Below are 572923 nucleotides of genomic sequence, written 5' to 3' on the forward strand. Positions count from 1 at the left end.
TTTGGCCCAAAGTAGCCGGCCTAAACAGTGGACGCCCTTGCTTCCTGTGTTCAGCCACGCAGCGGGTGACGTACGGGGTGAGAGGTCGGGCTGCGTAACGAACCCTCCTTTTTATAGTGCGCCCTCTCACATCAGCCACTACGTGCAGGAGCGCAAAGGGCTACCCCGTCACATCTGTATCTTTTGATTATGGTGCATATGTGTAACTTGCATATGCCTATGTTGCACATGTGTATATGTTGCATGTATCTTGTGTGGTAAGACAGGCTTTGGAGGTCTGTGTTAGGTGCGCTCTTACCTGACGCTCCGTTGCGCTGGCTTGGTGGAGTGGTAGGGGAAACCGGAGAACCCGGAGGAAACCTACGCTGACACGGGGAGAACATGCAAACTCCACACAGTAAGGCCCCGTCCTGGTGGGAATCGAACCCAGGACTTTCTAGCTGTGAAGCACTAACCCCTGCACTACCGTGTCGTAAATCTAATCTGAGGTTTCCTTTTGTTTGTTTGTTAAGCAAATGTTTGTCCACACAATTGGTCCTGGAGTGTCCAAGAGACCACTGTGGTAAAGTAAAGGCGCCATGCTGACCCCTCATACAGCCTCTGGGTCACTAAAAGGTCAAAGGTTTTTCACATAAAAAAAGCTGCATAATGTATTGAAGAAAGGTTTGTGAGTGTCTGGTGTGGTTGGAGGGAGAGGTTGGAGAGAAGCCCAGGACACGGACTCACTGGACTGGAGTTAGCAGATATGACACTGATGAGTGGAAATTGGAAATGGTCAAGTTAAGTGTTCATAGTTGTCATGTAAATGGTGAACAGCACTCAGTCAGTCGGATTAAAATATAAAAACAAACAGGACTGGGTTTTGATACTTTATTTTGTATATTGTAAATATGTGTTTGTCATGTTCCCTGATCTACATCCTGAAAACATTGCAGCCTAGATTCGACCAAGCACTACAATATTTTTAATTTATAAAGAAATCAATACCATCAATGGGATTGTGTTAAAATTTGGAAGCAATAGTGGCTGGTGAAAACATGATGTAGCAATAACAGTTGAGAACATTACTGTTGGCACGTTAATGTTAAGACCTCAAAACACATTCATTTTGAGCACATTTTTGCCATGTTTACTAAAGGCAAAACGACCCATTTAACAAGATTTTCAGCATTTACCAAACACCAGAATGGAGAAAAACGATTGTAGTATACCGAGAGGTAGTGATGGCAAGATGAAGCCCCATGAAGCACTGAAGCACCGCAGCCAACTGCGTCACACATGGTTCGAAGCATCACGACGCTTTATTTGCTCCACTACGCCATCATGTGGACAAAATATATATAGCATGCTGAGTGCTCACAATAAATGGTGGGGGTTGAAAGTGAAAGAAATTTCAGAATTCAGAGAGTTGTGATGTAAAATGTGCTCGTGTTACTTTGTTTATGTCTGTGCTTATGCAACACGTAAATGTGTGTAACAAAAAAAAATAAAAATACATTTATTCATTTTTATTTAGGAATAATAATTTTTCCACAGTACTTGGACTCAGGCGGTTTCTTTTTTTGCAAAGGATTTCACCTGCTTTTGAAAAAAACCCTTTCACAGGGCACAGATGATGCGGGAGTGCAGAAAAATGACAAGGCAAGTTTGTACAAATTTGGATAGGTACACGTATATTTCCCAATATTGAAGGGGGCTTTCGAGTCTGGCAATATTTGGTTCCCCCACATAGGTTTGCACCTCAACTGTTGCATTGGCAGTAACATTTGGGGTTCTTGTCTGCCGGCATGTGGTGCCAAAATGCCGCCACAGTTTACTTCCTACAACAGACAGACTGTAAGTGACAAAATATTAGCACAATTAGAAGATATTAATTACCTCCTGCCACAGATTGAGAAGCAGAAGATGATGATGAAGCAGATGATGAAGCAGATGATGACGATGTGAGCCTTATAACTGCAGCACATTCCACGATCAACCTTTTTTCTGCTTCCACTGCTTTATCGGGGCTAAAGAAGCCTATTTTTTTTAACCTTGGGTCAAGCAGAGAAGCCAGGGACAGGACCCTGAGGGTAAACCAAAACCCACTTAATTTAGTTTAAGTTTTTAACATACAGATTAAACAGGGACTTTTCAATACATCATTAGGAACTCATGGCCACCACTCGAACCACGTTGCAAACGGGGCACTATTGTAAGCTAGAGCCAGCACCATTATACAAATAGTTTTAGCATAACATTAGCATTTTACTTTTAAAGAAAACAGGGGCTTTGATACCTCAATGCCAGGAGTGGGGACGACCAGAGAACACCCAGCTAGTCTCAGCGAAAGAGGGCACCATATTGGAACCAGGTGTCTTAAATACCCTTCCTAACTAGGGGGTGGGCTAAAGGGCGGAGCCAGGGGGAGCGCTGTATGTACACCTTATAGCAGGATCTCATGCCCGTTCATTATTTGGTGATGAAAATAAAAAGATTAAAAATAGCATATGTTTTTCCTCAACAACAATATGAAAACACATCCGACAACAAATGAGATGTGAGGTGTTCTCCAAGCCACAACAACAGCTGTGCCGACAACCACCACAGTGCCTCCTCCAACAGCTACTACTACTAGGCAAGGCAAGTTTATTTGTAGAGCACAATTCATACACAAGGCAATTCAAAGTGCTTCACAGTTGCATAAATATAAGAAAACAAATACAATCAATAAAAACATCAACATAGAATTAATCAATTACAGTAAGAGGCAAGAGTGTAGATAAAATACTTTAAGTCTTGTTTGGACTCGCTCTGTCTTGAGCACTATTTTTAAGTCTTGTTTTGACTCGCTCTGTCTTGAGCACTATTTTTAAGTCTTGTTTTGACTTGCTCTGTCTTGAGCACTATTTTTAAGTCTTGTTTTGACTCGCTCTGTCTTGAGCACTATTTCGCTCTGTCTTGAGCTCTATTTTTAAGTCTTGTTTTGACTCGCTCTGTCTTGAGCACTATTTTTAAGTCTTGTTTTGACTTGCTCTGTCTTGAGCACTATTTCGCTCTGTCTTGAGCACTTTTTTTAAGTCTTGTTTTGACTCGCTCTGTCTTGAGCACTTTTTTTAAGTCTTGTTTTGACTCGCTCTGTCTTGAGCTCTATTTTTAAGTCTTGTTTTGACTCGCTCTGTCTTGAGCACTATTTTTAAGTCTTGTTTTGACTCGCTCTGTCTTGAGCGCTATTTCACTCTGTCTTGAGCACTATTTTTAAGTCTTGTTTTGACTCGCTCTGTCTTGAGCACTATTTCGCTCTGTCTTGAGCTCTATTTTTAAGTCTTGTTTTGACTCGCTCTGTCTTGAGCACTATTTTTAAGTCTTGTTTTGACTCGCTCTGTCTTGAGTACTATTTTTAAGTCTTGTTTTGACTCGCTCTGTCTTGAGCTCTATTTTTAAGTCTTGTTTTGACTCGCTCTGTCTTGAGTACTATTTTTAAGTCTTGTTTTGACTCGCTCTGTCTTGAGCACTATTTTTAAGTCTTGTTTTGACTCGCTCTGTCTTGAGCACTATTTTTAACTCTTGTTTTGACTCGCTCTGTCTTGAGCACTATTTCGCTCTGTCTTGAGCACTATTTTTCTTGCTCGTTCACACAAAGTTACCTAAGCTCTGTTTTTGTCGCTCCTTCTCCTCTGGACATCAACATAAAATTAATCAATTACAGTAAAAGGCAGGAGTGTAGATAAAATACTTTCGGTCATATGCACGGGCAAACAGAACTGTTTTCAGCCTGGATTTGAACATTGTCAGAGTTGAGGCCTGTCTCACATCCTCATGAAGACTGTTCCAGATTTTAGCTGCATGAAACTGCAACGCAACTACAACTACTACTACTACTACAGCTCTGTGGACGAGCCGCAGACGTTCACCTACTGTAAAAAGTGGACTCTGCGTCAAGTGCTGCAGAATGCAAGTGCCATGATTGGTTGATTCATACAAGGAAGCACAAAACTCCTTCAGTCTCTTCCAAGTTATTTCCCATTAATATATTGGTCCCATGATTTGGTGCTTTTATAGTTTCACTTTCTATGTGATCATCCATCCATCCATTTTCTTCCGCTTTATCCGGGGCCGGGTCGCGGGGGCAGCAGTCTCAGCAGAGATGCCCAAACTTCCCGGTCCACACACACCTCCTCCAGCTGTTCTGGGGGGACCCCGAGGCGACACCAGGCCAGCTTGGAGACATAGTCCCACCAGCGTGTCCTGGGCCTTCCACGAGGCCTTGTCCCACTAGGACATGCCTGGAACACCTCCCGTGGGAGGCGACCAGGAGGCATCCGGAACAGATGCCCGAGCCTCAGCTGCTCCTTTCGACGTGACGGAGCAGCGACTCTACTCCGAGCTCCTCCCGGGTAACTGAGCTCCTCACCCGATCTCGAAGGGTGCGCCCAGCCACCCTGCGAAGGAAACTCTATGTGATTAAAGAAAAAAGAAAAAAAAAAGACACCACAAGATGAATGCAGAAGAGCGACAAAGTTCGAATGATTCTGGCTTGCATCAAAATCAATAAAATGAAAGAGTCTCAACTCAGCCCCTACTACTACAACTACTGCAGCAACTACTACTACAACTACTACTACAACAGGCCCAAGACTCCCAGAACTACTGCAGTCCAAAAATGACTAATACGTGAGCTCACAACTGCAATTTACTGATGAGCCACTTCCTAATTTCCTTGGTCACTCAGGTGAGGTCAAACCAGGTCAGCAACAGGTCACATACCTAATTTCATGAACCATTAAACCAAACAGTTTCTCTTCCACTTTTTGCTAAAAAGAAAAGATGATGCTGTTTTAACGATACATACATAAGAAAACAGAACAGAAACAAAACACAACAGATGTAATTGCAGTAAACATATTCTCCTGCAGATGTCAGCCAAGAGCTTGTCAATCTTTGAGTTTTTCTTTTCTATGAAACAGCTGCTTTCAAGTTCACGTTTTTGAGCCTTGTTTGGGAAGTATGGTTCAGTTCTGACGATCAACAGAAGGGAGGGTATTCCAGAAATCTGAGAATGAAACTCTGACATGTGTGACAGTTAAAGGTGCATTATGCAATTCATTATGTTGGGGCAAAAGTTGATGTTTGTGCATGTTTGTGTGTGTTTTACCGTGTAGTGACCCAGCGGCTGTATGAGTGGTCAGCATGGCATCTTTACTTTCCATCACAGTGCTCTCTAGGAAGCTCCAGGACCAATTGTAGGAGAGGTTTTCTCTGCTGACAGATCCTCTCACCAGAAAACCTACAAAACATAGATCCTGGAGCATTGTAGAGACCACGGTGATGGAAAGTAAAGGCACCATGCGGGTCATTCATAGAGGTCACTAAGGCCAAATATGCACAACTTTTCAACTTTTTTTTTTCCATAAAAAGTTGTATAATGCACCTTTAAGCTTGAGCAGCAGACTTGTTTTATTTTCTTGACATATTGTGAGTACAATCAAAATAAATGTGTTAGTGACATTATACTGTTCTGACTTGGGAGGCCAATCCACATCTGCCCCAACTACTATGAATGTTCCGCTCTTATTTCCCCAGGAGTCACTGCAGCCAACAGCTCACATTTCAGAGCCACAAGTCAAGGAAGTACAATTAATAATTGTTCCAATCGAGACTGAGAAAGGAGGCGCGTGACAAACCAAACCAGCTTGACAAGGTTGATTACCAAGAGTAATGGGTGGAGAAATTCATTTGAAAGTAAATGCTGTATGTAAAAGCAGACAAATAGATTCTTGCATTTGGACAGTCCATAGAAAATCCGCAGCAATGGATAAAAGGATTTTTTGTTTGATATTATTGGGATCTTTGACGGCGTCATTTGCACAAGGTGAATACTTTAAATTTTACTACTGACTTAAAAAGTTATATAATAGAACATGTGGAATTTAGTCATTTGGCAATCCATTGTCCCCCCAATCTTAGTGTGTGTGTATTTATTTATACAATACTAAGCGACTTCAACATAATGAAAAAGGAACACTAGGAACAGCAAAGATACTGCGGACAGACAGACAGACAGACAGACGGACACACAGACAGACAGATATTTGAGGACCTAGAATATGATTGTCTTGTAATTTAAAACCAATTTAAAATAAACTGACTGCCCTGTGTCGGAGAAAAGGGAACTGTATGAAAGCACTCAGGCTGAAAGTAGAATGGACTGTTACAAATTGAACGCTATCAAGAAAATCAGTCATATTGTATTAAATAGAGAGAAGAGATTTGGAACCACTCTGTTGCATGCGGGGGCATGAGTGATAAATGTTTTTGACACATTGTATTGTACATGTGCTTTTATGTGAACAATCACAGCACTTTAGAGGAATCCCAGGTAACTGCTAAGATATATCTTAGCTCGCGGTAGCAGTACACAAACCAGCTTTAATGATAGACTGACAAAGGCAAAGCACTTCAGGGTTCAAAAATGAGGATCAAAGCAGACAATGAGTAATATAAAAAGGTGCAGCAAGGGAAGAAAATGACTAAGCCCTGTAGGTCCTGTATTATACTGAACACATGGAGGCCTCTCTGTAATGTTGACGCTAAAGTCATGACCATTTGCACATATACAAAACAGTTAACTTATGAAAGATAACATGGAGGCGATTTCAAGAGACTCCATTCATACAAGCAGGACAAACAGTAAAAAAAAAAAGCATTCATATGTCGGCCTCAAATGCCTGCTTGAAGACAGTCCATCGGAAGGTTGTAGGTTCTATGTCATATTCCCTGATCTACATCATGAGAACATTGTAGCCTCTAATTAGATCATGAATCTACCGAGCACTACAATGTTTTTAAACTATAGCCAAATCTATAACTATTCATCATTTTAAAAAGCCATCGAAAACCTTGCACCTGCCAACCTTTTTTTTTGGTAATGTGCCCCTGATAGCAGGATCTCATACTAGTTGAATATTCATTGATGTAAAAAAAAAAAAAAATTGCATGTGGTTTTTCCTCTGAGATTTACTGACATTTTATGAAAAATATGACAAAAATATGTTAATGACGTATAATGTATTCTCCCAGCCCAAACAACAACAACAGCTGTGCCGACAACTACCACAGGGCTCCCTACAGCAGGTACTACAACTACTGCTGTTCCAACAACTACAACTACTGCAGTTCCAACCACTACAACTACTGCAGCCCCAACTACCACAACTACTGCAGCCCCGACTACTACAACTACTGCAGCCCCAACTACCACAACTACTGCAGCCCCAACTACTACAGCCCCAACTACTACAACTACTGTAGCCCCAACAACTACAACTACTGCAGCCCCAACCACCACAACTACTGCAGCCCCGACAACTACAACTACTGCAGCCCCAACTACCACAACTACTGCAGCCCCGACTACTACAACTACTGCAGCCCCGACTACTACAACTACTGCAGCCCCAACTACTACAACTACTGCAGCCCCGACTACTACAACTACTGCAGTCCCAACTACTACAACTACTGCAGCCCCAACTACTACAACTACTGTAGCCCCAACTACTACAACTACTGCAGCCCCGACTACTACAACTACTGCAGCCCCGACTACTACAACTACTGCAGCCCCAACTACTACAACTACTGCAGCCCCGACTACTACAACTACTGCAGCCCCAACTACCACAACTACTGTAGCCCCAACTACTACAACTACTGCAGCCCCGACAACTACAACTACTGCAGCCCCAACTACCACAACTACTGCAGCCCCGACTACTACAACTACTGCAGCCCCGACTACTACAACTACTGCAGCCCCAACTACCACAACTACTGTAGCCCCAACTACTACAACTACTGCAGCCCCGACTACTACAACTACTGCAGCCCCGACTACTACAACTACTGCAGCCCCAACTACTACAACTACTGCAGCCCCAACTACCACAACTACTGCAGCCCCAACTACCACAACTACTGCAGCCCCAACTACTACAGCCCCAACTACTACAACTACTGTAGCCCCAACAACTACAACTACTGCAGCCCCAACCACCACAACTACTGCAGCCCCGACAACTACAACTACTGCAGCCCCAACTACCACAACTACTGCAGCCCCGACTACTACAACTACTGCAGCCCCGACTACTACAACTACTGCAGCCCCAACTACTACAACTACTGCAGCCCCGACTACTACAACTACTGCAGCCCCAACTACTACAACTACTGCAGCCCCAACTACCACAACTACTGCAGCCCCAACTACTACAACTACTGCAGCCCCAACTACTACAACTACTGCAGCCCCAACTACCACAACTACTGCAGCCCCAACTACTACAACTACTGCAGCCCCGACTACTACAACTACTGCAGCCCCGACTACTACAACTACTGCAGCCCCAACTACTACAACTACTGCAGCCCCGACTACTACAACTACTGCAGCCCCAACTACTACAACTACTGCAGCCCCAACTACCACAACTACTGCAGCCCCAACTACTACAACTACTGCAGCCCCGACTACTACAACTACTGCAGCCCCGACTACTACAACTACTGCAGCCCCAACTACTACAACTACTGCAGCCCCGACTACTACAACTACTGCAGCCCCAACTACTACAACTACTGCAGCCCCAACTACCACAACTACTGCAGCCCCGACTACTACAACTACTGCAGCCCCGACTACTACAACTACTGCAGCCCCAACTACCACAACTACTGCAGCCCCAACTACCACAACTACTGCAGCCCCGACTACTACAACTACTGCAGCCCCAACTACTACAACTACTGCAGCCCCGACTACTACAACTACTGCAGCCCCAACTACTACAACTACTGCAGCCCCAACTACCACAACTACTGTAGCCCCAACAACCACAACTACTGCAGCCCCAACTACTACAACTACTGCAGCCCCAACTACTACAACTACTGCAGCCGCAACTACCACAACTACTGCAGCCCCAACTACTACAACTACTGCAGCCCCGACTACTACAACTACTGCAGCCCCGACTACTACAACTACTGCAGCCCCGACTACTACAACTACTGCAGCCCCGACTACTACAACTACTGCAGCCCCAACTACCACAACTACTGCAGCCCCAACTACCACAACTACTGCAGCCCCAACTACTACAACTACTGCAGCCCCGACTACTACAACTACTGCAGCCCCGACTACTACAACTACTGCAGCCCCGACTACCACAACTACTGCAGCCCCAACTACTACAACTACTGCAGCCCCGACTACTACAACTACTGCAGCCCCAACTACTACTACTACTGCAGCCCCGACTACTACAACTACTGCAGCCCCAACTACTACAACTACTGCAGCCCCAACTACCACAACTACTGTAGCCCCAACAACCACAACTACTGCAGCCCCAACTACTACAACTACTGCAGCCCCAACTACTACAACTACTGCAGCCGCAACTACCACAACTACTGCAGCCCCGACTACTACAACTACTGCAGCCCCGACTACTACAACTACTGCAGCCCCAACTACCACAACTACTGTAGCCCCAACTACTACAACTACTGCAGCCCCGACTACTACAACTACTGCAGCCCCGACTACTACAACTACTGCAGCCCCAACTACTACAACTACTGCAGCCCCAACTACCACAACTACTGCAGCCCCAACTACTACAACTACTGCAGCCCCAACTACTACAACTACTGCAGCCCCAACTACCACAACTACTGCAGCCCCAACTACTACAACTACTGCAGCCCCGACTACTACAACTACTGCAGCCCCGACTACTACAACTACTGCAGCCCCAACTACTACAACTACTGCAGCCCCGACTACTACAACTACTGCAGCCCCAACTACTACAACTACTGCAGCCGCAACTACCACAACTACTGCAGCCCCAACTACTACAACTACTGCAGCCCCGACTACTACAACTACTGCAGCCCCGACTACTACAACTACTGCAGCCCCGACTACTACAACTACTGCAGCCCCGACTACTACAACTACTGCAGCCCCAACTACCACAACTACTGCAGCCCCAACTACCACAACTACTGCAGCCCCAACTACTACAACTACTGCAGCCCCGACTACTACAACTACTGCAGCCCCGACTACCACAACTACTGCAGCCCCAACTACTACAACTACTGCAGCCCCGACTACTACAACTACTGCAGCCCCAACTACTACTACTACTGCAGCCCCGACTACTACAACTACTGCAGCCCCAACTACTACAACTACTGCAGCCCCAACTACCACAACTACTGTAGCCCCAACAACCACAACTACTGCAGCCCCAACTACTACAACTACTGCAGCCCCAACTACTACAACTACTGCAGCCGCAACTACCACAACTACTGCAGCCCCGACTACTACAACTACTGTAGCCCCAACAACCACAACTACTGCAGCCCCGACTACTACAACTACTGCAGCCCCAACTACTACAACTACTGCAGCCCCAACTACCACAACTACTGTAGCCCCAACTACTACAACTACTGCAGCCCCGACTACTACAACTACTGCAGCCCCGACTACTACAACTACTGCAGCCCCAACTACTACAACTACTGCAGCCCCAACTACCACAACTACTGCAGCCCCAACTACTACAACTACTGCAGCCCCAACTACTACAACTACTGCAGCCCCAACTACCACAACTACTGCAGCCCCAACTACTACAACTACTGCAGCCCCGACTACTACAACTACTGCAGCCCCGACTACTACAACTACTGCAGCCCCAACTACTACAACTACTGCAGCCCCAACTACCACAACTACTGCAGCCCCGACTACTACAACTACTGCAGCCCCGACTACTACAACTACTGCAGCCCCGACTACTACAACTACTGCAGCCCCGACTACTACAACTACTGCAGCCCCAACTACCACAACTACTGCAGCCCCAACTACCACAACTACTGCAGCCCCAACTACCACAACTACTGCAGCCCCAACTACTACAACTACTGCAGCCCCAACTACTACAACTACTGCAGCCCCAACTACTACAACTACTGCAGCCCCAACTACTACAACTACTGCAGCCCCGACTACTACAACTACTGCAGCCCCAACTACTACAACTACTGCAGCCCCAACTACCACAACTACTGCAGCCCCGACTACTACAACTACTGCAGCCCCGACTACTACAACTACTGCAGCCCCAACTACCACAACTACTGCAGCCCCAACTACCACAACTACTGCAGCCCCGACTACTACAACTACTGCAGCCCCAACTACTACAACTACTGCAGCCCCGACTACTACAACTACTGCAGCCCCAACTACTACAACTACTGCAGCCCCAACTACCACAACTACTGTAGCCCCAACAACCACAACTACTGCAGCCCCAACTACTACAACTACTGCAGCCCCAACTACTACAACTACTGCAGCCGCAACTACCACAACTACTGCAGCCCCGACTACTACAACTACTGTAGCCCCAACAACCACAACTACTGCAGCCCCGACTACTACAACTACTGCAGCCCCAACTACTACAACTACTGCAGCCCCAACTACTACAACTACTGTAGCCCCAACAACCACAACTACTGCAGCCCCAACTACTACAACTACTGCAGCCCCAACTACTACAACTACTGCAGCCGCAACTACCACAACTACTGCAGCCCCGACTACTACAACTACTGTAGCCCCAACAACCACAACTACTGCAGCCCCGACTACTACAACTACTGCAGCCCCAACTACTACAACTACTGCAGCCCCAACTACCACAACTACTGCAGCCCCAACTACTACAACTACTGCAGCCCCGACTACTACAACTACTGCAGCCCCGACTACTACAACTACTGCAGCCCCAACTACTACAACTACTGCAGCCCCGACTACTACAACTACTGCAGCCCCAACTACTACAACTACTGCAGCCCCAACTACTACAACTACTGCAGCCCCAACTACCACAACTACTGCAGCCCCAACTACTACAACTACTGCAGCCCCGACTACTACAACTACTGCAGCCCCGACTACTACAACTACTGCAGCCCCAACTACTACAACTACTGCAGCCCCGACTACTACAACTACTGCAGCCCCAACTACTACAACTACTGCAGCCCCAACTACCACAACTACTGCAGCCCCGACTACTACAACTACTGCAGCCCCGACTACTACAACTACTGCAGCCCCAACTACCACAACTACTGCAGCCCCAACTACCACAACTACTGCAGCCCCGACTACTACAACTACTGCAGCCCCAACTACTACAACTACTGCAGCCCCGACTACTACAACTACTGCAGCCCCAACTACTACAACTACTGCAGCCCCAACTACCACAACTACTGTAGCCCCAACAACCACAACTACTGCAGCCCCAACTACTACAACTACTGCAGCCCCAACTACTACAACTACTGCAGCCGCAACTACCACAACTACTGCAGCCCCGACTACTACAACTACTGTAGCCCCAACAACCACAACTACTGCAGCCCCGACTACTACAACTACTGCAGCCCCAACTACTACAACTACTGCAGCCCCAACTACTACAACTACTGTAGCCCCAACAACCACAACTACTGCAGCCCCAACTACTACAACTACTGCAGCCCCAACTACTACAACTACTGCAGCCGCAACTACCACAACTACTGCAGCCCCGACTACTACAACTACTGTAGCCCCAACAACCACAACTACTGCAGCCCCGACTACTACAACTACTGCAGCCGCAACTACCACAACTACTGCTGCCCCGACTACTACAACTACTGCAGCCCCAACTACCACAACTACTGCTACCCCTACTACAACTACTACAACAACAGCACCTCCTACAACAACTACTACAACAGCGCCTCCAACAACTACTACAACAGCGAGTCCTACAACTACTACTACAACAGCGCCTCCAACAACTACTACAACAGCGACTCCTACAACAACTACTACAACAGCGCCTCCAACAACTACTACAACAGCGACTCCTACAACAACTACTACAACTGCGCCTCCTACAACTACTACTACAACTGCGCCTCCTACAACTACTACTACAACAGCGCCTCCTACAACAACTACTACAACAGCGCCTCCTACAACAACTACTACAACAGCGCCTCCTACAACAACTACTACAACAGCGCCTCCTACAACAACCACTACAACAGCACCTCCTACAACAACTACTACAACAGCGCCTCCTACAACTACTACAACAGCGACTCCTACAACAACTACTACAACAGCGCCTCCAACAACTACTACAACAGCGACTCCTCCAACAACTACTACAACTGCGCCTCCTACAACAACTACAACAACAGCACCCCCTACAACAACTACTACAACAGCGCCTCCTACAACAACTACTACAATAGCGCCTCCTACAACAACCACTACAACAGCACCTCCTACAACAACTACTACAACAGCGCCTCCTACAACAACCACTACAACAGCACCTCCTACAACAACTACTACAACAGCGCCTCCTACAACAACTACTACAACAGCGCCTCCTACAACAACCACTACAACAGCACCTCCTACAACAACTACTACAACAGCGCCTCCTACAACAACTACTACAACAGCACCCCCTACAACCCCCACTACAATAGTTGCACCAGGAAACTCAGGTAATTTATCTTTAGTCATCGGGCATGTCAATTATACAGGTTGAAAATAACGACACATCCAAAGACATTCAACCTAAGTACTTAAGAGCACACTGTGAAAATATTTGCTTACTTAAAACTATATATTTTTTCTTCTCAAAGGTGAAATCTCACTGGTACATGTAAAAATGCAGCTCAAATCCGATAACAACCTCAGTGAAGAAGAGCTCATTGAAAAGGTCAAACAGGTAAAAAAAGAAAAATTATTTAGCATAGATTATTAACAGCATTGACATTAAACCTTTCTCTCTCTTTCAGTATTTACAGACCCAACTGAATGGACTGGATTATACATTTCGTGTAACAAGAATACAGACGACTTAGGGCCAGATCTCCCGCCCGGCGCAGTCTGTGCACCACTCAAAATGCAACGTGGGACACACGTGATCATGCAAGTGGTGCTGGTTTTGCGCTATGTGGCTGCGGCTCTAACAGTGGGTGTTGCTTATTAGAAAAAGAGGTCGACTGAGGCAGGGTTCATGACAAGCAGCACTCGGAGCGCTGCTCTTCTATGGCAGCCTTCACAATATTTTCCTCTTTACATTGTGCTGCCTTGTACTTCTTTTCTAGCATCCATGTGAAATCGCCTGCCTCACGGAGTACAAGCGCTGCTTTAACAGTAACCCCGAGGTACAGCGATCACCGGTCTAATGTTGCCACTAACAACATAAATAAAGTTTAATATGAACGGTGAAGTCTGGTTCTGCGTACGCACGGGCTTACTTTGGTGCAGGTGATCAGCATGCACACCCTTCATCCAAAACAACAACAACAGATTTCTATAAATGTATATATAATATAAGTAATATCTCACTTTACGGAGTGTTGAAGTACGCCTACAGTATTATCACACCTTACGTATAGTACCCCTTTTTATCCGCGTAGAAAATCGGCATGTTTAATTTTGTGCAAGACTTGGATCATGTTCAGGCTGTGTATTTGCATAGGTAAAACTGAGGAACAGCTTGGTAGCTTCTAAATTCACCCCAGTTTGAGGCTATACCTGTGCTCGGAGAGGCTGAACGCTAACAACAAATGTGTGACTGAGCGCACACACAAAGACCAGACAGTTACGCATCAACTCATCTAAGCTAAGGTCAGAGCATATCTCCAAAACGGTGGCCTGTTCCTTTAATGCACATCTGTAAATACACTCACGCTGTTGATCTGTCAATTGTTGTTGTCTTTACCATCATTTAATATAACCTTCTTATGCATTCCATAGTTTATTATTATTTATCTAACTTATGTGTTTTATGTTTCATGTTGCACGATTGACTGGAAAAAAAACCTGTTCATAACCATGGAAATAAATACTTTTGTGATCTGATTCTGAATCTGAATGTGCACATTATTTCTTCATCTCTGGCTACACGAGTGATGCGTAGAACCCGCTGTGTCCAAATCGCAAAGTTACATTGCTGGACACCACATACAAACACGTGCAGCTGAACTTGATGGTCATATTCATGGTTCTTCTTGAGACGTTATGACTTGTCTCGGCAGCAGTCTGTGTCCTCACTGTTTCCAGTCAGATCATCACAGAGTGCCACACTGAAGTTTTGATGATGTGCTTTCATTGTTTTTACTGAAATGTTAACACTTCTCTTGTAATTCAGTTGAGGAGAGCTGCTAGTGGACATTCCCATACAACATGAATAAAGGAGCCTATGGTCCCTGGGAGACGAAATGAGCTCTAAAGGATCAGGTGCCCTCCCCATGTTATGCCTCACAACTGGGGTTAGGTATGCTCTATGGCAATATTTCAAATGAATATAACAGTGATTAGGGTATGACAGAAACACAATCCTGAGGGCTGATATCTTCCACCCACAAAGTCTGATCAAAAACATCCCATACGGACAAATTCAACGACTCGAATTTGCAACTCTGAAGCCGAGTTTGAGAACCAAGCTGTGGAGATGTACGATAGATTCACCTCCAGGGGCTATGACGGACCAACACTCAACACAGCCTTATCCAAAGCAAGAGACCTTGACCGCCCCAGCCTATAGAATAGAACACATCGGCCTCAACCGCCGAACAACCGGATTTTCTGTCCCATACAATACCGTACCAGGGCTCATACGATCAAAAGGATCATCAACAAAAACTGGAACATCCTCGCATGTGATAACACTCTGGGCCCAGCCTTTTCTAATCCACCACTGGTTTCCTTCAAACGGCCGCCCACTCTACGGGACAAAGTGGTACGGAACTATACACCTGCTAACAAGCCCACAACCTTCCTAAAAAAAACCTTCAGGTGTGGCTCATGTGCTCATTGCTCACATATTAACAGAACCACCACCTTCACCAACTCGGACCCCTCAAAAACATACCGTTGTCGTTCATTCGCCAACTGCAACTCCACATGTGTCGTCTACAGACTCGACTGTATATGTGGAAGCGTCTATGTTGGACGAACCAAACTAAAAGAGGGATTCGCCGAACACAAATATGCCATCAGAACACAAAATTTGGACAATCCGATGGCTAAACATTTCAAAGACAGTGGCCATTCAAGTCTCATCAATCTCAAAGTAATGGTCCTGGAAGAGGTCCCCAGCGACCTGAGGGGGGGGGGGGGGGGGGGGGGGGGGGGGGTGATAGATTCAAAAGGCTCCTACAGAGGGACACTTTTTTGGATCAAGGCTCTGCGGGCCACCACCACCCCTCCCCAACACTGATAACCACTCGGTTACACTTGTAATGGGGGTGGGGCTAGTCCTTTGAAGATTTTATATACAAGAATGGAGTCCACATATTTAATGAGGTTTTCCCAGCTCAATATCTCATACCTTTTCAGAATTTGTCTTCAAGACCTTGAGCACTTGCTTGTATGTATGTCGTCTCGACAGGTTTCAGAGTGGTCTTTCCTGCAAGCACCCAACTCGTCATACAGTACATCATCTGTGAAACAATCATGGCTTTGAAATAAAGTTTAGCTGATTCAAGTGTTAGGTCATCTCTAATAAATCTAAAACTTGACAAGTTAAATTTCATTTTGTTCACTGTTTTTTCACTTGTTGTTTAAATGAAAGTTTTGCATCTACAATTACACCTAAATATTTAAATTCATGAACTGATTCCATTTGGTATCCCTGTATCAATACAGGAGGATTTGTATCTTCAGCAGAAGCATTTTTTGAAAAAAAACATGCTGACTGTTTTTGACACGTTGAGTACAAGTTGTGACTTTTGCAGCCACTCTGAAACCTTATGCATTGCCGACGACAGTTCTTGAGCTGTTTGATGTTTTGTTTTTGAGTGGACATAGATGCTAGCATCATCTGCATACATCAATACATACATACATCAACAATGGTGATCAGGCTGAGCCTTGAGGTAGCCCTAGTTCATTATCGCAAGTTGTTGAGATAGAATTTTGTACTTCAACATTTTGTTTTCTTTGACTCAGATAGGATTCCACCCACTGTACAGTGCACAGTGAGAAATTAAAATGGGACAATTTGTTGAGCAAGATCTGGTGGTTGACCGTGTCGAATGCTTTCTTGTGGTCAAGGAACACGGCTCCGACCACGCCACCCTTGTCAAGGCTGTATTTATTTTTTTCCAGAAGAAAGCATACGGCTGTTTCGGTGGTTTCAGTTATACTGTTCTGACTCAGGTGGCCAATCCACATCTGCCCCAACAACTATGAATTTTCCGCTCTTATTTCCCCAGCAGTCATTGCAGCCAACAGCTCACATTTCAGAGCTACAAGTCAAGGAAGTATAATTAATAATTGTTCCATCGCCTGATAAACCAAACCAGATTTACAAGGTTGATTTACCGATAGTAATGGGTGGAGCAATTCATTTTTAAGTAATTGTTGTATGTAAAAGCAGACAAATAGATTCTTGCATTTGGACAGTCCATAGAAAATCCGCAGCAATGGATAAAAGGATTTTTTGTTTGATATTATTGGGATCCTTGACGGCGTCATTTGTACAAGGTGAATACTTTAAACATTACTACTGACTTAAAAAGTTCTATAATAGAATATGTTGAATTTAGTCATTTGGCAATCCATTGTCTCCCCAATCTTAGTGTGTGGGTGTATGTATGTAAAAAATACAGATAGATAGATAGATAGATAGATAGATAGATAGATAGATAGATAGATAGATAGATAGATAGATAGATAGATAGATAGATAGATAGATAGATAGATAGATAGATAGATAGACCTAGAATATGATTGTCTTGTAATTTAAAACCAATTTAAAATAAACTGACTGCCCTGTGTCGGAGAAAAGGGAACTGTATGAAAGCGCTGAAAGTAGAATGGACTGTTACAAATTGAACGCTATCAAGAAAATCAGTCATATTATATTAAATAGAGAGAAGAGATTTGGAACCACTCTGTTACATGCGGGGGCATGAGTGGTAAATGTTTTTGACACATTGTATTGTACATGTGATTTTATGTGAACAATCACAGCACTTTAGAGGAATCCCAGGTATCTTAGCAGTTCTGATAACCAAATCTCAAGCTCCACTGGTGTTTGTTAATGATGACTGGTGACTAATTGCAGGAGATATGGTCATCAATGGGCATTTACTCAGAAATGCAATCACAACCACGTCTTGGTGGAAAATGGTTTGATCTACTGGTCACGGTAGCAGTACACAAACCAGCTTTAATGATAGACTGACAAAGGCAAAGCACTTCAGGGTTCAAAAATGAGGATCAAAGCAGACAATGAGTAATATAAAAAGGTGCAGTAAGGGAAGAAAATGACTAAGCCCTGTAGGTCCTGTATTATACTGAACACACGGAGGCCTCTCTGTAATGTTGACACTAAAGTCATGACCATTTGCACATATACAAAGCAGTTAACTTATGAAAAATAACATGGAGGCGATTTCAAGAGACTCCATTCATACAAGCAGGACGAACAGTGGTTGTGAAATTAAATCTTAAAAAGGAAAACATGAAGAAAACTCGACCTCAAATCGTAAAAAAAAAAGCATTCATATGTCGGCCTCAAACGCCTGCTTGAAGACACGTGTCCTTCACTACACACTTGTGACCAGCTCGGGAGACGCATCCTTTTTCTGAAGTCTGCTCATGTTCATGCCTTGTCCATCGGAAGGTCGCGGGTTCTAATCCCAGCTCCCACAAATGCACACTGCTGTTGTGTCCTTGGGCAAGACACTTCACGCACCTTGCCTCCAGCGTAGTATATTGGTGTATAAATGAGAGAGTGAATGGGTGACTGGTTCCTTACTGTAAAGCGCTTTGGGCCTGATAAAGGTAGAAAAGCGCAATATACATTGAGTCCATTTAGCATTTACCCTATAGAGATCAGGTGAATGACCCTCTTTTGTTAAGGCTAATGGGTCGTCTATGCCCAGTAACTCAGCAGTAGAGCAGAACAAAGACTTGCTAATAGAGTGAACCTGTAAACAACTTGAGCAGGGATGTTTGGCAGCTTGGGTTCCCTCCTCCTGGGAGGAGCCTGAGTCTTATATAAACCACTCCAGATGGTTAAAAAAGTGTCTTTTCTGACCACAAGACTTAAGAAGAAGCTTTTGTGACGAGACGCCAAACGTCCTCAACTTTATCAAACCCAGTCCAGTCGCTGATTTAGCTTTTCTACAATGGATACTCCCTGGATGAATGAGAGCATTCACAGAGTAATCTGAGATTTCCTCCAACAACAGCGTTGTGTTTTGCTTTGTATAAGTTTGTGTGATAAAAATACGAGTCATAATTATAAAGAATTTACTGCAGGTGCATTATGCAACTTTTTATAAGAACAACAGGTTGTGCATATTTGACCGTAGTGACACAGCCGCTGTATGAATGATCAGAATGGCGCCTTTACTTTCGATCCCGGTGGTCTCTACAATGCTCCAGGATCAACTGTTATGTAGGTTGGCTGACCAGTCATACAGCCTCTGGGTCACTACAAGGTCAGAACAAATATCAACTTTGATTTCACAATAAAAGTTGTATGATGTACTTAAAGCAGTACTAAATTACTTGTTTACCGTAATAAATCCTTTTTACAGTCCCTCTGGGGGTAATACGAGTGTTGATGGTATGATTGGGAGTCTTTCATCTCCCCCTGGTGTCTCAGGCCTGAAAACCACACATGCAGCTTTCCCTGCTCCGACCCGGACGCCCCAATACATCTATCCATCCATCTTCTTCCACTAGTCACATTGCACCAGCCCCTATGGCTCCTTCTGCAGGTGATGGGTCCACGGGAGGACGGCCTCACGATTAACCGGGCCTGTTGGTCGCCCCAATACACACTAATGGAATCACGAAGAAGAAGCTAACAGGCTAACGGGCAAAGCTAGCTGCGGGATAGCACCACTTAAACAGTATTTACAGCCAAGTGTGAGTGAAAAAAAATGACCTCCATTGTGTAATTAGATGTACAATATCCCTCTGTCCTTTTGGTCTTTTTTACACTGATGAGTGGAAATCCGAAATGCTGGTTTTGCAGGAAATAAAGGATGTGCAAGTGCAAAATATCATACTTTATCTTGTTTTGTATACAATAGGAAAATAAAATATGTTTGTCATATTCCCTGGTCTACATATTGAGAACATTGTAGCCTCTAATTAGATCATGATTCTACAAAGCACTACAGTGTTTTTAAACTATAGCCAAATCTATAACTGTTCATCATTTTAAAAAGCCATCGAAAACCTTGCACCTGCCAACCTTTTTTGTTGTTGCAATGTGCCCCTGATAGCAGGATCTCATACTAGTTGAATATTTATTGATGTAAAAAAAAAAAAAAAATTGCATGTTGTTTTTCCTCTGAGATTTACTGACATTTTATGAAAAATATGACGTTAATGACGTATAATGTCTTCTCCCAGCCCAAACAACAACAACAGCTGTGCAGACAACTACCACAGGGCTCCCTACAACAAGTACTACAACTACTGCAGCCCCAACAACTACAACTACTGCAGCCCCAACTACTACAACTACTGCAGCCCCAACTACTACAACTACTGCAGCCCCAACTACTACAACTACTGTAGCCCCAACTACTACAACTACTGCAGCCGCAACTACTACAACTACTGCAGCCGCAACTACTACAACTACTGCAGCCGCAACTACCACAACTACTGCAGCCGCAACTACTACAACTACTGCAGCCCCAAATACTACAACTACTGCAGCCCCGAATACCACAACTACTGCTACCCCTACTTTCACAAGTACTGCAATCCCAACTACCACAACTACTGCAACCCCTACTTTCACAAGTACTGCAATCCCAACTACTACAACTACTGCAGCCCCGACTACTACAACTACTGCAGTTCCAACTACTACAACTACTGCAGCCCCGACTACTACAACTACTGCAGTTCCAACAACTACAACTACTGCAGTTCCAACTACTACAACTACTGTAGCCCCAACTACTACAACTACTGTAGCCCCAACTACTACAACTACTGCAGCCGCAACTACTACAACTACTGCAGCTGCAACTACTACAACTACTACAGCCGCAACTACCACAACTACTGCAGCCCCAACTACTACAACTACTGTAGCCGCAACTACTACAACTACTGCAGCCACAACTACTGCAGCCCCAACTACTACAACTACTGCAATCCCAACTACCACAACTACTGCAGCCCCAACTACCACAACTACTGCAGCCCCAACTACTACAACTACTGCAGCCCCAAATACTACAACTACGGCAGCCCCGAATACCACAACTACTGCAACCCCTACTTTCACAAGTACTGCAATCCCAACTACCACAACTACTGCAACCCCTACTTTCACAAGTACTGCAATCCCAACTACTACAACTACTGCAGCCCCAACTACCACAACTACTGCAATCCCAACTACTGCAACTACTGCAATCCCAACTACTATAACTACTGCAGCCCCTACTACTACAACTACTGCAATCCCAACTACTGCAATCCCAACTACTATAACTACTGCAATCCCAACTACCACGACTACTGCAATCCCAACTACTATAACTACTGCAATCCCAACTACTACAACTACTGCAGCCCCGACTACTACAACTACTGCAGCCCCAACTACTGCAACTACTGCAATCCCAACTACTATAACTACTGCAGCCCCTACTACTACAACTACTGCAGCCCCTACTACTACAACTACTGCAATCCCAACTACTACAACTACTGCAATCCCAACTACTACAACTACTGCAGCCGCAACTACTACAACTACTGCAGTCCCTACTACTACAACTACTGCAATCCCAACAACTACAACCACTGCAATCCCAACTACTACAACTACTGCAATCCCAACAACTACAACTACTGCAATCCCAACTACTACAACTACTGTAGCCCCAACTACCACAACTACTGTAGCCGCAACTACTATAACTACTGCAGCCCCAACTACCACAAGTACTGCAATCCCAACAACTACAACTACTGCAATCCCAACTACTACAACTACTGTAGCCGCAACTACTACAACTACTGCAATCCCAACAACTACAACTACTGAAATCCCAACTACTACAACTACTGTAGCCGCAACTACTACAACTACTGCAATCCCAACAACTACAACTACTGCAATCCCAACTACTATAACTACTGCAGCCCCAACTACCACAAGTACTGCAATCCCAACAACTACAACTACTGCAATCCCAACTACTATAACTACTGTAGCCGCAACTACTACAACTACTGCAATCCCAACAACTACAACTACTGCAATCCCAACTACTACAACTACTGTAGCCCCAACTACCACAACTACTGCAGCCCCGACTACTACAACTACTGCAGCCCCAACTACCACAAGTACTGCAATCCCAACTACCACAACTACTGCAGCCCCAACTACCACAACTACTGCAATCCCAACTACTACAACTACTGCAGCCCCAACTACTACAACTACTGCAGCCCCAACTACCACAACTACTGCAATCCCAACTACTACAACTACTGCAATCCCAACTACTACAACTACTGCAATCCCAACTACTACAACTACTGCAATCCCAACTACCACAACTACTGCAATCCCAACTACCACAACTACTGCAATCCCAACTACTACAACTACTGCAATCCCAACTACTACAACTACTGCAATCCCAACTACTACAACTACTGCAGCCCTAACTACTACAACTACTGCAATCCCAACTACTACAACTACTGCAATCCCAACTACCACAACTACTGCAATCCCAATTACTACAACTACTGCAATCCCAACTACTACAACTACTGCAATCCCAACTACCACAACTACTGCAATCCCAACTACCACAACTAATGCAATCCCAACTACTACAACTACTGCAATCCCAACTACTACAACTTCTGCAATCCCAACTACTACAACTACTGCAATCCCAACTACCACAAGTACTGCAATCCCAACTACCACAACTACTGCAATCCCAACTACTACAACTACTGCAGCCGCAACTACCACAACTACTGCAGCCCCAACTACCACAACTACTGCAGCCCCAACTACCACAACTACTGCAATCCCAAGTACTACAACTACTGCAATCCCAACTACTACAACTACTGCAGCCACAACTACTACAACTACTGCAGCCCCAACTACCACAACTACTGCAATCCTAACTACTACAACTACTGCAATCCCAACTACTACAACTACTGCAGCCCCAACTACCACAACTACTGCAATCCCAACTACTACAACTACTGCAATCCCAACTACTACAACTACTGCAATCCCAACTACTACAACTACTGCAATCCCAACTACTACAACTATTGCAATCCCAACTACTACAACTACTGCAATCCCAACTACTACAACTACTGCAATCCCAACTACTACAACTACTGCATTCCCAACTACTACAACTACTGCAGCCCCGACTACTACAACTACTGCATTCCCAACTACTACAACTACTGCAGCCCCAACTACCACAACTACTGCAATCCCAACTACTACAACTACTGCATTCCCAACTACTACAACTACTGCAGCCCCAACTACCACAACTACTGCATTCCCAACTACTACAACTACTGCAATCCCAACTACTACAACTACTGCAATCCCAACTACTACAACTACTGCATTCCCAACTACTACAACTACTGCAATCCCAACGACTACAACTACTGCAATCCCAACTACTACAACTACTGCAATCCCAACTACTACAACTACTGCAATCCCAACTACTACAACTACTGCATTCCCAACTACTACAACTACTGCAATCCCAACTACTACAACTACTGCAATCCCAACTACTACAACTACTGCAATCCCAACTACTACAACTACTGCATTCCCAACTACTACAACTACTGCAATCCCAACTACTACAACTACTGCAATCCCAACTACTACAACTACTGCAATCCCAACTACTACAACTACTGCAATCCCAACTACTACAACTACTGCATTCCCAACTACTACAACTACTGCAATCCCAACTACTACAACTACTGCATTCCCAACTACTACAACTACTGCAATCCCAACTACTACAACTACTGCAGCCCTAACTACTACAACTACTGCAATCCCAACTACTACAACTACTGCAATCCCAACGACCACAACTACTGCAATCCCAACTACTACAACTACTGCAATCCCAACTACTACAACTACTGCATTCCCAACTACTACAACTACTGCAATCCCAACTACTACAACTACTGCAATCCCAACTACTACAACTACTGCATTCCCAACTACTACAACTACTGCAATCCCAACTACTACAACTACTGCATTCCCAACTACTACAACTACTGCAATCCCAACTACTACAACTACTGCAGCCCTAACTACTACAACTACTGCAATCCCAACTACTACAACTACTGCATTCCCAACTACTACAACTACTGCAATCCCAACTACTACAACTACTGCAGCCCTAACTACTACAACTACTGCAATCCCAACTACTACAACTACTGCAATCCCAACGACCACAACTACTGCAATCCCAACTACTACAACTACTGCAATCCCAACTACCACAACTACTGCAATCCCGACTACCACAACTACTGCAGTCCCAACTACCACAACTACTGCAATCCCAACTACTACAACTACTGCAATCCCAACTACTACAACTACTGCAGCCCCAACTACCACAACTACTGCAATCCCAACTACTACAACTACTGCATTCCCAACTACTATAACTACTGTAGCCGCAACTACCACAACTATTGCAGCCCCAACTACCACAACTACTGCAATCCCAACAACTACAACTACTGCAATCCCAACTACTATAACTACTGTAGCCGCAACTACTACAACTACTGCAATCCCAACAACTACAACTACTGCAATCCCAACTACTACAACTACTGTAGCCCCAACTACCACAACTACTGCAGCCCCGACTACTACAACTACTGCAGCCCCAACTACCACAAGTACTGCAATCCCAACTACCACAACTACTGCAATCCCAACTACTACAACTACTGCAGCCCCAACTACCACAACTACTGCAATCCCAACTACTACAACTACTGCAGCCCCAACTACTACAACTACTGCAGCCCCAACTACCACAACTACTGCAATCCCAACTACTACAACTACTGCAATCCCAACTACTACAACTACTGCTGCCCCAACTACCACAACTACTGCAATCCCAACTACTACAACTACTGCAATCCCAACTACTACAACTACTGCAATCCCAACTACTACAACTACTGCAATCCCAACTACCACAACTACTGCAATCCCAACTACCACAACTACTGCAATCCCAACTACTACAACTACTGCAATCCCAACTACTACAACTACTGCAGCCCCAACTACTACAACTACTGCAGCCCCAACTACCACAACTACTGCAATCCCAACTACTACAACTACTGCAATCCCAACTACTACAACTACTGCAGCCCTAACTACTACAACTACTGCAATCCCAACTACTACAACTACTGCAATCCCAACTACCACAACTACTGCAATCCCAATTACTACAACTACTGCAATCCCAACTACTACAACTACTGCAATCCCAACTACCACAACTACTGCAATCCCAACTACCACAACTAATGCAATCCCAACTACTACAACTACTGCAATCCCAACTACTACAACTTCTGCAATCCCAACTACTACAACTACTGCAATCCCAACTACCACAACTACTGCAATCCCAACTACTACAACTACTGCAGCCCCAACTACCACAAGTACTGCAATCCCAACTACCACAACTACTGCAATCCCAACTACTACAACTACTGCAGCCGCAACTACCACAACTACTGCAGCCCCAACTACCACAACTACTGCAGCCCCAACTACCACAACTACTGCAATCCCAAGTACTACAACTACTGCAATCCCAACTACTACAACTACTGCAGCCCCAACTACCACAACTACTGCAATCCCAACTACTACAACTACTGCAATCCCAACTACTACAACTACTGCAATCCCAACTACTACAACTACTGCAATCCCAACTACTACAACTATTGCAATCCCAACTACTACAACTACTGCAATCCCAACTACTACAACTACTGCAATCCCAACTACTACAACTACTGCATTCCCAACTACTACAACTACTGCAGCCCCGACTACTACAACTACTGCATTCCCAACTACTACAACTACTGCAGCCCCAACTACCACAACTACTGCAATCCCAACTACTACAACTACTGCATTCCCAACTACTACAACTACTGCAGCCCCAACTACCACAACTACTGCATTCCCAACTACTACAACTACTGCAATCCCAACTACTACAACTACTGCAATCCCAACTACTACAACTACTGCATTCCCAACTACTACAACTACTGCAATCCCAACTACTACAACTACTGCAATCCCAACTACTACAACTACTGCAATCCCAACTACTACAACTACTGCATTCCCAACTACTACAACTACTGCAATCCCAACTACTACAACTACTGCAATCCCAACTACTACAACTACTGCATTCCCAACTACTACAACTACTGCAATCCCAACTACTACAACTACTGCAATCCCAACTACTACAACTACTGCAATCCCAACTACTACAACTACTGCATTCCCAACTACTACAACTACTGCAATCCCAACTACTACAACTACTGCAATCCCAACTACTACAAATACTGCAATCCCAACTACTACAACTACTGCAATCCCAACTACTACAACTACTGCATTCCCAACTACTACAACTACTGCAATCCCAACTACTACAACTACTGCATTCCCAACTACTACAACTACTGCAATCCCAACTACTACAACTACTGCAGCCCTAACTACTACAACTACTGCAATCCCAACTACTACAACTACTGCAATCCCAACGACCACAACTACTGCAATCCCAACTACTACAACTACTGCAATCCCAACTACTACAACTACTGCAATCCCAACTACTACAACTACTGCAATCCCAACTACTACAACTACTGCAATCCCAACTACTACAACTACTGCATTCCCAACTACTACAACTACTGCAATCCCAACTACTACAACTACTGCATTCCCAACTACTACAACTACTGCAATCCCAACTACTACAACTACTGCATTCCCAACTACTACAACTACTGCAATCCCAACTACTACAACTACTGCAGCCCTAACTACTACAACTACTGCAATCCCAACTACTACAACTACTGCAATCCCAACGACCACAACTACTGCAATCCCAACTACTACAACTACTGCAATCCCAACTACCACAACTACTGCAATCCCGACTACCACAACTACTGCAGTCCCAACTACCACAACTACTGCAATCCCAACTACCACAACTACTGCAATCCCAACTACTACAACTACTGCAGCCCCAACTACCACAACTACTGCAATCCCAACTACTACAACTACTGCATTCCCAACTACTACAACTACTGCAGCCGCAACTACCACAACTATTGCAGCCCCAACTACCACAACTACTGCAATCCCAACTACTACAACTACTGCAATCCCAACTACCACAACTACTGCAGCCGCAACTACTACAACTACTGCAGCCGCAACTACTACAACTATTGCAGCCGCAACTACCACAACTACTGCAGCCCCAACTACAACTACTGCAGCCCCAACTACTACAACTACTGCAATCCCAACTACTACAACTACTGCAATCCCAACTACTACAACTACTGCAATCCCAACTACCACAACTACTGCAATCCCAACTACCACAACTACTGCAATCCCAACTACTACAACTACTGCAATCCCAACTACTACAACTACTGCAGCCCCAACTACTACAACTACTGCAGCCCCAACTACCACAACTACTGCAATCCCAACTACTACAACTACTGCAATCCCAACTACTACAACTACTGCAGCCCTAACTACTACAACTACTGCAATCCCAACTACTACAACTACTGCAATCCCAACTACCACAACTACTGCAATCCCAATTACTACAACTACTGCAATCCCAACTACTACAACTACTGCAATCCCAACTACCACAACTACTGCAATCCCAACTACCACAACTAATGCAATCCCAACTACTACAACTACTGCAATCCCAACTACTACAACTTCTGCAATCCCAACTACTACAACTACTGCAATCCCAACTACCACAACTACTGCAATCCCAACTACTACAACTACTGCAGCCCCAACTACCACAAGTACTGCAATCCCAACTACCACAACTACTGCAATCCCAACTACTACAACTACTGCAGCCGCAACTACCACAACTACTGCAGCCCCAACTACCACAACTACTGCAGCCCCAACTACCACAACTACTGCAATCCCAAGTACTACAACTACTGCAATCCCAACTACTACAACTACTGCAGCCCCAACTACCACAACTACTGCAATCCCAACTACTACAACTACTGCAATCCCAACTACTACAACTACTGCAATCCCACCTACTACAACTACTGCAATCCCAACTACTACAACTATTGCAATCCCAACTACTACAACTACTGCAATCCCAACTACTACAACTACTGCAATCCCAACTACTACAACTACTGCATTCCCAACTACTACAACTACTGCAGCCCCGACTACTACAACTACTGCATTCCCAACTACTACAACTACTGCAGCCCCAACTACCACAACTACTGCAATCCCAACTACTACAACTACTGCATTCCCAACTACTACAACTACTGCAGCCCCAACTACCACAACTACTGCATTCCCAACTACTACAACTACTGCAATCCCAACTACTACAACTACTGCAATCCCAACTACTACAACTACTGCATTCCCAACTACTACAACTACTGCAATCCCAACTACTACAACTACTGCAATCCCAACTACTACAACTACTGCAATCCCAACTACTACAACTACTGCATTCCCAACTACTACAACTACTGCAATCCCAACTACTACAACTACTGCAATCCCAACTACTACAACTACTGCATTCCCAACTACTACAACTACTGCAATCCCAACTACTACAACTACTGCAATCCCAACTACTACAACTACTGCAATCCCAACTACTACAACTACTGCATTCCCAACTACTACAACTACTGCAATCCCAACTACTACAAATACTGCAATCCCAACTACTACAACTACTGCAATCCCAACTACTACAACTACTGCATTCCCAACTACTACAACTACTGCAATCCCAACTACTACAACTACTGCATTCCCAACTACTACAACTACTGCAATCCCAACTACTACAACTACTGCAGCCCTAACTACTACAACTACTGCAATCCCAACTACTACAACTACTGCAATCCCAACGACCACAACTACTGCAATCCCAACTACTACAACTACTGCAATCCCAACTACTACAACTACTGCAATCCCAACTACTACAACTACTGCAATCCCAACTACTACAACTACTGCAATCCCAACTACTACAACTACTGCATTCCCAACTACTACAACTACTGCAATCCCAACTACTACAACTACTGCATTCCCAACTACTACAACTACTGCAATCCCAACTACTACAACTACTGCATTCCCAACTACTACAACTACTGCAATCCCAACTACTACAACTACTGCAGCCCTAACTACTACAACTACTGCAATCCCAACTACTACAACTACTGCAATCCCAACGACCACAACTACTGCAATCCCAACTACTACAACTACTGCAATCCCAACTACCACAACTACTGCAATCCCGACTACCACAACTACTGCAGTCCCAACTACCACAACTACTGCAATCCCAACTACCACAACTACTGCAATCCCAACTACTACAACTACTGCAGCCCCAACTACCACAACTACTGCAATCCCAACTACTACAACTTCTGCATTCCCAACTACTACAACTACTGCAGCCGCAACTACCACAACTATTGCAGCCCCAACTACCACAACTACTGCAATCCCAACTACTACAACTACTGCAATCCCAACTACCACAACTACTGCAGCCGCAACTACTACAACTACTGCAGCCGCAACTACTACAACTATTGCAGCCGCAACTACCACAACTACTGCAGCCCCAACTACTACAACTACTGCAATCCCAACTACTACAACTACTGCAATCCCAACTACTACAACTACTGCAGCCCCAACTACTACAACTACTGCAATCCCAACTACCACAAGTACTGCAATCCCAACTACTACAACTACTGCAATCCCAACTACTACAACTACTGCAATCCCAACTACCACAACTACTGCAATCCCAATTACTACAACTACTGCAATCCCAACTACTACAACTACTGCATTCCCAACTACCACAACTACTGCAATCCCAACTACCACAACTAATGCAATCCCAACTACTACAACTACTGCAATCCCAACTACTACAACTTCTGCAATCCCAACTACTACAACTACTGCAATCCCAACTACCACAACTACTGCAATCCCAACTACTACAACTACTGCAGCCCCAACTACCACAAGTACTGCAATCCCAACTACCACAACTACTGCAATCCCAACTACTACAACTACTGCAGCCGCAACTACCACAACTACTGCAGCCCCAACTACCACAACTACTGCAGCCCCAACTACCACAACTACTGCAATCCCAAGTACTACAACTACTGCAATCCCAACTACTACAACTACTGCAGCCACAACTACTACAACTACTGCAGCCCCAACTACCACAACTACTGCAATCCTAACTACTACAACTACTGCAATCCCAACTACTACAACTACTGCAGCCCCAACTACCACAACTACTGCAATCCCAACTACTACAACTACTGCAATCCCAACTACTACAACTACTGCAATCCCAACTACTACAACTACTGCAATCCCAACTACTACAACTATTGCAATCCCAACTACTACAACTACTGCAATCCCAACTACTACAACTACTGCAATCCCAACTACTACAACTACTGCATTCCCAACTACTACAACTACTGCAGCCCCGACTACTACAACTACTGCATTCCCAACTACTACAACTACTGCAGCCCCAACTACCACAACTACTGCAATCCCAACTACTACAACTACTGCATTCCCAACTACTACAACTACTGCAGCCCCAACTACCACAACTACTGCATTCCCAACTACTACAACTACTGCAATCCCAACTACTACAACTACTGCAATCCCAACTACTACAACTACTGCATTCCCAACTACTACAACTACTGCAATCCCAACTACTACAACTACTGCAATCCCAACTACTACAACTACTGCAATCCCAACTACTACAACTACTGCATTCCCAACTACTACAACTACTGCAATCCCAACTACTACAACTACTGCAATCCCAACTACCACAACTACTGCAATCCCAACTACCACAACTAATGCAATCCCAACTACTACAACTACTGCAATCCCAACTACTACAACTTCTGCAATCCCAACTACTACAACTACTGCAATCCCAACTACCACAACTACTGCAATCCCAACTACTACAACTACTGCAGCCCCAACTACCACAAGTACTGCAATCCCAACTACCACAACTACTGCAATCCCAACTACTACAACTACTGCAGCCGCAACTACCACAACTACTGCAGCCCCAACTACCACAACTACTGCAGCCCCAACTACCACAACTACTGCAATCCCAAGTACTACAACTACTGCAATCCCAACTACTACAACTACTGCAGCCCCAACTACCACAACTACTGCAATCCCAACTACTACAACTACTGCAATCCCAACTACTACAACTACTGCAATCCCACCTACTACAACTACTGCAATCCCAACTACTACAACTATTGCAATCCCAACTACTACAACTACTGCAATCCCAACTACTACAACTACTGCAATCCCAACTACTACAACTACTGCATTCCCAACTACTACAACTACTGCAGCCCCGACTACTACAACTACTGCATTCCCAACTACTACAACTACTGCAGCCCCAACTACCACAACTACTGCAATCCCAACTACTACAACTACTGCATTCCCAACTACTACAACTACTGCAGCCCCAACTACCACAACTACTGCATTCCCAACTACTACAACTACTGCAATCCCAACTACTACAACTACTGCAATCCCAACTACTACAACTACTGCATTCCCAACTACTACAACTACTGCAATCCCAACTACTACAACTACTGCAATCCCAACTACTACAACTACTGCAATCCCAACTACTACAACTACTGCATTCCCAACTACTACAACTACTGCAATCCCAACTACTACAACTACTGCAATCCCAACTACTACAACTACTGCATTCCCAACTACTACAACTACTGCAATCCCAACTACTACAACTACTGCAATCCCAACTACTACAACTACTGCAATCCCAACTACTACAACTACTGCATTCCCAACTACTACAACTACTGCAATCCCAACTACTACAAATACTGCAATCCCAACTACTACAACTACTGCAATCCCAACTACTACAACTACTGCATTCCCAACTACTACAACTACTGCAATCCCAACTACTACAACTACTGCATTCCCAACTACTACAACTACTGCAATCCCAACTACTACAACTACTGCAGCCCTAACTACTACAACTACTGCAATCCCAACTACTACAACTACTGCAATCCCAACGACCACAACTACTGCAATCCCAACTACTACAACTACTGCAATCCCAACTACTACAACTACTGCAATCCCAACTACTACAACTACTGCAATCCCAACTACTACAACTACTGCAATCCCAACTACTACAACTACTGCATTCCCAACTACTACAACTACTGCAATCCCAACTACTACAACTACTGCATTCCCAACTACTACAACTACTGCAATCCCAACTACTACAACTACTGCATTCCCAACTACTACAACTACTGCAATCCCAACTACTACAACTACTGCAGCCCTAACTACTACAACTACTGCAATCCCAACTACTACAACTACTGCAATCCCAACGACCACAACTACTGCAATCCCAACTACTACAACTACTGCAATCCCAACTACCACAACTACTGCAATCCCGACTACCACAACTACTGCAGTCCCAACTACCACAACTACTGCAATCCCAACTACCACAACTACTGCAATCCCAACTACTACAACTACTGCAGCCCCAACTACCACAACTACTGCAATCCCAACTACTACAACTTCTGCATTCCCAACTACTACAACTACTGCAGCCGCAACTACCACAACTATTGCAGCCCCAACTACCACAACTACTGCAATCCCAACTACTACAACTACTGCAATCCCAACTACCACAACTACTGCAGCCGCAACTACTACAACTACTGCAGCCGCAACTACTACAACTATTGCAGCCGCAACTACCACAACTACTGCAGCCCCAACTACTACAACTACTGCAATCCCAACTACTACAACTACTGCAATCCCAACTACTACAACTACTGCAGCCCCAACTACTACAACTACTGCAATCCCAACTACCACAAGTACTGCAATCCCAACTACTACAACTACTGCAATCCCAACTACTACAACTACTGCAATCCCAACTACCACAACTACTGCAATCCCAATTACTACAACTACTGCAATCCCAACTACTACAACTACTGCAATCCCAACTACCACAACTACTGCAATCCCAACTACCACAACTAATGCAATCCCAACTACTACAACTACTGCAATCCCAACTACTACAACTTCTGCAATCCCAACTACTACAACTACTGCAATCCCAACTACCACAACTACTGCAATCCCAACTACTACAACTACTGCAGCCCCAACTACCACAAGTACTGCAATCCCAACTACCACAACTACTGCAATCCCAACTACTACAACTACTGCAGCCGCAACTACCACAACTACTGCAGCCCCAACTACCACAACTACTGCAGCCCCAACTACCACAACTACTGCAATCCCAAGTACTACAACTACTGCAATCCCAACTACTACAACTACTGCAGCCACAACTACTACAACTACTGCAGCCCCAACTACCACAACTACTGCAATCCTAACTACTACAACTACTGCAATCCCAACTACTACAACTACTGCAGCCCCAACTACCACAACTACTGCAATCCCAACTACTACAACTACTGCAATCCCAACTACTACAACTACTGCAATCCCAACTACTACAACTACTGCAATCCCAACTACTACAACTATTGCAATCCCAACTACTACAACTACTGCAATCCCAACTACTACAACTACTGCAATCCCAACTACTACAACTACTGCATTCCCAACTACTACAACTACTGCAGCCCCGACTACTACAACTACTGCATTCCCAACTACTACAACTACTGCAGCCCCAACTACCACAACTACTGCAATCCCAACTACTACAACTACTGCATTCCCAACTACTACAACTACTGCAGCCCCAACTACCACAACTACTGCATTCCCAACTACTACAACTACTGCAATCCCAACTACTACAACTACTGCAATCCCAACTACTACAACTACTGCATTCCCAACTACTACAACTACTGCAATCCCAACTACTACAACTACTGCAATCCCAACTACTACAACTACTGCAATCCCAACTACTACAACTACTGCATTCCCAACTACTACAACTACTGCAATCCCAACTACTACAACTACTGCAATCCCAACTACTACAACTACTGCATTCCCAACTACTACAACTACTGCAATCCCAACTACTACAACTACTGCAATCCCAACTACTACAACTACTGCAATCCCAACTACTACAACTACTGCATTCCCAACTACTACAACTACTGCAATCCCAACTACTACAACTACTGCAATCCCAACTACTACAAATACTGCAATCCCAACTACTACAACTACTGCAATCCCAACTACTACAACTACTGCATTCCCAACTACTACAACTACTGCAATCCCAACTACTACAACTACTGCATTCCCAACTACTACAACTACTGCAATCCCAACTACTACAACTACTGCAGCCCTAACTACTACAACTACTGCAATCCCAACTACTACAACTACTGCAATCCCAACGACCACAACTACTGCAATCCCAACTACTACAACTACTGCAATCCCAACTACTACAACTACTGCAATCCCAACTACTACAACTACTGCAATCCCAACTACTACAACTACTGCAATCCCAACTACTACAACTACTGCATTCCCAACTACTACAACTACTGCAATCCCAACTACTACAACTACTGCATTCCCAACTACTACAACTACTGCAATCCCAACTACTACAACTACTGCATTCCCAACTACTACAACTACTGCAATCCCAACTACTACAACTACTGCAGCCCTAACTACTACAACTACTGCAATCCCAACTACTACAACTACTGCAATCCCAACGACCACAACTACTGCAATCCCAACTACTACAACTACTGCAATCCCAACTACCACAACTACTGCAATCCCGACTACCACAACTACTGCAGTCCCAACTACCACAACTACTGCAATCCCAACTACCACAACTACTGCAATCCCAACTACTACAACTACTGCAGCCCCAACTACCACAACTACTGCAATCCCAACTACTACAACTACTGCATTCCCAACTACTACAACTACTGCAGCCGCAACTACCACAACTATTGCAGCCCCAACTACCACAACTACTGCAATCCCAACTACTACAACTACTGCAATCCCAACTACCACAACTACTGCAGCCGCAACTACTACAACTACTGCAGCCGCAACTACTACAACTATTGCAGCCGCAACTACCACAACTACTGCAGCCCCAACTACAACTACTGCAGCCCCAACTACTACAACTACTGCAATCCCAACTACTACAACTACTGCAATCCCAACTACTACAACTACTGCAGCCCCAACTACTACAACTACTGCAATCCCAACTACCACAAGTACTGCAATCCCAACTACTACAACTACTGCAGCCCCAACCACCCCTACAACAGATGCTCCAGGAAACACAGGTAATTTATCTTTAGTCATCGGGCATGTCAATTATACAGGTTGAAAATAACGTCACATCCAAAGACATTCAACCTTAGTACTTAAAGGAATAGGCCACCGTTTTTACATACTGAGATATGTTGTTACGTAGCCTTAGCCAAGTTAATATATCCCCGTCTGGTCTTTGTCCGTGCGCTCTGTCACGCAAACGGAGCACATACGCAGCCTCTCCCACATGTCATATAGCTCCAAAAAAGCTCACGATAGAAGCTACCAAGCTCTTCCACGTGTTCCCTATTTAAATAAAGTTACGTGAAGTGTTTTCATACGAAGTATATTTACACAGAAATGTAGCATGTCGATTTTATAAGCAAATAAAAAGGGGGACTATATTGTGAGGCGTAATGATACGAGGAGCAAAACGTCCGCGCAGTCACTCCTAAAGACTTCCCCCGCTCACTTCCGTCAATAGAAGCTGCGTGACTTGTACAGAGCCTTTTACAACAAGCAGAAAATATATTTTCGGAAAGCATTCCTACCTCATGGTCGAGGTCCTGAGTCCTGTGTCGTCGTCCGGAGTGAGTTGGAAATCTGTGAAACATTACTACACTATATACTTTCTGCTTGTTATCACAGCCCGGCACGATGCATGAAATCATGATTGAGAAAGGAAAACTCGAGACTTTAAAGTGGAGTGGATTAGGATTTTTACTGGGAGAAAAGTGCAGAGCATAAAACACATTTTCACACTGAAATAACGATAGACATAGTATGTAAATTAGTTACGTAAAGGGCGTCTCCTTAAAGACGATCGGCTCAAGTCCAAATTTCTAAATAAGGTTGCTTCTCTCAGAGAGGCTGCTAGAGACCAGCTATGTCCAGGATAAACATACATGTTGGGGCCCTAATAGAGGAAAAACACTCCTTGACGTAAAAGCATTCCAATGCGAGTTGAAAGTGGAACATACGAAGCCCATACATGGAGATCACACGGCAATAGCTTACATGTACGTTCATACAGCAAAAGTTGAAACATCCGTGGCTCACACATGAAGATCACACTGGCATACTTATTCATCTATAATATAATTTAAACATAGTAATGTTAAAATGATGATTTCAATGCACATAAAAGGCAATGTTCACAAGTTATCGACGCTTCTTCAACTGTTCTCTGCGAGCTCTCTACAAGTCACGCAGCTTCTATTGACGGAAGTGAGCGGGGGGAAGTCTATAGGAGTTACTGCGCGGACGTTGTGCTCCTCGTATCATTACGCCTCACAATATAGTACCCCTTTTTATCGGCTTCTAAAATCGACATGTTACATTTCTGTGTAAATATACTTCGCATGAAAACACTTCACGTAACTCTATTTAAATAGGGAACACGTGGAAGAGCTTGGTAGCTTCTATCGTGAGCTTTTTTGGAGCTATATGACATGTGGGAGAGGCTGCGTATGTGCTCCGTTTGCCGGACAGAGCGCACGGACAAAGACCAGACGGGGATATATTAACCTCATACCCTCTATTTATCTCACTTTTCCGAAAATAGTATTCCCATACTTTTCATAATTAAAAGCCTTATACAAGGTTTAAAATGCAAATTTTGTTCACAGCTGGGCTGTTGGGGCTTGTGGATGTTGTGGATGTGAAGTTTTGGAAGAAAATAATTGTGGGCAAGGAAAATTGTGGTCCATTCTCAACAAATTTGATTTCCGCCTAATAAAAACAGAAAAAAAGGAGCAAAACATCTTATTTTTACAGTAAACAAGCAAAGTTGCAACCTAAATTGTAAGTAAATCCTGTCATGAACATTTGGAGCAAAGTTGGTGCCTATTCAACAAAGAATTTTACAGTTTTACAGGCTTAGAATGTAAAAAAATCCAGGCGGAGACCAACTGTGCCATTTTGGCACAGTTTGGCACAGTTTGGCACAAAATTTGAAATATGGAATATCTCAATGAAAATGAAAATTTAGGATGCTTTTACATATTTGGTCATAAAAATGCTATTTTTTCCCCAAAAAAGTAAAGACAAAATTTATATATTTCAGCACACTTTATTTATAAAAACTATATATAGCAAAAACACACACAAATGTAATAAAAAGTAAAATAAAACAAAAAGTTCACCGAGCATCATGCCAGGCGACATAACAGTTTTTTTTGGCTGTCAGACACAGAGGTACCTGACACTTCCTGCAGTACACAGGGGTCTTTACTCGTTTGTCCCCTGCATCAAAGCATCTCTTGCAGTACTTTCTCTGGGCCGTGGCATCCTCCCCATAATACACTGGCATGCAGGTATTTGGCCTTTCCTCAGGGGTCTCCTCAGGGGTCTCCTCAGCATCTGCAAATTGGACCATTTCCACAAGCAGTTTCTCCCGGAACTTCTTTTGTGTGAGTGGTTTTGTCCCATCAGCCTTGAGTTCAACCAGGTCCGTGTGTATTATATGGGCATTTACCACTGCGATGTCCAGGAAGTGGTAAAAGAATGTTTTATACCACTTCATTGTCTTGTGGAGGACAGAGTAGTAGCCAATAAGGGCGTCAGATAAATCAACACCGCCCATCGACTTGTTGTAATCCACCACAGCATCGGGACAGGGCACTTGTGCGGTCTTCCATTGGCCTTGCTCCTTGACCTTTCGCTTGACCGATTTCCCACTGTATGCACCATGAACAGAGGTGCACATCGTGACCTCCCGTTTGTCCATCCACTTCACAAATAGCAGTGGGCCCTCTCGAATCCATCTTATTTCACCCCTCGCTGCTTTCTTTGGGAGGTCATTCAATGTAGTTTTGGGGAAACCAGAACGAGTTTTTCTTATTGTGCCACAGGCACCCGTTTTCTTCTTTGACAAGTCTTTGAACAGGGCTGGACTAGTGTAAAAATTGTCCACAAAAACGGTGTAGCCTGAGCCAAGTACGGGGAGTAACATCAGATCCATGACTGAGGTGTAACTTAGTCCATGTTCGGAAACAGTGTTGCTCTTGCCGGTGTATACAAAAAAGTTCCAAGTATATCCGTTTGTGGAGTCTGCCAGAACGTACAATTTATAACCCCATTTGGTCGGTTTGTCCTTGTGGTACTGTTTCATTCCACTTCGCGCTTTGGATGCAACCATACGCTCATCTATTGAAATGCACTTGTGCGGATGATAAAATGACTGACAAGCTGTTACAATGTCCGTGTAAAGTGGCTTGATTTTGAAAAGCCTGTCGTACTGCGGTGTGCCCTTCTTGCGCTCATTGTCCTCGTCTTCCAGGGGGTTGCTGAGGTGCAGTGACCACATGATGGCTAAAAACCGGTCCCGGGACATTTTGTTCCTTGGGAATGGGAAACCATATGGGAAATCTGTCCTCCAATAATCGTGTCTTGCGGTTGCGCTGACAAGTCCAGTGAACAGCAGTATAGACAGGACAATGTAAAACTCCCTCAAAGTCAATGGAGTCCATTTGTATTTTTTTCCTGCCTCCTTTTGCCTTTCAGCATGAATGTTTGTGTTTCCAATAATTGTTTTCACCGTGGCACTGGCAAAAAACAGCTGGAAAAGCTGCAGGACTGTCCATGAAGCGTCTTTGTCCAAAACAGGCCCTGTGTCTCTCGCTGGAACAAAACGGCGTGGATTGGGTGCAGTGTCCTCCTCATCACGATTTTTCCACCGATCACTAGGAGCAGATACTGTGGCAGCAGGACCTGTTCTCTTCCTCCCCGTCTTGCTCTTGGAGAGTGCCTTTCGGGGCCTGACAGTGGCTTCCTTGGAGGGGGGGGCAGACACACTTTGTGTATTTGAAGGAGCACTGAAAAACAAAAGGCAGACAGTCACTAATTTGCATCTGTATGCAATCAGTTGCAGGCAGCTTTTCCAACGCTTACCTCTGCTCTGCGGACGACAGCCTTTTGGACTTTCTTGACACTGGGGCAGAGGGCGGCTGGTACTCCTCATCCTCATCTTCATCTTCATCTTCCTCTTCTTCCTCTTCTTCCTCCTCCTCCTCCTCCTCCTCCTCCCCACCACCACTGCTGTGAGAGGAACTCACACCTTGCCCAGTTGAAGGTGTGAATGTGTCTGGAGCCATACTGCAGCAGGAAGACAGACAGTCACTAATTTGCAAACAGTCTATTGTATACTGTAACAACAACAATGTCAATAATCACCTCTGCCTTTTGGACAATACACGTCTCGCCCTTTTGTGCACTGCTCCTTCCTGAGGTGTTGACTGTAGAGATGGCAGACTTTCTTTTCCAGCACTGCAAAATGCACACGTTATAGACAATGACTCATTTGCAATGTGTGAGTTTATGCTAAGTACTACAAAACAAATTAGACCCTCACCTTGTCGAAGCAGCCAGGTCCATCTGCACTCCAGATGGACCTGGCTGTGGTGATAAAGGTCTGCTTGGCACACCAGACTCTTGTTTGCCATCATCATCACTGCTGAGGAATAAATAATACAAAAATATATGTTCAGATATATAATAAATAATAATAATAAATAATAAAATATAAATATAAATAATAACACAAATAGCACTTTACAAATCATGCATGACAAACTAGTACTCCCACAAAATAGCAATACACTTGTCTGTGCATTTTGTTCTGTCAGTAAAATTTATACTAAAAGAAGAAAACAATTACCTCTCATCTGGTGGATACTCGTAATTTGAACCGCTGGCTGGCTCCAACAGGTCGGACTCGTCAGAAGACGAATCATCAAAAGTATGTTCAAACTCCATCTCACCAAGAACAATAGCCCGTGTCTCCTCAGCCGTGTACACCCTCTTTTTCCCTCTAGAAGCCATGGTGTGGTGATAAAATGTAAAAAAATCTGTTCGAAAATACTCTTCTGCCGCTTCCCCGTGCGTCATGCGCTCTGCGCGTAAAGAGTGGACTGAACTGGCCTCTTTACGCAGCCTGCTAACACTGCGAAATTTCAACCAATCACGGACGTCGATATGTCCCCTGAAAGCAGACGTTCGTCTGCACCCAATGAGATCACCCATGCTGTGACGGACAGCAGCTTTGGCGAATTACAGGTGAGCAAACATAGACACAGCGAGAGCTAGTGTGAGTCACAGTTTTAGCGCGTTGGCTCGCTGTGCCATTTTGACGGGGGCTAGCAGACCCAACATGGCGTCCATGAAACAGTGTTTTCACGGAGAGCACCCGGAGTACAGGCTTGGGAGTAAAAGTTTTACCGCGGACGAAAAACAGCCAAAGTAAGTCAGCAATTGCATGTTTTATTTTCTTTTGCTGGTGGATTTTCTGCAGTTTGATGTGGGCTCTGCTGAAAACGTTTAGTGCTGTGCTAACAAGCTTTACACCTATCGATTCAGTGAGTTGTTAGCTTTCGTTTGCTGTATAGCTTTGTGTGCTGCTGTTCGTATTGTGGGATGTCAGCCCTCAGATATTAGTACTTGGTCAAAAGGTGCGTTCTAGCCATGTGTGTGCTTTATTGCCTGGGGTTTGAGCGGTGTTAGATTGATTTGAGTTTGAAGTGGATACTTTTGTAGAGGCGTCTCTGCTCGACATTTTGACGTATGATAAGCGTGTGTGGGTGGAAGCGGTAGCAAGATACGAGCGTTACATTGTACCACCAGGGGGCTAGCCCCCGCGGGCGGGGGCTATAGGTCTTGTGGAGTTAACTCGGCTAAGGTTAGGTAAGAACATATCTCAGTATGTAAAAACGGTGGCCTATTCCTTTAAGAGCACACTGTGAAAATATTTGGTTCCTTAAAACTATATATTTTTTCTTCTTTAAGGTGAAAACTCACTGGTACATGTAAAAATGCAGGTCAAATCCGTTAACAACCTCAGTGAAGAAGAGCTCATTGAATACGTCAAACAGGTAAAAAAAGAAAAATTATTTACCATAGATTATTAACAGCAGAGACATTAAACCTTTCTTTCTCTTTCAGTATTTTCAAGCCCAACTGAAAGGACTGGATTATACAATTCGTGTAACAAAAATACAGACGACTTAGGGCCAGATCTCCCGCCCGGCGCAGTCTGTGCACCACTCAAAATGCAACGTGGGACACACGTGATCATGCAAGTGGTGCTGGTTTTGCGCTATGTGGCTGCGGCTCTAACAGTGGGTGTTGCTTATTAGAAAAAGAGGTCGACTGAGCCATGGTTCATGACAAGCAGCACTCGGAGCCCTGCTCTTCTATGGCAGCCTTCACAATATTTTCCTCTTTACATTGTGCTGCCTTGTACTTCTTTTCTAGCATCCATGTGAAATCGCCTGCCTCACGGAGTACAAGCGCTGCTTTAACAGTAACCCCGAGGTACAGCGATCACCGGTCTAACGCCAATAACAACATAAATAAAGTTTAATATGAACGGTCAAGTCTGGTTCTGCGTACGCACGAGCTTACTTTGGTACAGGTGATCAGCGCACACACCCTTCATCCAAAACAACAACAACAGATTTCTATAAATGTATATATAATATAAGTAATATCTCACTTTACGAACTGTTGAAGTGCTCCTACAGTATTATCACACCTTACGTATAGTACCCCTTTTTATCCATGTAGAAAATCGACATGTTTAATTTTGTGCTACAAGACTTGGATCGTGTTCAGGCTGTGTATTTGCATAGGTAAAACTGAGGAACAGCTTGGTAGCTTCTAAATTCACCCCCGTTTGAGGCTATACCTGTGCTCGGAGAGGCTGAACGCTAACAACAAATGTGTGACTGAGCGCACACACAAAGACCAGACAGTTACGCATCAACTCGTCCAAGCTAAGGTCAGAGCATATCTCCAAAACGGTGGCCTGTTCCTTTAATGCACATTTGTAAATACACTCACGCTGTTGATCTGTCAATTGTTGTCTTTACCATCATTTAATATAACCTTCTTATGCATTCCATAGTTTATTATTATTCATCTAACTTATGTGTTTTATGTTTCATGTTGCACGATTGACCGTAAAAAAAACCTGTTCATAACCATGGAAATAAATACTTTTGTGATCTGATTCTGAATCTGAATTTCTTCATCTCTGGCTACACGAGTGATGCGTAGATCCCGCTGTGTCCAAATCGCAAAGTTACATTGCTGGACACCACATACAAACACGTGCAGCTGAACCTGATGGTCATATTCATGGTTCTTCTTGAGACGTTGTGATTTGTCTCGGCAGCAGTCTGTGTCCTCGCTGTTTCCAGTCAGATCATCACAGAGTGCCACACTGAGGTTTTGATGATTTGCTTTCATTGTTTTTACTGAAATGTTAACACTTCTCTTGTAATTCAGTTGGGGAGAGCTGCTAGTGGCTTCAGCGGGTTTTCATTCTCTTGGTCATATTCGGATGCAGTGTCTGTGTCGCTGCAGTCCAGACTTGTGAGCACAGCGGCCTTGATCTTCAGTTTTTTAATCTCTTCATCTGTCACCTCTTTTTTGATCATTACATGTTTTTATTAAAGGGGGGGCATTATGCAAAATCGACTTTTTCAAGCTTTACATCATGTTATTATGTCATTCCCTCATTAAAAAAACATGCATGAAGTGTTGCCTTGGCACATTCACGTATTTTTGAGTAATCTGTAAAAACTCTGATGGCGGCCATTTTAGGGATAAGTTTGCCTGAGTCCTCCTAGGAACGCCCCCACCTCCTGGAGACGCCTCCGACCTTTCGTCACCAGCCCTAGGATGTAAACAGAGTCATCATGGAGGATTATCTTCATGTGTTGTGAACCGGAGCCACAGCAGCTCTGAGACTTTTACAAAGACACACATCAGTGTTTCTGTTACCGAAACACCCAGGATTCAAACCGGTGACAAGAACGCTTATTTCAGTGACTGGTTCTGCGCTGGGAATGTCTTAGGGCCTTGATGATGCACAGAGCCTACGGAGAAAGCTAATGCTAAGCTAAACCACGTGAAAACGAGAAATATGCACACATAAAGTCAATAAAACCACCACACACATAAAGAACCGTTTAACAATGATCACACACGGAGCCGGGTTTGTTGATTTGGAAGTTTATTGCTCACATTTCATCTACAATGGGTCATAGCCGAGTGGTTTGAGTCTTTCATCTCCCCCTGGTGTCTCTGATCTCATACCGGTTGAATATTTATAGATGAATAAAAATTGAAAATTGCATGTTGTTTTTCAGTAGTTGTTTTTCCACTGAGATCTACTGACATTTTATGAAAAATATGACAAAAACATGTTACATGACGTATAATGTATTCTCCCAGCCACAACAACAGCTGTGCCGACAACTACCACAGCGCTCCCTACAACAAGTACTACAAAAAATGCAGTCCCAACTACTACAACTACTGCAGCCCCGACTACCACAACTACTGCAGCCCCGACTACTACAACTACTGTAGCCCCAACTACTACAACTACTGCAGCCCCAACTACTACAACTACTGCAGCCCCAACTACTACAACTACTGCAGCCCCAACTACTACAACTACTGTAGCCCCAACTACTACAACTACTGCAGCCCCAACTACCACAACTACTGCAGCCCCAACTACCACAACTACTGCAGCCCCAACTACTACAACTACTGTAGCCCCAACTACCACAACTACTGCAGCCCCAACTACCACAACTACTGCAGCCCCAACTACTACAACTACTGTAGCCCCAACTACCACCACTGCTGCGGCCCGACTACTACCACCACTACTGCAACCCCAACTACTACCACAACTACTGCTGCTCCGACTACTACCACCACTACTGCAACCCCAACTACTACCACAACTACTGCTGCTCCGACTACTACCACCACTACTGCAACCCCAACTACTACCACCACTACTGCAGCCCCAACTACTACCACCACTACTGCAACCCCAACTACTACCACCACTACTGCAACCCCAACTACTACCACCACTACTGCAACCCCAACTACTACCACCACTACTGCAACCCCAACTACTACCACCACTACTGCAGCCCCAACTACCACAACTACTGTAGCCCCAACTACTACCACAACTACTGCAGCCCCAACTACTACCACAACTACTGCAGCCCCAACTACTACCACAACTACTGCAACCCCAACTACTACCACCACTACTGCAGCCCTACTACCACCACTACTGCAACCCCAACTACTACCACCACAACTGCAGGTGGGCGTTTTCCCATCATGCACGGGGCCGTGGAGCCGCTGCAGTTGCCTTTAGAGAGATGCAGCGGTTGATCAGACACTCTGCTCTTCCCTCAGGTGTGTGTGTGTGTGTGTGTTTTTATTATATTCTCCATCCAATGAGAGGTGGCCAATGGACTAGTAGGGATTTACCTGAGGGTGTGTTTTGGAAGTCTCTTTGCATGTCATTGGTTGGGTGTGGCCTACACTAAAGTTCCCTGATTGCTAGGCTCATGCACATAATAAACAGTACTAAAACAAAACACTACAAAATAACTCAACAGGAACAGAAGGCTCTTGTCACGCAAGGGGACTGCCCTATACAGAGGCACCATCTGACATTATCATTCATATTGCTGGTCAAATAATACAGCATTATTAGGTTACTTTAGGGATTTGTTTAAGCAATGGTGTATTATTATTATTATTTAAGTCATCTGTCGCTCTTCCATGAGGGCATGAGTGTGAACAGGGTGTGTGTGGACTGAGCTTGTTTTCATTGCTTGCTGTGTGACGAGCCTCTATGACTCCATTTCATAGAGACTCCATGGAAATAAAGACAATGGCAATCCAGATTTGGTGCTTGGATTTCAAAATGTAGAGTTTGGCCAAAAATAGGCTAGCCTGATATGACGTTTTCTGCGAATGGCCAACCCAGAACCGCATCAAGATTGTGAATTCTGTTATGGAACTGGTGCGAGTGCCCATTCATTTTAGAGTTTTAACATTGCATCAAGTAGCAATTAAATGGGTGTGATGCATTCTTCAAACCTGTACGGTCAAAAGTGAATTCACCAGACAGGCTAAAGCCAACTGCTGAGCCGGACCATGAAGAGCACAATGACGCTCCTCTTTCCCCTGGCCTTAGCGGTGGCCCTCTCCGTCAACTCTGGTAAGATATCATCAAATAACGCTTTATTTTTTTATACAACATTCTATTACAGTCCTGTTTTCATTTGTCTCTTGCAGTTGTTGGACTCTCTTGTACAACTTGTATAGATGAAAATGATTCAACTTGTGCAACCACTATTTCAAGCACCTGCTCCAGCGGAGGGACTCAGTGTGTGTCTGCCATCATTATATGTATGTATGTCAGAAGATGTTTTACATTTACACAGAAGCAGGAGCTAACTCTGAGCCCCAATTGTGATTTTCCTTGATTTTCCCTTTCCCTTAAATGCCCTAAAACAGAGGGAAAAGCTTGGGCTAAGAAGACTTTACAAAGAAATGGGACAGCCCTTGATTTGTCTTCATTTAAGGCGAGACACTGCAGGTGAATAGGGAAAAAAATGTGTATTTACAGATATCAATTTGAAACGTTTGCTGTCGATCACTGGCATAAATGTGAGAAAAAAATACATTGCAAGTTTTTCTGTCATTTTATCTTTTCATATAAGAACAAGGTGTTTTATGCCTAAAAATGCCCCAAATTTCCCATCTTTTCGGCGACGAAATCTGAATAATGGACAGAGCTACATTCAAATTTATGGTTTCATTTCATTGATAAATGAGTTACCAAGACTTTTTCAGAGGGGATTTTGGATTTCTTGTTTAGTTTTAAAATAAGCTGTTTTTTAGTGGAAAAAATTGTAAAAATGTAATTTTCACTTATTTTTTGACATTCAAAACTCAATAAATGGGGCTAGGGGTTAGATAATAAAAAAATCCCTCTGAAAAAATCTTCCAAATATTGTTCAGTCCGAGGCTGGAAAATGTGAAGTCTTTAGGTCCGACTGACGTGGACATAGTGTCGCCACAATGTCAGAAAAATGTGTTTTGAGAAAAAGGCCCTTGAAATTGTGTTCTCCCATATAAGTCTATGGGAGAACATTGAATCAGCGCAATATTTAAACATGTTATTGTGAAGATTATGGATATTTTTGGTTTCCGGGTGAAAGCTTGTATGTTCAGAGACCAATTTGGCCCAAAACCTGAAAACTGAAAAAATTGAGTTTTGCCTGTAGTGTGTCCCCTTAAAACACACAAAGATATGGAATCTATTTATTTATCTCTCATTTTTTAGTCAATTAGAAAACATTGATATTAAAAAATAAAAGAATTCCTCTTCTTGTCTCTGTAGCTGCTATAGAGACAAATAAAGGCAGTCTGGCCCACCCCTGAGTCAGTTCGTCAGACTTTGGCAACAGAGCAGTAAAGCTTGTCCGTTTCGAGTTGACAGTCTCAATCTCACGCATCTGCTTGGCTCTGGAAAAGAGTCAGTCAGGACAGGCACGAGTGCTTTGACCACTTTTACGCATTTGTCTGCCTGAAAGAGTGCGAGTTTGAATCTACACAGCGCCACTTTTAAAGGAACAGGCCACCGTTTTTACATACTGAGATATGTTCTTACCTTAGCTTTGACGAGTTCTTCAGGACCTGTCTGATCTTCACCCGTGCCCAAGGCCATGGGAACCCAGGGTGCTGAGGGCGCTGCAGCACCCCCTGGTGGACAGTTTGTGAACTGCAGGCAATATCAACCCCTTAACTCCCACCTGAACCGAGCACATTTTCTCCAGCTTTACCCCCAGTCCAAAAGCTTCTTGGAAAAAAGGTGTGAAAATAGCGACAAAACTGAGACGGAAACAAGGATGAAAATGTGAAAAAAGTGAGAAAACATGGACGAAAAAGTGACAAAAAATGGACAAAAAAATGACAAAAAAGTGAGAAACATTTGACGAAAAATTGAGGAAAAAATGGACAAAAAAGTGATAAGAATTTGACAAAAAAAATGTGAATAATTTGACGAAAAAGTGAGAAAAAAGTCAGGAAAATTTGACAAAAATGAGACGACTGCCCAACGAAAAAAGTGATGAAAAAAAATCTGATGTGAGGAAAAAGATCCATTTAGTTTTGTAGGTCTTTCAAATGAGGTGTTACACTGGCCTACAGGATTTGGGTAAATCCTGTAGGAATTTGCTCTCGGTTCAGGCGGGAGTTAAGAGGTTAATAAATAGGATTTATGCACAGAAAAAGTATTTTGGGGGTACATTTTGTCCCTCAGCGCCCCTAACTAAAATATCTTCCCACGGCTCTGCATGTGCCTTCAATCACGTAAACACAGCGCAGACGGCGTTAGCATTTAGCCTCTCCCTCTCTCCTCTATAGCTCCAAAACAGGTCAAGATAGAAGCTACCAAGCTCTTCCACGTTTTCCCTATTTAAATATGGTTACGTGAAGTGTTCCACTACAAAGTATAATTACAAAAAATTAAACAATGTGGATTTTCTAAGCGGATAAAAGGGGGGACTATATTCTAAGGCGTAATAAGGAGTAATTTGGCATCCGCACAGTAAAGTGAAGATTACTGCGCAGTAAAGTGAAGATTACTGCGCGGATTTCGAACTACTCCTGGTATTATTACGCCTTACATTATAGTCCCCCCTTTTATCCGCTTAGAAAATCCACATTGTTTAATTTTGTGTAATTATACTTTGTAGTGGAACACTTCACGTAACCATATTTAAATAGGGAAAACGTGGAAGAGCTTGGTAGCTTCTATCTTGACCTGTTTTGGAGCTATAGAGGAGAGAGGGAGAGGCTAAATGCTAACGCCGTCTGCGCTGTGTTTACGTGACTGAAGGCACGGGGGAAGATCAGACAGGTCCTAAAGAACTCGTCAAAGCTAAGGTAAGAACATATCTCAGTATGTAAAAACGGTGGCCTATTCCTTTGAGGATCTGCATAGCCAGTCAAGACTACAAACATCACTCAGCACTTACAAACATGATCCTATCCTGCAGAGTCTAAAGTGCGAAACAGTGCACAAGCCACGCCATTGTACACATTCAGGGCAATATCAACGCTGATGTTTTCACCATGCACTGTCCCGACCAAATAAACAAACAAATAAATCAATGAATAAATAAAATCTGTAATGTGCAAGTATGATCATTTAGCATCATGCAATAACACGATCACACATATCTTGTACAAACAAATATGGTATCTTGAAGAAAAATAATAAGAATCTTGATCCAACTTGATGGCTGAAATATAAACTACACGACTGAACCCTCCACACATCTGTACAAATGATTGACAAAGTTTTAACATGCTTTGCTTTTGATGGGGGCCAATGTCTCAAAGGTGGAAAAAGGAGAGCTGGGATTGCGTCTGACCTGTCTTTGAATTGCCCACAGCAACCGCAGTCGCTCCAAACTCCAGTCAGTCCAGTCGTATCATAAGGGGCTGCGACAACGTCAGTTTCTGTGCACTTGGGTCCCAGGACTATTCACTGAACGTGGGAACTTCCAGTGTCTCGGCCAGAGTTGAATGCTGCAGCACAGACAACTGTAACTCTGCCGACGCAACCAGTGAGTGAGCGTTTTTTTTTTTTTTTACAAAGTTTGATTTAACATTTGCAAAACGCTTGGAGTTGACTGTTTTTGTTGTGTCTCCCGTTGTTAGCACCGACGCCCCCTGCTGACAGCCTTCTGGATTGCTACAGCTGTGACCCTGTGACCGGGCTCTGCGGCATAGTACTAAACTGTAACACTGCGGAGACTAACTGCTTCACATCCACAGGTCAGTTCAACTCAAAGCCTGAGCACCTACTGAGCAGTACTACTACTACTACTACTAAAAAAAAAAAAAATATTTGTCGTAGTAAGTGCGTGAGTTTGTTGTTTGCAGTGGTTCCGAAAGGCAGCACCTCGTCAGTCCCGGCTCATGGCTGTGCCTCTACCAGCATGTGCGCAGTTCCTGACTCTGCATTACTCTCCTTTCTGTTTGAGAGCATCGGAGCCATCAAAAGCAAACCTACCTGCTGTACTACGGAAAACTGCAATCCCCTGAATTCCACTACTACAGCAGCCTCAACTACTGCGATCACCACTACTGCAGTCCCAACTATTACTACCACCACGGCTACTGCTGCTACTACTTCACTAGGGCCTCTGACCACAACCATAACTTCACCTCCAACGATCACAGGATTCTCTGGTGATTATTATATATGTTTTGTCCTGGACTGTACCTAAACCGTTTCAAATCAAATACATATAGTATGTTACATTTTTGGATATAATACATTTAAAATCTTTTTTCAAACAACACAGCTACATGTATCATCCTTAAAATAAAACAAAAAAGAAGAAGAGATTACAACTAAAATTCGGAAGTGTAAAATTTTTCTCAACACAATTGAATTAGCTGAATGTAAATGTGTTTAATTTCATGATTTTAAAAGGTGAAACAGAATTTGCACATGTAACAGTGCAAATGACGTCACGTGAAGACTTCAGTGACCAAAAGCTCATTGAACACGTCATACAGGTAAAAATATTTGTTATATACATCGTAAAAATAACAGAAATAACTGAAGTTTCCTCTCTTCTAGTATTTTCAAGCCCATTTTAATGTAATGGAAATTAGAGCGGAGGATATACTGAACATTACCACAACAACAGCCCAATATAATACTACAACTACGTCAGCCCCAAATACGACAACCACTACTGCAGCCCCGACTACTACCACCTCTACTGCAGCCCCGACTACTACCACCACTACTGCAGCCCCGACTACTACCACCACTACTGCAGCCCCGACTACTACTACAACTACAAAAGCCCCAACAACTACCGCCACTACTGCAGCCCCGACTACTACAATAACTACTGCAGCCCCGACGACTACCACCACTACTGCAGCCCCGACTACTACCACCACTACTGCAGCCCCGACTACTACCACCACTACTGCAGCCCCGACGACTACCACCACTACTGCAGCCCCGACTACTACCACCACTACTGCAGCCCCGACTACTACCACCACTACTGCAGCCCCAACTACTGCTACAACTACTGCAGCCCCAACTACAACTACTGCAGCCCCAACTACAACAACTACTACTGCGGCCCCAACTACTACTACTACAACTACTGCAGCCCCGACTACTACCACCACTACTGCAGCCCCAACTACTACTACTACAACTACTGCAGCCCCAACTACAACTACTACTACTGCGGCCCCAACTACTACTACAACTACTGCAGCCCCAACTACAACTACTGCAGCCCCAACTACAACAACTACTACTGCGGCCACAACAACTACTGCAGCCCCAACTACTACTACAACTACTGCAGCCACAACTACTACTGCAGCCCCAACTACAACTACTACTACTGCCGCCACAACTACTACTGCAGCCACAACTACTGCTACAACTACTGCAGCCCCAACAACTACCGCCACTACTGCAGCCCCAACTACTACTACAACTACTGCAGCCCCAACTACTACTACAACTACTGCAGCCACAACTACTACTGCAGCCCCAACTACAACAACTACTACTGCGGCCACAACTACTACTGCAGCCCCAACTACTACTACAACTACTGCAGCCCCAACTACAACTACTACTACTGCGGCCCCAACTACTACTGCAGCCCCAACTACTACTACAACTACTGCAGCCCCAACTACAACTACTGCAGCCCCAACTACAACAACTACTACTGCGGCCACAACTACTACTGCAGCCCCAACTACTACTACAACTACTGCAGCCCCAACTACAACTACTACTACTGCGGCCCCAACTACTACCACAACTACTGCAGCCCCAACTACAACTACTACTACTGCGGCCCCAACTACTACTACAACTACTGCGGCCCCAACTACTACTACAACTACTGCTGCCCCAACTACTACTACAACTACTGCAGCCACAACTACTACTACAACTACTGCAGCCACAACTACTACTGCAGCCCCAACTACAACTACAACTACTGCGGCCCCAACTACTACTACAACTACTGCTGCCCCAACTACTACTACAACTACTGCAGCCACAACTACTACCACAACTACTGCAGCCCCAACTACAACTACTACTACTGCGGCCCCAACTACTACTACAACTACTGCGGCCCCAACTACTACTACAACTACTGCGGCCCCAACTACTACTACAACTACTGCAGCCACAACTACTACTACAACTACTGCAGCCACAACTACTACTGCAGCCCCAACTACAACAACTACTACTGCGGCCACAACTACTACTGCAGCCACAACTACTACTACAACTACTGCAGCCCCAACTACAACTACTGCAGCCCCAACTACTACTACAACTACTGCAGCCCCAACTACAACAACTACTACTGCGGCCACAACTACTACTGCAGCCACAACTACTACTACAACTACTGCGGCCACAACTACTACTGCAGCCCCAACTACTACTACAACTACTGCAGCCCCAACTACTACTACAACTACTGCAGCCCCAACTACAACTACTGCAGCCCCAACTACTACTACAACTACTGCAGCCACAACTACTACTGCAGCCCCAACTACAACTACTACTACTGCGGCCACAACTACTACTGCAGCCCCAACTACTACTACAACTACTGCAGCCCCAACTACAACTACTACTACTGCGGCCCCAACTACTACTACAACTACTGCAGCCCCAACTACAACTACTGCAGCCCCAACTACAACAACTACTACTGCGGCCACAACTACTACTGCAGCCCCAACTACTACTACAACTACTGCAGCCACAACTACTACTACAACTACTGCAGCCCCAACTACTACTGCAGCCCCAACTACAACTACTACTACTGCGGCCACAACTACTACTGCAGCCACAACTACTACTACAACTACTGCAGCCCCAACAACTACCGCCACTACTGCAGCCCCGACTACTACCACCACTACTGCAGCCCCGACTACTACCACCACTACTGCAGCCCCAACTACTGCTACAACTACTGCAGCCCCAACTACAACTACTGCAGCCCCAACTACAACAACTACTACTGCGGCCACAACTACTACTGCAGCCCCAACTACTACTACAACTACAGCAGCCCCAACTACAACTACTACTACTGCGGCCCCAACTACTACTACAACTACTGCAGCCCCAACTACAACTACTGCAGCCCCAACTACAACAACTACTACTGCGGCCACAACTACTACTGCAGCCCCAACTACTACTACAACTACTGCAGCCACAACTACAACTACTACTACTGCGGCCCCAACTACTACTACAACTACTGCAGCCCCAACTACTACTACAACTACTGCAGCCCCAACTACTACTACAACTACTGCAGCCACAACTACTACTGCAGCCCCAACTACTACTACTACTACTGCGGCCACAACTACTACTGCAGCTACAACTACTACTACAACTACTGCAGCCCCAACAACTACCGCCACTACTGCAGCCCCGACTACTACCACCACTACTGCAGCCCCGACTACTACCACCACTACTGCAGCCCCAACTACTGCTACAACTACTGCAGCCCCAACTACAACTACTGCAGCCCCAACTACAACAACTACTACTGCGGCCACAACTACTACTGCAGCCCCAACTACTACTACAACTACTGCAGCCCCAACTACAACTACTACTACTGCGGCCCCAACTACTACTACAACTACTGCAGCCCCAACTACAACTACTGCAGCCCCAACTACAACAACTACTACTGCGGCCACAACTACTACTGCAGCCCCAACTACTACTACAACTACTGCAGCCACAACTACAACTACTACTACTGCGGCCCCAACTACTACTACAACTACTGCAGCCCCAACTACTACTACAACTACTGCGGCCACAACTACTTCTGCAGCCCCAACTACTACTAAAACTACTGCAGCACCAACTACAACTACTACTACTGCAGCCCCAACTACTACTACAACTACTGCAGCCCCAACTACTACTACAACTACTGCAGCCCCAACTACAACTACAACTACTGCAGCCACAACTACTACTGCAGCCCCAACTACAACTACAACTACTGCAGCCCCAACTACAACTACAACTACTGCAGCCACAACTACTACTGCAGCCCCAACTACAACTACTACCACTGCAGCCCCAACTACAACAACTACTACTGCAGCCACAACTACTACTACAACTACTGCAGCCCCAACTACTACTACTGCGGCCAAAACTACTACTGCAGCCACAACTACTACTACAACTACTGCGGCCACAACTACTACTGCAGCCCCAACTACTACTACAACGACTGCAGCCCAAACAACTACTGCAGCCCCAACTACAACTACTACTACTGCGGCCCCAACTACAATTACTACTACTGCGGCCACAACTACTACTGCAGTCCCAACTACTATTACAACTACTGCAGCCACAACTACTACTGCAGCCACAACTACTACTACAACTACGGCAGCCCCAACTACTACTACAACTACTGTAGCCCCAACTACAACTACTACTACTGCAGCCCCAACTACTACTACAACTACTGCAGCCCCAACTACAACAACAACTACTGCAGCCCCAACTACAACTACAACTACTGCAGCCACAACTACTACTGCAGCCCCAACTACAACTACTACTACTGCGGCCACAACTACTACTGCAGCCCCAACTACTACTACAACTACTGCAGCCACAACTACTACTGCAGCCCCAACTACAACTACTACTACTGCAGCCCCAATTACAACTACTACAACTGCAGCCCCAACTACTACTACAACTACTGCAGCCCCAACTACTACTACAACTACTGCAGCCCCAACTACAACTACAACTACTGCAGCCCCAACTACAACTACAACTACTGCGGCCACAGCTACTACTGCAGCCCCAACTACAACTACTACTACTGCGGCCACAGCTACTACTGCAGCCCCAACTACAACTACTACTACTGCGGCCACAGCTACTACTGCAGCCCCAACTACAACTACTACTACTGCGGCCACAACTACTACTGCAGCCCCAACTACAACTACTACTACTGCAGCCACAACTACTACTGCAGCCCCAATTACAACTACTACTACTGCGGCCACAGCTACTACTGCAGCCCCAACTACAACTACTACTACTGCAGCCACAACTACTACTGCAGCCCCAACTACAACTACTACTACTGCGGCCACAGCTACTACTGCAGCCCCAACTACAACTACTACTACTGCGGCCACAACTACTACTGCAATCCCAACTACAACTACTACTACTGCAGACACAACTACTACTGCAGCCACAACTACAACTACTACTACTGCAGCCACAACTACTACTGCAGCCCCAACTACAACTACTACTACTGCAGCCACAACTACTACTGCAGCCCCAACTACAACTACTACTACTGCGGCCACAACTACTACTGCAGCCCCAATTACAACTACTACTACTGCAGCCACAACTACTACTGCAGCCCCAACTACAACTACTACTACTGCGGCCACAACTACTACTGCAGCCCCAACTACAACTACTACTACTGCAGCCACAACTACTACTGCAGCCACAACTACAACTACTACTACTGCAGCCACAACAACTACTGCAGCCCCAACTACAACTACTACTACTGCAGCCACAACTACTACTGCAGCCCCAACTACAACTACTACTGCGGCCACAACTACTACTGCAGCCCCAACTACTACTACAACTACTGCAGCCCCAACTACAACTACTACTACTGCGGCCCCAACTACTACTACAACTACTGCAGCCCCAACTACAACTACTACTACTGCAGCCCCAACTACTACTACAACTCCTGCAGCCCCAACAACTACTACAACAACTGCAGCCACAACTACTGCTGCAGCCCAAACTACTACTACAACTACTGCAGCCCCAACTACTACTACTACTACTGCAGCCACAACTACTACTGCAGCCCCAACTACTACTACTACTACTACTACTGCAGCCACAACTACTACTGCAGCCCCAACTACTACAACAGCCCCAACTACTACTACCACCACTACTGCAGCTCCGACTACGACTACAACCAGTACTGCAGACCCGACTACAACTTCCAATACTGCATCCCCGACTACTACTGCAGATCCTACTACTACTACAACTGCGCCTCCGACAACCACTACAGCATAGCGCCTCTGACCAATACCAATAAACTCTCAAAGGGGCCAGAAAAAAACAACTTCTGAAACACAACAGTTTATTCTTTTTCTAAGAGATTAAGGCAATTCCTACGAGATTTATAGGAAAACATCAATGTCGAAGTGTCTTTTGAATGTAAGTTTGTTTTATAATTAAATAAATAAATAAATGCCTCCAAATATATGGAGGCATAGTGGTTCACAGGAAGAAGGTTCTCGGTTGAATCCCCTGGCCAGTTGGGGCCTTTCAGTGTGGAGGAGGTGCATGTTCTCCCTGTGCAAGTTTCCTCTGAGTGCTCTGGTTTCCTCTACCACTAAAAACATGTACAATAGGTCACATGAATGATGCCTTGTTAGTGAATGAATGGTGGCGTTTTTAGGATCCATTGACGCAAATGTGTGCAGCAGCGCTTATGTCTTTTTCCTTCTTTTTTACATTTATTGGCAGGATACAACTCTTCTTTTTTTTTCACCAGTAACAGCATTTTTTTTGTATTCATGCATTCATAACAGCCTATCATGCAGACAAGCAAAAAAATGTTGAATGTGGAAAACCTACTTGAGTTCACTGTAATAACGTAGGAAATAAATATAATACATGTGATATTCACAGTGTTTTCAATAGCGTTGAAGTGGGGGGTACGCAACTCGTCACCCAAAGCTTCAGGGGGTACACGGCTCCAAAAGATTTGGGAGCCACTGCTGTACATCAGATATACTGCATATACAATGCTTTTGTTTGTAAGAACAGCAAAATTCCCGAAAAAACAACACTCTCAGTAATTCTTCCATCTGTGGGTGATAAAAGACATAAAAGATCAGCTATAAATTGAAATACAACTTTATTTTTGTTTGGATGCCAAAATATTCAAATGTAAGAATTCAATCACAGACAAAATTAAATCAGCATTTAATTTAGTTATGTTCATGGAAGTATGCCAGCAGAATAAATATTAAAAATATATATATATGAAAAAGCAATAAAACTGTAAAAAACGAATACAAGAACCAGGTCAAGATGATGATGCCATAGTTATTTGATATCTACAGATTACCCATTCTCTGAAACACAACTGCAAAACATTCTAGATTATTCAACATTTCTAAAACTAAAACCATTAAAAATGCCAGTAATACCCACCATGTGGCTAATTCACAGCGCGACACAAATGTGAATTTTGGAATGAGTTATCATGTTTGGCTACCGGTTTTCATGATGGAAAATTGCGAATCCTGTCTTATGTGCAAATAAATGTGCAAATAAATGTGCAAATGAGTAACTGGTGGTCAGAGGTCAGAGGTCGGTCTCAATCCTAGCAGACATCATGCGACTTCATTCTGGTTTGTCCAACAGTCTCTTTTGCAACGCTCCTCTTTTTCTTATTTGTGTAAGCGTGTGAAACCCTGAGACTCCTGCACAGCTCTGGTCAGCAGCGCCATCAGCTCCGCAGCGCCATCTACCCGCCTGGGCAGGAACAGCTCCAGAGTGCAAGTGGAGGCGAAAGGCAGGCGCGCACGGGATGACACTGCAGCCTGGAGTGAAGGTAAAAGAGAAGATGGATGTAGAAAAATGACTGTTCAGTGAAAAGAAAACTTATCTCGCCGCCATATCTGCGCGCGTTGCTTACATAAAGAAATGGCAAACTCCAAAACGGAAACTGGTTTTCAATCCTGGAAGGCTTCCGCACGCTGATCCAAAATAAGTACTTGGATTTGAACAGACCCTGCCCATCATAAGTCTGTGTGAAACCATCAGCGATGCGTAGTGCTGACTGAGTTGTACTTTAGCATTAACAGATTGGTAGTGTTTATTATACAGTGGGAAGAAAAAAGTGGAATTTCTCACATTTCTGCCTAAATTGGTCACTAAATGTGGTCTGATCTTCATCAAAATCACAAGAATGACAGTGTCTGCTTAAACTAATAGCACCCAAACATTTACATTCATACTTTCATTAGCCGTAACATGTTAACCACACGGGAGAGTGAGGAATAAGTAAGTACACCGCCTGAATCTCACTGAACTGCAGCAGTTTTGTAAGGAGGAATGGTCCACACTGCAAAAAGTAATTAACTAGATCAGTATAAACATCTCAATTTGAGCATAATAATCCAAATTTTAGTTGTTTTGACTAGTTAAGAGGTTCTTGGGCATTTGTCCCAGATTATTTCACTTGTTCTGAGATGTTTCTGACTCGTTTTCGATACATTTCGCCCTTATTTCAGGTCATTTTCTTTGCCAATGGGGTAAGAAAATTGGTCTCATCTCATTGGCAATTTTACTTTCTTATTTCAAGCGAGATTTACCCTAGAACTGGTCTGAAATGTCCTCAAACAAGCAAAGTAAACTTGGTCCGATCAGGAAAAGTGTCTAAATGAGTGAAAACCGCTCAAAACAAGATACATTTCCTCAATTCAAGTCATTTAAGCCAATGCTTGATATTTACTTTTTGACTTATCGTGTTCGCTGTGAGCGTCTAATCTACAACTACAGAAGAGCACTTATTGCTGCAAAAGAAGAGTCGGCAACTATTTAATACACAGGTTCACTTACTTATTCCACACTGCTCTATATGTCTCAGGTGTTTCTGCAAAATATCTCCCCCTTCTCCTGGCCCTGAGGCAACAAAACAGCCCCACACCATGATTCTCCTGCACCAGACTTCACAGTGAGGATAGGGTTTTGATGTTGATGCGCTGATCCGTTTTTCGTCCACACATGACGTTGTGTGTTCCTCCCAAATTATTCAACTTTGGTTTGTGAAAGAGCACTAGGATGCTCCACAGCACTACTGGCAAAAAATACTGTTGACTGAAATATACTGTGGACTGTTTAATATTTTGGGACCTAATATTAATATTTTTTAACCCCTGTATTAAATAGCTGCTGACGGTTCTTTTGCAGCACTAACTGCTTTTCTGTAGTTGCAGATTCGATGCTCACAGCGATCAGGATGAATCTCGGATCATTCCACTTTAAAAATACTGCTGCATTTCAGCGAGATTCAGGTGCTGTACTTACTTATTCCACGCTGTCCTGTGAATGTTTACATGTTATGGCCAATAAAAATATGGTAAAAATTAGTTAAAGCAGACACCGTTTAATCATTCCTGTGATTTTGATGAAGATCAGACCACATTTAGTGACCATTTTAGGCAGAAATGTGAGAAATTCAAAACGGTTTGCTCACTTTTTCTTCCCACTGTATTTGTGATGATTCTAACACAAGCAGGGATTTATATTTCTTGATCCAACCATGCAAAATGTGATTTCTTAAACTATATCTATCTATCTACTGTATCTATCTATCTACTGTATCTATCTATCTACTATATCTATCTATCTACTATATCTATCTATCTACTATATCTATCTATCTACTATATCTATCTATCTACTATATCTATCTATCTACTATATCTATCTATCTACTATATCTATCTATCTACTATATCTATCTATCTATTGTATCTATCTACTGTATCTATCTATCTATCTACTGTATCTATCTATCTATCTACTGTATCTATCTATCTATCTACTATATCTATCTCTCGTATCTATCTATCGTATCTATCTATCTACTGTATCTATCTATCTACTGTATCTATTCTATCTACTCTATCTACTCTATCTACTCTATCTACTCTATCTACTCTATCTACTCTATCTACTCTATCTACTCTATCTACTCTATCTACTCTATCTACTCTATCTACTCTATCTACTCTATCTACTCTATCTACTCTATCTACTCTATCTATCGCATTTACTGCATCACTCACCTACCTACCTACCTACCTACTTATCTACCTATTATGTATCCACATACCATACCTGTGAGTAGAAGCGCACAGTGAGGGAGCTGGAGAAGCCCAAAGGCGGCAGATGATCCACTCCCGTGATAAACATGAGGAGGTCTTCAAAGGAGAGAGGTCCTTCACCATCTGAATGTGCATAAGCATAATGTCATTTCAGATAACTACATTAGATTTTACATATTGTCTCACTCATGTCTTTCGAATATATTCTATGTAAGGGATCATTTATAGAACGCTGGTCATTATCTGGAAAATAAGTGTTTCGCCCTGAAGGTGCTTATTTTCCCAATAGTGACCAGAGTTCTCTACATCATCCCGCTTATTATACGGCTTTTTGCCAACTGAGCACATACACATAGATGGTTTTGCAGACTTTGCTTGATTTTGCAGTAATAGGTGCGAAATCCTGGAGGGACCGTTTAGTGGACGGTCACCAAAGGGCAGTGGAGGGAGAGGGACAACTATTGCTGTACACTCACCACTGATGCGACCCAGGACCGACTCCCAGTGAGCGACTGTCTCCTGCTCCCGCCTCTCCTCCTCGCAGTCTGAACTGAAGCTCACGGTGAACAGCTCCCTGAAGTCCGCCAGAGTCAGGGGCTTGGAGCGAGCGGCTGTCATGACCGGGGCAAAGGCCTCCCAGTGGGCCCTCATCACATCCCACAGCCCGTCGCAGCTGTTCAGGCCCTCCGTGAGCTGGCTGATCATCGGGGACACTCTGTGGAGTTATTTCAGATAGTCAAGTGCAGGGTGTCAACTTTACACATTTCAAAACTCTTTTTTTCCCCTATTTTTTGCCTGTCACACAACATAGAGGATTCATTTTACATGGTTTTGAAAAGACTATCTAGGGCTGTGCAATTAATCGAAATTGGATTACGATTTCGATTACAACAGTAAACGATTACAAAATTAGCATAATCGCAAAAAATCGATTATAATATATATATTTTTTTTTTCTTTTTTTTTTCTTTTTTCTTTTTCATTTTTTTTTTTCTTTTTTTTTTCATTTTTTTTTTCTAATTTTTAATTTTTGGATTTTTTGTCACTTTTTTGCTGGATTTTTTCCTTTTTCTGCTGGATTTTTGTCACTTTTTTGATGGATTTTTGTCACTTTTTTGATGGATTTTTGTCACTTTTTTGATGGATTTTTGTCACTTTATGGATTTTTGTCTTTTTTTTTAATGGATTTTTGTCTTTTTTTGATGGATTTTTGTCTTTTTGATGGATTTTTGTCACTTTTTTGATGGATTTTTGTCACTTTTCTGCTGGATTTTTGTCACTTTTTTGATGGATTTTTGTCACTTTTCTGCTGGATTTTTGTCTTTTTTTGCTGGATTTTTGTCACTTTTTTGCTGGATTTTTTTCGTTTTCTGCTGGATTTTTGTCACTTTTTTGATGGATTTTTGTCACTTTTTTATGGATTTTTGTCTTTTTTTTATGGATTTTTGTCTTTTTTTGATGGATTTTTGTCTTTTTGATGGATTTTTGTCTTTTTTTTTGATGGATTTTTGTCTTTTTTCTGCTGGATTTTTGTCTTTTTTTGCTGGATTTTTGTCACTTTTTTGATGGATTTTTGTCACAGACTATCTATTCAATTTCAGCCTCCATTGTCAGTATACTGATTTAGAAAGTTCTGGACCACTATAACAAGCATGTCGACCGGTATAATCTGTAGGTCTTCCAGGGTTTGTAGACGATCGTTGTGGACCAAGGATTAGAGATCACCCCACATTAAGGAATCAGGCAAGTACACAGGCCAGTTTACGTCTTCTCAGGGAGATCAGTCGCCCGGTGAAAGCTTCTGAAGATGGAACAATCTCACAATCTCACCCCACTGTGACCCTCGGTTTCTTTAAATGAGGAAGTTCCCATGCCTCACACTGTATTTCTGCAAATGTTTTATCATGTATGACTGGTAACACGTGGCTAACTTTAAATCTACAAAGTCCTGGGTTCTGCATGGAATTCATATCCAAGGCTTTCAATTGGCATTATGTAGAATATTTACATGCATCTCAGAAGACTTTCAAAGGGCGTTGATGTAGGATCATGAATGTTGTCATGTTCTTGCAGCTCTGTGTGCAAGAACAAAAGTCTCTTGTATTGTCATTTGGCCTTGAGATGGGGATAGGGAAACCGGAATGCCCAGAGGAAACTCATCAAGACAAGGAAAGAGCACATGAACTTGTCAAACCTGTCACATATGTAGTGCTTAACCACTCGTCTGAAGAGGTTGGGCATTTCCTCAACGCTGGCGCCCGAGATCTCAGGCACTCCACAACGTGACACCCACTCACACAGGCCGGGACTGAGCAGACTCACATCTGAGCAGGACTGTAACTGCAAAATAAATACAGTACATTTAAAAAATCAGCAGTAAATATATGTGAGAGATTAGAGGTTTTCTATGAACGGTCAATGACAATGTTACTTAACTATTTTCTCTCGGACTTACTGCACTTTGGAATTGTGGCATACAGATAAACCTGTAACCTACTGTATGCTCTTTTGCACATACCACAGAGTTGCACCAAACTGTGAGTGAGTCGGCTACACTTTACCTGCTGCAGGTGACTCTGTATTTCCATATCTGCGACATCTCTCCAGCTGAAGTCGTGTACAGATGCGCTGTGGCCACACATCAACTGCAAAGACAGACATGCCGGACATATTCTAAGGGAGTCGTTTACTTAGTTTTTGCTCATGCTGTTACAAATGTTAAATCAGGTGCAGCATGCCCTGATCTGCTGTAGAGTAGCGCCTTTACTTACCATCCAGATTGCCTCACGCTCCAGGATCAATGGAATTATAGGTTTTATATACACATTCCAAAAGAAAAGCAACCACAAATCCTCAAAAACCTGAAATAACATCCATTAGCATCATAGGAGCCGCCGGGATGGAAAGCAAAGGCGCCAAGCTAACCGCCCATACAGCCAGTTTGTTTTGTTTTTTTACAAGCTGCATCGTGCACCTTTCATAAAAGGCACACTGCGTAACATTTTGGATTATTGCTGGGTTGCAGGTGACATCACAGCGTTCTAAAGGCCAATACTATTGTATGGAGGAAAAATTATTTTGTTTTTGAGGAAATTTTTGGTCTGGTACAGAGAGATCATGGACACAGTGAATGATATTAATGATCCTTTTTGTAATTAATACATTTTCTTTTGAGCTATGACTTTTGAAAGTGTAATGCTGTTAATAGGAAAAACTGGCTCTTGCCCCCCGCTGGGCCCGATGACATCATCACATTCTAGAACCTGCAACCCAGCAATACTGTTCTTACTACCATACAAAACCTGCTGCTAATGACCAGCGAGACACAAGCTGGAGACGTCCCACTCCCAGTAAAGTTTCGGTCAGGCCTGAGGGAAGGTGAACCGCTTACAGCAAACACACCATTGCTTGGTCATTGAAATCATAATTTTAACATTACTATGTTTAAATTATATTATAGATGCAAGCATTCCAAGTGCATTGGCTTTGGCGTCAAAGAGTACTTAGGGCCTAAACATGTATGTTTATCCTGAAACTGTTAACGGTGTGGTCTCGCATGCTTTCTCTTGGGGAAAGGGCCTTTCCTTCTATGGACACAAGCTGGTCTCCATCAGCTTCTCTGAGATTTCCATACCTTAGGAATGTGACTTCAGCCAATCGAATCTTAAGGATACGCCCCTACGTACCTCATTTACATACTATGATATAAACCCATGTCTATCTTTATTTCAGTGTGAAAAAATGTGTTTATACTCTGCACTTTTCTCCCAGTAAATATCCTAATCCACTCCACTTTTAATGTCTCTAGTCTTCCTTTTCACATCATGATTTCAGTCATTCATTAGGCATGTTTCATGATGCAACCATTTATTTTGTATGTTGTTCTATTTGTTGGGTGGAATGTTACGCAGTGAAGCTTTAAGGTACTTTATTATTATATTATTTTGGATGACATCGTAGTCTGCTTTTATGAGGCTACAGTCCTGGCAGGCTCATTATTATTCATTTATTGAAAAGGCTTCCTCAATAGTATTTCCCCAAATAAAACTGGAGCTTTTGTTAAATGGACCCCGGCAATACACTCCTGATATATTTTGGCTCCCAGGGAAATTTACTTGGAGACCCCTGATTATATTATGTTAGTATGAAAGATCATTGCATGAGACTAGCAAGTTGACAACCTGTCCCATGACACTCATCGCAGTCATGAGGAAGTGCTGAACGCTTCATTTCACTCTCCCACAGCCAACACTGGTGAGTAATCAAGTTGAATAATACTGTTTAGATATTCACCCCCCCTCCTTCTACTTCATGAGTGCACTGCATTTCATAAAGTGTTCTCTCAAAGAATGTAGGAAAATGTGTTGATCTATCCCAGTGGCTTTGACGCAGCAGATAAAAAACATATTTTTTTCCTACTGTCCAAATCAAGCTTCCAAATTTAAAAATAGGAGAATTAAGCATTACAGACAAACGAATATCTAAATAAAGCTTTCAAAGAACATATCTATCATGATTATGATGGAAAGATCAAACTTAAAATATTACAAAATCCAACAATTTCAGAAAAACATTGGACATTTATAAAAATGGCCAATCACACCCAAAGTAAAAGAAATGCAATTTAAAATTCTTAATAAATACTATCCATGTGCGGAGACATTAAGGGGTAGATTTGGTTTTGAAGTCGACCCTTGTGATTTTTGTCATGAAAATCCAGAAAAACCACACATGGCATCCTGTCGCGGGGTCACCTGCTGGGGCCTCTGACTAAACCAGGTAGAAAGACCGGCTTCTTCCTGTGCTCCAGACGAGACGCTCACACCTCTAGACAATAGGGCCCAAATGGCCTATCTCCTCAACATGACAAAGATCTCCTTCTGTCTCCAAACGCCACCTTGATGCATTACCATGCAAAGCACCTTTTGGTTGCCTGCATTGACATCTCCAACTGTATTACCATTTCTATGTGTATTCTGTGCTTCCCTTGTGGGGTGCCTTTGGTGTGCTCACCTATAAAAGGTGATGCCAAAGCTAACTCGGGCAGAGCTTACCATGAACTCACGTTATGTGTAACTTCTCCGCAATGCATTGTGTAATAAACTTCACATCTTGACTAGACGAACATCTCTTAAGCTTTATTAAGCAAGAAAATCCCCAACAAGCCTCAAAATAGCGACAAGAATGAGACGAAAACGGGGGGGAAAAAAGCGATGAAACAGTGACGAAAAAGCAACAGAAAAGTGACAAAAAGTGATGAAAACACGACAAAAAAGCAATGGAAAAAAAAAAACGTACAAAAAAAAAACGTAACACTGCAACAACGCGAGGAAAATGGTTGCTTTAGATGAGTTTTGTAGGTCTTAGATTTCAAATGAGATGTTAGCCGTTTAGTCCCTTTAACCCCCACTTTAACCGAGTGCATTTTCTCCAGTTCTGCTTTACCCAAATCTAGATACAAGTTGGTCATTTTTATACTCACTACTGCCACCTCAGGTCTTACACGTAACTGCACCTTTTATATTAAGCTCGTGCATGACGGCACTTCAGACCCGGATCAAGGACTTTTTGAGTGACAGTGCAGGATTTTAGAGGCAGTTGTGGTGAACAGGTCTGGGCTCATTCTACACATTAGGACACTGCTGGAATATAAACATTTTTAAACTCCGTCTCGTCCCTTTAATGTACAGCAACAATGTTTTGTAAAATGTTCTGCACAGACTGTCCTAACAATTTGAAATTTTCCAAATGTGTAGAAAAAGACACAGATGGTCACATAAGTCGATCAAGAGCACAAGAGTACCTGGTACAGAGCCGGGTGCAGACAACGCGGCCCCGGCCCCCCGTGAGCGAGGGACCAGCCGATCAGAAGGCCCGCCTCGTAGTACCTCCAGTCCTCCAGAGCCGAGGGGTCAGCGGTCAGGAGGCGGCGGCCGGGCTGCCCCTCGAACAGAGAGGTCTCCTGGAGCCCCTGCAGCATCAGCCTGGGTCCAAATGACGGGACATTTTCAACACAACGCGACAACTGAACGTCGCCATAGGGTCGCTTTTTTTCCCGTATTTAAACTCACATAATATGCCTTTCAGCTCATCATTACGTGAACACAACCCTTCAAATTAGCACACAGTTGTAATGATTAGAACAGAGTTTACCTGAAGAACTCTCGCAGCGGTCCCTGGTGGCCCTCGGTCTCCTCTCCGCTGAAGGAGACGATGGGGGTGGTCCGGAAGCAGAAGCCAGACCTCCTGACTGCCGTCAGGGCCGAGGGGAGCGCCGCAGCCCTCCTCACCAGCAGGGGGAGCTCCACAGCAGGGGATTCTCGGGCGAAGAGGGTCAAGGCAGTCTGCAGCTCCTCCCTGAGCTGAGGAATAGATGATCCACCCTCAATCTCTTCATAAACCACTGCAGTTCTGGTCATTGAATGTCTATTTTGTTCCTCAAAGACTTTAAAATGAAATGGAGTTTCTAACTAACTAACTAACTAACTAAACACGCAAACTCCACCCACATAAAGATGGTAACATGGACCCTCTTACTGTGAGAAAAGAGCGGCAACAGCTACTGCATATGCGACTTGGGCAAACCTACCTCCTATTCTAATTTAGTTTTAGTCGGTTTTAAAATGCAATGTAGTCTTAACCAAGATTTACTAGTCAAAAAGTGAATTTAGTCAACTTTACATTAAAGCAATTGGCTTGTTGCACAATGTGGCTACGCTAGTTCCTCTGAGCTGAAGTTGTGGGCGCTAGTACTTCCTGTTTGTATTAATTTCCATTAAGATGAGCTTAGACCTGTTCGAATCATGGTATTTCCTACAGATTCTGTGGTGGACAGTGAGTTTCTGGTAGATGATCTCTTCCTGCAGGTTAATAAGTTGCTGTACAGTGTAAATGTTTCCGTAGAGGAGACGTCTATGTTTATAAGGATCTGTGAGTTTGTCTTGAAGCTAAAGGCTAACATTCATTTCATGCATCATACAATTTAAAATTGTGCCTTTTATATATATAAAAAAAAAAAAAGTATAGCATGTTAGCCTTTAGCTTCAAGACAAACTATCAATCCTTTATGATCACAGGCGTCTCCTCTGAGCTCGTTACATCAAGATTTGAACACAGTAAATGATCATCTACCGGAAACTCACTGCCCACAACATAATCTTTAGAAAATATGATTATTATTCCAGGAAAAGAATACAGACAGGAAGTACCGGCGCTCACAACTTCGGGTCAGAGGAACTAGCATAGCCACACCGTGCAACAAGCCAATACTAAGTAACTTGTTTATCTTAATAAATCCTTTCCGTAGTCCCTCTGGGGGTAATACGAGTTTTAATCTCCCCATCTCCCCTTGGTGTCTCTGGTCAGAAAACTTGACTGCCACCGGACCGGAGCAACAAATAGACACTAATGGAATCACTAAGAAGCTAACAGGCTAACGGACAAAGCTAACTGCGGGCTAGCGCCACTTAAACAGTATTTACAGCCAAGTTTGAGTGAACAGAAATGTCTCCATTGTGTAATTGGATGTACAATATCCCTCTCTCCTGTCAGTGTAGTATTTACTCTCACAGACAATTAATAAGTTAAAAAATCTCAACTTGCTACAACACTTGCAGTTGTGCTTATGGCCTCTAGTGGCAAGAGTTACTTAGCACTGCTTTAAGTTGAATATATTTTATGATATTCTCTGCTTTATGAAATTGTCAGGCTTACATGTTTTAAGTCCCTTCTTGTTTTTAATTCATGCGTGACAATTCACCGATTTTATATTTTATGAAGAGATTTTGGTCTCATTAAAGCAGTGCCAAGTAACGTGTTTACCTTAATAAATCCTTCCCGTGGTCCCTGTGGGGGTAATACAAGTGTTTATGGGATGACTGGAGGGTCTTTCATCTCCCCCTGGTGTCTCTGACCAGAAAACCATGTTTGCAACTTGACTGCCACTGGACCGGAGCCACCAATACACACTAATGGAATCACGGAGAAGAAGCTAATATGCTAACGGGCAAAGCTAACTGTGGGCTAACGTCACTTTAAACAATATTTACAGCCAAGTTTGAGTGATTTTTTTTTTTTCCATTGTATAGTTGGATGTACAATATCCCTCTGTCCCTTTGTCTTCTCTGTCAGTGTAGTATTTACTCTCACGGACAATTAATAAGTTAAAAAATCGCAACTTGCTACGACACCTGCAGTTGCGCTTATGGCCTCTAGGGGCAAGAGTTACTTAGTGCTTTAACTACTTATATCGTTTGAAAAAATATGACTAGTCTTTGGCTCCATCTGATTTTTTTAGAGTCACTATAATGAACCAGTGATCATGGTGAGGGTTGAAACACTTCAGAAGCCCACCTCCTCTGACCGGTCGATGCTCACGTGGCCTGTGTTATTCCCATTGCTGATGTCCAGACAACCGTTTCTTCTATAAAAAGACAAAAACAGAAGAGCTTCAACTTTTTGTACACAGTGTTTTGTTTCCGTAATGGTGGAGTTGTGTCACCTGTCATCCGGTGACGGAGACGACGATCCTTCGTGTTTAACCTTCATGAAAAGAAACAAACGTCAAGAGATTCGATGAATTCACGAGAATCGATTGTTTTGAAATGGTCATTGCCGGTGAAGTGTGATGAAATGTGAAAGCCACAGTTCCTGTTCGTCTGCTCAGACTTGGCACCGATGTAGAAAATTATACAAGAAGAGAAAAAAACGAAAACAGATGCAACAAAGACAGATCATCGTGGTATGTGGAGATTGAGAATGTTTGGAATGTCAACATGGCCTTTTGCAGTCAGAAATAATGTGCAGGAAGGGCTTATGTGACTGAGACAAAGAGCTGGAGATCAAGAATTTTCCCAAACTTCTGTTTTGTTTTTTTAGTTTTGTTTAGATTAGATTGACATGAGCTGCATTACATTGCTCCTTTCTGAACTTCCCAGTTTTAAACACTGGCTGCGTTTACATGCACGAGACGTGGCCTGTAAACAGTGTAATCTGATTCACAGGATCCGACATTTATCAGATTTCTTCTTTCACACGTGTGCATAAACCAGGAAGAAGCAGCAAAGAGGCCAAACTGATGTCACAAAGATTAAAAGACAATATAAAAAGACGGAAAAGATTTAGTTCATGGATAACTTTGGGGAATTTAAAAAACAAAACAAAAAAAAACACTAATTTGTTTGTAGAGGGAGAACAGCTGTTGTTCTATGTCAATTGTGTTTGTCTTACCATATTGTACCTCTTATTTTTTATTTTATATATTTTAATATTCTTATTCTTATGCCCCTAAAGCCTTATGGTTTAAAGTTTTATAGCTTTTTTTTTTTATTTAAGCTCTGAGTTACAGTATCTGTTTTTATGTTTAATGTTGCACGCCTCACCGAGAAAAAAATCCTATTTGTGAACCCGTTTACAAACAATGGCAATAAAAACTATTCTGATTCCAACTGTCGAGTGGTTAAGGCGCTGCACATATGCAGAATAATACTCCGTCCTCAGTGTTGTGAGTTCGATTCCAGCTCTGATTATTTACTGTTTAAATCAGACAGAGTATGTAAAAAAAAAAAAAAGAAGTCACTCGCCTATTCCCGTGTTATGATTTTTTAAAGGAAATATCCAGTATGCTCATTCCAGCCACTAGGGGGCACTGAAATTTACGGCTGTGGCTACAATAATAGCTTAGCCCCAACAGAGTGTGGAGTGAATGAATAATTACTACAGTATATTGACTACAGTGTACTCTGAGACACTTGTGACACAGGCTTGTGAAGTGCAATACAAGTGTAAGCAGTTACTATTTATTACAATCCTGCCGGGCTTTTATTTTAAAATCACAGCTCATTATTATTCATTTATTGTAAAAATGTTTTCTTAATAGTGTTTTCATGTTAACATTATACACATATAAGCTGGATTCCCAAATGAGTTTGACACCCCTGGTTTAAATCGTAGAAAGAAAATTAAACATAGGTGACAGTTTGAACTCTACACCTTTGAGCTGCTAAACCTGAGCAGTTTGACTTCAAGTCCAAATATGCAGGTACAATAATCCTCCACCTGGTTCTGCAGCTGGGCCTGACTGAAGGGGGCGGCGGGGGAATATTTCACTTGCTCGAAAAATCTAAATCTGCACTGGCTCATGTAGAACCCGGAGTTGTGGATTCTCAGATTTCTGGAGAGAATGTAAACCGAGATCAGATTATCGGACCATGAAAACGTAGCCACCGTATGAAATATCTACTAATTATTATCACACAATAGTTGCATTGTGTAAACATTCTATCGTGATGTTCGAAACCCAGATTATAGAACAATAAATACATTATGAGTGTAACGCTAATGTCATCAGAGAGAGGACGTTTACAGACTGGAGTTAGCATACAGACATTACCGCGGGGATGGTGACCTGTGAGGCGTCGTCTTGTTGAATGAGCACATACAGGGGCCCGAGAGCGGAGATGCAGAGAACATTGGCCCCGCTCCATCCGTCTGCAGGGGCCGAGGGGACAAACAGGGATCTGGAGCTGTGCACGCACTACAAACAACACAAACATGTTTAAAAGCAACACGCACATGTGTATTCATGTTTCGTTGGGATACTGGTTCACCTGTAGGTATGTGAAGTGGATCCTTCTGGCCGCCGCCTTCCCGAGCTCCCTCCTCAGCAGCAGCCGGAGGCGGCCGTCCATCTGCGCGGCCGACCAGCTGTGGTCCACCGTCATACGAGCCCTCACCAGGGACACCTCTCTCCGCTGGGCAAACACACGGCTGCACACAGAGACATTTGGCATCAGTCACAGGCAGGTTGAGTACGCTACTTATATTTGAAAGTAACAGTACTCTTATTTGAGGAAAACATTTGCTTGCTCTTTGTGCCGCGAGTAAACACGATAGTAAGAGAAGCACCATTTTGACGTAAGAAACTACATCAAGGTTCATTGGACGAGGAACAGTGGCCAATGACCTTTATTTAAGGAGAGACACTACAGGCAAAACTACATTTTTTCAATTTTCAGGTTTTGGGCCAAATTGGTCTCTGAACATACAAGCTTTCACCTGGAAACAGAAAATATGCCTAATCTTCACAATAACATGTTTAAATATTGCGCTGATTCAATGTTCCCCCATAGACTTATATGGGAGAATGCAATTTCAAGGGCCTTTTTCTCAAAACACATTTTTCTGTCATTGTGGCGACACTACGTCCACGTCAGTCGGACCTAAAGACTTCAAATTTTCCAGCCTTGGACTGAACGATATTTGGAAGATTTTTTCAGAGGGATTTTTTATTATCTAATCCCTTAAGCCCCATTTATTGAGTTTTGAATGTCAAAAAATGAGGCGAAAATTACATTTTTACAAATTTTTTCCACTAAAAAGCAGCTTATTTTAAAACTAAACAAGAAATCCAAAATCCCCTCTGAGAAAGTCTTGGTAACTCATTCATCAATAAAATGAAACCATACATTTGAATGTAGCTCTATCCATTATTCAGATTTCGTCGCCGAAAAGATGGGAAATTTGGGGCATTTTTAGGCATAAAACACCTTGTTCTTATATGAAAAGATAAAATGACAGAAAACTTGCAATGTATTTTCTTCTCACATTTATGCCAGTGATCGACAGCAAAAGTTTCAAATTGATATCTGTAAATATACATTTTTTCCCTATTCACCTGCAGTGTCTCGCCTTAAGCAGGAAAACTACTGAGATCACTTTTCCAGGGGAGTTCAGTCTCCAAAGAGCATCTAGAGGAAACCATCACAGAATTGAACCTGGGGGCCAACGGCTGCTGCACCACCATGTCTCCAGGGTGCCAGTCGCTCACCTCTCGATCTGAGCCAGGTACTGGTCTCTGGGCAGAAACAGCACGTCTTTGACCACAAAGCGACTCCTCTGTGGAGGCAGCTTCTTCCACTTCAGACCACCAGCTCTTTGTTCACAGGCGGTCTGCAAGGCAACGGAGAAAACCTTTATTTGGATATGTGGACAGCCTGAATTTGAGACATGAAACTGAAAGTACATAATGACAGGCAAGACTACAGTAGCGGGCCATGGAGCTGGAATATGGAATACTCCTCTTCTCATGTCACTAGTGTTTCAAAACATAACATTTTCTCCACCATTTCTGTATAGAGTTGACCACGGTCAGTCAAAATTTCAGTGATAACTGCCAGGAAAATGACTGTGGATGTAAAGTCGCTGAAAAAAGTGGTGTATCGAGATGCACAATAAGGAGGCACTTGATGAAAAATGGGCTGCACGGCCAAGTTACCAGAAAAAAGCCATTACTTCACCAATGCCACAAAGTATCCGCTCACAATATGCCAAACAGCACAGAGACAAGCCTCAACATGAATGATGAAACCAAAATGTTGTTTTTTTTTGGGCCACAACCATAAACGTTACATTTGGAGGAGTCAACAAGACCTGTGATGAACTGTGCACATTCCGACAGTGAAACACGGGAGTGGATCGCTGATGTTCTAGAGATGTGTGAGCTACAGGGAACTTGATCAGGATTAATGCAGGGAGTTATTAAAGAATACTGGAGGAAAAGTGTCACTCATCAGCCTGGAAGCTGTTCATGGGCCGCACTTGGACGTTTCCAACATGACGATCCAAAGCTCAAGGCCACGTCAGCCTTTCACTGGCTCCAGTAGTGATAAAGTGAAGGTCCTGGGAGTGGTCATCTCAGTCTCCTGACCTCGATATCACTGAGCCACACTGGGGAGATCTCAAATGTCCAGGAATTTACAGGAACTGGAGGCATTTGCCAAAAAGAATGGTCAGTTTTACCATCCAAGGAAAAAGGGTCATTTTGGTGTTTTATTTTTCATCATGATTTAAGTAAACTCAGTAAACTCAGTTGTTTCACCATAAATGGCTTCACACAACCACTAGCATTATCATTCATATTCTCATAAAAATGTATTTAAAAAATTAGCCATGGCATGAAAACTTTTTAGCGTAACTGTATGTTTTGTTTACATACCTGGAACTCCCAGTTACCAGTTGCCTGGATTGCAACATATAATAGCCACTACATTATGACATTATGTGATTTGGACTTTAAAGAAGTGAAAATGTACCTTATTCTTGGATATTTTGAGCGCCTGCAGTACCTGCAATACAAATAATAAATAATAAACCCTGCAGTAACAACAGCTGCTATTTCCATGGGGCCGTGAAGGTGTCATATCATTTACAATAAACTTTTCTGTACATAGACACTTTTAAAATATAAAATATCATGGACATGTAAGCCTCAGCTCTGCATGTCCATTTTAACCTGGCATATTGGAAGTGTTTTTAAGGTCCATTCAGCAACATCACATTCACATTGTACACATTCAACTTCCACGTCAGTGCTGACCTCCATCTCGATCAGTATGTCCTCCACAGCTGCTGGAGTCTGCTGGGTGTCCTGAATCTGACGGGCCTCCTTCTCAGTGCACTGGGCCAACGGGTGCTCCAAGTCTCCCTGGAGACGAGCAGGGCATCGTCAACAACATTGAAAAGTTACTTCCATTTTGGAGGCACAAAGCTACAACATGTCTTATAATCTCGACCTACATTTCTACAGTATTTATGCTTCAGAATTAGTACTGTGATCTAACAATAACATGTATTATTATTATTGTACTTAGTTTAAAGAACAGATACCAGAACAATAGCTTTTTTGGACAATTTTGGTGCGTTCATTTATATCTTTATCTCAAACCTTTTCCTTGGAGGAAATTCAAATGTGTTAGAATTCATTCATTCTAAAACATGCACAATGTTGAGCACATTTGGGATCACCCACATGTTTGTTGAGTTGAGGGCAACAGTGTTGAATCTGGAAGTTTACGCCAAGGCCGTGGGAACCCAGGGTGCTGAGGGCGCTGCAGCACCCCCTGGTGGATAGTTTGTGAACTGCAGGCAATATCAACCCCCTTAACTCCCACCTGAACCGAGCACATTTTCTCCAGCTTTACCCCAAGTCCAAAAGCTTCTGGAAAAAAGGTGTGAAAATAGCAACAAAACTGAGACGAAAACAAGGAGGAAAATGTGAAAAAAGTGAGAAAACATCGACGAAAAAGTGACAAAAAAGTGTGAAAAATTTGACGAAAAATTGAGAAAAAATGGACGAAAAAGTGATAAGAATTTAACAAAAAAATGCGAATAATTTGACGAAAAAGTGACAAAAAAGTCACGAAAATTTGACAAAAATGAGATGACTGCCCAACAAAAAAAGTGAGGAAAAAAAATCTGATGTGAGGAAAAAGATCCATTTAGTTTTGTAGGTCTTTCAAATGAGGCGTTACACTGGCCTACAGGATTTGGGTAAAGCTGAACTGGAGAAAATGCTCTCGGTTCAGGCGGGAGTTAAGAGGTTAACAAATAGGATTTATGCACAGAAAAAGTATTTTGGGGGTAGATTTTGTCCCTCAGCGCCCCCTAACTAAAATATCTTCCCACGGCTCTGGTTTCCGCAGTGTGGATTTAAAATGAATACAATACCAAATGCATGTTTAGCGCATCTTACGAGTGACTCTAAGAAAAAAATCAACATTGACAAAGCTTCTAAATATCCCTGGTGTGCCACGAGCTGTACTAAAAGAAAAATATATTACACTTGATTACTGTGGAGCACCTACTCACCCACTGTGGTCTGGCTGTATCCTCCTCCTGGGTCTGGTTCTTGGCGGAAAACAGCTCCATCTCAATGTTCTCCTTGACCAAAATCTCCACATTGCTCTCGCTCATGTCGTCTGCTACAAAAAACTGACCTAGTTGCTTAAAATTCAAACTTTCCTTTCCCAGGTGGATTTCCTTGACAAATCTGCACCCACAAAATGACCAAGCTGGGCTCCATCAGAAGCTGAAGTCTGGTTGGTTTAGGTTTAAAGTCTGAAGCGCTGCGATTGGCCTGAGGAGCAGGAAGTGGTCTGTGATTGGCTGGAGAGCACTGGCCTGTGATTTGTAAAGGGCTAAAGGTTCACTCTTTGATTAGATCATGTTGTTTTTTGGCTAAATCACCCCCTGTATTCAACAGCTGACATGCAGTTTCTCATTTCACAACTGTAACCCAACAGAATGCATTAACCAAGTGCATTTTCTCTAATTCAGCTCTACCCAAATCTAAAAGCTTCCCAACTGGAGCTGACAGCCGTAAAAAGGCCAGTGTAGCGCCTCATTTGAAAGCTAAGACCTCATCTAAATTGATGTTTTTTCCTTGCACTGTTGCCGTGTTGTCGTCACTAATATGATTTTTTTTTTCTCCGTCGCTTTTTTGGTCGGGTGTGTCACATTTTTGCTGCATTTTCATCACTTCTTATCCCTTTCTTTGTCACTTTTTTGATGATAAAACAACAAAACAGGCGACTTAAAAGCAACAAAAATGAGATGTAGGTAAGTAAAAAAAGCAAGAACAAATGTGAGGAAAAAGTGACAAGGAAAAATCTCAGTTTTGTAGGTCTAAGCTTTCAAATTAGGCGTTACACTGGCCTGTAGGCTGTAAGCATGAACTGCATTTCAGTACAAAAGCCCATGTGTCAATTTACTTTATGTCTACACCGTTAAAAATACGGTAAGGTTTTCTGTAAAATTTACGGTAACTCACTGGCAGCTGTAGTTTTACCCAAATCTAAAAGCTTCTTGACTGGAGAGCAACACTGTAACGGCTCATTTTTTTGTTGCTTTTTCATTACTTTTTTGTGACTTTTTGCCGTGTTTTCGTCACTTTTTTGTTGTGTTTTCGTCTCTTGTTTTTCGGGTTTTTTTTCATGTTATTGTTGTTTTTTCATTGTTTTTTTCATCGCTTTTGCCGTCACGTTTTCGTCACATTTTGCTGCTTTTCCAGCGCATTTTTGTTTTTGGATGCTTTTCTTTTAACCCCTTAACTCCCGCCTGAACCAATCACATTTTCTCCAGTTTGGCTTTACCCCAGTCCAAAAGCTTCTGGAAAAAAAGCTGTGAAAATAAGCGACAAAACTGAGACGAAAACAATGATGGAAATGTGACAAAAAAGTGAGAAAAGTTTGACAAAAAAGTGACGGAAAATGGATGAAAAAGTGGCAAAAATGTCACAAAAATGACAAAAGAAATGACCAAAAAAATGACAAAAATATGACAAAAATTTGATAAAAATGTGACCAAAAAAATGACAAAAAATAGACAAAAAAATGATTTAAAAAAATGACAAAAATGTGACAAAAAATGACCAAAAAAATGAGTTACAAAAATGAGTTGAATACCCAACAAAAAAATCTGATGCCGTGAGGAAAAAGATCCTCTCGGTTCAGGCGGGAATTAAGAGGTTAAGCTTTTAGATTTGGGTAAAGCTCGGTTACCCCCGGGGGTAAGGGTATAAGGTAAAGTGAGAGGCCAGACCGGTGGCCCTAGAGCCGGTGGCCCTTCTGTGCTCTTCCAGAATGGACATATGGCCAGTCCGCCCCTGGTTAAAAATACGGTAAGGTATTCTGTAAAATTTACGGTAACTCACTGGCAGCTGTAGTTGCCACTGAGTTACCGTAAGTTATTTTGCAGAATACAACTGTGGCTGCCAGTGAATTACCGTAATTTTGACAGATTTTTTTTTTACAGTGAAATACATATATGTATTTCTTATTCAACTTATTTTTTTATTACTTTATTTTTAATTTTTTTTTCAAAAGAAATACAAACCACATACCGCGACTAATATACAAAAACATACACACAAAAGTAAAAGAGACAAACAGACAGACGTACAAAAATTAGGAAAAAAACAACAAAAAAAACAATAATAAAATACATAACGAGGAGGGGAGAGTTTAGTTTGTCTTGTATACAGTTGTTTACATTTGCCGTTTTTGCAGAATGTACATGATATAAACAATATAAATGATATAAATGTCCTTATTGATTACAATGGGAAAAAACAACAACAAAAGCCTGAGTCATCAAAACTAGCACTTGCAAAGGCCACGGATGACAGTCTTTCCTTCATGCGCAGGCGGCTTTACTGGAATCGCTCTTCCTCATGTTTCCCCGAATGCTTGGAATGTTTCGGCGGTAACATGGTGTGACCTTGTTCCTCAGAGCGCAGCTGACGCCTTGCACTGCGGGCGAGCTCGGAAATGGGAAATCCCGGGCGACAGAAGAAAGGACAATAGCAGACAGGTGTGAGCTTGCCTGACCTGTTTGTTTGCATGTCACTAAGAACACACATCATGGGGACTCGGTGCAATCTTTGAATCATTCTCTGGATAAACAAAGAATACATTTATCTTAAGAAAACAATGCGAAAAACTCATTTTGACAACATATTTTAATTTAGTTTTAGTCTTAGTCTTTTGACGAAAATGTAATTCGATTTGAGTCTAGTTTTAGTCAAAAAAATGTCTTCAATTTTAGTCTAGTTTTACTAAATTTAAAGGCACACTGCGTAACATTTTGGACTATACTGTTCCGGCAAAACAAAACATGTTCCTAATGACACAGAAAATGTTGTTACTGCGGTGAGTAATAAAAGAGTGGATTTGGATGACTAACCTGTTTAAATCTCAAATTCTACTGCCTTTAGTCACATCTCCATGGAGACGAGCTGGAGACGCACCCGCTCCCGGTAAAGTTTACAGTCATATCTCAGGAGGGGTGAATCTCATAAATGTTTGTTTGTGCATTTATGGGGTGTTTTTCAATGATGAAAATATATGTCATGAAATAAATGCTTGTATTTCAATTTTATTTATTGGGTGAAATTCTACGCAGTGTGGCTTTAAGACGAATTTAGTCGACTTTGCATTGATAATATTCACTATAATCATGTTTAATCTTGTTCCTCGGCTTCATGGAGCTGCTCCACATGAACAAAGCTCAGAGCTGATCCTTTGGCAGAGAATTTACATGACCTGAGGCTCTTTCAGACGCTCAATAGAAGTTATGATTAGTTTAGTCTCTCCCTTTCATTTTTATTTAGTCTTATATATATACATTTCAAGCAGAAGCTTCCTGCTTCTTTATTATTTTATTAAATAATATATTTTTTTATTCATGTGCTCATGTTTTATGTGTATTCTTCTTTACTGCTCTGGGTCCAGTAGCTTCTCGATGCTGCTGTTGTAGCGCCCTCTCCTGGCGGCACATGCAGAGCCGTGGGAAGATGTTTTAGTTAGGGGGCGCTGAGGGACAAAATTTTACCCCCAAAATACTTTTTCTGTGCATAAATCCTATTTATTAACCTCTTAACTCCCGCCTGAACCGAGAGCATTTTCTCCAGTTCAGCTTTACCCAAATCCTGTAGGCCAGTGTGACGCCTCATTTGAAAGACCTACAAAACTGAATGGATCTTTTTCCTCACATCAGATTTTTTTTCATCACTTTTTTTGTTGGGCAGTCGTCTCATTTTTGTCCAATTTTTGTGACTTTTTTGTCAATTTTTCGTCAAATTATTCGCATTTTTTTGTCAAATTCTTATCACTTTTTCGTCCATTTTTTTCTCAATTTTTCATACAATTTTTCTCACTTTTTTGTCAAATTTTTGTCCATTTTCGTCATTTTTTCCTCCATTTTTCGTCCATGTTTTCTCACTTTTGTCACATTTCCATCCTTGTTTTCGTCTCAGTTTTGTTGCTATTTTCACACCTTTTTTCCAGAAGCTTTTGGACTTGGGGTAAAGCTGGAGAAAATGTGCTCGGTTCAGGTGGGAGTTAAGGGGTTAATATCGCCTGCGGTTCACAAACTATCCACCAGGGGGTGCTGCAGCGCCCTCAGCACCCTGGGTTCCCACGGCCTTGGGCACATGATCATGGGAGCCAGGGATATTCTGGCACAGCGCCTCCTATTGGTCTCCCTCAGCATTATGTGACACAGGCTGGGCATTAAACAAGTAGATTTATGAGGTAAGAGGTGGGTGGGCTTTTTTGGGTACATGTATAATTACGTTTACTCCGAAATAGAGCTTCTCAAAAGAGGATCTCAATGGTTTAACCTCCTAACTCCCACCTGAACTGAGCACGCTTCTTGAAAAAAGTGTGAAAAAAGCAACAAAAACGAGACAGAAACGAGGATGAACACGCAACAAAAGAGAGACCAAAACGTGACAAAAATATGTGGAGAAAAAGAAACAAAAAAGCCACAAAAGAGCAACAGAAAAGTGACAAAAACGCATTTAATTAAACAATGGAGAAAAAAAGTGACAACAGCGCGAGGAAGGTGCTCCATTTAGATGAGTTTTGTAGATTCGGGTGAAGCTGAAGTGGAGAAAATGCGCTCGGCTTCAACACAAATGAAGTTTCATCCATTTAACTTCGTTTTAGTCTGATGCTTTTGTTGAAAGTGTAATAAAATTTTCGTCTAGTTTTGTTGTGCCTGGTTTCATCCCACAAAAAAAAGCCAGTCATTTACTCCACTAAATGTTCATGGATTAAACATAGACCTGTTCCTTTGGCATGATTTTTTTTTTCTAAATGAGGTTATTTCATGTTTTGTGTCCCTCTTTTTCATTTCCATTTAGCATCAAAACATCTTGAGCTTTAGTCAAAGTTTGTACACCCTGGTTTCTGCGACCTGGACAATGTGCTCTGTTCATATGCACTCTGAAGCCCAACTAAATTAGACAACATTTCTCTGAGGGACGACCTCCGAGCGCCTTGGCGTAAAATTGCATTCACTATTTATAATGTTGAAATCATGCATTAATTGTTAAAAGTGACTATCCTAGATTTGAATACAAAAGCTGATTATTGGGTCTCTATAGCCTGTACGTCCATGGGAGTGGATCTCTTCTATTCTGTGGTTCTCCCCAAGGTTTCTCTTTTCTCCTGCCGGGTTTTTGAGTTTTTCCTTGCCGTGCTGGAGAGTCTTAGGACGGGGGACGCCCACGCCGCTCGTCGCTACCTCCTATTGGACATTATATTTGCCTGGATTCACCTGAACTTTTAATTGTCATATTTATTGCTCTGTTATATTGCCTTGATGTTTGGTGCAGCTGTGAGGCGACTTCTGTTGTGATATTGGGCTATACAAAACCATTAAACTTGAAACTTGAAACTTGAAACAATAATCTTTTTTTTAACATTGGACAGAGGGTGACCACCAGCTGTCCCTCGAACATCACAGAACTTTGTTATCTTCCAAATCCAAGTGACACGACAAAGTGACCTTGTTTCAGATACTTGTCATTTAGTCGCAACGGAGAAGACGCATGAGTTCCCGTCTTAAACATTTACAAAACTTTACGCCAATCGTAACGTAGCATCACGGTGACAACACGTTCATCCCTTTGCTACTTTTCTGGAAAAACGACGCGAGCTGCAACATCGGAGAACAGACGGAGGAGTCGTTCAGAAGTGGTCGGACCATGAATTACGAGCAGAAAGTGGCTTTTCTGGGTTCTTGGGGGCCGTTCCAGAGACGAGTTTTTGGCGGGCTGTGCGCAAGTGCTTTCCCCTCGGGGTTCACGGTTTTGTGGTCCATTATTGTGCTTTCCACGCCAGCCCACCACTGCTACAGCCCACCGAGCGCCAATATCAGCCAGGAATGGAGTCAGGTAAGTGCACTATTATGACATTATGAGAAATATCCCTATGCAGCCAAAATATAGTTTTCGATGTGAACGATCTGTTTCATGTTTCAATATTCTAGCTTTTACCAAATAAACAATACACATTCTATAAGAAATCATGTGTCATCGATAAATGCACTGCAAAAAGTATTTAAGGGGAGACACTACAGGCAAAACTCCATTTTTTCAGTTTTCAGGTTTTGGGCCAAATTGGTCTCTGAACATATAAGCTTTCACCCGGAAACAGAAAATATACAGAATCTTCACAATAACATGTTCAAATATTGCTCTGATTCAATGTTCCCCCATAGACTTATATGGGAGAATCCAATTTCAAGGGCCTTTTTCTCAAAACACATTTTTCTGTCATTGTGGCGACACTATGTCCACGTCAGTCGGACCTAAAGACTTCAAATTTTCCAGCCTTGGACTGAACAATACTTGGAAGATTTTTTCAGAGGGATTTTTTATTATTTAATCCCTTAAGCCCCATTTATTGAGTTTTGAATGTCAAAAAATAAGGCGAAAATTACATTTTTACAAATTTTTTCACTAAAAAACAGCTTATTTTAAAACTAAACAAGAAATCCAAAATCCCCTCTGAGAAAGTCTTGGTAACTCATTCATCAATAAAACGAAACCATACATTTGAATGTAGCTCTATCCATTATTCAGATTTCGTGAAAAGATGGGAAATTTGGGGCATTTTTAGGCATAAAACACCTTGTTCTTATATGAAAAGATAAAATGACAGAAAACTTGCAATGTATTTTTTTCTCACATTTATGCCAGTGATCGACAGCAACAGTTTCAAATTGATATCTGTAAATATACATTTTTTTCCCTATTCACCTGCAGTGTCTCGCCTTAAAAGAAAAAAGTTAGTTGTGGTGCAAACTCGTTCCTAACTCTTAAATCAAAATTCCTGTCAATACTGTCACAGGAATGCAAACAACTATGGTGGCTGCCACAGGTCATGCCAGCTGATTCAGTTCGGTCATACTGTGTGAAGTTACATCAGTGCCAATAGGTTGCGTTTATGTTCTACAATTTCTTGGAAAATAGTGACAATATTCAACGAGTTTCACTGCATTCGTTTGTGAACTCATTTGACTTCAGTTCTGGCTGATATTGGACTCGTTTTCCTCGAAAGTTTCCCAGTTGTGTCCAATTTGCTTTTGAACATCAAATTTTGCATAACTTTAAAGCAGTACTAAGTAACGTGTTTACCTTAATAAATCCTTTCCGTAGTCCCTGTGGGGGTAATACAAGTGTTTATGGGATGATTGGAGGGTCTTTCATCGCCCCCTGGTGTCTCTGGACAGAAAACCATGTTTGCAACGTCCGGAGAAAGCAATACACACTAATGCAATCACGAAGAAGAAGCTAACATGCTAACGGGCAAAGCTAACTGCGGGCTAACGTCACTTTAAACAGTATTTACAGCCAAGTTTGAGTGAAAAAAAATATTTCCATAGTATAAATTAATGCACAGTATCCCTCTCTCCCTTCGCCTTTCCTGTCAGCGTAGTATTTACTCTCCAAGACAATTAATAAGTTAAAAAATCGTAACTTGCTACGACATCTGCAGTAGCGCTTATGGCCTCTAGGGGGAAGAGTTACTTAGTTTTGCTGTAAAAACAGTGTTGTATCCTTGGTTATTCTATGCAATGAGCTCTGATCACCTGTCTCTGCAGCAGGGGCAGAGCACTTGCAGCCGCTATGCTCTGGACCTGACTCTGAACGCCTCTCTGCACGGCCTCAGACCAGGCCTGGGCAATGCTTCCGGGTCAGAGGTCACGGTCCTGCCGCTGGAGGGGTGTCGCGACGGGATGAGCTTCAGTCAGCAGTACTTCACCTCCACAGTGGTGACGGAGGTGAGCCCTATATATGATCTCACGATGGAGAAATACTGTACATTTTGTATTCTGTTCTGATTTTAATTATTTTTGCTTTTTGCCCCTTAAAGGGACTAGATGGAAGTTGTCATTTTTTGACTCACCACTGCCACCTCAGGTCTTATACGTAATGGGGTGTCTGTTAAGCTCGTGCATGACGATGGAGAAAGTTGCTATTTTGGCCCCAAAGTACCAACTTTTTAGAGGCAGTTGTGGTGAACAGGTCTGAGCTCATTCTACACATAATATTAGGACATTGCTGGAGCAAGTAGGGGGTGGAAAAGACCTAATTTTAACATTTTTAAATTCCATCTAGTCCCTATAAAGCTTTTTATTCATTGTATATAAAATACCTCTATTTACTATTTCATTGTTTGCACACTATCCTGTCTTTGATTGCACATTACCTGTCTATTTGCACCCCCTGAGTGTCTTATCTTACATTATTATCACAATGAATGGGGTTCATGACCTCTGCCCATATGTATGTATCTTATTTACAGTGTTGCCACAGATTACTTGAAAAAGTACTGATTACAGATTCCCGATTACTCTTTTAAAGGGGGGGTATTATGCAAAATGGACTTTTTCAAGCTTCACATCATGTTATTATGTCATTCCCTCATTAAAAACATACCTGAAGTGTTGCCTTGGCACATTCACGTATTTGTGAGTAATCTGTAAAAACTCTGATGGCGGCCATTTTAGGGATAGGTTTGCCTGAGTCCTCCTAGGAACGCCCCCACCTCCTGGAGACGCCTCCGAGCTTTCGTCACCAGCCGAGTAACCAACCACTGCCCCTCAGCAGAACCCCCTCCCCACTGATGCCACAGACAGCGTGTGGAGGGGGCGTGTCGGAAAGGCTCAGAGGTTCTTAAAGAGACAGAGGCCTATTTCAAGACATTCACTACAGCCATTTTGAGAGAGCAATTTTATACAAGGCAGTTATTCTGATTTACTGCATTTACAGACCAACTGAAGGTTTGGTCATCATTGTAGTGTGATATAGACTGGTGCTGTGGGACTGAAAAAAGCATAATACCCCCTCTTTAATGTAACTTTCTGATTACTTGATTTTAAAAGTGACTCATTAGAAGTATTACAAGTTACTTTATTAGTTACAAGTTACTTTATTCCAGTTCTCTCTGGTGTGTGATGACCAATGGAAGCAGCCTCTGTCGTCTCAAGTCTATTTCCTGGGAGGACTGTGCGGGTGCATCGTGTGTGGCCAGCTCTCCGACCGGTACAGAAGCACAGTCAGGATTCAACGTTGGTAAAATTTCATTACAAGTTTTTTTTTCTAAACTGTGACTTGTGTGCAGATTCGGACGGAAGCCTGTGCTGTTCGGGGCGCTGCTGCTGCAGAGCGTGTTCAGCGGCGTCACGGCGTTCGCTCCATCATGGCCAGTTTTCACCGTCTTCTTCTTCATGGTCGGCTTGGGGCAGGCCACCGCCTACCTCACTGCCTTTGTCCTCGGTAAAACTTACAATGACTAGGTTGTCAGTATTTGTATTTGTGTCATGTAGGTATGCTCTCAAAAGAAGTGAAAATGGAATCCCTCACTTTTGAAATGCAGAACCATAGAAATATATGGGGTACAGTCAGGGGCGTCGGACTGGGGGGGTAAAGGGTGCTGTGTACCCAGGGCCCAGAGCAGGGTGGGGGCCCTGAAAAGTGCTGCCAAAAGCGTTCTGTATAATTGATACTATAAGAACTGAACACAACCGGGCTGAAATACAATGGTTGCTAGACATAATTTTGCACAAACAATAATGATGGATGAATTTAAAAATGTGCCAAATGGTTCAGCCAGCTTCAAATATGGTGCGAGACTAAATGAGGCTGAAGCCCTTGAGCTTTTTTGTTCATGAGACAACATATAGTATAATATTTCTTTTTTGCAAAATAGCATTTTAATGCCTACTTTAAAGTCACACATTTGTTATTCCCAGCACAAATATCCCATGTCCCTGGTGCAGTAGTCCTGTTTGATGTGGTATGCTAACAATCATTATTGACAGGGTCCGAGTTGTTGACAGGAGGGCCGCGGGAGCTCTTCTCCTGTTTTGGTCTACCTTTCTGCTACGCCTTGGGCTCGATGACGTTGCCAGCCGTTGCTTATCTGTTGCCAAACTGGAGACACCTGACCTCTGCTACTGCTGCTTCCTGCATCGCCTGCCTGCCCCTCTGGTGGTAAGTTACTGAAAATGTGGCCCGTTTTTCCCCCTTTCAAGCCGAAACAAAAAACAAAAACAGGTAGGAGAGTCTGCTAACTCGTAAGCAGTGTTGGGAACGTTACTTTTAAAAAGTAATTAGTTATAGTTACTCACTACTTGTTCCAAAAAGTAACTGAGTTAGTAACTGAATTACTCTATAATAAAAGTAACTCGTTACCAGGGAAAGTAACTATTTGTGTTGCTATATGTCAAAGAATTTTGTTTTTTTGTTGTTGCTGTTTTCACAAGTCAATTGAAATGGTTAGAACAGACAGGTGTTCAAAGATGTTCAAAGATGTTCATAGTAACTGAATGAACTGAATGGGGGGTGAGTGGGGGAAGCCCCTGTGACTGAGTGGTAGGCTATTGTATTTGCGCCGCTGTTTTATTAATGTAGGAATATGGCCGTATTCAAAGAGAATGGGGAGGAACAAGAGTAACACGTGCCAACGATCAGGGCAGACTTTACGCACAAGCATGATGTCTCTCCGTGAAACAATCGACAGCAAATATAAGTTTACATGCCCCAGAAGGTTAGTGGCCTTGCACTGTTCTATGGAGCGGAGAGCGGGGAGAGAGGAAGAAGAAAGGCGCTGAGAGAGAGAGGGAGAAAGACGTGTCTCCACCGCGTCCACTGCGTCTTTGGGTTAAAAATAAGTTCCAACACTACTGATCAATGATCACCAACTTGATTCTCCCCTGCGGCTGCACCGCGCTGTGGGGATGACAAGCCGCGGGTCGGGGACACAAGTAGTTTATGGAGCAGAGAGCGCGATGCAGTACTCTGCACGGACAGTCAGATGTGCGTGTTCTGCTCCGTCAGACTCCGCCCACCCTCTCCACTGCTCTCCCCATGCTGACACCGCGGCGCTTCATTCAGCCCAATTGTAACGTGCCACTTTGTTTACCCAGTAACGATAACGGCGTTGTAACGACGAGGAGAGTAATGAATTAGATTACTCCGTTACTGAAAAAATAACGCCGTTACCTAACGCCGTTCTTTTAAACGGCGTTATTCCAAACACTGCTCGTAAGCCAAGGTAAGACTCGTTTACCATCTGTCTTGTCGTTTGCCTAGAGTTTCATGAGCTGTCGTTTCTGGTCACAAAAAAAGCTGTTTCTGCCGATGGAATATCGGTTTCACCTGATCGATTGGAGCTACTAACATTAGCATTCTCTGACGGGAATGCTCTGTGAATCATCAAGGCCCAAACACATTCCCAGCACAGATTTAGCCACTAAAATAAAATATGTCTCTTATCGCCGCTGTTAATCCTGTGTGTTTAGGTAAAAGAAACACTGATTCGTGTCTTTGTGAAAGTCCCAGAGGTGCTGGGACAACACGATGAAGCTAATCCTCCTTGACTGTTTCCATCTGTGGATGCCTCGCTCCTATGTCAGTGTTGGGGAAAACTCCGGATTAGTTGACGTACCACGAATTTCCCCAAAAGTTCAGCAATCCCAACTCCAGCATCCGCCGCTGTGGACGCACTATATGAGGGGCAGTCCAGTCCAGTCCAATTGCTGTCCAATCAATAAATATATTCATGAGATAAGATAACCCCCATAGAAAAGGGAAGGACGTATTGGTGCGCATATTTCCAAGGCCAATTGTTTGCTTTTTAAGATAAGATAAACCTTTATTATTTTTACTCTCCTTTACAGCTACACTGCAAAAAGCACCCTACTAAAAACAACGAAAAAAATCTTAAAATAAGACATTTTATCTAGAAAAAATTCTGCCAATGGGGCAGGCATTTTTTTTCTTGCTGAGAATTCTTGTTTCTAGAATATTTTTCTCATCATAAAACAATAAAGAAACACTAAATTTAAGCAAATAAATAGCTAGAATTAAGAAAAATGTCCTCAGAAAATGGAATAATTTAAGGAAAATATTCTTATTTAGTGAAAAATTGTTGGATATTTTACTTAAATGTTGCTTGATTTAAGCAAAATGTTCTAAATTACTCACATTTTTGAGCAAAATGTTCTTAATAAATACTAATATTTAAGGAAAATATTGCCCGCGCCCGGAGACCCGTCTCCATGATGAATCAGAATCACCTGGCTGGTGGATTCACCTATTGTACATGTTTTTAGTGGTAGGGGAAACATTATGCATGGGGAGAACATGCTCCACACAGAAAGGCCCCGTCCTGGTGGGAATCGAACCCAGGACCTTCAAGCTGTGAAGCTGAGGCTCTAACCACTGTGCCACCGAGCCGCCCACTTTAAAGAATGGAATGTATTATCTATCTGTGAGAATCAGTTCTTAAATCTTAGATCTCCGTTTTTCCTAAAATAAGAAAAAATATTCTTTGTCTAATGTTGAAGAAGATTCAAAAAGTTTTTCTTTCTTGTTACAATAAAAATTAGCATGTTTATTTAGCAAATATATTTGAACAAGAAATGGTGAGATTTCATTTCCAAGAAAACTTTGCTCGGCAAAACATTATTGCTTTTTAGGGACAAAAATAAGAACTTATTTCTTAAAGTAAGACATTTTAAGTAAGACACTTGCTTAGAATCCACTTTTTGCAGTGTATGACTCGCAGAAGATGTCAGTGTTGCTTATGTTGAGAAGCTAAACCGTCGGATGTTTTGTGGCCTAGGGCGGTTCCAGAGTCCCCTCGTTGGTTGCTCTCACAGGGCTGCACAAAGAAGGCTGAAGGGATCCTCCTGTCTGCCGCCTCAGCAAACCACGCAAAGGCTCCTGCCGCCATCTTCTGCGCCAAACAGGTCCTGCTTGCTCCAGTGGGCAACACTCTGTTCGTTTTGTGCAGAAGATGTGGACTAACAGTGTCGTCTTGTTTCCAGTTGGAGACTCACGCTGGGGCAAAGGGGACCTTCTTGGATCTGCTGGAGACCAGGAATATCCGGCACGTCACTCTAATGCTCTTGCTCATCTGGTGAGGTTTCAGAGAGGAAAAAGTGGCACAAACCAATGCATATGGTTTCAAATCCTTTCAAATCTCTTTCCTTCTTCTTTGTCACTGCTCCTTTTGTTCTGTGGCAGGTTGTTTTGTAATGCAAGCTACTACGGCCTGTCGTTCGGCACGTCGGGTCTGGTTGGAAGCCCGTTCGTGAACCACTTCCTCATCTCCCTGATCGATGTTCCTGCCTACTTCTTCAGCTGGGTGGCCGCGAGGTACTGCCGCCGCAGAGTGGCCTGCGTGCTGTTCGGTTCTCTCGGCATCGTAGCTCTGCTCTTCACCATCACCACCACAGACGGTAGGTCCATTCACACCCTCACCGTGTATGCGGGTGGGGTCACATTAGGGCTCATGAATGGGTAGTTTATCCCATTACAAGGCAATCTCTGAAGGGAGCGCTAAATGGGTTGTTTTGGTGACAATAAACAGTTTGATCTGTGGGATTGTAAGGCCTATATCCTTTGTTCTTTATCAAAAACATGTATTATTATGTCAAATCTTAAACGTATGGCCATAAAAGATAAGCTGTAGGTCTACGGTGCAGTCATGCGGCTACCCTAGAACCCTAGAAACGTATCAAAAAATATGATCTGAAACATACACTATTTTGTTGTTGTTGTCATCTTTTCAAATATTTGCATAAAGGTGCATTATGTGGCTTTGTATCCAGAAAAAAAGTTGATATTAATGTGTATTTAAAGGGACTATACGGAGTTTAAAAATGTTAAAATTAGCTTCCTTAACGTGAGTATTTTTTTTTTGGGTGTTTACAATGGGGTAAAAATCCAAATGACATCAAATTATTTTAGATCACCAAAAAATACACCCCCTGGGGAAGTTTCACCCAACTGGCTTTAAAAATGTAGGAGTTATGCAAAAAACAAAAGTCCCAAAGCACAAAAATGTGCTTGGGTGTTATTAAGGGTTAAAGCGCCCTCTGCTGTCACAGTTCACTGACACGTTTTACAGTTTAGAAGCTTTTTCCATCACAATGGCCTCTATTAACGTTCTCGGATCAGTTGTTTTTAGTGTTTCTGGGAGGGTTCACCATTGAAACACCTTTCTGTATCTAAAGTAAAATCTCAAAAGGTCTGTTCATTCATTAATGTCTAGTCTTTGACCTAAAAATCAAAGCTGAAAATATCTAGATTGTTCATAATTTACGGTGTTTGATGGTATGCTAAGTAACGGCTATCAGAAAAATACACTGCTCAGGCTAACGGACTCTGAAAGGTTACCCGGTCCCGTTGACACCTGTTGTAACCTTCATCTCCACTTTCCCCACAGCTCACCCCAAGGCCACGCTGGGCCTTGTGCTGCTGGCTAAACTGGGCGTCCTGGCTGGGATGAGCATCACTTACATCCACAGCGGTGAGCTCTACCCCACAGTCATCCGCAGCACAGCCATGTCGTGGTGTGCCGTGTTCGGTCGCATTGGCTCGTCCCTGTCGCCGCATCTCCACACTCTCGGTCAGTTGATAACAGACATTGCACTGGATGGAACTTTGGACAATTTCGTAAATGACTGGTCTCCCCTTAAAGACTATTTTGGACATGAATGGCAGGCAATAGCATGTATTGATATGGACTGAAAATAAGATGTGAACAATTATTGGATCTCCCCCTCCCCCCCCAATAAGTATTTAAACATGGTTGATGATGCTTAGCAATGTTCATTTTGGCAAGTAAAAAAAAAATTATTAAGAAAAAATTATTATGCTTGAGACTTAGACTTACTCGTATTATATATAATACAGATAATTGATGTAGTTTAAGCTAAATTAATATATAAAATAAAGAAATAAAGTAAAATAAAAATAAAGTAAAAATCATGAAATCAACTGGAGTTTCATGTAAAACTAATCTAAATGAATAGGGTGCTAAACTAACCTTGACAAAATAATAATAATCTACATGCAGACAAACCGTACCTGTGTTTTGTTGTACAAAACAAAAATAGTGGGAATGTGTGTATATATATATATATATATATATGTGTAGAAACTTATATGTGTGTAATATCGGCTTATGCAGGAGGTTGCAAAATCCACACTGCTGACACAAATTAAGACTTTTATTATCTTATTATTTTATTTATTTTTATTTTACGCTATTGATTTAACTATTTATGTATCTGTTTTGCCGCTGTTTTCTCCTTCTTTATTTCCGTTTTTTTTTTCTTCTGTTTATTGTAAAAGAAGAAGAAAAAAATGAAAATAAATAAATAGTTAAAAAAAATAAAAAAATAACAGACGTTGTTGAGCGGTTCTCTCAGGTGTGTTCCTCTGACGCCTCTGTTCCCGTGCAGCAGCTGTGAAGCCAGCACTGCCCTGGCTGCTGGTGGCCGTCCTGACTTTCCTGAGTGTGCTGCTGATCTCCTTCCTCCCAGAGACTTTCCAGGAGCCGCTGCCTGATGCCGTTGAACAGATGGCCAAGCCTCACAGGTTGAATCCTCTCTTTAGTTTTATACAGAGCTAGACTGCCCCACTTCTGTACAGATGTGTTCGTAACAATGTCCTATCAAATGTTGGTGCCTCAGCATTGATATTTTACATTTTATGTTTTTAAAATTATGTCTCTGTAAAAAAAAAAAAAATGTAGCAATAAAATGCAGCCAGAGCAGATCTGATGTGGGAATAACTTTCAGGAATTTACATCATGATTTACATGGAGTTGAAGTGTAGTGTATACTACAGAGTACAGACGATGACTCAAGAACCTTCACTAAAGATGGACAACTCCTGTACGACTGAGAGCCTATACATATATCATGGTTTACAGCAGTGTTAATTTCGTCGACTCAAATATTTTTGTCTTAATTTTAGTCAAAGTGATGTTTTTGACGTCTAAAATTGGACTAAAACTAAATTAAAAGTTGCTCATGAGACTAAAACTATGACTAAAATGTCCAGATATTATAGTCTAAACTAAAATAAGACTAAATAAAAATGAAAAGGAGAGACTAAAATCATCCAAACTTCTATTGAGCGTCTGAAAGAGCCTCAGATCATGTAAATCCTCTGCTAAAGGATCAGCTCTGAGCTTTGTTCATGTGGAGCAGCTCCATGAAGCAGAGGAACCAGATTAAATATGATTATAATGAATATTATCAATGCTAAGTCGACTAATTTAGTCTTAAATTTAGTCGACTAAAACTAGACTAAAATTGAAAAGATTTTTTCGACTAAATCTTGACTAAAATTACATGACATTTTAGTCATAAGACTAAAACTAAAATAAAATATGTTGTCAAAATTAACTCTGGTTTACAGCTAAACGGCTCAGAATTGATAATGTTGGAATAAAAATGTGGAGGACAGTTTAAGGCATAGGCGTCAAACTCTGGCCCGTGGGACAAATTTGGCCCGCAATGTAATTATATTTGGCCCGTGAGGCTATACCAAATGACTACTCGAGCCAGTATTATAAAAAAAAAATCAGATTTTGCATATCTGGACTATTAAGTTATATATTGTATAGTAATAAGTGTTGCTTGTTCCATATTCAATGTTAAAGCAAATCTTGTTTGGGTCCATATTTAAAGGTTCATTTGTTCAATGGTGGCCCGCGACTTTGTTCAAGTTTTACATTTTGGCCCACTGTGTATTTGAGTTTGACACCCCTGGTTTAAGGTTTAACAATGACACAATTGTATTCAGGAAGTACAGACATGCCAGTCAAGTTGCTCAGAAGTGCGTGGATGTAGTGAAACACCAGGGAGGATAAACGTGATAACAAGGTTCAAAGCTCAAAAAAGTTCATTTTGCATGTCTCCTACAGTATATATCCTGATAGATCTGCTGGAATTGAGAGAGTCTTCCACATTTGAGTGATGTGATACAAGTTTACATCTGACTTAGTGGTTTTGGGATCAGCTGAACTGACTGTACTGCTCACTCAGTGATAAACACTAACTCAAATGTAACTTGTGAAGCGGAGCCTAATGGCCGATGTTTGTCTTCTCGCTGTGTTTCAGGTTGGTCTTCAGATACTGCTGTACGTCCAGTGAAAACATCAACAGCCAACCCCTCGAAATCAGCAAACCCCCTCCAGCTCCAGCTGCCCCGCCGGCCTCTGGATCAGATCCAGTCGTCATCTGTGCCACGCGCCTCTGACACAAGTCCTGGTGACTCACATTCATTTTGTCACCAAGGAGAGTCTCCGAAAAAAACTGCTTGGACTATAATGTACCATGGACTGCAGAATAAAACCACACTGGAAAAACTGTGCAAGGAGCTCAAAGTGCACAGTCAATGTATAAAAGAACATTGCAACATAAAAACAAACAAATGCCACATAAAAAAACGTAAGGGTAAAATACTGTACATAAAAAGTCCACACAAAAATTAAAATGCTTTGTTTAAAGTGCTCACGGCTTGTGGAAAGAAACACTCAGAACATTTGACACAGCGATACCTTTTCCCTGAAGCATTTCAGAAACGAGTGGCCTGAGGCATCATTTGTTTATTTGTTTATTTATTTGGATCCTCATTAGCCGTCTCCAAACGGACAGCCACTCTTCCTGAGGTCCGGTTCAAGCAATCACAGTTAAACTGAAACAACACATACAAACCACTCCTCAGTTTTACATAGCTGAATATACACATACACACACACACACATATATATTATATATACATATACATACACACAAACAAACTTAGGTTTCCATCAAAAAATGTCTTTTCAATAGTCTTTTTAAAGGGAAAGCAAGTTGTAAAGCCCGATTTAAGAGTCGAGCTTTACATGTGGCCTCCAGGAACGGCAAAGTGCAGCCAATGGTCCTGCTGGCTGAGCGAACCACTTTGTTCAAAGCCTTCTTCTCTTTCATTTTGTCATTTAGAATACTGGACAATCCTGTGGGACATGTTTCTTGTTGCTATTTTTCTATGGTTATATTTTATTGTAATTGTTGGGTGAAGTGTTCTGCACTGTGGCTTTAAGACAAGATTTTCAGTTTCATATTTTAAAATGAAGCTTTAGTCACTTACAGACTTTCTCATGGTGTGCTAGGAGTCAGGGGAAGTGAATCTTATTTGTAGAGCACAAATTGATGGAACTTTTGTAAAATGACTTAACAATCTTAAAATGTGCGTTCCGTTAATGAAGTTCCCCTCGCGACTGTGACACAAATAAAGTCCCAAAAAAGGCCAAACATTGTAAATCCTTTCAATGGAAACTAGAGGATTTCCAAACTGCGCGCTGGCCCAGTGTTGCTCTCCAGTCAAGAAGCTTTTAGATTTGGGTAAAGCCGAACTGGAGAAAATGCTCTTGGTTAAGGCGGGGGGGGGGGGGTAAGAGGTTAGCATATGTATTTGTGGAAGTGTCACATTTACGCTAATTTGGGCCAGGCTGACCAGAGTCCAGGGCTGTTTTTCAGTCCCAGTCCAGCCCCTGGTCATTTATCACGCCAACGTCAGCTCGAAACAAAGATGATGATCGACGCCTGCTTCACTTTACCGTCACTACCAGCAGGTGGGTTAGCGCTAGATCGTCTGCTCCGGAGGGACGGTCTGCTGTTTGTATAGATCTATGAGTTGGTTTGTCTAAAAATACAAATAATCCTAATCCGAACCCTAATCCGTAAGGTTGACCCCTTAACTCCCACCTGAACCGAGCACATTTTCTCCTGTTTGGCTTTACCCCAAGTCCAAAAGCTTCTGGAAAAAAGATGTGAAAATGTGGAAATGTGACAAAAAAAGTGAGAAAACATTGACAAAAAAGTGACGAAAAATTTATGAAAAAGTGGCAAAAATGTCACAAAAATGTCACAAAAAATGGACAAAAAATTGATAAAAAAAATGGACCAAAAAATGTAAAAAATGTGACAAAAAATGATTAAAAATTGATTAAAAATTGACGAAAAATTGACAAAAAAATTACAAAAATGTGACAAAAAAAGTGACAAAAAATTGATTAAAAATTGACGAAAAAATGGACGAAAAAATGACAATAATGTGATAAAAAAAAAATTACAAAAAAGTTACAAAAATGAGTTGAACACCCAACCAAAAAATGTTGGGGAAAAAATCTGATGACGTGAGGAAAAAGATCCTCTCGGTTCAGGCGGGAGTTAAGAGGTTAACCATTTCCCTGGCCCTAACCTTCATTTGTGTCATGATATCTCACGTTTTCACAGCAGACTGTCCCTCCGGAGCAGACGATCTAGCACTAACCCAGCAGGTGGCGGTAGAAACACGACAGCGTCCCCTTAAGATTTCCAACGAAGAAGAAATGTAAACAACGGGAGCCGCACAGCGCATGCGCGTGACTGTAATGGAGGACTCTGCAGCTCAGAGGCTGATCATGGCTGCATTTTTCTATTTTTCCATCTGATTCTTCTGAGAGCAACACCTCTTCAGTTGTAAGTACACATTACCCGTCTCAGCAGGTTTGTTCTTGTGACGAGTGGCATTTTTATATGAATAGTTTGTCCAAGATCCGCACAAACAGTCCGTGTGTGCTACTCGGCTAACAGCAGCGGCTGTCAAACACCGAGGAGTCCGTTTGTTTTTGTTTTTCCTCAACTTCTCTCGTCTTTGCTTTGCACTATTGCGAATATATAATGTGCTTTTTTTACGACTGCAAACGTCTTCTATTTGGATTATCGTCAGAACTTCAACTATAATATCTTCCAGCTCTGTCAATGTCCACGGACAGACTCAACATATTTCTGTGCTTAGACTGGATCGATTTAAGTTCAAACACTGTTCCATTTTTTAGCTTATGTGCATTGGCTTTCAACCCACAACTGAGGCCACCGGGACTTAAACCTTCTGTAAAGTGAGTGCTATCCTATGGCAGAGCTTGGCGCTGTATCAGCATGATGCTAACACTAACTTCCGAGAGTAACAGCTGCTTCCTGTTTCCGGCCATGTCCCGTGGATATAAACATCTATGTAATATACAAACATCTATACAAATAAAGTCTTTTCCTTTCCTATCTATTGAAACGGTACGTGGCAGAAAACAAGCAGGATGTAAAGTTAAATACTTAAGAAGAGACTTCTAAATGCAGATGTTTAATCCCTAATCCTTTATATTGTATCCTTAATATTTTTCTTCCATTGATGCAACGTTGTCGTCACTTTTTTTTGTCACGTTTTTGTTCTTGAAGCATTTTTTGTCATTTTTTGTTGCTTTTTTTTGTCGTGTTTTTGTTCTTGAAGCATTTTTTGTCATTTTTGTTGCTTTTTTTTGTCATGTTTTTGTTCTAGTAGCATTTTTTGTTGCTTTTTTTTGTCATGTTTTTGTTCTAGTAGCATTTTTTGTTGCTTTTTTTGTCATGTTTTTGTTCTTGTAGCATTTTTTGTTGCTTTTTTGTCATGTTTTTGTTCTTGAAGCATTTTTTGTCATTTTTGTTGCTTTTTTTTGTCATGTTTTTGTTCTAGTAGCATTTTTTGTTGCTTTTTTTTGTCATGTTTTTGTTCTAGTAGCATTTTTTGTTGCTTTTTTTTGTCATGTTTTTGTTCTTGTAGCATTTTTTGTTGCTTTTTTGTCATGTTTTTGTTCTTGAAGCATTTTTTGTCATTTTTTGTTGCTTTTTGTGTCATGTTTTTGTTCTTGAAACATTTTTTGTTGTTTTTTTGTCATGTTTTTGTTCTTGTAGCATTTTTTGTCATTTTTTGTTGCTTTTTTTGTCATGTTGTGTTTTTGTTATTTTTGGTTGTGTTTTTGACGCTATTTGTTGCCTTTTCATCACTTTTTGTTGCCTTTTTTTTCTTTGCTTTTTTTTGTAACTTTTTGGTTCCTTTTTTGTCACGATTTCTAACTGTTTTGTCATTTTTTCTGTCTCTTTTTTGTTGCGTTTTCATCCTTGTTTTTGTCACTATTTTGACTGTATTTTTTTAATTTATTTTTTTTAAAGCTTTTAGATTTGGATAACGCTGAACCGGAGAAATGTTCTCCATCCAGGTGGGGGTTAAGAGGTTAAAGCTAATGTTAAAGATGCATAATGGAACTTTTTTTTGTTAAATATTAGTGCGTATTTGACCATTCAGACAGTCACCAGGGGTGGTCAGAATGGTGCTTTTACAGTTCATTGATGTGATTCAAAATTCTCTTTTGCTTTTTAATCCTACTTTATTTTCATTTTAAGTTAAAGGGAGTTTAAAACATTTAGAATTGTGTATTTTCCTCCCCCTACATGTTCCAGCAATGTCCGAATGTGTAGAATGAGCTCAGACGTATTCACCACAACTGCCTCTAAAATATTTCGCTGTCACTCAAAAAGGGTGTTAATTTGGGTCTGAATTGCCGCCTCACATATAAGCTGCAGTTACGCGTAAGACCTGCGGTGGCAGTAGTGAGTATAAAATGACCAACTTGCATCTAGCCCCTTTTTAAAAATGGCAGAACAGGAAGTAGTCATTACCCTACACTGGCCAACAGGAGGTTTGTCCATAAAAAACAAAAAAAATTCCCACTAAATATGTAGTTAATTCCATATTATTGCTTTTTTGTTCCACTGTTATGATATTATGTTAACAGCAGGTGTCACCACTACTCCCCGAGTAATGCTAGAACTACTACAGCTTAATGCAGTCTTTATGTAAGTAAGTAAGTGCTTTATTTGTAATTTGTCAACTAAATTGCGTAGATCAGATTAGTCCTGAGCCGCTACGACGCACCGCCCCTGTGGCCAACCCGACCAGCATGTCTTTGGAGGTTTTTCCGTCGCAGTCCAGGGCCTCGCTTTGATGATCTACCAATCTGCAACTGCTGCCCTCTAAAACGCACGGTGTTGTTCTGTGTTCACAGCTTTTTCGGGCTTTCGAGATGAGCACTCACACTACGATGCAAAATGTGGACTACAAGCTGATGACGTTTTATCCCACCAAAGATGAGTTCAAAGACTTCAATCGCTATGTGGCCCACATGGAGTCACAGGGCGCACATAAGGCTGGGATGGCAAAGGTACGGCGCGGCTAAAACCATCGCGAGACCCCTTTAAAATGTTGCGTACTGCTACTGAGAATCTGAGACTTTTTATTGATTTATGTTTTCGTCACAGATTTCCTTCATGAAGTGTGAATCTAAACTACCCTTTCCAAGTCCATTTTACCCCATTTTAATTCGAACTTTACTGATGCAAAAAATGTCTAGAACTAAGGTTTAAACCAGGGGTGCCCAAAGTGGGGCCCAAACAATTTTGTTGGCTCTTCAGAGAGTGACCTACTTTGGTAAATACTAACTCTCTTCCATTCATTCTCAATGGTAAATATGGATGCAGTACACTTTTTGACCACCAGCGTCACATTGGGGGCGCTGTTTCACTCCTTTCACAAAGTTATTAAGAAACACTGTTGTGGTGTCTTGGTATTTATCAATCAGAGTGTTGTAGCATCAACTTTCACAGTTTTCCAACTTTTATTGCAAAGGTTGTTGACATCGACAACAGTACATGTTAAAAACTGACTTATAAAAGAATTGATGCAGAACTGACACTTTCAAAATAATCTAATGTGGCATTTTCTTTGAGTTAACGAATGAGGTAAAGTTACTGTAGGTGTTGTAGATGCAGGTGTTGTTCTTTTTTGCACTAAATTGCTACAATGGTTGATTTTGTTCTACTAAAATGAGGCTTTTGCCATAGTTACCATTTGTTTTATTATAGCATGTTATTTGCATAGATAGAATCAAATGCAAATGTGGGCTCTCGAAAACATTAAAAGTAAATAAAATGATGTAACTTTATAATTTGCAGTTATATGTGTTTTTCGTGCTTGACATCGCCGTGTTTGGCCCGCAACCCACAGGCACTTTTTCATTTTGGCCCTCGGAGACAAAAAGTTTGGGCACCCCTGGTTTAAACGATGGAATTTGGATTACTTTGAGTGACCAGGTTTTGACACAGCGTGACAGCTTTAGTTTTTTTTTTTTTATCTGTGACTCATTTGTGCCGCTGCTTTTCCGTTCCTCTCTCATCCACTGCGGTCCTTTTTCTTCAATGTGATTATTTGCACAGCCCTAAAATAATGTTTGTTTTTTTGGTTCTCAGGTCATTCCTCCTAAAGGCTGGAAGCCAAGACAGGCATATGATGATATCGATGATCTGGTCATTCCTGCTCCAATCCAGCAAGTCGTGACTGGCCAATCAGGATTGTTCACACAATACAACATTCAGAAGAAGCCGATGACCGTCCACGAGTTCCGGAAGACCTCCAAGATGGACAAGTGAGTCGCAGCAGAAACACAACTGAACCCCGTACAAATATGATAATGCTGTTATTAATGCGATAACAAAATGATACTACTGACTGTCATTAAAATCTCTTAACCCCCGCCTGAACCGAGCACATTTTCTCCTGTTTGGCTTTACCCAAATGTGAAAGCTTCTTGAACAAAGTGTCAAAATAGTAACAAAATGAGACGAAAACGAGAATGAAAATGACACAAAAGTGCAACAAAAACGTGGAAAAAAAAGCATTGGAAAAAGTGACAAAAATGTGATGATAAAGTGACACAAAATCCACAAAAGAGCAACAATAAAAGTGACAAAAAGGAGTGAAAATGTGGCAACAATGTGCCGAAAAATCAGACAAAAAAGCAATTGAAGAAAATGTGTGTGGTGACAATGCAAGGAAAAAGCTCCATTTAGATGAGTTTTTTAGGTTCTAGCTTTTGAATGAGGCGTTACACTGGCCTATAGGCTGCAACATTTCAGATTTGGGTAAAGCTGAACTGGAGAAAATGTGCTTGGTTAAGGCATGAGGTTTATGAGTCAAGGTCCTTTAATTCTTCCAATTGGAGTCGTCTTATTATTAAAACATTAGCACTGTAATTGTAGTTCACAATGTAACGATTATGTTCTAAGGTCCAAACACACAGACCTGGACATGTTTCTTTAGCAAATCAATATTAGCAACATGTTTACTTTACTACATCTGTTATATAAATAATTTGTGTACTGAGGTCAGGGTCAGGCATAGCAGTGGCTAACTGTTGTGTATCTTGTGCAGGTTTTGCCACCCCCAGCACTTGGATTCAGATGAATTGGAGAGGAAGTTTTGGAAGAACCTGACCTTTAACCCTCCCATTTACGGAGCTGATGTGAGCGGGTCCCTGTACGAACAAGTAAGTTTCACCTAAAGGGACAAACTTTCAGATTTGTCTGTTAAAGGGACTATACAGAGTTTAAAAATGTCAAAATGAAGTATTTTCCTCCCCCTACATGTTCCAGCCATGTCCTAATGTGTAGAATGAGCTCAGACCTGTTCACCACAACTGCCTCTAAAATCCTGCACTGTCAAAAAGGTGTTAATTCGGGTCTGAAGTGCCGTCATGCACGAGCATAGAGTGTAAAAAAAATGGACGTCTTATGCTCACTCCTCCCCGTTTACCATAATGACTACGGTCATGGGGGAATTCATGGTGGATTTACTGACTCCCCCTCCCCAGCTCTGACGAAGCATGTTCCTAAAAAGGACATAAGGGCGGGATCTTCACCGTAGACTCGGTCCTTGCGTGACGTGTAGCTCGCGCAGCTCCAATGCTAACAGTCCGAGCTTCATTAAGTACGAGATTTCAATAATTCTTTTTACGAAAACCAACCTGGTTTCATATATTGTGATTAACCCAGCGTTATCTCAGGAGGAATATCTAGCCCGGGGGCCTAGTGGCGATATGGAGGTACTACAGCAATGGCGGAGCAATGGCGGCCCCCAGTGTCGTGGTCATAAAGCAGAGCAGCCAACGCCCATTGTGCACGAGTTTAATATAGAAGCTGCAGTTACACATATGCCCTGAGGTGGCAGTAGTGAGTATAAAATGGCTAACTTGCTTCTAGCCCCTTTAAGGTGCTGAAATACACTTTAAATTAGAGCTGATTTTTTGTCTTCTTTTTTTTTGTCATGTTTTGGTTGCGTTTTTGTAATTTTTGGTTGTGTTTTTGACGCTATTTGTTGCCTTTTCATCACTTTTTGTTGCCTTTTTTTTTTTCTTTACTTTTTTGCAACTTTTGTCGCCCTTTTTGTAGCTTTTTGGTTCCTTTTTTGTCACGATTTCTAACTGTTTTTTTTTTTTTTTTCGTCTCTTTTTTTGTTGCATTTTCATCCTTGTTTCCGTCTCGTTTTTGTCACTATTTTGACTGTATTTTCTTTAATTTATTAAAAAATTAGAGCTGAACTTTGGGGTTCGATAACGATGCCACTATGAAGGGGCTTGGCATATTTGAACTCATTTAATTTGATTGATTTGTATCTCAAATGTGTTTATTAGAGTAAAGGTTTCAATCATAAAAATTTATCTAATAGAAGTCGATCGATGGAGCTTCTAAACATGGAGCTTAAAACGGACTGGCATTGGTGGCTTCACGCTCTCCCGAGTATCGTCATCAGATTTAAATCATTGAAATGCTAAAATACGCTCCAATATTTCTGACCTCCGCAGGGTGTCACCGAGTGGAACATCGGCGGTCTCAACACCGTCCTGGACGCCGTGGAGAACGAGAGCGCCGTGAAGAGCAAAGGGATCAACAAACCGTACCTGTACTTCGGGATGTGGAAGAGCGCCTTCGCCTGGCACACGGAGGATATGGACTTGTACAGCATCAACTACCTTCACTTCGGCGAGCCCCAGTCGTGGTACGTTCACTCTAGTTCTGAAGCTTTGAAGGCCTGACCAAGTATGCACCCGGAGCACATGGCTACCTAATATGCTTCAACATAATCTGAAACGTATTTTATCTTTTTTTTTGATAGGCAGATGCAGGAGAGATTTATTTACCTATCAATGCCTGTTGTATCTTTTTGACAATAACGCTAAAATGGTAGAAAGCTAATCATGTTGTCTCTTGACTCTCTGCAGGTATGTGGTTCCTCCAGATCAAGGCAAGAGACTTGAGGAGCTTGCGAAGGGTGAGGTGTCGAGATATGTAACTGTGTGTGTGTTTATGTAACATCGTTTGGACACGTTTATATTGACTATTTACTTTTCAGGTTTCTTTCCAGGGAGCGCTCAGAGCTGTGATGCTTTTCTCCGACACAAGATGACATTAATGTCACCGTCAATTCTGAAGAAATATGGAATACCTTTTGAAAAGGTTTGTTCTGAATTACATGTAAAGATGGCAGACCTGGATAGAAACACAGGTTTTCTAACATTTGTGAGACCTGAAGGGAAGGTTTATAGGTTTTTCAATGAAAATGTTGTTCTGTGAGGATAAAAATGAGCTTTCATCAGTTTACATTCTTTAAATCTACACTACAAAAAGTAAATATCAAGCATTGGCTTAAATGACCTGAATTGAGGAAATGCTTCTTGTTTTGAGCGGTTTTCACTCATTTAGACACTTTTTCTGATCGGACCAAGTTTACTTTGCTTGTTTGAGGACATTTCAGACCAGTTCTAGGGTAAATCTCGCTTGAAATAAGAAAGTACCATTGCCAATGAGATAAGATCAATTTTCTTACCCCATTGGCAAAGAAAATGACCTGAAATAAGGACGAAATGTATCGAAACGAGTCAGAAACATCTCAGAACAAGTGAAATAATCTAGGACAAATGCCCAAGAACTTCTTAACTAGTCAAAACAACTAAAATTTGGATTATTATGCTCAAATTGAGATGTTTATATGGAAGAGTCACAGGAGTTAACACTACATATTGAACAAAATCAGAATGTACACTACCCAGGGCAGCAGAGAGGGGGCGTGAGAGAGTGTTCAGCTTCATGACTGCCTGGTGGATGAAGCAGTCCATCAGTCAGTTGGACCTGGCACAAGTTTATCTCTGTGTGATTGGCGCCCAAATTCCTAAATAAATTTGTTTTGTTGTTTGTACTTTTAAGTGTTTTTGTGGTTCATGTCGTGCATGTTTTTTGTTGTTTTAATTGTTTGTTTTACAGTTGTTTTCTTTGTCCACAAAAACAGCCTCAGTAAATGCGTCTCTTGCTGTGTTTCCCACTGCCAAGTAGATAAGATGCCCATTTCATTCAAAATAAGACTGTTTTACATATTTGACCTTTTGTGTTTCAGGTGATTCAACAAGCCGGGCAGTTCATTGTGACGTTCCCCTTTGCGTATCACGCCGGTTTTAACCACGGCTTTAACTGCGCTGAGACCACCAACTTCGCCACACTCAGATGGATCGATTACGGCAAACAAGCCTCACAGGTACATTTCAGATCAGTTCATCTCTTCGGGGGCTCGGGATTTTGTCCGTGTAAAAATAATGCGGAAAAATACGCTTTCAAAATATCATTGTTTGAAAACATGCAGAATATTTAAAATGGTTGAAAGGGACCTGCTGAGAATGTGAAATAAATGTTAAGTTACAACCAATTCTCTAGATTTAGTATTGTAATGATGGTTACAGTTTTACTAAAATAAGTTACTTGTGAGTGGATCTCCTGATGGTTCCTCGGTTGCTCTGGTAAAGTCCAAACATTTTGAAGCATTTAAATACTTTATACTAATATGTATTTTTTAAAGAGGGGCTATTATGCTTTTTGCAGGTATTTGGTAATGATGTCAAACACATCTTTATCACTATCTTACACTTTGGTGATTAGAAAATGCAATATATAAAACGGCTACAACAAATCGTTGTTGATTTTCATGCGATCTCTCTATAAGCCCCTCCCACACCCCCACTCCACGCTCCCTGCTGCTTGTTGACTTTGCGATGATAGGATTAAGCTTAGCAAGTGATTGAGGAAAGCATTTCCTGGATATGCAGGGCCTCAAAAGGAGCTTTTTGGGTGGATGGCACTTTAGAACTACAGGTGAAACTCGGACAATTATTATATCGTTAAGTGCATTCACTTCTGTTATTCAACTTAAACTGTAAAACTAGTATATGATATCGACTCATGACATGCAAAGTGAGATATGTAGCCTTTATTTGTTGTTATTTGTTTATTTGAATCATCAAAATGAAAACAAACAAAGGCTTGACATATGCCACTTTGATGTAATGAGTCTACATCATATATTAGTTTCACATTTTAACTTGAATTACAGAAATAAATGAACTTTTGAACGATATTCTAAATTTCCGAGTTTCACCTATAAACGTCTCTAGCCATCTGAGCCTGTTCCTGCAAATACATGCATTTTGTTTTATGTCTACAGTCAAATCTTTAAAGGTATGTACTTTCATGAATGATTTGCAAACATCTGGAAAACATCTCGTTCATAATTTGTGATGTTTGATGGCTAATGCTAACGGCTATAGGAAAAATACATTCAGAAGGCCAATGGACTCTGAACGGACTAGCCGGCTCCGCACACGTTGGGATGGAACGCCGCTTCTCCTTTTATTCTTAGAACTTTTTAGAATAGCCACCGGTGAGGATCCAAAGATCACTTGGGTATGTTTTGGACGAGAGAACAACATTTTTACATGATAAAAAGCTCTAAAAGGTTGTTTCTATAATACCCCCCTTTAAATTGTCCAATCACCGCTCAAAATAATAAATACATAATACACCAAAAATGACTTATTTTGTAAGTTTGTCACTCAAGTCTGTGTGGACTCACTCACTTGCGCTCTCAGCAATACATTTTTGGCCTTTGCTGCTGTTCTTGATTAATCGTGTCTCACTTGTGTCTTTTTTTTCCAGTGCGCTTGTCGGCAGGACATGGTGAAGATTCCCATGGACGCGTTTGTCCGGAAGTATCAGCCGGAGCGTTATAAGCTCTGGAAAGCCGGGAAGGACACGGCTCCCATCGACCACTCTAAAACCACGCCGGAGCCCACTGCGCCGCCTAAGGAAAAGAGGAAAAAAGGACGGTCCACGGAGTCGGCGGTGTCTTGCCCTTTGGTGACGACGGAGGCCGAGTATGTCCGAGGGTTTCCATTAGAGCTTTCGAAAGTCATATTCCAATGTGGATGCTCGCTTTGCTATCAACTGAGCATTTTTTACTTGTGTTGGAGTAGTGTTTGAGTACTTGAGGATGAACTGAACTTTTCTGTTCTGTCCAGCAATGCAAAACCACAGTCTGCAGCAAAGCGTCAGCTGGAACTGGTTAAAAGCTCCAACAGTCCGAGTAGCACCCCTGGCGTGGACGCGGAGGACGTGAAGCCCCACAAGACTAAGCTGTCTCGGAAAGAATCTCCCGCTGAAGCCGAGAAAGGTCAGCTCGCTCATCATACTTCTTACTGTTTTACTATATCTACTTCCAAAGCTGGGGAACCACTAGAGCAGGTTTCTCTGGGGGCCACATTATTGTTCCTGACTTTGATGGGGGGCCGGACCGGGTTGGCTATAACATAGAATTGTATGACCCAGACCAAAATGGCTCATTGTGAAGTAGAGACGACTCGCCTGCACAGTCGTCCCCAATACTAAATCCACAAGATCAACACTTGAAGAGTTCATTTGCAAAAACAGATAAGTGCCATTGAAAAAATCCAACGTATGCTTCAACATTTCTCTTTACATAGCAGTGTTTTTCATTACCAGATTTGTTTCAGTGCCATAAAAAATATGAAGTCACTTGTTCTTAACTAAATTCACACAACTTTAGCTTCATAAGTGGCATCTGTTGCGTGCAATAACAAATATCCAAAACGATTTTGAAAAAAATTCAAAACGGAGATATCTGCTTTTGCAAATGAACTCTTCTCTTGATTCAGGCTCATATTTGTTTCACTGTCGTGGTTTTGCAAAAATGGTGATCAAGTCTTCACACTTTGTTTTAATTTCCATTTATTTTTATTTTCAAATAAAACATCATTATGTAATGTGACCAAAGTAATAACTTCTTACACTTGTATTGTGCTTTACAAGCCTGTGTCACAAGTTTCTCAAAGTACTGTCGTCATTATTCATTCTCTCCACACTCTGTAAGCTTCATTTACCATGTGGCTATAATGTGTTTATATTCTGATCTCTTATGTAAGTGCCCTCTGCTGGACACCTGTGGAATTATTTTTTATTTATTCAAATTGCCCCCTAGTGGCTGGAATGAGTAAACTGGTTATTTAGTTAAAACATCCTAACTCCGCACAGGAATGGGCTAGAAACTTACTTTTTTTTTTGGACATACTCAGGGATTTGTGCTCTACAAGTCGGGGGCCGCATTAAATCATTAAACCGTAGTTTGAGGACCCCTGCACTAGAGGATGTTTAGCCCACTATTGAGCCTGAATTGGCTTTTCCCCTAGATCAAGGAGGTGTTTCTGATAGTCTGATGTGTCCAGGATCCAAAAGTCACACCAACAGCCACGCAACAGAACTTATACAAGCATGAAGCGACTAGAGCCATGTCAATGAGGCGGGACACGGACGCACATGCTACGCCGTAGTCATTTGTCTCTCATGATTCAGATTCAGATTCATTTTATTGGTCATTTGCAGTCTGAAAAAAATGTGCAAAAAGCTAGTGCGATATGTAAAACACGTAAAAAGACACAATATATAAAACAGAACAAACAAACACGCCACATTAAAAGCCTATGGGCAAAATACTGTACAATAAATCATGGTTGAAAACAGTGAGGCCGATGTGCAAGACCGAGGAGAAATCCGCTTTAAACGGCACATGGAGAGGAAAGGTTTACTGAGCAGCAGGCCAAGAGAGAGAGGGGGCAGAGGTTCATTAAAAAGAGGTCATTCTTCGCTCAAAAAGAGGAGTGAAAGCGAAACTATTTTTGCTCAAGGTTGGCCGCCTTCACACCACACCCGCTCCACCCCAGAGCGCGAGAGCAAGACACCTGTTTCAGCCGGTCTCGGAGCAGCTGTTGAGTTTGGTGGATTAGCTTCCTGGAGTTCCCAACGGTCTCCCATCCAAGTACCTGCTTCGCTTCTGAGATGTGACGGGATCGGGCCGAGCAAAGGGGCTGTGGTTGACTGTATGTTCTGAAGGCAGGCTGTCCCGTGTTCACAACAATAGCAGGGAATAGTGGTGTTTGTGCTGGGGTCTTAATCCGTTTTGTTTGGGCTGCTTTTCAGGCACAGCTGAAATAAAGACTGAACCCAAACAGGAAAAGGAAATCAAACCCCAAGCAAAATCTCAGTCCAAAGGGAGTTCGCGAGGCTCCAATCGCCGCAGCCTGATGAAGAAAGAGAAGAGCGCGCCTCCGCCTCCGCCTCCAGAGGCCTGCGACGCCGAGCCCATGGCGACGTCCCCCGAGGCGGCGGACGGAGCGGAGGAGCAGCCCGCCCTAACTAGCCCCCAGGCAAACAAGGCGTTCCAGAGGACGCTGAGCCCCGCCGATGTGCTGCACGTCCACAGCTACGCCAAGGGGGACTACGGCGAGGAGGAGAGCGCCCCCGCGGAGGAGAGGAGGAACAACAGCACCAACTCTGGGGACGGGGAGGAGGACGTCAGGCAAATCATCAAAACCGTGAGTTCGCTTTCCTTTCTTTGGGGGCAGCTGTAGCGTGAAATGTCTTTATTTTCTGTTTTAAGCGGGTTTTTAGGTCCTACATATGGCAAATTCTGCTGTTTTTGAATGAAGTGAATGTGCGGTTTCATGTATTGACATCTTCACACTTTTTTCCAATCCTGTCCCTGGCCAACATCAAAGCCCCTATGCATTAAAACATCCACATAATGAATTATTCAAACAAATGAACAGAATTTGTGTTTTCTTCTTCTGGTGCATAATATAAAGCCTTAAATGTTATTAATAATCATTATATTGGGTTCAACCTGGCGTTAAATCTAAATGTAAAATAATGACGATGATGAAAGGACATATTTGAATTTATCTGTTCTCTGTTGGCAGGTTTCAGAAGGCACCATCGGGGACAGTCAGCCAGAGAGTGACCTCGACCGACTGCCAGGACATCACCCTCTCATCACGGAAGGCGTGAGCGATGGAGGTCAGAGCATTTTCATTTGACTATGACTCATGGGGAGAGGGGAGAAGTGTGGCCTTAAGAAGCTCAAACAACTCATTCCAAACCCATATTTGCCATATCGCTTTAGCGGCTCAAATTTCAGCCTTCTCTCAAATGCCAGAACCTAAATTGCATCCAATCCACCCTTTGTTGTGCGACAGAGGTCCCAGAGGAGACGGCCCCGGTCAGTGAGGGCAGTCTGGAGGGGGAAAGCTGGGCTAAATCCTTGGCTCAGCTGTGGCAGAGCAGATCCCCGAACCTGAAGAAAGAGAAGGAGTACAACCTGCACATGGGCTCCAAACCGCCGTACTGCTGCATCTGCGCTCTCTTCCACACTTACCAGCAGGTACAACTTCTCTCTCCTCTCACGTGGAATACAGCACGCCGATACAGGAACTCGGGCAAAGGGTCACATTACATTTATAGGAGGCAGAGCTGCTCTTTCACCTACTGCTCCGCAACGTCTTCCTCCAACACTAAATCAAATATGTATGTTCCAGAGAGGGATAAAGTGTTCCAACTGTTCAAATTATTATCTACAGTACCTTTGAGTGCTTATTTGTTTTGTTTTTACTTCATCTGGACAATCAGTTTATTTTAAAGGGACTGTGTATAATTACAACTTAAATGTTGTCGTTGATGCCTTGTTTTATTTGTCATTATAGTAGTTAAAGGAATAGGCCACCGTTTTTACATACTGAGATATGTTCCTACCTTAGCTTTGACGAGTTCTTTAGGACCTGTCTAATCTTCCCCCGTGCCTTCAGTCACGTAAACACAGCGCAGACGGCGTTAGCATTTAGCCTCTCCCTCTCTCCTCTATAGCTCCAAAACAGGTCAAGATAGAAGCTACCAAGCTCTTCCACGTTTTCCCTATTTAAATATGGTTACGTGAAGTGTTTCAGTACAAAGTATAATTACACAAAATTAAACAATGTGGATTTTCTAAGCGGATAAAAGGGGGAACTATATTGTAAGGCGTAATAATACCAGGAGTAGTTCGAAATCCGCGCAGTAATCTTCACTTTACTGTGCGGATGCCAAATTATTCCTGGTATTATTAGGCCTTACAATATAGTTCCCCCTTTTATCCGCTTAGAAAATCCACATTGTTTAATTTTGTGTAATTATACTTTGTAGTGGAACACTTCACGTAACCATATTTAAATAGGGAAAACGTGGAAGAGCTTGGTAGCTTCTATCTTGACCTGTTTTGGAGCTATAGAGGAGAGAGGGAGAGGCTAAATGCTAACGCCGTCTGCGCTGTGTTTACGTGACTGAAGGCACGAGTGAAGATCAGACAGGTCCTAAAGAACTCGTCAAAGCTAAGGTAAGAACATATCTCAGTATGTAAAAACGGTGGCCTATTCCTTTAAGCCTACATGAACTTGTTTAAAAAGATCATTCCTGGGGCAGGATAAAATAAACCAAACTGCTATTGTCTTTGGAATGATCACACAGGCCTCACATCACTAAAAATAAGTGACACCTCTGCAGAGGTGTAGCTGCAGCACTTTGTGGAGACCTCAGAAGGCTGCAGTCAGAGCCCTGCTTTTTTATTTAATCATGGCTTCATTTTCAATCTGGCAAAATGACTAACGGCCTTAAAAGTTTTCTGTCAAAGCTAAAAATACTCGGTTAAAGCCACACCGTGTAAGATTTCACACAACAAACAAAATTGAAATACAAGCATTTATTTTATGACAGATATGTCATAACATGACAATCACTTTACCAGGAGTGGGTACATCTCCAGCTCATCTCCATGGAGATGTCGACTAAAGTCAGTAGAATTGAGAGTTAAACAGGCTAAGTCCTCATCCAGATCCATTCTTTGATTATCCACTGCAAAAAATAGCATTTTCTTTGTCGAGCTGGTCATTGAGAGCATGTTTTGTGTTGATGTCTACAGTGTTGCCTTTAATGTGACCTCTGATCAACACCACATAACTTTAGTGCTAGTGATCTTACACTACTCTTACACTACACTACAGCAGACACTCTCTGGTGCTTGTTGCAGACGGAGTTGGCCGGTCGTGTGGACAGCCCCGTCGTTCTTCCAGGGAATGGCATGAGGACCAAGCCTCTGATTCCCGAGGCCTGTTTCAGCATCAACACAGAGGAGGACTCCGAGTGTGAGCAGGACCTGAGGACGGCCTACGTGGAGGAGGACGGAAGCAGCCTGCTGATCAGCTGCTCCCAGTGCGGCGTGCGCGTCCACACCAGTCAGCGCTCGCTTTTGAATCATTTACAAAACCCTTCCCCTCGTCTGTCTTGTCTCAACACTCGCGTTCTCCATTTGTAGGCTGTTACGGAGTGGATCCCGCCAGTGTGAACAGTGACTGGAAGTGTGCGCGCTGCCAAGCCAACGCCTTGACAGAGGTCAGTGAAAATGTGCAGTACAGGCAGGTGCAGAAAACTGTTCATTATATTCACTGTCATTATCAAAGTATTTGACTTATTTAAACACAGGTTCTTGCACTCATATTAAAAGGGACCAGTAGGATTTCTCTCGGTCACTATATTTACATGCAAAGTCAAGTCCGGCTAGGCTAAATATCTGTCTCCGATCCAGTCTTGTCCCAGCCTACATGACACTACCTGTTTAGGAGTTAACTGTAATGTTATACGGATCTTTAACAAAACACACATTGTCTACGCCAGGGTTTCCCCCAGTGTTTAAGCTCGAATCCACCTAAAACTATTGAACAGAAGCCGATTAGCTCTCGGCTGGTGGCTAAAGGCTTGGATACTCTGCTAAGACAGGCTAAACCGACACATTTTATTCAATTAATCAGACTAGGGTGAGAGATCCGGCTTTCCCCCTCATTCATGTAACCGCGATGAGTGATCTTCAACTAAGTGAGTGGTTCAACTGTCGAGATTCTGTACAGTGAGTTGGTAAAACCGAGTATGTGTGTTTGAATCCGGTGCCTCTGACTCACTGCGTCACGTGACTGTTCCGTAGAATTGCTGCCTGTGCTCTTTGAGGGGAGGAGCCCTGCAGAAAGCCAACAACAACAAGTAAGTGCTTTCGGCGCATCTCACACCTGATCTGTGACCTCTGAACTCTGACCTGTGGCTTGCACGCGCTTGCTGTAGGTGGGTCCATGTGCTGTGCGCCGTGGCCGTCTTGGAAGCTCGCTTTGTCAACATCACCGACCGGAGTCCCGTGGATCTGAGTGGAATCCCCCTGCAGCGGTTTAAACTGGTCAGTCTTTATATGTTAAACAAATGTTAAGGAGATGAAAACAATGATGGAAATGTGAAAAAAATGAGAAAACATTGACCAAAAAAGTGACAAAAACTTTACAAAAAATGGACAAAAAGTGAGAAAAAATGGACGAAAAAAATGGACGAAAAAGTGATAAGAATTTGACAAAAAAATGCGAATAATTTGACGAAAAAGTGAGAAAAAATTTACTAAAAATGTACAAAAAATTGACAAAAATTGACAAAAATTTGACAAAAAATTTGACAAAAAATTTGCGAAAAATTTACGAAAAAATGGACGAAAAAATGATAATAATTTGTCAAAAAAATGCGAATAATTTGACAAAAAAGTGACAAAAAACTCACGAAAATTTGACAAAAATGAGACGACTGCCCAACAAAAAAGTGATGAAAAGAAATCTGATGTGAGGAAAAAGATCAATTTAGTTTTGTAGGTCTTTCAAAATGAGTTGTTACACTGGCCTACAGGATTTGGGTAAAGCTGAACTGGAGAAAATGCTCTCGGTTCAGGCGGGAGTTAAGAGGTTAATAAATAGTATTTATGCACAGAAAAAGTATTTTGGGGGTATATTTTGTCCCTCAGCGCCCCCTAACTAAAATATCTTCCCACGGCTCTGAACAGTTCCCATTGAAAGTTTCTGGAAAATATACGTACATTTATTAGGAATCCCCCTCCTTCTTTGTAACTCTGAATTCGCTGATGTGGCTGTAATTTAAACACGTTCTTCTGGTTTCACTTTTAGAGGTCAACCCTTGAAACGGCACATTTCTTTTGAACAAACTCCATCATTGTAACTAAGGCTCTCCAGTGTTTTACTGTTTGTGCTTTGTGCTTGCAGAAGTGCTACTACTGTAAGAAGCGCATGAAGAAGGTGTCCGGGTGCTGTGTGCAGTGCTCTCATGGCCGCTGTCCCACCGCGTACCACCCCACGTGCGCCCAGGCCGCGGGCGTGCTCATGCAGCCCGACCAGTGGCCCTTCGTGGTCCACGTCACCTGCTGTCGCCACAAAGGGCCCGCACAGATCGAGGTACACAGGCCGACGCTCTTTCTTTCTGCTCTGCGTACGAGCTTCCACCTCTCATCCTACACACTTTGACCATTTGTGTTTAACGCTGCGGGATTCTCCCTCACCCGTTTCCTCTGGCGTGTCCCTAAAGCGTAACAAAGCCGCCATGCGGGAGCTGACGGTCGGACAGAGGGTGATCTGCAAGCACAAGAACGGCCGCTACTACCAGTGCGACGTGGTGCAGCTGTCCACGGAGACCTTCTATGAGGTCAACTTCGACGACGGCTCCTTCAGTGACAACCTGTTCCCAGAGGACATCGTGGTGAGCACTTTGAATATGGCTCACCTTTTGTTCTATTCATGTTGTAGATATAATTTGAATCAATATTATTCAGATTTTTTTTATTTATTTCATATGTGGCTTTATTCAGACTTTTTCATATACACCTGCTCTCACTTTTTATAACTTCACGAATTGCTGTGCACTGCAAAAAGTAAATATCAAGCATTGGCTTAAATGACTTGAATTGAGGAAATGTTTCTTGTTTTGAGCGGTTTTCACTCATTTAGACACACTTCCTGATCGGACCAAGTTTACTTTGCTTGTTTGAGGACTTTTCAGACCAGTTCTAGGGTAAATCTCGCTTGAAATAAGAAAGTAGCATTGCCAATGAGATAAGACCAATTTTCTTACCCCATTGGCAAAGAAAATGAGCTGAAATAAGGACGAAATGTATCGAAACGAGTCAGAAACATCTCAGAACAAGTGAAATAATCTAACAACTTCTTAACTAGTCAAAACAACTAAAATTTGGATTATTATGCTCAAATTGAGATGTTTATACTGATCTAGTTATTTACTTTTTGCAGTGTGCAAACTCCTACACTGCAAAAAGTATTGCAGTATGTCAAAAAATAAGGCCAAAATTTAATTTTTACAAATTTTTCCACTAAAAACAGCTTATTTTAAAACTAAACAAGAAATCCTAAATCCCCTCTGAAAAAGTCTTGGTAACTCATTCATCAATAAAATGAAAAAATAAATTTGAATGTAGCTCTATCCATTATTCAGATTTCGTTGCCGAAAAGATGGGAAATTTGGGGCATTTTTAGGCATAAAACACCTTGTTCTTCTATGAAAAGATAAAATAACAGAAAACTTGCCATGTATTTTTTTTCTCACATTTATGTCAGTGATCTACAGCAAAAGTTCATATTAATATCTGTAAATTTAAATGTTTTCCCTAATTCACCTGCAGTGTCTCGCCTTAACTAAAAACAAAAAATACATACACTAGTGCTCAAAAGTTTGGGGTCACTTAAAATGTCCTTATTGTTGAAAGAAAAGCTTTTTTCAGAAATACAGTCTAGACATTGTTAATGTTGTAAATGCCTATTCTAGCTGGAAACAGGTGATTTTTAATGGAATATCTACATAGATGTGCAGAGGCGCATCACGCTCCAGTGTTCTAATGGTACGTTGTGTTAGCTTATCGTGTTAATGGGTAATTGATGATTAGAAAAACCCTCGTGCAATTGTGCTAAAACTGCTGTGCTGATTAGAGAAGCGATAGAACTGGTCTGGGCAGTGTATATTGAAAATATATTTACAGTCCGCAGTTGTTTTGTTTTAAAAAATTGCCCAGCTTTACTACAACCCTCTCTTTGTGCAGAGCCGAGACTGCGCCCAGCTGGGCCCCCCTGCGCAGGGTGAAGAGGTGCAGGTGCGCTGGACGGACGGCCTTGTGTACGGGGCCAAGTTCGTGGCCCCTCATGTCATCCAAATGTACCAGGTAAAGCCCCTCCTCACGTGCACCGCCTTCCAAGTAGCTCCACAAAAGCTTTACATTTACCGTAAGCTTGATGAGTCCGTGTTGATCGGACCGTGCAGTAATCTTCACTTTACTGTGCGGATGCCAAACTACTCCTGGTATTATTACACCTTACAATATAGTTCCCCTTTTATCCGCTTAGAAAATCCACAGTGTTTAATTTTGTGTAATTATACTTTGTAGTGTAACACTTCACGTAACCATATTTAAAAAGGGAAAACGTGGAAGAGCTTGGTAGCTTCTATCTTGACCAGTTTTGGAGCTATAGAGGAGAGAGGGAGAGGCTAAATGCTAACGCCGTCTGCGCTGTGATTATATGACTGAAGGCACGAGATTTAGTTTGTCACCAGAAAATTGATTGACACAAAGCTGTAAACAGTAACTGTAACTGTAAACAGTTCATCAGGACCTCTTAGTTCAAAATTAATGTTTAACTGAATAAACAGTTAGTAAACACAAGTGCATCTTCATGAACATTAATTATTTTCATCACCAATTATCATAGTAGAACGTTCTCAAGCAGGTTGTGATGCATTTTGGAAACAGGAGATGAGCCCCTGGTCTAACGCACCACCTGACCTGAGAAACTCGTTCTCAAAGACTTGCTTTTAGTCATTATTTGGGTAGCACACATATTCTGAATGGCTTCGTCAGAATTCAAGTGAGCAATTTTAATCTAGATTTATCTAGATTCATTTCGAAATTAATCTAGATTAATCTAGATTTTTAAAAAATAATCTATGCCCACCTCTAGCAAAAACGGTGGCCTATTCCTTTAAATCAAGCGTTTTGTCTCTTTATGGCCAAACTAGAGTGAATACAAAGTGGTGCGTCCAATAGTCATGAAAAAGTGAAATGTTTTAGTTCAGTGGGAGCGATGCCGTACCTCCCCCCTTTGTTCCAGCTCCGTGTTGTTGTCCGATGTCTGATCCTGTTGTGTCGCGCAGGTGGAGTTCGAGGACGGCTCCCAGCTCACGGCCAAACGAGACGACGTCTACACTCTGGACGAGGAGCTTCCGAAAAGGGTCAAATCCCGGCTGGTGAGTCCCGCGCGTGACCTGCTCGGTTCTTCTAACAGACCGGCATTTGTGTTCACGGCGTTATATTTAGGTTTATAGTTAGGTTAAGAAAAAAAAAAGAAAGAAGCTGCCAAGAAGCTATGGCAAGTCTTTTTAGTCCATGATGAAAGTATTAAGCTTTGCAAGAGATGACTTCGAAATTCGTGCCAAAATCGTGTCATTTTTATACTCGCTACTGCCACCTCAGGCCTTATCAGAGCCGTGGGAAGATGTTTTAGTTAGGGGGCGCTGAGGGACAAAATTTACCCCCAAAATACTTTTTCTGTGCATAAATCCTATTTATTAACCTCTTAACTCCCACCTGAACCAAGAGCATTTTCTCCAGTTCAGCTTTACCCAAATCCTGTAGGCCAGTGTAACGCCTCATTTGAAAGACCTACAAAACTAAATGGATCTTTTTCCTCACATCAGATTTTTTTTCATCACTTTTTTTGTTGGGCAGTCGTCTCATTTTTGTCAAATTTTCGTGACTTTTTTGTCACTTTTTCGTCATTTTTTTCTCAATTTTTCGTAAATTTTTTCTCACTTTTTTGTCAAATTTTTTGTCAATTTTTGTCATTTTTTTCCTCAATTTTTCGTCCATTTTTCGTCCATTTTTTGTCACTTTTTGTCAATTTTTTGTCAATTTTTTGTCAATTTTTTGTCAATTTTTTCTCACTTTTTCGTCCATTTTTTGTCAATTTTTTTGTCAATTTTTTGTAAATGTTTCGTCACTTTTTCGTCAAATTATTAGCATTTTTTTGTCCATTTTTTTCTCACTTTTTTGTCAATTTTTTCTCACTTTTTTGTCAAATTTTTGTCCATTTTTTGTCCATTTTTTGTCCATTTTTGTCCATTTTTTGTCCATTTTTTGTCCATTTTTGTCCATTTTTGCTCACTTGTTCGTCCATTTTTTGTCACTTTTTGTCCAATTTTTTGTACATTTTTGTCATTTTTTGTCAATTTTTTCTCACTTTTTCGTCAATGTTTTCTCACTTTTTTTTCACATTTTCATCCTTGTTTTCGTCTGTTTTGCTGCTATTTTCACACCTTTTTTCCAGAAGCTTTTGGACTGGGGGTAAAGCTGGAGAAAACGTGCTCGGTTCAGGTGGGACTTAAGGTGTTAATATTGCCTGCGGTTCACAAACTATCCACCAGGGGGGGTGCTGCGGCGCCCTCAGCACCCTGGGTTCCCACAGTAACAACCTTTTGACTGGACAATGCAGGATTTTAGCGGCAGTTGCGGTGAATAAGTCTGGGTTCATTTTACTAGAACTACATTGTAAACTCGTTTGTGCGTTCCAGTCCAAGGCGTCGGACATGCGCTTCGACGGCATCTTCGAAGAAAAGGAGATCATCAAGGCGTCCAAGAGGCAGAGGGTGATCAACTCGCGTTACAGAGGGGACTACATCGAGCCCGTCATCTACAGGGCCATCATGGAGTAGCCGGGCGGTCAGGCAGGACCGGACTCACAGGCCCAGGAGACCCGCCAAAGCAACAACGGAGCGGCCCGCTTTTGCACCGCGCTGTCCGGCTATGATGGACTGGAGCTGGGGTCACAATATACTTTTATACCGTTTTTAAATCTATAAACATTTGGAAGGAAGCACAGACGAGAGCGCTCACTATCATACTTGCAGGAAAATGTGTTGAGTAACGAAAACAGCCGAGGCTTCGTAGGACAAGGAGGATAACACGGAGAATACAGAAACCCAGAGTCTTAAATATTCCGGCTCATAGGCATCATTAGACCAGCGGTTCTCAACTGGTGGATCACGGAAACCAACCCAAATAACTGTCGGTAAGCTGTTTTGATGATAGTTACTGAGAGTTAGCTCCAAGATAACTGCTTAAATCAATACACTGCAAAAAGTAATAACTAGATCAGAATAAACATCTCAATTTGAGCATAATAATCCAAATTTTAGTTGTTTTGACTGGTTAAGGAGTTCTTGGGCATTTGTCCTAGATTATTTCACTTGTTCTGAGATGTTTCTGACTCGTTTCGATACATTTCGTCCTTATTTCAGGTCATTTTCTTTGCCAATGGGGTAAGAAAATTGGTCTTATCTCATTGGCAATTTTACTTTCTTATTTCAAGCGAGATTTCCCCTGGAACTGGTCTGAAATGTCCTCAAACAAGCAAAGCAAACTTGGTCCGATCAGGAAAAGTGTCTAAATGAGTGAAAACCGCTCAAAACAAGATACATTTCCTCAATTCAGGTCATTAAGCCAATGCTTGATATTTACTTTTTGTAGTGTAGAGGTCAATGTTTGCGTAAGCTTTCAGTCGAACAGGAGCTCTCCATCATCATCACGTGGTTTAAGGGTTGGGCGAGATGGAATGAGCTTCTTGAGTAAGAGGATCTAACATCCAATACTTATAAACATTTGTGGAAAAACATGTTTTTTTAATTATTGTTATTGAAGATGCTAAAGCAGGGCTGATCTGTGAATCATTTTTATGAAATCGAGCTGAAATCAACATTTCTTTTGAGCTTGCCGTGATGTGTTGAAGGGTCATGAACGTCCACCAGTTGAGAATCACCGTCGACAGATTTAGGGCTGGGTACCATTAAACGATACCTGTATGGGGTCAGAAAATAAGGTATTCAGAACAGGTACCGGGGCAAAAAAAATATTGTGGGACTAAGTTTTGATGAGGGTAAGGCAGGGGCGGACTGGCCATATGTCCATTCTGGAAGAGCACAGAAGGGCCACCGGTCCCGGCTTAACCGAGCTTTACCCAAATCTAAAAGCTAAAAAGAAAAGCATCGAAATAGCGAGAAAAAAGAGGATGAAAATAAAATAAAAATGTGCCGTAAAAGCAACTAAAAAAGTGACAAAAAATGTGATGAAAAGTCAACAAAAACACAAGAAAGCAACGGAAAAAGCAACAAAAAGGCCACCAAAACATGACAAAAACACAACAAAAATTATAGAAAAAGTGTGACAAAAACACAACAAAAAATTATAGAAATAATGTGACAAAAACACAACAAAGCAACGAAAAAAGCAACAAAAATTCCACCAAAACATGACAAAAACACAACAAAAATTATAGAAAAAATGTGACAAAAACACAATAAAAAATTATAGAAAAAATGTGACAAAAACACAATAAAAAATTATGAAAAAGTGTGACAAAAACACAACAAAGCAACGAAAAAAGCAACAAAAATTCCACCAAAACATGACAAAAACACAACAACAAAAATTATAGAAAAAATGTGACAAAAACACAACAACAAGCCACAAAAAAGTAATGAAAAAACAACAAAAATATGACAAAAAATGCGGCGACTTGACAAAAAGCTACCATCACTTTTGTAGGTCTCAGCTTTCAAACGCGGTGTTGCACTGTTCCTCTCCAGTCGATAAGCTTTTAGATTTGGGTAAAGCCAAACTGGAGAAAATGCGCCAGGCTGGTCAGAGTCCCGGGCTGTTTTTCAGTCCCAGTCCGCCCCCGGTGTAAGGTACAGCTCAAAATGTTATGGAATAAATGACCATCATTAAGTTTTACGGTTCTAGATGACAGAATTGACCTATTTCAGGAACTCCCTGTGGGCGCTGCCATCTTGTGCTCATTCTGTGCCAAACATAACGTGTTTACTTTTGCGACGCACCGCTGTGTAAATACATTGATCGGCTTCGGTCTCTTCCAGTTCCTCTCAGCCTGTCTGTCATTGCAGAAAGACAAACAGAAGATAGACAAAATGTTGCTAAAAAATAATCTGAGGTCACTTCTTCATGTCACGCCCTGTGGTTTATATTTTCTTCACTCTCAGTGGAAATGTGTGCTCACAGGAAGTGGTAACTGAAGTTAATTGTTCAAGTATCCGTATTGTAAACCAAGTATTGTTAAAGAGGGGGTATTAGTCTTTTTTCAATCACATAGCACCAGTCTATATCACACTACAATGATGACCAAACCTTCTGTTGGTCTGTAAATGCAGTAAATTAGAATAACTGCCTTGTATCAAATTGCTAGCTCAAAATGGCTGTAGTGAATGTCTTGAAATAGGCCTCTGTCTCTTTAAGAACCTCTCAGACACGCCCCCTCCACACGCTGTCTGTGGCATCAGTGGGGAGGGGGTTCTGCTGAGGAGCAGCGGTTGGTTACTCGGCTGGTGACGAAAGCTCAGAGGCGTCTCCAGGAGGTGGGGGCGTTCCTAGGAGGACTCAGGCAAACCTATCCCTAAAATGGCCGCCATCAGAGTTTTTACAGATTACTCAAAAATATGTGAATGTGCCAAGGCAACACTTCAGGCATGTTTTTAATGAGGGAATGACATAATAACATGACGTAAAGCTTGAAAAAGTCGATTTTGCATAATACCCCCCCTTTAAAGTACTTGTATGAGAAAAAGAATGTAACGGTGCCCAGCCCTAGACTGATAAAGCCAAAGTTGTGACACTGAGGCCAGCATGTGTGAGGCCTTATCCCACTTTTCCACATCAAGTCAAATGTTTGACCTTTCAACCGGGCCTAGATCAAGACCAAATCAGCCCTAAACCAGGCCTTACATGGACCGAAATTGAATTTAATCATGTCTGGATGAACCGTGTGTAAACTAGTACAACACCTAACTTATAGTAAAGAATTAAATGAACTGCAGATGAAGAAGCCTAGCTAGCACGGTTTAGGAACCACTGATTTTGGGCCATTGATGAAGACGGCACGTCATCATGAACCACTCGACTAGACCTTGGAGAAAGAAAAAGCAGAGCCCCATTGACGGCAATGCAAAAAGACTCCACTTTGAGGCTTGGTAGTTGTTACATTGAACGCTTTACACAACTAAAAATAGGAAGGACAAATGGCGTATTACCTACAAGCCGGCTACTTTGGGAAATTTCTGTTAGCATTTAGCCTCAAACATCGCAAATTATGACCAATCCAGATGTTTTCAGCTGTTGTCAACCATCGACCTCCTTTTAGATGTCAAAGCCTGGCTTCTGATCCAAATGTTAAAACATATTCCATTTTTTCTGCTTATTGTGGGTCACGTTCACGTATAACGGCCACTCAACATCATCTAATAATGTGTTTATTTTGGAGAAACTTGGGCCATGAAATAGAGAATCTTACCTCACCGTAATCGGGACTTGCTTCACTGGGGAGAAAAAGCTCTATTGGAAAAAATGCCATCTTACCTTAGAAAAATAGCTTGATTTGTACTTGAAATAAGACTTTTAATGCTGATTTTGACTAGGTTTAGACTCGTCTTGAAAAAAGATTGCCAATGGAACCAGTGTTAATTTCATCGACTAAAATATTTAGTCTTAATTTTAGTCAAAGTGATATTTTTGTGACTAAAATTGGACTAAAACTAAAGTAAAAGTTTTTCGTGAGACTAAAACTGTGACTAAAATGTCCAGATATTTTAGTCGACTAAAATAAGACTAAATAAAAATGAAAAGGAGAGACTAAAATCATCCAAACTTCTATTGAGCGTCTGAAAGAGCCTCAGATCATGTAAATTCTCTACCAAAGGATCAGCTGAGCTTTGTTCATGTGGAGCAGAAACATGAAGCAGAGGAACAAGATTAAATATGATTATAATGAATATGATCAATGCAAAGTCGACTAAATTAGTCTTAAATTTAGTCGACTAAATTGACATGCAATGTTAGTCGACTAAAACTAGACTAAAATTGAAAAGATTTTTTTCGACTAAAATTAAATTACATTTTAGTCAAAAGACTAAGACTAAAACTAAAATAAAATATGTTGTCAAAATTAACACAATGGAACAAGCAGGAATTTGCTCAAAATAAGACAAATTAACTCGAACGCTTAAAATAAGACAAAAAAACCTGAAATGAGACAAAATGGTCAAAGACGAGAAAAATCTGTCTAGTTCCATTGGCGATCTTGTTTCAAGACGAGTCAAAACCGTATCAAAAGCAGCATTAAAAGTCTTATTTCAAGCACTTTTAAGTCATTCTGGTCTGAGATAAGATTTAATTTTTCCCAGTGTACAGGTCAGTGAAGCCGTTTCATGAGTGCACATTTGTAGGAACGCGCTCAGAAAGTGTATGTTTTTTTCAGCGGGGCTCATAAGAATTGCTCGAACAGCTTCACTGACGCTAACATGGCGGACTTCGTCGTAAATACCCGGATCGCTGTCGTCATCAGCTGTGTCGGACAGATCAGGCGTCGCTTTTGAATTGTGGCCAAACCAAATTTTTGTCTTTCTATTTCCGATGCATTTAAGGGGAGACACTACAGGCAAAACTCAATTTTTTCAGTTTTCAGGTTTTGGGCCAAATTGGTCTCTGAACATAGAAGCTTTCACCCGGAAACAGAAAACATACCTAATCTTCACAATAACATGTTTAAATATTGCGCTGATTCAATGTTCCCCCATAGACTTATATGGGAGAATGCAATTTCAAGGGCCTTTTTCTCAAAACACATTTTTCTGTCATTGTGGCGACACTATGTCCACGTCAGTCGGACCTAAAGACTTCACATTTTCCAGCCTTGGACTGAACAATATTTGGAAGATTTTTTCAGAGGGATTTTTTATTATTTAATCCCTAAACCCCATTTATTGAGTTTTGAATGTCAAAAAATAAGGCGAAAATTATTTTTTTTACAAATTTTTCCACTAAAAAACAGCTTATTTTAAAACTAAACAAGAAATCCAAAATCCGCTCTGAGAAAATCTTGGTAACTCATTTATCAATAAAATGAAACCATAAATTTGAATGTAGCTCTATCCGTTATTCAGATTTCGTCGCCAAAAAGATGGGAAATTTGGGGCATTTTAGGCATAAAACACCTTGTTCTTATATGAAAAGATAAAATGACAGAAAACTTGCCATGTATTTTTTTCTCACATTTATGCCAGTGATCGACAGCAAAAGTTTCACATTGATATCTGTAAATATAAATTTTTTCCCTATTCACCTGCAGTGTCTCACCTTAAGGCAGTGTTTGTGAATGTACATGTAAAATGAAAGAAAAATGATTAGAAAGAATGTACAAGAGTGTGATGCTGAACTTATGAGGGCTCCAGAGCTAGTGTGCGAAATACCTTTAAATATTCTCTTTCCAACATTTGTGTGTCGCCACAATTCAAAAGCATTTACCGTTTCTATATCCAGCTAAGGTTTGGCTGTCCCTGTTTTAAATGGCGGGTTCAGTACTTTAAGATGCAGTTCTGATATGCAGTTCAAGAGCCCAGAAAGTAACGGCACTTGCTGAGAAAGAGGAGGCAGCACCGAAAATATCGCCAAAGTTCACGAGTGTGTACCAGCACTGTACATATTTGTTTATATATTGAGTTTTATATTTAACCTACAGCCCCACAGTTACTACCGATGCTGATTTTATCTGTGTTGAAGATCCCGCTCCTGTTCCAGTGCGAGAGAAAACCTTAAATACTGTTCCGTTTGTATAGGATTCATGACTTTTTCCTTTCCGAAAGCCTTTGTAGATTTGTTTTTTCACCTTAACTACGTTTATTTACAGCATTCCTGTAAAAATTGGATAAGTCAAAGAGAAAAAAAAGTTTTTATCAGAATATTTATGACACTGCTCAGAGCAAAGTCGACAAATTCTATTTTTTTCTATGGATACTTTGGAAAAGCTTCATGTAGACTTGTATAGCGCGACGTCTGTTCTTTGCGTTTTATAATGTATTAAACTTTGTAGGAATGAGCCGTAGCATTTCAGTTCAACAGGGTCAGGTCAGTTGCGTGCGGTCTAAGCCCAGACCATCCCCAGAGTTTGTAAAGGTGAAGAGGGGTTGAAGGCGTCTCATTGACAGACGTCCTGGGAGAGTTGTCCCCGAGCTCCACGAGAGTTTAGACCCTGAACAAAACGGATCCATGTTAGAACCTGTGTTTTCAAGTCTTTTGTCATTTTGGATTACACATATTTAATAATAAATAACTTTTCTACAGAAGATGATTGTCCCTTGCTTATATTTTACTTAAAGTAGAAATTTGTTTGATTTTTTTTGATTGGCTCGTTCACACACTCATTTGTGTGACTCTACTTGGAGTCCTTTTATCTTAGACTACGCTTGGAAGAAGCTTGCTTTCACATAATTAGCTCATTGCAGACGTGGGCGTGCTAGTTCCGCTAGCCTGAAGCTAACGCAACTAACACATGTGCCTCTTTGTCACGGATCGGCCTTTCCGTTGTATTGACACTTCTGTTCATTAAGTAGAGAACAAGGGAAAATGTTTGGCGCTAAAACCTGATGTTTAGTAGATTGATTTGTGCCAAATGTTCATTTGCACCAACAAGTCGACACTGCACTAACCTGGCTAACACCAGGCTGCTGTGTGCACTCGAATTATTTCAAACTGCACAACAGCCTGGGGACCATGGCCCAAATTTTCCGGTGGATTTGGGAACCAATCACAGAGCGAGGAGGGACGGCAAGACGATGACGCGCTATTCGATGTACGGAAGCTTGTAGTTTATTTACGGATAAATAAATAAAAAGTTTATTTACGGATCCAACATGACAGCAGCAGACACGATGGTATTTTTCGATCAAGCTTTAGACCTTGTTCTAAATAATTTAGCTCAAAATTTTACAGCGGGTACGTCATACGTCATCTCATACGATGATACGATTGGCCATGGCTACGTGCAGACGCATGATAGACTTTTTTTTTTTTGTATCGCCCAATAAACGGGTATGGACGATCGTAAACCACACCTCTCCTATGAGAACATGAATTGGTGTCCCCAGACTAAACATCACTTGTGATTTTAGTCTGGTGTTAGCCAGGCTAACACTGCACCGTTTCTCGGCCTAAAAACAGCTTTGTGTTCGCATAGATCTGATTTTATCTGGACTTCTCCAGGCGCAACGCCCACACAAGCTTCCGGAATAAGGTAAATGTTTGCTACGTGATGACGTCGTCTCTCTACTTCCGGGTCCAATGGAGCTTAGGCCTTTTCACTCTAATGGGATAAAGCTGATTTGAACCTGCTGTAGAGCAGACTACAAGGCTCTTTTTAAACAGAAATGAGGCTTTTCTGACATTTATTATCAAATATTTTTTTCCATACACAATGAAGGCTTATTTTAAATATGAAAAATATCTTTATTTTGCCCAAAGAAAGATATATTATTGTAATTAGGTGTTTTTTATCTGTTGCTTTTCCAGCAGGAGATTCAGATAAAGTTTGCTGTTTCTCTATGGAGCTCGAGATCTCAACAGTTTGGACCTGGAAGTAGCTTATTGTGTGTGAAACGTATTAGGATTAGCTTAGACTTGTTTAAATAATATTTTCAAAAGATTTTAAATAAAAGTAAAACTGTAGACAAGTGATTGTTTTGAGGCAGTACTATTTAAAATAGTATATTTCATCTAATGAACATAAAGCCTTTAGCTTCAAGACAAACTGACCAAATTGTCAAATTGGATATACTTGGATTTTACATCTTACATCGAATAAAATGAAATCGACAGGAAGTACCAGCCACTAGTTCTGCCAGTACTTCCTGTCCTAATTAAAATCCTATTAGGATTAGCCTAGACTTGTTCAAATTAATGTTTTCCAAAGATTCTGTGTTGGACCCTGAGTTCCTGGTAGATGAGACGTCTATAAAGGTTTATAAAGGTCAGTAAGTTAGGAAGCTAAAGGCTAACATGCAAAAATTGAAAATAAAATAAAACTAATGACACAGCAATTGTTTTGAAGCAGACGAGATCATATTCGCAGTATTTTAAATGTGATCAATTTGACGTGTTGACGCTTCAGCTTTAGTCACATAGAAGAACGTTTGTACCAAAGTCTTTATTCAACAGTGAAACAGCAGTCTTTTCTCATTTATGTCCTAAATCTTTCCTTCTGCATTGCAACAAGTTAATGTATAAAAACAAGAGTATCTTACAGACAGTGTCATATAAATATTCAATATAATGGAAAGAGAACAGCTGTAATGCGGGGGAAGGTTTCAGTCTATTGCTTCTCGACGATGTTGGGTCATTTGGCCTAGTTGGCTCCGCGTTTGTCCCAGGTCAGTCTGTTTGGTGTTCGGCTGTTGGACGGCCCGTGGTTGCTGTCCATGGTGCTATGTTGCAGGGTACTCAAACGTGCCCAAATACTCCAGCGCTGCCCGGTAACAAAACAGGTACTGCTCCTAAAACGAGACACGTTCAAAATGAGAAGACATCCGCCTTACAGAATCAGCCTGAGAGTGAGTAAAGCTGGGAATGTGTTCTTCTGTAGACTTTTCCAGGTTGAGAAATTGAGAGAAAGGGTTTCTTAAAATGCAAAGTGTTCCAGGAAATGAACTGGGAAATATTTGAACATTTCGGAATCGTCTCCTGGGGACTGGAATGGCCAAGTCAAGACCTTCATTTTGTTTGGCCCAGATCCCCGGGAAGAAAAACCCCTGAGTGTAGAATATGAAGTCGGGGAGACCGGGTAAGTTGAGACACTTTTTGGATTTTTTAAATTTACATCATCATGTAATATTATAGATAAGAGAATTGAGATAAGATACGTGTTACATTAGCTCTCAAGAAACATTCAGGGGTGTAAACTAGTCAGGAAAATGTGCAATCAAGGAACAGGTTCATGTGCAAATAACTAAATCGTAAATAGGTATGTTACCGTAAATTCTCTAATTCTGGCCTGTATTCCATTAGCGGCCGGGTCTCTAACAGAGGCCGGGTTCGCGTCTGGCGGAGGCAAATTAAAGCCGGTCTCTAAAACAGGCCGGGGCTTTTATTAGAAACTATAGCGGTAGAAATATTCCCCATGTTAGGAATTTGTCTCATACTGGTGTAAATGAAAACTCACGTGCAGGAAGTAACAAACGGGAACCCGGGCCGATGGGGACGCTGCGGAGGAGCTGATCCGAGCGTAACTTTGACACAGATTTAGCCACTTTTCAAATCTCCTGTGACTGTATTTGGAAACGGGGAAACAAATGTTGTGTGACCCTCCAGGGTTTTAATAAAGTCACCATCGCGTCTTTAAAGCACGTCCAGCTGCTCCGTGTGCAGGTCAGTCCCACGCCTCAAAATAACTCCTCCCATCAGCGCGAGCGTCTCGTCTTCTCTCGGGTCAGTCTCATGATCGATCACAAACACAAACGCTCCGTCTAAACTCGCCTTTTACACAAGATAACAACAAATAATCCGGTCCGTGGTAAAAAAACGAAACAGAAACCTGCAGTGACATTGATGTCAAAGCTCCGCTAACAGCAACGAAACACTTCCTGTTGTCCCGACAAAATAAAAGGCGTCAATGTTCCAGCCGCTGGGAGACGGTTTGAAATGTTAATAAATGAACCTAATATTTTAGGTGCAAATGGACACAAATGTCGTTTTTCTTCATTTTCCTGGTCGTCCGTTTTTCCTCAAATAGAAATAAAGGCCTGTCTCTAATTGTGGCCTGGTTCCAATGAAGGCCTGGTCCTAGATGCCCTTGAGTAAATAAAAGCCCGGGCCTATATTAGAGCATTTACGGTATATACAAAGTGAACTTTTCACAAAAACAAGTGTCAAAAGTGTCAAAAAAAAGCAGCTGTTCATTGGTCATTTTGTTAAGTGTAAAAAGCATATATGTAAATCTGGGCTTTAATACTGTATGATAAAATATCTTAATCTTGTGCTGAAGTAAAGTGGGGTCAGGGCAAAGTGAGTTACCTCTGGCTTCATAAGAAAAAAGGACATTTACAGTTGTAAGGTTTGGCCGTGGTGGAGCAGCTTACCTCGGTCTGCACCATGGCCGGCCTCTGAGTCCGGAGCAGTTTGATGGTGTGGAACACATCCACCGACCCCTCAAACCTCAGCCGCTCCAGGACGATGCTAAGGGCGATGAACACGCCAGTGCGACCCACCCCGGCGCTGCAGAAGTAGCACATACACAGCGGCCTCTGAAGTTAATCTGTCCTTTTTCATTTGCCTACTTGTATTTTAAAATGTTGCAGTCGGATAATATTCTGAAGTCAAATTCTGGTCTCACACTGGTCCACTCCACTCTGCCCCGAACCAGAAGCCTTCACATGGCAGTCACACTAATATAACTTTAAACCAATTCAACACAAATTGACCTTATCATGGCAGTAGAGCATGCTGTGGTGAAGTTACAGCACATTGAAAGATTTGCAATCATAAGTTAAAATAACAATGAAAAAACACTTTACATACAGTACGCTTCTTTATTTCACCATATGTTTAATAATAATATGCAATAATACAATAGTTAGGACTTGGTGTGGTTTTCTGAGTGATTCACGCATGACTGAGGAATCCTGCTCTGCCTTTGTGTGTTCTGTGCTCTGGAAATTTCCGTTTGCACCTATATCACGTCCCATCAGGTACCTTTAAGTTCTGTATTATTAGAATGTTCCTTTGGATGAGTCAAAACGCTGTTTTGGTGCCGACTATATTAAGCAGGTCTGAATCAATTTGGCTTGTTTTGGGCCGGAACTTAATGACTCATTTCTACTTTTAAGTCATTTTAAGTCAATATTGCTTCTGGCAATGCTTTAAATAATGCTTTAAATAATGCAGTATGTGCGTAATTGAATATCACAACAACAACAAAAAAAGAAAAAAGCATAATGTCTCCTTTAGCAGTATCTAGCAATTTTCAATCTTTGTCAGATAAGCCCAGAGTCGTGGGAAGATATTTTAGTTAGGGGGCGCTGAGGGACAAAATGTACCCCCAAAATACTTCTTCTGTGCATAAATCCTATTTTTTAACCTCTTAACTCCCGCCTGAACCGAGAGCATTTTCTCCAGTTCAGCTTTACCCAAATCCTGTAGGCCAGTGTAACGCCTCATTTGAAAGACCTACAAAACTAAATGGATCTTTTTCCTCACATCAGATTTTTTTTCATCACTTTTTTTGTTGGGCAGTCGTCTTTTTTGTCACTTTTTGGTCAAATTATTCGTATTTTTTTGTCAAATTCTTATCAATTTTTCGTCCATTTTTTTCTAAATTTTTCGTCAAATTTGTCTCACTTTTTTGTCAAATTTTTGTCCATTTTTGTAATTTTTTCTAAATTTTTTGTCACTTTTTCGTCAGATTTTTCTCACTTTTTTGTCAAATTCTTATCACTTTTTCGTCCATTTTTTTCTAAATTTTTCCTCAAATTTTTGTCACTTTATCGTCAAATTATTCGCATTTTTTTGTCAAATTCGTATCACTTTTTCGTCCATTTCTTCCCAATTTATTGTCACTTTTTCATCAACGTTTTCTCACTTTTTTCACATTTTCATCCTCATTTTCATCTCAGTTTCGTTGCTATTTTCACACCTTTTTTCCAGAAGCTTTTGGACTGGGGGTAAAGCTGGAGAAAATGTGCTCGGTTCAGGTGGGAGTTAAGGGGTTGATATCGCCTGCACTTCACAAACTATCCACCAGGTTGTGCTGCAGCGCCCTCAGCACCCTGGGTTCCCACGGCCTTGGATAAGCCAATACCTAAATGGATAGAGCTGAGTATATGTGCACTGTTCATAATTATGACCTTGAGAACTGCAGTTTTTTTTTTACATACAATCTCCCCATGACACCAAACAAAAACATAAACAGTACGAGACTCACCCGCTCATCACGACCTTTAAGAAGTCACTTTGATGAATACACGTAGCTGCTATTACTCTACAATCACCTGCAATGTACTGTGATTGGTCCGTCTTGCCCGAACTGCTCCTTGGTCTTGTGGACTTGTCCGATGAAGTCAATGAAGCCCTCTGCCGTTTTGGAGACGCCCTGTTCAGGCCAGTCCGTGAAGTGGAACTGCCTGATGGTCCTGGACTGTCCGCTCTGACAATGAAGGAGCGAATCGTCAACATAGCATCTACACCAAATGTTTCTGATTTTAAAACGTGGAACACAGAGAGCAGACCAGAGACGCCAGAATGTAGAATCAATCCTCTGAGCACAGTGACTTATCGAGCAGACTGAGCCAGCTTAAACAGAGTATAGGAAAACACGTACCCGAGCGTCCGAGACTTTGAACTCGCGCAGGATGTACTGGGGCATGTTGTACTCAGCCATAGGCTCCGACACCAAGTACTGACAGCGGGCCGAGCTCTTGGAAGGCCAGTACTGATGGCACTTCTCCTGTAAACACAAACACCAATCCGTTTGAACTGAGCAATTAGGCTTTTCAAACTTATGGAGATTATTGCTAACACTCCACATGTCTGCAATGATAATATTGTAACATCTGTATTGCAAGCTAGTTACCATCTTGTGTAAAATGTGTCCATCCATCCAAATATACAATCAAAGCGCTACACTGTATCCATTATGCATTTTGTGATTCTAGTGTGTTCTAACCAAATGGTGACTTTGGCACAAACTCCAGTTCAATTTAACTGAATTGGAAAGGCTTGCTTAAAGGCGTTACGCTAAGATTATATGATGAAGAATTTGGGGGTGAAAAGTGATGCTTGAGGGCTTACCCGGCCCATCTCCCTCAGTTTGGTGAGCATGACCACGATGGTGGAGTTGTGTTCCCAGAGCATTCTCCAGAAGTCGTCTGTGGTCTCGGCCAGAGGGCCTTGCGTGGCGATGTATGCCCTCTGCTGCCTGTAGAGGGCAAGGACAGACATTTATGATATACAGCAACAAAATCAGGCTTCACAAGTGTGTCCACTCATTTGGGCTTTGTCCATTTGTACACTTTAAGAAGCCATATGAAAAAAACTCAAAAGCATAGCGACGTTTTGTCATTGTGTTTGATGTAAAGGAGGTACAAATGTTTTTCATTGTGGCTCAAATTTTGAAATATAGATGGCATGGAGGGTCATTGACCAGGAGTCAATGCATTGAATCCTTTTTATGGGTGAATTTAGAAGAGGTTTCGAGGGCTTCGAATCCTAAAGCAGTAAAAAGTAACATCTCTGACAATGTGTGCCAACTCTGCCTGAGAGCTAACAATAATTGTTCTGGAAGCAGGGTCAAAATTATGCTTGTAATTTTGTATAATAACAATATAATATATATAATAAAGTCTCTCTCTCTCTTTCTGCAAACACAGCACTGCTTCTACTACCACTAATACAGTATTTAAATACAGTATACAGATTTCCCATACCACTAAACTCATGATGCACAATAGATTCATCCTCCAGCCAAATTCTGACCATTAGCCAGGCACGACATCAGGAGATGGGTCCCCGGGTTTCCATGCAGCTGCCCACTTGAAATTTCCCTGCCAGGGTCAATAAAGCCCACCTTAAAGGGACTATAGGGAGTTTAAAAATGTTAAAATTAAGTATTTTCCTCCTCCTACATGTTCCAGCCATGTCCTAATGTGTAGAATGAGGCCAGACCTGTTCACCACAACTGCCCCTAAAATCCTGCACTGTCACTCAGAAAGGTGTTAATTCGGGTCCGAAGTGCCGTCATGCACGAGTTTAAACATAAAAAATAAAATAAAAAATAAAACCTGTGTAAGACCTGAGGTGGCAGTAGTGAGTATAAAAATGACCAACTTGCATCTAGTCCCTTTAACCTTAACCTTAGCGTTAGCATTCATATGCAGTGAGAGGTGCTGGGACCTGTATCCATGGATGAAGCTGGCGTTGATGTAGTCGGAGCCCTCCACTCCTCGCAGCGGCTGCAGGGCCACTCGGCTGGACTCAAAGGGCAGGATATTCACCAGGCGGTTCTTGCCTTTGTTGCACTGCAGGCTGCCACTGATGAACCTGGAGGTGTTCACTGTAGCGCTGGACAGCCTCTGCCAACGCACAAACACATGGGAGCCTTGCATGTTGGCTGTGCATTGCTTATTGTCATGGTTCTGTCTATTTGTGTTCTGTCCCCTGTTTTGGTTCTGTGTTTAGTCTTTTATTTTGTCATGTCTGTTCTGTCCTTGTGGTTTTGCTTTGCTTCCCTTGTGTTGATTACCTGTCCCGCCCTAATGTGTTTCACCTGTTCCCTGTTCCTTCTGTATTTAGACCCCTGTGTTTTCCCTTGTCCTGGTCGGTTCATTTGTATTCTATTGGTGCGTTGTGTGTGTGTCCTCTGCCATGTTCCTGTGCTAAGTGAGTTTTGCATTTTTGTCTGTTCTTGGCCTTTGCCATTAAATTTCCATTGAACCTGTTTTGGCTGTTTTTGCTTTTGGGTCGAATCCCCACCACACTCGTGACACTTATGTGGTGTATTGTTAACACATTCTCATATTTCTCAGAGATCATCTTGCTTAGCCGTTTATACAGCATATTTACCTAAATGTTTGCAAATCGTGTTCAAATATGTTTGTAACTCAGTCATAAAGAGATAATGCAACAATAAAGGTGACCTGAAAGTGTTCTTCGGCAGCTCACCTTGAACTCCAGCTCCATGGCGCTGCAGGTGTCCGTGGGGGCGGCCTGGCTGAGCTTGTGCACGTGTGTGTGCAGGCAGTGTGCAGGAATGTCCGTGTGGCCACAGGCGGCCGCCTCCAGGAGGGCTTCATAGATGAACACATACTGCTCCTCTGTCTGGACCATGTAGTTCCTCTGAGCGCGCATGCACGTCACATGACCATAAACGTCCACAGACTGCTGCTGCTTCATCCTCTCCAGCATGGCGTCAATAACAACGAAACACCCGGTCCGGCCCACTCCCGCGCTTCGTCACACAAACACAGAGTCAGCGAGAGGAACCTTTGACATGGAAGCTTCATGAACAAACATCTGGTCTGGAGTCGTACCTGCAGTGCACCACCAAGGGCCCGGCGTCCGATGGCCTCCAGGCTCTGACCCGCCGCAGGAAGCCCAGCGTGTGAGTGGGATACTCGGGCACGCCGTGGTCGGGCCAGGCCACAAACTGGAACTGCCGCAGCTCTCTTTTCACACTGCTGCCATTCTGCGCACATTACATTTGCTTATATATAACATACTGTATTGAAGGGTGGGGTAATGCAGTCACCAGTTATACAGAGGGGCTGTTCTTACTCCAGAAGAAAGCTGTGACTCTCAAAGGTCCACGAGACACAAACAAACTGTTTATAAAATTGCAGACCTTGAAATTTAATGAATTGGTCAAATTTAAGGGGAGACACTACAGGCAAAACTAACTTTTTTCAGTTTTCAGGTTTTGGGTCTAATTGGTCTCTGAACATATAAGCTTTCACCCGGAAACAGAAAATATGCCTAATCTTCACAATAACGTGTTTAAATATTGCGCTGATTCAATGTTCCCCCATAGACTTATATGGGAGAATGCAATTTCAAGGGCCTTTTTCTCAAAACACATTTTTCTGTCATTGTGGCGACACTATGTCCACGTCAGTCGGACCTAAAGACTTCACATTTTCCAGCCTTGGACTGAACAATATTTGGAAGATTTTTTTCAGAGGGATTTTTTATTATTTAATCCCTTAAGCTCCATTTATTGAGTTTTGAATGTCAAAAAATAAGGCGAAAATTACATTTTTACACATTTTTCCACTAAAAAACAGCTTATTTTAAAACTAAACAAGAAATCCAAACTCCCCTCTGAGAAAGTCTTGGCAACTCATTTATCAATAAAATGAAACCATAAATTTGAATGTAGCTCTATCCATTATTCAGATTTCGTCGCCGAAAAGATGGGAAATTTGGGGCATTTTTAGGCATAAAACACCTTGTTCTTATATGAAAAGATAAAATGACAGAAAACTTGCCATGTATTTTTTTTCTCACATTTATGTCAGTGATCGACAGCAAAAGTTTCAAATTGATATCTGTATTTTTTATTTTTTTTCCCTATTCACCTGCAGTGTCTCGCCTTAAAATGCTACAAATTATGTGGAGAGTGAAAAATAAGTTGGTGCCAATACATATTCAAAACAAATGTATGTTAATCACAGATAGTAACAACAGAAGAAAGAGCGATTTCTGGGTACCATATTCACGCACTTCACAAAAACAAAAGGGGGTTTCTTGTAAAAGGGATCAGTTTATGGAACAAAAATCATGTAACACGATCACTCAATTCAATAAAATGTATAAAAAAATGTACTTGGAAAATACGAAGGCGACGAAACATAAGAACCAATGTTGACAAATTTGAAACAGTCATTGATTTAGATGTAAAGTATTATTGTTATTAAAAAAAAGAAAAGAAAAAGGGGCATGAAATTTATAAGACAATGTGTTCCTCATGCTCCTATTCAGCATTGAATATTTTGCTGTTGTTGTTATTATTGTGTCTGTAATAACGCCAATGGCTGAAGAAAGAAAGAAAGAAAGAAAGAAAGAAAGAAAGAAAGAAAGAATCGCTTCATTTATACCACCGTACAGACGAGTCATTTAAAGAGCAGACATTTGGTCACCTTAAACACATCTTCATCACTATCTCTTTGATATGAAGCACATCCAGTAGTTTCACTTCCTATTCCTCTAAGTCAGGTACAAAATAAGCCTCTACCACTCCTCCCTCCTCTGGCTCCCCTTTGCTGCACAGCTGTTTCCATCATTTACATGACGAGTGTTTTCATTTCACGATGAAAGGATTGAGGTAAGCAAGAGATCGTGGGGTGAGGAAGGCATTCCCTGGATACATAGGACCACAGGAGGAGGTTTAGTTTAGTTTAGTTTTAGTTTAGTTTGAGCAACAGATGCATACAGGTATAGTACACATATAACATACAGAATTGTTCACACCATAAGAGGTATTAGTGCTGCTCAAAGGGAGTAGGAAGACGTTAGTTCTAACTTATAAGGCCCTCCCCCTCCTTTCAGACTTACACAACTTAAACTACTGCTCACGGCACAATCATTTTTAATGTATAATTAGGCTTTAACCATGAGATCTATGCGGCAATTCCAGACTGAGGAATTGCCTTAGTGGCAAATTAAATCAACAAACGGCTCCTCTTAGCAAATCCTAAACAGTAGAGTCATTAGTTCATAACATTCTTGTGTTTGCTCTTGCATAAGGCTGAAGCTGCACATTCTGGACATCACATAATAAATCCGGATTCATAACATACTTCTCATTATCGGATCAAAAATAACAAAGACAATTCACAGTTCAGGAACAGATGATTAATTACAGGAGTTTTGCAGACTTTTCCAGTATTTGCTTTCTGTACATTATTTTAAATTGTACTACAGTTGAACACATTTTTAAATCCTCTTCTAATGAGTTCCAGAGGTCGACTCCACTTTTGCTAAGAATAACCCCTGGAATAGATAAAAAGATTACTCATAGTTGTGCGAGTGTGACGGAAAACAGCTCCGGGTCTGATTTTGGGAGCTGTCATCACGATGTAAAGTTTCGCCACTAAAGAAGATCCTCAAGATTGCTCAAAGATGTGTAGGTTTTTTATGTGAGAGCAACATTGTAAAAAGCTCTAGAAAGTTGCATAAAACCTTCCCTCCAGAGGTGAGACACTGCAGCTGAATGAGAAAAATACATATTTCGAGATATAACTTTTCTATGATTATAAATATATGTAATAATAATAATAATAATATATAGACAATAATGTGTAAAAATGACCAAGATTGCCTATGTATCAAGGAACAAAATGTGCTTTACGTATAGAGATTTACGTATAGAGATAAATTAATAAATGTATGTGTGTATTTAGTCGATAAACCAGTGATTACTGATCAAAGAAACTAAACTTTGCTTAAATTCTGGGCTTAAAACTCAAGAAAAAAGCATTTTGAGAAAAGAGAAGTGTACAGAAGTTCCCCTATGCAGGAAAGTATATTCACTGAAATATTAAAACTAAATAAAAAACAAGATTGAAGAGATGGAGGTGACGTCTTCCATCTTTGGACCTCACGCTTGGCTCCTGGTCTCACCTTGGAGAGGACAAAGGTGCGCACGCTGTAGGCCGCCAGCTCCACCGCCTCCACCAGCGTCACATGGAGCTCGCCGTAGGTCTCTGTGCCGCGGCTCGGCCAGTACTGGTCACACTTGATCTGTTCACCAAAAGTGACGTGAGCTCAAAGAACCCCACAGTTATTATCACCGAGGTATCGTATAAAAACACTCACGCGGCCCTTCTCCTCCAACCGCGTCATCATGACTATGGTGCACGTGTTCTGCTCCCACACCATCCTCCAGAAGTCCCCCAGCGTCTCCGGCAGGGGCCCCTGGGTGGCGATGTACGCTCTGTGCTTCCTGTAGCCATCGATGTAGTTGGCGTTGATGTAGTCGCTGCCTGGTCGCCCTGTCAGTGCACACACACGCAAGTTCACAAAGTGGGCGGCGGCAAACAACAGTGCACAGGTGTTAAAGACTGCTCATTTAGGGCTTTTCCACCAAGGTGTTGGTTCAGGGCTGGTTCTGGTGCCGGGTTGGTTCCAGACTGACTTGGTTTTCCACCAAAATGAGAGCCTGTGCCGCTTTGGGAAGTCAACATCAAAAATGGACTAACATCTTACTACAGCCACTTCTGGTTATAAAATACAGAAAAATAAGTTTATGTTTAGTCACAGCAGCCGTTAACATTTTGATTTCTTCTTTCTAACTCTTGTTTTAGCTAAAGAGCGTAAAGCAAAACAACAGTTTCCTCCACAGAGAATGTTTTGGCTTCTCCAGGAAGTTCTAAGCACAAACTAACTAATAGTGATTGTTTGTTGGAGGAGAGAGCCACGCCCCCAGCCGCTGACATCACTGGTGCTCGTTTTTTGGTCCAGCTTTTAATTGGTTCCCGACCGGCACCAGATTTTGGAACCGAGAGACAGCGTTTTTTCAGTGGAAAACGAAAGAACCGGTTCTGAAACTGGACCTGGCCCAGAAACAGCACCGGCACCAGCTTGGTGGGAAAAGGATTACAGTCACCAGGCAAACTCTGCCAGTGTCTAGTTCTATCAAACAGAAACACTCAGACATCCATGTGATAAATGAACGCGATCTGATAAACAGCTGGACATTTCTTGACTAACTAAAGTGACTAACCAAAGCAGCTGTGTAGGTGGTTAGCATGGCGCCTTTAGTTCCAGTGGCCTCTATTTTAGAGTTTCAGCTTTAGCGGTGTTCGGGGGATGGGGTCCTCCCTCAGAAAATCTTTAACCGAACATAATGTAATTTCCTCTAATTTGATGCATTTTAGCACGTTTAACTAATTACTATTGCAACATAATTGCAAAAATACATATTAGGGTTAGGTGATGTCCCCTTAAAGGAATAGGCCACCGTTTTTTACATACTGAGATATGTTCTTACCTTAGCTTTGACGAGTTCTTTAGGACCTGTCTGATCTTCCCCCGTGCCTTCAGTCACGTAAACACAGCGCAGACGGCGTTAGCATTTAGCCTCTCCCTCTCTCCTCTATAGCTCCAAAACAGGTCAAGATAGAAGCTACCAAGCTCTTCCACGTTTTCCCTATTTAAATATGGTTACGTGAAGTGTTCCACTACAAAGTATAATTACACTAAATTAAACAATGTGGATTTTCTAAGCGGATAAAAGGGGGAACTATATTGTAAGGCGTAATAATACCAGGAGTAGTTCGAAATCCGCGCAGTAAAGTGAAGATTACTGCGCGCTTGGTAGCTTGGTAGCTTCTATCTTGACCTGTTTTGGAGCTATAGAGGAGAGAGGGAGAGGCTAAATGCTAACGCCGTCTGCGCTGTGTTTACGTGACTGAAGGCACGGGTGAAGATCAGACAGGTCCTAAAGAACTCGTCAAAGCTAAGGTAAGAACATATCTCAGTATGTAAAAACGGTGGCCTATTCCTTTAAATGGCTGTTGGCGATGTTTACAGTGAACCACTGTGATTATAAGCTTTTTTTTTTAAGACATTTACAAAGCATATATATAGGCTGCGTATTATTTATGTTAGGAAAAATGTGAGATTGCAGGATAAATGGATCTAAACTAAACATGATCTGAACAGAGTCATGGTACACGAATTTTACAACAGAAGTGTGTTAAAACTAGAGAGTAAAAGTCTGAGAGGAGGACGACTTATTCAGTATAAAGTAGCAAAATAATACTATTGGCCACCGTGGAAGGTCCCAGTGTTTGTAAATCAGGATTACAAAAAGAAAGAATAACTGATCCAACATTATTTGTCATGCACAAGTTGTAATGAATAGATGAATGTTGGGAGTTGTTCATGTTATTAGAACCGAAGTCATGCAGCCACGAATATTTAGTGAAAAGAATAATGATCCGTGTTTAATGTTCTTCTGTTACAGTTTATTCATAGCCTCTGTCTGGTCTCACCGTCCACGGAGCTGAGGACGACCCGGGAGTGGTCGTACGCGATGACGTTGGCGTAGCGGTTCTTGGGCTTGTTGACCTCCAGGTTGGAGTGCTGCCAGGTGAACTGCTGACCTGGATCAATAGACTGAGACAAGGGGGAGTTCACTGCACAATGACCACACATCTTGTCCTGTATGTTTATACCACATTGTTTCACTAAGGTGTTTTTCCTGTTGGTGTCGCAGGGCTCAAATAAGCATTGTTCGATAAATGTCCTGAATTCTGGGATAACGATACGATTGTCACCAACAAAAAACGTTTCAATATAGTTCATTCCAATACATTTTGTTTGTTTTTGATCAAACTGTCTCAAAACAAGGCTTAAACAATACTAAATCAAGACCGAAACAAGGCTAAAAGTGAAGAAAATCATGATTAAAAGAAAAAAAGTGACAAAAAAATGACAAAAATGTGACAAAATGTGACAAAAATATGACAAAAATTTGATGAAAATTTGACAAAAACATGACAAAAAATTGACAAAAAATTGACAAAAAATTGACAAAAAATTGACAAAAAAATTACAAAAAAATGACAAAAAAATGACCAAAAATTGACCAAAAATGACAAAAAATTGACAAAAAAATTGACAAAAAATGCAAAAAAATATTATAAAAAATGCAAAAAAATGGACAAAAAATGGACAAAAAAATGACAAAAAAATGACAAAAAAATGACAAAAAATGACCAAAAAAATGACAAAAAATGACAAAAAATGACCAATAATGACCAAAAAAATGACAAAAAAATGACAAAAGGTGCATTATCTAACTTTTTAAAATAAAAAATCTATATTTGTGCGCAATTTACCTTTTTTGCCTGTATTGTGGTTGGCATGGCACATTGACTTTCAATCACGGCGGTCTCTACAACACTCTACAATCAATTGTTTTGTAGGTTTTCTGATGAGAGGGTCCATCGGCAATGAAAACCGACAAGCAACTCTAAAAAGAATTGATCCTGGAGCATCAGAGAGGCCACTATGATGGAAAGTAAAGGCGCCATGCCAACCACTCATACAGCCCCCTTTAAGTGCACCTCTGTGATTGTGTTGTATATTGTGGCTTCTTGGGATATGAATATTGTGTCCCCTGATGTTAAAGAATCATTGTGACGTCTTTGTCCTACCGCTGAAAATGATTTACGTTGAAATAAACAAGAAACCACCGCCCTATTTCAAAAGGAATACATCAACCACAATGTATAATAATCCCTATCCAGAAATGTGTCCATTGGCGCTACCTCGTATTCCTGGCAGAACTGCAGGTTGTCGTTAGCTTTGAGGCGCTGGACGTGCTCCGCCAGGTCACACAGAGGAACAGGACGGTGCTCTGATATCCCTGCATAGGACAGACACCGCAGGAAGGTTAGAGCTGTCAATGTAACTACCGGAGGCCTGGTGAGTGGGGGGGACCTGCCTGGTGTGGGGTAGTGCTGTCTCCTCAGCTCCACTGGATCTGAACACGGTGCAGGGGCCGACTCCTTTACCCGGCTGTGGTGCTCTTCCTTCAGCGAGAGACTTGTCCGCTTCCTACGGACCAGAGTTTGTTTAGAGCTGAGCGTTATGGGCCGTTTACAGTCAGTGGATGTGAGAACTCACCCTTCCTGACGACTGCAGCCACAGGAGAAGGCGGAGGAGAGAGAGAGAGAGAGATTTAAATATATTGAAGATATTGAAAATGTTTTAAAAAGACCTGCTCTCAACCACACTGCCCAAGAAAACAAAGACGCTCAGAGCTGCTGGAATTCACAACGTTAACTTTTTATCACTGCAGTTGTGCAAACATTTACCGGACTGTAAGTTGCACTTTTTTTTCATAGTTTGGCAGGGGGTGCAGGATCTTATACTCCGGAGCGACTAACGTGATTTATTTCCTTTTTTTTAAATTGAAATATATAATTTCACATTCCGCTAGAGGGCACTGCAGGCTAATCGAGCAGCAGAAAGAAAAGTTGGAGTGAGCAAGAAGTGGAGGCTACTCTTAAGAAAACAAATCAAAGCTAATCACGGGCTAAAAGCTCGATGGCAACAGCTAGAGGAACGAGTTTGCAAAGGAGAGCTTGTAAAACATGCTGCTGGGAGAGGTTTGTCAACGGTGCAGGTTTATTCACTTTATTAACTTCAGAGTTCTTAGCTTTGGAGTAAGGAGTACCATGATCACATAGTGTGAGTAACTGACCTTTTAAAGACTAAGATGGCGATGACTGTGAGGATGATGAGGACCACAGAGAGCACCGGCCCCATGACCCACAGCATGTGGGCCTCGTCGGGAGAGAGGGCCACCTCCCGGGCCTCCTCCTCCTGGGCGTCCTCCCCTCGGCTCACTGTCAGCAGCTCGGAGAAGGGGCTGGCTGTGAGGACCCTCTGAGACACAGAGCAGTTACATTAACTAGTTACATTTACAGCAGGCAGTTACCCAACTCTCTGTATATTATATAAGAGATACCTGTATATGACATTTTAATCAATAAAAAAGGTTTAAAACTCACTGTCATCAGGCTAAATCTCAGCGCTAAGATAAAAATGACCAGTCCGGTACAGGTGTAAGTTCCCACCCTCTGGTTCCCAGGGACCAGAGGGTTGGCTTTTGAGGCAAATCCAAAATAAAACTTATTGCAGCCAAATGAATAAAGCCCGGTCTGCTGTCGCCAACCCCTCACACTCTGATCAGATCAGCTCATGTCTGTGTAGTTCACCGCTCGCCCTGTAGAGCCAGCACCTGAACACCACCGTGTGTGCTTCTTCGTGGAGAAGTGGAGAATTGGACTGGTTTTCGGACAATGTTTTGAGTGAAGACGAGAGCGTGTAGAACTCTGCATCCTCTTTTCCCTTCACCGACAACTCCAGTGTCTGAGCGTAAAACGCACACTTTCGAGTGGTCTACACAGCGTCTTTCTCATGTAGTCAAAGACACATTGAAATGAGTTCCTCTAACCGCCAGATTCCAAATACTCCATGGTCAGCATTTTCTGCCCTCTTTTAACCAATGACTAAATAAATATGAAGTCACTATCGTTTTCAGAAAAAAAGAACTTGGATTATTGCAATTTCTCCGGGTGATTTAAAAACAATACAACTTAGGGTTTTGGTGAGACGCTTCCCTCTCGTGACAAACATGTCTCTCTGCACTCATTTATTACACAGGCTCATGACTCGCTGAAATCTAGCCTTCAACCCACTTCTGCATCCGGACCCACTAGTGAAGAACCACTGCTGTAAAGCCACCAAACCAGTCATCGATATTCAGGAATGGTGTATGTGAACACACTCATATTGTTCTTTGAGCGGCTTGAAGTGGCGTGTGTGAAGTATGTGGAGGCGAGACTCACTCACCCACTGTGGCTGCTCCAGCTGAGCCAGCACAAAGCAGTGGTACTGCTGCTGCTGACCGCTCAGGGGTCTGTTGTAGAAGCTGCCGTACACGCGCTCGTCGCCCAGGCTGAAGACTGCAGGCAGAGAGTCCAGCTGGGCCGCCACGTAAGGTCCCGACAGCTCCGGGCCAGGGTCCAGGCTGGGGTCCAGGAGCTGCCACAGACAGACAGTCACTTATGGACAGACTAGAGCTGTATTTGCAGAAAAATACATTTTATTGATCACTTTCATGTGACATTGTCGAGCTTTTACATTAGCAGTTTTGTGGCAACATTGTCTTGCCATGATTGCAGTCCTTCAAGCGATGTTTTGAGCGTTTGAAATCCTCTCTTTGCCTAATAAAGTCAGGTTTAGAGTCAGGTTAAAGATTGGGTGTCTCTGCAGACCAAGCCCTCACCTCCTCCACGTCCACCTGCGCAGGGCTCCCCCACTGGGCCTCGTCGGCTTCTGAGACGGGGACCACCACCACGTAGTACCACCTGTGAAGGACAGTCACAGCAAAAATTCTGGAGACGCTGTCACTATGGAAGCGTTTTGAGATCTGTCCGCTCTGGGACCTAGTTTCGGAAATGTTCATTTACAGACGCCTAAAACGCCGATTTTAAATGGATGATACACTGGATTGATCAAATATTTTTGTGTTTAGTCTTGAGCTTGACTTCGTATGGACAGGGCCTAAGATTCTCTATCCTTAGATTGGCTAATGCTAGATCTTGTCCTCACTCATTCCTTTAGTTCATTTTAGTTTGTTTATTGATAGCTGGTATATGGTATTAGTTGAAAATGTTACGGTGAAATACATGAACCCAGTGTAGTATACCTGATGGGGCCTGAAGGGGTGGTGTGTGGCAGGCTGAGCATCAGTCTGCCCTCCGACAGCGGACCAGGGGGTTGTAGGCTGCTGGGGCCGGTGGTCAGCATGACCGGCGCCGTACGGACAGACACCTCCTGCTGCTGCCCCCCACCGGTCGCGTTCAGAACGAAGGAGTACGCGGTGTCAGGCTGGAGGTCTCTGATGAGCGCCCTCTGCTGCTCCGCCGGCACCTCTACACTCCGCTGGCCGTACTGGATCTGGGGCAGAGACAGTATCTTGTCAGTGCTTTCATTAAAAAAACCTAGCCGGTCTGAGCTGGTTCTTCTCACAGAATGACACACAAATCTGAATGCACAAAATAGAGAGACAAATGTATCCAGGGGCGGACTGGGACTGAAAAACAGCCCTGGACTCTGACCAGCCTGGCCCAAATTAGCGTAATTGTGCACTTCCATAAAGACATATTTTAACCTCTTACCCCCCGCCTTAACATTAACGAGTGCATTTTCCCCAGTTCGGCTTTTTATTAGTATTTTTTTGATCGGTATCATCAGCAAAAAGAGCGGGAAAGGTGGTCGTAGAAACAGAAGCAAAATCATTAATATAAATAATAAATAATAGTGGTCCCAAAATTGAACCTTGTGGCACACCATACCCCACGGAATTCCTTTTAGATTCATGTTTTTTTATACTGGGCTTTACCCCAAATCTAAAAGCTTCTCGACTGGAGATCAACAATGTAACGCCTCATTTGAAAGCTAAGACCTACAAAAGTGATGGAAACTTTTTGTCACGTCGCCGCATTTTTGTCATATTTTTGAATTATTTTTTCTATCATTTTTTGTCCGTGCTTTTCTCATGTTTTCATCCTCTTTTTCTGGCTATTTTGGTGCTTTTCTTTTTAGCTTTAAGATTTGGGTAAAGCTTGGTTGAGGCGGGACCGGTGGCCCTAGAGCCAGTGGCCCTTCTGTGCTCTTCCAGAATGGACATATGGCCAGTCCGCCCCTGGATGTATCCACAATTAACAGTCTGTCCCAAGCTCAAGGCAAGGTCTTTCTACATTAACGTTAACTAACTTAACTTAACTTGTATAACTATAGCATGTTTATTTTAGACAAAAAGTGCAAAAAAATAAATAAATAAAGGTTCATTTCACTTTACTTGGTGGAAAAACTGGACATGGATTTGGACTTTTAAATTCAATGTTGCACAGGTAAGGCCGTGGGAGTGAGGGACTTAAGAAAAGATGTTATTATTAAGTGTTACCTACTTTATGTCAAATTGCAGTCCCAGTCAAAATATCATACGCAATATAGTATTACATTTGTAAAACATTTAAACTTTCAGACTATCACTTTTAAAGCCATATGGACCTTGTGTAAATTGGTAAGCATCACATGACCATATGAAGATGAATTGGGGACATAATTATGATGTAAATGAAGGGCAAAATGGACTGAATGTGTGGATTACTTCTTATGCCAATAGCATCTTCAGCAAAATATTTATGGTGGAAAATGGTGTTCAGTAAGTCTTTCTACTGTCTGGTACTTGAAAGGTTTTGTCTATTGAATTTGAATGCTGCATGACAAATAAAATGGCTGCATTAATACGTAAAAAGACCGTTTTATAATGAAACATACTTATGTCCAGCAGGGGGGGCCTTACCTTGAGAGGCACTTGAGATTGAAAGGCATCTGGCACTTCCCACGTGAGAAGCACAGAGGTCTTTGTCACCGTCTTCACTGCAAAGTTCCTGATGGATCCTGAGAGAACAGAAGGAGAAAGTGAAGAAACTTTTCATCCTGTAATTTTAGTCAAGTAAAGATATTAAGTATTTTCATGGAATTCATTAATGAGTACTACCCACAGTACTACCTCCTCACCTGGTGGGGGTGCTGTGACGGGAGTGCGGCTCTGGATGCTGGGACTGAGCGGCCCTCCTCCCCTGCTGGTGAAGGCCTGCACTCGGATGTCGTAGGTGGTGTCGGGCCGCAGACCCTCCAGGCGGGTGTGGGTGGAGCTGCTGCTGTAGCTCTGGTTGCCCTGGCTGTTGATGTCCCGGTACACCACCACGTACTGGACGATCCGGCCGTTCCTCTGGGCCAGCGGAGGGGGCTCCCACGACAGCTCGGCGGAGGTGGACGACTGCCCCATCACGCGCAGGTTTTGCGGGTAGCCGGCCGGGACGTCCTCCGGGAGGCTGATCTCTTTCACGTACCCTTCCCCGCGGCCCGCTCGGTTCTTGGCGCAGAGCTTGAAGGTGTAGGTGGCGCCCTTGTGGAGGCCGGTGACGGTAAAGTGGTCGTCTGCAGGGCGGAAGTCTCTGACGGTGAAGGCTTCCTCCTCCTGCCTCTTGTACTGCAGTTGGTAGCCCATGTGCTTCCCCACCATCTCTTTGGGCGGCTGCCATTGGATCAGCGCCGTGTTGCTAATAGTCGTGCTGATCATCATGGTGGGCCGGCCGGGCACTGCAACAAGTCAAGAAATTTACTCAGAATGCAGCTATTTTTCAGAGAAGTACTGAGATGACTAAGGATGTCAAGATTAACCGTTTTTTTAGTAACGGGGCTTTAGCTGTAGGAGCTGGATGGATGGCCGAGGGGGAGACTTTTTCACCCTTTTTAACCCGTTTAGGTTTTCTCTTCTCCGTGTCTCTGCATCTTGGTGTAATGGTGGACTTTTTTCTCTTCTTTGTTTTCCCTCTGACTGCTTTGAACATCCCCTCCTGAAACCGCCACCTTAACGTGGTGAAGGAGTTTGAGCACCCGAATGACCCTGGGTGCTCTGACAAAGAGCGGTTCAGAAGCCCCTTATGAGAGACCAACAGGCGATGGACGGACGGACGGACGGATGATGGATGGATGGATGGATGGATGGATGGATGGATGGATGGATGGATGATGGATGGATGGATGGATGGATGGATGGATGAATGGATGGATGGATGGATGATGGATGGATGGATGGATGGATGGATGGATGGATGGATGGATGGATGGATGATGGATGGATGGATGGATGGATGGATGGATGGATGGATGATGGATGGATGGATGATGGATGGATGGATGGATGGATGGATGGATGGATGGATGGATGGATGGATGGATGGATGGATGGTTGGTTGATTCGTTGGATGGATGGATGGATGGATGGATGGATGGATGGATGGTTGGTTGATTCGTTGGATGGATGGATGGATGGATGGATGGATGGATGGATGGATGGACGGATGGATGGATGCTTCGAACATGACCATTTGTGGCCAGTCACAGGAACCAGGGACACAAGTCGGTTCTGGGGCATTTTGAGCTTTTCACAGATTGTGTGTTTACAGATTGTGAAAGTGTAGCGTTCCAACAATGTGTAACACATGGATGTCTGATAATATTTGGAGAAGTGAGAGCAGTTTGAAGTCAAGGACCCAGAATATTTCTAACCACAGAAATTGGCCTCTAAACTTTTGGGCAGTTCTCACCTCTCTCTGCTGCTCGAGTGACAATAGACCTCATTTACATCTCATTTAGATAAGCCATGCTGTTATCTAAAACATGGTGAGGCTTCTTCATGATCTCAACTAAAAGATTCTGCAAAAAAAACAAAAAACGTCTTTCTCGATTTGTGGGAAACTGAGTCAGACTTGAGTCCCTGGGGCACATGGGCAATTCCAAAGATGCGGTCTGTATGGTAGGATATACTTGTCCTGGGGCAAATCACCCATTTGGTTACCGACTGTGGGCGTGGGATACTCTTGGCTCTGATCCTATAAAAGCAGTTGTAGTAGTTGTAGTATTGCACAGACCTGCTCCTGAAGTGGTGCCGAGCCGGGCCCTGCTGGGAGCCCCCTCTCCCTCCTCGGTGTGCACTGCCACAGTCACTGAGTAGGTGGTCTCTGGCAGAAGCCCTGAGATAATGGCCTCCTGTCCAAAACAGAACCAAGCAAATCCACATGGAGCAAACGGATCTACAACTTTGACAACTTACAGCACATAAATTCAAACTTTACAACCAAACCTTTCATTTGTATATAGTAAGATTGTACTTTAACAACTAATCCAAACTTCACTGCACCTTTGCATCTGACACATCCACATGCAGGACACTCGGCTGTCCCGCCGGCCGCTCATCTTTATCCAGCGGGTAGAACACCAGCCTGTAGCCTCTGACCTGCCCCTGTGGCTTCGGGGATAGAGGCGGTGTCCAGCTAACTCTCAGTGCTGTGGAATTCAGAGGGTGGACCTGGACTTTGCGGGGAGGGGCTCCAGGCACTGCACAAAACACAGCAACCATTCAGCTCCAGAAAAATGACATTATCCCGAGTATTGGATAAATCTCCGTAGGGCTTGAGGTGACTCACTGGTGCGGGCAGTCCGGACGTCTATGGGCAGAGTGAACAATCCCAGGCCCATCTCTGAGCGCGCTGCCAGGGAGAAGCTGTACACGGTGTCTGGATTCAGGCCGTCCACTGCGTAGGAGCCAGCGGGGTCAAAGGCAACGCGCCGCTGTGGCAGAGAGAAGGCACAGTGAGTAGTTTTTATGTTTATATGTATTACTTATGTCAGAAGAAAAAGAAGGTTCTTGCATACCTTGCGTGCAGGAGTGCTGGCCTCCCAGTACTGGAGCTCATAACCAAGGACTTGATCTTGGACAGGCCACAGCCAGGACAGTCGGACCTGCGAGTCAAGCTCCGCCTCTCCCTGGAAATCCGCTGGCTGTGGAGGGACTGGACAGATAACACAAGTCAGAGCCCCTGCAAATCTCACACCACATTCTTTTCATAAGCCTCTTGCAAAATGAGTGCGTAGAAAGTAGAATATATGTGTAAACTATAGAATTCCTAAACTCTTCTCTGTTTTTACACAGTTCTCATTTCACCTACTCTCTGCCTTGTCCAGATATGAATAACTATGAAGGACTAGTACTTTGTAGCTTTATCAGTCAGTCTGATGCAGATTATTCATCTAATGTCTTGGACCTGGTCCTTCCCTCACAGACGGCTGAAGTGTTCTGTCCTCCACTGATCAGAAGGAGCTGGTGAGCGTTACTCACCTCCCTGCTGGGCTTTTATCCGCAGGACGTCAGACAGGGGCCCGTCTCCCACTGCAGTGAAGGCCTGGAGCCTGAGGCTGTAGGTGAGCTCTGGTGTCAGGCCTGACAGGGTGGTCTGCTGCCCTGCTTCTGTGCGGAGAGTGTGCCAGTCACTGAGTGGGGCGTCCTCCTCTGGGCTGAACAACACTCTATAGCCCTGGATCTGACCGTTGGCTTCCTCTGGAGGCTCCCACTGCACTAACATGGTACTGGAGCTGAGCATACGGGCCGCAACCTGCAGGGGAGGTGAGGAGGGCGCCTGCTCACTGGTACGGGTCCTGACTGTGGGCCCCGGGGGCCCTCGGCCAACATTGTTCACAGCCAGGACCCAGAAGTCATACTCTGAGAAGGGGCTGAGGCCCCCAATGCTGTATCTGGTGCTGGCAACTCCCTCCACCTCCTGGAGGCCCTCAGAGCCTCGCGCCTGGTACTGGATCACGTAATACAGGATGGGTTCTGGGTTCCCTGAGTCCCAGCTCAGGGTGACACTGGTGGCTGTGGTCTCTGTGACCGTGAGGGCTCTGGGGGGCTGGGGCAATGCTGGGAAATACACAACACAGAATTGTATTGTTTACTGAACCGATCTGAGGTGAAGCGTGCGTGACAGACAGCTCACACCTTTGACAGTGACCTGGGCGGTGGTCTGAATGGTGCCCAGAGAGGACGTGGCCACACAGGTGTAGTTGGTTGACTGCTGGATGTTTGACAGCTCCAGGACGTTACGGCCAATGGGCATCTCGTCCTCCCGAGTGAGCTCCGTCTCATCACTCACCCACTTGACAAAAGGCATAGGTGCTCCCACAGCCACACAGGTGAGGTTCAGGGTGCCCCCCGGCATCACCTCATGGTGAGAGGGTGGGATGGAGAACCGAGGCGGCACACGGCGCACTGCAGAGGAGAGGAGGCTGAGAACATGTGCACCACAAACACAGCAGCTCTGGTCAAAACACACGTTCCTGTGACCAAAATACATATAGAGTATTTGTAAATAATGTATATATTTGAAGTATTAGGGTAGAAGAGGTGCTCAGCTCGAAAGAACAAATGAATCAGATCTACATTGGCAAAGCTTAGTGACTCCAGTCTAATCAGATTTTGGTGCAACTGCTACCGCACCGATATCAAAGTTGAGCAGTGACATTTATCACATTTTGAAAATACATGAACCTCCAACGAGACTTACTTTTAACAGTTTTAGGCTAAACAGTTAGCAGACAGACACCTCAGGGGAGTTGTCTGGGACTGAATTAGCAAAAGCACAAAGCCTGAGGAAAAAAAAGATACTGATGCACAGTGCAGGCCAAATGTTAGAGGCAAGCCAAAAGAAAACATGCACCAGTCTATTCAGGAGAGGACGCATGCTTTGACTGAGTGGAAGTATCATGCTCAGCTGAAGGGGATCACAGAGTATATCAAGATATAAAACTAGCTTTACATGTCTAGACTCTCTTTCTGCCAAAAATGTTCTAGTTCTGTCAGGGTGGCCTCTGGAGAAGTGAATCCCAGGTGTGTGCCTCTATCTCTGATAATGGTTCTGTTGCCTCGTGGATCCAGCACTTGTATTTGCCCTTCTCTTCCTCTACAATCCTTGCCCCCCTTCTCCAAAGACCACTGTCTGTCTGTTTTAGAGAAACACAAATGTCACATGCACGTTGTCCAGCACTGAGCAAGTCGTGCCGATGAACGAAGCACAGGCACTGGGCATGCAGCAGACATCCACGACTTCCACGACTTCCACTCCCAACAAACCGACAGTCACATAATGGGCAAACACAATGGCTACGGGCTGCTTAAAAAAGGAAAAAGGGACGGCGACAAGCTAGAGGTGCTCTCTGCTCAAGTCTGCCTGCCCCGAAGCAGTCAACACCAACCTTCCCGCTGATCTGAGGTCAGGTTTAAAAATACGAGCAAACAAAACAGGATGACAAACACGGGGACGACAGGTATGAGGAAGAAGACAAGGAGAAATACAGAGAGTAAAACCAGCCAATGTTTTTGGACATTACACAAAGAAGGAGAATGCGTTCCGTACCTCTGAACTCTCTTAAATCATGAAAAACTAACTTGTCTGAGCCTGTGTTACAATGTTGTAATGTTCCGTCGTCAAAAACACACCTATAGTGGTTGACTAATGCTGTTTCCTTTAGTAAGTTATTCTTCTTCTACTGCTGCTGCTAAGTTTTTTGATTACCCTATCCAGCCGGACTATACACTTTCCCCATCTTTAGACAGACTTGTATTCTAGGACCTGAAGCTCTACAAGTTCCAATGTCATGGCGACTTACCTGCACTGCAAAAAGTGCCCTCCTAAAAACAAGGAAAAAAATCTTAAAATAAGACATTTTGTCTTATTTTAAGGAAAAGATTCTGCCTTTTTTTTCTTGCTAAGAATTCTTATTTCTAGAATGTTTTTCTCATCATAAAACAAGAAAGAAACACTAAATTTAAGCAAATAAATAGCTAGAATTAAGCAAAATGTCCTCAGAAAATGGAATAATTTAAGGAAAACATTCTTATTTAGTGAAAAATTTGGGGGTATTTTACTTAAATGTTGCTTGATTTAACTAAAATGTTCTTAATAAATACTAATATTTAAGGAAAATATTGCCCTCACCCCGGGACCCATCTCCATGATGTGGAGCCAGGCTGATGGCCAGAATCACTTGGTGGAGGATTCACCTATTGTACATGTTTTTAGTGGTAGGGGAAACGTAAACAGACACAGGGAGAACATGCTAGTGGGAATTGAACCCAGGACCTTTGAGCTGTGAAGCTGAGGCTCTAACCGCTGTGCCACCAAGCCGCCCACTTTAAAGAATGGAATATATTTTCTCTCTGTGAGAATCAGTTCTTAAATTAAGAGTTGTTGTGATCTTATTTTTTCTTAAAATAAGAAAAAAATATTCTTTGTCTAAAGCTGAAGAAGATTCAAAAAGTTTTTCTTTCTTGTTAAAAGAAAAATTAACATGTTTTTAGCAAATATATCTGAACAAGAAATGGCTGGATTGTATTTCCTAAAATAAGATTTTTTTTCTCAAGAAAACGTTGCTCTGCAAAACATTATTACTTTTTAGGGAAAAAATAAGAACTTATTTCTTAAAGTAAGACATTTTTTACTTGCTTAGAATCCACTTTTTGCAGTGTGCGTACAAAGTCATTAAGAATAAAATATCCCAGAAGACTGAGAAATAGTGCCATCTTCAGTCAAATCAACAAGCAAATGAGATTTGCGTTGGTTGCCAGGTTGAATACTTCTGGGTTCTACCTATTGTTAAAAAAACAGCCTCTTATGTTTAAAGCACAGTGTGAAAGTCTATCTCTCATCATGATGCTGAAAACTAGACGCTGGTTCTCATATTGGCGCTGGACTTTACCGTACAGGAGCGTTTTTTGGTCAGAGACTCTCACCTCGGACGTAGAGGTTTGCTGGAGTGGAGTAGCGGGTCCCGGCACTGTTGGTGGCCACACACTCGTATTTGCCCTGGTCCGACTCCTCACTGTTCTCGATCTGTAGAGCTCCTATAAGGTCAAAGCCGATACATTGTGTTTCCTTTAAATGAACGTCAAAGATGATCCCAACAGTTTTAGTACACGACCGAGCACATTCAAACTTCACAGATTAGAGCTGATTGCGTTTATACCATGGTCTTGAATAGAAAAACTCGAATGAAGAGTGATAGTAACTGGTTCGTATCACTCTGCCTTATCTCATTCAAAGGTTTCACACTGTCAAATTGCAATGGTTTGTATATCTCTGTAATAGGCTCTGTGCGTGGAAGGTTGCGTGGCGGACATGATGCTAACGTCCTATGGTATAATCTGTTTCCTGTCCATGTTTTACTCCAATGGGGAGTTAGCTGTGTCTAGCAAGAGTAAAAAACAACAAAAAAACAGCAGGACTATGTGGCCAAAGAAAACTTCTATGTGTTGCCTTGTTTATAAATGTAGATGTGCTAGTCTTGAAGCTAAAGGCTAACTTTAATTTGACACTAATAAATGTTAAATTAGCGCCGCAATCTGAACTCGTTTCTTTGAAAAACGTTGTGATGGGTTTTAGGTAGGCTTTATATAGTTTAAAATATTTTCTTATGTTTAATTTATTTTAAAAATGTGGGCAGGATATGGTCATCACCATTTTTTTCTTTTGGAGGACCTAGAATCGTCAATATTTCAGTATTCTTGGAGTACTTTAGCAGGTGATTATCTCTTTAGAGCAGTGGTTCTCACCCTTTTTTTGGAGCCGCGACCCCCATTATAACAGTTAACCTCTTACCACCCGCCTAACCAAATGCATTCTGTCCTCTTTTGGCTGTGTAACACCTCATTTGAAAGCTAAGACCCACAAAACTGATCTTTTTCCTCGCGTTGTTGCTGTGTTGTTTCACCTTTTTATGTTTTATTTTTCTTTCCTTTTTTTCATTTTTGTCACATTTTTGTTGAATTTTTGTCACATTTTTGTTGAATTTTTGTCACATTTTTGTTGATTTTTTGTCACATTTTTGTTGAATTTTTGTCACATTTTTGTTCTGTTTCCAACTTTACATCCTTGTTTTCTTCTTATTTTTTGTGGCTATTTTGGTGTTTTTTCCAAAGAAGCTTTTTGATTAGGGTAAAGCCAAACTGGAGAAAATGGAATCCGTTCAGGTGGGAGTTAAGAGGTTAAAGGGGTTCGTGACCCCCCGCTCTTGTCACACCGTGAGGAATCGGATCATTAGCCTACATAATTCTTAAAAAACAAAGAAAAAAACAAATGGCTAGAATAAAATAAATCAAATAACGAACATATAATGGCACTCTGGTAAAATAGCACACACACGCGACAATAAAATATAATATTATATGCTAAAAAAAGTATGTATATTTTATCTACATGATCTGGCGAACCCCCAAATTCGTCTCGCAACCCCCTTGGGGGTCCTAACCCCCAGGTTGTGAACTACTGCTTTAGAGTACAGTTGTTGCTACCCCTGCCCATAGAAAAGAATAGGAGAGGCAGTGTTCGATCCTAACATACTATATTAGCTTGCATATATTTAGCTAGCTGGCTACTCCAGAGCTTTCCAGACCCCGTTAGCCTTTAGCCATCAAACATCACAAACTATAAATGATCCGGATGTTTTCAGCTGTTGTCAACCCATCAACAACATTTAGGCGTTATCAAAGCCTAGCTAGAAATCATTCATCAATGTAGGCTGCAGATCATTTAAGATTTGACTTTAGTTAAGTATAAGAATAACTTTAGTTAAGAGTGTATGAAAGCGGCCTCGGAGCTCAATGCTAAATTATATTCTGTTAAGTTTTTGCTTTCTGTGCGGTCGGATAAACATCCAGCGGCCACGGCTAACAAAATGTACACATTTGCGAGACTAGACTCAGATAGCTAAAGGCATTTCTGTGATTTCTATGACCCCTACCCTACAGGAAGTTAGCTGCAACGGATCATTCCACACACAGAGCCTTTTAGCCTGTCCAAATGCAACAAAGACTAGCACAACAACCTCGTCGTCAAATAGAGGTACTAGTATGTGCAGTCAATAGATTTATTGGTAACTTATTGGCACCATAGAATCCTCACTGACCTTGGTATAAACATGGTATTAACATTTTAGTTCATAACTGTCTGTTAGTTCAGAAGGCATGTATGCATTAGTTTGTAGTTACTGTCCGAGGACGGTGGCGATGATGGTTACAGTTAGGTGTGTTCGAGGAAGTGTCTTTCTATCTGTCTTCCCTCTGTGTGCTGTGAATTGGTGGTAGTGGAGGGGGCGAAGGTCAGGCGTGAGAAATGGTTGGAGGTGAAAGCATGATGCAGAGGAGGACGGAGGGGAGCCAGCATTCTTACCTCGGATCGGTGTACCACCTGGAGAGGTAAAGTGAATGCAACAAGACACACAGAACCATTAGAGAGCAGCCACACATATGGACAAAAGCAGAGAGGCTGGACAAGACAGGAGTTTGAGGAAAACAACCCGAATGGCAACGTATCTGTTCAGATATTTGGAACATAACGGAATTATACGAAATATAAGAGTATGCAGCACAATTGACCTTTCGCAAAAGCGTCATCCTCTTAGCAATTGTTCGCCAGCTCAGTCAAGAAGTGGGGTTTAACACATGTCATAACATGGATGAAGTGCGTGTTCGTGACTATTTTCGGTGCAATACCAGCGCGATCCTCCCCATCAAAGGATTGTAGTGTGTAGGGATATATTTAAAACATGCAATGGACACTACATCTATTAAGGAACCAGTCTCTCAAGATATTGTAAAAAATCCCTCAGAGAGACTTTCTTACCTGGGCTTGTTTTTCTGTTTTATTTTTCTACATTTCTTTTATTTTTACGTTCTTATGTGTTTTTTCTCTATTGGGCATGTTTGTATTGTCCCTAGTCTTTATGTGTCGGTGAGCCAAAGATAGACAAAAAAAAATTCTATTCTATTTTTTTCTGTGAATACTTCAATGTTATGGCCAAAAAAACCTGATAAAATGTAAATGTTTGGGTGGTATTAGTTTAAGCAGATACTTTTGAATCATTCATTTGATTTTAAAAAGATCAGACCACATTATATGAGCAATCTAGGAAGAAATGTAAGAAATTTCAAACTCTGTACTCACTTTTTGGAGTACAGAGTTTGGTAAACAAGCCTTACCTTGACTTACAAGTTAATAGTAATTGTTTTTTGGCTAGAAAAGGGGGAAAACAAGCCACACACCAATACTCTCTGTGGAAGGAGATCCGTTGAATGTCTGGGATAAATGGTTGCAATGAGGTTTCTTTGGACAATGACCGTTTCGCGAAAAGTCAATTGACTCAAACTTGGGTTTCGCAGGAATGTAGTTGACACAGTGTTACATTAGAAATTAAAACATATAGTCCAGTAGATCAGGGGGTCCCAAAGATATTTTTACATAAAATCAAGCTTTAAATTGTCAACTGGACTGGATTGATTGAGTTGGAACGTTTCTTATCTACAGAAGCGGAACTCAAACAACTCAGTCCTTTCAGTTCACTACAATGAATGCTTCCTGGACGTCCAAGCAAATGTTAAAAATGTATATATTCGCACCACATTTGACATGTTTGCTGCTTGAATTTAATAGAAATGGCAATTCATTTTTGGTTTTCCATTGTTATTTACGAGGCCTTGCTTGAAAAGTTTGGGGAAATCAGCACTCCGAACTAGCTTGACAGCTTTTTTTCACCCGTGGAAAGGTTTTAAATGCTGAGACCATTAACTGTTCTAATGGGAGATTCAGGGGCCTGTCAGCGACATAGAGGGGGCACTTCAAGCTGTGTGGCCCCTCACCTACAGTGCATCAGGGCCACCAGCAGCTTTGACAGAGATGAGATCTTACTGAGATCTGACACGGTGTTCACATCGGAAGATCAGCCACATGGATTATGGCAAATCCTAAGAGGCAACATTGTGAAAACAAATGGGACAATTGTATTTTCACAATGTAATGTCTCAAAGTCAGGCTTGAAGAAGGTGAGGAGTCTTTGACTGATGCATGTTTGGATGAATAATCAGTTTGATGACACTGGTTGGATGGAAACAAAGGCCTTTCCTCTAACCTTTTACAAACAATAATATTCTAATAATCAGCTTCGTTGGCAGATAATGCAGTGTGATGTGTTAACTTCAGTCAAAGTCTGGCATGTGGCCTTGTGACAGTTACCTACCTTCAGATAAGCTGTGGAAAGGCTTCAGCAAACCACTGCCAGGCCTAATATGAACCGTCTGAATGAAACCGTGACTCACCAACTGTTGTTTCTTCATTAAAAATAGGCACGCACTGTCATTTTGATCATATCCAACTGATGCTGAACCACTATTTTACATTTCAGCTGTGTTTATAGCACTAAATGAGGATAGCTGTGCACAGGTGTCGATGGAGGCACCTGAGCGGAGCTGCTTGACTCTTCCGTCGCTGCTGCTGATGTCCACCGGCAGGAAGTCTTTGAACCAGTGGATTTCCGGGTCTGGATTCCCACTGGCAGCACACAGCAGTGTGGCTGTGCGAGTGCGCTCCACCACTTTCAGCTGGGGGCCCATATCGATGCTTGGAAATCCGTGAGGCACCTGATCCTCTGGAACAAAGAGGGAACACAGAATTCCTTTCTTGGTTTTATTAGATCAAAGACAGCTTAGGTAGAGTGCAGTTACGACTCAAATCCTCATGGCAAAAACAGAAGGTAAGACTTTATATAAAGATATTAAAATATTAAAAAGTTATTGTCAAGCAATTGAAAGTGTTCCGTGTCTCTGAGAGGAGGAGATGGAGTTTGTAAATGGAGAGGGAGGGAGAGAGTTGAGTGACTACTTGGTCGATAAACGTGTCTTGAGTGGGTATACCACTCAAGAGGTACGAGGGCTGTTGTTGAGTGCAGTGGAGATGGCATCATCAGGTAAAAAATTCAGTGAGTTCCAGTACACGGCCAGTACACGGTCTGGAATGTCTTTCTGAGAGATCATCTGAGACTGTCCTGGGACAGAGTCAGCACCTGGTCCTCAGAAGAGTTTGTTTACTTCTGCTCTAGAGTTCTGTTTAGTGTCTCGAAGTGATCAAAGAAATCATTCAGCACGTTCAGCAGAGGTCCCCTCCTGGAACCGCCACCTTAACGTGGTGGAGGGGTTTGAGCGCCCGAATGATCCTGGGAGCTCTGTTGTCGGGGGCTTCGTGCCCCTGGTAGGGTCTCCCATGGCAAACAGGTCCTAGGTGACGGGTCAGACAAAGAGCGGTTCAGAAGCCCCTTATGTGAGACCAACAGGCCCGGTTAGAATAGTGAGGCCGTCCTTCCATGGACCCACCACCTGCAGGAGGAGCCATAAGGGGCAGGTGCAATGTGATATGGGCAGCTCCAACAGCTGCCCCCACGACCCGGCAACCGAAAAGTGGAAGAAAATGGATGGATGGATGGATGGATGGATGGATGGATGGATGGATGGATGGATGGATGGATGGATGGATGGACGTTCAGCAGAGGTGGTCTGTGGATGGGGCCTGCAGTCTATTTTAAGACATCATCCATTTGTTTGTTCATTGTTCGATGATCAAATCTGTTTGATCAAATCTAAAATAATGTAAAGCCAAAGACTTGACTATGGTCGTGATACTGACCTATACAAAAGAGACAGAAAACATCTAGCCTAAGTTCTTTGCCTCACCGCATGAGCACAGATGAACTGGAGGAAACGCCTGAGGGCCGGTGCACTCACCTTCCAGCACGCTGAGCTTGACACTGGCGTTGACCTCGCCCACTCTGTTGGTGGAAGTGCATTCATAGACGGCCTCATCGCGGTGAGACCGGAGAGGCTGGATCCGCAGAACTGACCCCGAGCCATCGTCAAAATCTATCACCTGCTCAAAGAGACAGACGTTTAGGACACAAATGCAACTTTTCTATCTCTTACAAAATTAAGAGCTTTGATTCAAGAAGGCTTCATTCTGTCCAAAGAGAAATTTGTCTTGGACGCACAGGCGGTTTTGAAGATAATTTACATTGTCCACCTCATCTGAGTTTCTTTTTTCAGAGAATCTGGGGACCCGCTGTGAAGCTTTTTGGGGATCCCAGTTTGGTAATCACAACACCATCAACCAATCATTGCGGAAGTACCTGCGGCGATCTGATGTCACAGTAGCTCTGCAGTCACATGCTCCCGAGAGCCCCTTTACCTCAAAGCGCTGAGAGCTGACTTTCTTCCCCTTCTTCATCCAGGCGATGCGTGGCTTCGGCTCGCCCGTCGCCTGGCACACGAACGACGCCACTCCTCCAGAGATCCCGGTCTGGTCCTGAGGGACTTGGATGAAGCTGGGCATACCTGCAGGCACACGGAGAGAGCTGTGGAACGCTTGGGGGGGAAATGTGCCGCACACAATCAAATATCTGAAATGTGATGTATCGGGATTAAAGTGATATAAGTTTAAATATGTCACAATTGAATAGATGTAGTGTGTAATTGACCGCCTGGGTTTGAAATTTGCTGATTGCTGATTTCAGACACTGATCAGAATCCCGGGGCTGCCACTTTGACCAATGAGATGAGCTTTTCCTGTGAACTGGCCTGTCAGGTCCAATCAGGAGAGAGAAGGAGGAGCTTAATCGTTTGCTTTTGAAAAATCGGTTCCTGCTCTCCTCAGTTTGCAAACTAAGAAGGGCAGGAGGAATTAGACTTTTTACTTTCAAATTTCACTCCTCACTTTGCAAACTTACAGAGTATCACTTTAATCGCAGTAATTATTGTATTCATTATTAATATCAGGCCCACATCAAACGCTCTAATTAAAACAAAAAAACAAAAAAAAAGCTAAATAAACAAACTAAAGTGCTCTGTCTTTCAGGTGTCGAGATGCAGACGAGTATCAAAACATGACTCCATTAATAAATCCATGATTAATTAATTTGTGAATTATCTTATGATGAATCGCGAGTTAAAGCGTTAATTTGCAGTCTTAAAAAATATAATTTGTTTGTCAATCAACTGGAATAAGACAATGAGACATCCCTGAAGTGTATGAAGTGAAAAAAGTATCATACTGTTTTTACATGTTTTCACCAGGGGTCGCTAAAGTGTACCCACCCGCCCTCACTTCACTCTGGTGTTTTGTCATTAGAAAGTGTGCCTGGGACTCACTGTCAGAGGTAGCGGGCAGCAGCAGGCGTAGCAGCAGCAGCAGCAGCACTTGGAGGCCTGACTGGACTGGACACTCTCTGTGCCCCATGATCCGCGCTGCAGGACAGGGCTACCACCGTGCACACGCATTCAGGCCCACCTGCAACACCAACTTTTTAGTTTAGTCATTTTGCATTGAAAGATTTGTGTGTTGAACAATGGTCGGACCTGTCATAACCTTGCACATGATAGTACACACTGAAAAAGATATAGGTGAAGTGAAAATGTGAATGAAAACATCACAGCAGGAAAAGTAGGATGTTTAACTCTCGTATCAGTAACAAAATCAAAGTCACAGCGCCCCCTAGTGTGGCCGTAAAATGCAAAGAGACAACTCAACCCCTCGACAGTCTACTACAGTCCAGTACATGGAAAATGCAGTATTACTGGTCATCATTGTGGGTAAATTTAAAGCTGGTTCTTAACTGGTGGGTCTAGGCCCAAAAGGGGCTTGTGGGGTCATTGTCGGTGGGTTGCGGGCCTTTTCCTAAAATCACAGTATGGGAGAAGAAGAACTTTGTTTATATAGCACCTTTCACAGACATGGTCACCACGCGCTTCACATGGGACAATTTTAGATTCACTTCATCCGCAATGGTGATAAGCAACGCATGTAGCTTCAGTTTCCCCTGAGGGAGACTGACAAAAGTCCTGTCGTAAACGGTCCCTCTGACCACCATCATTCATTAACACTCCACTGGCTGGTCAGAGATGGACAAGGACTGAACAGAACTGGAACAGCAAAGGATTCGCTCTTTGGTCTTGTCTACATTGATAATCAGAAAGTGCTGTTTACACCACTCTTCAACCACATGCACTTTAGCCTCATAACTACAACTGACGATGTTGTGAAACAGGCCAACAATGGCCGTGTCGTCAGCGTGCTTAAAGAGTTTAACATAGCTGTCCTTTATCTGCAGAGCATTTAAATACAAAGAAAACAACACAGGCGATGTCACACAACCCTGTGGTGCCCCAGTATTAACGACGAATGGACAATGCTCCATTCTTGTGGACCCTCTGAGGTCGGTCCGTTAAAAAGTCTCTTATCCAGTGGATCAGCCCCTCATTCGCCTCCAAAGTGGAGAACTATCCCAACAAGATGTCCATCCTCATTGTGTTAAAAAAGCCGAGGTCAGGTCAATGAATAAAATCAGTGCAAACGTGCCCTTCTTCTGTAGATGGCTGGCCACAGTCTCTATGAGAGTTAGTGTAGCATCTTCCGCCCCCCTACCGGGCCATAGGCAAACTGTAGGGGGTCAAGCTGGTCCTTTACAGCTTCAACAAGGTGCTTGCTCACCACTCTCTCCATACACTTTGCTAATATTGAAGTGAGCACGACTGGTTAGAAGTCATTTACAGTCCAAGATCCCGGCCTTTTGGCCAGTGGTTTAATAATGGATGTCTTCCATGAATTTGGAACAGTCAAGATGTATAGCAGGATTTGAAACAGAGCTGTAAAAACCCCTGTTTTGTACTCTTAAATGTACTGTATATCAATTTTATATTTTATATTGTATGATTTTGGTTCATTAACTAGGTTCCCAGGAAGAATAGCAGCAGCTTGCTGCCGCTCATGGGATTCCTAAAAACAAAAGAAGTAGTTACTGGAGTTTGTAGCCTCTCAGTGCACACCACATTACCTAAATGGAACCTTTTGGCCGTATTGCTTATTCGTCGCTGTCGGCTCTGGAGCTGCAGCGTCTTACACCTTCGGACTGCGGCAGATTTGACACAAACTGCGTATTTTTCCGCTGTCCAAATAAGTGCACACTTTCCAAAGGTCAAAAGGATCAAAGGTCACCACCACAGACAAACTCTGACTTATCTCACCTTATACCATCGCTTGGAAACTTCAAAATCGGGCTTCTCCTTGACATCCAAAAAAACATTTTCAAAGATTTTTTTTTGTAAATAGAAATGCGTACTTTTATTTGTTCCGTGACTTGTTTTGTTCGATTGAAGGATCTAAAGTGTGGTATGAGGGCAGTGTAAAGTGTGTGTTCAAGAATCTGCTGTAACTATGGGCTCCAGAGCCAGTCTCAGTGGGACATGTCCCGTGACAGAGAGACAGGCTGTTATCCAATCAGTGCTGAGCTGGTCTCCCCCCGCCTTCACATACACACCCTTCACACCCGGCAATGTCTGGCTAGCAAACGCAACCCCTCCCCACCTGCGCCGGCCCCCACCTCATCATGCGTCCTGGGCATATGGTCATGATTCATATCCGCAATAGCACAGAGCTGAAAACATGGAAACAAAGGCAAAGACGTGTCCATCTTTGAAATCACAACAATGTTAGTACCAAAAATTAGAGCATTTTTATTCATGTAACTCGGGATTAAAAGTCTAAACTGGAGTCAATGCACCAACTTTAAAGGTCCATTAACTGTTTTTCTAATAATGGTGGAATCTCACTACATTGTAAACGCATAAAAATACCTTTGAGCGTTGATTGATTGATTGATTTGATTTATTTGAGTCATTATATTTACATTGTTTACATTATTTACATTACATAGTCATAGTTGTGTATGTAAATTATGAAGTCTTGTCATGAATCATGAACTAGTTGAGCAAAAGTGTAAACCAGATGTATACATACACATTTTTTCTCACTGTCTGACATGAAACCAGAATTTTTAAATTATTTCTATTTGCTACATTAAAAAAAAAAAAAATAGCATAGATAGAATAGAATTTTTTGGAAATGTTTTTGTTGCTTTTTACAAAACCAAAAGTTTACATACATTTCATTACTATTTGGTAGCATTGCTTTTAAACTGTGTAACTTGGGTCAAACATTTTGGATTTTCCTCGCAATAGTTTTTTATTTTGGTCCATTCGTCCAAACAGAACTGGTGTAACTGGGCCACCTTGCGTACACATGCATTTTCAGCTCACATACATTTACATTCATACATTTTCAACTGGACTGAGATCAGGACTTTGTGATGATCACTTCAAAACATTGACTTTCTTATCCTTAAGCCACTTTGTAACCAGTATTGGCCGTATGCTTTGGGAGAAATACTGTCCATTTGGAAGACCCATCTGCGCCCAAGCTTTAACTTCCAGGCTGATGTCTTGAGATGTTGCTCCAATATTTCCACATAGCGTTCTTTCTTCATGATGTCATCTATTTTGTTAAGCGCGCCAGTCCCTCCCACAGCATGACGCTGCCACCCCCGTATTTCACAGTTAGGATGGTGTTTTTTCCTCCAAATGTGACGATGGTCATTACGGCCAAAATTGTTGTTGTTTTTTTCGTCAGACCACAGGATATGTCTCAAAAAGAAGAAGTCCTTATCGTTTTTTTTATTTGCAAACTCCAAACTGGCTGTTTCTTTTGGAGTCAGAGCTTCTTCCTGGCAGAGTTCCCTCTCAGTCCGTGTCGGTGCAGGACTTCTTTCACTCTGGATGATGACTTATCAGGTTCAGCATCTTCACCAGGTCTTTTGCATTTGCAGCACGTTCATCTCTGGGACACAGAACCCGCCTTCTTTCCCATCTGTATGACTTGACATTTCCATCATTGTTTTAACCAATGAACCTGAACCTTCAAGTGTCTTGAAATTGCACCAAAGGATGAACCAGACTTGTGCTTCCAAGGTCATGACATCGACATCTGGGCTTTCCCAAATTTAGGTTTAAGGGTATTGTAATCCTAGTGTATGTTAAAGCAGTACTTGTTTAACTTCATAAATCCTTTCCGTAGTCTCTCTGTGGGTAATACAAGTGTTAATGGGATGATTGGAGGGTCTTTCATCTCCCCCTGTGTCTCTGGCCAGAAAACCACAATTGCAACTTGACTGCCACCGGACCGAAGCTACAAATATACACTAATGGAATCACAGAGAAGAAGCTAACATGCTAACGGGCAAAGCTAACTGTGGGCTAGCGCCGCTTAAACAGTATTTACAGCCAAGTTTGAGTGAAAAAAAAATATTTCCATTGTGTAATTGGATGCACAATATCCCCCTCTCTCTTCGTCTTTCCTGTCAGTGCAGTATTTACTCTCACGGACAATTAATAAGTTAAAAAATTGCAACATGCTATGACACCTGCAGTTGTGCTTATGGCCTCTAGGGGCAAGCGTTACTTAGTACTGCTTTAACTTCAGATTTTGCAAAAAGTTTTAAAACAAATCTATCCGCTGCTCTCACGATGTTCACTGCCAATGCCAGTGCTAGCAATATAAAACAGTATTCTTGTTGACATTTTGTTTTTGCACCAATAAATAAATACATACATATAAAAACAAGAAGTACAACCTTCATTACTAAGAGTTACCACTGTATCTAGAAGTACATACCTTGTAATTCTCACTATAGTATCCTTTAAGTACCACAGTGAGTACCTAGAAGCACTATTATTACTAGAATTTACCACTGTAAGTACCACCTACATACATATCAATTGAAATAACCGTAATCAATGTTGTAATTAAAAATAATGTTTCTGACCACAGACCGGATGACCATATATAGAACTTCCGGACGGATCGTGCCTCCGGGGCGGCCAGGGCGGTGACAGCAGCCAATCCAGTCCTCCAACCCCAGGCCAGGGCTCACACAAGCAGGGTTTAATTAGCCACACAACAAAACTCAAAATGGAGGGAGGCCGTAATAGTCACTTATACATAAATGCTAGAAAACAAACCTGTAAGTTTATGAAATTGATATAAATGCTAATACAAAACTATTTTTCTTCCAATGCTAGAAAAAAGTGTATAGTCGTTAATGAAGAAATGTCTTTACACAATTTGTCCCTTTTTTTTTGTACCACAATTTATCCCATTTCACCCCCATTTTTTTCCAAATTATTCCCCATTTTGACTTTGGAGATGAACCTGATATTGTACATTTGAAGATCTGTTCTTTCTCTGGCTCCAGATGACAAATATTTTAGTAAAGGTATTGAAAAAGGTATCGTTCAAGTATCGGTATTGACAACCAAGTATTGTTAAAGTACTGGTATCGAAACAATAATATGTGGGGAAAGACGCTGTATTTTACATCACATATGAACTTCTTATGTGGGTTGCAGCGACCGCACCTAAAAGAGGAGGATTACCATGCAAAAGCTTTCAACGGTTGGCCATTTCTACTTGTGATGGACGTTGTTTCTTTTTTCCGTAGTTTCTTATTGTTTGATTGTTCTGTGATCCAGTGTGGGAGTCAGAGCCGTGGGAAGATATTTTAGTTAGGGGGCGCTGAGGGACAAAATTTACCCCCAAAATACTTTTTCTGTGCATAAATCCTATGTATTAACCTCTTAACTCCCGCCTGAACCGAGAGCATTTTCTCCAGTTCAGCTTTGCCCAAATCCTGTAGGCCAGTGTAACACCTCAGTTGAAAGCTAAGACCTACAAAACTCATCTAAATGGATCTTTTTCCTCACGTCATCAGATTTTTTTCCATCTTTTTTGGGGGGGTTTTCAACTCATTTTTTGTCATTTTTTTGTCATTTTTTTGTCTTTTTTTGTCATTTTTTTTGTCATTTTTTTGTCTTTTTTTGTCATTTTTTTGTCATTTTTAGTCACATTTTTTGTTCTTTTTTGGTCATTTTTTGTCTTTTTTTAAATCTTTTTTTGGTCATTTTTTGTTCTTTTTGGTCATTTTTTTGTATTTTTTGTCACATTTTTTGTCATTTTTTGTTCTTTTTTTGTCTTTTTTTGTCTTTTTTATTTTTTGTCTTTTTTGTCATTATTTTGTCATTTTTTGTCACATTTTTGTCACATTTTTAGTTCTTTTTTTGTTTTTTTTTGTTCTTTTTTTGTCTTTTTTTTTCCTTTTTTTAGTCATTTTTTGTTCTTTTTTTTGTCATTTTTTGTCACATTTTTTTTTGTCTTTTTTTGTTCTTTTTTTTGTCATTTTTTGTCACATTTTTTGTCATTTTTTGGTCATTTTTTTGTCATTTTTTGTCACATTTTTTGGGAGTGGCCTGACCTCACGCTGTCATGCGGTATTATTGCATGTGAAGACAATATCATAGCGTCATGCACATGGCTAGATTAGAATGTCCTAGTGTGATTCGTTTAAAAGAGCTTTGATTTCTTTGTATTGCTGTGACTTTCCTTTGCTGTTGGCAGTTTACATGCATGTTCCTCCTGCATTGTAGTTCTAGTTTGTGAGTGTGTGTGTGTGTGTGTGTTTGGGACGTGCAGCAGGGTGCGAGCTTTGGAACAGGCCCCGACCGCATGGACCGGGACAAATCATTGGCAGCGCTTCGGACACCGCGGGAAAGTGCTTTTGCAGCTCCTCATCACGTCGCCGCACTCTCCTTCGGCATTGTATTCTCACAAAAGTCACACACGGCGAAATGTAAACGTTTGACAGAAGCAGCGCGAGTGAATCTGTAAGTGACAAAGTTTACGTGGAAAAAAAATCACTTAAATTGCATTGAACATTTAAAACCAGAGAGAGATTTCACTTTTCGGGTTTATTTTGTTGATGTGTTGGATACATTGAGTGGGTTTGAGATGTTTAATTCCATCTTTGGATAAACAAGTTTTGCCCATAGACATTGTATGATTGGAAAAAGTCGAATTTCACCAGTGCTGTTGGGAACAAATCAGGAAAATCTGGCATCTGTACTGGAGATGTTTTCTCCATTTTAATCTATGGAGAAAAGATGATTCCGTGACATAAAATGATATGTTAAATATATATATATACCACCTTTTTGTCTACATCGGACTCTTCGGTAACACTTTACATCACGGGCCGGTAAGTCCGTGGTACTTACAGTGGTAAGTACTAGTAATTATGGTTAGGGGTTAGGGAGACACTGAGTTGCCACTGTGTCTCTCGTTACTAAGAGATACCGTGGTAATGCTCTTAGTAATGAAGGTTGTACTTCTATTTACTTTAGTACTTTAATTGATAGTTTCTAGTAGTTTCAGTGATACATCTATGGTACTTATTGGTAATTCAAGGATACTACAGCAGCAATTCATAGTAAATGTGGTGCTTCTACAAACAGAAGTCATTTCTAGGATTGTGTGACTATAAAACAACATAAAACAGCATTAGGGAAAACAAAAAGTACAACCTTCATTACTAAGAGTTACCACTGTATCTAGAAGTACATACCTTGTAATTCTCACTATAGTATCCTTTAAGTACCACAATAAGTACCACTATTATTACTAGAATTTACCACTGTAAGTACCACCTCAAGTACCATTGTAAGCATCACTGTAAGTACCACTGTAAGTACAACCATGAGTACCTAGAATTACCACTGTATCACTGTAAGTACCACCGTAAGTACCATGATAAGTATCTAGAATTACCTCTGTAAGTACCAAGGACTTACCGGCCCGTAATGTAAAGCGTCACCGACTCTTCCTTTATTTCCAGGTGTTGAGCTTAAAGGTTCAGAGGCGAATCTGGCATCATTTACTTCAAACCCAGAGTTGTGTGACTCACCATGACCGGCGCAGTCCACACGCCGCGTCCAACATGCGTCCGATATGGGCAAAAGATGAGCAAAGTACAGATCCGTGCGTCCCACGTGCAGCGCGGCGCTCACTGGCAGAGACTGGCACTCACGGACTGCTGCCCCGCGCTCGCAGACCTCCCTCTCCCCCTGCCCCTTGTGCGCGTGGGCAGGGGCGGGTCTGGGGGGAGGCTGTGGGCAACGCAGGCCACCCCTGGATTCAGATTTGTTTTACATTGTTATTACTATTTATTGTGTTGTTCGTTTGTAGGGTATATATATAACTCTTAGCTAGAAAAGGCGTCTGTATTTTGCATGTCAATTTCATTTTTCTGTAAAAAAATAAATACAAATAAAATAAAAAGTGAAGTGTGCAAGTTACTCAGGGGTGTTTCTTTTCAGCAGATTTTAAACAGTGCTCATGTCCTGCTTAAAAAACATTCTTCAGTATTCAGAACCCCAGACTATGAATGCCATTCATAGGCACAATGCATTATGAATGGCATTTATCTGTCATTTGTGACATTCGGAGCATTACTTAAAGCAGTGGTTCTCAACCTGGGGGTCGGGACCCTTAAGGGGGTCGCCAGATCATGTAGATTAAATGTACATATTTTTGCTAGCAAATAATAGAATATTTATTTGATTAATTTCATTTTCTCCGTTTGTTTTTTTTCTTTGTTTTTTAAGAATTATGTAGGCCAGGGGTCGGCAACATCAGGCCCGAGGGCCAAATCCGGCCCTCCAGTATAGAAACTCTGGCCCTCAGGTTTTTTTTTTGAATGATTTTGAAGATGATATTACACAAATCAGAGGTCAAATTCCTGTTTGAATACTCTATAAAATGTGCAAAATACAGTCAAATCTTTCAAAATTTCCAAGCAAAACACCCATTTAGGTCATGTGTAGGGCTGGTACGATGCTTTATTCGATATCTATATTAAAATATTGTGGCAGAAAACAGAACCAGAAAACAGAACCATAATGTGTGGAAGGAAAATGTGGCTAAAAATTAGGAAAAATCGTATTACCGTTGTTTTGGGGGGAAAAAGGGGGAAAATTAGGGAATCAATTTGGGAAAATTAGTAAGACGGAAAAAACAATTAAAAAAAATAAGAAAGAGAAAAAGATTGGGTGAAATGGGGAAAAAGAAATTGAAAAAATTGGGAAAAAAATGGGAAAAACAAATAATTTGATTTGAGCTGAAACAACAGTCTGTTCCTTTAATGTTGTCCCTTGGCAACAGCGTCGAAGCCTGTTTTTTGTTGTTTTTTCTCGGTACCTGCTTTAGACATCAGTAGAAACTTTTTTTCCCGATACCAGACTGGTTTTGTTTAACAGTATGGCCATAATCATGTACAGAGAAGGCTGGCGTTTGTAGAAAATGGTGCTTTACTTTTGGGTCCGGCCCTTGGTCTTTTTGCAATGAAGAAAATCGACCCTCCGCCAAGAAAACCTACCCCTGATGTAGGCTGATGTTCCTATTTCTCAGGGGCTGACCCGGACGGGGGTCACGAACCCCTTTAACTGTCATAATGGGGGTCGCGGCTCCAAAAGGTTGAGAACCACTGACTTAAAGGAACAGGCCATGGTTTTTCCATACTGTGATATGTTCTTACCTGAGCTTAGACGAGTTGATACGTACCTGTCTGGTCTCTGTGCCCATGGAAGAGTGCGGTCGCTTCCAACTTCACCCCCGTTTGGAGCCATAGGAACACATTGGGAGAGGCTAAATGCTAACAACATACACAAAGACCAGACAGGTACACATCAACTCGTCTAAGCTCAGGTAAGAACATATCTCAGTATGGAAAAACGCTGGCCTGTTCCTTTAACACATCTCAATAGGGTTCTTAAGTTTGTTTGAGGATGTTTTTGGCCCAAACATCTTTCAGGAATGTCACGATTCACCCTCATTTCGTCGAGGTCCCAGCTAAGGAAGTGTGTAGTTAGTGTAGTTTTATTATAACCTGGGAGCGATTTTTAGCGATTTAGATTCATATTTATCTGTATACTTATAGGTGCCACGTTCGCCTGATTTTTGATGCCGAGTGCAGGACAATATTTGTGGCCGTGTGTAATAATTGGTGCCATTAGAAACAGTTTGTGACAACCAGTGAAGCCTCTCGCATCATCAAATTCCATCCACATTCATGATCCTCGGTCACAAATGTGGATTCTTGGCATTCATGACTTGTCGTTCCAGGTTGCCTTTTGTTCACACATAAATAAAGCATGTCTGGATTACAACTGCCTCTATGATGAAAACTCTGCGAAAACCATGAAGTCTGGACAGTCAGTGTGGCTCTGAATATTCCGCAGTGTGACTTTAACTTTGTCTATCCTCCTGACATGACGGCAGAACGTCCCGAGCCTGTCTTTGCGCGGTCGTCCCGTGGTCCTCGGGCCTGCGGACACTGGGGCACTCATTCGTCTGGATGATGCTTGTTCTGGCTGACTGCTTTTCTGTCGGGCTCCACAAGCTGCTCTGTGACCACCGCGGAGGAGGGGGGGCCCGAAGCAAAGGGGCCTCTCACTCTTCTGAAACGAGCGGCTGTCCGTCATCGCGCTGAAGGGACACGAGCCGAGACTTCTGTGAGTTCAACTGTGAGAACTTTCTCCCTTGCCGACGCCGTGGTCGCCGAGGGCCTTTGTCTTTAAAGTAGACTCCCGACTTTTTCAAGTTTGGCACAGACTCCTTTGTGACGTGTAAACAGTGTAAATGTCTTTTTAAGGGGAGACACTACAGGCAAAACTCACTTTTTTTCAGTTTTCAGGTTTTGGGCCAAATTGGTCTCTGAACATACAAGCTTTCACCCGGAAACAGAAAACATGCCTAATCTTCACAATAACATGTTTAAATATTGCGCTGATTCAATGTTCCCCCATAGACTTATATGGGAGAATGCAATTTCAAGGGCCTTTTTCTCAAAACACATTTTTCTGTCATTGTGGCGACACTATGTCCACGTCAGTCGGACCTAAAGACTTCACATTTTCCAGCCTTGGACTGAACAATATTTGGAAGATTTTTTTCAGAGGGATTTTTTATTATTTAATCCCTAAGCCCCATTTATTGAGTTTGAATGTGAATAAATGACTGTGTGGATCTTGGTCTATCAAAGGCCCACTATATTGTTTTTTAATGTATTTATTATTGCTGTATGTTGTTGAATGTCTGTGGATGTATTGTTTTTATCGGGCCCGTACAGGCACTTCTCCTGCAAATGAAGTTCCTAACGGATAAATAAAGTGATTTTGATGTAAAAAAAAAATAAGGCGAAAATTACATTTTTTAAAATTTTTTCCACTAAAAAACAGCTTATTTTAAAACTAAACAAGAAATCCTAAATCCCCTCTGAAAAAGTCTTGGTAACTCATTTATCAATAAAATGAAACAATAAATTTGAATGTAGCTCTATCCATTATTCAGATTTCGTCGCCAAAAAGATGGGAAATTTGGGGCATTTCTAGAATAGAATAGAAAAAACTTCATTGTCTACCATGCACAATGATGGCAGAAATTTGCCTTTGGCTTGCTCAATCAATCAATCAATCAAATTTTATTTGTATAGCGCCCAACAACAACCAGAAGGTGCCCAGAGCGCTTTCCAGGATAAAAACAAGAATCACAATAGACAACAATAAATACAAAAACACATAAAAACAGCAGTCGAGTCGGTGGCTATGTTTCGAAAGCTTTTCTGAAAAGATGTGTCTTCAACTGTGATTTAAAAACACTCAGCTCTGTGATGTTTCGAAGCTGTACTCTAATTCTATTCTAATATATTTGCCCAGCAATGTACATAATAAAATCAGTTCATTATAAAATCAGTTCACTGCAGACACAGTAGCAGCAGGTACACTTCATTAAGGAAAGGAAAAAGGAACAGACTGGCGTAAAACACCTTGTTCTTATATGAAAAGATAAAATGACAGAAAAACTTGCAATGTATTTTTTTCTCATATTTGTGCCAGTGATCTACAGCAAAAGTTTCAAATTGATATCTGTAAATTTACATTTTTTCCCCTATTCACCCGCAGTGTCTCGCCTTAAATTGTCATTGTCTGTTACTACGTCTTGTGGGAAACAGTCACCCACACATCCTTAGAGAGGATTCATAGTTTGTAGTTATTTATTTATTTATTTTTGTATTTGTGAGCTCAAAAACAGACTATAATGCAATCGTGTGCTGATTCAACACTATAATCCCACAGCAGCTCATACACAAACTGCTCCACCTGGGGATCATCACATCACTGTGCAACCGGCTGACGGGGGGGCCACAGGCTGTACGTGTCGGCGGCAAGTCCTCCAGAACCATCACCCTGAACACGGGAGCTCCCCAAGGCTGTGTGCTCAGCCCCCTCCTTAACATCCAAAAGCAAGACCAGGTGATCAATTTTGCACATTTTATAAAATTTGTAATACATTTAAGCTTCCAGACTATCACTTTAAATAAACCAGAAACCACAAAAGGAATAAATCAACCTCAAATGAATCTGATTTCGAATTACGTTCCGTTTAGATTTGAGGGCATCTTGTCCCAAACCACAACAGGCTCGGGGTTTCCTAGAACACGGGCATCGCTGCAATGTGAGAATCCGCAGTTGTGCGACTGTGATGGTGAAGCGTGGCCCATGTCCCGTTGTACTGAGGCAGATGGTGGGCCCCAGGACACCGGCTCCGAGGGCCGAGTGCTGCCGCGCGGCTAATATTAGACTTATATAAAGCACACACACACACGCGCCTCTGTGCACACGCAAGCATTTACCCCGGAACTTTATCCTTCCGAGCTGAAAAGATTTTGATGGTTTAACCCTCTCACAATGTTTGCCAAATCAACTAAAACAAAGGACCATACTGCAGACATGTTCTTTGACATTACAGGCATTTACAGTTTTTTTTTTCCAGGGCTGCACCATGTTGATCAAACTCGCATGATTTTTTTTGTTTAAGGCTGAGTTTGCAAGAAAGTAGTGATGGCAAGATGAAGCCCCATGAAGCACTGAAGCCTCACAGCCAATTGCATCACACATGGTTGGAAGCATCAAGGTGCTTTATTTGCTCCACTATACGCCATCATGTGGACAAGACATGTATCAATCAATCAGTAAAAGTTTATGTATATAGTACTTTACAACAACACCAGGAGGACCAAAGTGCTTCACAGAAAGATAAAAACAATTAAAAACAACAACCTGGACACAATTCAGTGTGCTCTAAGTATTAAAAGCAAGTTTGAAAAGATCCCTTTAGTCCCAGGTCCCTTTAGTGCTTACAATAAATGGTGGGGCTGACAGATTAAATTTGCGAATTTATAGAGTTGTGATGGAAAATATGCTTGTGTTACTTTGTTTATGTCCAACCCAAATACACAAAATGTCACTGTTGCTTTTGTTTTGAATCGCGCTTCAAACCCACGAGTCATTTCCTGAATCCTGAACAATGTGGATTTTCTAGGCGGATAAAAAATGGAACTATATTGTAAGGCGTAATAATACTAGGAGTGCTTGTATTCACTTTACTGTGCGGACGCCGAAGTACTCCATACTGAGATATGTTCTTACCTGAGCTTAGACGAGTTGATGCGTACCTGTCTGGTCTTTGTGTGTGCCCTCAGTCACGCAAAACGGCCAAAGATGCTGTTAGCATTTTGCCTCTCCCAGCCTATTCCTATGGCTCCAAACAAGGTGAAGTTAGGAGCGACCAAGCTCTTCCACAGGCACACACAAAGACCAGACAGGTACGGATCAACTCGTCTAAGCTCAGGTAAGAACATATCTCATTATTATTGAATATATTTTTTCCTGTCACGGACAAAAACACAAGATAAATGTCCTGAACTGACTCACTGTGAACACGTAAGTTCATACTGTATTAAACAAATCTATCCTGATGATTTTGTGAGCAGATTTCTCAGTAATTTATCATTTCCATCACTGACAGTCATTTTGAAGAGTCACCCAAACACAAAAGACACAAAGTAGATTTGCAGATGAAAGCTTTGTTGATATGTGTGTAGTTATGCAATTGACCAGAAGCCAACGTGAGACAGACCTGCCCTGAAGATCAAGAATAAATAATCCAATGGAAAATAAAGACATTGTGACTCACCATTCATTCATTTATTCATTTTTAATGATTATTATGATGAACTTGTACTTGTTTGAAACTGTACGGCTGGGACGAGCGCACTTCCAGCAGGTGTAAGGAGTTTAATGTGAAGATTAATGTGAAACAGCATCAACTCAGTGCCTGGAAATGAATAAAAATGTCTGTTTCCCTGTGTGACAGTCCGTGTACAACAGTTTAAAAGAGTAGAATAGTCATTTGCATATTCGTGCTTTATTCCAGAAAGAGCTTGTATCTACTCCCCATGTTGTATCATGGAAAAATATATGGAAACTTCCCAACAAATTTCTGATAACAAATAAAGTAAAAGAGGTTTCGTACAAAATCATCCACAAATATTATCCAGTTAATTCTTTTATGACTAAATTCAAAAGGGACATTGACGTGAACTGCTCTTTTTGTGGAGATCATCCAGAGACAATACAACGTTTTTTTTGGACATTAGGACTTTACATTGAAATGGGAAAAAGTCATTTTTTGTTTCTTCAGAAAGCAAAAGAATGAAGATATTGTTATTAATTTACTTATCCTTTTGTCCAAATTTTATATTCACAATTGTAAATACTCTAAGCAGAAACCCAACTTTGCACATTTTTTTAGTGATACTCTCTCATATATCAAGATCTTGGAAGGTTCTGATAACAAAAAGGCTCTAAAAAAAATCAGTATTTGCTCAAAATATAATATATTTGTAACTGAATAACTGTATTGTACAATTCTGTTACCCCCTGGCATACTCTGTATTCTCATATACTTTTCAATAAAAAAATAAAAAAAATAAAAAAAATAGTTATTTCCTCTCGGAGGCCCCCTGGTGGCCGAGCTGAGCCAGTGGAGGTGTCTGTGACGCTCAGACGTGACGTAATCACGTGACTGAATATAAATGTAGGAAGCACTTTCTCCTAAGTTTATCAGACACTGGTCCATGCGTGATTTTGAACGTCAGTAAAGTTTCTGCACTCCGGAAGTCTTCTCGGTCCTCACTGTCCTCTCTGTCCTCTCTGTCCCCTCTGTCCCCGCACCACAGCAGCTGCACGGAGGGTCGCTGACCCCGGCTCGCACACGCCACCACCATGCCTGGACTGCGGTTTTGTGCCAACCTGACCTGGCTGTTTACGGAGCTCCCCAAACTCAGCCAGAGGATCCACGCCGCGGCCGCAGCGGGCTTCCGAGCCGTGGAGGCGGCGTGGCCGTATGAAGAGGACCTGGAGGAGCTGAAGGCCGCCCGGGAGGCCACGGGAGTGGAGCTGGTGCTCATCAACACCCCCCCAGGTGAGCCGCGGCTCATCCGCTCACATGACCGCCGCGCAGCACTCTCTCACGGCGTGCGTTTCAGGGAACATCCGCGGCGGAGACCTGGGTCTGGGGGCGGTCCCGGGGAGAGAGCAGGAGTTCAGACACGGGCTGGACCGAGCCATCGAGTACGCACAGGCTCTGCGGTGTAAAAGGTCAGGCTCTGTGAGAGGTGTGAGTGTGCACAGCTGTATGACAGATGCGGGTGTCTCTGACTCTCGTCCTTAGGATCCACCTGATGGCTGGACGTGTTCCTCAGGGCTCCACCAGAGCAGAGAGGGCAAAGGAAATGGAGAGCGTCTTCATCCAGAACCTGGAGTATGCTGCAGATCTGCTGTCCAAGGTTCAGCACGCGCCTCTGTATAAACTCAATATAGGGAAATCATTTTAAAAAAAAAACCTGCATCTCTTTTGACCAAGTTCCACCACCTACATCAAGACCAAATCAGGACTAAACCGTGTGAAAAAAAAAGTCTAAAATCAGAGCCGTGAGAAGATATTTTAGTTAGGGGGCGCTGAGGGACAAAATTTACCCCCAAAATACTTCTTCTGTGCATAAATCCTATTTATTAACCTCTTAACTCCCGCCTGAACCGAGAGCATTTTCTCCTGTTCAGCTTTACCCAAATCCTGTAGGCCAGTGTAACGCCTCATTTGAAAGACCTACAAAACTAAATGGATCTTTTTCCTCACGTCAGATTTTTTTTCATCACTTTTTTGTTGGGCAGTCGTCTCATTTTTGTCAAATTTTCGTCAATTTTTTCCTCAAATTTTTCTCACTTTTTTTTTCCATTTTTTCTCAATTTTTTGTCAAATTTTTGTCCATTTTTGTAAATTTTTTTAAATTTTTTGTCACTTTTTCGTAGATTTTTTCTCATTTTGGGTCAAATTTTCGTCCATTTTTTCTCCGTTTTTCATCAAATTTTTCCTCACTTTTTTGTGAATTTTGTGTCACTTTTTCGTCAATATTTTCTCACTTTTTTCACATTTTCATCCTTGTTTTCGTCTCAGTTTTGTTGCTATTTTCACACCTTTTTCCCAGAAGCTTTTGGACTGGGGTAAAGCTGGAGAAAATGTGCTCGGTTCAGGTGGGAATTAAGGGGTTAATAGAGCATTTTCTCCAGTTCAGCTTTACCCAAATCCTGTAGGCCAGTGTAACGCCTCATTTGAAAGACCTACAAAACTAAATTGATCTTTTTCCTCACGTCAGATTTTTTTTTCATCACTTTTTTGTTGGGCAGTCGTCTCATTTTTGTCAAATTTTCGTGACTTTTTTTGTCACTTTTTCGTCAAATTATTCGCATTTTTTGTCAAATTCGTATCACTTTTTCGTCCATTTTTTCTCACTTTTTCGTCCATTTTTTCTCACTTTTTTGTCCATTTTTTGTCACTTTTTCGTCATTGTTTTCTCACTTTTTTCACATTTTCATCCTTGTTTTCATCTCAGTTTTGTTGCTATTTTCACACCTTTTTTCCTGAAGCTTTTGGACTGGTTCAGGTGGGAGTTAAGGGGTTGATATTGCCTGCAGTTCACAAACTATCCATCAGGGGGTGTTGCAGCGCCCTCAGCACCCTGGGTTCCCACAGCCTTGTCTAAAACAGTCTCCTAAGTTCAGCCCAGTTTATTCTTCTGCTTTCTGTTTCCGGCAGAGGGGCATTATGGGTCTGATTGAGCCGATCAACACCCGGATCACTGACCCCTCCTACTTCCTGGACTCTCCTCACAAAGGTGGAACACATTACTCTGCCTCAGCCCACAGTCAAAACCTGAATAGTAACTTGTCTTTCCGTGTGACTCGCTGCTGCAGCCGCTGACATCTTGAGGAGAGTCGGAAAACCAAACCTGATGCTGCAGATGGTGAGTTTCTCTCTCTCAGACGAGTGAATGTAAACCCCACATAGTGTTGTAGATCTGAGTGTGCGTGTGCTCCCTCTGTCCCAGGACGTGTTCCACTGGCAGATCATGGACGGAAACCTGACGCAGAACATCATCAACTACTTCCCTCTGATCGGTGAGACACCAACCACCAATCTCAGCTGATGCTTTTCAATGTGTCCGTATCCGATCATACAGGGCCTGGGGCACTGTAGGGGAACCCCTGACTGAGAAACTGTCAGAAACTTACAAAATACAACAATTACCGTAAATTCTCTAATACTGGCCTGTATTCCATTAGAGGCCGGGTCTCTGACAGAGGCCGGGTTCGCGGCTGGCGGAGGCAAATTAAAGCCGGTCTCTAAAACAGGCCGGGGCTTTTATTAGAAACTATAGCGGTAGAAATATTCCCCATGTGAGGAATTTGTCTCATACTCGTGTAGGAAGTAAACAAACGGGAACCCGGGCCGATGGGGACGCTGCGGAGGAGCTGATCCGAGCGTAACTTTGACACAGATTTAGCCACTTTTCAAACCTCCAGTGACTATTTGTAGAAACAGGGCAAACAAATGTTGTGTGACCCTCCGGGGTTTTAATAAAGTCACCATCGCGTCTTCAAAGCACGTCCAGCTGCTCCATGTGCAGGTCAGTCCCACGCCTCAAAATAACTCCTCCCATCAGCGCGAGCGTCTCGTCTTCTCTCGGGTCAGTCTCATGATCGATCACAAACACAAACGCTCCGTCTAAACTCGCCTTTACACAAGAAAACAACAAATAATCCGGTCTGCGGTAAAAACGAAACAGAAACCTGCAGTGACATTGATGTCAAAGCTCCGCTAACAGCAACGAAACACTTCCTGTTGTCCCGACAAAATAAAAGGCGTCAATGGGAGAGGGTTTGAAATGTTAATTAATAAAAGAACCTAATATTTTAGGTCGGTGTGTCAAATGGACACAAATCTCGTTTTTCTTCGTTTTCCTGGTCGTCCGTTTTGCTCAAATAGAAATAAAGGCCTGTCTCTAATTGTGGCCTGGTTCCAATAAAGGCCTGGTCCGAGATGCCCTTGAGTAAACAAAGGCCCAGGCCTATATTAGAGCATTTACAGTATTTTCGATTAATATCAGACTATGTGGAGAAGCAGCTCATGTTGAAAACCCACTTGTTTCGATGTTCCTGATGATTTTCCTGCACGCCCCCTCAGGCCACGTCCAGATCGCGCAGGTTCCCGAGCGGAATGAGCCCGACACGCCCGGAGAGCTCAACTACAGCTACCTGTGGAGCGTCCTGGAGCGCCATCACTACGGGGGCTTCGTGGGCTGCGAGTACCGGCCGACAGGTGAGCCAACGCCTTTCCCCTCGGGCCACAGAGAGTCAGAGTGTGCTGATGCGCTGTGTCCTGTAGGGGGCACTGCAGACGGGCTGGGCTGGCTGCGGGAGTACTGGGCCCAAAGTGGAGCGCACGACTGACCGTTGGATTCCCGGGCCGTGAGGAGGCTGTGTGGACTTTGAATGTAGTTTTCGAAGCGCTAAAACATGTACAATAGGCCAGAACTCCCCTGACAGAAATGTGGAAATCTTTTTTCTTGGTTAAATAAATGTCAAAGAAAGAAATCCACTCATCTGTGTTTTCCTCAGAATCTAGAGTCGACTTGAAGTGGCTGGAACATGTTTTCGTTACCCATAAACAATGGCCGCGGGCTGCACTGCTTTTTGACAACACTAGGGGCGCCGTTGCTGTAGTACCTCCACATGGCCGCTAGTCTCCCATTGGAAAGCATTGGACTTTAGACATGTGAAAAACAACTTTAAAGCCTGGTCCCATTTTTTTTTAACTATCTAGAGCTAGATATTACTCCTGTGATAACGCTGGGTTAGTTACAATTAAAGAAACCAGGCTGGTTTTTGTAAGAAACAAATTTGAAATCTCGTACTTAATGAGGTCCGGACTGTTAGCATTGGAGCAGCGCGAACTACACGTCACGCAAGGGCCGAGTCTACAGTGAAGATCCCGCCCTTATGTCCTTTTTAGGAACATGCCTTGTCAGAGCTGGGGAGGGGAGTCTGTAAATCCGCCATGATTCCCCCTCAATCGTGGTCATTATGGTAAACGGGGAGGAGTGACGAGGAGACGTCCATTATATATACAGTCTATGCCAGTGTTTTTCAAACTTTTTTGAGCCAAGGCACATTTTTTTCATTGAAAAAATCACGAGGCACACCACAGGCAGAAAATTAAAAAAAATGTAACCCTGTAGCCTATATTCAGTCGTTCACATCAAAGTGTCTTGAATAGGAACACCGTATAGTCTCACTAGCCACAAAGCCACAGTCACCGCCACATCCATGCATCACTAATTCTCTTGTTTTAAAGAAATTAGCGACCTAATATGGAGTATTTATTACATGGTTACTCTACTCTAGACAGCACAGACACTCAAACGGTACATTATTTGCGGAAAATAATGAATTTGTTTGGTGAAATTGGATCATTTTCCAAGGCACACCAGACAATATCTCAGTGGTTGAAAAACACTGGTCTATGCCCATTAATGATGTGACTAATTATCACATAAAACGAGAGCACCACATGGATATAAATCCTTAAGCTTTATTTATTATTATTTTATTTGTACAGAAATATACAAGGCACGGCTGCAGGCAGCCAGTGTTCACATTCACACTCCTCTGCTCCTTGACACAGACAGAGGCACTTCTTCTGCAGAAATGGACAGAGATGGAGGCACTTGGGACCAGTCAGCTCCCAGACAAAAGCCCAGCGCACAATGAACAGCAGCAGGTTTAGGCTTCTGGAAGTTCACACATAAAAGCAGCAGGACTGAGAGGAGGTTCCCAATCAGTTTAAACATTACCTTTAATGTGAATCAAAATGGTGTAACTGAGCTTGATAGTTCTCTTGACACATTGTTATGGATGGTTCAGTCCAATACAGAGCTGCTGTGGACATGTTTTGGCACAAAATAATGAAGTAAGTCCCTTGTTGCTATTAGAAGTATAATTACTGCCTCTCCTTCGATCTTAGTGCCGATACTAGTGTTGATTTTACCTGGTGCTGATACTGTTCTACAGTGACGTGCACACGTTTGTGCTGTTGCCCGGGCAACGGCCCTTTTGGGGCAGCTGCATTTCAGTTTTTTCCCCTTCGTAATAATAATAATAATAATAATACAAAACAAGATGCAAATCTGCAAGAGCCAATAATGAGACGTTATAAGGAGTAAAATATCTTTAACCTGTTAACTCTCGCCTTAACTGCATTTTCTCCAGTTCAGCTTTACCCAAATATAATATAATATAAATATAGGCCAGTGTAACATCTCATTTGAAAGCTAAGACCTACAAAACTCATCTAAACTGATCTTGTTCCTCACGCTTTTTCCGGTGCTTTTTTGCTGCATTTTTGTCACACATTTTTGTCACTTTTTTCATCAATGTTCTGTCGCTCTTTTGTCGCATTTTCATCCTCGTTTTCGTCTCATTTCCGTTGCAATTTTTACCAAGAAGCTTTTAGGTTTGGGTAAAGCCAAACTGGAGAACATGTGCATGGTTCAGGTGGGGGCTAAGAGGTTAATATCTAATGAGGATTTGATTTGACGATAGAAATGAATTCCTCTTCTCGTGGATATTACCTGTTGACCGCATAGAGTCGGGTCACAAACTTTGTATTTGATAGCAGGGCGGGTCAACAAAAGGCCAGTCTCCGCTCATCGCCATTTTTTGACGTAAATATGAGGCGGATTATCATAAAACAAGTATCATTGTGCAGTTTGTGTTCCCAAAATGGGGAATTTTATGGGGCCCACTGTCACTTTTCACGATACGTCCCTCTGTATGTTTAGAGGTTAATTGTCAATGAAAAGCAAAACTGCCACCTAAAATAAATAGGTACTCACAAAATAAATAACTAATGGTAAAAATGTCACGTGTTCCGGCCCGGACTATAATACAGACAGACCGTGTGAAAGGTAAACTGTTAGTCGCTGCACAACCATCAAGTGCCCTTCATATCTCCACTGACTTTCAAAAACTCAATAATTAAATACCTACAACTCAAAAGAAACTGCACATTCCAAGTGTCAGCGCTTTGGGAGATAGCTTTTCAGTCGTGGCTTCATAAAGCTGCTTGTAAAAGTGCAGCCAGAGAAGAGCGGAGGCCCAGTGGTGACCGGAGTATCGGTCCATGGCGTCTACAGCAGACCGGTCCACAGGTTGTAGCAGGCCGTGTTGATGATGGACTCCAGGTGGTGGTACATGTGCACCAGCTGAGGAGGAGGGCTGTTCCCGGAGGGGGGGCTGCTATCCGGGGAGGACTGCGCACCGGGGGGGCTGCTTCCTGAAGAGGGCGTCGGCGGCAAAGGCTCCCGGAACACCACCTTCAGGCTCTGCACGGAGACCACAACGCTTCATGAACACGTGTGACATAGAAAAGAGTCACCACCTGGATGTGACTAACTGTTCTGATCGGGGCAGCTGCTTTTGGTCAGGCCACGGTTCAATGATACTATGAGCCCAAAGGATGAGATCAGCTGACAACTGAAGGACCAGGTTATTTCATCAGTGGATTTCTTCTTCCAAGATGACACACTGTGAAAGAGTGAGTCAGCTTTGTGCAGTGGTCACACTCTCCCATCATCAATACACTGGATGGATATAAATCTTTTAAAAAATCTTCATCACAGAAGCTTATTGAAACAATGCTACAGTGAATGTGTGCAGTAGGGCTGGGCGATAAATCAAATTAATTAGATTATTATTATATTAAATGGGTGGTGTTATGCAAAATCGACTTTTTCAAGCTTTACATCATGTTATTATGTCATTCCCTCATTAAAAACATGCCTGAAGTGTTGCTTTGGCACATTCACGTATTTTTGAGTAATCTGTAAAAACTCTGATGGCGGCCATTTTAGGGATAGGTTTGCCTGAGTCCTCCTAGGAACGCCCCCACCTCCTGGAGACGCCTCCGAGCTTTCGTCACCAGCCGAGTAACCAACCACTGCCCCTCAGCAGAACCCCCTCCCCCCTGATGCCACAGACAGCGTGTGGAGGGGGCGTGTCGGAAAGGCTCAGAGGTTCTTAAAGAGACAGAGGCCTATTTCAAGACATTCACTACAGCCATTTTGAGAGAGCAATTTTATACAAGGCAGTTATTCTAATTTACTGCATTTACAGACCAACAGAAGGTTTGGTCATCATTGTAGTGTGATATAGACTGGTGCTATGTGATTGAAAAAAGCAGAATACCCCCTTTTTAAAAAATAGGTCAGTCACTCCATGTCCTCCTTACATGTGCCGTTCAGCTAATCTAGCAACTTGTCAGACCGCTCCACAGAGCTCCACACCAGAGGAGAACCCAGCGACTCCGCTTTACCAAGGCACATGTTGTGCCATGTAGTTACACTTACACTAGAACTGAGATTTGCACTGTAGACTCGGCTCAAGAGAAGAGCACAACGTTTAACCCCCGCCCCTTTCCCCGAGTCTCCATGGAGACGGCTGTCAATCACAGGAGAGCTGGAGGCATGAGGACGATAAAAATAAAACACTTTTGAAAACTGAATGGCTTATTATGTAAGGGATAATGTATAGAACGCTGGTCATTATCAGGGCGAACCAGACCCCGACGCGAGTGATATAAAAGCACGAACTCCGTTACCATTGGCAGCGGTCATTATTTTTTTCAGAGGTCCTTTATCAGAAAATAATGACCGGTAGAAGGTTGGGAAATCCCATTCAAATCAACGGAGCTTCGTGAAGAGCCGTATAATAAGAAGCTTTAAGGCATATTTAAACCATAAAGAACTAATTTAAATGTGAAATCTAAATACAGTACAAATGGGCTGGACTGTGAGCAGTTCATTTGAAAGATCAGCAGACCCTTTTAAGTTTATTTAAAATAAAATCGATTCAATTTGAAATTGTCCAGAGTTAAAAAAAAAAGAAAAAAGAAAATTGAGATTTAATTTATTTTCAAATGGCCCAGCCCTAGTGCGCATAATCAAAGCTAGAGACATCCAATGATAAATTAGAGTGAGTGACTTATTTTCTGGTCGAGTAAAACACACTTTTCTTCCTGACCCAGGCTCCTTTGCTGGAGCACACATGCCACCAAAGATGCAGCCTTTGAGACGGTGACTCTTCAGTAAATATATTTTTCTGCAGCAATGGTGTTTTGTGAGCAAAGACATTGATGTTACTGTAAATGGCATCATACAGATACGCCATAAACAACATGAAACCAACAGAATGTAAAAGGGGGTTTAGATTCAGCATCCAAGCTAGTGGACTGTGCTGTGGTCAGAGTGACATCAGTGCTGCTTCAGTCCATCTTAGTCCAGTGCTCAAGACTGTAAAACAATACAACACTGGACAACTGGACAAGGTTTGTAAATTTGATGGAAACAAAAGCAATTGGATGTTTTTATACTCGTCAAACAGGACAGCAGAGAGTTGAATAAATAAAGGGAGGAGGCGCTCACCGTTTTCCCTGCCTGAGGGTTCAGAAAGACCAGCACGAAGCAGTCGGTGAACTTCTGGTTGAGGACGGCCTGGAGCAGGGAGACAGAGGGGTCAGAGGTCACTCTTCATTGTAACAGCACAACAGAAGTGACCTGAGCTTAACATCTCCACAATCTAATATGATGGATCTGAGATTGATTTGACTCATGTCAGATTTATCAGTAAAAAAAAATGACACAATCTTTTATCATTCCATAATTTACCTACAACGCCAAAATATTTACTCAAGAGTAACGTTACTTTCAAGTAATTTTACTCAAGTAGAAGTAAATAGTAGTGGCCCAAATATTTACCCAAGAAGGGGCAAAAAAATACTTGGAGAAAATGTTACTTTAGTTTGAACATACCCTAAAAAAGATATAAAAAGTAAACATTTTGCACAACTAAGAAGTTAAAAGTTTTAAGCCCCACCTGAACCAAGCACATTCTCTCCAGTTTGGCTTTGCCCAAATCGAAAAGCTTCTTGAAAAAAAGTGTCAAAATGTCGATGAAAACGCAACAAAAGAGCGACAGAAATGTGACGACAAAGTGACAAAAACGCGGTAAAAAAGCGATGAAAAGAAATGTCAAAAAAGGTTGTGGCGACACGGTAACAATGGAAAGGTTTTGTAGGTCTTAGCTTTCAAATGAGGCGTTGCACTGGCCTGTATGGCTGTAAGAAGTTTTTAAGATTTGGGTAAAGCCATTTTCTCCCGTTTGGCTTATTCAAATATAAAATCTTAAAAAAAAATCATCAAAATAGCCAAGAAACGAGGATGAAAACGCAAACAAAAATATGAGTGACCAAAACAAGACAAAAGAGCAACAAAAGCGTGCCGGAAAAAACAAAAATGTATCAAATATGTGGCAGAAACATGGCAAAAACACGACAAAAAAGCAAGTTAAAAAAAAGCAATGATAAATGAACAAAATAGAGACGAAAACACAACATAAATGCTTCAAAAAGTGACAAAAACAGGGTGGCAACGTGACAAAAGTTCCGATCACTTTTGTAGGTCTTTTTTTCAAATGAGACATTACACTGTTGAGAAGCTTTTAGATTTGGGTCAAGCTGAACTGGAGAAAATGTGCTCAGTTTGGGCGGGGGGTAAAAGGTTAAAGCAGCACTAAGCAACTCTAGCCCCTAGAGGCCAAAAGCGCAACTGCAGGTGTCGTAGCAAGTTGAGATTTTTTTACTCTTTAAGTGTCCGTGAGAGTAAATCCTACGCTGACAGAAAAGGCGAAGGGACAGACAGATATTACACATCCAATTACACAATGGGGATCATTTTTTTCACTCAAACTTGGCTGTAAATACTGTTTAAAGTGGCGCTAGCCCGCAGTTAGCTTTGCCCGTTAGCCTGTTAGCTTCTTGTGTGAACATCGGGGCTCACCAGGTACTGCACGCCGCCGTCGTCGAAGTGCCGGCAGCTGTGAGGGAAGCGGTTGAGCAGCACTTTGATGAGAGACTGGTACCAGGCCGGGCTCATGGTCAGGAAGCAGTCCTGTCCAACACAAAAGAGACACAGAGAGATGAGAACTATATGGTCAGTTCCTGTAAAAACAATGCGCAAAACAGGCCCTTTCAGAGGAGGCGAAGCGTGCGCTGATCTTATCAGAGCAGTGTCATCTGGGGAAGATGCAGTTGAAAGCGTTTGCGGCTTGCTGTTGGCAAAACTAAAGCCCAGCCACCGTCACCGAGAGCTGAGAGGACATATCTGAACTGTCAGACCCACAAACGGATGAGAAAGCGGGTCTGTTCTGTTCTATGTTGAATAACCAGTAGGAGGCAGTCAAACTCAATGCTGCATCGTTGGGACACAAGGAAAAGCGCATTAAACCTGTGAGCACCTGGAGTTTTGGCCACTCAAAAAAGTAGAAATGGTTCAAATGCCTTTATTCTACCATCCTGAATGCCGCCATTTTAGTTTGGTTTAGTGACTTTTTCGCCATTGCATTGAAAAGCATCAAAAGAACATCGGGGGTCACTTAAAATGTACTTTTTTTTAAAGAAAAGCAATGCCGGTCACTCCAGTGTTCTTCTGGTAGATTGTGTAGCTAATTTCGCTAAAGGCTAATTGACCCTCGTGCAGTTATGTTAGCTCAGCTGAAAACTCCTTTAAAGGAATAGGCCACCGTTTTTACATACTGAGATATGTTCTTACCTTAGCTTTGACGAGTTCTTTAGGACCTGTCTGATCTTCACCCGTGCCTTCAGTCACGTAAACACAGCGCAGACAGCGTTAGCATTTAGCCTCTCCCCCTCTCCTCTATAGCTCCAAAACTGGTCAAGATAGAAGCTACCCAAGCTCAACAATGTGGATTTTCTAAGTGGATAAAAGGGGGAACTATATTGTAAGGCGTAATAATACCAGGAGTAATTTGTCATCCGCACAGTAAAGTGAAGATTACTGCGCAGTACAGTGAAGATTACAGCGCGGATTTCGACCTCTTTGACCTGTTTTGGAGCTATAGAGGAGAGGGGGAGAGGCTAAATGCTAAATAACTCGTCAAAGCTAAGGTAAGAACATATCTCAGTATGTTAAAACGGTGGCCTATTCCTTTGAGCTACCGGAGGATCTGGAGCATCAGCGTCTGAGTTTGATTATGCACTCTCACCAGCTGTGGGTCGATGTCCCCCACAGAGCAGCTCTGCACTGCTCCCAGCAGCTCCTCCAGCTCGCTGAAGGACAGCTTGGTCAGCTTGAGCTTGTCCAGAGTCACATGCTCTCCGTGGAACAGCCTTCTCCACAGGTTGTCCCTGCGGCAGTGCTCCATGGCCTGCTCCACAGTGCTCTGGATCAGGCGCTGAGCTGTGGACGCTTCGTTCTGCAGCAGAGGGAACAGAGGGGACAGGGCCGACAGCTCCGGGCCGCTTTCCTGGGACAAGGGGTAGAACTCGTTTCCATCAGAGACGGCCTCACAGTCAGCTTGCTCCCAGCCGTCCTGAGGGCCCTCTGCTCGGTCCGCGGGCCGAGCGCCCTCCAGGTCCTTGTGGATGGGAGGCAGCTTCTTAAAGCGGCGCATGTCTGCAGTGAGGCGAGGGAACAGCTCTCTTTGACTGGTCATCAGCACGTAGAACCGCAGCCTACACAGCAAAGACACTGTCACCTCAAGTCTTTGGATAAACTCAATGAAAACAGAAGCCTCTAAACATGTTTCTATACTTTATAAAGGAGAAGCAAAAGGAGACTACAGACCTGAGCAGATGTCTCTCTGTGTCGGACTGCTCCTCAAACGGGGCAGCGTTGTGGCACACCACCAGGGACACGTCAAAGTCGTCGTGGTGGTGCAGCCCCTCCAGGTCTTTGTACGACCCCGAGCTGGAGACGAGATCAGAAACATGCTACTGCCATGGAACCGACAAGTCTCTCAAATCTAATGTCTGTCCAATCAGTGTTAACAATACACTTTGCTAACACGTGAGCGGTTAGAACCCACCTGGTCCGCAGCGACACCAGGGCGTACTCGTGCAGCTCGCCCTGGGCTTTCTTGCTGTCGGAGGGGGTGGCTGCTCGGGACATGCGGAGGGGCTTCATGCCGTAGGTGCCTGCGTGGTCAGTGATGTAGTTGTAGAGCTGGTGGGCAGTGATCATCCCTGTGGAGATGGAGAAGCTTCCTGGGAACACAAACACACACCCTATGGATCACTGTGTCACTTTGGCCTTCATGTCGACCTCTGGAGGGAATTTCAATTAGTGTCACAGCACTTATAAGAAGCAAAGCCTGCCCTGGACAACGTTTGTGGGCATTAGTTATAGCTCCTGAGCTACAGGTCATACAAACTTCTCCAAGAAAAGGCCCTGAACCACACTCCAAACATCTTGCCTCAGACACAACATGTGACAGAGGCAAGAGCTGATCTGATACTGCAGTTCACCATAGAGCTACGGCAGACAGGACATAGTGAATCTCACCCTGGAAGACGTGGTTGTGTCCAAACTTGGGGATGTCAGGGTGGTGGGAGATGAAGTCGTCCAGGAAGTGCGTGAGCTGGTAGCCCTGTCGCAGGGTCATGTGGCTGCCCAGCAGGTAGTGGTGGCACAGGCGCAGGTGGAAGTCGTAGCTGAAGGAGTGAACGTGCATGAGGTCCCGCACTTTGTCGCACTCCTCCGTGAAGAGCATGGACAGCTGCGACACACAGGAGCAGAGAGCGTCACCGCTGGAGCTGGACCGGACAAGGATCGTGGATCTCGGACAAAGGCAGAGGACAGAGTACGCAAGAGACGCAGGAAAACTACTGCCCAGTAACTAAGGAACGTCATGTCTGGGCAGTTTCTTTAATCTATTCAATCAACACATTTATTTCCAGAATGATAATGAGCCATAATCAAAGACCATTTACAGACTTGTATATTTCAGTGAACAGTTCTTTAACTTTAGGCTCAATTCACCATAATTCTGTTAGACTTCAGAAGGTACTTTATTGTTTATATGCACAAAAAGGTTTTGGCTAACTTCCTGTTGGCCAGTGTACGGCAAATGCTACCTTCTGTCCACATTTTAGCATATATAAAAATAAAATAAGATTTAAAAGCAGTACTAAGCAACTCATGCCCCTAGAGGCCATAAGCAAATACTTATACAGTAATACTAATACAGTAAATACTACGCTGACAGAAAACACAAAGGGAGATAGGGATATTGTACATCCAATTACACAATGGAGATCAGATTTTTCACTCAAACTTGGCTGTATATAAAGGTAAAGTGTCGCTAGCCCGCAGTTAGCTTTGCCCGTTAGCTTCTTCTTCGTGCAAGTTGGGTTTTCTGATATTTATTAAGGTAAACAAGCTACATAGCACTGCTTTTAGTGTAGTTCATAAAAGTGTTCTTCTTAAAAATTAATTCAGATGGTGACGCTAATTTGTTAGCCTTTAGCTTCAAGGGTGGGCCGAGGTACAAATTCCACAAGGCGAGATATGAGATTGGGTACACAAAAATCTGCAATATTAATCTACTCTTGCGAGATCTTGTTGTGGCACGGGATCTTGGACCATCCCTGCAAATCAATAAATCACATCGAATATGCATCACTACAGAATTCTAGAAGCAGTAGGACCCATTGAACGTGGGCTGTTTTTTGGTGAACACACAGTATGAAAAACTTCACTTCTACAAGATGTAATTATGTGGATTAGTCAGTATGATGGGAAACCACAACATTCAAGAATACAATACATGATGGGGTCATTCCTACGTTCTTACGCACTCATTTGTAATCAGAACCTTCATAGGAAGATTATGAAGGTTTTGATCACAGAACCTACAATCATTTAGCATCCACAAAGACTGTTTTTAACTGAAAATGTTCTTCTAGATGAACAAATCCAAAATACAGTCACGAAGTGTGCACTTGAAGTCGCTTTAGATTATATAGCTGTTGAAAAGGAACAGTCCTATTCCTTTCTCATGGTAAATTACATAATCTGACAAATGACTTCCCCTTTAAAAAGGTGCATTATGCAACTTTTTCTGTGGCAAAAAAGGTGACATTTTGTTTGACTTAGTCGTAGTAGTGAGTGGCCATATGAATGGTCAAGCAGGGAGCCTTGACTTTCCATAACAGTGGTCTCTAGGTCGCTCCAGGATCAATTGTTTGGAAGGTTTTCACTGCTGATGGAGCCTCTTACGGGAAAGCGTGATCGAAAGTAAAGGCGCTATGGCAACCACTCACCGTTGGGACACTACAGGGTCAAATATGCACAAATGTCGACCTTTTTTTTGCATAATGCACCTTTAAAATAGCACCCTTTGAGGGAATAACAGTGATCAGTGGTGGTATAGAGCAGGTAGCCCAACCCTCTTGCATGCAGCGTCTCAAACCTCATTGTATTTCCATGGTCAATGCCTTCGGTTAGTTCATAGTTGCATTCATGCAAATTTGATGCATCTCTCAATGGCTCTGGATCTGGAGTAGAATTTTCCCAGTAACATCTTAAAGGGGGGGTATTATGCAAAATCGACTTTTTCAAGCTTTACATCATGTTATTATGTCACTCCCTCATTAAAAACATGCCTGAAGTGTTGCCTTGGCACATTCACGTATTTTTGAGTAATCTGTAAAAACTCTGATGGCGGCCATTTTAGGGATAGGTTTGCCGGAGTCCTCCTAGGAACGCCCCCAACTCCTGGAGACGCCTCCGAGCTTTCAGAGGCCTATTTCAAGACATTCACTACAGCCATTTTGAGAGAGCAATTATATACAAGGCAGTTAGTCTAATTTACTGAATTTACAGACCAACAGAAGGTTTCGTCATCATTGTAGTGTGATATAGACTGGTGTTATGTCATTGGAAAAAGCATAATACCCCCTCTTTAAAGTGATACTTACATTTTTTTCTCTAGAATGGGTCCCTGCACACGGTTACTGAACTCCACCCACCACTGGCCACATGAACGGCATCAACACAATTGAGGAGTGCAGCCAAGATGAACACAACACACACCGTTACCGTCAACACGCATGAATTGACACGATGAGACTCCACTTTGCACATTGCAACAGGGGCGTGTCCAGACATTTTTCCACTGGGGTGGCCCAAGGGAGGGAACGTGGTTATGTTTTGTCTTCACTTTCTGCATTTATTTTCAACATGTCAGTTTATTGTTGTATACGGCCATTTGCCTGTTATTGTAAAAGTTTGGAGACATTCCAAGAGTTCCCAATGGTGCGTGATTGACAAGCAAGCCAGCCAATCAGAGAAGGAAGTCAGTGGTTTCACGATGGCTTCTGGCTTCTGTTATCTTACATTCTTACTTTTATCTGAATGTGGTAAATTGTTGTGAAGGTCCACTTTGGCAGCTGTTTATACAAATAAAACTAATAGAATTGAGAGAAGATGAGAACATTTACCACCTCCGAGTTGACCACATGGAAAGGCATTACGCAGGTTCATTAGGAAAATGTTTTACAAGTGGTTAATAAGGCCTTCCTGAGGGGACAAGGTGGTCTGTTATTAGTAGGGATGCACCCATCCGACACATTGTTGTTTTTTAAATGACAAGATCATTTAAAGGAATAGGCCACCGTTTTTACATACTGAGATAGGAACTGAGGAGTAATTTGGCATCCGCACAGTAAAGTGAAGATTACTGCGCGGATTTCGAACAACTCCTGGTATTATTACGTCTTACAATATAGTTCCCCCTTTTATCCGCTTAGAAAATCCACATTGTTTAATTTTGTGTAATTATACTTTGTAGTGGAACACTTCACGTAACCATATTTAAATAGGGAAACCGTGGAAGAGCGTGGCAGCTTCTATCTTGACCAGTTTTGGAGCTATAGAGGAGAGAGGGAGAGGCTAAATGCTAACGCCGTCTGTGCTGTGTTTACGTGACTGAAGGCACGGGTGAAGATCAGACAGGTCCTAAAGAACTCGTCAAAGCTAACGTAAGAACATATCTCAGTATGTAAAAACGGTGGCCTGTTCCTTTAAAAAACAACGCACAGGTCACTTTATGGGAGTTGTTTTGTTTATATTAAGAAAAGAGAAAGGAGGACCTTTCACTTTTTAACTCACTGCAGCAACTTTAAAGGAACAGGCCACTCCATACTGAGATATGTTCTTACCTGAGCTTAGACGAGCTGATACGTACCTGTCTGGTCTTTGTGCGTGCCCATGGAAGAGCGTAGGGAGAGGCCAAATGCTAACAACATCTTTGGTCGTTTTGCATGACTGAGCGCATACACAAAGACCAGACAGGTACGCATCAACTCGTCTAAGCTCAGGTAAGAACATATTTCAGTATGGAAAAACGATGGCCTGTTCCTTTAAGAAAGTCTCTTGGCATCGGTTAATATCGGCAGATCCTGAAACCCCCAGTATCGGTATCGTATCTGAAGCCAAAAAGCTGGATCGGTGCATCTCTAGTGATCATCTCTAGTTAGATTGTTTTGAGATACGACCGGCAGTAAGGGGAGTTCCAGACGGTCCGGCTTTCGGCCACCCCTTTAGAAACGCCCCTGCAGTTCAATGACTGGCAAGCACGGTCCCGGCATAAACTGCAAACACTGAATCAAATCACACATGAGAAAGACAATTTGACGATGAAGGGATAAATGAAACAAAGCTTTTCACATGAGATTTCACTCCTCCCGAGCAAGATCACACATACATTGCCTCTCGAAAGTATTCATACACCTTGGACTTTTGCACATTTTGTCATGTTTACAACCCTAAACATAAGATTTTATTTTGATTTTTTTACTGAACGTTCACACACAAGTAACAGACAAGCTAAATGATACATGATTCTGTTATTTTTCAAAAAATAGAAAAGTGAGGCTTGCATAAGTATTCATACAGCATTTTCTGAGTGCATTAAATTGCCTTTATAACATTCCTAATGACTCCAGAATGTTCACACCTTGGCGTAACGGTTAAATAGAGGCACCTGTGTGTAATCCACTCTCAGTTTAATTTCAGCTGTTCTTTTAGGCCCTCAGAGCTATGGTCAGAGTGTATTGGTCACTAAACAACATCATGAAGGTCAAGGAGCACCAGAGAGGTCAGGGATAAAGTTCTGGAGAAGTCCTGAGTGCACCATCCCCAGTGTCAAATATACAGGGGGGAGCATCATGCTGTGGGGCTGCTTTTCCTCAGCGGGGACTGGGGAGACTGTAAGAATAGTTGGGAAGGTGGATGGAGCCAAATACAGGGACAGTTTGGAGGAAAACCTGCTGGAGTCAGCAAGAGAACTGAGGCTGGGGCGGAGATTCACCTTCAGCAGGACAATGACCCTAAACACAAAGATAAATCTACAATGGAATGGTTTAAAAAAATAAAAATAAAAACATTAATGTGTTAGAATGGCCCAGTCAAAGTCCTGACCTAAATCCTATTGAAAATCTGTGGAAAGATCTGAAAACTGCTGTTCACAAACGCTCTCCTTCTAATCTGACTGTTTTGTAAAGAGGAATGGGCTAAAATGTCAGTCTCTACATGTGCAAATCTTGTACAGTCATACCCCAAAAGACTTGCTGCTGTTATTGTAGCAAAAGGGGGTCCCACAAAGTATTCATTCATGCTGTATGAATACTTATGCACGCCCCACTTTTTGGTTTTCTATTTTTTGAAAAATAACAGAATCATATATCATTTTGCTTTCACTTCACAGTTGTCGGTTACTTGTGTGTGAACGTTCAGTAAAAAAATAAAAATAAAATCTTTATGTTTAGGGTTGTAAACATGACAAAATGTGCAAAAGTTCAAGGTGTATGAATACTTTCGAGAGGCACTGTATTTCTTGAAGCTTTTTTGTTTTTAGTGAAAGAGTAAAGAGTTGCAGAGAGCTGAAAGCATCTGGCCACCAACATTCTTCACATTCAAAGGGCGTTCCACTTGCTCATACTTCACGGATGGTCATGCACCACATTCCGGCGAGAGTGCTCTGCACCGCCACCACCACCACCGCCGCGGACCCTCAGCTCACTGTACGGCTTTTGAAATGTTCCACGGCCCACAGACACAGGGACAGAAAGGGGGGGGAAAGCGGACAGCACTGATTACAGAGGTAAGAGGGGGCGGGAGGGGGGCGGAATGATTGGAGCGTTTGAACCCGCCCCCCCCCACCACGAGCGCCGGGGACATACCGCACAGTCAGACACGGGCGCGGCGTCTGGATACGGCCTGGCGCGGGGTTTGGCGAGGAGGCCGCCCTGATGGAGCACAAAGTCACACTCAAAAACTCTGGGAGGCTCAGGGCACTTTATCTAATTGAAGAAAGAAAAAAAAAAAAAACCTGACAAGAGGCGCCACCTGCTGGAGGGGGAAACGGGAAACTTACCTCGGGCTCCGTTGCTTTACTGTCGGTACGTTTTTGAGACATTCAGCGTCAGAAGAGCCACTCCGGCCAGTTTCAAACCAAATAAAGGTGGCCGGAGTGGCAAAGGAAAGAGCCGCAAACACAACCATGTATGCATATGTATTGTATAAATATAGATGTGGATTAAAACACACATTTAAAGGAATAGGCCACCGTTTTTTCATACTGAGATATGTTCTTACCTTAGCTTTGACGAGTTCTTTAGGACCTGTCTGGTCTTCACCCGTGCCTTCAGTCACGTAAACACAGCGCAGACGGCCTTAGCATTTAGCCTCTCCCTCTCTCCTCTATAGCTCCAAAACAGGTCAAGATAGAAGCTACCAAGCTCTTCCACGTTTTCCCTATTTAAATATGGTTACGTGAAGTGTTCCACTACAAAGTATAATTACACAAAATTAAACAACTATATTGTAAGGCGTAATAATACCAGGAGTAGTTTAAATAGGGATATTTAAATAGGGAAAACGTGGAAGAGCTTGGTAGCTTCTATCTTGACCTGTTTTGGAGCTATAGAGGAGAGAGGGAGAGGCTAAATGCTAACGCCGTCTGCGCTGTGTTTATGTGACTGAAGGCACGGGTGAAGATCAGACAGGTCCTAAAGAACTCGTCAAAGCTGAGGTAAGAACATATCTCAGTATGTAAAAACGGTGGCCTATTCCTTTACATGTGCAACTTTTTATGCTAAAGAAAAGTTGATATTTGACCTTTCAGTGACCAAGCGGCAAACATTTTTTCCCCCACATACAAAGTTGCATAATACACCTTTAAATGGCTGAGTTATATTGAGACAGAGGTTGCCTACCCCTGCTCTGGTCCAATGGTATCATCGTTTTTTTTCTTTGACTGCTTTGGGACATTTTGGGAAACTTCACAGAGATGTCGCAGAACTTTGCCTCACTTGTGAAAACCGGTCACTCAAGTCACAAAGCATTTCAGAACATTTGTGCACAAAAGGGCACGTTGTTGTAAAAAATACGAGCACAATCTTTAGATTTATAAAATGACCTGGGCTCAATTTTTGCTAAAACATAGTTAACACAATTATATTTAAGATTTTGCTAAAGATTGTACCCAGCTTTCTTTCTAGTCTGACCATTTTTGTGATGAAGTTTCGCTTTCTTATTGGACATTGACAGGAAGTGACAGAGATCTTTTAAGTCAATGGGAAATGAGTCAAACTGCTCTGGAACTTTACCTTTATCTATGTCACTTCCTGTCAGCAGCTTAAAAATTCAAATAAAAATGATAATTATGCAACTGATGTTATCCTGCTAAATAAGTCATATATTCAAAAGCATTAAAACCTGTCATATGCACTTTAAGCTGTGTGCTGTAGGCGTAAATAGACTCTAAGTACAATTATGAAAGTATTCATTTTAGCCAGGGTCATTGTGCAGCGATGCTATACTTTATTATGAAAAAATAGGAATTGGGAATCATCCAGGAAAAAGTCTGATTCAACTTCATCTGTAGAATTTTGTCTCATTCTTAGTCTCATTAACCACTTTTAGTTTAGTTTTTATGCGTATCTGGACCATGGACTTTAACGGTGCATTATGCAACTTTTTATGTGGACAAAGGATCAATTGTTTGTAAGGTTTTCACTGCTGACAGACCCTCTCACCAGAAAACCTACTAAACATTTGATCCTGGAGTGTTGTCGAGAGCACTGTGATGGAAAGTAAAGGCGTCATGCTGACCACTCATACAACCGCTGGGTCACTACAAGGTCAAACATGCACAAATGTCAACTTAATCTGGTCCTCAAGGCAATTTTGAGAAATAAAACATGTATAAATCAGGGATCAAAGTAATTTTGCCTAAGCCTTGAAATCTAGAGCCGTCATATCACCCTGTGTTGTGTCAGTGATGTGAGAGTTATGGCTTTGAAAACAGAAATACAGCAGAGCCACAGGGAGGTCCTGGGCAGATGTTTACCTGGGAGTTGACAGACTGACCCATGGGGATGCGAGAGCATTCCAGAGCGTACTGCTTCACACAGAAGTAACAGCCCTGCACAAGAGACAACACAAGAGGTCAGCACAGAAACCAAACTGACACAATCAATCAGGTTACTTTTGACTTTCATTAGAATTAAAGACACTGTACCTGATGCTTGTTTCTAGTAAAAAACATGCATAAGTCTACAAATCTACAGGATAATATCGAAATTGTTGTAAGAATAAATTCAAATGTACAATATTGAGTTTATCTACGGTGTCAAGAAATGTGGGAATGTGGGAAAAACACTGTGAAATATTGGGGGGATGAAAAAAATAGTTTTTTTGTGCCATTTTGAAGTCTGTTCAGGGCAATTATCTCTAGTAAATTCAGATATTGCAGCACATTATTGTGTATTTCTGATGGTCAGTGTTAATTTTGTCGGCTAAAATTTGATGCCATCATTTTAGTCAAAGTAATATTTTTGATGACTAAGATGAGACTAAAACTAAACAAGAGACTAAATAAAAATGAAAAGACTAAAATCATTCAAACTTCCAATGAAAGTTTATGAAAGGACCTGGTTTAAAAATGATTATAATAAATGCCATGATGGAAAGTAGAGCTGCAACTAACGATCATTTTTGTAATCGATTAATCTACCGATTATTTTTACTAATCGATTAATCACTGGGCTGTGAAAGGTGTATGAAATTTTTTATTTTTTTGTCAAACAAATGATTGTGGCGCCGCTTGAGGACGTGTTGATGGAGTAAACAAAGTGTTTGATGGAGGCTCTAAATGCTAATTCTGCTTCTGATTGGATGAGACACAGACAGATATTAATGAAATTTCAATATACAAAACACTACAGACAATATGAAAAACAGTTTTCCTCAAAAATACAGTTGTCATGTCATTTTTGCTCTATTTGAGGCTGTGTGAACCAGATAACGATTTATTGATTACTAAAATAGTTGTCGACTATTTCTATAATCGATAAGTTGTTTCAGCCCTAATGTAAAGTTGACTAAATTAATCTTAGATTTTGGTCAACTGAATTGAAGAGAATAATTTGACCAAATCTTGAGGAGAAACTTAAAAACTTAACTAAAGGAAGTTGTCCAACATAAAAATGGTTTGCTAAAACAATGGTTCAATTATTATTATTGAGAAAGTTCACAAAAATATAGAGATGTTCATTTTTGTCAATATCGCCCAGCCTTATTTTGGACTGTGGTAGAAATTTGACTAACTCCCTCCATAGTGAAAACTGGAATCTTTTCTTTTGGTTTAATGGAACTGTTCAGTGGACAATAAAGGTGACATGTGGTTGTATCTAGATTCTCTCTACACAAAATGATTATATAAATGACGGTCCATATATGATAAATAAACTAACGCAGTCATTCCAGGACTCGCATATATCCTGTCATAGTGGGTCAGGAAGTCGTAAACTCAGTTCGTGACAGAGGAAGACACTGGATAAAGATTGTGTCCAAATATGACATTGTGCTCTTCTTAGAAAAATCAGACAGCCTGGAAAAGACTTTGAGCAGTGCGCAGTCACCTGAAAAGCCAGCTCCATCAAAACGATACCGCCAGGCAGTGCCCTCTGTAGGTGATAATGAGTAGTGGCTGATGGGGAAGTCTAGAATGAAGAAACAGTTGCGATTAACGACATAATCCTCCTGAATATCGTCGGTAAAATGAGGACATGTAAGGCACAAAACTAGAATTAGAATTAGATTTTTTAAACAAAGACACAAAATAACATGTGCATTCTGCTGCTGTGCTTCACACTGACGAGGACATGTGGCAAGGAGAGGAGGTGGAGAGTTCAGCTGGAGGGACACATAGACCTCACTCCTGGCCTGCTGCTGCTGCTGCTGACAGGCTAATCCTTTGATGTCGTGTTATGGAAATCTGAAGCATTAATTGTTTATTCCTCTCATCATGTCACATATGCTTTATGGACATTTGACCATTACATACAGTGACCTATATTCAGTGAGCATTACCTCATTTACTAGAGTTCATGGGCATGTTTGTGTATGAGTTGGTGCGATAGGGTGGAGGGTTTCTGTCCTCATTCCCTCGGTCCGCTTGACCGAGGTCAGGGCATCTAATCTAGAGTTTAAGATATGGTGTTTGTGGCGACGTTTGTCTTATACATTTCGTCAGTGTCTCTGAATGTCTTAGGTCAATCTGACCTGTTACACTATTGGGGCATTCCATAATCGTATGATCATTGTGCTGTCTTTGTGTATAAATACTGTTAGCTGTGAACTGTTCTTCAGAGCATCTTGTATCCAGATACTTGGTGTGTCTCCATATGCATATGTTAAATAAACCTGCACGCTTGATTCATGACAACTTCTCTCCGGTTTTAATTTAATATAGTCTCAATGTTTACCATAACAGTCATATCCTAAACCATCTCAATAATGACCCTCTTCATGTCAGTGTACACATCCAGCATTACTCCACTCCTCTTTCAAACAATGAATTAAACAAAAGAGCTGTTAAAGCAAACCTTAGGGCTGTCTTCACTCTTCTGTTTGACGTAGGAGAAGGACATCCTGCCCTCGGACGACATGGAGCTCAGCATGGCAGCGCGGTTCCTGGCGATGCTGCAACACAAGCACAAAGTCACTTCACAGCTCTAAATAATATGTGTCTGTATAGTATAGTGCTGAAGTTAGTCAGGTCAATGAACGTGTGTAATGTTAGAGTGTGTTTGCGCTGACCTCCGTGCGGGGGATTGTGGCCGGACCTGCACCAGGATGAAGCCCATGCTCTGCAGGTACTGCACATAGTGCTGAAGGAAGGAGCAGGACACATCCTGGAGCCAGGGCTCGTCCCGCAGCCGGCTGGGCAGCACCTCTCCGGAGTCAGTGCTGTAGCTGCGGTCACGGCCCGACGCGCTCGAATCACTGGAGCGGTGACGCTTCTGCACAACACACAACAGGACAGGTTTAAGCCAATCAGCTCAAAGGGAACGCTGTCAGAACAGAACACTATTCTGTGGGACACACAAGGCAAGGTCCACACAATTACAAGAATCAAGCAGTAGTTTGAGCATTAGTTGCAGCTGTACCTTGACTGGAGAAGGGAGGACCTGCTCTTCCTGGATCTGCTTGCGAAACAGCGGGTCGAAGAGCAGGGGAGTGGCGCAGTAGTGGACCAGCCTGGAGGACTGCTTCAGGATCTCCAGATCTGCTGCCTGCACAGACACAGACACCACCCAGCTATCAGTGGGAGCAGCTGTGGAGTGTTAGTGCCACAGTGGACAGTACTTACAGAGATGGGCATGTTGGACTGAGCTGACCGCTGCTGCCACGTCACAAACAGGTTCTCGATCTTCATCTGCTTCTCCAGCTCTGTGACAGAACGTTAACAGAAGCACAGACTCAGACATAACCGCTAGGACAGAGTGACGGAGACGGAGTGTGAACTGACCTCTGCGCTCTGTGACCTTAATGTCCAGGAGTTGTCCCCCGTGGCGGGACACTGTGTCCCCCTCCATCAGGGCAGGGATGGAGCACACATCCCGCAGAGCCTCATCGAAGGGCAGCAGCTCTGAGGGGAAGTGCAGAGGAGCGAGACTGCGCACCATGCCCCCCAGTCTGCCTTGGTCCTTACTGGACACCGGGGGCATCGCACTCCGCAGCAGAGCATCGGGCTCCATGGACGGGCTGAGGAATGGGTTTGGATTCTGTCAAAAGTCAGCAGATGAAGATGATTTGATGGAGTGAACTCTTGAGCTGACGATACATTGTCCCTGTACACAGTGGGTAATAACTCCAGTGGTCTCTCTCTGTTTGACTCATGGCCTCAGGGATGTTGAAGGATGTGGTAGTCTCGTCTAAAGGCCCTCCTCTGTCAGCCATAAGCTTCTTTATTATCTGTAATTTTACAGATTGAATTCTACTGCATTGCAGTAAAACAAATGTCAACCTGATACTGAGTGAAATATATTGAAAAGTCCTAAGAGTAAAAGCAGTGGAGCAGCCATCCCATGATGTCATGAAAGTACTCCATAATATGTCCAACATGAGGCGCACATCACTGCATTTCCATATTGCCATATATGGTAAAATACATTATCCCAGTCCTAGAATTTTTATAGCAAGAAACTGCTGGTGAAGAGGGCAAACAATGTGATGCAAGTTTTCTATTTTATATACAAATATAGATAATATGTATATTTATATATATATTATATATATTCATAGTATGTATAAAAATGCTTAAGGGTGGCGACAAAGCACTATTTTCAGGAAAAAAATAAAAAGAATGGATTGAGCCAAGTTTAAATGTGTGGTTTAATTTACACATTAGTTGTAAAGATTTTTTTCAGAGGGGATTTTGGACCTTTTTGAATAAGTGAAGTGGAAAAATCTGGAAAAACTCAAATTTGGCCTTGTTTTTTAGATTCAAAGCTTAATAATTCAGGTACGAATTAGATATTATAAAAACCCTCTGAAAAAAAAAAATCACAATATTGCGTGGAGTCTGTAGGAGCGACTAAAGTGAAGATGGTGTTAAAGAGTGGAATGAAATCTTCACTTGGAGAAAACGTCCTTAAAGTTTAGTTACTTTGTCTGCACATGTGCCCTGTGTATATCTCTCCCATCTTTTTCTCCCATATTTGCTGTTTCCCACAAAGGAAATGACCATATTTGGATTACAGCGTCATCTTGGTCACAGCCAAGACAATCTGTCATTTTTGTGAATGAATCATCTCCGTCTGTCGCGCCGAGAAAACGTCATAAAACAAGCATCATTTTGACATAATAACTACGATGTTAAGGGAGAAAGTAGCACAAATCTAAACACTGGCCACTGCATGAAAAACAGTTGTTTTCACTCACGCGTTTCGCCTTAAAAACTACAATAATTCATTTTTTTTGTCAGAACACTCAAACTAAACTGAGATCCTCCGGAGGGGCTGAACAGAAGAAGTGTTTCAGGCCGATTTGCTGCTCACTGATCGTGCCGTCTGGCCTGGCTGCAGTGACCCTTTAACGGCCAGTCTACGGCTTGTTTTGTTGGTTGCTGCGGGGTCTGGCCTGGACGCTGCTCTGTGAAGCTCGTTATGGAACAGTGCACTAATCATGTCCCGCTCATCGCCCGCTCGCTCGGCTCCAGGCCGCTCGCTGGACTGAACTCGACACACAAACAGAGGAAACATCATCTCCACTCGGCTCCACTTCAGTTTTTACACAGTGATGTTTGACCTTCACGACCTAATCAGAGGTCAGTGTCAACTCTCAGTTGTACAGGAGTTTTCAAGAGGATTATTGAGTCGCCGCTCATCCAAGAGGCTTCTTCAGCAACTGATGATCTGTTAGCAGGCTGAATATCACATTATTTTCTAAAAAAAAATTAAAAAAGCTTTCTATTTGTGTTTACATTGAGTGGATCAGACTGTGAGGAAACGGTTTAGTATTGGCCTCACATGGTTCGGATGTAATATAAAATTATTATGTTGTGTAACTGAGGCAATTAATTTTATCTACACTCCTGCCTTTTACTGTAATTGATTAATTTTATGTTGATGTCCAGAGGAGAAGGAGCGACAAAAACAGAGGTTAGGTAACTTTGTGTGAACGAGCAAGAAAAATAGTGATCAAGACAGAGCGAGTCCAAACAAGACTTAAAATAGTTCTCAAGACAGAGCGAATCTAAACAAGACTTAAAAATGCATATAACTGAAAGAATCTTATCTGCACTCTTGCCTCTTACTGTAATTGATTAATTCTATGTTGATGTTTTTATTGATTGTATTTGTTTTCTTATATTTATGCAACTGTGAAGCACTTTGAATTGCCTTGTGTATGAATTGTGCTCTACAAATAAACTTGCCTTGCCTTAATTGAACAATTACCTGAACCCACAGAACCAACGTTACAGGTGATTTTCATTTCCTGACACCACATTTTTAAATAGCAGACCACGATGATATCAGAGCATAAATGAGTCGTTTATGTCCTGCTATAAACCGAGTTTAACTACTAATTCCTGTAAACCAGAAATCTCCAACCAGTAGCTCGGGGGCTACCGGTAGCTCTCCAGCTAGGTAGCTCGCAAAACACTTTCTACATTTCTACATACGCATTTTAGATGCATTTTCTTTTATGTTCTTGACATGCTAAACACAAAATGCATTTGGGTCGATATAGTAAAGCATAAGTGACTGCTTTTTAACCAGGAAAGTCCCACTGAGACTTTTTCAGAAGAGTAGTGGCCCCAGAGGAGAACCTATAGTACATTCTTTGAAATAAAATCTAGGTTACTAAATCACCTGGGCGAACTCCACCAAAGTCTCATTTTACTCGAATGTCTTTGAAGTAGCTCTACGATGTTTTTGTTCATGTTTTGTCTCAAGTCTATTTATAATTCACAGAGTTTCACTATCAATGACCCTGTTTACAATAGAGGTTTGTTTTTGTATAGGTTGAGTCTAGATGGGTGGTGCTAGTACAAATCAAACCCCTCCCACTGGGCTTGAAAAGTCCACCTGCTGCCAAAGTTTATTAGTGCTGCTGACGAAGCTTCTTAGGAAAGAGGCGAAGCATCCGCCGCACAAACATCCCCGCTGTACCTGCTTGTCGGCCTGGTGCACCGGGGCGTCGGAGAAGCAGTAGTGGTGGAACAGCCCCATCTTCTGGCTGAGCAGGCAGTGCACCACGTGAGCACGGGCGTTCTGCCAGTGCACGAGGCGCAGCAGCTCGCGGCTCAGAGTGCAGCCCAGGTCCACGGACCAGTTGTAGCTGTGCAGAGCCACCTGTAGAGGGAGACAAAGCTCAGCAAGAGGGCGGCAGTACATTTGACATCCTCATGGTCAGATATCTGGGTAATAAAGGCGCGACAAACCCATGAGAAGTTGTACTGGTTGACAAATGAGGCAGGGCTCAGTTTTGAACAATGTTTGGTTTGTAAGTTGTAATAACCAAACAAAAGGATAGCTGTAGATTTAGCAAAAAGGGCTTTAAGTTCAAAACCGCGTGGTCATGTTGTTGCCACGCACATATTCAGAGCATTGGCACCTTTTTCTCCGTGACGGTGATGAAAAGGAACCTCTGCCGTGGAGCCGCGTCCGTCCCGCTCTGGCCTGGGCTGGACCCCTCGCTGGGTTCCAGGGCTTCGAAGCGCTGCAGGCCCTTGTTCACTGCGAAGGACAACAGTCAGACTAAGCCACGTTTTACTGATAAAGATTTCGGCATCTACTTTGTGTTGGTTACCTTGCTGCGTGCTGAAGTGCCATTGGTGAAAGCTACGTCCGATGAGAATAAAGCTGCGGGAGGCGTTCAGGGACAGGGGGAGGTTCTGCGCCATGGACAGAGGTAGGAACAGGTCTCCGGAGGACGGGCAGCTAAAAGAGTGGTAGGAGGCTTTCCGTTACTTTCATTTAACACACACTCCCACTCAGTAACACTAAACACCTATTAGGACACTGTAGCCTAGTTTGGAGTTGTTTGAAGCTTGCGTTTTCTTAGAGGTACTTCAGGACAGACCAGACTTTCATATACAGTGGGAACCATTAACAGTTTGTGACATGAAACCAGAAATAACTTTTACTGCTGTGTCTGAAATGTGAAGATCAGCCCAAGAACAAAAGCAAAAGACCTGATGAAGATGCTGAACCTGGTAAGAGTTTGTCATTATCCAGAGTGAAACAAGTCCTGTACCGACATGGGCTGAGAGGGAACTCTGCAGGAAGAACCTCTCATCCAAAAGAAACACAAAAATGCCAGCTTGGGTTTGCAAATTTAAAAAAAAGGATAAAGATTTTTGGAGACATATCCTGTGGTCTGATCAAAATGAATTAATATAGGGAATCTTGTAAGCCTGAGAACACCATCCCAACTGTGAAATACGGGGGTGGCAGCATCATGCTGTGGGGTTGTTTTGCTGCGAGAGGGACTGGTGCACTTCACAAAATTGATGACATCGTGAAGAAAAAAACACTATGTGGGATATGAATATTGGAGCAACATCTCAAGACAGCAGTCAGAAAGTTAAAGCTTGGGCGCAGATGGGTCCAAATGGACAATGACCCAAAGCAAATACTGGCTACAAAGTGGCTTAAGGATAACAAAGTCAATGTTTTGTCTCAATCCAGTTGAAAATGCATGGGCAGAGCTGAAAAGGCATAGGCATGCAAGGTGGCTACAAATGTGACTCAGTTCCACCAGTTCTGTTTGGAGGAATGGACCAAAGCTCCTGCCAACTATTGTGAGAAGCTTGTGGAAGGAAATATAAAACGTTTGATGTTTAAAAGGCAATGCTACCAAATATCTCTCAATCTTCTGGCATTTAGCAAATGGAAATATTTTTTTAGTTCAAAGTAAAAGTTATTTCTGGTTTAATGTCAGACATAAAAAAACAGTTTAAGTGTATGTAAACATCTGGTTCCCACTGTAAGTGATTTAGACAGGGTTTACACCCAGTTTAAACATAATTTTGTCAAATTCAGATTTTTATACACACAGTTCAGTCTGGATTTGATGTTGGTATTTGATGGTACTTGAAACTTCTGATATTTTATGATGTAGTACTTGGTATGTTTCAAACACCCACGCTGCAGAAGCTCATCAACAAACCCCTCAGCTCATGCTCATCAGAAGTTTCCCTGACTTTAGTGCATGTGTGATTCCTGTGATGGCGGCTCTCACCTGGTCTTCTGGAAGGCCTTGACGGAGGTGTCACTGGCCAGAGAGCTGACCAGAGAGACGACCTCAGCCAGCAGCGAGGGCAGGAGGAAGTGAGAGGCCAGCTCCGCCGTGCACTGCTGGATGGATGGGCAGCCTGCACACAGCGGCATACTCACAATTTCATCCAAATGTTCTTATTTTTATTCATCACTTTCTACTCTGGTTTACTAAGCCACAAACACACATATGCTTAAAGATGACTACCATCTTTTTCGAATGAAACATTTAAAAATCCCATAATCTATCACAAAACAAAACGGATTTAACTCAGTGTGTTTATCGCGGCACAATTGATGTGCTGGGTGAGACTGAAAGCTTGACATAACTGGGTCATTCCCACTGCGGCCTGAAGAGGGAGCTCCAGCCCTGGCCTCTGTATCTCAGTGTTACAGTCTTATTCTTTCATAGGCATTATTTCTAATTATATAGCATTTCTCAGGAACCAAAAATAATGTTTTTGAAGCTTAAATTATGCAGGACATATCCACTTTAATTGTTGTACATTAGTTCCATACCCAGTTTGGCCATAAAAGTGATCCAGGACTCGCAGGCCAGCTGGTAGATAGGATGGAGCATTCCTGTATCCCCCTCCTCCAGCTGGGACACTTGTCTCCTGCACACAGGACAGTGTTCAGTTTTTACAAACAAAAACTAAACTAAACTTACTATTACAGTTTTTGTTAATGTATTGTTATACTGTATTTCCAAAACAAAAAACAGAGAAGCCAGTCCCTGTGCAAAAGCATATCGAGGTATGCAAAGTTTGAGGCTAAATACATTAAAGGGGGGGTATTATGCAAAATCGACTTTTTCAAGCTTTACATCATGTTATTATGACATTCCCTCGTTAAAAACATGCCTGAAGTGTTGCCTTGGCACATTCACGCATTTTTGAGTAATCTGTAAAAACTCTGATGGCGGCCATTTTAGGGATAGGTTTGCCTGAGTCCTCCTAGGAACGCCCCCACCTCCTGGAGACGCCTCCGAGCTTTCGTCACCAGCCGAGTAACCGACCACTGCCCCTCAGCAGAACCCCCTCCCCACTGATGCCACAGACAGCGTGTGGAGGGGGCGTGTCTGAAAGGCTCAGAGGTTCTTAAAGAGACAGAGGCCGATTTCAAGACATTCACTAAAGCCATTTTGAGAGAGTAATTTTATACAAGGCAGTTATTCTAATGTACTGCATTTACAGACCAACAGAAGGTTTTGTCATCATTGTAGTGTGATATAGACTGGTGCTATGTGATTGAAAAAAGCATAATACCCCCTCTTTAAGCAGGCTGACATACATTAGGATCGAATTCTGCTTCTCCTTTTCATTTCTATGGTTTTGGACCCAATGTGTGTTAACTGTAGTCAAAACAAAGCTTACTGAAATGTCACACACTGCGGCTTTAAAGTGGACAAAAAGACAACTCGAAGGCCTTGTACCTGTTTTGTTTGTTTACAAACAACAGAAGCAGGAACTAAAGTAAATTATATTGTTAGTTGTGTCCACACTCATTCCTAATTAATTCCTAGCTTCCAAATTCTTCACAGGGATGAGCTTATAAGCACTTTTCACAATTTGCACCATCATTGTGAAACGCTAACAAACTAGCCTGCAAGTTCACAAACTTGACAAAATGCTTATGATTAAATGCACAGTAGTATTTTCTACACATTATTTTAGCGTTTACAATATATAAAAATTAGAAACCAAATTTTGCTTCACTAATATAAATATGGAGCCTTTGAGAGCCACCTCTGCTGCTCCAGCTCCAGAAGCCCCGCCCGCTCCGGCCCGCACTGCTGTTTGACCGTCTCCGTCTTGTGCCGGCGCCGCGTGGCCCTGCCCTCCTCGGCCCGCTCCTGCACGATGTCGTCTGTGGTCTTCGGACTGCCCAGCTCCGAGGAGTCGGGCTTACTCTGAAGCATTCACAATCACCATGGACTTTAGCGCACATAAAATAAAATATTCCAGAGACACTGATACTACAGTGGGCAGCACACTGACCAGAATGTCCCAGAAGCTCCGGCGGGTGCTCTTGCTGGTGGGCGTGGTGGACTCCGGGGTAACCGGGGTCAGAGGGGTGGAGGTGGAGCCTGTGCCCGGGCTGAACACAATGGGGGCGGGGCTTCCTCTCAGGAGTCGCGAGCCGCCGCGCTGCCTGTCCTTTATGTCTGTCACTGGAGACACCAGAGCTGAGGGGAGTAAATCGAGAAATGAAGTTTCCAACAAATCTGAAGTTGTTTAACAGAAATTTAGGACAGGGAGCTTCTGGTATCCAGCAAAAAATGGTGCTCATGGAAGGAGGCAATGGGATGTGGAGAGAAAGATCAGGTCCAGGCACTCATATTTTGCAAAAGTATAAAAGGCTTTATTAATGGGCCAGAGACATTAAACTAATAATTAATTAATTAATGTCTCTGGCCCATTAATAAAGCCTTTTATACTTTTGCAAAATATGAGTGCCTGGACCTGATCTTTCTCTCCACATCTGAAGTTGTATTGATGAATTCATTAAGGACTACAACAGTGACAGTTAGGCTCTGTAAGAAAATAACTTAAAATAATCCCACACTGAACATGAAATACAATGAGACACAACTCACTTTGGTTAAAAAAAAATAGTACCACAGTAGAAAAACTGGGGAATAAATGCAAATAAAGTACTCACAACAACAGTCTTTTGACTAAAATGCAATTTAATTTTAGTCGAGATTTAGTCAAAAAAAACTTTAAAATTTTAGTCTAGTTAAAATTTAAGACTAATTTAGTCGACTTTGCATTTATAATATTCATTATAATCATGTTTGATCAAGGTCCTCGACTTAATGGAGCTTCTCCCACATGAATAAACCACAAACCTGTTCATTTGGCAGAGAATCTATGTGATCTGAGGCTCTTTCAGACGGTCAATAGAAGTTTGAATGATTTTAGTCTCTCCTTTTCATTTTTATTTAGTCTTATTTTAGTCGACTAAAACATCTGGACATTTTAGTCATAGTTTTAGTCTCATGTGGAACGTTTAATTTAGCTTTAGTCCAATTTTATTCAGCAAAAATATCATTTTGACTAAAATTAAGACTAAATATTTTAGTCGACGAAATTAACACTGACTCACAACAAATACAGAGAATTAGTATTGTAAAATAGTATTGTTTTCTGTCATTTATTGAAGGATAAGTCGATATAGTGATTACTGTGACAACCCTAGCCCTTTCCATAGATCAGGGGTGCCCAAAGTGGGGCCCACCGGAACAATTGGCTCGCCAGACAAAACATTTGGGCACCCCTGATATAGACGAAGCCAAAAGCAGATTTACGAACCACACTTGTGCACATGCTCCCACTTGTACTGAAGTGAAGGCCCCCTCACCTTTGGCCTCGTCTCCCGCGGCCCTGGCAGACTGGACGGACACGCCCACGCACAGCAGGTTGGGCAGCACTTGCAGCTCCATGACGACGTCGCACATGGCGTGTCGCAGCGCCCCCTGCAGCTTGTCACTCAGCTGCAGAGGGCTGATGTTTCCTTGCTCCCAGATGTTGAAGCGCACTAACAGCTGTGGCTCTGTGTGAGGGGAAAACGCTGTGCTTAGTGTTTTTCCACGTTGTAAATCGAGAAACAGTTCGTTATCGATCGCAGGCGTCTGTATTATTATTGCGCGCACTTTTTGTTAGCTTCTGCATTAATAAACATCCCCGGATCCACTTACGGCTATCCTTGGCGCTGGCTTCATTCCACTTCAGCACCATGGTCAGCTCCTCATAGCGCTCCACGTCAAAGGGGAGCACAGGGCCGTCTGTCGAACCCTGGGCCTGCACCGGGCAGCCCTCGGCATCCACAAAGCCCAGGGTGATGCACGCTATACCTGCGCATCAAAAGAGAGGCGTTGGAAATGCACACGTCCACACAGAGAAGCCAGATGAGCCCCATGAACAAGCGAACTGATGGCTTTAAACGGACGTATAATAATTAGAATGATGCTCCAGGACATTCCACACAAAAAAAGCTACAAGAAACCCAATATAACAACGGATCCTGGAGCATTAGAGAGGCCACTGTGATGGGAAGTAAAGGCGCCATGCTATTACGCACAAATATCATGTCGTAACCACATAAAAAGTTCCATAAGTAAACTAAAAGTAACATTCGTGGCACATTTTTTGTGTTAAAGGAATAGGCCACCGTTTTTACATACTGAGATATGTTCTTACCTTAGCTTTGACGAGTTCTTTAGGACCTGTCTGATCTTCACCTGTGCCTTCAATCACGTAAACACAGCGCAGACGGCGTTAGCATTTAGCCTCTCCCTCTCTCCACTATAGCTCCAAAACAGGTCAAGATAGAAGCTACCAAGCTCTTCCACGTTTTCCCTATTTAAATATGGTTACGTGAAGTGTTCCACTACAAAGTATAATTACACAAAATGAAACAATGTGGATTTTCTAAGCAGATAAAAGGGGGAACTATATTGTAATAGTAGTAGTTCGATATCCGCGCAGTAATCTTCACTTTACTGCGCTGTAATCTTCACTTTACTGTGCGGATGCCAAACTACTCCTGGTATTACTACGCCTTACATTATATTTCCCCCTTTTATCCACTTAGAAAATCCACATTGTTTCATTTTGTGTAATTGTACTTTGTAGTGGAACACTTCACGTAACCATATTTAAATAGGGAAAACGTGGAAGAGCTTGGTAGCTTCTATCTTGACCTGTTTTGGAGCTATAGAGGAGAGAGGGAGAGGCTAAATGCTAACGCCGTCTGTGCTGTGTTTACGTGACTGAAGGCACGGGTGAAGACCAGACAGGTCCTAAAGAACTCGCCAAAGTTAAGGTAAGAACATATCTCAGTATGTAAAAACGGTGGCCTATTCCTTTAACAAAACAACAACTTTAAAATGCAAATGTAGTTTACATTAACACTCCGGTAAACTTGAAATATCTTATTGCATATCACATGTTCACCAGCGTTATTTGTCATCATAAAGGATTTTGTACACTGTAGTGATCTCAGTACCTTTGCCGCCGGTGCCCTGACCTCCTGGTTTGTTGTACAGGTAAATGTCTCCCTCTGTCCCGTCGCTGCTCACGTTGTTGTAGCGCTGACGCAGGAAAAAAAAGCAGAGTCTCGCTCAACAAATTGGCTTTGACCGGTAAGTTGTGCTTGGTTTCTTTCAAGCAGGTTTGTTTTGTCCTCATCCGGACTAGCATTACCTTGAAGTGGTGCGCCGTGTTGTTGTCCGTGTACTTGGGCACGTGCAGGAAGATGAGCAGGTTCTGTCGCAGGTAGTGGGCCACAGCGGGGAGCCAGGCGCCGCAGTACGGGGGCAGGCTGAAGAGCATCACCTCAGAGGGCGGGGCCTCCGAGGGCTGGATGAACTGCACGAAGCACAGCAGCAACATCAACATCAGAGGTCGACCGATATTTGGGGATTTTACGATATCAGGTAGCGGCCGATCTAGCGCCGAAAACAGCCGATATCAACGGAACCAAAAGTGATAGAGACTTGCATTGGAAAGAGCGAATCATGGCTTTAAAACGGCTGCTCGCTCAAAGTTAAAGGCCTCACTTTTGTTTTTTCTAGTAGCGGAATGAAATTTGTGTCCCTCAAAAATCTTGTAAAAGCAGACAAAAATCTTCACTTTTCACATTTGGGGACAAGAAGCTCTGAAAAATAAACTCCATCTGGCGTGAAACAAAGTCGAATGTACACAATAAACATTAAAGGTGCATTATGTAACTTTTTCAGGGGGAAAAAAATGTATATTAGTCATGTGAGTGGTCGGCATGACGCCTTTACTTTCTATCCCTGTGGCCTCTAGGACACTCTTCTTAAAACAATTGAAGAGTTTATTTTCAAAAGCAAATATATCACTTATCCATTTTTTCTGTCCAGGTGACACTTGTGAAACTAAAGCTGTGCAAACTTTATTAAAAAGTTTTTATAGCACTCAAACAGATCTGCCAATAAAAAAAAACTGCCATACAAAGAGAAATTTACCAGCATACGTTATTTAATGGCATCCTTGAGCATTATAGAGGGCAATGTGATGGAAAATAAAGGCGCTATGATGACCACTCACAGTCATTAGGTCACTGAATGGTCAAATACCAAGTTGTTTTCTGTATAAAAAGTTACATAATGCACCTTTAAGGCCTACATTTTGGCACAATTGAATTAATAAAGGGAGCCCCGATTGATTGAGCTTTGTACTTCAAAAATGCCAGGAGATATATACATTTTATAGGAGTGTATAATGCAAATTCAGCTTTTTAGAGCTTTTTTTTTGCTTGGGCATCTTTGAGTAATCTTTGAATCTGCCCTGGTGGCTGTTCACTGCAAAAAGTGAATATCAAGCATTGGCTTAAATGACTTGAATTGAGGAAATGTTTCTTGTTTAAAGCAGTTTTATCTCATTTAGACTTTTTTTCCTGATCTGACCAAGTTTATTTTGCTCTTTTGAGGACTAGTGTGACTAGTTCTAAGGTAAATCTCACTTGAAATAAGAAAGTAAAACTGCCAATGAGATAAGACCAATGTTCTTACCCCATTGGCAAAGAAAATTACTTGAAATAAGGACAAAATGTATTGAAACGAGTCAGGAACGTCTCAAAACAAGTGAAATAATCTGGGTCAGGAGCCCACCTACATATTTCATTGTCAAAACATCTCAAATTCGGATTATTATACTCAAATTGAGACTTTTATACTAATCTAATTCATTAATTTTTGCAGTGTTCTTAGCATCTCGGCAACAGCTCCCAAAAAAGCTCCTCCTCAGGCCCTACATAACGAAATGCTTTTCTCGCCTCTCAATCTCTTGCTAAACTTAATCCTCTCACCACGAAGTGAAAACACTCGCCACGGCATTGGGAGATCGTGCGGGGGATCTACAAATAAAATGCCCAATGGATGTGTCTTTGTTTGGGCAGAGCTCTCACCTCCACATCAGCGGGCGTCAGTTTGCAGTTCCGCACCAGCATGACGGTGATGATGTCCAGGGTGGTCTCGTCCAGGCGCTTCTGAAGAACTTTGACCAGTTCGTCTGTGATCTCTGGGCCTGACGCGACATGAAACACAGCTCCGTCTCACTCCAACAGCTCAGTAATGAAGTATATCACCGCAAGGAACATTTTTTAAGTTAGTATTTCTTTCTTTTAACAGGGATGACCCATGTGGCAGTGGGGCCTCTTCTCACCTGCGCTCTCCACTCCGTGCACCAGCAGCAAGATGTGTTTGTCCACCTGCCCCACTGGCCGGGACCCCTCCAGGGAAGACCGGGAACCCTGGACACAGACTCAAAGCTGTTACTGCTGCTTACTGCCACCACTACATCCAGTCAATTGCTCTCGCTGCACTACCGACTTTGGCTTGAAAGAAATATTTGAGACAAACACAATTTAAAGGTCCTGTATCATGCAAAAAAAACAGTATTTCTGGAGGCTCTCAGTCATCCAGTAAGTATCTATCGTAGTAAAGATTTGCAAATATTGACAAAAATCTCTAGTACGACGAGCTTTTAACTCTTAAGTACAATGTTAATCCCTCATTAACAATATAACTGGAGAGGTGTTTTGTTGTAATCCATCATATTTAGTCTCCCTTTTCCGCCAGCCTTCACTCTGGAGTACGTCATATGGAGTTTCATTGTGTGTTCAAGTCTAGACTGGACGTATTATTATTTTCTAGACAGGTTATACTACATTTTACTATACACCTGACTAAATCATATTATAGTAGTAGTAGTATTATAGCAGCAGAAGTCAAGTAAGAGTTTTCAACAGTCTGTGAGAGAGAAAATGTGTGGGTATGAGTGTTATTACCATGGGGTCCTCAGAGAAGGAGGGCTCCTGGCTCCGAGCGAGGGCCATGGAGCGAGACGTGAATGGCTGGTTCTCCAGCGAAGTCTCACACAGTCTGAACACACACACACACACACCATCAGCATCAAAACTCGTGGACATGCAGCATGTTCTCCTATCTTTCCCTGAACTTTCCCCCCTCTCACAATGATCAATTTTCTATTCACCTTCTTTTGTCATTTCAAAAACAAATACAGCTGATTCATTACTATGACCATGTAAACTTCAGCTCAAACAAAAAACTAAATAAAAACATTTTAATCCAGCATCACTCAATACAAATTTGTACCTAACTAGCTCTGTTTCTAGAGCCACTGCACTTCCCTGATGATGCAGGACAGACACTTTCTCCCTCTCTCACAGAATGAGCAGCTCTGAGGGCCTTCGATTGAAAGTGTGAATTACTAGCACTAAAAAATGTACATTTCGTCCAGATTTTTGTCTGACCTGAGGTAGAAGACTGATTTGGTGGTGCGCTCCTGGTAGACGAACATGTTCTTCCGGTTGACGACACAGAAGGAGCTCAGCACTGAACGCAGAGCTTGGATAGCTGCAGGAGGAGAATATAACTGCAATTTACGAACTCTGAAGCTCTAAATAAACAAATACCAACTACTGATAGAAGGGGAATGAGAGGCCACTGCATAAAGACAGAAAGTGTGTAGGTGTTGTGAACAGTACTGGCCTCTGGACACTCCCATGTTGGGTCCCATCTTGAGGCGTGGGTGGATGTGAATGATGGTCCTCCACACGACGTCGCAGGCAAAGTGTCCGGGGATGAACTGCATGGTGGCTGCCAGGTAGTCCCTGGCCTGGTAGCTCTCCTCTGTGTTGTAATCTGACAGACACACAAACAGAAGCCTTTTGCACTGGGACCTGAAGGCTCCATCCCGCTCTGCTACGACAATACCAGAAAACCAAATCTGAATGCCATTTTGGGGAGGACGGTGATGTGATGCTATGCTTCAGTAAAAGCTTTCAGTTTTCAAATCAATGAGATTTTTTTCCACATAAAATTAAATAATGATGTCATTCCCTGATATGGGTTATGAACATAGACAACTTAGACCTTTTGAATAAACCTCAGTTTGAGGAGAGACACTGCAGGATAAACTTTTTGTTTCAGTTTTCAGGTTTAGGACCAGTTCACACACTTGCAAACTTTACCTGCAAATAAAAAATAACATTGTGTAGGCAGCACAGGCACATGGTGTGAGGAGGAGCTGACCTTCAGAGGCGTTCGCCCGCTGCCTGTACAGGGACTCGTTCTTCCAGATGTCCTCCTCGCTCTCCGCCACCAGCAGAGAGTTACACACGTGGCTGTCATGGAGGTCCTGGAGCAGCATGCGCTGCAAACACAACAACTGCTCAGTCTCCAGTTCAAGAGGGATTCCCTAGGCTTGGACCAAAATCTGTGCCAGTAATGCAACACTGGGGGAAATAAATCTCATGATGTTAATCAAAGATAAAGGTGATCCAAAAACTAAATTGTGGGTAGGCCAGGCCTTTTATTCAGCATCATCCTGTTGGTAAAAAGTTTAAATGAAATTGCCTGTTGTAAAACTCTTACTCAGAGCAATTCTACCATATGATGGGCACCAACTACCATTGGTGCAGATTCAAACAATTCAGTACAAATGGCACAAGATGAACGATCACGTGTTTGTCAACTTACAAATACCACAGCAATTCAGCAGGCGGGTGAGTTTAGCCACTGCCCTGGTTTCAACATGTACCTGATTGACTCTGCGGCAGATCTCCGTGATCCTCCGCACCACAGCCTGGTGTAGCTCCTCGTCCTGCCTCAGCGTCCGGTCAGTCACATGGGCACAGTCCTGAAGGGGCTGTCCTCCGGGAGAGTGCTCCGGGCTCTCTGGCTGCTCGGAGCGGGCGTGGGAGTAGACCTTCACCCGGTCCTGGTGCACTCGCAGGATCAACCAGAAAGGGGGCATCAGAGGGGGCCGGGTGTCCCGCTCCCCAAGGGTAGGGCTCTCACACTCAGAGTCACTGCTGCCGCCCTCGTAGCCTTAAAGAGACAACATGCATTTATCAATTATGAAAGATATTTCCGCTCGTTCGTAACCCCAGATTAACATGTCTCTTAATAGAATGCGCTGTAGTAGAATGTGTGGTCTTCTGCGGGTAAATCTTCCGTTCAGTGCATTTGATAAACTTGAGCATGTCCAGGTGTGTGAGAGAAGACTAAATTATGAACTGCTAAACCCATACAAGACTCCCATGTCGTCGGTTTGTGTGTTTGGGAGGTGTAGCCCCAGGTGAAGCAGCACTCACCCTGCATGTCGGACTCCAGGCTGCCCTGACTGGACACCGCGCTCTGGACACGACTGGGCCGCAGCCTCCCTCCGCCTGAGTGCAGACATTATCATCATGAGCACACAGGTATCAGGGAGGCAAATGTGATCAAGGTTATGATGTATTTCATTCCAAGGGGCCAGACAATGGACATGTTTAGCACACGCAAATAAAGTCAAGTCAAAAGCAGGTCATTATGAATGTTTTGACAAAGCAGACTGTCGAGTAGAAGTAGAAAAAAACGAGAAGGGTCTGAACGCAGTCGACTGAGAGTCACATGATCAGTGGAGCTCCTGACCTCCACAAGAGCTGATCTTTTTCCGCTTTGTTTGTCCCCCTCGATCGTAACCATTTGTAGACATTCCCTAAGATGCCATCTGTATCTGTTCCATTTACTTTAGTCATTTCTCCTTTAAAGGAACAGGCCACCGTTTTTACATACTGAGATATGTTCTTACCTTAGCTTTGATGAGTTCTTTAGGACCTGTCTGATCTTCCCCCGTGCCTTCAGTCACATAAACACAGCGCAGACGGCGTTAGCATTTAGCCTCTCCCCCTCTCCTCTATAGCTCCAAAACAGTTCAAGATAGAAGCTACCAAGCTCTTCCACGTTTTCCCTATTTAAATATGGTTACGTGAAGTGTTAAACAATGTGGATTTTCTAAGCGGATAAAAGGGGGAACTATATTGTAAGGCGTAATAATACCAGGAGTTGTTCGAAATCCGCGCAGTAATCTTCACTTTACTGTGCAGATGCCAAATTACTCCTGGTAATATTACGCCTTACAATATAGTCCCCCCTTTTATCCGCTTAGAAAATCCACATTGCTTAATTTTGTGTAATTATACTTTGTAGCGTAACACTTCACGTAACCATATTTAAAAAGGGAAAACGTGGAAGAGCTTGGTAGCTTCTATCTTGAACTGTTTTGGAGCTATAGAGGAGAGAGGGAGAAGCTAAATGCTAACGCCGTCTGCGCTGTGTTTACGTGACTGAAGGCACGGGTGAAGATCAGACAGGTCCTAAAGAACTCGTCAAAGCTAAGGTAAGAACATATCTCAGTAAAAACGGTGGCCTATTCCTTTAACTGCAGAAGAAACTTGATCTGTATTTTGTTGTAACAGGTGTCTTCTCACAAACCATCCTTGAACTAGCTCTGAGCCGTTCTGCATTTGCTTTACAGTGCCATTTATTTGTTAGCATACAGTTAACAAAAAAAAGTCCTTTTTAATCCTCTCTGCTGCCAGAGGAGGGCACTCATAGCATTATGCAAGACTCTAGAAGAGCAGTCCTACTCACTGTGGGAGCGGGTGAGCGTGTCCTCGGTCAGGCTGGCACTGGAGGCAGTTTTTGGCGGGGTTCGGGTCACAGGAGGCGGGGTCCGAGGTGTCTGGGGGGAGGAGCCTGTGGCCAGGGGCGGTGGCTCAGGCGCCTCATGGGGCTGCGCGAAGGCCGAGTCACCAAGGCTCGTCTGGTCTGTGTCCAGCAACTGGAACAAGGAGATACACAACAACTGAAAATGACAGATGGATACAAGAAATAAAGGGAGCAACGATTCACTGCATTATTCTCAGTAAGTAGTAAAGAAAGAAAGAATTCACAAAACTTTAATCTGAACAAACGACCCAGTGCATCCATAATCAGTGTGTGTATTACCGGCTCAGGGTAAGTCACTGTGGGCCCCTCCAGTGCCTCTGTGGCGGGGCCGCTATGAACATGGGGGCCCGCGCTGCTGCTGCTGCTGTGGATTCTCCTGGGATGCAGCCGGCTCAGAGAAATGTAGAAGAAATCCTCCTGGGCGTTGAACACATAACCATCCACAGACATGCGCCGGAACTCCTAACGACGGATGGATGAAATCGTGAGGTTTAAACTGAAAACGTCTATGCCCCCACAAAAGAGCTCGGACCGCGCACTTGCCTGTTTGAACTTCTCCAGAGACTGTTCCGGCCCGAAGACAAACTGGAGCGGCACCTCTTCGCAGTGACAGTGCGGTCGACCGGCGGAGCGCGAAACATGCTCCACCACCTTGTGCAGGGTGTCCGAGCTGATGACACGACAGGAGCGCAGGGCGGACACAATCTCGTCATCCAGAAGCCAGCGGATCTAAAGCAAACACAACAGAAGTGCTGGTCAGAATGCCGAAGCTATAGATCACAGTCTAGCAACAAACCACTATTGAAAACAGGCGCTGAAGGGTATGGTATGAGGAGGTTGATCTCTTTAGCTTCTTACCGCTAAAATAAGGGCCGTTTTTGGTCACGCAGTTGACGCATTTTGACGTATTAATTATATTTTCTATCATCTTCTACTGACATCGCTCATCTTTTCCCACAGAGAGTTATGAATGCGCCTTAAGATTGTAGTTATCTGGATATCTAGGGAAAATAAATTACTGTGACTGGATCCCCTAGAGTAGGGGTGTCCAAAGTGCGGCCCTCAGACTAATTTTTGGTGGCCCTTTTTACTGCAAGTGTCATAACTCTGCACGATTATAAAAACTAGCATTTCAGCCAGCAGTCTCCAAGATGGCGGCCACTCCATTTGAATTCAAGTGACGTTACAGTTTTATTGTGCAGTATCACTGTAATATAAACAACAAAAGTTTAGTAGCGTTTAGTTCACCATAGCTTAAAAAACACAGTCAACAGAGTAGGGATATATTAGACAACGTTTTTTACTCAGCCACAATTTAAATGTCTGCTTTTAAAATATACTGTAAGACCAAGCACATTCATTCCACTACTAGAAAATGAATCAGGCACAGGGCTTTGTAAGTGACACTGTATTGTGGCTCATGTGCAGAGAGCCTACTGTTCTTTTATTGTACTGTCTGCTCTGCGTCCACTTCAGTCTCAGTGCTGTACTCAATACAATCCAGTGCTCTTCCTCATGTCACACACTGACTGTTGGCTCAGAAAACACACCCCTTGCTAGCTAAACACAGCCACAATGAAGGTTGTATGAATGTCCACTTCAGGCACTAGCCCCTCGTTTTGGTAAATGGCCTCAACTTATATAGTGCTTTTCTACCTTCATCAGGCCCAAAGTGCTTTACAACAAAGAATGAGTCACCCACTCACTCTCTCATTCATACACCAAATGTACACAGACACTGGAGGCAAGGGGGGTGAAGTGTCTTGCCTAAGGACACGACGACAGTGTGTATCATGAGACGACCCGCTCTACCAACTGCGCTGCACTGTCGCCCCCTTTTCACAATCCCCAAAATGACCTCTAGCTACTGTGTTTGTTTTAGGAACTGTTATAGAATTACTGAAAACATACTTTATTGTAGTTTATTGATCAGATCACTTTATGTTGAAGGTTGCACATGGATGTAAACTGTCCAGCCGAGGATATTTTGTGTAGAAAAGTCCAGTGATCTCTGTGGAATGTTTTACTATTTCAATGTATCAAAGCAGTACTAAGTAACGTGTTTACCTTAATAAATCCTTTTCGTAGTCCCTGTGGGGGTAATACAAGTGTTTATGGGATGATTGGAGGGTCTTTCATCTCCCCCTGGTGTCTCTGGTCAGAAAACCATGTTTGCAACTTGACTGCCACCGGTCCGGAGAAAGCAATACACACCAATGTAATCACGAAGAAGAAGCTTACAGGCTAACGGGCAAAGCTAACTGCGGGCTAACGTCACTTTAAACAGTATTTACAGCCAAGTTTGAGTGAAAAAAAATATTTCTATTGTATAATTGGATGCACAGTAACCCACTCTCCCTCCGCCTTTCCCGTCAGCGTAGTATTTACTCTCCAAGACAATTAATAAGTTAAAAAATCGTAACTTGCTACGACACCTGCAGTTGCACTTATGGCCTAAGAGTTACTTAGTACTGCTTTAACAGAAAACCCTTTATGTTATGAAACATCTCGTGAGCAATGGGGAACACTCACTTTTTCACAGATGGCATTTTCACAGATAGCAAGCCAAAGAATGAAGTATCGTGGTATCGTTGGTATTGGGCATTGGAATCGGAAGTAAAATAGCCGGATTAGTGCAACATTTCAAGGGGGCACCAAAGAACGGTAAGGAACCTAAACTGATTTTACAATTCTATACTTTCATAGTCTCACGAGGATAGTAATTACTCTCACCTCGTCCATCGTGGCCACGATGGCAGAGCGGTGAGGGTCTGGGAGTCTGCACAGGGCGTCCCCAGTGATCCTGCACACAGACAAAGAGAAGCTGTGTGAACAAGTCACCCTGAAGTTCAAAACATTACTGTAAAAAAAAGAGACAGGGCACTGACCCCTCCATTGTGCCCGCCCGTAGACCTTCCAGCCCCCCCAGCAGCTCGTCATCAGAGCGGTATGAAGAGGGCTGTCCTGGGGAGCGGTTCAGAGACGCGCTGCTCTCCGACGTGTATCTGCACAACAACACAAGCTCAATGCAAACCGCTTCACCAACGTCCTTATTACACAGTTTAACAATTATATAATGAGACATGAAGTGACTTTTATTGTGTAAACATCAAACAGGAAGTCATTTGTTACCATTAGGCTGCTCGACGATAAGGAACTGAGATTAACCGGTGTTTTGCGATACACGCTGGGTTAACAGGGGGGGACACTGCCATAATTACCACTGGATTACAGACAGAATGCTAGGTTTAAAAGTTTGTGAAAGCTCTCATTCATCCAGGGAGTATTCATAGTAGAAAAAGGTTAAATCACAGAAGCATCTTCTTGGCTCTTAGGTCATGCTAAGAAGATGCTTCTGTGACTAGAAGCGAAATGTCCCCAACTTTACCAAAACCCAGTCCAGTTGAGGATTTAACCTTTTCTACTGCTAGCTCTGGATTAGAGGAGTGACAATACAATATAGCGATTTTGCAATATATCGCGATATTTTATGACACAATACTGATTCCGATATCGCTACTTTTGATGCTGTCATGCATATAAATGAGATAGCGTTCAGTCAATAGAGGTCAATAACAACAATAACAATCAAGAATTCAGAACAGTACTACAACTGGCACAGACATATATGACATTTAATAATAGTTTTTGTAAATATGGATAAGTTAATTTGTTGATTTATTCCTTTTCTCGTTTATTCTTATTCCTTTTTTTAAGGGGTTCAAAGCACATAAAAACAAAGGTAAATCCTCAATAATATGTTACTCAATTATCACAGTATCGGCACATCATAAGCTCATCATGAGCCATGTATCATGTATCATATTGAATCGTGGGGCACCCGGAGGTTCCCACCCCTGCTCTGGATTGACGAGCCTAGTATATGCGTACGACATCGCGTAGCAGAAAGTTCGAGGCTTGGGTGTCAGACAGAAAAGAGTCTGAGCAGAAGTACTTTGCATCGTGATAAAAGTCAGCTCTGGAGATTGTAAAATGTTTTTTATATCATTATATCACCCAGCCCTATGTTGAACTGACCTGTTGTGGTGAAAATCAGCCAAAACGTCGATCTCCACAGGAAGAGTCAAGACGAAGATGTCCAGCGTGACCGACAGCTCGCCCAGATCCACCGAATGGAGCAGCTCCACGTTCTCCAGGCAGGACATGACCTGACCTGAGGGCAGGGATGGGGACATTAGACAGGACCTGACCTGAGCTGAGGACCGGGACGGGGACATTAGACAGGACCTGAGCTGAGGACCGGGACGGGGACATTAGACAGGACCTGAGCTGAGGACCGGGACGGGGACATTAGACAGGACATGCACAGGGACGTGGATGTGGACTCACCCAGGCAGGTGGGCAGGGTCTGCACGGGGACAGATCCATGGCTGCTCTTCAGGTTGACGGAGCAGGTGATGTGCACGAACAGCGGGGGCATGTCCATCTGCAGCCCCTCCGTCTCTGAGCCCCCTTCCAGGATGCTGAAGGAGTCCTGGTCCTGGTTGACCGTGTTGGAGTCTGAGACGGAGCTGTCTTCTGCGGCGGCGCCGGGGTCAGGCACGTCCTCGTACTCCACCAGCAGGTCTGAGTCGCTCTCCGTCAGCGCACACTGGGCCTCTGCGAAACACCGCGGGATCATGGGATTAACACACAACTGTGGCTTACAGAATATGATTACTATATCTGATTCCCCAGGTCGGAAACAGAATCTCAGACACAGAAAGTCCAAATGAGTTTGCCCCGCAGGCCGGCGAGGCTGAGAGGACTGACATTAATGAAGGTACAAATATAATGTGAATTTGTCACTGCTTGTTTTTGTTTTTTTTCAGTTTAGATGTCATATTTTAGAAGCTCCTTTCCTCCGGTTGTTTGTCTGTTCTTACCATCTTCAGTAGCTGGCTCTGCGTCCGACACCAGCTCCTCCATGGGCCTCGTCTGCGTCTCCTCGTCCTCAGAGTCCTGCTCAGAGAACAGGCTCCTCAGGGTCACACAATAGGACTACAATACTTCTCTAGCGGAGGAACCCAGCGCTCACCTCTTTATTCGACGGAGGACAGTAGAAGTAGTAGTGCGGACTGGATGGCACCGGCTTGAAATACTGGGACAGAATGTCACAGAACTGGTCCTGGAGCCAGAAAGAAAGAGAACTCTTTATTGACATGGAGGTCAGAAAGTGAATTACTGAGAACGGGGCTGAAAATGCTGCCCGCTTGTTGTAATTACTACTATTGTGGAGAAATCAGACAAGACAAATTAAAGCAAAAACAGAAAGCCCTAGCAATGCTCCTGGAACACACGTGTAGAGCAGTGTGAGGATACCTGGATGATCCTGTGCAGCTCGGGGTGCACCTCACACTCGGGCTGGCTCTGCAGCACGGACAGAGGAAACAATGGGACCTTCTCAGGGGCCTGGGCCTCTCCTTCAGCCCACGGAGACGAACACTCGGGCTCACCGGGGGTTTCCATCTCCACACTGGGGACCGGGAAGGCCTCATTAGGCACAGGGCAAACATGGGTAAAGTAGCAAAGGGAAGATTACGGATCGCCTTTGTTAAACATCCACACACCACCTTCAGGGCCAGGGTGGTGACTGTTTGGTGGTGGGGATTTCTGAGGTTGTACCTGTTGTACACTGGGGGAATACCTGGACAGATGTGTGGCCTCCTCCTCGGCTTCTCCGATGGTGAAGGCCGCAGCCCTGGGTCCTGGCTGCTCCCGAAACTGGCGCACGTGTCCACAGAGCGTGTGAAGGAAGGTGCTTATGTCGATCTCCTGCAGGGACTCTTCACAGTAGTCCATGGCCAGAAGCACGTCCTGCGCACCGACACTGTAGGACTGCTGCAGGCTGCGGTACACTCCTGCCCATGACATGCAATAGAGACCATTTATCAGTCATTATCAACTAGCTTATGACATCACAGGTGACTAACGAAGAAAACAGCCTGGAATATTACTATACTTTGCCTTCTTTTGATCATTTAACAGCTCAAGCTAAAGCTAATGGCTACGTTTTCACTGTAGCGGCTTATTTGAGTGGCTTATCAGTATTGTGTAAACTTCCATCTAGTCCCTTTAACTGCGCAAACAACGTGAGAAACAAACGTGAGCACAGTGCTGACCTTTGACGTAGCTCTGGTGGTAGTGCTCCTGCAGCAGGCTGCAGTAGTGGGCCAGCTCCTTGTGCTTGTGGGGCTGAGACAGGAGTTCAGTCCATGGGGAGGGGCTGCTGCGCTCCTGGGACACACTCCTGCACACAAAGACACACGAGTCAACTAAAACATCCCAAAATATAAACTGACCCTCCATTGCTAAGTAGCTTTGTTCTTCAAGTCCCAGGCGGCTGGTCCAGAAGTGATTATGAGGACAATGCCGGAGAGAGAATTTGAGCCGCTCTAGCCTTCACAAAAGCTTCTACATTACAAGAATGATGAGTTCTCTGGCCCTGTCGTCATAATCTGAAATGTCCGCATAGCGTGGAACCTTGTGGAAACCAAAACGCACACACAGTAAGACACAGCTCAAACCCATGGCTCATTTGAAAAAGCAGAGCCAAAAAGACAAGACAACGGTAAGGCAGCCCAGCCCACGGCAGGCTGAACAATCAATCACGACTTTGGACAAGTCACAAAATACAGACTATTTGTGTTTACGTTCTCTGCATTTGACCAACCTTTCAACCAATGCCTCAGGGTTAAACCTGTCAGGAGCAAATCATCCAGATTTTAAGCCAGAGGTACCAAGCTGGAGGTTTTAGTCTACTGTGCATGGATTGGATTTGACATTGGATTGTCGGGGGAAGAAGTGGTGCTCCCGGGGACAACCCACCCAGACACGAGAGAACACTTTACAAACTCCACAGAGGGAGGCCCCATCTGGACCTTCTTGTTGTGAGGCATCTCAATTCCGTTACTAAGGAAAAAAAATGGGGCATCGGACTGGGGGGGGTAAAGGGCCCTGAGCAGGGTAGGGACCCCTAAAAGTGCTGCTATAAAAGTGCTCTGTATTGCACTTTCTAAACTTCCTCATAATTGATATTGATACAATTCAATTCAATTCATAATTGATCCAATTCTGCGTTCTGCGGCACAAAGTCCACTGCTGTTTGCAATTGCGGCGCACATGGTGGTGCATCTAGCGGCGCTTGATGGGAATGCAACGTTACAGGAGCAGCAATAGGATCACTTAGAGCAACTTTAGTGCAATGACACAGAGCTAGGAAAGAGAAATATTAGTGTTTCCTCGCTCTTTCAGTCTTACAGGCACTTATTTAACACTATTATTGCTGGCCTGGGATTTAACTTTCTTGTGATAAATTACAGTTAAACATGAGCTGAGGCGAGTGCTTCCCTCTCTGCCTGTGCAGAGTGAGGTAGAGTGCGATGAGCAGCCCTCTCCGCTCCTTCTCTCCTCATTTTAATTGCTGTAGTTTCCCTTCTTTTATTTCCATTGACTGTCATCACCCCTGTCCATTTCAATACCAGGATTTGACAAAACTCTGAATCTCCCATTCCTATTTTCACTAATGAGTTTAGGGTAAAGGTCACACAGACAAGACACAAGATTCTATTCCAGAGGAGCAAGTTGAGGTGGCTCAGTCATCAGTTCAGGTGATCTCTGTGGAGATGAGACTGCTTAGACTGCTGCCCGAGCCACCAGAGTCAGCGGACGAACAGAAGCCATTAGTACCAAGTGTCACACGGAGAAGCGTCAGGCTCAGCAGGCCTTCACCAGAAAGGAAAACAACTACCTGTAGTTCATCTGCTGGCACATGTCCCAGGGCTCCACGGGAAGTGTCGGCCTCAACACCAATGACAGACAGAATGGTTAAAATGTACACTCTCCAACGCGATAAAGCTAATGAGACACAATGAGACACTGTGCAGTCTAAATATGGGATCATAACAATACTGTGGCAACATTACACAATCATAATGCATTTCCAAAAGTTTTCAGCAAGTTGAAATAACACGTAATGGATTACTCGGGAGATTATTTAAAAACCGGGCGTAACTTTTGGAATAACAACAGTGCCCAGAGTATAATAACAGAGGCGTAAGTAAACCAAATCACAAGTTAATCATTTATAAGGTGTAATATACAATGTCATAAGCCCCAATTCTAAAGGCAAACGTCTATAATGTGTGGGGTGTCACCTGAAGAAGACGTCCCGGGGCCGGCGGTTGGTGGTGGGGTGCACAAGCTGCTCCCTTAGCTGCTCCAGGGAACAGCTGTACACGTACACCGGACACTTGAGCTGAGCTGCCACGCCCTGCTGACCACTGACAGACAGGGGGCGCTCAGCCTCTCTGTCGATATCTGAGGCAAAAAGAAAAGAGGAAAGATGATGGGGCTGCTCCAACAACATGTAATCACTATATTTCAAAGAGGCGTATGTGTGTACACAGCTTTGTGAATAAATCTTTTCACCAGGAAACATTTTGATTTCATGTTCTTCAAGAAGGCATGGCAGAGAGGAGGGAAGTTAATCCATCAAAGTGAACTCTGTCCTGATGGCTGGCACACTTTAGACCTTGTTCTTTCACTTGGCCTGAACGTTGCCAACCTTTGTGTAGATGATGTCCACATGAGTTCGAATCGTGTAATGCGGGCGGCAGAAGGACGCGAAGTCTAGATCCCGGCCGCAGTAAATCAAACATATTTGAATTTTAAAAAGACAATTTTCTGACGCACAGGAGAAGCGTGGGCAAATTCGCCGTCCCAGATGTGAAAACACGGAAAGCAGCAGCCAATACAGAACAAAATACAAACAGAAAATACCATAGCCTAGCTCCCTTTTCATTCCTCCATCGTAACAGCAGCCGAAAAACAACAAAGGAATGGCAACAGTGAGCCTGATCGTGCCAGAAAGCACCCCCATTCTTCGCAAAAGACTGAAAAAAGTGTCCTCAGCCCTTACTATGTCAGGGCCTGTGTGATGTATACGAGCGGGGTGCACTGACCGGAGCAGGAGGTGACACTCTCATTCTCAGACCCCTGATGGTCCCCGGTGCCCCAGGGCTCCAGTGGGGAGCGCCTCGCACTGTGCCCTGACTCGGAGCGGTCGAGGCTGCTCCCCACAGAGTCGACCTGGGAGCGCATGCTGGCCGTCAGGGTGTCTTCCTCCTCTTGGATGCTCCCGTCGCTCTCCAGCCCGGACGCCATCAGCATCAGCACATCTGCAAACAGTCCATTTAGGTCACATGCTAACTGGTCCACTGCAGAAAATAAAAACTTGATGAGCTAAAATCACAGTAACTTACAATGTTTGACCATAATTGTAATAAATATTAAGATCAGGGCTCAGTCGCACCAGTACAACTGCCCTGATCTTAGGCATATTGATGCAACTAGGGCTGCAAACCAACGATACATTTTGGTAATCGATTAATCCATACATTATTTTTACAATTAATCGAGTCATTGCTTAGCTGTGAAAGCTGTATGAAAATGCTATATTTTATATACTTTTTACGGTACTGCACACTTTGCAATGTGAAATGTAAGACTTTTTACCCCTGTCCCCGCTCCAAGCGTTCAGCTAACCCAATGCAAAACGGGGAGACAGACACGTGAACCATGCAACTTTTGACATATTGTCGTAGCAACCTCTATAAGCTACCTGCGCCACGAGATGCTAAGGATGTAGCCAACCCGACACGCCCTTGTGCCGTTGCGCATTGACCTCTTGTGCTTTTGAAGGTACTTCCTTCTGAGCTCCTGACAGAGACAGCTGCCTCCAAAAGTTAAAATCCAAGTGAGTAAAAAGTGACGTGGCGATGCTAACCGTGGCTAACAGTGTTAGCCGCTATAAAAACAGCTGTTTCCAAGTGCTGCACACCATCTGACCCTTGCCCCCTAGTAAAGTTAAGTTACACTTTATTCATCTCTGTAGAGAAATATGTTCTCTGCATTTGACCCATTCTCAATGTCGCTGGGCAGTGGAGGAGCAGTGAGCTGCCAGCCTGGGCCGGTGCTCGGGGACCCATGTCCAAGATGTGGAGCCAGGCTGGTGGTTAGAAACACATGGCTGGAGAATTAACCTATTGCACATGTTTTTACCATTAACCTCCACAGACACGGGGAGAACATGCAAACTCCACACAGAAAGGCCCTGTCCAGGTGGGGATTGAACCCGGGACCTTCTGTGAGGCACGAGCGCAAACCGCTGTGCCACCGAGCAGCGGCATAAAACTCTCACATTATTAATTCGTTTAAGTAACTATGGCTGGACTTAAAAACACATGATTCAAGTTTAAGACCTACATTTTCAGCAAATTTAAGACTTTTTCAGGTCTTATATTAATACAATCAAATTTAAGAATTGTTAAGACAATTTTAGACCTTGCGAGAACCTGTTACCACATAAAGCTAAAGTGACACTGAGGATATGTGGATGGAGTGAACCTAACGTGAATGTTTGTGGGAGGCCCTAGTGCTATTTCTGCTTTTTGATTGGATAAGGCAGATATTTATGAAATTTACAATGTACAAAACACTACATACCCTAACTAGTAATTTTTCATCAAGAAATACTAAATTTTCATGTCATTTTTGCCTGTGTGTATCAGAAAACAATGAATTGATTACTGAAATAGTTGTCGACTATGTTAATAGTCCAATTGTCGATTAATCAATTATTTGTTTCAGCCCGAGACACAACCATCCCAAAATGTTAGTCTGGATCCTAGACTAACAAATGTAAATATATTCGTGAAGAGCAGAAGAGAACAAAGCCTTAGTAAACATCTATCTCCACTTCGAGGTCAATAGTGCCTTGTTTGATCTCACCAGCGAAGGAGGCAGGCACCAGCGTGAGCAGGATGTGCTGGGAGCTCAGCGACTTGGCGTAGCACTTCCACTGAGGCGTGGAGCGGGCGCCCGGCAGCAGCGCCTCGTCATCGGCCAGCTCTGCGTTGCTGAAACTCTAGAACGCAGGACAACGTGCCATTAAGAGACTAGAAAATATGTTTCATCTTTCATCTAACCAGATATCTCACTTAAGGAGGGGGTATTAGGCTTTTTTTTCTATCACATCACATAGTAGTCTCCTCCACACGCATCGATTTTCGGTGCATTTTAATTTTATTGTTGGAAAGAAGCGACACATTATCACTTTGTGAACAATGGCCATGTAGGATATGATCTGATCCAGCCTCTGACCTGGAAAAAGTGACTTTGGAGACGAACCTTTGAGAATTCAGAGGCTCTGTGTCCACACCGAAGGAGCTCTTGCCTGAAAAATAACTGTTGTTTGGAGGCTATCTAGTCCCTCTTTGCTACTGCCATGCCTTATGGATCTTTAACTACACCCCCATGGACTACACCAGGATCTCCCCAGGGACATCATCTGTGCAGGTGGACAATGGTCATTCGATGCTACCCCCGTTATAATGTTACAATCGGCCACAGCTCATTGTTGATGAAAGGTCTGCAATAAAACACAAATATGTAAAGCCAGGCTCATTGTGTGATCATTATAAAGGCTGCTTCAAGTAGTTGCTGCTTTATTGACGTTATTAGTGCATAATGTGCTTGTTTTCTATGAATCTTTCCGAGCTAGCTGTTAGCTCCTCGCGACTAATAGTAGCTCCAGGAGAAAACCACTCTGCTATGACCCATTGTAGATGAAATTTGAGCAATAAACGTCTAAATCAACAAGCCTGGCTCAGTGTGCGATCGTCGTAAAGGCTGTGTAAACTTTTGATCAGGTACTTTCCTTTTTCATTATGATTAAAAATAGCAAACTCAGTTGTTTCACCATAAATGGCTTCACACAACCATTGGATTGGACTAATATTACAACTGTATATTGTTCATGGAGTGTTAATGAAATGCTTCCACACACTGTTAGCAAGTGCAAGTTCCTGTAATCCCGCCCACAAAAGAGTCTCGGAGTGGATGAAAGCTATACCTGCAGAGTGCTTGTCGAGCCCATCACTTCATTGTCCTTGCTGGTGCCGCTGGTCCGGAGAGTCCCAGCGTCCTGCCGGTCTGCAGCCTGTGCACACTCCTCTGAAAAGGCAGGCACACAAAAATCACAGTTTTAGGAACAGGGTTAGTCTTACCGGTGTGTTTTAAGCTATTATTAGTATTTGGTGAATATTTCAAATTCGTCTTGTTCACCATTTTCCCATCACCTCTCTTTAAGGAGAGAAACAAGAGGTGAATGGGGGAAACTAGGAGTAAGAGTGACCAATCTGAAACCTTTCCTGTATACTTTTTCATTCATTTACTGTTTGCATATAAAAACCGGGCATAGTATGAGGCAATACTTGTTGGCACATCTCATCAGACTCACCCCTCATCCATACCGCAGCTCATCCTTGACAATCAGACCATAAATCTCTCCCCTGCAGTCACAAACCTCGGCGTCCGGTTCGACCCTCAACTAAACTTCTCTCATCATATCAAGAACCTGTGTAAAACGTCATTTTTCCACCTCCGAAACATTGCAAAACTCCGTCCTCTGTTAACCGTTCCTGACGCAGAAAAACTCATCCATGCCTTTGTTTCCTCAAGGCTGGATTACTGTAACGGACTTTTTATTGGGCTCCCTGCCAAAGAAATCCAGAGACTCCAGTACATACAGAACAGTGCAGCGAGACTACTTGTGCGAGCCAGGAAGTACGAGCACATCACACCTGTTCTGTTCTCACTGCACTGGCTCCCAGTTTCTGCCCGGATCGACTATAAAATCCTTCTACTCACCCATAAATGCATCACTGGTCACGCTCCACAATACCTGCAAGAACTCATATCACGGAAACCCTCCAACCGCACCCTCAGGTCATCCAGTAGCCTCCACCTTCAAGTTCCTTCAACCAAACGCCGAACCATGGGGGACAGAGCCTTTTGTGCTGCTGCACCAAGGCTTTGGAACAGCCTCCCCGCGGATTTGAGGGAAACAAGCAACCTGGACTTTTTTAAAGCTAATTTGAAAACGTTCCTTTTTAAGAAAGCTTATAATTGTTGATGTTTTTAATGTGTGTGTGGTCTTGTAGCACTCTGAGATTCTTTGAATGAAGAGTGCGTTACAAATAAAATTTATTATTTATTATTATTATTATTATGTGAAAAAAAAAAGCCCCAAATTGCCCTATTTTCTCTAATAGATGGATCCAAGCATATAATCCATCCATCTAACGAATCACACTAAACCCCTGATGAGCACTGACCTCTGTTGGGGTCACACAGCAGCACTGACCTCTGATGGGGGGTAAGGAGAAGGGCACCGTGTGTCCATGGCGTTCCCTGTGCAGAATGTGTTGAATGAGCGCGGCGTGGTCGGACTCGGCCAGCGGGACCTCCCTGTGGCTCAGCTCCTCCAGGCTGCCATGGAACAGGCTGAGCAGCAGCTCGTTGGGCACACAGGCACCGGGCTGAGCCTGCTCGCTCTGGACCACTGCAGAGGGGGGGTTAGGAAGGGGAAAGGTTAGGGGACATTTCAATGCAAGCGCCGTCTTTCGATGGAAAACATAACGGCGTACGTCAGAGCTGTTTGAGTCGGTGGGGGCTTACCCACAGGTGTAAACCGGTCTAGACCAGGGGTTCCCAAACTTTTCAGGCCATGACCCCCAAAATTACCTTACCAACAACTCAGGACCCACGACTGTAAAATGTAATTCGAATTTTTAACAAATTCAGCTACAAAATATTCCAAATCTGGTTTATTAGTGTTACTCTGGATCTGACCCCCACTTTGGGAACCCTTGGTCTAGATCACTATGGGTGTAACGGGTGGCGCTAAGGGGGCTTGGACCGTGGAATGGCTCCGGTTAGGCTGTGGAAAGACCGGGGCTGTTTCTCAAATCTAAGTATGCAGACTCTGTACTTTTCAACTCCGGGGTGCGGACAAGTGAACTCGATTACATCACAGGAAGTAGCTCATATGAAATTAAAAGGGTGAGACACTGCAGGCGAAGTAGAAAGATGTTTTGAAAGACATCAATTACAAACTTTTGCAGTAAACAAAAAACTAATTTGTGAAGCGGACTTTGAATTGGAACAGGACATGGGCCACACGTGATGCCGTTTCCCCGAGTCAATCAGCACACAAGTCTACACAAGCACACAAATTGATAAACGGCCCAGTAAAGGTTCTGTCCCACCCCGTGCCGCTCAAATCAAAGGGCAGCTGATGAGCAGTGAGAGTACCTGTGCTGAAGGTGTGGAAGAACAGCTCCACCTGCTGGCACCTGGGCAGCAGCTGCATGAGGTCGAAATGAAAAGGAACCATGTGGATGGAGTCCTCGGAGAAAGAGCGCTCTCCTGAAACGCACAGGACATTTAGAGGAACAGACCCAGGAAGAGACCCAGTGGAATATAATATATATAATAGCTTCTGTTTATTGTAATCCTATGCAAACCTACCCGGGGCTTCCTTGGCGGCAGGGGGCAGAGAACAGACAGTCTCCTTGTTGTGGCACAGCTGGCTCAGGTGCTCAAAGGTCATCATGGTGGACATGCAGGCCAGGTCGCCGGGGAAGATCTGCAACGGCGGCAAGCACTTTGAGAGACTCATATGATCAAATTTGTTCTTTTTAATGTGATTTGAAGCTGATACAAGCTCCAAATTTGACATAATTGTTTGACAAGTATATACCGTAAATGCTCTAATATAGGCCCGGGCCTTTATTTACTCAAGGGCATCTAGGACCAGGCCTTTATTGGAACCAGGCCACAATTAGAGACAGGCCTTTATTTCTATTTGAGCAAAACGGACGACCAGGAAAACGAAGAAAAACGAGATTTGTGTCCATTTGCACCTAAAATATTAGGTTCATTTATTAATTCACATTTCAAACCCTCTCCCAGCGGCTGGAACATTGACGCCTTTTATTTTGTCGGGACAACAGGAAGTGTTTCGTTGCTGTTAGCGGAGCATTGACATCAATGTCACTGCAGGTTTCTGTTTCGTTTTTACCACGGACCGGATTATTTGTTGTTATCTTGTGTAAAAGGCGAGTTTAGACGGAGCGTTTGTGTTTGTGATCGATCATGAGACTGACCCGAGAGAAGACGAGACGCTCCCGCTGATGGGAGGAGTTATTTTGAGGCGTGGGACTGACCTGCACACGGAGCAGCTGGACGTGCTTTGAAGACGCGATGGTGACTTTATTAAAACCCTGGAGGGTCACACAACATTTGTTGCCCTGTTTCCACAAATAGTCACTGGAGGTTTGAAAAGTGGCTAAATCTGTGTCAAAGTTACGCTAAGTTTACTTCCTGCACGTGAGTTTTCATTTACACGAGTATGAGACAAACTCCTAACATGTGGAATATTTCTACCACTAGTTTCTAATAAAAGCCCCGGCCTGTTTTAGAGACCGGCTTTAATTTGCCTCCGCCAGCCGCGAACCCGGCCTCTGTTAGAGACCCGGCCGCTAATGGAATACAGGCCAGTATTAGAGAATTTACGGTAGCCGCTATTTTCAAGAGGCTTATTGCTCTGCTGTCAGGTGAGAGGTCAGAGTATGCAAGATCGCTTGTTCTCAGTCAGTCAGAAACATCTTTTGCTGAACCTACTTCATTGGAATGACTATGATTAAGTAAATACACATATACCTTGTGACAGTGTATATGAAAGTTGGTGCAAAATATATATAATATATAAAAATGATCATGTATTTGATTTTTTTGACGGCTGATTCCTGGAATAGAACGCCTGAGAGAGCATTCTCACCAATTTTGGCGCTTGTATCACTGAGGCTATATCCACACGAAGACAAAGCGGGTCTAGTTTCAAAGGTAGTTCTAGTTCTAGTAGTTTTAGTTCTCTATAAACACGGAGTCAGCTCAGTAAATGTGTGCGTTTACATGAAGCCAGTCATGTGTGTAAAACCGCTGTTATTAGTCAGTCAGGCCTGTGTGTGGCGCTGTGGCACTACCACAGATAATAGAGCAAGACTGTAGATGGCGCATGCAGGAGACAATAACAGCGCCGTGAAAATGAAAGGTTAGTGCTAGATCGTATGCTCCGGGGGGACGGTCTGCTGTGAGTTTGTATAGATCTATGAGTTGGTTTGTCTAAAAATACAAATAATCCTAATCCTTAAGGTTAACCCCTTAACTCCCACCTGAACCGAGCACATTTTCTCCAGTTTGGCTTTACCCCAGTCCAAAAGCTTCTGGAAAAAAGCTGTGAAAATTGCAATAAAACAATGATGGAAATGTGACAAAAAAGTGAGAAAACATTGACAAAAAAGTGACGAAAAATTTATGAAAAAGTGGCAAAAATGTCACAAAAATGTCACAAGAAATTGACCAAAAAATGACGAAAAATTTACAAAAATGTGACAAAATGTGGCAAAAAATTTTTACAAAAATGTGACAAAAAATTGATTAAAAATGGACAAAAAAATGACAAAAATGTGATAAAAAATTACAAAAAAGTTACAAAACACCCAACAAAAAAATGTTGGAAAAAAAATCTGATGACGTGAGGAAAAAGATCCTCTCGGTTCAGGCGGGAGTTAAGAGGTTAACCATTTCCCTGGCCCTAACCTTAATTTGTGTCACGATATCTCACGTTTTGATATCTAACTGCTTCATGAATTTTCGATCTACTACAGAAATATTCTTCAGACACCACAGGACGAAAGCAGTAAAATTGTCAGTGACTGAACTTACACTGTCAGTCCAAAAACACAGGCTGAATGGCTAACTCTGCCTCCTTGTCACCTGTGGCTGGCGTGGATCAGAGGAGTCTAGTAAAACTCACTGCCTGTGGGATCTGGTGGTACGACAGGCCCTGCAAGTGCCGCAGTTGCTCAGTAGAGGGCAGCACCGTCCCGCTCTGTGGCTCCACCCAGCACTCCGTCACCAGGCTGAGGTCCGAGTCGCCGTCCACCGCCTCCAGTTCGGCATCGTTGTCTTCGTCTGTGGAGAAGCTTTTTCACACGAGAGAAAGAGCAGCAGGGAGACGAGGCACACAATCAGAGCTGCACGTTATGACAAAAAATGCAGTATTTGTGTATTTTGGTTATACTTTAGTTTCTAGCTCAGTGGTGGTGGTGGTGAGAGAGGGGTGAGAGAGCTCTGTACCTGTCCTTAGTGGAGGTGGAGTGAGGGGGGAACAGGATGTACTGGATAATGCAGGAGGGGCTCTCCCCATCTGTATCCGGAGACAAGCTCTGAAAGCATACAGGCAGAGAGCGTTACACCGTTAATGCCCGTGCACTTATGGGAGGTGATTATAAATGCTGAATATTGCAATGTAGAAGTCAGGACGGACTGAGAGCGCAGAATGAACACTGAAAAGACTTCCTGCTACCTCTTTGATGCATTTGTTTAACCTTTAGAGAGGGCACAGATCTTTGGGAAAATCATGCTCATCAACTTATGGATATAAAGGACTAAAAATCCCAAAATGAGGCCATAGTTTTGCAGTATTTTCATGTCATTTATATGGACAATTACTTTGCTATCAAATATTCCTTTTGATAACGTGCTATAGATAAAATATTACCGTATTTTGTTTAAGTAATATGTAATATTTATTGGCGGCACGGTAGTACAGCAGTTAGAGCTCGTGCTTCACAGCTAGAAGGTCCAGGTTCGATTCCCACCTGGACAGGCCTTTCTGTGTGGAGTTTGCATGTTCTTCCCGGGTCTGTGCAGGTTTCCTCCAGGTACTCCGGCTTCTCCTACCACGCTGGATGCTCAATGCTCCTACAGGTTGTAGTAGTATACCTTAACTTACCTTAATTACTGAAAAAAGTGATTGAATTCTTGTAACTCTTTACTTTTGTAATGCCTCAACACTCTGCAAAATCACCCAGCCCTCGACTCATCACACACGGCTCTTACCATAGGCAGCTCCAGCACCATGTTGACGATGCCGTCTCCACTGGCAGCGAAGTGGAAGCCCTCAGACAGGCGGATTCTAAACACACACAAGCACATGGGTCAAGGAGGAGACAAACCAAATCATGTCTTACACATTTTTTTGATTCCTATAACGGTCATTATAGAGATGCCATGATGAAGCTTTGATTGGATTTACTTTGATCTTTTAAGTTTTTATAGCTTGATTTTTTCTTTTTAAGTTGATTTTAAATAAATTATAACGATAAAATATATTTCTAGTCTAACGGCGGCAAAAAGGTGTACCTGCATAATACCACCACTTGGCAGGTGAATGAATTATAAAGTGATAATTGATGTTAAAAGTTCCACTGCTCTATAATGCAACTCAAAACAACCAAACTCAAAACACCCGTCTCATGTTGACTACTTTTGCTGCTGCTAAATAAAGCCGTGTTTCCCTGCACTCACTCGGACAGCATGGAGAGGATGTGGGCCACAGCCTGGATGGGCACCGCGGGCCCCTGGGTGCCCTGGCTTCCTTGCACCGCCCACACCCAGCGCCGGTGCAGGAAGTAGCGAGTGAGGGAGGCCAGCGTGGAGGAGGCCGTCCGGTTGGCTGCCACGCTGAGCGGAGCTGCACTGCCGCACGGGTGAGGGAAGGTCTCCGTACTGAACATGAAGGGCGTCCTGAAGTCCAGAGGAAGCTTCTCGTACCTGTGGAAAAGCGCACGTCCACGTTTGAACTAATCATCTGGAACTCCCCTACCAGAGGACAGAGGTGCGGCACAGACCTGATGAGCAGCTTCTCCAGGGGCTTGTTGAGGACCACCACACAGGGCCGGTCCGACAGGCTGGGCTGGGGGGCCGCGCTGGCGGGTCCTTTGGATGGGGACTGCTGGATCACAGCCTTCCTCTTAATCTTGGGCGTGGCCTCCTTGTTCTGAACTCGATGTGGGAAGCGCAGTTTGAGGATCTGCTCCTTCAGCTCATCCACAATCTGCACAAAAGAAAATAAATATACCAGATTGTAATGTAAGCTAGTTTCCATCTGAAGGTTAAAACAATATAAAACCATCCAAGTAGATCTAAAGCACACCGTCGGTCTACAACTTCCACATTTCACTCATTTACAGCTAATCGCTCTAAACACTTATTGCAACCAATTACATGATTACCCACAGTAAAACATCACTAATGACCATAATTCTCAGAGCTGTGTGCATAGGTTTTTGTGTGTTTACATGCATGAGTCCTGTATAGGTCACCGGAGCAGGTCATTCAGATTCTATCAGGCTTAACAAAAAAACATAAAGAAATGCTGAATTACAGTGCCTCTTGAAAGTATTCATACACCTTGAACTTTTGCACATTTTGTCATGTTTACATGTTTGCATTTGGGCCAATAAGTTCAATGTTTGTCTCATCAGACTAAAGCACCTTCTTCCACATGGAGCTGTGTCCTCCATATGACTTCTAGCAAACTTTCTTATGGCCTCCTTTCAATAATGGCTTTCTTCTTCCACTCGTCCATGATGGCCAGATTTGTGTAGAGTACGACTTATAGTTGTCCCATGTACAGATTCCCCCAGCTCAGCGGCAGGACTTCACAGCTCCTCCAGAGTTATCTTGGGGCACTTGGTTGCATTTCGTACCAGTGTTTTCCTTGTTCGGTCTGTTAGTTTAGGTGGACGACCGTGTCTTGGTAAGTTGGCAGTGGTGCTTTACTCTTTCCATTTCTGAATGATGGATTGAACAGTTGCTCCGGGAGATGTTTAAATCTTGGGAAATCTTTGTATAACTTAACGCTGCTTTAAACTTCTCCAGAACTTTATCCCTGACCTCTCTGGTGCTCCTTGGCCTTCATGATGTTGTTTAGTGACCAATACACTCCGACCATAGCTCTGAGGCCCTCACAGAACAGCTGAAATTATACTGAGAGTAGATTACACACAGGTGCCTCTATTTAACCGTTAGGCCAAGGAGTGAACATTCTGGAGTCATTAGAAATGTTTTAAAGGCAATTTAATGCACTCAGAAAATGCTGTATGTATACTTATGCAAGCCCCACTTTTCACTTTTCTATTTTTTGAAAAATAACAGAATCATGTATCATTTTGCTTTCACTTCACAGTTGTGTGTGAACGTTCAGTAATAAAAACTAAATAAAATCTTTATGTTTAGGGCTGTAAACATGACAAAATGTGCGAAAGTTCAAGGTGTATGGATACTTTCGAGAGGCACTGTATTTGAGCCAATGCTGCTTCTCTCACCTTGTTCCTGATATGGGCAGGGGTCCCGATGGGAAATCCCAGCCGCAGGACCATGCAGGGGGCTTTGGAGATGAGGCGCACCAGGTAGAATGATGAGGGAGGCTGGTCAGACGAGCTGTGAGAACACAAACATCGGTGTAAAGGTTTATAGAATTAAAGACAGTTTTACGTCACAGCATTTACTGGCCTCCAGTTTTACATGGATGGCCGCAACATCCTGGTAGAAACAAAATCTTTGAACTTTTCTCGTCCTGCGGATAAACTATTTCAAGCCAGTGACCAAAACCACAGGAAAATGACCAGTCTCAAAAACACATCAGTTCATTGTCAGAAGAACATCGGGAGATAATTTACTTTGAAAGGAAAAAAATAAGCATAGTTTATCCATCTCTATCCTCTGTCATGTGTCATTAAGAGTTAACCATCTTCTCTATTAATGATCTAATGAATGGTAAATTCTCATTCGATCTCTGCCCATTCATTAGAGCAACTGACCTGTAGATGAGTTTGACGTAGGAGTAGCCCTCCACCAGCACAAAGCTGCTGCAGTCGCGCAGTAAGGAGGTCAGGGCGGAGTGGGAGATGCGGCACTGAATGGTGCTGTAGCGGCCGTTGCTCCCGGCTGTGTGCAGGTGCTTTGGAACTGGCCTGCGACAAAAAACACTTCAGGAAAACTACCAGGAATGAGGCTGTTTGACTGTTTCTAAGCAGAGGTGGACCGTAACACAGTCAATTTACCATAAGCTTTTGACGATCTGAGCTTTTTTTTGTTGAGAACTTATTACTTTTACTCCACTAGGTTTGAAAGATAAATACAACACTTTCTGCTCCCCCGCATTTCTAAAAAGGGGACTGAAGTAAAGAGTATAAAATTGGCTGCATAGTTTGTTCCATTCAGCAGCCTCCAGAACAGTAGGTGGCAGTACAGTCATGTCACCGATTCAAGATAGGTGATTTGCCAGGTGGTGAATTTATGTTTTTGAAAATTTAACACTTATCTAAAATGATCCTGACTGTTTTTCCTCCATCAGTGAGTTGTCAGGGCTTGAAACTCATGAAATAATCCAAAATATTACTAAATTAATATAATGTCCTGGTGCCACCCCTACCAAACCAATCACGATAAGGAGGACGAGCTAGACCAAGCTAGCCCAAGTGAAAGCATCACACACACACACTTTATCTGTTTTTTGTACAGTTTGTAGTGTCTGCAGAGTCACCAATGCCAATGTTTGAGCTGCGTTAGCATTAGCATTAGCCAACAATGTAAGGGGTCAAAGTTGATGACTCAAAACATATGGCACAAGTCCTCTTTGAGCAGCAAATGATTGAGTTATGGACATGCTGAATACAATCTGCTGACATTTAGACAAAGCAAAGCAAGGCCGTGGGAACCCAGGGTGCTGAGGGGCATGCACCGAGAGCATTTTCTCCAGTTCAGCTTTACCCAAATCCTGTAGGCCAGTGTAACACCTCATTTGAAAGCGAAGACCTACTAAACTAAATTGATCTTTTTCCTCACATCATCAGATTTTTTTTCATCACTTTTTTTGTTGGGCAGTCATCTCATTTTTGTCACTTTTTCGTCAAATTATTCGCATTTTTTTTGTCAAATTCTTATCACTTTTTCGTCCATTTTTTCTAAATTTTTCGTCAAATTTTTCTCACTTTTTTGTCAAATTTTTTCTCACTTTTTTCCACATTTTCATCCTTGTTTTCGTCTCAGTTTTGTTGCTATTTTCACACCTTTTTTCCAGAAGCTTTTGGATTGGGGTAAAGCTGGAGAAAATGTGCTCGGTTCAGGTGGGAGTTAAGGTGTTAATAAATAGGAAATATGCGTATGAAAAAGTGTTTTTGGGGTACATTTTGTCCCTCAGCACCCCCTAACTAAAATATCTTCCCACGGCTCTGAAGCAAAGCCATAAAAGGAATCTCCGTTCATCATTGTTGGTAATAATAACGCAGTGATGTGATCGCGTACATGTCGTGCTCCAGGATGATAGCGATGCGATGCATGTGTAGCCATCTTTGCCAGAAGTTGGCGTCCATGGACAGGATGGGTTTCCAGTAGGATGCAAACAGGGACTGAGAGGAGTCTTTGGAGCCGCCGTGCTGCTGGGACAGGACCTGTCCAAAAACAGACAATCACTTTTCCTCAGGTAATTGTTTACATTATGTCAAGGTCGACCACTGTTTTCACTAAAACTACACACTTCACTGCAATGGAGTGCTGGGCAATCAGGAGAGGCGCTACGTATCCCGGTGTGGCGGTGCTTTTGGGCCGTCTGAATGAAATAATTAATGAATAACTTCTACTCCAGGCCCAAAGGTTTTAAATGGGCTGCAGCATGTAAATCTATCAAATAATGAGTGATGCATCATGCCCATGGCACACTTCACTCATTGTGGCAGGAAGATACCATTTGACTATGAACTAACTCAGAGCAGGGCTTAAAGGAATAGGCCACCGTTTTTACATACTGAGATATGTTCTTACCTTAGCTTTGACGAGTTCTTTAGGACCTGTCTGATCTTCACCCGTGCCTTAAGTCACGTAAACACAGCGCAGACGGCGTTAGCATTTAGCCTCTCCCTCTCTCCTCTATAGCTCCAAAACAGGTCAAGATAGAAGCTACCAAGCTCTTCCACGTTTTCCTTATTTAAATATGGTTACGTGAAGTGTTCCACTACAAAGTATAATTACACAAAATTAAACAATGTGGATTTTCTAAGCGGATAAAAGGGGGGACTATATTGTAAGGCGTAATAATACCAGGAGTAATTTGGCATCCGCACAGTAAAGTGAAGATTACTGCGCGGATTTCGAACTACTCCTGGTATTATTACGCCTTACAATATAGTTCCCCCTTTTATCCGCTTAGTTTAATTTTGTGTAATTATACTTTGTAGTGGAACACTTCACGTAACCATATTTAAAGCTTAGTAGAGCTTGGTAGCTTCTATCTTGACCTGTTTTGGAGCTATAGAGGAGAGAGGGAGAGGCTAAATGCTAACGCCGTCTGCGCTGTGTTTACGTGACTGAAGGCACGGGTGAAGATCAGACAGGTCCTAAAGAACTCGTCAAAGCTAAGGTAAGAACATATCTCAGTATGTAAAAACGGTGGCCTATTCCTTTAAGGGCATTTAAGTTGAACACCCCTTCGCTTTGGTTCAAGTTGGTGCAGTCCAATCTGAGTAAAGAAGGGAAGAGAGAAGGGCAGGTGCTGCTCAAAAAAACACAAAAAAACAACAAAACAAAAGGCATTATCATAAATGTAGAAAACTGGACAAATTATATATTGTACTGTGGAGATGTATCCGGCTCAGAGTGTGTGTGTAGCGGCCCCATGTGAAAAGAGAAAGTGTCATGAACAGGAGCTGATCCTACAACCTCTGACTTAAAAAGCTAATGCCCTTTGAGTTGAGCTAAAACTCCGTCAGCACATGGGCCAGTCTAAGTCATTACATTCCCGCACCGGAATGAACCAGCACGGCCCTGCTTCACTGATGCATTTTAAGAAGTGAACTAAAGTGCGTTACCGGAGTGGTGGACCCAGGAGGAATGTAGAACAGAGGGACTCCGTTTTTGGTGCTCTCAGGAATGGTGTAGTTCTCTGGGATGGAGTTGAAGGATTGCAGGTGCACCAACATCTGGTCTGTTTGGTTAATGCTGGAAAAGAAGAAAGAACAGGTGTTGAGCCTGGCCACAGCAGCAGCAGCAGCAGCAGGGGGCGGCTGGTGAGCAGCTGGGGGGAGCAGACCTCTGCAGAGTGTTCCAGAAGCGGCGGATGACACAGGTGCGATAGGGGCTGGTGATGGGCTTCCTCTGGGTACAGCTGATGTCGTGGAGGATGTCGTAGCTGCCCTCCATGGTCACCTCCACGCGGGTGCTCCTCTTGGAGGGGTCCAGGGGCCAGGGCGCCGAGGCCACATACTCGATGTGCATGTTGTGCTTCCACAGCAGCACCAGCTTCACCTCCAGCTGGCTCCCACCTGCACACATGGTCATGGAAATATTACATATAATACAACATGATATTGTGTTTCAGTGTGCGGATTTGGGTCCTTTGAGGCTGTTGGTGTGCTCAATCTATCAAGCTGAATGCTGGGGTGCACAAGACAGCACCCCAGCAGCCACAGCCAATCACCGCTCCCTAGGCAGAGGGCTCCTCCAGAGGAAACAGGAAGAGCATGAAAATTGTTAAAATAAATAAAAGTAAGCAAGCAAAATCGAATAATAGGATAATAAAAAATAAGACCGAGAGGTAAAATACATAAATACAAAATGTCAATTTAATTCATTATAAGGTGCTGATAAATAATAATAAATAGGCCTAGCAAAAATAAACATCAGTTAAAGGCTGAGCTAAAAAGGTGGGTCTTGAGCCTGCTCTTAAAAACTTGAACGTTCTGTGCAGCCCTGAGATCCTCCTCAGGTGGCTCCAGAGGCGAGGGCCGTAATATTGGAAAGACGCCTCGCCATGAGTCTTTTTGTTGACTTTAGGAATAACTAGGAGACCCCTGCCGGAGGAGCGAAGGGGCCGTGAAGGTTCATGAGGTAAAAGCAGTTCTGAAAGATAAGAAGAACCTTAAAATCGATCCTGATACACACAGGCAATGCAGCGATTCTAAAACCGGTGTAATGTGGTCTTGGTCAGGACACGAGCTGCTGAATCTGGACACTCAAAAACACTAGTGTAGCCACAGCTGCCCTGGGGTAGGATGTGACAGGCAGAGCAAAGGCCTGACTTATACGAGGCAGCTCAAGCGGACTGTAAAGGCGCCACGGGATCAGGTGGGCTGCTGGAGTGCGAGGGGATCGTGAGCAGAGGTGGCAGTGAGGAGCCGATTGGCAGTTTCCAAAGTTGCATCACTTCAATTTGCAACTGACAATAGTATATTTTTGGAGACTGCAACCTGGCAAATATTTGTAACGCTATGGTACAAAGGATTAGTAACTGCTTCCATGAGCTGCTGGACTGTTTGCGTGTGTGTGTTGCGTGTCTTGAGTGACGGCGCTGTACCTTTGGTGAGGCTGATGTCTCTGATGGTGTAGCCCTCGCGCAGACGCACAGACACCACACTGACCAGGTGGGCCGGCACCTCCTTCTCCGTGTGCTTCTTCCTCCTCATCACCAAAGCCGGGTTCCCACTGGCCGACACCAGGTGCTCGTTAAACAGCTTATGCTGGGACACTACGAGGAGGACACAAACAGGGGTACAGGAGAAAATACTTATGCGAATACTGAAGCTGGAAGGCAATTTAGGGTTGTTCATGGAGGGTGTGTGAAAGGGTAAAGATAGGTCAACATCTGTTAGTTAAAGTTAAGGTATACTTTATTATCCCTGTAGGGAAATTTGTCCTCTGCATTTGACCCATCCTTCGTCGCCGCTTTAGCAAACCGTAAGGAGCAGAGCCGTGGGAAGATATTTTAGTTAGGGGGTGCTCAAGGACAAAATCTACCCCAAAATACTTTTTCTGTGCATAAATCCTATTTATTAACCTCTTAACTCCCGCCTGAACCGAGAGCATTTTCTCCAGTTCAACTTTACCCAAATCCCGTAGGCCAGTGTAACACCTCATTTGAAAGACCTACAAAACTAAATGGATCTTTTTCCTCACATCAGATTTTTTTTCATCGCTTTTTTTGTGGGGCAGTCGTCTCATTTTTGTCAAATTTTCGTGACTTTTTTGTCACTTTTTTGTCACTTTTTTGTCAATTTTTTGTCAATTTTTCGTCAAATTTTTCTCACTTTTTTTGTCAAATTTTTGTCCATTTTTGTCATTTTTTCGAAATTTTTTGTCACTTTTTCGTCAATGTTTTCTCACTTTTTTCACATTTCCATCATTGTTTTCATCTCAGTTTTGTTGCTATTTTCACACCTTTTATCCAGAAGCTTTTGGACTGGGGTAAAGCTGGAGATAATGTGCTCGGTTCAGGTGGGAGTTAAGGGGTTGATATTACCTGCAGTTCACAAACTGTCCACCAGGGGGTGCTGCAGCGCCCTCAGCACCCTGGGTTCCCACGGCCTTGGCAAGGAAATCATTTATTGGTTAATGTGAGCTTTCATGGTAAACTCTGATATTTTCTTGAGTTTATTGTGAGCTGGTGTCGTCCTCGAAATGCCCGACATTGATGAGAGCAAAAAGAAAATGCACATGATATTATGTCAAACCAACACAAAACTTAAATGGTTACCTCAGTTAAACGCTTATCAGTGTTAAAAGATATTATATTTAGAGACGTTCCAATCTCTAACTGACTGAATGACTTTGAAAATGTGCTGAACACACTGAAGACCTTACCGCTGAAGTACTCGGAGCTGCTGGACTCGGGGCTCTTGAGGAAGGAGTAGGTGAGGAAGGCTCGGTGGTAGGTGTTCATGTCCTGACTGCTCGCATCCACCTCAGGGCATGTGGGCAGATACGAGCCGAATGTGGCCAGAGAGATGAACTTCATCAGCTCCACGTTGGGGATGTAGCCGAAGCTGCAGTCGTAGGAATACGAGCCGCCCACCTGCAGCACAGAGGCTAAAGTTCAATATATTTCAACCAGACGGACAGATTAGCGTTAGAACTAGAACAGGGTCATTAACATGCTTCTGCTGTGCTATATGTGCTGGAGTTAAAGGAATAGGCCACCGTTTTTACATACTGAGATATGTTCTTACCTTAGCTTTGACGAGTTCTTTAGGACCTGTCTGATCTTCACCCGTGCCTTCAGTCACGTAAACACAGCGCAGACGGCGTTAGCATTTAGCCTCTCCCTCTCTCCTCTATAGCTCCAAAACAGGTCAAGATAGAAGCTACCAAGCTCTTCCACGTTTTCCCTATTTAAATATGGTTACGTGTTCCACTACAAAGTATAATTACACAAAATTAAACAATGTTGATTTTCTAAGCGGATAAAAGGGGGAACTACATTGTAAGGCGTAATAATACCAGGAGTAATTTGGCATCCGCACAGTAAAGTGAAGATTACTGCGGAGTAAAGTGAAGATTACTGCGCGGATTTCGAACTACTCCTGGTATTATTACGCCTTACAATATAGTCCCCCCTTTTATCCGCTTAGAAAATCCACATTGTTTAACTTTGTGTACTTATACTTTGTAGTGGAACACTTCACGTAACCATATTTAAATAGGGAAAACGTGGAAGAGCTTGGTAGCTTCTATCTTGACCTGTTTTGGAGCTATAGAGGAGAGAGGGAGAGGCTAAATGCTAACGCCGTCTGCGCTGTGTTTACGTGACTGAAGGCACGGGGGAAGACCAGACAGGTCCTAAAGAACTCGTCAAAGCTAAGGTAAGAACATATCTCAGTATGTAAAAACGGTGGCCTATTCCTTTAAGAGCCCAATTAAAACAACAGTGAGTCCTCTGAAACGACACTAAACTACGGGAACATGTAATTACGCATAGTAAACAACAACCGTGCAAAGTCACAACAAAGCAGCTGGATCCTGCTCAAGCTCAATGAAAAGACTTATGCTGAGCACACACTACACCATTTTTTGAGTCTTGACAGATTTTGTTAGGAATGGGGGGGTCCACACTACACGACGCTTGTAGGGCAGACTTCTCTTCTTTACCTGGATGAAGGAGCAGGCGATAGTGCTGCTGCGGAGCTGGTTGAGCAAAGTCTCACACACAGCCACGTCAGGAACGCTGCTCACTCCGTCTGTGATGAGGATGATGCCTGCATACAAGGATTCACATACGTTTACATCCGAAAGAGTCGGAATCTCAATGGGGCTTTTCCTGGATGAATAAACGTCAGGAAAGGTTTGGGTTTCTAGTTAAAAACAAAGGTGATTACAAAACCTTATAAAATGAACTAAAACAAACTGTTAAATTAAAGACTATTTTGTTTTTCTACTGAACATGAGGTTTTATGTTAAAGGAGGCATATGAAAAAAAAAAGGAGCTTTCTTGAGGGTTAAACCATGTTATAACGTTCCCTAATCAAAGACGTCCATGAAGTGATATTTCACACAGTTTTGATAAGATAAGTCTACATCTTCTTAAGAGCTTCTTCTATGGTGACAGCGCATCGTTCTGTACTTCCTGGATACATTTGCATCATTGTTAAAACCCAAAACCGTCCTTTACATGTTTAAAACTCATAATCCAACTTTATATCGGTTCTGAGTTGGAAAAAGTGTGTTTCTCTTCCTACAGCTGCCAGCAGGAGAAAAAGTCTTCAAGAGCTCTAGCCTGTTGCTACGATTTAATTATTATATTACTTCAAATTATTAAACAGAAAATGCTGAGGCACCAAAATAATGCTTTTGAGTCTGTTTTAAGCCCCATGTGCAGGATATGTCCGCTTTAAATGATATGAATTGATGAACTAATAAGATTAACACAAACCAGCTCACTGTCTCACCTGCGCTGGAGTTGGGCGGCAGCAGCTGCAGGGCCAGGATGCCCTGGCGGATCATACTGACCATCCCCATGTCGGCGGACACCACGGACACACCGGGCTTACAGGACCACTCCTCTGTGGGCTGTCCCGGCTCCTCCGCCTGCCGAGAGGGGAGTCCATCATTATTTCAGAAATAGAAAAATGGGCGTCGGAAACATTCAGTGTGGGCTGGACATGAGAAAAAGTGGTCGTTTGCGGTGGTGACATTATTAGATACGCGTCTCTTATTTTCTTCCTCGGTCTCAGCCGCTGGTGCAGGTGGCGTTCGCGCCTGGAGTGTGGACTGAATGTGACTTGATTGCGTTGCGTTGGAACATTCATTCACTTTAGTCCACTCCACTCCAGCCTTTTTCTTCTCACCAACAAGCAAGAGAAAACTGGCACACTACACTGGTAGGTGAAAGTGTAAACTGTGATTTGTTAAAAAAAAGTTTACTGACGATGAAATATTGAAAATCAGTTCTGTAAGTTAAGAGTTGTGGCATTTTGTATCACAAGTTAAATTTCCATTTTTATTGAATTTTCATCCATCCATCCATTTTCTTCCGCTTTATCCGGGGCCGGGTCGCAGGGGCTTTGTTTATTTGGAAAAACACAAATGATCCTGGGAGCTCTGTTGTCGGGGGCTTCGTGCCCCTGGTAGGGTCTCCCAGGGCAAACAGGTCCTAGGTGACGGGTCAGACAAAGAGCGGTTCAGAAGCCCCTTATGAGAGACCAACAGGCCCGGTTAGAACCATGATGCCGTCCTTCTGTGGACCCACCACCTGCAGGAGGAGCCAGAAGGGGCTGGTGCAATGTGATTTGGGCAAATCCAACAGCTGCCCCCACGACCCGGCAACGGAAAAGTGGAAGAAAGTGGATGAAAGTGAAAGAAAGTGGAAGAAAGTGGAAGAGGATGGATGGAAGAAAGTAGAAGAGGATGGATGGAAGAAAGTGGAAGAGGATAGATGGAAGAAAGTAGAAGAGGATGGATGGAAGAAAGTGGAAGAGGATAGATGGAAGAAAGTGGAAGAGGATAGATGGAAGAAAGTGGAAGAGGATAGATGGAAGAAAGTGGAAGAGGATAGATGGAAGAAAGTGGAAGAGGATGGATGGAAGAAAGTAGAAGAGGATGGATGGAAGAAAGTGGAAGAGGATAGATGGAAGAAAGTGGAAGAGGATAGATGGAAGAAAGTGGAAGAGGATAGATGGAAGAAAGTGGAAGAGGATGGATGGAAGAAAGTGGAAGAGGATGGATGGAAGAAAGTGGAAGAGGATGGATGGAAGAAAGTGGAAGAGGATGGATGGATGGATGGATGGATGGATGGATGGATGGATGGATGGATGGATGGATGGATGGATGGATGGATGGATCCTGGGAGCTCTGTTGTCGGGGGTTTCGTGCCCCTGGTAGGGTCTCTCATGGCGACGGGTCAGACCAAGAGCGGCTCTGAAGCCCCTTGTGAGAGACCAACAGGTCTGGTAAGAACCATGAGGCCGTCCTTCTGTGGACCCACCACCTGCATAGGGGCTCGTGCAATGTGATTTGGGCAGCTCCAACAGTTGACCCCACGACCCGGCAACGGAGTGGAAGAAAATGGACGGATGGATTGTGGGACATAACAATGTACCAATTTGTCTGCTAAAGAATGCACCAAAATCCCACAGACCCAGACATATATTTGTGTTACAGGGGAAAGATCTCTGGGGACACTCGCCTGGAGATACTGCTGGTGGAGCACCTCGGCAATGCTGTTCTCCAGAGCCCGCAGCTGCTGATAGATGTTCTTCAGGAAGAGGTCCAAGTCTGTGCGGTCCAGCTGACAGCCCTGCACCAGCACCTGCGATCACAGAGGGGGCGTTAGAGGGCACAACAAATCTTCTTTTATTTCTTGACAAAGGTTCTTTCATTGTTATATTATTATTGAGCAATCAGTAATCAGTAGCACAAAAAGATACCAGCTTAACGAAAAACAAAAATCATTCAGGTATCAGTAAAGCCCAGTACAATTAAAGTACTAGTGTGGGAAAAAATGTTTGTTCCTTGCAATCAGTTACATTTACTCAATTAAATATAAACCAGGGTGGAGCTGTGACATAAACTATATAGTCTTTAGACTTTAGAAGAACTTTAAGTAGCATTAAGTAGCATTTGGCACAAAGATCTTTAATAAACATCTGTGTTTTGGCACGTATATATACAGCACTGCCCTGTCCTGTCAAGGGGTGGGCCGATAAACAATAATATTGCTAATCACGATGAAAAGAAGGCACGATTAATTGTTTTTTTGCATAAGGTACATTTCCCAAGCCCGATTAGTTACTTTCAGCAGACAACAATAATGCCAATATGTCCAAATAATGCAACTTTATCAAAGGAGAGAAAGTAATTAGCCCTTAGTTCGTTTGTGCTGATAGACAAGATGTAAAACTTTGGGCCAGTTCTTGCCTCAAGTAGAAGGGCCCAGTAATGAAAGGGCGATTACGCATAAAGCAGTTCCAATTTAAAACATCGGCTGTATGAGAGCCATTCCCAGTTTTTGGGGAGCGAAACGCCTTTTGTCTAGCAACAGACCGGGAGAATACACTACTGAGCACAGCCAGCTGCTGAAGTATATGATCCGATCTTTTGTCAAATGAGCATTTTATTTTTGAGGGATCTACTCCTCTGAAAGTAACACTGACACTTTAAATCATGCTGATTCAATAATCATTTTAACAACAGCCTTTTTAATACTTTAATTGATAGAATGTTTAGTCAGAATGTAGCTTTCACGGTCAAAAGCGCAAAATTTATTTGGTCCATCAAATATAAAACTACATGCATGGATATATTGTGATGCCAGTGACCACAGAGTTTTGACCTGTTAGGCTATGTGTACAAGTGAAAATGATGATTAAAAAAGAAAAAAATCGCTCAGGGCGCCAAACAGCCCAGGACTGATAACAGCTCCAGGGCAATTTCTCCCACAGAGTCCTGACTCAGCATCCTCCTCAGTGGAGCAATGCCATTGTGATCAGCACCTGGTGTGAGCTGAGGCCGATGATGGAGGAGTAGGCCAGGATGGTGATGAAGATGCAGGGCCGGAACAGCTGCTCGCTCCCTGGGACTTTGAAGGGCTGGACCAGACCGGCCAGGCATCGCGACAGCGCATGGAAGACCTCGTCGAAAATCATCTCCCCGGTGCCGTCGTCCTGGACAAACCGAAAGGGAGACACAGCAGAAGAAACAAGATATTATATGCCTGCTTATGTTTATTTAAGGGTCATTTTAATTGAAAAATAGGCAAAATAATATTACTATTAGCCATGTCTAAAGGAAGCAAATTGGTGTGAATGTTGTTGTCTCTTGAATTCACTTACAAAAGAGTTCCTAAACAAATGAATGAACCATGATTTCCAGGCGCTCACACAGTTTCACTTTTGTTTTTGACATGACAAGCGCTGTGCTGCACATGGTTCTTTTGGGACTCTTCCTTTCACAACGTTATGTAACGATCAGGCAAAAAAGGAAACGATTTTCTTAGTGATGAGCGACTGAAGCCTTGTAACACTTTGAGGCTTTCCTGGCTAAAAAGTGCCATAAGGTCCGAAGTCTCCGACCTTTTTCATTCTTCTTGCAAAAAGTAATTAACTAGACTAGTATAAACATCTCAATTTGAGCATAATAATCCAATTTTTGGTTGTTTTGACTGGTTAAGATGTTGTTGGGCATTTGTCCTAGATTATTTCACTTGTTCTGAGATGACTGAGACTCATTTCAATACATTTCGTCCTTATTTCAGGTCATTTTCTTTGCCAATGGGGTAAGAAAATTGTTCTTATCTCATTGGCAATATCACTTTCTTATTTCAAGCGAGATTTACCTTAGAACTGGTCTGAAATGTCCTCAAACAAGCAAAGTAAACTTGGTCCGATCAGGAAAAGTGTCTAAATGAGTGAAAACCACTCAAAACAAGATACATTTCCTCAATTCCAGTCATTTAAGCCAATGCTTGATATTGACTTTTTGCAGTGTGTGGACAAACTTTATTATTGACTTCTCATAAACACGACTGAAGCACCAACACACAGTCATGTGGAAGAGGGGTTTCAAACAGACGTGTGGCAGTTTTATTATTTGCAGCACAGTGAAACGCTCTGAGCCGATGACCCGCCCTGAGACACTTGACTTTTCAGGACAGTCACGTGACCTCTCGATTAATCTACCCTGAGCTTTTTATAAACACGGTAATTGTAAAAATCTTGACATCCCTGCCCCCAATAGAATGATCCGAGCCAATTCCGAACAGTAGGCCAACATTACCAGTACTGGATCAAAGCTACAACAGCTGGACTGAAAAGCTAAACTCTTGGCTGAAAGGTGCCGGGATGGACTCACCACAATGCCAGTGGAGGGGCTGAGGTCCAGCTGGATGACGAAGCGGTACCGGCGGGCCAAGAAGGAGGCTCTGGTGGAGGGCAGCAGCACGTACGGCTGGGTACCGCCATCGGGCTCCGGCTGCCAGCCTTTAGGCAAGATGCTGAGCAGGTCCAGTTCATTCTCCGAGTGCAACTGTTCACAGAGATATCAGCGGTTAGAAAAGTAGACAGTGCAAAACAAAAGAACGTCGAGTACTGAAGAAAGGTTGATGAATCATGACAGCTGCTGGGGCACAACAGGAATATTCAGACAGATAAATACATAAGTGTTCATCAAAATGCTCAGAGTTCTGGAGATTTTCCTCAAAGGCTCACTGAAAATGGTTCTATGAGCCTCTTTTGGGGTGGTCAAAGTAAAGGCATTCAAAATATAACCTTTTTCATTGCTAATAATTAATTTAATATAGATATATTTTCATTATAAATGTACTTTATGTAAAACTGTGTAGTACGTGAACATGTCACCATAATCAGTATATTGACCTATCATTCAAAAAATGACAGATATATTTTTAGTCAGTAGTACATTTGCATTTTACTGTTTCATTGTACTTCAATTTATCGTGGGATATCGTAAGTCCTTTTCAAATAAAGCTTAACTGTCATTTTTAAGCTTTAGAGCAGGGGTGCCCAAAGTGGGGCCCTTTGGCCCGCCAGAGACTGACCTACTTTTACACTGCATAATGTGGTTAACACTCACTCTCTTCCCATTTATTCTTAGTGGTAAATATGGATGCAGTACCCTTTTTGACCACAAGAGTCAAATTGGGGGCGCTGTTTCACTCCTTTCGAAAAGTTAAGGAAACACAGTTGTGATGTCTAGGTTTTTATCAGAGCGTTGTAGCATCAACTTTCCCAACCTTTATTTCAAAGGTTGTTGACATCAACAAAGGTGGGTGTTAAAAATTGACTTATAAAATAATATATGCTGAATTGACACTCTCAAAATGATCTAATAGGGCATTTTCTTTGAGTTACTAAATGAATGAGGCAAAGTCACTGTAGGTGCTGCACATACAGGTGTTGTTGTTGTTTACATTTTGCACTATATTTCTACAGTTGTTGATTTTGTTCGACTAAAACTAGGCTTTTGCCATGGTTAACATTTGTATTAATGTAACATGTTATTTGCATAGATAGACTCAAATGCACATGTATACCAAAGTCAAATAATATTATAATATAATAATAATATTATTATTTGCAGTTATATATGTTTCGCGCTTGACATTGCCGTGTTTGGCCCGCGACCCACAGGAACTTTTTCATTTTGGCCCTCAGAGACAAAAAGTTTGGGCACCCCTGCTTTAGAGTTTTCATTAAAAGGTCTTCAGTAACATCGTTTATCACAGTGTTTTCCTGCCTCAATATCCTCAAACTCTAAATTTGGTTATCGTGGCAGGCCTAGTTGTGCCGGTGATGTCGAATATACAATAAGTATTTTCTTCCTTGTTGTGAACACAAGTTCCACAGCAATTTACACACAACCGTTTAAAAAAGTTTGCCTTAATCCATGTCACTTCCTGTCAGTGTCCATTAAGGAAGTGAAACAATAAACATCACAAAAATGGCCAAACTAAAGAAAGCTGGGTAAATATTTTGTAGTAAAATCTTAAATATATATGTTTCAACTACTATATTTTAGCAAAAAAACTCCCTGTGAAGAATTGGGAGGCTAAAAATATGTTTAAAAAGTTAGGAATGAGTTTGGATCACGATATTTGAATTTAGTGGCTTCCTTTTCAGTGTTTGTAATTAAGAAAAAAACCTGGTATAGGACCTTTAACAGCCTGATATATATTATTATATTTCAAATATTTGGCCCGTGTAGGCAACGTACAGAGGCATTGGATTGTCTCACCAGTTCAGGCGTGGAGACGGGCCATACGATTTGGTTGAGTTTACCGAGGAACCAGGCCAAGCGCACGTTCCGCGAAATCCGGTACTCCTCCTTCATGAGGAGAAAGATGTGGTCCGCCTCCTGCACCTGAGGGACAATAGCGGAGGAAGTGCTCAAGAAGTACACACACACACAGAGCAACAGATTGAACAGTAAACATATAAAGAGTAAAAAGTTACAATATTTTGGTTTTCTTAAAAGGGGGGTATTATGCCAAATCGACTTTTTCAAGCTTTACATTATGTTATTATGTCATTCCCTCATTAAAAACATGCCTGTGTTGCCTTGGCACATTCACGTATTTTTGAGTAATCTGTAAAAACTCTAATGGCAGCCATTTTAGGGATAGGTTTGCCTGAGTCCTCCTAGGAACGCCCCCACCTCCCGGAGACGCCTCCGAGCTTTGGTCACCAGCCGAGTAACCAACCACTGCTCCTCAGCAGAACCCCCTCCCCACTGATGCCACAGACAGCGTGTGGAGGGGGCGTGTCGGAAAGGCTCAGAGGTTCTTAAAGAGACAGAGGCCTATTTCAAGACATTCACTACAGCCATTTTAAGAGAGCAATTTTATACAAGGCAGTTATTCTAATTTACTGCATTTACAGACCAACAGAAGGTTTCGTCATCATTGTTCTCCGTTGTCGACCCTAAGCTGTGGAACGCTCTGCCCCCCCACGTTCGAAGGGCCCCCACAGTGGAGTGTTTTAAATCTCATCTTAAGACCCATTTTTATTCTCAGGCTTTTAACACCGCGTGAGTTGTATGGTCCCCGTGTCTTTTATTTATTTTATCTTGTTGATTTTATTTTTTTATTCAATTTTTTTAATTATTTTATTGTTTTATCTATTTTATTTTCATTAATGTCTTTTACGAACTATTTATTGTTTTATGCAGGTTTTAGTTTATTTATTCATTTATTTATTTGTGGTAGAGCTAATAAGTATTGTATCTGTTTTTAGGATCTCATGTGCAGCACTTTGGAAACATTTTTGTTGATTAAATGTGCTATACAAATAATGTGGATTGAATTGGATTGTAGTGCGCTATAGACTGGTGCTATGTGATTGAAAAAAGCATAATACCCCCTCTTTAAACTTGTGCTATTGTTTTACCATCTTTAAATTTAAATTTACCTTCTTTTAATTATAAGGTGACCTTGGGTGTTAAGACAGGCAGCAACAAATAAAATGCATTACTATTATTATCATTATTATCATTATTATTATCATTATTAATCAATCAGAAGTGTTAAATATGCAGTATTTTAGTGAAGAATTGAGGCCCGTTCGTGTTTTTTTTCTAGACTTTATTATTGTGATCAGAATGACCTCATGACAGCTTCAGATTCTCCGGCTGGTCACAAAGAAGTCACTGTCGAAAGCACAATTTAAAATACTTTTAATACAAATGTAGTGGAGCAGAAAGTACGGATACAGGCTCTAAAATGTAGCGGGGGAAAAGTAAAAGAGACAAAAGTGCCGGATATGTGTATTTTTTTATCCTGTACTTTCACTTTTGACTTTGTTACTGCCTGAGAGACAGTGCGGAACTTCATGAAAACTGAACTCCGATCAGTTCAACGCGCACAGAACTTATTTGAAACACATGATTATGACTCGAGTTTTCACTTCCTCTTCCAGCTTAGAAAAAAAAACATACAAATGCACCCATCTGCTTTGTTTGCAGATCTATTTCTACTGCATAACTTGCATAACTTGCATACAGGGCTGCAACTAACGATTATTTTGGCAATCGATTATTTTTACTATTAATCGCTTGGCTGTGAAAGGTGCATGGAAATTGTATTTCTTCATTTTTTTTTTTAATCACATAAGCTAAAGTGGCGCCGCTTGAGGACATGTTGATGGAGTAAACTAAAAGTAGACGTTTGTAGGAGGCCCTTTGTTCTAATAGTTAGCGTTCACGATTTAGAATGTGATGATGTCATAATGTCAGATGGAGGGCAGAGCCAATGCAACTCTATGGGAGAAATAGAGTTTTTGGAAGAAATCTCCAAAACGAAAAATGACAAATGTTTTTCCTCTTCAGTATTTGATCGTGATTGGATTCACAAACCTGTGATATTATCTTTATGTCTGAAAGTCCTTTCTTTTGGACAACATCACACTCATGTTTTTGCACATTGTCACCACCTTTTGATGTTTTTCAGAGAAAATAATTGGACATTAGCTCATATGAGCCGACAGAGGAGACGATGAACTTTGTGACAGTTTGTGTTTCATGTGGATTACACACAGTTACCATAGTTACCGTCAGTTGCCCTCCACCTCAATGTTAAACTATAGGCTCTTTAGAATGTTGTGATGTCACGTGAACGCTACCTATTCTGCTTTCTGATTGGACGAGACAAAGACAGATATTAATGAAATTTATAATGTACAAAACACTACAGACCCTAACTTTAAAAACAAAGTAGATTTTCATCCAAAATACATAATTGTCATGTCTTTTTTGCTCTATTTTAGTCGATTACTGAAATAGTTGACAACTTTTGTAGTAATCGATTAGTTGTCGATTAATCGATTAGTCGTTTCAGCCCTATTTTACTCATTTTCTCGCTTTTGAATATTAAAATTTCCCCAGTTCGACGTGCTGCCTGCAAATCTTACATTATTAAAAAGCCATCGATTATATTTTAGTTTAGTTTGTCTGAGCATTATATCATTCAAGATGTGGCTTCCCTGCAACGAAATCCAGAATTGTGTCACAGTTTGTTTAAGGAAATCTGGTAACGCTCGGTAAGTCACGTCTAAGCCACAAAATCAACTTTGTGCACGGTCTACTTTGTGCTGCACAGGGAAGCTGACAACAACAACATGGTAAACACGGGGCATGCGGCGCGTCTCCTCGGCTCCCCCCCCCCGGCTCACACGCTCTGTACCTCGGGGTCCGCTCTCTGCGCCATGCCGCCTCTCGCAGGTGGATCCCGGCGGCCGAGGGTCCCAGGTGTCGGCCAGGTTTAGGCTCAGAACAAAACGCAGACGGTGAAAAATGTTGAGGGATCGGTCTGTGTCAGCCCGAGCGCGGCCATGAATGTCCGACGTCACATCCGCTCAGACCCTTTCACAATAAGACTTACAGGAAGTAATAGATTAATGGGATTTTTACTAAAATGAGGCCAAAGGACATAGATACAGACGGCATCTTTTTTGTAAATAAAATTTGTAAAAGAAAAAAAAAAAAAAAAAGATACAGACGGCATCTCGTCACAGAAGGGGGCGTGGCTTCGCCGAGGGGAGAATAGAATCTTCAGAGAAACACAATTCTTCACTCTTTTAAGCCATTTTCTGGTCGAACATGAACTTATTTATCATACATAAATAAAGTCAAGTGTTAATCGGGCCCATATGGGTATTTTCTCACAGCACATTGTTCAGTAGAAGTGAAAAAACGGCAGGTGTAGCTCGCTCTAGCTAACTGCTAGCATTAGCCCGATGCTAACATGTAGCATCAAGTTAGCATTATCCGTTTTTTATGTATTTATGGGCTGTTGAACCACTGTGCTCCTCTCCATGTCTTTGCTTCTTTCTTTAGTAGAAAACTATATTTATAATTCAGCATTTGTCAAAGTAGTTTTTGAATAATTAGAGAAAGTGTAGATTTTTCTCCAAATTGTTTTCCCCCTTAACTGTTTTCAAACATGACCATATATGGGCGATTCCAGAGATGCCGTCTGTATCTATGGGTGCACGGAGAGAACTACCACATTTTTTGCCAAAACATATTTAACACACTTATATTTAAGATTTTGCTCAACGTTGTTGAATTTTTTTTATCACATTTTTATAATTTTTTGTCACATTTTTGTCATTTTTTGTCACGTTTTTTATCAAATTTTAGTCATTTTTTGTCACATTTTTGTAATTTTTTTGTCAAATTTTTATCACATTTTTGTAATTGTTTTGTCACATTTTGTCACATTTTTGTCATTTTTTTGTAATTGTTTTGTCACATTTTTTTGTCACATTTTTGTCATTTTTTTTGTCACATTTTTGTCATTTTTTCGTCCATTTTTGGTCAATTTCTTGTGACATTTTTGCCACTTTTTCATCCATTTTTTGTCACTTTTTTGTCAATGTTTTCTCACTTTTTTCTCACATTTCCATCATTGTTTTCGTCTCAGTTGTGTTGCTATTTTTACAGCTTTTTTCCAGAAGCTTTTGGACTGGGGTAAAGCCAAACTGGAGAAAATGTGCTCGGTTCAGGTGGGAGGTAAGGGGTTAATATAAATAATAAATAATAATGGTCCCAACATTAGACAAGGCTTTGTGGAGTGTGCCGGGAGGAGGTGGAAAAGCATGTAATGTTGCAGTGTAGGGGTGATGATGCGGAGAGAGAAGTTCTGAAGGTTTTTCTATGTTTATTATTTTTCATGTGCACATTATTGTAAGCTCACTGTCTGACTCCGGCCAGTAGGAGGCGGTAATGCTCCTGACTTTAAAACCATCAGAAGAAGAAAGTCTTGAGCTGTCCTGCAGGTGGCGCAAATGCACTTTGCAATCACAACCGCTGGACAGTCAACAGTCACCTGATCACGAGGAAATGAACTGAACTGAGAAGTGGCTGAAGTGGAGTTTGTGCGTGAGCAGCTGGATAATACCGTCTTTATTCATCAGACAGAGCCCTTCCAGAGGGAGAGAGCGAGCGCGTAAGTGCACTGCGGAAACCAAACATCTCCTGAGCCTCGTGGTTTAACGCAGAATCCTATCAAACCATCCCATACTTCACCAGAGAGTGTCTTCTTCTCCAGAGGGCTGATATCTTTGCAGGACAGCTGTGTGTACCTATGCTGGTGAGATTGCTGATGCTGGGATTTCTGGTGTTTTTTCAGAAGCATGAGTGACTTTGCAGTTCTGAACACGGGGCAGAAGATGCCACTCATTGGTCTGGGAACATGGAAGAGTGAGCCAGGAAAGGTATGAGTATTGAGGGTATTTGCTGAGCCACACTTTCTTTCCTTCTATGACTCCTCTTCACGTCCAGTGCGTTTATATGCAGAGCAAAAATCTGATCCTGATCTGATTTCTGGAGATTTTGAAGTGACATGTAAACCACCTAGTCTGATATAGATGTATTAATCAGATTTCTTTCTGATACAGAGGCGTAGCAAGCCCTATGTTTTATTTTATTAAGGCTTTATAATAGACTAGAAACAGTTGCCACTACAATAGAGAGAAGTCCCAAAAACATGTGAAATCCTCTCAATGGGAACAGAAGCCAAATTCTTCCAAAAACACTATACTCATCCATTCATGAGAGAGTGAGTGAGGTACTGGTCACCTGACAATTCTCCCAGAGTTTCTCTCAAAACAGAAGGCCTTGTTCCTTAGGTCATGATGGGTGTTACAATAAGCTGATTTCACTTACATTGGAAAATAAAATGTGTTGGAGCCCTTAATAGTTCCATTGTAAGGCTGTGCATAATGAGCTAGCTCACGGGGGCAGTTTGAGTTTAAGTTTAAGTTTAATGCTTTTGTAGAGCCCAATATCACAACAGAAGTCGCCTCACAGCTGCACCAAACAAATAAAACAGAGCAATAAATATGACAATTAAAAGTTAAGGTGAGTCTAGGTTAATATAATGTCCAATAGGAGGTAGCGACGAGCGGTGTGGGCGTCCGCCGTCCTTAGACTCTCCAGCACGGCAAGGAAAAACTCAAAAACCCGGCAGGAGAAAAGAGAAACCTTGGGGAGAACCACAGAAGGAGAGATCCACTCCCATGGACGGACAGGCTATAGAGACCCAGGGCCGAAGGATCCGTCAGCTGCCGGGCCAAGATCACAGACCGTCCAGTCCTTAGATTCAAGAATGCAGGGTTCCTCCGTTCACCCAGGTTCCTCCGTTCGATCTAGACAGGCACTCCTGAGGGGGAGTGGGACAGGAGACACCATGTGAATAGTGATGAACAGACTACAGATAAATTAAATATTGATGATAAGACAAAGTCTGCAGTAAGAAGAAGAGGATAGCGCTCAGTGGACCGTACTTCCCACAGCAGTGTTCCTCCTAACTGACCTGATAATAAGCTAATTCGAAGAGGTACAAGGGGTTTCCAAGCAGCTCCCCCTGTTCTGATCGTTCACACATGTGCCTGAAAAAGGCAGGCCAAACTAATGTCACACGGACATCGTTTAAAAGATATAATAAACAGACTAAAATATATATATTTAATAAAACAATAATAAAACATGAAATAAAATGAGAGAACCCAGAGTTTTGGATGTTCAGATTTCCAAAGTGAATTTAAACGCGTCAGATCTGAGAACTTCAGTTATCAAACACCACCGTTGTTACATTTTAGACCATGTAAGCCTCGAGCCTACATTAGTTAGACCTCACTCCTTACTCTATTGTCTGCTGTAGTTAGTCCTGTGTCCCCTCTCCTCCAGGTGAAGCAGGCCGTGTTGTGGGCCCTACAGTCTGGTTACCGCCACATCGACTGTGCCTCTATCTATGGGAACGAAGCGGAGATCGGGGAAGCGCTGCAGGAGATGGTTGGCCCTGGAAAGGTGAAGCAGTGTGTGTCTCTATAATCCACGGAGTGATCTCCAAAGATACAGCATACAGTCTAAGAGCCGTTTTCCAAAATGAGAGTTTAATTCTGTTGAGTGTGTGTGTGTGTAGCCGCTGAAGCGAGAGGACGTGTTTATCACCTCCAAACTGTGGAACACCAAGCACCATGCGCACGACGTGGAGCCCGCACTACGCCAGAGCCTGAAGAACCTGCGCCTGGAATACCTAGACCTGTACCTCATCCACTGGCCCAACGCCTTCCAGTGAGCACACAGCCTTCCACCACAGCCAAACTAATGCACTCAAGCAATATTGGTACCTTGGTAGATGAGAAAAGAATTACATTTAAAAGATTAATATAATACTTTCTACTCCACTACATTTGTACAAAAGCTCCATCGAAAAAAGAGTTTAGTTATTTTTCATAGCACTACACTACAGCAAAATACTTCAGTAATTAGGTATACATTTGATAGAGCAGTTTTTACTTTTATTGGAGTAATATTTGACCTGGAGTAGCTGTACTTTTACTGAAGTAATAAAAGCCAGTACTTTGACCAAAAGATAATCTTTCTCAGCAGAATATGATTGCTTTACAGTGCCTCTCAAAAGTATTCATACACCTTGGACTTTTGCACATTTTGTCATGTTTACAACCCTAAACATAACATTTTTTACTGAACGTTCACACACAAGTAACATACAACTGTGAAGTGAAAGCGAAATGATACATGATTCTGTTATTTTTTTTAAAATAGAAAAGTGAAAAGTGGGGCGTGCATAAGTATTCATACAGCATTTTCTGAGTGCATTAAATTGCCTTTAAAACATTCATAATGACCGCAAAATGTTCACTCCTTGGCCTAACGGTTAAATAGAGGTCACCTGTGTGTCAGCAGAACAATGACCTGAAGCACAAAGCTAAATCTACAATGGAATGGTTCAATAAAAACATATTAATGTGTTAGAATGGCCCAGTCAAAGTCCTGACCTGAATCCTATTGAAAATCTGTGGAATAATCTGAAAACTGCTGTTCACAAACGCTCTCTTGAGAGTGCGCATGGGGGACAATGGATGGAAGTTAGCCCAAGGCTACAATCCGGTGTGGCTTGTTTACATGCATGAGACCCATGTATGTTCATTAACATGCACTGTCCCGACCAAATTAATAAATAAAAAATAAAATGTTCTCTCCGCCAATGTTTGAGGTCAGGGTCAAGTTTATTTCTATAGCACATTTACAACAACCACGGCTGCCCAAAGTGCTTCACAACACAAACAAATGATAAAAACTAGGAATACAAATACAAACAAGGCATGATAAACATTGCATCAATTAAACAAAAAATACAATGGAGAAACAGTGTAACATATTAAAAGGCCTGTGTAAAGAGATGAGTTTTAAGGGAGGACTTAAAACTGCTTAGAGTCGGGGCCAAACGGATGTTGAGGGGCAGACCGTTCCACAGTCGGGGGGGCAGCAGCGGAAAAAGCTCTGTCTCCTCTGGTTTTCATGTGCGTTTTGGGCACATCCAGAAGGAGCAGGTCAGCTGAGCGAAGTGCTCTGGACGGGGCATGGACAGAGAGTAGCTCAGACAGACACAGAGGTGCCAAGCCATTTAAACATTTAAAAACAATTAAAAGAATCTTAAAAGTGATTCTGATTTGAGAGGACTGTCCACTTATTTCTTGGGAGTTGAAAGAGAATGAAAGGTTAACTTTGGAGATCTGAATCTGAGTGACTTGTCTGTTTGTAGGCGCGGGGACGTAGCGTTCCCTCGGGCAGAGGACGGCACAATGCTGTACGACGACATCCACCCTAAGTTCACCTGGGCCGCCATGGAGCCACTGCAGGAGAACGGCCTGGTCCGGGCCATCGGTCTGTCCAACTTCAACAGCCGCCAAATCGAAGACATCCTAAACATAGCCGTGATCACCCCAGCTGTGCTGCAGGTCAGAGACTACTCCCCCAAACCTGATTTCTATCATGAACATTTAGAATAAGTATTTATTTGGTGGTCAGCACAAAGCAAATCTACTTGTGTACTTAAAGTATTGTTTTTGAGGATCTGTACTTCACTTGGGTAGTATATTCATTAGGAACTTATTACTTTTACTGCACTACATTTGAAAGATGAATATCACTTTGGTTAGTGCTAGATCGTCTGCTCCGGAGGGACGGTCTGCTGTGATTTTGTATAGATCTATGAGTTGGTTTGTCTAAAAATACAAATAATCCTAACCCTAATCCTTAAAATTAACCCCTTAACTCCCACCTGAACCGAGCACATTTTCTCCAGTTTGGCTTTACCCCAATCCAAAAGCTTCTGGGAAAAAAGGTGTGAAAATAGCAACAAAACTGAGACGAAAACAATGATGGAAATGGGACAAAAAAAGTGACGAAAAATTGATCGTATGAAAAAGTGGCAAAAATGTCACAAGAAATTGACATTAAATTGACGAAAAAATGACAAAAATGTCACACAAAAATTACAAAAAAATGATTAAAAAATTGACCAAAAAAATGACAAAAATGTGACAAAAATTGATTAAAAATTGACGAAAAAATGACAAAAATGTGACAAAAAAATCTGATGACGTGAGGAAAAAGATCCTCTCGGTTCAGGCGGGAGTTAAGAGGTTAACCATTTCCCTGGCCCTAACCTTAATTTGTGTCCTGATATCTCACGTTTTCACAGCAGACTGTCCCTCCCGAGCATACGATCTAGCACTAACCTATCACTTTGTGCCCCCAACGTCTTTCTGAAAAGGCCCCAAAGTAAAAAAAAACACAGTATAAAATTATAATGGGAGCGCTGTGCAGATGTGCTGTCAATGCCACTCACTTGAAGCTGCAAAGTCATTATTTGTAAACTGGTTTTACTTCAGTAAATTTCAGTAAAGAATTAGATTGAGCAACTTCTACTTTTATTGTAGTAATATTTGAAAAGTAGCATCATTGGCCAAACTGGGAGTTAGCAAAAATATTCCATGCACAGAGCCTATTGGGATGAAAGCACCGCCCACATGTGTGCAGGTGGAGGCTCACCCGTACTTGGCCCAGGAGCCGCTGCTGGCCCACTGTCGGAAGTACGGCATCGCGATGACCGCTTACAGTCCCCTGGGGTCCGCAGACCGCGCCTGGAAGCACCCCGACGAGCCAGTCCTCCTGCAGGAGCTCGTCATCCACAACCTGGCAACCAAATACCACAAGTCCCCCGCTCAGATCCTGCTCAGGTCAGCGGTCCGGAAACGCTCGTCTCAGTGGGCAATATCGTACACTTTTTTAGATTTTTTAAAGTTCTTGAGAGTGAGTGTCCACTACTTCGAATGTGTGGATGTTGGGTACATTTGCATTTCCAGCTTGTAGCTTTAAACAACCCCTGCGTTTGAGTCATGTGTGCTTTGTTTTGTCCTGTAGGTGGCAGACTCAGAGGGGTGTGGTGGCGATCCCTAAAAGTGTGACAGAGTCCAGAATAAAGGAGAACATTGAGGTACATTAACCTACACAACTCTGATTTCAGCAAAATGTAATGTGAGAGTTTTAAATGTGAAAATGAGAGTAAATAAAGCGCCGTGGTGTGTGCAGGTGTTTGACTTCAGCCTGGAGGCAGAAGAGATGGAGAAAATCACTGCACTCAACAGAGACTGGCGCTACATCGTCCCCATGGTGGAGGTGCGTGTTCCGCTCTGACCTGTGAAGCTTTAGAGATTTAGTATTTGTGGGGTTTGCTCTTAGGGGCTTAAAAACAGCTCTCTAACAAAGCCTGACTCATTTGAAAGCTGAGAACCTCCAGAATTCAGCACTATTTAGGCCTCTATTGCAGAGGATTGTAGTGCGGTAAATCTTTCTTCGCAGGCATCATGCATGTATTGAAACAGCTGCTCATCCAAGGGGAGTAACAGGAGGGGGGAGTGGGAAGAGCTTATTCGGAGAAATAGGATGTGAAACTACTGGATATTTTGTTTCAGCGGTTCTAGATCAATAGTGATCAGTGTTTACATATTATATTTAAGTTTTAGTGAAGATTTAGTCAAATCATTATCTTCAATTTTAGTCTAGCTTTAGTTTACTAAAATTACATGTCATTTTAGTCGACTAAATCCACGATTTATTTAAAATGGACAAAGCAGAGGGTGATAAAGATGTATTTGACATTAACAAATACCCTTTTAAAAGCAGAAAATCCAATCTTTAAAGGCTTTTGTGAATTGTGGATTTGTTCATTTTATTTGCCATGGCAAGTCGAACAGACTGGAGTCAAGTCTTTTCAGTTAGTTTCATTGCAGCTGTTGGTGTCCCAGGTCTATGTGCTTGGGGCCCATTCTGATCTCCAAAGGGATTAACTTCTTAACCAAACACAAAAGCATGAACATAAACAACTTTTGGATCAGGTTAAATGGGATTAAGTCGTCATCATTGAACCCGATATTTGATGCGAACATGTCAACCTCTTATATGGAGATCTCGTTTATGAAATGTTCGGGCTGATGGCTTCCCTGTTTGTTCGCAGGTGGACGGGAAGCGCGTTCCTCGTGATGCAGGACATCCGCACTACCCCTTCAATGACCCCTACTGACCCATGCTGACTTCAGCAAGTGCCTTCTGTAGTCCCCTCAAAAACAAAGTCCTAATCTAATCCTACTTCACCGCCTACTGCCACTACTTTTATTACTGTTACCTCCAAAACATTCCTTTAATAAAATGTTTGTACTACGCTCAAGTCTTGTTTCATGTAGTAGTTCGTTTTTTCTTCAGCCAGCCAGGAGGTTAATTCAGACTTCTTTCATTAAAACACTAGACTAGACTTAAATGTACTTTTTTTTTTTTTAAATGAAGGCACCGTAGGACATGGTATTCAAAAATATTTGTATTTAGGAAATATATAAAAGACAACCTTACATACAATACAAGTGAGTAATCTTTGGTGAAATCTTGGCACACGTGTTCATCTTTTCCCTGTCAGCTGCTCTGAACGTGGCCTGGACGCTCTTAGCTTCCAGATGTTCTGAAAGAAAAGGAGAAAAGTGTTAATTCGGCTTTAAAGCAGCTTCATGTTGAGAGGGTTGGACTCCAGTGTGCTGGTCTAGCTGATGAAAAGTGCATTATGGCCATGTTCAGACTGAAGGCAGGACCAGCGCAGCCTGGCAAACCAGCCTGACTTGCTCCATGAGACGCAAGGGAAGTCCGTCTGGGATCGAGCCGTTTGAGTTGGATTTTTGGATTTGATACTAACAAGCCCAGTGTGAACCAGAGAAAACCAATCAGAGAAATGAAATAACATATTTACACATATGCAATCGATCGTAGTCCACACACACAATACTGGCATGCCGTTTTTGTCAGAAAAATCAGAAAGTACAAGGTGAACTCATGAGTGACTGTACAGATGCACACAAATATAACTTTCTGTATGATTGTGATGAATATAGAGACAAAAGCATCTGACATTTGTTTCTTCCGAAAATATAATCCACAGAAACCAGGTCCGGGCCATTTGCATAGGTATAAATGAGCTGAAAACCTCTTAATGCTCTGGGTGCACATGTCGCAGCTGACCAATGAACGCCAGGACATGTGCCACACACATGACCAGCGGACAGTGACTCGCCACAAACTCCCGCCTCCTGCGCTGTGATTGGTCCAGCCTGGTTTGGCTGGAGGTTTTGTCCAATTCAAACGGCTCCTAAACTATCACGTACATGGAGGAGGTCAGGCTGGTTTCCCAGGCCAGGAAAAGAGCTTAGAGTGCCTAATGCAGGTGGGAAAGCGCAACACAAAGTGAGACCATTTACCAGACTGATACATACCTCCTGGGTGTCCTGCAGGGTGGTGTACGTGTAGTTGGGGGGCCCAAGGTTCTGGAGGACACGGGCGTGGTGCTCACGAGAGCTGCTGATGAACTGAGAGGTCAGGGCCAGCTGCTGCCTGAGGCTCTCCATCAGGAGCTGCAGGGAGGGACTGTAGACGCAGTGAGCTGGAACAAACGGCACAAGCAGCAAGTCATTCAGGGAACAATTCTGAGGCGCCAAACCTTTCAGGAGAGTTAATGTTGAGCTGGAGGACAGGTCAGGTTTCTTTTGTAAAGAAACATACAACATAAAATTTTACAAAAACACACACTAGTTAATACACTCAACATTCAGCTTCTAACTTTTTCAAAATTTGGCAGTACTTGAAGACCAATAAAAATCGTGACCTAGAATAATAACTGAAGAACAATGGCACCAACATGTCTATGTGTATTCCCACAAACAGATGATAGCAGGGTCTGTTTTTGGCTTGGATATTCTCACAGGTGTAGATACAGGGTCTGTTTTTGGCTTGGATATTCTCACAGGTGTAGATACAGACAGCATCTTTGGAATTGCCCATATACTGTATGGTCAATCATGCTCGAAGCAGCCAGAGGGAAATCAAAGAAAAGAAAAACTGAACTTTCTCCCATTTCTCTGAATTATGAATAAATTTTTCCACTGAATAAAGATACAGAGACATTGAGAGGAGCAAAGTGGTTCAACAGCCCATAAATACTAATAAAACAGACGATGCTTAACAGGAATCTAGCTTCATGCTACATATGCTAACATTAACTGAGCTTTGGCTTGACTTCATTTGAATTACGCCACGAGATCTTCACTCCCTCTCTCTGTCACCGTTTGTGAACAGGGCCTTTAATACGGTACTGACCAGGCTGATGAGAGGTCTGTCCACGTTTGCTCTTTGTGGAGGGGATTCGGGCGCGAGGTGGAGGGGTGTCGCTGAGAGGGCCTTCAGGAGAGCGGGCCTCTGATGTGGCACTGGTGGAGGTTTCGGAGTAACTGCGCTCCAAGCGGCGAGGGGAGGGCGTCCAGGTACTGTCCTCAGTGTGCTCTGTATGAGGAGGAGAGAGCAGCCTGGCACTGTCCTCGGTGTGTCCTGAGCTGGGAGGAGAGGGAACCCTGGCACTATCCTGGGTGTGCACTGAGAGAGGCACCTGGGCACTGTCCTGGGTGTGCACTGAGAGGCTCTCCGTCTGAATAACACTCTCAAAATCACTCGGGTAGTCCTCCTCCTCCGGGTCCTCTTCCAGAATATCCACCTGCACCTCCTGCAAACACATTTCAGATTTTCATTGGCCTTCTAGCGATTTTTGATTTATTCAACTCTCATGGTACCTCTGGGGATTGATATGATACGTAATACACTCGATAGGGCTGGGCAATTAATCAAAATGTAATTGGAATTGCAATCTCTGTTTTGGTCGTACTGAGTAATTGTCATGGCACTTCACAATGGTCATGCTAATAGTCATGTCTGTGATCGAAACGGCACAGAGTTTTGGAGTTTGGACAAGAATATGGAAGATGAAGTGGCAATTAATTCATGTTTCCAAAAGCATGAATTAATTGAATTAATAAGATTTATCACCCAGCCCTATGGTAGAGGTGGTTATGTTACGGGACAGGCTCTCTGACAGCGCTCACTCACTCTCCGCCTACTTTGCCACATATAACACCAAAACAGAACAGTCTGCTGAAGTGGATGAGCAGGAGAGACCGACCACCTTCTGAATGTGCACAGTCTATAACGAATTGGGTTGCTCACAGGCTAATTCTCAGTGGTGAGACAGAAATAACCGTCAGATGTAGGTTCCAGGTTTAAATCAGGTTTAAATAAAAAGCGGTTCCCAAACTGTGGGTCAGGGACCAGAAGTGAGAGAATGGGACCATTCGCCATTTACCATCTTAAAAAGTGGGGGAAATAGACTAGTAGTAGTCCTAAATCCCAGTCTCACAGTGGCTTAGTGGTTAGTGGTGCTCACACAGGGGGCAGGACCTGAATTGGGGTCATTATGTTCCCCTAATGCCCAGTGAAACTGTTTTTGACTGTAAATGGATTTGCTCATCATCGAATAGCCATGGGATGCGTACTGTGGGGCCCCCGTCTGGATTTTTGCTTAGGGCCCCAGAAGGGCCAGCACCCGCTCTGGTCGCTCCAAGTCCAAAATTCAGATGATCTATAAATGATTCGTGAATGTGTGTGCTTGTGTGCGCATTTCACATTGACACATACACATTAATCAACTGCACGATCCGCGTTAGTTGTGTACGCACCATTATAATATGCGATAGTCGATATATTGAACAAAATAACCTATGATACTATTTTTTATTGAATGGCAGCGATGGGGTGTGGCGGTGTACTTCATCAACAAACACTAACGCTAGGGCCCGCAGCCCTACGTAACCAGGAACCGATCTGCTTACTTTCCGTCCAAGCTCCTAATCCGTAGCGGAGCGTTTCCCTCCTTCACAGAGCATCAACATGCAAAAACATCTGCCGCAAGCTTCACGATGACAACGACGCGCTGCAGTCCGCTCTGGCAACAGCATGCTACATCCATGGATTTGTTTTGAAGGGAGTGAGGAGAGTGGGGGAGGAGGGGCTTCTAGTGAAATAACCAAAGCAAAGAGAGGCCATTACCTCTTCCTCCAGCTGTAGGGCAGCCGGCTCCAGCTCATCTATGTCCATCCGATGGATTTGAAAATCTGAGGGAGGACAAGAAGTTCTTTTAGGAAGATAACAGTACTTGCAACTAACATGATTTTATTACCCTGAAAAGTCTACCCTCCCGCTTGAAGTATGTCCGTAGGCGTCAAAAATGTCTGTAATACTAACTTTTACCGAATAATTTGGCTTTCTAACTTGCATGTAGAACAAGGGTGGATCTGATATCACCAAGTTGGCCTAGGACCAATGCTAGGGTTAGGCTGATTGGCTGGCTGTAGCTTTTGTCCTGGGCAAACAACTTTAAATCTTAATTATTTGGCAATATCAGACCGACTATTGGACAAGACAAATAACTCAGAAATCCGATTACAATCAGACAATGAGAGCACTTCTGCACACTCACCTCCAGAAGTGTCCTCTGAGGCTTCATCCAAAGAAAACAGCTCCTCCAGAGAGTGCAGGACAACACGAGCGGAGCCGGCGGAGGACGACAGGCGGCTGGGGGGAGAGGGGGAGAGGTCAGGGGGTGTCTGGGCCTGTACAGGTGAAGGCGACGCTGTGGTGAGGAGAGCTGCAGAGTGGAGCTTCTCGTCCTCCTCCTGCAACAACGGTAACAGAAAACAGCCGCACAGTCTTTAAAGTTAAATGTTACTGCACATAATAACACTGTCCAGGTCAGTTCCGCTCTGTTACATGTCCGGTCAGTCCCTGGTTTATTGCTGAGCAGCTCACACCTGTGCACTGCGCCCTGATGAATCGGACCGTCCCGGTGGTCCATCCCCTCTGAGCGCACCCCGAGGCCGGCTCTTTACGAAGCGCGGCGCTAGACTTGTTTTACAGTCTAACGCCGCGTGCTCTTCGGGGGCATCCTGGACAGCCAGCTTTCCGACTCTGGAAGGACTCCTCTTCTGCACAGCCTTTCCAAAGCGCTCTTCGACTTGAGCCACTCTACTGAGAGCAGCAGGCTGAGAGGCTCGCAATGAGGTGGACACCGCTCTGAGGACCATCAAGAAGAGACACAGGAACACAGTTACTGCTCCTGAAGGTGGCAGGAGGATTCAGTAGTGCAGCAGATAGTCATTTTTTCACTACAATACACCAGTTGGTGAAACAAGCAAAACATGTGGCATACATCTTCTCCAGAAGCACATTTTTGAAAATGACTGGGTGTCTACTCAAAACTTTTTTTTTCTTTTTCAGTTTCAGTTTATCCTGCAGGTGTGTCTCCGATCATTTGTTTATGCCAGGGGTGCCCAAAGTTGGCCCGCCAACACAATTCTGTTGGCCCGCCAGAGAGTGACCTAACTCTCTTCCATTCATTCTCAATGGTAAATATGGATGCAGTACACTTTTTGACCACCAGCGTCAAATTGGGGGCGCTGTTTCACTCCTTTCGCAAAATTAAGGAAACACTGTTGTGGTGTCTTGGTATTTATCAATCACAGAGCGTTATAGCATCAACTTTCACAGTTTCCAACTTTTATTGCAAAGGTTGTTGACGTCGACAACAGTATATGTTAAAAATTTACTTATAAAAGAACTGATGCTGAACTGACACTTTCAAAATAATCTAATGTGGCATTTTCTTTGAGTGAACGAATGAGGTAAAGTTGCTGTTTGGTTTTTTTTGCACTAAATTGCTACAATGGTTGATTTTCTTTTACTAAAATGAGGCTTTTGCCATAGTTACCATTTGTTTTAATATAGCATGTTATTTGCATACATAGAATCAAATGCAAATGTGGGCTATCGAAAAAATAAGAAGTAAATAAAATAAAGTGACTTTATAATTTGCAGTTATATGTGTTTTTCGTGCTTGACATCGCCGTGTTTGGCCCGCGACCCACAGGCACTTTTTCATTTTGGCCCTCGGAGACAAAAAGTTTGGGCACCCCTGGTTTATGCATTTGCTTAAGCTTTACATACTTAAGGTAGAGTCAACAAGCAAAGGTGAAAGGATTAGTGTTTAATATTTCATAGAGCATACTATAAACAAAGATGGAGTCCAGTATAGCCTCCACAATCCTTAAAAATGTGTTTCAGGATTCAGTCGGCACGACAATTTTTTACATCTTGGAATGTTTCGTGGACATTCAGATTTCTTGACAGAGGGTTTTCGAAAACACTTGTACCAAATTTCATGCTTGTTTCACAAACAGAAGTATGTTTCTACTTACAGTATCTGCTGCACTACGGAGGAACTGTGGCATTAATAAAGGTTTATCTTATCTTATTAAGCTCTAGAATGACAGTCAACACAAGACAATATGGCCCTTAAAAAAACAATCCCAATGCCCTTACCTTTCCTCAGGCTGTTTCTGGGCTGCTGTAGCTGCAGGTTTCTTCAAGAACCTGTTCGTTCCAGCGTTCAAAGAACTCAAAGTTCGACCCACCTGTTCACAGCCCACCATACAAATTTATCATCACCATTTCAGATAATACAGCAGCCAGTATTGATTTCGATAACGACACTATGAAGACAGGTGCAGCACAAACCTCCGGAGCTGGGTCGTTCTTGGGCTTTGGCGCATGAGCAGTCGGAGGCGAGAGGGACGACCCGCTGTGTGAGGACAGGAACTCAGCGGACAGCTCCGGGGACGAGATCACCTGAACAGCAGAGCAGGGTGGCCAGAGGGACACACAAAGACGACGTTACTTTTTTTTTTAGGTTCACACTTCACCACTGAGCTTAGGACTGTGTTGTCGAAACTGTATCCTGGGGAGAATGGAGAGTTCAAAATGCAAAAGTTATCAGATCTAGCAAATTTTCAGTAGTGATCTGGCAGTTAATGGAATTGTTCCACTGCTCCTTTGTCAGTTTCCAACATTTCTATGGTTCCATTTCCACCATTTGATTATGAACTCTTTTTGTCCGCTGTTATGTTGAGACAATGCAGGTGAATAGAGGAAAAAATGAATAGATTTTTTGTTGTTCACTGGCAAATAAGACAGAAATCTATCAAAAGTTAGGGCTGCAAGGTTTTTAGGAATATAGAATCGCAATCGAACTTTTGACAACTGCAATAACCTCAAGGTTCTGTCTCTGGTATTTCAGTTATAGATGTTCACCAATAGAGTTCGGGAATGTCCACAGTTACCATGGAGATCCGCCATCTTTGCAGCTGTTGGCATACATTTCCATTGACTAACATTAGCTAAAAACAGTATAAAAAGTGGAGAAAAAACCAGTGGAACAGCTCCGTTAGTTGCTGAGATACTGCTGGTAAATACATCTAACACACTGTGGTCTCCAAGTGTTTTAAAGTGAACAATAACTCCAGTATTTTAACTTTTAAAGTCTCCATTAGTTTACAATGGCTGCTAATCCCACAATGCTTAGCGATGTGACGTCACATTCCCGAACTCTATTAGAATTGTGAAGCCTCTTATCTCAGGTTCAGCTGCAACAGATAATCGGTCAAAGTAGATTCTGAAGTGTTTAGATCGACTCTCTGTGAATCCATTCCTTTTTAATCACGTGGCTGTCCCCTAGAGGTACTGCCCCAGGGAAACTCCTCCAGGAGAGGGCACTGTCCACATAAAACCAAATATGTTTGAAAGTAGACTATTGTGCTTTGTTCTAATGTGGGGCAGTTTGAGCAAGAATGTTGTTTGACAGTCCAAGGCCAGTGAATGAGGAAATCTAAAGGAAACGTGACTTGAACAAGTGTGAGATGAACTGAATACCCGTTGTGCGGAGGAGTGTGCAGCGGCCGATGTCCCTCTGCCTCTGCGGGAGGAGAGCACCGCTTGGGCCCGCTCCAGAGCCGAGCTTCTGCCGCCCTGCTTCAACATCCCCTCTGTCCGCTCTGCACCGTGAGCTAACAGCGGCTAACAGCGGCTAACAGCTAACAAGCTGCGTTACAAGCAAGCGACAACATCACGATTCTGTTAGTCCAGCAGAGCGCGCATTTTGGCACAGATTGACACGGTTTGGTTGTGTGTTTGGTTTCCATGGATCACCGAGCGTCTTCTTCTGCGCTCCTGGGTATAACTGTCAATATAGGTGTAGCGCCACCTGTTGTATTGGAGGAGGAAATAAAACGTTTTTTTTTTACATGCCTTTAATAAGCATTTTGTCATCCGTGGAAAATTATATTCGTGTTGTTGTTGTTTTTTCATCTTATACTTATATTTTTGTATTCATGATTTTCCAGTATCGAACCCCGATTCAGTATCATAAAAAAGAGATTGCTTTGCCCGACATTTGCATTTGAGAAACGTTTATTACAAAATCTCGTGGAGACAGCAAATAAAACAGGCAAGGCAAGTAAAATAAAATAAAATAAAATAAAATAAAATAAAATAAAATAAAATAAAATAAAATAAAATAAAATAAAATAAAATAAAATAAAATAAAATAAAATAAAATAAAATAAAATAAAATAAAATAAAATAAAATAAAATAAAATAAAATAAAATAAAATAAAATAAAATAAAATAAGGCATTGTTCCCAGATAAATGACAATGTGTTACAGGTTCAAAAACAATTCAGCAGTTTTATTTTTATTTTGTTTGTTCATTGTTTTGAATTCATTCAAGACTTTTGGTAGTGATTAGGCTACAGGCTACAGAACATTTTGGATAGTTGTTACTTTGTGCAAAGGTTTCCCATTCACTGTATCATCTTCACTGACTGATGATAGGCTACTTGTTGCAGTCTGTAATTATTTAGGGAAAATGCGTTATTTTCCTTTTTATCATTTGAGGTTTCAAAATTCCGTTGCGCTCTCTGTTCACCTGCTAAAAAAAATAAAAATAAAATAAAATAAAATAATCCGCTTTTCTAGAACCGTCGCTCATTCGCCAGGGGATGCTTTTCCTGTCACAACACCGGTCCACCGGCGGCGCACAGGTGCTGGTTTCCATGGTGACAAAGCACAACTAAACTGCAGTCTCGTGTGCTGTTGAGAACATCATCTGATGGACAGGAGCTAATGTAAGCCACACGTTTTTTTTCTTTATGGTAACAATGCAAGTAACCATAGCACTGTTGAAGATAATTTAGCTTTGACTTTACTCGCTTGAAAGTTAGAGGAGAGTTTTAGGGATGCGGAGCTAAGCTAGCGTCAAATGATTTAATTCAATCTTTTTCTCACTTTCTTGCATGATAATATAAAATAACCACCATCAGGTTCAAAGCTGGAAATAAAGTCTAGCTTCAGGGCAGACGTTTACTTTATTCAGCTATTTCGATGACCCTTTCTGACAAGATTTGTGTTTCTGCAGGTGAAAGGCGTAAAGAAAATGACAGCAAACGTCAAGCTGCCTTCAAGTTACAACATGCTCTTCAAGACTGAGGAGAAAATGACAAAGGTATTGGTTTTCAAATGAACTATTGCAGTACATAATGAAAATACTCGAGTACTAAACTGTTTGAACAGGCACACCGTACAATTGATATAAGAAATTATTCATAAAAGTACTGGCAGCATTTATACTTAGCCTTTTCATAGCCTTTTCTGACATTTCTTGACCCAAATGGAATTCAATATTTCCTGAGTATCACTTTCCCCTCCCCTCCTTCCGCCTCAGTCTCCTATGCCCAGGGCAGGCTCTGACAATAGTTATTAGTTTGTGAATTAAATGTGAGTGTTTTACGTTGGCTTGATCTTAATAATTAATATAATGTAGGGCTGGCAATTAATCCAAATTGAATCGTAATCGCAGTCTCTACTTTGGTCAGTCTCAGTCGTCACGAGACTTTATAACTGACAGAAACATCACCTAGTTTAGTAGTTTGGATGAGACATTCAGACACAGGAAGGTTTTTGTGTGTTAAATTATACTGGTGGACCCTTAACTGCTGCCGGTTAGTTTGGTTGAATTCTGGTATATGTAGGTTTGAGAGTATAGAAATATTCTTGTTGTTTAAAAGTTGACTGTGTTTTATGTTATGTAGAGGACCCCATCTACTTTCGCGCGGGAGTTGTTGCGATCCTCTGAGGAGCGCCTTGCCAACACCAAACAGATGGAGCCACCACGTATCCTGGAGCTGCTGGACATGGCCAACACCACGTTTCATAAAGTGAATACATTCACACTGTTCACTCACACTGTTGTATGCCTTGTACTGGGACAGGGTTTGATGAATTAGACAGAAGGTCCATCCATCCATCCATTTTCTTCCGCTTTGTCCGGGGCCGGGTCGCGGGGGCAGCAGTCTCAGCAGAGATGCCCAAACTTCCCGGTCCACACACACCTCCTCCAGCTGTTCTGACCCCGAGGCGACACCAGGCCAGCTCGGAGACATAGTCCCACCACCGTGTCCTGGGCCTTCCACGAGGCCTTGTCCCACTAGGACATGCCTGGAACACGTCCCGCGGGAGGCGACCAGGAGGCATCCGGAACAGATGCCCTAGCCACCTCAGCTGCTCCTTTCAACTTGAAGGAGCAGCGACTGTACTCCGAGCTCCTCCCGGGTAACTGAGCTCCTCACCCGATCTCGAAGGGTGCGCCCAGCCACCCTGCGAAGGAAACTCATTTCGGCCGCTTGTATTCGCGATCTTGTCCTTCCGGTCATTACCCAAATCTCATGACCATAGGTGAGGGTGGGAACGTAGATCGATCAGTAAATCGAGAGCTTTGCCCCAACTCACTCTGTAGACAGAAGGTATATTTTGATTTACTTGTGTAGTATTTTTTATTTGAGAAACTCGTTACTTCTACATGAAGGATTATTATTAGAGTTTTTACTCCACTACACTTTTACAAAGTCTCCAAAGTAAAAAGTACATTTGCGTTTTGTGGATTTTAAAAGCCTGAAAATGAATACTCCAGAACAGTAGGAGGAGCGTTGACGATGTACTGTCAATGCCGCTGGCTCTCCACAAGGAACAAGGTTTGTCCCCGTTGTGTTGCCATACACAATTTTCATGTTTTTGAAGCTGCAAAGATATTTTCCCCAACGCTTATTTAAACTGATTTCTACTTTCTACTATATCTAGTAGAAACTATATCTAAGCACTTTCAATTAAGTCCTAATTTGACTGAGCAACCTTTACTTGTTTGGTAATTTTGTAGCTATTTTTCAACAATAAGCAGGTGAAATGTTACGTGGTGTGGCTCTAATTGACTGTAATGCAACTTTGAGCATAAAGCAAAAGCATTCGAGAAAACACAACAAAAATACTAATTGTTTTTGTCTAATGTGTTTTATTTCAGTTGTCCTCGGTCGACCTGGATCAGGCGCTTTTCCAACCTTATCCAACTGAGATCCTCTTCCAAAACTTCACCGCAGGAGAGACATACAAGTTGCCTCTGTGGCTTTTCAACATGGACAAGGTATGGACAAGATAATAGGCTGTGTTCGAGAGTTGCAGAGTTATTCACTTTCTTGTGTGTGTGTGGAATTCTTTGGATTTTCGCGCTTCCATGCTTGTCCAGGTGCCCAGACATGTGCGGCTGGAGCAGGTGGAGTCCCAGTTCTTCCATGTGGCTGGTCCAGAGGGCGGGAGTAGCAAAGTGGCGCCAGGACTGTCTGCAGCTTTCACTGTTGTTTTCACTCCGCAGGACAACAAGGTACAGTTACTGCATTGGGTATTATTTCAGGATTTAGCTGTCTGACATCACATCAACAAGGTCCCAAGTTGTCCCGACTGTGTGAGGCCCATATTTCCATGTTTATTCTTTTCTCAATATCCAGGACTACCAACACACGCTGGTTTTTGTCACCGAGAGGGAGCGCTTTGAGGTCCCGGTTATTGCCATCGGGCCCCGCGCCATCCTGGACTTCCGGGACGAGCTCCTTTTACCTACCTGCCCCGTCAAAGCCACCACAGAGAGGACTCACCTTATACGCAACATCGGAAACAGCAGAGCCCACTTCAGGCTGCACACCGAAACGTCAGTCCCGGCTTCCAAGAGGATGTGTTCAAGCCCCACTTTTTGCAGGATGTGTCCACTTTGAAAACAGGTGGGTGTGTGCGTTGCAGGCCTTTCTCTGTGGAGCCGGCCTCGGGGAGTTTGGAGGTGGGGGAGAGTCTGCAGGTGACTGTCACGTTCGCCCCGCTGAGCTCTGGGGAGCACACGCAGGACCTACTGCTGTCCTACCACACAGGTCAGACACACAAAACACTTGTATTGTTTCATCTCTTTGAACTGAGTTTGAATTTAGAATGGCCTTATTTAGATTAGGGCTGGACTATGTGTTATGATTTTTTAGTCGCTGACCATTTGAGAAATTACTGAACACAAACGTTTTGTCTCCGAGGGCCAAAATGAAAAAGTGCCTGTGGGTCGCGGGCCAAACACGGCGATGTCAAGCACGAAAAACACATATAACTGCAAATTATAAAGCTACTTTATTTTATATACTTCTTATTTTTTCGATAGCCCACATTTGCATTTGATTCTATGTATGCAAATAACATGCTATATTAAAACAAATGGTAACTATGGCAAAAGCCTCATTTTAGTAAAAGAAAATCAACCATTGTAGCAATTTAGTGCAAAAAAAATAAACACCTGTATCTACAGCACCTTTACCTCATTCGTTAACTCAAAGAAAATGCCACATTAGATTATTTTGAAAGTGTCAGTTCAGCATCAATTCAAGTACATTTTTAACATATACTGTTGTCGACGTCAACAACCTTTGCAATAAAAGTTGGAAAACTGTGAAAGTTGATGCTATAACGCTCTGTGATTGATAAATACCAAGACACCACAACAGCGTTTCCTTAACTTTGCGAAAGGAGTGAAACAGCGCCCCCAATTTGACGCTGGTGGTCAAAAAGTGTACTGCATCCATATTTACCATTGAGAATGAATGGAAGAGAGTTAGCGCTAAAGTAAGACACTCTCTGGCAGGCCAACAGAATTGTGTCCCCATTTTGGGCACCCCTGCCCTATACAATAGATTCAACTGCCACTGACTCTGTCCCTCTGGGCTCTTTCTGGGACAGGTGAAGTTGTTTACATCAGGTTGTCTGGAGCTTGTGAAGAATTGGCCATCTGCCTCGAGTCCAACGCAGTTCACCTGAAAAACACGTACATGTCCTTGTCCAGTGATCAGACCGTGTCCCTCACAAACACCAGCGACATCCCACTGGAATACTACTGGAGCACTCAGCCCACGGACAGGCCCAGGTCCAGGTAGGCGGAAAGTTAACACACCGTCGATCATTTTCATTCGTTGCACGCAAGGTTGATGTTCATGCACCGTCTGAAACACTGTTCACTCAAGTTTGACACAATTTTGGGATTTGATTTTACAATATTTATTTCTTTGTCAATGTTAGGGCTGGGTACTGTTAATGTTTTTTTTTTTTATATACCAGTACTTTAACAATACTTGGTTTTCGATAACGATACCTGAACGATCTAGAACCAGAAAACAGAACAGTAATGTGCGGAAGATCTGAAAATGTCTCTAAATTGGGAGAAATTGTGGCAAAAATAATGAAAAATGTTGTTTAAAAAATGTCTTGGTAATTGGGAAAACTGGGGAAAAAATAAAGGGAAATAGGGAAAATGTTACCTATAAAGAATGAGCAAAAAAACAACTGAAACAACCAAGTCACTTCCTTTCATTCTGTTCCTGAACTCAACAGCATCAAAATTTGGAACTAAATATATACTGGGTTTTTCAGTACCAGCTTTTGATTATTTTTTTCGATACCAGTAGCATCTTAACCTTCTTTAATGGTACTCAGCCCTAGTCAATGCGCTCTTTCAAAGCACTAAGTTGATTTCTGACTAGCTTTGTTCTTGTAGTCTTGTTTTTTCCTGACAAAACTAAACAAAAACTAATTCAAAATGAGTGTATGCATTCTGTACGACACTGGAACGAAGCACTATCTTCATCTAAATGTAGAAGGTCTGAATCAGCGCATTGTATTTGCTTCAAATGGCCATCTGCATACAATTATGCGCACACATTTAATACATGTGAACCATGTGAACAATCCGGATGTGCGTGAGGATTGTGAGAGATAGAAATCATTTTTTGTCACCCTATTGAACATAGAAGTATAGAGTCTGGTGAAGAATTTACAAAGTTTTTTTCTTCTTCTTCTTCTTCTTCTTCTTCTATCTCTTACACAAATTATCTGGGCAGTCAGCTTTGAGTTATGCAAATGACAAATATAGTATTTATTCAGTTTTTATACATTGGTTACTACTGCATTTCATTCTTTCTTTTTTACCTCACCTGCCTTTTTTCTATCCACCTACTTACTCACGCAGACACTTCTGTGTTATCTCCATAGATACAGACGGCATCTCGTCATAGAAGGGGGTGTGGCTTCACCGAGGGGGAAAATAGAATCTTTAGAGAAACACAATTTTCCCTCTTTTTAGCCATTTTCTGGTGGAATATGAACTTATTCATCACATAAATAAAGTCAAGTGTAAATCGGGCCTATATATATATTTTCTCACAGCAGATTGTTCAGTAGAAGTGAAAAAACGGCAGTTGTAGCAAGCGCTAGCTAACCGTTAGCATTAGCCCGATGCTAACATGTAGCATGAAGTTAGCATTCTCCATTATTCATGTATTTATGGGCTGTTGAACCACTTTGCTCCCCCCCATGTCTTTGTATCATTATTTAGTAGAAACTATATTCTTATTCAGCATTTGTTACAGTAGTTTTTGAATAATTAGACAAAGTTTAGATTTTTTCAAAATTGTTTTCCCCCTAACTGTTTTCAAAAATGACCATATATGGGCGATTCCAGAGATGCCGTCTGTATCTATTGGACAGCGCCAACTTAAACTAACTGATTATAGGGTGTTCTACTTTACTCTTCTCTGAGTCAGTTCAGCGTCCAATGGCATCTTCCAGCTTCAGCGCACTGAATGCAAAGCGCAATGCGAAAGTTCTTTCTTATTTCAACTCCTCTAGATCGATTTACATGGCAAAAAATGTTTGTGTAACTTCATTTGTGTCTCAAACAGCAGCCAAGGCTCCTGCTGCAGCCCAGTAAAAGCCCTTTTGGAACAGCTTAACTGTGAAGGCCTGATCTTGTGCTTCTAAACGCAGACTATAGCGTAACATTTTGCCCTCTGTAGGAGCGCACTTTGAGATCTTGCCACTCCAGACTTAGCGCATTTAAGTGGGAGGTACTTGGGGGTGGAGAAACACCCTCTTCCTCAAACCAGACTCCACGGTCAGGAAGGAGCGAGGAGGAGTGGGGTGAACATGTGCATTTGTTTTAGTCTTGGTAGCGCATTTACGACCAAGCAAGTGCTGATCCACATCTCTTTCTCTCGAGACACAAAGATTATTTAGCTCACGATGGGGTTAATAAAGTTTTTAGTTCGACCTTTGAGAGCATAATGTTTAAGGAGGAAAATAAGGCAGCGGAGATCGGAGGTCAATGCTGTTCCCCAATAGCCGGGCGAGACCAGAATGACACCCCTCTATATTTTTTATACAGAGTGTACAGGTGAATTGATTAAAAAAAGACCTTCCTAAACATTTGTCTCTTTGCTCAGGCTACAGGACGGGCTGGAGGGGAAGGAGGGTCCTCTGTCCCACACCGCACAAGACGACAGTGTCTTTGACCTTTCAAATGAGGGGGCCATCACTCTTCATCCACTGGTGTGTTTATCTCTACATTCTTTACTTTATTAGTTTGGAATTTCTCACATTTCTGCCTAAATTGGTTATAAATGTGGTCTGATCTTTATTAAAATCACAAGAACGCTTAAGCTAATACCATCCAAACATTTACATTTTATCATATTTTTATTGGCCAAAACATGTAAACATTCACAGGACAGCGTGGAATGAGTAAGTGCACCGCCTGAATCTCGCTGAACTGTAGCAGTTTTGTAAAGAGGAATGGTTCGAGATTCATCCTGATCGCTGTGAGCGTCTAGTCTGGTGCAAAAGAAGAGTCAGCAGCTATTTAATACAGGGGTGTACTCACTTATTCCACGCTGTTGTGAATGTCTCAGGTTTTTCTGCTAAATGTCTCGATAAATTCGTGAATTAATTTTTCTATTGATGATAGTACGTTGTTCAGGCCCTAAGTATCACACTCAGCACAAAAGACACATATGCGTTGGTCAGTTTTCTTTTATTAATGTGGTCAAAAACAAGGAGTGACAACAAAGATTTCCCACAAGATCTGCACAAGGACAAAGACCAAAACATACAAAAACAGGGAGGAGCAGGAAGGAAGTCTGAAACGAGAAACAAAGTAAGATTTCAAAATAAAACAGAATGACTTAAATGACAAAATAGCACAGAAAAGAACCAACACCAGACATGACACTGAGGCAACAAAACAGCCCCACACCATGATACTCCCCGAACCATACTAATGATGAGTCATAAGTGAAAAAGTAGTTATTTTCCCCCTTTGTTTTTGGGGTCTAACCACATTTAGGCTATGACCGCAATCCCTCAGGCCAGTACGAGTGGCTGATGTCGTCTTTGCTTTGTTTTTCCTTTAGGAGGGTGAAATCTGGCCCAAAGTGACACAAGAGTTCCACATCAACTTCAAACCACAGGCCCACATGCTTTACCTGCAGACCTTGTACTGCCATATAACAGGTCAGTACTGTGATATTACAGGTCATAGGGTGGGTAGAAGTATCTGTAATCTGGGACGGAGCTGGTGTGGTGTTTATAGTTTCACTTCCTTATTAAAACTGCAGCACTAGCTTAGTTTATGAAAGGCATTATGTAGATTGTGGATTTTGGATTAGAATTAGACGATGTTCTAATTACTTTGATATATTACTACAGTGGATTCTACAACTAAAAAATAAAACATTTCCTCTAGGGCGCGAGTCACCGTTATCTCTTACGGTCAAGGGCGAAGGCATGGGGCCTCGGCTCGTCCCCACTTACAGCGTGATGGACATGAGGAACGTGTTCATTGGGGACAACGACTGGTACGAGGTATGCTATTGTGTATTTTCTGCCACCTTTAATTTGTCAGCATGCCGTTGACTAAAGAAGTTGGCCTGTAGTTTGATTTCTATCACTTTTAATCCCCCGCGCAAAACCAACGTGTCATTTTCTAGGTGACGTTGACCAACAAAGGGCTGATCGACGCCCCTTTCCGCATGTCCGGCCCTGACACCACTTTCGGGCGCTGCTTCTCGTTCAGTCCGGCTGAAGGTGTGGTCCTGCCCGCAGCCTGCCAGGTGGTTACAGTCACCTTCTCCTGCCCGGTGCTGGGACCTTTTTCAGAGGATTTGCCGCTAACAGTTAAAGGACAGCCTCATCCTCTCAACTTGAATTTCAGGTAACGTCTTGTTTGAGGTCTTTCTGCTGCATCTGGATGAAGTTTTGTATTTGTTTTTACTATAGGAATGCACGTTACCTGTGACTTATTTAAGGCCAGACACACAGATTTTTCACGCAGTGGTCAATGTTGAGGTTATAGCTTGTTTTATCCCTTAATGTCTCAGTTTTAAAAAGACTAAACTTACCCTTTATGATGATTGATGACGTTTTTTCGCTAGCGAGCCGGAGATGTCCAGGAAGTAACTACAACATCTCGGTGCGATGCCTTTTTAGCAGCTGAAAACGGGAGAAATACTGGATTTATATACAGTATATCTTGAATTTCCAGGCTTTACTGTATCTTCTCTCTTCTGTTCAGTAAAACGATTAATGTTTTTTTTTTTTTAATGAATGAATAAGCTGATAAATTAACAGACTGAATATGAACACACTTTCAGGGGCTGTGTCATTGGTCCAACCTTTGACTTCGACGTAAAGGAGCTCAGTTTCGGAGATGTAGCATTTGGTGAGTGTTCTTCCTTTCAGCTGCAGCGTGAACCCGTAGATCTTTCCTACTACAACAACCGTTCGCCTCATGTTTTCAAAATTCTGACCTGTCCTCCATTGTTTAACATCTTCTGTGTGTGGCAGGATTTCCTCAAACTTCCCTGGTCACCGTTTTCAACAAGTCCTTTGTGCCGATGACGTTCTCGCTGCGCGTTCCGGGCGACGGGTCTGGGCCCCCCAGTGTGACCTGTGTCCAGCAGGTCAAGGACATGTCCCGACAGCAGTGGCAGTGTTGTACTGCCGAGGACCGGCGTGTGAAGCCCAAAGAGTTCACCGTGAGCCCCCAGACCGACACCGTGTCAGCCATGTCACAGGTCACCATAAAGGTAGGTCTAATCCACGTTATTGGAAGAGTGCATTTGAAAGTGGATTATTGGCCATTATTACATTACCAATTCCTACATGCCCTTTGTGATGTTTACATAGCCTTTGTACATGCATTCTTTGCCTTGCCAAGATGTTTTTTTTTCATCATTGTTTGAAGGTGACGCTGTGCTCCAACACGGTCAGAAGATATAAGCTGGCTCTGGCCGTAGACGTGGAGGGGGTTGGGAAGGAGATCAAGACTTTGCCAATTAATGCAAGGTGGGTTTATAGTCACAGACACTAAGCATCGGAGAAGACTGAGCCATCGCGCCACATGCAAAATCTACTTATTTAAGCAGGGGCGGACTGGGACTGAAAAACAGCCCTGGACTCTGACCAGCCTGGCCCAAACTAGCGTAAATGTGACACTTCCACAAATACATATTTTAACCTCTTACCACCCGCCTAAACCAAATGCATTCTGTCCTCTTTTGGCTGTGTAACGCCTCATTTGAAAGCTAAGACCCACAAAACTGACCTTTTTCCTCGCGCTGTTGCTGTGTTGTGTCACCTTTTGTATGTTTTTTTTTTTCTTTTTCATTTTTGTCACATTTTTGTTGAGTTTTTGTAATTTTTTTGTTGAGTTTTTGTTACATTTTTGTTGAATTTTTTATTATTTTTTCTATCATTTTTTGTTGTGTTTTTTTGCCCGTGTTTTTCTCATGTTTTCATCCTCTTTTTCTCGCTATTTTGATGCTTTTCTTTTTAAGCTTTTAGATTTGGGTAAAGCTCGGTTGAGGCGGGACCGGTGGCCCTAGAGCCTGTGGCCCTTCTGTGCTCTTCCAGAATGGACATTTGGCCAGTCCGCCCCTGTATTTAAGCGTATTAAAAGCATAACAGGAGTCCATTTTGTCTGTAATCATTAAACTAGCATGTTTACATATCTTTTCAGTAGTTTTGGTTTTGCGTCACTGAATTTTGACCAGAATCTAAGATGATCAGTTTGCCTAAAATGCATTTTCAGAAATGTAGGCTGTTTTCATCTAATTTGGTACTTCTTTGGCCGAGGAGTACGATTCAGTTGCTTGTCCTATAAGGTCAATGTAAATGTCAATGTCAGCTTTATTTGTATAGCACGTTTACAACAACACTAGGTGCCCAAAGTGCTTCACATACAGGTGCATAATATATAATAACAGTTATAATACAGCTCAACTTGAATTGAATGCCAACGCAAACAGATGTGTTTTAAGGGCAGTCTTAAAGGTTTCTATGGTCGGAGCAGCTCTGACATTTAGGGGGAGACTGTTCCAGAGTTTTGGAGCTGTAATTCATGTTCTGATAGGGCAATGACAGTCATTTTTGGGTTGGGTATCCCTAGGTTTTCATGGTTTCTTCAATCACATTTCAAATCAGACAACTTGGTCATGTAGAAAATCCAAGATGGCCCCCGAGGCCATTCAAGCGATGATTTTGCTGAAAAAACATTTTTCTCTGAGCATGTGCCAAGCCCACCATCATCAAAAGTGTTCCGGTCACTTGATGTCACCATAGTACATACAAAACAGGTCAGTTTCTGCTGCAGAAATCCCCTGCAAAGTGGGTCCCCATGATTTGACCCTGAGCTGGATGTGGCTGCTGCTAAGTTTGCTCCACTGAGCTTCTTTCTGACTTAGACTGTTTCAGAAATGATCCGACAACTCTCATGAATAACGCTATCATCGTTAACTCCTTATAGTCAAGATGCTGTTAACTGAAATTCAGCAAAGGGGTCATGTTAAAAAAAGAGTGGTGCGCACTGAATGGGTGCTGCTGCCGGATGCTCTCTCATCGAATGCAATTTCTCCATCTGTGAGATCAATAAAGTACCATCTTGTCTTATCTCTTAAGCTTCTAGCAATAAGGGTTTTGCTGCCATTGTAAGGCCCTGATTTAATGTACTCTGTTGTATGTCCAAGCAGATTACGGATTAGGTGAAAAAAGCCTACGTTTATGCAACTGCATGGCCAAAAGGGGCCATTTTAGACAAAAAGGCAGCAGTTTGCAAATCCATCTTGGATTCTGGTCAGAATTCCTGGTGGCCCGAATCCATTGAGAAAACCTTGACAAGACAAAATTGCAATTATTACCTGGCCTGGACCTGTCTATAAATGCATTTAAAACCTTATAAAACCCTGGTCTATAGTAGGCACAAGTATCATTTCAAGTTGTACTCCAAAAAATACTAGGCAGGGTGTAAATATAGGACCTCTAACTTGTTACATAGATGCAGAAGAATAATGTAATTGTAATAAACTTGGAGTAGTGAAATAGTGAAACGGAAACAGGACAAACTGCACATTTTATTTCATGGTAATATAGTCATGATATTAATAATAATATTCGTATTTATTTAATTATTCGTTTCATTTTTTCTCACTCTGCATTTTCTCCTAGGCCTGTATTGTCCTTGTGTTCTTATGTGTCTGTTGTTTCATAATCATCCCTCTGTCATCACACCAGTGTCAACGCTCTCCTTTGGTGTTTATGCTCAGGTGTGTCGTACCGTATCTGGAGGTGAGCCCCCCGCTCTTGGACTACCAAAGTTGTTTCCTCGATCTCCTCTATGAGCACAAAGTACAGCTGCTGAACCCCACTTCTCTCCCGGTCTGTTATGGGCTCCTAGACCAGGTGATGAGGACTCCGGATCTGTGTCACGCTACAGCAGGGGTCTCTTACCTTTTTACCAGATTGTGGTTAATGTGTTTAGAACTTGTCATTTGATGCTCAAAGTGCAAACGCATCTGTGTGGATACATAGGACTTGTTTTCATCAAATTTCGCAAATCAGATGTATGTATGCAAAAATGTAGCTGTAGCTCCAGAGGTAAAGGCTGGAGATCCCTGGCTGCTTTATAGTGGTAGCTTACATTCTGGTTACATTCTGTCCAGGGATCTTATTGTTTCCTCTGTTTGCCCCAGGAGTTTGAGAAGGATCAAACATTGCATACGGAGAGTCCCGTGCCCAGAGGCATGATCCCAGCCCAGAGCTCAGTGGACCTGCCTGTGTGTGTGACAGCCAAGGCAGTGGGGAGGCTGCGGCGCACCTTGCGGATCGCTGTGTTTGGCAGCACCCACTTACCTCTGGTCAGTTGACGGGTGATGTTTTTGAGTAATGTGCAAATATGATATGATTAACTTACAGACTAGACAGGAGCACTACAAAAAGTAAATATCAAGCATTGGCTTAAATGACTTGAATTGAGGAAATGTATCTTGTTTTGAGCGGTTTTCACTCATTTAGACACTTTTCCTGATCGGACCAAGTTTACTTTGCTTGTTTGAGGACATTTCAGACCAGTTCTAGGGTAAATCTCGCTTGAAACAAGAAAGTAAAATTGCCAATGAGATAAGACCAATTTTCTGACCTGAAATAAGGACGAAATGTATCGAAACGAGTCAGAAACATCTCAGAACAAGTGAAATAATCTAGTACAAATGCCCAAGAACTTCTTAACTAGTCAAAACAACTAAAATTTGGATTATTATGCTCAAATTGAGATGTTTATACTGATCTAGTTAAATACTTTTTGCAGTGAGAATACTGCATAGTAAGCTAAGCACCAGTGCAATTCATAGGTTACGTTCATAATGACTTTAAAATTGTAAATATCTTAGAATAGAGTAAATAAGGGCGCCGCGATGTCCCAGACTTTGGAAATGACTGCTATAGATCGTTCGTCTTGCTGAAATAAACACATTTTTAAACATTACGTGGCAGAAAACAAGCAATTGTTGGATAATTACTCACAACATGTTCAAAACTTTCATTCAGGATGTAAATACTTCACCGGAGGAGACTTAACTGTAGCTGTTTTTAGCCTAGAAGCTTAAAGCTATTGTTAATTTAACGCCACTATCTGAACTAATTTTGATGAAACACTCTTGGCTTGAGGTTTATTTAAGTTTTAACCCTCTGACCCTAACCCTGTTTTTTAAATGTGGTTCTATTTTTATTTAGTATATCAAAAAGTGGACAGGAAGTCTTTAGTTTAGTTTACCTACACTGGCAAACAGGAAGTTAGCCAAAAACATTCTGTGCACAAAGCCCATAGTGTCACTCAAGAATTGTATTGAGTTGTTCTGAACTACTTAACTACCTTAAGTCCTTAATGATTCTCTCACCTCTGTCCTAGGAGGTGGTGTTGTCCTGTAATGGACAGGGGCCTATAGTTCATGTTCAGAGTGCACACCTGGACTTTGGCAGAATCCCAGTCCTGAAAGACACCTCAAAATCTCTGCGCCTTCTTAACCATTCACCTGTCCCTGCACTGTTTTCTGTCTGCATGGTAAGCACCAAACATTTCACACTTGTGCATGTGTCTCTGTGGCTCTGCATTGGCCCAGCAGTAACAAACAGTGTTGTGATAAAATGCAGAAACAAAGGAAGTCGTTTTGGCGTGTGGAGCCCACAGAGGGGGCGGTGCCGGCCGGGGGCCAGCTGGAGCTCCAGGTAGTGGCGCACCTCAAGGACACGCTGGACTTTGAAGACCAACTGCAAGTGTCTGTGCAGCACGGCGGGACTCTCACTGTGGCCGTGTGTGGGCGAGGCACCGGGAGCACCATTGTCAGTGATAAGCAGTTCGCTCCAAGCCTGGATCTGGGGACACACTACAGGTGAGGCGCACACTGGTTTTGCTTGGTGATGGTTGTTTGGAAGGTCGGCAGGTGTTAATGTTCCTGCACTGTCTGAAACTCAATAGATACAGACTGCGATGCGTGGCTTAGTCAGGGGGAAAATAGCCTGTGTAATCTCTATTTCAATCTCGTTCTATTTCTATTTATGTTACAATGTGGACAGGAAGTGGTCTTTACCCTACACATGGCCGACACGAAGTTAGCCAATAGATACAGACGGCATCTCGTCATAGAAGGGGGCGTGGCTTCGCCGAGGGGGAAAATAGAATCTTTAGAGAAACACAATTTTCCACTCTTTTTAGCCATTTTCTGGTGGAATATCAACTTATTTATCACATAAATAAAGTCAAGTGTAAATCGGGTCCCTATGGATATTTTGTTGCAACAGATTGTTCAGTAGAAGTGAAAAAACGGCAGTTGTAGCAAGCGCTAGCTAACCGTTAGCATTAGCCCGATGCTAACATGCAGCATCAAGTTAGCATTCTCCGTTATTCATGTATTTATGGGCTGTTGAACCACTTAGCTCCTCCCCATGTCTTTGTATCATTATTTAGTAGAAAACTATATTCATAATTCAGCATTTGTTACAGTAGTTTTTGAATAATTAGAGAAAATTTACATTTTTTCCAAATAGTTTTCCCCCTTAACTGTTTTCAAAAATGACCATATTGCTGGGTTGCAGGTGACATCACAGCGTTCTAAAGGCCTATACTGTTAAATAGAGGAAAAATTATTGTGTTTTTGAGGACATTTTTGGTCTTGTACAGAGAGATCATGGACCCAGTGACTCATATTAATGATCATTTTTCGAATTCAGACATTTTCTTTTCAGCTACGACTTGTGAAAGTGCAATGCTGTTAATAGGAAAAACTGGCTCCTGCCCCCCGTTGGGTCCGATGACATCATCATATTCTAGAACCTGCAACCCACCAATATGGGCGATTCCAGAGAAGCCGTCTGTATCTATTATTCTGACCACAAGAGCTAAGAAATAGCTGTATGTGTTTAGAAGAGAAACCTCCTCAACTCAAACCAAACCCAGTCAGTCAACAATTGAAGCTTCATTATGATGAATACTTCCTGGAAAAATGAGAGCCTTCACATTGTTTGTAGCTCATATCTGCTTGTGCTTTGGCAGTCACGGATCGTACCAGTACCGCTTTAAGCTGAGCAACCTTGGCTTGAGGACCCACCGGATGTACTGGCGGACCGACGGCAAGGAAACCAAACCACCGAGTCAAGCCTCACTGCCCCCCATCTTCCCCCCCAAGAAGAAGGAGCACCGCCCGCGGCGAGGGTCGGGGGGGTCGTCCCGAGGGGAGGGGCCCGTGTTCAGCCTGAGCCCCTCTCGTGTTGAACTCTTCCCCGGTCATTCAGTGGACATGGTGCTGACGGGATCGTGTCAGTCCCCGAAGGTCAGTGTATCACATCGAACGCCAGAGGTGGGTTGGAGCATTAACTGTTATTCAAGGGCATTTTTTTTTACATTATCAGCTGTTCTTCCCAGACGTGGACACACTGACAGTTTTGTTGCTTCACCGTCTTCACTGACAGAAGCAATAAAACTGTCAGTGTGGCCACGCCTGTGAAGAACAGCTGATAATGTACGCTTGGAGATGCCTCTGAGGAAGACGGAAGTCAAATTCCCAATCCGACGAAACGCGTAAGGTATTTAAACAGGAAAATGGCATACCTAGTGTCTTTCTAAAAGAACCTTTTAAACCAGTGGTTCTCAACCTTTTGGAGCCGCGACCCCCATTATAACTGTTAAAGGGGTTTGTGACCCCCGCCCTGGTCACACCTTGAGAAATAGGCACATTAGCCTTCATCAGGGGTGTCCAAAGGGCGGCCCGTGGGTCAAATGTGGCCCTCAGACCAATTTTTGATGGCCCTGGGGCTGAATCGGTTCACATTATCAGAGATGGTCCTTTTTATTTAATATGTAATAGATCTACACAATACTAACCTAACAACTAGCATTTTATTGTGAGACAGAGCTGGCATTAAGGTTTTAAGCATAAATAAACGCATGAGGCACAATTTAAACCTCTGCTACTCGACCAATGGCCCTTTATCCCGTGTACGCTCCAATATGTGGCCCCCCATGAAAAAAGTTTAGACACCCCTTGCCTACATAATTCTTAAAAAACAAAGAAAAAAACAAATGGCTAAAATGAAATTCATCAAATTACTAACAAATAATAACACTGTGGTAAAATAGCACACACATGCTACAATAAAATATTAGACTATATGCCAATAAAAATGTGTATAATTTATCAACATGATCTGGCAACCCCCGACCCCCAGGTTGAGAACCACTGTTTTAAACAACTGAGGATCGGAGAACGGATGAAAGTAGCTCCTCAGGTAAAAAAAAGTTAGAGACCACGGTCCCAAACTTTGTCATCACAGCCAAATCTAAACTACACTGATTCAATTGTGTTTTTACTCCATAATCTGCAATACTCTACTGTACGCTGTCTTGTTCTATTTTGGAAGGCTTTCTGTTGTAGTGTCACAGCGCCTCACACAGGACTGATACATGTACTACGGTGTAATCAGACATGTGAGTGGATCCATGTCGACACACACACATTTATTTTTGAACGTTTTGAGAATGTTTTGGAAACTAAAACTTTGATTTGTCTTTGTGTGGATGTAGATTCTTTTGAAATATCATAATTATTGCCTTTTTATGGTTTCTCTGTGGGATTATGTCATTATTGCTAAAAAATCAGACCGTTGCTCAATGCATAAGTAATATTTTAACCAAAGCTGTGTTCTTTGTCCCAGGTAGTGCATGAACGGCTCGTGTGCCGCAGCATTGTGGGTAACACGGGCTCCTACGACAACACCATGGCTGTGGATGTCACCTGCTGCTTTGTGGCCCCCGTGCTCAGTGTTTCCCCGAAGCAGCTGCAGTTCTATTTGGAGAAGGTTTGTTTGAAAAAAAAAAAATTGCATTGGAGTTTTGTGTGTAAAAAAAAAACACTTTTAACATGTTTTTCAGGCTGCGGGAAAAGCCATCTTACCTCAATATAAAAGACTAAACATTCGAAATATTTCCACTCTGACTTTATCCATGGACCTTGAGACCGTGGAGCCGTTCTCCCTGTGTGACGGCCAGGGCGCCCAGACATTTGCAGCTACTAAGGTTTGTTTGTCCCATGCACAATAGCTTACTGTAGCTAATCTAATATTTCATCTGTTTCTGGGTACACAATGTATCATCCCAGCCCATGAAACGAGTATTTAATAAAGTATTACATTTTTTTGTCTCTTTCTAGGCAGTGGTTTTAGATGAAGGCAAGCAGGCGGAGCTGTGGGTGTGCCTTAACCCGTCCTTCTGTGAGGACCATGTGTCCCGAGTGATTGCTGAGGTAATGCTTTCAACAATACTCGAATAATGATAATAAGAATCATAATATTTATTGCTCAGTGCTTTTTAAAGATGATAATAAACAAGTAATGGATGCCAATACAGCAATTGTTCAAAAAGGAGTGGGTTGAACTGTGACCTAATTTAGTCCCACCCCCTTTCTACTTGATATTTTTACAGGTGCAAAAGTAGCTCAAATCGTTCTTCTTTTACAACAACCTGCACAACTCAATATTTACAACAATTGTTTTACAAACTGTGAATGTCTTTCCACAACATACACATCACGGCCATAGAAATCCAGCGACAATAATGTTACTGATTGTTTAAATTGTTGTTTAAATTATAATTAATATCCAGCTCTATAGTTTGTGAAGACCATGTTTTTATACAAAGATTTAAATTGGCAAACTGTGGTACATTTCTTGCTTTTCCATAGTTTTACGCCGCAAACAGCAAGGCAGAAACTCCTCCTAGTGGATCGGACAACTGGAGTTTTGAAATTCATGTGTCCCCTTAATCTATGCCCTTCCTCCTTTTGTCGAAAGAAATCCTGAATACTGGCTGGTAATAGATCATTTTTAGCTTTAAACATCATTATTGCGGTGAAATAATTGATTAGATCCTTCAGTTTAAGTAGATTTGACTTTAGGAAAAGAGGGTGGGTATGATCTCTGTATCCTGCATTATGAATTACACGAATTGCTCTTTTCTGGAGAAGGACAAGTGAGTTTGTAGTGCTGCTGTAGCCATTCCCCCAGACCTCAATACAATATATTAGATGTGGTAGGACTAGCGTACAGTAGAGAGTACGAAGTGATTTATAATCCAGTATATGTCTGGCTTTATTTATTATTGATATGCTTTTAGAGATTTTATTTTCAGTAAGTTTAATATGCGGCTTCCAAATCAAATTCAAATGAGTTGGGACATTGTTTACCTTAATAAATCCTTTCCGTGGTCCCTCTGGGGGTAATACAAGTGTTAATGGGATGATTGGAGGGTCTTTCATCTCCCCCTGGTGTCCAGAAAACCACAATTGCAACTTTCCTGCCTCCGGGTCGGAACCACCAATACACACTAATGGAATCACGAAGAAGAAGCTAACAGGCCAACTATTATAAACCACAAAAATTATCTCCTTGTGTAAATTGATGTATAATATCCCTCTCTCCCTTTGTCTTTGCTGTCAGCGTAGTATTTACTCTCACGAACAATTAAAAAGTACAACCAAAAAAACGCAAAATGCTACGACACCTTATGGCCACTAGGGGCACGAGTTACTTAGTTCTGCTTTAAAGCTCCACTCTGGTGCCTGAAAGTCGTGAAATGTGCTTATATAAACTCACTCCTGTGAAGATTTGGGATTTTTGAAAAGCGTTTGAAAAGTCGGGAATAAGTTTGAATCACATCTGACAATTTTAACTTTACTCACTGCCTCTTCCATTGTGTATCGCTTACACTGCCTGTCCAAAATCAAAGACTCACCCCTGGGATTGAACTAACTGTTCTTATCTCGGGTCGCTGCATTGGTCAGGTCTAGGTCCATGTATAAAAATATGTATGTTGTGATAAAAGGTTCCTCTCTGTCTAGTTCCTCCATATAAAGTACCACGGACACCCTCAGCGGGACTCTGTGAAGCTGCACGGAGAGATCCACTTCCCCAACCTGCACTTCTCCAGCACAGCGGTGGACTTTGGCTGCGTGCTGAACTCCACTGAGACGCACCGGGAAGTCACCATCACCAACTGCTCGCCTCTGCCGGTGACGTACCGCTGGAGTTTTGTGGACCAGCAGCGTCGCACAGCCTCCAGGTATTTCAAGACTTGTGCCTGCAAGAAGCCTCGGTGTTAGCAGATTTGGAGTTTTAAATGTCAAGGTTTTATGCTGTGACATTTTTGTTCAACACAATAGTCTAGCAATCAATCAAAAAAACAAACACGTAATCCATATTGAAATTCCCTTCTAAAATAATCAATGTATATGTTTTTGGCTCCAGTAACTGCCTTCATGTGGGTCGAGGATCGTCCAGTGTCTTGATGGACAGCCAATAAGATCCTCTGGCTCAGTGCAGGTGACACTTTGGGTCTTCCACTTGACTTTTTTGTAGTACTTAAAGCCCTCAGGATCTTTCAAGAAACCCAAAATGAATTACTGCGTCTCACCTCAGCAGCGATGGAGCGCTGCGGGAGGCCCTGCTTATGCAGCTCACCCAACCACGTTCAAAAAGGGAACGTTTTATTGCCTTTGCATCAGGACATTATGACAATGGGAAATCCTGACAGAAAATGACACTGAATCCACATTTTTACACAGATTTGACCTTTTAATGGCATGCGGTCTTAAACTTTTGATCAACCTTTTTGTCTCACTCCAATTTCGTCATGTTTCATATTGAAGTTCTACTTGGAACCTCATTAAGATCCAACCACGCAGAATGTGAATTTTTACCATTTTCAACTTATCTGTTTATTTGCTTTTTAGTCTAGAAACAACATACAGTATGACCTGGAATGTGTGGCGTTAACTGTCTTGTAAATTCATTGTCTCATGGATTGTGCGGCTGCCTTTACACTTTTATTCTTGCTTTGAAAATGTCTCTCATTACAGAGAGGCTGAGAAGGACGAAGAAAAGGAGAACACTCCTCATTCTGCCGCATTGGCTCCATCCAGTCCCATATCTTCTGACATTAACCAAAGCTCAGCCAAGGTGGAAGAGGTAGGCCCAGAGCTGGTTAGAGCCAGAGGTCAAAATAGATATAATTTGAGTAAAAATCAACACATATAGCTGGACGATATGTGCAGAAAACACTTGAAGTTCATGGAAGTCCTACCTTGTTTAGTCAATACACAGTCCAATGTGCATAAAACAACACTATGCAGTACGCTTACTCTTTTGTTGGACTCTACAGACGTTCGACGTTCTACCGATTTACGGCGGTCTACAGCCTGGAGAGCAGCAGGTGACCTGTTTCTCCTTCTATGGCCACATGTGCATGAGCTGTGAGGTGGTGGCCCAGTGCCACGTGGAGGACGGGCCAGTGTATGAAGTCACACTCACCGCAGAGGCATCCAACATGTCTTTCAGTCTGGACCCTACCTCTATCAACTTTGGAGCCCAGGTACTTAAATGGCTTCTACATGAACGAAACAGTCCTGCACAGTGTGAATAAAGATTTGAGCTAACCAGCTGTCTTTGCTCTTCATCTGTCGCCAGAGGGTAGGCCATGTGGCCGTGGCTGAAGTGCTGTTGAAGAACACTGGAGACATAGGCTTTCATTTCACCATCTGGAACCCCGAGAGAACAGAGGCTTCAGAAAACAAACCAGACATGAGTTTGAGTCATAAAAACAACTCCCAGGAAGATGAGGATGTTGATGGCCAGCCCCTGGTTTTTCCTCCTAAGGTCATTTTTGTCCTGAATAAGTGTATCAGGGGTTCTCATCTGATGTGTTGGGACCCAAAAGTGGGTCTGAAAAAGATCTCTTTTAAATGACTGTTGTTTTGATGTTATTTTCATATTTAAAAGAGTATCCAGTGCTTCTTCAAATATAATTTCTAAGAAAATTACATATATAACAAATTAAATTTGGGTCGCAGCTTGTTATCCAAAAAGAAAGATGGTGGGTCCCGAAGCCATGCCAGTTGAGAACCGCTGATTCATGCTTTTTTTCTATAATTATGACTTAGTTCAGGCAGGTTGAATTAGGCATTGGCAAAGATCACTTTTACACACAAACCCTTATCTAAAGGTCCAAAGATTTCTAACCAGGCTTCAACATACACGGTCGATGGGTTGATCACAACCCAAATAAGAAAAAGAGGTCCTCCCAAGTTATTTGTTATTACTTGCATTATTTGCTATTTGCAAGTTTTCAGCCTCATTTAATCACAATCCTCCTCTCCCGTTGTATGGAATGGAATGGGCACAAGTCGCCCAAAGCGCTTCATACAGTGTAGGAGATTTGCACTTCATTCACTCCACACGCCGTGGCATATCTGCCAAGTTTTGGATTTGAAAAGAAGGGAGATTTTTTGGCACCCACTGCGAGCCGTCCCATCACCACAACCAAGCTCCAAAACAGTTGTTTCCTGGTTATTTTCTTATAATACAAGAGATTTATGGGATAATACAGGAGGATGGCGGGAAAGAGGGTTAAAATACGGTAGATTTCCGGCCAAAGCGGGACACTTGACAGCTATGCACGGTGGTGGTAAGGTGGTGTGCCCTGGGGGAGACTGACAGAAGCGCAACTTCACACACCTGCACCAAATAAAAATTGTTGATTGGATCTTCACATGACCCAAAATTGCCCAATCAATACAAAATGACAATCCTTACAGAGTTGATAAAAAATACATAAGGGCTCGTATAGTTTTGACTAATCTTTTACATGTACAATAGATATATGTACATTATATTTGCATTTTGCACAATATTCACACCAAAACGTCACATTCTTGAAAGGTTTGCCACTTTTCGGGAGCTTACAAGCTGTGCGGACCTTTCGACTTTCCTTCTACTCAGATCTTGTGGATGCTTGCGTCTGCTCAGCCACCCAAAACATCTGGATCGTTCATACCCGTCTAACCTGTCACTGTGGTTTGTTTCTACTCAGGGCTACGTTCAAGCTGGCACAGAGACATCCCTGCGCGTGTGCTACGTCCCCGATGTCCCTGGGAGGTTTGAGAAGAGACTCCATTTGCAGGTGGAGTGTTTGCCGTTGCAGGAGATCGCTGTGGTTGGAGAGGGAGTGGTCCATTGCTTCGTGCTCAATTTATCACAGAACGATCGTATGACCTTTGCTAGAACTAAAATCCCAACACTAGAAGACTCCTACAGCCTTTCGGGTAATCTCTCATTCTTTACAGCGCGAAAGCCGGACAGGAAAACGCTCGAGCAAAAGATGAACCGAGGAGAGTTTGCCAAGGAGCACAGAACAGGGGGTGCAGCAGAGGACCCCACAGTGAGTGCAAACATTCATTCATTTCATGTCTCCCATCCTCACTTAAGTCGTTGAAACTCTTTCTCATTCTCAGCCTCTTCAGCGGGAGTCTCCAGGCCAGGTCCAGCCGCCAGAAGACGAGCCCCCCCCCTCCCAACCCTTTCCCCAACTCGCACATGCACAGTGAACCCTATTCTTAAAGATACCACTACTAAAGGTTAAACTCCCAGTCAATCCTGTGTACCTGAACTCTCTTTGGGAAGCTTTATCGACTTTTGGCCTCGTTTAAGACTTCTTTATTGTCAGATTTCTTCAGGCTTCTTCATTAATCAGTTTCCCCTTTTCCCACCATGAGCTGCGAATCGTCCGTGGCCTTCGGGTTAAGGCTGAAACTCTGGCTTAGGATGTTGACACGTTTTTATTTCAGCGTTGATTTAAGAGACAGTTCTCTCAGCCACTGAATGCTGAGGTGTTTTTATTACAGGTAAAATTGTATAAAAAGAAACACCTAACAATGACAGTAAGCTAAATACTGCTTTAGTATTACATTTTAATAAATATAGTTTTCCCTCTAACCTTTTTTTTTTTTCCAAAGTACTTGTTTTGTAGAGAAACTTTGGGGGCCCCACTATAGCTGAAACACATACAGATGGCGGATAATTACGTCCATCCATCCATTTTCTTCCGCTTTATGCACGAGGCCTCCTCCCACTAGGACATGCTTGGAACACCTCCCGCGAGAGGCGATCAGGATGTATCCGGAACAGATGCCCTAGCCACCTCAGCTGCTCCTTTCGATGTGAAGGAGCAGTGACTCTACTCCAAGCTCTGAGCTCCTCACCCGATCTCCAAGGGTGCGCCCGGCCACCCTGCGAAGGAAACTCATTTCGGCCGCTTGTATCTACGATCTTGTCCTTACGGTCATTACCCAAATCTCATGACCATAGGTGAGGGTGGGAACGTAGATCGATCGGTAAATCGAGAGCTTTGCCCCGACTCAGCTCCCTCTTCACCACGACAGACCGATACAGCGACCGCATCACTGCTGACGCCGCACCGATCCGTCTGTCGATCTCACGCTCCATCCGTCCCTCACTCGTGAACAAGACCCCGAGATACTTGAACTCCTCCACTTGAGGTAAGGACTCCCCACCGATCTGAAGAGGGGAAGACACCTTTTTCCAGTGGAGAACCATGGCTTCGGAATTGGAGGTGCTGATCCTCATTCCGGCCTCTACACACTCGGCTGCAAACCGCCCCAGAGCAGCTGAAGGTCCTGATTTGTTGAAGCCAACAGAACAACATCATCCGCAAACAGCAGAGATGAGACTCTGAGGCTCCCAAACCGGACACCCTGCGGCCCCTGGCTGCGCCTAGAAATTCTGTCCATAATAATAATAACAATTACGTATAACATGCAACAAAACCTTCTCATGATGTAGATACTCCACTAGAGGAGGCTTCTGTGTTTAAAACTATTCTTTTTGCCAGGAAACTAAAGGCTATTGTTAATTTGATGCTAACAAATGCTAAAAATAGCGCCACAATCTGCACTGATCTCTATGAGAAAACACACTTGACTCAACATTAATTTAAGTTTTCTTCAGTTTTTTTTCTTTATGTTTTATTTTCAGTATATATAGGGTTTCTGCGGGCATTAAAAAGCATTAAATTGGATTCAAACTGGCATTAAATGTACATTTATTGGAAAATGATGACTTTGGTCAAAAATTGTAACTGTATAAGTTCATTGAAAATACCAAAAATAAGTAGTTTTGGCTGAACTCTGCCACATTTGTGTTTGTTTTGTCCAATTCTCTTTCATAAGTTTGTTTAATGTTTGTGAATCTTAAGAAATTAAATATGCACGGGTTTTTGTATCGTATTTTGGCATTAAAAATTGCATTAAAAAGCATTCAATTTGACTTGCTTCTGCCTATATAAACCCTGGTTCATTCAAATCCGGACAGGAAGCAGTCATTTCCCTATACTGGCCGACAGGAAGTTAACCAGAAACCTTCTGTGCACAGAGCATAGACTAGAGCATAGAATAAAATATGAATGGACTGATTGTGGTCTACTTCTTCCTGAAACCATAAGGACATGCAGCAGACTCCTGGCTCCTATGGGCTTTCCATTAAAACATCTTTGCCCCTCTTTAAGTTATTGTTGAACACAGGCTTGTCATTCTGACCTACATCGTCTTAATTTTTCCCTTTCACTATTTTTTATTTTCACCCTATTCTAGATAATGGAGCTGGTTCCAAGAACACAGCCAAATTGCTAGCATGTCCGAGCTTCAGTTGGCCAGCACTGAATGCAATGGGGGAAGCCACACGCCCTCAGTCTATTCTTCATTTACAGTCAAGGGCAGGGGTCACGGTCATCTCGCCAAAACTCTCCATTACGCTGCAGCCTCACAACTTTTATTTGCATTTACATCCTTGGACGTTTTCACAGGACAAATTGCTGTATTTATCTCACTCGTGACCATAAACATAAAAGTATAGCACAAGATTTTCATTCTCAACAAAATCCTCATCATTCTGGATGTCAATATAGAAAAACAAAACCCATCAAATCTCAAACTGTGCCAATATGAGAGTATGTGCATACCGACTATACTGATGTATAAAAGTGTTTAAAGATTAAATGGATGCAATAGGTGACATTTTACTCCAAAAGTTGCATGAACAACTTAAACACAAGGATCGTCAGTTGCTCATAGATCTGTGGGAAACAATACAGAGAGGAAGCCAGTCTTCTGCTTACAATTACGTTGATTCTAATGGATACAACAGGACAAAGTGTAAAAATACATTGAAAATAACAACTCCAAGTGACTTCATCTGGCATCCTGCACCAGAAGCTGAGTGTGGAACAGTGTAAGGGGCTGGTGTGGGCTCCTCTCACAGCTCCTCTTCCTCCTCCTGTAGATAAGAAGTCTCTGTCTGTCTGAATGGGAGCTCAAAGTCCAGCTCTATGTCCAGCGCGGGCAGGAGAGCGAAGGCGCTCTCATCCACGGAGGCCACAGTCAGCCGGTTGAACCTGGGGAGAAAAGGATGGATGACCCAGGAGTGAGATCTGTTTCTGTCAGAAAGTCTTGTATATTTCCTGATGTTTATTCTGAAACTGCCCGTAGTTTACGTCATTTCCTTTCTGAGCCCATCCCATCCTCATTCCCGACTCTGCGCTCGATGGGATGGTGCCTCGTGTGCGTAACTAATCAAAAGTAAGTGTTGTCCTGCCCTAATCTGTAAATACGGCTATCAAACCTGTTAAGTATTGTTTGCATTCACCTGTGTACCTGTTCAGTGTCTTACGTGCATGTTTTTGCCCCTTCGTGGGTATTTCTGTAGTGCGTAGTTTAGCTCTCTTTGAGCCATGCGCCCCTCACGTGAAGGCCGCATGGGGTGCAGTTGCGCCCGCTTCCACTAGAGGGAGGCAGAGACCACCGTAGCTATTAAGAACCTACTTTGCCTCATTAGCCCCTGTACATTCGTTGTTATAGTGTTTTTGGGCTATTTGACTAGATTAGCATAATTTTAGTATTCTAATTAGATGTTTCACATTGGTTTGAATATTGTTTGATACCTTTGTACATTGTAATTAATATTATTTTATTCTTTGTTTCTTTTATAGACCACACACACATATGCACACCCATCTACATCCATAAATATTTGTACCCAACTTCATAATAAAGTTCGGCTGCTATAACTTCTCCGCGCCCATCTCTCTGACCGGAGCCCTGTCAAAAGGAAACTGTCGGACCACTACAATTCCCCTCAGAGTGTCCCACTCTATCACATGGTCCTTCGAGCCGGATTCGATAGCTTTCTGGAGACAATATGGAGCCAGGACAACCATCTGCAGATCCAGCAGTGCGTCCTCGATCCCAGCGGGAGACACAGCTACCAGCATCCCTTGCAGACTTTGAAGTTGGGTACACACCGAGAGTCACAATACCTCCTACCACCGAAGCTGAGGAACTCGGAGCAGCAGCCCCAGCTCATGACATCCCAGTCCCTGATCCAATTTCACTGCTGTCTGTGAGAGCAGAGTCATGTCGTTCCCTGGCATCTCATCGTAGCAGACCGAGATCTCAATGCAGCGCTGGCTCATCAACCAAGAGATCTGCTGCAGAAGGGCTATCCGAGATACAGAGTGCCATGTTGGAGGAACAGGTCAAACGCATGGAGCTAGCAGAAGTGCATCGGCAGATTATGGAGCAGACGCTAGTGGACGAGCAGTGCACTCTTCTTGACAAAGAAGCTAAAGACGCCCTCCATGAGAAGGAGGAACTTATCAGAGAACAAGAACGGCAGAGACGTCGACTTGATGAGAAAGCAGAGATGGCACACAAGAGTAAAGAGGCTATCACCAGGCATCAGATGTTGCAACGGCGACTGAAAGAGAAAGAGATGGAATTGGCGCAAGCAGCTCTCATCACGTCTTTCCTGGCGGAAGAAGAAATTAAGAGTTCACTTTCCCCCAAGCCCCTTAGTGAATATGATTACGACCCAAGGTCCTTATCCAGAGATCAACATCTTCTACTGCAATCACAAGGTGCGCCTGGACTGCTCCATTCTACTCCATCTACTCATGATCCGCCACCAGTCTCCAGTGCAGTCACTCGCCCATCTGTCTCGACAAGTCTCCCCTCAGTTCAAGTCCAGCCCGCTCCGCAAGTGAGTGCTCCTGCTACTACTGGTATGCTAGCCCAGACACTGCCTACCTACATGACCATGCCTCTTCCTCCTGCAATTCTCAACCCAGCTCCGCCAGCGGTGCCCAGACCAGTCGTGAGTGCCGTCACCTCACGTGCTCCACCACTGTCAGTAGCACAGTATATGGCCCCACGTGTCCTGCCACAGATGGTCTACAGCCAAGCCCAGGTCCAATATGTGCCTCCACCTGTTCCACCTCAACAGCCAGTGTTACCAGCTGACAATACGCTGTCCTATCCTTACTCTGCCATGCCACCTTTGCCACAACAGGTGACAGCGCCTCCAGGTTACAGGGCAGCGCCAGGCACAGACCTCATGGAGCTCTTAGTTGCCACTTCCTATGGCCTTCCTAGACCCACTCTACCTCATTTCACCTCAGGTAAAGAGTCAGACTTTGCCCTACTCAAGATGGCTTTGGACAATCTGCTCGATACACATTCCCACCTCACAGAGCAGTTCAAATATCAAGTCCTCCTCGATCACCTGAAGTTGCCAAGCGCCTACAAGCTAGCCCAAGCCTACATGCACGATCCTAGACCCTACACTTCAGCCCTTCAGGCTCTCCAAGATAAATATGGGCAACCGCGTCAGCTTGTGCAGAGCGAGCTGGGTACCATCTTGAATTCACCTCCCGTAAGATCTGGAGATCCTGAGGCATTCGACAACTTTGCCCTATCAGTACAGGGTCTAGTGGGCATGCTCCGCTCCCTTGAAGGTGAGAATGGCTACGAACTGCGATGCGGCTCCCACGTCGACAGGCTACTCAGCAAACTGCCCACCAACTATCGAGACGGGTTTGTGGAGTACAGCATAAACCGAGGCATCCTGAGGACCGGCACTGATCAGACCTACACACTTGAAGACTTCTCTGTTTGGCTTCAGTTAAAGTCACAAGCAAAGCGCATTTCATCCCGAGCATCTCTGATGTTCCAAGACCAGCCTAAGCCAGTTAAGGGCCAGAGGAAACCCCAGGGTCCTTCATCCAACGTGTTCTACAACACAGAAAGCCAAGCTAAAGTAACCTCTCCAGATCCTACTCACAGCCCAAAGTCACCCAAAGCTAAACCCAGTGTGAAGCCTTACTGCCCGTACTGTGACACCCGAGAGCATTACCTCAGCTTGTGCCCCAAATTGAAAGTGCTCACTCCATCAGAGATTTCCACTTGGATTAAAGACAGAGGTTGTTGGAGATGTGGCAGGAACCATAAACCTGAGGCATGTACTCTCAAAAAGCCTTGCCAAGTGTGCAAGCAGCAACACCTGACTGTGCTCCACGAAGTGTGTCCGCAAGAGGCCAAGAAGGTGCTAATGGTCAGTGCTGCTCCCAACACCATCTATGTTGACCGCCCGAGTCGTCCGCAGAGAGTAATGCTGAAGCTAGTAAAGGTGCGCCTGTACAATGCCGAGCACTCCCTGGAAGGTTTTGCCATCCTGGATGACGGATCAGAGCGAACCCTCATCCTTCCCTCAGCAGTCCGGCATCTCCATTTAACCAAAGAGCCTGAAAGCTTGCCTTTGCGCACTGTCCGCCATGAGGTGATTCATCTACAAGGAGCTGCTGTCTCGTTCGACATCTCCCCAGCTCATGCTCCCAAACAAAGGTACAACATCTTACATGCTTTCACCGCTGATGAGCTGAGCCTGTCTGAGCATAGCTATCCTGTCAAGTCACTCATGCGCAGATACTCCCATCTGCAAGATCTTCCTCTGCCGAAGGTTGACAAGGTCCAACCGCTTCTGCTCATAGGTTCTGACTTTCCACATCTGCTGCTTCCCAAACAACCGGTTCGAGCAGGTCCTCCTGGGAGTCCAGTAGCTGTACGTACTGCTCTTGGTTGGACATTGCAAGGCCCAGCCAACCTCAACCTCACTGGTGAACACTCTCACTGTTACTTCACCATGTCTCCCAACACAGAGCTGCAGCGGCATGTTGAACGACTGTGGCAAGTCGACATAACTCCGTATGCCAACGTGAAGACTGCGACCCGCTCTAAGGAAGATCAGCAGGCCCTAGAGCTGCTGGAACAGCGCACAGTCAAAGAAGAAGTGGATGGAGTGACAAGGTATGCCACTCCACTACTTAGACGCAAAGCGAGCCCCACACTCTGGGGTCCAAAGCACACATTGCTCCCACAGCTACGGAGCACAGAACGCCGTCTAGCCAAAGACAGTGCTCTAGCTAACACCTACTGTCAAGAAATACAGAAGCTTGAACAGTTGGGCTACGCCAAACCTCTACCATCCGACACAGTAGACAGCTCCCCAGAATCCTGGTATCTGCCGCACCATGTTGTCCACCACAATGGAAAGGCTAGGATTGTCTACAACTGTTCCTACCAACACAACGGTCAAAGCCTCAACAGCCAACTGTTGCCCGGTCCGACCTTAGGCCCTACCCTCCTCGGTGTACTTCTTCGGTTCCGAGAACACAGTGTGGCTGTCAGTGGTGACATCAAAGCGATGTTTCATCAAGTTCGCCTGCTGCCAGATGACAAGCCCCTTCTCCGTTTTCTCTGGAGAGGTATGAAGAGGGAGGAGGAACCAACGGTGTACGAGTGGCAGGTTTTGCCGTTCGGAACAACATGCAGTCCCTGCTGCGCCACCTACGCCCTCCAGCGGCATGTGAAGGACAACAGCAGCGGCCATGAGGACATCCTACACCTTGTGGAGACTGCCTTCTATGTCGACAACTGCTTGACCAGTGTCACGAACGCTGATGAAGCCAAAACCATCATCAACCGGATGCGCAAACTGCTATCAGCTGGAGGCTTCGACATCAGGCAGTGGGCCAGCAACACCCCCACAGTTGTTGAGCATCTTCCAGTGGAAGCGAAAGCAGCGAGCACCGAGTTGTGGCTCTCTCAGCCCCGCCAAGATCCAGAAGAGCCAGCCTTAGGCCTTCGCTGGAACTGCCTTACCGATCGCCTTGGGTACCGCCACAGACCCGTAGAGTATTCACAGCCAACTCTGAGGAATGTCTACAAGGTGATGGCAACACAATACGATCCCCTCGGATGCCTCATTCCATTCACCACCCGAGCGAAGATCCTGATTCAAGACCTGTGGGGAGTGGGAGTTGGCTGGGATGAACCGATCCGACCAGAACCTCTGCTGGATGTCTGGACCCAGTGGGAGAGTGAATTGGTCCATCTTCCACGAGTGGAAATCCCCCGATGCTATGTCCCATCTGTAGCAGACACTGGGGAACCCAGACGAGAGGCACACATCTTCTGCGATGCCTCTGAAAGAGCCTACGGGGCAGTCGCTTATCTTCGCACCCAAGACAACCAAGGTGAAGTTCACGTAGCATTTGTGATGGCCCGATCACGAGTGAGCCCCCGCAAACAACTTTCCATGCCACGCCTCGAACTGTGTGCGGCTTTAGCCGGAGCCCAGCTAGCTAAGGTCATTATGACAGAAATGTCACTCTCTCCCCAGCAAGTCACTCTCTGGACTGATTCGACGACAGTTTTGACGTGGCTCACGTCCGACTCGTGTCGCTACAAGGTCTTTGTGGGAACAAGAGTTTCAGAAATTCAAGACCTCACTGAAAGCTCGACCTGGCGGTACGTCAGCACCACTGATAATCCCGCCGATGACCTTACTCGCGGCAAATCCTTGCTCGAGCTCAGCCAACCGAACCGATGGATCCAAGGTCCACCATTCCTCCGACAACATCCAGACTCTTGGCCAGTGCTTCAGTTTACAGAAGCCCAAGAAGCAGACGAGGATGAACTTCGAAAGACAGTGTTCTGTGGAGCCACCACCTGCTCTCCAACCACGACACCCATGTCTGATATAGACAATTGGGACAGTCTTCTCAAGGCTACCCATGAGAGCCTTCACGGGGCGGCCAATGACCAGAGCAGGCCCACCATGACAGCAGCTGACGTCCAAGCAGCAGAGCTACATGTCCTCAGACAGGCCCAGAGTGAGTCCTTCCCTGAAGAGGTGGAAACTCTTGCTGCTGGTAAGCCCATCTTGAAACAGAGCCACCTGATCATGCTTGCTCCAGAGTATGATGAAGCTGTTGGTCTGGTGAGAGTGGGAGGCAGACTACGCAGAGCAGAAGATCTTGACCCAGATGCGATACATCCCATCATCCTCGATCCCAAACATCATGTCACGAAGCTGCTCATTAAGAAATATGACAGTGAACTGCTACATCCTGGTCCCGAGCGAGTTTTCGCAGAGATGAGGAGAAGATATTGGATCCTCCGAGGAAGAGAGTCCATCAAACGACATCAGCACGGCTGTGTTGAATGTCAGAAATGGCGCGCTTCTCCAGTGGTCCCTCAGATGGCAGATCTACCCCCCGCCAGACTCCGTTTATACAAACCACCTTTCTGGTCGACCGGAGTCGACTGCTTCGGCCCATACAACGTCAAGGTGGGACGGCGCACAGAGAAGCGGTGGGGTCTGATTTTCAAGTGCATGACGACAAGCTGTGTGCACCTCGACCTACTGGAGAGCATAGACACTGATGCTTTCCTGATGGCTCTCCGCCGCTTCATCGCCCGCCGCGGCAAGCCATTTGAGATCCTGTCCGACAGAGGAACCAACTTCCGAGGTGGAGCTGCAGAGCTGCAGGCCAGTTTTGCCGCTTTAGAACTTCCTCTTCAAGAACAGCTGGCCGGACAGAAGATTGAGTTCCGTTTCAATCCCCCTGGTTCTCCACACTTTGGGGGAACATGGGAACGAGAGATCAAGTCGATTAAGTCAGCTCTCCAAGTCATCCTCCAGGACCACACCGTCGCCGAACCTGTGCTGCAGACTGTGCTGATTGAAGTGGAGGGAATTCTCAACGCTAAACCACTTGGATACATCTCCGCCGACGCAGCTGATCCGGATCCCGTCACACCGAATCTACTGTTGATGGGACGCCGCGACGCATCACTCCCGCAGGCAGTCTACGCGGCCAGTGATCTTCTCAGCAGAAGAAGATGGCGCCACAGCCAGATCCTGGCAGACCATTTCTGGTCCAACTTCGTCCGTCGCCACCTCCCAGACCTGCAGAAGCGGTCGAAGTGGCACAAGGACACAGACAATCTGACTGCTGGCCAGGTGGTGATGGTGGTTGATTCGCAGCTACCCAGAGCCCAGTGGCCCATTGGGAGAGTGGTGAAGACCTGTCCCGGCTCGGATGGACGAGTCAGGGCAGCTGAAGTCAAGATCAAGGGACAGACCTACCTACGGCCAGTCGTGCGCCTTGTGAGGCTGCCAGCCTGGGAGGATGAAGACGACTCCAACTAAGTAGACTTTCCCTTTGAGTTCAAATTTATTGCTAAATTTGGGGGCGGCTATGTCAGAAAGTCTTGTATATTTCCTGATGTTTATTCTGAAACTGCCCGTAGTTTACGTCATTTCCTTTCTGAGCCCATCCCATCCTCATTCCCGACTCTGCGCTCGATGGGATGGTGCCTCGTGTGCGTAACTAATCAAAAGTAAGTGTTGTCCTGCCCTAATCTGTAAATACGGCTATCAAACCTGTTAAGTATTGTTTGCATTCACCTGTGTACCTGTTCAGTGTCTTACGTGCATGTTTTTGCCCCTTCGTGGGTATTTCTGTAGTGCGTAGTTTAGCTCTCTTTGAGCCATGCGCCCCTCACGTGAAGGCCGCATGGGGTGCAGTTGCGCCCGCTTCCACTAGAGGGAGGCAGAGACCACCGTAGCTATTAAGAACCTACTTTGCCTCATTAGCCCCTGTACATTCGTTGTTATAGTGTTTTTGGGCTATTTGACTAGATTAGCATAATTTTAGTATTCTAATTAGATGTTTCACATTGGTTTGAATATTGTTTGATACCTTTGTACATTGTAATTAATATTATTTTATTCTTTGTTTCTTTTATAGACCACACACACATATGCACACCCATCTACATCCATAAATATTTGTACCCAACTTCATAATAAAGTTCGGCTGCTATAACTTCTCCGCGCCCATCTCTCTGACCGGAGCCCTGTCAAAAGGAAACTGTCGGACCACTACAATTCCCCTCAGAGTGTCCCACTCTATCACAGTTTCATTCGCCATTATCCTTGATTAACCAGTCATTGTTTTTTAATCACTGTGTTCTGGATATTTCTCTTTGTAACAGCTTATCATCAGGTCTGCTCGGTGCAGCTCCAGTCAGTTTGATACAAGCAGCCATTGGGGAAGAGTAGGGTGCACTGAGCCCTATCCTTTGGTCCAAGTTATTGCGGGTCCACTATTGTCAATAAATCAACATTGCAACATTTTATCAGAAAACCAACATTTGAACATGTTGAACACTCAGATCTAGGGACACAGATCAGTCATATTTAGTCAATATTTTGAAGAAGAAACCATTCTTTTGGGCCTCAGTATGGATATTTTAAATTTTGAAAGAATGTCAATGTGAGGATCGGTGTTGGGCAGTAACAGAATATTTGAAATACTAATCTGAGTATCTGGGTCAGTGACTCTGGGTCAGAGTTGAAAAAACAGTTACTTTCCTAAAAATCAAACTAGTACATGTGCTGCGATCTGCTGCACTTTCTGTATGCATTTCAAAGTGTGTTTTTCAGTTGCTAAATAGCGGTGTTCAGGCTGTGCACCAAGCATAGCTTTCACGTCTTTAGGCATATATATTTTATATATATATTGGTATCGCTTTATTTTAAAGTGTGCTTGTTAAGTATTAAAGCAGTACTAAGTAACTCTTCCCCCTAGAGGCCATACGCGCAACTGCAGGTGTAGTAGCAAGTTACGATTTTTTAACTTATTAATTGTCTTGGAGAGTAAATACTACGCTGACAGGAAAGGCGAAGGGAGAGAGGGTTACTGTGCATCCAATTATACAATGGAAATATTTTTTTTCACACAAACTTGGCTGTAAATACTGTTTAAAGTGACGCTAGCCCGCAGTTAGCATGTTAGCTTCTTCTTCGTGATTCCATTAGTGTGTATTGGTGACTCCGGTCCGGTGGCAGTCAAGTTGCAAACATGGTTTTCTGTCCAGAGACACCAGGGGGAGATGTAAGACCCTCCAATCATCCCATAAACACTTGTATTACCCCCACACGGACTACGGGAAAGATTTATTAAGGTAAACACGTTACTTAGTACTGCTTTAATAAGGTATTAATAAGCATTGTAATCTTATCCATGGCCTATTAGTATGTTGATAGATAATAATATAATAAGCATGGCCTATTCATTATTAATGCTTATTAATACTTAACAAGCACACCCTATTAAAAAGCATTACCCAAGTATTCAGAATACAGTCCTCTTATTGGACAAAGTAACGGAATAAGTAACAAAATATGTTTTAAGGCAAGTATTCAGTATTCTGTAGTTAAATACAATATCAAAGTATTCTCTCCAAGGATAAGGCAGCGCTTCAACTGTAGAACAAGAAACGACCAAAACTGCATGACTGAAGTGAAATGCTCCTCCATGTTTGTTACTGATGAGGGGATAAGGTCGTTATACAAATGTTCCCGTGATTGTTGTAGCTAGAGAGAGAGAGAGAGAGGATTGAAGTGCACAGCAGTAACATCTTCTGACCTCAGGAAGAGTCCTTGGAGGTTGGGCGTGCCGTCGAACGCAGAGGCCGACACCGAGGAGATCCGGTTGTTCTGCAGGTGAAGGAACTGCAGCGACTCGGGGAGGTCCGGAGGAATGTGGGACAGGAGGTTCTCGGAGAGGTCCAGGGTCTGGACAAAGAGACTCATTCAGGGACACACGCGGCATGTTCATATTTAAGAACACATTTCAGGTACTTGATAAACTCTTTTAAAATGTCCAACTTGAGTGCAGATATTTGACGGACTTCAGTTGCATCTGTTTGGGCCATATTTCTTATATTGTGTATCAGCTTATGGAATAATTAAAGGCAATATTTATTGGAATCAAACTCTGGTCAGGTCAGCGAGGTCATTTCACAATTAAATAACCTAAAGTGATGTGCGGAACATTGTCCTCATTTTATCCTTTCACTCTTTTTGTTTTTCTCATTCCAAGCTATAGCAGTTGGTGCCAAAACACAGCCAAATTGTTAGCATGAACAAGCTTCAATTACCCTGCACTGAACGCTATGGGGGAAGCATTCTTAATTTTACAGGTCATGGAGTCATGGATTTTGAACCAAATAACCCATTTTCTCACTCTAGCCACTAGGGGGCAGCTTTCAAGCTTTACATCATGTTATTATGTCATTCCCTCATTAAAAACATGCCTGAAGTGTTGCCTTGGCACATTCACGTATTTTTGAGTAATCTGTAAAAACTCTGATGGCGGCCATTTTAGGGATAGGTTTGCCTGAGTCCTCCTAGGAACGCCCCCACCTCCTGGAGACGCCTCCGAGCTTTCGTCACCAGCCGAGTAACCAACCGCTGCTCCTCAGCAGAACCCCCTCCCCACTGATGCCACAGACAGCGTGTGGAGGGGGCGTGTTTGAAAGGCTCAGAGGTTCTTAAAGAGACAGAGGCTTATTTCAAGACATTCACTACAGCCATTTTGAGAGAGCAATTTTAAACAAGGCAGTTATTCTAATTTACTGCATTTACAGACCAACAGAAGGTTTGGTCATCATTGTAGTGTGATATAGGCTGGTGCTATGTGATTGAAAAAGCAGAATACCCCCTCTTTAACTTTAAAAAAGGAAAGAATTCCACACGTGTCCAGTAGAGGGCACTGACACAAGAGATCAGGATATAAACAGCATATTATAGCCACGTGGTATATGGTCAGTCTGCCCCACGATGAGTAAAAAGAGAATATGCGGTTTGTTAATCTATAATAAAGCTCTTGACTCACACTGAGGCTGCTGAGCTCCAGCCAGGCGCCCTGGTAGGCAGAGTTCAGCTTCAGCTGGTTGTTGCTGAGGACAAGCCTCGTCAGTTGGTCCATCCCAGTCAGAGCGCCTGCTGGAATGGAGCTCAGCTGGTTGTTCTTGAGCTCCAGGACCTGCAGGCTGCGCGGCAGGCCAACGGGGAACGTGTGCAGGCTGTTCCCGGACAGCTCCAGGGTCTGCAGGCGGCGCAGCTTCCTGAAGGCCTCGGGGTGCAGTCGGTCACTCCTCAGCCTGTTGTAGCTGAGGTTGAGCTCGGTTAAAGTGTGCAGCAAGGCCAGGTCGTTGCGTCCGATCTCAGAGATGGAGTTGTGGAGCAGCATCAGGGTCTTGGCTCTGCGGGGCATCCCTCGAGGAACTCTCTCGAGGAGGTTATTGTACATGTGCAGGGTGTGCAGCTTCTTCAGGCCCTAGAACGAGGCACAGGATACAGCAAGTTTAGTCATGCTCAGGAACCAAGTCAATTTACTTTTTGAGGATTTGTACTTTCCTTGAGAAGGATGAGTGTTTCTACTTTTTCTCCTAGTTATTTTTAGCAGGCAACACATATTTAAACGGATTTGTACTTTCTACTTTGAATACTTAAATCAACACTGTGTAAAATTTCATCCCACAAATAGAATAAAAAATACAACATTTATTTTGTATCCAGGGAGGAGAATTGCACGTCCTCAACTCTTCCGAGTGCGAAACCCCGAGAAAAATGACAAATGTTAGAAAAAAATGGGTAGCACATCGATGTGATTCATACACCCAGACACATGTGCTACCCTTCACATTATTTTCTAACATTTATTTTGATTACATTATGGTACATTTATGGTTTAACGTGGCAAGTTTAATAAACATTCTGCAAGGATTGATGGTGTGCAGGATTTCCTTTATACCATTTATGATTTGAATGCCTGTTTGATGTCTCTGTAAGAATTAAACAACGAACAAGGCCGTGGGAACCCAGGGTGCTGAGGGCGCTGCAGCACCCCCTGGTGGACAGTTTGTGAACTGCAGGCAATATCAACCCCTTAACTCCCACCTGAACCGAGCACATTTTCTCCAGCTTTACCCCAGTCCAAAAGCTTCTGGAAAAAAAGTGTGAAAATAGCAACAAAACTGAGACGAAAACAAGGATGAAAATGTGAAAAAAGTGAGAAAACACTGACGAAAAAGTGACAAAAAATGACAAAAATTGACACAAATATGACCAAAAAATGTGAATAATTTGACAAAAAAGTGACAAAAAAAAATAGAAAAAATGACAAAAAATGGACAAAAATTTGACAAAAAAGTGAGGAAAAAATGGACGAAAAAGTTATAAGAATTTGACAAAAAAATGCGAATAATTTGACGAAAAAGTGACAAAAAAGTCACCAAAATTTGACCAAAATGAGACGACTGCCCAACAAAAAAAGTTATGAAAAAAAATCTGATGTGAGGAAAAAGATCAATTTAGTTTTTGTAGGTCTTTCAAATGAGGCGTTACACTGGCCTACAGGATTTGGGTAAAGCTGAACTGGAGAAAATGCTCTCGGTTCAGGCGGGAGTTAAGAGGTTAATAAATAGGATTTATGCACAGAAAAAGTATTTTAAGGGTACATTTTGTCCCTCAGCGCCCCCTAACTAAAATATCTTCCCACGGCTCTGGAACATACAGAAGAAAGAGCTGGTGAAGACTTTGCCTGGGGCTCCTCCTGCTGGCAGCTGTAGGAACGACTTATTAAAAATGTTGATTTATGACGTTGTTTACAGCTTCAGCACAGCCAGATGAACCTGCAGCCGTATCCAGGAAGTACAGAACGAAGCGCTGACACAATAGAAACAGCTAATTTAAACAGGATTAACATGGTTTAATGCGGGATAGGTCTCCTTTAGGTATTTGACTGAGCAACTTTCACTTGAGTTGGAGATATATTTGACCATTAGTATCAGTACTTTGCGATCGAGTACTTTGACCACCTCTGCTCCTAACACAGAGCAGCACCTGGAAGGCGGCGGGGTGGATGGCGCGTGAGCGGAGCTTGTTGTTGTGGATCAGTAGATACTCCAGGTTTCGGAGCGGGCTCAGGCTGTCTGCAGGAATGCCCTGGATGGAGTTCCTCTCCAGGTGCAGCAGAAGCAGGGTCTTTGGGAGGCCGCTGGGGACCACACTCAGGTTGTTGTTGGACAGATCGAGGTACTCCAAACTGCTGAGGTCACTGGAGCAGGAAAACACAGAGCCAGCTGAAGTCAATCGTTTGGACCTTGTAGTTTACCCATGTTTTTGATATCGAAGAGTGTTGTTGTGGCAAATACTTATAGGTACTGTGCTTAAACACCATGGAATATGTACCTGAAGGCAGCGTGCTCGATGTCCTCACTGTTCAGCTGATTATCTTGTAGATGGAGCTCCCTCAGGTCAGACAGATTTTCAAACGCCCCAGCTGGGAGCTTCTTCAGCTTGTTGTTCTGTAACATCAAACATTTTAGAATAGAAGGCTATGTTCAGACTGCAGGGCTCAATGCTTAAATCAGACATTTTGGAGGGAAATCCCAAGGTTGCAAGGTCATTCGCACGACTCCTATCTGAACAAAATGTGTCTCTGAATGTCCTATAAGGCAGATTAAAACCTGCCTGAGGCTGTAAATATGGTGTTTGATAATGATAATATCATTTGTCATAGTCCTAAAGTTGGCAGCTAAAAGGAATCTGATGTTTAGTAAGCAACATGTTCCCTGTGTCTACACTCAAAAACATTTCTAAACGGTTAAACACTTTTGTTTTTGCTCTCATTTGTCATGGGGTGGATTTAAAAAACACAATAGACACATTTCTCTCAAATATTGTTCACAAATCTGTCTAAATCCGTGTTAGTAAGCACTTCTCCTTTGTGTGAGAATCCCCCCCTCACAGATGTGGCATATCAAGATGTCATTACAATAATGTCTACAATAAAAGGACACTGAAATGTTCTCACTGGAGGGTCGGGGGGTCAGAAAACCTGTCAGTCTCTTGTGTGACATCATTTGCCTCACAGTGCAGCACATTCCGTTGTCGTACTGTATACGCCAATCCAGAGCCTCTCAAACATGGTCAATGGATGACATGTCAATCATTAAATGACAATAAAATAAAATGTCAATAAAATGTGTTGTCATTGTCCTTTAATCAACTCGACAGTATATGCTGAACTGCGTGAGGCAAATGGTGGTCTCACCAGACACTGACTGGTTTTCTTAGTCCATGAGAAATGAGAGCAAACACTAAAGTGTTGCGTTTAAACTTTTGTTGTATATGTTTGTCCCATTTCTTCAGGCATACCAAAGAACACATACACCAAGGCTCTGTGCATTTGAAAAAATCCCAGACCCAGAAGTACCACATAGAGCAGCAGCAGACCTTGAGGTGGAGGCGGTGGAGGCTGGACGGCAGGTTCTTGGGCACCTCCTTAAGGAGGTTGCTGGACATGGTGAGGAGCTCCAGGCTGTTGGAGCAGTTGAACATGTGTTCAGGCAGCCCAGAGTCCGTCAGCTTGTTGTTGTGGAGGTACACCGACCTGAGTTAAAGAACAGGCTGTAAGTGAAAGCTAAGGAAGCACAGTCTTCACTGGACACACACTGTTACCTGAGCTTAGGCTTGTAGCCAAATGTATACGGATATACTCTGGTAAGCTCATTCGATGAAAAATCTGCATTTACTAAGGAGTGTGGTAGTGCCTTGGGAGCTGAAGTAAGCTGCAGGAATCAGAACAGACGCCTGTGTGAATTTATCTGCATTTAACCAATGTCCTGCTACTGTCCTGGTGCCATCAGCTTACCCAACATGGAGAGATTCTCATTTCTATTCTCACACAAGACAGGTGTGGCACTTACATTGTTGTATGCCAGGTACAAAAACGCCAACTGCTCCAGCATTTCAAGGCCTTCATCCTCAAGACCTGTGGGGAAATGACATTTGATTATATTTGTGCAATGTAGTTTCATGCTAGCAGATCTTAACTATAATACTTTCGCAATTTGTCTCCTAAACATTGCTAAAAGTTATAAATAATTTGGGAGAGACTTGGCAACCTTGTCTTGTGTTAGAGAAATGCGCTGTGGTATCAAAGGAATTTGGAAAGACTTTGGTTTGATTCGTCTCCGAGTTAACTGGCTCCGTACCTCTGTGTGCTGTCGCTCTAAAGGCTGTTCCAACTTACCGTCACTGCTCAGACCGTTGCTTTGGAGGTTGAGTGTTTCGAGCAGATACAGATGCGAGACATGTTCCACTGTGATTTCCCGTATCATGTTGTTCTGAAACACAAAGTTACTCATTCTGTACACATTTTTCAGTAGGGAGCTGTAGAAACCCCATGTTTGTTTCAGTAGCAGTAATATATACCATATATAACTATAGCAATGTTATTTTTTGATTGTACATTATATATGCACCCCCTGAGTGTTCTTGAGTGCTGAAGTAACAAGTGAATTTCTCCATTTCTCCATCCTTAAACTATACGTACAGTGAGAACCATATGTTTACATACACTTCATAAAAGCACACATTTGCATTTTTATTTCTCACTGTCAGAGATGAAACCAGAATTATCTTTTATTTTATTTGGGTCAATTAGAATTTTAAAAAATATTTCTATTTGTCAAATTTCAGAAGAATGAGAGATAGAATTTTCTACACAATGTTTTATAACTTTAAAAAAAAAACTTGAAACTGTATATTTTGGGTCAAGCCTTTTGGATTTCCTTCCACAAGCTTCTCACAATAGTTGGCAGGATTTTTGGTCCATTCCTCCAAACAGAACTGGTGTAAATTTGTGGGCCATCTTGTGTGTACATGCATTTTCAGCTCTATCCACACATTTTAACTGGATTCAGATCAGGACTTAGTGATGACCACTTCAAAACATTGACTTTCTTATCCTTAAGCCACTTTGTAACCAGTATTGACCATATGCTTTGGGAATTGTCCACTTGGAAGACCCATCTGCATCATGCTTTAAAAGTCCACACACCTCTAAAGAGAGCAGCTGGGTCCCGTCAGACAGACCGCTGGGGAACTCGGTCAGCTCCGCCGAAGCACAGTTGACCGTGCTGTCGGAGGGGCATTTGCAGAGCAAGGGACATTTGTCCGTTTGACTCGTGGGAGAAGGCTCTTCATCCGCGCTCTCAGGGTCCTGGCAGAGCACGGCCGACACCAGGAGCAGCGCCCCGAGAGCCGATGTCCACGTGACCTTCCAGACGACCATGTCCTCTGAAACACAGGCACACGAGAGCTCCTGCGTTATGCACGGTTCACAACTTTAAACCACTTATGGTGTCTTCCCATAGGGGCAAAAATATGGCCGCTACCTGTTCTTCTACTTGCATATGTTGCCATCGTGTACTTTTACCTAAGGCCAAGGAGATGATTATGGAGATGATTGATTGGTGGATTGACTGATTATGAGTGAGTGGGTGGATGGATGGATGGATGGATGGATGGATGGATGGATGGATGGATGGATGGATGGATGGATGGATGGATGGATGGATGGACTGATTATGAGTGGTTGGATGAATGGATGGATGGATTGACTGATTATGAGTGGTTGGATGAATGGATGGATGGATTGACTGATTATGAGTGAGTGGATGGATGGATGGATGGATGGATGGATGGATGGATGGATGGATGGATGGATGGATGGATGGATGGACTGATTATGAGTGGATGGATGGATGGATAGATGGATGGATGGATGGATGGATGGATGGATGGATGGATGGATGGATGGATGGATGGATGGATGGATGGATGGACTGATTATGGGTGGATGGATGGATGGATGGATGGATGGATGGATGGATGGATGGATGGATGGAGGATGGATGGATGGATGGAGGATGGATGGATGGATTGATGGATGGATGGATGGATGGATGGATGGATGGATGGATGGATGGATGGATGGATGGACTGATTATGGGTGGATGGATGGATGGATGGATGGACTGATTATGGGTGGATGGATGGATGGATGGATGGATGGATGGACTGATTATGGATGGATGGATGGATGGATGGATGGATGGATGGATGGATGGATGGATGGATGGATGGATGGATGGATGGATGGACTGATTATGGATGGATGGATGGATGGATGGATGGATGGATGGATGGATGGACTGATTATGAGTGGATGGATGGATGGATTCGATTGATTTGCTTGATTGATGGACGGACGGACAGACGGTTGGTTGGTTGGATGAATGGATTTATGGATGTTGGATTGATTGATGGATTTATGGATGGATTTACCGACCGACCGACCGACCGTTCATCATTGGGGGCACCGAGGTGGAAGTAGTACCCAGCCACAGATACCTGGGTGTGCAGCTGGATGAGAAGCTGGACTGGGTCACTCGGAATCCATGTACTGTACGGGGCAACGCTGACTGTATTTTTTAAGGTTGCTACGGTCATTTAACATCAGCCCACCCTTGCTTCAGGGGAGAGGGCATTTGTGCAGAGGTCATCAGGGTGAACAAACTTAATAAGAGGGCAGGTTCTGTGGTTGGATTGGCACTCCCGACAGTCCATCAAGTGGCTCACGGAAGAATGCTCTCAAAACTCATGGCCATTAAGTGTAATACCTCCCACCCCTATTCACGCCATCATCTATCTAGCCAAACAACATTCTTTAAAACGTCAACATCTATGCAAAGAGAGAGAAGCCGAGGATGTGTGTAAGTCACGCAAAAAGATTGTTTTCTGTAATTTTTCAGATACTTTTGGCCACTGGTAGCTGGCGAGCCCAGTTTGTTTGTACAAGGGAAATAGCGCGAGTGCAGAGAGTGGGAGGCTGAGGATGATGGTTTGTGTATGTGAGGAAATAGCTCAGGTGTTTAGAGAAACAGTGAGAGTAGAAGCCCAGCGTTAATGATGGTTAGGAGAAGGGAGTCGGTTAAGGAAAATAGAAAGGCAGAGAGATTGGTTGTGTGTGTAAAAAGAAAGATCGTTGAAGACATGTTTGAAAGTCAAGATTTTCATTGTGTAGATATTGAACAAAAGTCTAGGCTGTTTGAAGGCAGCCACCGAATCTCAGTCCCGAATGTTTTGAGTAAAGACAAGGCCTGTTTATCATCTTAAAAAATGTAAGGTCTCTGTGCCAGAAGCTTGTAGATCTGAGATTGCTTGCGACAGACGCTCAACGTTCTGGATTTTTTAGCTCTGTGACGGCTCATGCGTGTGCAACAATACGCCTTATCAGCTCATGCAGAGGTGTGCGTTTCTACTATACCTTGCGGTTCCAGATGAGTCCAGGTGTTTCCAGATGATGTCTTCAGCGTCCCAACTGTCCACGTCCCTCCGCGCTCCGAGGCAGAGAGGAGGGAGGGATAGGCCAGGGGAGGGAGCACTGAGCAGCCTGAGACCCTCAGCGCTGAGGCGGAGAGCAGGGAGAGGCCAGGGGAGGGAGCAGCCCGGGACTCTGCCAAACAGACATTCTTCGCCCACTGCTCTCTCCAACTTGCTGCACATGAGTCATCACGTACCGGGTAAACACGGTTGTGTCAGGCAGGGAATCTGATGGAAAAACTTCAAATGCATGCACAGTAATGGGCTGGTTTTGTGTGGTTATCAAAAGTGTAGTAGGTACCTATTGTCACGGTCACGTTCTGGCACCATCATCACAGTCTGAATGAGGTGAATCCGGAGACAATTAAGCAACATGATCAACTAACTGCTGACATTCAAACCTTGAGGAACCTTTTGCAGTTATAATTAGGAACAGGAGCTTCAACTCCTTCTGCACGTCAGAACAATCTCAGACAACAAAATCCTTTTGCAAAAAACACACTCTTTGAGCTGAAATTGTTTAAATTGTATTTTTTTAAAGATAGTTTTAAATATAAAAAAAAGCACACATAAAAACAAAACATTATTTTTGTTTCAGTTTGAATGATTTGCACTTCTTTATTGTGTGTATTGTATTGTGCGGCATCTAATGTGTAAACCCATGTTTATAAAACGTAATGAAATTTTTTTTAAACTTTTTTTATTTTTTTTATTAAGCTTTATTTTTATTTTATTTATTTATTTATCAGGGACGATACAATCAACATAGTTACAATTAATATTTGCAGCTGATGCGATGCATGAAGAGCTTGTAGCTAGTGCTAGTTCGCAGCTCATGTCCCTGGTTGGGCCTTTCTACACAGTTTACAATAATAAAATACATAAATACAACTATTAACATGTGCAATACACAAATATGGCAGGAATGTTCCATATTACAAATTGTTAAGTCAGCACAGGACATAAACATAAAAACAAAAACAAACCAAAAAAAGTGATACTGTTCTGAATACTAGAGGTTGCTTATTAAGTCCAGATCATCAATGATGTTTTTAAGGTTCAGACCAGTGTTTTTTTCCATGAAGGAAACAGAGGAGAAAAATAAAGACAGTTCTTTGTGAAAAGTGACAGTTGATGGTTTTGCTTTTAAGAATCGACATTTGTGGATGAAGAATTTACCCAATATAATGATAACATTCAAAACAAGTTCTATATTGCTGTCCTTTTTTAAAATTCCAAAAATAATGTCCTTGCTTGAAAAGTCCTGTAAATTGGGAATCTTCGGGAAAAGCCAATAATGAATGTCATCCCACAGTACTTTGGAGAACATGCAGTCATAAAACAAGTGTTCTGTAGATTCAATATTAACAACACAAAAAGTACAACAGTTATCTTCCCACCCAAAACGATGTCGAAGAAGGTCTTTGGACGGGTAAATGCCCGAGAGTACTTTAAAGTGAACTTCCTTGGCCTTTGGAAGAATGGGAAATTTTAAATATTTCGTTCTGATTTTCCGCTTCTCATTGTGTAAGAAGATTATCGAAATTGAATTTGGGTTTGAGATAAAAGGGAAAAGGATCTTAGTGAAGAGGTTTCGAATTTTACAGTTTGTAAGATTTGGAGAAGTAGTGTTAATTCCATTTACCAAAAGTTTAGGAAGACACGGGTATGGAGGACCGTGGCTGCCAAAACAATAAATATATACAGAAATAAATAAATAAATATATAAATAAATATATAAATAGAGAAATAAATAAATAAATGCAAAAATAAATAAATAAATGCAAAAATAAATAAATAGAGAAATAAATAAATAAATGCAAAAATAAATACAGAAATAGAGAAATAAATGTATGAATGCAGAAATAAATGTATGAATAAATACAAAAATAAATAAATATATAAATAAATAAATACAGAAATAAATAAATATATAAATAAATAAATACAGAAATAAATGCACTTATTCTCATAATTGCATGCATTTCTTTGCAAATTTTATCTTTTTTAAATTTATTTATTTATTTATTTATTTCTGTATATATTTATTGTTTTGGCAGCCACGGTCCTCCATACACGGGGATTTACTCTAGTAATAGTACATACTTTATACAATATAGCCTAATTTACGGTAGAAGTAAAAAGTACCGCATGATAAAACTACTCTAAGAAGTACAATTTCTTCAAAAAGGCACTCAAGTAGTACATGAACTTGAAATGTAAACGTAACTGAGTACCGACCCGACTTTGGTCCCGACGTCGTACCAGCTGCGAGAGAAACACAGCACTTGAACGGACTTGAACGCACCATGACAACTGGCCCCGCCCCCCGCCGTCAGCTGACTGCACAGCGGAAGTGTTTTCATCTGTCATGGCGGACTGAGCTGTAGTAGCTCTGTACCCGTGACTGTTTGGCTGTTTATCGCATGTTTTAGCCTGCATTGGGGAGCCCAACGCGGTCGGCCATGGCGCAGTGTGTGCAGTCCGTGCAGGAGCTGGTCCAGGACTCTTTCACGCCGATGGTGGCGGTGTTGTGCAGCGAAGAGGCTGAGCGAGTGAGCCGCAGGAACAGGCTGAGCTTCGCCGAGCTGCTGCGGCCCTTCTGCAGGCTCACCTCCGAAGGTACGGTCTATTCTACACCATCTATGTACCACACACACACACACGGGACAGCCTCGCACCTGTAGAGTTACAAGGCCAGTACAAGTACCTGAGGAACTTTCTGAAGTAATTGTAGTTGTAGGGAGTAGTTTCATGACAGTGTGCTACTTTCAGTACTCTTGGGCTACTTGAGTAGACTTGCCTTGCCATAGTTACCCTTCCCACAGCGGTGTTTGATATTTTTGATACAAATATTGTTGGAATAAAAATGTACTTTCTTGCCTTCAATATATCGTTAAACAGCTCCTTTTGACCAATATAGTAAATCAGTGTTTCCCAACCAGCGGTATGGGGCACAGATTAAAAAGGCTAATAAAATAACATTTGACAGTCAAGTGTATGAATTTAAGATTTTCGCTTTATTTAACACAAGACCTTGTCTTTTTACTAAGATGTAGTGTTAAGTTGTACATTTCATAAATAATCAACAGCCTCAAGGCAGGGGGTACACGAAATACCAAAGATCCAAGGGGGTACACACGAGACAAAAAGGTTGGGGACCACTGAAGTAAAGCATTATGTAGTCTACTCAAGTAGTATGTTATTTCACTAAAAAGTTTTTTACTCAAGGTATTTTTGAGTCACACTAGTATTTTGCTACTTCAGCATATGTAAAATTGTTTGCTACTATCTCCTCAGTTGATTTTCTTGTTGTTTCTATGGACCTTGTTTTCAAAACTTTGCTATTTAAGCTTTTTCGACCCACTCTTAAGATGGCTGTAATGTTAATCATGTAATTTTTTATTTTGTGGTGGGTTGTATTCCAATAATGTTGGGGCTCTGACGAATGGCTGTGTCAAGGATTTTGATCAATATGATGAACAGAAATGGTGAGAGCGGACATCCCTGTCTAGTCCCTCTCTGAAGTGTGGATGGAGTCGGACATGATATTAGTCCATTGGTTAGTGCTGTGGTTGTAATAATGAACTTTAAAGTTTTTCGCTTCTTTTCATGGGAAATTGCCTGTTAGTTCGTGCTTCCTTGTTGTCACGTCTCCCTCCAACGTGACGTCACACTCACTCTCGCGACAGCATCACACTCACTCTTGAGTAGAACTTAACGGCAATGTGGTGCAGATGGGCGTGTCCTCCCCCTTACTTGTCACCCCCTGGTGATGTTGTTCTGATCTTGAATTGGTGATTTATGCTTTTTTCTCGTCTCATTTGAATTATTGTAACTCCCTTTTTACTTGTTTTAACAAATTTGCTTTGAGTCGTCTTCAAAGGGCTCAAAATGCCCGGCTTTTAATAGGATCTAGCACACGGTCACACATTACTCATTATTACACATTACGGGCGACAGTGGCACAGATGGTAGAGCGGGTCGTCTCATGAGGGTCGTCTCATGATCGGAAGGTCGGGGGTTCGAATCCCACCTCCTGAAAGTGCACATTGTCGTTGTGTCCTTGGGCAAGACACTTCACCCACATTGCCCCCAGTGTCTGCGTACATTGGTGTATGAATGAGAGTACGAATGGGTGAGTGGATCCTTGCTGTAAAGCGCTTTGAGTGGCTAATGTAGGTGGAAAAGCGATATATAAGTTGAGACCATTTACTCCCATTTTATGCTCTCTGCACTGGCTCCCCATCAAAGTTTGAATTGAATTTAAGATTTTAGTTTTGACTTTTAGAGCGTTGCCTGGTAATCCACCAGTCGCACCCTTAGGGCCAGAACCTCCTCACTGTCCCAAGGGCACACTTCAAAACCAGAGGAGACCTTTGACGCTGTTGCTCCTAAACTGTGGAATGACCTTCGTCTTTCGCTGCGTATAATCGACTTTTATTCTTTAAAAAAAACAGACATGGCTGTTCGGACAGTTGACAAGTCTGTAAATTGTTCCTATGTACATTTTCCTGTAACCTGTTGTTTTAGTGTCTCTGTGAAGCTCTTTGTAATTGTATCTGTGAAAGGTGCTGTATAAATAAAGTTTCTTTTTCTTCTTGTTCAGGCCACATCCGTGACCCGAACAACGTGCTGCAGTCGGTGAAGGGGCTGCGCATCAGTGTCAACGGCCTCTGCCCCAGCCTCAAGCCCCCCTCCTCCACACTGACCCCAGCCCAGCGCCAAGTCCTGCACCACATCGTCCTGTCATCGCAGCCACAGGAGGCCGGCGTCTGCAGCATCAGCGCCGGCGACTACCAGCTCAGCTTCAGTGGTAGGTGTCATGTCTCAAGAGTGCGTGTATTTGTGTGGTGCTCAGTCACTCGCCGCTTTTGGCTGTAGAAACGGCGAGAGTGCAGTGTTTTTTCCACCTCTCAACACTTGAAATCTGCGGCGGGTTTAATTATCCCATGTGCAGAGCAAATCCGATCGAGTCCCAAAATAACCGTGTTCTTTACACTTTGTTTAGAATTATTATGCATATAGTATTTCAGTGCCATAAACTCATGGATGGTATTGTGTGTCAGGCCTCTTTGAATCACTTCTTCAGGCCCTGAGGAAGACCAACTCAAGGTCATGTCCATTTAAATAGAGGACTTTTAAATTGTAAGTCAGAGTGCCTCAGATCCTCTCTTTTTTCCAGGTATTTGAAGCTGCTGGTGCCTCATGTCCCAAACATGCGTTAAAAAAATTAACGTATTAAAATCGTATTCAAAATGAACGCGTTAAAGTCCCGGCCCTATAAAAATAAAACATCGGCTCAATTTTCAATAGTTTTTTCAATTAACAACCCTTGTACGCATAATGCAGGGATGGGCGATTTACTTTGTATGGAAAGATGATTATGATTTATTTGACTTAACTCAAGTAGGGGAAAAGGGGCGAAGTTAAGCATGTTGCTGTTTCGAGTGTTAGGAGAGCAGCTGAAGATCAGACCGGGGAAAACAAAAGAAAGCAAAAGAAAACTCCATCGCGCACCCCAAAAACAAAACACACGGCCTTTGTAAAGTTGCAGGGGATCGCCACTGGTGTTATTATATTATATTTATGACAAAACTTTGATTCTCTGCAGGTGATTTTCGTGTTGTAGAATATCAAATGAGGCTGATTGAATTTATGTATTTCTGTCAGACATTATTAATCCCTCACAGTGGAATAACGGGAGCATCCAGAGAGTTCCAATGGAAGTCCACTTGCCCTCGTTTAAACGTGTCATACAATTAATATGTCTGACTGTATTTGCGTTTGTGTAGGCACCACTCCCTGGTTCGAGGCCTACAGAGAAGCCTTCCTGCAGACCATGCCCTCCTCGGACCACGAGTTCCTCAACCACTACCTGGCCTGTATCCTACTTTCTGGGAATGCTGCGATTCCTGTGGCGTTTTCTCCTAATAAATAGCAGTGGAGCAGGTTAAGTCCATTTGTACTATAAGCGGAAAGCTTGGCATGAAAGGGACGATATCATGCTATTTTAGCCATTCTAAAGTAAACTATGGGCAATGGGCATTTATATGATATGTTGTACCTCTACCACTATGGGGTGCTCATTTTTGTGAGGATATAAGTATTTTCTGGGGGTATTTTACCAAGGTTAGTCCTAGATCGTCTGCTCCGGAGGGACGTCTGCTGTGAGTTTGTATAGATGTATGAGTTGGTTTGTCTAAAAATACAAATAATCCTAATTCTAACCCTAATCCTTAATGTTAACCCCTTAACTCCCACCTGAACCGAGCACATTTTCTCCAGTTTGGCTTTACCCCAGTCCAAAAGCTTCTGGAAAAAAGCTGTGAAAATAGCAACAAAACAATGATGGAAATGTGACAAAAAAGTGACGAAAAATTTATGAAAAAGTGGCAAAAATGTCACAAAAATGTCACAAGAAATTGACAAAAAAATTATAAAAATGGACAAAAAAATGACAAAAAAGTGACAAAAATGTGACAAAAATTGATTAAAAATTGATTAAAAATTGACGAAAAAATGGATGAAAGAATGACAAAAATGTGATAAAAAATTACAAAAAAGCTACAAAAATTAGTTGAATACCCAACAAAAAAATGTTGGAAAAAAAATCTGATGACGTGAGGAAAAAGATCCTCTCGGTTCAGGCGGGAGTTAAGAGGTTAAACCATTTCCCTGGCCCTAACCTTAATTTGTGTCATGATATCTCACGTTTTCACAGCAGACTGTCCCTCCGGAGCAGACGATCTAGCATTAACCTTTTACCAACCGGGAAGACAAGACGCTTGGACTCTGTTAACTCCGCCCCTCTCTGAGTTGATTCCGCCCATGCAACAATAGCAGTGGTAGAAATATAAATATTGCAGTTATAAGGAGTTGACATTTGCAACACAGCTTCATAAATGGCTCACACACATGCTAACACGCATTTTGATTAAGTTACTGCTCTGGCCTCTATCGGGTTATACAGAGGCCAGAGCAGATCACGAGTCGAGGGGGTCACTTCACAAACCCGACGAGGCTGAGGTAAATGTCCTTGACCAGCGGCGGACAGGTCTTTTGGTGGTGTCCTCCTCTGAGACCGTTCCTTTCGAGCAGTTCCTGAAGCTGTCCCAAGAGCAGCACCAGATCCAGCACAGCGGAGAGTACAGCACCCCCAAGTGGTTCATCCCCAACACGCTCAAGTATTACGTCCTCCTGCACGACGTCAGCCAGGGAGACGACCACAGGTAGGATAAAAAAACGTATATACGGTCAGTTTGAGCCCAGGCCACTCTCTTCATCCTCTTAATGAAGGTTGAAAAGCACTATATAAGTGGAGACCCTTTACTCTTCTATAAAGTCCTGTAAGAAAAAGGACTGCCCCTGTGTTGATGGGTGTGAATAATGCGGCTGTTTGACAGAGTGGTGTTTTGCGTTGCAGAGCGGAGACTGTGTTTGAGGACATGAAGCAGAGGTATGGCTCTCAAGGCTGCTACCTGCTCAAAATCAACTCCCGCGCAGAGGGCCCCTCAGACCAGGAGCAGATGCCAGACCCCTGGAGCCAGTACCTGCACAAGAGCTACCTGCACTCCCCGGTGAGCCCCCCCCCACCCCCCATCAGTGTTTCCTCTGCCAATTCAGCCAAAGAACACAAATGACTGAATGTGTATGTGTGTGGCTATACAGGACGGGGACTCGACATCAGCGCCTGCAGAGGGCCAGGAGCCGGCGGACACGGGTCAGACACACACACACATTCACTCTCTCTCTCGCTCTCTCTGCCTCTCTCTCTGCCTCTCTCTCTGCCTCTCTCTCTCTCTCCCTCTCTCTCTGCCTCTCTCTCTGCCTCTCTCTCTCTCTCCCTCTCTCTCTCCCTCTCTCTCTGCCTCTCTCTCTGCCTCTCTCTGCCTCTCTTTGCCTCTCTTTGCCTCTCTCTCCGCCTCTCTCTCCGCCTCTCTCTCTCTCTGCCTCTCTCTCTGCCTCTCTCTCTGCCTCTCTCTCTGCCTCTCTCTCTGCCTCTCTCTCCGCCTCTCTCTGCCTCTCTCTCTGCCTCTCTCTGCCTCTCTCTCTGCCTCTCTCTCTGCCTCTCTCTCTCTCTCCCTCTCTCTCTGCCTCTCTCTCTGCCTCTCTCTCTCTCTCCCTCTCTCTCTCCCTCTCTCTCTGCCTCTCTCTCTGCCTCTCTCTGCCTCTCTCTCTGCCTCTCTCTGCCTCTCTTTGCCTCTCTTTGCCTCTCTCTCCGCCTCTCTCTCCGCCTCTCTCTCTCTCTGCCTCTCTCTCTGCCTCTCTCTCTGCCTCTCTCTCTGCCTCTCTCTGCCTCTCTCTCTGCCTCTCTCTGCCTCTCTCTCTGCCTCTCTCTGCCTCTCTCTCTGCCTCTCTCTGCCTCTCTCTGCCTCTCTCTGCCTCTCTCTCTCTCTCTCTCTGCCTCTCTCTTTGCCTCTCTCTCTGCCTCTCTCTCTCTCTCTCTGCCTCTCTCTGCCTCTCTCTCTGCCTCTCTCTCTCTCTCTGCCTCTCTCTGCCTCTCTCTGCCTCTCTCTGCCTCTCTCTGCCTCTCTGCCTCTCTCTCTGCCTCTCTGCCTCTCTCTCTGCCTCTCTGCCTCTCTCTCTGCCTCTCTCTGCCTCTCTCTCTGCCTCTCTGCCTCTCTCTCTGCCTCTCTCTGCCTCTCTCTCTGCCTCTCTGCCTCTCTCTCTGCCTCTCTCTGCCTCTCTCTGCCTCTCTCTGCCTCTCTGCCTCTCTCTCTGCCTCTCTGCCTCTCTCTCTGCCTCTCTCTGCCTCTCTCTCTGCCTCTCTCTCTCTCTCTGCCTCTCTGCCTCTCTCTCTGCCTCTCTGCCTCTCTCTCTGCCTCTCTCTGCCTCTCTCTGCCTCTCTGCCTCTCTCTCTGCCTCTCTGCCTCTCTCTCTGCCTCTCTGCCTCTCTCTCTGCCTCTCTTTGCCTCTCTCTCTGCCTCTCTCTCTGCCTCTCTCTCTGCCTCTCTCTGCCTCTCTCTCCGCCTCTCTCTGCCTCTCTCTCCGCCTCTCTCTGCCTCTCTCTCTGCCTCTCTCTGCCTCTCTCTCTGCCTCTCTCTGCCTCTCTCTCTGCCTCTCTCTCTCTGCCTCTCTCTGCCTCTCTCTCTGCCTCTCTCTCTGCCTCTCTCTCTGCCTCTCTCTCTCTCTCTGCCTCTCTCTCTGCCTCTCTCTCTGCCTCTCTCTCCGCCTCTCTGCCTCTCTCTTTGCCTCTCTCTCTGCCTCTCTCTCTGCCTCTCTCTCTGCCTCTCTCTCTGCCTCTCTCTCTGCCTCTCTCTCCCTCTCTCTCCGCCTCTCTCTCTGCCTCTGCCTCTCTGCACTGGGCTTGTACTCAGTGGACCCTGTGCTTCGTTTTCAGGGGTCACGTCTGACACCCCGAGTCAGAGTCTGGACACAGCAGCCCTCCCACAGCTGAGCGCCTGTGACACCAGCCGCAGGCCCTCGGACTGCGTCGCCAGCGGGGCTCCCGGGGGCCACGGCGCCTGCCTCACACTCAACGACCACGACCGCGTCAGACAGTTCATCCAGGAGTTCACCTTCAGAGGCCTGCTGCCACACGTGGAGAAGAACATCCGGCAGCTCAACGATCAGGTAACGGCGCGGTGATAACCGTGACACGCCATTTTCCAATTGTGCGAGCTTTTCCTTCATCGAAAACTAGAGTTGTGTTTCTCTTCAGTGAGTAATCAAGTTTTTACCAACTGTTTTCGCATCGCCACCAATCTCAATCCCGCTGCTTCCTGCAGATGGCACTACAGGCCGATTTCAAAATCCTGTCCAACACAGCAGGGATGTCCAGATTTACTGTTATTACAAGTACCACAATTATTAAAAGGTGCTGTAGGTTAAAAGTAAGAAATTTAGAAGCCACTGAAGTTTCTCATGCCGACGTACACGGCACAAGCAGCGCTTAAAGGAAAAGGCCACCGTTTTCACATACTGAGATATGTTCTTACCTTACCTTTGACGAGTTCTTTAGGACCTGTCTGATCTTCCCCCGTGCCTTCAGTCACGTAAACACAGCGCAGACGGCGTTAGCATTTAGCCTCTCCCTCTCTCCTCTATAGCTCCAAAACAGGTCAAGATAGAAGCTACCAAGCTCTTCCACGTTTTCCCTATTTAAATATGGTTACGTGAAGTGTTACACTACAAAGTACAATTAAACAATGTGGATTTTCTAAGCGGATAAAAGGGGGAACTATATTGTAAGGCGTAATAATACCAGGAGTAATTTGGCATCCACACAGTAAAGATTTCAAACTACTGCGCTGTGTTTACGTGACTGAAGGCACGGGTGAAGACCAGACAGGTCCTAAAGAACTCGTCAAAGCTAAGGTAAGAACATATCTCAGTATGTAAAAACGGTGGCCTATTCCTTTAAACTCACTGGCAGTTGAGCAAGGTGAAAGAACGCTCTCCTCCAGAGTTTCATCCACACAAAAAAACAATCGAAGTCAGCAGTGTGGGACCTCTTTGGGGATCCAAATGCCAAAGCGATGTTGTTGCTGATTGACATCCTACATCCAAATCCTGTTGTTGCCTCGTCCGAAAGTCGCAGCAAAAGGCGCCAATACGTCGAATATGAAACAAAATCTTCGAGATAAACCTTCACTGTATTTACCCAAGTCAAGAAACAAACTGCATAATTCCTAATAAAATTATCCAAATGCCACAACCTTCTCAGGATTTTAGCAAAAAGCTAGAGCGCTCCACTCTGCTTCAGTGTAAGAAACCGAAAGGAAAAAGAAAGCACAAATACAAAAACTAAAAATATCAGTTGTTTCCTTTTATTCGATAAGTCGATAATCGTGAGTAATCTTAATGTCGCAATATTTTCGTGACATCGTCCTCCCTCTGTCCTTTCCATACATTTGACATTATTTGAAGTTACGAAAGATAAAATATCAATTGGTGAGGTTTCCACAAGTTGACTCATGATCGTTCACAGCTGGTCTCCAGGAAAGGCCTGAGCCGCTCCCTGTTCACGGCCACCAAGAAGTGGTTCGGCGGAGGCAAGGCTCCCGAGAAGAGTGTGGCCGAGCCCAAGAGCACGAGCGGTCTCCTGTGAGTATTTCCATTTCTGTTCATTTCATAAAACACTGTGTTATGCAGATTGTTGTTTGTTGACACTTTTCACTCGTTATTCCCGGAAAAGTGCTGGTCCAAATTGCTGTGTCTGTCGCTGTGATGTCCGAGAAGTTCTTAGACAACAGAAACCTTTTGTAGACTCCAGCTTAAAACTTCACTCTCATCCCAGTCAATTACGGCATGATTTATTTGTGTCTGATGTAGTGCGATTGAGTCGTAACTAAAGAAACCCATTTGTCCTCGCATGAGCTTTCGCGGTAAATTGTTACTACGGCCTAGACCTGGCAGATAACCCCCCCCTTTCTGTCCTGAGGTACCCACCAGAGGCTCCGGAGCTGCAAATCCGAAAGATGGCCGACCTGTGTTTCCTGGTGCAGCACTACGAGCTGGCCTACAGCTGCTACCACACAGCCAAGAAGGACTTCCTGTCAGACCAGGCCATGCTGTACGCGGCGGGGGCACTGGTGAGCTCCGCCCCCTAGCTCTGTGTTTGTTTTGAAGCCTTTGCCAGCGAGGTGTGATTTGGGTGTAGGGCTGGGTACCGTTAAAAAAAAATGTTTATACCAATACCCGAACAATACTTTTTCCGATACCTATACTAAAAATATCTAAAACAATAATCAGAACAGTAATGCGTGGAAGATATGCACATCCAATGTCATCAAATGTGTGGACAATGGGGAATAATTTGGGAAGAAATGAGGGAAAATTAGGAGAAATTAGGGAAAAACTGAGGAAAAAAATGGGTGAGGAAATTGGGAATAACAACACTGCAAAAAGTCAATATCAAGCATTGGCTTAAATGACTTGAATTGAGGAAATGTATCTTGTTTTGAGCGGTTTTCACTCATTTAGACACTTTTCCTGATCGGACTAAGTTTACTTTGCTTGTTTGAGGACATTTCAGACCAGTTCTAGGGTAAACCTCGCTTGAAATAAGAAAGTAAAACTGCCAATGAGATAAGACCAATTTTCTTACCCCATTGGCAAAGAAAATGACCTGAAATAAGGACGAAATGCATCGAAACGAGTCAGAAACATCTCAGAACAAGTGAAATAATCTAGGACAAATGCCCAAGAACTTCTTAACTAGTCAAAACAACAAAAAATTGGATTATTATGCTCAAATTGAGATGTTTATACTAGTCTAGTTAATTACTTTTTGCAGTGAATTTTTTTCCGATACCTGCTTTCAATGCTTTTATTTTTTTGATACCAGTCTTACCTAAACTTCTTTTCCGATACCATACCTGTATTGTTTAGAGGTACTCAGCCCTATTGGGATGTAGCCATGGATGTAGTCTCATGTCTGCTGATGTCTGCTCACGTGTGCAGGAAATGGCTGCAGTGTCGGCCTTCCTCCAGCCCGGCGCTCCCAGACCGTACCCCGCGCACTACATGGACACGGCCATTCAGACCTACAAGGACACCTGCAGGTCAGAACAAAGAGCTGTGCTGTTTGTCAGGTTCAGAGACTCACTGTATTCATGGCTACAATGAGCTGTCTTCACCGTCCAGAAAGAAACATACACTTTAATAGCTTTGGAATTGGGTTTATGAGTGCCATTGTGGGACAACAGGCAGAAAATTGTCTGATTGCTACAATCCGGCGATAGTGAATTGTCCCTCCCTGACGGTGTCTGTGTGCAGGAACATGGTGCTGGCTGAGCGCTGCACGCTGCTCAGTGTGGACATCCTGAAGAGCCAGGCCAAGTACGCTGAGGCTGCCACTCTGCTCATCAAGATGACTAGTGAGGTACGGCTCCTCTCTGACCCAGCACACCTCCAGCATTCTAAACTTTAGGCTATTTTGGCATTCAAGAGTGCAATAAGTTATTTAATTTTTTATAGACTAAATGCCAAAATGTCTCAATTTGTTTCGGGGTCTTCCACCCTCCTCACTAGGTACTCGTGGGTGAGCTGTGAGAAAAGCGGGTGAACCAGTAATAATATCCAGACTATCTGCTCTGTGCACTGTTGAGCAACACTGTGACACAATATATCAGTGATTGAAATGGAGACTGATGTGCGAGTGTGAGCTAACACGGGAGCATGTGCTGTTCCTCAGGACTCAGACCTGCGCAGTGCCCTGCTGTTGGAGCAAGCTGCTCACTGCTTCGTCAACATGAAGACCCCCATGGTGCGGAAGTTCGCCTTCCACATGATCCTGGCCGGACACCGCTTCAGTAAGGCTGGACAGGTGAGGCTGCTTCAGTAACTCTGGGGCTCAAGTGGAGTTAAATCTGTCCAAATAAGTAACAGTGGTGCATGATCTGACCTGCCTTTGTTGCTTGTGGTGCAGAGGAGGCACGCCCTGCGTTGCTACTGCCAGGCCATGCAGGTGTACCAGGACCGTGGCTGGTCTCTGGCAGAGGACCACATCAACTTCACCATCGGACGCCAGTCCTTCACTCTGCAGCAGGCTGAGAGGGCTGTGGACGCTTTCAAGGTCATCCTGGAGAAGGAGAGCCAGCAGACAGCCACCCAGCAGGGGGCCTTCCTCCGGGAGTACCTTTACGTGTTCAAGGTGTGTGTTTGGAGCGATCTGCTGGCTGTTTTACATGGGAGGCTCTGATGATGGACACATCACTTTTAGATCAGTTTTACTAATACAGCGAATGATTCAGCCAATTATCTCACAGGCCAGTGTTGGTCCCATGATTTCTAACTTATTATAAAAAAGCCTGCCAATAAATTGCCTTGATCGCGTTAGAACTACATTTCCTTTGCCCTGGTGGCTGGTTACGTACAGATGCTACGGTTTTGAATAGAAATATCACTAAATGTTGTAGTATGGCAGAGTTGGGAAGCACACTGTGGTATGGAACGGTTATGGATATTATTTCTGTGTCATGTGTGTGTGTGTATTCTCCTGTAGAATGTGCTGGGGGGAGCTGAGGGCCTGTCGGAGCTGCCTCTGCCCTGCATCGACAGCTCGGCCACCAGAGTGTACTTCGGACCCGAGCGCCGGCCTGCAGAAGGTAAGTCTGATAAAAGACACTGGAGGAAGCAGCGGAGTGAAGACTGCTGGTGCTGAAGTGAAATAAGAACAATATAATGTCTCCAGTAAATAAAACTTAGTAATGGAAAGAGCATCATGATCTGAAACTACAAACATTGAGTGTTTCCACCGAACACGTGAATGCAGCGGATGTTAAGCTCCATAAACTACCCCAAGTGCAACCCGAAAATGTGAAAATCTGCACGAATATTTGACCAATCAACAAAAAGAGTTGTGATGTGAGTTGTGACTCTCCAAGCCTATTTTGCAAGAAATTAGGACATGTCCAGTAAAAGGAGGACAGTTTCCTTATCATTTATCAGCACCAAAGTAGTGATTACCTTTATTAGCCAGTTTAGACCAATAATATCACAGACCCAAATGCAATGTGACTGTATGTTCATTACTGTTAGTGTTGTGAAATGACCTGAGACGTCTTGGGATATCAGGAAAATGTTTTGTCACGGTCTACATTTTCTAACGGTAAAAAGTGAGCTCCCTGTTTTTGTGCGTTTTTGTACAGGAGAGAAACAAGCGGCCACCCACGTGTCTCTGGACCAGGAGTATGACCAGGACACCGCCACCATGTGGTGTCAGCTAGAATTGCAGCTGGTGTGTGCGGCCAACAAAGGGGTAGCACCGCAGGCCTTTCAACCCACTCACTACTGCCTCCACAGCCAAACGGACAACCTGCGACGCCCCCTGGCTGTGCTTCAGGGTCAGTCCAATCCACACACATGCCGTTCCTTAACCACTGACTGTGCTTTACAGAAACAAACAATCAACATGCAGGTGTAACGGAAAGACCCAAACTCAACTCTTGGCTGCTTCTTTTCTCTAGGTTGTGACTTGGTACTTATGAATCATGGATAAACTCCATCCAAAGGCAGTGTTTGTTCACACAGTGTGCGATATAACCTCAGTGCATTGAAAAAGGGAAATGGCTTCTCGCCCTGAACTATTTCTCTGGTGAAGTAGCCTATTTACTAGAGGTCGACTGATATGGGTTTCCCGAAGGGTTTTTAGGGATTTTTATTGGCCGAGGCCGATATGCACGGCCTATTCACCTTATTCCGGACGTTCGCGTGGGCGCCGCATGAATTGTGCCCGCCCCTTTTCTCCTATGTGTTAACATGGGGCTGGAGAAGTCCACATAAAATCAGTCACTACACGAAAACAAAGCCGTTTTTCGTCCGCGCTGAGAAACGCTGCAGTGTTGACATGTCGGTGCAAATGAACATTGGCCATTTTACACAAATCAATCGACTAAACATCAGATTTGAGCGGAGAATATTTTCCCTCGTTCTCCGTTAAAATGAATGGGCTTCGCGCTCGACCGGAAGTGTCAGGAAAAAGAGGTGCCGAGACAACACAAAAAGTGGCAAAAGTGGGCGGGGCGGAATAAGGTGAATACTTTTGACCGATGTTTTGGCAGATTTTTCCAAATGTTTGGTCTATAAGTAAAAATATAAATACTTGGCCACTCCAGCACTGGCCGATTTTATTTTATTACTTTAGGTGATTGAATCATAGTTTCTGTCCCTGCCTTGATTCGTTGTCGTAAGCATTAGCATGCAGCTGTTAGCATTAGCATACTGTTGCTAGTCGAGGCATTTTGCGCAGCGATCAGGAAAACAATTACTAACTAACTCAGCAAATGAATTCTCCAGGTTTTGTGCTTCATATTCACTGAGGTTTAATGAAACTTGTAGCTAACCAATTTTCTTTGCGATGTTTCTTTGTTCTCCCTGAGGCCTAGGAAATTGGTAAATTCATTTTAGAGCCATGCAAAAAACAAGAAGTCTCAATCACGTTGCTAGATTGGCTGATAACCAATATTGTAAAATCCCCAAATATTGGCCGATATATCGGTCGACATCTAGTAATTACACCCCAAACGGTTCCCTCCAGGTTGTCGAGATATTATTCGTCTAAACTGACTTTTGTTGACATAAACCGAGTCTCGAGTAAAAGCATTTTCATAAACCTGAATACAAATAAGTATCTGTTCTTGTGTGCACAGAGCCGATCGTTGTGGAGGTGGTGCTGAGGAACCCCCTGAAGGTGGCGCTGTCCCTCTCCGACCTGACGCTGCTCTGGAGGTTCACAGCCGACGGAGACGACGCGATCCTGTCCAACGAGGACGCTCCCACTGCCCTGGTACTCTCCTGTTTTTACACTCATTCACGAAAGAGTCGCCTGAACTAAGTCGTTTTCCTGAACCCTCGCAGAGAGAAGACCTCGTGACGAATGAGGTGATTCCAGACTTTTCCCTGAGCCCAGAGGAGACCAAAGTGGTGCGTGACGACAATTTGGCCACACCATCCTTTCACGCACACAAACACACACACGCACCTGCACAGAGTGTTAAGCAGTTGTTCTGTACGGCAGGCGCGGATGAAGCTGGTGCCTCTCCGGACGGGGCAGCTCAGCGTGGTGGGGCTGGGCTACAGTCTGTCCGCTGCAGGGGAGTCAGAGGAAGGTCAGTATCATTCTACAGCTTTTTTTATATTACTTAAGTATTGATACTCTTACTTGTGTCTAGCATTTGGTTACTTTTTCCACTGTGAGTTTTTGTTTTCATCTAATTTCTATGTTATATCTCTTGGAAATGTCAATATTATTCGTTTTATTTGCCATGAATTGACAGTAAAAGTAACACATTTTGTCCCATGATGCATACATTATAGGGAATTTGGGCAGGATTTTGTTCCCAGGCCTGACGTTGCTTATTCCCTGTGATAGGCCAATAGGTATCCTCATCTTAACAGGCAGGAATTACCATGTTTCAATGTTATTGCCGCGTGTTTGAGTGATCATTGAATCTTCCCTGTAGCTGCTCTATCTATATCTATATTTGAACAACTGCCCAGCACAGGTGAGAGTCGTTGGGAGGGGCTAAGGGTGAAACTGAAAGTGGGTATTTGCTTTTTTGCTGTTTTAGGTCAATATCCAATCCAACTGTTTTCATATAGCATATTTCAACAACTAAAACCGTTTCCAAAGTGCTGCACAAACAAGGAACAACGTCTACAAGAGTAACATTACTGTAGAGAAATGTAGCATTTTCTCAGCAACAAAGTGTAAGACGGTGACCAAGATGTGGGTGAAATGATACAGTCGCAGCAGTTTGTCATGTTTGTATTGTGTTTCTGTGCAGGGGAGACGCTGCTGGTCCGGGGCAGGCAGGAGCTGAAGATCCAGGGCCTGCGGCTGAACCAGACCAAAGAGGACAAAATGTCAGTGCGCCACGGACGGGACGAGCGGCTCAATCCCATCGTCACGGCGCCCATGCCCCTCCTGGAGGTATGCTGCTCTTTGCACTGGCAGGGGGGCCACAGTGTAGGAGGGCAGCACAGTTTGGGGAAAATATCTAGTATTATAATTGCATTTCTTCTTCTTCTGAAGTTCACCCTCCCTCGGTTGGTGTTACGACCCGGCTCTGCTAGTAAAGGAAGTAACAAAAACCAAGATGTAAAATGGATAAATAAAGTTGTATTTTAAAGGAGTGGCAAAAATAACAAGAACAAAGGCTATTTACAATATGTACAGAAGGTTAACCAAACACAAGGCACTAAAATGAAAAAACAAAACCAATTTGACAAAAGCTAACGAGCGTCTCCAAAACTAGTCACCAAAGGCCTAATAACAAAACGAGTGACAAACAAAATGAGACACAATTTAACGTAACTAAAGCCGAGTGTTCCTAGAAAATACAGGAAGTCGTGACCGACACGAAGGAACACAGACAAAATGGCGTCCTGGCCACAAGGACCAGCAGCCCCGACTGAGTCCTTTTAGAGGAGTGGCTGGCAAAGGTGGCTTTAACGAGCTCTCCCCAGGTGTAGAACTGCTCCCCCAATCAGCAGCCAGGACCCCAATGCGCTCCACCAATCGCAGCCCAGGACCACAGCAGCAAATTTACATGGGGGAAAGAACAGGTTTAGGCCACACAAACAAAAATATACAAAAAGGAGGGAACCTGGAGGCCGTAACAGTTGGCCTTTTAGATATGCTTTTAAAGGAATAGGCCACCGTTTTTACATACTGAGATATGTTCTTACCTCACTTTAGTCGAGTTAATATATCCCCGTCTGGTCTTTGTCCGTGCGCTCTGTCACGCAAACGGAGCACATACGCAGCCTCTCCCACATGTCACATAGCTCCAAAAAAGCTCACGATAGAAGCTACCAAGCTCTTCCACGTGTTCCCTATTTAAATAAAGTTACGTGAAGTGTTTTCATGCGAAGTATATTTACACAGAAATGTAGCATGTCGATTTTATAAGCAGATAAAAAGGGGGACTATATTGTGAGGCGTAATGATACGAGGAGCAAAACGTCCGCGCAGTAACTCCTAAAGGTTATTGACGGAAGTGAGCGGGGGAAGTCTTTAGGAGTCACAGAAAGGGGAAAGGCGGAATAGTGCTGTAGACTGGGCTCAAGAGGAGAGCAGGAGGGTTCTCCGTTTTCTTCAACTAAAAGTCAGTTTAAGCGGGAGAAAACTCCATCGCACACTCCTGAAACTCAACACCTTTGTAAAGTAGCAGAGCTCGTCAGAAAGTCCGTCTGGCGCTGTGGATTTTACGATCTAGTCACTTTCCACGTCGTTTTCAAAACAGCCCTAATACTCCAGGGTGTCTGCTAAGTCCGACTGACCTGTACTGCTTCCCACAGGTGTTCTTCCTGCACTTCCCGTCGGCGCTGCTCTGCGGCGAGATCCGCAAAGCTTACATCGAGTTCTGCAACATGAGCTCCGTGGGGCTGCGCGGCCTCAGGGTGGTGTCCACTCACCCCACCTTCTTCACCTTCGGGAGCAGCAGCAGCCCCCACACCCCTGACACCCCTGTCACCCCGCAGTCCGCTCAGAACTGCTCCGCCTACAAGACCGTGGTGGCCAGCGAACCCCAGCAGGCCCCACATGTGCTGGTGGCGGCCCAGGACTTCCTCCAGCCCTCCCCCGTCATCTCCATCCCCATCGAGGGAGGCGTTCTGAGGCCGGGGGCGTCCATGCAGCTGCCCCTGTGGCTCCGGGGCCCCGACAAAGAGGGAGTGCATGAAATCAACTTCCTCTTCTACTATGAGAGCACGGAGAAGGGTGGCAAAATCAGGTAAACACACTACAAAAAGTAAATATCAAGCATTGGCTTAAATGACTTGAATTGAGGAAATGTTTCTTGTTTTGAGCGGTTTTCACTCATTTAGACACTTTTCCTGATCGGACCAAGTTTACTTTGCTTGTTTGAGGACATTTCAGACCAGTTCTAGGGTAAATCTCGTTTGAAATAAGAAAGTAAAATTGCCAATGAGATGAGAACAATTTTCTTACCCCATTGGCAAAGAAAATGACCTGAAATAAGGACGAAATGTATCTAAACGAGTCAGAAACATCTCAGAACAAGTGAAATAATCTCGGACAAATGCCCAAGAACTTCTTAACCAGTCAAAACAACTAAAATTTGGATTATTATGCTCAAATTGAGATGTTTATACGAGTTCATACAAGTAAAGCTGTTTAAAAGTCTGTTCTCTGGGCGACAGGAAGACCGTGCAGAGACCTGAGCACTGGACTAATCTGGTCATGTGTACTTGTGCAGATGTATCCTGATTGTCATGCAGCATAAACACCTTTTCATTGTTGCGTTTCAGTCACAGAGTGCTGCGGCACACCGTCTTCATCTGCTCCAGCCGCTCCCTCAGTGTGCAGGCCTCGGCGTGTCACACCCCGCGCCCCGTCCCGAGCCTGCCCGCGCCCGAGCCGGTGCGGCCCGCGTCCAGTGGAACGCTGGTGTTTGTGGACGTGGAGAACATCAACCTGGTGAGCCTCTCTCTCAGCGCGGCTGCTGTGTCGGTGCGCCGTGCTGAGAGATTCTGGTGTTTCAGAGCGAGGCGGGGGTCAAGGAGTTCCACATCGTCCAGGTGTCGAGCTGCGGTCAGCGCTGGTGTCTGCAGTCCTGCATCAACCCCTCGCACCACAAAGGTCTGCTTATCCACTGTGTTTACCCTGAGCTCTGCTGTGTAGGTGACTTTCTATAGGAGCGGAGCGAGGCTGAACCCGTTCGCTCCAACCTGGGGCAGAAATAAACCTAAGCCTAAACCTAACATAAGACCCATTCTCACGGGAGTAGAACTACCTGGGCACGTCAGTAAAGCTAAAATTACCCCACGGTCATTACTGCTGATCCCGAGCATTCGTACGGGATTTTACAACTGTTTATTTATACCAGAAATGACAGATAGATAATGACACTGAATGATGACAAGCCTTTTTATTCGTTGGCGCATCTAAACTCTTCCACAGCGCCTTCATGTCTGTAACACTGCAGTTTGTTTTCCTCTGTTATACCTGGATGAAATGGATGAAAAAAGCCAACAGCATTTCGTTTTGAATCGACGTTGCCCTTAGCAGGTGCAGATGCAGGTTAAAAAGTCAAAAGGATCAGCATCTCCATATCCAAGGCCATGGTTCTCAAACGGAAAAAGGTGTCTTCCCCTCTTCATATCAGTGGAGAGTCCTTGCCTCAAGTGGAGGAGTTCAAGTATCTCGGGGTCGTGTCGAGCGTGAGATCGAGAGACTGATCGGTGCGGCTGTATCGGTCCGTCGTGGTGAAGAGGGAGCTGAGTCGAGAGGCAAAGCTCTCGATTTACCGCTCGATCTACGTTCCCACCCTCACCTATGGTCGTGAGATTTGGGTCATGACCGAAAGGCCGAGATCGCAGATACAAGCGGCTGAAATGAGCTTCCTTCGCAGGGTGGCTGGGCGCACCCTTCGAGATCGGGTGAGGAGCTCAGTTACCTGGGAGGAGCTCAGAGTAGAGTCGCTGCTCCTTCCCGTTGAAAAGAACAGCTGAGGTGGCTAAGGCATCTGTTCTGTCTCCCTCGGGAGGTGTTCCAGGCATGTCCTATGTCCTACGAGGGACGAGGCCTCGTGGAAGGCCCAGGACACAGTGGGTGGGACTATGTCTCCGAGCTGGCCTGGTGTCGCCCCGGGATCCCCCCAGAAAAGGTGGAGGAGGTGTGCGTGGACCGGGAAGTCTGGGCATCTCTGCTGAGGCTGCAATGGATGGATGGAAGTTAAAAACTTTCCAAACTCCAACATGTCGATTCACGCAGAGGACCTCTGAGTTTTACTTTCCAAATTACCGACAGAAACTCTGAGGACGTCGGTTATTTTTACTTTTTGACCTATTTTGACGAAACAAAAGTATCTTATGAGCAGCAGCTGTTTCCGGTTCGAGAATAGAAACTATACATTTCCCTTTTTGGAAATCCTTTAGAAAGCGTCTTACCCGAGTGAAGTCCATTATGTTTCTATAGTGACCACCATCTTACTGACTGTGCTTTGATCCTTGTGTTTGCCTGTTGTGGTGGTGACAGAGTGGTGCCTGAGCAGCAGAGAGAGGGCCAAGCTGTGCTTCAGAGCCGTGCAGTGCAGAGCTCCTCCCGGTACGTCCCTCTCCGGTCACAAACACATCCATCCAGCACCGTCACTGCAGACTGTCTGAACACTCTCCTCTCTGTCACAGATGCAGCCGACAAATACACTTTTGCAGACCTGAATCTGGCCAGTGAAAGGGTAAAAGCCGTTGTGTTTTTATGAACCCAAATGTGGAAAGGGTTTTGGAATTTCTGACCCTCTCACACAAAACCTAAGCATACGCACTATCTTGAGGAGTTAGAATACTCTTAGTTTGAGTAATTTTGTCTGGCCGAGTGAAGAAGTATTAGAAGTATAACTTAAAATTAGATTCTCTATTTACTTCTACAGATTTATTATCTAATTTTAAGTGCAATGAGATGTGTTTTTCTTATTTAAGGGGAGACACTACAGGCAAAACTCAATTTTTTCAGTTTTCAGGTTTTGGGCCAAATTGGTCTCTGAACATACAAGCTTTCACCCGGAAACAGAAAATATGCCTAATCTTCACAATAACATGTTTAAATATTCCGCTGATTCAATGTTCCCCCATAGACTTATATGGGAGAACACAATTTCAAGGCCCTTTTTCTCAAAACACATTTTTCTGTCATTGTGGCGACACTATGTCCACGTCAGTCGGACCTAAAGACTTCAAATTTTCCAGCCTTGGACTGAACAATATTTGGAAGATTTTTTCAGAGGGATTTTTTATTATTTAATCCCTAAAGCCTCATTTATTGAGTTTTGAATGTCAAAAAATAAGGGGAAAATTACATTTTTACAAATTTTTCCACTAAAAAACAGCTTATTTTAAAACTAAACAAGAAATCCAAAATCCGCTCTGAAAATGTCTTGGTGACTCATTCATCAATAAAATGAAACCATAAATTTGAATGTAGCTCTATCCATTATTCAGATTTTGTCGCCGAAAAGATGTGAAATTTGGGGCATTTTTAGGCATAAAACACCTTGTTCTTATATGAAAAGATAAAATGACAGAAAACTTGCAATGTATTTTTTTCTCACATTTATGCCAGTGATCGACAGCAACAGTTTCAAATTGATATCTGTAAATATACATTTTTTCCCTATTCACCTGCAGTGTCTCGCCTTAAGTGACAAATAAATATACTTGTTTTGTCCATGGAACCTGTTTTTCTTAACTTATCTACAGTACAAGTGAATTGTCGCTTTAATATGTAACAGACTGCGCTGTCGTGCTGTTTGCAGGTGGTCAGCTCGGCCACGCCCTGCGGAGACTTCTTCTTCCGCTGCTGTGAATCCCAAACCCAGAGTCCAGCGGAGCAGGCCCAGACCCTCGAGCTGGACCTGCACCTCATCGTGCTCTGGAAGGTCAGGCATAGACTTAGATAAGGAGATGGTGTCCAGGTTTAGTGCCCCCAAAGCCCCCAATAAGTAACTGACTGCTGTGCTGTGTGTTAAAAAGGCCTTTGTGGTGGAGGACAACAAGCAGCTGATCCTGGAGGGGCAGCTCCACGTGGCCCTTCAGAGCGTGGGGCAGAAGTCCACAGAGCCACAGAGCGTAAGCACCAATGTCAACTTCAATTGTAAAGCACTTTTCGCACTGTAAATGTGCTGTAGAAATAGAGAAGAAACAAGTACAATAGACAAATATCACAGTGAGATATGTTCTTACCTGAGCTTAGGAACGACTGTACTGCGCAGACGTCGAAGTGCTCCTAAGGTGTTATTACATTGTACAGTATGGGCTTTTTGACAGTCCAACTTATTTATTTGTATATGTTTTAAATAAGAATTAGAAAATTGAATGTGCTAACTAGTGTGGTCCTAGCTACAATCCAAACAATCAACAGTAAATCACAGTTACTTGTACACTACAAAAAGTAAATATCAAGCATTGGCTTAAATGACTTGAATTGAGGAAATGTATCTTGTTTTGAGCGGTTTTCACTCATTTAGACACTTTTCCTGATCAGACCAAGTTTACTTTGCTTGTTTGAGGACATTTCAGACCAAGGTAAATCTCGCTTGAAATAAGAAAGTAAAATTGCCAATGAGATAAGAACAATTTTCTTACCCCATTGGCAAAGAAAATGACCTGAAATAAGGACGGAATGTATCAAAATTTGTAATACCTCATGCCTCGAAATGTTCCATGCGCACACAGAAACTCAGTAAAACTCCAACACCCACTGGGAGTCATTTTGTCAACTACAACGAGAAAAAGAAAAGAATGATTTTAGTAAATATTTGAAACCCTTTGTTTCAGCTGGACACTGCAGACATGATGCTGCTGAAGTTCCGCTCGGAGCCGACGCCTCCTCCAGCTGTGCCCAAACTGGACCTCAGTGAGCTGCTCCGGACCAACCTGAGCTACCCTGAGAGCCACAACCATGCCTTCAGCAGCAGCAGGTCTGTGTCTCCCCCCACTCGGAAATGAGATGCTACATCTCAAGGGGCTTTCCGTTAATAAACAATAACTCTCCTCGGGACACTGAAAGATGGCACGTTTTAACTGTGAGTGTGTCCACAGCATGTGCGTGGTGTCTGTGAGCCTGACCCTCACCAACCTGTCCCTGATCGCGGCCCAGGTCAGCGTGGAGCTGCAGCGCAGAGCCACAGGGTAAGAACGAGCCACAGGGTAAGAACGAGCCACAGGGTAAGAACGAGTCACTGGGAGTGGTTAGTGATGCTGGAAAAGTTATTATACAAAAGAAACATGGGAACATGACCAGTAACTAACCATGAAATGTACTGGAGATCTCGAACTTACAAAATAAAACAATGCGTAAAAAAATGTTCGGTGATAAAAGTTACCTAAAAATAGCTGCTACTGCTACTGCTGCTACTACTACTACTACTACTACTAATACTACTACTTCTACTAATACTACTAATACTACTACTACTACTACTACTACTAATACTACTGCTACTGCTACTGCTACTGCTAATACTAATACTAATACTAATACTACTGCTGCTACTGCTGCTACTGCTGCTACTAATGCTACTAATGCTACTGCTACTACTGCTACTAATGCTACTAATGCTACTGCTGCTACTTCTACTAATACTACTAATACTACTACTACTACTACTAATACTACTGCTGCTACTGCTGCTACTGCTGCTACTAATGCTACTAATGCTACTGCTACTACTGCTACTAATGCTACTAATGCTACTGCTGCTACTGCTACTAATGCTACTAATGCTACTGCTGCTGCTACTACTAATGCTACTAATGCTACTAATGCTACTAATGCTACTAATGCTACTAATGCTACTAATGCTACTAATGCTACTGCCGCTACTGCTACTAATGCTACTAATGCTACTAATGCTACTGCTGCTACTGCTACTACTGCTACTAATGCTACTAATGCTACTGCTGCTACTAATGCTACTAATGCTACTGCTACTAATGCTACTACTGCTACTACTGCTACTAATGCTAATAATGCTACTGCTACTACTGCTACTAATGCTACTAATGCTGCTGCTTCTGCTACTAATGCTACTAATACTACTACTAATAATAATAATAATAAATTACTCTTATATTCACCTTATTCGTGTGGGCACCGCCATGAACTGTGCCCGCCCCTTTTCTCCTATCAGTTTACATAGGACTGGAGGAGTCCAGATAAAATCAGTTACTACATGAATACAAAGCCGAGCTTAGGCCGCACAGGGAAACGGTGCAGTGTTGACTTGTTGGTGCAAACGAACATCAGACATTTTACACAAATCAATCGACTAAACATCAGATTTTAGCGGCAAACATTATCCCTCGTTCTCCGCTGATTTCCCACTCTGCTGGAAGCGTCAAGACAAGGCAAAAAGAGGAAAAAGTGGGCGGAGTGTAAGGTTATCAGTGCTTTTCCAGATGTTCAAAGTCGCCTCACGATTTCATGCATCTTTCATTCACGCCATACTCGTTGGTGGTAAGCTACTATTGGAGCCACAGCTGCCCTGGGGTAGACTGACGGATCATTGTTAAAGAGGGGGTATTATGCTTTTTTCAATCACACAGCACCAGTCTATATCACACTACAATGATGACGAAACCTTCTGTTGGTCTGTAAATGCAGTAAATTAGAATAACTGAATTAGAATAATAAATGTCTCTCTCAAAATGGCTGTAGTGAATGTCTTGAAATAGGCCTCTGTCTCTTTAAGAACCTCTGACTCTTTCCGACACGCCCCCTCCACACGCTGTCTGTGGCATCAGTGGGGAGGGGGTTCTGCTGAGGAGCAGTGGTTGGTTACTCGGCTGGTGACGAAAGCTCGGAGGCGTTTCCAGGAGGTGGGGGCGTTCCTAGGAGGACTCAGGCAAACCTATCCCTAAAATGGCCGCCATCAGAGTTTTTACAGATTACTCAAAAATACGTGAATGAAAATACGTGAATTGAAAAAGTCGATTTTGCATAATACCCCCCCTTTAATTAAATGAAACTTCAAATCATTTTTAGGGTGTACTATATGTGAAAGGCGCTATATAAATAAAGATCTTCTCCTTCTTCTATATAAAAAAAAAGTACTATTTTTTACGTGCAGTGCTCTGATACAAGAGCATACAGCTTTAAAGGCCATGAGTGTGACTCTTCAGTTTTTACAGTATTTTTCTCTACAGGATTTAGAATGACTGGATCAAACATTTCCTCATCTGTCTCCACCTCTCTGCGAGTGTCGCTTTTCCGACTTGACTCGTCTTTGTGTAGAGTGCAAGAGCTGATGTGGAGATAAGCAAAGTTCCAAGCCAAGTAGTAGTTTTCTAAATTCTACGTTTAGGGCACATAGGGCATAGTAAGGAAGCTTTATAAATCAGACCCCAGAGCAGTCGGTTCACTTCCCAGTTTCCACATTGGCTGAATCTCTTGTGCCTTTCTGTATTTGAACTGCAATAAATATATTTTGCTGTAGTTGAATTGACCAATTTGTGATATTATATAAATCCAGATATATTTTAAACAAAGAGAGCTTAATTCTTATATATAACTCATTAATCATGCCATATATCACTTATTGTTTAGAAATTTCGGGAAACACCTGTAAATCAAACACACACAAAATGTTCACCCTACAAAAAAAGGCAATAAGACTCATCACATTCTCAACCTACAACCAACCCATTCCCTATTTATAAACCTGCAAACATTGAAATTCTATGATTTAGTAGATTTGTATACAATAAAAATGATGTTCAAAGTAAAAAATAAACTTGTGTCACAAGCACTACAAAATATGTTCACCATGAGATTTTGTGTTTACATTAAAGGGGTCGATCTCTGGAATGACTGTACAGAGGATCTCAAATTATGTCCCTCTCTCTTCCACCTAAAGAGAATGTATAAAGTATTATACTTGAAAAATACCTTAATTCTGTTTACTAGTTTGTTTGACTGTCAACTTACTTAAAAAAAAAATAATAATAATAAAATAAAATCCTTTTGAATGTCTGATGTTATGTTACAACGTTTAACAAACACGTGTAAGTTAAAAAATAAAAAATAAAAAGGGTAGGCAAAATAGGCATTAGCTTCAGCCTATACCTTTTCAGTCATTTTGTACGTTATGTTATGAAGAGGTATACTTAACTGAATGTAAATCTTTTGTGATAATTTTGATCGAAAAAACTGAACTGAAGCTTCAATAAGTCACCATAGAACCATCTCTACAGACGGCAACATCAGGGTCATACCAGGATTTATTGTTACTGGGTTAGTAGCTGCTCTGTGGTCCTAAAGACGTGTGTTGTGTTGCAGTGAAGCCGCCGACCCCTGCACTCTGTTCTCCTGGGTGGGGAAGAGCCAGTACCGCGTGGTCCTCAGCCCGGAGGAGGTGCTGTGTCTGCCCCTCAGAGCCTGCTTCTACAGCGCCGGAGTGTACGACTTAAGCAGCTGCAGGGTCCTGGTCAGGCCCATTCAGTCCGATGCCCCTCCGGAGAGCGTGCACAGCCACTGTCCCGCGCTCATCATCATCAACAACGCCCGACAGCCATAACGAGGAACTCTTTTACGCGTCTTTGGAACGACGTTCGGACTGCTTTATCCGACATCAGCCGCCGACATCAGGACTGGAAACCTCTTATTTCTGGACTGTTTTGCGTATTGCACTAATGTTTGATGCTTGTAATTTATAACCTGAGATCAGTTTGAATTATTCCTGTTGATATGTTAACATTAAACTGGAGTCTTGTCTAATGCTGTGAGTTTTGAAATGGTTTTCCACGGCTTTAACCTAATCACAACAAATCTGATTGGACTTGGCTTTTTTCTAGCTTAAATTACAAGAGTAGAACAACATAAATTAGACTACACTGCTTCTAGTTCCAACAAAAAAATAACTGCTTTAGTGAGGCCAAAACACAAACATTTACCAACATTGTCGGTGAGTGATGCTGTCAAAAGCAGTTTATATGTAAATTCATTGAAATAAACATAAACAGATCATGTATTTCCTTTATCAAATAGTGGTTGCATCTTAAAGGGGACTTGGGTTCAGTTACACAAACCTGAAACACAGATTTGGTAAAACATATAAGACCTAATTTAACATAATGTACATGTTCAGAGTCTCTGGGTGCGCTGTACAAACTTTCACAGATCCTGACCTTTTTGTTTGTATTGGGGAGTAACTGAGTAGATATATTTTGAATATTCAATTAGAACTGCACTCAGGTGAAGTTACTTTCATTTGAGAGTACTGAGTACTTTCGTAGAATCAAAAGAATACAATGTGGCACTTCATCATTGAAAGTGGAATGAAAAGATCTGGGATAACTTTCAGTCATCAATGATCCGTCTCTCCTCCCAAAATGATGAAGATGTCTAAACAGTTCACATTTCAGTAATCCCTCAAATCTAGAAAGAAAAAATTCAAATGTTCAGAAACATGCACGTGGGAACCCAGGGTGCTGAGGGGGCTGCAGCACCCCCTGGTGGATAGTTTGGGAACAGCAAGCAATATTAACCTCTTACCTTCCACCTGAACAGAGCACTTTCTCTCCAGTTTGGTTTTACCCAAATGTAAAAGCTTATTGGAAAAAGTGAAAAAAATAAAAAAAAATAAGGAAGCGACAAAAATGTGACAAAAAAACAATAAAAAATGGACAAAAAATAAATGAAAAATTGACACAAAAAAATAATACAAATGTGACAAAAAAAAACAAAAAAATGTGACAAAAAACAATAAAAATGTGACAAAAAAACAACAAAAATGTGACAAAAATATAAATAAAAAATGTGACAAAAAACAATAAAAAATGTGACAAAAAAACAATAAAAATGTGACAAAAATACAAATAAAAAATGTGACAAAAAACAATAAAAATGTGACAAAAAACAATAAAAATGTGACAAAAATACAAATAAAAAATGTGACAAAAAATAAATAAAAATGTGACAAAAAATAAATAAAAATGTGACAAAAAACAGTAAAAATGTGACAAAAATATAAATAAAAATGTGACAAAAAACAATAAAAAATTTGACAAAAATATAAATAAAAAATGTGACAAAAAATAAATAAAAATGTGACCAAAAAAATAAATAAAAATGTGACAAAAAACAACAAAAATCGTTTTGTACGTCTTGACTATGAGGCGTTACTCTGGCCAATATGCTGTAAAGCGCCAGGTGAGAACTTGTTAGATTTGGGTAAAGCCGAACTGGAGAAACTGCGCTCGGTTAAGGCGGAGGGTAAGAGGTTAAAAAGTAGGAAATATGCGCAGAAAAAGCGTTTTGGGGGTAAATTTTGTCTCTCAGCACCCCCTGCTTTTAGTGAGTGGTAAAATCTACCGGAAGCGCCACGTGACGTATCTGTTGTCCAATGAAATGTCACGGGGGGCGTGGCTTTAGCATAAACTCTCCGGGCGGGTTTTACAACAACAAAGATGGCGTCCAGAAGAACATCAACTGTGCCAAAGAGTTTGAAAACGGCGTCTTCAGAAACTAAAAGGTAACTTCGCTTGGCTCAAACTTTGTCATGGCCAGTGTCAAAGAAAATGGGGCATGCATGTGTTTAGACTCGTGCTATAATAGCGTTTTTCTGCTACTCCTCGCTTGGCTGCGTCTGACTTAAAACATCTCACTTGGTGGATTGGAGTGTCTTTGTGCTGATAATCATGTTCTCCATGTCAGTGTTAAGGGCGGAAATGTCACAAATAAGGCTAACAACAGTGGGAATACGAAGAAAAGCGTCAAATGTAAGTCGGATGTGTTTTTACCATTTATTTGCTCTATAGAGTTCGGGAATGTCCACAGTTACCATGGAGATCCGCCATCTTTGCAGCGGTTAGCATACATTTCCATAGACTAACATTAGCTAAAAACAGTATAAAAAGTGGAGAAAAAAGACGTGGAACAACTCTGTTAGCTGCAGAGTTACTGCTGGTAAATACATCTAACACAATGTGGTGTCCAAGTGTTTTAATGTGAACAATAACTCCAGTATTTTAACTTTTAAAATCTCCACTAATTTACAATGGCTGCTAATCCCATAATGCTTAGCGATATGACGTCACATGTCTGTCAAAAGAGTACTCCAAAATAACATATCTAGTGACTTAAAGCCCAGAGTCTGTCTCTCCTTCTAACATGGTGTGTACTTTTTTCAGCAAGTGGCACAATTGTGAAGTCACGTTATCTTCAATCTGCAGAGAAATCGGTTCTTTCAAAGGTCGGACTGTGAAATGTGTACAATAATGAATTTGTTACTCGTGTAATTCACATAGCCGTCATATTTGTACATTTCGACATTTGCAGAGCGATTCATCCCACAATGAGTCGATGGCCCCTCCGCCGAGACCTGCTTTGGCTAAACCCAGACCCAGACCTGCCTCTCCTAAACCCAGACCCAAGGTGTGCACTCCTCCGAGGCTACAGTCAACTTTTACAGACGGGCACTGCTTATGTCCAGATTTTGATGTTTCAGCGATTAAAGGTATTATTTGTTTGAAGATGCATTATGCAACTTTTTATGGGGAGGGGGTATTGGTGCGTATTTCACCTTTCAGTGGTTATGGGGGGTTGGCTTGTCTTTGCTTTTCATCCCGGCAGTCTTGGTAAGAGTTCCCAAAACCCCCAAAATCACTCAACCAACAACTCGGGACCCCCGTTCTGGACCAACAGCATCAAAACGTGGTCTCTTTTCTAGATCAGTAAGACCTAAACTTCTCTTACGATACCATACTGGTGTCATTTAATGGTATCCAGCCCCACCCAGGACACATTTTACTTCATGGATCATTTCATTTATGGAATGTATTAGGGCTGCTCGATTATTGAAAAAATAATAATCACGATTATTTTTGTCAGAATTGAAATCACGATTATTCAAATGATTATTTGTTGCCTTTAAAAAAAATCCATAAATTTTTTTTTTTTTTTTAAATCCAGCAAAAAAAGACAAAAATCCAGCAAAAAAATGACAAAAATCCAGCAAAAAATAGATAAATAAATCCAGCAAAAAAAATGACAAAAATCCAGCAAATTTTTTTTTGTGAAAAATCCAGCAAAAAAAGACAAAAATCCAGCAAAAAAATGACAAAAATCCATCAAAAAAAGACTAAAATTCATCAAAAAAATTGCAAAAATCCAGCAAAAAATGACAAAAATCCAGCAAAAAAGTGACAAAAATCCAGCAAAAAAAGACAAAAATCCAGCAAAAAAAAGACAAAAATCCAGCAAAATAAAGACAAAAATCCAGCAAAAAAGTGACAAAAATCCAGCAAAAAAGTGACAAAAATCCAGCAAAATAAAGACAAAAATCCAGCAAAAAAGTGACAAAAATCCAGCAGAAAAAAGACAAAAATCCAGCAAAAAAGTGACAAAAATCCAGCAGAAAAAAGACAAAAATCCAGCAAAAAAGTGACAAAAATCCATCAAAAAAGTGACAAAAATCCAGCAGAAAAAAAAGACAAAAATCCAGCAAAAAAGTGACAAAAATCCAGCAAAAAAGTGACAAAAATCCGAAAGGTAAAAATTAGAAGAAGAAAAAAAAAATTATAATACATATTTTGCGATTATGCTAATTTTGTAATCGTTCACTGTTGTAATCGAAATCGTAATCGAATTTCGATTAATTGCACAGCCCTAGAACGTATACATTACCATGGATCCATCAGCAGTGAGCACCTACAATAAACCTAAAAAAAAAAGGTCCCAGAGGATGGATGGAAAGTAAAGGCACCATGTTAACCACTCATACAGCCTCTGGGTCACTGAAAGCTCAAATACGCACTATTAACTTACTTTTTATTCAAAGCGCTTTCATTCTAACCGATACCGAACCTATCCTTGTTTAGAAAAAACTGTGTTGGAGAAAATCGCCGAACCTGATTGGAACCCTGAGCTTGACAAAACAGAAATTGAGCAGCAAACGTTGTTACTGGCCTATCTAACTGCAAAGGTGAGTTTTTAGAAGACACTATTCATCCCAAAAGGAATGACTGCACGTACGCTTTACTTTTTAGATGGAGCACAATACTGCAAAGCTTCGGGCTGAGGCAGAAACGAGGATTCTCCAAGCGATGGAAGAGGAGGAGTCCCTGCGTTGTGAGGTTTTAGAGAAGAGGTGCCGGCACGAGTTTAAGGAGAAGAGTAGACTTTTAAGCGAGCTATTGGACCTGCAGGTTTGTCCGGTTTTCTCGCGGCTTTTTGAACTTATTTCTTCCTGCGCTACAAAGCAAGCACTAAACTTTTTTCTTTCTTTTCTTTAACACAGATGACATCGCTGACCCCTGTAGCAGAAACAGCCACACAATTTACAAAAGAGTACAAGTCTTTTGCAGCCGCCGTCGACACCACGCGGCACGAATTGGCGGTTAAGAATTTCTACATGGACGGAGAGCCACAGGATTTTCTAGGTTGGAACACCGGTTTACTTTTAGTACATCTTTTTTTGAATGTCTAAGGGCGAGACACAGCAGGTAGAAACTAATTATCTCTTAGCGTCTTAGTGTTAATCTCAGGGCAAAGTCAAAAGTCCCCATTTGCGACGCTTTTCCCCCCGGAAATAACTACAACACTGCAGCACACCGGTCGGTTTCACACCCTTTTTCATTCACATATATTGTACTTTCTGCGTGAAGCACGAAAGCCAACTGAGATGACGCTCTTTTTCTGGGAGATATTTAACATCTAAATCCGAGTCTGATTTATTGAGCTTTGAGCTTAAAGGAATAGGCCACAGTTTTTACATACTGAGATATGTTCTTACCTTAGCTTTGACGAGTTCTTTAGGACCTGTCTGATCTTCACCCGTGCCTTCAGTCACGTAAACACAGCGCAGACGGCGTTAGCATTTAGCCTCTCCCTCTCTCCACTATAGCTCCAAAACAGGTCAAGATAGAAGCTACCAAGCTCTTCCACGTTTTCCCTATTTAAATATGTTTACACTACAAAGTATAATTACACAAAATTAAACAATGTGGATTTTCTATGCGGATAAAAGGGGGAACTATATTGTAAGGCGTAATAATACCAGGAGTAGTTTGGCATCCGCGCAGTAATCTTCACTTTACTGCGCAGTAATCTTCCCTTTACTGTGCGGATGCCAAATTAGTCCTGGTATTATTACGCCTTACAATATAGTCCCCCCTTTTATCCGCTTAGAAAATCCACATTGTTTAATTTTGTGTAATTATACTTTGTAGTGGAACACTTCACGTGACCATATTTAAATAGGGAAAACGTGGAAGAGCTTGGTAGCTTCTATCTATGTAAAAGCTGTGGCCTATTCCTTTAAAAAAATCAAAAATCAGCACTGGGAAAAATGATGATGAAGCCATACATTTAAACCTGGCTTTATCCATTATATAGATTTTGTCGCTGAAATAATTGGCAACTTTGGTCCTTTTCGTGCAAAATTGTCATTGATATCAGTATTCTACAGCCGAAGTTTGAAATTGACATTTTAAAATTGAACCTGCAGTGTCTCGCCTTAACTGACCCATCGGTTTATTTATGGAAACTATTTTTTCACACTTTACCGTTGTAGGTAAAGCCGAGTCCTGCTTAAAAGACAGTGAAACCCTGCTTGAACAGTGCACACGTGGAAACACAGAAGACAACTGCACGTCTCTCGGGTGTCTTAAAAGCATGAAAACTACTTCCAAGGACATCAGTGAGCACCTGTCTGGGTAAAGCCACTACATGTTTTAACTCCTTCCATATTATCTGTATTTTTTGTTTCATTCAGCTGGATTTGGGCTCGTGATTGTACTTTACTGAACCACATTTCATTCTCTCGTACTTGTGTTCAACATGCCATTTCACTTTCCAGGGCGTTTTCGGAGTTGCTTGAGTTGTCGTCCCTGATCGGCCAACAAAGCATCCACGTGCAGCAGGCCTCAGAAGAGGAGCAGCTGGGAACTGCTCGCACTCAGAAGCTCTTCTCCTCGAAATCCTGAGGAATTGCACTCACACTATAGGATTTATTTAAAGATAATAAAGTATTGCATCAGCAAAAAGTTGTGTGTGGGCCTCGCATTTGGATGTATTCTACTCAAGTACTGGAGGAACAAATGAGATATCATAGGTTTTCAAGTTGGATCAGATGGGGAGAGTGGGATAAGATGAGACACTTTTTGCTTTGGCGGTTGTGTAATAACAGTCTAATATACTATAACATACTAAATGTTACTGGTTCCATACATTTTGGGATGATTGCTATTTGCATCTTCAAAAATGTGAGACATTTCTTGTGGCTCATTTTACCCCAGAGCCGGGTAAATCCAACCAGATTTAAAGGTGACATTGAATATCATCTTACTATAAGTGTTGTTCCAGCCATTGTGTGTTGCGCTGTGGTCTGGTGTAAATCTATGAATGAATGGTACGTCATAGTGGGTGCGGTGTGGTAGAGTATATGGGTAAGCACAGTTTTTGACCGCGTTGCCATGTCATTGATATAGTTTTGTCGTAAATTAAGTTTATCAAATGAATGCTCGAGTGCGCGCGTCAACTCTATCTACCCGGTCAGATTAGTCATCACAAGTGTTTGAGTATTTTCATGCAAATTTTATATTTAATGAAATCATTATTTGAAACCCAGAACCACTAATGTACACTTTATAATCCATTGATTCTTATGGACCAGCGGCACAATTACCTTGTGTATTCAAGAAATTTGCCTAAATTATTCATCTGCCTTTATACCAAACAACAAAAAATGACATTTGTAACATTTGTGATCAGGCCAAAAATTCACTTTGAACAGTGAAAAACGCAGCTTTCATAAAGTTTCTAGTTGAAATCATGTATAGAGTAAATATTCTTCCATAAAAATGTTGCAAAATATAATGGGTGATCCAACTTGTCAGAATGGAAATCCCATAACAAAATACTCGAGTGATCCCAAAGGAAATTGTGATGCAAATGAGCTTCACATTCACACATTTGATCTCAATTAGAGCTGCATGATGACTTAAAAGTGATGAGTCTTTAAAATTGCAAAACATTAAATGATGCTCTCAACTCTGGAAACTGAAAACCGCTCCTCATTCTCTGATCACCAAGTGCTTAACAGACCATTTGTTCCATTGATCTACAAAGGGGACTTCTGAGTTACAAAAATTGGATATGCATATGTCTAATTGCAGGCCCAGACGTTGATCATACGCAATCCAATTTAAATTTGTAAAACGAACTTACAGACCATCATTTTAAGGGTCAAACAATTATACGGTCAAATACAGGAAGAAAAAGACTTGCAAGACTCGTTTTGGAGCTTTTATTCACAAAGTTAATCTTTCTTGGCGGCAGCTTTCCTCATGGCGGCCAGCACGTTTGTCAGCTCCTCCCTCTTCCTCTTGGCGCGAATGTGAGTTCCAATCTGCAGACACAATAAGCAGGTCAGGGTAATGTGGGGTGAACTACAATCAGCAGATTGACTATATGTGAACGTGCCATTCCTCATTTGACATCCACATGCACATATAATCTACACCAGGTTTCAACTCCAATTTAATTTGACGTATAAGGCTAAAAACACTACATTGGGAGGCGACCTTTTCGTGAAACTGTGGAATTCTCCGTGTAATCGCAGCGTGAACCTACCCTCTTCTTGATGAACTTGAGCGCCCTCTTGTCCTTGGACACCTTCAGCAGCTCCATGGCTCTCCTCTCGTAAGGAGCGAAGCCGCACACCTCGCGGATCATGTCGCGCACAAACTTGCTGTGCTTGGTCAGACGCTGCGGCAGAAGGAGTCACAAAGATGTACGTTACACATGATGCAATAGAATTAGAGACATTTAATGGAAACGCAGCACGGCAATGGCAACAACAGGTCAAAATGGGGCATCTTTGGATTAACGTGCTCTAACAATTCAACATTTGGACAACACTGGCGCCATCTACAGGAGAACAGAAGGGATTTCATGTTCTTGTCATGACTAGCGTTAAAGGAATAGGCCACCGTTTTTCCATACTGAGATATGTTCTTACCTTGGCTTTGACGAGTTCTTTAGGACCTGTCTGATCTTCCCCCGTGCCTTCAGTCACGTTAACACCGCGCAGACGGCGTTAGCATTTAGCCTCTCCCTCTCTCCTCTATAGCTCCAAAACAGGTCAAGATAGAAGCTACCAAGCTCTTCCACGTTTTCCCTATTTAAATATGGTTACGTGAAGTGTTCCACTACAAAGTATAATTACATTAGTAAAATTAAACTGGATTTTCTAAGCGGATAAAAGGGGGAACTATATTGTAAGGCGTAATAATACCAGGAGTAGTTCGAAATCTGCGCAGTAATCTTCACTTTACTGTGCGGATGCCAAACTACTCCTGGTATTATTACGCCTTACAATATAGTTCCCCCTTTTATCCGCTTAGAAAATCCACATTGTTTAATTTTGTGTATTATACTTTGTAGTGTAACACTTCACGTAACCATATTTAAATAGGGAAAACGTGGAAGAGCTTGGTAGCTTCTATCTTGACCAGTTTTGGAGCTATAGAGGAGAGAGGGAGAGGCTAAATGCTAACGCCGTCTGCGCTGTGTTTACGTGACTGAAAGCACGGGTGAAGATCAGACAGGTCCTAAAGAACTCATCAAAGCTAAGGTAAGAACATATCTCAGTATGTAAAAACGGTGGAATATTCCTTTAAGCCTACTAGCATGAAGTCTCAGCTCAGTCACAGGATATACAGGCAGCAGCAGATTTGTTTGAATACTACATAATGCCACTAAAGCAACATTTAAGAGTGTACTTCATGACTTAAGATTAGCAAACAATGAATAAAACAGAGGAATGAGGAAAATGTTGATATTGTTAAGTAAATTGGATGCTACATTTGGGTAAAAAAAATGTGTTTAGGATTAACATTTCGGTGCTTTTGACCAACATGTGCCAATTTAGGCTAGCAAAGGTTAGATACCATTTCGGTTCCTAAATTGTAGGACCAGAAACTCGAATAGGGACCCCCAAATACACGTCATGTAGAGTAGAGAGCCCCAAGCTTTTCAATCAAACCGGATGGAGAGGATTTTGGATCACTTTGATCAAAGGCAGCTTTGGGGCAAAACATTATTTAACTTCTAAACTTTGCAGAAAGCAATGTGATGTGCACAATTATTTTACACACTTCAATTTTGACAGAATTAACTTAAATATAAACCCGAGGAGAGAAAGGTGAAGTTATAAATAAATTACAGCATGTGGCATAATTATACCTGAAAAACATACGATTAACCACAAACTAAGATTAACGACAAATCCATACCAACCAGTCAAGAGTTACTGTAAGCGTATTGTCACAAGTACACGAGCAGCTACGAGCATGTGGCAGCTCTGCAGGTGGTTTAACCAGATAATCGCTCACAGAGAAACCCCTTGATTGGATAGTTTCAGTAAGACATGACTGTTGTACCCATGCGTCAATCCGAGCCACGGCCCGGACCGTTCAAAACAAGCGGCCGTCACTCACCCCGCGCCGGCGGCTGTGCTTGGGGGCGGTCACGTTCTTGGTGACCGGGTGGCCCTTGTTCAGGCCCACGGCCATGGGGTAGCGGATAGCCATATCTGCAAGAGACGGGAGCGGGTCAGCGTGTTCACCGGGGACAGGCGCTCAATGTGTGGGAAAGAGGCGAGCGGAGCCGGGGCTGGACAGTGTACGGCAGCCAACTCTTATCTTGAGACTAACGAAGGCAATATTCATCAGAAACACACAACAGATGTGACATGAGTCTAAATGTCGCATTACTTCATGGAAATACTTAAAGATGGCCCAGATTAGAATAGGATGATGAGTAAACGGGCTGAGGGGGGAATTCTTACCTGCACTCAGTAATGGCGGTCAAACCGGAAGGACGGCAGCGAGGGAGAGAGAACCGGAAGAGGCGTTTAACACGGGTACTGCAGCGCCTCCTGCGGCGACAAGCTGCGCACTTTTGTGTGTATTTGTTTATTTTTATTTATTTATTTATTTATTTATTTATAATGTTTTTATATATATTTTTTTTATATTCTAATTATATATTTTTTTATTTATATTTTATTTATATTTAATTTAATTTAATTTATATTTTATTTATATTCTAATTATATTTTATTTTATTTATATTTTATTTATATTTTATTTATATTTAATTTAATTTAATTTAATTTAATTTAATTTAATTTAATTTAATTTAATTTAATTTTATTTTATTTTATTTTATTTTATCTTATTTTATTTTATTCACTTAATAATTTTTTTTCATGCACCCCTAACTAGGTACTCTTCTACAACTATTACGCCTGGTACAAATAGATTGTTTTAAACTCCCTCCTCGCTCTTGGAAAAAAAAGTGTCAAAATAGCAACAAAAATTTGATGAAAACGAGGATGAAAATGCAACAAAAGACCAAAATGTGACGTAAACGTAACAAAAGAGCAACAGAAAAGTGAGCAATGAAAATAAAGTGACGACACAGCAGCAACAATGTGAGGAAAAAGATCTGTTTACATCGCACACCATCAGGGAGAACTTTCTCTAAATTATGATCATAGTGTCAGCACTTGAGGACAAAGGAAAATTTACTTTACAGATAATGCAAAAGTGTTTCTTGCTAGACATAATGACAAATTTTGTGGTAGAATATCACGTTCTGACGCTTTCGTTCATTTGTGCAGACAGAGATTTCGTTTCATGCGGATGGGCTAAGGCTAATTTCATCATATTCTCGGTAGTGAATAGTGTGCAGCTTATTGCTCATTCAGGACAGTCCACGATGACAAATACAACAAGACTTTATTGGACATTTAAATAAACACAAAGCAACACAAAGCACCACAGATGGAAAAAACGTGTGGTCATTTCTTCTGCCAGAAGCGTGTGTACTGGTCGGATCTGAAGTTGTCATTGTACTCCTCCGTCAAAGTACTCTCGGTATCCTTCCGGCCCTCTCTCTTCTTCTGCCGGGCTTTCCGCTCCTCCTCTGACAGAGTGGACACGTCTACGGGCATCTGCAGACCACAGGAGAAACATTAGGAGCCAAAACAAGTTATATAACACATATTGATTGCTCACTGAAACAAAAATGATTCCAAGTGAATGCAATAGGCTTCCATAGTGCGGTTGTTCGTGCTTTATATCCACACACATTTCTAACATCCCAGCTCTTCACGTGGATGCCTTCACAAGCACGTTTCACAACTTTCAGGGTTAGTGCTAGATCGTCTGCTCCGGAGGGACGGTCTGCTGTGAGTTTGTATAGATCTATGTGTTGGTTTGTCTAAAAATACAAATAATCCTAATCCGAACCCTATTCCGTAAGGTTGACCCCTTAACTCCCACCTGAACCGAGCACATTTTCTCCAGTTTGGCTTTACCCCAAGTCCAAAAGCTTCTGGGAAAAAAACTGTGAAAATAGCAATAAAACAATGATGGAAATGTGACAAAAAAAGTGAGAAAACATTGACAAAAAAGTGACGAAAAATGTATGAAAAAGTGGCAAAAATGTCACAAAAAATGTCACAAAAAATTGACAAAAAATTGATTAAAAAATGGACCAAATGAATTGATTAAAAATTGACGAAAAATTGACGAAAAAATGTCAAAAATGTGACAATTTGTGACAAAAAAGTGACATAAAATGGATTAAAAATGGACGAAAAAATGGACGAAAAAATGGACGAAAAAATGACTAAAATGTGATTAAAAAATTGATAAAAAATTGATTAAAAATTGACGAAAAATGGACGAAAAAATGTCAAAAATGTGACAATTTGTGACAAAAAAGTGAAAAAAAAATTGATTAAAAATGGACGAGAAAATGGACGAAAAAATGACAAAAATGTGATAAACAAATGATTAAAAATTGATTAAAAATTGACGAAAAATTGACGAAAAAATGTCAAAAATGTGACAATTTGTGACAAAAAAATGTGACAAAAAAGTGACAAAAAGTGACAAAAAATTGATTAAAAATGGACAAAAAAATTACAAGAAAGTTACAAAAATCAGTTGAATACCCAACAAAAAAATGTTGGGAAAAAAATCTGATGACCTGAGGAAAAAGACCCTCTCGGTTCAGGCGGGAGTTAAGAGGTTAACCATTTCCCTGGCCCTAACCTTCATTTGTGTCATGATCTCAAGTTTTCACAGCAGACTGTCCCTCCGGAGCAGACGATCTAGCACTAACCAACTGTCAGGGTCACTTTTCACGCCCGCCGTCACAGAAAAGCTAACAGCTAATCCCAGCTACAGGGTGCGACTCCGGACTCACCACCAGAAGGCGCCGCGGCTCCTTGTACCGGATGTGCACCGTGGACCCGTCGGGCCGCAGGAGCAGTGTGGGGAAGCTCCTCTCGTAGACCTGACGCCCGCAGCGCACCACACTGCTCCGGTTAGAGTTCAGGAGGGCGGCACGGGTGTGGAGCAGGCGGGACGGAGACGCCACGGCAGCAGCCCTGGACCAACACACAAAGAAAACACAACATCAGCATAGGAGCTAGGGATGTACCGATCCGATATTCAGTATCGGATTGGATCGGATTTGAAGACTGGACGGGTCCGATACAAGACGGCCGTGAATCTGTTGCAGTTCAGCTTTACCCAAATCCTGTAGGCCAGTGTAACGCCTCATTTGAAAGCTAAGACCTACAAAACTCATCAAAATGGATCTTTTTCCTCATGTCATCAAATTTGTTTCCATCTTTTTTGGGGGGTATTGATCTCATTTTGTAACTTTTTTGCAATGTTTTTTAATCCATTTTTTGTCATTTTTTTGTCATTTTTTGTCTTTTTTTTGTCTTTTTTTTGTAATTTTTTTGTCTTTTTTTGTCTTTTTTTTGTGTTTTTTGTCTTTTTTTGGTCACATTTTTTGTCATTTTTTTGTCACATTTTTTGTCATTTTTTTGGTCTTTTTTGTCATTTTTTGGTCACATTTTTTGTCTTTTTTGTGTCTTTTTTTGTAATTTTTTTGTAAGTTTTCTCACTTTTTTGCCACATCTTCATCATCGTTTTCGTCTCAGTTCTGTCGCTATTTTCACACCTTTTTTCCAGAAGCTTTTGGATTGGGGTAAAGCCAAACTGGAGAAAATGTGCTCGGTTCAGGTGGGAGTTAAGGGGTTAAAATTCAAAGCTAAAGCCAAAACGTCTTCCATGTTTATGAAAAAAATACAACTGATAAAACTAGTGGTAAAACTGGAAATATCCATAGGCAATAATATATAATGATATACGGTATATTATATAAAAATCTAATAATACAAAAAGACTGTATCGGATGATCGGTATCGGATCGGTATCGGCCAGACGAAGTGTCAAAAATATCGGATCGGATCGGGAGCTCAAAAAAGCGGATCGGTGCATCCCTAATAGGAGCAATGGTGAGACACGACTCGCCTCTTATCTAAAACAGTTTGGAAATTAACTTAAAGGGGCTCCCTCCCACTTTAACAATCCCATCACCTGTCCCCAATCAAGTCTGAATTCTAGAGGTTCTTAGCTTTCAAGTGAGGAATGGCATGCTCACATAATGTCGCCCAACCCAAGTTCAGTCCTAGTGCCTTTTTACCAGTAAAAGTGCACCTTTAGTTCATGCTGTAAAAGGTTTTCATGCAACTTCTGTATCCACACAATTAATCGTCTGATCAGAAATACTCATTAGTACTTCATTACCAAAATAATCATTAGTTTCAGCCTTAATTATAAATGGTCAAAACTAGGGCTGGAATAAAATACTGTTTTCCAATGTGTATTGTATCGAAAAGTAATGCATAATAATAATAATAATAATAAATTTTATTTATATTGCACTTTACATTTCAGCGAAACCTCAAAGTGCATCACAACTTTGATCCCCAACTCAGTTATAGAAAGAATAATATAATAAAATAATTACGTTTTTCACTTAAAATTGGCATCGTTTGTCTGTTTTGGATTTTTTTTTTTAAATACCCAGACTGTTTAAATGCCTCAGAGATTTGTGTTTTACTCTGTCAGACTGATTTATTTAAATTTCTTCCATTCATTCTGGGAAAGGCTTTTCAGTGCTCTGACAAATCACAACACGAATCATACTTATTTTCAGAATATTTATCATTATATATTTGATTGTATTTTCCTTGGAAAGTAGTATTTTCAGAGATTATTGTTATGTTTTGTTTCTTATAATTGATGTCAGTCTGAAATGGTCTTTACTTTTTACTTAGACTTGAGTAAAATGGAACAGTTAAGCCATTTTAACTCTGATTAAATGTGACAGGTTTCTGCTTAGAATATTTACATTTGTGAATATAAAATTTGGACAAAAGGATAAGTAAATTAATAACAAAATAGACGTCTTCATTCTTTTGCTTTCTGAAGAAACAAAAAGTGACGTTTTCCCATTTCAATGTAAAGTCCTTGTATAGATGTCCAATTATAAAACTACTTAAGTCTTTCCAGAATTTCTTGGGGTAAGAACATGTCCCAAAAAAATGTTGTCTCTGGATGATCTCCACAAAAAGAGCAGTTCACGTCAATGTCCCTTTTGACTTTAGTCATAAAAGAATTAACTGGATAATATATACTTTATTTGTTATCAGAAATTTGTTGGGAAGTGTCCATATATTTTTCCATGAAATATAACCTACAAATTGGGTCCAATATGATACAACATGGGGAGTAGATACAAGCTCTTTCTGGAATAAAGCACGAATATTCTTATTACAATTTGTGTGATGTGTAAAACATATTTTTCCTATTTGAGAATTTAGTGCATTGGGGAGAGAAACAGGTGCTTGTAAATGCAAATATGCACTTCTGTACAGCGTGATAACTCCAGCAGTCAGTCAGTGTGAGTCTCTCAGAACTAAAAGCGTGGTGTGTGACTGTCCTGGGGTCATGGCTCGTCCCAGTCCCAGGGCAGAGGTCTTACCGGCACAGCAGGCTCCAGGGGCGGCAGACACGGCCCACAGACATGCTGCAGGAGACCGGGGATGTGCTCTCACACGAGCGTCCTGTCCAACACCGGGGACCGATCAGAAATGTGAACAACGACCGAACGACCCCGACACACGGAAACACTTCGCCAACACTCGTCGTCAAAGGTTCGTCGTGCGTTTCTTTAGCGCCGCCTTGTGGAGAGCGACTGACTTCTTCTTGGTTAGTGCTAGATCGTCTGCTCCGGAGGGACAGTCTGCTGTGGAAACGTGAGATATCATGACACAAATTAAGGTGAGGGCCGGGGAAATGGTTAACCTCTTAACTCCCGCCTGAACCGAGAGGATCTTTTTCCTCACGTCATCAGATTTTTTTTTCCAACATTTTTTTGTTGGGTGTTCAACTCATTTTTGTAACTTTTTTGTAATTTTTTATCACATTTTTGTCATTTTTTCGTCCATTTTGAATACATTTTTTGTCACATTTTTGCCTTTTTTTTAATCGATTTTTTGTAATTTTTTGTCACATTTTTGTAATTTTTTATCACATTTTTGTCATTTTTTCGTCAATTTTTAATCATTTTTTTGTCACATTTTTGACATTTTTTTAATCGTTTTTTTGGAATTTTTTGTCACATTTTTGACATTTTTTCGTCCATTTTTAATCAATTTTTTGTCACATTTTTGACTTTTTTTTATCAATTTTTTGTAATTTTTTGTCACATTTTTGTCACTTTTTTGTCACATTTTAATCAATTTTTCGTCAATTTTTCGTCAATTTTTAATCATTTTTTGTCACATTTTTGACATTTTTTGATCGTTTTTTTTGGAATTTTTTGTCACATTTTTGTCATTTTTAATCAATTTTTTGTCACTTTTTTTGTCACATTTTTGACCTTTTTTCGTCAATTTTTCGTCAATTTTTAATCATTTTTTTGTCACATTTTGTACATTTTTTGGTCCATTTTTTATCCATTTTTTGTCAATTTTTGTGACATTTTTGCCACTTTTTCATACATTTTTCGTCACTTTTTTTGTCAATGTTTTCTCACTTTTTTGTCACATTTCCATCATTGTTTTATTGCTATTTTCACAGCTTTTTTCCAGAAGCTTTTGGACTGGGGTAAAGCCAAACAGGAGAAAATGTGCTCGGTTCAGGTGGGAGTTAAGGGGTCAACCTTACGGATTAGGGTTCGGATTAGGATTATTTGTACTTTTAGACAAACCAACTCATAGATCTATACAAACAGACCGTCCCTCGGGAGCATACGATCTAGCGCTAACCCTTCTTCTTCTTCTTCTTCTTGTTTTACGGCGGTTGGCAACCAGTTTAACGGAGCATTACCGCCTCCTACTGTTCAGTAAGAGAACGACTGACAACACCAGAAGAAGACTTTCTAAATGATCAGCGTAGCATTCTTTCTAGTACGGTTTCTGCTTATGGGATGTCAACATTAAGAGCCCACATTCAGAGGGGGGTGTAAGCGGGTGTAAGGTGAGGAAGGGCGAGTTTGTTCACACTCCCTCCAGGAGGCGGCGCTGATGAGCAACTCGCGGAAACAACAACATGGAAAGAGACGGCGATAGTTCCGTAAACACAGTCCACGAGCTGGCGTCAAGTCCGTGTTTTTTTCCCCCCTGTTCGGTCCAAACGGCCTGAAGGTCCCGGTGAGCACGGTTACGGGCAGCAGCCGTGCCGCCGGGTCGCTGTGTGGTTCCTGTCCCGTGATCAGCGCGTGATGAGGGGACGTTGACGGAGGGAGGGACCACGGGAACGCTGAGGTAAGATCACTCGCCTGGGTCTCGGGGTCCCGCCAGCTGTGCCGCGTCCACGGTCCCTCCGGTCAGCTGTTCCTCCGGTTCTGATGCGTGCTGGTGGAAAGAGGAGCTCAAGGGAAGATCTTCGGTAGGAATGACTTTAAAAACAGGTGGCTCTATGAATATTGTCTTATCATTAGACTCATCAGGCTTAGGAAGGAAGTCAGTGCAGTTACATCAGTTAAAGTTCAGATACAGGAGCACTGAACTAAAGATACAGATCAAGACAAGTGGTTTCCAGGGGCGGACTGGCCATATGTTCATTCTGGAAGAGCACAGAGGGGCCACTGGCTCTAGGGCCGCCGGTCCCGCCTCAACCGAGCTTTACCCAAATCTAAAAGCTAAAAAGAAAAGCATCAAAATAGCGAGAAAAAGAGGATGAAAAACCACAACAAAAAATCATTAAAAAAACAACAAAAATATGACAAAAATGTGGCGACGTGACGAAAAGTTTCCGTCACTTTTGTGGGTCTTAGCTTTCAAATGAGGCGTTGCATTGTTGCTCTCCAGTCGAGAAGCTTTTAGATTTGGGTAAAGCCCAGTATAAAAAAACATGAATCTAAAAGGAATTCCGTGGAGTATGGTGTGCCACAAGGTTCAATTTTGGGACCACTATTATTTATATTATAATAATTTTGCTTCTGTTTCTGCGACCGCCTTTCCAGTTCTTTTTGCTGATGATACCAGTCAAAAAAATAATAATAAAAAGCCGAACTGGGGAAAATGCACTCGTTATTGTTATGGCGGGTGGTAAAAGGTTAAAATATGTATTTGTGGAAGTGTCACAATTACGCTAATTTGGGCCAGGCTGGTCAGAGCCCAGGGCTGTTTTTCAGTCCCAGTCCAGCCCCTGGTGGTTTCCACACATGTAGACGAGTGGAAAGTGCAACAGAGTAAACACCTGCTGTACAGTGACAGTAGCTATGTACAGAAGTTTAAGATAAGATAAGATGAGATAGCCTTTATTGATGTCACAATGGAGAGATTCCCTTGTTTTTTTTTTCCATCACCGCAAACATAGCCTTTAACTAAGGTCACAGTTTGTCCTTAAAGAGGGGGTATTATGCTTTTTTCAGTCACATAGCACCAGTCTATATCCCACTACAATGATGACCAAACTTTCTGTTGGTCTGTAAATGCAGTAAATTAGAATAACTGCCTTGTATAAATTTGCTCTCTCAAAATGGCTGTAGTGAATGTCTTGAAATAGGCCTCTGTCTCTTTAATTTTTGGTTTGGGGTTGTTGAAGTAAGTAGAGGCATTTGCATTTGTGGCCCAGGTGTGGCTCAGATGTGGCAGGGCAGGTGTGGGCCATATCCTCACAGTTGATGGACCCCACATAGCAAATATTTGGCCCAGATACCGCGATGAATTACGGTCCTACACTGGGCCACCTCCGGTAGCCAGTGTCAAACCAGATCTCAGACAGAACTCAGCCTTTTGTGCCAGTGTTGAGCCAGATCTCAGACAGAACTCAGGCTTATGTGCCGGTGTTGAGCCAGATCTCAGACATATGGTTCCACACTGATATGTGTTGTCAAGCTGGTCCGCTCCTGCCTGAGACTCCACTGTGTAACCTCTGTACTGCATGTGTGTGTGTGCTGAAGAGATGACTGCGGACAGGAGCGCTGAACCCCGGGCCCTTGCCTCCCGAGGGGCCCCTCTGCTGTGGACGCTGCTGCTGCTGCTGCTGGTGGGCCTCACAGGTGGGTGCTGCTGTTGAAGGGGACAGAAATGTGTGCTCCAATGTCTTGTACATTTGTGGAAGAAAGACAAAAGCAACACTATAGACAACTTTATGTGCTGTTACAAAGTGCAAAGGTGCAGAAATGTCCCACTTTATGAGCGTGTTAGAAAGCTCTTTTTGTAGCTTTATGGTTGGGTCAGTATTAGGCATTGCAAGAAGCCACTAACATATCGCAAAATCACAAAGTCTTCCACTCTGACGGGAGATCCACACATTTTTTTGGAAAACTCAGCCTAAAACCAAAATGCAAAGAAACCTACCGTAAATTCTCTAATACTGGCCTGTATTCCATTAGCGGCCGGGTCTCTAACAGAGGCCGGGTTCGCGGCTGGCGGAGGCAAATTAAAGCCGGTCTCTAAAACAGGCCGGGGCTTTTATTAGAAACTATAGCGGTAGAAATATTCCCCATGTTAGGAATTCGTCTCATACTGGTGTAAATGAAAACTCACGTGCAGGAAGTAAACAAATGGGAACCCGGGCCGAGCGTAACTTTGACACAGATTTAGCCACTTTTCAAACCTCCTGTGTCTATATTTGGAAACAGGGGGAGAGTTGTGTGACCCTCCAGGGTTTTAATAAAGTCTCCATCGCGTCTTCAAAGCACGTCCAGCTGCTCCGTGTGCAGGTCAGTCCCACGCCTCAAAATAACTCCTCCCATCAGCGCGAGCGTCTCGTCTTCTCTCGGGTCAGTCTCATGATCGATCACAAACACAAACGCTCCGTCTAAACTCGACTTTTACACAAGATAACAACAAATAATCCGGTCCGCGGTAAAAACGAAACAGAAACCTGCAGTGACATTGATGTCAAAGCTCCGCTAACAGCAACGAAACACTTCCTGTTGTCCCGACAAAATAAAAGGCGTCAATGTTCCAGCCGCTGGGAGAGGGTTTGAAATGTTCATTAATAAATGAACCTAATATTTTAGGTCCAAATGGACACAAATCTCGTTTTTCTTCGTTTTCCTGGTCATCCGTTTTGCTCAAATAGAAATAAAGGCCTGTCTCTAATTGTGGCCTGGTTCCAATAAAGGCCTGGTCCTAGATGTCCTTGAGTAAATAAAGGCCCCGGCCTGTATTAGAGCATTTACGGTATAAATGTGAAAAAAGTTCAGTTTGATGTTTCATTTTCCAAGTTTTGCCCCCTTCTGCTGTCCTCAGAGTCCAAACTGCAGCTGACCGCTCCGGATGCGGTTTCCCTGCAACAGCATTGCCAAACGACCGTCCACATCTCATCCAGGTGAGCACAGAGACGGGACAGAGGAGTTTCACGACACTCTACCTTTAACCTAATGGGGCAGGGAGCAGGACGGGGAGATAGATGTCTCACTCAGTTGTCATGTGTCTGCAGTGCTGCTCTGAATGAAACTCTGCTGCTGCTGGTAAACGTGACGTCCAGCTCCATGAGTAACTGGTCCTGTGTGGTGTCCCTGCCTCAAGAGGTAACATCACACCAGAGTCATCCCTCCGTAACATCACCATGCCGCACCAAAGTGAAAGAAAAGCGATGTGAAGAGTTCTTCTGATTTGCGTTTGTCTCGGCCTGCAGGTGCCGCTGAGCGCAGGCAGCACAGGGGCCGACTTTAACGTGAGTGCGCTGGCTGTGGGACAGGTTACCGCCTCTCTGAGCAGCAACCGGACAGACCTCAGGTGGGTTCCCATGGTTGTTCTAAACGTGTACCTACTTTTGTGGCAACACTCGTGGGGCCAAAAGCCACTAAGGATTTTTGTAAAAAGGAGCAGAATAAATATGAATGTATGGATATTTTAAAGGAATAGGCCACCGTTTTTACATACCAAGATATGTTCTTACCTAACCTTAGCCGAGTTAATATATCCCCGTCTGGTCTTTGTCCGTGCACTCTGCCAGGCAAACGGAGCACATACACAGCCTCTCCCACATGTCACATAGCTCCGAAAAAGCTCACGATAGAAGCTACCAAGCTCTTCCACGTGTTCCCTATTTAAATAAAGTTACGTGAAGTGTTTTCATGCGAAGTATATTTACACAGAAATGTAACGTGTCGATTTTATAAGCAGATAAAAAGGGGGACTATATTGTGAGGCGTAATGATACGAGGAGCACAGCGTCCGTGCAGTAACTCCTAAAGACTTCCCCCCCCGCTCACTTCCGTCAATAGAAGCTGCGTGACTTGTACAGAGCGAGCAGAGAACAGTTGAAGAAGCGTGGATAACTTGTGAACGATGCCTTTTACGTGCATCGTGCCGGGCTGTGATAACAAGCAGAAAGTATATAGTGTAGTAATGTTTCACAGATATCCAACTCACCCCGGACGACGACACAGGACTCAGGACCTCGACCATGAGGTAGGAATGCTTTCCGAAAATATATTTTCTGCTTGTTGTAAAAGGCTCTGTACAAGTCACGCAGCTTCTATTGACGGAAGTGAGCGGGGAAGTCTTTAGGAGTTACTGCGCGGACGTTGTGCTCCTGTATCATTACGCCTCACAATATAGTCCCCCTTTTTATCTGCTTATAAAATCGACATGTTACATTTCTGTGTAAATATACTTCGCATGAAAACATTTCACATAACTTTATTTAAATAGGGAACTCGTGGAAGAGCTTGGTAGCTTCTATCATGAGCTTTTTTGGAGCTATGTGACATGTGGGAGAGGCTGCGTATGTGCTCCGTTTGCGTGACAGAGCGCACGGACAAAGACCATACGGGAATATATTAACTTGGCTAAGGCTAGGTAAGAACATATCTTGGTATGTAAAAACGGTGGCCTATTCCTTTAAGGCTCTTTTTTGGAGTGTACATTTTTTGACATTAAGGGCCACACGAGGGTTGATATCATTCTCAAAATTAGTGGCATTTAGGGCCCGATCTTCCACCTGGCTCAACAACAATGTTGCTCAAGGCGAAGCTTGTATCTTGTTTACAAACAGCATTGCTGGAGTGCCGGTCGCCTGGAGGTAGACTGAGGCGTGGTGTGCTTTCCCTTCGCCCACAGCCTCGCGCATCCTATTAAGGACGAACAACAAACTATTTCTTTCACTGTGATTTAAACACTGTTCATGTCCTGAGAGAGATCGATGGTCCCAGAGCGCTTGAGTGCGGGGCTCTCCACGCCGCAGAAACGTGATCAAAACACCAGCACGTGCGTCCCCCCACACAGGGGTGTCCAAACTTTTTTCATGGGGGGCCGCATACTGAAGCGTACACAGGGTGAAGGGCCATAGATTGGTGGTTAGTGCCACAAAAACAAGGTTTAAATTGTGCCCCACACCTTTATTTCTGCTCAAAACCTTCATGCCAGCTCTGTCTCACAGTAAAAGGGTAGTTGTTTGGTTAGAATTGTGTAGAATTATTACATTTCAAATAAAAAGGACTATCTCTGATGATGTGTCCCGATTCAGCAAGAAGGCAGAGGGCCGCCAAAAATTGGTCTGAGCGGGCCGCACTTTGGACACCCCTGCCCCACACCCTCCGCCATCCACAGTAGGGGGAAAAGGTACAGTCTGTAGGAGATGAAGCTTGGGGAAGGACCTCTACTGTAACATTGGCATGGGGGTCTGTCCAGCCACTTGTTTGTTTGTTTGTTTGTATACTTTATTGTCCCCGTAGGGAAATTTGTCCTCTGCATTTAAACATGAGCTAGTTTGATTTACTAGGGCTGGTTAAAAAATATGCGTATTGTAAAGTAAACTATGTATCGCAATACTTTGGTACCAACTTGGAGCCACTACTTTTAGTACCTTCTTCCCGCTTGGATCTAATAAGCTAGGATTGTTACTCCCGAGACTCTCCCCAAAAAGCGGATATTTTCAAACCCCTAAAAGAATGCATTAAAACCGTCTCTACTGTAGTTGTTGTGGCATCAGGACATTATTCCCCTCAATAAAGGCAAGCTCAGGGTTTACTATGCGGTCATTTGCCTGATCGGAGTGTTGTCGTTATGCAGCGTGTCCGTGCGTGTCCGTTTCCTGGTCATCCACAGCAGCGCGGTGGACGTTCTTAGCCAAATCATCGGGTGGATCTATTTCCTGGCCTGGTCTGTCTCCTTCTACCCTCAGGCCTGGGAGAACTTCACCAGGAAGAGGTGAGTCCACGCGATAAAGAATCCAATGTTCCTGGGCTTTGCCAATCAGATGGTCTCACGTCGTTGTTTGTTCCAGTGTGGTGGGGCTCAACCTGGACTTTCTGGCTCTGAACTTGACTGGGTTCATTGCATACAGTGTCTTCAACATCTGCCTCTTCTGGGTGGAGCCCGTGAAGGTACTGTTCTCCAGACTTCTGCAAACGGCTTATCTAAGTTCTAAATTGGACGTGGATGTTTTCCCATGTCCTACCAGTATCAGTATCAGCTATTCAAAATACACAAGGACAATGTAGTATCATGTACAAAGTTGAGTAGAATAAGTTCGATTTTATTGGTTGGTGCAGCCCTCCAATTCAGTCTTCTTTAGTGGCCCCTAGTGAAAATGAATTGCCCACCCCTGTGCTATGCTGACTCTACTTCATGCTAAACTGACTCTACTTCATGCTACGCTGACTCTGCTTCATGTTACGCTGACTCTGCTTATGTAAAACATAACTCAGTTCTGTTCCTAATCCTGTGTACTATTTCCTTATGCTGCTCACAGGAGGAGTTTCTGAAGAGCAACCCCAACGGAGTCAACCCTGTGACGGCCAGTGACGTGTTCTTCAGCCTACATGCCGTGCTGCTCTGCTTCGTCTACATCTGTCAAGCTGCGCTCTACCAGGTTAGTACCAGGACAGTGAGGACTCTACCAGGTCCTTGAGTACTCTACCAGTTCAGTGAAGAAGAAGAAGAAGAAGAAGAAGAAGAAGATCTGTGGTGGTAAACTACGTTTGTAGCTTCAGTTTCCCCTGGGGGAGACTGACAGAAGCGCTTTCGCGACTGCACACGTCTGCGCCAATGGTCCCTCTGACCACCACCATACATTCACTCACACACATCATTCATTTTGTGCATGTTTTTAGTGGTAGTAGGTGAAACCGGAGTACCCGGATGAAACCTACGCAGACACGGGGAGAACATGCAAACTCCACACCTTCTTCTCCACACGGACCTTCTAGCTGTGAAGCGAGAGCACTAACCGCTGCGCTACCGTGCCGCCCAGTGAGGACTCTACCAGGTTCTTGAGTACTCTGCTAGATCAGTGCCAGGTTAGTGAGTGGTCTACCAGGTCAGAGAGGACTCTACCAAGTCAGTACCAGGTCAGAGAGGACTCTCCCAGGTCAGTGAGAGCACTACCAGGTCAGAGAGGACTCTCCCAGGTCAGTGAGAGCACTACCAGGTCAGAGAGGACTCTACCAAGTCACACCAGGCCAGTGAGGACTCTCCCAGGTCGGTGAGAACTCTACCAGGTTAGTGCCAGGCCTGTGAGGACTCTACCAGGTCAGTTGGGGCACTACCAGGTCATCACCAGCTCAGTGAGGGCACTGCCAGGTCCATAAGGACTTCATCAGGTTTGAAACTAGAGCTGATCCATTATGTTTACCCATTTTTCACAGATGTACATAATTCTAAGCTATGAGAAAAATCTAATTCCAATGCCAATACTGTTCAATTTAACTAATGTCAAATTGAACCCATTTGTCAAATAGTTGACTGATGGGTCCAGCTGTGTAATGGAGGCCTAACCGTTGAACTTAAGGGCACTAGCTCCTTTAGCGTAGAATCCTGGGACATTCTTCGTGTGCTGTCTTGCAGAGAGGAGGGCAGACGGTGTCCTGGCCTGCCCGGGGCCTCCTGTTGGTGGGATGGACCTTCGCTCTGGTGAGCCTCTTCCTGGCCGTAGCCCACGTCATCAGCTGGCTCCAGTACATCTACTACTTCTCCTACATCAAACTGGCCGTCACACTGGTCAAGTATGTGCCTCAGGTGAGCTTTGCATGTTTGTTTTCACAAGAAGGTATTTCCTCTTGAACAGAAACATTCCCTTATTATTCCTCGTGAGTAGTTATAGTCTCTCACCTCTGATAAGTGTCTCATGCGTCTGCAGAGGTCTGTGCCTACTTGAACCTCCTGTATTGTGTTGTGCAGGCCTACATGAACTACAAGCGGCGCAGCACGGTGGGCTGGAGCATCGGGAACGTGCTGCTGGACTTCACTGGAGGATTGCTCAGCATTCTGCAGATGATCCTAGAGTCGTACAACAATGGTAAATGCTACTCATCGTGCATGTCAGTCTGCATGGCCATTAGGGCTGCTCAACGAAACAAAAGAATCGAAATCGCATGAGGACAACAACAAAGTATCCTGACGCCGTAGAGTCTCTTCATTCATAGAGGGTGCCAGGCCACCTCACCCTGTATATTGGACCGCTACAAACACAAAAATTTACCACATTTTTGACTACGGGCACCACTAATGCCTTCACTCTCCAGGTTTTCTCCAGCTCTTCTCTGAGCCCCTGGTATTTCTCTAGTTTCTCGTGTTCCTTTTTCCTGATGTTGAAGTCTTGGTATTGCTATGTCGACCACAACGGCTCCTCTGCTCTTTGTCCACCACCACAATGTCCGGTTGGTTCATTACTATTCTGTCCGTCTGTATCTGGAAGTCCCACAGGATCATTCTCGACCACCTTTGGAGGTGTTTCCCACTTTGACCTTGGGGTTTCCAGCCCACTCTCTGCACAGATGTTCCTGTACACTATACCAGCCACTTGGTTATGGCGCTCTATGTAAGCTTTCCCTGCAGCATCTTACACCCTGCAGTTATGTAAAGCTGGATTGTCTCATTGGCGTTTTTTATGCCCATACACGTACTTCACATGTTCCTATTACCTGTACTACACGCCGTAGCCGTTTGAAAATGAGCTGCCTTTCTCACTGAGCTTTTCTGTTGCAGACCAGTGGATGCTCTTCTTTGGGAACCCCACAAAGTTTGGACTGGGTCTGTTCTCCGTGCTCTTCGACCTGGTCTTCATCAGCCAACATTACTGTCTATACAGGCACCCGATTGACTTCCAGGCCGTCCCAACAGAGGATCAGAGCCAAAGTCCAGACCAGGACTAAACCAGGACTAGAATGTGGGGCAACCTTTTTTAAGCGCCGTGCAGGAAGTGTTTGTGCCTATATCTCAACACGGACATGTTTTGGACAACATGATGAATGTTGCAAACCTGTGCTGGGCTATTCCCACGGTCTAAACGAAAGTATAGAGCGGTGTAGGCATTGGGGCAGCGACAGTACCTCTCTGCCTCCACCTCACATACAGTATGTTTGAAAAAACGTACCCCACTGACTGGCCCAAACATTCATAATATTTGGACGTTTTGACTAAGACATGCACATGCATGTGTGGACACTGTGACATTTGAAGCAAATATGCTTCTGTGTGTCACAGTGAGCCACTTTGAACCTAAACTAAATTAAGTAACCGACACTGGCCTTTGTTTTGAACACGTTTGTTCGAAGCGCTGTTTTTCAGTGCAGACAGGTGCCCCAGGCACAGGGCAAAGACAGACCAAAAGCCTTCTCACGCTGTACAATATTTAAAATTATTATTTCAATGAAACTCATGGATGGTATTGTGTCTCAGGGCTCTTTGAATCACTGGCATCAATCTCAGACGCCTGTGATGATTCGTTGTCAGGCCCAGTTAAGGGAAAAACTACTGTAGAATGGCGTTCCACATTATTAAGCGGACCATCATTTTCAAGCAATATGGGAAAGAAAAAGGATCTCTGCTGATGGAAAGTGTGAAATAGTTAAATGGCTTGGAGTAGGTATGAAAACCTTTGATATTTCATCAAAGATTAAGTGTAATCGTATTGATTTGTGGCTGATTCAGAGCACACACAGGTTTGTGCAGATAAAGGGACGAGGATGGTTTCTGACAAATACAAACAAATACATCAGATTAAGAGAACAGCTGCTACAAAGCAGCAAACAGGTATTTGAAGCTGCTTGTGCTTCTGGAGTCTCCCAAACATCAGACCAAACAGCTGCAGTGGCTCAGAAATACATGAAGACTCTTTTTCAAACCATCTTGTTCACTGAGGAGTGCTGTGTAACCCTGGATGGGCGGATGGTTGGTGAACAGTTTAGGGAGGCTGGATAGAAGGTTTATGGACAACTGCAGCCTCTGGAGGTTCTTACACCTTGATGTTCGGGAGAATCCAGAGGCACCAGCAGCTTCAAATACCTGTTTGCTGAGAGAAGCGCTACAGTACAGGCAGGCGGCAGAGTCCCTGAGGAGGACCAGAGCCAGAGACAAACCAGGACAGAATCAGGACCAAAGCTGAACTAGACTAGGGCTAAACCAGGACTTAATTAGCACAAATGTGAGACTAGCGCAGGACTAAACCAAGGTAAGAACTACAGGATCCCAGCAGAAGTGCCTGGACTGTGTGGAACCCACACTAAATGTACATTTTACTGATTTTATGAAACATTTTCCTTTTCTTGTATTTTTATATCACAAAAGGTTTTATTATGTATTTTTCTTCACTTAATTGACAAAAGAATAATAAACAATTTCATGATTCTCAAACTGAGTTATGTGAACATTGTGAACTGAATCTTGATTTCAAACCAGAGTGAAATAAAACTAACCGCAAAAGCGATTAAAAAAGGAAATGAGGCATTGGCACAGCCCAACAGGTGCGGGCCATTATTACCGCAGCCCAAGCAGCTCCGGAGTTTACTTTTTTATACATTTAATGTTTCTATGGAAATAAGCAAGTTTAGGGGGAACTAGCAAACATTGTCCATAAATAACCAGCAAACAAAGCCGTGGAACAACTCTGCTTTACTACTGTCCAAATGCTTTTAACGATAATGCCAGTGTTTTCCATGGTAAAATCTCAATTGGTTTATGATCATGGTATGAACCAAGGTATCCCAGAATTCTTTGGTTTCCCCAAGCTCTAGAGAGGCAAAAACCTGCGATGAAGTGAGTCTAACGAGCCTATATATATGCACACAGAAATCGGAAACAACCAGTGAATAAACATATACCTGTAGCTTACTATTAAGAAATGTATTAATACAGTGCCGAGAAATGACTGAAGTGCCAATGATCAAATGTAAATGGGTGGCATTAGTTCAAGCAGTTCCTGTGATTTTGATCAAGGTCAGACCACATTTAGTGACCAATTTAGGCAGAAATGTGAGAAATTCCACAGTGTACTCACCTTTTCTTGGCACTGCAACTATTTAATATGTGACCCGGCAGCTGGGCATAGCGCCTTCACTTTCCATCACAATGGCCTCTATAACACTCCAGGATCAATTATTGTTGGGTTTCTGGTAGGTTTTTCTGAATGGAATGTGTGCGTAACCACAGACATGGCGCCATCATCAGTGAAAATCTACCAGAAAGAGAGTCAAATATGCACTAACATCTTTATTATTGTTTTCCATAAAAATTACCAGAATACATCCTCTTAACCCCCGCCTTAACCAAGCACATTTTTCCAGCTTTACCCAAATCTTAAAGCTTCTCGATTGGAGCTCATAGGCCAGTGTAAAACCTCATTTGAAAGACCTACAAAACTCAGCTAAGCTTCTTCCTGTTTTTGTTATCAAATTTGAGAAGTTTTTAATCACATTTTCGTTGCTTTTTTTTTGTTTCATTTTGTCACATTTTTACTGCTTTTTTATGCCATATTTTTGTCATGTTTATTATCTCATTTTTGTCATTGCTTTTTTTGTAGCATTTTGGCCGGGTTTTTTTTGTATACTATAGGCTAACTGTGATCAAGCCACAAAAATGTGACCAAATCATGTCAAATAAGCAAGAAAAACATGATTAAAACACACAAAAATGACAATCATAACAAGGTAGAAGCTTAGATGAGTTTTGTAGGTCTTAGCTTTCAAATGAGGCGTTGCCTCTGGCCTCGAGGCTGCAAGCTCCAGTCGAGAAGCTTTTAGTTCTGGGAAAAGCCGAGCTGGAGAAAATGCACTCGATAAACCTCTTAACCCCCACCTGAACCGAGCACCCTTTTTCCAGTTAGACTTTCAACAAATCTTAAAGCATCTTGGAAAAAAGTGTCAAAACAGCGACAAAAAGCAGGTTGTGACCTTTTAGATTTGGGTATAGCTGAACTTGAGAAAATGCACTTGGTTTATTATTTTTTTATTTTTTTTATTATTATTATTTTTAATGCACTTGGTTTAGGCGGGGGTTAAGAGGTTAATAATGACCAAATTTGCTCTTGTCAGATCTTTGCATGTTATCTGGACTAAGTTGTTCCAAACAGCAGATGGCGCCGTCTTAATGTCTAAAAACTATTGAGAGTGCAATGACCAGTGTGTCCAGCAGAGGCCGCCCGAGTGCGTGGAGCCTCGGAGCCGTTTGAAAGCAGAAGAAGCTCCCGTCCTTGAGTGGTCAGACCTGAGCGCAAAAGATGGGTTACTGGGACACTCCCGAGGGCACTGGGTGCGTAGAGAAGACATGGATCACCACCAAACTGGGCACGGCGGTGGGTGAGTACCAGCCGGGGGACAGCGCGTGGCGTGCGGCTGTTGTCAAGGGAGACCCGCCGCTGTCTGCTCCACGGAGCTAAGCGCACAAGCTAACGCGATGCTAATGCTAATGCTAATGCTACAGATCCGTGATAAAACTGTGGCTACAACACTGTTTACGCTACACGGTCAGGGCAGGTGTCCCCGAAGATTATTTTTTTTCTGGTCACGTAGATTCAGGCTATTTTTAGCATGTTCAATTGCAGGAAGTGATGCCCAATATGTTTTTTCCCCCAAGACAGTCTTGTTTTTGTTGGTAAATGGAATGAATCGCCCTGCAATCAACTGGGAAACTGAATTTGACGACACACATTTAAGCCTAGTCCAGTTATCAGAGTCATTGAATGTTTACTTGTATGTACAATATACTGAAGAATGATAATACACATTTTCTTCCATTACTAGAACAAAAAAATCAGGGATAGTGCCCATAACTAAAATCTTTTGTACCTGAAGTCACTGGCCACTGTCATATATACAGTATATTCACCTAATATTGTGATCAAGGTTAATTGACTTTATATTGTGCTGCCCTAGAGGCTACCTGTAACGTTTTGAAAGACGTCAGAGTGAATATCCCGAAATGTGATTCTTCTAACCGCCTGTGTTTGTCTTTTAGGTCTAGTGGGTTCAGCCTATCACATTATAGCGTTCCAGCCTGACTCGGCCTTAGCAGCGATACAGAAGGCTACCAACGTGACGGTCACTATGGGTAAGCAGCTCTTGTATGTTCGTCCACAGATTAATGTACCGTGGGTAGGGGTGTAACGGTTTACGGGGATGTATTGAACCGTTTCGGTTCAGCCTGTTCGGTTCGGTCCACTTACGTACTGTTTCGGTGTATTATTTTCATTAAATAATGTAAATTTATTATTAGCGTCATATTAAGTGCCGCGGAACAAAGTTCCTACGCGAGTTTCCGCACAGACGCTATTGAGTGACGTACATTGAAGCTGCATGAGTAGCTGAGAGAAACGGGATCATGGCAACAGCGAAAGAGAAGCCAGAGCTTGAAGACCCTCCCACATCACTACAGTCTCCTGTTTGGGAACACTTTCCGGTTAAAACTCATGACGGGGACAGACGAGTGGATAAATCCAAAGTTGTTGCCGACATTGTTCCACGGAGATCGGGTTTGCAGCAGGCAACACATCAAACATGTTAACGCACTTAAAACGGCATCATCCGAGTGTGAAAACCACGTCTACTGAAGAAAAGCAGCCTTGTGCAAACACAGCTAACGTCGGCATCAAACAACCCCTGTCAAGTAGTTTGGATCGGGCAAAAGCAGTCGTATAGGTGTTTTCATCGCTACGGATTTGCGCCCATATTCATTTGTTGAAGGCGCTGGCTTTAAGTATTTGATTAAAAGTCTTGAGCCTCGCTACAATATCCCATCACGTCCGCACTTCAGCCAAAAGGTTATACCAGCACTTCATGAAAAAGCTCAAACTGAGCTATGCGCTTGAGTGCGCTCACTGTATCACTTACTTACAGTATTTACATTTTTATTTTAAATGTTACCAAATGTGTGTTTCATTATAAGAGTGCAATTTATTTAAAATATCACCCAAATGTGTCGCTTTTATTTATTTTATGCAAGAATTCTATTGTGTATTGGCAGCTTTTCAAAAGAAACATTTTGTTAGTTCTTATTTATTTGTACCGAAAATTAACCGAACCGAGCCCTCCAAAACTGTGAATCGAACCGAATACAATTTTAGCGTAACATTACACCCCTAACCGTGGGCTTTAGATACTGTAAATTCAGTATGTATTAGTTATCAAGCATTTTGGTCATTAATTTCTCAGCCGAACCCAGTCACAAGGAAACGAATGAATGTTGTGTGTGCTAACGGTCTGATGCTGTCTTGTGTCCTGTGCAGCCTCTTTGGGGGCCATCTTCGGCATGGCGACGTGTCTGACTGCCCAGGCCCGCGGGGTCTCGGACGACCCGCTCAACTACTTCGTCGGGGGCTGCGCCTCTGGGGTCTTTGTCGGCGCCCGCAGTGAGTACACGCCATTTCAACACACACACATTATTGCTTCCATCACATGTTAGTTTCAAATGACTGGCACTTTTCTCATCAACTGCTTTGGTCAGTCAGTAATGGGCCATTTTAAATCTTGTTTTCAGATAGGACGGGGCCATCTTGTTTTTCTTCCGTTCTTGGTGAAATATGTTCAGTGGGGAAAGTATTTTAACATCAAAACATCTGGGTCCACCTAGTTTTTTTTGGTCAGATTTTACCACCAGTATAGGAGGATTTTTTTTACATTTCTAAATAATAGTAGTTTTTGCTATTTGCAATTCTACTGGGGAATTAGAGGCCCTATACCTAATTTAAAAAATACAAACAATGAAAGAAGAAGCCAGTAAATTAATATTTTAGTTGTGGTCCAAACTCATACCTATCTTTTCCAACACATTTGTCATATCCAGATTTTTCACAGGGATGGGTTTATAGGCATGTTTCACGACTCGCAGCTTCACTTTTCAGGGTCATTGTCACAGAAAAGCTAGAAAAGTCGCCTGAGAATTTGTGAAATGGATACAAATGCGTTGTAATTAGATGGACAGTACAGTGCCTTATAATGTGCTGATAGTTCAACTCAAGAGCTCTATTTTTTCTTCAAAGTCCTCTTTAAAATAATCCTGTTTTTCGCTGTTTTCCCAGCCCACAGTCCCATGATGGGGACCAGTGCCTGCCTGGCCCTGGGCACGTTGGCCTACTTCACAAAGGTGGGCAAAAAGGAGGGCTGGAGGCTGACCGGAACGCCGCGCCTCTGAGCACCTGCGTATGGAATCTGTAAATGGTCTTGTATTATATACTATTTGTGTAATAAATGATTAACTAACGAACTCTGCCACAGTGTGTTTTTGTAGCAATGAACCATGCAGACGTACCGAGCCCCGTCCAGGCTGAACTCATCTGGCAGTCAAAAGATATCCAGGCACTTACTGCAAAAAGTATTTAACTAGATCAGTATAAACATCTCAATTTGAGCATAATAATCCAAATTTTAGTTGTTTTGACAAGTAAAGAAGTTCCTGGGCATTTGTCCTGGATTATTTCACTTGTTCTGAGATGTTTCTGACTCGTTTCGATACATTTCGTCCTTATTTCAGGTCATTTTCTTTGCCAATGGGGAAAGAAAATTGGTCTTGTCTCATTGGCAGTTTTACTTTCTTATTTCAAGCGAGATTTACCCTAGAACTGATCTGAAATGTCCTCAAACAAGCAAAGTAAACTTGGTTCGATCAGGAAAAGTGTCTAAATGAGTGAAAACCGCTCAAAACAAGATACATTTCCTCCTCAATTCAAGTCATTTAAGCCAATGCTCGATATTAACTTTTTGTAGTGAAGTGGTACAAATATAAAAGTCCTTTATTCAGGCATGGACCGATCTTAACCTATCAAAATAGCGACAAAAACGAGAAGAAAAGAAGGATGAAAACGCAACAAAAAAAGCACAGAAAAAAGTGACAAAAAGCCGCAAAAGAGAAACAAAAATGTGACGTAAACGGGGAACTGAATGCTCCGCTGGGAACTCAGAAGGGCCCTGTGTACTGCTCGTGTCTTCCAGTGTGTGGCGCTCTCTGCTGCTCTCTCTGCTGTGACTTCTCCAGTCTGCTCTATCAGTCCAGTCTAATCCACTTATGTTTAATCCAGCCACTGCCCCACTGTTCAACACAAGTGTGATCACTGACACTAAGAGTACCACGCCTCATTTAAGTGGCACCAACAATTTGCTTTTACATGAACACTAACCACTAACCTCAAACATTAAGCACTCTTACTGGCTTACGTTTTACTATATAGTACCTCTTTTTTATCCAAACTAGACTTGGATCGTTTAACTACTCACGTAACCGTATTTAAATAGGGAAAATGTGGAAGAGCTCGGTCGCTTCTAACTTCACCCCCGTTTGGCCCCATTGTGAAGAAGAGAAGCTAATTGCTAACAACATCATTGGTCTTTTTGCCTGAGTGACTGATCGCATGCGTAAAGACCAGACAGGTACGCATCAACTCATCTAAGCTCAGGTAAGAAGTAATTATAACATTGTCATTGTCTTAAAGCACTTTATATTTTTGACATTTTAAGTGACACACAATGTAAAGTCTGAACACCAAATTAACATACATAATGTTACTTTACAGCCACTTTTGGTCTACTTTAATGAATCTGACCTTGTGTGCTGAATAAAAACATGAGCTTCCAATAGCAGCTCCACAAAGTTTGGAACAAATGCCTCTAAATATTTCTAAATGTATATTAAGACCTAATGCCTTTAGAATCTGTGCAAAAATGTGGATTCAGTGTAATTTTCTGGCAGGAATTCACACTGTCATGATGTCCTGATGGTGGAGGAAATAAAACGTTCTGGTTTTGCACGTGTTTGGGTTGTTGAGCTGCATAAGCGGGGCCTTCTCTGAGGTAGGACGCAGTAAGACTGTCATTTTGAATTTCTTGAATTAATCCTAAAGGTTATGGAACAAAAAGTCAGGTGTGTAAAGTCACCAGCACTGAGCCGGAGGATCCCATTGGCTGTCCGTCAAGACACTGAGCGACCCACCTTGTAGTGACCCAGCGGCTGTTTGAGTGGTCAGCATGGCGCCTTTACTTTTGATCACGGTAGTCTCTACAACGCTACAGGCGAGAGGTTCCGTCAGCAGTGAAAACCTTCCAAAGTAGAGGTGCCCTGCTAACCACTCATACAGCCACTGGGTCACAACAAGGTCAAACACACACATACAGTCAGATCCATGAATAATGGGATATTACATTTTTAGGTTTTTGGCTCAATAAACCACAGCAATGGTTTTGAAATTAAACAACAGATGTGCTGAAACGGCAGACTTTCAGCTTTAATTTGAGGGTATTTACATCCAAGTCGGATGAACATGTAGGAATTACAACAGTTTGTATTTGAGCCGCCCACTTTTAGTAATGGGACAAAGTAACAATCATTAATCAAACTTTTGCCTGCAAATTTTGAGGACAGCCTGACGTCTAGAAGGCATAGGCAGGGGCGGACTGGGACTGAAAAACGGCCCTGGACTCTGGTCAGCCTGGCCCAAATTAGCGTAAATGCGACACTTCCACAAAGACATATGTTAACCTCTTACCCCCCGCCTTAACCGAGAGCATTTTCTCCAGCTCGGCTTTACCCAAATCAAAAGGCTTCTTGACTGGAGAGCAACACTGTAACATCTCATTTGAAAGCTTCTGTCACGTTGTCGCTGCATTTTTGTCATGTTTTTGTTGCTTTTTCATTACTTTTTTGTGGCTTTTTGTCGTGTTTTCGTCACTTTTTTGTCACTTTTTCGTCGTGTTTTCGTTTCTTGTTTTTCGGGGGGGGGGGTTTCATGTTATTGTTGTTTTTTCATCACATTTTCATTGCGTTTTCGTCACTTTTTTTGTTGCTTTTTTTTTTGTTTTGTTTTTTGTTTTTGGATGCTTTTCTTTTAAGCTTTTAGATTTGGGTAAAGCTCGGTTATGCCCGCGGGTAAAAGTAAGGTATAAAGTGAGAGGCCAGACCGGTGGCCCTTCTGTGCTCTTCCAGAATGGACATATGGCCAGTCCGCCCCTGGGCATAGACGTCACAGACGATGGGTTTCATCCCTGGTGATGCTCTGCCAGGCCACTACAGTAAATGTCTTGCTTGTTCTTGCGGCATTTTCCTTTCAGTTTGGTCTTCAGCAAGTGAAATGCAGCTCAGATGGATTCATGTCAGGTGATCGACTTGGCCATTGAAAAACATTCCATTTCTTTGCCTTAAAAAGCTCTTTGTGGCTTTTGCAGTAGCTTTGGGTCATCATACAAGGAAACCAGTTCCACCGGCCCAAACAAGCCCACGCCATGATGCTGCACCACCATGTTTCACTGATGAGGTGGTGTGTTTTGGATCATAAGCAGATCCTTTATTTCTCCATATTTATGTCTTCCCTTGAAATGAACTCTCGGCGTCTCATCTGTTCCTCATAAAGGGGATCATGAGGGAAGAGCAAACACCTGGTCATGGAACAGCTGAGCAGCCACTTGTCCCATTACTTTTGGTCCTTTGAAAAGTGCTAGGGAGTCACATACAAACGGTTGTAATTCTGACACCGTTCATTCGATTTGGATGTAAATAGCCTCAAATGAAAGCTGAAAGTCTGCTGTTTATGGACATCTTTGTCGTTTCATTCGAATGGACCTGACTGTATATCAATGTGTGCACCATTAGTCAAGGCCACCATGATATAACATTTGTATAAAAATCTCTGAAAAAGGTAACAGTGAAGCTCAAAGTTAATTACTGAATGGGAATTGGGGATGGGATTGAATAAGTTCTCTTCTTCCCACTCCCTTTCAGGCAGAATGAGATTTTTATATCTCCATGTTGATATATATTGTTGTTCAAACTGCATGACATAACTAGGTGGAATATTGTCTACCTTGTGCTCTTCTGTGCCATTGCCTGAAATAAATGAATACATGAAATGAATGATAAATAAAAGGAGATGGTGATCGACTTCACGAGGAAGCCACTACCGCGCACGCCGCTGAACATCCAGGGGGAGGACATTGAGGAGGTGGACAGTTTCAAGTACCTGGGTGTTCACCTCAACAATAAACTGGACTGGTCCCACAACACCAACGCCCTGTACAAGAAGGGCCAAAGTCGGATCCACCTTCTGGGGAGACTGAGGTCCTTCTGAGGAGACTGAGGTCCTTCAGAGTCAGGACTTTTTATGACTCTGTGGTGGCCTCTGCTCTCCACTACGCTGCCGTGTGCTGGGCCCCGGGCAGCACAGAGCGGGACAAGAACAGACTGAACAAGCTGGTCAGGAGGGCCAGCTCTGGACTCTGTGGAGGAGGTGAGGGACAGGAGGGTGTTAGCCAAGCTCACCTCCATCATGGACAACACCTCCCTCCCACTGCACGGGACTGTAGAAGAGCTGAGCAGCTCTCTCAGTGGCAGACTGAGACACCCTCAGTGCAGGACGGAGCACTACCGCAAAGCCTTCATCCCCACTGCTGTCAGACTGTGCAATAAGACTGTGAAGTAACATGTGCAATAATCTCTGTATCAGCTGCACTTTATTAACTCTGAATGATCTTCTTGAACGCCGACTGTAACAAGTGAATTTCTCCTTTGTGAGATTAAGAGGAGACACTACAGGCAAAACTCCATTTTTTCAGTTTTCAGGTTTTGGGCCAAATTGGTCTCTGAACATACAAGCTTTCACCCGGAAACAAAAAATATGCCTAATCTTCACAAAAACATGTTTAAATATTGCGCTGATTCAATGTTCCCCCATAGACTTATATGGGAGAACACAATTTCAAGGGCCTTTTTCTCAAAACATATTTTTCTGTCATTGTGGCGACACTATGTCCACGTCAGTCGGACCTAAAGACTTCACATTTTCCAGCCTTGGACTGAACAATATTTGGAAGATTTTTTCAGAGGGATTTTTTATTATTTAATCCCTAAGCCCCATTTATTGAGTTTTGAATGTCAAAAAATAAGGCGAAAATTACATTTTTACACATTTTTCCACTAAAAAACAGCTTATTTTAAAACTAAACAAGAAATCCAAAATCCCCTCTGAAAAAGTCTTGGCAACTCATTTATCAATAAAATGAAACCATAAATTTGAATGTAGCTCTATCCATTATTCAGATTTCGTCGCTGAAAAGATGGGAAATTTGGGCCATTTTTAGGCATAAAACACCTTGTTCTTATATGAAAAGATAAAATGACAGAAAACTTGCCATGTATTTTTTTCTCACATTTATGCCAGTGATCGACAGCAAAAGTTTCAAATTGACATCTGTAAATATACATTTTTTCCCCTATTCACCTGCAGTGTCTCGCCTTAAATGAATGAATATCTAAGTAGAGTGTCTTTTAACATATTCTATTGTAGGTATACGCCGTACATTTGAAACTCCTTAAATAAAAACTAAATAAAATGAAAATTGCAGATGGGATTTTTCGGATCTTTTTGCTTTGCCTGAACGCAATGAAGCGATTCAATCGAAACTGTATTCACATGTGGAAGATTTTATTTCACAAACTATAAACAACAATGGAGCGAGCATCATATTATACACAGTTGGCTAAAAATGCTTGGACAAAACTATGACATAGAAAAGAGACACCTTTACATATATTACAGTGAAGTTGTTCGGAGCAGCCCGGGACTGGCCGTTCCCAGTCAGCAGGATATAGGGGGGAGAAAGTGTCCTACATCGATTTGGAAGACCGCCATTAAACTAACTCAACCCAACAAAAAGCATCAAGTTAAATCTCTATAAAATGTCTAGCTTTCAAACTCTAAATGTCACTCTCTCACCACTCGCCTAACTTCCCCGCCTCGCTCAGCTGTCGAGGAAGCATTTCGGGATCTTGTTCTAAAGTCATATCACTAAAAACAAGTCAGTACTATTCTGTAAACAGCACAAAAGAGCAACACGATAACGCAACAGAGCTCAAGAGGTCCGTCCACTTCGAAACCCACTGCGGGCCCCGGACATAGCTTTGCCAGTCACTTTTGCTACGGTCTTCAAGAAGAAAATAAATAAATAAAAGGGGGCTGTACCTATTTGTATACTCGGAGCAGTGGAAATCCATTTTCAGCGGTCAGTCGTGTTGACGGATATCTGTAGCGAGAGTAAGATGATATCGTGAAGGCGGGAGTATCGCCGATGCTAGAAAACAATCACCTGGGGTCATTCAAAGCTGAAAAACGGACTTGTTACCTTATCCCCATGAAGAACTGGGATGCAGAGATTGCTCTATTAGCAGCAGCTCGATCGCCGTCACTTTCGCAGCGTCAGGCTAGGCTAACCAAGCAAGTTCGAATCTTTTAAAACCAGGAAAAAAATGTTGTATGACCCTGACTTAAACCTATCATTAAGCCTTTGATAACTGACTTCGAGGCTAGTTGTGAGAAAGGGATTATTATTTTTTAGTACATTCATGCGGAAGCGTCGACGATTGTGCTGCCGCCGATTGTGCAGTCATAAGGCCCATGAAAAAAATGATGGCAGCTATCTTTCTTGCCATGACCATAAAGCAAGGCCGTGGGAACCCAGGGTGCTGAGGGCGCTGCAGCACCCGCTGGTGGATAGTTTGTGAACTGCAGGCAATATCAACCCCCTTAACTCCCACCTGAACCGAGCACATTTTCTCCAGCTTTACCCCCAGTCTAAAAGCTTCTGGAAAAAAGGTGTGAAAATAGCAACAAAAGTGAGACGGAAACAAGGATGAAAATGTGAAAAAAGGGAGAAAACATTGACGAAAAAGTGACAAAAAATTTACAAAAAAGTGAGAAAAATGTGATGAAAAATTGAGAAAAAATGGACGAAAAAGTGAAAAGAATTTGACAATAAAATGTGAATAATTTGACGAAAAAGTGACAAAATAGTCACGAAAATTTGACTAAAATGAGACGACTGCCCAACAAAAAAAAACAAAAAAAAGTGATGAAAAAAAATCTGATGTGAGGAAAAAGATCTGTTTAGTTTTGTAGGTCTTTCAAATGAGGCGTTACACTGGCCTACAGGATTTGGATAAAGCTGAACTGGAGAAAATGCTCTCGGTTCAGGCGGGAGTTAAGAGGTTAATAAATAGGATTTATGCACAGAAAAAGTATTTTGGGGGTAAATTTTGTCCCTCAGCGCCCCCTAACTAAAATATCTTCCCACGGCTCTGCCATAAAGCACACATTTGTCTGTAGAACAATTATCCAAAACTTTGTGAACTGAAAACTTATAACTTACGTAGTTACCGTATAGCTAAATATGCCGCCGTTCCTCAAAAAAACTTTTAACATTGGAGTTGGAAAATTAAGTTAGAATTTGACTGCCAGAACGTGAGCGGGTTTCGATGTGGGCAGGACTGTTCAGCGGTGCCACATCAGATTCAACTGTCCACTGTGAACCGAGGGGGGTGGGGGTGGGGGGGCGGGGCCAGGTAAAACAAACGTGGTCCAAGTGCAACTGGTCCAGACACACACAGGAATCATGGGACGGTCCCCTGAGTTTAAAACAGTGAGAGAAGTCTGCTGCGAGCCAAGAGTCCATGTTCTGGGGAGGCTTTTGGAGCCTCCACCGTGGGGGGGGAGGGGGGAGGAGGGGCAGTGGAGCGGGCCTGGACCCTCACACGTAGAACAGGCGCACTCTGGACGTGCTCACGTGGAGGTCGTCGTCAAAGAACTTGGTCTCGATGATGACGTTCCCTCTGCAACACAAGCGGCAGGAGTGCGAGGTTAGAGACTGTTTGTTTGCCTGTGTGTCGAGCCCATAATAGTCAGCCAGAGTGTGGGACGTTGCACAGTTGTAGGGGGACTGCAGAGTAGACTTACGTGAGCACATTGGCAGGCATCATCTGTGACTCGGGCGCGGCCTCGATCAGGGACTGCCATGTGTTGGTGGAGTTGGGGATGACGAAGCCAAACTCGAAAAACCACTCTGTGAGAGAAAACAGGAGGGTGAGCTGAGCATTCTCAGACTTACTGCAACGTTGGAACTCAACAAGTTTTACATTCTTAATTTAACCACAGTTAGGTCTACAATTATCTGGAAAGTGACAAACTATTTTTTAAAAGCTCTTCAAGAAACAGCTTGCCGTGACTGAAGTGGGACAGGGGGATCTTGGAGATTGTTCCTATGAACAGTTTGGTGCGAAAACAGCTTCTGACTCTCAGCTTTAACCTGTTTCTTGCCGTCCCCCCTAATTCACACGTTCAGGGAGCCTAAAGGGGCCGACCGGCTCTCGCCATGATTCTGGCCCAAAACGTGACTCCGCCCCCTCCTTGTGGTGGCCATTCACCAACCATCCACTACTCCATCCATCTGACCATCCAGGGTTACACGGCCTCATCAGTGAACAAGTCTTCATGTATTTCTGAGCCACTGCAGCCATTTCTGTTCATCAGCTTCAATTAACAGTTTAGGGGAGGCCCGGATAGAAGGATTATGCACAACTGCAGCCTCTGGAAGGTCCGACACCGTGATGTTTGGGAGACTCCAGAGGCACCAGCAGCTTCAAATACCTGCCTGCGGCTTTGTAGCATCTGTTCTCTTAATTTGATGTATTTGTGTGGCAGAAACCGTCCATATTGTGCCTTTATCTGCACAAACCCGTGTGTGTCTGAATCACAAATCTCTTATCAGTACGATGATTAAGCTTAATCTTTCGTGATCTTTTGAAATATTGAAGGTTTTCATACCTAGTCTAAATCATTCAACTATTTCCATGGAACCATAATGGCCAGTTCTGTCTCACATTAAATGTTACTTTGGAAGTTTTAATTGTGTGGAATTAAAAAGATTGCGGTCAAAAGTATCATCTCTGGTGACACTTTGGACAAGCCTGCTCAAAAAGAAGAGGACAGAAACTGAAGCACCACCACAGAGCTATCACAGAACTTTCTTATTGTTTGACCTTTTTTATACTTCTATCACTTTTATTCTCAACTTTGGTCAGCTGTTGCCTACAATGTGCAATAGAAATGAGCTAAATCAAGCTTAAAGAAAGCGGCAAACATCCAAAATCAATCAATCAAGACAGGTTTTAATTGTGTGTTCATGCCCCATCTTGACCGACATCCCAACAATAAAAAAATTGACATAATATAAGCTTTGTATCTGTACTTGCTCTTGGGCTATGATTTTATGAATGAATGGATGAATTTAAGTTTCTTACTGTGTCTTCCATACACGCCATACACCTGTCATGGACTAAGACACCAACATGAACGTCAACATCATCTCAACCTGTTCCAGGATACTTCTAGTGTAGACCAGTTTAGCGCTAGATCAGAGTAACTGCAGGTTTGCGTAATCTTTACTTACACCGGTATTAACCCAGATCTAATCCGGATGAATCTTTAGTCTCGATTTAGACGGAGACTGGTTTAGTTTTATTTAGAAATGATTTAGACACAGATGACAAACTGACAGCGGCTTCACTACGTTTTTTTTTAAATGTAGTCTGGTATTAAAGCCACGGTTGTCTTGTTAGTGATGCCCTGAGGATGCTTTGAAAGGGAATGGGGAGATTAAATCCTGTCAGTGTTGTTTTGGGCAGCCCTGAAAAGATACAAGCCAATATTCTTTAGTACATGGCATGCTAACAAATTGACGGCTAGAGTGGGTCCAGTGACGCTTTTAGAAGAAGAAACAACTTCTTCAGCTGGTAAACAGGATCCTATGCAATTTTAAATTTTATTCGGTAAATTTATTTCGTCAGTATCTTCACTCAGACACGATTGACTACAAAACATGAAAACACTGAAACAATGACTGAAAAGGGTTTTGGCTGAAGTGAAACACTTATCTAAAGCCAAACCCTATTCATTTTCATTGGGGCTAAGTCACTTTTCAAAGTACGTGCAAAGTGTTGAGTCGAGTTGCGCATGTGCAAACACAGAGGATGAGACATAAACATCATTGTAGAAAGATGTGCGGAGCAGGGAAATCACAGTCTAAAAGGATCGAAAAGTAGAATTGAAAAAACCTTTTTGAAGCAACGGAAAAGAGAAACGTCTTCTCCCACAAAGCAGAGAAGAAAAAGCTAAGCTAGGCCTATTTGTTGACTAGCAGTGAGTCACTGTGACTGTCAGTATCACTCAGTAACTTGGTCATTAATTGGAATCACGAATTATCATAATGCGAAGGGTGACTAACTTGTCTGAGACCAAGACCTTTGAACCTTGTGAAAAGAGCCACAAAAAGCACCGACCATTCGTGAGGTCCAGGGGCGGATCAGGCCATCGCATTACATTATATTTATTTATTGCATGAAGATGGGCGTCTTGGAATGCAGATTCTTTTATTCTGATGATTATTAGATGTCATCCAGATGTCATTTCCAGCTGCTCACTGCCCACAGTAAGGTTAAGGGAAGCCATACTGACATCGCTTTATTTTATACTACCTTGATACATTGTACCTAATTAAATTTAGTACAATGTAATGTGCTCAATCTGTTACGGTTGTACCTATAGGTTACATACACAGTGGAATAACTTGTATTCGTACTTTGTAGATACATAATGTAATCGGACACAAAACCCTTAGGGTTAGGGCTTAAGGTTAGGGTTAGAGTTGTGTCTTATTATATTATGGACATACAAAGTACTAATACATATTATTCCATAGTGTATCTAACCCATAGGTACAAGTTATTGCACATTGTTACAGAGCAACACTACATTGTACCAAATTTAGTTATTTACAATGTATCAAGGGTACTGTAAAACAAAGTTACTGGTATACTATTGTAGCTGGCACGAGCCAGACTGACTCTGTTAAGAGATACATGGGGGGATACAGTCTGGAATTGTGCGATTTGAATCTCGCTGACTAATCATAGCACGGGAGGCGGGAGTTAATGGTGCGTCATCTGTGCTCCTCAGGGCCGTAACGAAAACAGTGAAGATGGCCTCGACACAACGATCTTTTACTAGAACCAGTTCTTCTGTTTTAAATGAGCTGGACTTGTCGTTAAAGCCACAGCAAGAAGCTGCTCTGAGGGCTTTCACCGGAAACATTTACTCGACTGCACGTGTGGACGACAAACAATCATGGCGGAGGACGTGAATGCAAAGCCTGAGTCGCTTTGTGTTTGATTGGTTCGCTCTCGTTTAAACTGCGATTGTTAGCCCCGCCTCCAGTCTTCATTTGGAAATTGCGTCCTATTACCACAATTCCAGACTGTCTTTTATATGTATTTATAAATAAAGTCAGTCTGGCTTTTGCCAGGCCAATACTATTGATCCTGTAGGGAAATTTAAGTGAAAGTTAAGACCCATCCTTCAATGCCACTGGGGCGACCTGTAAGGAGCAGTGGGCGACGCCAGTGCAGAACCCATGGACCCATCTCCAGATGTGGTGCCAGGCTGATGGTCAGTATTAATTACGTGGCTGGAAGATTCATCTATTATGTGTGTTTTTAGTTGTAGGGGAAACCGGAGTTCCTACAGACAGGGGGAGAACATGCGAACTCCACAGAAAGGCCCCGTCCAACCCGGGACCTACTAGCTGTGAAGCACAAATGCTAACCGCTGTGCCACCGCGCCGCCCAAATGCACAGCTATAAATTGGGTTTCATTATAAATAAATCCGCCAATCGCAATGCGCTCTTAAATGTTAAAGTGCTGACGTCCACAGCAGCTTACACTCTCACTGTGGAGGGCCTGTACCTGCTAAAATGTATTGTTGCAAGGAAAGAATTACATTTGCTTCTATGTAGCCTTTCGCAGAGAGTCAGATCTTTTGGTACAGTCGAGTCCAACCGCTATAATCAGGAGTGCTAAAGCATGTCCTTTTGTTGACAAATATTAAGTAGCCATGTGCTCTGGGTGCGACTCAATCCTTCAATAGAACAGGGAAGGCTTTAAGACGCCATTGGGACTTCAATCACACGTGTCATAACACTGCCTCAGCTGTGGTGTGTAAAAGGGATTCAAATGCTGGGAAACGTGCAGCTCGACTCAACATTGACCAAGCACGTATCTCCAACTTGAGGAATTCCAGGTTCGATTCAGTTTTCTGGTTCAGACATGGTTTGTACCCAGTTTAGGCGTAATTTTGTGTAAATGAATTCTATTTGAGGAAAACTGTGTGAAATGAAGAGCAGCTGACCTTCCAGACACTGTCCTTTGAAGAAGACCTTCTGCTCCAACCTGAACTTCTCCAGCTTCTCCGAGGAAGAGAAGTTGAGCTCTCGGGACACGGCTTTGCACTTGAGGATCTTCTTGGGCACTCGAGCTGAAACCACAACACTGTCAGAGAAAGTCTACGCCTGCTGTGGACAAAAGTCTTGATTTTCTAAATATACTTCCATTTAAACCTTCTTCTGGTCCTGAATTTGACACAGTTTGGTTAAAGATACAACTCGTTCACCATTTTTGTTTGAAATCATTCCTGCTTTGAACCTTTAACCATAGTCTTTACTCATTGCTAACTAATGCTAACAACAACTAGCCCGCTATCAGCTCATGGGTGCCACTTCTAGGGTTATGAAGCCAGACCACATATAAAAGTATAGCATATCCATTTCATAACCTTTATATCATTTATGTAAGGTTTAGTGGCCACTAGATGCTCAACTTAACCGAATATGATTTAGCATTAGCTCAGATGCTATACACTTTTAAGCGCAAATTCTTATCCAAAGTAAAATCTCCAGTGGTCAGTACATTCATTAATAATTCTAACTAGGCTTTGACGTCACGCGTGTGTGGTTGTTGGGTTGACGAGTCAGAAAAACATCTGGATCGTTCGTAATTTGCGATATCTGATGGCTAACGCTAACTGCTATGCACAAAATACGCTGAACAGGCTTCAGAATTCTTAAGCAAGGAAAAGGGTAGATAAATTCAGTAGACAACTTGGATTGAGGTGAAGAGAATATGCCTTTTAAAGTGTACTTAAAAGGCAGTAGCAAGTTTACTTTACTTTATTTATTTAATATTTTGTAATTGCTGGGCCTTATCCGAATCAAGTGCAAACTAGCATAATGACCTTTTGGAAATGCCTGTGATTCTTGTACGAGTTTAGCGATCTGTAATTCTTTTTTTTCCTCACGTGTTAAGACTCCGAGCCATGTTTGAACCAGGGCTGCAAAATGTATCTTTAAATAACAGTTATAGCAATATTAGCTGAAGCAACATCCAAATCGCAAAAGTAGCCAAAGTATTCACCTTATTCCGCCCCGCCCACTTTTGCCTCTTTTTGCTTTGTCTCGGTGCTTCCGTTGTCGAGACACTTCCGGTCGAGCGTGAAGCCCGTTTATTTAAACGAAGAACGAGGGGAAATATCCTCGGCTCAAATCTGAGGTTTAGTAGAAGGATTTGTGTTAAATGGCCAGTGTTCATTTGCACAAACATGTAGTAACTGATTTAATCTGGTCTTCTCCAGTCTCAAGTTAACAGATCGGAGGAAAGGGGTGGGCACGATTCATGGTGGCGCCCACGCGAACCTCCGGAATAAGGTGAATAAGGTGAATACTGATACTGAATCCTGTGATTGAGTTTTTAATATTGTTTTATCTTTCTGTGAAGCACTTTGGTCTTCCTTGTGTTGCTGTAAGGTGCTATACAAATAAACTTTGATTGATTGGTTGATTGATTGATTGAATATTGAATTGAATGAGTGAATTTCTCCTTTGTGAGATCAATAAAGGTTTATCTTATCTTATCTTATACGGTGAGGTCTTCCATCTGACGAATATTTACAGCTACATAGCTTAAAAAAATGCATAGTAACTTACAAATACGTAAATGTTACTATTTTCCAAATGTAGCTCCATGTTACGCTTGTTTTGCCATCGATTTTGTTATTATTATTATTAGTATGACAAGAAATGCATGGTTCCCAACCCATTTGGTCTCGCATACCCCTTGAGTTGTCCATTTACACTCAGAGTGCCCTCTCCCTCGAGGATTCTGCAAATATTTTTACTAACAGATCAACTAAACTCACATTATTCAGTTTTGAGTCGAGGCTTTATGTGATACTCTCAAATCCACAGCTTTTACGAAGAAAGTGTATTGAAAAATAACTTTCCTTCGAACGTAATATTGAAACACTCCTCGGTTTCACTTTTTTTTCTAAAGTTCTGAAATAAATCTAGGTTTATATGTTATTTGAAATCAAAAACGGAACGAAAACGAAACGCTGTCTTGAATAAATCCACTTTTTGACATTGGCTATGGAGTGTGTTTTTTATTTTTGATGATTTTCCTCAACATCTGCACCTTAGTTACTCCTCTTCTGTCATTTTATCTTATTTGACCTTGATTTAAGGCGAGACACTGCAGGCGAATAGGGAAAAAATGTATATTTACAGATATCAATTTGAAACTGTTGCTGTCGATCACTGGCATAAATGTGAGAAAAAAATACATTGCAAGTTTTCTGTCATTTTATCTTTTCATATAAGAACAAGGTGTTTTATGCCTAAAAATGCCCAAATTTCCCATCTTTTCGGCGACGAAATCTGAATAATGGATAGAGCTACATTCAAATTTATGGTTTCATTTTATTGGTAAATGAGTTACCAAGACGTTTTCAGAGGGGATTTTGGATTTCTTGTTTAGTTTTAAAATAAGCTGTTTTTTAGTGGAAAAATGTGGAAAATTTAATTGTCGCCTTATTTTTTGACATTCAAAGCTCAATAAATGGGGCTTAGGGATTAGATGATAAAAAGTCACTCAGAAAAAATCTTCCAAATATTGTTCAGTCCAAGGCTGGAAAATTTGAAGTCTTTAGGTCCGACTGACGTGGACATAGTGTCGCCACAATGACAGAAAATGTGTTTTGCGAAAAAAGGCCCTTGAAATTGCATTCTCCCATATAAGTCTATGGGGGAACATTGAATCAGCGCAATATTTAAACATGTTACTGTGAAGATTAGGCATATTTTCTGTTTCCGGGTGAAAGCTTATATGTTCAGAGACCAATTTGGCCCAAAACCTGAAAACTGAAAAAATTGAGTTTTGCCTGTAGTGTCTCCTCTTAACCAGGAAAGTTCCACTGAGATCAAGAATCTCTTCAGGGGAGACCCATTGTACATGTTTTAGTGGTAGGGGAAACCGGAGTACCCGGAAGAAACCTACACAGACATGGGGAGAACATGCTAGCTCCACACAGAAAGGCCCCATCGAGGTGAGAATCGAACCTGGGGGCTTCTTGCTGTCACTTGATAAACATGAATGTGATTTTTCCTTCCTAAATCGCTCATCCCTAACCCTGGCAGAGCGTGCGGTACCTTCATGCTCCACTCCGGGCACGGACAGGTCCTCGGTGCCCTGCCACAGCACTTTGCCCGTCTCAGCATCTCGCAGGTTCATCCAGTTTCTGACACACAGCAGTCAAAGAACAAGTGACAGAAGAGCAGGGAAACAAGCACACGACCAATTCTATTCACCCGACAGTTGTCTACAAACATTTTAAGGTTACATTTTTTGTGCGTATTTGACCTTGCAGTGACCCAGCTGACCCAGGCCGTATGAGCGGTTAGCATAGTGTCTACACCGCTCCAGGATCAATTGTTTTGAAGGTTTTCTAGTCAGATGGAAAAATAAAAGCACTACGCAAACCACTCATACAACCGCTGGGTCACTGCAAGGTCAAACACGCCCAAATATCAACTTTATTTCCACAAAAAAAGTTGCATAATGCACCTTTAAATTGAGTGGTGTTTATACCAAAGCGATTTACCGATCTACGTTTCTACAATAATTTATTGCTATGACCAAGGCCGTGGGAACCCAGGGTGCTGAGGGCACATTTTCTCCAGCTTTACCCCAATCCAAAAGCTTCTGGAAAAAAGGTTTGAAAATAGCAACAAAACTGAGACGAAGACAAGGATGGAAATGTGAAAAAAGTGAGAAAACATTGATGAAAAAGTGACAAAAAATTTACAAAAATTGACAAAAAATGGACAAAAAAGTGAGAAAAATTTGACGAAAAATTGAGGAAAAAATGGACGAAAAAGTGATAAGAATTTGACAAAAAAATGCGAATAATTTGACGAAAAAGTGACAAAAAATGTACAAAAAAATGGACAAAAATGGACAAAAAAGTGAGAAAAATGTGACGAAAAATTGAGGAAAAAATGGAAGAATTTGACAAAAAAATGCGAATAATTTGACGAAAAAGTCACAAAAATTTGACAAAAATGTGTCGACTGCCCAACAACAAAGTGATGAAAAAAAATCTGATGTGAGGAAAAAGATCCATTTAGTTTTGTAGGTCTTTCAAATGAGGCGTTACACTGGCCTACAGGATTTGGGTAAAGCTGAACTGGAGAAAATGCTCTCGGTTCAGGCGGGAGTTAAGAGGTTAATCAATAGGATTTATGCACAGAAGAAGTATTTTGGGGGCATATTTTGTCCCTCAGCGCCCCCTAACTAAAACATCTTCCCACGGCTCTGGCTATGACCGAAAGACCAAGATCACAGATGAGGTAAAGACAGGACGAGGGGCTCGGAGTAGAGACGCTGCTCCTCCGCCGAGAGCAGTAGTCGAGGTTTAAGTTCTAAAAAGACCACAAGAACACATCAACAAGAAAATCAAACATGCACAACTTTTGTCATCTGGACTTGGTTATTTCAAATCCATGTTAATTTGTTCATTAAGAGCTCAAATAGAGTTAAACTTATCCCTTCATAACCAGACAAACAGTTGGAGTGCTGTCACGGTCAGACCACCCTTCATGTCAACCGCACGACCCCTCTCCATCACCTCCACTCCGGCCTCAAGAGCGCGCGAGGTGCCGTCAGTACCAGCCGGCGCCTCGGCGAGTCCCATCCCCCACCAGCGTGCACTGAGAGCAGACACCTGGCTTAATCCTACCACCGCGTCTCCAACAAGAATACAGTGTTCAGTGGGACGGTCCCCAAGTCCCAGTGAAGGGTCGTGGTGAACCTCCAGGGTGGATACAGGCTGGATACTGCAGCCTGCGCGCGCCCTAATGAGCCCCAGGTGAGGCTGCAGACGCCTTAAACGCACGCTCCTGTTTCTGTAACACTCTGAGAGGCGCACCTGTCCCGCAGCCCCGCACCGGAGAGGACATGGTTAACAGCACGAGGCGTTTATGTGCACTTCAAATGCTAAATCACACAGAAGTCCGAGTCCTGGCATCCTGTAGTAGCTTTCCCCCGACACACACATAACACAGTAAATACAGTGGTAGCTGCTAACCTAGCTGTCATGCAACTGGATTAGGCTAGCTTAGGGCTACGAGCACGCAAGAACCGGGCAGAAAGTTAGCTCTAATGCAAGTGTGGTCGAACCAGCAGAAGATGTGAACCGACAGAAGATCCCCCTCCAGGTCCTGCATCCGCCCCCGGTGCAGCAGCACACACACCGGCTACACGGGAGAGCAGAGTCGCCTCAGAGGAGCGGAAAAGGATACAGTTTGAAGCCCTTCAGTATCTCCTTGGCCCTGTCTTCGTCTGAAGACATTTTAAACACACTATCTGAAAACTATAGTCGTACCAACTGCTACCTAAAAAAAGGCGAGAAAAGCATAAAGTATGCGTAGTTTGTTCGATATTTCCGAAGTGTGAGGTAGAAGCTGATCCGATAATGCAATGAGCTAAATATACCACCAGCACAGAGCTAGCCTAGCCGCTTTGACTGGCCTGTCCTGCGCCGCGCTCAGCCAATCACAGCGCGGGGATCAGGGGCAGGGGCGGGACTCTTGACGGGATAGAGACGCCTCACCATGGCAACGGGACGAACGGTGTGACTATGGTCCGTGGATCTGTTGTGATCCTGACTCCCGCCCTCTAGTCCAGGGGTTCTCAACCTTTTGGAGCCGCGACCCCCATTATAACAGCTAAAGTGGTTCGTGGCCCCTACTTGGGTCACACCGTGAGAAACAGGGACATTAGTCTATATATTTCTTAAAAACAAAGACTAAAATAAAATGGCTAAAATAAAATGAAGAACAAATCATGTCTCTCTGGTAAAATAGGACACACATGCTACAGTAAAATATTATTTTATATGCTAATAAAATATATATATTTTTTATCTACACGATCTGGCGACCCCCCAAATCTGTCTTGCGACCCCCAGGTTGAGAACCAGTGCTCTACAGGGGGGCTGCAATCTACATTACAATCAAATCAAAACTGCAACTTTAATAGTTATACTTCCTCCCACTCCTTTTCAAGTTTATGTACAGCATTATGTATATAGGCAAGTATATATGTCATGAATGCATGTTAAAATGTCACAAAAGCACATGTTAATGTAAAAAATGGTGTAAAAAATGTATATATATTGTACACTGAACTCGGAATAAACAATCAATCAATCAATCAAAAAGAAAATGGTCGCAGTTAACAAATCGTGAAATGCTGGATTTATTTTTGCAAACACAAACAATCTCCTATATTCAGGATGTTTGTCGCGTATAAAAGCTGCTAACAACATGTACTGAAATGCACATGATTATTTGTTGTATTTTTTGGGTTTTGTGTGTGGCGTATGGATTTAACTGGATGTACGGTATTCTACTGGACTCCTCACTACTTTATTAATGAAGTATCTATCTATGATTCTTGTGTTAGTTCAGCGCACATCTTCATTGTGAGCTGAAACTGGATCTTAATACATAAATGCTCTTAATCACTTTACTTTATTTTCCCTTAAATAAACTAAATGGCTGTACAGAATGGCCACACTTCTGTACAGCCATTTGGGCATCTACCCTGTCCCCATCCCAGCTATTTACATCCCACTTTTTCAATGTTGCCAACTTAAATTGATTCTATGGCGACTGATACATTTTGATTTCTCAAGTCCACCCCGCCCTGCCCCACAACCACACCTCACGGCTCACTTATACTTATACACCGGGGCGCAGACCCTGGATTCATTATCCCAGATTGGATAAGTCAAGGATCCAACCTCATCCTGTTAAATAAGAGCCGTTGGGGGTGGGGGTGAAGGGGATTAAGTAGCCTATGTTTGCACTTGAATTGAGTGAGGAAGTAACAAAATCTGCCTGTGAAATGAGATAATAAATCGATTATTTTATTTATCCGCTGGCAGATTTGTTTACTTTGCAAGTCAAAACTGCCCAACAATACATTACAATTCTAAATTATCTCTGAAATTAATCCATAATGGTCCTGAACAAACAGCTACTGAGCTAAAGACATTTGATACCAACAAATGTCTTCTTCTGAAGCACTGAAGAGGCACCAGGAGCCCCCCCACACCTGCCGCACAGTGGAGGCGTCACTCCAGAAAGCAAGGAAGGAAGGGACAAACGAGGAGGTATCCGTGCAAGACTCACATCTAAACCCCGCATGCCTTCTGTCCCTTCTGTTGTTTTGTTTGCACCGTTCCAGAGGATCTGAGGAGACTGAAGCCAGCCAGCCAGGCAAGGCCGTGGTGGGAACCCAGGGTGCTGAGGGCGCTGCAGCACCCCCTGGTGGATAGTTTGTGACCTGCAGGCAATATTAACCCCTTAACTTCCACCTGAACCGAGCACATTTTCTCCAGCTTTACCCCCAGTCCAAAAGCTTCAGGAAAAAAGGTGAAAATAGCAACAAAACTGAGACGAAAAAAAGGATGAAAATGTGAAAAAAAAGTGAGAAAACATGGACGAAAAAGTTACAAAAAATGTACAAAAAATGTACAAAAAATGCCAAAAATGGACAAAAATTTGACAAAAAAGTGAGACAAATTTGACGAAAAATTGAGAAAAAAATGACGAAAAAGTGACAAAAAAGTCACGAAAATTTGACAAAAATGAGACGACTGCCCAACAAAAAAAGTGATGAAAAAAATCTGATGTGAGGAAAAAGATCCATTTAGTTTTGTAGGTCTTTCAAATGAGGCGTTACACTGGCCTACAGGATTTGGGTAAAGCTGAACCGGAGAAAATGCTCTCGGTTCAGGCGGGAGTTAAGAGGTTAATAAATAAGATTTATGCACAGAAAAAGTATTTTGGGGGTAAATTTTGTCCCTCAGCGCCCCCTAACTAAAATATCTTCCCTTCAGCAGTGGCTCCCAAACGTTACCTCACATACTCCTTTCATTTATTCTCAGAGTGCAACTTATTTCTAAGGCACTGCCCATTATTTAAAGGGACACTGTGTAACATTTTGACTATACCGTTACAATAATGACCAGCTGGACACAGAAAATGCTGTTACTGCATTGGATAGTCAAAGAATAGATCTGGATGAGGACCTAACCTATTCAAATATAAAATCCTACTGCCTTTAGTCGACATCTCCATGGCGACGAGCTGGAGACGTACCCACTCCCGGTAAAGTTACAGTCTTTCAATTATGAAAATATCTGTCATAAAATAAATGCTTTTATTTAAGTTTTATTTATTGGGTAAAATTCTATGCGGTGTGACTTTAAAAAGTGCCTTACTAAACTCGGATTTATCAATGAACAGGAAAAAAGGCACTTCTCCTGCCTTTACATCTTCTAAATCAGTGGTTCTCAACCTGGGGGTCGGGACCCCAAGGGGGGTCGCGAGACAAATTTGGGGGGTCGCCAGATCATGTAGATAAAATATACCTACTTTTTTTTAGTATATATTATAATATTTTAATGTGGCATGTGTTGCTATTTTACCAGAGTGCCATGTGTTTATAATTTGATGAATTTTATTTTAGTTGGTTTTGTCTTTGTTTTTTAAGGATTATGTAGATTAATGTTCCGATGTCTCACAGTGTGACCCGGGTGGGGGGTCACGAACCCCTTTAACTGTTATATTGGGGGTCGCGGCTCCAAAAGGTTGAGATCCACTGTTCTAAATAACCCATTATTCTTATGAGCTAATCAATCTAATATCTTTAAAATGAAGATTTTAGTATCTGGATGCTTTGTTGATGTTTTTTTTATTTCATTTGTCCTCCCTAAACACCAGAGAACACCATCACCACTAAAAAATGACTTGACGAAAAACTTCCCAAGCACTTTGATACTGGATTTTTTTTTCAGATTTATTTGCACATAATAGAAGTGAGTTTATATAATATCACCTCTTAGCTGAAAATATCATTAAAATGAGCTTGTGAAGCATGTGTCACGTTGACCTTGTGCCCTGAACCTGCCCTGTGTGTGCATATGGGGGAAGGGCGGCTTAGTTATCGCAGCACAAGGGTTATGGAGAGGTTATGAGGGGGTTAAGCCCACGTTGCTAAACAATAAGAAAACATGTGAATGGTACACCTGTGAGGCATATTCAATTAATTATACATTTTGGGGGGTATTTTATAGATTTATCGAACCATCAATGAGCTTTCATGCTATTCAAAAGAATAAAAACAAAAACAGACAGACTCTAATATGTTTTTCCATCTAAATCATTTGTGGTTATTCACAATAATAAGTGGCCATATGTATTATTTCTCTGCATGTGCCATAAAGCTTGTCTTCAACTGACATTAAAATATAGCCTACTGTAAACTTTCTTGGTTTGAATTTGCCCCACTACAACCACTGGGAGGAGCTGTCACCACTCTCCGGGTAGATCTGTTCTGGTGCTGAAGCATTTCCCCTTTGTGGGACAAAGTTGTGATGGTTTCAAGTCAAGTACATAGACAGGTTTGGAGCTTACAGAGGCAGTAGGAGAATGACTGGGTGGAATTGGGTATTTCTGTAGACTGCATATGAGGATTTTTGTGTGATTTGTTTGAGCAGAAGGATTTAAGTGACAAAAAGGTATGGTCTGAGTATTGATCCTTGAGGCACATCTTGACATATGGATGATGACATTAAATTGGGATATATGGATGGAGTGAAGAGTGAAATGAACTGTTTTCTGTTCTAGACATATGAGTGGAACAGCAGTATGGAGTGGCAGACAGTGTCAAAGACACTAAGTCTAGAGGTCTAGAGTACTGAAGTCAGCCTCTGCAGCTCAGAATGGGTCTGTACTGAGTGAGTGGTAGCTGGCGCACACAACCTCAGGCGAAGTACCCCCAGAGGAAGACATTCGCTGTGAGCAGCAGTAAAGCGTTGATGTTACAAACATGTCTCCACAGTGGCTCTTCCTGCAGGGAGCCCAGAGTGTTACACTCAGTCACCGCGGAGGAGCTGCTCTGGCCGGTCAGACCACACACCCACAGGAACCCTCTGTAGCACCATGAATCAGGGGTTTGGGGGGCCTCGGGATCTGAGGTTCGTCGTGTCCTCTCCTGCACAGGGGACACACCTGGAAGCTCCTCACGAGGTTCCTGACTGTGTCTGGACCACCATGTCAACCGGTGCAGCTGCGGCACAGGAGGAACATGTCTTAGACATTTCTGTGATCGTGATAGTCCAGTTTTCAGGGGCACATTCATGAAGTTTGCTGTACAGCACTCTTTTATTGTCATTTTAGACTTCGACTGTAAAGCTGGATTAGAGGGTTAGCCAGGTATCCTCAGGGTTAGCATGTTCAAATACACACTGATTTTACTGACATTGCAATTGTTATATTAATTCACAAATACAAAAACATCAAACATGTTGTAAACACTGTTTTATATGCTACATTTTTAGTTTTGGAGACAAACAGAAGGCAGAATGAAACTGAAACAATATTCTATAAACATAAAATTACTCACTCTTTCTTCAACGGCCTCAACAAATGTCCCCAATCAAGTCCTACTTAGTGCTAGTGGAGCCTCATGGACTGAACTGAGTTTAAGGTATAATATGACCCAAGAGGTGTGCGAACAACAAGGAGGTGTATGAACAACAAAACGTTTTACAACCTGTACACCTTTTATGTAATAATTACTTGAATGAGAGATAAGGGGTAGGTTTATTATAGGTTATTTGAACTTCTTCCTACTCCTTTTGAGCACAAAGTCTTGTTTTTGTTTTCTTCTGTAACAATTTTGAAATACTTTCTGTTCAAATTAATTAATAAATGAAAAATTAAAAAATGTACAACCTATTTCCTTGGTCGTCCACATCCTAGCTCTTACACCTTCTTGGTGTATAGAAGAATAGAATGTAGCTTGTGTAATGTTGTAATGTTGACAATAGAATGAATTTACTCATTCATAGTACTTTTAAAAGTAGTTGGATCACACAGTAACTTTTACTCCTACCTGAGTAAGCTTCAGCTTCAGTAAATTTATTACATCATTATGTCACTTACATACTGTGGGTGAATGGGCTCCGTGGCCAGGCTGACCGCACAGATGATGACTCCGCTGAGAGCAAACAGGAGGAGGCTGAAGTATAGGTAGTGCACCTTAGCCAGGACTGCAGGCCTCAGGTCGGGCTCTCCACACGACGGAACAGGGTATGAGAACTCCAGAGCCATCCGGGTCACGCCCACCAGCAGCCCACCCATCAGTCCCCAGAACGCTCCCTGTGTGTCATCACCAATCATCACTGTCATCATCTCAGAAATATATCGACATTTTAACGCTAACAATTTGGGAAAACATGACAGATAATCCAAGGCTGTGTCAGGGAGGCAGCGGAACACATGCTCGGACCATCTCCATGCTGCACCACCACTCCTGCTGGTGCCCAGACTCAGGACTAAACATAGTGAGAGCATCAGGGGGTGGTGTCCTGCTGGTGCCCAGACTCAGGACTAAACATGGTGAGAACCTCGGGGGTGGTGTCCTGCTGGTTCCAGGGTCAGGGCTAAACACGGCGTATCTGTGTTTCAGCGATGTCGCTAAAATCTTGGAAACCATCCTAAAAATGTGAAAGGCCTCTATGATAACATTGTTCAAATCCAGACATAAAACAATATCTGATCATATATGACAACTAAAACACTTAAATGGCACTCTTTACTTTAAATGCCACTTCTGATCATTTGTAATTATTGATTTAATTGATTTAGTGTCTTCTGTAATGCCCTTTGAACTGCTTCAGTGTGGAAAGGCTCCGGTGAAAATGGTTTGGGAAGATAACAGACTTTTGGAGGGTTATTTGCTGATGATTGGATTGATCAAAAATTACCATAGCAAAAAAAAAAAGTTATATAATTAGTATCGATAAAAGTGCTTGTTGTTGTTGGCTATACGAAACCTGCCTATTCACGGCAATACCGCCCACAGGATTGATCCTAAACACCAGGATATCATGATCGAACATTAGAGATCGGAGATTGGACTCTTTCACAGTGTAAACTTCTAAACGCTCCACACCCAATGAGCAATTTCTAACTACACCAAGAAGTTTAAATCTGCTATCACCTACCTGCTCATTAGCACGAGGCCAGAAAATTGCCAATATAAAAACGGCAGTAATAGGTGGGGCCAGAAAGCTGGTTACTGATTGGATGTAATCAAACAACTGTCCACTGTTGGCCGTTTGAATGATTGGGATCCACAGGAGACTGACGCAGACCAAGACAAGGGTGAAGAGCCTGGAGACACAGGGCAGAAGCAAGTCAACGAGTAGGAAGTAATGTGCAACATGTGAATTAGTGAGATACCAAACTCCGACTTGTCAATGTTTGTGAATGGATAAATCTTTGAAGACGCCTTATACAACGTTTTATCGATATTTGTGCGTATTTGACCTTGTAATGACCCAGTGGTTACATGAGTGATGCCTTTACTTTCGATCACAGTGGTTTCTAGGACGCTCCAGGATCAATTGTTTTCACTGCTGACGGAACCTCTCACCAGAAAACCTACAAAACAAGTGATCCTGGGGCGTTGTAGAGACCACTGTGATCGAAAGTAAAGGCGCCATGCTAACCACCTTATCTCTGTAATGTAGCCTGAATAAAGCATAACGTATAACGTTTAAAAAAATAGCCATTGGGATCAAGCTATCCCTTGTGTGTAAATGGTGACGTGCCCGTGCTGACCCCAGACCTGCCCACGATCATGAGCTCCCTCTCGGAGGCCGCGGGCCGCAGGCGCCGGTAAAGGTCCAGGGTGAACAGAGTGGAACTGCTGTTGAAGATGGAGGTGAGAGAGGACATGAGGGCAGCCAACATCACGGCCAGCATCAGCCCACGCAGACCTACAACACATCAGCCAATCAGTGAGGGCTGCTAACATTACAGCTAGCATCAGCCCACGCAGACCTACAACACATCAGCCAATCAGTGAGAGAGGGCTGCTAACGTCACTGCTAAAATATGACATTTATTTTAAAGCAGTACTAAGTAACTCTTCCCCCTAGAGGCCATAAGCGCAACTGCAGGTGTCGTAGCAAGTTACGATTTTTTAACTTATTAATTGTCTTGGAGAGTAAATACTACGCTGACAGGAAAGGTGAAGGGAAAGAGGGTTACTGTGCATCCAATTATACAATGGAAATATTTTTTTTCACTCAAACCTGGCTGTAAATACTGTTTAAAGTGACGTTAGCCCGCAGTTAGCTTTGCCCGTTAGCATGTTAGCTTCTTCTTCGTGATTCCATTAGTGTGTATTGGTGACTCCGCACCGGTGGCAGTCAAGTTGCAAACATGGTTTTCTGGTCAGAGACACCAGGGGGAGATGAAAGACCCTCCAATCATCCCATAAACACTTGTATTACCCCCACAGGGACTACGGAGAGGATTTATTAAGGTAAACACGATACTTAGTACTGCTTTAAGTATTGATTTTTGGAAAATTTTAAATATTTAGAGCACTCGTAATATTTGAAGAGTGCTGGTAAACATAGCTGATTAGCACATAGTTGCTAATCAGTGCTAACCCATGGACATAAAACACACAAGGTTAAATTGAAGATTTGTCTAAAACATTATATTGAAAAGTTAGAAAATAATTTTGTCGTATTTTCAAGTATTGAGTGGTTTTGTTCTTGTAAAATACCCGCGCAGTGGTTGGTAGTTAGCACATAGCTGATTAGCGAGCGTCGTGCTTATTATCTCTTAATAAAAAAATGAAAATGCAAAACTTAATTTTCTTTCTGTAGACATGAGCTCAGTCAGTGTTTAGAAAAAAAGTCATGAAATTAGCAGATTAAACAAACAAACAAAGGATACAAAAATGAGTGTTTCCTGTTGGTTTACATTGCACTACGTTTGAGAGGCCGATCACAATCACAAGGCAAAATTGCAATTTGTTCCAATGTGTTACTATGGCCATGTCCTGTCTGGAGTTTAATTAAACGATCTTTGGTGCAGCCACTGACCTGAAGGCATGAGCTCCACCACCAGTTTGGGATAGGCCATGTTGGAACAGCCCACGGCGGCACCACAGACTCTCTGACACACCTCCGGATCCACGCACCCCACCTCATCTGAACACAAAATAACGTCACTGGCTGCACAGGCATGTATAGATAATAGATAATACTAAACTGAAATGTCGATTGAAACATTACCATAAGGATTGGGCTTCCATAAGTGATTACACAAGAGACAACAAGAGCTATAAAATGTACGCTCTGACCTGGATACAGAGCACGGCTGATCATGCCTGGCATAACGATGAAGAACATGGGCAGCAGTTTGAGGTAAGCCCCCAGCACGCTGCCCCCTTTGGCGTGGGACAGAGACTTGGCCGAGAGCGACCTCTGGACAATCACCTGGACACACACACGACCAGCGTAACATCAGGGTGCAATTAAATGTTTTGAACTTAGGTCGTATTTTTGAGCAGTACTGACAATCAATCAAGCCGGTCTGAACTGAAATGAACACCGCCCACTCAGATGGAATCTAACTCTGGGGGTTACCTGGTCGGCGCACCACACCCAGGTAGCCAGCACAGTGAGCCCGAAGATCAGCCCCGGCCAGGGCAAGTCACCGTTCACTGGGTCCCGCAGCAGGTGGAAGGCGTCGGAGCGAGGCAGGTGGCACGTGGAGTTGGGCACGGTGACCGAAGGGACTGCCATGGGATAAAGCTGCTCCAGGCCCTCGTACCAGCCCACCCGATTGAACGCTGTGGCCGAGAACAAGACAGTTTAGGACAGTTTAGGTGCTTGACAGGCAGCAACGCAAACGTGCTGACCTGTACAGGGAAGTTATAGTTTGACCACAGACGGGATGAAAACATGTTTGGTATCAAGACAAGGGTGGGTAATAGATTTTTACAAGGGGCCTCATGAGTAACCTGAATTGAGTCAGAGGGCCGCACCAACTTTAACTTTATTCAGCTCAACTTTCCCCATAGAAAAATGGACAAAATTATATCCGGAACTCGCTGTAAACATTGTAAAACAAAAAACTTAAAACAAAAAGCAACAGAACTGATACAAAGTGATTGTAAAATCTGATACGCTGCTACGGAATTCATTGTGGAAAATGTTGAAAAAATTATATACACAACTGTTCCAAAGTTTGAGGTCATCCAGGCCAGTTCTATAGCTTCACTAATCAGCTCAACAGTTTTCAGCAGTGCTAGCATAATTGCACAGGGGTTTTGTAATCATTTATTACCCTCTAACACAATATAACATTAGAACACTGAAGATGAAGCTGAAACGTATGAAACGTATGTAGGTATTCATAATCACCAGTTTCCAGCCTGTAGGCATTCACAACATTAACAATGTCTAGACTGCATTTCTGTTATCCTCATTGAAAAAAGCAGAGCTATTCTTTGGAATGGCAGTGTAAATTGTGGAAAGAGAGTTGAGGTCCATGAAAATTGCAGGGCTGCAGTTTGCCCACCTCCGGTCTCGACTTTAAAAGAAAGAGAAACTTCATAGATTACTCTTTTTGGCTAAATATGCAGAACTGCTGAAGCATGTGCAAGTGAAACAATAGAAGGATATCGCACTTTAACATTCGAAGCTCGAGGCCTAGAGTTGGCCTGACTAGTTGTGCGACGTGAATGCACATGTGGTATTCGGAAGTATGGTCCTTACCAGTGGTGATCAATGTACTTTTACTTTTTCTCAAGTGAAAGAAATGAAGTAAATGAACAAAATCGACACAGTGACTTTTTACTTTGGAGCCTTTTAGAAATGTAGTTGAGGAGAAAGTAATACATTCATCTTTCATATGTAGTGGAGTAAGAGTTCTCAACAAAAATCCTCAACCCTCAAAAACTCTACTTCCTTATAGTACTTAAGTTACTGACCACCTCCTGTCCTCACCTATGAACATGAGGGAGAAGGCCCCTCCGACCATGATGACCGTCTGTAGAGCGTCCGTGTAGATGACTGCAGTCAGGCCCCCTACGACAGAACCACATGAGAGGCATTTACAGGTCTGCTGGGGCTTTGACATGGTCTCCTACAGGAGCTTTCACACATGTATCTCCGGGAGCCTCCTGACATGAAAGGACCTGATCAGAAGACCTACCTGCGATGGTGTAGGCCGCTGTGACCAACAGGAGCACAGCTGTGGACAGGTAGAGGTCCCAGCCCAGAGCCACCTGGATGAAGAGCGCCCCGGAGAATATGTCGGTCTGCAACAAACAGGGACAGCTGAGCCCAAATGTCACTTATAAAAGCTTTCAAATATGGATATTTCTCAGCATTGTCCTGCATGTTTATCATTCGAATTAGACTCATAAAGCTTATGCACAAATGTAGAAACCCTTTGGAGAGCGAAAGGGAGGAGGACGGACTGGGATGATGTCGTGAGCAGCGTCTTCTACATCGTTTTATATGTAATACTTCATCAGTAAAAGAAGTAGTGGATAACTCAAACTTATGTGAATAAACAGGTTTTTTAATGGGTAAACAGCAGTCTATTTGGCATGATGCGTCCCACTTTAAAGATGCATTATGCAACCGTTTATGTGGGGGGGGGGAAGTGGATATTTCTGGATATTTGACCTTGTATAATGACCCAGCAGCTGTATGTCTGAGTGGTCAGCATGGCGCCTTTACTTTTCTATTTTTTTAGTTAGTTAGTTTATTTTCTTCGGTCATTATGATCATTTAAATCACATGTTTTCCAAAGATCTTAGACATTATACAATAAGAAACCACATACATTAAGAATTTAATCTAAATGATGTCTGACCGAAGGGGTTTAGGCTGAAGCCAAGACTTATTCTGCCTAAACCCCTTTTACAAACTGTGACTCTGTGTCCAAAGAGACACATTATACACTTTCTTTAATACCAACGATGGAAACACTTAAGCACAAAACTTAAACTTCAACAATCAGAAATGATGCTATGTGTCCTCGATCGACTTCTTTTCTAACGGTCTCATTCAAGTGTTAATACTTCTCTATCATGTTTAACTTATATATTTTCTTAAATGCTTTAATAGTTTTGGAGCCCTTTAGTTGAATAGATAAACCGTTCCATAGACCAACGCCTTTGACTGATAAACACCTCCTCTTAGTATTACTGTGCGCCATAGGTTTTTGTAGCAGATCAGTTCCTCTAAGGTTGTATATAGATTCTCTAGTTTGAAACATCTCCTGTAAACATTGAGGGAGCATGACATTGTGAGCTTTGTACATCACAACTGCTGTGTAAACATCAACAAGATCAAGCAATTTTAAGATATTTAGTCTGATAAAAAGTGGATCTATCACAGTGGCCTCCAGGACGCTCCAGGATCAATTGCTTTGTAGGTTTTCTGGGGATAGGGTTCATCAGCAGAGAAAACCTTCCAAACAATAGTGTCCTACAGACAAATATCAACCAAAATTTGACCCAGTGTGACACCTGGGGACACCTTATCATCTCTTGAAACACAGGTTCATGGTCAGCAGAACCTAGCTGTGGGTTTAGCCTGCTAGGAGAAAACCCACCCAGATGAAAGGAAATCCCACATAGCCCAAAAATGGAACTCGGGGCCTTGTTTTTGAGACAGTATAATGCTACCCACTGTGCCGCACTGCACTGCCGGGCTGCTGTGTGAGATGTCTGACCGAGATCTTGGTGAAGATGTAGAGGACAAGGGACAGGACGGACATGTAGACGCGTATCCGGGCTCCCCCGAAGCGCCTGGACAGGTACTCTGGCATGGTCAGCACTCCCGCGGAGATGTACACAGGGATGAACACCCAGCCCAGGGCCACCAGCACCCACGCCGCCTGCACACAGCAGTTACTCTACACAATCCTGACAGGTTGGACTCAAGACACTTCAACAATGTTCACGTGAGAGTGACTGGAGAAGGGGCTGTGGAGGTCACACTGGAGGACACTCACGTTCCACTCGAACCCCCCGACAGCGAGCCCCCCCGCTGCCCCGGTCCCAGCCAGGCCGATGAACAGACCACTGCCCACATTGCTGGACATCAGCGACGCCCCGATCTGCAACAAGACACAGAAAGAAATGAGTACAGCAGTGCATGTACTTTTGCTGGAGCGTTTTGTAGTAATTGTATATTGCCAAAGGGATAACTGATGAAGCTTTACTTAGTTAGCTCGGGCACATTTACGTTGTATAATCTTGCACTGTCCCTTTTTAAATAAATGAATAAAATGGTCTCACTTAGGGCTGGGTACCGTTAAACAATACCAGTATGGTATCAGAAAAGTTTAGGTACTACTGGCATCGGGGGCAGAAACCATCCAGAGACAGCACTAGAGAAAGTGACTTGGTTGTTTCAGCTCAAATACTGTGAGACATGAGACAAATAAAAAAAAAGGTATAGAGTTTGGGAAAGTCTACAGTTACCATGGAGATCGGCCATGTTAGCATACATTTCCATTGACTAACATTAGCTAAAAACAGTTTATAAAGTGGAGAAAATAGCCGTGGAACAGCTCCGTTAGCTGCTGAGATACTGCTGGTAAATACATCTAACACACTGTGGTGTCCAAGTGTTTTAATGTGAACAATAACTCCAGTATTTTAACTTCTAAAATCTCCATTAGTTTACAATTGCTGCTAATCCCATAATGCTTAGCGATATGACGTCACATTCCCGAACTCTATTGGTATTATGAACAGAGTATTGTTGAAGTACTGGTATCGAAACAGATGCAACGATACCCAAGCCTGGCATCCAGACTAATCTCCGATGTTTATTCATTAATAAACAGGAGTCTAGTCTGGCGACCCTGTCATAGAAAAGCTACTGCTGGAGGCGGGACTAATGTGGGACAACCAAAGCGCAGCAGCCAATGAGAACATAGCGGATGTGACGACAGAAACAGCGACAAGAAAGTTGTCGTCATTCGGACATTAACAATAGGTGTGTTTGAGATGAGCCAGACGGATGCAGTTTTGACTGACTGCAGACTCTCGGTGCCGGTTAGATTTCTGTCCGACTTGCTCCAGACGGGCTCTGATGTCACGGGCACGTGGGGCACGGAAAGATCGTGAGACCCCAACGAGAGCAGCCGACTTGATCAGCCGCTGCATCTCTCCAGAGGCAACTGCAGCGGCTCCTCGGCCCCGTGCATGATGGGAAAACGCCCACCTGTCCGCGGCTCAGGCTCAGGTGATTGAATACGAGTCTGCTGTGATCAGAAACGTGCTCCTCGCCCCCTCCTCTCTCCTCTTTAGATCTGAACAAATAAACTATGACTGAAACTATTAAAGTTTTGTATCGCCCCCTAAAATAGAGCTCATGTTTGATGCTTTTCAGAACAAACTAATGATTTAAAAGGACGTGTTTTATCTCACAAACTTGAACAAACAAACAAGTGGGAAAGTTTCCTCTGATGAAGAATGATGTCTCTGGAGTAAAGGAAACAGAGCAGGAGGTGAATGACTTTTATTTAGGATAAACTTCAAATGAACGCGATATCTGTACGAGACGCTGCGTAATCTGAGGCCGCTCTCGCTGTTCTCTGCATGTGGAGCAGTCGGATTGGCTTCAGACTTTTTTCTCGGGCATCTTAAACACACCTAATGGCGCTCCTGCCACACGGAGTTCAGTAAATGACTTCTGTCGTTTATGTCAGAAAAACTTAAGAATACAAGCAAACCGGAGCATTACTTGAAGTGGTTGCTTGTGTTGAAAAACTACAAAACAAAGGCGCAACAACGTGACGCCCGTTCAGGGAGCTGCTCTGATTGGTCGGTAGGCTCCATATCGCTGCGTCACTTCCTTTGAAAGCGCACAATGGAGTGTTGCCAGACCCTCTTCTGTAAAGACGCGGCGTCTGGTTGGCGAGACTAACAATACTCAGCCCTAGACTCAGTTGAGTACAGTTTTTGCAATCTATTCCACCTGCGGAGCTCAGCAGGCTCATCTCGTCAAAACCTGCTCCTGTGCAGTAAGGCAAATTCCCATACATTTTCCCATAGCCTTTTGAGTATAACAATAACAGTACTTTGATTATAGAAGAATGGTAAAAGCTAGTCAGCTGTGTGGTTACACATGGGCGTAAACAGGCTCGCCTGATAGAGCGGCTTTGGGGACGGAGTGAAAACACTCACCGGCCACCAGGTCATGGAGCGTCCCGCTAGGAAGTACCCGCCCACTGTGCTGCGATTGGCTCGCACCGAGGACTGTGAACAAACACACGCACATGAACTGTCACATGATCATCAGCGCCCACAACAAATGGACACATGCCTTACCCAGATGCCCACCACCATGACGAAAACAAAGTAGATCACCAGCACGGCGATGTCAGCCGCGCCCAGGGTCAGGCGAGAGGGAGGGGCCGCGGTGGGGGGCCCCGCGCTGATGTCTGTGGACAGAACAAATCAAAAATAAACAAAATCCCAGAAAAATCCCAACCACACCGTCACTGCCAGAACAATGTGGCCACACCAAGACCTATTTTGTCGAATGCAGCTACTGTACGGTTCAGTTACATTATCACACACTGCAAAAAGTCAATATCAAGCATTGGCTTAGATGACTGGAATTGAGGAAATGTATCTTGTTTTGAGCGGTTTTCACTCATTTAGACACTTTTCCTGATCGGACCAAGTTTACTTTGCTTGTTCGAGGACATTTCAGACCAGTTCTAGGGTAAATCTCGCTTGAAATAAGAAAGAAGTATTGTCAATGAGATAAGACCAATTTTCTAACCCCATTGGCAAAGAAAATTACCTGAAATAAGGACGAAATGTATTGAAATGAGTCAGAAACATCTCAGAACAAGTGAAATAATCTAGGACAAATGCCCAACAACATCTTAACCAGTCAAAACAACAAAAAATTTGATTATTATGCTCAAATTGAGATGTTTATACTTGTCTAGTTAATTACTTTTTGCAGTGCAGAGCTGGAAATGCATGCAAGAAAGGTAAGTAATGTCTTATATTCTGACCTAATTTTTCTGTAATCACTGATCCTGTTATTGCTGATCCACATGATCCTGTTCCTCTTTGATTGCACATTTTGTAAGATGAGTAATCTCGAGAGCCGATGAATTGAGTGATTTTCTCCATTGTGAGATCAATAAAGTTCTATCTTATCTTATTCACAACATTAGAATAAAGTGGGAATGCATAAGTGGATATTGTGAAACCTTAGTGTCTCTGGTCAACTCTAAATGAAGTGAAAACCTTTGTAAAGGATTTCAGAAGTTTTTACTGTCTCTCTTCTTTATCTTCATGCCCAGTTCGGTGCCGTAAAGTGATATCGGGCTGCTGGGAACTTGAGCACAAAGCCTCTTAATGTGAGGTTTCAAAGGACAACGAGCTTTCTTCTGCTCACCAGCGTCATTCCAACCAAACAAGTCCAAACATCTATTACACTTTTGTTGAAATGTCCCATAATAACAATAATAACAATAATAATAATAATAGTCATCACTCACGGCATACTTTTTAAAGCCATTTGTGTCAATTCAGCAGTTTGATCAAAATTGGTGTGAGGATCCCCGTTGCTCTTGGGACATCATTTTCTGTTTATTCCCTTTATAAGTCTGTGTTTGTGAGTGAGAGTGCGTGAGGAGTAAACAGACCTGAGGCTGTAGACATGTTGCTCTGGCTCTCTCTCCGTGGGAATAGAAGTCCTTTTCCGCTTTAGAGAATGATTGATGAGTTTATATGGAGCACAGTTAAAGTTCAGCCAGGCCCCAGGCAGAGCTGCACCGTCCCCGTCTCTCCTCACCCCGGCCGGGACGGAGGGAGACACACTGTACCTGAAGGGGAATAAGAAAAATGGAAGCCCAACCCCACCCACCCACAATATTTTTTTTATAAACTTGTGATTCTCAGCTTTCAATATAAAGCCTTATGTTTACAAAACTGACACTCAAAGAAGTTCCCATTCATGTTTTATAGATCGCACGTACATCGTCACCTAAGCCTTTCAGCACTCAAATTGTCTTCACTACAAACCCTGTCCCACCAAAAGCATGGGACTTAAAGTACGTCATGCAAAATCATGCAAAAATGTCTTTTAACAGCTATAACAGTCCATTTTCATTAACAAAAAAGAAGAAGCTAACACATGGCTTTTGCAAATGACGCCTATTTTTAAGCCTATCAACACACACGATTGATATAGTGTGGCTTTGATTGGCTCATATCGGTGTCCTCCACACTGGCCACTTGTTTTTTTTTGTTTTTTTCAGAGCCCTCGCGTGATCAGGCTCCTTCTTACATCAGTGATCTGATCCAGCCTGGCTCTGAGGTCTGTGGATCAGAATCTACAGAAGGTTCCACGCACTCATTTTCATACTAGAGGTGACCGATCCTACCAGGCTTTGGAACGATCTTTCGCCCTCTTTTCGCTCAACTGACTCTGTTGACACCTTCATGAGCAAACTAAAGACCCATTTATTTGTTCAGGCTTCAGCCCTTTGTGGCTTTTGTCTGTGAATGGTGCTGTACAAATAAAGATTACTGTTACTATTATTCTAAAGGAGGGAAAAAAATCAAGTCTAGTACCTTTAATAGTCGAGTCCAAGCTCCTACTGCAAGCAACAGCATTGTAATGTAGGCTAATGTGGGAGGGGGTATTATGCTTTTTTCAGTCACATAGCACCAGTCTATATCACACTACAATGATGACCAAACCTTCTGTTGGTCTGTAAATGCAGTAAATTAGAATAACTGCCTTGTATAAAATTGCTCTCTCAAAATGGCTGTAGTGAATGTCTTGAAATAGGCCTCTGTCTCTTTAAAGCAGTACTAAGTAACGTGTTTACCTTAATAAATCCTTCCCGTTGTCCCTGTGGGGATGATACAAGTGTTTATGGGATGATTGGAGGGTCTTTCATCTCCCCCTGGTGTCTCTGGACAGAAAACCATGTTTGCAACTTGACTGCCACCGGTCTGGAGAAAGCAATACACACTAATGGAATCACGAAGAAGAAGCTAACATGCTAACGGGCAAAGCTAACTGCGGGCTAACGTCACTTTAAACAGTATTTACAGCCAAAATTGAGTGAAAAAAAAATATTTCCATTATATAATTGGATGCACAGTAACCCTCTCTTCCTTTCGCCTTTCCTGTCAGCGTCGTATTTACTCTCCAAGACAATTAATATGTTAAAAAATCGTAACTTGCTACTACACCTGCAGTTGCACTTATGGCCTCTAGGGGGAAGAGTTACTTAGTACTGCTTTAAGAACCTCTGAGCCTTTCCGACACGCCCCCTCCACACACTGTCTGTGGCATCAGTGGGGAGGGGGTTCTGCTGAGGAGCAGTGGTCGGTTACTCGGCTGGTGACGAAAGCTCGGAGGCGTCTCCGGGAGGTGGGGGCGTTCCTAGGAGGACTCAGGCAAACCTATCCCTAAAATGGCCGCCATCAGAGTTTTTACAGATTACTCAAAAATACGTGAATGTGCCAAGGCAACACTTCAGGCATGTTTTTAACGAGGGAATGACAGAATAACATGATGTAAAGCTTGAAAAAGTCGATTCTGCATAACACCCCCCCTTTAATACTTTTATTTATTAGGCCTATATATAATTTCAAGCTACATAACGAGACAAATGCTAATGTGAACGTATTTTAGAAGAATCCTGAATATTGCAGTAGAATATAGCACCAGTAAAGACCACGAGGTAGGAGAAGTAGCCTACGTGCTAGGAGGTAGTAGTTAGGAGCTAGGAGTAGGGGCGCCATGTTATTCGAACGCGGCCGCGCTGAGGTCATTTGGGCAGCGGAAGTGACGCAGTACGTTTCGACCTTGGAGTTACGTGAACTATCATGGCGAACAAGGAACCCAGCGTGAGTATCTGCTAACACATTTCACCTGGCAGCCGTTTCCAGGCGCTTTTTTGCCGCACCTCGCGTAGAACCGGCACCATTTCAGAACGATATCGACCGGTTTAGCGCGTTAGAAATGACAATATCGAACGAGTCGCGCTGATGAAACATGGCCTCATCGTGTGGCTCTCACTCCGGTGTCCAGCCACAGTCATGCCGCGGGCGTGTGGTGCTCGATGGGAGGCAGCAGGCATGACTGTCCGGGGAGATGAGAGCTGCCCTGTGGTGTAGGGCGATGACCTGCTCCTCTGTTTAATCCCATGCGTGACTAGCCAATTTACTTAAGTCCTCAGTGCCTAAAAAAGTTATTGAGAATCTAAACTTGAATAGTAGTTTTTGTAGGAAACTCTTGTTACTTTTATTTAACGTTTGAAAGGTAGACTTTGCATTTTTGAAACCGCAAACTTTATGATTTTTACACACCTATATTGACATTAGTATTTCTATGTTGATCAAAAGCTAGCTAAAATGTAGCATGGTAGGGGTCAGTTAGCCGTAACATTGTTGGAAAAGTAAAAGTAAAAGCATGAAAAGTGCAAAAGTCTGATTTATATTCTGGCATTTCCAAATAATTCATAAAAATGACATACCGTACATTCCCTAATACTGGCCTGTATTCCATTAGCAGCCGGGTCTCTAGCAGAGGCCGGGTTCGCGGCTGGCGGAGGCAAATTAAAGCCGGTCTCTAAAACAGGCCGGGGCTTTTATTAGAAACTATAGCGGTAGAAATATTCCCCATGTTAGGAATTTGTCTAATACTGGTGTAAATGAAAACTCATGTGCAGGAAGTAAACAAACGGGAACCCGGGCCGAGGGGGACGCTGTGGAGGAGCTGATCCGAGCGTAACTTTGACACAGATTTAGCCACTTTTCAAACCTCCTGTGACAATATTTGGAAACAGGGCAACAAATGTTGTGTGACCCTCCAGGGTTTTAATAAAGTCTCCATCGCGTCTTCAAAGCACGTCCAGCTGCTCCGTGTGCAGGTCAGTCCCACGCCTCAAAATAACTCCTCCCATCAGCGCGAGCGTCTCGTCTTCTCTCGGGTCAGTCTCATGATCGATCACAAACACAAACGCTCCGTCTAAACTCGCCTTTTACACGAGATAACAACAAATAATCCGGTCCGCGGTAAAAACGAAACAGAAACCTGCAGTGACATTGATGTCAAAGCTCCGCTAACAGCAACGAAACACTTCCTGTTGTCCCGACAAAATAAAAGGCGTCAATGTTCCAGCCGCTGGGAGATGGTTTGAAATGTTAATTAATAAATGAACCTAATATTTTAGGTGCAAATGGACACAAATCTCGTTTTTCTTCGTTTTCCTGGTCGTCCGTTTTGCTCAAATAGAAATAAAGGCCTGTCTCTAATTGTGGCCTGGTTCCAATAAAGGCCTGGTCCTAGATGCCCTTGAGTAAATAAAGGCCTGGGCCTATATTAGAGCATTTACGGTACATTTACTCACATTGTTTTACCTTAGAGTATTGCTAATAATATTGAAGGGACTATATGGAGTTTAAAAATGTTCCAGCCATGTCCTAGTGTGTAGAATGAGCCCAGACCTATTCACCACAACTGCCTGCACTGTCACTCAGAAAGTTGTTACTTGTGGTCCGAATTGCAGTCATGCACGAGCTTGATATAGAAGGTGCAGTTACATGTTGACCTGAGGTGGCAGTAGTGAGCATAAAATGGCAAACTTGCATTTAGTCTCTTTAAGAAAATTAAAACGACATCTATGACAACTCTCACCTGCATTCAGCTGACCGTCTGGTTGTTGTCCCCCGTCTTGTTCACAGCGTCTCTTCCAGCACCTGCGGGACGTGGCCGGCCGCATGTCCTCGTCCGGGGGCCGCGGGGCCGGGCTGGGGATGAAGCTGCTGTTGGGAGCCGGGGCGCTGGCGTACGGGGTCAAAGAGGCCACATACACGGGTAAGCCTTTCTGTGAAGAGTTTGCATGTTCTCCCTGTCCCTTCGCTTGGTTTCCTCTGCCGTCTTTTGAAATATGTGCACGTTAGAAATCTACAATCAACAAACAATGTCTGATGAAGATGTTGTGCGGGTCATATGACTTGTATTTAAACCCTAGCCCTCTCCTTGTTTGTTGTGTTTCACAGTGGAGGGAGGACACAGAGCCATCGTCTTTAGCCGACTGGGCGGGATGCAGATGGACACGGTGCTGGCTGAAGGACTGCACTTTAGGTACGAGCTGCACACCCACTAGGGACGTGTTCTGGTTTGTCCAAAACTAACATGTATGTGATGTGTGCAGGATGCCCTGGTTTCAGTACCCCATCATCTATGACATCAGAGCTAAGCCCAGGAAGATCTCCTCACTGACAGGCAGCAAAGGTTAGTCAGTGATGGGGGGTCACAATCTAGAAATGTACTTTGGAATGATACCAATGTCCTGTGCCCACAGCAGCCTGTACAGGTCACAGGTTTTCTGCGGGGTTTCTACCGAGTCTTAAAATGTGATACATTTGTTGTTCATGTTGATGTGTTGTAAAGACTTGCAGATGGTGAACATCGCGGTGCGTGTGCTGTCCCGGCCCATGGCGTCCAACCTACCCATCATGTACCAGCAGCTGGGAAAGGACTACGACGAGCGAGTGCTGCCCTCCATCGTCAACGAGGTGCTCAAGTCGGTGGTGGCCAAGTTCAACGCCTCACAGCTCATCACACAGCGAGCGCAGGTATAAGATTATGAACAACTAAACTCCCATTACTCAACGCTGTTTTGTTTGTATCAGCTCTTACCCCTCTGTGCTGCAGGTGTCTCTGCTGGTGCGCCGGGAGCTGGTGGAAAGGGCCAAAGACTTCAACATTATCCTGGACGACGTGTCCATCACTGAGCTGAGCTTCAGCAGCCAGTACACTGCCGCCGTGGAGGCCAAGCAAGTTGGTAAGGCCCTCACTGTCGCCCCGTCTGCCCATAGCAGAACTCTCCTCTCAGTACTTGTGATGTGTGCCCCCCAGCCCAACAGGAGGCGCAGAGAGCACAGTTCTGGGTGGAGAAGGCCAAACAGGACCAGAGACAGAAGATCATCCAGGCAGAAGGAGAGGCTGAGGCGGCCAAGATGGTGAGTATAATGTTTCCAATGACGATTATAGAAGTATTTGTATGTAAACCTGATCATCCAAGAGCACATGTCAGTCCTTCTGTGCAGCAGGACTTAACCAAAGATCGGCTTCATTGTAACAATCACAGTGAGGTTTTGTGTGACCTTTTATTTCTTGCAGTTTGCAGTTGTCGTCAGAGCTTCAGTCAGTCTGTGTTTATGCTGCCGTGGGCATTAGCAGCATTTAGCCTCCAGCGCAGTAAACTATGAGCCCTTTTATAGAAAACTACAGTAATAGCTCAGCTCTGTCACAGTCTCCAAGGCTGAAGCCGAAACCACAAGCCAAACTTTATAAAAGTGACAAAATACATGTTCGTCACCACAGCACAGTCACTGTTTTAAAGAGCCACCGTCGTAAATGGCCTAGATGAAGGCAGTTTGTGCTTTTGCTTTCATTTAGAAGACACTTAAAGCCACGTGGATCATTTGCTGACATTGCGCAGAGAAAGAGCAGACCTCACTGTGGGTTAATGTGGCATCTTTCTCTTAGGATGAACTAAAGGACAGGATGAGAGAAGAGGTTCATTTAAAAGTGAACAATGAAGTCCTCATCTGATTTAGCTGTTACTTTCCTAATGGTGATCAATGCAACATGCAACAGGCAACTACTGTCTCTTAACGGTTTTGTTTCTGCAGTTGGGCCAAGCTGTGACTAAAAACCCTGGGTACCTCAAACTCAGGAGGATCCGTGCGGCGCAGAACATCGCTAAGACGGTAAGTTTACAGTTGGAACGTGACACCAGTCCAGTCCGGTCCTGCTCCTGACACTCTGCGTGTGTACCTCTAGGTGGCGACATCGCAGAACAAGGTGTACCTGAACTCCGACAGTCTCGTGCTGAACCTGCAGGACGTCACCGGCTTCGACAAGTGAGTGACCCGCACACGGCAGTTACTGAGGGAGAAATAAAATATGTCAAAGTGCCTATATCTGAATGATTTTTTTTATTGCTCTGGTAAAGTTTGCTTTCAGTTAAGACTATTATCCGTACGATCGGTACAGAATACGGTTAATTATGGCCAGTTCCTGTTCGACTCACACTGTTTTGTTTTTGCAGTTTGATGTCAGTGCCGAAGAAGTGACCATGAGCCGTCTGTTTGATTTTCTACATTCTGAAAAAGTTAATGTATTATGTGTCAATGTAATAAAGTACTTATTAATCCTGTCTTCATGGGTTTTTACTTCTATTCATTTGTGGCTAATGTCATTTACTGTAAGTAGAGAAAGTAAATCTGCAAGAGGCAAAAAGGGGAAGAATGAAGCACGTTTTAAACAATTTATTTAGAGAAAACATTTACAAAGAGTGTTTAAGGTTTAGTGTCAGGGCACAGACTGGAGCGCCTCAAATCCTAAACGTGGTGCTGGCAGCCATATTGGGATTGTCCATTCACATTGTTTGAACTTAATTTTAATTGGCCTAATTTGACTTTAAGCCCAAACAATGTTCAATCATACCAATGTGAATTTGATTTTGCTCAGTAATGTCATCAAATGTAGTTACTGTTGTAAATTAACGGTACAGTGTGTGGACAAAAGCAGTCCGTATAAAACATACTTTAGATCGGAAATGACCGCTGAGACATGCGGCTTAAAGGAGCTATACACAAGCTATAAACATCAACATTCGTCACAGGGACTGAGTTTAAACCAGATTTCCCAACTTTCAGGGAGGAAAACTCACTTTCAGGGAGGAAAACTCACTAGCCTGACATTTTATGACTGTTTAAAAGTCTTTAATACCAGTGTTTTTTGGATGCTTTTACCATATACTAAAGGACAAAACAAATTTTATTCCAATAACAGAAAATAAAATCAACGATAGCTCTTTTAAAGCACTAATGGAACAGTGCCATGTTTGGGCTGCATTCAAAACTGCACCATCTGAGTGGAGATGGTTTAGCTGGTGCTGGCCATGGCTGCTTTTGTACACTTTGTGATTATTGATTAGAGAAAGTCCAAACATTACAACTGGGACATTTCTTGAGTCAGACAGTTCACTTCACTCCTGCTCCGAGGTCGGTAACCGAGTTCCTGTAAGATTGTAGCGTGACTTCAGCCGGTGGGGATGCGGCTGCGCAGGTACTCCAGGACAGCGTCTGTTCCTTTGACCACGATCGCCGCTCGAGGAGTTCGGAACGGATTCCCCTCAAGACTCAGACACCTGGGAAACAGATGGGACGAGAAGGTTACAATACGTAGTTTGTCCACCTCACGGCCTGCAGACTTCCCTGGGCTTATTGTTTGGGTGGGTACCTAAGAGAGGAGCAGAGGCCGAGCTCAGGAGGCACGTGCAGCAGGTCATTGTTGGACAGGTCCAGCGTGGACAGGACGACCATCTTCTGGAGGCGAGATGGGTCCACACTGTCCACTTGGTTGTTCCCCAGCAGCACCGTCTCCAGACTGACCAGCTCATACAGCACGGGCGGAAAGGACTTGAACCTGACAACAGGGGGAAACGAGCCTCAACATCAGACACTGTGAATGACCTTAAAACACGGTGCACCTCACCTGTTAACACTCAGGATGATGCTGCGCAGTCTGGTCAGATTCTGGAGTTCAGACGGTAGATCACACAACAAGTTATTTCTGGAGGAACAAGAATAGAGAGAATATGAGCTATGTCACACTCAGAGCTACAGAAACACTGTGAAACACTCTGAAAGCTCTGCAGATGCTAAAATGCTAATAATTCCAGAGAAAAGCGTTACCTCTGTGACTGATGTTTTCATTTAGTATCTAGAGAGGAAGCCGAGCTGGAGCAAACAGGGTGAGTAATAAGACTGCAGAGCTAACTCACACATTACACTATTCATCATTCCTTCTCCATTCATTTTTGGTTGATATTATGTTTTTGGAGCCTTAGGAAGTTTAAATTTTCTATTAAGGTCCAACTATAAGATTGAACTTCCCGTTAAACTTTCAAATTTTCACACACAGTTATTGTTGTCTTGGTCTCCAGTTTATAAAACACTATTTTTCACCTCACAAGTACGGTATGTGGAATAATATGGTATAATTATGTACATCAATTGTTTAACAAAAGCGGCATAACGTATTTTTACGATGAACTCTTGCATGTGTATAATTTCCCAGTGTTACCAAAGGAATTTGCAACCTGTTCACAATCCTACTGTAGATTAATCCTGAGTTATATATTGGTAATTCTGACCCCTTTCTAAATGTCAAAACAAATAACAAATGTGTTAGAGAGCTCATCCTAAGAGACTCCATAAAAAAAAAACAGCATCTGTATTTGTATGGGACAATTTATTTAATGATATTGAATGGAACTCTGTGTGGCTATTACCTAAAAAAAAAAAAATGCTACCAATAACAAATTATATATAAAAAAAAATATTCGTGAAGCATGCCTCAAGATTTTGTATAAATGCTGCCCTGTTAACAGTTTAATATCCAAATATCGTCTAAATGTTGACCCTCTTTGCTCAATTTGTCATGGTATTGAAGAAGAAGCAGAAGAAGCAGAAGAAGAAGCAGCAGAAGCAGAAGAAGAAGAAGCAGAAGAAGCAGAAGAAGAAGAGGAAGAAGCAGCAGAAGCAGAAGAAGAGGAAGAAGCAGAAGAAGCAGAAGAAGAAGAAGAAGCAGAAGCAGAAGAAGCAGAAGCAGAAGAAGAAGAGGAAGAAGAAGCAGAAGCAGAAGAAGAGGAAGAAGCAGAAGAAGCAGAAGAAGAAGAAGAGGAAGAAGAAGCAGAAGCAGAAGAAGCAGAAGCAGAAGAAGAAGAGGAAGAAGAAGCAGAAGCAGAAGAAGCAGAAGAAGAAGCAGAAGAAGCAGCAGAAGCAGCAGAAGAAGAAGAAGCAGCAGAAGCAGAAGAAGAAGAAGAACTTCTTCTACTTTAGAAAGACATCATCCGTTTGTAAATAGAAAACTTACTATATTGTTTGGTATTTATCAAAAAAATCTCCCCCCAAATAACCTTTTTTATTATGAATTTAATATTAATAATGGTCAAGTATCATATCCATAGCTGGAAGTACCTCAACCAAAAACCAGGACTGTGATTGGTTCGGTCTTAGCCGCCAATCAGCAGCTTGTTTACCGTGTGTGGCCAGACCATTGGCCAGATCCACCTTCTTCGAGCAGGAAGAAGTGGGCGTGGTTTACAGGCTGCGACCGGATGCGGTTGATTTGGATAATGTCCAAAAGCGAGTGGTGCGAGGGAGAACGCGAATGGTGAGCGGCTAGGGAGAGGCTGATGAGCGACTGTTTCACGGGCCACAGACATTTATCGAGGGCAGCATGCGTGCGTAAAAGCGCGCAGGGGTCGCACGGGAAAATCTGCGTAAAACACGGAAATAGCGTCCTCCTCGTCTTTTCCACGCTACATTTCGAAGGGACAAGTTGAAAAGATGCCACCCAGGGAGACCAACGCAGTGAAGACCACACGGGGGAAGAGGAAACAGCGTCTAGATGGAGAGCCAGAGCCAAATCTAGACTCGGAGTCAGAAGACCCTCTAGGCGAGCCAAATGAAGAGCCAGAGCCGGAGGCAGAGCTAGAGGAGGATGAGGAGGAGGAAGACCTAAGCCGCAGGGTCCCTTCCCTCCCCCCGGCTACAGAGCAAGTCCTCGTGGATTTCCTGAAGGAACATCCCGCATTCTATGACAGGAGCCTTAGCGAGTTCAAATACGCAAAGAAGAAGGATAGGCTACTGGAGGCAAAAGCTGCTGAGCTGGGGCTGACAGCAAACGCCATCAAGCTGTGGTACAGATCCCAAAGGACGATGCTGGGAAAAATATTGAAGAAGAAGTCCGGATCTGCCCTCAAACCCCTGACCGGCCGGCAGAAGTGGTGCTACAACACATTCAGCTTTTTAATATCCCACATTGTGCACCGCCCTATCCCTGCTGCTGCTCGTCCTGGTCTTGAAGAAGATGAAGACCCTGCCATTGAAACAGCCACAACAAGCCAGCCAACCAAGAAGTCCCGAAAAACCCCGATCACCCCAGACGTGAATGAATTACTGGTGGATTTCCTGGCCAAATCCAAAGAGAAGGAAGAAGTTCTGCAGCAGCAAGCCGAGACTGCCCTGGCAGAAAGTCAAAACGAAAGAAGGCTCTTCATGGAATGGATGCTGAGGATAACAAGCGATTTTCCCGAGCACCTGTGGCGGGAATTTACCATGGAGACCTTCCTGTTCGTCGCCGGACTCCAGAAACGGGCGGATGTGGAGCAGGATGCCCCCCAGGATGATGCCCCCCAGGCAGCAACTCAGCTGTCGTTGCAATCCAGCAAGTGGCCGACCTGCCCCAAACGCCCAGCTCTGTACCCGCGCAGTGGCCACAGCAACCTCCAACGAGCCAAGACCTACAGCTCCTGAACATCACGCAGGTCACCTCCAGCCAGCCTGCCGAGCTGCAGCCACCACAGAGGCGGGCTGGGGAGTCAGCCACGCTACAGGCCGGAGGGCTTAAACTGGTTGGGCCAGGGGTTTGACATGGGCTACCTGGAAACACCACCAACTTCAGACATCCTGTGGCAGGGAAATCGGGTTGTATATAACGACTCAAGGGTCGGAGTAATTGTCCCAAAGTTGTTATTTCAGCACTGTTGAGTGATATAAGAAATAGCCTAATGAAGTTCGTACATTTATTTTATTATTGTCATTATTATTATTGTTACTACTACTGCTACTACATATTTTCCTCACAATCTTTCGAAAGTTATCTCTGGTTTCTCCATGTATTATGCATTTGTTTGATTTGGTTAGGAAAAGAGACTATTATTTATGCCATGCCAGGGAAAGAGATCTCTTGGCTAATCTAGATCTAATTTAACAGTGGTTTACGGTATCGTTTTGAAGAGATTTTCAACAAAACTTTTGTGTTATGTTCTGTGCTTTAATAAATTAAAAGGAAAATAACTTTGCTTAAAACATACATTTCAAGGAAATCATACATTCATCGGAAAATCAACATTATTTCTGACCTGTGGATATTTTTTCTCAGTCATCTGTCATGAGCTATTTTTTGTTCTTCATTAATGAATAAAGCACAGAGATAACAGGATAAATACATGCTAATCTAAATATAATTTGTGCGCAGAATCATGGAAAATGAATTTGGACACATTGTGCTACAACGTGTGTAAAATGTGCGTAAAACTCTCCAAAGATGAATCTCTATTGGCTATATTCCCACCGACCACTGGACGCATCTCATCTAGAAGGCAGGGTTTGTTTCTCCAGGCACCGGGATGTGGTTGCCATGCTGGTCTTCAACGTCAATGTCCATATTCTGGAGAAATGGACATCCACATCATGTTGTGCAGGCATATAGCAGCCATCACACACAGCTTGGCCCTCTCTTGAGACTGCTGCATGGTTCCCAACATGCATCTGAAACAGACGATAGTTGAATATGCATTCCTCAACCAGGTCCGGAGAGGGAATGCATCATCACCTACAAGGAAGTAGGGCGTGGGTCTGTCATGGCTTGGTAGCGGCTCAGGTTCAGGCAGGTTGAGCGTGCCATCCTGCAGGCCTCGTGAAAGCGGGCTGTGGTTGAAGACCTGACAGTTGGACAATGAACCTTGGCTTGCCACAACTGCCCACAAGAACTTGTAGTCAGCGTCACATAGAACTATGATGCTGAAAAAGCCCTTATAGTTGTAGTAGAGTGTCCCTGACTTTTTGCCATTTTTATAGCGACATGTTTCCCATCCATGGCGCCACATGCGTGATGAAATTTTTCTGCTGTATCCCTCCACACCTCTGAAGTGGTCGGAAACACTTATTCTAGGTATTCATCAATGATGGCCTGGCACACCTCCGGGACAAACATGCTTATAGTGTTGTGTGACAGAATGAATACTGGAGACTCTTGTAAGAGTTTCCCGCTACAAGGGATGTGGCAAACAAAGCGTGTTCGCACCACCTTCATATTTTGTGGCTGTATGAACATAGTGAATGAGATTTACATAATGGAATCTATTACATTTTCAATTCGCCTTAAAAAGGGTACTTTTGTCAAGTTATGAAGCAAATGGGTTAAATATATTCAGCTCTTAAGACCAGATTTTGTTGAGGTTAGAATGTAGAACCTTTTTTTAATATTTTTATTTTATTTTATCCCCCTTCCCCCTGTCCCTCTGCCCACCACCATTCATTCACACACATCATTCATCCTGGCCTATTGTACATGTCTTTAGTGGTAGGGGAAAATCGTAGGAAGCCTCTTCAGACACGGGGAGAACATGAAAACTCTGCGTCTGGAGGTCAAACTTGGGACCTTCTTGCTGTGAGGCACGAGCTCTAACCGCTGTGCCACCATGTCACCCACTTACGGCACAGATGAATGGGATATTATTATCGTTGACCACTTTTATATTATGTTTTTATTGCCTCTTTTGTCCTCTCTGCCACTACCTGAACTGTTGAATCCTGAATAAAGTGTGTTTATTAAGTAACAGACAATCTACATTTTTTTTGTTATTATTGTTATGGACTATTGTTTATCTTGGGCCTTTACTCTTTTCTGAACTAATGGGACGGACACAGTGACTGATGTGTGTGTGGAATGTTCTGTTCTGAGGTTTGCTACGAATGAATTGTTTTCTGACTCTGTTAGTGTGAGTAGGTTATGCTACATCTCAAAGTCTGAGCTTGTCCTTGCTGATGTTCTATTCAAGCAATGGAGAAGCTTCATTTTCAGTTTTTAAACCCAACCTTTCCTGCTCCTAAAGTCTCCACAGTCACGTTTATGTTACTGTGTTGCTGAGTCGCACTCCAGTCTAAATCAGATACTCATTGTATTGTATCTACAGTGTCCAAAATGTTTGTCTAATTGTGAAAAAAATAGGCAGTGATCTTCAGATTCAAGTGAATTTAGATTAATAATAAAAGGATTTAAATAGCCTTAATGAGTTTACCCATTTGGCTTAAGGTTTGATGCATTTTGTATTTCTCTTTCACAGTGTGACATAGATTTGGGGCATTTCATCCTTGCCTTCTGTCCACACTGGACTTTATTCTAAACACAAAACAACGTGAACAAGTGGAGCGAGAGCTGACCTGAGATCGAGGTGCTGGAGCTTCAGCAGACCACAAATCTCCGGGCCACAAGAGGGCAGTCTGTTAAAGCCCAGGTCAACGTCACACAGCGACGAGGCAAAGTCCAGCAGCCTGAGACGCATGGGAAGAGATTCATTTTACAGATCACAAATCAAATGCTCATCCAGAGGTTTGAGCTTGTAATTCAGTACGATTCATGTATTTGATTAAGCTCGCAGGCGTTCTGGGTAAACCTGGATGGGCGGGGCTCAGCTGAACATACCTGGAGGGGGCGGAGCTGAGCTGGTTCTTGCCAAGGTTGACTGCGGTGATGGGACGACCTGCCACAGCTTCAAAGATCTCGTCTGGAACGGTCGCGGCCTGTTTGTTGCTGAAACAACGCAACGAAGGAGAGGAGTTTACTCTGTGTGTTTGGGAGCGAGTGTTCTGTGATCTGATAACATGTGTAGCAGTACCTGTAGTCCAGCAGCTTGAGGGTAGTGATGTTGTGCATGTTGACCGCGGCGTGGCTGGGCAGTGTCAGACCAGCGGACCTCTCTGAAGCGTCCCCTGGCTCCTCTGAGGGCACACAACATCACACTGACTGTTCTTTTTAACCGCGCATCCACCTTCAAGTCACTGTCCAAACGAAGAGCTGAGTACCTTTCACTCTTCCTCGCAGATACTTCAGAAGCTCCATGGTTCCTTTCTGTGAAGACACCAGAAAAGTGGGAATACAGTCAACATCTTGTCAGTGTCGCACATGTCGTGAGGGTTTGATAACCGCACATCAAGTTCAAAAGTTAAATAAATTAAGCCACCCAACTTCGGTAATATTATGAAGCCATTTTAACATTTTCTTATGTAACAAGCAAACAAACATTAGCCACTCAGCTGACATTTAGAAACATAGAAGTCTCCTCTGAAGCATTTATATCCTACATACATTTAGCATAAAGTTATCATCATCATCCTCATCAGCTCGGGCGGGTTCTAAGTAGAATAATTTTTATTTTATTTATTTATTTGATAGGGACAATGCATATTGATGAACAGTTGCACATGAGCACTGTAAATATGCCAGATTATAGCGGAGATGCTAGTTTCCATCTGTAGTCCCGAGGCAGGCAGCACAAACACAATTTACAATTAACATAATGTGACAACAATAAATGCAGTAACAACTAAAAGTGTTCACAGGCCTGGTTTTCCTTTAGCCACAGTTTAAAACGTGCTTTAAAAGTGGCCAGAGTTGGAGTCTCTCTGACTGATAAAGGGAGACTATTTATTTTTATTTATTTATTGTTGTTTTATTTTGTAAATTTTGTCTAAGTATCTTGGAGGGGTTTGGGAGGACTATGGAGCAAGTTTGTTTTGTCTGTGTGACTGTCCTAATGTGTGTTTTGTCCTGTCTGTATCTTGTCTTTTACTGTGTTTTTGTTAACCATAACTAGTGTTTTGTGTTAATGGACCCCCTCGCAAACGAGATGGCACATCTCAAGGGGCATTCCATCAATAAACTTATAAACTTATAAACTATTCCAGTACTTGGTGCCTTTTACAGAGAGCACAGTCTGTCCAGAGGAGGTTCTCCTGTGTGGAACCTCACAGTCTCCTCGAGCTGATGCCCTGGTGCCCGTGATCCCACTAACTGATGAAACACTACACTACACTGATGAAATCCTGCAATGGAGGTGGAGCAAGTCCATGCAATACTTTATATACAAGGCAACCATATTTAAAATTAATGAAGTTATCAAAATTGAGTAAATGATGCAATATGCAACTTTTGAATTTTTAACTCCCGCACGCACCTCTGCGGAGGGAGGCACAGCACAGGGATGCAGCATCCATGGCGCTCTGCCACAAATTAGTCCATGTGTGGCAAACATTGGAGATTATGACACCAATTGTACGTGAACACAACCTATGTCCTTGTTTATGGGGTGGGGACGTACAGTGAGCAGATCTCTCCGGATCCCTCGGAGTGGGTTTCCCTCCAGCAGCAGCACAAAGAGGCTGGGCAGCAGGCCGAGAGAGGGGGGCAGACTGGGGGATCACAAAACACAGTCAACAGTCCTGTTATCTCATGTAAGGCATAAGGTGAGGTAGACTTTGGTCTCTGCTTTTGATCCATCCTTTGACACCCCAGGCCTGGGCGTGTCAAAGGATGAGAGTGGATATCTCATGATCTCTCTCACCTAGAAGAGTGATCTTAACTAGACCTAAAACGGCAGTTGTGTGGGCCTTACGAGCGGATGTCGTTGTTAGACAGGTCGAGGCGGATGAGCGTGCTCGGTAGCGCCTCCTCTGGAAGCGCAGTGATCTTGTTTCCTCTCAGCTCCAGACAGGACAGCAGCGCCAGGCTACACAGCTGGTCTGCGGGCAGCGCAGTGATCTGGTTATCGGCCAGGTACAGCTCCTACAAAATGCACATCCAAGACGGTGGTAAGTCTGGAGGTTGGTGCCACGATTTGAGAAGGATGTTTACCTTGAGCGACTGAGCGGGGAGTGCAGGGAGCGCGCCGAGTCGGTTCTGTCTGACGAAGAGCTGCTCGAGAGACGTGAGCTGCACCAGAGAAGACGGCAGGTCGCTCAGCTGGTTATTACTGCACTCCAACATGCGCAGGTCTGCAAAACACCAGGAGACGCCACGCTGAAGCCATGGTGCATATCGTAATCACATCAGGAGCACTAAGATACCAAAATCCTACATCCTTTACTTTCAACATCTGAGAGCAGACTGGAAAAAGATCTGTTAAACTAATAGGAGGAGTGTCGTTGGGGACTCACTGGCGAGGCGGCCCAGGCTGTCGGGCAGCGCGCTCAGCTGGTTGTGCTGCATGTTGAGCGTAGTCAGAGCGCGGAGGTCGCCCAGGGCAGCGGGCAGCTCCTTTAGATGATTACTGGACACGTCCTGTCACAGCGGGACACGTCTTAATGGAGCTCAACAGTCTCATCCACCTCTAAACTGCTCAAATACTTTTACCTGTGGCTTTCATCTTGAAACATAAGTAAAGGCACATCAACATCAGCAAAAAACTTAGGCAAAGTCGTTTCATAAGTTTAAAACATAGTGTTCTTTGCTTAATAAGGACCCAGATTGCTGAAGGGTAGGGCTGCAACTAACGATTATTTTGGTAATCGATTCATCTACCGATTATTTTTACGATTAATCGAGTAATCGCTTGGCTGTGAATGGTGTATGAAAATTGTATTTTTTCATTTATTTTTAATCACATAAAGCTAAAGTGGCATCTCTTGAGAACATGTTGATGGACTAAACTTAAACTGTGTTGTAAAGTGTTTTTGGAGGCTCTTAGTGCCAGTTCTGCTTTATTAATTCGATGTGACACAGACAGATATCTATGAAATTTTCAATGCTAAAAACTCTACAGACCCTAACTTGAAAAACAAAGTAGGTTTCCATCAAAAATAAAAAATGTTCATGTAATTTTTGCTCTTTTTAAGTCTGTGTTTACTAGAAAACGATTAATCGATTACTAAAATAGTTGACAACTATTTCAATAATCGATTAGTTGTCGATTAATCGATTAGTTGTTTCAGCCCTACTGAAGGGTAAAATCTACCGTCTGTAGACTACTACTACTGGTGGTACTTGGAAAGTCAAACATTTCATGAGGCTAATCAGCTTAGTGACAAACACTGACCATGCTATATTGCATATGAACAAACACAGAATTTGTGAAAATGTGGCAAGATGCTTTTTATCATACAAAGTTACCACATTATGGTTATTACGATATGTTCTTACCTGAGCTTAGACGAGGTGATGCGTACCTGTCTGGGCTTTTCGCATGTGCTCAGCTACGCAAAAACACCAAACATGTTGTTAGCATTTAGCCTCTCCTCCTCTCTTCTATAGACCCAAACGGGGGTGAAGTTAGAAATGACCAAGCTCTTCCACGTTTTCTCTATTTAAATACGGTTACGTGAGTCGTTACACAATCAAAGAATAGTTGCGTAAAATGAAACATGTCGATTTCTAAGTGGATAAAAAGGGGTACTACATTGTAAGGTGTAATAACACTTCAGCGTCCACACAGTTAAGTGGATACGTTTTATCCACTTAGAAAATCGACATGTTTAGGGAAAACGTGGAAGAGCTTGGTCGCTTCTAACTTCACCCCCGTTTGGGCCCATAGAGGAGAGGAGGAGATGCTAAATGCGATGTTGGTCTTTTTGTGTGACTGAGCACCAGACAGGTACACATCAACTCGTCTACGCCCAGGTAAGAACATATCTCAGTATACAAAAACGGTGGCCTATTCCTTTAATGCTAGGGCTGCACAGTTTTGGGAGGGAAGATGGCGATTAGATTTTCAAATAATGTTTTAAAATCAAGAAAATGTCCAAAAGCATTAAATAATCCGCTAAACTAATACAAGAATCATATGCTTATCTCAATAAAAGTCGTGTTAGCCATTTGTCACTCAAATGACGATTGAATGGAGATGAATTGAGTGAAAGCAGACGGCTGGTCCTTACCAGCTCAGTGAGGCCGAGCAGCTGGCCCAGCTCAGGGGGCAGGGTCTCCAGGAGGTTGTGCTGCAGGGTCAGGCTGCAGAGCAGGGGCAGAGAGAAAAGCTCCAGGGGCAGCATGCTCAGCTGGTTATGACTGCACACAGATACAGATGTACAAGTTTAAAAGTCTTTTACAATCACCCACACTCCAGGCGGCTCACGTGAGGAGCAAATGCTTCTAACTTTTCGAGGCTGAAGGTCAGGAAATACACTAATGAACTTTTTAGGCATTTATGCTGAAATGATATAGCGCTGCACATTGTTTTTGTAAAGGCCACACTGGTGAACACGTCTTCATCATGAGAAGCAGAGGAAGGTCCTTGTACCTGAGCCGCAGCTGCCTCAGCTCCTGCAGTGTCCCCACAGCTCTGGGCAAACTCTGCAGCTTGTTGTCGTGGAGCTGCAAAGAGACACTTTGTTTAAACGCGGTCAGGTCATTCCATGTTAAATCTCTGGAAATACACCCTGCATGACGAGGTTCGCTTCAAACTTGTCTTGTTATTCCAAAGGCAGAGCGCTTGAAACGTCTATTGATGTTTGTTCTTAGTTTGCCAAATGAACTAAAAGTTTGATGACATTTTTCCAAACATTTTCATGGCCAGGACTCCGTTAAAAAAGAGGTTTAGAGTCTCAATGGGACTTTCCTGGTTAAATAAATAAAGGTTCAATAAAAAATGTAAGTTTGAGTTGTTAGAGCTTGTCCAACTTTGGCATTTTGTAAAAGTCATGATTTTGGCTTGTAACACAAACTGCAAAAGATACTAACTCCGAACTTCACAAACGATCAGCTACATCATGCAAGACGTTCAAGGCAAATCCAAGGTCACGCAGGAGTGCATTTGTTGACCAGTACATGACACGTACGTCCAGCGTGGTGAGGGCAGGCAGCAGACTCAGCTCCTCAGACAGCTCGATCAGGAGGTTGGAGGACAGCAGCAGTTTGGTGAGGTCGGTTTGCTCCCACCAGCCGTCCGAGTCCCCGAACGACACTCCGCTCGGCGCCTCCTCGGGGGGGTCCACATTCAGCCGGTACACACTCTGAGGAACTGAAGCACAGCTCATGTATAAGCATTATTGTTTAAAAATGTAATTAATTATAATAGCTGGACGGGTCGTTTTCAGTTTCTCAAATCAGAATCAGAACAGTTTTTATTTCCATGGTTTGAGAACAGGTTCACAAACTAACTGCAACATTAAACAGAGAACATAAAACACAGAATCTAGATAAAAATAAGCTGTAAAACTTTAAACTATAAGACTATAGGTAGGGCTGCTCGATTATTGAAAAAATCATAATCACGATTAATTTTGTCATAATTGAAATCACAATTATTCAAACGATTATTTGTTGCCTTTAAAAAAATCCATCAAAAAAGTGACAAAAATCCATAAAAAAAAGACAAAAATCCAGCAGAAAAAAGACAAAAATCCATAAAAAAAAGACAAAAATCCAGCAGAAAAGACAAAAATCCAGCAAAAAAGTGACAAAAATCCCCTAATTAAAAATTAGGAAAAAAAATCAACATTTGAAGAAAAAATAAAAAAAAAATTGAATTGAATTTTTGCGATTATGCTATTTTTGTAATCGTTTACTGTTGTAATCGAAATCGTAATCGAATTTCGATTAATTGCACAGCCCTAACTATAGGGGGCATGCAAAAGAATATTAAATACATAAGATAAATAAAAGGTGAATTATGGTAAGACAACAATTGACACAGAACAACAGCGGGATTGTATTTACAGATGTGTAGATAAAGTGATATAAAGTGATAACAGCTGATCTAAGTGTAGACACCCCACACAGTGCAACAGAGCAGATTATATCCATGAGTCTGTGCCTAATTTATGGGTCTTGTTTTTTGTTCATGAGTCTGATGGCGGAGGGGGAAAAAACTGTTCAAGTGGCAGGATCTATGGGTCTTGTAGCCTCCTGCCAGAGGGGAGAGGGGTGAATAGTCCGTGTCCAGGGTGAGGAGAGTGAGCAGTGATCCGACCCACGTGGATCACTGGAGGTAAACAGGCCTTGGAGAGATGAGAGCTCACAGTCAGCCAACCCTCTCAGCAGCACGCAGTCGATGCTTGTCCCAGTCTGTAGCGCCGGGGTACCACATGGTGATGGAGGAGGAGAGGATGGACTCGATGATGGTGATGCCCAGAAAACGGAATGGGATGTCAGCTCAGACCACACACACTCTGCTCACCACATGTTCACACTCATGCCCTCTGGGAGGCGCTACAGGCCTTTGAAAGCCCACCCAGACAGATTAAAGAACAGTTTTTCGGCCCACTCCTTTTGAGTCTTTGCTGCTCAAATAAACAAACAAACCGACACAGGAGAGATGTGAGCATGATGTGCTGCACCGAAAACAAATTCCACCAACTCTGTCGTGTGGCCATTAATAAATGATTCTGATGACGTCACTCTCAGGACAGGTTTTCCTATTGATTTCTCTGGATTTTCACAAGCATCATGAAAGAAATTGTAGTGTAAAACATGAATCCAACAACTACATTTTTACACACTGCAAAAAGTATTTAACTAGATCAGTTCTTGGGCATTTGTCCCAGATTATTTCACTTGTTCTGAGATGTTTCTGACTCGTTTCGATGCATTTCGTCCTTATTTCAGGTCATTTTCTTTGCCAATGAGGTAAGAAAATTGGTCTTATCTCATTGGCAATTTTACTTTCTTATTTCAAGCAAGATTTACCCTAGAACTGGTCTGAAATGTCCTCAAACAAGCAAAGTAAACTTGGTCCGATCAGGAAAAGTGTCTAAATGAGTGAAAACCGCTCAAAACAAGATACATTTCCTCAGTTCAAGTCATTTAAGCCAATGCTTGATGTTCACTTTTTGTAGTGCAGCTGCCACTCTATGCTCAACATTATGAGCCTTTGCAATGTTGTGATGTCACTTGAAATACAGGGGTCTTGTTGGGCCCTTTTATGGTTCCACAGCCCTTCCAATAAAATGTTCAGCAGAAAAAGTATAGAGTTCGGGAATGCGACGTCATATCGCTAAGCATTATGGGATTAGCAGCAATTGTAAACTAATTTTAGATTTTAAAAGTTAAAATACTGGAGTGATTGTTCACATTAAAACACTTGGACACCACAGTGTGTTAGATGTATTTACCAGCAGTAACTCTGAAGCTTTTTTTCTCCACTTTTTACACTGTTTTTAGCTAATGTTAGTCTATGGAAATGTATGCTAACAGCTGCAAAGATGGCGGATCTCCATGGCAACTGATATTCTTCATGCATGCCCCTATAGCCTTATAGTTTAAAGTTTTAAAGCTTGTTTAGATAAGTTATCTGTTTTATCTTGCACGTCTGCACTAGTTTGTAAACCTGTTCTCAAACAATGGCAATAAAAACTATTCTGATTCTACTAGAAAAGGCCAGTACCATAAACTAGGCAAGAAGTACAAGCATTGGCCCTGAGAAAGTTGAAAATTACCAAGCCGTAAGTGTCACACAATTTATAAGGGTTGAGGAGCGGTGACGGTGACCAGCTTTTACAACTATCACAGAGTTGCGGGCCAAACTTATTCCTTACTTCCGAAGGCATTACGAAAGTCCTATTTCTTCAAAGCGAAGTGAATTTGTGTGCACATTTCACAACTTTCAGGTATGTTTTCTTAACGATGCTAACAAAAACTAGCTTGCAAGCTCGCAATCGAAAGAAATGCTTCATAATTACATGGTCAGTTACACTCAACACTCGCTGCATATTCGATATAAAGGGAGAAGGGGAACATTTATTTAATTTTAATTTAATTATTTATTTAATTTTATTATTTTTTCAACGTTCGCTCTTTATTTTAAACTACAGTTATGGAAAAATTGTAGTTAAAAAAAAAAAAAAAAAACGTTAATTGCTGTTACCCTCGTGCAGTCCTCGCGCGCTCAGGTTGAGTGTCCCGCTCTTCCTCGCGCTCTTTAACAGTCCGTGCGGGACAGGCGGCTCGGTTTTCTGCTCCCTGAAGCCGTTCAGAGAGTCCGCCTGCCCGTGAGCACCTCTCCCCCGGCCCCGTCGCATCGTCCCGGTCCAGAGCCTGGTCTGCCACTGACTGCACCCCGGCCAGAGCAGAAAGCAAACACCGCTGTCTGTCAGAGAGGAGCGGCTTCCTCTGTATCTGCGAGCGTGTACGCCCCCTGCTGGGTGGGAGAAGCAGCTACAAGGGGATGTTTTAGACTCAAATCAGTACTTCTGTTTGGCGTAAAGTTTTAGAATAGCCAGGATTTTTGCAGAGGTGGGTAGTACTCAGTGGCAAGGCCGTGGGAACCCAGGGTGCTGAAGGCGCTGCAGCACCCCCTGGTGGATAGTTTGTGAACTGCATGCAATATTAACCAGCTTTACCCCAGTCCAAAAGCTTCAGGAAAAAAGGTGTGAAAATAGCAACAAAACTGAGACGAAAACTAGGACGAAAATGTGAAAAAAGTGAGAAAACATTGACGAAAAAGTGACAAAAAATTTACAAAAAATGACAAAAAATGACAAAAATTTGACAAAAAAGTGAGAAAAATTTGACGAAAAATTGAGAAAAAAAGGCAGAAAATGTGACAAAAAATTTACAAAAAATGACAAAAATGGACAAAAATTTGACAAAAAAGTGAGAAAAATTTGACAAAAAAATTCAAATAATTTGACGAAAAAGTGACAAAAAAGTCACTAAATTTTGACAAAAATGAGATGACTGCCCAACAAAAAAAGTGATAAAAAGAGAAAAAAATCTGATGTGTAGGTCTTTCAAATGAGGCGTTACACTGGCCTACAGGATTTGGGTAAAGCTGAACTGGAGAAAATGCTCTTGGCTCAGGCGGGAGTTAAGAGGTAAATAAATAGGATTTATGCACAGAAAAAGTATTTTGGGGGTACATTTTGTCCCTCAGCGCCCCCTAACTAAAATATCTTCCCACGGCTCTGCTCAGTGGATGTATTAGTAAATGTACTAAGTGCATATGACAGGTTTTAATGCTTTTGAAAATATGACTTATTTAGTTATATAACATCTGTCGTAAGTATATTTATTTAAAAACAATTTTAAAGAGGGGGTATTATGCTTTTTTCAGTCACATAGCACCAGTCTATATCACACTACAATGATGACCAAACCTTCTGTTGGTCTGTAAATGCAATAAATTAGAATAACTGCCTTGTATAAAATGTCTCTCTCAAAATGGCTGTAGTGAATGTCTTGAAATAGGCCTCTGTCTCTTTAAGAACCTCTGAGCCTTTCCGACACGCCCCCTCCACACGCTGTCTGTGGCATCAGTGGGGAGGGGGTTCTGCTGAGGAGCAGTGGTTGGTTACTCGGCTGGTGACGAAAGCTCGGAGGCGTCTCCAGGAGGTGGGGGCGTTCCTAGGAGGACTAAGGCAAACCTATCCCTAAAATGGCCGCCATCAGAGTTTTTACAGATTACTCAAAAATACGTGAATGTGCCAAGGCAACACTTCAGGCATGTTTTTAATGAGGGAATGACATAATAACATGATGTAAAGCTTGAACAGGTCCGTTTTGCATAATACCCCCCCTTTAAGGTTCCTTGGAAGGCGTCTGTGAAGAACATCCCAATAAGAGACGCATCATGCACGTTGGGAGATGCGTCTGATGAAGACGGAAGGAGAATTCCCAGTCCCTCGAAACGTGTAAGGTATTTGAAACATAAACCTTTTTGTTATATCCAGTGTCTTTCTAAAAGAACCTTTGAAAAAGAACTAATTGACTTAACATGGTACAGCAACAGTTTTAGATGGTTGTCCTTCATCTATGTCACTTCCTGACGGTGTCCAATAAGGAAGTGACGCTGTAAACATCACAAAAATGGTCAAACTAAAGAAAGCTGGGTAGTTTTTTTTTTGTAAAATCTTAAATATAATTGTGTTAACTCTAGCAGAAATAGTGTCTAATGTGTCATATGCACTTGTATTCACTTTTTTAATTAATTACTCTTTCAAGTAGTTTTTACTTCTGCTTGAGTAATATTAAGAAAGTAGCAACTCATTCCTTTCTTTGAAAATATTACTATTTTCACATTATTTCACGTTTTGTTTCTCATCATTTATGTCACAATTGAAACATGAATGAACACTTACTCCAGGGGTGTCCAAAGTGCGGCCCGGGGGCCAAATGCGGCCCTCAGACAAATGTTTGGTGGCCCTCGGCCTTCTTGCTGAATCGGTACACATCAAAAGAGAGAGTCCTTTTTACTTGAAATGTAATAATTCTACACAATTCTAACTAACTCATTGTGAGACTGAGCTGAATATGAAGATTTTAAGCATAAATAAAGGTACAATTAAAACCTCTGCCATTCAAAGGTTTCGCGGCACTGATCACCGATCTATGGCCCTTCACCCGGTGTACTCTTCAACATGCGGCCCCCCATGAAAAAAGTTTGGACACCCCTGACTTATACTCAACTCATAGGAGTACTTTTTTACTCATAGCCTACTTGAGTAATTACTACTTTTTACTTATTATCAATAACAATAATAATGCATTGGTTTTATATAGCGCTTTTCTGAACACACTATTCGTTCACTATATACTTGGTGGTGGTAAGCTACTATTGTAGCCACAGCTGCCCTGGGGTAGACTGACGGAAGCGAGGCAACCAGTCTGCGCCCAAACGGTCTCCCATCCAAGTCCTGCCAGGCCCTTCCCTGCTCAGCTTCCCAGGTCTGACGGGATCGGCCCGAGCAAAGGCGGTATGACCACAACTTGTACTTGAGTGAAATTGTTTTTAAGTAACGTTAATCTTACTTGAGTAAATATTTTGGCTGCTGTACCCACCTCTGGACTTTTGACTTTTGTTGTTGATTTTAAAGCCACTTATTTTTCCATTTACAGGTAATTACAGGTGAAAGCGAAAGTATTCACCCAAAGAAATGCACTTACAAAATTGATAGTATCTGAAATGTTCAAGCTCCAATTGTCCATTGAATAAAACACTTTTTTATTTTAATACATAAGATACATAGTAATACACAGCAAATAAATAAATCTGCAACAGGGTGTGTGCCTGTAATACCTCAGACATTAATGCAAGGCCAGACGAACAGAGCATTTATGTAGCGGTGAAGGGTTAGCTATTTGCTCACAACCTTGAAATCTTTATCGCTTTACAAAGTTGCCTGTGTTTCCTTATCATGAAGCAGGGCAAAAGGTAAAGGAAACAGGAAGTTCAGCAGTTGGGCTTGTTAACAAAAAAAACATTTGAAATTGTGTTACTTTGCTGCAACACACACAGAATATTAGGGCATCATCGGAGCACCAGGTCCATGATGTTGTCACTGAGGAGTGGAAGAGGAGACCAGCTCTGGTGAACTCCACAAAACACTCGTGGTGGCAATGCAAAATATTGATGTTTATTTTTGAGCCAAATTTGTAAATGTTCACTTTTGGTGCCACCAGTTTTGTCATTAATGGCTGGGAGCAGAGGCGGACTGGGACTGAAAAACAGCCCTGGACTCTGACTAGCCTGGCCCCCCTTGCCACCCGCCTAAACATTAACGAGTGCATTTTCCCCAGTTCGGCTTTTTATAATTATTTTTTTGACTGGTATCATCTGTAAAAAGAACGGGAAAGGTGGTCGTAGAAAAAGAAGCAAAATCATTAACCTCTTAACTCCCGCCTGAACCGAGAGGATCTTTTTCCTCACGTCATCAGATTTTTTTCCATCATTTTTTTGTTGGGTATATTCAACTCATTTTGGTCATTTTTTTGTCATTTTTTTGGTCATTTTTTGACACATTTTTGTCATTTTTTCGTCCATTTTCTGTCATTTTTTTGGTCACATTTTTATCATTTTTTGTCACATTTTTTATCACATTTTAGTCTCTTTTTTTTCTTCACATTTTTGTCATTGTTTTGTCACATTTTTGCCACTTTTTCATCCATTTTTTGTCAATGTTTTCTCACTTTTTTTCTCTCACATGGGTGTTCAACTCATTTTTGTAACATTTTTGTTGCTACTCGAAGGTTTCGTGGAACTAACCACCGACCCATGGCCCTTTACCCCGTGTATGCTCCTGTGGCCCCCCATGAAAAAAGTTTGGACACCCCGGACTTAGGTTATTATTCTTTCTCAGAGTTTCATCAGTTTTGAAACTCCAGCATCCACGCACAGAGCACTGGCCTGAGCAAGACAAGTGGATCTCAGCTATTTGGGCCACAAACCTTCATCACAATCAGAATTATCACCAACAGGTTCACAAGTAGGATTTTTTGTGAACCTTAGGATGTATTAATGTATGAACGTAACATCTCTGTTTGAAGGGGAGCGGGGCAGGGGTGCTGTGAGGACACCCCACTGTCCCACTGAGAGCTGCCGCAGCCTCCCGGAACATCAGCCGAGGAGGGAGCGCTGAGCAGAGGGAGCAGTGAGCAGGGGGGGGGGGGGGGGAAGAAGCAGGAGGGGCTGGGCTGAGCGGGACAGCACTGGTCCCGAGCAGCAACACGGATTAACTTCATCAAAGGAAAAGCGGGGATGGACTGACAGCTGATGGGAACGCCTTTCGGAGCGGCTGCACCTCTCGGCGGAGGCTTATCTTTGCGATGGTATGAAAAGCAGCTGCTTCTTCTTCTTTTTTTTTGTTGCTTTGGGGCCGTTTCCCAAAAAAAAAGACGCAATGCGAGGAGTCGGAGCTCACTGCGCAGCTCGGGACAGAGCGCCGCCTCTGGACTGTCACTTTTGGAAAGCCCTGCGCTCCGCCAGATCCTCACACTTTGGTGCCAGGCGCGACCCAAAAAAGCCCGAGATCAAACCGTTAGCCTGCTAGCCATGTTGGAGACAGAGAGGAAGTGGCCTATTGCAGCTAACACACATGACCTCACGTGCGGCCCGCAGCACAGAGCAGCACGTCTCCGTCTCATATCACACTCTTTTGGTTTGTTTACGTTTCCGCTGAGCAGGCGCTTCCCGTGCGTAAAGCTACGTGACGCTGAAGTGAAAGTAGCCTTGGCCCGAGTGGAGCTAATGCTCAGCCAGACTCAAGCGTCCACATCCCGGACCCTGAGCTGCTGTGGCCCCGAGTGTGAAGCACCAGCACGGCTCACAGCAGCGCAGGACAACGCACGCCACCGCGCACATGCTCCGCAGGGCACGCGGCTGAGGGGCAGCGCCGTCACCGCAGAGGTGGCCCAGGACACCGGAGCATGCACGCGGAGCAGTGCGCGGGCGTGTCAGCAGAAAATGGCCGCAGTAGAAAACATAACTGGCTTAAATCTGATAGGAGGAGATACCCAGCAGATACCCAGCAGATACCCAGCAGAGGGCAGCTCGTCCCCGGGTGCTGGAGGGATAGTTAGACGCACTCGCAGGCACTTTCCTTCAGGAACACGGGGGGCTCAGTGAAGCACATCCCTCTGGGCTTAGCAGCTCAATTCACTTCACATGTGGAACCTCTTCAACATCAGAGGAATCCGCCACTTGGCCCCATAGAGGTCGCCTATACCAGGGGTGTCCAAAGTGCGGCCCGAGGACCAAATGCGGCCCTCAGACCAATTTTTGGTGGCCCTCTGGCTTCTTGTTTTATTGACACATGGCCAGGGATGATCATTTCCCCGGCAATTTTAATCATTCCGCACAATTAAAACCTCAAAAAGGAACATTTATTGTGCGACTGAGCTAGTATTATGGTTCCAAGCCTAAATACAAGTGTGGGGAATAGATACAGACGGCATCTCTGGAATTGCCCATATATTGTCATTTTTTAAAACAGTTAAGGGGGAAAACAATTTTGAAAAAATGTAAATTTTCTCTAATTATTCAAAAACTACTGTAACAAACGTTGAATTATGAATATAATTTTCTACTAAATAAAGATACAAAGACATGGGGAGGAGCAAAGTGGTTCAACAGCCCATAAATACATAAAAAACGGAGAATGCTAACATGATGCTACATGTTAGCATCGGGCTAATGCTAACGGTTAGCTAGTGCTAGCTACAACTGCCGTTTTTTCATTTCTACGGAACAATCTGCTGTGAGAAAATATCCATATGGGCCCGATTTACACTGGACTTTATTTGTATGTGATAAATAAGTTTATATTTCACCAGAAAATGGCTAAAAAGAGTGAAAAATGTTGTTTCTCTAAATATTCTATTTTCCCCTTGGCGAGGCCACGCCCCCTTCTATGACGAGATGCCGTCTGTATCTATGGTTTAAACCTCTGTTAAAAACACACAGTTGAATGTTTGAATGCATTGACCACTGATCTGTGGCCCTCCATGCCTTATACATGTCAATATACGGCCCTCGGTGAAAGAAGTTTGGACAACCCTGGCCTATACAAACCCACAATATATGTTTACGTCGCAGGTTCAGAACCATGAATGCTTATGTTTAGGTCCGTTTTACTTTGTTCTAGTCCTTGTTGCAACGGCACTTGTCACAGTCTTCTGAGGGCACTGCAAAGAGAAGATCAGGTATAGCAGAAACCTGAGCCTCTCATGTGGAGGAGCAGCAGCTGTACTCAGAGCTCCGGGTGGGAGTTCGCTCATGTCTGCAGAGGAATTGAACCTGATGCTCTGTGATTCCCACTGTGTGGCCTTTGTTTCTTTAATATATTGTGTATTTCCTTCTGACTAAAGCAAATAATGGGTGTGAGGCCCAAAGCGAGTCAGCAGAAGCACTTGTAGGAAAGTGAACGTTTACAGTCAGTTACCACATGCTATGGTGACGTTTCAAATGCATGTCAACTAAGTACATCCAGTACCATAATTATAATATAAACTTAATATAAACTCATACACGATCATCATGACATGAGGAGAACAGCTCCTTTTGTGTGTGTCATACATGTTATTTGTTTTTGACATATCATCTAGGGCTGCACAATATATCGCGAAAAATATCGTACCGCGATATTAGCTGATGCAATATCTGTATCGCGAGAAGCCACAATATATCGCAACATCACCATAGCCTTCATCTGACTGAGATCGACCCATTTTTTTTGTAAACTCAAACTCATGCATTGAAGTCATGTGTAAAAGTTCAGTTTTAGTTTAACATTTACTCGCTTTGTTAAATTCTACCCTTGTTTTGGTCCTGATTGGGTGTTTTTTAAGTCTTCTTTTGACACAATTTGCTGAAAAAAATGTAACATATCGTGTTTGGTGAAATATCGCAATAATATCGTTATCGCGATATTGCACAGCCGTATCGCATATCGCAAGTCACTTCAATATCGTGCAGCCCTAATATCATCATCTGAATACTCAGCTGCTCAAATAAAAAAGATGACTGAATATTCCCTTCCTTAATAAGTGTTGCCGTCTGTTCACTTGCCTGTCCCGTGGTCTGTCTGCACAGGATGAGTTCCACCCGTTCATCGAGGCGCTGCTGCCCCAGGTGCGAGCCTTCTCCTACACCTGGTTCAACCTGCAGGCGCGCAAGAGGAAGTACTTCAAGAAGCACGAGAAGAGGATGAGCAAAGAGGAGGAGCGAGCCGTCAAAGAGGAGCTTCTGGGGGAGAAGCCCGAGGTGGGACCGGCCGGGCCGCGGCCACTTACGCCATCACACACAGCACAGAAAAGCTACATGACAAAATCCTTCTTTACTCTCACTGTGGATCGCAGAGAGCACAGCCATCACACAGGCTGTTTGTGAATGCAGGAGAGGGAGGGGGGAGAGTTCAGCTTCCAGCCTGTGTTGTTGGGTGCAGAGTCTCATTCGATTGTTCTGGTGGTTTGTTCTAGGTTATAGTAAGGATAAGACTTGCATTTGCCTTTTTGTTAGCTGTACTGTCAAAAAGAATTGAATTGAATCTATTTAGTCTTCCCCCAAAAGGGTAGAAAACTATAATGGCATGTTATTAACCTTAAATACTGTGATCTTACCTTTGTGAGGCTCAAGCCCACACTGCAAAAAGTAATTAACTAGATCAGTATAAACATCTCAATTTGAGCATAATAATCCAAATTGTAGTTGTTTTGACTGGTTAAGAAGTTCTTGGGCATTTGTCCTAGATTATTTCACTTGTTCTGAGATGTTTCTGACTCGTTTCGATACATTTCGTCCTTATTTCAGCTCATTTTCTTTGCCAATGGGGTAAGAAAATTGGTCTTATCTCATTGGCAATTTTACTTTCTTATTTCAAGCGAGATTTACCCTAGAACTGGTCTGAAATGTCCTCAAACAAGCAAAGGAAACTTGGTCCGATCAGGAAAAGTGTCTAAATGAGTGAAAAGAAACACTCAAAGCAAGATACATTTCCTCAATTCAAGTCATTTAAGCCAATACTTGATATTTACTTTTTGTAGTGCAAGACTGATTCCTAAGATAAGACTTTATTAATCTCTTGAATATGTTTGTGTACATACATACAAATAAAACAAATGACCTGAGTTGTAGCATACGTATCCCGAAAGGAATGGAAAGTGGTAAATTCCTGCCTTTCTACCTGCTTTAGGCACACAAAGCGCTTTGCATCAAGGAAGCCGTTCCCCTTCGCAGCTTCCTGTTTGTTTTGGGCACCACAAGCAAAAAATGATCTGCCTTGTATTGTCTTATAATATTAGGATTTTTATGTCAGAACTGAAAAATAAATCAGAATTTTACTCTTACTCACCGCACTCAAGTAAATTTCTCTTGGTACTTTCATACTTTTACTTGAGTTTCCATTTGGGTCACTATTTTTGCCTTGCACTTGAGTAAAATTCTTCCAAAGTAACGTTCCTCTTCCTTGAGTCAATCTTCATTTATTTTATTTATTTATTTATTTATTCTCTCAGGACAGAGAAAAGACTCAAACTCATAAGTAATGTCTGCGTTTGTTTGTGTGTGTAGGTGAAACAGAAGTGGGCCAGTCGACTCCTGGCCAAGCTGCGGAAGGACATCCGGCCCGAGTGCAGAGAAGACTTTGTCCTGTCCATCACCGGGAAGAAGGCAGCCAGCTGTGTTCTGTCCAACCCGGACCAGAAGGGCAAGATGAGGCGCATAGATTGTCTCAGGCAGGCAGATAAGGTACAGACCCCAGTGCACTGTCTCAGGCTAATAAGGCATACACTGCAAAAAGTAATTAACTAGATTAGTGTAAACATCTCAATTTGAGCATAATAATCCAAATTTTAGTTGTTTTGACTAGTTAAGAAGTTCTTGGGCATTTGTCCCAGACTATTTCACTTGTTCTGAGATGTTTCTGACTCGTTTCGATACATTTCGTCCTTATTTCAGGTTATTTTCTTTGCCAATGGGGAAAGAAAATTGATCTTATCTCATTGGCAAGTTTACTTTCTTATTTCAAGCGAGATTGACCCTAGAACTGGTCTGAAATGTCCTCAAACAAGCAAAGTAAACTCGGTCCGATCAGGAAAAGTGTCTAAATGAGTGAAAACCGCTCAAAACAAGATACATTTCCTCAATTCAAGTCATTTAAGCCAATGCTTGATATTCACTTTTTGTAGTGCACAAAGTGGGAGGAAAAAGTGAGTAGTGAGAATTTCTTGCATTTCTGCCTAGATTGGTCATAAGCAAGTAAAAAATGTCTTACTTTAAGAAATAAGTTCTTATTTTTTCCCTAAAAAGTAATAATGTTTTGCCGAGCAAAGTTTTCTTGAGAAAAAAATCTTGTTTTAGGAAATAAAATCTAGCCATTTCTTGTTCAGACATATTTGCTAAAAAACATGATAATTTTTCTTGTAACAAGAAAGAAAAACTTTTTGAATCTTCTTCAGTTTTAGACAAAGAATATTTTTTCTTATTTAAAAAAAAAAAAAATCACAACAACTCTTAATGTAAGAACTGATTCTCACAGAGAGATAATGTGGGCGGCGCGGTGGCACAGCGGTTAGAGCCTCAGCATCACAGCTCGAAGGTCCTGGGTTCGATTCCCACCAGGACGAGGCCTTTCTGTGTGGAGCATGTTCTCCCCGTGTCTGCGTACGCTTCCCCTACCACTAAAAACATGTACAATAGGTGATTCTGACCATCAGCCTGGCTCCACATCATGGAGACGGGTCCCTGAGCGCGGGCAATATTTACCTTAAATATTAGTATTTATTAAGAACATTTTGCTTAAATCAAGCAATATTTGAGTAAAATATCCCTCAATTTTTCACTAAATAAGAATGTTTTCCTTAAATTATTCCATTTTCTGAGGACATTTTGCTTAATTCTAGCTTTTTATTTGCTTAAATTGAGTGTTTCTTTCTTGATTTCTGAAGAAAAATATTCTTGAAATAAGAATTCTTAGCAAGAAAAAAATGCTGACCCCATTGGCAGAATTTTTTCAGTGTCTGCTTAAACTAACGTGGTCATACCGCCTTTGCAATACCCGATCCCGTCAGACCTTGGAAGCTAAGCAGGGAAGGGCCTGGACGGCACTTGGATGGGAGACCGTTTGGTAACACCAGGAAGCCTAGCGAATGTATTGTGTGAGATTAGTGTAGTATATTTTTTTGCAGCAGTTGTGTTGAATAGGTCTGGACTCATTCTACACTATAGGACATTGCTAAAGCATGCAGAGGGTGATTTTTTTAACCCCTGCCCCTCTGTGGGGCTCTGCACGGCCCTGCGTCTATGGTATGAGACAGGGGCGAACTGGCCATATGTCCATTCTGGAAGAGCACAGAAGGGCCACCGGCTCTAGGGCCACCGGTCCCGCCTTAACCGAGCTTTACCCAAATCTAAAAGCTAGAAAGAAAAGCGTCAAATTAGCGACAAAAAGAGGATGAAAAGAAAAGAAAAATGTGCCGGAAAAGCAACGCAAAAAAGTGATGAAAAATGTGATGAAAAGTCAACAAAAACACGACAACAAAGCAACGAAAAGGCCACAAGAACAAAACAAAAAATGATAGAAAAAATGTGACAACAACACAACAAAAACGTGACAAAAACACAACAAAAAGCAACAAAAAAGTAGTGAAAAAACAAAAAAAAAGAGGTTAAAAATTGTGGCGACTTGACAAAAAGCTACAATCACTCTTGTAGGTCTTAGCTTTCAAATGAGGCGTTACATTGTTGCTCTCCAGTCGAGAAGCTTTTAGATTAGGGTAAAGCCAAACTGGAGAAAATGCGCTCCGTTAACCTCTTAACTTCCACCTGAACGGATCCCATTTTCTCCGGTTTGGCTTTACCCTAATCAAAAAGCTTCTTGGGGAAAAAAAGCACCAAAATAGCCACAAAAAAATGAGAAGAAAAGAAGGATTTAAACGCAACAAAAATGTGACAAAAATTCAACAAAAATGTGACAAAAATTCAACAAAAATGTGACAAAAATTCAACAAAAATGTGACAAAAATTCAACAAAAATGTGACAAAAATTCAACAAAAATGTGACAAAAATGTGACAAAAATGTGACAAAAATGTGACAAAAATTCAACAAAAAGTGACAAAAAGCTCAACAAAAAGTGACAAAAAGCTCAACCAAAAAGTGACACAAAAAAAAAGAAGAAAAATAAAAAAACATACAAAAGGTGACACAACACAGCAACAATGCGGGGGAAAAAGATCAGTTTTGTGGGTCTTAGCTTTCAAATGAGGTGTTATTACACAGGCCTATATAATAGCCAGAGAGGACAGAATGCATTTGGTTTAGGCGGGTGGTAAGAGGTTAAGGCTAATCTGGGCAAGGCTGGTCAGAGTCCAGGGCTGTTTTTCAGTCCCAGTCCGCCCCTGGTATGAGAGTAATCTGGCGGTGTGTGTGGGCGTGGTCTGTTTTGCAGGTGTGGCGGCTGGACTTGGTGATGGTCATCCTGTTTAAGGGCATCCCTCTGGAGAGCACGGATGGAGAGCGCCTGGTCAAAGGAGGACAGTGCTCCCACCCAGTGCTGTGTGTGCAGCCGCGCCACATCTCCGTGTCCATCAAGGAGCTGGACCTGTACCTGGCCTTCTACGTGCAGGAGAGAGGTGGGCGCGCCCTTTTCTGCGTCAACACTACAGCACGCAGCAGCTTTAGTTAACTTCATGCTGTAGTGTGATTGCTATTGCAGTCTTTATTAACCCCCAACTTAAACCAAGCACATTTTCTCCAGTTTGGCATTACCCAAATGTAAAATTGTCCTGGGAAAGAAACGTCAAAATAGCAACGAAAACAAGGATGAAAACGCAACATAAATAAAGATAATAGAAAGCAATATGTACAGATAAATGATACAGCATCAGACCTGCGTGACATCAACTGCGGGGTTCCCCAAGGCTCGATACTAGGGCCATTACTGTTCATATTATACATGAATGACTTTCGGACAAACTGCAGAGTATTTTATTTGCCGATGATACAACATTATTTTACTCAGGGAAAGATATACAGGAGATAGCAGAAGTAGTAAATGAAGAACTCAAAAAAAAATTAATATTGGTTTGATCTAAATAAAGTGTCTCTCAATGTAAAAAAAAGTATGAAGTACTTGGACATGAATAATGTGGGATATTTGATTTGAACAAACATGAATACGGCGGTTTGTTTCTTAATGACCATTTGTAAACATTCAAGAATAAGAAGGTTCTGTATTTTATATATTGAAAAACTGAATATAGAATACAAAAACATCTGTTAATACTGTAAATATATATAGATATATAGACATAAGACTGTAAATATATGTATGTAGATATAAATACATACCAGTTTCCAAAGGACAACAGTGTGAAGTGTAAAGTGTGAAGTAACAAAAGGGGCAGATATTATGTTCTTCTCCTCTGCTCCGTTTCATTCATACTGTGTTGGCGGTTTTATTGTGATTGCATAACATCACTTTTGAATGAAATAAATAAATGAAATGGAAAAAAAAAAAATGAAATGAAAGAAAAAGCGACAAAAAAGTGACAAAAATGAGACGGCAACAATGTGAGGAAAAAGATCTGTTAAGATAGGTTTGGTAGGTCACTGCACGTCTTTACGTTTACTGGATGTCTCACCCTGCTCTTCACTGCCTTTTTTTTTACAGGCATTAAAAGAAAAGTATAAATGAATGTTTGAATATGTGTGTCTTTTTCGTGTAGATGCAGAGCAGTGCAGTCCAACCGGAGGGAGCTCTGAGCAGGACGAGAGGCTGGGCCCCTCCACAGGTACGGCACCATCCCTCAGTCTTAACACAGTGGTTTTGTCTTGTACATTTCTCCCCCTACTAAGTCTGGTTACCACTGATTGGGAACCGCTGTCTTCTATAGTTCAAATGTCTCAAAGTGAGCATATTGTTCCACACCTGAGTTGTTTTGACTTGTTAAAAGTTTCTTTGGGCATTTGACCTTGATTATTTCACTTTTTCTGAAATGTTTCTGACTCGATTCAATACATTTTGTCTTTATTTCAAGTTGATTAATCTGCCAATGGAGTAAGAAAATTGCACTTGTCCCATTGGAGGTTTTACTTTCTTATTTCAGACAAGACAACCTTAGAACCTGTCATGTCAACAAATGAGTAAAGTGATCCTGGTCCGATCAGGAAAAAAGGTTTAATCTCTTACCCTTCACCTTCACACCACATTTTGTCCAGTTCGGCTTTACCCAAATCTAAAACCTTCTTGCCCGTTTGTTGCTTTTGTTGTCACTTTTTCATTTGGGTAAAGCCAAACTGGACAAAATGTGGTCAGTTCAGACGGGGGTTATGGGGTTAAATGAGTGAAAAACACACAAACAACACAAACAAGATTCATATTCTCAAATCAAGTACTTTTCAAAATTTAAATCTATACCTGATAGTTGTTGTAGTGCAGCCATGTTTCCTTACGCTGGGTAAGAGGGAGGTGGATGGGTGAGGGGCAGTTATTTTCGTGTGGCACATTCCTGCCTTTTCATTTATAAAGGTTTGGGCTTATATATTTATCAAAATGGCCAATCTAATTCCATGTGTGGCCAATGCCCAACTGGCCTCCCCTGGACATGTCTCTGTTAGCAGATACTCACTATATGTGCCTCTCCGAAAACAGAGCATACATCTCTAAAGCCCTCTTACGTGCGGTGTTTGTGCAGACAGCCCTGACTTCCAGGAGAACTTTGTGACGTCGGGGGTTTTCAGCGTGACGGAGCTGGTCCAGGTGTGCAGGAGTAAGTGGTTAATATTATTTCGATGATGTTACGGAGATCTATTTTTTTTTTTATATATGTGGTATTCAGGAGGCGTTGTGTTTTGTGATGTCGATGTATGAATGGTCACACCTGTCATAGGCAAGAGCTTTTATACGTGCAGTGGGTGTCAGAGCCGTGGGAAGATATTTTAGTTAGGGGGCGCTGAGGGACAAAATTTACCCCCACAATACTTTTTCTGTGCATAAATCCTGTTTATTAACCTCTTAACTCCCGCCTGAACCGAGAGCATTTTCTCCAGTTCAGCTTTACCCAAATCCTGTAGGCCAGTGTAACGCCTCATTTGAAAGACCTACAAAACTAAATGGATCTTTTTCCTCACATCAGATTTTTTTTCATCACTTTTTTTGTTGGGCAGTCGTCTCATTTTTGTCAAATTTTCGTGACTTTTTTCTCACTTTTTCGTCAAATTATTCGCATTTTTTTTGTCAAATTCTTATCACTTTTTCATCCATTTTTTCTCAATTTTTCATCAAATTTTTCTCACTTTTTTGTCAAATTTTTGTCAATTTTTGTAAATTTTTTGTAACTTTTTCGTCAATTTTTTCTCAATTTTCCGTCAAATTTTTCTCACTTTTTTGTACATTTTTTGTCACTTTTTCGTCAATGTTTTCTCATTTTTTTCACATTTCCATCCTTGTTTTCGTCTCAGTTTTGTTGCTATTTTCACACCTTTTTTCCAGAAGCTTTTGGACTGGGGTATAGCTGGAGAAAATGTGCTCGGTTCAAGTGGGAGTTAAGGGGTTGATATTGCCTGCAGTTCACAAACTATCCACCAGGGGGTGCTGCAGTGCCCTCAGCACCCTGGGTTCCCACGGCCTTGGTGGGTATTATTTACTAAACATTGTGCGTGAAGTGTCCCTATACCAATAGTAACACCACACCTAGCTTTTAACCAAATTCTTACATTGTTCCCATCTCAATGATATAAGTTCTGAATTTTCATCCATATTTACAAAGTCTATTGATTTGCAAAAACGTAAACCTTAGATTCTCAAGTCCTTCAACATAAACCATCTCTAACATACACTAACATTATTTCAAGTTACAAACCGTTAAAAAATGTATGTTTAGGTGGCTAAAAAGGCAAAAAAATTCTAAGCCACGATATTTCTGCTGTAGTTTGTGCTGATGGTTCGCCTGTGTGTGTGTGTGTGTGTGTGTGTGTGTGTGTGTGTGTGTGTGTGTACCACAGCTCCCGTGGTTTCAGGAACGCCCCCTAGTTTCTCCGTCGGGGAGCTCCAGGGGCATCTGGCCTATGATCTGACCCACGCCATGCAGCCGCAGGGGGGGCTGAGACGCACACTGACCAGCACATCATCGACTGGGTGAGAAAACCTGTATTCACGTCGTATGACTCGAAAAGAAAAGTGGAAAATACCACGATTCACAAGGTCCGAACTGTGATGGAGTGATTCGGGGGCAGGAGGCAGTGGCAGGACCTTTTTTTTAATATTGTTTATAGTGTTTATTGTCGGCTTGGGGGTGAGAAGAGAGTCAACCACAGCATGCTGTTCCTTCAGGAGCAAGCGGCACAAGTCGGGCTCCCTGGAGGATGAGGCGGACAGCCCAGGACCAGAGTACTACCCCTCTCCCGCCTCGCCGTCCCCCGCCAGCGGCTCCCGACACTGGGCAGACGACATGGAGACAGGTCAGCTGCACACCTACACACCGCACTCTAATCACTCCATTTCATGATGTCCTCGGTCGTTTTGTTTCCCGGTCTTTCTTTCCAGTTAATCCTTATGATAGTGGTTCCCGATTGGCTTCAGCAGTTGTCACAAAATCTTCTGGTTTAGTCTTACATATTCTCACATTGTCTTGTCTTTCTGGCGTTTAGCTCCATTCCGTACTGCATGTAGCGCAATTCGAGCCCAGCATTTCCAGAAGAGACTGGCCATTGTTTGCTAAAAGGAGTCAGTAGTGCATCATTCAGTAGAAACTTGCTGTAGAAGTTAAAGAGTGCTGGGGATAAGACAACCCCTTGTTGCACGCCCCCTTTTGCGATTGTTTTTACATATTACTTGTCTTTTAAGGTTGGTGGTTTGCAGCTAGTTGGCCTCTGTGTTTTTGGTGATAATGAAGTAGCCAACTTAATAGTCACTTTTCAATTTTCCCATTCTGCAGATGAGGTTCAGTCATTTGTTGGATGCCTGTCCTTTTTCATGCAGAAGTTCTTTGGTGATGCTCCTCTATTGTCATTTTGTAGCTCCTCTACTATCTCCGCGCGTGATTACAGGCTGTTGAAAAACATGTCTTATGAAACCCATTGAGAAGATGCCAAGAATTAACATAGTTTGAGTTATTTCACCCTTTTTGTTTCCTTTATAATCCCATGTGTTCATTCCTAGTTTAATGTCTTCAATGAGAATCACGCAATGTAAATACTTAAAGGAACAGGCCACCGTTTTTACATACTGAGACATGTTCTTACCTTAGCTTTGACGAGTTCTTTAGGACCTGTCTGATCTTCCCCCGTGCCTTCAGTCACGTAAACACAGCGCAGACGGCGTTAGCATTTAGCCTCTCCCTCTCTCCTCTATAGCTCCAAAACAGGTCAAGATAGAAGCTACCAAGCTCTTCCACGTTTTCCCTATTTAAATATGGTTACGTGAAGTGTTCCACTACAAAGTATAATTACACAAAATTAAACAATGTGAATTTTCTAAGTGGATAAAAGGGGGGACTATATTGTAAGGCGTAATAATACCAGGAGTAGTTCGAAATCCGCGCAGTAATCTTCACTTTACTGCACGGATTTCGCAGTAAACGGGTGAAGATCAGACAGGTCCTAAAGAACTCGTCAAAGCTAAGAACATATCTCAGTATGTAAAAACGGTGGCCTGTTCCTTTAAAAATTAAGAAAAGGCGATCTAAACTTTTGACCGATACTGTACTCCATCTCATAAAATATATGACCTTCCTTGTACCATCAGACCGAAAATGTAAACCGTGTCTAAACAGAAAAACACATTACTAAAGCATTAATTAGCAGGGAACATGGAGAGGAACAAGATGAGATCATGTACCTGGCTCTGTCAACATAATGATTTTGCTTCATCCTGTAAGTAATGGTAAGATCTATGTCCAAACTTTCCTTTGTGTGTCTGTTCCAGGGGCTCTGTCTCCCGGAGTGAAGAAGACTGAGCTGGACAGCCCTCCCCAGGAGCACTCCCCCAGACTGGGCTTCACTCAGCACCACCGGCCGGTCATCGCTGTCCACAGTGGTCAGTACAGCACCGCACTCCAGTTCCTGACGCTGCACACATGCTAGCTCTTTCAGCAGAACGGTCCCTGCTTCAATCTCAGGCTGGGAGGCACTTCAGATAATTGCTTAATAAGAACCTTTGACAGCGATGGGAATCTCCTCTATGACTGAGCGCATGTTCTGCCTGTCTCTGTGCAGATTTCAATAGCTGCTCCGGTTTCCGCTACTTCGAAAAACATGTACAAAGGGTCCCCTCCATAAGGGTGGGAGCTGCACTGGCTCTGTGTTTGTGATAGCCATTCAAGCTGTTCATTACTCATCCGCTATGAAAGTAACTGTCTGAATAGGCGGGCAGCGGTGGTCAAAGTACTTGACACTGCTGGTCAAATATTACTCCAATAGAAGTACTTTCTGGGCCTGTCCTAAACTACATACATATTGGTAAGAGCTTCATAGAAGTCTGAATTCTGTACTTGGATTTTATATACCATTTAGTTTTGAAGATCTTTATTTTGGTAATAGAGAAGTAATAAAACATTTTTTAAAAACTGCTCCTGGCCCTTTTGGCGGTAGGTAAAAGAAATATTACTAAAACATGGCTAACTTCAGTTTCACCTGCCCTGAATGGTTGGATCGATATTGTTTGGATTCTTCAAAATGGCAAAGCTAACCTATACTAAATATTAAATATATAAATTCTTTTACCTCAAAACATTCTGCATGTTTGGAAGATTATTGCTATTACCTTTGGGAATTCTACGATTTCCGTTTTTTTCCACAATAGGCAGGTTCAAGGACTCCATGGTGTCAGCCATCCATGGAGATTTACTGTTAAAGGGACTAGATGCAAGTTGGTCTTTTTATACTCACTACTGCCACCTCAGGTCTTATGCGTAACTGCAGTTTCTATATTAAGTTCATGCATGGTGGCAATTCAGAGCCGGATTAACACCTTTTTGAGTGACAGTGCAGAATTTTAGAGGCAGTTGTGGTGATATGAATAGGTCTGAGCTCATTCTACACATTAAGACACTGCTGGAACATTTAGGGGGAAGAAAATACATAATTTTATCCAATGTGTGAAATACCCGTCGATATTCTGCGCAATACAGACATCAATTTTCTCAACATAGCCTTTGCAATGTTGTGCGTTATTAAAATGCAAGCAAACAACTGAGTAAATGCTCTGCTGCCTGTGTCAGCTCGGCCTCCGTGAGGTGCTGGAGCCTAAATTTAAAACTGTTTAAACAAAACACACATGCCTGTGGACAAACCTTCTTCCTTGTTGTGAGTCAGTGGCATTTGACAGTACGTCTGCACAGCGCCTCCTACTGCTCAAAGAGGGTACGTTATTAGGCTTTTAACATGAACTAAACACATCAACAAGTGTACTTTTACTTTGGAGCCTTTGTGTAAATGTGTGCTGCAGTTTTGTGTTGTGTTGTCGTGGGAGTGTTTTCAACTTCAAAGAAAGCTCATGGTAAAGCATGCAGGGAAAGCGCTTTCTAATCTTGGTAGCAGAACATACCTCTTGGACTCTTGACTCCTAGCACCTCCACTGTAGTATATATTGTCTTGTCTATGTTGTTGTTGTGGCAGGTGGATGGACAAAAGAATATTTCACTGCAGTCACTGTGTGTGTGACCAAAACTAGATTAATGAAAAGCGTCAGTGGTAACCCGGCTCCTGTTTTTCCCTTGTTCGGCGCAGGCCTGTCCAGGAGTCCCCACCCCGCCGCGTCTCTGCACTTCCCCACATCCTCATACTTCCCTCACGGGGCCATCCGCTACCCCCCTCACCTATCCCAGCTATCCCAGGACCCCCTCAAAGACCTGGTGTCGCTGGCCTGTGAGCCGGCCACCCACAGCTCCAGCTCAGTGAGTAACAAAGCTTTCACTTTATTTGCTGTTTTTTTCGAGTGGAATGACACATGTAAAATCAAGGGTGTTAGGCTTCAGGGGCGGACTGGGACTGAAAAACAGCCCTGGACTCTGACCAGCCTGGCCCAAATTAGCGTAGCTGTGACACTTCCACAAATATATGTTTTAACCTCTTACCGCCCGCCTAAACCAAATGCATTCTGTCCTCTTTTGGCTGTGTAACACCTCGTTTGAAAGCTAAGACCCACAAAACTCACCTTTTTCCTTTTTTCCTTTTTGTTGAATTTTTGTCCCATTTTTGTCCCATTTTTGTCCCATTTTTGTTGCATTTTTGTCACTCTTTGGTTGAGTTTTTGTTGAATCTTTGTTGAATTTTTGTCACATTTTTGTTGAAGTTTTGTCACTTTTTTGTCGCATTTTTGTCACATTTTTGTCACTTTTTTGTTGAAGTTTTGTCACTTTTTTGTCTAATTTTTGTCTAATTTTTGTTGAATTTTTGTCACTTTTTTGTCACTTTTTTGTCACTTTTTTGTTGCATTTTTGTTGCATTTTTGTCACATTTTTGTCGCATTTTTGTCACTTTTTTTGTTGCATTTTTGTCACATTTTTGTTGAATTTTTGTCACATTTTTGTCACATTTTTGTCACATTTTTGTCACTTTTTTGTTGAATTTTTGTCACATTTTTGTTGAAGTTTTGTCACTTTTTTGTCTAATTTTTGTCTAATTTTTGTCTAATTTTTGTCACTTTTTTGTCACTTTTTTGTTGCATTTTTGTCGCATTTTTGTCACATTTTTGTTGAATTTTTGTCACATTTTTGTCACTTTTTTGTCACATTTTTGTCACATTTTTGTCACATTTTTGTCACTTTTTTGTTGAATTTTTGTCACATTTTTGTTGAAGTTTTGTCACTTTTTTGTCTAATTTTTGTCTAATTTTGGTCACTTTTTTGTCACTTTTTTGTCACTTTTTTGTCACTTTTTTGTTGCATTTTTGTTGCATTTTTGTTGCATTTTTGTCACATCTTTGTTGAATTTTTAATGATTTTTTCTATCATTTTTTGTTGCATTTTTGTCACATTTTTGTCGCATTTTTGTCACTTTTTTGTTGCATTTTTGTTGCATTTTTGTCACATTTTTGTTGAATTTTTGTCACATTTTTGTCAAATTTTTGTCACATTTTTGTTGAAGTTTTGTCACTTTTTTGTCTAATTTTTGTCACATTTTTGTCACTTTTTTGTCACTTTTTTGTCACTTTTTTGTCGCATTTTTGTCACTTTTTTGTTGCATTTTTGTCACTTTTTTGTTGCATTTTTGTTGAATTTTTGTCACATTTTTGTCACTTTTTTGGCGCATTTTTTGTTGCATTTTTGTCACATTTTTGTCACTTTTTTGTTAAAGTTTTGTCACATTTTTGTCACATCTTTGTTGAATTTTTAATGATTTTTTCGATCATTTTTTGTTGTGTTTTTCTCATGTTTTCATCCTCGCTATTTTGATGCTTTTCTTTTTAGCTTTTAGATTTGGGTAAAGCTCGGTTGAGGCGGGACTGGTGGCCCTGGAGCCAGCTAACCCTTCTGTGCCCTCCCAGAATGGACATATGGCCAGTCCGCCCCTGTTAGGCTTCTTCTTGCAGATCGCCCCGTGTCGCTTTCAAACCCTCAGACGTTTTTGCCCCGTGTGTTCCAGCTGAATGGCAGTGGTCAGGTGAAGGTGTCCGGCCACTACCTCTCCTCTCAGATGCTCATGCCACCAGCTTCCACGCCGTCCCTGGCTCCTCCCTCCTCTGTTCCAGGGTCAGCGCATCCTGAATCCAAGGCCACACCCCCCAGCACATCAGAGGGAGGGGCCAACTCCCCTACATCCCCCAGTAGGTCCTCCTTTGAGCTTTCGCCTCATCTCTACCACTCCCCGTGTCTGTCCTGGTTATTGAAGCTGCTCATTGTTAATAGTGTCTAAGATGTTTATTAATTTGTCTGTGTCTTCAGCGTACTCAGCTCCTGGGACCCCTCCTGCTGTGCGTCCCTCGTTCTCTGCGGTCAGTCCTCGGGACCCGGGCAGTGCGTACCAGGCTCAGGTCAGTCACCACAGTGTCCTTTACAAACACGTCCGATTAGAGACTCCCTGGCAGCTTTTGTGAGCTTCTTGTTCGTACATTGTCCCTCCGGCTTTTCCCTTTTTCTGACCCGCCCCAACCCGACGGAGCGCAGGTGGAGGACACCTTTGAAATATGGACTTATTAGGAAACGGTAGCTCCTCGAGGAACAGAAACTATCATAGGCTTTACTTCAACCACGCCATGAACAGCTCTTTCTGTCAAACTAAATAGAGTTTGGACTAAACTGACGCTACAAGAAGTTGCTCTCCTCAGGTTAGCAAGCTGTCGCCCTCGTTATTTAAGTTTTACACAGCTTACACAGTTAAACACAGCCGACTTTATGTAGCGTTTATGGAAATAAATGCATTCTTCTTAGCCAACAATGTCAGGACAACAAAAATAAAATGCACTTTCTAACCCGACCCACCCACACCCGACAAAATCCGCATCACTACTGTGCACTTTACCACTCGTAAAATCCTTTTTGACATGTCAAGCATTGGCTTAAATGACTGGAATTGAGGAAATGTATCTTGTTTTGAGCGGTTTTCACTCATTTAGACACTTTTCCTGATCGGACCAAGTTTGCTTTGCTTGTTTGAGGACATTTCAGACCAGTTCTAGGGTAAATCTCGCTTGAAATAAGAAAGTAAAACTGCCAATGAGATAAGGCCAATTTTCTTACCCCATTGGCAAAGAAAATGAGCTGAAATAAGGACGAAATGTATCGAAACGAGTCAGAAACATCTCAGAACAAGTGAAATAATCCAGGACAAACGCCCAAGAACTTCTTAACTAGTCAAAACAACTAAAATTTGGATTATTATGCTCAAATTGAGATGTTTATACTGATATAATTACTTTTTGTAGATAAACTGAGTGCACTGTTTGTAAAAGGTGTAACATTCTAACTCCTGGACTGTACCACCTCCCTGTCGGTTTACCGCCCGCTGGAAGGATTCATTGGGTGACCCCATGAGGTAAAGTGTGACAACTGGGACATGGAGCACGTGTGCCAGGGTTGTATCTATCAGCAGCATAACCGGTCAGAAGTATCTGAAAAACCAAAGACAATGTATTTTACCGGTTCATAGAGCTCCTCTAAAGATGGTTGACCGGGCCTTTCGCTCTCTCTCATTGAAAACGCAGCGGGGTCTTGGATTTGAGGTTTTGTCTTCCAAAAGAGTCATGATCTAAAATTAAGCTAGATATTGCCTGTCCAACACGGATTCAGCTGCCCGAATATGTGAGATTCCCATACTGGAAGGCTCCAATCTGATCGTAACCAAATGCTAAACCATTCTCCTGCACAAAGGTGTTCAGAAGTCCCTGTCGGCTCCACATATTGAAGGTGATGTCACTCCTTTTCTATTGAACTTGCTGGAGTCCTGTCCAGTGCTCTACATTTTACTGACTACTGTCTGTGTGTCTTTCAGTCTTGGTACCTGGGGAACTGAGGAGGCTGAGGACTGTCCATTCACAGGAGAAGATGATATGCAACAGACCCTCTGTGGCCCCGTGAGGCCCTTGTTTGGACCCTTATGGCCCCTGTGTGGCCCCTAATGCCCGTCCTCTGCAGGTGCTGCTTATCATATATGCAAATACCTTTTTAATGAACCATGGGAAGTTTCTATAAGAGGTTTCTTTGCACTTTTGAATGTGTTAATAATGCAACATGTAAGCCAATGCTTTGCTTTTACTTTCTCTTCGACGTGAGGAGAGAGCTTTTTCTATTTTAGTGACAATCGCTGGTCTAAGTCCATTTTGTTGTCCATGTAACCTGTACCCGAGGAGGGCAGCGGTGAGCCCGTCTCCTCCCAGCATCGAAGCGCTCAGTCGTGTGACTTCTGACTGGACAAAGAGAGAACGCCCATCAGCGGTGGTTGAAAAGTGAGGGTGAGAGTGCGCAGCCCTGTGGGACTCCCCGTGCTGGCTGGAAACAGTGCCACAACAGTGCTCCTCTCAGCATCACGTCGTTTAAAGGGCTTCGAACAGTCAGTCCATGTAGCACGTGTGTTCATGTGGGTGCAGTGTGTGTGAGCGACAGTGCTCAGTCAGTGCAGCTAAAGATGCTAAAACTGTAGCTTTAATCATGAATACACTGATGGCAGATTACACTTGCATGGGTTAGTTAAATAAATCTACTTTATTTAGGTATCATAAAATAATAATCATTAATTATTTATTGCATATTGCACTTTTTAAGATTTGTTTTACCCTTTTACCCTTGAAGAATAAAGTAATGGCCCCAGTTGCAAATGGAAACAAAACGTCATACACCGTGGCAGCTACTTCTGTGGTCCTGCTTTTTCTCCAGGTGGTCACGCTGACACATAATACTTGCTGAACGTACACTGGCATGTAGAGAGCAGGGGGGGTGCGACGTCAGACCGAGAGCACAGATACAAGTTTCAAGCAGTTGCACATGTATGAGGCACTTTAAAGTCGAAATGACGGGGGTGATACCAGTGATTTTAGACGCAATTCCGCACCGAGCTATATTTGGGCTACGATACAGATATGTTGTACCACGAAGTGTATCGAAACTCGTGAAATTAGCAAAGCTCCTCGACTCGTTTACTAGTAGAAACGGTTCCTATGCACTTAACACTAGCCTAAAAAACTAAAGTTGAAACTGTAAAACGATTCTAAAGACTAATTGAGGTGAGTACAGTCCTGGTATCAGTGGATTGTTTGTGTAGTGTGGATGTCGGGTGTTCAGTGGGCCCAAAGACATGCCTTGTAAAATAAAATAAAAGCTTTCGGAGCCAGTACACAAGTTGCAGTAGTTCCGACATCAGCAGCAGCCACTGACTGAGCGCTGCGTCGCTTTTCCCGTGATGTGCATGGTGCAGGTTGCCTCTGATCTCGATGCATGGCTCTTTGCAGTGAATGAAGACCGCTTTTTTCGTCACATGAAACGTACTCCTGTCTATGAAACGTTTGCACGAACTTTTATAATCACATGATGTGCCTTGGCTTGAGTTAGACTAAAGCTACAGTCCAGCTGCATGTGTGAGCACAGCCCCTCCGCTTCCGGCTTCCCCTCAGTACCTCATTTAAATACAAGCGCCCCCTGCAGCGTTTCCATTGCAGTAGTTATGAAATAGATAGGATTAACTCGATGCCAGTGTGGCCCAAAAAAGCCTCTCAGAGACTCCTGTAAGCCTGGGCCCCGGGGCTGGCGACTGACTGCAGCTTTAACCGTGCCCATGAACGCTCGAGCCTGTCCGGGGTTTGTTTTGAGGGTTTTTAAAGATATGCTCTGTCCCTCTCAGACAGCGGGGCGGCGCTCTCGTCCCCGTGGTTCTCAGAACATATGCCACCAACAGCCATATTCAGAAGACAGTACCTTTATTATTGCAATGTAGTGTTTCCTTATGCAAATATTCAACTGATAATAAAAAGCTACAACCCACGGCTGTGCTTGATTTCATTACAGATCCTGCTGGTCAAACGTTACTCCACTAGATGTGAAGAATGTTCAGCCAAATTTTACTTAAAGGTGGATTATGCAACTATTAATGCAATTGTGGCCCAATGGCTGTACGGGTGGTTAAAATGGCGGCTTTACTTTCCATCACAGCGGCCTCTACAGCGCTCCAGGAACAATTGTTGGGTCACTGAAAGTCACTGAAAGAAAGCTTTTTTGGTAACACTTTACATTACGGGCCGGTAAGTCCTTGGTACTTACAGTGGTAAATACTAGTAATAATAGTGGTGCTTATGGTGGTACTTACAGGATACTATAGTGAGAATTACAAGGTATGTACTTCTAGAAACAGTTGTAACTCTTAATAATGAAGGTTGTACTTCTTGTTTTCCCTACACTACAAAAAGTGAATATCAAGCATTGGCTTAAATGACCTGAATTGAGGAGGAAATGTATCTTGTTTTGAGCGGTTTTCACTCATTTAGACACTTTTCCTGATCGGACCAAGTTTACTTTGCTTGTTTGAGGACATTTCAGACCAGTTCTAGGGTAAATCTCGATTGAAATAAGAAAGTAAAATTGCCAATGAGATAAGACCAATTTTCTTACCCCATTGGGAAAGAAAATGACCTGAAATAAGGAAGAAATGTATCGAAACGAGTCAGAAACATCTCAGAACAAGTGAAATAATCTAGGAACAAATGCCAAACAACATCTTAACCAGTCAAAACAACTAAAATTTGGATTATTATGCTCAAATTGAGATGTTTATACTGATCTAGTTAATACTTTTTGCAGTGTAATGCTGTTTTATGTTGTTTAATAGTCACACAATCCTAGAAATTACTTCTGTTTGTAGAAGTACCTCATTTACTACCTATGAATTTCTGCTGTAGCCTCCTAGATTACCAGTAAGTACCATAGGAATTAGAAGTACAACCTTTACTATTACTAAGAGTTACCCCTGTATCTCTTAGTAATGAGAGATAAAGTGGTAACTCTGTGACTCCCTAACCCTATCCCCAATTACTAGAAATTACCACTTTAAGTGCCACAATAAGTACCACTGTCATTACTAGTAATTACCACTGTAAGTACCACGGACTTACCGGCCCGTGATGTAAAGTGTTACTGCTTTTTTTGTTTGTTTTTTCCACACACAAAAAGTTCCGTAATGCACGTTTAAAACATTTTTTGTCCTTATATTGTAAACTATTACTATTTTTTATTATTGGTCTTAGCTTTCAAATGAGGGGTTACACTGGGCTATAGAAAGTAAACTCCAGCTGAGAAGACTTTATATTTTTTTAATGCCAAACTGGAGATAATGCACTCAATTAAGGAGGGGGTTAAGAAGTTAATTTACTCACTCACACTTTCATTATTTACCTTTTTATTAAAACAAAAATGCAATCAGGTATAGTGCCTTTAAGTAAAAGTACTGGAGTATTTGCAGTAGAAAATACTTAAAAGTTGAAAGTACAAATAAGTACATGTGTAGAATGAAAAATGGTGTAATAACAGCTTCAAAACCACAAAAATGGTTAGCGCTAGATCGTCTGCTCCGGAGGGACGGTCTGGTGTGAGTTTGTGTAGATCTATGAGTTGGTTTGTCTAAAAATACAAATAATCCTAATCCTTAAAGTTGACCCCTTAACTCCCACCTGAACCGAGCACATTTTCTCCAGTTTGGCTTTACCCCAATCCAAAAGCTTCTGGAAAAAAGCTGTGAAAATAGCAACAAAACTGAGACGAAAACAATGATGGAAATGTGACAAAAAAGTGAGAAAACATTGACCAAAAAGTGACGAAATATTCATGAAAAAATGACAAAAATGTGACCAAATGTGACAAAATATTACAAAAAATTGATAAAAAAATGTACAAAAAAATGACAAATAAAAGTTACAAAAATGAGTTGAATACCCAACAAAAAAATGTTGGAAAAAAAATCTGATGACGTGAGGAAAAAGATCCTCTCGGTTCAGGCGGGAGTTAAGAGGTGAAGCTTTTCCCTGGCCCTAAGCTTAATTTGTGTCATGATATCTCACGTTTTCACAGCAGACTGTCCCTCCGGAGCAGACGATCTAGCACTAACCCACAAAAATTGCACCCGAATTCACCCTCAGTACGGCAACCCGGAGGGCACAAACCTTCTTCCTTGTGAGCTAAAGGCATTGACGGTTTCATCTGCACAGTGTCACTGCCACTGTTCCAGAGTGTGCATTACTAGGCTTTTAAAACGACAATTATTATTATATTTATGTTTCAAATGCAGTAAATATAATAAGTTCTCAACAAAAATACTACTCAAGTCAAGTTTGTGATATATACTTTAATGAAACAGTTGTGAACTATACAGACAAAAGTACAAACGTTTAAAAGACGATAAAACGAGCTCATGCAGAGAAGTACGCGGAGGGCAGGGAGGCTTTGGCCGGCCGAGGGATCTCTGAAAGAGAGGACACAGAACACGGGGTGAGCCTCCTCCAAAGCTTTCATGTCTTTAAACCTGTACCTTTGGGCAGGTGGGACGCCAGGCCGTAGATGGGGATACTGTCCACTCTCTCGAAGTACTTGGAGTCCAGTCCTGCGGCATCTCTGAGGATCAAAAAACAAACCAACTTCTGCATTTTCTGCTAACACGGGTTGTTTAAAGGAATGCTTTTTGCTGTTTTAGCAGCTCTAGAGGGACCAGAAAAGTATCTACAGAGACACCTTTAACTGCTTAGATATCAGGACATCCCAAAGATTCACAATGGGGTTCTTGCCAGGAAACATCCAGACTCACCGATGTACCACACAACAAAAAGTAAATATCAAGCATTGGCTTAAATGACTTGAATTGAGGAAATGTATCTTGTTTTGAGCGGTTTTCACTCATTTAGACATTTTTCCTGATCGGACCAAGTTTACTTTGCTTGTTTGAGGACATTTCAGACCAGTTCTAGAGTAAATCTCGCTTGAAATAAGAAAGTAAAATTGCCAATGAGATAAGACCAATTTTCTTTCCCCATTGGCAAAGAAAATGACTTGAAACGAAATGTATCGAAACGAGTCAGAAACATCTCAGAACAAGTGAAATAATCTGGGACAAATGCCCAACAACTTCTTAACTAGTCAAAACAACTAAAATTTGGATTATTATGCTCAAATTGAGACGTTTATACTGATCTAGTTAAATACTTTTTGCAGTGCAGCAATCTGGCTAGAGTCGACATCACCTACATCTCCAGATTGGAACTTACGCAAGCAAACAGCATTTACATGAACAACACGCGACGCAAATAAACTCTTCTGATTGCTCATTTGAGTTTGGCAGCAGCTGCAAAAGCCAGCGCTCTGCCCAGACTGACGTCCCCGTGTATAAAACATACAGAGGGGTCTCATTCTGGACGCCAGGCTCGGTCCTTCCATCTCTCGCACTTTGAGCCCTATAGAAAAGGGCATTGTCATCATGGAATATGCCTAAAGAAACCCCCGTACCACAGCTTGAGAAGCACTGCCCTAACACACTGCAAAAAGTACCCTACTAAAAACAAGGGAAAACATCTTAAAATAAGACATTTTGTCTTGTTTTAATTAAAAAATTCTGCCAATGGGGTCAGCATTTTTTTCTTGCTAAGAATTCTTATTTCTAGAATATTTTTCTCATCATAAAACAAGAAAGAAACGCTAAATATAAGCAAATAAATAGCTAGAATTAAGCAAAATGTCCTCAGAAAATGGAATAATTTAAGGAAAACATTCTTATTTAGTGAAAAATTGTGGATATTTTACTTAAATGTTGCTTGATTTAAGTAAAATGTTCTAAATTACACACATTTTTGAGCAAAATGTTCTTAATAAATACTAATATTTAAGGAAAATATTGCCCACGCCTGGAGACCCATCTCCATGATGTGGAGCCAGGCTGATGGCTGGAGGATTCACCTATTGTACATGTTTTTAGTGGTAGACACGGGGAGGACATGCTCCACACAGAAAGGCCCCGTCCTGGTGGGAATCGAACCCAGAACCTTCGAGTTGTGAAGCTGAGGCTCTAACCCCTGTGCCACCGAGCCGCCCACTTTAAAGGCTGGGATGTATTTTCGATCTGTGAGAATCAGTTCTTACATTAAGAGCTGTTGTGATCTTAGTTTTTCTTAAAATAAGAAAAAATATTCTTTGTCTAAAGCTGAAGAAGATTCAAAAAGTTTTTCTTTCTTGTTACAAGAAAAATTGTTTGTTTTTTAGCAAATTTATCTGAAGAAGAAATGGCTAGATTTTATTTCCTAAAACAAGATTTTTTTCCCCAAGATATTGCTACACAAGACATTACTTTTTAGGGAAAAAATTGGAACGTATTTCTTAAAGAAAGACATTTTTTACTTGCTTAGAATCCTCTTTTTGCAGTGCAGTGGTTCTCAACTGGTCGGTCGTGGAACCGTTATCAGTGGGTTGTGAGTAGGGCTGGGTATCATTACATTTGTTTCAATACTTAACGATACTTGGTTTACAATACCGAACTGAACAATACTTTTTTTTGATACCTACACTAAAATATTTGACCAATAATGTTCATTAATTCCATAAAAGACCAATTCTTACATTTGCATCATTTATTTGAGCTGAAACAACCAAGTGACTTCCTTTATTACTGTCCCTGAAACCAACAGGCATCAAAACTTGGTCTTTACAGATAAAAGTAATGTTTCGCGCAGTCACACACTGTATAATAATAATGTAGTAGAAGTGAAGGGGACACTCACAGCAGCGTGGTGGGCCGCAGGTCAGCAGGGGAGCTCAGAGCGCCCCCCACAGGAGGGAGTGTGGCCCTGCCCAAAGGATACAGAGGGCTCTGGACAGGAACCAGGAGTTAGTGAGTGCTTTCCAAACATTTTCATCTTGAGTACCCTTTGGGCCTCGTGCTCTTAACCTCTTAACCCCCACCTGAACCGAGCACATATGGCTTTACCCAAATCAAAATAGAGATGAAAACGCACTGGAAAAGCAACAATACAATTAAAAAAGCGACAAAAACACGACTAAAAACGGATGCACTTTTGAACATAAAAGTGACACAAAAGCACAGAAAACGGACACAAAACTGGGCAAAAAAAACAACGAAAACACTACAAAAATGTGACAAAAATGCAATCAGGTTTTTTTTTTAAATCAGTTTTGAAGGTCTTAGCTTTCAAACGAGGTTGTAAGCTCCAGTCAAGAAGCTTTTAGATTAGGGTAATGCTGAACTGGACAAAAATGTGCTCAGTTAAGCAGGGGCGGACTGGGCCATATGTCCATTCTGGAAGAGCACAGAAGGGCGACCAGTCCTGCCTCAACCGAGCTTTACCCAAATCTAAAAGCTAAAAAGAAAAGCATCAAAATAGCGAGAGAAAGAGGATGAAAAGTCAACAAAAACGTGACAAAAATGTGGCGACGTGACGAAAAGTTTCCGTCACTTTTGTAGGTCTTAGCTTTCAAATAAGGCGTTTACATTGTTGATCTCCAGTCGAGAAGCTTTTAGATTTGGGTAAAGCCCAGTATAAACAAAACATGAATCTAAAAGTATGGTGTACCACAAGGGTCAATTTTGGGACCACTATTATTTATTATTTATATTAATGATTTTGCTTCTGTTTCTACGACCACCTTTGCCGTTCTTTTTGCTGATGAAAAAATAATAATAAAAAGCCGAACTGGGGAAAATGATCAGGCTGGTCAGAGTCCAGGGCTGTTTTTCAGTCCCAGTCCGCCCCTGCAGTTAAGGCAGGGGGTAACAGGATAAATGTAACAATATATTTGCAATGTTCTGCCAAACCATTTCAACTCAGTAAGCAAAAAGCTGTTAAAATTGTTAAATCAGGACCAAAACAAAGCTAGAAATGGAAACTGAACTGCTGCACATTTGTAGGTTATCATACATCTTTGTTTTGGACTGTACTATATAGTGTGTGGTTGTTGTAGTCTCACCTTTGACGCCGAGGTGGCGGCAGCAGCAGGTTCTGGAGCCGTGGCTCTGGTCATCTGCCTCTCATTGAGCTGCTTGTTGAGCCAGCTGATCACTGCAACAGAGGTAAGAGTATTAGCGATGCTTTCTGTGGTAAAACGTACAGTGTGGTCAAACGTACCGTTCTCATTGGTCTTGAGCACCTCTCTGCTCTCATTCAGCTTCTGCACGGTGGACTCCAGCTGCTCCTTCAGCGCACACATCTGTCCAAAACCACCACACACATGCTCTGGTGTCAATTTGGAAAGCAATATATACTGTCTGACCCCCTTCCCCCCAAAAACTAAATAATAAAGGTGAACTGTGCACTGTGGACACCTGCTGTTCCTTGGTGCTGAGCTGTTGCCGGCTGCTGTGGAGCTCCTTCTCCGCGCTCTGGAGCTTCTCCGTGGTCTCCTGGAGGACCTTCTCCTGGGACACGGTCACGGTGTTCTTCACTTTAATCTTCCCCACCAGGCTCTTCACCTCCGTCTGCAGCTTCTGGATGATGTTGTTGGCCTGAGGTCAGACAGACCGAGGTCATGAGTAACAGATGAGAGGAAAGGAGGAAAAACAGCCACGGCGGCACCTTGAGCAGCTCCTCGGACAGAGACTTCACCGTCGCCTCCAGCTTTTTGACCTGGGCGTCCCTCCCCTCTGCGTTTTCTTCCAGGGACACCTGAAAAGAGCGGGAAACGTTACACGTGTGTCAGTATTATGCATTAGGAAAAGGCTATTTTGTTTTAGTCAAATAAAACCTGAACATCAAAAAGATCTCTTGAACGATACAATGTGTGGTGAAAGAAATGCTCGATGCCTCACATTTTCTTTTCTCCTATTCTCCTAATATACATAATATATAATATCAACCAAATTAAAGCAGTACTAAGTAACTTATTTACCTTAATAAATCCTCCCCGTAGTCCCTGTGGGGGTAATACAAGTGTTTATGGGATGATTGGAGGGTCTTTCATCTCCCCCTGGTGTCTCTGGCCAGAAAACCATGTTTGCAACTTGACTGCCACCGGTGCGGAGAAAGCAATACACACTAATGGAATCACGGGGAAGAAGCTAACAGGCTAACGGGCAAAGCTAACTGTGGGCTAACGTCACTTTGAACAGTCTTTACAGCTAAGTTTGAGTGAAAAAAAATATTTCCATTGTATAATTGGATGCACAGTAACCCTCTCTCCCTTCGCCTTTCCTGTCAGCGTAGTATTTACTCTCCAAGACAGTTAATAAATTAAAAAAATCGTAACTTGCTACTACACCTGCAGTTGCGCTTATGGCCTCTAGGGGGAAGAGTTACTTAGTACTGCTTTAATCCATACATTTAAACCCAGCTCTATCCATTATTTAGATATTGTCACTGACGTAATCTACATCAAAAGGTAAAAATTGATAATATCTCTAAATGAAAATAAGTCCCTGTTTCACCTGCAGCGCCTGGCCTTAAAAGACCCAATATTCTAATTGAATTCTCAGCTGCCCTCTTCCTCAATTCAAACTATACTTGGTTGAATGTTTGTTGGCCGGTATCTCGGGGTTGGGAACCTTCTGCTGCTGCGTGGCCTCCAGTACGTCCTTGGTGCGGCTCATGAGCAGCTCCTTGTCCTTGACCTCCTGCTCCAGGACAGCGGCTCTCATCTGCAGCTGACTGAGCGCTCGGTCCTTCTCGTGGACCTGAGAGTCCAGCAGACTGTTGTCCCTACGCAAGGACAGCACCTGCTGCTTGGAGCGCTGGCCCTCCTGCGGCACACACGATACACAACACACTAGTCACGACACATGACACACACAGCATTTAGATTTAATTGACTAAAGACTAAAGTTCCATGCAGAGTCCAGTTTTAATCCTAAATCTGCAAATCAATTTAGTCAACAACTATATTTTTCTGTATTTACAATGTGCTAAAGTAAAGTGTGCTTAATAAAGGCTCTTAGTGAAACTACAGTATCAGCTCAGCTCTGACCTCTGTCACATGTTGTATCTGAGGCTAGATGTTTGGTGTGTGGTTCGGGGCTTTCTCTTGGAGATGTTTGTAGCCCTGTAGCTCAGCAGCTGTAGCCAATGTCCACACCTTTTATCCATGGCAGGTTTAGCAGCTTTTAAGTCACTCTCTCCAGAGAATTTAAACAGATTAATCCTAAGTTTTCAGTGGTGTTTGCTCTCACCTCCTCCGCCGCCACCAGCTTCATGCGCAGGTCCCTGATGGCCGACTCGTTTTTGTACTTCCTCTCGGTGAGCTCTCGGCAGGACGCCTCCAGCTCGCTGACCCTGGAGCGCAGCTGCTGGGAGGAGCTGCGGTGGGTCGACTCCAGCTCCTGCCTCAGCTGGTCGGCCTGCTCCTGCAGACGCCGCTGGAGCTGCAGCAGGTGCGAGTGGGCCGGGGGGAACATGGAGGAAGATACAGAAGGTTCTTCAGATGAGTCATCGAACTATGAGGCTGTGAGGCACGAGCGCTAACGGCTGTGCTATCATGCTACACCTGTCGATTATAAAGTCCTATGAAGATTATTGAGATTGACCAAAATAGAGATTGTGATTTTGACGTGACGGAAACAGCCTAGGAGGACATGGAGAACAAGGAGAACATGGAGAACAGGGAGAGGGCCTCACCTCCAGCGCCTTCTCCCTCTCGCTCTGCAGCTCGTCGGTGTAGCGACTGGACAGAGAGCTGGTCTGACTGGTCCACTCTGAGCGCAGCTTCTCCAGCTCTTTGCTCTTCTCACAGAGAGTCTGGGAAAAAAAGCACAGCAGTGGGTTAGCAACAGCTGAGAGTCACAGGCACACACTGACACACCTGCTGGGTACAGGACAGCTGCCGGGATAAGTCCTCCTCGGTCCGCTTCAGCCGGAGCTCCAGAGCCTCCCTCTCCTCCTGAGCAAAAAAATAAGATATTCAATAACCGGCCTTGAACCCGATATCGCCCTTTTGCATCATATAATATCATCATTTCTAAGCCCTTTACATCAGTGATCCTCAACTGGAATCTACAAAAGCGGGCTCTGAAAACAATACATAATGTTAGATATAGAGATCCATCGAATCCACTCTTTATTAAATGTAATTTACTAAAATTTGAGGATATAGTAGACTATGATATCCTACAGGTTTTGTATAAAGCAAATAGAAACATATTGCCAGTGAACATCCAAGAAATGTTTGAGAAAAGAGAAAGTCACTATAATCTGAAAGGAACAGACATATTTAACAAACCCAGGTTCAATTCTAAAGGAATGGAACGAACTGTTACAGTGACAGGAATCAGTTTATGGAATAAACTCCAGAAAGAAGTGAAAAAGTCAGAAACTCTCCTGGAGTTTAAAATACACATAAAAGCTACAATGTTAAACAGTATGAAGTACTTGGACATGAATAATGTGGGATATTTGATTTGAACAAACATGAATACGACGGTTTGTTTCTTATTGACCATTTGTAAACATTCAAAAATACGAAGGTTCTGTATTTTATACATTGAAAAACTGGATATAGAATACAAAAACATCTGTTAATACTGTAAATGTATATAGATATATAGACATAAGACTGTAAATATATGTATGTAGACATAAATACATACCAGTTTCCAAACGACAACAGTGTGAAGTGTAAAGTGTGAAGTAACAAAAGGGGCAGATATTATAAGACTTGTTCTTCTCCTCTGCTCCGTTTCATTCATACTTAGTGGTTGGTGGTTTTATTGTGATTGCATAACATCACTTTTGAATGAAATAAATAAATGAAATGAATGGCATTGGGGCCCACCATCACCATAAGATGATAAGCCACACCCAAACCAAAAAAATTCATGTGACTGTGAGCTGCATCCCTGTCTCTTTCACAGAGGAAATGACCCTGAACCATGTGGATGCTTAACATGTCAGTACAGTATTTGTGAATTGGACTTGGCGGCGAAAACATGGCCAACACAGAATTAAAATGTAAGCTAAACATGATCTTTGGCACATTTTGAATTGGGTCAGAGGGGCCAAACCTTTAGGCGGGCCAGGCAGGACGCCAGGTAGTCCTTGACCTCTCTGTCAGAGCCGGGGGACAGGCGCAGGCTCAGGTGGTTCAGGTGTTTGAAGGCATTAGTCTCCACCACACTGAGGCTGGACGGGCCCTCAGGAGCAGGGCCCTGACTGCCCAGCTGCAGCAGGAACCTGGACACACACAAACAATAGAATATGAAAAAGAATAAACTGTTTAACTGGGAGCTTATGTGGAAAAAGCCATGGCCCCACTGGAGAGGTTTATACCTGGGGCTGTCTGCCTCTTGCTCACTGTGGCACAGCTCCAGCAGCTCGATGAACTTCTGGGGGAAGGAGCCGAAGTCGATGAGGAGGCCCTGCTGGGCTTTCAGGCTGGAACACAGCACACACAGACTTACTGCGTCATGTCAGAAACAAGCAGGAGTTTCTGAAGCCCCGTCATACCTCTGAAAGTCCTCCTCGGAGATGGACAGCGTGAACAGGAAGTAGGGGTCTTTGTCATCCGTCAGCCGCACATGGAGGTTCTGGAGGAGGACACTTGCGTGAATGAAGAGCATATTACGATAGAAAATGGGCGCGTTGTGTGCCACAATTCATACAGGATCTTGATTTTCGTAGAACATTTATCACAATACATGTACATCTAGTTTTTAGTCTAAGCCTTTAAAGGAATAGGCCACCGTTTTTACATACTGAGATATGTTCTTACCTTAGCTTTGACGAGTTCTTTAGGACCTGTCTGATCTTCCCCCGTGCCTTCAGTCACGTAAACACAGCGCAGACGGCGTTAGCATTTAGCCTCTCCCTCTCTCCTCTATAGCTCCAAAACAGGTCAAGATAGAAGCTCCCAAGCTCTTCCACGTTTTCCCTATTTAAATATGGTTACGTGAAGTGTTCCACTACAAAGTATAATTACACAAAATTAAACAATGTAGATTTTCTAAGCGGATAAAAGGGGGAACTATATTGTAAGGCGTAATAATACCAGGAGTAATTTGGCATCCGCACAGTAAAGTGAAGATTACTGCGCAGTAAAGTGAAGATAACTGCGCGGATTTCAAACTACTCCTGGTATTATTACGCCTTACAATATAGTCCCCCCTTTTATCCGCTTAGAAAATCCACATTGTTTAATTTTGTGTAATTATACTTTGTAGTGGAACACTTCACGTAACCATATTTAAATAGGGAAAAACGTGGAAGAGCTTGGTAGCTTCTATCTTGACCTGTTTTGGAGCTATAGAGGAGAGAGGGAGAGGCTAAATGCTAACGCCGTCTGCGCTGTGTTTACGTGACTGAAGGCACGGGGGAAGATCAGACAGGTCCTAAAGAACTCGTCAAAGCTAAGGTAAGAACATATCTCAGTATGTAAAAACGGTGGCCTATTCCTTTAAGAGGCAACTAAAGCAGCTTCATTGAACAGGCCACACTTCCCTGTGATTGGATAAATCATGGAGTTGCTGACTCAGTGGAATAAGTAGAAAAGTGTCTGTATTTTAGAACTGAACTGCATTAAACAGAGAAGGATTGAATATAACGATATCACCAAAAAAGCACATGGTCACTAGAATCAGATCAGATCCTCCAGTCCTACTACAAATATATTAGACTAGTTGTATTATATAAAACAAAATAAACTGATGATGTTGTAACTGGGTGGTGACACACACAAAGGGTTGATCGACCTCAAGTGAACCTCACGCCGACCTGGCTTTAAAGGCGAGCTTACCCTTTTGTGGACAGCGCTGGGAGATAGCTGCAGGTCAATGGTGACGCGGATGGTGCTCTTTCTGTGGACAAAATGCGCAATCTCCTGCTCCATTAAGATTTTCTTATGCCATAAAATAATATTGTTTACAAATATTACAAAAAATACAAAATACTCTTGAACCTTCACACGCTCAACACTGGGTATTGTCACGATACCAAATGTGAAGGTCAATATACTGAAGCAGGAAAATATATACGATATTGTTTACTTTGAAGTTACTTTAGCATGAAAATTAGGGCTGAAACAACTAATCGATTATTGAAATAGTTGTCAACTATTTTAGTAATCGATTAATCGCTTTCAAATAGACCAAAAACGACATGAAAATCTTTTATTTTTTGATGGAAACCTATGTTGTTTTTCAAGTTAGGGGCTGTCGTGTTTTGTACATTGAAATAATAAAAATAAATACACTCACTTTAGGTTTACTCCATCAACACGTTCTCAAGCGACGCCCCTTTAGCTTTGTGTGATTCTTTTAAATTTTAAAACACAATTTTCATACACTATTCACAGCCAAGCAATTAATCGATTAATCGTAAAAATAATCGGATTACCAAAATAATCGTTAGTTTATAAAAAATACAGTAAACCTTTGTTCTACAAGTGCATAATCAGATCCTAAAATACCACACAAGCTGCGATAAATTATTATATTATATTATATTAACGTAACCTCATTTACTTCGGTTAAAAAACAAAATCTAACAAAACAAAGACAAAACAGGGACACAACATAGGTCTGTGCGAGGATTAGATTTATGTTAAACCTTGATGCAGTTATTTTCGTTACTTCATATTTGAGTAATGTAAATGGAACAACCCACCTCTGATGTTAAATATGACACCAGAGAGAAATAAGAAAGTGTCGAATCAGCCTGACAGAAAGTTAACCTGTGCTCACCTCTCCTCAGAGTCTCGGCACCGCACCGACACCGACAGCGCTTTACTGAACAGCTGCTCCATATCTGGGCCAGTCGCCTTCAACCCCTGCGACCCGGGACACGGCGATCTGACGGCCGATCAGACCGGGGGGTCAGCGGGGACTCAGCGAGTAAACAATGAGGTAAACACGGGCTCTTCTGTGTTTTCGGTTCGAAGTGGCGCTATGCTCCCGCCTCACACAGCTGTTTCCGGGTTGACGGCCTACGTGACCGGAAATGGAACAACGAGCGGGCGGACGATAAATATAAACGATTAAAACAATATGTAAATACTTAAAAATAAAGTGCTTTCCTTCCTTCCTCCATCATTTATGTGTTATTTATAAAACATAATAAAATAAAAACATAATAAATAAAAACAATAAAAAAATAAAAAAAACAATAAAAAACAAAAAACATAATAAAGCAATAACATAAATAACTTAGAAAATTAAAAAGTGTAAATCTCCGTCAGGCCCCTCGAAGTGCATATGGATGATTGGACAACGCATTTCATCATTATAATAAATTCAACTAATTTGGATATCACTGGATGTTACAATTAATAATTAAAAATATACGACTTGCAAGTCTCATTCATGGTAAGGGCCACTGAGTGAGACTTGAGCAATGTTCTAGATCAGGGGTGTCCAAACTTTTTTCATGGGGGCCCGCATACTGAAGCAAACTCGGGGTGAAGGGCCATAGTTCGGTGGTTAGTGCCACGAAACCTTGGACTAGCAGAGCTTTAAATTGTGCCCCACACCTATATTTATGCTTAAAACCTTCATGCCAGCTCTGTCTCACAATAAAATATTAGTTGTTAGGTTAGAATTGTTTAGAATTATAACTTTTCAAATAAAAAGGACAATCTCTGAAGATGTGTACCGATACAGTGACAAGGCTGAGGGCCACCAAATATTGGTCTGAGGGCCGCATTTGGCTAGATCAAGTGTCACAACAAATAATCACACCAGGGTTGCCAGATTCTCAAAACCAATATATCGTACCAAGCTTCCAAAACTATGGCATTTCAGCACAAACTATCGTACACTATAAATATGTCAATAGCGCTGTAGCACCTGCGCAAAACATGGCTCATATCATCACCTCCCCTAACTACAACACAGGCTCATGCACGTCCCATTTTTTACATTACGCACACGCATGACATGACGACATAGGCACTCACCAGATCAGTAGTTAGTGCCGCAAAACCTTCGACTAGCAGAGGTTTAAATTGTGCCCCATACTTCTATTTAAGCTTAGAACCTTCATGTCAGCTCAGTCTCACAGTAAAATGTTAATTGTTCGGTTAGAATTGTATAGAATTATTACATTTCAGATAAAAAGGTCCATCTCTGGTGATGTGTACCGATACAGCAAGAGGCCGAGGGCCACCATAAATTGGTCTGAGGGCCGCATTTGGCCCCCGGGCCGCACTTTGGACACCCCTGACCTACGTGATTACGGAGGCTAAGTCTGACTCCAGATCAGAGCGAAAGCAAAGCTCTGCTGAGAGGGGACAGAGCATTGAACCAGACTTTACCTGGCCCTCTGAAATTATCGTACATTTAGGACAGTTATCGTACGTCTGGCAACCCTGAATCACACTGCAGAATTGACACTCATTTGGCTTCGGTTGCCAAGCAGAAAAATGTTTGTATTTTTCCTCATAAAACTGCAAAGTCACTAAAACTATGATTCATAATTACCACACAAAAATATGTACTAATAAGAAAATGTGAAAATGTGCTATATGCACTTTAAAGGCTGGTGTGACCATAACCACCTGCACAATCTGCCTTTTACCATTCAAAATATGAGTTATTATTCAGAATTAAGTTATAAATTTGAGTATTTTACATGAAAAACAGCTAAACCCGCGTACCAGATTTTTTCCCCCACTTGTCTGACTACTCCATTCTTAACCCACTCTCAACTGTCAACACTCAGATTAAGAAGATGCTACAGTATATTCATATTTGTGGTTGCAATGACTCCATTAAACCAGAACATCAAGAAGACAGTTACGATGGAAGCCAATGGGCGGAGCTGTTCTAGCTATAAAAGAATTCGATGCAGAAGTACAGGGCCCCACATCCACTTTATTTGCCAGACGCCCACGTAGATAATTGAAAATAAGGATTATTTATATTAAAATATACAAATAAATAAACAAATAAATAAAATACATACATAAATAAATGCTTAACCAATACAAGTTTAAATAAGTGGATAATACATTTAATAATGCAACAGCAACTATTTGTAGCTCGGCAAATCCCCACAGAACTAGAAACGGCCGCGTCAGTGGAATGATTTGTACAGCGTCGATGTTACACAAGCAGTAAAGTAAAGAGCTAAACTTTGGTCAAATAAGCATTCTTGTACATGTTCATATTCCTATGTTATACTTTTGTCTTTGTTTTAACAGTTTATACTGCTTTAAAATAATATTTGGGGGGAGTATAACTTAAAACGGCGCACATGTCCAGAAAATATCCTTTGGTTTTGATGATATTATAAATCCCAGTTCTACTAAACACCAGCAGAGGCCACACTTCCTCCTTTTGAACGCTGGTGATCAAAAATTGAGACTGTGTGCTCAGCATAGAACACCAGGGGGCTGAAATGTCGTACAACGCAGTGTGGGCTGGCTTCAAATCATTCACCGCGACACTAAAAAGTACAGAACACTTATACAAATGTACCCAGATGGTACTAAAAGCTTGAAAAGTAGAGGAGGCTTCATTTACAGAGCGCTTCGATGATCATCACGGTTAAAAATTCTGTATAGTACAACTATTTCCACAGAATGAGGTCTATTCAGAGTCTGTCAGGGAGGCTTGTTGAAGAGACTACGAAGGTAACGTCATGTCTTCATTTTTACAGGATGAAAGCCCAAGTCCCAGTCGGCCCTGGAGATGAAAAAGGAGATGCTCGAGTCTGATCTGTGGCCCGTGGCGACGCCCTCCGGCCTCAGCAGTGGATCTCATACGCGATCTGAGAGTCAATGAAGAGCCCGCTGTGGTTCAGGAACATGCTCTCGGACTCCGCGGTCAGCACGGGCTCCGCCTCCCCGCCCTCGCCCGCCATGCGCCTCATAGTCCGCGTGTCGTCCGGCTGCTTGGGGGCGGTGGGCGGGCTGGAGGGCGGCCCCTGACTGGAGCAGTGGGTGGAGCTTTCGGAGGGCGCCGGGCACACCTCGGGGGGCACCACGGGGGGCGGCACGGGCTTCGCGCGGTTCAGGACGTACATCTCGTGGCCGCGCTCGTCACGGTACTCCTCCAGCTGGGCGAAGGTGGTGGGACCGTCCGAATAGTCGTTCACGTACAGGATGCTGTCCTCCTGCAAACACAGCATGACATAAAAACAAGTATATCAAACAAGCACTAAAAAGTCTCCTCCCTTTCCTCATAAACATGAGCAACACGAGCAACATGCTTCATTCATATAATTTGATTTTAAGCGACCACCCCTGAAGCATTTGGTGTGATCCAGTGGTAATTTCGTCGACTAAAATATTTAGTCTTAATTTTAGTCAAAGTGTTATTTTTGACGACTAAAATTGGACTAAAACTAAATTAAAAGTTTTTCATGAGACTAAAACTATGATTAAAATGTCCAGATATTTTAGTCGACTAAAATCAGACTAAATAAAAATGAAAAGGAGAGACTAAAATCCCCCAAACTTCTATTGACCTATTGATCTAAATTCTCAGCCAAAGGATCAGCTCTGAGCTTTGTTCATGTGGAGCAGCTCCATGAAGCAGAGGAACAAGATTTAATATGATTATAATGAATATTATCAATGCAAAGTCGACTAAATTCATCTTAATTTTAGTCGACAAAAATTAGACTAAAATCAAATTACATTTTCGTCAAAAGACTAAAACTAAAACTAAATTAAAATATGTTGTCAAAATTAACACTGGTGTGATCTCTGTCTGCCTCTGCACCTGATTCGTCCTGGTACTGACTGGTCCAGTCAAAATCAGCTGTAGTGCGGATGCAAATCAGATCATCGACCACGGTATGAAAATGTACACTGGCGTCCAAAAATGATACCGGTATAATGGTGCACGATATACAGTAATATGGAATAACCGAATAACCTTTTTATTCTTCTAGAGTCTTTGTCTCTCATTAAAAACGAGTTATTAACAGCTGGTAAACTTTGTCTTTGCATAATATTACGTAACTAAAGAGCAGACGACTCTTTCCTCAGCAACGTTTATTACATTTAAACGGTCATGCTTTCTGATTATTGACAAAACTTGCCTATATTTTCAACAGACAGATATTTAAAGGCAAATTGTTTTAGCAGCTACGTCATTTACTAATTACACGTAGAACAGACTGCCTAATTCGACAGTAAAATTTCTGAAATCATGTTATTTGCTGAAAAAGCGGAACTCGATGGCTGAACGTAAAATGACTCAATAGTTCTGCACATGCGCAGCAACGAGAAGTAACTTGACAAGCCGTCTGTTTCGATTGTACACCGGCACTACCGAATAACCTTTGTCAGCTACAGCGGCTAGGCCAGGCCAGCACCTCACAGACTGTAGTGGGTCCACTTTTTTAATGATGAGGTGAGTGTTTCTTTAATCATTTGTTTGAAAAGCCCTGTTGGAGCAATTGCCTCTGTCACTTTAGTGTCAGTCCAACGGCTCCTTATCTGGTTTGGCGTGCTGACACTGATCTTTAAACTTGCAGAAACATTCCTACCAAAGACAATTTGTAATAGTTCATGGTGAGTCCATAGGGCCAGAGTTGGGACGCTCCTGCATCCTGCTGTTACCTTGGTTTCCGAGTCGGGCTGCTCCTTGTCGGGCTGCTGCTGCCGGCTGTAGATCATCATGAGCAGCAGCAGGGCAGTCAGGGCTAACAGGGAGATGCCAACAGCGATGGCGGTCTGCGTGGCGGGCCCTAGAGCGCTGAACGCCATACTGCCCAGAGCGTACAGCGGCTCGCGGCTCACCTCCGAGCCGGGGCTGCGGGGGCGGGGCCAGGCCGGGGCGTAGGAGGACAGCTGGGACCACGAGGCCCACATGGAGGTGGAAGAGTTGATGGCCAGTTGGAAGGTGACCCTGGCCACACCACCTGCGTTCCACGCCTCGCACTCGTAGAATCCGGCGTGTGCCACGGTCACATTACTGAGGAACAGCATGCCACTGCCCGTGTCCGGGTCAAACCTCTCCACTCTCTGCACGGCCTCTGAGGGCCCCTCGGAGGGCCCCTCGGCTCTTCCCACAATACCAGCCCCTGGCTCCTGCACCAGGCCCCGCGGAGAGAGGGCCGCCTTCCCCTGGGACGCCTTCCTCCAGGTCACCTGCGCTCAGGAGGTGGGGGTCAGTTACGAAGTATTACATCAGAGTACTCCTCATTTTTTAGACTGGGCATAAAACACCAGGGATCTTCTGTTTACTTTGGTACAGACCATAATATTTGCTCTTAATTGAATTGTGTTTTATTCAGTGCTTACCGTACTTGTGAGGTAAGTTCTTATCTTTATCCAAAACATTCCCAAACACTCTACACCTACTCAATAACCCAAGTGACATGTCATTATTGATCACAGGCTGATCGTCGCGTCACCATTTTGAATATTGTAATGATATTGGTAAGGTAATCGATTTTTCATCAGATTGTGTCACACAGTTGTTGCTGATACTAAACCAGGACCAAAACAAAGCCTAAAGTAAACTGATTTAAAGGTCCTATATCATACAAAATCGACTTTTTAGAGCTTTTAGCCACGTTGTTATGCTATTTCCTTATCAAAAACACCCCCAGCGTGGTTTGTGGCTTCATTCACGCAGCTCTCAGTAATCCTCCTGAATCCTGCTCTCTGAGGCTCCGCCCTCTCCTGGTGAACGACTGACGTGCTCAGTTGTGTCGTCACAGCGGAACGGAAGTGCTCGACGTCTGTAATGTAATGTCTTAATTCTATGCTTACGGCCTGATTTTAATTTGTAAAACAGCTTTTTCATTATTTCTGTTGTAAGAGAGAAACAAAGAGAAAAATAAAGGAAACAAGAAAACAATTAAAAAAAATTAAAAGGATGTGCCCGAGGTGCTTCCAGGTCAGCTGAGGCCAAAACAAACAAAAAGAAGCGTGTTTGGCTACGTGGACAGGACTATATACAGTCTATGATTCAACCTTCCTAAAGAGGCCACTCCTCAGTAGTTGTTTTTTTCTCCGGGACTATCACCAAAATAGTGTTTTTCTGTGACTGTCTCTTGATGGATGTTTGGTGAACCTTCGCCAGAACCAAAGTGGATTAACTTTTATAACCAACGCAAATCACATAATGTAAACAGCGATGGAGCAGAGGGTGAGTCAATCCAAACACGTGTTAGCTTGTGTGTTAGCATATTAGCATGTGTGTGTTAGCCATTTATGAAGCTGTGTTGCAGATGTCAACTCCTTATAACTGCATCGTGAAGTATCTTCACTTATTGCTGTTTATTTATATTACGGTAAAGTTATATGTGCGGAGAGGGGGCGGAGTTAACTGAATCGAAGTGTTGTGTCTTCCGGGTTCGAAAAATACCTCCAGAAAACACTTATATTTATCACAAAAATGAGTGCTCCATAATGGTAGAGGTACAATATATCATATACATGCCTTTACTTAACTTTGGAATGGCTAAAATAGCATGATATAGATCCTTTAAACATTTCTGTTTAAAACTAAACAGAAATGTAAGTGGGTGAGCTTTTGCTAGTGATACTGCAATAACATGGATTTTGTGATTTTTTTTGGTGACGTATTGTGGGAGCTGACCTGTGGCCGTGGGTACCCGGAGGCGTGGCAGGACACCCGCAGGCTCTCCCCCAGCCTCACGGCCAGCCGCCGGGGCTCCAGCTGCACCACGGGGGGGATGCACACCAGGCTGTTGAGGGGCACCTCTACCAGGCTGAGCAGGGACAGGCGCGGGGGCTCGGCACACACCAGCCGACGCTCCGCCGAGCTCAGCAGCCTCTGACCCTCCTCGTCGATCCAGCTGCGCAGCCAGTGCAGCGCGCAGTCGCAGCGCCACGGGTTCTCTGCGCACAGGGACACAGGAGAGGGCAAGCAGATCAGACAAAGCACTCTTCCTCCATCCAAATTCTCCATTTACATTTGGTTTTGACAGTAAGGGACAGGTTAAGTGCTTTATTTGATCAAATGGATGGCTTGCCCTAAGCGACTACGACTCTGCCTTTCTGGGATTCCCTCGGCCTGGCTCCTGCAGCTGTATGTGCTGCTGTCGGCAAGCTCAAGCAGGGCTACCACAGACTCTATAACTCAGGGCAAATATCAAACATGCTAGAAAAGCCTGCGACTGTGCCATGGTTTATACAGGCAGAAGCAAGTCCAATGTAATGCTTTTAAATGCTAATTTTAACGGCCAAATAATATATTTTATTGCCACACATGCAGAAAAAAATCTGTACATATCTCATTTCTTAAGATTTACAAGTAAGTATGGAGAATTGAACAAAACAGACAGCTTTTTAGCAGAAAAGTGTGGTAAAAATTGAACCAAAACTACAAAAAAAACCAACCCTGTTTTAGATCATAATAATTATATTTTCGAAGAACTTATAGAGTTAAAAACAAGACTTAAAAATTGTCGTGCAATCAAACTTTTTGTCAAAATGGCCTCATAAATCACAGTGTCAGCCCAGGTTTACAGCTTAATAATAATAATAATACGGCTGCACAATATTGAAGTGACTTGCGATATGCGATACTGCTGTGCAATATCGCGATAACGATATTATTGCGATATTTCACTAAACACAATTTTTTTTCAGCAAATTGTGTCAAAAGAAGTCTTAAAAAACACCCTATCAGGACCAAAACGAGGGTAGAATTTAACAAAGCTTGTAAATGTTAAACTAAAACTGAACTTCTACACATGACTTCAATGCATGAGTTTGAGTATGCAAAAAAAAATGGGTCGATCTCAGTCAGATGAAGGCTATGGTGATGTTGCGATATACTGTGGCTTCTCGCGATATGGATATTGAATCAGCTAATATCGCGATACAATATTTTTCGCGATATATTGTGCAGCCCTAAATAATAATAATAATAATAATGCATTGTTTTTATACAGCGCTTTTCTGGACACTCAAAGACGCTTTACATTGCTGGTAGACTGACGGAAGCGAGGCAACCAGTCTGCGCCATCGGCCCCTCCGACCACCACCACTCACGCACTATATTCGCTAGGCTTCCTCGTGTTCCCAAACGGTCTCCCATCCAAGTCCTGCCAGGCCCTTCCCTGCTTAGCTTCCACGGTCTGACGGGATTGGGCAGAGCAAAGGCGGTCTGGCCACATAGCTTATGAGAACGGTTTCCCTGTAGCAAGACTCACCGGTCACACGCAGCACCTGCAGGCTGACCAGAGGCCGCAGGGAGGCAGGGCCCATGGTGTGGAGGTTGTTGCGGCTCAGGTCCAGTAGGGCCAGGGAGGAGAGGCCGGACAGAGCCTGGTCCGATAGCACCTCGATGCTGTTCTGCTGGAGGTGCAGCTCCTGGAGACGCTGCAACACAGACACACGGGTTATACATTAGGCCACGCATGAAACCAAGGCCGTGGGAACCCAGGGTGCTGAGGGCGCTGCAGTTTAGTTTGTGAACTGCAGGCAATATTTACCCCTTAACTCCCACCTGAACCGAGCACATTTTCTCCAGCTTTACCCCCAGTCCAAAAGCTTCAGGAAAAAAGGTGTGAAAATAGAAACAAAACTGAGACGAAAACAAGGATGAAATGTGAAAAAAAGTGAGAAAACATTGACGAAAAAGTGACAAATAATGTACGAAAAATGACAAAAATGGACACCAATTTGACAAAAAAGTGAGAAAAATTTGACGAAAAATTGAGAAAAAAGTGATGAAAAAGTGACAAAAAAGTCACAAAAATTTGACAAAAATGGGTCGACTGCCCAACAAAAAAAGTGATGAGAAAAAATCTGATGTGAGGAAAAAGATCCATTCAGTTTTGTAGGTCTTTCAAATGAGGTGTTACACTGGCCTACAGGATTTGGGTAAAGCTGAACTGGAGAAAATGCTCTCGGTTCAGGCGGGAGTTAAGAGGTTAATAAATAGGATTTATGCACAGAAAAAGTATTTTGGGGGTAAATTTTGTCCCTCAGCGCCCCCGAACTAAAATATCTTCCCACGGCTCTGCATGAAACTTCAAAATGTGCACAAGTTTGGTTTTAGTCAAGATTTTCCTAATTCATTTTCATGTTAGCCTGTTTCTGGACAATACAAAACAATTTGATTATTGTTTTTGAATATATTTCATCCAGCACTCTACATAAACTTTTTTGGTCACTGGCCAATGTGGTTCTCACCTGCAGGCCTCTGAAGGTGTAGTCCAGCAGCCGGGTGATGTCGTTGCGGGACAGGTAGAGGATGCGCAGGTGCTGCAGCCCCTGGAACAGGTCAGCGCTCAGCAGGTGGATCCTGTTCCCATTTAGAGCCAGCTCCAACAGCCCGGCCTGGTGTTCGAACGAGCCCGGCTCCACCGCGGAGATGCTGTTGTTCTGTGGACAGGCATAGTCTGAATGCTCAAAAGGCTTTCTACTAAAACAACCCTTAAATAAATAGAAAATGGCCAAATGTTTCTTTCTACTTTTGAACATTTGATGACAGCAGCTTTTCCAATTGGCTTGTTGCACAATGTGGCTACGCTAGGTCCTCTAACCTGAAGTTGTGGGCGCTAGTACTTCCTGTTCGTATTAATATCCATTAAAATTAGCTTAGACTTGTTCGAATCATTGTATTTCCTAAAGACTCTGTGGTGGACGGTGAGTTCCTGGTAGACGATCCCTTCCTGCAGGTGAGCGAGTTGCTGTACAGTGTAAATATTTCCATAGAGGAGACGTCTATGTTTGTAAGGATCAGTGAGTTGGTCTTGAAGCTAAAGGCTAACATTCATTTCATGCATTATACAATTTGAAATGGTGCCTTTTATTCATTATTTTTAATAGCATGTTAGCCTTTAGCTTCAAGACAAGCTAAGCCAATCCTTTATGATCTCAGGTGTCTCCGATCTAGACAATATGATTAATATTCCAGGAAAAGAATACAGACAGAAAGTACTGGCGCTCACAACTTCAGATCAGAGGAACTAGCATAGCCATACCGTGCAACAAGCCAATTCATTTATCTTGTCACCGGCGTTTTTTTTTTTTTTTAAAGGTTCATTGTGATGTGATAGACTAAACACAGTCTTTACCTGGGGACAGCGTTAAAACAGAAATGACCCCAGATAATGACACTGAATGACGACAGCAAACCTTTTCTTCATTTGTGTTTCGAGCACTGACTATCTGGGGCAGGTTTGTTTGTGCGAGCTTTGCTTTAGCTTCTGATCGCACGCTACGACGAACGACATCCGCGTCCTGTCTGTGGGATTTTGCTCTCCTCATAAGACAGTAAGTTTCCTTCCTCTTTTAACCCGTCCGCTCTGACCAGTTCTGACCTGTAAGTAGAGGTAGTGGAGGTGTCGCAGCGTTGCCAGGTCCTGTCTGCGGATGTGGGTGATGCGGTTGTCCTGGAGGAAGATGGTCTGAAAATAAAGAAGTCCTAATTTAGTCAACTAAATTTAAGACTAATTTAGTGGACTTTGCATTGATAATATTCATTATAATCATATTTAATGTTGTTCCTCTGCTTCATGAAGCTGCTCCACATGAACAAAGCTCAGAGCTGATCCTTTGGCAGAGAATTTACATGATCTGAGGCTCTTTCAGACGGTCAGTAGAAGTTTAGATGATTTTAGTCTCTCCTTTTCATTTTTAGTCGACTAAAATATCTGGACATTTTTTAGTCGTCAAAAATATCACTTTGACTAAAATTAAGACTAAAGCGCTTTGTGACCATGTCTGTGAAAGGCGCTATATAAATAAAGATCTTCTTCTTCTTCTTCTTCTAAATATTTTAGTCGACGAAATTAACACTGGTACAGGTGCATGAAACACTCTGATTTCATTTGTGGGGGGCAGTGTGTTGAGGCTTCACGGATAGAGGTTGGGAACCCCTGGATTAGAGGGCACCTATGAGGAGGAGAGCACCTATGTGGAGGAGAGTGGTGAAGGGGGTACCTGTGTGGAGCGGGGAGGAGTGAGGGGAGACAGCATGTGTGGAGCAGGATGGTGTAGGAATACCGGTATGCGGAGAACGGCGAGTGGGAGTGAGGGGAGAGCAATGTTCCAAGGGGTGCCTGTGTGGAGGGAGTACCTACCTGTGTGGAGGGGGGGATGTGCTTGGGGGTCTCCCGCAGGCTGGTGGAGCCACACTCCACCGTCAGGCTGTAGCATCGACAGCTCAGCGGGCATGACGGTGAGGAGCTCCCAGGAGGAACCAGGAGGAGAACGGAGAGAAGGACACCCCAGCAAGACATCATCATGCCGGAGAAATGAAGCGTTTATGAAGAACACCTGCAGGACACGAATGGACCATGTTGTGATGTCAAAACGATGAAACAAACGGCGACAGCGCAGTTTTAAAGCACATTTCGAGCCGAATATAAGCACCAGCATGAACCATGATCATAGTGATAATAGACCAACCGCTCACGTCGCGTCTGTTTGTGTGTTTTGCAGGTGCCTGGTGCTGCTGCGCGTGACCCCGCCTGTGCTGCTGCTGCTGCTGTGGAGAGCTGCCTTCATCCGAGCTTCACGCGAGCGTCGCCGACAACAAACATGGCGCACAGTCCGACCACAGGCTCACGTACCGCGGGGGGCTTTTCGCTCTCCCTGGTGCCCTCAGGCCGCTCCGAGAGCCAGCTCAGACCCGCCTCGGTCCCAGTCCAGTGAGTGTAGAGCATAGAGGAGGGCCAGGCTCAGCATCAGCACCACCACGCGCGCATCTCGCTCGCTGTCTCTCACTTCCGCCTCGCCTCCTCCAAAGTAAAAGGTCGCCGGTGTGCAAAGATACTTTTGTAAAAGGACAGTAGCAGTGCGATGTTTATTTAATGTGTGGATTTACATTTTACATTTATAATTTACATTTTACTTTACATTTATAATTTTCAGCAAGTTTTTATTTTCTGGCCACGAAAGTAATTTAATGATAGTCGAATATTCACGTACGGCCTACAGGTGGCAGCATTTTTTTTTCTTTTTCTTTTCTTTTTCTTTTTCTTTTCTTTTTTTTATTATTTTATTATTTTTTATTTATTTTATTTTATTTATTTATTTAGTTGTATTTAATTGTATTTAATTGTATTTAATTGTATTTTATTTTATTTTTATTTTATTTTTATTTATTTTTATTTTTATTTTAATTTTTTTATTATTATTTTTTATTTATTTTTTTATTTTATTTTTTATTTTATTTATTTTTTTATTTTATTTTATTTTATTTTTTATTTTTTATTTTATTTTATATTATTTTTTATATTATTTTTTATTTTATTTATTTTATTTATTTTATTTATTTTATTTAATTTTATTTTATTTTATTTTATTTTATTTTATTTTATTTATTTTATTTATTTTATTTATTTTTTGTGTATTGTATTTCATTTCATGTCTTATTAATACTATACTTTTAATGTCCACAAATGCAAAAAAAATCTTGGCATACTTCAGTTTGTATGATTTGTAAACATTCAATGAAACAGAGGAATGAGAGGACTCATTTTGAGACTCAAAACAATATTGGACACAGTGTCTAAATGAGTGAAAACCGCTCAAAACGAGATACATTTCCTCAATTCAAGTCATTTAAGCCAATGCTTGATATTTACTTTTTGTAGTGCACAGGAGTAAGAAACGTCTGGCCCATGGGCAAAACAAATCTTTCTGGATTTATACAACTCGCAGAAGCACTTAAGTCACTGACGTATAGCTTCACATATCAAGGATAGAACTGGCATGGTCCTTATGTAAAGTACGATTGCATTTCATCACATGACCTGCCTTTGTCCAGTAAGGAAGTCAAATAATAAATCTCCCCCAAAAAGTTGGTACCAGACAACACAAGGTAACAGCTTTAAAAAAGTCTTAATCGTGTATTATTGTTCTGGCCATTTAACCTACAGTATTCTGCATTATGTCATTACCAAGACATACGACTCCTCAGGTGAATCCAAGTGTTCAACAGAATAGTGAAAGACAAATCGCGAAACATTTCCTTTATGTATACACATTCGTTTAAGTTATAAAACATAAAACACCAATGCAGAAGTCTCCAAAAGCATTTGAAAAAGCCACAATAAAGCATGACAGGCTGCATTCGTGTGCACAACTGAAATATGGGACAATTCCTCCAACCTTTTCCCCCCGTGAGCTTCTTGTACTACATCAAACCTTTGAGGTAACTCGAATGACTCTGGGGTTTAGGCAGAGTACACCCTGGATAGTTAGTAGCCAAGATGAGATTTGAACACGGAGAAAGAAGTTCCTTGTTTATACTTTGCAATGTTGACCTAAATGTAAATGTCCTAGATGTCGAGTTCAGCAGGAGTTATATACAAGATCCGACAAGTGGCTTTTTCATTTATAACATTATATTACATTTGACAGTTTCTTCACTTTTGATACGGTATGAAAATATAATTAATAACAGTAGAAAAACTATGCAGTCTAAGTCAGTCCGTGCCCGGCCGTTAGCTGCGTGGGAAGGCGATGGGGTAGATCTGGCTGTAGTGGTCCACGAAGTGCACCTCCAGGCCCTCCGTGATGTAGTCGGCCAGGTCGGAGAAGTCCTTCTGGTTCTCCGCGGGCAGGATGATGCAGGTGACTCCGGCGCGGCGAGCCTGGGACGGGGACACACAAGACGCTGCAGATAAGACGTTCTCCAAATCCAAGAACGGCACAAAAGCTTTATTTAGAGCTGCATGTCTAGATTCTTCGATACCAAAATGAGCTCAGGAGCAAACATTGGATTCGATGCAGCCACCAAAGAGTAATGCTCCTCAGTAAAATGAAAAATAGACTCTGTTGCTATATAAATGTGAGTCTTGAAGGACTTTCTGGGCGAAAAAAAGATTTGTCTCTTCAGTTACTATACTGTATCTGCCAAAGGTGGCTACTTTAATGAGTCGAAGGTTTGATTCATTTTGTAATACTTATTGTTTATTTGCACTATGCTTTAATTTAAGAATACAATAAGTCAGCCTGTCCCAAAGTCTGGCACGTCACGCCCTCCTTATCAATCAGAAAATCTAATAATTTACTCTAGTCAAAGGAATTTTGTAATTATTTTACAATTGAAACATGAAACAATGACTGTCAGCTAAATACTGATTTAAAGTAGCACATTTTGAACAACTAAATGTACGTTTCATTTCAAAAGATTGTAGACAAGCTATGGACGTAGTGCCACTGACCCCGGACCCCACTTTGGGACAGTGTTAATTTCGTCGACTAAAATATTTAGTGTTGATTTTAGTCAAAGTGATATTTTTGACGACAAAAATTGGACTAAAACTAAATTGAAAGTTGTTCCTGAGACTAAAACTGTGACTAAAATGTCCAGATATTTTTGTCGACTAAAATAAGACTAAATAAAAATGAAAAGGAGAGACTAAAATCATCCAAACTTCTATTGAGCGTCTGAAAGAGCCTCAGATCATGGAAATTCTCTGTTAAAGGATCAGCTCTGAGCTTTGTTCATGTGGAGCAGCTCCATGAAGCCGAGGAACAGGATTAAATATGATTATAATGAATTTTATCAATGCAAAGTCGACTAAATTAGTCTTAAAGTTAGTCGACTAAAATTACTTGCAATTTTAGTCGACTAAAACTAGACTGAAATTGAAACGATTTTTTCGACTAAATCTCGACTAAAATTAAATTACATTTTAGTCAAAAGAGTAAGACTAAAACTAAATTAAAATATGTTGTCAAAATGAACACTGCTTTGGGGACCACTACAATGAGGCATTACACTTCAGAGTGTTCTGCAATGTATCTAAAATTAATAGGTCTGATGAAAGTCGGGAGATCAAAGCTCTATGGAGCAGTACCAGACTGACTTGGAACACAATGAGGAAGCTGCATGGTTAGCCTGGCTACATTGGACCAGCCCAGCACCGGTCAGCCTGAACCATGAGCAGGTACGGTGTGACACACTACAAAAAGTAAATATCAAGCATTGGCTTAAATGTATCTTGTTTTGAGCGGTTTTCACTCATTTAGACACTTTTCCTGATCGGACCAAGTTTACTTTGCTTGTTTGAGGACATTTCCGACCAGTTCTAGGGTAAATCTCGCTTGAAATGTTGCAGCTCCAAAACTGTGGAATGACCTGCCTCTCCACATCAGAGCTGCTCAGACACTTGACCAATTTAAATCTTTGCTTAAGACACACTTTTATGCAAAAGCTTTTAACACTGTCTAGCACATATCTGGCCAAATCTAAGCTGTTAGTGCTTTGCTGTTTTGTATATTGTGTTTTGTTTTTTATTATTATATTTGTTTCTGTACTGTAGGCCTTTTGTGAAGCACTTTGGTCAACAGCAGTTGTTTTAAATGTGCTATATAAATAAATTTGATTTGATTTGATTTGATTTGAAATAAGAAAGTAAAATTGCCAATGAGATAAGACCAATTTTCTTACCCCATTGGCAAAGAAAATGTCCTGAAATAAGGACGAAATGTATCGAAACGAGTCAGAAACATCTCAGAACAAGTGAAATAATCCAGGACAAATGCCCAAGAACTTCTTAACTAGTCAAAACAACTAAAATTTGGATTATTAGGCTCAAATTGAGATGTTTATACTGATCTAGTGATCCACTTTTTGCAGTGCAGGCGGCAGGTTAAAAACATTCAGTTGTACCGAGTTGAACCTCAGATACTTACGGCGATGGTCTTCTCTTTGATTCCTCCCACGGGCAGCACTTTGCCGGTGAGCGACACCTCTCCGGTCATGGCCAGATTTTGCCGTACCGGAGTGTCCGTGGCCAGCGACAGGAGCGCAGTTACTATGGTGCAGCCGGCACTGGGCCCGTCTTTGGGAGTGGCGCCCTAGAACACAGCACCGAATATGGTCAGGGTGTTTCTGCAGTGGCCTGAGGGGTCGTGGGAACTTATTTAACTTATTTATGTTAGTTTAGGGGGTGCTGAGGGACAAGATCTCCCCCTAAATGATTTTCTGTACTTATTTCCTATTTAACAATATTGCTTGCAGTACACAATCTATCTGCAGCACCCTCAGCACCCTGGGTTCCCACGGCCTTGCTCAGGGGTCACTGTGGTCGACGGGGAGACAGTACCTCAGGCACGTGCAGGTGCAGGTGGGAGCCCAGCAGGAAGTCGTTCTGTGGCTCCTGCTTCATCAGGAAGGCGCGGGCGAACGTGGAGGCGATCTTTGCGCTCTCCTTCATCACATCACCCAGTTGACCTGTGGGAACGAGCCGTTTTCAAAGTTCAAAGTTTGTTCTCACTATGACAAGTTACAGAAAGAAATACAAAAAAAATATTCATACGCAGAAATATGAACCATAAACATCAACAAGCGTCATCAATCATCAACCAACCAACTAACGCCTTCCAGGTCTTTTCTGTGTCCGTGTAAACACAATATCCTGGTTTCAGTTTCCTGGAGAAGCCAATGTGCCATGTAAACGCAGCATACTGTTTTTTAACTGTTTTTTTTTTTTTTAGGAGGAACACTGCTGTGGGAAGTACGGTCCACTGAGCGCTATCCTCTTCTTCTTACTGCAGACTTTGTCTTATTATGATACAATATTTAATTTATCTGTAGTCTGTTCATCACTATTCACATGGTGTCTCCTGTCCCCCCCCCCTCGGGAGTGCCTGTCTAGATCGAACGGAGGAACCCGGCTGAACGGAGGAACCTGGGTGAACGGAGGAACCTGCATTCTGGAATCTGAGGACTGGACAGTCTGTGATCTTGGCCCGTCTGCTGAGGGATCCTTCGGCCCTGGGTCTCTATAGCCTGTCCGTCCATAGGAGTGGATCTCTCCTTCTGTGGTTCTCCCCAAGGTTTCTCTTTTCTCCTGCCGGGTTTTTGAGTTTTTCCTTGCCGTGCTGGAGAGTCTAAGGACGGGGGACGCCCACGCCGCTCGTCGCTACCTCCTATTGGACATTATATTTGCCTGGATTCACCTGAACCTTTAATTGTTTATTTATTGCTCTGTTTTATTGCCTTAATGTTTGGTGCAGCTGTGAGGCGACTTCTGTTGTGATATTGGGCTGTACAAAACCACTAAACTTGCTGACGTACTGAGCATGTGCGGAGTTTAGAAACAGATACAACATCAGCAGAAACTTTCCTACAGCGATTAACTGGTACCTGGGCCTTTAAACCATTTTATTTTGTAAAAATAAACAAAGAAAATGCAGTAAACTTTACAATGGGATCACTTTGCCACTCCGCAGTAGCTCTAGTGGATGTCGATGCTGCTCTCGGACAAAATTTGAGGAAACCTGCACTGCATTTTTTTCCCGGGACAGAGCTCTACAGTTTGAAGTGCTTCCTTGGACAGTTTTTGTCTCAAAGTTAAGAGGAATGTCCGAAAAAGCCACGTGTTAGCAACATCGCTGAAGTGTTTAGCTCCTTACCATATTGGTCATTAGTCCCGCCCCTCTTTGGAGCCAGCCGTTATATATCGGGCCGATATGAAGGTTGCGTCTGAAACCATCAAATCATATCCTCTAAGCACTAAAACTAGCAACTAACTCCTTAACCTTTCATGGGGTCGACTGTTAGATCTGTGCAGTTAGTGAACTAGAGCTTCAGCAGCATTTGCACAATCCGTCCATCCTTAAACAGGGGAAAGAGGAAGTGACATCAACAACAGCTGTTTTTCTTCTTCTTTAAAGTTATTGGTGGAGTGCAGGCCAAACAAAAGTGCATGTCGCCCCCTAGTGTACAGTGTCCAACAACAACATAGTGACATTTAAGGAATGTCTTTGTGCTCCTGTCAATCAACAGTGGTTGCGCATGAATCACTCGAGGGTGGGGGCGAGGGGGGTGAGCGGTTTGGCGCAGTGGCTTGTGGGATGGCACATAGCTCCTAATCACCGGTTAGTTAGCATCAGAGGTCCCTATGCTAAAGTGGCTATGATAGTTAGCACCAGAGGTCCCTATGCTAAAGTGGCTATGATAGTTAGCACCAGAGGTCCCTATGCTAAAGTGGCTATGATAGTTAGCATGGAGGCTCCTTTTCCTAACTACTTCCTAACTGACAGACGAATTCGGAAGCACCTTGTCATGGCGGACGCTGACGCACATCCGGTTTGGCGTAAGAGCTCTTACCAATCTGCTCGTTTCGGACGCAGCCGAGGTATTTTTAGTCGATAGCCGACTAATAACCAGGATACTCGAGCGACTGTTAACACTTACTGACCTGTGACCTCCAGACTGCCCTCTCCTTTGCCCTCTGTCCCCGATGCAGGGCGCCGCATCGAGGTCTCGATGAACAGCGTGGAGCCCCCTGCAGGAGAGAACACGTCATGCTTCCACCCGTGTTACTGTTCACATACAGAGTTAGGTTTCTTCGTATTTGAACAGCGGTTATTTTATTCATGTATCAGACGTATCTTATATCAGAGGGAAAGGTCAGAACTCCACAAAGTGAAACTGTTTCTTTCTCAGGGGTTCAGAAAGTCTATAGGCGCTTCGGTACGATGGCCGTCTTACCCATGGAGGTCCAGGCCAGCCCCATGACCACTCCGGGCGGGGTCTCCTGGTACATGCGGTCCACAGTGAAGATGGGCTTCCCCACGTACTCCTGCAGGTTCTCCGGGGTCACGCTCACAGATGACTGCTCCTCGTTCACGATGCAGAACGCCACCTTCCGGAACACCTGCGCGAAAGGACCCCAAACTCAGACTGAGGGTTTTGACACTCAGAAGTCAATACAGCAGTTTACAGCAGACTTTATGAGTGCATCATTTTAATTTATAGAATAACCAGTTTTAGAAATGTTTAACATGTCAAACACTCAAAGTAAATTTCCAGTTAGGCCCACTAGTAGCCATTTTGTGGGAAAAATGTGGAGGGTGTGGACTCCAGAATAACACAAAAAATAATTCCTTCAGCGTTTCTCTCAGCAAAGCGCACCATCCTTATTAATTGGAAGGTGCGGAAACAAAATTGTGTTCAGCTTGATAAATGGCTGGGAGAATACTTGGATCTTCTCTCCATGGAACGAGCAGCTCTAGCGCTCGAAGACTTGAGTGAAGAGCACCCGAACATATCTAACTTCTGCACTAAAACAAACAAATATAGAGAATTCATGGCCTTTATGGAAAATGTGAAAATAACTGTCTGAGTTAAACAAATTATGAATGTCTGCATGATGATTTGTCCGTCTTGTCTTGTCTTGTTGACAGGTATGGTGTCAATATGTGGGAGTTGTACTCTGTCTGCCAACCTACCCCTCCTTTCCCTCCCTATGTTGTCCATTGTCATTTTGTCATTTTTGTTTGTGGAATGTATAAGTTTGTCTTTTATGTCTGTTATTGTCAAAAAAAAGAAAGAAAGAAATGTTTATTGATTGAAATGCATTCAACCATATAAAATGACCAATATGGGTATGGGTATCGACAAAAATTACCCCAAAAGTATCAGTATTGTATAGATTTTAGAAAAAATGTGGTATTGCCCAACACTACTGTGCATTGGCATGTGAAAGTTTTGCTTTTATCTTCAGACGCTTGTCATAAGACTGAAGACAGGTTCCCAACTGGTGGGTCACGGAGCCATTTTTCGATACTTAAAGGGACTATAGGGAGTTTAAAAATGTTAAAATTATGTATTTTCCTCCACCTACATGTTCCAGCCATGTCCTAATGTGTGGAATGAGCCCAGACCTGTTCACCACAATCCTGCACTGTCACTCAAAAAGGTGTCACTTCGGTCCGAATCACCGTCATGCATGAGCTTAATATAGAAGGTGCAGTTACATATATGGTCTGAGGTGGCAGTAGTGAGTATAAAATGGCCAACTTGCATCTAGCCCCTTTAAGTGAAGTTAAGGGCACTTCATTTTCACAGGCGTCCTTCACAGTCAATATGTGATGAAAAAGGTAACTCCCTTTTCTTCACATATTGACCATTTGGGTTGACCATACACAACATCAACAAATAGATACAATAAGATAATCCTTAATTGATCACTATCCGCTGTACCACCATGCCACACTTTTTAATCTACTAAAAAGTATAGAAGCACTATCCGACTACTCTGGTTGTTTATTATTATCATTTTAGCTTTTTAGGATTGGTTAATACTTATATCTAACCATTTGTTTTCATATTGTGCATATTAAATAAATTCAATTCAATTTGCGGCTCGTCCTACTTGGTTGGGCAGTTAAAGAAGAGCTTAGTAACTTTACGTTTAGCTTAATAAATCCTTTTCGTAGTCCCTCTGGGGGTAATACAAGTGTTACTGGGATGATTGGGAGGTTTTTCATCTCCCCCGGTGTCTCTGGCTTGAAAACCACAATGGCAACTTTCCCTGCCACCGGGTCTGAGGCCCCAATACACACTAATAGAATCACGAAGAAGAAGCTAACAGGCTAACTGTGGGCTAGCGCCACTTAAACAGTATTTACAGCCAAGATGGAGTGAAGAATTATCTCCATTGTGTAACTGGATGTACAGTATCACTCTCTCCCTTTGTCTTTTCTGTCTCAAAATATCTGCCTTTGAAGTAAATTTGATTGTGCAACTAGGAACAACCTCAGAGAACAGGGTTAAAAGGTTTCAAAACAAAAGTCAGGTGAGCAGTTAAGTTTAGAGAGCGCTGTAGATACCTTCTCCACTTGCTTCTGCAGGTTGCGGACCCCGGACTCCCGGCAGTACTGTCTGATGAGCAGGTTCAGAGCGTCTGCGGAGATGCTGGCCTTGTCCTCCGTGAGTCCACACAGAGTGCGCAGCTGGGGGACCAGGTACCGCTGCAAAACGAACAAAAAAAAGAGTCTGTTTTACTTGGGTATTTTCATTTCAAACATATCTACGCCCACACTGCAAAAAGTGGATCACTAGATCAGTATAAACATCTCAATTTGAGCATAATAATCCAAATTTTAGCTGTTTTGACTAGTTAAGAAGTTCTTGGGCATTTGTCCTAGATTATTTCACTTGTTCTGAGATGTTTCTGACTCGTTTCGATACATTTCGTCCTTATTTCAGGTAATTTTCTTTGCCAATGGGGTAAGAAAATTGGTCTTATCTCATTGGCAATTTTACTTTCTTATTTCAAGCGAGATTTACCCCAGAACTGGTCTGAAATGTCCTCAAACAAGCAAAGTAAACTTGGTCCGATCAGGAAAAGTGTCTAAATGAGTGAAAACTGCTCAAAACAAGATACATTTCCTCAATTCAAGTCATTTAAGCCAAAGCTTGATATTTACTTTTTGTAGTGCACCATCGAACACTTGACATCACGGGTTCAACAACTAAGGTCACGTGACTGTTTCATAAAGGTGTCCAAAGAAGACAATGAATTCAAAATTATACCAATTGGTGTTGGTCAGATGGAAAGACTTCCAGTCGTAAGATGAATGTGGCAGGTTTGTGAATCCCATCACTTCCAAAAAATGCTCAGGGAAATTCTCAGGAAACATTTCTTTTGCAAAAATGTGTCTCTCCTTTTGAATTGCATCAGCCTCGACTCCAACTGACATTATGACAATATAATATAACAATACATATACATACACCGTCTGCACATTTGTATTTGCATTTTTGTCTCCTTTTTTGTGTCTGTTTCAATGCGTTTCATGCTTTTTGCAACTCGTGTGGTATTGAATATATCAGTGAGTACATTAACAAAAGATTATTATTTTATTTTATTTATTATTATTATGATTTCCCATCAACCAGTGCTCCTCCTGTGACCAAAACAGTGAAGATCTTTCCCCAAAGGAAAAAAAAAGAGTGGAAAAAGAGTGGTGCGCACTGAATGGGTGCTGCTGCCGGATGCTCTCTCATCGAATGCAATTTCTCCATCTGTGAGATCAATAAAGTATCATCTTATCTTATCTTATTATGTTTTTGAGCAGGTTTCAGTGGCGCAAAGTAAAAATATTTTCCTGCCACAATGTATCGAATGTGGTTTGTTGTCTATTTCTATGTAAATTAAGTGATGTCACTGACTCCTGACGATCAATTGGCTCATTTTAAAGTCAGGGATCATTTGTTTACTTTTTTTTTTAGAAAAAGGAGCGCAAGGCACATGATGTAATTCATAAAACATGGCATTTTAAAAAGGGTCTTCAGAATTAGTTATATACATTGGAGGTTACTATGTGCAGTATGTCAATTATTGGTGTATCAGCGTATCATTATCATGTATCATAATGAATCACGAGGTACCCAGAGATTCCCACCCCTCCTGCACCGTACCTCAGCGATGGCCAGCTTCTCCTGGGCCACGTATCCGGACACATTGATCATCTCCATGCGGTCTCGGAGCGGCTCGGGGATGGTGTCCACCACGTTAGCAGTGCAGATGAAGAGCACCTGACGGCAGAGAAGAGGAGCAGCATCAGTATCTCTCTGCCCTGGCTAAAAACTGGCACGTGTGTGGTGAGCTGAGCGTGAATCCCACCTTGGACAGGTCCACGGCCACGTCCAGGTAGTGGTCCAGGAAGTTGGCGTTCTGCTCGGGGTCCAGCAGCTCCAGCAGGGCAGAGGAGGGGTCTCCCTGGTACCCCCGGCCAATCTTATCCACCTGTGGAGACGGACGGATGATTTATTTATTTATTTCACCCGATGTTCGCCCCATTGTCCCCAATTTTTGCTCATGTAACCGTTATGTTGAAGCTCTGACCTCATCTATGAGCACCAACGGGTTCTCAGTCTTGGTCTTCTTCAGACACTGGATGATCTTCCCTGGCATGGCTCCCACATAGGTCCTCCTGCAGGGGGAAACACACACACACACACGATAAGTCACCAGATTCCACCAAAACACGCCCCTGAGTGAGAGAGCGGCGAATACCTGTGCCCCTTGATCTCGGCCACGTCTGTCATGCCCCCCACGCTGAACCTGAAGTACTCCCGGTTGAGGGCGCGGGCGATGGAGCGGGCGATGGAGGTCTTGCCCACGCCCGGCGGCCCGTAGAAGCAGAGGATCTTCCCCTGCGTGGAGCCGCGCAACTGGCTCACCGCGATGAACTCCTGCGAGAGCACAGGAAAAAGAACACATAAAACGACAAATGTTACTGTCCATAGATACAGACGACACGTAAATACCAGGGAGCGTGTTATGGGAATCACATTTTGTGTCTCTCAAACAGGGGGGCTTCCAAAGATTGTAAACATTGTTAAATTGTAAAATAATGAGACATCAACACTGAAAAAGGCTACATGTTCTTTGAAAATGGTGAATTCACATTGCCTGGGAGCCCGGTGGGATGTTCCGGTCGATAAGGGGAGCCGCGATGTGCTGGGCTTTGGGAAGGTTTAAAGGATGAGACACGATGATGAAACTGCAGCGTTAGCGCTTTTTCACACACAAGCCGACCTCGAGCAGACAGGAGCATTAGTTCTCTGCAGAGGGCAGTTTAACTTGTGTGCTCGCGGCTTTTGTCATCAGCCCATTGTGACTGGACCATAGAAAAATGGTTCTGTGGTGAAGACGCTCAAAAACGTACGAAAGAAAAACAAAACAAAGGCTCTTCCTGCTTTAAAGGGGGGGTATTATGCAAAATGGACTTTTTCAAGCTTTACATCATGTTATTCTGTCATTCCCTCATTAAAAACATGCCTGAAGTGTTGCCTTGGCACATTCACGTATTTTTGAGTAATCTGTAAAAACTCTGATGGCGGCCATTTTAGGGATAGGTTTGCCTGAGTCCTCCTAGGAACGCCCCCACCTCCTGGAGACGCCTCCGAGGTTTCGTCACCAGCCGAGTAACCAACCACTGCTCCTCAGCAGAACTGATGCCACAGACAGCGTGTGGAGGGGGCGTGTCGGAAAGGCTCAGAGGTTCTTAAAGAGACAGAGGCCTATTTCAAGACATTCACTACAGCCATTTTGAGAGAGCAGTTATTCTAATTTACTGCATTTACAGACCAACAGAAGGTTTGGTCATCATTGTAGTGTGATATAGACTGGTGCTATGTGATTGAAAAAAAGCATAATACCCCCTCTTTAAACATTCTGGATTTACATGCTCTAAAAAGCTTATAAAAACATTGCGTGCTTGTTGTTGATTTTCTTCACAGAGCAGTTTGAATGAACCTTGTTAATGCTCTTCTCTGGTCCAGGCCATTGCGTAGTCACAGTTACCCTTTTCCAAAGTCCAATCTCAGGTTGTATGCTCTGAGGTCGCGTCAACAGATGCTGTCACTAAGTAACAAAAAGGGAAACTTTACAGAGCTCGTCTTAAAATGTAACTACCTTAACTTTTGAACCGGCCTGGACTACGGGGATTTTCTTCGCATGAATGCAGCTGCTAAATGTCTTCAGTTTTTGTTTTCAAAAACTCCTCAAACCATCCCACAGTGTCAACTCTTGAGGGAAATGCCACAGAGGTGTTTTGCTTGATGACTCCCTGACGGTCAAGCCTCATGTAGACCATCTCGTGAAGAAACTCAAATTGGGCTTTTTCTTTCAAAATAAATAAAGTTTTTCTTTTAAGGTGAAAAAGCATCTTGTCACTGCAACATTTTTATCGTTTTTTTTAGACTATGGAGACCTGTTGCACATGAACGAGGTAATTCCAAGTACAGCATGGCCTAAAATCTCTATCACAATGTAAAAAAAAAGAAATATCATGATTGGAAGATTAATGCAAGATACTTCATTCTTTTTTTAAGCGCTATTACTCATTTCCTTGCAAATATGATCTAGTCCAGTGGTTCCCAACCTTTTTTGTCTCGTGGACCCCTTGGACACTTTAGTGGTACTCTGTGGACCCCCCCCCCTCCCTCAAGAGTTGTTGCAGCTTATTTTAGAAAGCGGTCACTTAAAGGGACTAGATGCAAGTTGTCATTTTTATACTCACTACTGCCACCTCAGGTCATTTATGTAACTGCACCTTCTATATTAAGCTCGTGCATGACGGCACATCGGACCGAAATAACACCTTTTTCAGTGACAGTGCAGGATTTTAGAGGCTGTTGTGGTGAACAGGTCTGAGCTCATTCTACACATTAGGACATGGCTGGAACATGTAAGGGGAGGAAAATACATGATTTGAACATTTTTAAACTCTGTGTAGTCCCTTTAAACGGGCTATTTGAAAGTAAAAAGACAATACTCCCAAAACTATTAATTTTACTGCAAATATAGCCTTTCAAAATAATGCTCAGTTTCACTTACTGCTAGGTTCTCGAGTACTCCAAGGGGTCCCCGTGCCCCCGTTTTGGAAACACTGCTGTAACAATATACCAATGTGCTGCTAACACGAGCTAAGCCTTGAATAATAATAACTTCTGCGTTCATTAAGAGCTGCCTTATTATTTCTCTAATTTCTGCCAGTGTCAGTCAATTTTTTTGGCCACGATTGGACCGTGATCCAAAATTTCATCATCGTCCCATCACCAGTTGCAAAAAAGACTGGAATTAACTTGTAAGTGTTAATCATAATCCCCTCCTGGAACCGCCACCTTAACGTGGTGGAGGGGTTTGAGCACCCGCATGATCCTGGGAGCTCTGTTGTCGGGGGCTTCGTGCCCCTGGTAGGGTCTCCCATGGCAAACAGGTCCTAGGTGACGGGTCAGACAAAGAGCGGTTCAGAAGCCTCTTATGAGAGACCAACAGGCCCGGTTAATCATGAGGCTGTCCTTCTGTGGACCCACCACCTGCAGGAGGAGCCAAAAGGGGCAGGTGCAATGTGATTTGGGAAGCTCCAACAGCTGCCCCCACGACCCGGCAACGGACAAGTGGAAGACAATGGATGGATGGATGTTTTTCATAATTTGAAGGTCTTTGAAGATCTCATTTTATAAGTGTAACTGAAATTGTAACTGCATGTAACTTTAGCTGCCTCTTGGCCAGGACTCCCTTCAAAAAGAGCTTTTTAATCTCAATCGGCCTTTCCTGGTTAAATAAAGGTAAAAATGTGGTATCAGTTTGTTTTGCGCCATCAGCCCCTGCCCCCTCACCAGGATCCTCTTCTTGACGTCGTCCATGCCGTAGTGGTCCTCGTCCAGCACCTCGCGCGCTCTCTGCAGGGACAGGTTCTCCTGGCTGTAGCTGCCCCACGGCACGCTGGTCAGCCAGTCCAGGTAGTTCCGAGTCACACTGAGGAGCGCACAGAGACAGACACAGACACAGACTTAGATGGAGGGGCCAACAAATGGATATTACCAACTCTTTAAAAAAAATATTGAAATACTGTTCAGTTTCATCTCTTTTTCACATCTGAAATCAAGGCCGGCCATGGAAATATGCGACCCAGGCCTCACACATCTGCACCACCGCTGACTTTAGGACTTCAGAATGCAATGTGATAAAGACTGTCTAACTAGAACTAGAGGTTTCAAGCTGCCAAACAAGTCCTCCCCAGTCCTCCTCCGTGTAATATTGTGGTGAAGATCCATAGATTTGCATCAGAGGTGGAGATTCCTCTAATAAACTGCTGTGCGCACGTTTCATGATTTCACATTATCCAAAGTATATCCAAAAGGACCGGTATATCAGAAAACAAACCGCTAAAAAAAGACATTTCAGAAAAGGCTTTATCCAGGTCTGTGCGAGTATTAGAATCAATCTACAACTACATTCACAACAGGTTAAATCACCAGCTGGATGCTCTGGGCAAAACCTCCCTCACATTCTAGAGATGGCTCCCCACTAGGACATACTTTCTGAAAATCGTGCCCCTTGATTTTGAAGTGACTCTTCCTAAACGCTACAATCTTAAGGACATTAATACGTTTTCTAACATGAAAAAAACTCCTGAAACATTTTAACCCCAGCTTGTCTGATATGAACATGCACCTGCTGCAGTAAACATTGCTCCACTGTGATCTTTATCGAGTGAATGTGTGCGATGCTTGTGCCGAGTCCGTACTTAAACTCAGAGGAGTGGTTGTCCAGCAGCCCCAGCTTGTTCAGCTCCTCGGTGATCACCTCCATCACGTGCTGAGGGACTGTCAGGGTCTTCAACCGCTCTCTGAACTTCTCCTCGATGGCGTCTTTGTCCTCCTTCTCCAGACCCAGCTCCTGCACACAGGTAAACACGGGTCAGAACGGTGGAACGTCTCCAAACAGAGCACTTTGAATTCACGTGAGCTAGTTTACAAAGTTTCTAAGACTTCACACAGCTCTAAAGTTTCTGTACATCAACTTCGAGTGCTGACTGTACCTTCTTGATGATCTTGAGCTGCTCCTGCAGTAGGTACTTCCTGTGGGTCTGCTTGATCTTCTCCTCCACCTGAAAGCACAGCAAAGGTTTACCTCAGTGTCCAGGATGGTGTGCATGCGGGTCAGTGTGTGTATGACCTCTCTGCCCAGCCGCTGCTGCAGTTTGCTGAGCTCGTACTCCTTCTTCAGCAGAGACAGAGCCTTGTACAGCCTCTTGGGGATCTGCGCACAACAAGGAGGGTTAAAAAACAACAACACAGTTACAGATAGGTATGAAGATAGATAGGGTACCGTTACTTTTTTTTTCTCGATACCAGTACTTTAACGATATTTGGTTTACAATACAGATACCTACACTGAAATATTTGTCATCGAGAACCAGAAATCAGGCTAATCTCCAATGTCAAGAAATAGGTGAAAAAATGTGTAAAATTAGGGGGAAAATTAGGAGAAACTGTGTAAAAAATGAGGAAAATTTGTGTAAAAAATGGGGTAAAAATAGGAAAAAATTGGAAATAAAATGGGGAAAACATTTAGGAAAAAACAATTTATCCGTAGTTACAGTTATATTATACTTATCTTGCATAGTGTGAGCTGAGGTCTATAACTAATGCCTTTGATAGTTTGCTTCACACATATGGAGAGGTGTCATAGACTGTTTGAATCCCTCCTAAAGGACAGACATGTACAAACAATGGGAGGAGCTCACGTCGGTCTCCTCCAGGATCTCCTGCAGCTCGTGGGACTCCGCTCCGGTCAGCGCTGCCCCCATGTCGCTCAGGTAGATGGGGTTGTCCACCACCCTCTGCCCGGCCTGCATCATCTGAAGCACCGACTCCCTGCACACAGACACGCACACGCGGGGTTAACTCCGCTCAGACAGCCCTGGGGCAGAGGCAGAGAGGGGTCAGACCTGTAGAGGGGGTTGAGGGCGATGATGTCCCTGATGGTCTTCACGATCTCTGCGGTCAGAGCCTGCGGACAGCGCACACATTAGGCAGCCAGTCGTGTGCATTACTTTGTTTCCCCTTGACTACGGGGGAGATACGGTACGTTTTAGACCCAAACCCTCAGCGTACCTTCACCTCCTCGGTGACCGTGAACTGCTGGTGCTGGATGTTGTCCACCTCCACCATGAGGATAGAGGAGGGGGGCAGGGGCTGCAGCTCTGGGCTCAGGTCTGCGATAGAGATCTGTGGTGCACAGCAAGCAGGAGACAACAACTTCACTCAATTTAACTAAATCTTTTTCACAGTGGTCAAAATTTCCTGCTTTTCTGCTTGCTTTCTCCCATGACATTTAATGTTAAAAGCCAAAGCTTATTTTAATATCTTTTGGCTGCTAGCGAGTCAAAGCTATCTACATCTACTACATTGGTTTTCCTTACACTCTTGCGACAAAAAAAACACTTAGTAGTAGTTCCTACAGACCACAAACTTTCCAGTCTCGGACTTCAAGGCCCTATGCCAGATTTGTTATTACCAAAAAACGAAAGAGGGAGCCACCAATTTAACATTTATCACATTAGCTGTGGTCCAAACTCATTCCTAACTTAGTTAGGAATGAGTACAATCTATACAAATCTATTAAGTAAACTATTAAATATCATCTTAAAACATAGCACATTCATAAAATAAAATAGTTTGACGAATTGCAGTTAATAGTTGCAATCCCAACATGGCAAAACCCTGGAGGTTTGTAAAAGAGAACCCTGAGACCTTGTCCTCCAGCTGCTCGGCCAGGGTGCCTGACGGGTCGCGGCGCGGGCGCTTGCCTTTCCGCCGCGGGACAGGTTTGGGCTGGGAGTCGAGCTCAGCATCTGGGGACGCCGGGGGCTCCTCTGGCTCCACGTCCAGCTGCTGAGTGATGCGGATCCTGAAACGCAACGCAGAGTTTGATGACACTTCGAGAGTTAGGATTAAGAACAAAACCATCAGAATCAGGATGACTGTTCGAACTGTACAAATTTATCTAAGCAAATCAAAATTGGCAACGGTAATTAGGAAATGTTGTTTAGCTACGCTTTGAGACTACGCTGTGATTCATTAAAACCCGGTGCGCTTGATTCAAAAAGCAGCTAATATACCAGAGAAAGTTTGTCTTCCTCACTTAAAAGCACACTGCGAGACATTTTGGACTACACTGTTGTCATCAACACAGTGATCAGCTCAACACAGAAAATGCTATTTTTGCAGTGGGTAATAAAAGAATGGATTTGGATGAGGACCTAACCTATTTAAATCTCAAATTCTGCTCCCTTTCATCGACATCTCCATAGAGGTGAGCTGGAGACGCACCCACTCCCGGTAAAGTTACAGTCAGGTCTGAGGAGAGGTGAGCCGCTCACAGCAAAAATGATGAAAATATCCGTCATAAAACAAATGCTTGTGCTTCAATATTGTTTATTGGGTACAATGTTGCGCTTTGTGGCTTTAAGTTTTAAACTAAAGCCTTTCCAGACTTATATTACTGTGCTAATGTGTTTGCACTGTGTTATACATCTTTTGCCAGGTTACAATCCTCTCTAAATATCATGAGCCTAACGGACTCGCCTGCGGTGGCCCATGACTATCATGCGCAGCTTGTCTCCCAGGTCCTGCATCTCGTGGATCTGGACGAAGGTCCCAGTGCTGTAGATGGAATCCAGAGACTCCACCACATCAGAGTCATTACTGCAACATAACACACATAAGCAGATCAGAGATTACTATCCTAACACACAGGCATATCAGAGATGAAGACTATACTAATACACAGGCATATGAGAGATGAAGACTATACTAACACACAGGCCTATCAGAGATGAAGACTATACTAACACACAGGCATATCAGAGATGAGGACTATACTAACACACAGGCAAGGCAAAAGACTCACCGCTATCAATTCAAAATCCAAATCTGAATTTAGTGACCACTCACACGCACTCTGCCTGTTTCACTCCTGACCAGTGACCACACAAGCACTCACTTGTCGTCTCTCTTGAGGAAGACTCCAGCATACGGCTGGGCCAGACGCACCTTCCTCCTCAGTAACTCCATCAGCTCCGGGTTCTTCACCTGTAACGACAAACCATTATTATTATTATTATTATTCTAGATACCTTGTTTTTAGTGTTAAAGCAAAACTGCTAATTTGCAACACTTGTCCATAGGAGGCTAGGATACATATTTCACAGCGTCCGTCCACATTCACACAAAAAACACAATCGTCTGACTTTGTTCAATCCAATCCAATCCATTATATAGCACATTTTATAAACACGTGTTTCCAAAGTGGGGAAAGGGAAAGAAAAAAGACATGTAAACATCCTTGATTTCATATACGTATGTAAACTTCAAGGATGTTTACATGTCTTTTTTCTTTCCCTTTCCCTGTCAATCTTAAGTGAGTGACTATGGACAGATAGTTTCTATTTCTACATGGTTATACGGAGCTTGTACATTTGGGTATAGTTGGTATAGCCGGGCTGAGCGATATTATACATATTTTTGTGTGATCAGAACGAAAGAGAGATGTGCCTTGGTATAACTCTTATGTACCATATGGTGTATTTATTTAGTTACGACTGTAAATAGGGCTGTGCAATTAATCGAAATTCGATTACGATTTCGATTACAACAGTAAACGATTACAAAATTAGCATAATTGCAAAAAATCGATTATAATATTTTTTTTCTATTTTTTTTTTATTTATTTTTTTATTTATTTTTTTCAAATTTTTAATTTTTAGATTTTTGTCACTTTTTTGATGGATTTTTGTCTTTTTTTTAATGGATTTTTGTCACTTTTTCGATGGATTTTTGTCACTTTTTTGATGGATTTTTGTCTTTTTTTTAATGGATTTTTGTCACTTTTTTGATGGATTTTTGTCTTTTTTCTGCTGGATTTTTGTCATTTTTTGCTGTATTTTTGTCTTTTTTTGCTGTATTTTTGTCTTTTTTTTTTGTTACTTTTTTGCTGGATTTTTGTCACTTTTTTGCTGGATTTTTGTCATTTTTTATGGATTTTTGTCACTTTTTTGATGTTTTTTTTAAAGGCAACAAATAATCGTTTGAATAATCGTGATTTCAATTATGACAAAAATAATCATGATTATTATTTTTTCAATAATCGAGCAGCCCTAACTGTAAATGATGAATCCTTTATTTTGATTTTTTGGTAACTGTAAATGATGAAATTCTTTGACATTTTGTACGATCATAAACGATTTATATCAACATGTCAGCACAGACTCATGCATCGGTTTCTTGCATGAGTCTAGCGGAATGATTACTTGAATGAGAGATAAGGGTTAGGTTTACTTCCTACTCCTTTTGAGCACAAAGTCTTGTTTTGTATTTTTTCCTTTCTGTAAAATGTTGACATACTTTTCTGCTCAAATGAATAAATAAATGAAAAAAAAGTGCTGCACATAAAATCGGCAATAAAGGGAATAAAATAAATAAATAAATAAATAAATATAAAAAAATCAAGTGAAACCAAACTATACATTCAGCTAAAACGATAAAATAGTTTAAAACATAAATAAGATGCAGTAATAAAAGAAGTTTAAAAAAAGAATAATAATAAAAGAAAAGAAAAGACACAGAGGACCACACAACTCACGCGGTGTTAAAAGCCCGAGAATAAAAGTGGGTTTTAAGACGAGATTCAAATTTAGGAAAGAAGTTGTAAACACACACATTTCAAAATGATGACCAAAAAAAGTCCTGTTATAAAAAATCATTATTACACTGTCACTTTGTTAAGCTTTCATAAAATGTTAAAATGTATTGAATAGAATCTGTACATTGACTTCAAATGTCAAATGGAGCAATGAGCTTATTCACAGCTACAAATATGTAAAGCATGTTTTTATCTCACTGAACAAATATCCAAAGAGTAAACAAACCTACAACTGGTTTATGTGCTAAAAATGCATAAACAATTACACAAACACAGTCATTGTATCTATGTCTTGCTTTAGGAAGGACTAATCACACATTGGCCTATGAGACAAAAGTATTTATAATCAGTACAAAGTATAAATTATCGGTCTGTCACTGGAATAAGACTAAAATCTGAGTGTTATTCAATTGCAAACGTGAGCGTAAGTGTTGCGTCATGTGTCCTCGGTGCGACCCTGACCGCGGTGATGGAGCTGTGGGGCAGGGACCAGGGGCATGGACCAGGGGGATGGAGCAGGGGGATCAATCATGGGGCTCACCTCTATGATCTTGATGAAGCGGGGAAACACCGGGTTCCTGTTCACGGCGATCAGCGGCACGTTGGGGAAAATTTCGGGGACCATCATGGGGGTGAGTGCGGTCATGTGGGGGGCGCTGTAGCCGCCACCGTCTCCATCTCCTCCTGGCTCTTCTCCACCGGGTGCCCCGCTGCTGCTCGCCCCGTCGTCTCCACTCACCCGGTTCCCAAAGGTCCGTGCCGGGACCAGCAGAACTCGGGAAGGAGTGCGGAGGTTATGGCTCCAGAGCGGGGAGCGCAGCCTGCATCCTGCCACTGCCGCCCGGACAGAGCTCTCCGAGTCCGTACCGAGGGCCCTGGCCCTAAGGCCGTTGGCCCCTAGACCTCTGCCGCTGAGGGCCCCTCCACTGAGGCAGCGCCTGGGCACCAGAGCCCAGCCGCGGAGCCCCACCGCAGCTGCAAACCTGTACGCCGCCATGTCGGTCTGTGGATCATGTGGAGCTGCTGGTTTATTTACTTCCGGGTGTCGAGTCCATGTTGCATTCACGGTGTCTGGGAAATCTAGAAGGCTAGTTCGGAGAAAGGCAGTTTGAGCGGTAGGATTTTTTTTTCCCGCACACAAACTTAACATAGAAAACAATAAACGTTGTACAGATAGTAGGGCGGAAGAGAAACAAAACTAGGGGTAATGAATGGGGTTAAATAACGAGTATGTACAGAGTGTGTCATGTTGTTGAGTTGGTATTAGCTATGATGCAGCAAATCAAACGTCTTAAGTATACAAACGGGGTATTGGTTTTCATGTTTGCTGACGTGAATGTATCTTTTTGTACTTATAAGGACACAAATAAGCGAACCATTGATTTATAAGTAAAGCGGGAGGATAATATCAAATATCCCCAACTGCTTCACCTGCATTGAACTAGCTACGGACCGAGTGCCCGCCCACTGCTCTCGCCGTGTTTCCAGCACATTCTACAGTACTCGCGCTCCAACCACGGTTTGATAACATGTACGTGGAGAGAAATGGTGGATATGGACTCATGGTTTATGCACGAAATAAAAACAAATGTGATGATTTATAATGTGATTTCAATAATGTCCAGTTTGATTGCCAAAAACATAAAAACATTTTACAAAGGCAACTCAATGCGCCTTACAATGCCAACAACAGGAACAATCACTGTTGCTTCCTTCAAGAATGAAAGGAATTATTTTGACAAGTTCTGCAAATGTATTCTACAGGTATTCTATCAAATTTAGGATATCGCTGATGGACATATGACCCTGAAGGACAGCGCTCCCCTCCCCTCTCTCTACTGCCCCTTATTATATTTGATAGTGCTCTGTATACAGTATTAATTATTGTCTTTTTACACCAAAGGTTTAAGTTCACACTGTACTGCGATTGGTTATTTCTACCTGTTACACACTTACACTAATAGGAGTGGGTTGATGTATTGAGCTGAATTTAAAGACACAAGCACAGAAGCCCAATAAATCCCTCCAAATATTACAAGTATTCCACATTTGGTGCATTACAATTCAATTTAACATCGTCTTTTCAATGTATTTATATCACTTTTCCACCTTGTCAGTCCCTCTAAAAGTGTTAAGTGTGGAGGGAGAGAGAGAGAGAGAGAGAGAGAGAGACCCTGCGAAGGAAACTCATTTCGGCGGCTTGTATCTACGATCCTGTCCTTTCGGTCATTACCCAAATCTCATGACCATAGGTGAAGGCGGGAACGTAGATCGATCGGTAAATCGAGAGCTTTGCCCCGACTCAGCTCCCTCTTCACCACGACAGACCGATACAGCGACCGCATCACTGCTGACGCCGCACCGATCCGTCTGTCGATCTCACGCTCCATCCGTCCCTCACCCCGAGATACTTGAACTCCTCCACTTGAGGTAAGGACTCCCCACCGACCTGAAGAAGGGAAGACACCTTTTTCCGGTGGAGAACCATGGCCTCGAGGTGCTGACCCTCATCCTGGCCGCTTCCCCAGAGCAGCTGAAGGTCCTGATTTGTTGAAGCCAACAGACCAACATCGTCTGCAAACAGCAGAGATGAGATCCTGAGGTTCCCAAACCAGACACCCTCCGGCCCCTGGCTGCGCCTAGAAATTCTGTCCATAAAGGTATTGAACAGAACCGGTGACAAAGGGCAGCCCTGACGGAGACCAACAAACACCAGGACCAGGTCTGACTTACTGCCGGCGATGCATTCGTCGATCATTTCTTGTTTCAATTATAATAAATCAGACGCAAATAGGCTACTCACAAAACTGAAGTAGCATTTTCACCGAGTACTTTTGTTATTACTGTTGTCTCAAAGCAAAGTTACTTGAGTCAATATTTTAGCCAGCCTACTCTGGCCAACAACCCAGTTAAAAAGTTGCTTGGCCAAAGATGACCAACGTCAATCAATGGCATAATCAGATCATGCAACTTTAAGATAAGATGATACTTTATTGATCTCACAGATGGAGAAATTGCACAATAGTGAGCACAATCAGTCTCCAAAGTACAATAACACCTGGGACCACCTCTTAGTACAATGGAGCAGAACTGATTCCTCCCTCGCCTCTTTTTGCCCATATTTGTCCACCCGCCATGCCCTATGTGATGTCATATATATGCATTCCACTGCATCTGTGTTGAAGCCTCTGAATGCAGTTTTCCATTCAGCCATTAGATTCATCACTGGAGATGGTTATAGGACCCACCACTGTGATCTTTATGCTAAAGTGGGTTGGCAATCTCTAGAAGCAAGGAGGGAGCAGCACTGTCTGCTGTTTTTTTATGAAGCTCTTCTTGGTGTCCTTCCTGATTATTTGTTTAATCTTATAAATCTCAGGTCAAATGCTGACCAGCTGAGGTCTCAGGACATTTTGACTCTCCAGTCTCACCGTGTAAAGACAGAATGGGGAAAGAAGCCTTTTGCTACTTTGCACCAAATGTCTGGAGTGAGGCACAGAAAACCTTTTATGTGGATAATCTCATGACCTTCCAGCAGTTTAAATCCCTTGTAAAGGAGTTTCCTCCACGTGACTGCTCTTGTTTTTAAGTTTTACACATTTTCTTGGTGTTGTGTTGTAGTCTAGTCGTTCCACTGTTGTCTTGTTGTTGACTGTTATTTACCGTGTATGTTTTAACAGGTCTTTCTTGCAAATGAGACATTGAGTCTCAAGAGACCACCTGTATAAATAAAGAATAATAATATGCCCGAAGTCTGCATTATTATTATTATTATTATTATTATTATTATTATTATTATTATTATTATTATTATTATTATTATTATTATTATTATTATTATTATTATTAGAATTAATATGATCATTATTATCATTATTATCATAATAAATCTCACTTCTGTGTCATGGCGTCGATGGCGTCGTTGCCATTGGCAACAGGCGCGCTATATAAACCGCAACTGGAACGTCATTTTTCACAGTCACTTTGACGCTCGACTGAGAGATTACACGAGAGGTCTGTACCGTCATTTCTCACCAAGTTTATGTCAGTTCTTGCTCATAGACACATTCAAAACGCTTTCTAACACTTTGTTTCTGTGCTTGTCTGTGTTTTTTCCAGATTTACAAACCAACGCTCAACTCTGATTGACCATGGCACCGAATCTGCAGCTCTTCCCTGGGGGTAAGTGTCTTTATAATACTGTATATCAACAAATATTGCAAAAATAGCTTGAACGTTCAATGTTAGTACCCGTTTTGTCCGTGTGGGGGCAGTGCGGCTTTTGCTAATGCTAATGTTTTTGTCAAAAGTGGCCAGGTTAAAGCTAATGAAACTGGTCAGGTTTAGTAACTTTCACTCGACGATTTCTTTTTTGGGCCTGGTTAATACCTGATAAAAATGGCTCACATTTATCAGTAGGAGTCTTAAGTAAAAAGTTATCGAGGCATTTGTTGGAAACATAAGGTAGTTTAGTTTCACGAAGTCTTGTTGTGGTCAAAAGTGGTCAAGCTAACGGAAAGGTCAGTCTTGAGAGCACTTGGTAACTTTCACTGGTCTATTTCTATTTTGGGCCTGGTTAATACCTGATAAAAAATGCTTGAATTTATCAGTAAGAGTCTTAAGTAAAACGTCATCAAGGAATTTGATGGAAAACTGAGATAGTTTAGTTTCTGGGCGTCGAAAATCATCGTTGTTTGATGTAAACCTTTCCAGTCCAACATTCTAAACTGGTAGATTATTTCTCAGAAATGCATTTGCTTTGCTTAAAAGTAGATTAATATTGGTTCACTTTTGTTGTTAGGTTTGGATAGCATTACCAGGTGCCCTGTAAACTTACACCAGAGATGCCAGCCTGAGGTCAGTCATATTGAATTATTAACATGAATTGTTTATTACATTTGTTGGTGCCAGTGTTAATTTTGTGACTGAAATATTTAGTCATAATTTTATTCAATGTATATTTTTGTCAACTAAAATTGGACTAAAACTAAGTTAAAAGTTGATAATGAGACTAAAATTATGACTAAAATGTCCAGATAGTAAATAAAAATGTAAAGAAGAAACTAAAATCATCCAAACTTCCAATGACAATTTGAAAGAGCCTCATGTCATTTACAGTCAGTGCCAAAGGAACAGCTCTGAGCTTTGTTCATGAGGAGAAGCTCCATGAAGCCGAGGACCTGGATTAAATATGATCATAATAAATAAAAAGTTTGTCTTAGATTCGGTCGACAAAATTTTACCTGCAATTTTAGTCGACTAAAACTAGAGTGAAATTGAAGAGAACTATTTGACTTAATCGTGTCTAAAATTGAATTGCATTTCCATCAAAAGACTAGAACTAAAAACATGTTGTCAAAGTGAACACTGGTTGGTGCGAGTTGCTCATGTTTGTCCTTTTCAGACCCTGTGGACGCTCCGTGGTTTCCTCCGTGGGACGACCCGTGGGACGCTCCAGAGGACGCTCCAGCGGAGGCGGTCGACTCCGACTCGGACGACGGAGGTGAGGTTCATCATGTGCGTTGGGCTCCTGTTTTGTTGCAGGTGTTCATGCTTTCTGATGAAGAGGAGGAGGAGGAGGAGGAGGACTGGGACGACGGGGACTCTGGCTACGGAAGTCTTGAAGAGGACGAGGAAGAGGAAGATGAAGACCAGCGCGTTCCTGGACTGGAGCTCCGGGCCCCTCCTGCTCAAGCTGTGGTGCCGGTGGGTCTTCCCCAGATCCCTGCCCCACAGCAGCGAGCAGAGAGCCCGTCTCCAGCCTTCAGCGCCCTGCAGAGGATGGAAGAGGAAGAGGAAGAGGAAGACCAGCGCGTTCCTGGACAGGAGCTCCGGGCCCCTCCGCTCTCTCTCCCTGCACCCTCCCGTCCCGTCCTGGATTTGTCTTCAGGCCCTGCTCCGGACTTCCTGCCCCTCAGCGGATCCAAGCGCAGCAGGGATGAAGACGATGAAGACGAGGAAGACGACGCCAAGCGCCCCCGCCTCTCCTCCTCTGAAGACGACTCCGACGACCCCTCCACTTCAGCTGGGACGTCCGGAGGCTTCACCCGCTACTTCCTCCACCCTCACCTGCTCCAGGACCCGGATTCAGACTCGGACTGAACTTTAGCCTCTGAATTCCGGACCTGGAAAGTCCATAATGGCGACATTTACCACCGTCCACGCCGCGACCTTTGACCTGTAGATGACCTTAACTTAGTCGTTTCTGCGTGTGCTTAAAACACTAAGAGACAAAAAACATACTTTTCTTGTAGTAGTAGTAGTAGTAGTAGTAGTAGTAGTAGTAGTAGTAGTAGTAGTAGCAGTAGTAGTAGCAGCAGTAGCAGTAGTAGCAGCAGCAGTAGTAGCAGTAGTAGTAGTAGTAGTAGCAGTAGCAGCAGTAGTAGTAGTAGCCGTAGTAGCAGTAGTAGCAGCAGTAGCAGTAGTAGCAGCAGCAGTAGTAGCAGTAGTAGTAGTAGTAGTAGTAGAAGTTTTTTGTGTGCTTTCAAGACAAAAAGACAAAAAACATTTCTTGTGGTAGTATTTTTGTGTGCTCTATAAACAAAAAGACAAAAAACATTTCTTGTGGTAGTAGTAGTAGTAGTAGTAATATTATGTGTGTGCTCTAAACACAAAAAGACATAAAAACAATGTGGTAAAAGTATCTGTGTTTCTAGTTTTCTAAATGTAAAAGTTTAAAAATGACTCTATTTATTCTACTCTTAGTCATAACTGTTGCACTTTAAGACAAAATGAGTGAACAAAGTTTCCTCTCTCTGTGTCGGCCCTTTTCCACTCTGGGCAGAGCAGGTTAGACAGGACGTCCCATAACCAGAGGGTTGTTGGTGCGACTCCTTCTCTGTATTTTCAGTCAAACTTAGCTGTGTGTGTTGTAAACTGAACGTTGTCCTGGGGCAGCAGTGGCTCAGCTGGTAGAGTTCCACCTCTAATTCAAAGGTTGGTGGTTCGATCTCTAATACTGGCCGCGCACACTGTCGTTGTGTCCTTGGGCAAGACACTTGACCCGCATTGCCCCAGTGTAGATGTGTGAGTGGAGAGCGTGTGTGGGTGAATGACTGACTGCTGTACTGTAAGGTCAGTGTGTGTTTGGAGCCGGTCCATTCACACTTGCTGACTGTAATAAACTGTAACCAGGAGATTTGGGTTTGTCCATGAACTCAGCAGTTTGTGGGACACTCCCTACTTCCCCCGTTTCTCATGTTTTTGTTTGGTGTTGTATTAATTGTATTAACATGTTTAATAAAAGGATTTGACTCGTCTCTTTTCACTTGATTTTGGTTTGTCAAAAGAAACAAAACCAATATTAAAAGGTGTGACAGAGAAGCAGCTTATTACAATAAAAGTTAATTTAAAATGGGCCAAAACGTCTGAAATCTTCACCTAATGCCTTCCATTTATGATGATACATTAATATTGGAGATGAATAGGACTGTTAGTTTTCGGCGGTAGGGTTGTGTGTGTTTTTGTTTTGTTTGTTTACAGGGGAAACAACTGGGAGTGATCGCCGCACCAGCAGAGGACGTCCTGACCCGACACCACACGACCGAGGAGTGACCTGTGACTTCTCAGGAGGCCGCTGCTCTTTATAAATGGTAAATTGTATATTTATATATGTGTATATATAAAGAAGGAGCCGCTCATACGTTGGCACTCTCATTCATACACCGATGTGCACAGGTACTGGAGGCCAGGTGGACCACATGCCCAAGGACACAACGCTCAGGAGCAGGAATCCCACCTTCTGATCACGAGACCACCCGCTCTAAAGGGTAAATGCTCACATTTATACAGCACCTTTACATCAAGGAGCCACTCACCCATTCACTCTCTCATTCATACACCAGTGTACACAGACACCGGAGGCAAGGAGGGGGAAGGGTCTTGCCCAAGGACACGATGACGGTTTGCATCTGCGGAATTCGAACCGCCGAGCCTCCGGTCACAGGACGACCCGCTCTACCATCTGCACCACTGTCTTCCTTTCTTGTGGAAGTCACATGTCCCTGACCTGCCCGTAGAGGAGCTCCGGCAGAGGTGAGACGGCGCTGCAGCCGTGTCCCCCTGACTCTGCAGCGCCACCTGTAGAACACTTTGAGCAGTGAGAAATAAACGTAAGTAAATAAGAATGATGATTTGTATTGTCCTTTTTGTTCATAGCTTATTTAGAAAGCATTGGGGAGGTGTTGCAAGTACAGTTTTATAAACAGCACAGATTTTGCCTCAATGAGAGACAGAGGAGTTTGTTTTTTCAGTTGCACCATTACATTACAGTGATCTGGTCAGAACAGGTTAGTTTGTAGTTGTGAGACACAGAGGGTCAACGTCCTTGTTTTTGCAAGTCCAGTGGTTCACAAACACCAGGGCTTCTTCAGGTGCTACAGAGTCAGCTGCCATTTTTGCCTGGAGACGGAACCAAACGGACACGGGCTCCAGGCTGCAGGTCCCGGAGAAGAACCTGCCGCTCACACACAAACAGCTTTTTGTCAAGGAGGCGGGTTTATGGTTCTCCAATCACGGCCTTTGAAACACTGTTTGGTTGTCGCGTTTAGTTGTAGAAGAAGTAATCAATCCTGGATAAATGGTGGAAATAAACAAGAATGGATGGATAAGAAGTAGGAATTCAGATTTCTTGGCAATAAGGGAAGCTGTTCTTTCTGAAGAAATACTGCCCTGGTGTGGTTAGTATTTGACATTACACCCATGTGGCCACACTGGCAGCTCTAAAATGCTTTTGTGCATAGTACACCTTTGGATGGCATCATTTCAATGGTCTGTAGTGTGTCTTTGAGATAATCAGAACACTTTTCAACTGTTTACTGTGTATAATTGCTTTAATCAACAGAACAGCTCAACCAATATCACACATCTTTCAATTAAAAATGATAAATACAAAAAAGTAAAGCAGTGTTCTGGTGGGTTCAGCCTAACACAGGAGGTAATGGGGTCCGGGTCTATCTTAAAGAAATATGTAACTAACAACGTCACATTAGATTACGTGTAACATAGATGTTGTGCACACAGTAGCGTGGCATTCTGAACCAACTGTCTTATTTGTCATGGTCGGCACCACTCATGCAATCCAACTCACTCTGAATTACTAAAATAAATGAACTTTTATTCAATATTCTGTTGTTATAACTTCTAGACATGCACGTGTAATCTTTAAGTGCATGTATTTTGGAAAACATTCAGTTCAACCTGACATTATACATTTTACTATGTACCCAGCGTGCTGCATCAAGCTCAAGTATAGCATGTACTGCTTTCCAACTGGATAATGTTCACTTTGGGTACGACTGTAGGCTATGGCCCAACTCATGTTGTTTCCGATGATGATCCATTCCAGCAGTTTCTGATTCCTCTCCGTTCACTCTAAGTTTGTTTTACTTTCTCCGAGTGTTGGATTGAAAGTCGGTGACAGTATATATCGCTCATGGTTTTCATCTTTCAAAATTGACATGATGTTTAGTTTAGTTTGTTTGAGCAACATAAAAGAAGCAGGTGTAGTATACATATAATTTACAGAATTATTCACAACATAATAAGCATAAGTGCAGCGCCGCTCAAAGGGAGTAGGAAGACTTTAATAACTTGTCCAGCCCTACCCCTCCATGATGATTACACTCCACTTACTTTGACACATAAAATAGATGTAGTTTGTGTTTATATACTTTATTCTTCAGGTAAATTATTTTGGTTTATATGAGCTAAGGGCATTTGAGACCTACACATTTCTTCTTCTGAAACACTGAAGTGGCACCGAGAGCCCCCACACCTGCAGCACAATGACGGCATCACAAGAGCTGCTGCAGGAAACAAGGAAGGGACAAAGGAGAAGATGGTAAAAGACTGTTGTGGAGCGGAGGGAGCTGCGCAGGAGGAAGAGGAAGAAGGAGGAGGAGCTGACCAGTGCAGGACACCACGCTCTGAAACATTGTCGAAGGAGGAGGCGGTGCACCATTTCAGAGGATCAGAGGAGCACTGAAGGCAGCCAGCCAGGTTTCCTCCGGGTGCAACAGTTTCCTCCAAAAACATGCTGGTCCGGTTGGCCCACATGGTGAGGACACAGTTTCATTGCATGGTTGTACAATTGCAATTGCACTTACTTATTTACTAACTTCTTGGGTAGAGCGGGCTAATGTGAGACAGTTTTCACATTTGCTGCCCTCGAGCTGAGCTGAAATTTTATAGGAGTCAAATTAACAAATTTCCCATTAATTCAGGATGTTGCCCAGCTCTGGAAATGATGAGCACGTCTTCAGGACAAAGGGCAATGAAAATATGATTGTTGTTAAAAATATCATAATGAGGCATGTTGTAACAATAAAAGCTAGACTGACAACCACACATTCCCAAACCAATGTTGGACTAGTAACAGAATCATGGGGATTGGTCAAATAAGTATATTTTTGAAAGTGATCAAAAGTTGGCTACTTTAGAAGTCAATCATATACAACATCATTCATTCAAAAGATTTTAATTAACAATCCCAGTGTGGGGGTCAGAACAGTTAGTGTCTGAAGGTCAGAACAGGACAATAATAGGCGCTATTGTTGCTAGTTCACAATCTCGGGGTCAAATAAACCATTTTTTTTAAACTTGAAAGTGATCCAAAGTAGGGAACTTTAAAAGAAATTCAAATACAACATAATATGACTCAAAATGTCTTAATTAACATTCACAGTGTGGGGGTCAGAACAGCTGGTGTCTGGGGGTCAGAGTGAAGGGCGATCAAAAGCAGCTAGTAGCCTACACACAGCCACGGGGTCAGAACATGGACCCATCATCAGAACTAGCTAGTCCACAGTCAGGCCCAGAACAGAGGACCATCAGAACCAGTCAGAAGAGCCTGGGACTCCGGACACAGGCTAGACCTGGATTATTGTCTCACTTTACCCCACCATTTTAGAAAGAACAACATCTCTATCAATTCAGACTAATCTTGAAAATCTTGAAAGCTTGAAAATATAATGGCCTAGATACAGGGGGTGTCTCACATTGCCCGCTGTCCCACATTACCCCGTTCTCCCCAAGCATTTCCTGTGGAAATACTAGGATTTTTAGGCAACATCATTCCCATCCATCCATTTTTTCCCGCTTTATCCGGGGCCCGGTCGCGGGGGCAGCAGTCTCAGCAGAGATGCCCAGACTTCCCGATCCACACACACCTCCTCCAGCTGTTCTGGGGGGACCCTGAGGCGACACCAGGCCAGCTCGGAGACATAGTCCCACCAGCGTGTCCTGGGTCTTCCACGAGGCCTCCTCCCACTAAGACGTGCCTGGAACACCTCCCGCGGGAGGCGACCAGGAGGCATCCGGAACAGATGCCTTAGCCACCTCAGCTGGCTCCTTTCGACGTGAAGGAGCAGCGACTCTACTCCAAGCTCCTCCCGGGTAACTGAGCTCCTCACCCGATCTCGGAGGGTGCGCCCAGCCACCCTGCAAAGGAAACTCATTTCGGCGGCTTGTAGCTACGATCTTGTCCTTTCGGTCATTACCCAAATCTCATGACCATAGGTGAGGGCGGGAACGTCGATCGATCGGTAAATCGAGAGCTTTGCCCCGACTCAGCTCCCTCTTCACCACGACAGTCCGATACAGTGACCGCATCACTGCTGACGCCGCACCGATCCGTCTGTCGATCTCACGCTTCATCCGTCTCTCACTCGTGAACAAGACCCCGAGATACTTGAACTCCTCCACTTGAGGCAAGGACTCCCCACCGACCTGAAGAGGGGAAGACACCTTTTTCCGGTGGAAAACCATGGCCTCGAGGCGCTGACCCTCATCCTGGCCGCTTCACACTCGGCTGCAAACCGCCCCAGAGCAGCTGAAGGTCCTGATTTGTTGAAGCCAACAGAACAACATCATCTGCAAACAGCAGAGATGAGATCCTGAGGTTCCCAAACAGGACACCCTGCGGCCCCTGGCTGCGCCTAGAAATTCTGTCCATAAAGGTAATGAACAGAACCGGTGACAAAGGGCAGCCCTGGCGGAGACCAACAAACACCAGGACCAGGTCTGACTTACTGCAGGCGATGCGTTCATCGATCATTTCTTGTTTCAATTATAATAAATCAGACGCAAATAGGCTACTCACAAAACTGAAGTAGCATTTTCACCGAGTACTTTTGTTATTACTGTTGTCTCAAAGCAAAGTTACTTGAGTCAATATTTTAGCCAGCCTACTCTGGCCAACAGCCCAGTTAAAAAGTTGCTTGGCCAAAGATGACCAACGTCAATCAATGGCACAATCAGATCATGCAACTTTAGTGAGCACAATCAGTCTCCAAAGTACAATAACACCTGGGACCACCTCTTAGTACAATGGAGCAGAACTGATTCCTCCCTCGCCTCTTTTTGCCCATATTTGTCCACCCGCCATGCCCTATGTGATGTCATATATATGCATTCCACTGCATCTGTGTTGAAGCCTCTGAATGCAGTTTTCCATTCAGCCATTAGATTCATCACTGGAGATGGTTATAGGACCCACCACTGTGATCTTTATGCTAAAGTGGGTTGGCAATCTCTAGAAGCAAGGAGGGAGCATTGTCTGCTGTTTATTCATGAAGCTCTTCTTGGTGTCCTTCCTGATTATTTGTTTAATCTTATAAATGTCAGGTCAAATGCTGACCAGCTGAGGTCTCAGGACGTTTTGACTCTCCAGTCTCACCGTGTAAAGACAGAATGGGGAAAGAAGGCCTTTTGCTACTTCGCACCAAATGTCTGGAGTGAGGCACAGAAAACCTTTTATGTGGATAATCTCATGACCTTCCAGCAGTTTAAATCCCTTGTAAAGGAGTTTCCTCCACGTGACTGCTCTTGTTTTTAAGTTTTACACATTTTCTTGGTGTTGTGTTGTAGTCTAGTCGTTCCACTGTTGTCTTGTTGTTGACTGTTATTTACCTTGTATGTTTTAATAGGTCTTTCTTGCAAATGAGACATTGAGTCTCAAGAGACCACCTGTATAAATAAAGAATATTAATATGCCCGAAGTCTGCATTATTATTATTATTATTATTATTATTATTATTATTATTATTATTATTATTATTATTATTATTATTAGAATTAATATGATCATTATTATCATTATTATCATAATAAATCTCACGTCTGTGTCATGGCGTCGTTGGCGTCGTTGCCATTGGCAACAGGCGCGCTATATAAACCGCAACTGGAACGTCATTTTTCACAGTCACTTTGACGCTCGATTGAGATACTACACGAGAGGTCTGTACCGTCATTTCTCACCAAGTTTATGTCAGTTCTTGCTCATAGACACATTCAAAACGCTTTCTAACACTTTGTTTCTGTGCTTGTCTGTGTTTTTTCCAGATTTACAAACCAACGCTCAACTCTGATTGACCATGGCACCGAATCTGCAGCTCTTCCCTGGTGGTAAGTGTCTTTATAATACTGTATATTAACTAATATTGCAAAAATAGCTTGAATGTTCAATGTTAGTACCCGTTTTGTCCGTGTGGGGGCAGTGCGGCTTTTGCTAATGCTAATGTTTTTGTCAAAAGTGGTCAGGTTAAAGCTAATGAAATTGGTCAGGTTTGGTCACTTTCACTCGACGATTTCTTTTTTGTGCCTGGTTAATACCTGATAAAAATGGCTCACATTTATCAGTAGGAGTCCTAAGTAAAACGTTATCGAGGCATTTGTTGGAAACATAAGGTAGTTTAGTTTCACGACGTCTTGTTGTGGTCAAAAGTGGTCAAGCTAACGGAAAGGTCTGTCTTGAGAGTACTTGGTAACTTTCACTCGACGATTTCTTTTTTGTGCGTGGTTAATACCTGATAAAAATGGCTCACATTTATCAGTAGGAGTCTTAAGTAAAAAGTTATCGAGGCATTTGTTGGAAACATAAGGTAGTTTAGTTTCACGACGTCTTGTTGTGGTCAAAAGTGGTCAAGCTCACGAAACGGTCAGTCTTGAGAGCACTTGGTAACTTTCACTGGTCTATTTCTATTTTGGGCCTGGTTAATACCTGATAAAAAATGCTTGAATTTATCAGTAAGAGTCTTAAGTAAAACGTCATCAAGGAATTTGATGGAAAACTGAGATAGTTTAGTTTCTGGGCGTCGAAAATCATCGTTGTTTGATGTAAACCTTTCCAGTCCAACATTCTAAACTGGTAGATTATTTCTCAGAAATGCATTTGCTTTGCTTAAAAGTAGATTAATATTGGTTAACTTTTGTTGTTAGGTTTGGATAGCATTACCAGGTGCCCTGTAAACTTACACCAGAGATGCCAGCCTGAGGTCAGTCATATTGAATTATTAACATGAATTGTTTATTACATTTGTTGGTGCCAGTGTTAATTTTGTGACTAAAATATTTAGTCATAATTTTATTCAATGTATATTTTTGTCAACTAAAATTGGACTAAAACTAAGTTAAAAGTTGATAATGAGACTAAAACTATGACTAAAATGTCCAGATAGTAAATAAAAATGTAAAGAAGAAACTAAAATCATCCAAACTTCCAATGACAGTTTGAAAGAGCCTCATGTCATTTACAGTCAGTGCCAAAGGAACAGCTCTGAGCTTTGTTCATGAGGAGAAGCTCCATGAAGCCGAGGACCTTGATTAAATATGATCATAATAAATAAAAAGTTTGTCTTAGATTCGGTCGACAAAATTTTACCTGTAATTTTAGTCGACTAAAACTAGAGTGACATTGAAGAGAACTATTTGACTTAATCGTGTCTAAAATTGAATTGCATTTCCATCAAAAGACTAGAACTAAAACATGTTGTCAAAATGAACACTGGTTGGTGCGAGTTGCTCATGTTTGTCCTTTTCAGACCCTGTGGACGCTCCGTGGTTCCCTCCGTGGGACGACCCGTGGGACGCTCCAGAGGACGCTCCAGCGGAGGCGGTCGACTCCGACTCGGACGACGGAGGTGAGGTTCATCATGTGCGTTGGGCTCCTGTTTTGTTGCAGGTGTTCATGCTTTCTGATGAAGAGGAGGAGGAGGAGGAGGAGGAGGACTGGGACGACGGGGACTCTGGCTACGGAAGTCTTGAAGAGGACGAGGAAGAGGAAGATGAAGACCAGCGCGTTCCTGGACTGGAGCTCCGGGCCCCTCCTGCTCAAGCTGTGGTGCCGGTGGGTCTTCCCCAGATCCCTGCCCCACAGCAGCGAGCAGAGAGCCCGTCTCCAGCCTTCAGCGCCCTGCAGAGGATGGAAGAGGAAGAGGAAGAGGAAGACCAGCGCGTTCCTGGAGAGGAGCTCCGGGCCCCTCCGCTCTCTCTCCCTGCACCCTCCCGTCCCGTCCTGGATTTGTCTTCAGGCCCTGCTCCGGACTTCCTGCCCCTCAGCGGATCCAAGCGCAGCAGGGATGAAGACGATGAAGACGATGAAGACGAGGAAGACGACGCCAAGCGCCCCCGCCTCTCCTCCTCTGAAGACGACTCCGACGACCCCTCCACTTCAGCTGGGACGTCCGGAGGCTTCACCCGCTACTTCCTCCACCCTCACCTGCTCCAGGACCCGGATTCAGACTCGGACTGAACTTTAGCCTCTGAATTCCGGACCTGGAAAGTCCGTAATGGCGACATTTACCACCGTCCACGCCGCGACCTTTGACCTGTAGATGACCTGAACTTAGTCATTTCTGTGTGTGCTTAAAACACTAAGAGACAAAAAACATACATTTCTTGTAGTAGTAGTAGTAGTAGTAGTAGCAGTAGTAGTAGCAGCAGTAGCAGTAGTAGTAGTAGCCGTAGTAGCAGTAGTAGCAGTAGTAGCAGCAGTAGCAGTAGTAGTAGTAGCCGTAGTAGCAGTAGTAGCAGCAGTAGCAGTAGCAGTAGTAGTAGCAGCAGTAGCAGTAGTAGTAGCAGTAGCAGTAGTAGTAGTAGCCGTAGTAGCAGTAGTAGCAGCAGTAGCAGTAGCAGTAGTAGTAGCAGCAGTAGCAGTAGTAGTAGTAGCCGTAGTAGCAGTAGTAGCAGCAGTAGCAGTAGCAGTAGTAGTAGCAGCAGTAGCAGTAGTAGTAGCAGCAGTAGCAGTAGTAGTAGCAGCCGTAGTAGCAGTAGTAGCAGCAGTAGCAGCAGTAGCAGCAGCAGCAGCAGTAGCAGCAGCAGCAGTAGTAGCAGTAGCAGTAGCAGCAGTAGCAGTAGTAGTAGTAGCAGTAGTAGCAGTAGCAGTAGCAGTAGTAGCAGCAGTAGCAGTAGCAGTAGTAGTAGCAGCAGTAGCAGTAGTAGCAGCAGTAGCAGTAGTAGTAGTAGCCGTAGTAGCAGTAGTAGCAGCAGTAGCAGTAGCAGTAGTAGTAGCAGCAGTAGCAGTAGTAGTAGTAGCCGTAGTAGCAGTAGTAGCAGCAGTAGCAGTAGCAGTAGTAGTAGCAGCAGTAGCAGTAGTAGTAGCAGCAGTAGCAGTAGTAGTAGTAGCCGTAGTAGCAGTAGTAGCAGCAGTAGCAGCAGTAGCAGCAGCAGCAGCAGTAGCAGCAGCAGCAGTAGTAGCAGTAGCAGTAGCAGCAGTAGCAGTAGTAGTAGTAGTAGTAGTAGTAGAAGTTTTTTGTGTGCTTTCAAGACAAAAAGACAAAAACATGTTTCTTGTAGTAGTATTTTTGTGTGCTCTATAAACAAAAAGACAAAAAACATTTCTTGTGGTAGTAGTAGTAGTAGTAATATTATGTGTGTGCTCTAAACACAAAAAGACAAAAAACATATTTCTTGTGGTAGTAGTAGTAGTAGTAATATTATGTGTGTGCTCTAAACACAAAAAGACAAAAAACATATTTCTTGTGGTAGTAGTAGTAGTAGTAATATTATGTGTGTGCTCTAAAAACAAAAAGACAAAAAACATATTTCTTGTAGTAGTAGTAGTTATATGTTTGTGCTCTAAACACAAAAAGACATAAAACAATGTGGTAAGTATCTGTGTTTCTAGTTTTCTAAATGTAAAAGTTTAAAAATGACTATTTATTCTACTCTTAGTCATAACTGTTGCACTTTAAGACAAAATGAGTGAACAAAGTTTCCTCTCTATGTGTCGGCCCTTTTCCACTCTGGGCAGAGCAGGTTAGACAGGACGTCCCATAACCAGAGGGTTGTTGGTGCGACTGCTTCTCTGTATTTTCAGTCAAACTTAGCTGTGTGTGTTGTAAACTGAACGTTGTCCTGGGGCAGCAGTGGCTCAGCTGGTAGAGTTCCACCTCTAATTCAAAGGTTGGTGGTTCGATCTCTAATACTGGCCGCGCACACTGTCGTTGTGTCCTTGGGCAAGACACTTGACCCGCATTGCCCCAGTGTAGATGTGTGAGTGGAGAGCGTGTGTGGGTGAATGACTGACTGCTGTACTGTAAGGTCAGTGTGTGTTTGGAGCCGGTCCATTCACACTTGCTGACTGTAATAAACTGTAACCAGGAGATTTGGGTTTGTCCATGAACTCAGCAGTTTGTGGGACACTCCCTACTTCCCCCGTTTCTCATGTTTTTGTTTGGTGTTGTATTAACTGTATTAACATGTTTAATAAAAGGATTTGACTCGTCTCTTTGCACTTGATTTTGGTTTGTCAAAAGAAACAAAACCAATATTAAAAGGTGTGACAGAGAAGGAGCTTATTATAATAAAAGTTCATTTAAAATGGGCCAAAACGTCTGAAATCTTCACCTAATGCCTTCCATTTATGATGATGCATTAATATTGGAGATGAATAGGACTGTTAGTTTTCGGCGGTAGGGTTGTGTGTGTTTTTGTTTTGTTTGTTTACAGGGAAACAACTGGGAGTGATCGCCGCACCAGCAGAGGACGTCCTGACCCGACACCACACGACCCAGGAGTGACCTGTGATTTCTCAGGAGGCCGCTGCTCTTTATAAATGGTAAATTGTATATTTATATATGTGTATATATAAAGAAGGAGCCGCTCATACGTTCACACTCTCATTCATACACCGATGTGCACAGGTACAGGAGGCCAGGTGGACCACATGCCCAAGGACACAACGCTCAGGAGCCAGGAATCCCACCTTCTGATCACGAGACCACCCGCTCTAAAGGGTAAATGCTCACATTTATATAGCACCTTTACATCAAGGAACCACTCACCCATTCACTCTCTCATTCATACACCAGTGTACACAGACACCGGAGGCAAGGAGGGGGAAGTGTCTTGCCCAAGGACACGATGACGGTTTGCATCTGCGGAATTGGAACCGCCGACCCTCCGGTCACAGGACGACCCACTCGACCATCTGCACCACTGTCTTCCTTTCTTGTGGGAAGTCACATGTCCCTGACCTGCCCGTAGAGGAGCTCCGGCAGAGGTGAGACGTGTCCTTATGATGTGTCCCCCTGACTCTGCAGCGCCACCTGTAGAACACTTTGAGCAGTGAGAAATAAACGTAAGTAAATAAGAAGGATGATTTGTATTGTCTTTTTTCTTCATAGCTTATTTAGAAAGCATTGGGGAGTTGTTGCAAGTACAGTTTTATAAACAGCCCAGATTTTGCCTCAATGAGAGACAGAGGAGTTTGTGTTTTCAGTTGCACCATTACATTACAGTGGTCTGGTCAGAACAGGTTAGTTTGTAGTTGTGAGACACAGAGGGTCAACGTCCTTGTTTTTGCAAGTCCAGTGGTTCACAAACACCAGGGCTTCTTCAGGTGCTACAGAGTCAGCTGCCATTTCTGCCTGGAGATGGAACCAAACGGACACGGGCTCCAGGCTGCGGGTCCCGGAGAAGAATCTGCGGCTCACACACAAACAGCTTTTTGTCAAGGAGGCGGGTTTATGGTTCTCCAATCACAGCCTGTGAAACACTATTTGGTTGTCGCGTTTAGTTGTAGAAGAAGTAATCAATCCTGGATAAATGGTGGAAATAAACAGGAATGGATGGATAAGACGTAGGAATCCCCGAGTTTTTATTGGAAGGCCTCCAATTTTGGCCAACTTGTCCCAAACTCATGTGGCTTTCAAAATCATCAATTACATTTTTGACATATTATTGGGCGTGGTCATGACAAGGCCGCAACTGAGAGGCCATTTTCAGCAAATTTCAAAGCCTCATATCTTTCACAGACTTTGTCGGATTTGAACGGACCCAATCCGGCGCGTGTGCACATTCCCCACCTGGACCTAATGGTGACGTGCAAACACAGCCGCTATCGCCAAAAATGCCTTTAAATTGGCTTGTACGTGTCCCGCCCGTCCTCCGTGAAAATAGCCAGAGTTCTTTGCCTGGCGGCATGTTGGACTCAGTCAGAGTTTCTCCTGAAATTCGTCAATTTTCCAAATTTTCCCCCTTTATTCACAAAAGCCAGTTTTAGACTCGTACGTATTTATACCACCCCTCTGTCACTGAACGATGTTTTAATTTGAACGTTTTTGCCTCCAAATTGCGCTTTTTCTGGACTGTACAATCACAGGAAGTTTAGTTAGGCTGTTTCCTGTCCGTTTCTCTGTGTGTTCCTCCTACTATATGGCTCTCACCAAAATATTGCTTCATATATCGAGAGTGCTTTGGGGCTGGAGCACCCTCTCAACAAATCTTTGGCCGACCAGGGGAATTTACTCTAATTACAAAATGATTCAATATATTATTTTCCAAACTGTAATTCTGTTTTCTGCAAATACACTATTGCAGTCTTTCATAAGATTAATGTAAAATCAGCTGTGTTGTTCACAGCCTATGTAGCTCAGTTGGAAGAGTGCTGGGTTCCCATCCGTAAGACGGCTCTTTTTTTTTGGACTGAGAGAAGCCTCGCTCTCATCAGGCTCATGTTTGTCTGGACTTTTAGCTCTCAGTGATAGCGTGGTCGTCTCAGGTGAAGGCAGTTGCTCGTCCAAACACAGCTTTGACACTTTTCTAATGCTTTCTCCTTTTAGATGGGCTGCTGCACACATCGTCCGAGCCTAAAACACAGGCGCGTAGGGCATTTCAGAAGCTGTCAAATTTCCTATAGTTGTGTATAGGAAATACACAAGTAGAAATACACATCATAGATAGATTGCTGGATCAATTCAGACCTTGCTTCTTTTTTCTTTTTCTGTTTAACTTGACACCTACTGGGAAGAACCTTTCCACCGAGCATGAATTATTTATGAAATTGTAAAGCGAATTTGAGCATCTGGAAAAGTGCTGTATAGGACTAGTACAATATTATTAAAGCGGAAATACAGTGTCATGCAAAATGTACATTGTTCCACTTTAATGTTAATGTCACAATGTGGAGAATTGGATAGAGGAGCTTTAATGGAGCCTTATAGAGAAAACAATTGTCAAACAAGTATTCTTTGTTTTACTTTTATGTGATGAATGAAAGCCCAGATGACAAGAGTTACAGAAGATCCAGTAGGGGGTAAAGTCCTGGTGCAGGCTGCATGCTAGCTCCTACTCTCAGCAGATTAGCCCTGTAGGCGCACCAGTCCGTCAGCGTACTGGAACTGCTCACTGTTCTCATACTGTAGCATGTCCAGAGCCACAACGCAGCTCTCTTTGACCACGCGCTCCTCGTCGCCCTGGTATCGCTGCAGGACTGACACGCACTCATCCCGGCCGATGGAGCCCAGCGCCTCGGCCGCCTCATGCCGCACCATGGCGTTCTCTCCAGGGCGCTCCAGGGCTGCACTCAGGGCAGGCACTGCAGCCGGGTGCTGAAGCTGACCCAGCACATAGCCGATTTCATGTCGAAACAGGGCGCTGGAGCACTGCAGGCCTGCACAACACACAGCACAGGGGTATGGAGCCAAAAATGTTACTCAAGTAAGAAGAACTTCACTTTCAATCCCTTTACTCAAGTTAAAGTCAAAAGTAGTGATCCTAATAATTACTTACATAACAGTGAACAAAGTAGATGCAACCGTGGCTCAGTTGGTAGAGTAAGTCAGTAACAAAAACCCGTAAAGCCCTAGCAGGACCTACCATCAGCCAGAGCCAGCGCAGCCTCCTCTGTGCCCAGGTTGCGCAGGGCGAACATGGCCCTGTAGCGCTCGAACAGCGGCATGCTCTCGTTCAGCAGGACGTCCCGTAGCTCAGAGGTGCTCTTGGTGGGGGCAGGAGGAGCGGGGTCTACAGAGGCGTAGGGGTTGGAGTCCTCCTCGACCTGTCCTGACTGTAGCCACCGGAGCCGGGCCACCGCCAGCTGACAGGTCTCTGCAACCTGCAAGAGAGGAGACACATGGTGATTTTCAGAACAATACTTGTGATTTTAAAATGCACATTTTAAACACGTTAAAGAAAAATTGTCAGGTCTGAAGTACACGTGAGCCGCTTTGACTTCTAAGAGCCTATACGAGATGTTCTGTTATGTGCTGTTCTTTAGCTAATAATAATAATAATAATAATAATAATTGGTGATTTACAGAAGTTGTGACAGAGATGTAGTATTTTTACCCTGAACAGGCGAGTTGATAAAAAACATGGCTGAAGCTTAGGACACACTTTGGGCGGAGAGTGACTCACGACTTGAGGTTCAGGTCTGGGACAGGGACGTGACTGATGTAAGTATTTGGCACATCCACCCTTTGTGTATCTTCTGTGTATTTTGTAAACCAGCGTTTAAATGTTGTGCAATCAGAGTCGTTTATTTGCGGTCACATGTTGTTCTTGAGCAGTGTCACGCTTGGGAGGCAGAAGTCCCCTTGAAAACCATCTATGGGCAGAGTCGAGTTTTTCTTCTAATCAGCTGTGAATGACCAAAAACCCATCGTAGGCGAGTTTGTACATTGCCTTAAAGTAAGTGACGGCAGGTGTCAGAGAGTACCTCCATGTAGCTGTGGGTATGAGGGAGAGTACCTCTGTGACGGGGTCCTGGCAGTACTCTGTGAGCAACTCCAGCACTGAGGGCTCCCCTATGGCTCCCAGGGCTTCTCCTAAGCACAAACACAAGTCAATACAGAGGAGAAGGCACCAACAAGTGCAAAAGATGGACCCTAACAAAAGATTGACCCTAACATAGGGCGCACTGGTCAATACCGGCTTCATGCCGCACCATGGGCTCCTGGTCCCGGTCCTTCAGCACAGCGGTGAGGCTGGGGATGGCCCGGGCATCCTGCATTTGACCCAGACAATAGGCCAGTTCATGCTTAAGCAGTGCAGACTCATCTTCAAAGCCTTTACTGATCCAGCTGATGGCTTCCGCGCCTGGTAACACAAGAACAATAAAGTCCATTAGCGACAGACATGACATGCCTGTATCATTATTAGACCTCACTCTGCAACAACCACAACTACAACGTCAGGGGAAGCTGTTTCAGGACTTTTATCGCGCTGAGAATAAAGCCAGGGAAAAGGCGCGAGGTGGAGACTTTAGACCAGGGGTGCCCAAAGTGGGGCCCGAAACAATTCTGCCCGCCAGAGAGTGACCTACTTTTGCTCTGCCTGTGGTTAATACTAACTCTCCTCCATTCATTGTCAATGGTAAATATGGGTGCAGTACACTTTTTGACCACGAGCGTCAAATTGGGGGCGCTGTTTCACTCCTTTCGCAAAGTTAAGGAAACATTGCTGTGGTGTCTTGGTATTTATCAATTACAGAACGTTGTAGCATCAACTTTCACAGTTTTCCAACTTTAAATGCAAAGGCTGTTACATTAACAACAGTATATGGTAAAAATTTACTTATAAAAGAATTGATGCTGAACTGACACTTTCAAAATAATCTAATGTGGCATTTTCTTTGAGTTAACGAATGAGGTAAAGTTACTGTAGGTGCTGTAGATACAGGTGGGTTTTTTTCATTTTGGCCTCGGAGACAAAAAGTTTGGGCACCCCTGCTTTAGACAAATGGCTTTGGGATGGAGTTGATGGACTTAAGGAAAATATTCCAAAGTGCCAAGCCAAAGATGGAAGCAAAGGCTCAGCCGACTCAAGCAGCTAAATCTCCGCTCACCAAGTGATGCAATAAAATGCGGGTGCCATGGCTACGCAGCTAATGAGCAAATCAGTGGCCAGGGAGCAGTGGTGGTCAAAGTACTTGATTTCGGGACTTGAGTAAAAGTACAGATACGACTGGTCAAATAATACTCAAATATAAGCAAATGTGTAATTAAAAGTAAAAACAATTTCGGTGTTTGCAGTGGAAAATATTTAAAGCTGCCCCCGGCTATGTCTTTTGTTTAGTTTTTTTCATCAGTAGGTGGAGTAGAGAACCCTGCTCTGATCAGACTCTGTGACCTCTGCGGTTTTGGCTCAGACTGATTTGCTTGTGCCGTATGTAAATGACACAAACAATATCCGTCTGGGTAATGAGTCCCAGTAGCCCCCGCCTACCTCCAATGCTCCTGAGGGTGAAGAGGGCCCGAAAGCGCCGAGCCAGGTCCTGTTTGGGATCCAGCAGAACTTGCCCCACCGCGACCACCTGCTCCACACTGGCCGTGGCCATGCTGCTGATCACACCACAGCGCTGCACAGCAAGGGGGAGCTGAGGGGGGACAAACATTAGCACAGCATAGACACAGGCTTTTAGGTCATTGTGAAGTCCTACAAACCCTACCTTGTGCGTGATAGTGAGCCTTTCAAACTGTAGTCAAATGTCACAAGCCCCTCTTTTCTGCTCACACTCTTTTTGCATTTATTAGAACTATGTCTAAGACCAGAAATTCAGGTCTACCTTGAATGTTCAGACGCAAACTATCCTAGACACTGGTTAGTGCAAGTGGGATGGTCATTTGTAGCCCCATTATTCAACCTTTCTTTTAAAAATGCCCCAAATTTTAGAATACCTCAAAAATGGCGAGGTTTCTCATATGTAGAGGGGTGGTGGAAAAACGTGCATCTCTAAAAGGCTTTATCATTTTTAAAGGGAATGTTTGTAGAATGCAGAGACGGGTGCTCGGTTACATTTACTCAAGTACTTAAGTCACTTTTTGAAGTGTTTTGTTTCTCAGAATTTATGTCACAACTGCAACTTGAATCAAACTTTTACGCCCAAAGTTACTCAGTACTCACAGCTCTCAAGTAACATTTTCTCCAAGTACCTTTCTTTACTCTTACTTGAGTGTAGCTGTGCGAGGAGGTGAAATGGCCATTCCTTATTTGAAAGATAAGTTAGAACCTCCAGAGTTACAGGTGATCGGATTGAAGTGAGAGAGAGGACCTTTAAGTTCATTTCCAAACTGATTCTAACCAATATAAACAATCACATCATGTAAACTATTTTTGTTATGGTGAGGAAGCAAACATTACCAGTAACACAATGACAGATGTAACATGTTGATGATCAGCATGAATAAAGAAATCTCAATGAACATCATGAAGTCTCCAGAGATGAAACAAAAAGAACAATTCAGAGAAAGAGCCCAGGCTCAGGGACAAATGGGAGGTTTGCAACTCGAGTGTTTCATAACTAGTCTTCAGACTCCCAGCATTTTAAGCAATATAACCAACAGAGGCGTGGTTCTTGTGACGTGAGCAAAGTTCTTACCGTGGGAGTAAAGTCCGCTGATCAGAGTCTAGTGAAAACCGCCGAAGTTAACCAAAATACGCAGAATTTTAACATGTGAAGCAGCCACGCACCACAACACCGGCGGCCATGACACCACCGGCGAGAGAGAGGACACTTCCGCCCTACGTCACATACGTCCTACGTCACATCCGCCCCCTTTATTTTGTTATTAATACAAAAAGACGTGTGTGTTTTATTATTAACTCATTCTATTATTACTTTAAGTTTTGTTATTTACTGCAGTATGCTCATACTAAACTACAGTGTTGTAGATTAGCATTTTAAACAGCTTTGAATATGTTTGAAATACTTCTCTTATGACTCCGGGTCCCTGCACTTAAAACGACTCCCTGCTCATACCTTACCGTAGTCATGTATTAAATTGACTTTAATAATAATAATAGTAAAAATAATAATAATTAAAAAAAAAGTATACTATACACGTGTCTGACTCACGGGCAGAGCACCCCCGGCCTGTAGGTGGCAGTGTGGGTTTCTTTGTGTTGTTTCGCCTCGCAGTGTTTCCGGTTCACAGCGCAGTGTGATTGAGTGTTATGCTTGTGCGCTTCATTTGATAAACGCAGAAAATAAAACTATTTACTGAACAGATCTGCCGGTGCTGGGCTCTTTGGGGACTACGGGGATTCGGGGACACCGACAATGGATATCCCGACCCCGCCTGAAGGTGCGTGCGGCTGAGAGTAGCTTGCTTTAGCTGCTCATAGCAATAATAGCTAATGAATAGCATTGGATCATGTACAGCAGTGTTAATTTTGACAACATATTTTAATTTACTTTTAGTCTTAGTCTTTTGACGAAAATGTAATCCAATTTTAGTCTAGTTTTAGTAAAAAAAAAAGTAATTTTAGTCGACTAAATTTAAGACTAATTTAGTCGACTTTGCATTTATAATATTCATCATAATCATATTAAATCTTGTTCCTCTGCTTCATGGAGCTGCTCCACATGAATAAAGCTCAGAGCTGATCCTCTGACAGATAATTTACATGATCTGAGGCTCTTTCAGACGCTCAACAGAAGTTTGGATGATTTTAGTCTCTACCTTTCATTTTTATTAAGTCTTATTTTAGTCAGACTAAAATATCTGGACATTTTAGTCATAGTTTTAGTCTCATGAAAAACTTTTAATTTAGTTTTAGTCCAATTTTAGTCGTCAAAAATATCACTTTGACTAAAATTAAGACTAAATATTTTAGTCGACAAAATTAACACTGATGTACAGTGGTCCTGTGTGCTTTTGGTCTTTCTCTCTCCAGATCAGTGATGTTTTGTCTGTGAAATGCTTTCCATTCGTGTTTATTTAAAACAAAAAAACAAAAATGGTTTAGCGTTACTACTGTATTGCTTTACAAGCCTGTATTGACAAGTTTCTCAAAGCGCCTCATTCGAGTCATTATTCGTTCACTCCTTCCTCGGTGGTGGTAAATTACTATTGTAGCCACAGCTGCCCTGGGGTAGTGAGGCTGCCAATTTGAGAAATCGGCCCCTCTGACCACCAACATATTCATGTGCTAGGCAGGTGAAGTATCCTGCCCAAAGACACAACTCTTAACTGGCTTGTTTATTTTGCTAAAAGTCCACTATATAACGCTCGAATGCTTTTAATTAAGCACTTTTGAACATTTTAACATTGACTTATAAAGTTCACTGTGGATTCATCAGCTCATATTGTAAATGAGAGGTTCAGGAAGAATCGGCATCCCATCATAGCACAAGATCTTGTTGAAAAATGTGTGCAAAGCAGGACAGAAATAAATCTTGCGCCATTGCTGAAGTTTATCGATACAGTGCCGCTGCAAATGCATAAAGAAAGTACACAAAATAGTGGCCTTGTTTGCCAGGAAGTGCACAATGCATCAAAAACAAATGCAGCGTTCATAAAACATATCTAAAACTGTGTAATATATATGTCTTTCCTGCTTGTATGTGCAGATCAGGAGCTGAGGAATGTCATCGACAAGCTGGCCCAGTTCGTGGCTCGGAATGGGCCCGAGTTTGAGAAGATGACCATGGAGAAGCAGAAGGACAATCTTAAGTTCTCTTTTCTGTTCGGAGGAGATTACTTCACTTACTACAAGTACAGACTGGCCATGGAGCAACAGCCGCGTATGTACAGCAGCCTGCCTTTGGAACATATGTTGTATTTATATATTGATTTGCACTGATTGTTTTGTCTGTTTCTGTATCACATGTGGTCAGCTGTTTCCGTACAAGGGACAACGTTTTTTACTCAATTTAATTCATTACATTAATGCCCTTGCTGTAACCTCTGTATCTGATCATTCTATTGTTGTCAACAGAGGAGAGATTCTGCTAGTTTTGTTTTTTATGTGGATAGGCCTTGTAATTACAGAGATATTAAAAAAAACATATCGTATCAACACGTGAACACTTTAAGGTGTTTTTGGATGTTGAATGGGGGTGCAGTACTGTTTAGTTACACTGTTTACACACATCACTTTACCTGGAGTAGTATTCATTACATTCAAGCAGTTTTGAGTAATCCCCGGCAAAGCTGTTACGTTTAGCTGTTTCTTCTGCTACGGTGTCAGCGCTTCGTTCTGTGCTTCCTGGATACAGTTGCGTCATTGTTAAAACCCAAAACTGTTCCCCACATTTTTAAAGCCCATAATCCAACATTATATCGGTTCTGAGTCGTCCTGCTCAAAGTGAGTTTGTTAACCTCATCCTTTTGAGCTTAATTGTGATGAAATGTTTAAATAACTGTAAAAATATGAATGTAAACAGCTCAAATAAACAGCTCAATCAATCAACCTGAAGCTGTAAACCAGGGGTCCGGCCTTCCAGCATTGAACCTCTGGTCCTCAAGATGATTTTGAGACATATTATTACACAAATCAGACAGTACTTTAACATTTTTAGAGCTAAAGTACTCTAAAGATGTGGCAAATACTGGCAATTGGCAAAAAAAAACACTGGCATTTGAATAATGTGTTGCTTCACTTTGGGCTAAAATTGGCAGGTTCAGCTTTAGGTCTTTTTACAGTAAAGAAAACCTTCCTCTACACCAAGAAAACTTCCCCTGCTGTAAACCATGCTGAAACTCTGAGTTAATTTTTCAATGAGTTATTCGTATAAGGAGGAGTCTTCACCAGCTCTAGCACCTGTATTTCATTGTTTCTACTTAACAGACACTCTCAGCCCTAGTTTATTTTTGTGTGTGTGTGTCTATCTCAGATGCCTCTGCCCATGATGCGGAGGACTTTAAGTCTCCAGGTATTTCCCCGAGATATAAGTTTGACATGAGCAAACCCGGAGGACAGTTTTGAGTTGTTTCCTGCACTTGTTTGATTGTTTTATGTGGTTTCCTGATTTCATTTGGCATATTTTGAACCAGGAAAGTTCCCACTTAAGATTCGCTGAGCCTTTTTTCATGGGAGTCCTGGTCCACACGTGTCCACCTGCCTCTCTGTTCTTATGCTTTTGCTTCTCTCTGTGGCTGCTGGCTGAGTGAATGCTCCGGAGGACAGACGGGGACAGGGTTTGCATGTGCTCATTTTTCACCTGTGTTTGCGGATGCCTTCATGTGCCTGCTGTGTCATGACCCTTTTGCACCTGAGAGGTCAGCGTGTCCCTTACGTAACGCTGACCGTGTCCTTGTTTCGATCCTCTTTTTGACATGTCATTGCTGGGACCAAAGAAGGGGCTGATATTCCTGCTGGCTCCATGCCAATGCTGGCTCCGCCCATCGCACCGCCTGGAGCCCCTCCCCCTGGAACCCATCCTCCCGGAGCCCCGCCCCCCGCGACCCATGCCCCTGGAGCCCCGCCGCCAGGGGCCCCACCGCCAGGGGCCCCTCCCATTGAAGAGCTGATCCAGCAGAGCCAATGGAACCTGCAGCAACAGGAGCAGCACCTCAGCTCTTTGAGACAGGTACTTAGTTCCTATATGGCTCAGTGTCCGTGTTGGAGCTAGTTCATCTGATCATGTTCCCTTCATCAGCAATAACGATATGTCGCACTTAAGCTAATAGTTCATGGATGGATAGATATATGTGCGTGTGAATGAATGACAGGAGTGTTGTGTAGCTTGTTTAGACATAAAAACCTATACATGAGGAGGTGGAGTGTACTCTCTGTGGTGCAAAGCCTGTCTAACTCTGCCCTGAAGGGATGGGTGTCATGACGCTCCTCTTGGACTGATAAGCCCCAGCTGTAATGGTGCTGTGCTGGTGGAGTCGCTGTAATGTCGCTCAGTCACATGTGTTCCCTCATCCTCTGCATGTGATTTGTTTATCTCATCTTAAGGCGAGACACGGCAGGTGAAAGTATTGATTTTTCACGCAGTGGTCGAAGTGGAGATTTTTATCTATTTTCCTCCCTTTACATCTTAGTTTTCATGTCAGAGAATAAAAATGACAAAACTCACCCGCATGATGTTTATTTTATGATGTTTTGTCTGTGAGGTGGAGGCAACCCGGAAGTAGCTGCTGCGCCGCGTAGAAAGTCCATCTTTCCCGCGGGTTTTCATTCATAAATATTGACAGATTTTACATCCACGTGTCCTGCTAAGGGGCCCCGTGATGACGCTTTCACCCAAATATGGTATTTTTCCTCCTACGAGACGCTGGAGCGGAAAAGTGGAAGAACGGGCTGAGCATGAGCACTCGCTACAAAACTTCAGGGCTGGTTTTCTCTGAATGAGAGAAGCCGCACTCGGGCAGAGCTTGAGCCCTTATAGAAGCTCCCACAGACTCCACACTTTACAGTCTGAGACCTAACAATATTTTGAAGGTTTTTTCAGTCAGATTTTTTAATATCTAATTCTTAGCCTGATTTATTCAACTTTGAAACCAAAAAAACAGGCGGAATTTGAGTTTTTACAGATTTTTTCACTGATGATTAGTTGAAAAACTAAACAAAATGTCCAAAATCCCCTCTGAAAAAATCTTAGTTACTAATATGTCAATAAAATAAAACCATCAATTTTAATCTGGCTCAATTCATTATTTTGATTGCCCAAAATATAGGCAATTTTGGCCATTTTAATGCTCAAAATGCCTTATTTTTATGTGAAAACATAAAATGACAGAAAACGTGCAATACATTTTTTTCTCATATTTATATCTGTGATGTTCAGCAAAAGTTTCAAATTGATATCTCTACATTTTTTTTTTTTCCCTATTCACCTGCAGTGTCTCGCCTTAACTCACAGAAGAGTTTTTTAGAGAGTATTTTAGTTTTATTTTGAATAAAACATATCACTGAATAATTTATAGTTAAGTTCTTTAGCAAGTTAATATTGACAATGTTTATTATTACACATTTAGATATGTATTTGTATTTTAAACATCCTAAAAAAGTAGTAATAAATGCGCCATAATGTAAAGCAATATGTATGTTTTTGCTACTTGTAAAATGGATAATTCCATAATACCCTCTGTTTGTGTGTCCTCAGGAGCAGGTGACGGCGGCCATCGCTCTGGCTGTAGAGCAGCAGACTCAGAAGCTTCTGCAGGAGACACAGCTGGACATGGCTGAATTCGACAGCGTACTGCAGCCCATCATCGACATGTGCACCAAGGACGCCATCTCGGTAAGCCCCGGCCGCCCTCTCCTCACGGGTCAGGACGGGAATGCTCACACATTCTCGTCTCTCCCCCAGGCTGGAAAAAACTGGATGTTCACCAACGCCAAGAGCCCTCCGCACTGCGAGCTCATGACCCTGCACCTGAGGAACCGCATCACGGCCGACGGGGCGCACTTTGAGCTGAGGCTGCACCTCATCTACCTGACCAACGACGTGCTGCATCACTGGTACGAGGCCGCCCCCGCTGTTCAGCAAACGTGGGGGGGTAGAGGGTTCGTTTGTATAGAAAAACTAACGCCATACAGAAACGTTTGTTTGCAAATTCATCCGTCAACGTCATACTGTATCTTGTAGCGGTGGAAGCTGATCTTGTGCACGCATGTCGTCTGAACCGTTTCCTCTCTGTTCCTCAGCCAGAGGAAGCATCACAAGGACCTGCTGGCCGCGATGCAGAAGGTGGTGGTGCCCATCTACTGCACCAGCTTCTTGGCCGTGGAGGAGGAGAAGCAGCAGAAGATCACCAGGGTACACTACACGCGCACGTGCTCACAATCACCCCAGCCACTCTGTGCTAACTGTTGTCCGCTCTGCAGCTTTTGCAGCTGTGGGAGAAGAACGGCTACTTCGACGACGAGACCATTCAGCAGCTGCAGAACCCGGGTCTGGGCCTGGGCCAGTACCAGGTGTGTGGGGCATGGGTGAGGGGGGGGTGGGAGCCAGGTGACGGAAGGGGAGTGCAGAGTTCACGACTGACACCTACTGACAATGATATCATAAACAATAGTTTAAAGAGCAACTAAAGACCAAACTCCGCCCATATTTGCAGTTTGAAAGCGCCACTGATTTGGGTCGGCTCAGCGGACCCTGGGGTAAGTGAGAGGGACGCTGAGGGGGTGTGGTCAGTGCTACGAGAAATCGCCGCGAACAGCGCCAAATAAACATGGAGAACACTCACACCGCGCGGCCGAGTAGAGGATCTCCATGGTGAACTCAGTGCTAATGACACACACTCCTGATGCTTTGTGGATGTAATACAGAAAACGTGCACTTCCTCCTTCACTGAGCGTGATCAGGGAATCAGTTGTTAAAAGGACTAGATGCAAGTTGGTCATTTTATACTCACTACTGCCACATCAGGGCTTGCGCGTTACTGCAGGTTCTATATTAAAGGAATAGGCCACCGTTTTTACATACTAAGATATGTTCTTACCTAACCTTAGTCGAGTTAATATATACCCGTCTGGTCTTTGTCCGTGCGCTCTGTCACGCAAACGGAGCACATACGCAGCCTCTCCCACATGTCACATAGCTCCTCGTATCATTACGCCTCACAATATAGTGCCCCTTTTTATTTGCTTATAAAATCGACATGCTACATTTCTGTGTAAATATACTTCGCATGAAAACACTTCACGTAACTTTATTTAAATAGGGAACACGTGGAAGAGCTTGGTAGCTTCTATCGTGAGCTTTTTTGGAGCTATAGGACATGTGGGAGAGGCTCCGTTTGCGTGACAGAGCGCACGGACAAAGACCAGACGGGGATATATTAACTCGACTAAGGTTAGGTAAGAACATATCTCAGTATGTAAAAACGGTGGCCTATTCCTTTAAGCTCGTGCATGACGGCATTTCGGACGCGAATTAACAACAGTGACGTAACAGTAGCGACAGGTCTGGGCTCATTCTACACATTAGGACATTTGTGGAACATGTAGGGGGAGGAAAATACATAATTGAAAAAAAAATTAAACTTCAACTTCCTTTGTAAGTTGGAAAGTTTCATGTCAGTGAAACAAAAAAATATATAAATATTTAAGAAACAAAGCTGATAAAAAATGTGATTAATCATGGCCCCAACTAGCTACGTTTATAGACCCAAACAATGTGGTTATATTGCCGATCTCATATATAATGTTACTGCCAGTCAGAGAAAGTAATTAGCTCTTGTTGTCATTAGCCCGTGGCGGATGTTAGCATCATTAGCATCACAGAGCAAAAGTCCATTTCGTAGCTTTGGAAATTTCAGCACTCAAATTGACTCAACCAGAAAGCATGTCTTGCTTATATCTGTTTTTCTATTTCTATTTCTCAGCCTGGTATTTCTGTTTCTCCGAGTTTGTGTGAACGTGCCATGCTGTTCTCGCAGGCCTCCCTGATCACAGAGTACGCCGGCGTGGTGCAGCCCATCCAGGTGGCCTTTCAGCAGCAGATCCAGGCCCTCAAGGCCCAGCATGAGGAGTTTGTGTCCAACCTGAAGAAGCAGCACCAGCCCCAGCCCGCCCCAGTGCAGATCCCCATGTTAGCGGAGGCTGACAAGCCCCCTGGCATCTCACCGGCCGGTAAGACACGCATGATCAGGGTCTCCGCAGCGAGGGCGTTAAAAGGAACTGTGCCCAAATGAAGGCCTTAAATGGGCAGCAGCCTGGTGGAAGGGCTTAGCTTATGGTTTTCCAAGGGCAGCAGCGGCTCTTAACAGCCGTCTCTTGTGTGTGTTTGTGTCGCAGATGTAAAAGCTGTCATGCCCAGCCCGTCTCCCAGAGAGATGGATTCAGTCCCTCCCCGCACACAGGAGCCCCCCTCCAGTGATATGCCCCCAAACAAGCCTGCCTGGTACGACCCGCAGCACATGGGCCCGTGGAATCCCAACCAGCCGGTAAGGCCTTCAGAAGGACATGTGAGTATTCATTTAGGAGTTCATATTTCAGTCTTCTGTCAACTGTGTTGAAACTGTGCACTGCAAACTCAATCTTGATTTTCGAATTCCACTGATGGCAAATTTCCAGCCCTGTATAAGCTAAGATTTGTTGAACCCTAAAGAATTAACACTACTACTACTGCAACATTGATCAGATTTGAAAAATTGTTTGTAGGTGAAATCAATTTTAGATTTTTAGGAAATTGTGTATTTTAAAAAAAATGTTCTACTTTCTCCCTTTCGTGCATTTCGTATTTACCAATATTTCCATAGTGCTGGCTGTGGCGCAGCTCTGTCCTCTGCCCCAGCGTTTGTTTTACTGCCCGTAATGCAGTTATTATGTTTTAAATGTGAAAAACAAGTCTTGCCCCGTTTTGACTACACTACTGTTACTGCACTGACTACTCCCCCTGGGTCTCTACCACATCTACCTTCACTACTGCGACTTCCATCTCCACTTTGGGTTTACCCAATCCTGTCTATTTCCCCCTGAAGCCTCCGTTCGACCCGAACCAGCCGCCTCCCTGCCTGCCTTGGAGCGGCCACGAGGGCATGTGGAATGAGCAGCGGGAGCCTGGCAGCTGGAGTGGGGGCCCGCCAAGAGATGGCAGTCCCTGGAACGGCCCCGGTGGCTCTGACTCGGGGCCTCCATCCTGGAACTCCTTTGAACCACCCAACACGTGGGGCAATCAGCCTGAACAGCCCCCATGGGGCCAGCGGGAGCCGCCCTTTCCCCCACGCATGCAGGTAGGTGACCATGTCCTGTGTCCTTGAGTCTTCAGAGTGTCTGTGACAATAATGAACCTATTTCCATCGCTCTTCTCTTCTGTCAGAGACCGCCTCACTTCAGAGGGCCGTTCCCGCCACACCAACAGCCGCCGCCCTTCAACCAGCCTCCCCCTCCACACAACTTTGGCCGTTTCCCTCCGCGCTTCATGCAGGACGACTTTCCTCCCAGACACCCGTACGACCGGCCACCGTTCCCCCCACATCGCTTCGACTACCCCCAGGACTTCCCCGGAGGTGAGTTCACTGCATTTAGTCCACATCCAGCATCTTTCCATCTTGAAGTTCCCACTCATAAACCTGTGGAGGATTTCTATTAATTCTATCAAGGTATCATTGGTTCTTCTCCTCTGCTCCGTTTCATTCATACTGTGTTGTCCATAGACTTGCAGCTGTAATTGCAGCAAAAGGCAGTACCACAAAGTATTAACTCAGGGGGTTAGATACTTATGCACACCCCACTTTTCATTCTTTTTAAAAAATTGAAATAAGGTAACAATCATGTATAAATTTCATTTTGTGATTGTGTTTCACTTAGTGTGTGTCTTTCACATAAAAATTCTATTAAATATATTTATGTTTGTGGTCCATAGCGAGACAAAATGTCAAAAAGTTAAAGGGGGCGGATACTTATGTGATGTTGTGATATATATAGTGGCTTACCAAATATGTTTTAACCTCCTCCAGACATGCCGGGACCTCCCCCACACCACCATCCCAACCAGCGGCCGCCTCCAGGGGGCATGGGGGGAGAGCGTCCTCCCTGGGGTGGCGGAGGCGGAGGCGGCGGGGGCGGGGGCGGTGGAGGCGGTGGCGGCCAGCACCCGGACTTTGGCCCCCCTCCACACGGTTTCAACGGCCACTCCCCGCACATGCGCCACCGTCAGCCCCTGATCCAGGACGACCCCAGCCTGGTGCCCAACGTGCCCTACTTCGACCTGCCGGCGGGACTCATGGCCCCGCTCGTCAAAGTGAGTGGCTCCTCTGTTATAGAAAGACTGAGAGGAAACTAGGTTACAAAATTTACACTATTTACAAACTCCAAACTGTGTGGAATTGAAAGGCTGTTAGATTGAAGTGTCCCAGGTGCTGGTCGTCCGTGCAATGAGAGGAAGTGTGGCTAATGCAGGTCCAAACGCTCCGAATTGTTTATAAAGTTTCTTTCACAGCTAAGGAAAAGACATCTGTCAGACGCTGATAAGTCTGAAGGAGTCGGCTATCTTGAAATTTAAAAAATATTGGGACGGGAGCACAGAAACATTAAATGTTTTGCTACCAATTGCCAAAAAGAGAAGCAAGTCTGTCATCGCCAGCAGCTGTAACCGACCTGAGGTGTCCAAGAAGTTCAAGAAGTTCAGTGCGGAGAGACATCGCCAATGTGAGAAAAGTGGAAGAGGGCTGCATCCCTCTGTCAAGCTTTCTGAGCTTGACAAGCTCAGAAAGTTGTCCTCATTTTGTGTGAGAGAAAGAAATGATAATTCTGCACCTGATTCAGAGCGTGGGCCTGCTTTGACCACACTTCCTCTCTGTGACGGAGCAAGTCCATCCCTGTGTGCGTAAAGTTGGCCCCGCGAGAAATACAGCGCGAGAAATACAGCGCAAGAAATACAGCGCGAGAAATACAGCGCGAGAAATACAGCGCGAGAAATACAGTCTTCTCGCACGCTTCTCTCTTGCATGTCTTCTCGTGTACTCGCGCCTTCTCACATCTAACTTTTCCGACCCTTGGTTTATGAAATATGACTCATTTATATGTCGAAATGGTGTAAGAATATTTCTGTGCGTGAGCCGACGGTTGTGTAACAGCTTTGCGTGTGTGCTCAGCTGGAGGAGTGCGAGTACAAACCGTTGGACCCCAAAGATATCAGGCTGCCCCCGCCAATGCCCCCCAGCGACCGGCTGCTGGCTGCTGTGGAGGCCTTCTACAGCCCACCATCCCACGACCGGCCCCGGAACAGGTACCGCACACCATTGCAATTTTTTTTTTTGTAAAATTGGTCATTGACATGGTTAACGCTTTTCCCCTGGCCCTAAAACGACTGCTAAAGCTGTATTATTATTATTCTTTATTAATTCAGGAACTGTCATTTCTATTCCTTTCTTTGAGCAAGAACATCCCTGTAACATATGGTCATATAGTAAGACAGATTTGGAAGGTGCAGTCCAAGATAAATTCCACCTTAGTGGGGGGAGCAGTAAGGTTCATCCTATCTAAATGTGAGCCCTTTGTGTGTGCAGTGAGGGCTGGGAGCAGAACGGACTGTACGAGTTCTTCAGAGCCAAGATGAGAGCGCGCAGGAAGAAGGAACAGGAGAAACACAACAGGTGAGACCCGCCTGTCAGTAGCAGCAGCACATCATCACATGGTCTGGTCACGGGTCAGCTGGTCATCGAAAAAAACACGTCCCCGATGAACAGGCGATCACACATTGCTGCACTGTCTTTGCAGCGTTCATCAACAACTGCGTATTAGCGACTGAAAACTTGTCCTGTGATGCAGACGCTCCTGATTTTCATTAGAAATATAGAAAACACACACAGGGATAGTTCTTGTTTGTCCAGCATTAAGAGTGCGACTTCAGAGTAGTTAAGATAGGTTTGCCTAGCTTTATTTATTCATGGCATCACAAGGAAAAACATGTAACTAATTCTGACAAGGTAAATTAATGTGGACATTAACTGAAAAAGAACAGTGCGCCCCCTGTTGGGTAAAAGCCACCGCCATCATTTCCAAAAACTCTTTGATGGAAACGCATGTACATTTTCTTTTGTTTTGCGCATGTATTATGCAAATTTTGGACAGATGAGCATTTTCTCTGATGGAAACGCAACTATAGACTGCGCCATTAGATGGGAATATTCAGATACACGTCGTATACGTACATGACCAAATATTTGGATAAGAAAAGGAGTAACTCAGGGACTAGGGCTGGGTACCGTTGAACGGTGCCTACTGTTATGGTAAATATTGAGACCATATTAAATGGAAACCGGAGAGAAGTTGCCATGAATCAAGCGTGCAGGTTTATTTGACATATGCATATGGAGACACACCAAGTACCTGGATACAAGATGCTCTGAAGAACAGTTCACAGCTCACAGTATTTATACACAAAGACAGCACAATGATCATACGATTATGGAATTCCCCAATGGTGTAATGGTCAAATGGACCTAAGACATTCAGAGACCCTGACGAAATGTATAAGACAAACGTCACCACTGCAAGGACACAAACACGTCTCCAATTCTAGATAAGATGTCCTGACCCCGGCCACGCAGGTGCCAATGATGTAATGGTCAAAGGAGTCTTACATGTTGAGATACATACACAAACATGCCCATGAACTCTAGTAAATGAGGTAATGCTCACTGAATATAGGTCACTGTATGTAATGGTCAAATGTCCATAAAGCATATGTGACATGATGAGAGGAATAAACAACTAATGGTTCAGATTTCCATAACACTACTTGGTTCCGACCGAAAAGCTCCGGTAGGGGGCGGTATCGAAAACCTTTTTTTTCCGGTGCTAATTTTCGGTACTTTTTCTCTCCAAACGTCAATAAATGATCCACAGTGAGTCTAAAAAAGCCTGAACTCATGAGCAGCTTCAGCGCAAATGCAGAAGCAAAGCAAAGCAGTAACTTACCCTATCATATTCAATGCAATAGTCGAGGTGATGAGCAAAACAATGTGCCCTTGGCTTGAACTAAAACAGTATAAGCTACGAATCGAGGACAATAGTTGCATTTTGTTTCTGCCGAATTCAAGCTAACCCCTCATAGCACTCAACACTTTAATCTTGTCATTTATAACTTGAAGGAACTTTTGTAAAACTTCTAAACAATCTTAAAATGTCCGTTCCGTTAATGAAGTTCCACTCGCGACTGCAACACAAATAAACTTCTCAAAACCAACCAAATGATCCCACTGTAGATTGAAGATGAAATGGTAAAACTCACCACGGAGTTACAGAGGTGTGGAGTGAAAATAGAAGTCCCAAAAAGGCCAAACATTGTAAATCCTTTCAAACTGCACGCACTGACGACGAGGGGCAAGACGGAGTCACCTGACAACTCCCAGCATGCACTTCTTTGCAAACATTTGTCTAAAATGTATAAAAAAATAGAGGTCTAAGGTTCTGTGGGTCCTGGAGGGAGTCACAATAAACTATTTCCTCTTATATTCACAATGTGAGGGGCATGAGTGCTATGTCCGAGTGGCCCATTGCTCATTATACAAGATTATCTGTGAACCATAACTCAAGAAAGCGCCACCAGAAGGTTATAAAAGGCGTCACATCCCTCTGGTGGAGGAGTTGCGTAATTGCATCTATGTAAAGATAGATACTCTAATGGTTTTTCCCGCTAACCTTTACATTCTTGAACCTCAGTAAAGAAATCCCGCATCACACATTCTATACCAAGCCCTAATGTGCGTCTCAGATTGTGATGTTTTGTTGATGTGTCGTTGCACAGCGGTCGGGACGAGAGCCGCTCCCACAGCAGAGGCAGGTCCTCTTCCCGCTCCAGCTCTCGATCGTCCAAGTCGTCTCGCTCCAGATCGCGCTCGTCCAGAAGCCGCTCCCGATCCTACTCTCGCTCCAGGTTTGTCGCACCCCTCACCGAACCACTCCTCCAGACACAGGTAAATTCTGTAATTGCAAAATCGTTTAACCCCGCGCTGTTCTCCCCAGGTCCAGGAGCGGCTCCAGGTCGTCCCGCTCCCGCTCTCGCTCCAGATCTCGATCGCGCTCCCCGACCAAGCGCAAAGGGGCCAACAAGTCGCCTCCGTAAGTCCACAAACTGTCCACTGTCCTCACCTCATCCCACGTACCTCACTGTCTTCACTGTCTTCACTCTCTCTCCGTCCCACAGCCCCGCCGCGCCCGCCCAAGGAGCACCGGCCCCTAAGCTTATCCCTGACTCCAGGCTCGGGGAGGAGAATAAAGGTCACCAGCTGCTCATGAAGATGGGTATGTGTTCTAGGGCACTGTCGATGTGGATTTTTGGGTTCCAGCATTGATATTAAGGGAGTTTGAAAGGCTGAAATAGCTTATAGTTAAAAGATTATTACTACAATAAAGGTTTAAAGAGGGGGTATTCTGCTTTTTTCAGTCACATAGCACCAGTCTATATCACACTACAATGATGACAAACCTTCTGTTGGTCTGTAAATGCAGTAAATTAGAATAACTGCCGTGTATAAAATGTCTCTCTCAAAATGGCTGTAGTGAATGTCTTGAAATAGGCCTCTGTCTCTTTAAGAACCTCTGAGCCTTTCCGACACGCCCCCTCCACACGCTGTCTGTGGCATCAGTGGGGAGGGGGTTCTGCTGAGGAGCAGTGGTCGGTTACTCGGCTGGTGACGAAAGCTCGGAGGCGTCTCCAGGAGGTGGGGGCGTTCCTAGGAGGACTCAGGCAAACCTATCCCTAAAATGGCCGCCATCAGAGTTTTTACAGATTACTCAAAAATACGTGAATGTGCCAAGGCAACACTTCAGGCATGTTTTAATGAGGGAATGACATAATATGATATAAAGCTTGAAAAAGTTTATTTTGCATAATACCCCCCCTTTAAATCATAGAAATAAATCTTGTCAATTGTTAGCTTATTTATTTATTTTGTGATTAATACAGAGCTACAGACGGCAGCGCGTCATACACTTTGCTCCTCTCCATCTTTATTTAGTATAAAAATATATTCAGGATTTGTTAAAGTAATGGTGGAGAAATGGGACAATTGTTTTCCCCCTGTGACGGTTGCGAACACGACCATATATGGGCATTTGTAGTGTCTGTCTGTCTATACGCCGCTCGTTTTCACACCGCTTTCACATAACAAAGTGGGGCCCAGTGAACATGAATGTAGCCAGTAGCACTTTTGAGAGAATAGACGGGTTGTTTACGCGTAGCTTAAGGCGCTACAAGCTAACACCATCATAAAATAAACAAATACTACAACACACAGAACGTATGTAAACACAGAACAAGATGGCAGCTGATTAGTGACACATTTTGGAGATGAATAAGTCAGGTTTTATGCAAAGAAATCCCCAAATATGAATCTAGTGTTGTTTGGAATGCCTGGGCGATTGTCTAACAGCAGTTCAGAGATTGAAATCCAACTTTCCCCGTGACTCTTAAAACCGTGACTCTTGACTGCAGGCTGGAGCGGCTCCGGGGGGCTGGGGGCCAAGGAGCAGGGCATCCAGGACCCCATCAAGGGAGGGGACGTGAGGGACAAGTGGGACCAATACAAGGGCGTGGGTGTGTCCCTGGACGACCCCTACGAGAACTACAGGAGGAACAAAAGCTACAACTTTGTGGCGCGCATGAAGGCCAGAGAAGAAGGTACAGACACAAAACCACCATCGACTCAGGGCTTTGTTATAATGTCAGTGATATAATGTAGTATAATGTCTGTAAATGTGTCAGGGCTTTTAGTCAATAGAGGCCAATTCTCATCAAAGGATTCAGTCAGAACAGTAGAGGGCAGCACTGCAATTTAAGCACTACCAGGGGCGGACTGGCCATATGTCTATTCTGGAAGAGCACAGAAGGGCCACTGGCTCTAGGTGCCACCGGTCTGGCCCCTCACTTTACCTTACCCTTACCCCCGGGCGAAACCGAGATTTACCCAAATCTAAAAGCTTAAAAGAAAAGCCTCCAAAAACAAAAATGTGCTGGAAAAGCAACAAAAAAGTGACGAAAAGCGGTGGAAAAAAACAACAAAAACATGACCCAAAAAAACCCTAAAAACAAGAGATGAAAACACAACGAAAAAGTGACGAAAACAGGCCAAAAAGCCACAAAAAAAAGTAATAAAAAAGCCGCAAAAAAAAACAAACAAAAATGGAGCGACAACGTGACAAAAAGCTACCATCACTTTTCTAGATTTTATCTTTCAAATGAGGCGTTACAGTGTTGCTCTCAAGTCAAGAAGCCTTCGGATTTGGGTAAAGCCGAACTGGAGAAAATGCTCTCGGTTAAGGCGGGGGGTCAGAGGTTCACATATGTATTTGTGGAAGTGTCGCATTTACGCTAATTTGGGCCAGGCTGGCCAGAGTCCGGGGCTGTTTTTCAGTCCCAGTCCAGCCCCTGAGCACTACCAAATTACTATTACTATTTTGTTTTTCATCCAGGTAACATAAATGCTACAAAAATTAAATATTTCAACCTTTTTTTATTTTTGATTTGAACAGAGGGGGTTGGGCTAAGGCACAATTTGTCTACTACTTATAGTGCTGTGCTAAAGACAATACCTCAGAGGTTTGAGAGCTAACATCTTTTCCCCCTTAGACTAAAGGGGGATTGCCTCAAAGACCTAACTGATGATGACAGTTGGATGACTGTTGAAACGTTTTTGATACAACAAATCAAAATAAAAAAAGGTCCAGTTGAAATATTTAATTTTTGAAGCACTTATGTCACACAAGACATGAACAAGAAGTCTTTATAATTATGAAAAAAGATTAATTTGTGGTTGATTTATTCCTTTTTGAAATAGGACTGGTTCACAAAGCACATGAAAGATCCTGAATAATATGGAAAAAAGTAAAGAATCGCATGTTTCTTTAAAAATTGTGACGTTATTTTGTGTGCAATATATCGACTATGATGATTTATGATTTAACATTTTCCTTTTAGAGGTCATACCTAACAGTCAAAGCTCAAACAATATGAATACGCGACTTAACAGTTACGTCGTGAGCAGAAACGCTACGCTTTAAAGACTAAAACTGTATTTCTGTCGCAGTGAATCGGGAACCTCCGGAAGCCCCGCCCACAGAGTGACGACATCTCCCCTCGGACTCCCCTTTGTCTTGAATTTTTTTACTCGTCTATATGTTTTAAATGTGCCCTGTGTTTAAGAGAACATACTGAAGCCGCCACACATGAATCTGAATAAAGTCCACATGTGAAAGCCTCCACATTCTGCTCTTTTCAACCTTTTGTCTGAACAATATTAGACAGAGAAACAAGGAGGTTCTCGTAACGTTTTTATTTTCATGTAACAATAGATTAGAGCATTACGTCGTTTCAACTTGCCAGACAAAAAGAAAAAGACTGGCCAGAAAAACAAATCACTGTAAGAATCACCCTCAGATTATGACAAAGTTCCATCCACTACACGAGGCTGCAGCAGAACAACGGTAAAACAGAGGCACTTGTGTTAAGCCGAGCACACACTAGGTCATTTTAGGAAATGATTAGGGTCTGTTGCCCACATTAAAAGCGACACTTTATTCTAAATTTATTTTTGAGAGCAGTTGCGCTGGTTACGGTGGCTTTCCTGCGTAGTTAGGGAGGGGTTTTTATGAGCGACGCCCTGCCTTTCAAGTGTGTTGTGTGCTCTGGAAATTTCCTTTTCGTCTCAAACGTTTCAGGATGAACAATAACGCGTAGTGTGTCGTCAGCTTTAGAGAGAGAGCGTCCTTCAGTCAGTAGCAAACTTCAAGGGTAAACGTTCACTATACAAAGACGCCAGTGGTTCATTCGTCAGGTACAAGTCAGGAATGGTTAAGGTTAGGAAAAGGCTGGGCGTCATGAGGTTTTTTTTTTTTGTTTCTACTTTTTAAATGTAATATTGTCGGGTAATACGTGTAGAAAACCCACAAACCCAGTAGATTCGACCTGTACAGACATGTTCTGAAATCTCACATGTTACTTGATATGAACTTTAAATAATAAAAAAGAATCTGTTTGAAATAATCTCAATAACATGATTTGATAGAAACAATTGGACGTATATTAAACCAAAATCATTCAGTCCTACATTATTGTTAGTTGGATTATGAAACAGGTAAAACATTATGAGGTTAAATGTGGTCTAGGAACTGGAATCGACATGGTGTCAGCGGTCGATTTGACAGGAGCTGTGGCCCAGGGTTGGGTGTGCTCCTGGGCCGGGTGGAGCAGCGGGCGTTGACCTGGGTGGGGCGCTTCATTCACAGCTTGGCGCGTCCCGGCTGCAGCTGAAGGCTCTGGAGCTTCATGGCCATGCCCATGTTCCCCGTGATCTTCAGCTTGCCCTGGAAGAACGCCTGAGGAGCAGAGGAACTACTTTACATACGGTAACTGTGTCCTGAAGAACGGTGTCGACTGCCCTCTCATCCAATACCGATATGAAGGGTTGGAAAGGCCTACGGTTATATTGCTGTACTTCCGATTTCACTCATAGAAATGACTAGGAAAAACAGACTAGTGTGGAGTCTTGTATCATACACACTGGTCATGTTTATGCACTGACCGTCTGTGGGTTCATCTTCCCGGTGAGCAGGGCCAACAGGTCAGAGTCCGACATGGCGATGGTGCAGTCAGCTTTCTCCGCTGTGGACGCATACAGTCAGTCACCCATGAGTGAGTCCCAATGTGAATGAATGCACACACACTACGACATTTATAGCCAGGGCTAATTTACAATGTCAGTCCCTAGAAGGGCTTTAAAGAATGAATGAACATGAATTTACATTACTAAATATTTACCTTGCAGTAACACAAAGGTAGTGCATTCCAATGGATTCGGAATATGACTGCACACTTAACGCCCGTTTAAAACATGCTTACTACAAGAAGGGGTTTGATTCCCCGACCTTGTCAACTAGATCATCCTAGTTAATGACAAAGTTATTCCATCAATGGATTTCTTCTTCCCTGATTGCTTGAGCATATTCCAAGATGACAACGCCAGGATTCATCAGGCTCACATTGTGAGAGAGCGGTTCAGGGGCATGAGATGGATCGGCCGCCTCAGAGTCCAGATCCTATCTTTGGGATGCGCAGGACAGGGCTGTGCGCTGTGGTCACGCTAAAGGAGGTCCAGCCAAATATTACAGTGTAAAGTTTTAGCAACTTTTTTCTGTAGTCAGGCAGTGTATTTACCTGTGCAGACCTTAAAGGGATGTTTCAGGATTTTTTACATTTTTACATTCCCTAGTTAATTTTAATTCCTGCAGTCCATATATTTGAAGAATTTAGTGGTGCTAGGCTAGCGCATGTCTATGGTAACTAGTAGCCTGCATTAAAAGCGGTCTGATTGAAATACTTCGATCAGACCGCTTTTTAAAGCAGTACTAAGTAACGTGTTTACCTTAATAAATCCTTCCCGTAGTCCCTGTGGGGGTAATACAAGTGTTTATGGGATGATTGGAGGGTCTTTCATCTCCCCCTGGTGTCTCTGGCCAGAAAACCATGTTTGCAACTTGACTGCCCCCGGTTCGGAGAAAGCAATACACACTAATGGAACCACAAAGAGGCTAACATGCTAACGGGCAAAGCTAACTGTGGGCTAACGTCACTTTAAACAGTATTTACAGCCAAGTTTGTGTGAAAAAAATTATTTCCATTGTATAATTGGATGCACAGTAACCCTCTCTCCCTTCGCCTTTCCTGTCAGCGTCGTATTTACTCTCCAAGACATTTAATAAGTTAAAAAATCGTAACTTATCACTACACCTGCAGTTGCGCTTATGGCCTCTAGGGGGAAGAGTTACTTAGTACTGCTTTAATGCAGGCTACTAGTATAGACATGCGCTAGCCTAGCACCACTAAACGATTCAAATATAAGGACGAATAAATAAAAATATATGTATCTCCAGAAATCAACAACACTCTGGATAACTTGGAAATTAGGCCCTATGTCAAAAATCCTGAAATATCCCTTTAATGTTAACCGGATAGTTCTATAAACAGATTCAGAAATGCATCAGATTCTTATATTAGTTCGGAGGTTCATCCGTCAGTCTTCCTTCAAATGTTGCTGCTCCTGGGCGTGTTTAAAATGTGCACAGGGATGTCGCGATAGCTTAACGTTGTGTTATTGTTCACACTGCTCTTGCTGTAGTGTCACTGACCTGTGTTGTTGTGCACACTGCTCTTACTGTAGTGTCACTGACCTGTGTAGTTGTGCACACTGCTCTTGCTGTAGTGTCACTGACCTGTGTTGTTGTGCACACTGCTCTTACTGTAGTGTCACTGACCTGTGTAGTTGTGCACACTGCTCTTACTGTAGTGTCACTCACCTGTGTAGTTGTGCACACTGCTCTTGCTGTAGTGTCACTCACCTGTGTAGTTGTGCACACTGCTCTTGCTGTAGTGTCACTCACCTGTGTTGTTGTGCACACTGCTCTTGCTGTAGTGTCACTCACCTGTGTAGTTGTGCACACTGCTCTTACTGTAGTGTCACTGACCTGTGTAGTTGTGCACACTGCTCTTACTGTAGTGTCACTGACCTGTGTAGTTGTGCACACTGCTCTTGCTGTAGTGTCACTCACCTGTGTAGTTGTGCACACTGCTCTTGCTGTAGTGTCACTCACCTGTGTAGTTGTGCACACTGCTCTTACTGTAGTGTCACTGACCTGTGTAGTTGTGCACACTGCTCTTACTGTAGTGTCACTGACCTGTGTTGTTGTGCACACTGCTCTTGCTCTGTAGTGTCACTGACCTGTGTAGTTGTGCACACTGCTCTTACTGTAGTGTCACTGACCTGTGTTGTTGTGCACACTGCTCTTGCTCTGTAGTGTCACTGACCTGTGTTGTTGTGCACACTGCTCTTGCTCTGTAGTGTCACTGACCTGTGTTGTTGTGCACACTGCTCTTGCTCTGTAGTGTCACTCACCTGTGTTGTTGTGCACACTGCTCTTACTGTAGTGTCACTGACCTGTGTTGTTGTGCACATTGCTCTTGTAGTGTCACTCACCTGTGTTGTTGTGCACACTGCTCTTACTGTAGTGTCACTCACCTGTGTTGTTGTGCACATTGCTCTTGCTGTAGTGTCACTGACCTGTGTTGTTGTGCACACTGCTCATGCTGTAGTGTCACTGACCTGTGTTGTTGTGCACACTGCTCTTGCTGTAGTGTCACTGACCTGTGTTGTTGTGCACACTGCTATTGCTGTAGTGTCACTCACCTGTGTAGTTGTGCACACTGCTCTTACTGTAGTGTCACTGACCTGTGTTGTTGTGCACACTGCTATTGCTGTAGTGTCACTGACCTGTGTTGTTGTGCACACTGCTCTTGCTGTAGTGTCACTGACCTGTGTTGTTGTGCACACTGCTCTTGCTGTAGTGTCACTGACCTGTGTTGTTGTGCACACTGCTATTGCTGTAGTGTCACTGACCTGTGTTGTTGTGCACACTGCTCTTACTGTAGTGTCACTGACCTGTGTAGTTGTGCACACTGCTCTTACTGTAGTGTCACTCACCTGTGTTGTTGTGCACACTGCTCTTGCTGTAGTGTCACTCACCTGTGTTGTTGTGCACACTGCTCTTGCTGTAGTGTCACTCACCTGTGTTGTTGTGCACACTGCTCTTGTAGTGTCACTCACCTGTGTAGTTGTGCACACTGCTCTTGCTGTAGTGTCACTCACCTGTGTTGTTGTGCACACTGCTCTTGCTGTAGTGTCACTCACCTGTGTTGTTGTGCACACTGCTCTTGCTGTAGTGTCACTCACCTGTGTTGTTGTGCACACTGCTCTTGTAGTGTCACTCACCTGTGTTGTTGTGCACACTGCTCTTGCTGTAGTGTCACTCACCTGTGTTGTTGTGCACACTGCTCTTGTAGTGTCACTCACCTGTGTTGTTGTGCACACTGCTCTTGTAGTGTCACTCACCTGTGTTGTTGTGCACACTGCTCTTGTAGTGTCACTCACCTGTGTTGTTGTGCACACTGCTCTTGTAGTGTCACTCACCTGTGTTGTTGTGCACACTGCTCTTGCTGTAGTGTCACTCACCTGTGTAGTTGTGCACACTGCTCTTACTGTAGTGTCACTGACCTGTGTAGTTGTGCACACTGCTCTTACTGTAGTGTCACTGACCTGTGTTGTTGTGCACACTGCTCTTGCTCTGTAGTGTCACTGACCTGTGTAGTTGTGCACACTGCTCTTACTGTAGTGTCACTGACCTGTGTTGTTGTGCACACTGCTCTTGCTCTGTAGTGTCACTGACCTGTGTTGTTGTGCACACTGCTCTTGCTCTGTAGTGTCACTGACCTGTGTTGTTGTGCACACTGCTCTTGCTCTGTAGTGTCACTCACCTGTGTTGTTGTGCACACTGCTCTTACTGTAGTGTCACTGACCTGTGTTGTTGTGCACATTGCTCTTGTAGTGTCACTCACCTGTGTTGTTGTGCACACTGCTCTTACTGTAGTGTCACTCACCTGTGTTGTTGTGCACATTGCTCTTGCTGTAGTGTCACTGACCTGTGTTGTTGTGCACACTGCTCATGCTGTAGTGTCACTCACCTGTGTTGTTGTGCACACTGCTCTTGCTGTAGTGTCACTGACCTGTGTTGTTGTGCACACTGCTATTGCTGTAGTGTCACTCACCTGTGTAGTTGTGCACACTGCTCTTACTGTAGTGTCACTGACCTGTGTTGTTGTGCACACTGCTATTGCTGTAGTGTCACTGACCTGTGTTGTTGTGCACACTGCTCTTACTGTAGTGTCACTGACCTGTGTTGTTGTGCACACTGCTCTTGCTGTAGTGTCACTGACCTGTGTTGTTGTGCACACTGCTATTGCTGTAGTGTCACTGACCTGTGTTGTTGTGCACACTGCTCTTACTGTAGTGTCACTGACCTGTGTAGTTGTGCACACTGCTCTTACTGTAGTGTCACTCACCTGTGTTGTTGTGCACACTGCTCTTGCTGTAGTGTCACTCACCTGTGTTGTTGTGCACACTGCTCTTGTAGTGTCACTCACCTGTGTAGTTGTGCACACTGCTCTTGCTGTAGTGTCACTCACCTGTGTTGTTGTGCACACTGCTCTTGCTGTAGTGTCACTCACCTGTGTTGTTGTGCACACTGCTCTTGCTGTAGTGTCACTCACCTGTGTTGTTGTGCACACTGCTCTTGTAGTGTCACTCACCTGTGTTGTTGTGCACACTGCTCTTGTAGTGTCACTCACCTGTGTTGTTGTGCACACTGCTCTTGCTGTAGTGTCACTGACCTGTGTTGTTGTGCACACTGCCCGTGCCGTTCTTCACGTCCACGTACCAAATGGCCTCCTTGCCGTCGGGACCGTCCTTCACCTTGAAGGCAAACACTCCACCGATCTTCTTCACAAACTGCTCCCCCTCCTGAAAAACAAAACAAAAGCAGCTTTTATTATTAGCAAAGAATATTTACTATGCAGACTTTGGCAGACACGTGTAATAGGGCGTGTTTGAATTGCAAAATCTACATACAACTACACTGCGTTCCAAATTATTATGCAAATTGGATTTTTGTGTCAAAAAGGTAAAAAAAAAAACAATAATAATGAAACTCATGGATGGTATCGTGTCTTGGGGCTCTATGAATCACTGACATTAATCTCAGAGACCTGGGATTATTAGTTGTCAGGTTAAGCCCAGTTAAGGGAAAAACTGCTGAAAAAGGGTGTTCCACTTTATTATGCAGATCATCATTTTCAAGCAATATGGTAAAGAAAAAGGGTCTTTCTGCTGATGAAAAGCGTGAAATAGTTGAATGCCTTGGTCTAGGTATGAAAACCTTCGATATTTCATGAAAGATTAAGCAAGATTTGTGGATGATTCAGAGCACACTCAGGTTTGTGCAGATAAAGGCACAATATGGACGGTTTCTGCCAGACAAACACATCAGATTAAGAGAACAGATGCTACAAAGCAGCAGACAGGTATGTCATTTGAGTTGACAATTTAGAAAATCTTAGAAAAATGTCATTTGCATAATAATTTGGAACGCAGTGTACACACGTGTCGAGAGAGAAGATGTAGTTGAAGATGTCATGTGGGATTGTTTGAGGAGCAACTTTGAAAGGTGTGGAGCAGTTGGAGAGTTGGGTGTAGGGAAAGAGCAGCTCTAACCTCCTGCAGTTTCTTTTGGATCTCCTGGAACACGGCATGAGCCTTGAAGCCCTCCAGGCCTCCGCTGGCACTGGTGCTGACGGCCGCCACTCTGTCGGGGAGCAGAGACACAGTGAAAGCCCCACATAACACACCATGCACATGAAATGTTGTATGCATCGCCTGATTATTGTTTTTGTAAATCACAGTTTAGCTCGTATGTCCTGGTTCAGTCAAAGAACAAGCTGATGCAATTATCTTTACGCCGGCGCACGCTCAGACAGCAGAGGCGCAGGGACTCTGACCGGGCTGTTACATAAGGCGAACCCTCAGGCGGCCCCACTATCATCAGGCCCCTACAGACAACGAGTTCAAGAGTGCTCAAATAAGACCTATGGTGGGGAACTGAAATCACTGTGTTCAGACCCTTTAAACTTCACATCAGGAGGCCCATCTTGGATCAAATCACTGTAAGCTACTCACAGCTGGGGCATGGACCGGGATCCGCCTCACTCAAAGAGGACACCCGCCTCCTTTGGTTTTACTGCACAGCCACCTGGGTATATTTGTTCCCTGTCCCACCACTTATTTAGGCAACATCCCCACCTTTTCAATGATGCCGAGTTAGATTCACATAGAGAATGGCACTATTCATACTCCTTACATAAAATGTCCATTATAAGTGTCAGGGTTTGGACAGAGGCGGACTGGGACTGAATAACAGCCCTGGACTCTGACCAGCCTGGCCCAAATTAGCGTAATTGTGCTATTCCACAAAGACATATTTTAACCTCTAACCCCCCGCCTTAACACTAACGAGTGCATTTTCCCCAGTTCGGCTTTTTATTATTATTATTTTGATCGGTTTCATCAGCAAAAAGAACGGGAAAGGTGGTCGTAGAAACAGAAGCAAAATCATTAATATAAATAATAAATAATAGTGGTCCCAAAACTGAACCTTGTGGTGCACCATACTCCACGGAATTCCTTTTAGATTAATTTTTTTTTTTATACTGGGCTTTACCCAAATCTAAAAGCTTCTCGACTGGAGAGCAACAATGTAACGCCTCATTTGAAAGCTAAGACCTACAAAAGTGACGGAAACTTTTCGTCACGTCGCCACATTTTTCTCATGTTTTTGTTGACTTTTCATCCTCTTTTTTTTCTCGCTATTTTGATGTTTTTCTTTTTTAGCTTTTAGATTTGGGTAAAGCTCGGTTGAGGCGGGGACCGGTGGCCCCAGAGCCAGTGGCCCCTCTGTGCTCTTCCAGAATGGACATATGGCCCAGTCCGCCCCTGGGTTTGGATATTGTGTGGCCTGTTGCAAACGGTTGTGTCTGTGATGTTTCTTCAGTCCAACTCAAAACCAGCTTGTGCAACTTTTTTAAAGCGCCCCTCTCACACACTACACAGGCTACTACACACACAGGCCGTTTTTCAGCTTAAGCGCCTTGCCCAAGGACACAACGACAGACTGCATCTTTTCTTCACCGACGTCACGCAGCGCGGAGAGGCCGGCTCTCGCTCACCTGGACTGGGGTGCAGGCATGCTGGACACACGGGCGGCGGGGATGAGCTGTTCTGCTGATCACGGACGCGGTGCTGCTGTTTGCTCCGGTTTGCTGTCTCTGCACTCACTTCCGGGTTCCGCTCCGGTCGGTCACGTGGTCAGACCCCGGCGTCGATCGCAGCAAAAATAAGAATCTGTCCTCCTCACTGCGCACTAGACGCACTCGCACTACAAATCTAAAAGCTTCCTGAAAAAAAGTGCTAAAAGAGCGATGAGCAAAAGACACGACACAGATTTGTAACCAGCTTTCTTTAGTTTGACCATTTATTGTGATGTTTATAGTTTCACTTATGTGTTGGACACTGACAGGAAGTGACATAGTTAGAGGCAAACGATTTTAAAGTGTTGCCATGCCGACCATGTTGCATCAATGGGAAATGAGTTAAACTGCTTTGGAACTTTACCGTCATCTATGTCAGTAGCTTGAAAATTCTAATAAAATTACTTTTTTGCCCAAGATTTCTTATTATTAAAGGAACAGGCCACCGTTTTTCCATACTGAGATATGTTCTTACCTTAGTTTTGACGAGTTCTTTAGGACCTGTCTGATCTTCCCCCGTGCCTTCAGTCACGTAAACACAGCGCAGACGGCGTTAGCATTTAGCCTCTCCCTCTCTCCTCTATAGCTCCAAAACAGGTCAAGATAGAAGCTACCAAGCTCTTCCACGTTTTCCCTATTTAAATATGGTTACGTGAAGTGTTCCACTACAAAGTATAATACACAAAATTAAACAATGTGGATTTTCTCAGCGGATAAAAGGGGGGACTATATTGCAAGGCGTAATAATACCAGGAGTAGTTCGAAATCCGCGCAGTAATCTTCACTTTACTGTGCGGATGCCAAACTACTCCTGGTATTATTACGCCTTGCAATATAGTCCCCCCTTTTATCCGCTTAGAAAATCCACATTGTTTAATTTTGTGTAATTATACTTTGTAGTTTTGGAGCTATAGTGGAGAGGGGGAGAGGCTAAATGCTAACGCCGTCTGTGCTGTGTTTACGTGACTGAAGGCACGGGTGAAGACCAGACAGGTCCTGAAGAACTCGTCAAAGCTAAGGTAAGAACATATCTCAGTATGTAAAAACGGTGGCCTGTTCCTTTAAAATGACTCTGTGCATAACTTCAAATCATGACAACGCCGCCCAAGAAGTGGCTTCCTGTTTCGATCCAGCACCCCAAAATAAAAGCACCATCTTATTCATTAGTTCAGCAGTTCATTAGCTGTGCACAGAGTCATTCGCTGCTTTACTGAAATAAAATGGTGACTTTGCAACTGATGTTATCCTTCTAAATGTCATATTTTCAAAAGCATTAAAACCTGTCATATGCAGTTTAAACTCGTCATACCTTTTTAAAAAGTCAATAGATAAAATCAATTAGATTTTTACTTTCAGCAAATTCAATTCCATTTTGCAATGTTATATTTGGACCAATCACAGCAACGTTTTTGGATAGTTTGCCCGGCTTTTATTCTCCACAGATATGAAAAAACGCTGCTCCTGAACGCTGTTATTTTTCATTAAATATGTTGCTGCTTTTCATAATCCAAACAGAGGAAACTGAATGACACATATTCCTAGATTTAGTACAACAAACACCAAAGCTAAGGAGTCCAGAGAAGGAAACGACAAATAGCTGAAGGACACTTTTTATTTGGTACATAATAAGCGCTGGAGAACCACACAACATAAGACACTTGGAGGGGCCAGAACTCAGGGGCCAACAGATTAACAAGACATAAATAAAACAAAAAATACAAGTGTCATGCGGTGGATACTGGAGTCATGTGAGAAATATGAAAATAATAGTTCGTCTCCTGGAAGCGACCGCCTCAAATGGAAGACAAAGTTGTGCAGTAAAGTTTCCTGTTTGTTTTCTGAAATGCCAATAACTGAAATGTATGTGCCTGATGTGATTGGTGACAGATGGTAAATGTCAGCGTTTGAGTTCCTAAAAAGGCTGTAGTTCACACGTCCACGTAAATTGCTAATTATTGTTATATGCAATTTACATTTATACATATTTTTTAATTACACAAAGACACAGGATGTCTTAAAGCCGGGGTGCCTGATCTTTCCTGTTCACACTGTGACATTTTGAGTTTTTGGCCACACTTGTTTCTAGCGGTCACAGCCCCCCCTGCATAACCGGAGCTTCAAGCAAATCAATGACACCAATTTAGATTCTATCTACACCTATCTTCAATCGCAACAACAACAAAAAGTCAGGGACCCCAGTTTTAATGGGAGGATATTGGAGGTCTTTAGTACACGTTTCATTAATGTGCTCCCAGATGTGTCGGCAGAAAGCAAAATGAGCTCCGTCCACTCTAAAGGTTGCACTACTTTCACTGTATACAAACATGCCATTTGAAAACTAAGAACCTCAAGAATTCCATCGCTGAGAATACTCTACTGGAGGCTACACTTAGTAGGCGCTGACTGGGCGTAATTGCATTAAGGTTGAGGTGCTTTAGTTTTCATTATTCAACAGCTGTACAATGAAATTGGCACGCATGGCACCCGGGGACCCATCTCCAGATGTTTTCGGTTAATGGGGCAAAACGAAGACCTTGTTGTGAGGTAAGAGCACCGTGCCGAGAAAAGTGTTTTTGTCCTTGATTTGAGTTTAAAAAAAAAGAAAGAAAAAAAAAATCAGCCAATGGAACAGAGGTTTTTGCCCTCATCTCATTGCACTTTAAATAAAATCCAATTTATGTGAAGTAACTAACATCACTTCCCTGTAGGTACCGTTAAAAAAAATGTATAAATAAAATCACTTCCAGTACTTTACAACACCGAAACCTGAACGATACTTTTCCTGATAACTCCACTAAAACATTTGTCATCTAAAACCATAAAACACAACGCATTTAAGATTTTTTCTCTGCTGTGTGAGAGACATGCACACATCCACAGAAACGCACACGGAAAAGCAGGCCAACGCGCCTTGTGCTACAGTGTGAAAAGTTCACCTCTTCACGCGTGACTTTGTGCAGGTCGGGGAGCTCCGCCTTTTTGTGCTCATAATAATCCACTTTCACTGCAGTTGCATTAAGGCCAGGACATCCATCTGCAGTTCTCTGTGATGCCTGCAGGGGGCGGGTGTTTGGGCTATTATTACTATTGATTACAAATGCAAATCTTCATACAAAATATCCTCTTTAACCTGAAAATAAACATATGATAAATGTAGCTAATATAAATGATTTGTCAGTGATATTTACAACTTTCTATCAAGTCCCGCGGCTGATTGTGATAGTGTTACTCCCAGAATATAGTATTTGTGGTAGGAAGCTTTTTCTCATGTAACGACTAACAGCACTTAACCTCTCAACCCCCACCATGAAAACGCAAAACAAAAGAGCAACAAAAAAGTTAAATAAGTGACATAAACAGGATGAAAACACAACAAAAAACTGACTAAAACACAACAGAAAAGCAATGAAAAAAGCATTGTCCTGAGCAGTTCTGCACTATTATATTTCAGTTTGCTAGCATGCCATTGGCCAACAAGCTCCAGCCTCACAATGAGCAAACGAATGCAGTCCTGGCGGCTAAATGGTCACTTTTCGAACGCGGACGTCATTCTAAGTTTGAAAAAAAGTCAAAGCTGAGGCGCCTAAAGTGGGTTTTATGTGCTACAGATGTGCTCGTTGATACGCCCTCTTTAAAATCATAGATTCTCCTAAAGACGAGAAGATGCATCCATTCAAAAAAAAGAGAACGAAGCGAGTTTGAGGACGGCTTTTGATCCTTTCTACCCCTCTACTACATGGAAGATCGCACGGCACACGTCTGACATAATGTTCCATGTAAAATCTATGTTCATGAACCTTGGCGTCACATCTCGCTTGTGGAAACATCTCATAAGGTTAGTGAGGTTTGGTAGAAGCAGCCCCTCCGGTATAGCCTCTCACTGTAGGGTCTGGTAGAGGTAGCCCTTCCTGTAGGCGCTCAGGGGGTAGAAGGTGGCCACCACGAACCTGCCGTCGAAGGTGCGCCCGGTCAGCCGCCTCTGGGCCTCTTTGGAGTCGCTGGAGCAGGCGTACTCCACAAACACCTGCTTCACACAACATCATCAGCCTCCGCTCTGGGAGGGGGGAACAAAATCAACTAATACAAGAAGCAAATTGTCCAATTACACTTGTGATTTGATTACTGACTAGAAAATGGTGCAGCAGTAATACAGTATTTGCAAGCTAATGTGGTAATGGCTGGTTTAGGTATGACTAAGAATAGATTCAGACCGCAACAAGTCATACAAGTCTTGGGAATCACAATTTTTTGGCGGACTTTTCACAGCAAATTGTTCAGTAGAAGCAAAAAGCGGCACTCGTCCCTAACGTTAGCATCTGTAGCATGAAGCTAAAGTAGATTCTGGGTTAGCATATTCTGTTTTTTAAGTATTTATAGCAGGAGTCTCCAATCTTTTTAACTCAGTGAGCTACTTTTACATAACAAAACCAAAGGACTTATGCTTCAAAGACACTTTTGACTTGACTTGGATTTTGTCCTTATAGTTATATTTACTAAATTGGTTTGTAGATTCTGTTCAAAATGCTCAGACCAAAAAGTGACTTTTCAAGCGCATGTAGAAATGTAGAAAGCGAGCGACCGAGAAAGGTCTGGTAGCTCCCGAGTTTGTTGGAGATCCCCGATTTAGGGGCTGTTGAACCACTTTGCACCTCTCCATGTCTCTGTATCTTTATTTAGTACAAAAATATATTAATAATTCAGCATTTGATGAAGTTATAATGGAGAAATGGGAGAAAGTTTATATTTTTTCTTTTCTTTGTTTTCCCTCTGGCTGCTTCGAACATGACCATTTACGGCCACTTCCTTCTGTATCTATATCCCACTTATTTACATATGGATCAAATCGATGACAACACATTCTCATTGACCTGTCCTTTGCCGGGGTTCTCTTTGGGGATGAGGAGCGACACCACAGAGCCGTACTTCTCACACTCTTCCCTCATGTCGTCCAGCACATCTAGAAAAAAAGCACAGCTTAAGAGCACACGGCAGCATGGCACTCTCGCCTGAATATAGTCAGAATATAGCCTGAGTCTAAACCTAAAATGTACTGTAGCCGGACCTTTACCTTCGTACTGGTCCTCGTTGTGCAGGTGGCTGTCGTCGATGAGGTTGAGCAGGCGCAGGACCGGAGAAGGCAGCAGCACCAGCTCCTCGATGTGCGGAGCTGCGACAAACAGTGGTTTGGTGGAAATGGTCAACTGTTGGATGTACAGCTCAGTAGCGTCTTTAAATTTACCTGATAGTTTGAGAATTTTCAAGCCCCGGCACTGCCTACCAAGGACAGCTGAGGAGCTGCCCAATAATGGCATTCCTAATGAAAGACTCCATGTATGGCTGCCGTCGTATTTACATCTCACAAACACTTACAGAACTTATTAGAACTTCTAATCATAGAAATGTCATTAGCTATCTGAGCCGGTTCCTACAAATGCGCACATTTTGTTAGCTGTCCAATCCTGGACCCGTTTAAAGCAGGACTAAGTAACTTGTTTACCTTAAAGGGACTAGATGCAAAAGGGTAATTTTTATACTCACTACTGCCACCTCAGGTCTTACGCGTAATTGCAGTGTCTATATTAAAGGGCCTATATCATGAAAAATCGACTTTTTTGAGCTTTTAGCCATGTTGTTTTGCTATTTCCTTATCAAAAACACCCCCAGAGTGTTTTTTGGCTTCATTCACGCAGAATGAAGCATTCTGAGCAGCTGCTCCGCCCTCTCCTGGAAAACCACTGAGTTGTGACACTCTGACGTTTTTTACGTCATAGTGTCAAACAGGAAGAGCAGAAGTTCTGTAATGTAATGCCTTACAGCCTGATTTTAATTTATAAAACAGCTTTAAAAAAAAAAAAGGAACTGCCTCCAGGTCAGGGCTGAAAACAAACACAAAACAAACGCACCCCTGAGCGTCTGAACAGACGTCATGTTTGCACTGAAGGATGTGAAGATGGAGCTCTTTCTAAACTAGCCTGGACACGCCTGTTCTTTTTTCTTACCTAATCGTCATGTCGCGGAGAAAAGCGCGTTTGGCTGCGAGAGGTGCAGGACTTTTTTCAACCTTCCCAAAGAAGAGGCCACTCGCCACAATTTGGAATTTCTTTCCGGGATTCAGCGACTATATAAAAAAAACACATGCTACGACAGCTGCAGTGGCGCTTATGGCCTCTAGGGGCATGAGTTACTTAGTTCTGCTTTAAAATGAGCATTCAATCCCTTTAAAGAAAGTTTCAGATCCTTATAAATATAGCAGAATAGCTGAAAACAACCTTTGTCATAAAGGAATTTCCACAGCAAAAATATTAAGCATGCTGTGACCTACCAAAGGGGACGCTGAAGAAGGGGCTCAGCAGCGCCTTGTCAGCCGTGCATCTGCGCTGCGGGTTCTTCTCCAGCATGCTGAGCAGAGAGACCAGGGGTTAGAGGAGGACATGGTCAGGAGAACATGAGGAGGAGCAGAAGGTGGAGTCACCTCTTGATCAGGTCTCGGAGGTGATACGTCGGGATAGCGGGGAGCGCCTCACTGTTGCCTCCAAAGATATGGTTGATAACTGCGGCACTGTTGTCCTGAAGGGAGAACATGATACACACATTATGCATAAGCGTGATGATAACATGCAGATATAAGGCCGGATTAAATCATCTTGGCTGGATCTGGTGAGAAGAGCTGCTAATATATACACAGGCCCATGCACTTTGTCTACCCCAAATGGGACACTTCCAGCTCGGTCGTCTGTTGGAATAGTTACATCGCATTGACTGAAAATAAATGACCAGCGTCTGCGTCAGGCACAGCTCCATATTCCTGAAGCGTGTGTGAGTTAGTGCAGTTGTGTTGCCGACAGCACCTGCCACTGCTGAGAGCGCACGGTGTCCTTCAGCTTGGTTCCAGAGAACATCTCCAGCAGCACGATGCCGAGGCTCCACAGGTCCACCGCGGCCGTGCAGTGTCCGCCCAGCTCCACTCCGGCCTGGGCCAGACTGTTCCGCAGCTCGGCCTCCGGGGCGCGGTACCCGTCGGTCTGAATGTACTTCACATCCTGCACTCGGAAGAACAGAGCGGATTACTGAACCGTTCATGAAGCATCTGCAGCCGCACCTGTGTAACCGCTCTTCCTCCATGACTCTGAGCCCTACCTGGTTGCCCTCCTTGAAGCTGAGGCCGAAGTCGATGAGCTTGAAGCACTGGTCGTCCGCGCTCCACAGGATGTTACGTGGTTTGAGGTCGGCGTGAACGTAGCCCTCTCGGTGGAGGAAGGAAAGCGCCTCCAGCATGTCCCGCGCACACAGCTGTACCAGCCACATGGACAGGCCCTGCTGTGGCCTGTTGGGTCCCAGGGGACAGGGTTACCTCCACCATACAGCAAACATATGGAGCACCTGTCTGGGAGCAGTGTGGGAAACTGACCTGTGGTGGTGAGAGGAGCCAGCTCTCAGCAGCAGCTCAGACACACTGACATCCAGCAGCTCCAGCAGGAGACAGCGTGTGGCCACTCCCACACAGCTGTGGTTTGTAAACACGCCGTACAACGTCACTGCAAGACACACACATGTCAGATCTGCACACGGACTCTCATGAGCGGATTATCATTACAACATAGTGTCCCATAGTGATGCAGCCTGTTGTGTAGGCTCGTGAGGGGGTGGGACATGTGCGTGTGTGCTGTACCGATGTTCTTGTGCCCCTGGATGTCCTCCAACACGGTCCTCTCTTTGTGGAAGCCATAGTCTCCTCCGTGGGAGTCGGCCTGGAACTCTTTGACGGCGGCGGTGCAGGCTCTGCCCGAGCTCACCTGGTACACAGAGGCGGACACTCCCTGACCCAGCCGGGCCTGCACAGTCCAGATCTCCCCGAACACCTCGAACAGCACCGGCTTCACGCTGGGCTCCGCGGGAGGAGGCTGCGGAGGCTCCAGGGGGCCGCACTGGGCCATTGCAGACGGTGACGGGCTGCAGCAGCTGCCCCGAGCCCCGTCAGCCCCACAGTCCGCCCCGAGCCCCGTCAGCCCCACAGTCCGCCCCGCAGTCTGACGCACACGGGCACCTCAGACATAACCCTCCGCAGAGTGTAGTAGTCACCGTGTTTACGACATCCCTCTGCAAACCGAAGCACCGCTAACAGCAGCAGCAAAAGGCTACGGGAGTGATTAAATATGTCCGAGAACAGCCCCCTCCAGCCCCGCAGACCCACCTCAGACCACAGCCTCCTCCACCCGCGGGTCTGCGCCTCCACCGAGCGGAGAATCCCTTCCCGGGGTGAAATAGAGAAGCTTTTCTCAACTTCACACAAGTTGGATCAAAACATTGCACGCGCTTCCGCTTAACTTATTTGCTGCTCGTGTGGCTCTCGTGCCCCCCCTGGTGGCGAGGAGGAAACGTCGCACATTCGAAACATTAAGCAAAGTGTGAATTTAAAAATACCTACTGTATGTTCATTGTAATTCTTAGATTTTTTGTTTGAAAAAAGTTTAAATTCATTTGGCCAAATCTAAAAACTTCTTGAAAAAAGCATCAAAATAGAGATGAAAACTCAACAAAATAGCAATAAAAAAAAGCTATAAAAAAAAGCAATTTGATAAAAATAAAAAAAAAGTTACACAAAAAGAGACAAAAAGTGATGAAAACGTGGCAAAAAAATCAAAAAGCAAACAAAAAATGATAAAATCACGACAAAAAAGCTGCAAAAAAGAGACAAAAACACGTCAAAAATGGGAGAAAAAAGTGACAAAAAAGAATTTTCGTTTCTTTTTTGTCACTTTTTTCTCCCATTTTTGACGTGTTTTTGTCTCTTTTTTGCAGCAAAAATGTGACATGCGGTGACAAAAAAGTTCAGATCACCCTTGCAGTGTTAATTTTGACAACATATTTTAATTTAGTTTTAGTCTTAGTCTTTTGACGAAAATGTAATTCAATTTTAGTCTGGTTTTAGTCGACTAAAATTGCATGTCAATTTAGTCGACTAAATTTAAGACGAATTTAGTCGACTTTGCATTTATAATATTGATTATAATCATATTTAATCTTGTTCCTCTGCTTCATGGAGCTGCTCCACATGAACAAAGCTCAGAGCTGATCCTTTGGCAGAGAATTTACATGATCTGAGGCTCTTTCAGACGGTCAATAGAAGTTTGGATGATTTTAGTCTCTCCTTTTCATTTTTATTTAGTCTTATTTTAGTCGACTAAAATATCTGGACATTTTAGTCATAGTTTTAGTCTCATGAAAAACTTTTAATTTAGTTTTAGTCCAATTTTAGTCGGAAAAAATATAACTTTGACTAAAATTAAGACTAAATATTTTAGTCGACGAAATTAACACTGCACCCTTGGAGCGCAACAGTGTAATGCCTCATTTGAAAGCTAAGACCGACAGTCAAAAACTTTTAGATTTGGGTAAAGCCAAACTGGAGAAAATCTGCTCGGTTCGAGGTGGGAGTTAAGAAGTTAAAATGTGTGGCCAATGTCAAAGTTCAAAGCCTCGCACGACTAACTTAGCTTTACCCTCCTGGTAAATAAAGGAACAAATACATGTCCTTCCAAATTGTATTGAAGTGTATGAAAATACATTTAAATACATATTCAGTGTTTTATGCAAATGTGGCACTTTCTTAGTCACATTTAATTTGCTCAATAATATATGACCTGAGCCAAAACAAACACATTTTAATTTGGCTAAGATTTTATTTGTTAATTTATACGATTAGTCAGTTAATGCCAAACGAATACAAATACAAAACTGTACACGCTGTACAAAAGAAGACACTGCTTTTCAAACACAAAACACATTGGTCTATGTACATGTTTTTTTTTTTGCAGATAAAAAATAATAAGTGAATAAACAATCAATACTGGACTGAATTGAAGAGAAAGTCTTTGTATGAACCAGGATGGGCTTGTTCTCAGGCTCTGGTTGGGCTTCAGTCCTGGCTGTTGAATGCACAAAAATTAATTTAGACAAGACGGAGACTTTAAAGAGAAACACTGCCGGGAAAACGTACATTGTTCTTTTTTTTCATACTGTTTATATGCCCTTTTTTTTGCCTTTTTTACTCAATATCCTGTTAAAGAAAAATATATGAAAAGATCAGCAGTAATTGTCTTTTATTTTCAAAGTCTGTTACGTAGCCACAGTTTCCCCTGGGGTATGACAGAAGCACGACCCATGCACACATATCATGCAAGGGTTCATTTTAAACTTTTAATGTTTGTTTTTAAATCTTTTCATGAACTTGCACCTTCTTATTTATGTGACCTGCTTGTGGCACATCACCCCAGTGTCTGCAGGACAACACCTCGATCGTTCTTTTCCAGTGGGTGATCGTTCTTTTTCATCGTGTGATCGTTCTTTTCCAGTGGGTGATCGTTCTTTTTCAGTGGGTGATCGTTCTTTTCCAGTGGGTGATCGTTCTTTTCCAGTGGGTGATCGTTCTTTTTCAGTGGGTGATCGTTCTTTTTCAGTGGGTGATCGTTCTTTTTCAGTGGGTGATCGTTCTTTTCCAGTGGGTGATCGTTCTTTTCCAGTGGGTGATCGTTCTTTTTCAGTGGGTGATCGTTCTTTTTCAGTGGGTGATCGTTCTTTTCCAGTGGGTGATCGTTCTTTTTCAGTGGGTGATCGTTCTTTTTCAGTGGGTGATCGTTGTTTTTCAGTGGGTGATCGTTCTTTTCCAGTGGGTGATCGTTCTTTTTCAGTGGGTGATCGTTCTTTTCCAGTGGGTGATCGTTCTTTTTCAGTGGGTGATCGTTCTTTTTCAGTGGGTGATCGTTCTTTTCCAGTGGGTGATCGTTCTTTTTCAGTGGGTGATCGTTCTTTTCCAGTGGGGGATCGTTCTTTTTTAGTGGGTGATCGTTCTTTTTCAGTGGTCGATCGTTCTTTTCCAGTGGTTGATCGTTCTTTTCCAGTGGGGGATCGTTCTTTTCCAGTGGATTATCGTTCTTTTTCAGTGGGTGATTGTTCTTTTCCAGTGGGTGATCGTTCTTTTCCAGTGGGTGATTGTTCTTTTCCAGTGGGTGATCGCTCTTTTTCAGTGGGTGATCGTTCTTTTTCAGTAGGTGATGGTTCTTCTCCAGTGGTTGATCGTTCTTTTCCAGTACCACATTTGTTGATATTCAATTCCTATTATTGAGCTATTCATATTTTATATTAATAAACCTAGAATTATTATTATTTTGTTGTTGTTCCTATTTATGTTTTGCGGCTGGAAATAATGCAATTTGAACCACTCTGTGCATCAAATGTCTTATTTGTCATCAGGTGTTAGTTACGTTAGAAGGTGGGGCTGTAAGTCTAAGACTCAGGTCTACTGAGAGGTACTGGTGGTGTTCCCCTGGATCATCTCTCTCAGGCTTTTGCTGAAGTGCAGGTTTGCTCCGATCACAATGAAGCCCTGCACACAGTAAGGTCGTAACAATACGGAAGTTACAGATTAGTCACAACAACAATAATCATTTGACTCATAGTTAGTTGTTGATATATATAGGAAGTACAAGACACAAACTCTATGTTTTGTCAGTTGGATTGTAACTTTTTTATAGATTAATCTCTTACCTGAACCAAGCACAGTTCTTCAGTTTACTTTACCCAAATGTAAAACGCAACAAAAAAGCAGCAAAAAGTGACATAAAAAAACGACAAAAGAGCAAGAAAAAGAAACAGAAAAAGTAATGAAAGTGCAGCAGAAAGTGACAAAAATGGGATGAAAAAAGACGACAACACGGCAACAACGCAAGGAAAAAGATACATTTCGATCCGTTTTGTACAGCGTTACCCTGGCCTTGTTTTGTTTGTTTGGCCAAATCATTCAGCAGAAGAGTTTGCACAGTCGGGAGCTGGTGCAGAGAGATCATCACACTCACATTATGATACTCCACCACCTCCTCGATGAAGTCCATGCCGTCCGCCAGTGGGATCCGGACGCCGCGCTTGGTGTAATCTGAGCGACAGTGACATTCATACAGTGAGTGGGGTCTGTGGAGATAAGGTGGTTGGGATGTGTCCACGAGGAGGGGGGGGGGGGTTCTTACTGTTGATGAGGGGGACCACGCTCATCTGCAGCATGGTCTTCAGAGGAGCCTGCAGCGGGATGAGCTGTGGAGGACATCACACTGTTGTGAAGCGGTCAACGGAAGAAGGACATGATCTCTAACCTCGCACCTCAACCGACCTCTACCTAATTCACTTCTTTTGCACTTACAAGAGCAACACATTTACTGAACTAAGATCTGGTTCAAAAATGTAGTGGATCTGTACTTTATGAATGATTCTTCTTTTACTTTGTCACGTTCCTCTTCCACCATTAACATTGTGAACTTGGAGAGACTTGGTGGACTTACCGCCAGGGACTCCAGAGCCGACTGGTTGGAGAATATTTTGAACCTGTAACAGATCATATTGCAGGTGGTCAGTGTCAGTGTCAGTGCAGGCTCTGTGAAATAACAAACATCCCGTTTCCTGTCCTTGTTTTACGGCCATGGAGCCGGGTCTCGCCAAAATAATCATACAGTATATAGCGTGCGCTGTGACCTTACCTCCGCAGGTCGGCGTGCACTGCCAGTCTCTTTCCTTTCATTGACACCTTGGCGTTGAATTTGTTCTCCTGATGAGGGAAAAGACAAGAAGACAAGTCATGGCAGATGGATGCACACCGACATTTAAGAATAATGCTTTCATTGAATACTTGACACTAATGAGGACACCGCCATTAATCTTTTGACAAAACAAAAGTGCCTGGAAGTGAACCAGCAGCCAGGCAGGCAGTACCATGGTCATGCTGCTGAGCTGGATGGGCTCTTTCCCGGCGGGCAGCAGCATCACTCGGACGTTAGCGTTCACTACGACAGTGGCGCCCGAGGTCCGGATGGTGGTCTTCGGAGGAGCTGTGACGGTCAGGTACAAGGCAATAGGGGCATCCACCAGAGCTGGGTTCTGGAAGGAACACCATGGAACCGTCAGATATACAGATGTACAATCCGACCAACAGGAGTTAGTGAGGTTGAAGTTGGAGAACCTGACTTATTTTCTAGCATTCGACTATATTATTCCAGTGTTGCCATTGAAGACGGATATTGCCAACACAGCAGTTCCTTTCTGTGGCAGATCAACCTGTGTACGAACCCTCGTTTGTTTGTTTTTTGCGTCGGGACAGTTCATGAAAGGTGGTGAAGAGGGAGAAACATTCAGCAAACTCGCACCCTCCACGCTGTGATTGGAACATTGCTCCACGTATATGGCAGCAGCTTCAATCACACGACCCACAGTAGAACCGAAAAGGAGTTTGTGACCCTGGGTGCTGCTTTGAGAAAGAAGGTTGGATTGTGCTCCTACCATCATGACAATAGCTCCCAAGTACGTGGTCCTGAGCAGCATCTCCAGATCCTTGGGCATCTGCGGCACAAAAACAGGTCTTTGAGTGATTGTCCATGAAATGCATCATAGTCAGCTGCTGCGAAAAAGCCTGTATTCCCATAATAGTTGAAATTCTTTCCTGAGTAAATATGTTTGAACACTGGCTTCTTCCATTGCACTTAGCTGGTACTTGTACATGTGACAATAGTTGAATCTAATCTGGTTAAACCTTTTCTTAATTATTTATTTATGAACATTTTATTGGAAGATCAACCCTATGAGATGAATCATTTCGTTTTCAGGATCATGTCCAAAGAAAATAGAAAGCAACAAAGAAGAACTTGCTTAAATGTTGATGTGGCCTTGAGCAACTAAACTTTCGTACAAGCCTAAAAAAAAACATAAACAAGCGATCCAGCAAGCTCGTTCTACACATTAGGACATGGCTGGAACATTTAGGGGGAGGAAATTACTTAGTTTTAAAAATTTGAAAGGGGGGTATTATGCAAAATCGACTTTTTCAAGCTTTACATCATGTTATTCTGTCATTCCCTCATTAAAAACATGCCTGAAGTGTTGCCTTGGCACATTCACGTATTTTTGAGTAATCTGTAAAAACTCTGATGGCGGCCATTTTAGGGATAGGTTTGCCTGAGTCCTCCTAGGAACGCCCCCACCTCCTGGAGACGCCTCCGAGCTTTCGTCACCAGCCGAGTAACCAACCACTGCTCCTCAGCAGAACCCCCTCCCCACTGATGCCACAGACAGCGTGTGGAGGGGGCGTGTCGGAAAGGGTCAGAGGTTCTTAAAGAGACAGAGGCCTATTTCAAGACATTCACTACAGCCATTTTGAGAGAGACATTTTATACAAGGCAGTTATTCTAATTTACTGCATTTACAGACCAACAGAAGGTTTGGTCATCATTGTAGTGTGATATAGACTGGTGCTATGGGATTGAAAAAAGCATAATACCCCCTCTTTAAAGAATTAGGAGACAAAGTATTTGCATTATTTTTAGTTATTGTAAAAAAAAAAACTGATCAAAAGCTTTTAAGAATACCATTCACCTAAAGTGTGTCAAAAGTGTGCCATATGTGTGAATATTGACATAAATTGGATATTTTATTGAGAATTAAATACAGGCTGTACGGCGGCGGGTCTCACCCTCTCATTGACGATGTCCATTGTGAAGATCCCGGCCTTGTAATATGCATACATGCCGCTGTCAAAGAAGTACTCGGACAGGCCCAGGTACACCATGCGGTCGTACTCGTGGAACACCGGCTCCACCGCGTGGTTCGCCAGGTGCTCGTTCTCATGGGCCAGGCTGAAGAACATGCCCTGCAATACACAAACAATCAGAAACAATCAACATCAAACAATTTCAAAACATCTGCAATTCTAATACAACACTGTTTCTACCCTCCATCTGTCAGAACGTCGAATTCTAGAATATGAAAACCACCAATTGCAATAAAATCTCAATTCCACCATCCGATCCAAGTCGCCCACTGCTATGCCCGCTAGTTTGTTGTGTATCATGTGAAGCTGTTACCCTGAAGTCCATATCGAGACTGCGGTCGGACACCCGCGGGTCGCTCAGTAGGGAGTAGTCGATGCCGATGTAGTCGTCCACCTCGGTGCGCACGGGGATGGTGTCCAGCATGGAGTTTACGTGGACCAGGGCGGCGTGGTCCAGCACCGGGCACAACTGCAGCAACGACATATGGAGGACGTGACATGACAGGCCAGGACAAGAGGAAAAAGGATAGATAAGGAGTGTACAGGGATAGGAGAGGATGGGGGAAGATAGAAGAGGAAAGAAGAACGATAGAAGAGGACATGACCTGGATAGGAGAGGATGGGGGAAGATAGAAGAGGACAGGAGAACGATGGGAGAGGACAGGAGAAAGATGGAGAGGACAGGAGAAAGATGGAGAGGACAGGAGAAAGATGGAGAGGACAGGAGAAAGATGGAGAGGACAGGAGAAAGATGGAGAGGACAGGAGAAAGATGGAGAGGACAGGAGAAAGATGGAAGAGGACAGGAGAAAGGTATGAGAACAGAAGAAAGATAGAAGAGGACAGGAGAACGACAGGAGAGGACGCGACCTGGATAGGAGAGGACAGGAGAAAGATAGAAGAGGACAGGAGAAAGATAGAAGAGGACAGGAGAAAGATAGGAGAGGACAGGAGAACGATAGGAGAGGACAGGAGTAAGATAGAAGAGGACAGGAGAAAGATAGGAGAGGACAGGAGAACGATAGGAGAGGACAGGAGTAAGATAGAAGAGGACAGGAGAAAGATAGGAGAGGACAGGAGAAAGATAGAAGAGGACAGGAGAAAGATGGAGAGGACAGGAGAATGATAGGAGAGGATGCGACAAGGACAGAATGGACAAACTAACCTTCTGATTCAGGAGGAAGCGCATCCCAGTGGTCAGGAAACTGGCCAGGAAATGATACACCTTACTGGAACAAATAGAAATGGAAAAATCAAGACGTCATTTAATAAAAATAGGTGCTACATAGCAAGTGCAATGTGGAAAATGACATTAGCTTTTTTGTGGGTAGGTTGCACCAAATGTACTTTTTGAAACGTATTACCGGATAAGGGCCCCAAATCTGATGACTCTGCTGTTGTTGAACCACATGAGCAGACGATTGATGAATGAACCCTAAAAGCTATGGCGATCACATTATTTTCTTGCAGAGGAACCCAGCGAGGGCAAGTTTGAACAAGATTGTGATATGGGAACGATGATATAAAACTTGCTATATTGTCAGTTGTCAGAACAGGTATCAATGGAAACCCTCTTGGAAGATGTCGTGTATGTAATTTGGTGCTTGAATCACAAAGACTAAGAGGTATAAGGTGAAGTCCATGGTCTTACCTGAGCGTACCGCTGAATTGCGCCCTCATGCGGGTGATCTTGGCATCGCAGCTCATGTTCCCGATCTTCAGCCTCCCATCCGTGTCCCTGATAAGCGTCAGAGCCGTGTTGATGTTGACCCCTTCAGCCGAGGCGTTAATCAGACCTGTGTCATAACTGAGAGAGCACACACAAATGGGTCGACTAGACAGAATATTTTCTTAGTGTAAGATCTATTATAGGGATTTCACTAAGAATTGAACAAGTAAAGTAATTACATGAGAGTTAAAAAGTGACATAATCCAACCAACAAAAACCTAAAGTAAAGTTTTTACATAAAGCTTTAGATTCAATATTAAAATATAACCTTTTTGAAAGAAAATGTCTGTTTATTTGTATTGGGAATTAAGGCTGGGACAATATGTGTTTGTCATACTTCAATACACTACGATGGATACATTATGGCCAGTACAATTTCTATCACAATTGCAATAATACAAAAGGAACTGCAATTATAATAGAAAGGATTCCAAGTGGTATAAATGTTAATTAAGTTCCACTGTTTAACTCTGTCAAATGGACTCTTGCTTGTGCCGTAAGAGAGGACTTACAAGAACCAGTAGAGGACTCGTCTGTGGAAGCTGAGAGTGATGGAGGAGTTCTGGACATCAAACATTAATCCAACTGAGGGGATGAAGCTCAGGTCCACATTGGTGAGGTCCAGAGCAATGATCTTTATACTGCAGACAGAGAGAGAGAAAGACCGTCAGACAGATGAAGCAGAAATCTACCTGAATCACTTTTGATGCAAGTTTAAACTAATTCCCTCCTGGCTGAAATGACTCTGGTTTTATATAGCCGATACAAGTACGGGTCCAAGACAAAACTTCTTGTCATAATGAACACTCTGCAGGTGCTTAGACATTTGGAAAAGTCCACATACTCTGTGATGTTGTACTGGAAGCGTCCCTCCTTGCCATTCATGTGCGGCATCTCAATGTCACTGATCTCCTGCTCCACGAACCGCTGCGTCTCCGCCTTCACTGTGAAAGGCATGGGTCAAAAATGTATTACTACACGTTTTGTGATTTCACTTAAATAATGTTTACATTTACATTTACATTTAAAAGGTGATTCTGCCAATCAATTGCATTAGCGGCTGTTAGCATAACAGTGGCCACGTTAGCTTACCTTCATAGTTTATGTTTTTAGTTGTATCTTTCCTGAAATTGACTTCTGAATACTTTCATAAACTCGATCAAGGCAGTATTTGTCCACAGTGCTCACCTAGCGGCCCACACACTTTCCCCCTGCCCTCATAACTTGTGTGGTGCATTTCCTCCGTAGGACAACCCTCAACAACAGAGCTCTACTTAAAAACAACATTATAAGAACGAAGTAGATCGAAGTAGATACTGCATCCTGAACCGTGGGGTGAACTTTGCTGTATGAAATGAAAACCCATATTTTTGAGCCAGACCTGTCCTGACCTGTCCTCATGGCTGTGGTCCTGGAGGTCACAGAGCGAGTATATGCAAACATAGTGTACAAGATGGGACTGAATACACACCCTTGGGGGACCCCAGTGAGGATGTTTGTGAGAGTTTGTGTCTGTAATACAATGTGGTGTAGTAATAATATAGTACACAGATAGTATTCTTCTTACACATGTCCAGGCCGCGGTCCGTGATCCGAATTTTGACTGCTGGCGGTTCGGAGGATTTGACACATGATGCTGACAGGAGGAGGAGCCATAACCAGGAAGTGGCCATCTTTCTAGCAACACACCTGAAACATAAGGGCAGTGATGATTTATGGGGTGGCACATATGGGATGGTCCCTATGCTAAAGGTGGTATGATAGGAAGCATACAGGCCCCTTTCCCTACCTGCTTCCTAACTGACAGCACTATTCAGAGCTTCTTCTCAGGGCAGACGGCGCTGACGCACATCCGTTTTTTCCTTAGAGCTCGTACCAATCTGCTGATTTTGGCTGCAGCCAAAGGTTATGGGTGTAAACTTTCTTGCACTCTCTCCCTATGTACGTACGCCCTTACCATCGATGCATGTTCCAGCCAAGCAAGCTAAAGCAATTGGTTTGGTTTACTTGGCCGGGACAGTGCGTGTTAATGAACATACATGAGTCTCATGCATGTAAACACGCCACACCGGATTGTAGCCTTGGCTTTTTTCCATCCGTCGTCCCCCATGCGCTCTCTCAAACACGCTCTCATTCATCCTGGCCTATTGTACATGTTTTTAGTGGTGGGGGAAACCAGAGTACCCAGAGGAAACCTACGCAAACATGTGGAGAACATGCAAACCCCACACAGAAAGGCCCCGTCCCTGGTGGGAATCGAACCGGGACCTTCCAGCTGTGAAGCACGGGCACTAACTGCTGTACTACCGTGCCGCCCGACACACAAAATGCAAACGTTTAACAAGCATTACCTTCCCCACGGCCTGTCCAAAGACACGGGTTCCTGTTGTGACAATTTTAGTCAAAGTTATTATTATCTAAAGCCAGCCACAGTGTGGCCAATACACAAGTCCAGGCTCCTCCGATCTGATGACATGCTGAGGAACACCGGTTTCTTCCTGTGCCCCAGACGAGGTCCCTTTCGCACCTCGGGCCTAAGTGTCTGTCTCCCTATGTATTTGCATTTGACACCGGTGATCTGCATGAACACACCAAACTGCCATGTTCTTTCCTGCTGTGCTGTCTTGACCCAGGCTAGCTGGGACAGAGAGTTTTCTCCTCAGAACTCTGATGCACAGCTTTGTGCGTGTTCTCCATATATATATGTATTAAACCTCACATTTTGACTAGACAACATATCTTCAGCTTTTTCTTTAAGATTGAGAAAGAAAATCCACAACATTCCCTCCTTGTAGGTCACTCCTGGTTTCTCACACATTAGTGTCTCTGTGGCCCCATCCGGCTAAGCTGAACTCCAGTAACCCCTGTTCTGAGTGCTGTTCCAAAGCTTTGTCAGAGAGCACAGTCAAGTGAGCACGGCAGACAGATTTAGAGCAGTCCCGCAAGCTCTACAAAGAGAACTAATTAGAGACCAGATCCACATGGTACAAAGCCAAAAGGCTGTTGCTGTGGCGATGCAAATGACAAGCTACTGCGAACAGTAATCTTCAAACACACTATACTTGACCTTTTATTTGACTAGGAAAGTTCCACTCCCCACTCTCTGACTGCCTTTGAGGAGACACACATGGGCAGAGGTGGTCAGCAACAAAGTACATTTACTTAAAGTGATAGTTTTCAAATTTAACAGATTTGAAAAACATCTAGTACACTCCAGAACAGTAGGTGGCACTGTGCCGTCATTTGTCAAATGCATCTGAATCAGAGAGAAGGTTTGTCCCTATCATGTTGTCAGGTAAGGTATTACTTACTACTTATTGAAACAGATTTCTACTCTGAATACGTAAGTACTTTCCAGAGCAAATGTGTAAGTACTTCTTCTTGGGTAAAAATTTGAGCAACTTTGACTTTTGTTATTGAGTAATACTTGACCAGATGTATCTGTACTTTCATGAAATCGAGTACTTTTACCACCACGGCAAATAGACCATTTAAAACCACACTTTCCAGGTTTTATGAAACTGTCGTAAAATTCTGATACATAAACAAATTTGCCAGCTTTACAAAACATGTTGCTGTCTGTTGTTATCAAAGCTTCATCCAAATGGTTCGTAAATGACTGAGAGCCTTCACAAATACAGTATGTTACACTAATGAGGAATACCATGCATCTTTATAAACACGAAACTTAAGTAAATGAGTAAATAATCAGTCATTCATGTTAGTAAATCAGTACACACCTTTAATAAAACAACACAAATCATAAAAACCGAGCTGCTCACCGCAAACCAGCGTCCAGGCCAGTAGATCTCACTGATGCTGTGATGCCTCCACGCTGCAGATGAAGCTCTTCTGTGTGCCCGATTTGATCCCGGTCAGATTCAAGTGTTCCTCTGTCGGACCTCGCCGCGTTGTTGTCGGACCTCGCTGTGTGTCGTCCTCATTCAGGCTGAAGTGTCCTCTGTTCCGTCCCGTCAGTTTCGCTGTGGGGTGCTGTTCCCACCGGCTGCAGAGGTCTGTGGCTGTGTTCCAGAGAATGAGTGGTGGAATCCTCCTCCTCCTCCCACACACACACTCACACACACTCACACACACACACACACAGGACGTTCACTTTGTCAACTGCTGTATTCTGTCATGAACCGTTCCCTTCAAACATATGATAAGAACACCAGTGCATATTTGACCGATCAGTGACTCAGCAGCTTTATGGATGGTTAGTTTGCCTTTGCTTTCCATCCCTGTGGACTATAGGATGTTCCGGGATCAATGGATAGATTTCTGATGACGTCACATTTGTCCCACAACTCCATGCGACGCCATTTTGTGTGTCAGGCGTCAAATGTGTTGCGGATCATTGATGACATCCTGAAGCAATGGAGAGACTTGTTCTTTTAAAGGAATAGGCCACCGTTTTTACATACTGAGATATGTTCTTACCTTAGCTTTGACAAGTTCTTTAGGAAGTAATCTTCACTTGACTGCGCAGTAATCTTCACTTGACTGCGCAGTAATCTTCACTTTACTGTGTGGATGCCAAATTACTCCTGGTATTATTACGCCTTACAATATAGTCCCCCCTTTTATCCGCTTAGAAAATCCACATTGTTTAATTTTGTGTCATTATACTTTGTAGTGGAACACTTCACGTAACCATATTTAAATAGGGAAAACGTGGAAGAGCTTGGTAGCTTCTATCTTGACCTGTTTTGGAGCTATAGAGGAGAGAGGGAGAGGCTAAATGCTAACGCCGTCTGCGCTGTGTTTACGTGACTGAAGGCACGGGTGAAGATCAGACAGGTCCTAAAGAACTCGTCAAAGCTAAGGTAAGAACATATCTCAGTATGTAAAAACGGTGGCCTGTTCCTTTAAGGGCTCCTCCTGCAGGTGGTGGGTCCACAGAAGGACGGCCTCATGGTTCAAACCGGGTCTGCTGGTCTCTCACAAGGAGCTTTTGAACCGCTCTGTGTCTGACCCGTCACCTCGGACCTGTTTGCCCTGGGAGACCCTACCAGGGACACAAAGCCCCCGACAACAGAGCCCCCAGGATCCTTCGGGGGCTCAAACCCCTCCACCACGTTAAGGTGGCGGTTCCACAAAATTATATTATTCTCTCTGTACATTTTTTGGTTAAACCTTATTGCGTTGTTGTGCAGCTCAATTACCATAAGTAAGGGAGGTTTCAGACAATACACGCTATTTTATGTTATATAGGCTAAGTTGCCAATTACTCGTTAGCATTTTAGGCAAACAAATAACGCAGTCATTGTCACTTTATAAGTTGTTGCTGTATTTTGTGCTGTACATCCCATGGTAGTGAAGAGTGAGAGAGTTACAGGAAAGCAGCTTCTGAATTTACATTAGCGAAAAAGTGCAATAGAGTTCAGGACAGTGACGTCATATCAATGGGCATCATGGGATTAGCAGCAACAATAAACTAATGGAGATTTCAAAAAGTAGAATACTAGAGTTTTTGTTCACATTAAAACACTTGGACACCAGTGTGTTAGATGTATTTACCAGTAGTGGCAACAGCGGAGTTGTTCCATGGCATTTTTCTTTTTATATGCAAACACAGTGACCGAAAGTGAATTACTCACTTAGTAGAATGCGGAAGTTCCTATTACAAAAGGGTTTTAGCCCACCCTTTTTGCATATGTTGCTTTAGTGTCTGGTGCCTTGAATTGCTAGTGTCATTTTAACTTTTGTCTGTAAATGTTTATGATTTCACTGTTCACACGTCAAAAGACTCCGGACATGTGTGGGCTGGTGCTGTGTGTGTTTTGGCTATCTGAGGTTCAGTGACTGTAAACAGGAGTATTCTGGGAAAAACCTTTCTTTTAAAGAACACTTCCTGTTTGCTCAGTGGTTTGTGGGGTCAGGGCTTGCCACAACATGAGACAACTGCACGGTTATCTCCCAACTTCCACCATCGAACACAGGGGTTGCCAAACTTTTCAGGGCCGTGATCCCCCAAAATCACTCAACCAACAACTCGGGACCCCTTCTGTAAAATCTATTAGCATTTATAATCTGGTTTAGTAAAAGTTATAGTATAGACACTAGTTATAGTTTAGTTTTTTGATGTATTTGATGTCTGATTGCTAATTATATCATCTCAAAATCATCTAGCGACCTTATTTATCTCCCAAGTACAAAGTGAATAATTTGGCCAATAAATGGGATTAAAATGGGATCAAATATCACTCCAACTTCCAGCTTCAGACCTGAGCGTCACGACCCGATCCTTCCTCACCAATGGGTTAATGTGTGAGTGGGTTTGTGGATGTTCTCTCAGTTCAAAGTTCAAGGTGCTGTTTGTATCTGTAGGTAGATTTGTTTTGCGATAAGGCGTCCCCCACATATATACACTACTGCTCATAAGTTTCAGATCACTTAAAATGTCTTTATGATTCAAAGAAAAGCACTGTTTTTTTTTTTTTTTAAGGAGGATGACACAATCAGAAATACAGTCTACGCATTGTTAACGTTGTGAATGTCTTTTCTTGCTGGAAACGGGTGACTCACAGTATCACTCATTCACCAGGTCACTAGTTTAAATAAAGTAAATAAAGCTCTTCTTCTTCTTCTTAAATCTACAGTGTGATCAAGCCTGGTTAATTTCTTTTTTTGATTTCTTCTTTTTCTTTACATGTGCATACATTTAGGCACCACAGAAGAAGACAATATTTTCTGCATCCTCGATTTGGCAGAAAAAACAGCCTCTAAATGCTTTCTATAGCTTCCAATCAGAGTCTGGATTCTTCTTTACAAAACATCTCCTCAAACATCTCTTCAGTCTTGATGGTTTCCGAGCATGGACAGCCCGTTTTAAATCACACCACAAATGTTCAATAATATTCAGGTCTGGGGACTGAGATGGCCGCTCCAGAACGTTGTACTCGTTCCTCTGCATGAGTAGCAGTGTTTAGGGTCGTCGTCTTGTTGAAAGATCCAACTTTGTCACTGATTCCTGGACATTGTTCTCCAGAATCTGTTGATATTTAGTGAAATCCATGCGACCCTGAACTTTAATAAGATTCCCAGTCCCTGCACTGGCCACACAGCCCCACAGCATGATGGAGCCACCGCATTTTACTGTCGGCAGCAAGTGTTTTTCTTGGAATGCTGTGTTCTTTTTCCGCCTTAAAATAGAGTTATTTGTTTTGCCCAAATAACTCTGTTTTAGTTTCATCAAAGAAGCTGGCTTGGTCCAAATGTGCTTTAGCTCAAGCCACACCGTTTGTGGCGTGTGCAGAGAAAAGGCTTTTTCCTCATTACTCGTCCACGCAGCATCTCCTTGTGTAAAGTGCTGAATAGTTGAACGATGCACAGTGACACCATCTGCAGCAGGAGGATGTTGTAGGTCTTTGGAGCTGCTCTGTGGGTCGACTGTGACTGTTCTCACCATCCTGAGCCTCTGCTTATCTGAGATCCGTCACTTTGGGCCTTAACTAGAACTGTGCCTCTGGTCTTCCAATTCCTCACAATGTTCCTCACAGTTGAAACTGAGAGCTGAAATCTCTGAGGCAGATTTCTGTATCCTTCCCCTAAACCATGATGTTGAACAATCATTGTTTTGAGCTCATTTTGAGTTGTTTTGAGGCTCCCATGTTGCCACTCTTGAGAGAAGATGCAAAGAGGAGAAACACTTACAATTGGCCTCCTTAAATACCCTTCCTCAAGATTGGATTCATCCGTGAATGGAGGTCAAGGGTCACTGAGGTTACAAAACCAATTATGAGTCCTAATAATTAGTGCTTAAGGTATTGAAATCAATAAAATGACAAGGGTGTCTGCATTTATGCACATGCCTTTTTGTTTAAATAAATCTTGCACTTTCCATACATCATATAAGCTAAAATTTCACTTCTCAAATAACACTGTTTGTCTCCTATATGATATATTTAATTAAAATGTCTTACCCAAATAACCAATGATTTATTAAGGAAAATCATGAAAATGCCCAAACGTTTGCACACCATTGTATTATTGCACATGCTTTTGTAGGCTTTAAACTGCACCAAACACAGAAACAAGTCAACTTTAATAAGACGAATCCAACATAAAATCAAAGAATTACCAAACAGAATAATATCCAATAAATGGAACAGTTTCAACATTTTCATTATGGGTGTTTTAATCTGTGGAAAATGATTCTTAAAACTATTTGCCTTTACTGTGAACGGGCTCATGTCTCCTCAGACCGGACTTGTAACTTTGCTGGAACATCAGGCGACCAAAGGATTTCAATACATTAGATCCTCTTCCACATGCTTTATTTAAAGAAAACACTCAAAAATAGCTCTGTGTCTAGGATCATGTTTATTGGGTGGCTTCTCAGTTAGTTTATATGTTGTGATGTTGCATAATACAATCTAGAATGTTTGGCAATGTGGCCTGAAAAGTCTTTATAGAAAGTCATTAGTTTCTGATTACTGGACACTTTTACTACTACTTAACTACTTACTTAACTTTACTACTTAATATTTAGTGTTTAACATAGACACACGTCAGTAATAACACAATCAAACTGATGTCTGACTCACGATTACCAGTGAACCAAGAAGTATACACGCTTTATCATCTTAAACTTTCAAATCTGTGTCGGTATCACAAACATCTGAACAAACTGATACCACAGGACTTTCCCTATCTTCAAGAGCAAGTTGTAAATCCCCATGGCGCTTCCCCAGAAGTGGACAATGTGGGGACAATGCAGCAGGGCCATTGGCTGCAGTCTGCCGCTCCTGGAGGCCACATATAAAACTCGACTACTGAATCGAGCTTTAAAACTTGCAAATGATGCCTCAGGCCGCCCTGCTAAAGCCTTTTTTGAGATGCTTCCTTCAGGGAGAAGGTATCGCTCCATCATATGTTCTACTGATCGACATATGAACAGTTTCTTTCCTCAAGCTGTGATCACTTTAAACAAGGCACTTTAAACAGGCACTTCTATGATATTTATCGGTGTGGACTTTTATTGTACAATGTTTTGCCCTTAGGCTTTTAATGTGGCATTGTTTGTTTGTTCTGTCTTTTATATTGTGTCTTTTTACTTGTTTTACATATCGCACTTTGAGCTCTTTGCACATTTTTTTCCAATGTGGTTTTTCAAACTGCAAATGGCCAATAAATGAATCTGAATCTGAATCTGAATGTGGGGACAATGCAAGTGCAGATTGGAGGAAGAGTGCCACCTTCTGGCCTCTGAATTCTTGGCACAAAGACGGCAAGGATTGCTACTCAGAGAGGGGATTTGTTCAGACAGACAAATTTGTGATACACCTTTATAAAGTCATCGTCAACAGGAACGACTCAGCTGCAGAGTGGAGGAATCAAAGGAAAGATTGCACCCGAGTTCATAGCCCTGTCTTCTCGGTTTGGCCAACTGAGGTGACCACTGCTGTGAGGAGAGACGCTGATCTGGATCCTCAAGCGTCCTCCTAGATGCTGTGAATTTGGATGGAGATGGAGCAAAGTTAGAGGTGGAATTGGTTCTCTTCAGCTGTCCAGGCTCGTCACCTTTGCTTTATAAGGACTTGTTCTGGCAGGAGATGAGTAGATGTTTTTGTGCAGGGTGATGTGGAGACATGCTCTTCATCTCAAAGATGAGATCCTGAAGTGGTTTGTTTGGAGAATAGCCAGATCTTGGGGGACTAGATTTAATAACATGTTGTTGGCGCCAGGCGTTCTCTCTTTGGCTGATCATGTCTGCAGAGAACTCCCCCAAAGCTCTGCCATCACTGTGCAGATACACGTCCAGTTCTTCATCCTGACCTTCTGGCTGATCAGATAAGAGAGTGTACTGTCTTTGACTTTCATCCAGTGGGTTTGTTTGTCTTGTGGCGTCATCTTGTTTCACTGGGGAAAAATATCAATAAAAAAAAGTTATAGTTTATGACTGATACACTGAATTCAATCATGTTTTGATAAATACAATTGTCACCTTCTGGTAAACAGGTTGTTTCAAAATTGCCACTTCTTTCTTTGCATGTGGTGTCCAACTATTTGGAATCAGACCAAAGAATAAACATCCTGATCATTCATGCAACAGTTAAAATAGTAAAGTACAATAAAACCGCAACACAACAATAATCTTTGCTGAAACAAATGATTTTGTACCACTGGATCTCTACTGAGAAAAAAATAGAAAATGTATTGATTTTCTTTTAACAATAAGAAGAAGAAGAAGAAGATCTTTATTTATATCGAGAAATCGAAACATCGATTGTCTCAGTAGTTACCACTTCAGTGCACCCTTGGCCCATTCATACTACACAAGATGCAAGAACTTCTTGTTCTTGCACCCTGAGCTGCAGAACAAAATGAAGTCACTTTTGCCTTGTCGTCATGGAACTGTTGTCAGTTACAAAATGTTTCCATGGCTACAATGCAAAAGTGACTTCATTTTGTTCTGCAGCTCAGGGTGCAAGAACAAGTTCTTGCATCTTATGAAGTATGAATGAGCCTGACATCGATGGAGCAAATGGACGGTGACGCTCACAGAGAAATGATTTGAGAAACATGTGTTTGGTTGAAGCACACGTGCATGTCCCAGCTGTTTCAGCCGAACATCAGAAATGCAAATTCAAGCACACGCGCCATTCTATGCAGGACATCCACTGATATTCCTCTTTGTGTTAGAAATGTGCATTTCTCCCTGATTTGTAAGACAAAAAAGAGGCTCGACCGATCACGTTCATTACCCTCCAGACATCCACAGCAGGGCACTGGTGCCTCCACTCTGACGTCTGTGGGGTGGGGGTGCTCTTGGGGATAAATAAGATAAGATAAGATAAGGCAAATTCTTGCAATTCAAGAATGAACCAATTGCCGAACAACTGTATCTGCAATCAATAAATCTTTATGAATTGTTTATGCGTTTTACAACATAGTCTCTCTCCTTTGAACCAGTGAACTCTGGCATGAATGTCCACTACCTTAGCTGTCCCACCAAGTCACAACAGACACTGCGTGGCCAAAACCAATATTAGCCAATGACATCATAACATTCTAAAGAGCCCATAGTTTAAAACTGGGGTGGAGGGCAGTGAAAATTCCATGGCAGTCATTATTGGAAGAATACAAATGAAACAAAAACTGTCTCAAGGTTCATTGTCTTCTCTGTCAAGACATATGAACTAATGTCCAATTATTTTCTCATAAAGTGGTGACAAACTTGGAAACATGAGCGTGATGTTGGCCAATAGGAAGGACTTTCAGACATAATAATATGTCAGGTTTGTGAATCCAATCACTTTCACAAACTGATGAGGAACAATATTTGTTAACTTTCATTTTGGAGATTTCTCACAAAAACTATTTCTCCCATAGATTTGTGCTGGCCCTGCCCTCCACCTGACAATAGGCGTGATTAAGATGAGCCAGGCGGACTCCGACGCTGCAGGCGGCGATTATGACATCATCACATTCTAAAACATGAACGCCACCTATTGCATTTATTCTTCATGTCATATTTCTAGTTCTCTCAAATGGTAATTGAAATTGCACTGATCTAAAGTAAGCAGCCACCCAGCTACACTCCTAATTAGTTATAAAGAGGAAGAATGATCAGACAGATCACATCAGAAATTTTAGTTTCATTGACTGGTTGCATCATGGTAGCCCAGAAGGACACGCCCACAAACAGCTGTTTATTCCCAATTGCATTTGCATTTGCATTGCTGCTGAGACAGATGAATGAATCAACCGGGACATGCACAGTCTGCTATCAAACACATGGCTTCTCTGTGAGCGTAACACAGCTGACAATCCAGCTGTGTTGAGAAATGAGAGGAAAATAGATAGCATGAAGACCGAGTGAAGCTGGTAGAGGTCACTGTGGTTCATCTCCATGGTTACCCATTCTTCTGAGTGACCCAAAACAACAGCAGGGTCAGCTGTTCAGGTCACATGACTGAATGAGGAGAACAGAACGTCCCTCTTCTGAACACTTGCCCCTGAGCTTTAACCATTTCTGAGCTCTGTCCTCCTAAAGCAGCAAAAAAGTAAAGCTGAGTGTGATCAGCGTGAGAGAAGAAAGTAGACTACTGTACTGGAGCATCAGTGGAAACCTTTCCCAGAGTCACATTCAATGTGAATATGCCTCCACTTCAACTGCAGAGCACCGCTGATCAGAGGCGGACTGGGACTGAAAAACAGCCCTGGACTCTGACCAGCCTGGCCCAAATTAGTGTAATTGTGACACTTCCACAAATACATGTGTTAACCTCTTACCCCCCGCCTTAACCAAATCTTGAAAGCTAAGACCCACAAAACTGACCTTTTTCCTCGCGCTGTTGCTGTGTTGTGTCACCTTTTGTATGTTTTTTTTTCTTTTTCATTTCTTTTTCATATTTTTGTTGAGCTTTTTGTCACTTTTTGTTGAATTTTTGTAATTTTTTTGTTGAGTTTTTGTCACATTTTTGTTGAATTTTTGTCACATTTTTGTTGAATTTTTGTTACATTTTTGTTGAATTTTTGTCACATTTTTGTTGAGTTTTTGTCACATTTTTGTTGAATTTTTGTTGAATTTTTGTCACATTTTTGTTGAATTTTTGTTGAATTTTTGTAGAGTTTTTGTCACATTTTTTTAGAGTTTTTGTCACTTTTTGGTTGAGCTTTTTGTAATTTTTTTGTTGAGTTTTTGTTACATTTTTGTTGAATTTTTGTCACATTTTTGTTTAATTTTTGTTACATTTTTGTCACATTTTTGTTGAATTTTTGTTACATTTTTGTTGAATTTTTGTCACATTTTTTTTGAGTTTTTGTCACTTTTTTGTTGAATTTTTGTAATTTTTTTGTTGAGTTTTTGTTACATTTTTGTTGAGTTTTTGTCACATTTTTGTTGAATTTTTGTCACATTTTTGTCACATTTTTGTTGAGTTTTTGTCACATTTTTCTTGCATTTTTAATTATTTTTTCTATCATTTTTTGTTGTGTTTTTTTGTCTGTGTTTTTCTCATGTTTTCATCCTCTTTTTCTCGTTATTTTGCTGCTTTTCCTTTTAGCTTTTAGATTTGGGTAAAGCTCGGTTGAGGCGGGACCGGTGGCCCTCGAGCCAGTGGCCCTTCTGTGCTCTTCCAGAATGGACATATGGCCAGTCCGCCCCTGCCGCTGATGTCTCAAGCACCCTTGTCAATGGACAACTCCTGCACGCCTGATAGCATACAGACAATTTCTTTCAAATGTATTTTAGCAGATTAAAAAAACTAACCGTTGAGGCCAATGAATAAATATAGGATCAAAACAAAGCAACTAAAATGCAAATGATTTTTAACTGTGAACTGCTCAAAGTCGAGACAGCCAGAAATTTGTGTGCATCTAACATAAATATAGTAAAGAAGGGAAAATGTCAATGTTGTGAATATGTCAGTTAAAGGGACTGTACGGAGTTTAAAAAAATATATATATGTTTTTTTCTTCCCCCTACATGTTCCAGCCATGAGCTAATGTGTAGAATCAGCCCAGACCTATTCGCCACAACTGCCTCTAAAATCCTGTCACTCAAAAAGGTGTTAATTTGGTCCGAAGTGCCGTCATAGAAGCTGCAGGTACTCATAAGGACTCATAAGACTCATAAGAACTTGCATCTAGCCCCTTTAACAGATTTCAATGTGCCAATTTGCAGCAAAGGTTGGATGAAATCTCATAAAGGAGATGATCACAGCATTGAAGGAAGACGATTGCAGCGTTGGAAGAAGGTCAGAACTT

The 572923-nt window shown here is 43.0% G+C and overlaps 28 protein-coding genes and 1 long non-coding RNA gene across 32 annotated transcripts; 12 read left to right on the plus strand and 17 right to left on the minus strand.

Annotated features, from left to right (window-relative positions):
• Positions 1–38714: 38714 nt before the first annotated feature.
• Positions 38715–248837, minus strand: szt2 (SZT2 subunit of KICSTOR complex). Its single transcript, XM_079580893.1, is given in 74 exon segments — positions 38715–38724; positions 176454–176817; positions 178915–178983; positions 180328–180438; positions 181553–182021; positions 182134–182256; positions 182375–182552; positions 182851–183064; positions 188532–188597; positions 190703–190777; positions 192276–192356; positions 193242–193338; positions 193456–193658; positions 193806–193931; positions 194009–194088; positions 194168–194423; positions 197316–197498; positions 197761–197889; positions 197891–198086; positions 199390–199522; positions 199944–200041; positions 201173–201336; positions 201425–201612; positions 202791–202982; positions 203128–203283; positions 204438–204522; positions 204635–204799; positions 206364–206482; positions 206621–206708; positions 207246–207339; positions 207732–207834; positions 207970–208122; positions 208513–208633; positions 209021–209310; positions 209577–209651; positions 210898–211087; positions 211255–211437; positions 211519–211704; positions 213709–213778; positions 213864–213980; positions 215014–215149; positions 215326–215595; positions 215862–215937; positions 216014–216103; positions 216298–216451; positions 216623–216836; positions 217098–217225; positions 218726–218776; positions 219132–219294; positions 219939–220154; positions 221767–221902; positions 222890–222990; positions 224183–224380; positions 225133–225246; positions 225349–225466; positions 227699–227867; positions 228022–228110; positions 228787–228862; positions 229255–229500; positions 229578–229783; positions 231057–231171; positions 231552–231704; positions 233038–233183; positions 234597–234726; positions 234818–235049; positions 236081–236251; positions 237364–237574; positions 238648–238754; positions 239445–239577; positions 241175–241303; positions 242487–242657; positions 243844–244017; positions 245746–245871; positions 248687–248837. Coding segments are annotated over 73 exon segments (10794 nt in total). The 5' UTR covers positions 248711–248837; the 3' UTR covers positions 38715–38724; positions 176454–176622.
• LOC306981228 (organic cation/carnitine transporter 2-like) lies at positions 80386–91752 on the plus strand (the record flags this gene model as incomplete). The annotated part of the gene is made up of 11 exons (XM_079580789.1): positions 80386–80574; positions 82287–82466; positions 83627–83730; positions 83810–83964; positions 84510–84681; positions 87317–87443; positions 87522–87613; positions 87721–87935; positions 88925–89107; positions 89946–90081; positions 91614–91752. The coding sequence occupies 11 exons, from the start codon at positions 80386–80388 to the stop codon at positions 91750–91752; spliced, it is 1692 nt and encodes a 563-aa protein (XP_079436915.1).
• kdm4aa (lysine (K)-specific demethylase 4A-a) lies at positions 96401–115063 on the plus strand. Its single transcript, XM_079580854.1, has 21 exons — positions 96401–96553; positions 97638–97813; positions 98599–98713; positions 100028–100221; positions 100445–100494; positions 100576–100679; positions 101614–101751; positions 103203–103420; positions 103565–103716; positions 105537–105931; positions 106316–106412; positions 106592–106776; positions 108451–108655; positions 108736–108812; positions 109399–109454; positions 109533–109641; positions 110504–110692; positions 110823–110993; positions 112345–112464; positions 113451–113543; positions 114867–115063. Exons 1-21 carry the CDS (start codon positions 96416–96418, stop codon positions 115005–115007), a joined length of 3123 nt encoding a protein of 1040 aa, XP_079436980.1. The 5' UTR covers positions 96401–96415; the 3' UTR covers positions 115008–115063.
• LOC306981284 (receptor-type tyrosine-protein phosphatase F-like) lies at positions 123338–163248 on the minus strand. Of its 2 annotated transcripts, XM_079580850.1 has the most exons (34): positions 163102–163248; positions 155627–155765; positions 154668–154813; positions 154211–154352; positions 152893–153081; positions 150831–150848; positions 148397–148507; positions 146860–146871; positions 145607–145876; positions 144950–145528; positions 144487–144623; positions 144258–144402; positions 143972–144168; positions 143703–143820; positions 141784–142368; positions 141566–141663; positions 139904–140154; positions 139481–139562; positions 139045–139236; positions 137891–138075; positions 137311–137322; positions 137129–137241; positions 136953–137050; positions 135672–135795; positions 133492–133667; positions 133297–133416; positions 130209–130363; positions 129841–130126; positions 129073–129251; positions 127972–128098; positions 127502–127627; positions 127173–127327; positions 125265–125400; positions 123338–123683 (listed from the first exon to the last, which is right to left on the minus strand). In XM_079580850.1, the coding sequence occupies exons 2-34, from the start codon at positions 155712–155714 to the stop codon at positions 123615–123617; spliced, it is 5421 nt and encodes a 1806-aa protein (XP_079436976.1). In that variant the 5' UTR covers positions 155715–155765; positions 163102–163248; the 3' UTR covers positions 123338–123614. The 2 variants fall into 2 exon arrangements, with proteins under 2 accessions (XP_079436976.1, XP_079436977.1); XM_079580851.1 differs by lacking the exon at positions 146860–146871.
• On the plus strand, positions 170261–174003 carry hyi (hydroxypyruvate isomerase). Its single transcript, XM_079581349.1, has 8 exons — positions 170261–170519; positions 170584–170695; positions 170769–170883; positions 172191–172269; positions 172349–172398; positions 172483–172552; positions 173619–173753; positions 173820–174003. The coding sequence occupies exons 1-8, from the start codon at positions 170321–170323 to the stop codon at positions 173882–173884; spliced, it is 825 nt and encodes a 274-aa protein (XP_079437475.1). The 5' UTR covers positions 170261–170320; the 3' UTR covers positions 173885–174003.
• Positions 248838–250332: 1495 nt separating the features above from the next.
• On the plus strand, positions 250333–257036 carry akr1a1b (aldo-keto reductase family 1, member A1b (aldehyde reductase)). The gene is made up of 9 exons (XM_079581077.1): positions 250333–250453; positions 250637–250721; positions 252196–252315; positions 252431–252582; positions 254078–254273; positions 255358–255557; positions 255742–255814; positions 255910–255996; positions 256835–257036. Exons 2-9 carry the CDS (start codon positions 250641–250643, stop codon positions 256898–256900), a joined length of 975 nt encoding a protein of 324 aa, XP_079437203.1. The 5' UTR covers positions 250333–250453; positions 250637–250640; the 3' UTR covers positions 256901–257036.
• A 214-nt stretch (positions 257037–257250) lies between these two features.
• On the minus strand, positions 257251–259407 carry LOC306981610. The gene is made up of 3 exons (XR_013794119.1): positions 259012–259407; positions 258132–258298; positions 257251–257329 (listed from the first exon to the last, which is right to left on the minus strand). It is a non-coding gene; the product is annotated as an uncharacterized lncRNA (long non-coding RNA).
• A 1381-nt stretch (positions 259408–260788) lies between these two features.
• On the minus strand, positions 260789–264823 carry cUnh19orf44 (chromosome Un C19orf44 homolog). The gene is made up of 5 exons (XM_079580891.1): positions 264502–264823; positions 263311–263421; positions 263116–263207; positions 261218–261810; positions 260789–260852 (listed from the first exon to the last, which is right to left on the minus strand). The coding sequence occupies exons 1-4, from the start codon at positions 264607–264609 to the stop codon at positions 261543–261545; spliced, it is 579 nt and encodes a 192-aa protein (XP_079437017.1). The 5' UTR covers positions 264610–264823; the 3' UTR covers positions 260789–260852; positions 261218–261542.
• An 812-nt stretch (positions 264824–265635) lies between these two features.
• LOC306981229 (hydrocephalus-inducing protein-like) lies at positions 265636–288068 on the plus strand (the record flags this gene model as incomplete). Its single annotated transcript, XM_079580790.1, has 30 exons — positions 265636–265754; positions 266045–266131; positions 266718–266843; positions 267980–268099; positions 268202–268336; positions 268461–268660; positions 268750–268874; positions 269722–269911; positions 272256–272361; positions 273222–273321; positions 273554–273672; positions 273798–274021; positions 274461–274528; positions 274654–274895; positions 275054–275154; positions 277410–277545; positions 277836–278000; positions 279050–279202; positions 279292–279530; positions 280691–280967; positions 282349–282492; positions 282566–282709; positions 282843–282935; positions 284529–284749; positions 285546–285654; positions 285848–286057; positions 286153–286341; positions 287555–287729; positions 287808–287902; positions 287976–288068. The coding sequence occupies exons 2-30, from the start codon at positions 266063–266065 to the stop codon at positions 288066–288068; spliced, it is 4368 nt and encodes a 1455-aa protein (XP_079436916.1). The 5' UTR covers positions 265636–265754; positions 266045–266062.
• Positions 288069–290403: 2335 nt separating this feature from the next.
• On the minus strand, positions 290404–308917 carry podn (podocan). Its single transcript, XM_079581064.1, has 11 exons — positions 308687–308917; positions 306416–306654; positions 305606–305699; positions 305280–305344; positions 305032–305141; positions 304807–304963; positions 303760–303875; positions 303412–303625; positions 301400–301843; positions 300149–300297; positions 290404–290929 (listed from the first exon to the last, which is right to left on the minus strand). The coding sequence occupies exons 2-11, from the start codon at positions 306647–306649 to the stop codon at positions 290791–290793; spliced, it is 1722 nt and encodes a 573-aa protein (XP_079437190.1). The 5' UTR covers positions 306650–306654; positions 308687–308917; the 3' UTR covers positions 290404–290790.
• Positions 308918–311098: 2181 nt separating this feature from the next.
• Positions 311099–336235, plus strand: trappc8 (trafficking protein particle complex subunit 8). Its single transcript, XM_079581066.1, has 29 exons — positions 311099–311364; positions 313352–313558; positions 314538–314627; positions 315800–315974; positions 316169–316322; positions 316414–316465; positions 318086–318318; positions 319676–319791; positions 320129–320279; positions 321151–321251; positions 321466–321571; positions 321884–322015; positions 322118–322342; positions 322694–322796; positions 323340–323534; positions 324840–324976; positions 325048–325113; positions 325208–325298; positions 325977–326122; positions 327493–327926; positions 328465–328633; positions 328699–328795; positions 330194–330262; positions 330343–330392; positions 331467–331589; positions 331684–331779; positions 332488–332630; positions 332752–332841; positions 335990–336235. The coding sequence occupies exons 1-29, from the start codon at positions 311208–311210 to the stop codon at positions 336225–336227; spliced, it is 4146 nt and encodes a 1381-aa protein (XP_079437192.1). The 5' UTR covers positions 311099–311207; the 3' UTR covers positions 336228–336235.
• A 1865-nt stretch (positions 336236–338100) lies between these two features.
• haus8 (HAUS augmin like complex subunit 8) lies at positions 338101–342673 on the plus strand. The gene is made up of 9 exons (XM_079581220.1): positions 338101–338183; positions 338366–338430; positions 338842–338903; positions 338990–339167; positions 340531–340634; positions 340699–340857; positions 340950–341091; positions 342225–342366; positions 342510–342673. The coding sequence occupies exons 1-9, from the start codon at positions 338119–338121 to the stop codon at positions 342634–342636; spliced, it is 1044 nt and encodes a 347-aa protein (XP_079437346.1). The 5' UTR covers positions 338101–338118; the 3' UTR covers positions 342637–342673.
• Positions 342674–343944: 1271 nt separating this feature from the next.
• rpl36 (ribosomal protein L36) lies at positions 343945–346561 on the minus strand. The gene is made up of 4 exons (XM_079581327.1): positions 346503–346561; positions 346153–346247; positions 344285–344419; positions 343945–344060 (listed from the first exon to the last, which is right to left on the minus strand). The coding sequence occupies exons 2-4, from the start codon at positions 346243–346245 to the stop codon at positions 343971–343973; spliced, it is 318 nt and encodes a 105-aa protein (XP_079437453.1). The 5' UTR covers positions 346246–346247; positions 346503–346561; the 3' UTR covers positions 343945–343970.
• An 859-nt stretch (positions 346562–347420) lies between these two features.
• On the minus strand, positions 347421–351745 carry mrpl55 (mitochondrial ribosomal protein L55). Its single transcript, XM_079581332.1, has 3 exons — positions 351572–351745; positions 348935–349118; positions 347421–347672 (listed from the first exon to the last, which is right to left on the minus strand). Exons 1-3 carry the CDS (start codon positions 351613–351615, stop codon positions 347520–347522), a joined length of 381 nt encoding a protein of 126 aa, XP_079437458.1. The 5' UTR covers positions 351616–351745; the 3' UTR covers positions 347421–347519.
• Positions 351746–353162: 1417 nt separating this feature from the next.
• Positions 353163–362355, plus strand: ctns (cystinosin, lysosomal cystine transporter). Of its 2 annotated transcripts, none has more exons than XM_079581350.1 (11): positions 353163–353357; positions 355001–355099; positions 356301–356379; positions 356491–356581; positions 356689–356789; positions 359070–359207; positions 359284–359383; positions 359752–359871; positions 360846–361016; positions 361179–361296; positions 361986–362355. In XM_079581350.1, the coding sequence occupies exons 2-11, from the start codon at positions 355003–355005 to the stop codon at positions 362150–362152; spliced, it is 1182 nt and encodes a 393-aa protein (XP_079437476.1). In that variant the 5' UTR covers positions 353163–353357; positions 355001–355002; the 3' UTR covers positions 362153–362355. The 2 variants fall into 2 exon arrangements, with proteins under 2 accessions (XP_079437476.1, XP_079437477.1); XM_079581351.1 differs by having other exon boundaries at positions 353353–353481.
• Positions 362356–365413: 3058 nt separating this feature from the next.
• On the plus strand, positions 365414–368474 carry ndufa11 (NADH:ubiquinone oxidoreductase subunit A11). The gene is made up of 4 exons (XM_079581373.1): positions 365414–365572; positions 366231–366323; positions 367498–367620; positions 368290–368474. The coding sequence occupies exons 1-4, from the start codon at positions 365494–365496 to the stop codon at positions 368400–368402; spliced, it is 408 nt and encodes a 135-aa protein (XP_079437499.1). The 5' UTR covers positions 365414–365493; the 3' UTR covers positions 368403–368474.
• Positions 368475–375410: 6936 nt separating this feature from the next.
• On the minus strand, positions 375411–385808 carry pde6d (phosphodiesterase 6D, cGMP-specific, rod, delta). Its single transcript, XM_079581071.1, has 5 exons — positions 385545–385808; positions 383394–383482; positions 380264–380389; positions 375979–376084; positions 375411–375854 (listed from the first exon to the last, which is right to left on the minus strand). The coding sequence occupies exons 1-5, from the start codon at positions 385592–385594 to the stop codon at positions 375773–375775; spliced, it is 453 nt and encodes a 150-aa protein (XP_079437197.1). The 5' UTR covers positions 385595–385808; the 3' UTR covers positions 375411–375772.
• Positions 385809–390078: 4270 nt separating this feature from the next.
• slc5a9 (solute carrier family 5 member 9) lies at positions 390079–401942 on the minus strand (the record flags this gene model as incomplete). Of its 2 annotated transcripts, none has more annotated exons than XM_079581352.1 (14): positions 401829–401942; positions 400489–400601; positions 400345–400416; positions 398160–398264; positions 397878–398042; positions 396345–396450; positions 396137–396217; positions 394772–394977; positions 394486–394621; positions 394226–394333; positions 392953–393103; positions 392327–392495; positions 391263–391478; positions 390079–390384 (listed from the first exon to the last, which is right to left on the minus strand). In XM_079581352.1, the coding sequence occupies exons 1-14, from the start codon at positions 401842–401844 to the stop codon at positions 390079–390081; spliced, it is 1950 nt and encodes a 649-aa protein (XP_079437478.1). In that variant the 5' UTR covers positions 401845–401942. The 2 variants fall into 2 exon arrangements, with proteins under 2 accessions (XP_079437478.1, XP_079437479.1); XM_079581353.1 differs by having other exon boundaries at positions 390229–390384; positions 391267–391478.
• A 1999-nt stretch (positions 401943–403941) lies between these two features.
• Positions 403942–408374, plus strand: LOC306981386 (prohibitin-2-like). Its single transcript, XM_079580990.1, has 10 exons — positions 403942–404049; positions 405889–406021; positions 406207–406291; positions 406362–406441; positions 406601–406785; positions 406865–406994; positions 407069–407172; positions 407848–407925; positions 407999–408078; positions 408267–408374. The coding sequence occupies exons 1-10, from the start codon at positions 404029–404031 to the stop codon at positions 408289–408291; spliced, it is 921 nt and encodes a 306-aa protein (XP_079437116.1). The 5' UTR covers positions 403942–404028; the 3' UTR covers positions 408292–408374.
• A 305-nt stretch (positions 408375–408679) lies between these two features.
• lrrc40 (leucine rich repeat containing 40) lies at positions 408680–423876 on the minus strand. Its single transcript, XM_079581067.1, has 16 exons — positions 423651–423876; positions 420625–420806; positions 420087–420160; positions 419725–419854; positions 418009–418132; positions 417707–417846; positions 417468–417637; positions 417174–417264; positions 415879–415924; positions 415692–415794; positions 415499–415606; positions 415237–415347; positions 409718–409795; positions 409463–409648; positions 409046–409370; positions 408680–408806 (listed from the first exon to the last, which is right to left on the minus strand). The coding sequence occupies exons 1-15, from the start codon at positions 423802–423804 to the stop codon at positions 409262–409264; spliced, it is 1806 nt and encodes a 601-aa protein (XP_079437193.1). The 5' UTR covers positions 423805–423876; the 3' UTR covers positions 408680–408806; positions 409046–409261.
• Positions 423877–428095: 4219 nt separating this feature from the next.
• nfic (nuclear factor I/C) lies at positions 428096–447576 on the plus strand. Its single transcript, XM_079581070.1, has 13 exons — positions 428096–428329; positions 431091–431261; positions 432567–432743; positions 435444–435627; positions 436723–436788; positions 437692–437766; positions 439001–439133; positions 439329–439456; positions 440922–441032; positions 442724–442890; positions 444581–444761; positions 444880–444968; positions 446426–447576. The coding sequence occupies exons 1-13, from the start codon at positions 428327–428329 to the stop codon at positions 446444–446446; spliced, it is 1506 nt and encodes a 501-aa protein (XP_079437196.1). The 5' UTR covers positions 428096–428326; the 3' UTR covers positions 446447–447576.
• Positions 447577–450768: 3192 nt separating this feature from the next.
• On the minus strand, positions 450769–461287 carry sass6 (SAS-6 centriolar assembly protein). Its single transcript, XM_079581069.1, has 16 exons — positions 461069–461287; positions 460123–460183; positions 458838–458917; positions 458661–458765; positions 458396–458564; positions 457198–457275; positions 457014–457133; positions 456569–456760; positions 455948–456142; positions 454983–455072; positions 454733–454912; positions 454536–454617; positions 454378–454469; positions 453174–453262; positions 450941–451023; positions 450769–450874 (listed from the first exon to the last, which is right to left on the minus strand). The coding sequence occupies exons 1-16, from the start codon at positions 461128–461130 to the stop codon at positions 450822–450824; spliced, it is 1731 nt and encodes a 576-aa protein (XP_079437195.1). The 5' UTR covers positions 461131–461287; the 3' UTR covers positions 450769–450821.
• A 2411-nt stretch (positions 461288–463698) lies between these two features.
• Positions 463699–472508, minus strand: LOC306981470 (leucine-rich repeat-containing protein 24-like; the record flags this gene model as incomplete). The annotated part of the gene is made up of 7 exons (XM_079581080.1): positions 463699–464438; positions 465895–466425; positions 467885–468147; positions 469467–469635; positions 470452–470643; positions 471585–471671; positions 472347–472508. The coding sequence occupies 7 exons, from the start codon at positions 472506–472508 to the stop codon at positions 464070–464072; spliced, it is 1773 nt and encodes a 590-aa protein (XP_079437206.1). The 3' UTR covers positions 463699–464069.
• A 2194-nt stretch (positions 472509–474702) lies between these two features.
• lonp1 (lon peptidase 1, mitochondrial) lies at positions 474703–494079 on the minus strand. Its single transcript, XM_079580991.1, has 21 exons — positions 493564–494079; positions 491325–491413; positions 490907–491026; positions 490073–490229; positions 489434–489547; positions 489268–489329; positions 489064–489193; positions 488493–488576; positions 488356–488424; positions 488062–488213; positions 487151–487289; positions 484038–484216; positions 483867–483954; positions 483645–483767; positions 483440–483556; positions 481846–481986; positions 479723–479888; positions 479430–479516; positions 477330–477457; positions 476917–477081; positions 474703–474866 (listed from the first exon to the last, which is right to left on the minus strand). The coding sequence occupies exons 1-21, from the start codon at positions 494017–494019 to the stop codon at positions 474717–474719; spliced, it is 2916 nt and encodes a 971-aa protein (XP_079437117.1). The 5' UTR covers positions 494020–494079; the 3' UTR covers positions 474703–474716.
• Positions 494080–513256: 19177 nt separating this feature from the next.
• On the minus strand, positions 513257–517544 carry dohh (deoxyhypusine hydroxylase/monooxygenase). Its single transcript, XM_079581354.1, has 6 exons — positions 517402–517544; positions 516249–516399; positions 514953–515120; positions 514773–514849; positions 513900–514137; positions 513257–513693 (listed from the first exon to the last, which is right to left on the minus strand). Exons 2-6 carry the CDS (start codon positions 516358–516360, stop codon positions 513383–513385), a joined length of 906 nt encoding a protein of 301 aa, XP_079437480.1. The 5' UTR covers positions 516361–516399; positions 517402–517544; the 3' UTR covers positions 513257–513382.
• Positions 517545–517943: 399 nt separating this feature from the next.
• Positions 517944–534377, plus strand: cherp (calcium homeostasis endoplasmic reticulum protein). The gene is given in 20 exon segments (XM_079580992.1): positions 517944–518107; positions 519376–519549; positions 520642–520680; positions 521105–521337; positions 522862–522999; positions 523069–523220; positions 523407–523518; positions 523587–523676; positions 525143–525335; positions 525501–525649; positions 526187–526438; positions 526525–526714; positions 527165–527448; positions 528302–528435; positions 528716–528802; positions 530959–531087; positions 531177–531269; positions 531271–531455; positions 532648–532833; positions 534239–534377. Coding segments are annotated over 20 exon segments (2883 nt in total). The 5' UTR covers positions 517944–518082; the 3' UTR covers positions 534277–534377.
• Positions 534378–535380: 1003 nt separating this feature from the next.
• scp2b (sterol carrier protein 2b) lies at positions 535381–542956 on the minus strand. Its single transcript, XM_079580905.1, has 5 exons — positions 542815–542956; positions 541307–541397; positions 540427–540556; positions 535733–535812; positions 535381–535526 (listed from the first exon to the last, which is right to left on the minus strand). Exons 1-5 carry the CDS (start codon positions 542832–542834, stop codon positions 535431–535433), a joined length of 417 nt encoding a protein of 138 aa, XP_079437031.1. The 5' UTR covers positions 542835–542956; the 3' UTR covers positions 535381–535430.
• Positions 542957–546579: 3623 nt separating this feature from the next.
• On the minus strand, positions 546580–551024 carry uhmk1 (U2AF homology motif (UHM) kinase 1). Its single transcript, XM_079581060.1, has 9 exons — positions 550565–551024; positions 550304–550430; positions 550033–550219; positions 549744–549935; positions 549368–549462; positions 549218–549294; positions 547964–548062; positions 547764–547852; positions 546580–546919 (listed from the first exon to the last, which is right to left on the minus strand). Exons 1-9 carry the CDS (start codon positions 550827–550829, stop codon positions 546773–546775), a joined length of 1278 nt encoding a protein of 425 aa, XP_079437186.1. The 5' UTR covers positions 550830–551024; the 3' UTR covers positions 546580–546772.
• A 2956-nt stretch (positions 551025–553980) lies between these two features.
• Positions 553981–563116, minus strand: pltp (phospholipid transfer protein). Its single transcript, XM_079581221.1, has 15 exons — positions 562990–563116; positions 560775–560896; positions 560052–560151; positions 559720–559848; positions 559130–559285; positions 558644–558707; positions 557793–557948; positions 557402–557578; positions 556216–556275; positions 555652–555816; positions 555420–555487; positions 555225–555267; positions 554916–554979; positions 554748–554824; positions 553981–554278 (listed from the first exon to the last, which is right to left on the minus strand). Exons 2-15 carry the CDS (start codon positions 560878–560880, stop codon positions 554192–554194), a joined length of 1452 nt encoding a protein of 483 aa, XP_079437347.1. The 5' UTR covers positions 560881–560896; positions 562990–563116; the 3' UTR covers positions 553981–554191.
• Positions 563117–572923: the final 9807 nt, after the last annotated feature.

The sequence above is a fragment of the Gobius niger genome (genome assembly GCF_951799975.1).
Source record: "Gobius niger genome assembly, chromosome: 22".
Classification (NCBI taxonomy): domain Eukaryota; kingdom Metazoa; phylum Chordata; class Actinopteri; order Gobiiformes; family Gobiidae; genus Gobius; species Gobius niger.

Bases quoted from the DNA above. Each gene is read 5' to 3' on its own strand.
- kdm4aa (XM_079580854.1), top strand. From the start codon at position 96,416: ATGAGCACTCACACTACGATGCAAAATGTGGACTACAAGCTGATGACG. The intron at 110,693-110,822 runs GTACACAGGCCG...GTGTCCCTAAAG, and splicing joins AAGGGCCCGCACAGATCGAG to CGTAACAAAGCCGCCATGCG. The intron at 113,544-114,866 runs GTGAGTCCCGCG...TGTGCGTTCCAG, and splicing joins AAAGGGTCAAATCCCGGCTG to TCCAAGGCGTCGGACATGCG.
- LOC306981284 (XM_079580850.1), bottom strand. From the start codon at position 155,714: ATGGGGCACAGAGAGTGTCCAGTCCAGTCAGGCCTCCAAGTGCTGCTG. The intron at 154,814-155,626 runs GTGAGTCCCAGG...GTGTGCCTGCAG, and splicing joins GCTGCCCGCTACCTCTGACA to GTATGCCCAGCTTCATCCAA. The intron at 154,353-154,667 runs GTAAAGGGGCTC...CTCTTTGAGCAG, and splicing joins TCAGCTCTCAGCGCTTTGAG to GTGATAGATTTTGACGATGG.
- hyi (XM_079581349.1), top strand. From the start codon at position 170,321: ATGCCTGGACTGCGGTTTTGTGCCAACCTGACCTGGCTGTTTACGGAG. The intron at 170,696-170,768 runs GTCAGGCTCTGT...TCTCGTCCTTAG, and splicing joins CAGGCTCTGCGGTGTAAAAG to GATCCACCTGATGGCTGGAC. The intron at 173,754-173,819 runs GTGAGCCAACGC...TGTGTCCTGTAG, and splicing joins CTGCGAGTACCGGCCGACAG to GGGGCACTGCAGACGGGCTG.
- akr1a1b (XM_079581077.1), top strand. From the start codon at position 250,641: ATGAGTGACTTTGCAGTTCTGAACACGGGGCAGAAGATGCCACTCATT. The intron at 252,583-254,077 runs GTGAGCACACAG...GTCTGTTTGTAG, and splicing joins CACTGGCCCAACGCCTTCCA to GCGCGGGGACGTAGCGTTCC. The intron at 255,558-255,741 runs GTCAGCGGTCCG...TTTGTCCTGTAG, and splicing joins CCCGCTCAGATCCTGCTCAG to GTGGCAGACTCAGAGGGGTG.
- cUnh19orf44 (XM_079580891.1), bottom strand. From the start codon at position 264,609: ATGTTGAAGCAGGGCGGCAGAAGCTCGGCTCTGGAGCGGGCCCAAGCG. The intron at 263,208-263,310 runs GTTTGTGCTGCA...GGCTGTGAACAG, and splicing joins AGAACGACCCAGCTCCGGAG to GTGGGTCGAACTTTGAGTTC. The intron at 261,811-263,115 runs GTAAGGGCATTG...GATGGTCCTCAG, and splicing joins CAGAAACAGCCTGAGGAAAG to AGCGGTGTCCACCTCATTGC.
- podn (XM_079581064.1), bottom strand. From the start codon at position 306,649: ATGGTCGTCTGGAAGGTCACGTGGACATCGGCTCTCGGGGCGCTGCTC. The intron at 303,876-304,806 runs GTCTGCTGCTGC...TTGATGTTACAG, and splicing joins TCCACCGCCTCCACCTCAAG to AACAACAAGCTGAAGAAGCT. The intron at 303,626-303,759 runs GTACATATTCCA...TTCCTGCTCCAG, and splicing joins ATCGAGCACGCTGCCTTCAG to TGACCTCAGCAGTTTGGAGT.
- trappc8 (XM_079581066.1), top strand. From the start codon at position 311,208: ATGGCGCAGTGTGTGCAGTCCGTGCAGGAGCTGGTCCAGGACTCTTTC. The intron at 321,572-321,883 runs GTACGGCTCCTC...GCTGTTCCTCAG, and splicing joins TCATCAAGATGACTAGTGAG to GACTCAGACCTGCGCAGTGC. The intron at 322,797-323,339 runs GTAAGTCTGATA...GTTTTTGTACAG, and splicing joins CGAGCGCCGGCCTGCAGAAG to GAGAGAAACAAGCGGCCACC.
- haus8 (XM_079581220.1), top strand. From the start codon at position 338,119: ATGGCGTCCAGAAGAACATCAACTGTGCCAAAGAGTTTGAAAACGGCG. The intron at 338,184-338,365 runs GTAACTTCGCTT...TCTCCATGTCAG, and splicing joins GCGTCTTCAGAAACTAAAAG to TGTTAAGGGCGGAAATGTCA. The intron at 338,904-338,989 runs GTCGGACTGTGA...CGACATTTGCAG, and splicing joins AGAAATCGGTTCTTTCAAAG to AGCGATTCATCCCACAATGA.
- rpl36 (XM_079581327.1), bottom strand. From the start codon at position 346,245: ATGGCTATCCGCTACCCCATGGCCGTGGGCCTGAACAAGGGCCACCCG. The intron at 344,420-346,152 runs GTGAGTGACGGC...CTTCTGCCGCAG, and splicing joins AGCACAGCCGCCGGCGCGGG to CGTCTGACCAAGCACAGCAA. The intron at 344,061-344,284 runs GTAGGTTCACGC...TTGTGTCTGCAG, and splicing joins TCAAGTTCATCAAGAAGAGG to ATTGGAACTCACATTCGCGC.
- mrpl55 (XM_079581332.1), bottom strand. From the start codon at position 351,615: ATGTCTGTGGGCCGTGTCTGCCGCCCCTGGAGCCTGCTGTGCCG. The intron at 349,119-351,571 runs GTAAGACCTCTG...GTGTTGGTCCAG, and splicing joins CCCTGGAGCCTGCTGTGCCG to GGCTGCTGCCGTGGCGTCTC. The intron at 347,673-348,934 runs GTGAGTCCGGAG...TGTGGTCTGCAG, and splicing joins AGCCGCGGCGCCTTCTGGTG to ATGCCCGTAGACGTGTCCAC.
- ctns (XM_079581350.1), top strand. From the start codon at position 355,003: ATGACTGCGGACAGGAGCGCTGAACCCCGGGCCCTTGCCTCCCGAGGG. The intron at 356,790-359,069 runs GTGGGTTCCCAT...GTCGTTATGCAG, and splicing joins AGCAACCGGACAGACCTCAG to CGTGTCCGTGCGTGTCCGTT. The intron at 359,872-360,845 runs GTTAGTACCAGG...GCTGTCTTGCAG, and splicing joins GTCAAGCTGCGCTCTACCAG to AGAGGAGGGCAGACGGTGTC.
- ndufa11 (XM_079581373.1), top strand. From the start codon at position 365,494: ATGGGTTACTGGGACACTCCCGAGGGCACTGGGTGCGTAGAGAAGACA. The intron at 365,573-366,230 runs GTGAGTACCAGC...TTTGTCTTTTAG, and splicing joins CAAACTGGGCACGGCGGTGG to GTCTAGTGGGTTCAGCCTAT. The intron at 366,324-367,497 runs GTAAGCAGCTCT...TGTCCTGTGCAG, and splicing joins CAACGTGACGGTCACTATGG to CCTCTTTGGGGGCCATCTTC.
- pde6d (XM_079581071.1), bottom strand. From the start codon at position 385,594: ATGTCTTCAGACGAAGACAGGGCCAAGGAGATACTGAAGGGCTTCAAA. The intron at 380,390-383,393 runs GTACCGCACGCT...TTGTGGTTTCAG, and splicing joins GCCCGGAGTGGAGCATGAAG to CTCGAGTGCCCAAGAAGATC. The intron at 375,855-375,978 runs GTAAGTCTACTC...CTTGTGTTGCAG, and splicing joins ATGCCTGCCAATGTGCTCAC to AGGGAACGTCATCATCGAGA.
- LOC306981386 (XM_079580990.1), top strand. From the start codon at position 404,029: ATGGCGAACAAGGAACCCAGC. The intron at 404,050-405,888 runs GTGAGTATCTGC...TCTTGTTCACAG, and splicing joins TGGCGAACAAGGAACCCAGC to CGTCTCTTCCAGCACCTGCG. The intron at 408,079-408,266 runs GTGAGTGACCCG...TTGTTTTTGCAG, and splicing joins GACGTCACCGGCTTCGACAA to TTTGATGTCAGTGCCGAAGA.
- lrrc40 (XM_079581067.1), bottom strand. From the start codon at position 423,804: ATGCGACGGGGCCGGGGGAGAGGTGCTCACGGGCAGGCGGACTCTCTG. The intron at 419,855-420,086 runs GTACAAGGACCT...ATCTGTGTGCAG, and splicing joins CTGAGGCAGCTGCGGCTCAG to TCATAACCAGCTGAGCATGC. The intron at 418,133-419,724 runs GTAAGGACCAGC...CCGCTGTGACAG, and splicing joins TGCTCGGCCTCACTGAGCTG to GACGTGTCCAGTAATCATCT.
- nfic (XM_079581070.1), top strand. The intron at 439,457-440,921 runs GTCAGCTGCACA...TGTCTGTTCCAG, and splicing joins GGCAGACGACATGGAGACAG to GGGCTCTGTCTCCCGGAGTG. The intron at 444,762-444,879 runs GTAGGTCCTCCT...CTGTGTCTTCAG, and splicing joins CAACTCCCCTACATCCCCCA to CGTACTCAGCTCCTGGGACC.
- sass6 (XM_079581069.1), bottom strand. From the start codon at position 461,130: ATGGAGCAGCTGTTCAGTAAAGCGCTGTCGGTGTCGGTGCGGTGCCGA. The intron at 455,073-455,947 runs GTTCCCAACCCC...CGCTCTTTTCAG, and splicing joins AGGCCACGCAGCAGCAGAAG to GTGTCCCTGGAAGAAAACGC. The intron at 450,875-450,940 runs GTACAGGTTTAA...CCTCTCTTTCAG, and splicing joins GGCGTCCCACCTGCCCAAAG to AGATCCCTCGGCCGGCCAAA.
- lonp1 (XM_079580991.1), bottom strand. From the start codon at position 494,019: ATGGCGGCGTACAGGTTTGCAGCTGCGGTGGGGCTCCGCGGCTGGGCT. The intron at 489,548-490,072 runs GTCTCAGGGTTC...TGTGCACCACAG, and splicing joins CCGAGCAGCTGGAGGACAAG to ATCTCTATCGCAGACCTGAG. The intron at 487,290-488,061 runs GTACGGACTCGG...TGCGCTCCTCAG, and splicing joins AACCACTCCTCTGAGTTTAA to TGTGACTCGGAACTACCTGG.
- dohh (XM_079581354.1), bottom strand. From the start codon at position 516,360: ATGGCCACGGCCAGTGTGGAGCAGGTGGTCGCGGTGGGGCAAGTTCTG. The intron at 515,121-516,248 runs GTAGGCGGGGGC...TTGTGTTACCAG, and splicing joins CACCCTCAGGAGCATTGGAG to GCGCGGAAGCCATCAGCTGG. The intron at 514,138-514,772 runs GTACTCTCCCTC...CCTCTCTTGCAG, and splicing joins GCCAGGACCCCGTCACAGAG to GTTGCAGAGACCTGTCAGCT.
- scp2b (XM_079580905.1), bottom strand. From the start codon at position 542,834: ATGCCTGCACCCCAGTCCAG. The intron at 541,398-542,814 runs GTGAGCGAGAGC...GCTCCCCGACAG, and splicing joins ATGCCTGCACCCCAGTCCAG to AGTGGCGGCCGTCAGCACCA. The intron at 535,527-535,732 runs GTCAGTGCATAA...TCTGCTCCTCAG, and splicing joins GGAAGATGAACCCACAGACG to GCGTTCTTCCAGGGCAAGCT.
- uhmk1 (XM_079581060.1), bottom strand. From the start codon at position 550,829: ATGGCCCAGTGCGGCCCCCTGGAGCCTCCGCAGCCTCCTCCCGCGGAG. The intron at 547,853-547,963 runs GTAAAGGTCCGG...CTTTTTTTCTAG, and splicing joins CAACGAGGACCAGTACGAAG to ATGTGCTGGACGACATGAGG. The intron at 546,920-547,763 runs GTCAATGAGAAT...TGTGTGAAGCAG, and splicing joins AGAACCCCGGCAAAGGACAG to GTGTTTGTGGAGTACGCCTG.
- pltp (XM_079581221.1), bottom strand. From the start codon at position 560,880: ATGGCCACTTCCTGGTTATGGCTCCTCCTCCTGTCAGCATCATGTGTC. The intron at 559,849-560,051 runs GTATGTGGACTT...CTCTGTCTGCAG, and splicing joins TTCCAGTACAACATCACAGA to TATAAAGATCATTGCTCTGG. The intron at 554,825-554,915 runs GTAAGAACCCCC...ACTGTCGCTCAG, and splicing joins CGTGGTCCCCCTCATCAACA to ATTACACCAAGCGCGGCGTC.